This window comes from Accipiter gentilis, chromosome 26 (assembly GCF_929443795.1).
Source record: "Accipiter gentilis chromosome 26, bAccGen1.1, whole genome shotgun sequence".
Classification (NCBI taxonomy): Eukaryota; Metazoa; Chordata; class Aves; order Accipitriformes; family Accipitridae; genus Astur; species Astur gentilis.
Genome location: NC_064905.1, coordinates 17474107 through 18050822, shown reverse-complemented (window position 1 = coordinate 18050822; position 576716 = coordinate 17474107). Strand labels below are relative to the sequence as shown.

The 576716-nt window shown below is 43.7% G+C and overlaps 11 protein-coding genes across 35 annotated transcripts; 5 read left to right on the top strand and 6 right to left on the bottom strand.

Annotated features, from left to right (window-relative positions):
• Nucleotides 1-22000: 22000 nt before the first annotated feature.
• On the top strand, nucleotides 22001-35762 carry MYOT (myotilin). Of its 4 annotated transcripts, none has more exons than XM_049829374.1 (10): nucleotides 22001-22145; nucleotides 23882-24484; nucleotides 26629-26779; nucleotides 29213-29314; nucleotides 31367-31413; nucleotides 31993-32125; nucleotides 33263-33470; nucleotides 33947-34112; nucleotides 34623-34756; nucleotides 35186-35762. In XM_049829374.1, exons 2-10 carry the CDS (start codon nucleotides 24048-24050, stop codon nucleotides 35356-35358), a joined length of 1551 nt encoding a protein of 516 aa, XP_049685331.1. In that variant the 5' UTR covers nucleotides 22001-22145; nucleotides 23882-24047; the 3' UTR covers nucleotides 35359-35762. The 4 variants fall into 4 exon arrangements, with proteins under 4 accessions (XP_049685331.1, XP_049685330.1, XP_049685332.1 ...); XM_049829373.1 differs by having other exon boundaries at nucleotides 31364-31413; XM_049829375.1 differs by lacking the exon at nucleotides 23882-24484 and having other exon boundaries at nucleotides 31364-31413.
• Nucleotides 35763-37163: 1401 nt separating this feature from the next.
• PKD2L2 (polycystin 2 like 2, transient receptor potential cation channel) lies at nucleotides 37164-48430 on the top strand. The gene is made up of 14 exons (XM_049829463.1): nucleotides 37164-37221; nucleotides 37404-37505; nucleotides 37769-37902; nucleotides 39143-39396; nucleotides 40167-40388; nucleotides 41000-41228; nucleotides 41763-41933; nucleotides 43440-43621; nucleotides 44670-44790; nucleotides 45508-45609; nucleotides 46707-46786; nucleotides 46879-46948; nucleotides 47753-47874; nucleotides 48313-48430. Exons 1-14 carry the CDS (start codon nucleotides 37164-37166, stop codon nucleotides 48428-48430), a joined length of 1965 nt encoding a protein of 654 aa, XP_049685420.1.
• A 2934-nt stretch (nucleotides 48431-51364) lies between these two features.
• Nucleotides 51365-102765, bottom strand: FAM13B (family with sequence similarity 13 member B). Of its 4 annotated transcripts, none has more exons than XM_049829335.1 (25): nucleotides 102611-102765; nucleotides 91466-91632; nucleotides 90405-90595; nucleotides 89718-89930; nucleotides 85547-85724; nucleotides 84764-84908; nucleotides 81911-82068; nucleotides 75162-75203; nucleotides 73989-74144; nucleotides 71932-72067; nucleotides 71670-71693; nucleotides 68038-68105; nucleotides 67233-67287; nucleotides 66682-66829; nucleotides 64038-64103; nucleotides 62758-62968; nucleotides 60840-60969; nucleotides 60275-60356; nucleotides 59774-60003; nucleotides 59315-59398; nucleotides 58045-58140; nucleotides 55666-55749; nucleotides 55398-55570; nucleotides 54863-54964; nucleotides 51365-53706 (listed from the first exon to the last, which is right to left on the bottom strand). In XM_049829335.1, the coding sequence occupies exons 3-25, from the start codon at nucleotides 90559-90561 to the stop codon at nucleotides 53583-53585; spliced, it is 2862 nt and encodes a 953-aa protein (XP_049685292.1). In that variant the 5' UTR covers nucleotides 90562-90595; nucleotides 91466-91632; nucleotides 102611-102765; the 3' UTR covers nucleotides 51365-53582. The 4 variants fall into 4 exon arrangements, with proteins under 4 accessions (XP_049685292.1, XP_049685295.1, XP_049685294.1 ...); XM_049829338.1 differs by having other exon boundaries at nucleotides 85547-85622; XM_049829337.1 differs by lacking the exon at nucleotides 58045-58140.
• Nucleotides 102766-113391: 10626 nt separating this feature from the next.
• On the top strand, nucleotides 113392-115828 carry LOC126050918 (thymosin beta-12-like). Of its 2 annotated transcripts, XM_049829465.1 has the most exons (4): nucleotides 113415-113457; nucleotides 113765-113887; nucleotides 114370-114477; nucleotides 115497-115828. In XM_049829465.1, exons 3-4 carry the CDS (start codon nucleotides 114378-114380, stop codon nucleotides 115532-115534), a joined length of 138 nt encoding a protein of 45 aa, XP_049685422.1. In that variant the 5' UTR covers nucleotides 113415-113457; nucleotides 113765-113887; nucleotides 114370-114377; the 3' UTR covers nucleotides 115535-115828. The 2 variants fall into 2 exon arrangements, with proteins under 2 accessions (XP_049685423.1, XP_049685422.1); XM_049829466.1 differs by lacking the exon at nucleotides 113765-113887 and having other exon boundaries at nucleotides 113392-113457.
• Nucleotides 115829-127378: 11550 nt separating this feature from the next.
• WNT8A (Wnt family member 8A) lies at nucleotides 127379-134173 on the top strand. Its single transcript, XM_049829468.1, has 7 exons — nucleotides 127379-127675; nucleotides 130515-130730; nucleotides 130822-130855; nucleotides 131072-131210; nucleotides 132210-132335; nucleotides 132463-132605; nucleotides 133598-134173. The coding sequence occupies exons 2-7, from the start codon at nucleotides 130660-130662 to the stop codon at nucleotides 134171-134173; spliced, it is 1089 nt and encodes a 362-aa protein (XP_049685425.1). The 5' UTR covers nucleotides 127379-127675; nucleotides 130515-130659.
• A 19216-nt stretch (nucleotides 134174-153389) lies between these two features.
• On the bottom strand, nucleotides 153390-171689 carry NME5 (NME/NM23 family member 5). Of its 3 annotated transcripts, XR_007509698.1 has the most exons (10): nucleotides 166237-171689; nucleotides 163452-164337; nucleotides 162673-162761; nucleotides 161740-161906; nucleotides 159467-159672; nucleotides 159003-159103; nucleotides 157916-158034; nucleotides 157012-157050; nucleotides 155181-155984; nucleotides 154719-154801 (listed from the first exon to the last, which is right to left on the bottom strand). XR_007509698.1 is itself a non-coding variant. In XM_049829629.1 (9 exons), the coding sequence occupies exons 4-9, from the start codon at nucleotides 161866-161868 to the stop codon at nucleotides 154715-154717; spliced, it is 681 nt and encodes a 226-aa protein (XP_049685586.1). In that variant the 5' UTR covers nucleotides 161869-161906; nucleotides 162673-162761; nucleotides 163452-164337; nucleotides 166237-171689; the 3' UTR covers nucleotides 153390-154714. The 3 variants fall into 3 exon arrangements, 2 of the variants coding, with proteins under 2 accessions (XP_049685586.1, XP_049685587.1); XM_049829629.1 differs by lacking the exon at nucleotides 155181-155984 and having other exon boundaries at nucleotides 153390-154801; XM_049829630.1 differs by lacking the exons at nucleotides 155181-155984; nucleotides 157012-157050 and having other exon boundaries at nucleotides 153390-154801.
• Nucleotides 171690-171886: 197 nt separating this feature from the next.
• Nucleotides 171887-203362, top strand: HNRNPAB (heterogeneous nuclear ribonucleoprotein A/B). Of its 6 annotated transcripts, none has more exons than XM_049829995.1 (9): nucleotides 171887-172071; nucleotides 172228-172568; nucleotides 175812-175980; nucleotides 176065-176223; nucleotides 176637-176768; nucleotides 178626-178734; nucleotides 178828-178980; nucleotides 179059-179143; nucleotides 202919-203362. In XM_049829995.1, the coding sequence occupies exons 2-8, from the start codon at nucleotides 172267-172269 to the stop codon at nucleotides 179127-179129; spliced, it is 1095 nt and encodes a 364-aa protein (XP_049685952.1). In that variant the 5' UTR covers nucleotides 171887-172071; nucleotides 172228-172266; the 3' UTR covers nucleotides 179130-179143; nucleotides 202919-203362. The 6 variants fall into 6 exon arrangements, with proteins under 6 accessions (XP_049685952.1, XP_049685950.1, XP_049685951.1 ...); XM_049829993.1 differs by lacking the exon at nucleotides 202919-203362 and adding an exon at nucleotides 198488-199195 and having other exon boundaries at nucleotides 171888-172071; XM_049829994.1 differs by lacking the exon at nucleotides 202919-203362 and adding an exon at nucleotides 179399-179724 and having other exon boundaries at nucleotides 171888-172071.
• Nucleotides 181791-190934, bottom strand: PHYKPL (5-phosphohydroxy-L-lysine phospho-lyase). Of its 2 annotated transcripts, none has more exons than XM_049829991.1 (13): nucleotides 190838-190934; nucleotides 188860-188978; nucleotides 187865-188024; nucleotides 187123-187197; nucleotides 186184-186271; nucleotides 185973-186089; nucleotides 185671-185753; nucleotides 185131-185356; nucleotides 184707-184861; nucleotides 184131-184220; nucleotides 183812-183942; nucleotides 183353-183409; nucleotides 181791-181970 (listed from the first exon to the last, which is right to left on the bottom strand). In XM_049829991.1, the coding sequence occupies exons 1-12, from the start codon at nucleotides 190894-190896 to the stop codon at nucleotides 183381-183383; spliced, it is 1332 nt and encodes a 443-aa protein (XP_049685948.1). In that variant the 5' UTR covers nucleotides 190897-190934; the 3' UTR covers nucleotides 181791-181970; nucleotides 183353-183380. The 2 variants fall into 2 exon arrangements, with proteins under 2 accessions (XP_049685948.1, XP_049685949.1); XM_049829992.1 differs by lacking the exon at nucleotides 190838-190934 and adding an exon at nucleotides 190598-190736.
• On the bottom strand, nucleotides 201179-393877 carry COL23A1 (collagen type XXIII alpha 1 chain). Its single transcript, XM_049830000.1, has 30 exons — nucleotides 393641-393877; nucleotides 389613-389682; nucleotides 256832-256876; nucleotides 248797-248804; nucleotides 244874-244900; nucleotides 228424-228450; nucleotides 226542-226568; nucleotides 225822-225848; nucleotides 220430-220501; nucleotides 219030-219146; nucleotides 218523-218558; nucleotides 217983-218009; nucleotides 217525-217551; nucleotides 216365-216409; nucleotides 215681-215743; nucleotides 214360-214404; nucleotides 213782-213859; nucleotides 212162-212215; nucleotides 211321-211365; nucleotides 210734-210823; nucleotides 210301-210372; nucleotides 209513-209554; nucleotides 208625-208651; nucleotides 208131-208202; nucleotides 207985-208038; nucleotides 207691-207717; nucleotides 207127-207180; nucleotides 206365-206451; nucleotides 202302-202340; nucleotides 201179-201346 (listed from the first exon to the last, which is right to left on the bottom strand). The coding sequence occupies exons 1-30, from the start codon at nucleotides 393854-393856 to the stop codon at nucleotides 201344-201346; spliced, it is 1623 nt and encodes a 540-aa protein (XP_049685957.1). The 5' UTR covers nucleotides 393857-393877; the 3' UTR covers nucleotides 201179-201343.
• Nucleotides 393878-397664: 3787 nt separating this feature from the next.
• Nucleotides 397665-409649, bottom strand: CLK4 (CDC like kinase 4). Of its 7 annotated transcripts, none has more exons than XM_049829985.1 (14): nucleotides 409516-409649; nucleotides 407383-407442; nucleotides 406591-406742; nucleotides 405304-405529; nucleotides 404006-404096; nucleotides 403544-403610; nucleotides 402218-402334; nucleotides 401950-402116; nucleotides 401716-401810; nucleotides 400479-400608; nucleotides 400085-400167; nucleotides 399501-399580; nucleotides 398105-398192; nucleotides 397665-398021 (listed from the first exon to the last, which is right to left on the bottom strand). In XM_049829985.1, the coding sequence occupies exons 2-14, from the start codon at nucleotides 407434-407436 to the stop codon at nucleotides 397884-397886; spliced, it is 1488 nt and encodes a 495-aa protein (XP_049685942.1). In that variant the 5' UTR covers nucleotides 407437-407442; nucleotides 409516-409649; the 3' UTR covers nucleotides 397665-397883. The 7 variants fall into 7 exon arrangements, with proteins under 7 accessions (XP_049685942.1, XP_049685940.1, XP_049685944.1 ...); XM_049829983.1 differs by having other exon boundaries at nucleotides 406591-406748; nucleotides 409516-409648; XM_049829987.1 differs by lacking the exon at nucleotides 409516-409649 and adding an exon at nucleotides 407558-409063.
• Nucleotides 409650-414946: 5297 nt separating this feature from the next.
• On the bottom strand, nucleotides 414947-550275 carry RASGEF1C (RasGEF domain family member 1C). Of its 4 annotated transcripts, XM_049829636.1 has the most exons (15): nucleotides 550173-550275; nucleotides 500809-501194; nucleotides 450921-451103; nucleotides 449168-449290; nucleotides 446450-446587; nucleotides 440228-440440; nucleotides 438007-438081; nucleotides 434264-434359; nucleotides 433059-433161; nucleotides 432878-432957; nucleotides 432126-432221; nucleotides 426828-426923; nucleotides 425356-425479; nucleotides 423259-423331; nucleotides 414947-422829 (listed from the first exon to the last, which is right to left on the bottom strand). In XM_049829636.1, exons 2-15 carry the CDS (start codon nucleotides 500842-500844, stop codon nucleotides 422805-422807), a joined length of 1461 nt encoding a protein of 486 aa, XP_049685593.1. In that variant the 5' UTR covers nucleotides 500845-501194; nucleotides 550173-550275; the 3' UTR covers nucleotides 414947-422804. The 4 variants fall into 4 exon arrangements, with proteins under 4 accessions (XP_049685593.1, XP_049685596.1, XP_049685597.1 ...); XM_049829639.1 differs by lacking the exon at nucleotides 438007-438081; XM_049829640.1 differs by lacking the exons at nucleotides 500809-501194; nucleotides 550173-550275 and adding an exon at nucleotides 498062-498229.
• Between the last annotated feature and the right edge of the window lie 26441 nt (nucleotides 550276-576716).

The window sequence follows — 576716 nt, the reverse complement described above, 5'->3', positions numbered from 1 at the left end:
TGCTTGAAATTCAAGCGCATAATGGCACTGTGCTTCTGCCATCATCAGGACATTACTTTGGATCCCACAAGCTTTACACAACTCTTCTACCAAGTCTGGAGGATGCTACTGTGAAACTGTTCGAGTCAGCAAGACGTACGCTGGCTCCACCGAACCCAAGCTATCCCCCTGCATTCCTCAGCATTTGGGGAGACAGGAGAAGCTCAGGTTTTCTTTATATCCCAAGTGAATAGGAAATTCTTTACATTCCAGATCTGTATAAGAGTCCTGCTTCTAATGAAGTTTTGCTACGCTTCTCTTTCTTGGCTCTCTTTCAATGCTGAGAGTCACAATTGACCTGAGCTGGCATCTTTCCAGCAGTCAGGACTACTAGCATGATAAATAATAAGCAGCTACAGATCTGGCCACTGTTGTATCTCACAACAGTGGACCTGTTTTGTTCCAGCTAATGGTGCTGCTCTGTTGACTTTCGAACAGGCTGGAGAGAATAAATTGCTGCAGTTTATTCCCATACAGCTGACATTCCCGCCATGCCATCACTCACAAGCAGGGATCTGAACATTAGAAATGTAACCCACCACCCCAGACAGCCTTCAGTCCTCGGAGGGGAGTTGGTGGAGAGGAGACTTTCCACGTCAAGTCTCAGCGCTTTCTCAAGCTGCTGGCAGCAAGAGCCCCAAAACCAAACTGAAGGCTTAGAGAGGTGAGTAACACTTTAATTTCTAGCATACTAATCATGTTCTTAGGTTACATGAGGGCTTTTCAGGGGGTGGGGAGGTGCGGCAGGGAAATGATTTTCAATTTCAGGTGGCAGCATTCCCCTTTCTGGCACACTGAGCTCTGCTCTTACCTGTAGGCTCATTAAGGGTGGTTATTTGAGCATCCTGGCAAACCAGGAGCTCCAACCCCACAGTATGCTTGGCTCAGTCCTCCTGCCTGCATGAGCATCTCTTACCCTTGCACCCAGAAAACCCAGGAAGACTTCGGTTTCCAAAGCAAGAGAGGACTCCACTGCCAACCAGAGGGCATGCTGGCTCCACAGCCCATGTGCAAGGGGTGAAGCCATGCTGAGCTCTGCCCTCTTGAACATCTCACTTCATTAATGAGGTACTTTGCAAGCAGCCAATCCATCAATACTTCATTTGGTGTCCTGGGCCGAGAGAAGAGGCAAGTGGTCCACAAGACACTCAGCTGAGATGTGGGCTCAGTTGTGCAGCAGAACATCAGCTGGGGTCCACAGCCTCCTCCTAAACATGGCTCAGAGGCAGGTTAAAAAGAAAAGAGAAGGGATAAAGATGCTACAGGGAAGAAACTGGCCAGAAGGTATAATGCATCTTCTCGGTGAGTCTTTTCATAGCACTGGGAACTGTATGTAATGGAGGTAACCAGAACCACAGGCGTGGGATTTGGACTTAGTCTTTCACACTGCTCCACCTTTCAGCAGCACAGACTGCTCTGATTCTCTAACAGCACATCATTTGCAGCCACAAAAGTACACTGTCCAGCAAACTAACTCAATGCTACCATCATGTGCCACAGAAACACATTACCTGGATATTCCCCTGCAGCAGCCAAGGAGGCAGGACACCCTGTTTGTGTCCCCTGCAACAGGGCAGCAGCAGAGGGTAGCCTCAAAGAATGGGCAGAGCTGGGGCAGTAACATCTTCTCCTATCCCAGCAGCACAGGACCCACAGCCCTGGCCCTACGGCACAAGAAACACCTTGCACATTATCTGTAGGCCTAATCCAGAGTGTAGTGAAAACAAGGGCCAGGTGTGGATGGGACTTTGTGGCCTCCCAGCTCCAAATGACAAAACAGTTGAGGATCGAGCATTTCCTCGGCAGACCAGGGAGTGAGGAGAACCTGAGGCAGGACCTGCCTCTTGAAAGGAACTTTATGCCCTCTGTTGCCTGAATATCAACTCTTCCTTTTCATATTTTGCTTTTCAGTTGTATTAATTAATAGATTTGGGGTATTCAAGAGTTTTGTCCATAACACTGTGTTATCTCCTAGAGAAATTCCTAGCTGTTGTTGCAAAAGGTAGCAAGAAAATTCAGTGGTGCATCTTCACTGCCTGAGGGACAAACTTTGTCCACTTACCACAAATACTGTTAACAAGAACTGTAACTCGCCTCTACTTCTGCTGCTTATTTAACGTATAACATTTTACATGCATTTACTGACTAGCTCTCTAAACAGAAGCATTTTTTTGGCAGGAAGGGCAGGCAGAGACAAAGGCCTGGCTCTCCTGTGCCTTGCACTGCACACATGTCTTCATATTATCATTTCCTAATTTCCAAAGGCTATGGCTGATGGGACAACCCCTTGCTGCAGGCTACGGCTGCTGCAGGCTCCGGCTGCAGCACTAGCTGCAGTTCACAGTCACCCAGACGCTGCCATGTTCGATGCTGAATGCTGGCAGGTGAAGTGTTCTAGAACAGCTGGGTATGCACTAGATTAGGCATTTCTGTTTTCCTGAGACTTTCCAGTAATTAAGCAATACAGTTTGCTTATGAGACACTTGAGCTGGAGTTTTGCAGACACGCTATCTCTGTTAGTCTCTAGCAGACAGAAAATTCAAGCCCTGCTGTATTTTTAGGGTTTTTCCACCTAGGAAGTTCGTGTCTCAGCTGCCAAAAAAGATGGCAATCCAAGCACCCACTGAGATCACTGCCTAGATATACTCTTGAGCAATTAGCATGACATCTAGTAGAGCAGGAGACCACCAGTAGCTTAGGCTCAGACCACTGATGGCTTTCATTAGATAGACTTTTCATTGTAGAAAACCTTTTCACAAGAGGGGAACAGAGGGAGTATGATCTTTCTACCAGTTGAAAACAGAAATAGGTATGTACTAGTGTGAAATGCAGTACAGGACAAGAAAAATAAGTCATGCCTCACTTTTCTAATGAAGGCATTAAAATCTAAATCTAAGAGTTTGGGCACTGCACATCTATGGTTACAAAGCTAGAGCACTGATTTATATTAAGTCAAGTGCAAGCTAAAATCAGGCCTGGCTTTCTAGATTGCCTTTGGGTGGAAATGAACATATTGCTTTAGTGCTGAACTCGGGTTGCTTGACAGGCCCACAGATTTGTATGACACCACCTGTTTCCATATCAAATGCTGTCCATGTAGTTAAAATTAGACCGATCATATTTCCTGGTGGGGTTTCGGCTGTACAGCCCACTGTCAGCCTGCGCGTGGGCTCCCCAACAATGAAGAGTTCACTGCTCAGCATAAAGCAGGCGCACGGTACTTTGTGGAAGCCCAAATGCCACGGCTATTCATTTAAACTAACCTTTTCTCCTCCTTGGACACAGGGTATGGCACATGTCACTGTCATAAGAGGTGTTTGTGAGAGCTTAAACAGTCCAGTCTTGCTGCTTCCTAGAGACAGAAAATAACCGTTAGACCAGGTGTACGTTTATTTTTCATTCAAGAAACATATGTGCAAGTTATTTAATTTTATGCAACACTTTTTGCCAGCTCAATATTCTATGAAATGGCTTGGGTTTTGTAAAATTATTTCTCTATAAAAAGCTTCCTTTGACTGTGCACTGACGGCTTAATTTATGCAACTTGAATAATGACAGTTTGGGGAATTGGCATCTTTAACTGCTTCATAGTCTATGCCTTAGTTCTACAAACGTGCCTCTAAACTACAGTGTTCAGGGATAGTCTGATTATTTGCACTTTGCATGCATGATTTCTGCTCTGTGTAAAAGCTCTGAGGCTGGAATAGTTTTTCTACCATGTTTTACAGTGCAACAGGTAGGTCCCTGTTTTGAGCTTCGTGGTGATACTGCAGCATGTGCAATGGGATGACAGTACTCTGACCACTGCAGGTCTTCCAGACTTGGTTATATGATGCCTTCTGGGTCCCAGCAGTTTTGGATAATTCCCATGAGCCCCGCTGGCAGAACCAGAGCTTTTGGCATAGACTCAGACTCTCTGTCAGATGTCAACAGGTGCCCCAGCTTCTCTGGTGAAGAGATCAGAGATAGGGCCTGGCCTAGACATAGACCTGAGAGCAAGTATTTAAGAGAGCTCCGCCCCACTGCATGGTAGCCCTCCAGCCTCTGCAAGAGCCACTCAAGACCAAAATCACTGAAAATCCCCTCCCCGTGTTGGTATCAGCGCCAGCTGCATCTCCCTGCTCCCTCACTGTTACCCTCGCACCACGCAGCACTAACATCCTATTCTAGCATCGTTTTAAAGTAAGTCACTTGAGATAACTCTGCAGCTCAGGCGGCAGAAGAGGGAAGACCCCTTGCCCCAGCGTGAACAGGAGGTGGCCAAGGGGATGCTCAGCTCCCAGCTCCCAGGCCTGCCCACCCCACGGCACTGCACGCAGCGGTGCAGAGGGAGCCGGTTTCACCCATCTCTGATGAGCAGCGGCCGCCCCTGCGGTTCACGTGCCCACCGCAAAGCCCACAGCTCCTGGGGGAATGGCATGGCGCTGGCCTGCCGCCCCGGAGAAGGCACCTCTGGTCAGATCCTCGCACCACCAAGACAGGGACACGGGAGAGCTCTCCTCAGCAGCTCAGACAGATGCTCCTCCATCAGGAGGCGAGTGAGCTAAAAACTCTCCTGGCATGTCAGTGAAACTGGAGACGAGAGTTTTAAATAACCCTCCCCTCAAGCAAATAGCCTCCAGAGGGGATCCTGGATTTCTTCTTTAATTGTACAAGTTCAAATCTCGCCCACTAGTCTTGCTCCACTTGTGGAAGCGCTGGCACTGCCCGTCCCGAGTGTCGGTGGTTTGGCACACACTGCAATGGGGGCAGAGCAGGCAGCGGCACAGCCCCCAGCAGCAGCTCCACATGAATGTGTGCCTGGCGTGAGCGGTGCTGGCGGACCTGAACCAGGACAAGATTTTTAGGCCAGAATTCACTGTGGGCACAGATACAAGGTGATGAAGTGCAGCGATGGGTAGCCTGCAGGATTATGTGCTGCTATTCCTGTGCACGGGCTCCCCTGCCCCTTCCCGGCTGGAAGCAGCTCTCGTGGCACTAGAGATCAGACAAGGTGCATGAAACCCTCACCTCCGTTTTCACTGCAGCCTTCTCCATTGCACAGCAAGAGCACGGGCAGCTCAGGGGCCTCACGTGCAGTGGGACAAGAGGGCAGGCAGGCTCAGGAGCTTTGGTTCATCTCTGGATCCACCAGCTTTGATGACATCAGGTTTATACAGCAGAAGTACCAGACTACCAGGCAGGATATGCTGTGGGATAAGCACCCAGGGCACGCCTGTGTGACAGAAGACAGAAGCTACAGCAGGCACATACTGCTTTGTGTAGCACTTCAGAGAAGAATATTATGTGGGCTCTGCAAAAGCTACCCCAGATTCCTATTTGCTTCTGAGTGCAATCTAGCTACTGCTATCAGGCTACAGACATCCCATTTGAATGTGTTCCCACCTGAGGATATACTTTCTCTTTATTCCTATTCAAAACAATTTAAATCAGCTGAGTAAAAGCAAGAGGCTCTGGGACAAAAAAGGCTCTTTCTCCATCTTGGTAATTACTAATATAGTAAAGACATCCTGTGCTACGCTGGATGATATATCAGACATAATTCACACAGCGCTATTCACAAAAATTCCTTCTTCATAAAGAAGGAGGGACACACGTAACAGTTCTGGTTTGGGGACAGTGAAGATCAGAACATGCTGCGTTCTGCAGAAAGTGCAAACGTAACAGTACAGCCACCAACAGCAGAGACAGCAAGTCATCGTTGGAGCACTGGATAGCAAACCCATGAGTCACGCACAGTTACATGCACTGACCACACAGTTCTGATCTCCTAAGCCTGCTGGAATGACATAGCCACCTCCTTGGAAGGTGTGCCCCACATGAAATATCGAGCTGGCTAGACTGCTCTTTTTCTTCTTTGGCCCCGTTAACTTAATCCTCCTTATGACTCACAGGAGAGTCATCATTGTATTCTAGGGTGCAGAGGTTAACTTACTTGCTGGCTGAATAGCGTACCATGGTATTTTCTACTTTAAAAAAAAAAAAAAAAAAAAAGACTGTGGGTTGGTTTATGTATGAGGGCTGAGGCTCTGCTTCATTATTCACTGCAGGTATCCATGGGGAAATGGGGAAAGCATCCTCCAGCAGGCAGCAGTGAAAGGGAGTCCTGGAATTTGATTCATCCCCTCCTCATGCGCAGCCAGGCTCGTGCAGGCAGGAGGAGCCGCTGGCTCCTGGCACTGTGTAGCTACAAGGAGGGGAAGCGATAGCTCAGATGGCTCACAGATTTGTACCAGACCAGAGCAGCCCAGCACTGCCCCAGTGCATCAGCTCTTGATCCATGCACTGACAACGCAGAGCTCTTAGGAAGCAGTAATCCATGAAACAGCAGGCCTGTGGGTGTTTCCCCAGAGCTTTCAGGAAATAACTTGGCCTAGCTTTGTTACTACATTGCATCCTAACAGTAGAAAAAGCAGTTTCCAGGTTCTTGAAATACCTTTCTTTCCCTGGCACTAAACACTTGTCCTTAGGGTCCACATAAAAGGACCCCCAACCTCCACCAAACGCAGCCACGGGGATGTGCCTCTGCAACGTGAATGCCAAAGGTACACACAGCACAGGCAGCAGAGAGCAGGTGGGTGCATCAGGATGCCCAGGGACTCCACAAATATTATCATCTTTACTCACATCTGCATGTACCTGGCAAGTTACAGCCATGGGCACCAGAGTCTTCATGCACTTACACTCCCCAGGATCTGCAGTCTTCATGTGTCAGGCAGTCTGGGCTCAAAATCCTTCCACATTCCTGTAATGCTCTGGCATGCAAAGAAGCGGGGCAGGGTTGAGGTTTTTTTATAGGGAAGAAAGGAAGCAAATCACCAGGATCTTTGTTTGACATGAATCTACTTACTTTAACAAGTATGGAGCCTCATGATTTCAAGTGGAAGCTTAGCATCTCTTAAAATAAGCTCTAGGCGTCTTTTAATGTCGGTGCTTAAAAAGGGATTCAGTCACTTGGTTCTAGGAACTCCAGTTTGACTCAAGTGTCCAATATCTGTCGGCAGTTCAGCTGTTACCCAAATAGGGGGAGAGAAAGCCAGGATTTTCCAGCCCTGAGAAACAGCTGTACTCAGAAGAGGCATGTAATACGAGGGATAAAATTAATTTACTCTCAGCCCCAGTTTGCGAGCCATTCCCAGCCACTGGATGAACAGCCCGACTCACAGCGGGTCCCGCAGGGCTGCTGGGGCCACACGGAGCGCACCCCGCTAGGCGGCCCTAGAGCCACGCCACGAGGGACCTCTGCTCTCGTCCAAGGGACCTTCGAGGCCATCGAAAAGGTGATTTGAAGGGAGAGATACTGAGAGCCCATCTCTTCACGCTGCACTTGGAGTGGGACGTGTACCACGAGCAATAACACTCTGAGTACGCGCACCCCTGCATGCTGCCCACGGACACCAAACATCCCACAAACTTCACGGCAACATGAGCCATATGCAGGGTGTGTTTGCAAATGCTCACCATCTCATCAGAGACATGCCTTAACTAATTCCAAAATCAAAGCTCCCTACTGTACTTTTTCCTATAGTAAGGCTACTGTTGCCCAAATGCCATTACATTCAGATTGCTGATGTTCTTTTCCTTGCCACAGTCTGCTCTGTACAATGGACAAATTCATCCTAGCAAAGACTTTCAAGCATGGAGCACAGTACATGCATTTCAGCAGCTGTGCTGTTCTCCATGCTTGAAAATCTTTGCTAATCCCAGAGGGAACCTGTCCTTGAAAGCCAGCACACCTTTCTGCCCTTCCTGAACAGCATGTATGGAGGTGCCCACAGGATTGCCATACACAATTTTTGAGATGCGAACCTAATATCCTACTTGCTTGGGGGGAGGCATGAGAAACATAATGCACAGAAAATGAGCCTTTGAAATAGTGCACTTCAGTGCTACATGTTCTGAAAATATGCTACAAAAAATTGGTCTTTGAAACGTACTCAGTGTTCAGCTGCATTTCTACAATTTAGAAAGACTCTCAGCAAGCTTCAAATCTAATCAGGATTCTGCAGTTTCTGTAAATACTTTATCAATGGCTACAATAACCTCTTTCAGCTATTTGCTTATTTTTGGAATATCTTAGCCAATGCAAACCTGCCCTTCTTCTCCACCAAAAAGTAGTCATTTTAAGAAATCATTCCACAATTTGATACTATCACAAATTTCCCTGCAATCTAACAGGTCATCTCAGGATTCTTGGTGTGTGGGAAGAGAAACAAATAAAATCGCTCTTTTCTCACTTCCTACGGAAGTCTTGTTATTCACACCCCAGGAGCAACAGAGAAGCCGCTTTCAAATCACATATTCACGTCACCAAGTAACTCACAACTAGAAAGCTCACTACTCAAGTGGTGATGATTTCCCAATTTAGCCATATGGCACAGAGGAAATACAGCTCCAGAAAGAGCTTTCTCCAGCCCACTGCCTTTGGGAAAGCCTCATTCTTTGCAGTCCTGTGTTCATATCACTGTTAAGCCATACAGGGTAGTGCCATAAGATAGCCAAGTGTCTAGCATACACTCTCAAAGCTTGAACACCTCTCTGAAAATGAGTAACACCATCAGGTACATGCAGATGGCTTGCAAAATGCATCACTTCCAAATTGACTGAAGGTTGTTGGCCTGTACTTCTATTTGAGCCCATTTTCTAAATAAAAGACGTGCTGGTACATTAATATGATGATGCAGTCTAGGTCTGCCTTACTTCTAAGTGTAAATTTTAAAATGTTCTCCTCCCCTCTACGTACACTCTTTACAATGCAGTGTATTTCAGATCCAGCAGACGCTCATTTTTTTCCTAAAACAGATTTAATGGGTTTTCCATTATCTAAATGTCTGGCAAAAGGGCTCCATGCAGCTTTAATACTTTCCTAACCCTGTGTTAAATTTGTCTTAGTGTTGCATATAGCATAATTCTGCAGCCATGTCAACTATTCAGGTAATGCTAGAATGTCGTCATTATGGTTTGTGTCAACAGCATGATCTGCATGTACCTTGTAATCATTCTGGTGTTAGGTTGCAAAGGTCCTTGGACTCTTCATTTGGCTGAGTCTAATTCTGTCCTCTTCACAAAGATCTAGAATTACACTAAGTAAAGGTTGACATTTACATGAGACACTAGGACTGCTAGAATGACTCACCAAGGTAAAACCTCGGCTATATATTCTTTCAAGGGCGTAAGCTGTACAGTGCCAACATTTCCGCTGACCTGCTGTAGAAAGCCTCTGTGCTTAGCAAGGCAAACACGGACAGAGGGGCACGTCACACATGGAGCTCGGCAGGACTCAGGAACAGGATCTCAGGAGTCTGAAAACAGATAGTTAAAGAAGCCTGGAGCAATCGCTCATATCTCAAAGAAAAGGAGACACGTCAGAGAGAAACCAGCTATCTCAGAGTGACCTTCCAGGGTTTTCTTGGAAGCTGAATGACATCCTCTCATTTTTTACTACTAAGTTGGACAGCCACATACACCCTCATACAGAAGACAGCTTTGCAGTTGCATAGAAGCCCGCTGTTTCAATCATGCGAAACCAATTAGCAGTAGCAGGGCTGGTCAGTGTTGCAGCTAGAGTCCAAACACTCTCAGTACATTTACTCTCCTATGCTCACTCTGCCTTTTAAAGCAGCACCTGCCACCAAGTTTGGCAGACCTGAAAGTCTCCTGGTTTACTAAATATCCTAGGTCCCTAAATGTCATTAGGTCTCAAACAAAACCAGGAAATTCAGACTAAAACAGTGACTGTTCTGGTGATGAACCTTATAAGCCTTTTATCTATTCCCATGAACTCTTCCTTGTCCAAATCCAGTATTAACAGTGAAAGCATCCAACACACTCATGAGAAGCAAATTGTGAAATGGAAGGACCACAGAACATCAGATGAGAGCAGAGCATCTATCATAAACCATGCATGTTAAGGATGACTTTGTCTACAAACCAGGGTGCTGCAAGCAATGTGGATTTCAAGGATGGCTTCTGCTTTAAACAGTAGAAACCTACAGCAGCCAAGCACAAACAGACTTCCCAGTGATGGGGTCTCCTCTCAACTGAACTAGTAAGATCTGCTTTGGCAAGAAATTAGCCTAGCCTTCCTCGAGCACTGGCAGCTGCAGCATCACATATATAACTTCCTGTATCTACAGTGCAAACACTGACTCCTTGGTGTGTTACATGGCATTAGTCCAGTTTCACTTGCGACTTTGACAGCCATCATCTTTGGCCATGGTCTCTGCCGTGTCAGAAGGTCTTAGCAGTAATCATCGCATTGAGGAACTAATGCCATGCAACTGAGTAACTGTCTTGAGCACAAATTCATAAGCTAGTGTTATTCTTGTTTGGTGCTAAAGTTCAGTGCCTGTTTTATTATGGCTGGAAACTTGTCAGAAGCTGTTCTTGTTCCGTTCAGTAGACCAACCTCTCTCCAAGATCTTGCTTCTCGCTCCAGAAAAGGTGCATCTAACATTCCTGAGCAAGCTCCCTGGAGTGCCTCACTGTGCTTCAGTGTTAAACCACAGCCTGGCACAGTCCCACCTCTGACCTCTTTACTTACTCTTGCTAAGGGGCACATCTGTGCCTTCTGTTTCTTTGCATGTCTTGCCTAATTCCAGACCGATCATGGTCTTGGAGATAGAGTGGAACAACCAAGAGTGATGTCATCTCTACAGGAGAATTAAGTCTCTTATTGTACAGAAGAAAGGGGGGCAAGGGTTGTCCAATGCAGTTTTGTTAATGCTGTGTCAGTTGTGTGAGGTGACCTTTAAAGCAGGTATGTCAGCACAGGAACTCCTTTCACAATCTGCACGTGTCTGATTTTTCACCACCCTTTTTCTTTGGGAGAAAATCAGAAAAAAACAATCAGCCTATTTCACAGGTCCTGAAAACCGACTATACTGACCATTACCTGATAGATTGCAAGAAGGCAATGCAAACAGCATCCCAGGGATGTGTGGTGGAGTACAGCCAGGATTGGTTTGTGGCGGGAGCCCGGGGCAACTCAATAACATTGGCTTCCCAGGCCCTCCTCCCACATGCAAGGGTTTGGGATTATCCAGCAGTCCTTGCATCACGGCAGAGCCCTGTTGATGGCCGTGTGACACAACCTTGGACAGGAGCCATCCTGGAACTGCTTGAGAGATACTTATAACTCAAGAGCAACAGATAGAAATACGAAGGCCATGGGTGGTCCAAGTACATGTGTAACCGCTTTGCTGGATCAGGGTCAAGGGTAACATACTGCAGGTTTGGATGAGACACACAGTGACATGTTCTCATCAGAGATGTCTGACTGCCTTACAGCAGCCCATTGTCTCACGTGGCTGCCTGCGGTTGTCACATGGCTACACCACTCAAATCCAACTAGACTGCAAAATATCCTTCCCTGTAAGCAGTTATGACTGTTTTGGAGAGTGACAGAAAGCAGGAGAGAGAGAGAGGAGATCTCAAATAAATTATTTGGACCAAACGGCTAAGCAAAGCCTCTGAAGAGCTCAGATGCATATACTGATTTTATTTGATGAGATGGGTGCTTTTGTAGCCTGCTGACTTGTTCGAAGTAACTACATCCTAGTCTCTTGAGGTGCCTCCATATCTCTATGCCATGCACCTATCTGTATCTCTACAAATGTGACTCCAGGACAGGGTGACAGTCAGCTAGAAGACCCCAGATTTGAAGTTACTCTACCTATCATGTCACGAATGCTGTAAGTACCAAACAATACCATATGGAACCAGGAGCATCAAGCGTAGGATCCAGACCCTGAAGAAACACACATTTGTCTGACCTCAAGCACTGCTGGGGTGCAGAGAAACAACTGTAACCTTAAGGAGAGACTTCTTACCTACCAGACCACTCATATCTGGTTCCTAGCAGGCTGCAAACACAAAGCAATACTGCCACAAAGGCAGTGGTTCAACAGGCGAGGAGCTCACAAGGGGACAGTTACAGCGGCCTTAGCAACTGATCACTAAACAAGAAACAACAGCTTTGTAACCATCTGCCAATACCTTAAGGAACTGTTTGCATGACCACAGACACACACAGGCACAAACATAGGACTTGGCAGTACATGACAACATCAGCTACCAGACAATGTAGAATAAGGCTCTGAATTTGATGCCGCAGGTGCTAAGAATGGGAGAGGGTGAACAGCTGGCTTAATGGATGGGGAACACAAATCCCAGGGCACCCTTTAGCAACTCAGGAGTACTGCATCACACCAAACAGAGCAGCAGAGGACATATATTGCTCCTACAGCTAGCAGGAAGTCAATTCAGTTACTTCCATGCCTTCTCCTTTTTTTTTTTAACCAGGTTAAATTCCTTCCCCACAGCTGTAGCTCAAAGCAGAGAGATCCAGGAGCGCTGTCTCCACATCTCACAGATGCTGCCGTCTCTCAGTCCAGAGTCACATTTTTCATGTTGGCTCCAGAAGCAGAGCATATGACAACAGCACTGCTGCTGCTGCAAGTTATTTGTCAAGACTGGCATTTTTACTTGATACAGCTGGGCCCAGGAGAAGCAAGATTGTTAGCCTGCAGTACTCCACCAAGAAATATCTCTCTTGCCATAGTAAAAGGGAAACAAAGATGAAATCTGTAAACCTTTTATTACCACCATGAGCTAATAAGCTACTGGTAACTACTTTTTTGTGTCAATCCAGTATGCTACAGTCCATATATGAGAAGGATCTGGCAGCTGGTTTATGAGGTACCATTTTCACTTTAGCTAAAGTAACCAGGGTTTCCTTTAGATTCTTCCATCCAAATGCAGAAAAACCCCTAACTCCACCATGGAGCCAGGTTTCATGGGTGACTTGGGTCTTCTACTAAGATTCATATCAATAACCTTGGTTAAATGTCTCCATGGTCTGGAGGCGACCAGAGCCTACTCTCAAATACTAAGGATGCTTCTATTTTCTCTGGCACATATCACTTGCTCTTCAACTAGCATATGCTCAGTTTACAAAATGGAGCCATCACTGTGTTGTAAGGAAAAGGAGATAGTTCTAAACACACACTGATTTATGTTTGTCTCTCCAGGTTCATAGGGTAAATCCAAAGGCTAAGCCTCCTTGCAAGTTTCAGCATCCTGGCAGGACCAGAGGAATGTCACAGTAAGTGCCAACATTGTTGGGTCAAGTGTACTCAGCCTCCTAAAGTCTCTGTCTCCATCCTGCCCTGTTTCTTTTTCCCCCCATGCTAAGAAACAGTGGAAAGCCACCAGTGTTTTGCTGACCACTGGTTCCTCAGCCAATGAAGTCTCTAGCAGCCATTCAGTTCACCAGTTACACCACTTTAATTCAACTGTTACCTATTGACCCTCATAGAGTAGGCTACACATTTCTAAAATTATTATTTATAGTATTCTAGAAATACTTTACAAGGATCAGCTCAAGCTCATCTTCAGCAAGTGACTAAGAGGCAAGGGTTATCATGAATATCAAGATCTGGACCCTAAGCTCTGGAAAAGGGCTTTCTGGCTTGGAACATTTCCTAGCCAGAATTGCTAAGACAATTGATGGAGCAGGTGACAGGGCTGGAAATGCTCAAGGGACTGCCACGCAGCTTAGTCATTTGTCAGCCTACCTCAAAGATTCACTTCAGAACAGATAGTTGGTTTAGAGCGCATACTTGGTCAAGAGCTGGAGAAGTCAGACTATCTAGAGACAGACTCACATCTTAACTCAGGCTGGGAGGGAAAGAGCTGATAACTTGAGTTATTTCAGAGAAAAGACAGACTATAAAAAAGACCGGTGTCACAGCAAAACAAACCCAAGCACTTCAGTTGCACATTTATGTGCAAGACACATAGTTCAAAAGCTAAGTGAGGTGGAAATGAGTGCACATCAACACTTCACCATGGAACAAGGACATATCTTGCACTGCTAATATTTGACCATCTTAAAACTGCCTTTCTTGCTGCATCAGAGACCTCATTGTAATCTCTGCGTCAGCTGAGCTTTAAAAGAGAATATGAGGACAGCGTACCAAAGTTCCTGCTCATTTCTCTACATTCAGCCTCACTGTAGTTACCCCATACACCACAGAAGCCAAGAAGAGCTAGACCTGGGGTCAACTAAACCAGGTAGGGATCTCTGTAGAAGGGGACAATTACTGGCAAGCAACACTGATCTTTACATAGAGACTACGAGACGTGAGCAACTAATTAACTTACAGGTCTAAGACTAGCAACAGTTACTGGTTATCAGCTCCTCTTTCCACTAACTTGGTGTTCACAGTCCAGGGAGGCATTTCCTCTTGGAGCACTTGAATGGAGACTCTTCACAGGATATTTATTAGGCTGGCACATGAACAACAGATAAAACACTCTGATGTCTTCTTCTGTTTCAAAGTAAAATGCCAGCAACACAGCTGGGTTTCTGCATATGAGAAATTAAAGCTATAAAAATCACTTTTCTTTGCTATATAGATGCAGAGTCCCTCAGCGAGCCTGACCGGGTCTGCCTACGGAAGCACACCTGTGTTTACAAAGGTAAAGAGCACACGTCTGAATGACCTAGCTTGTTCTGCAACTACTAGCATTAGATCTTGAATTTTCTTGCTCCATCTGAAGGTATTTTGAGGCTGGAACGTTGGTTCATTGACAATTCAAAAAAGCCAGCATGCTTCATTAGTGATGCTATCAAACTAACATCTCAATTGGTAAACGATCCGGACAGACAGAACCACTTACATGAATTCATCTCATTTATTTCCTACAAAGGAGGCTGAAGTGGAAACCTCTCATAGTAACCTCCCTTATTACGGTGTACCCACTGGAATAGATGTTTTTCCTGCATTTGTCTCTTTCTTTAAATGCATAAACAAACTAAAGCCTTTTAACAAGCACTGGTCTACAGGTGAAAAAACCTCCACTCACAACCCACTGCAAATGCATTTAGAATTAAATTAACTATTGTAAGTAAAACAAAAATATGAGCATGAGATCATCTTCTTCACTGAAGGGTGTACCATTCCATAATAATTACTTCAACAGGGAAATACTTATGTCAGCCATTTAACACCAAATTTTCCTCCTCCAGGGTCTACAAAACATAAGAGCTACAAAGGGTCAATTAGTGGTATTTGAATGTCGCATTCGTGCTACACCCACCTTACAGGTTCACTGGTACAGAGAATACGATCAGATAATAGATTCTGCCGATTTCCGAATACTACGAAAAAGTAGGTATTACTATGTCTGATGTACAGTAATTTTATTGGGACAGTGATAAGACAGGAACAAGAACTGCTGTAAAAATTAGGAGATTGTACATGTTCATAGAGGCAGAGTTAAGTTTACAAGTATCAAATGACCTGAAGTCACACACTGCTGTACAGAGCCTGTGCTTCCTCTGGCAACGCGTGAGCAGATCAGGCACGATGGGAGGAAATTCCTGTGCTGTTAGTTATTAATGAAAGTACTACTGAGCCATGGAGGCATTGTCACCATATATTATAACTACTGATCAACTCAGGAAAAAAAATTAAAATACACGCACATTTTAAACATCTTATAATACTCCCAGGCATGAGGTCATAGCTCCAGTGGGCCAAATTCACAGCTACTAACTCCAAAGTCAGTGGAACAATTTCTGTATCATCTCAGTGGAGAGGTGTTTGCACCATCAGGTTCCCCAGCCAAACATGGGCTTCCCCTATCCGGATGGTATTCCTCTTGATGGACAGTAAGGGATATGGTCCCTTTGTAACCGGGGTGAGAACTGAGGTGGGAAAGGGAGTGAGGGCTGAAGGTTTTTCTTCCATTCTGGCATTATAACCATTTAATTTTTTTCTCTCTTATTTTGAGCAGAGGCTTGTTCATCAGCAGTTCCTGGTAAGTACACAGCACATTTTTTGTTAGACATCTCATCGGTTAATTACCCCACACTTAGGTTTTCCTAGCTCATCCAAGATAAAACAGTAATGTTCAAAAGGTAACCAGAAGATAGCTTTCAGTGTCAGGTTAAAAGCTTTCAAATTCTTAGTTTTGACACAAGCACCTGAAAGGCCCTGATTTTTTTCACAACACAATGAAAAAGGTACCGTCCCTTTTACATTCAGTTAATGAAGAGTACCATGTATACTAAGGGAAAACATACCAACTATTCTAACCTACAGTCTTTTCTGGGGTAACTTGTGCAAGAGAAGACAGGATTTAGCAAAAAAATTGTGCCTTGTTTCAGAAAGTCACAGAAGAAAGAAAGTCACAGGAAGAAAGATGCTTCCTTCAACTTTGCTCCTTCCGAGTCCCTTGACTTCGTATGCCCTTTACATCACCTTTTTACACTTTATCGCTGCCAAGGCCCATCACTAAGTAGCAGTCCTTCTGCAAGGACCAATTCCCAATTCCTACAAGTTAACATTTGGCTTTTATGGTGCAACAGCATGCCTGAATTTGTTCTTTCAGAGGAAGTCTGCACCCTGGTTATTACAGAAGCTTTTCCAGAAGACTCTGGAATATTTAAATGTGTTGCTGAAAATGAATTTGGATCTGCGGCATCCAGTGCACGTCTCTCTGTTTCCCCAGGTAAGCACATGGATTTCTGAGCTGAGCAACTAAGCACAAGAGAATTTGCTGCTGCTCAACATCAGGCAGAGTCGCAGATATTTGCCAAGCAGAAGCCAGATGCAAACACTTTTGTAGGCTCAAGAGAAGAGAAATGCCCCCAAAATGCAGTCTGCTTGGGTACCTCTCAAAGCTGGATACAAGTTGTTCTGTGTTTCTGCTTTTGGCCCCTCTTCTTCCTAGGTCAAGGATGACAGGGTGGAGATGATGTTCCCTCTCACAGAGGAGTCTCATCTCCGAGCTTCATCCCTTCAGGGATTCCAGCTTAGCCCAACACATTGGCTGTATCTATTCCTTGTTTATTGTAACTGGACTTGTCTGGCTTGTGCTGAAAGCCATCTCCAAACAGAACAGCACCTTGCCTGTAAACCAAAGCCCACCAGCCCTGGTGAGAAGTCAGGTTTGGCTAATGCAGCTGTGCAGGTTTTGGTCGATGCAGAGCCCAGGCAGCTTGAACTCTCATCCACCTGCACAGACATACCAGTTTCCCTTCCCCTGTTACTGTGGCATGCTGTACTGGTGAACCACCACTGCTTTCTACCTGACTTGTGGACAATTCTACTTCCAGGAGCAAAAGAGCTGGAAAGCTTTGCAGGTGCTGCCCACAGGCCAGCTGTGCAAGTCACTATGAAGAAACCCACCTTCCCTAGAAGCAGCCAAACAGGAGCCAAGGACCGAGATGCGGCTGGCCTGCCGTCCTACGGCACAGAGACCCCAGGGCTGGGCAGTCAAGCGGAAGCCACGAGCTTCGGCCAGATGAATTCCAAGAGTGAAGCTGAAGATTATCATGGAGCTTATAAGAATTCATCTCAGGCTTCACCTCTGCGGTAAGACAAAGAGAAAATCATATCCCTGCGTTAGTTTTATACAATACTTAGGGGATGAACTTTCTAGTGACCCCAGCAATACAACTGCAAAGCTCCTGTGCCCCATACCCTAGGAGGGAAACATGCACACGCAGTAACCTGAGCTGTTTGCCTACATGACAATGGGAATGCGTAACACCAGCCCAGCTACAGAACAGCACAGACTTGATTTGACAAAGAATGTAGCTAGCTAAAAGCTCAGGTTTAATAGCATTTTCAGAAGTGCCTATCTGTAAGTTACTTCAAAGCATCACCCCAAATAATTAGCCTCTAGAAGACCTTTGGCTCCACAGCAGAGCATGAGGCAAAAGATCACAGTACCTGGGAAATTTCAAGGTACAGTTCTGTTACCTCCACCTTCCTCTGTAGCCTTGGCCAAGTGGCATCACCCCATGTTTCTGTTTCCCATTCTGAAAGACAGCAATAAAACTCAAGATCCTCTAAGCATGATGCAGATAATACCTGCAAAACACTCTGTGGAGGAAAAGTACTGAACCAGTGACCCACTGGATAGAATGAAAACTGTCCCACATCACAGTAGGAACACTCCCTACTCAGGAGATGGAGATACTCCCCCAAGAATAAAGTGTTCCATCTTATAACAAGACTCGATCCAATTTCTGTCCCAAGTGCAGCTCTCAAGTAGTTATGTACTTATTGAATTATTAGTTATCCTGGTTTAAATCATTCCAGAGAAACAAAACTAGGTAGAACATACATCTTAGCAATTCCATCCCAGATTTTTGTAGTATTTCTCAGGCATTTATAGGCACAACAAAGACCTCAAATGGTCACAGTTGAGAGGTCCAAGCCCAGCATTACAGAGGAGTTTCCTCAGTCCTGCTTGTGAAGGCGAGAGCTATGAGGCAGAGGTGTGTCTCCTCTCTCAGCTGAATGCCAGCGTTGCATTGCAGTGATATTATTACATCGTGTGTAAACGGCTGTCCGTGACAGAAAGCACTCTCCGTGTTATTATTTTTGGATGTACTCAGCCACTTTAACTAAACTGGTTATTTTAACAATTCTGAACCCCCTCCTCCAAATTCACTACAGGAGAGATCATATTTCAATATAGATTTCTCCATGCACAGGAAATTTTTTTTCTAAATCACTGAGTAAAAAATGGGTTTGCTTCAATAACCTGCAGTTCACAGGCTCTCTGTTTAGCTTCAAGCCCTTCCACGAAGTCCAGGCTTGCTCCAGGGAAATCAGCTGGGATCCTAAGCAGACCCCACTGCAGAATCAAAACCCTGGCTGAAGCTAACTTGTACGGACTTTAGGAAACTGCAGCACTGCAAAGCTGCGGAGGACTTGCTTGCAGCCTGCGATGAAGCTGTGCGTGTGCTCTTATTGCCTTCAAACATCGCAAGCCAAGCACGTGAATGCAGCAGCGTATTCAAGTCAATGCACGCTCTACTACCCCAGGTCCAAACACCTAGAAATAAGGCTGTTTGCTTGGGAGCATCTAACGCAGATGAACATTGCATTGCTTGTAATTTTTACCTGATGATTGTTTTAAACAAGGCCAAACTGTCTGCCGAGCAAAAAATGAAAGCCTGTTATAAAACCTCTGGCATAATTACCTCTTGGAAGGAATGGGGACAGTAGGACACATTTGCTAGCTGTCCTTTTAGAACAGGACTAGTTTTCCACCCTCTCTCCAGATTTCTCAAAGGCAGCAGGAAGCCTGTATTTTGGCATTTCTAACAAGCAATCTGTGGGAAAGCTCTTTTAGATGATACTTGCTGCTTAGGATGACTATTTGTAAAGTCTATTGCTTGCAGCAGTACCAGTGAGCTGTGGTTTCGTTTTTATTTTTAAAATTCTGGTTAGTTTGAAATGCAGTATCTGATGTCCTGCATGAAGGGATATAACATACCACCAAAATCAGCTATGTAATAGCTGTTAAAAATTTGGGTTATATAAAACATTAACTAGTGTATAGAGCTGCAGACTGCTTTTGATTGACAACAATGCTGAACCAGATTTTGGAAGGCATTTACACATCTCAAGATACAGAGAGAAAACTATTAAAATTTCTAGATATATCCATCTATGAGCATTTAAAGATCTTTAAAGCCCACAGTCCTATTGGCATGTGCTTTGAAACATCATTATGAATGGGACTCGACATTGTAAATGTTGCTGTTACCTCAAACTAAGCAATCATCTCTAATGACTAGCTGTACAATAACTGTCTTGTTAGACAGATTTAGCCATATAACTCTCTCATGTAGCAGATGTGGTTGCAACTGTATTACCAAAGACAAAAAGAAATACCAACAAAGACAGTGATGACAGAACAAAGCTATTACTGGGAATAACTATAAAATGAATGAAGTCCTTGTGCTCATACTTCTCCAAATTATTGCTTAGCAACAGCCACTCCACAAAAGCTAGAAAATGCAGTTCTGGAAGACTGTCACTACTAGCTACTCCTTTCTGAGCCCTTTATATCTGCATCGTACAGTGTCCTTCTCAATAGCCTTAAAAAAGCAGAACAAAATCTATACTGATTATATACTTTATGAAAGGAACTTAATCCAAGCAAAAGAGGAGGCTTCAGGCACTAAGGATACTACCAGGTCTTGTAGGTAGCTTTTAAAACTCCTTAATAAATAAGCAAAAGATTCTTAACGTTTTTTTCTAGATATTTTTTGCTGTATGACTCGGGCAACTAGGAGAACCTGATCAGACGCAATGGGTCACCATTCATAGAAAGTAAACTGAAGCAGTACAGAAAAGCTGGTTTCTAATACCTTGCAGTGCTGGTTAGAGTACTATTAAGTTACCCTAGCACAGGCTATAAGATTTATTCCTCTGTCTTTATCAGTTCAGCTTCTAGTTCTTTCAATTTTTTTCCTACCTTCCAGATCTCAGGTTTTGCTATTCCTTCTCTTTTCCCCAAGTCGTCCTAATTGTGTCCAGCCTTTTAAGTGCATAAAGCTGTCCTTAAATTGATGCCTTGCAGCCAACTTTAGTTCTGAAACAAGCATACTGCACCCTCATTGAAGTGGATGGGAAGCCAGGGAGCCCGTCTGAGCACAGAGTCTGACCTTTAACATGCTCACAGCTTCCTACAGGGCAAATGATGATGCTACAGTTACCTTTTTTTAAGCGTCCAACTCTCTGTGCAAACTACAGACTTTTTTTTTTTTTTTTTTTTTAAACTTAAAAAAGCAAATAACCTCTCCAACAACTGGGGACACACTTCCTCCCTTAATCACTTTCATCAGGAGGAATTTAAATAAATTAGCACTCAGTTAACACCTGCTGTGTAGATTTAGTTCACAAACGATGGGCTGATGTTTAAATGCAAACACTACATGTGGATTAACTCTGGAAGATCGCTGTGCTTAAAGACTCACCGGTGCAGTGCAGGGAGAGAAAACCACACGCAGCCGAGCTGCGGTATTTACGGGGTTGGGGTTTTTTTAAACAATAGCGTGCAGGTTAGGCAAGAATTGCCAAAGTATATATAATTAAGATACTTAAAACACTATAATGTTAATTTAACATGTAATTAGGCATTGAAGCCCTTGATTAAAGGGATACAAATCACCTAATCTGCCAGCAGGATCTGTTGCTGTTCTGGTGAAAACCCCACAGTCGCGTCTTTTAGTCCAGGTAAACACCTGTAGTAGTACACACAAACAGCAAAATATCGAATAATATTTTACCACCGAGCAGATTTTATTTGTGTTACTCGGTGGGTGACCCTTCAGACACACCCACGGGCACTGCCGCTGCCCTCGATGGAGCTCGGCACCAGAGCGGAGGGGGGTTAAGGCCGGGGGTGCCCACGGAGGGCTCGCTCGGGGCGCTGCTGGGATTTCAACCCCGTTTACGTCTGGCTTTCAAGGATGTGTTGCCTTCAAGTCCACAGCCTTACAAGCAGTAACAAAGCATTAACTCTACAGAAGCAATTAGCCACAGCCAACGAATTAAAAAAAAAAGGAATTTCATCGGGATAACGAAGTAGGATTTAGTGATGTTTAAGCGTATCGCAGCAGTCCTTCCTCGCTGCTCCCTGTTACGGAGGGGGGGGAAAAAAAAAAAAAAAACCAAAAAAAACCCAACAAAACCAACAAGGAAAAAAAAAAAAAGAAAAACCCAAGAAACCCAGCTCTTCTGTTCAACAGCTGTCGACTTCTTCAATTCTTCCCCTTCTCCTGCTGAACACACCCGGGAGCGGGGGAGGCGGCCGAGAGCGCTGACCCTCAGCCCCTTCACCCCGGGGTGGGGAAGAGCCGGGGCCGGGGGAAACCAGGGTGGGGAGCTCCGGGAGCCGAACCCCCGGATCCGAGCCCCGGGATCCGAGCCCCCGGCGGCGGGGTCAGCTCCTCCCGAGGGGAGAGCCGGGCCGGGCAGCCGCGCAGGGCAGGTTTTACCGCTGCCCACGCCGGTGATTTGCTGACCGCGGGCACCTGCCCAAAAACCCAGGCTCCGGCCCTTAAATGAGGTGTCCCCGGGCGGCCGGGGGCTGGTTGGAGACTCTTATTCTGACAGCGGTGCGGGCAGGAGGACAGGCAGGGCTCGCCGTGTCATCTGCTGGCAGCACATTAAAGCCTCTGGTCTTATAACGCTACGCAGAGGGCTACTATGCCAGTCTGGGTCAGTGAATGACGGTCCCTTCCCAAAATACTGGTTAGAGCCCAGGTGACAACTCCTAGGCTGTAGGTAAGGTGCTGCGTTTGGTTTTTTTGTTCCACGTCACTTTTTACTTCGAAGCCGGTTAGTGAGCTGTCGTGGGAAATAGCAAGGCGCTGGGTAAATGCGGAGATGAGAAGGTATCTTGAAAGTGTCAAAGGTAACGTGGGAGGCAACACAGGGGGGAAAAAATAATTGTTTTTTTAAGAAGCAAAGCGTCTCTATTATTATACTTACTGTTTTCGTCTTGTAAAGTCAAAAGTCTGTTTAGATATTTTTTTTGCCCACCCAAATCAAGGTGGAATGATTTGAGGAAAATGCAACTTATCCGTTGCTGTGACAAGTGAATCTGTGCATCGTACCTTAAGTGCAGTGTTCTAGAAAACAAAGTAAATGCTGGCTTTTGTACGCAGCCTGTAGGTAAAACGAATGAATCTGTACACAGGCAGTGATATAAAAGTGGTATAAAAACAAGATTCAGTGAGTTTTCTGCAGCAGTGAATGAGAACACAGCATGGACGTGCTCCAAAAATGTGAGCCAGCTTCAAATTCCAAGAGCATGACAAGGGGAAAGTTGGGGAATTTTTACTAGAAAACCTCTGTTTACATACAATTAACTTACAATCAATATTGATAGTTACCTTTAGGAAATGAAAGCTTTGAATCTTTAAAACGAGAGCGATGCCTTCAGTTGATCTCTCCCCACGGGAATTTATGACCTCGTAGAGCCCTTCTTCAGGCTCTCCGATGAGAGGAATACAATATACTGTGTATATATAGCAGCAAAACAGCTGATCTCAGTGGGGCAAGATTACAATTTTTTCCATCACATGTAACTGTGTGCATTTATATTCTCATTTTTTATTAGTAGCTTTATGTTTATTTGGGAGGGGGGGTTATTTATTTATCCTGGAGCTGAAGTTGTTTGTCAGTTTTAACAAACTTGCTCAGGTCATGCTAATGAAACTTTCCTGGTTTTTGAGTTGATGGAAAGCCCGAGTTTAGATATCAAAGACCTGCAAAATAAACGCAGGACCTCTGAGCAGCTTGGCTTGCCCTACTTTATCCTGCAGCTATGTCATTCTGGCACTTACTAGCCCTAGCAGCAAATCTCGGGAAACCACTTCAAACGGAGAAGCACAGTCCTTGGCATTCCAATCCCAAATCTGAATTGGATATAAAAAATTTAGAATTCAAAAACCATTAGAGAAGAAATCAGGATACTTGGTTTCAAAGGTTTAATTTTAGGCTTAAAAGAAAGTGGAACCTGTTTCATGCTTCCCCATGGTGTAAGGAATTTCTCTGCACAAACAGCCAATTCTCTGAGTAATAGTACATTTAGTGTTTCGACAGGGCACAAAACTGCAGGATCCAGAGATATTTAGTTAAGATGATATATGGCAAATTACCTTGCTTAGCAGTACTATCTACGGTTATCTGTAGCCTTATGCAGGTGGCGGGTCATCTCAATAAACCAATTGCTATTTTTTCTAGAATTTACTGGGCTCTTGCAGATAAGATAGCTGTGGTGAGCACTGCACCTGAGCTGGATAGAGTGCGTGACTTGTTACTGTAATCCAAAATGTTCATACAGTTCTGGAGTAGTTCTAATCAATCCTAAATCTCTTTATTTTAAGCTCAAGCTTTAACTGTCAGTTGCCTGAACTTCATACTCTTTGGATTGCTAATGACTGCTCACGAGACAGTATTTTTTGTGATTCAAATGGTGATGTACAATTTATTTTATCTGTATTGTCTTCCTTAAGGGAAAATCCACACCAAGAAAGCCTCTATTCTGCAAGGCAAGGGTTCCATTCTATCCCGGAGCCCAGCCAAGAAAGTTTTTGTGGCCTACCACCTAGTTTTTACCAGCCACCTATCCAAAGCCAATTATCACCAGCAAAAACCCAGGACAGCCGTGAAACCTCTCCTATGAGTGTCCCTAATTTTCCATCCGTTTCCTCTATGTGCCAACCAACCATGTTTAACTACGAACGTCCAAAACACTTTATCCAGTCTAAGAATGTGTGTCAAGGGCAACAGCAGCCTCCTGGACCTGCAGCCTCTACAGAGTCAAGCAGACAAATCAAACAGTCCTCCATCCTAATACAGCCTCGTAACCCAAGTGGGCAGAAATTCTCCTCCTCGTCATCACTGAGCTCTTCAATCACGCTCTCCTCGCCTTCCTGTAGTGCCCCTAAGGAATCCACATATCCCGTCACACCTGCATCTGCGCAGTCTCCTGCTAGCTCATCATCTGGGCAACGGCTTATATCCATGCCTAACCAACCCCCCGCAGCATTCCTGTGCTCAGTGCTACCCTCGCAGCCTGACTATAATAGCCAAACTCCTTCTCCTATGGAACCTCAGTAAGTACATACAGGCTTCTAACCTCCCCTTGCTTTCCTCTGGCCTGGCCTCTCCCATGCACTGACCATCCCAAATCCAACCATCCGGTGAAGCACCAGCTCAGCTGAAGCCAATGGTACAACTCCCATTGACTTCTGATGTTCGAGGCAGGACTCTGCATGAATCGGGTTAGGAGGCTGAGCACCTGCCCTTGGTGTCTGTGGGGGAGAGGTGGGTATCCACCAGGAATTAAACTGCACAGTAGTCATGTCCCGGGCTGCTCTGCAGGTTTTCTGGAGTCAGTTTGAACAATTTAGTTTGATCTGATGGAAATCTCTTATTTAAGTAAGGGTATTCGGAACAGAAGGTGGGTACCCATCTCAAATGAATTTCTCTCAAAAAACATGGCTTATGAACGGGGAGGCAGGGGGGAAGGCAGTAGTATTTCCCACATGTAAAGAACTTCAAGATTCCTAGTGAGCCTCAGCAGTATTTTCAGGTTCCGCATCATGATGGGACTCTATGTTCACCTACAATACAGTTTTCATTAATCATATGTGCTAACAGAAAGGCAGCCACTTGAAGATTTTACACCTTCAGACCAAAGACTAAATTCTTTCCTGAATATGTATTATATCATTTTGCCTTTGGGCTGCAATCCAAATATCTCCCAAGGTCAGTGAGATCTCAAAGGGAGCTGGGTCTTGCCTTCTCACCAACTTGTATTCCTGCCAATAGTAGCTCAAGGTCCTGGGGAAAGTCAGTGTAGAATATGCAACAAACACTCAACCGAGGATATTAGAAAGGTGATAGGGGCAGGGAGTCCTGCTGGCTTGGATATAAATTCAGGTTTAAACGTCAGTTTGTATTCAGGAAAGCTAAATGTTTCTGGGTTTTGTTTGAATCACAGCACTGTGGGAAGCGGAAAGGTAAGACAGAGTGGGCTAGCTGGGGTACTCAGGAGTGTTTCTTGAAAGTACTGCAGGAGTGTGCGTGTATTAGGTATGCATCTGGAGTAACAGCTGGATTTTGTGTATGTAGTGTGGGGTTGTTTGTTTTCATAGCAAAGGGCTTTGGTGCCTCATTATGCTTTTCATATAAGCTGCTCTTATATGCAACATCCTGTGAGTTGAAGAATTATTTTCCTAATCATGCTACAAATGGGGGCATGAGACATATTAATCTGTCAGGCAAATTATTAAAGTTTTTAAGTTATAATTTGGGCAAGTTATTAAGTCCAAGCAGTGCTGGGAATACGTACCAGAATTATAACCCTTCTACCCTATTCTAATCAGCAGAACAAATTCCCAAGCGATAGGAGGAAGAGGATTTTGAATAGAAATAATTGCTGAACACAACTGCAGCACATGAGGCCACCTTGCATGTAATGAACCGGGTTAGATCCTGTCGGCACACAGTGCTGTGACCTCTAGTAGACCTTCGCAATCCATTTTGAGAGATGCTTCTCTTTTCCTAGCACCTTTCAGAATCAAGTCTACTATCTAACTCCAACACTTGAGAGTGTCTCTTGACTATGGATTACAGGATCAGGCTATGTGGGGGCTTGCAGCAAGGGCTCCTAAAGACCCAGCCTAGCTTGGGGTAAGCTTGGCTATTGAACATTTGGACAGAAACGCTATATTGAAGTAACTTTCCGGGGCCAAGAAGAGGACAACTAATAAGCTATTTGTTCATAACTAATCAACTAGTCTGCGACATTGCTGTGGATTTGCAGCACCCAGGGCCTTTTTAACAATTGAAAATGTAAAGGAATGCAATTTTTGAGGGAGAACTTGCTCCTGGACAGACTCACATTGCTCAGTGGAGTTAGTGGCTCCCTCAAAACACTGCTAGCCTTACTGCACACATCTGAGTCAGGACAGGGGCCACTGCAGGATGTAGGAAGGCTGAACAGTGACCCATTGCAAACTGCTGTGAGTGTTGTGGGAGGACACTCAATGACTTGGCTAAACCATGATGCTTCCCCTTAAGTTTTTGGTAATTATGCCACCTAGCCTATCTATCTCCCAAATGCTTTACAGGTTCATTTGAACCCCAGTTTCTAGGTAGCAGGCTCACATCTTTGTGTGTATTCTATGAAGCTGTAGGAAACAGTCAAGCAGGCCTACAGGAATAACTTTGTTTTCTCTTCCTGCATGAGTAGTTACTCGCAACCAATGTATAACAAACAAGCTAGCATCAACTCTATGCAGAAGACATCAGACCAAGAAATTCGAGGAACAAAAGAAGCCCTCATTCAGGACTTGGAAAAGAAACTCCGATGCAAAGACAACCTTCTCCAGAATGGCAACCAGGTAAGGGAAACCTGCTGATAAAGAACCAGTTTGCTCTGACTCTCGGTAGTACAAGCAAGGATGCAGACAGTAGTTCTAGTGCCCCCAAGGCTGAAGCCTCCAAACTGAGCTGAAAGCAGAAGGAAATGCAGGAGCAACACTGCCCAAACACCTTTACTCAACAGATCCCAGCAAGAGTTCTTTGAGCCATTTATGACCAGAATATTCTTTCAATGTGAGGTGGTTGCATTTTTCCATTAGAAATGTAAAAAAACATCTCTTCCAACAGTGACTCCATTTTTAATCATGGCTCAGGGCTGGTGTAAAAGTTGTGGTTCTGAAAGATTAAATTCCAGCCTCTTGTTTCCCAACATCCTCTTCACAGTTAGTTTTGCTATTAGAATGCAAATAGCTGTACTGTTGGGCCAGGTTCAGCTCAGCTCTGAGAAGGCCCTTCCCAGTAGAGGAGCAGCACATGGCTAGTGCGTGATGAAAACTGGCCTAAACGCGTGGCAAGAGAGATGGTTGCTGTAAGTCTGCCTGTAGGCATCTCCTGTGACTTCGGTAAGGGATGCACTTGTTGACTTCTGAAAGCCATCTGATGCAGCAAGATGGCTTTGAGTTGCTATCACCTTTCCCTCTTACCCTACCTTCTTGGCCAGCACACACCATTCAAGCTGTCTTTGAATTTGTGCAATCAAATTAATAAGGCTAGGGTCGGGAGAAAGGTAGATGTTTAGAGCCACGGTGCAAACTTGAACTCTCTGCTGGGGATCCTGCTGAACATCACATCCACAGACAACTACAAACCCAGGGAGAACTCAGTTCTCCAGACATGATTTCAGCCTGGCTTTCAATATTGGGGTTAATAAACCACCCCAAATCATTAGAAACTTGGAGAAGTAGCAATATTTGAAAGCTTATTCTAGAGACCACCATCACGTGTGATAAATCTTTTTGATTTCTTTTTATATGACCAACAACAAATCAGGGAAATTACATGAGCTTTTATCATAAAGTCTGTCTCCTATAAGAAGGTCTCTCAGTCTCAGTACCTACTTTTTTGTTCTGCAAAGGGACAAAATGCAATCCCCTTTACCAAAAAATCCAAATCTGGGAGAAAAATTTGCTTACCAATAGAGAAGCACATTACAGCAAGCTAGAACGAGCAGGTCTCTAATGTGGGAACCTTCCTGCTGGCTGGAGGCAGACTAGTAAAAGCCCAGTGTTTACAGTTTCCATTTTCTTTCCTCTGACATAGAAAGGAGTTTTTCCATTACCATCAGTGGGAACAGGTTTGTGTCATATATATATATAATTTTAAATATTGAAGGAAAAAAAAAATATTGGGTCAAATCTGATTTAACATGTCCCTAACAGGAATGTCCTATATGCTGTAAGAAAGCTTGCCATTGCAAGCCAGCTTTTCTTCCCATAGGAAGCCAGGCTAAAAATAAGGCTTATGCAATCACCACTCTGTGTCCTCCTCCCCTTGTCCTCCAACAATGTCTGAACCAACTGGCCAATCTCAGCCACACTTGATACAGCCGTAACAACCTCAGGGATATTAAGCTCTCACAGGTTTTGCAAAAGGTGTCTCTTCTAAAGAAAAGTCCCACAAGCCTCCCCAAACCCTTATCTGCCCAGGAGTAGCCACATACATGTCCCGTACAGAGTAGAAATTCAGTCGGAGATTATCCTCACATCACAGAATCCAAACCCAAGGTAAACTTTGTGGGAAGTGAAGCATCAGGTGTTCTGGTGCTCAGGGGACTAATGTACTCTTCTAAAGTAACCCAATTGACAGAACTTGAATTTAACTCTGCTCATATTTATCCCTGTGTGCTGCATCCACACTGTAGGAACTTACTGTTACATGACTGAAATGCATTTTTGCCTCAAGACAGCACACAGCATTTCATATGGTGGCTGTTGCGCTGGCATAAACTTCACTTGTGCTTTCAGGGGTAGTGGTGCTCCTCTCTGGCTGTCTCTGCTTCTCGTGTGGCTCTTGCTTTTTTTGGGAGTAGGGGATGCTAGCATCCATCATGCCTCTAGCTCCTGAAGTAAATCCACAGCTGAATGACTTGGGAAGTTTTCCCAGTGCTAACAGAAAGGTACCCTGGGACTTACTCTGGCTTCTGAGATAATGCCATCAGTTACCCATAAATAATCCCAGTGGAGAAAGAGGAGGAGTAGAAGGCCACAGATGGCATTAGAGAGGCTTTGATGAACAGGCAGTTTAATCTTTTATGCATTTCAGTGCTGTATATATTGAGGCTGACTTCAGTAGGCATCAGACTGCAAACCCTCTGGAACAGAGGTGGTGTTTCTATTCAGCCGCTGCTTTCATTGACAACACCCTGAATTTGTGGCATATTAATGTACTCTTACAAGCTGATCTGAAATAGTAAATGGACTTCTGACTAGAATTCCTTTCTGCTCTGCTTTAAGCGATTAACTTATGAAGAAAGAATGGCTCGCAGGCTGCTTGGACCAGTAAATGCTGCATCTGTGTTGGAAGCACAAAGTGAAGACAACATGCAGAACGCACAGGTAAATGGGAACCTGTCTCTGGAAGAATTATTTCCTGGTGATTATGCTGTGACCTGCTTGTACCTGGATAGGGCAGACAGAGGGGGTTTATTTGGTACCAGTGCAGGGAAGAGGAAAGAAGGAGACAGCTCTCCCCGGCAGAGCTCTGCATAGTGGGCGTTTGGGGTTTTTTTTGGGGGGTGGTGGCAGAGGGGGGGAATTTAAGCACCATCCCCTTGCTGGGCCTGATCTGTAGGAATGACCTCTCCAGGGAGGAATTACAACAGCTGCTGTACAGCACGTTACACCCTGCCTGTGACAGGCGGGGAGCAGCACAGCGAGGGATACAGGTACCCAATCTAATGGTCCAAGTTCAGACTTGGCCAGGACAGCACAATTTACACCTGTCACTGTTTGGAATAAGTGACATTGACTACATGAGGTCAGGGCCTTGGGGTGGGATTGGTTGGGTTTTAGCCCTTCCAGGGACCTGCAATCATTAAGAGAAGGCAAAGCAGTTATTTTAGCAGCCCACATGCTGTTAGACAAGAATCTATTACTACTGGCATTTTCAAAAGCATTTTACTTGGAGACTTGCATCATTCATTGGTTATTCAGGCCAGTTAGAAGCTCTCTTTGGCACTTCTGTGATCAAATTTAGTGGAAATGTCTGTGATGTGGCACTGGGTACCTGTGCAGTCAAAGAAAACATCCCTCCTGCTGCACGCATGCAGAGAACCAGCAGGCTGGCATACACCTTCCAAAGTGCCGTTAGCAAAACTCTTCAATGCAAGGCACACTTAAGATCACAGCAAGGGAGGAATACACAATTTGAGCTACTTCTCCCCAACAATCACCTGACAACAGCAGGCAAGAAGGGAATATTATGGATGTCAGAGAGTAAGGGAAGCCTCATCTTCTGCACAGAACAAGGAAACTTTCAGTCAAAACAGGATGACTGACAGCTTTTCAGGGTGTGTGAAATGCTGCATGAAAAGGAGTATTGGAAGGAAAGAGTGGCTTATATTTGGGACATCTTATTCCCATTGTTCAGTCTGATTTTTAAATACTGTAGTCACCGATTCATTCAGCCTCCTGATTCCTTAGGAACTTAACTACACAGTCCATATAACAGAGCATTAGAATTATCAGCAACTTCATCACTACAGCATCATTTCACAAGACAAGTAATAATTGCACAGAACTTGTGTAAATAAGCAGATACAAGCAATTGCCTTTGGCCTCAGCATTGAGCTCAGTCCGGCAAAACCCTCATTCATGTAATGCTTCCCCTGAACTGAAGACTAGTTCTGTCCTTGGAAGTTTAAACCCAGGCTTAAATGTCCTACAGGACTGGGCTACAGAGCACAGAACCAAGCATTGTAACAGCTCAGTGCGAACACCCCAGAAATTTCCATGCAGTTTTTTCCTCTATCTGTCTCCATTGCTAAAATGAGTCACTGGTAATAAACTGCTTGCATTTTCCAAACATCCAAGTTCCTAGCAGGAATCAATCCTGGTACTTTAGCAGATTTACTCATGTGATTGTAGAGTTGTCAGTGAGCTTAGTTGGTGCTGTGATCTAGAAAGAAAAATATTTTCCAGCTCAGCATGTCTCCATTGCTATTGGTACCATATTTAAGTGGGCACAATACAGTGCTCTTGCCAGCGATTCCACTTCTATTCCTGCTATAGGGAAGGACACTCTGTACTTAGCTCTCATTTTAGATACTGCCAGTAGCCCTACTCCTGTCTAACAAAGGTTATTGGCTGGCCAAAAGCCTTGTGTGCCAAACACAACTGCTGCACCTATCACCTGTGCAGAGTGATGAGAAGTTGTGCCATTCTATTAATAGTACTTGTTACTGTCATGGCAAAGCCTAGGGTGAAAACAGAGTGTATGAGCTCCTGATGCGAGTTCCTTTACCTCTTGTCGCAAGGGGTATTCAGTTCTGAAGTATTCAGTCTGCTTTTAAGCAGCAGTCGGTATATGAACTTAAAATGGCTTCTTGTTCAGTTTATAGATACAGCTTTCTAAGTTAACTCACCTCTCCTCTTTCTCTTTTCAAGCAGCAGAATGCAGAAAACATCAGGCTGCAGGTTCCTACAACACATGTAAGGTAATGCATAAACTTGTGCTGCACTACTCTTCAACACCTTATTTCAAATGTTTCTAGACAATGTTAGTTTTACTTTGCTACTTATCACTTTTTCTGAAGTAGTAATTACTAAATTCATTCACTTCCTTTCAACAAAAATGTTACCACTTGTGGATGGTTAATGATGCCTATGATCTTAATCCAGTCAATTCTAAGCATAACGCTAGAGGTTTAAAGACTCCATGTACCTAGGGCAAATACGCTTCATATTCTAGAAGATTAATCTCTAGTCAAAGCAAGGTCCGACAATGTAAATGATGAAACATAGCATTATGAAACACAGCCTACATTGCTCTTGTAAATTCTTTTGGGTATTAGGCCAAAGATGAAGGTTTCATATGTTATGCTTCTGTGTTGAATTGAACAACCTGAGCAAGATAAGTGGGTGATCAAAAGTCATGTCTTACAGCTGAAAACCAAACCAGAACCATAATGTCGGATTCCTAAACGTGTTGAGGGACTCTAGCTGCCATCAGTGCTTCAATGTCACTTGTGCTGTGGTAACTTTTACACAATTAACTGTTTCTGTCCGCTTTTTAGGAGCAGACCGTCATCAAGAGGAGATGAACGTGGACATGACGCAATCCAGGAAAAGTTTTTTCAGCCACGTTTTACACAAGTGCCTGAAGACGTAATTATTGAGGAGGGGCGATTCTGCAGGCTCGACTTCAAAGTAATACCAGCCTTTCACTTTCAGTTCCATTAGCTCTGTGGGATGCGTAGCATGAAGAACGGTCTCTGAGCTGCAGTGCCCTTGCACTTTAATAAGCCAGAGCACTAATGGCAGATGGTGCAGGGTCCCTCCAGGCAATGTAAACCAAGAAATAGGAGATGGCTAAATGTTTTCACATTTTCCTTTGGAAAATGTAAATGGAATTAACCATATTCTTATGCAGCTAAAGCTAAATAGTGGTAAATATGGACCACCACAGGACACCTTCTAGACATCATTGGGAAGAATTAATATTGAGGCTCTGCTGAAAGAAGGCATTTTGGGAGGGAACCTTGTGCTTTGCACTGGGACTCCACTGACTTCAGTGGACACATGCTGGACACGTGTCCAGCAAGGCCTGTTTGGGACTAGCCTGCCTTTAATGAGTCTTCAGTGAGGTAACTGTGCCCTTGCTGGAGCAGACAATCTGGCAAGGAAATACCCTAATTAGAAACAAACAAAGCATCAGAATGGCCTGAAACTGTACAGCAATTGTACCAACCCTAGGGTAAGAAAGAACCCAGGTCTTCCACACGTGCAACTTCACTGCAAAGGGTGTTTGCTGATAGTTGTTTGGCTTGGTTTTTCCTAATCGCCTCCAATCTCTTCCCTTAAGTAAACTCTTGCCAGACTTGGGCATGACCTTTAGCCATTTTGCTGCAAATCACTTAACTTCTAAATGTCATGGACAACCTGGAGCATGTCTGCAGGACAGTTTATTTACATACATTATCAAAACAGTATGGATGCTGACAGTGCTAGCTGTGGGATTAAAAGGGTGAGTTCCCCCCCCCCCCCCCCGTGAACCCACAATGAGTATCTCTGGCCTAATCTTGTAGTATCCTACAAGATGGGAACAACAGGGGGTTGCAGGAACAGCATCAACTGTCTTGTAGCTAAAGCTCATCTTTCCACAGCACTTCAAGAGCCTTCCTCTCTGTGCAGCACCACATTAATATTCAAAACTAGGCAAGACTGTAAAATTTTGCAGTAGGATCATGACTCGATCATCTATCAGCAACAAACTCCCCATAGCATTGAAGGGCTTTTATTATCTTCAAGCCATTTAACTCTTCACTGCTTTCCTGTCCTTCACAGGTTAGCGGGCTGCCAACTCCAGATGTGATGTGGTATCAGAATGGAAGGATGGTTCATCAAGATCAGTTCCATAAAATGATAGTGTCAGAAAAGGGATTCCACTCCTTTATTTTTGAAGCAGTCAAATCATCTGATGCAGGCACATATGAATGTGTGGCTGTCAACCGTGCAGGAGAAGCGTCTTTTGCAGTAAAAGTGGAAGTAATTGGTAAGAGTGAGCGCACTGATAATTACCTGGCCACACATGGAATATCTCAGTAATCTAATGCCTTCCTCTGTGAGTTTGGGACGTAAACCAACTAAGAAGCAGACGTAGATCTCCAGATATTCAGGCTGAAACAATAACAAACACCTTACCTTTTCCAAGACTATTTTAAGACATACATCTGGGATGCTGTATTTCTTCAAAGCACTTCTAGCAGGATATTAAGATGTAGTGGGATGTCCACAATTTGGGAGTTACTAACCTCCCAGAATTGGTAACATATGTTGACTGACTCTCCTCCTAAAGCGGACTGTGTCTACTACGCCCTTACGCTCATGGGAATTGTCTGTAGGCTAAGGACTTGCAGTAAGGAACATGTGCCCTGCTGAACTTAGCATCCTAAAAATCTTAAAAACCAAGCCTGATATTAGCGTTCAATACTTACAGTAACTCCTCCTTATCTTTCCTCTTTAATGTAGCAAAAGAACATCACACGCCTCCAACTTTCATCTTCAAGCCACAGAGCAAAAAGGTTTTTGAAGGAGATACGGCCAGACTCGAATGCCAGATCTCTGCTATCCCAACACCCCGGATTTACTGGAAAAGAAACAACGAAATGGTACAATATAATACAGACCGAATAAGGTATCCTACTAATTAGTTGGTCATTGGTGTGTTAGAAAAAAATAACCAGTATTTGTTAAGTCAACTTTGAATCACCTGGTTTCTAAAAGCAGCAAGCTGGAAAGCTAGATCTGCCCCTTGTTTATGACACACGGTGAACAGGCCCATGTGCTGGACAGGCACGATCCTCAGAGTCTTGTTTTGAGGGCACAGAGAGAAAACTGTGACCAGGTGCCACTCCGAATTCTAGCAGCAGTTACAAGGCCCACGTTGAAGCACGGCTTTAGGACCGAAACATGCAATGCATTCATCATGCTCTGAGGTTATGGGGCTACAGAAGGGCCTCCTGAATGGTATCATGATGTGAATCACTGGTGGCTTGTAACACAAATGCAGTGTTTATGTCTAAACAGTTTTTGCAGTGCTTTGCAAGAATTGTTCTAGGGCTTTCTCAGCTCCTTAGCATGTAAACTGACTCTCTGATCTCCTTCCCCCTTCAAGCACTTACACATAAACACCTTCATTTTTCAGCTTGTTACATGACAATACTGGAAGGATTTGCCTCCTGATTCATAATGCAAACAAGAAAGATGCTGGTTGGTATACCGTATCTGCTGTTAATGGAGCAGGTGTGGCCACATGCCATGCCAGGCTGGAGGTTGCAAGTAAGTACCACATCACAGTGCCACAACCACAACTGAAACTGTCACTGGCGCTTGTATTCAGACAGATGCTCAAGATTAACCTAATGAAGCTTAGACTGCTGGGAAGATTTCTTTCCAAAGATACTGATCTAGACAGAAAGTAACTATCCCAGAAAAAACGCTTTTGTTTAGTAGCAAGACATTGTAATGTGTCCTTTGCGCACTGTCTACATCTGCTATCTGCGCTGTTTAAAGACTACAATTTGATTGATACCAAGAAGGAGGGTGAATATAAATCTCTGGTGCCTGAGATAGGGGCTTGTCTGTTAAATTCTTCCTAAGGGTTTGCTGGTTTATTTTGCAGATAAAAAGTAATTGGGTTGCTCTACCATGGGTCTTTCCACAGTCTGGGAAGATGCTGAAAGAGGTTTTTTTCCCCCTCTCTTCCAGCACATGTGAACAAGCCGATTCCAGCCCCAAAGCAGTTACGGGTTCGACCAACTTTCAGCAAGTATTTGGCACTTAATGGAAGAGGACTGGACGTGAAACAAGCTTTCTCACCAGAAGGAGAGTTTCAGCGTTTGGCTGAGCAGTCTGGACTGTATGAAAGTGATGAACTTTAACTGGAAATGAAGAGGAAAACTCATAAGAGACAATTACAACATAGATGCAGTTAACTGGTGATTGCTCTAATTAGCAAAATACCTATCTACATATTTTTACTTTGACTCTTGCACATTCAGCTGTTCCCATTTTACCTTGTTAGATTTTATTTATATGGTTTGGTGACTATAACCATTTACCGAGTATTGTATTTTTAACTATAAAGCCTAAGAAAGCAGGCTAATTAGTTTTCACAAGTGTGGGTGGTTTTAGTTCCACCTGTGCTTGGTTACATGCTAAAGTAGATTGGTTTGTACTGCTTCTCTAATATCACTCTTGATAATATCAGAAGTCTGTACTGTCTGAATACTAAACCCAAATAGACTAGAGTGTTTTTATGACAATAAATTAGAGGCAAATAAAACTTTAAATAACCAACATCAGCTGTGACTCTTCCTTGATCTGTTAAAACCAGCTTATGGACATCTGGCATTGGCTGCAGCCTGGCAAAGACGGATTCTTACCCTACTAAGTCTGCCCCGCTCCCCTCCCCTGTCTGCTCCCCCCATTATTTGTCATCTGATAACTATAAACTGCTTAGCATAAACTAGATGCTGACACTCCCTTAACACTAAAAGATGTCAGTGAGGCAACATCAGTATTTTTTTCTCCTTGCACACTAGACCCAAAAGCTGCCCTGTACAGTCCAAAGCGTTAAGGCTACTGTGTCCTCCCTCCTTACTCCTTTAATCAAGGAGAGGCTGTAACTTATCAGATTGTTGACTCTCAACAGGCTGTTGATTCGAATCATCCAAAGGGTTTGGGTGCTGCTATTCACAGCCACCGTGCTCACAATAATAAATACCATGAAACCTGATTTTGCCAAACTCCAACAAACCTAGTCTGTGCAGACTTTTCAACTGTACTTGCTAAAGGAAAATTGGCGAGGGTGGAACTAGCCTGAACTCCTCCCAGGGGACCCACAGCAACGCTGCTGCCAGTCAGCAAACGCCACGAGCATCTTCCAGAAGGAAAAAAGCGAGGCCTCGTCTTCACCCCACACTGCTGCACCATTAAATAAAACCCCCAAATCTGAACTGCACAACACTATTAAACTCCCAACAAAATCCTGCAGCTCCACCACCACACCTCTCTCTGGGCCACTGGAGCAACAAAATACACTAAATTAACTCCCCCCCTCTCCGATCGAGTGCAGGCCGATACCCAGTTTACCCATAGGCTTCTTCTGAACGTAAAGACGGGGCGATGCTCCGGGGTGTCGGTGCTGAGCAGCAGTACCGGGTCTGACGGAGGAGCACCCCCAGTTCTCCTCACGCCCGGGAGCCCCACCAGCACCGGAGCTCGCAGCGCCTGCATCAAGACGGGTTTAAATGAACACATCCGACGTTCCCTGCCGCTCTTCACAGCAAGGAAGGGAATTTCCTTGTTGCCCGAACTTAGCCTGGAAGCAACCAGACGCCGCGATTTACCGTTTCGTGTCGTCCCCCCCCCCCCCCCCCCCCCGGAGGAACGTCTGCCAACACGGGAGCTGGAAGCGCGGGCTCTACCACACACGCCGCCGCGGCCCCGAGGGGCTTTTTCAGGCGGCAGGGCGGGGGCAGACCCGCCGAACACCACTAACGAAAATAAAATAACAACCCTGAGCTCCCAGGGCGGGAAGGACAGCCCCCCGCCGGCAGCCAAGGGCAGGCCGCGGCACCCCCGCCGCTCCGTTCCCGCTTCCCCCAGCCCTCCCGCAAGGCGGTGAGGGGAACCGGCCCCGCCACCCGTTGGGATTCAAACGGGGGAAACTGCGGGAGCCGCCATGGAGCCGTCGGCAGCGCGGCAGCCGCCCGCCGTGGACCAGAGGCTGAGCGGCAGCGGTGCGTGAGGCGGCTCCGCTCCCCTCAGGGCCACCCTCAGCCGCCGTTACCCCGGGGGGGAACCGCGCAGAGCCCGGGCCTCGGCCCACCGTCCCCAGCGGGAGGGTATGGGGCAGGGACGGAGGGCTCCGTCCTCTGACTCGCCGCCTCTGCCCCCCCGCCGCCATGTTCCCTCCGAGCAGGTGCCGTGGAAGCCCGGGTCAGTTGCAGCAGAGAACTGGAACTGAAAACCACCCTGCGGGAGCTGGTCATCTACATCGTTTTCCTGACAGACCTCAGTATACGTAAGTCATCAACTGACTGAGGCGACTTCAACCGCTTACAAATAATTAGTGTGTAAGCTGTACCGCTGTCAGTATTTACTCCTTCCTGCACCTGTCACACACACACCCCCCCCCCCAACGTGTCACTTCAGTCGAAGTTGCTCCGACTGCCTTTTTCTAGCATCATGACTTAATGACACCTGAAGCGGAGAAGCAAGGTTAGAAGCTGTTGTCATCCTCTTGTGTCAGTCTGCGAGCCTCCCCTCTTTGCCCCTTCTTTCCAGTGACATTTGGCATGGTGAGCACGGACATGTACTACCTCAACAAAGTCATGTCCCATCTCTTCCTGGAGCCCTCCTCCTCTGAGGACGACAGGAGCGGTTTCAAGAGTATTGGGAGCAGAGCTGAATTCTGGAGGGTAAGGCTTTCCTTGCAAAGATGTTTTCTTGGAGAGCAAACAAGGGAAGAAGCTACTAGTGTTAATGCGGGGCGATACAGTCTTGCGGTTCTCCTAAAAGCCAGGTGCTAGATGTCCTTTCAGCCAAATAACTTTTTTTAAATGCATTTGGAGAAATTCTGGGTATAAGCAATAATACCGATACTTCCAAATGGTCAGTTGAAGAAAACAATAGGCCAGTCAATTGCTGCATCATATTTTCAATATTAGGTTTGGTCTGGAAAGAGCTTCAATAAAAACAGAAGGATCTTTAGGGTTGGCAGTTCTTTTGACTTGCAGGTGTTAAAAAAAAAATATATATTTTTATGATTTCCACTGGGGCAGCCAGGAAGATGTACCATCGTGCTTCACCTGGTTTGCTGTTAACGTTACCTCATATTTCAGTAACAGTTGCAAAACGCTTATCTCTGTTTTCACTACTAGGTGGAAGACTTCCCAAAATTACCAGCATTGCCCAGCTGACAGCAGAAGGCAAAGTTTCTCACCCTACTCTTCCTTAAAAATGGAAATGCCTGGTTATAACAATTCATTTGGAAGAATTGTACTCCCTTTTATCATGGTGCCTATAATTGCTAGTCCATAAAATAGTGAGCCCTTGCTATACAGTGTGTGTGCTGATGTGCAATATATTCTCGGATGGTTACAGACCATGGGGGCATGTTGTTTTTTACTCGGAATAATGTTCTTCCCAAGTTTAATGCTCTTTATCTGCATCTAAGAAACACCCAGAAAAAGAGGGATTTTTTTCCCCGCCTTCAGAAATAAATACTTCCTCATTTAGACTCTGATGACTAAAAACCTAGTCAGAAATATATCCCAAAACATATCTTCAGAGAGTAAGATAACTTAACAGATTTTGTGGAAACAACATATAATGTTTGTGTTTAAACATATTTGTTTAGAATTCAGCAGAATTTTTCAGTGAAACCACAAACAGACATATGTTCTAGTCTTACCCTGAATAATGCCATTACATATCTCTGATAGAATTGCATAAGGAATAGAATTGACTCATAGGAAAAAAAGATACAAATATATTGTACTTACAGGACAGCACATAGGTGGGAATTATTTCTATTCTATCTTAGACTCTGTAGCTATAAGTAACCTGAGAACCCTGTAGAGATTTGAATGCTAAAAAGTGGGGTAACAGTAGTATTTAAATCTTCTTTTGAAACTTTAACCTCACTTATACATATAGTTTGCAGAGGGACCCCTGTTGGATGGACTCTACTGGGAAAAATGGTATAACAACACAACGTTAACCCTGCAGAACAACAGCCATATTTACTATGAGAATTTGCTGTTAGGAGTAGCCCAGATTCGCCAGCTGAAAGTACGCAACAACACTTGCTCCATTTACCCATATTTCCATCATTTTTTAGAAGACTGTTACAGTGAATATCGTTATCGAGCTGAAGACAGGTCTGACTTTGGTCTAAGGAACGAATCTGAGTAAGTCATCCTACTTCAGCACAGATATGTTTTTGAAAACCTAACCAAATCCTTAATGCCACTATTCTTCAGTTTGTAACAATTGTGCATGCAATTAGCTGGGTTTTTGTCTTGTTTACATTGAGATAAACCATGGATTTATTTTTGTGCCAACATTATAGATGGGAATTTGGCATGGGAAATCTATAGCAGAGAGACGGGAGGAACTGGGAACAGCGAGCCCAGTTCAGCAGAAGCACATGTTAGTGGGCCTATCTCCACTAACATCTCTGGAGAAATGCTTAATTATATGAGGCCTGAATTTAAATCACATGTTTATAAATTGGAATCATGCTAAAATGCTCTGGAAACAGAGCCAAAAAGCCTGCTTCACAGACTTAATTTAGCATGGATTTAATGCAATGAAAGAATATGTGAACATGCCACAGTAACAATGAACTATGTGAACCAGAGATGTTCCATTTACCTATAAAGATTTTAAGGTAATAAACTGTCTGCCCCACTTTGGGTGAAATCCAGATTCATAAGCAATTGCTGTTTTGTGAATGCAATGAGTATTGAGCAAATAAAAGAAATGGGAATATCTTAAGGCCATATGTCTCATGCACACTTCATATAAAGAAAAATGGTTTTTAAAGGTCTGGCTTAAATGGTCAGTTGTGAATGCAGAAGAACACAAGAACTAACAAGGCTTGTATAAAATAAAAGTTAAAGCTTACTTCAGTCCAGCTTCCGTAAGTTGAGCTGCTTTGTTTTGCCATTTCTGATAGATGGAGATATACCTCAGCCTCCTCATTATCCCCATGGTACTGGGGATCTATGGGCTTGTACAGCAGTGGAGGATATATGTTCACCTTACCTAAATCGAAGCAGGAGAGTGTGGAGAAGTTGGTGTTTCTCAGGCAGAACAGCTGGCTCACTAGAGGAACCAGGGTTGTGTTTATCGACTTCTCAACATACAACGCTAACGTAAACCTCTTCTGTATAATCAAGTGAGTTCTTACCTTTACTACATGTGAAATCCAATCTACTGAGGCATGATGCTTCCATAAGGACACAAGGAAAGGCTGGTCACCTCAGGCATATGCAGCCATGTTTGTCAGGTAGCAGCTGGCAAGACAGTAATTCATTAAAAATGCAGAAGTTCAGTTAGTGCAGGGAGCAGACCAAGATCCTTCCTTTCCCCTTTTTTGTAATAGTTGGTGTCTGGTCTGTACAGCTGGTCGCTGCTATCAGTTGGAATAAATTTCATAGCCTTTTGCAGGGTCAAAGACTGGACTGTTAGTCCTGTTGTCAGCTAGTGGAGGGAAAAGACTCAGGGTAGGGTGAACGTTTGCTCTTCTGAAATATAGTTTCTTTAAAGACTTTTAACCAACCACCATAGCTTGGGTATCCCAAGAGCTTCTTGTTTTCCCCTCAACCTTCCCTACCATGTAAGTCCCTTTTTTCATGGGGGACTAAACATAATGCTTATGAGAAGATCTTACAGATATAGGAGTTCCAATAAGGTACTATTAATGTCGTAACAATTAGTATTAGAAAATTAAGGGCTGAGGTGTTTTAAAAGGGATGGTAACTAACACCAGTCCTCAATTTTTTTCAGGTTGGTGGTAGAGTTCCCTGCTACTGGGGGTGCTGTCACCTCCTCACATATCTACTCTGTGAAGCTCCTCAGATACGTCACATATTATGATTACTTCCTGGCTTCTTGCGAAATCACCTTTTGCCTCTTCATCATTACATTCATAATCCAGGAAGCTATAAAAATAGTAAAGCTGAAAAAGGAATATTTCAGAAGTGCCTGGAACTGGCTAGATTTGGTGCTGCTGGTGGTGAGCTACCCCTTGACTTTCACATCTGTGCTTGCCAGCCTAGGCTGGCCCTAGATAGACAGCAAACAAGCCAGAACAGCCCAAATCTGTGTCTGGTTAGAGTCAGTCACCCACTGCTCTACACTGAAGAGTCCATGTGGCCCACCATGGTTCAGCACACTTGAACTCTTTCCTAGCCTTGCTGTCAGCTTGCTGTGGCTTCATGTCCTTTCTACTCGTTATCCACCTTGTTTGTTTTCAGCCTTAATCTTTGCAGAGTAGGGAAGCACTAGCGCATAACAGACCTAACATAGTAAAATTAGAATGCATGCAGCATGTTACATAGCACAAGCCCAGAATTATCACAGTACAATTATAAATGATTTGGCTGATAAAGTCTCATATATACAATTTACGACAAAAAACCCCCTCAGGTCCTTCAAATCTAACCAAGGGCCTTTTGAAATCAGTGCAGTCTTTCCTGTGCAAAGTGACAAGTCTGAAGAGAGGGAGTGTAGCAGGACTTCGGTTTCACTGGCTTCTGCTTTCTTTCAGGTATCCATCCTTGCCATTGCCTTCAACATCTACTGCACTGTAAAAGTGTCCCTGCTAATGGAAGAATTGCTGTCTGATGCCCATGTTTATCCAGACTTCTATTTCCTTGCATTCTGGCAAGTCCTTTACAACAACATGATTGCTGTCAACATCTTCTTTGCTTGGATAAAGGTATTGGTTCTTACTCCCTTTTTTTTGTACTTGAGAATCATAGTGTTTCTAAGCATAGCATAAATGTTCACTTCTACGTTTTCATGGGTGAATGGCAAAGGTAGGGCTAAAAGGGAGAATTTTGTTTATAAGATTCCAAAGGAGTTTAAAATTACCTCCTTCTCATAAACATGGCTCACACAAATTCCAAGCCCATCTAAAAAAAAATTTTGCATGTGGGCAGCTGTCTGCATTGGAGCAGCTGGGAAATTACCATGGCCAAACAGCCACCTCACACTCAGTCTTTTCCTAGACCCCATACTGTCCTGGTCACAGCCTGACCTATAAAGATGGCACGGCTGCAATAGGTGAAGCTATTCATAGCTTTTGTAGCCAAAAGCTATGAAAACAGTAGCTACTTTTTAACTGCAGAGGAAGGCAAAATGCGTCTGAACTTGATTCAGAAGGGGCTTTGTGCCAGGACACCTTTAATTTCATTCTTACTTGCAAATAGATTTGCTGATCTCTGGGACAGAGTAGCAAACTTCTCTAAGATTAGGGGCTACTTTTGTTCCTAACCAGGTGCTCTGGGGCCAAACCAGGCCAGCATGTTTGCGTGCCACTGCCCCTAATCTACTAGACCCTGCTGGCCCTGACTGGGGTCTGCATCCAGCAGACATCAGTGACTTTGGTTTGAGTGGGCTCAGTGTTCCCAGTGACTGGATGAAACTTCCCAAAACTTTGCCTGATCCCAGGCTGCTTACAGGTCCTCTCTCCCCTAAGGTATTTGTGAAACGCCTAGCACAAAGCAGCTGCGAAACAGGCAAGGGAGGTGCTCGTGTCTGCCAGAAGAGATCACACTTTACAGCCATGCCCCAAGTACCTGAACATAAGATATCATGAAAGGTCACATCCTTTTAAAATAAACAGGCTTTTGGCCTTCCTCCACCTCCCAGGCTGAGGCTGCAGGAAGAAGCTGTTTGGGAGCACTGGCTGTTGACTAGTTCTGTGGATAGTCTTCCTCATTACATCCATTCTGTACCCCAGCTAGACATTCCCCCTGCATCATCCTCCTCCCCTCAGACTGATGACTATTAATTTAGTAGTACAACTGTGTTTATAATTAATGACTGTCATTGAACAAGGCTTCTGTTCAGGCCTTGTTTCAGACCCAAAGTAAGAGAGCTCCTTACCAACTCAGCCCGTCAGGGAATCCTCAGATACAGGAGAGTGTTACGGTTTGCAACCTCCTTGACCAGGGGTCCGTATCTGCTAGAGCTGATTACACATACCAGTACCCAGCAAAGACCCGTCTACACACTGTTAGCTTTAGAACATAAGCATATTTGCCCTGCAGAACACTCATCTCCACAAACACACCCAATCCTAGTTCTTACAGATACATAACATGCAACTAGGTGTGACTTAATCTGTAAATTATGATTACAGATAACATTCTAGAAATTCTTTTGAGAAGTTGCAATGTATTTTGATCCCCCAATGACAATATGTTCTGTTCTCTTGCAGATACTTAAATACGTAAGCTTTAACAAAACAATGACGCAGCTATCCTCCACTTTATCTCGCTGTGCCAAAGACATCATTGGATTTGCCATCATGTTCTTCATCATTTTCTTTGCCTATGCCCAGTTAGGCTATCTGGTCTTCGGGTCACAGGTTGAAGAGTTTTCCACTTTCCAAAACTGCATGTATGCTACTTTCTAAACTTTTTGATACAAAACGCCCAGTTGGTGCAGGTGCAAACCAGTTTCTGCTAAGCAGAACTTCAAGGGTACAAGTCTCTAACACTTACACTTATTTCATAGAGTAAACCCAATTTTGTTGGCCCTACAATCTGTTTGCCAAAGCTGTCGTGTGTTCAAGACAGACCACATGTAAATTAAATGGGTCAGGGAAGCATAAGAAGGGGAAGCTCCAGAGCAGTTCACCAAATGCAGCTATTAGTCCCCACAGCTCTCAACACTGCTTTGCCACCAGGCCCCTGGGCAATCAGGCAGGCCTGGCAGCAGGCTGTTTCTCTTCTGCCTCTTTCAAAAGCAACAATGTGAAACTGGGGTATGCAATACAGTCCCCAGCATGAAAACCATAGAACTGCTTGAGAGACCCAAGTGGCTCAGAGCACAATCTGGGCATGTTTGCAATCAGGAATTATTGCTCTTTTAAGAAAACATCCAGCTGGATAGCCAAGAGTCCCCACATCCCATCTATTGACTGTTACTTTCTTCCGCAGGTTTTTTCCAGCCACTTACTGTAGCAACATCATGACATCAATTCCAGATGCCTGCTGGAACTGGTTCTGATGGTCCTCACACCTTGTAGTATTTATTTGTCTCACCTAGGAATAAAATCCCCTATAGGGGGACAGAGGGACCTATACTGTTACCTTCTGTACCAACAGAAGATAAGGGATCACGAAGCTAGAACAGAAGGGAAATAATTAAAAAAAACTCAAAAAACCTCAGGTTATTTATCCAAAATGAAAGTATTTTCTCATACAAACCATTTAAAAATTCCTTTGTGTTTTCAAATTCTCAAATACATGCTAAATGCCTAATTTACTGTTGCTGTATTATCCTGGCTTGCCTTTTGATTTCAGTGACTAAGGCAATAGTAAATCAGTCTCAATTGTATCTATTGCTTTCTATTGCCTTTTTCTTTTTTTTTTTTAAATAATGCTTACAATACTTTTCTTTAGGAAAAGCCAGTCAGCCTCATTCTGGTATTTTTTACTCCTAGCTTTACACAGTTTCGTATTGTGCTGGGAGATTTTAATTTTGAGACCATAGAAGCAACAAACAGAATCCTTGGACCTATTTACTTCATCACATTTGTATTCTTTGTGTTCTTCGTGTTGCTGGTAGGTATCATCTTAAAAATACTTATCCTTTTGCATAAGTAGAAGAACTGTTGTGTAGTGCTCTGAGACAGTGTTTTTCACCCCAATGTGACACTGTGCTTGCCCTGGCTGCCCCTCAGTACACCTGGCAGAGAGTCTGAACTCTTTTGGCAGGAGTCCCCAGCAGGCAAGACATTTTGCAGCTCTCCCTTCCTCCAAACAGCCACAAAAGGGGCTTTTGCACCACAAAATGAGCACGTTGCACCTTTCAGCGTACTGCACCACCTTTTTCTTGAGATTTTAGTTTCTGAAAACTTAATTGGGTACTCTTGAAAACCGCATGTCAGCCTTGTCAGGTAGGAAGGTTAAAGAGAGACTGATGGGATTGTGTAGGTGCAGGTTTGTTTTATCAGTTAGACCGATGTTTTCATTAATTACTTAAGATTGAAATACCATCTGAAAAAGCTACATGTATATGACAGGAAATTTGTTACCTCCAAGGAACTGGGCCTTTAGCTGATACTGCAGATGGGAAATAAGTGATTTGTCTCCCAAAAATATTCCCTAAGACCCTAAGATTACTGGATAATTTAACTGCATTAGGAGCACATCTGCACCCAGCAAAGCTCTTCAGTTCCATTAGTTACATGCCCTAGCATGGGACAGCCCCCAAAACAACAGCCCTAATACAAATGCAATTTCCAGAAACAAGTATCTAACTGCATCCTTCCTGTGCAGAACATGTTTTTGGCTATTATAAATGATACCTATTCAGAAGTCAAAGCAGACTTTGAAGTGATACCCAGTCAAGAACTTCAGATCAGAGACCTCTTTAGACAGGTAAGTAAACACTTCTGTAACTACCTCATTTAATTCAAGATAAGAGGAGGAATTCTGAGCTACATCCCCAGCAAAGAGCCTTAAACAGCTGGGCCATAACCACTTAAGAATACCCAATATTTTATTTTTCACTTTAAGTAAACAATTGACAGAGACATCCTTCCATCACACCCACAGCAGCTAATAGTAACAGTAGCATATGACTTAGGGTGCAAGAAGCCTACCTTTCCTTCACCCTTGTAAAAACTATTTAAGACTAGCCTGGTTTGTGATACATGCTGTCATCAGCTTGCTTCAGATCTTACTGTTGCTGCTCTTCCAAACTGAGAAACTGAAGATCATCTCTGCATGGGAAGACAAGTAGAAATAGGTACCTTTAAAACTCCACAGAGTTCAGGCCGGTTTTATGTGCCAGAAATGAGTACAAAAGGGGAACAAATCTTTCCCTAACTTTTCAGTTCAACTTGAAATTATGACCCCCTCTTTTCCTGCCAAATGCATACACTGAAGCCAAAGAGATTGCCTGCAGTTCTGTTGCTGGGACAAGTCAGTACCTCCAGCTAGAAACCTGACTTTAACTGGGGAATACAGCATCACTAGTGAGATAAATAAGATTGAGATAGGTGTGGGATGAGAGACCTGCACATTCAGACCGTGTTTCTCCAAGTCGGCCTACGCTGACCATGCTGCAGAGGAGGGCTGGCAGCTGTGTCTACCTGAAATTTTTCTGCAGGATTTTATGAATGGCATAGACACAAGTTACATTGCTCCTGCAAAGCCTAGCTTTCATTAAGGAAAAGGAAGGGGGAGTCCCTTACCAGGATGCAGCTAGTCTGGTCAAGAACAGCACAGTTTAGATTCCCCCACCCAAGCTTATTCTCCTATTTATCTGGGACTACAGTAAGGTAAATGAATATGCCGGAAAACAGTTATAGTTCTCTGAGCTGTGGAACAAAGGGAGAGACTGGTCGGATTTCTGTGTAATTGCCAAGGCATTGCGCTGACAGTTTGTTCTTTGAGTTCAAGTCCTTGTGCAAAAGTGACTGTGGTTAAACGCAAGCCATTTAACACACCTGACTTTCCCTGTCTATGTTCAGAGTTGCAATAAGGCCCTTGTCAAGCTCAGGCTGAAGAAACCAGAGATGGATACAAATCCAGCAGACAAGAGCTTGGAAAGGTAGGATCTCAGCATTTGCTGCTACCCCCTGCACCGAGCACAGACCTATTCTCAGAGGACTTCTATCTCTTCTCATTTGTGTGAATGACAAGCAAGGAATTGTCAGCCACTAAAAGAAAGGATATTTCTAAGCTTTCAAACAGAGACAGTGCTACTGAAAAGGTAGGCTTTATTCTTTCCTATATTCTTGGAAACCGGTGATTATATTTCAGAAGTTGAATAATACAAAGAGAGTCACAGTTGTCCCCACTATTACTTACAAAAGCTATTTCTCCACAGGATACTATTTTTAAGATCATAGGAATAGCAAAAGCTAGACCTATAAATAGAGAAAAATCACTAATTATGCCCAAAACTTCAAATGAAAGCTTGTTCAGGCAAGGTCATACGCTACAATAGCGGAGCTGGCAGTAGGGCGAGATCAGTGTGTCTTAGCAATAGTATAAAGTTGTGAGCTGGGCATTTGCCCAAATGTTAAACAGAAACAGATGTATGGAAAACAAACAAGTTTTACAGCAATCTGTTGGGTCATAGGCTGCATCTACAGCAAGAAGAAAGATTACTGCAGCTTCCTTTTGCTTTACAAAAAGGAGGTTTCCAGCAGTCTTTGGTAGTTCTCTATCTGGGGTAAGCCTGCGCAAATGCTTCTAAAACTTTTTTTTTTTTTTAAAAAAAATCACTTCTACAACAAGAGAGGAAAAAGCCCCTTGGCTAGCTGTAAACACTACACACAATACTTGCAATCTCTCTCAACTCTGAAATGTGTATTCCTCTAGCCCGTCTTTCTGGAAGGGCCAGAAGGAAAATCTACTTTCAGATGGAGAACATCTTCTCCCCAAAGCTGCATATATCTTTTCCTGCATGCATGCCCCCTCCCTGCACAAGCAGTTATGTTAGAGATGTCCCAGTGAGCCATGCCAGCTTTGTCTTTTTTTTTTTTTTTTTAATCGCTCTGGTGTTGAATAGAGCCATCTGAAGTTATCAAAGCTACAGAATGGGAAAGAAAAACTTTGTCAGAAGTATCCATCTACTGAGGACACGGATGCAGTCACAGCTCAGAGCTATGTCTCCACTGCAGAATTTCAGCAGTAAGTGTGTGTGAGTCTGTTCTTGCAGTCTTATTCCCATTCCCAGGCAGCTGCAGCCCTCACGGAGCACCTACCTGGGAGACAGAAGACCAACACAAAGCCAGTGATTTTAAGATATTTTAAGTGTTTTTATGCTGGCTAACAACAGCTGCCCTCAGGGGGGGAAAAGGAAACAAAAGAATTTAGTAGAGCAGCTAGTAAGGACATTAGTCAAGAATGAGGTGGGACAAGAATTTAAAATACTGTCACTCTTCCAGAACACTTTCTTGTGGCTGCCCAGGGAAGGGGACAGAGACTGTAAGACCTTGTGCTTGTGAAGTGGTATTTCAGGACTTAGACCCTCTGCAGCTGACACAAGTGAGCAGAGAGAAAGGTTGCAAATGCACGTTTAAGGGCAGCACCATCTCAAGGATATGTGGCTGTATTTGTGTGTTCTAGGCTCCTCAGGTATACAGCCGAGTTGGGGAAGGAATTAAATAACACTAATGCAAAACTCAGGAAAATTATGAAAAGCATGCAGCAACTGAAGGACACTTCAGGCAAGACAGCACAGTGAAATGCATGGGCTCTGGTAACAGAGATGGCCTGACTCTACACACAGCTTAAATCCAAATTCCCGTCCCCATCCTCCCCTTTATTTTTTTTCTATTTCTGGATAAGAGAAGCAGGAATGTTAATAAAGGTATATACCATTGTTGCTTCTGGGTCTTTTCTCCGAGAGTTGCAGGTGCTTCTTTTAACTCTGAGACGAAACAACCAACCTTGCTAGAGTTCTGGGTAGGCATCTCTACAAATGCCTTAATGACGACATTTATTCCTCTACCTTGTTTTGGGGCTGCTGGGAGAGACAGATGTGTAACCAAGAGAGCAGATCACGAGCAATGGCAGCATCCTGGGCCTGCTCCGTACCCTTCTCTCGATCTGTGGACGGAGCCCAGTGCAACCCTCCGTTGCCGAGCACAGTCCAGCACACGGGTCATTAGCCCTCCCTTCCCTTTTCTTTTGCTAGAGCATCTGCTGCCAACGTTAATGCTTATTTCTCAACAATTCTTGTTCCAGGCACCTGTTGCTTCCAAAAGACGATACTGTTGCCTTCACAAGAAAAAAAAAATAAAAATTATTCTTTCAGGAAAAAAAAACATAATAAATCTTTTACGTCGATCAGGCCTTGGCAGCTGGGACCACTAAGGGGCGCTCTGCCGCCCCCGTGCACCAGTCTGCCTTTTCAGAACACCCTTTTCATTCCGAAATCCGTGTAACCACCTTGTCTCTAAGGCAACAGGTAACGTTGGGGCCAGAACCCAATCTACCCCTATGTGGTCATTAGTATTTGCTCACTGCTGGGACTCGGCCACCAGGAAGAAATAAATTGCATGTCTGAATGCCATCTGAACGTGCCATGAGGAAACGCGGCTGCAACAGCCTGCCTGCACCACGCAGTCCCTGCTGCTGCAAATCTCGGTTTGTGCATGATGCGCAACCCCCAGCCTCCAAAGTATCCCAAATCTTACATAAATCCCACAAGGATTTATAACATTATAAAGCCTTATGCCCTGCAGAGCACTGTCAAGCTACTACATGGTCTCTGGTCTCTGCATCTAACGACAGCACAGAGAAGCTGTGTCATGGAGAAGGGAGCAGACACACATTTGAAGGGACCCAGGAGATCCCTTCAGCCCAGAGCACCATGTAGCCAGGCTCTGGTTTGCCTATCAGGGTTCACAGATTTTGTACTTTAGGCTCCTGGCCAAGCCAAGCCATTCTCTCTCTTCTAAGAGGGACCAGTTTAAAATAAAAATGGACCTCTTCACTTCCCGAGGGTTCTTGTTGTTATGCAGTATCCCAGGACACTCGTCCCGGAAAACATAGGTCACCGATGATCTGTTTATCTTGATTACTCAGTAGCCTGGCATGCAAGAAAGCAGATGTATTGCACCTTTGGCATCTCCAACCTTTCCTCCTCCTGTCAACCCCTCTCGTACAAGGAAGTCTCGAAACCTTTAGACACAGTTACTTAACCAGAACTTCATGCAAGAGCTTTCAGGCACTCCTCAACCTTGCTCTACTCCTCTGGGGGGCACAGGAAACCCTCTTTATAGCTCACCTCACTCTTCCCAGCAAGCTCCTTGCCTTGCAGTAACAATGGTTCAAGCAAACCTGTTTAAAGAGGTAAAGCTTGGAATACTACAGATTTGCATTGTCTCAGAACTGGTTCTTCCACGAGGAAGATCTGTCCCAGTATCACTGAGCTTTTTGCACCTTCCAAAAATACCTGCTTCTCCTCTGTTTTGGCTAATGGTGTTCAACACAGGGTTATTTTCCTTCATTAAAATCTTCTTAGTTCATCGCTTTGTTGCACATTCATTTTGAACAGTTCCCACTAAACCACAATTTAAGGGATTTTTGTCTTCTCGTTAGCATTTTCATCAGAGCAAGCTTCACTGAATAAATAACACTAAGGAAAAATGGGGGGTTGTAAAACAGATCTGTAGCACCCTTGTTCGTTCTTCAAACCAACATCTTAAGAATTTGTGCTTTCTTTCCCTCCCCATCTTCAGAGGAAAGCCATGTGATCAGAGGGAAGGTTATTCTGGCCCACCCTAAAGAACATACCGAAAGCTGCCTTCTGCCTCCTCTCCCTCACTTGCTCCCTCAACTTCCTAGTTGCTTTTCTTCTTCCCATTTACCTGCACTCCCACACATCCACAAGCAGAGCCTTTACCTTCAGTTCTTCTGTCCCCTGCCAGGCCTTAAGCTGAAGAAAGGTGCATTTACACAAAACACAACAGAAGAGTCAGTTTGAAAGACCTCGGTCACTTTTCATACAAATTTACATCAATATACTATGAAAAAAATAATCTTTTTGGTCCAGAGGAAAAGCATCCTCTTGTGTTTACAAGTGTGTGCAGTAACAGTGTTTTCTGGACACAAACACAGCAAGCAGTAACTGCTGGGATAGCAATTTTAAGGCTGAGATCATTATGAGTATAGAGACATGACCAAATGCTGCTCATCAGCTGAAGGTGTATTCACTGGCAGCGAATTAATTAGACCAGTAATGGCTGAATCATCTCTCTGCCCCATCTACTCCCAAAATTGCTACTGTTGGAGCAGGAATGATTGAGACTCACAGTTTGCTACAGCGTCATCACACAGCAGGCTGGCACCCCAGCAGGAACTGAAGCCCACATCGCACCATAAGCCAAGCTGTCAGTTCAGGAACAAATTTGGTCACTTTCCTGCTGTCTCTGCTGAGAGGCACACTCTATAAACAGGTAAAATAAGGCTTAAACTGCTGCAGCTTCATCAAGGGCTGTCTGGGCACCTGAGCCATCACCAGTGCACATGGCTCCGCTGGCAGGCTGTGGGACTCGGACCTGCCTTAGCAACACCCTGAAACTACAAATACGTGCAGGAACAGCAAAGGACTCGGCACTTGTTTTTAAAAGATGGCAGTGGAGGAGAAAGCATGATGAGAAACAAAGATATATGACAATAAAGGTTAAGGTACTTTTATTATAAAAGTCTATACAATGAGCACCAGACATAGCAATGCAATTATATCTGGTTTAGTTATATATATTCCATATCTATATATCCATATAGATATATAGGTTTTGCTTTTACCAAAGTAAAACTGTTATATCACAAAATGCCTAGTTCTACCATTTATTTATTGCTCAACAAGGATGGCACAAAACACACTCAGCATAACTGTTGCCATGCTTATCTACTATACTGAATAAACAGCCAAACACTGCATAACAAACACAAAGCAGCTGTTAATTCTGAATTGGAACCAGTCTGATCACTCACTCACTTATAAAAATATTGGAATCATATAGATTTAAGCATTATAAAGGAGGAATATATTATTTAAACATTTAAATAGTGCATATTGACATTTTGCATGTGGTATATAAAACACAAACATTCATGTACAACACTATACAGTACACATTAGTTTCAATGTTTGGATACACCCGTGTCTGCAGACTGATAGAAAAGTAACTGAAGTGTACATTGCACAATGGAACTGAATAAAATTGATAAATGGTCTCAAGACTAGTTTAACCTCGTAATTCTCTCAGGTCCCACATCATTTTGCAGTTAAAAAAAAAGGCATACCACCAGTGCTCAATAGTTTTAGTGCTTTTTTTTTCTGAATTCCAAAATTACATGCCTACAAGCAGAGTAAAACAAAAGAAGTATTCTACAGTACACAGATGAAATCTGAGCACTAAAAATCCTAATTTCAACCTATTTCATATGCTTCATGACAGAACAGCAAGTCTATGAGGTTACATGCGAGCCATTTCTTATGTTGTGAGAAAGTTCATTTTTGGTCTTTCATAAAGCAGTGTGAATAATAGCTATGTTGACATTAGCCAGTCATAAAAACATGCAGTGAGAGTAGGTGCATGCAAAACATGGCCACAATCAAACTGATACATTGAAGAAAAAAAAAAATTGAGAAAGCACCAGTTAAAATTAACACTTAGATTTTGCCAGATCAAAACCAGCTGCTGATGGCTGTTGCAGAGCATAAAGCTAGTAGCTAAATCATCATTCAGCACAGCAGATGTGATACTCAAAACATTATTTAGTTTCAACTCTGAAGCTAAATCATGCAAGGCCCATAAACTGTTTTGCTTACATCATAAGGGTTAGATAACTTATTTTTATTCTCCAACTGTAAAACAAAATTGTGATAAACAGCAGTAATTTTTTCACTCAAAACCGACAGTTCACCCTGTGGTGCGCATTAACTACACTGATTTTAGCCCTTGATACCATACTTATTTCGGGTACAGTGGAATTTTAACTGTCCTAAGCCAGCTCTTTTCTGCTGGAACTATGCAAGTCTGAGTGCCATCAGATTTCCCATACACTGAAATGTTCATTATGTTCCTCAAATCTTCCGAAAGTGGAGATGCAGTATCCAATTCAGACAACACACTATGTCACCGCTAGTTGATAAACAATAACCAATAAAATGATAAATGAACAACAGTAACGTAAGTCCTGTAGGCAGCATGTGATATAACTTTTCAGTTTTCCAAGTTTTAAAAGACACTAAGCAAGGTCACTTTCTGGTTTGTCCACTGTCATCTTTATCAAGGAGGAAACGTGACCACTAATGAGCAAAATCCATAGATGTTAATTATTACTGTGTTATAGGTGCAATTTAGAATACCAAAAATTAAAGTTGTTCCACAGCAGTCCTTTGAAAGGAATTTCAGTCTGTTTTTTAAATGTTCCAGGAAAAAGAGCTGTATGTTTAATTTGCTGACTTTTTTTCCCCCATAATAAAAAATAGGCAAGAGGAGTAGTTCAGTGTAGCATTACAGTATTAATAATTTCTTCGATAACGCAAAAAGTTGGTAGTAACAAAAGTCTCAAAAGTTCTTGAATGCTAAAGAAAAAAAAGCTATGGTTGTTTTGGAACAAGATGGATGCATCTGTAACACAAAACTTTGATGGAAACTGTGTTTGCTAAAGTTGGATAGAGCAGTCTCGAACTTAGAAATCTTACTTGCTCTCTAGCCAGGACCTACTTACCCTTCAAACATGTTATAGTGGCACCACAATAAAGTGCACAAACTGGATTCTTTCAACAGTGCATGACAAATGAACACAAGCACCCATTAAGTACAGTCGTACTATACGGAAACATCATGTTATTCAATGGGTTGGAGGGATATAATTTAAATTGATTTTGAAGAATCTTGTTTGCTGATAAGGACTTCTAACAGCCTAAGTTTGGCTTTAATTTTCTTGTACTCCCTGTACTCATCAAGCATTGGGACCCGATCTTCTTTCTGTACGTTCCTGTAAAAAGAAGCACACCAAAGTTTCAAGAAAATCCTCCATACTGCAGCAAGCCAAATACAAAAGCAGCTATGTGCAGTTATCACAGGGCAAATAAAAACACTTTTGGAAGCTTGTTCACCAATAATAGACATGTTGTATTTTAGTTCATTGTAGTTAAAATTGCCATCACCTAAAAAATTGAATAGAAAACCCAGCAGCATTTATTCAGCACAACTGTTGCAGCATTGTTTATAAATCGTTCTCTTAAGTTCTCCTGGGAATTTTATTAATAGGATGTGAAGACTTTCATTTCAGATCCTGTGTATACATTACAGAAAAATACAAATAAATTTAAGTCGATCTACATTTTCACTGTATGTAGACTGACCCACAAATTGATATCAGAGAATTATTCTTATTTATTTAAGACTGAACTATAATAAATTAATGTGTCACTATTAATGTGACTTATTTTTAAATCAACTTCATTATTAACCTCATTATTTGCCATTAAAATCAAAAGGAGTTACATCCCAAATTCAGTAAATGCATGATGAAGCCGTGTTAGTGGAATTTCTGTGACCAATGGTCCTGGAGTTTATTAGTTAAGGAGAAATACAGTAGAAAGTATAGTTAAGTGAGAACATCTGCCAGTCAAGAAAGTGACTGACCTCTTAGAAGTGTTGTTAGTTTTGTTCATGAGGTGATACACCTTGAAAAACCTCCTATTACACACAACAGGCAGCAGTTAAGTCAAATTTCTAACAACATATATTCAAATAAGAAGCCTAAAAGAACTAAACAATACAGAGAAGAATAAAAATTATATAACCCCTTATTGGTAAAGCAAATATCCACTGTCAGGAGTGACCTACTGGAAAAAAGAGACAAATATGCAAACTTCCCTGCCTGATGTTAATGTAAAAAATATTGTTTTATAAGTATTTTAAAATGCCTTTTTTTTTAAATGGAAAAAAAAAGGCCCTTCTTCCATTTTCATTATTATGCTTTACAGACTGTAATAGAGGAAACAAAACACAGTAGCAGGCTTCCTCCACTATTAAAAATACACAATCAGATTCCATTTGGCAACATTCATATAGAAAGTTGAAAAAAAAATACTTGGCTACAAAATGAGGCTGCTGTCCAGCATCTGTTTTTGTGCTAAACAAACCTTCCATTCTGCTGATAAAACTCCTCTTCAAATTCTCGTAATGTCTTACGTAGCTTCTTTTTTTCAGCTCTGGCTTTCCACAGTTGCTCCAATAATTCAGGCCTAAAAATTTCAAGTGAAAGAAAAATACTGTTGGCCATACAATAAAATTTAAATTCTTCAAAGCATACTCAAAAACAACTGAGTTAGCTGCACTAATAATAAATTTGTCTTGCTCATAAGGAACATGCTGCCTGTCCAATTGTGAAATACTGAGAACAAACTAGTGGTTAATAAAAGGGTATAAATTTTCTGCTGTCTACACACCTCAAGGAAGGCTGAAGAAGGTTGAGAAGATACTAAACAATTCACTGAATACAAAGACATCTTAGTCAGACATGTCAGGGGAAAGAACACTCATTCAAGCCAAACGCTTCCTGAGAAGTGCTGAATGTGTCGCTGCTTTCCACCCAACATCATGTATTTGGTAGCATGACTGTAAGTGCAATAATTGCAACTTCTATAATAGAATTAGTCACTTCTTATTTTTACATACATAGAAGCAGCGCGGGTGCTTGACAGCCTAAGGTCCCGGGTCAGTTTCTCTTGACCATCTTCAACATCAGACTCAGAGTTTTCAACTGGGCTTAAAACAGACTGTGTTTGGACAGCAGTTTTTAAGATATCATTCAGGTCTGTAGACAAACCATCACTTTCCTCCTCTTCTTCCTGAAAGTCAAAGCAGAGATTCAAAACAAGTATGAATATTTCAGTTCCCTATTACAAGTGCTGGGAAGTATTTTTTAAAAATGCGCTGTACACACCTTAATTTCTTCAAAAAAATGGGCAGTTTCACCTTCAATAATGGGCTGTAACATTTGCCCCCGCCTCTTGGTTGATGGTGACCCCTGCAAAGATTTTAAGTTTGTTTCATTATGTGCCATTAGACTTTAAATGCTGTGTGCGGTCAGAAGGTCGTTCAAGTCACCTTAGACCTACAGGTATTTCTTCTTTCAGAAGAAAAAAAGACGGCAAACATACTTACAGAGCACAGACAAAACAACCATATAACCCAAAACGCTCAGATGCCCATAGTATGCTTGACACAGAAGTAAAAAATACCTGAAACTCTAATATCCTTCTTCTGACTTAAGATAAAAAGCACTCTCTCACTCGCTCTCCGTGTTTTGTAGAAAATTCATAAAGCACAGAGATATCTCTGAATTTCATATTTACTCTGTTCCTCCCAAACCAAACCACAGGGAGATTATAAAAATAAAGTTACACAATGCCAAAGCCGTTTTTCATCTTCTGCCAGGCATACATTGGGAACAATACTGCCAGTTTCTTTTTCTAGACCACTCTGAAGCCCTGCAATTGGAAGTGCTATGTAAGAGTTATCTATTGCCACCTCAGAATCAAAATCCTTTGAACTTCAGCCTAAAACAGGTGCCACTGTGCTGTACAGGTATTACTGTTAACTGTCTGTTGCACACATGCAATTATGCCCTGCTCATTTGTTATCCCTGGACAGCATAAGCTATTTCAACAGATGGGCTCTTTGAACAGAACAAAGGTGGAACACGAAAGCCACACAGACAATGACCTGTCAAAAAACTTGAGTTCATGAGAGGTAAATAGCTTCCTGCTTCTTTGGACATTTCCACACAGGCTTCAGTGTATGTGATTAGTAATACCGTGATACCATAAGAGATATCTCTTGGAAGCAAGTGGCATGTAAACCAAAAAGCAATTCTGGAAATACCTGGCACTGAATATAGCCTACCTAGAAGGTAACACTGAACAATCCTTAGTAATTAGAGCTCCACGTACCTCTTAGAGGTTCAAAAGCAGAGGCCTATGAAAAACATTTTACAGATGTTGCCTACAGCACAGACTAGGAATTAGGTTGCCAAGATCTCTTCTGAATCACCCATCCCTTTATTTCACAGCCAAAAAAACAAAAAAAACCAGCCACCCACAAAAAACTGAACAACAGACAATATAGTCGTAAGGCTCCTGATAATATAAAATGCACCTGAGCTGAAGAGTCAGGTTTTTGAGGTGAGAGATGGGATAAAACTCAAGCAGTCAAGGGCACCACCAACCTACAGTCATGGAGAAAAGCTTAGGTGTTTTAAGAGCAACCTGTATTTATGGAGTTCAAAACAGGATACTGATATAAAAGCCCTTAAACTGAAATATGACTGCAATGTAAATCACATTTTTCTATAAAAGCAGCTACCCAAAAATGTATGTGCAAGAAAGGAATGATGTTGAACTGGTCCCTTCATCTCAGGCTTACAGGGGATAGCTAAAAACAGAGTCAACATAAACAGCCGATTAAGTTCCTGCTGAGTAAGCCACTGCCCAGCTATGTAAACCTGGTAGAGAACTGTCTGTATATAAAGAGATTATCTCACATCAGCCACGCAATACCTTCCTTCTAAAAGAGTCAAATAGCTAATACCAAAACTGTTTTGTTGCAAGTCTGGGTTGGCCTGCAAGAGTTTGATTATAGGTCATGAAGAACAAAGACAGACAGCCTGTTGTCATTCCCCAACTGTTTTACAGGTACTATAAACAAGGTTACATCAATCTCCTTATACAGTATGAAAACTTTTCTTCCTCATCTCTTACGAGATCACAGAGAGAGGAAAGAAAAGAGTAGAAAGCACTGCAAGTTAGAAGGAAATGAAGTGAAAACACAGTGAAAAAGTGCAGATGTCGTACAGATGCTGCAGACATTGATAACGTCTCACACTGGGGAAGCATGAAGGAATGAAATCGTTCTTATGGCCATCCTATCACTTATGCCTCTGGTGACAGTAAGCTGAAGTACAGAAGAAAGGCAAGCTTCACTGCAACTGGTGTTACTATTCTTGGGAGGACTAAAAGTACAGTATGTACTGTGGATCCATACCTAGCACAGTGACTTGGGAATGTCTCAGCCATGGCAAGTTAGAACAGCTTATTTACTTCCGCCAAGAACCATTGACTTCCTAGGAGCCATCAAGGTCACAGAAAGCTTTGACCTGCTCTGGCTCTTGGCAGTAAATCAAATGCCTCAAGTACAATGACAACAACAACTTGTATCTTCCACAAGAAAGATGTATTTTACAGAACACTATTACTAGCTCTTCTAAAGGCAGCCTAGCAGTTCAAAAGTGGAAAAAAACAGAAACAGCATTTGTTTTACTCACAAGAATAGGAGTAATGCTTGCTCTAGTTAACATTTGTTTTACAAGTCTGTATCTGTCATAAAGTGGCTTCACAATATGTCTTTCTTCTCTAGTAACCTAAAGGCAGAGAAACCACAGAATTAATTATACCAGTCACTCAATAATATACAAGCAAACACAAAGCGGTATGCTTCTCATGCCAGGCCACGTACTTTCCAAATAGGAACATAAAACTAGTTTAAATTGTGTGTATGAAATGGGTTTTATGCAGATAAAGCAGAATAAGTGGGTGCTTCTTCCTCCTCTCTTTTCTCACTTTAACTTCCTATATTTTTCAGGAAGAAGTTTTAAAGACTTTCTAAATGTTAAGGCAGCTTCAGTAGAAGCAAACCTTCTATCTTAAAAGACACATGGAAAAGGGATAAGAAAGGGACCAAGAACTGGGGGAGAAGACTGTGTGCCTAGCATTGATGATGATTCTACAGAAATGACAGGGGAAAAAAAGAAAAAGATGAAACTGTAGAGAGATTTTATCTGATATCTGATTTACTCTCAATTCTCAGCCACTGTGTACACTAACACAATTAATCTTAAAGGCTATCCTGAACAGTTACTGGCATTTTCTCCCTAAGGGGATTTATAGAACTGTGACAACATCTCCAAGACCATTTTCTTCCTTGGCTTTTACACTGAAAGGCTTGATCAGATTTATATGGCAGTGCTGATTATAAAGCTAGTGTGCCAAGTCCAGAAGGCTGATAGAATAGTCACTGGAAAGATCTTGTGATTGGACTAGTGATGTTGATCACTGTCCAAGATAAAACCCCAGAACTTTAGGCACTAATTACTAGTCACTAACTTCTGTATCTCCAATTATTTAAGACACATGCCACAGACTTGGAGAGGGGGAAGTGTCTTTTCATTTCTGTTTTTGTGAAATCCAGAACAACATTTCAGGCCTTTTCCCAGGAAATTCAATAGCGTCATTTATTTAAGATTTCTCTTTGCTTCGCAGACATGTAAGGCAAACAATAGCAATCACTTTGCAAACTCCAATAACCTACTGATCTTTGGAAAAAAGGCCTATAAATACGTCATTTTTTTTAAAGTTGTCAATGCAATGGCTTCCTCTAATGGCGACACGGAAACCAATAGGTAACTTTGTGTTTTGGAGAAGAACACCACCACCACCCTGCCCCCCCAGCATTAAATTCTGGTAATACTAATGCACAAGAGTTACTCTTGCCTACGCATACATTAATAGAGTTTGATGAAGTAAACCAAGTATTACCGGCCGTCCATGTTGACTTTCATAATACAGGAGGCTTTTCTGGAGAGATGTTTTCTCTTCTACCAAATGGTCCTTTGTCATTTTCTGTCAGAAGAGTAAGTCACATCTCAAACACAAGTCACTAACAGTTTTTCTACTTTATCAGCTATACAGATGCCTTAGCCAAACTTAGCTTAGTTAATATACATCCCACCTTCATCCATTTAAAGCTCTCCGATATTGTCAGCACATACTTGCAAATATTTTAAGAAAGAGTCAAGAAGAAAAATGTCCATCATTGCTCATCTTGATCATTTCCCCACAAAGTCTTGCTCGTCTTGCCCCCACGAGGGCTTGCTAAAGGGCTGCTAGACAGTGGCATCATTTTGCCAACAAAGTGATATCTGAAGTGTCTGACAGTGCTCTATATTTCCCTCTGTTACTCTCTTAGAAACAGCCTATCCATAACCTTATGCTTACTTTTATATCTTCTGGCAAACACCTCTCAACTCGTTTTTCCTTTAATCTTTTCAAAATGAGTTCAAGTGTAGCTTCCTTGGTGGGCTTCTTCTCTTTCTGCACAACCTGCATCTCATCTCCATTTTCTTCATCCTCTTGGTCAAGAGAGGAACCAAAGCTTTTTGGAAGAGTGTTACTTCGTGGACGTGTTTGAGGTATGAATTCTCCATCTGAGCTCCTCTGCTTTGCATCTGAAATGAGAAAAACTGCTCAATCCAAAGGTTTAAAAGAAATCTCAGTTTGTTTAACTGCAAATAAAGGAACATAACAGTTTGCATAGGCAAAGTTTCTCTTCTAATGAACTAAAACCAAAGCCACAAAAATTATTTGATTTTTGAATAATTCAGAATCTAGAAATGAAACATTTTTACTGTCCTATGGAATTTTACTGAATGACTTAAGCATTTTAGTCATGTTAGAAATTTGTATTTGTAGAAAACCAGAAACTGTAGCATCCCTTACCTTTTATTTGCTTTCTTAATTTGGTAAGTTCAGTCATCCATTTTAAAACTTTTGGATTGGCTGCAATATCACTATAGGAGGGCTGAAAAGTGATACAAACAAACTACATTTTATGAAAACAAACACAACAAGTCTTGTTTATAAATACTTCTTTCAAGATTTGGTAATATTTGACAGTGAAAGCGACTAGTAACGTGGATGCCACTCTTAGTACCAGATCAGATCTCAGCATCAACATAATGGGCAACACTTGTGAAAATAAACTTCAGACAAGACATCAGAAGTTGAACCAGAGAGCGGCAAGATGCTTCTGCCTCTCCACATATCTCATCTGATACCCCCTCACTCTCAGTGCATAAATGTCACTGTCTGCCCTTCTTTGGGCTCAGGCATTATGGCACATTTTCTAGTATTGCTGTTGCTCAGTTCACTTTTGCAGACAGCAGTGTATAACAAAATTATTCTCATTTGTGAGCCCACAGTTATTCAGCGATGAACTACAAAAAGTAACTTAGCTTTACCACACAGTCCTTTAGCCTAAATAAAAGCAGAAGCAGTAACTTACCTTACTGTTTTTCTCTTTTTCAAATTGTTCCTCAAATTGCTTTATTTTTTTCTGTAATTTCTTGACAAGCTGATAAGGTGTCTTGTCTTCCCTTTTGTCATCTTTTGAGCTGAAAGACGCTCTTCGTGTTCTGTATGAAAAACATTTTTAAAACGTCACTTAAATAATTAAACAAGTGCAAACAACGTGTATATTTGAGTGACAGATGACTAATTTAATTTTTTTTCTCCAGTTAATAATCCATTCTTTTCAGCTTTTCAGTCAGAGTTATTTACTTACTGAATCAAAATGCTTTGATCTGCTGCCTTCAAAATGTGATGGGCTATTTTTTCCTCTCTAATTACAGTAATACCCCTAACAGAAAAACAGCATTTGAAATTCAAGTGTAGTAAACTAATGTACCATTAATTACATTGTCATTAAAACAGTTCAGATCTTTCTGGTGGATAGGCTACTTATCTAGGTTTCTAGATACTCAGTACTTTTTGAAGTACTGGGCACAGAATAAAGCCTAGACTTGAAGCTATCACTCAACAACCCTTGGTAATTAGACAGCTCCACTTCACTGTCAGAGGCAAGTTACTAGATACTTATGTAAAAACCTGTTGGCCTTGCTAATATTTCTAGAGTATGTGATTCTGGTTTTAAATCATCTTTTGCACTTGTTTAGGTCCTTGACATTTGCTGCTTGTGATAAGCCTTTTTATTTCAAGACAGACCATGACAATTTTCCAGTACACTTCCTACACAAGGTGCCTGAAAGATCCCTCAACACAGCTAGTGACATCTACATAGTTCAAGATATTAGAAATATTAATCTAATAATCTACTAGGGTAGATCCTTATTAGTTTCAGAATGAGGAGAACCGCTATTACAATCAGCACTTTTCTGCAGGTCAGTCCTCCGCATCATTTTAACAGTACTTGTCAACTATCTTCTGCAACTAACTAGAGAAAACTTGGGCAAGTATCTTTTTGCATCAATAAATCTATGTCAGACAGAGAACTGAAGACTCTAAACTTGGTCTTTCCTGTTCCAGATTTTTTCATTTTTATGAGATTATTTCTTCCCTAATAGCATGGAAATTCTTAAACTCCCTTTCATAATTAACAGTACTAGACAGTACAGGTCACAGGTTATATACAGTTTTGGAGGATCACACTCCTGAGTGTCAAACAAATAACCTGCAGCTTGTTTAGTTACAACTCTACTTTCATACACTGGGTTAAATGGGCTCGATCCTCTAAATGTGCAAGAGAAATGCTGCATTAAGTATTCTACCTCTTCACTGTACTGCTGTCCCACACCTCTCCCTCTAACAGCTGATACTTCCCTATAACCCTTCTGAATGAAGACTTTCCACAGCTCAAATAAGAAATCTGTGCAGACCATTACTGCACACTTTAGTTGCAATAGTTTGTATAACCTGGCTCTCATTTACTGGGAATGGATAACATGCTACGCAAAACAAAGGCAAAACTGCAACACGAAAATAGATACTCATGCTACTGAAAAACAAACCCCAAACAAACCGCAAAGCCAAAACTTACGTAAAATCATAGACCAGCAGTCCAGTAAAGACTGGTAAACAAAGGATATAAATACTATCTTCAGCGCAGGAAGTGCCATTACAGCAGGTTGTCAGAAGCCCTTGCCCTGTTTTTGTACTCTTTCCCTCCACATCTGCCAGTGGCCACTTTGAGAGACACGATACCATCCCAGATGAACCTCTGGTCTGACTCGCTATGGCAGTTCCTGTGCAGGCAGAACAGCCAAATGGCCATATAATGCTACATTTGACCTTGGTATTCAATTAATTCATATTGTGAAAACCCATGAGGTTCTAAACAGCTGTATTTTCACACTGGCAGTAACATCTCCTGCCCAACACCCACCAAATTGCATTAAAATACACACCTCACAAAAGAAAGTGCTTTGGAAGAAGAATCTAACGTTTCTGGATCATGTAAGAAACGTTGACTTTGCCCAAAATCCAAACTACGATGTGACAATATCGGATGACAGTCCTCTTCCAGTGGATGATTAGTCATCCTTCCAGCCTGCGGGGAAAGCTGAGCTTCTCCAGATTCACTGTCCTCCTGCCAAGATTTGAAAGCAGGAAATGGATCTAGAAGATAAAAAAGGGACACAGAATGGTACTTTTCTGTTAACAGAATTATAAACAAGAGTCAAAAGGAAACAAAAATGCGTACCCAATGCTTAGTCTTGTATGCTATAAAGGATGTGGTGTCATACACAAAGTGAATAAAAACATTGAAATACATAGAAAGCTACAAATTCTGTCATGTAACAATTGAAAGAAAAAGGTACTGAAATGAAGTATGCACACTAGGATCCCTTTTTCAAAGTGTATCTTGTGAGTATGCATTTCTGAACAGTTAAAGAGTGTAAAAGAGCCTTATTTACCTTAATCCAAACTTAGAAGAATATATTTATTGTCCATTGCAATATTTTGCTGTGGAAATTAGTTTTCATACCTTACTCATGTACTTTGAAAGATTGTCCTCCTGGTTTTGAAGAAGGTAAGCCTGACAATACCTCTTTAGGTACAATACCCATTTGCTTAAGTCTTTTTAAAGGAGTGCTGTTGGGTTTTTAAGTTTAAATCCATCTTGACACCACTAAGAAAAAGAGATTTCTTAATTTGTGGAAGGTGATTTCTTTTAGGTAGGGGATTCCAAAACAATCAATTTTTTTTTTTTAATCCCTAAAAAAGTTAGTTGCTAACATTCCTTACAGTCCTCAGATACGGTTTTCTTGCTGTCTAACAAAAAGCTGACACAGCCTTCCGAGCACTTTAAAATCCCACCCCCTTTTCCTTTTAGAGAGTTGCCTATATTTTCCAGTTCAAATCAGAAATTTGAAAACTGGGTTCAAAGTGTGCAGAACAACAATAAAACCCACAAAGTAATCTTTAAAAAAATAACCCTTGTACCTGCTTTCCACTGTACATTTACTAAGTCTTATTGGGATTTTTTTGTTTTGTTTTTAAGCTATAATCTTGCCTGTTTACACAGTACAAGATACAAGAAGGGGACCTTTTAGAAAAAAGTAAATAAAAAAATTGCAGATCAGAACATTCCCAAGATAAGGGACAGCAGGTGAAGGGTTAGTGAGAAAGCAAACCATAAACTATCAAAAGGCAGATAACTGAACGTATGGCGAACCATACTTACCCTCCCCTTCTCTCTGCAGATGCATTGTTTTGAAATCAATGAGGGGAAAAGTGATAGGGCATGGCGCTAATAAAATGAAAAAGAATGGCAAAAATACTAAAGTGAACACACAGCACAGTCAGAACAAACTATACATAACATGTAAAGCAGGAAGATACAGTACCAGGGAAAAACATCCCATCTTTTGGGCCAGGCCCTGAGCACTCTCAGCTTCCAAGCAATTTCAATGGCAAGTAAGGATGCTCAGTCCTTAGCGAATTTGAACTTTTCAGTAAAAAGGTTTACAAAGAACTGACACAGGAATAGCAAAGACTTATTGTAGTTTAATAAGAGTCTCATGCATCCTCACATTAACAAAAGACAAGTTTATATATGTTTTTGCTCACAGCTTGTAAATAATAGAGATGGTGGTGATCTCTAAAAAGGAGGACAAATGCAGAAAAATACTCAGAAATATAGATTAACCGATCTGCATTTTTGCCTTAAGCCAGCAAGCATTTGACATTCATTTTCAAGAACTCTGTAAAGGTAACAGGCCTTTAAGTTTTCTATCATACAGGCTTTAATAATCCAAATCTTGTAACAAGATTTGGACTAGTATAGATTTCTTTACAAAGCCAATCTACTTCAATGGAATGCCACTAAGACTTGCAGTGCCTTGGAAGGCTGAGATCCTAATAACCGTTGTAAACAGGACTAAAGAATAGCCAGAGTTAAAATACTTTGCAATGAAATAACACCTCTTGCAAAATATCCTGATTTTACTACCAAGAAGCTTATAATATAAATTTATATACAGATATGCTACTTTCTTTTCAAAGTAAGGGTCATTAAGCTATTTGGGCAAGTAAAACCAAAGCAGTTTTTATGAGCATATTTAAGGAAATAATGAAAACAAAAGCCACAAACTTTCTGAGAATACGTATTAAGTCAGATTAACACAAATAGAGGATGCAATAAAATGTAATGTGCAAGTAAGCAATTAATGTAAATAAAACACTAAGAACATAGGCAGGATTTTTTTTTTTAAAAAACTTTGTCTAAAGTTATTAAATTGGGCAACAAGAATGCAAATCTGGACTCAGTGTCTTCAGATGCCTGCAAATTGACTTCTATATGACATGACATACTTTGAAGGTACAGTTTGCTAGGGCTCAAGAAGGCGAACCAGCAAAAACACCCAGCAAATATTTTACAAATCTAAGTAAGCCAATCACAAATTGCAAACCTCATTTGTAAAAGGGAAGTATGGATTCATGCAGGCAATTAATTTGGAAAACAATCAACACTGGTGACAAATTAACAGTAAGTTATCACCATTTGAGCTTCAGGACAAAGCTTTATGTGCTGACATGCTACAACTATATGCTGCACTGTAGAACTACACACATTCCAGAGATACTTCACTGATTTTAATATTTATAACACATCAACCAGAAGTTAAGCGCAGTCATTCTTTGTTACCAGTGTCTTACTAACATTTGACTGTGACACTTACAGCATCTCAAAGAATAGTTGTCACTGGACCAGCCTGTTGGAAGTTAGAATCTCATCCTTGTGTAGTAAATCTGTACCGTACCTACCAAGTTGTATTTGCAGGTTTTTAAAATTGGAAACAAGGGGACTGTGGCCATTGTACTGTCAGTGACAGATCACAGTATTTTAGCAAACTATATCACTTGCATTTTTTAAGGTGTGACAATTCAGAATATCAACACCAGGCAGAGGAAACAGGATATAAGGAACATGTAAAAAGATAAGTACTGTGAGATAAGTACTTTGAAAAGAAGATATTGGCAAAAGTGTTTTGCTCTGCTTACAAAGGGGTTATGTTTGTACACAAGTACAACAAGGGACTAAACAGTTATCACCAGACATTTGAGCAAAAAAGTTCAGTAAAGTCACAAGCTTAGGGGCTTGCTAAACCTGGGAGGCCATGAAGAATAAGGTCACAAACATAACAAATCCTGTCTGAGAGAAAACTATGTTTCTTACATTTTGCTTTTCCTAAAATCCAGAAGTAATATACATCTACAGCTTTAACTTTTATTTGAAAGTTTAGAGCTGTTTCAAGTTGTCCAATGATGTGGAAACCAATACATGACATTCCTGATGTTTAAAACAGAACAGCCAACAGATTTTTCAGAATAAATTAAATTGCTGTGTTTAGTAGTTTAGTGATTTTTAAGTCAAATTCAGCTAATATTAGAACTTCAGTAGCTTACGTTAAAAAAAAAACAAATAACAAAACAAACAAGACACAATGTGAATATTAACTGTATGACATAAATCAGAGAAAGCATTTTAAGGACTTGGATGAGAGACTCAGGGTCCTGGGAAACATGAGGCACTTAAACAAAAACAACCCTCTAGTATGAAACTTAGGCTTTTTTGCTTTCTTTAGCTGCTGATTTGACTATTTTTTTCTTTTGAGTTTTTTTTAAGGTCCTTAATTAAATTGCAGATAGTTCTGAAACAAGACGGGACCTATGTCATGACTTGGTCAATCTTACCATGTGCACAGAAACATATTATTCAGATTGAACTAAAGAAAAAAAAGCATAAGTTGTCTGCTTCTACTTTGTCAAATGTTCTATTTATCGTTATTAGCTAACTATATTGTGAGCTAAAGGGTGAAAATTACCTTCCCATTTGTCACCATCAGATACATTCTTCAGATCCAGACGTGGTATTTGGACACCCAGAGCTTCCTCAGAAACATTAACACTGCCATCCCCCAACACCTCTGAATCAGTATTTGCATTAAGATCACAAGTCTTGCTACTTGAATCCTGTATTTAAATAACACAACAGAACAATTTTATTATTATTAGCAACTTGAAATCAGGTACCTAATCAGTGCCAGTTCCAGCCCTTCTGGACATTTTCTGGAGAAAAAAAAAAATTCTTACTTTCCTAACTCAAGGAATTATAAACAAGCTTCACCCCCAACAGTAGTAAATTATTTGCATTACAAAACATTCCTTACGCGAGATGCATAAGTACAAGCTTGCTCTGCTGCCAAAAGTTTCTGTGAAGCAAGATGATGAGATCTCTAAGAGATTTTGCAACCTTGCAGCAGGCCAACCGTCGTAAGATTTCAAAAGCTAAATTTATTAGTTTTCTTCATATCTGTATCTCAATTAAGTTCATAAGATGCTGTGTATCTGTATGTAAAGGAAACCATAGTCTTACCAGAAACATCTCTGAAGATATTCTATCATTGCCACCAAGCAATATACTATTTTGCCTAAAAAGAAGACACAGACCTAGTTATAATTTTAAATAAAACTTCTTAATGCACAGTAAATACTACACATTCCCTTTACATTTTATTCTTACATACCCTAGTCCAGTTTTAGCAGATATGCAATGTATTTCCTTAAAGTGATAACTAAAATTCTGGGGAGCAAAAGTTAAATTGCTTCCCCCCTCTTTGTTCTTCACACAGAATTCAAGCTGAAGCATGTAAACAACAACTGGACTTGAACCCAGTTGGAAATAAAAAAAGCTCAGCCCTTTATTCTCAAACTAGGAGTAAATACTTTAAAAGTCAATTGAACTCAAACTGAAATTTCAATCAGTGCTGAACTCAAACTTAAATGAACTTAAAAGTATTCTGGCTAGTCACTATTACCAGCATCAATTCTTCAATCATTAAGAGCAATAAAACATGCCAAAATATTTTAAAGAAAGTAACTTTTTGTTCTTCTATTTCTCTTACCCAGAACATAGGTTGTTCACAAAAACCCCATGATATATATCATAAAGACTTGTACTTATTTTCTCCTTTAAAGTGTGTAAAGTTCCATGACTTTTATACCATCATCATAAAAAGGTAACTCCATCTTACCCTCTGTGTTTTCAGATGTGAAAAGTTGTATGTTTAGTTTCACCTCCCTTATGTTACACTGTGTTGTCACAAATCACCAGTTTGGTACACTTACTTTTCAAAACTGAAGTTATACATTCTGCCAAGTGACAAAAGAAAAATACATACCTTGCACTATTATTTTCTCCATCAACATCTGCATCTTCATCACATGGTTTCAACAATACGTCTGCAGTCTGTTGGCAAAAAATATGTTTAGAAAGACTTAGGAATGGGATTCTCAGCTGAAAACATTTCTGTAATCACCACCGACCACAAAAAACCCTCAAGAACTACAAGCACTGCTTTTTGTGGGGGGTGGAAATCATACTTTTTACCCATGCAATATTTTTACATCTAAAGTAAGGCCAGGAATCAGGTGTTTTGATCACTAGAAGACAATGACTTTTCATCTTCAGACAAACAACTTTTTTATTATTTCTTTTAAATATTAACACCAACAGTTCTACTGCAAATTGTCAATCATAGCATGAAGTTTGGGTTGACTAAGATCATGGCAGTAAGTATATCCTATTCTCGAAAATAAGTGAGTTGGATGTAGACTTGTGCTTAGCATATATGAAATGAAACAAGTCTGACAGACTTTCTAAAAGGAGCTACTAATCCCTGTTACTAAATAAAGCAGCCACAGAACTGGAAAGGGATGAAGAAATGCTGGCATTTCTATGACACCATCTCACAAAACAAGGTCAGATGAATACATGTCACCATTTTGTTCACTAAAAGTTGGCACAGGAAGACTGACTACTTTAAGCATTTACACCAAAGCCTAGTACTTGATTTCTTCAGAAAGTGTCTTATTTGGGGGAATATAAGAAGTTTGAAATATAAAATATGTCATTTTACAACAACAGATTACATCTGGTTTCAGACTTCAAGAAGTTACCCCAAGTGATCTTTAAAATGTCTGAAAATAAAATAAAGTTACCTGGAGAGTTCAAATATATATAGCAGTTGCCAGTTTTACACTGCTGACAGTAATATTCACCCTTACCAGACAAAACTCCATTATTCTGTTTACATTATTTCAGTCCTCAAGTCAAATTCCAATTCAGGGAAACAGTTTTTAATTACAGTGCATTTGTCATACTCCAGCAGATAATTTCCACCCTGGAGATGAGCTGTGCAAGTCTTGCATCGTCACACTTAATTGTAATTGTGCTAACAGCTGCTTCTGTTTCCATTTCAGACCCAAAGGAGAGCTCACATGCACATCTTCCACTTCCTACAATGCTACATACTCCTTTCACACAGAAGAATCAGTATATTTCCCTTCAACATCTCCCCACAAGATACAACTCTCGAATAATGTTTGAAATGGTGTATTAACAAGAAGGTAGACATGAACATTGCAAAACAATAAAACTTACTTTACCCCAGAGTGCCACCTTACCACTTTTATCAATGGACAGAATATAGCAAAAAGCAAAAAAGCCCAAGAATGACATCAGGTATGACAACAAAAGCACAATTATACATGAACATGTGCTCCCAAGCATCATGTTCCCCTTTGTTTTCTTAGCACAGTAATCTACTTAGAACTCCGAAGTGCACATACTTCATAAGAAGTGTAATTCACATTTCTCAGCTGTTCTTTGAAACCATTGCAACTGCATAAAACGCGCTGAAAAGCCACCAATTTGCAATTTTTGTTTCTCCATCTACATTTGTATTTTCTGAGTTTTGATTTCTAAAGATCAGTATATATTTTAACCAGAAAGTCAGAAGGAAGTGAAGTGTTAGGAGTTAATATGAGAAACTCGCTCTCTGTTGCTTTTTAAGACTTTCACTGTCAAAAGAATGAAAACATAAAACAAATAGTACAAATAAAAGACGACTTACAATAGCTAGTCAGAAAAAGACTTATGGCAGAAATATGGAACTCTACCCTGTACTTTCAACAGATTTCTTGCAAACACAGTATTCCACCCAAATTGGATAAAACACCATCTAATTCCAACACCATGTTTTGTGCATTTTGCACTATAGGGTAACAATCTAATAATTTTTTAATAACAAGATTTGGCACTAATGCATCCAGAAAGAACCTGGACAATCAATACATTCTGTGCAATTTTGATTTATAGAATGGGATTCTAAAACAATATGCTAGTTTAGTGAGAACAATTGAAAAATTTGGCTTGTTAGGTGATTCAAGAGTCATTTGGGATCCATGAAAGCAAACAGAAGGCTAGGAGAATACATTACAATAGTGAAAAGCGCTACGGTAACATTTTCTTTTAATAAAGACATAGATTCCAGACAAGACTCACAGTTTCACTATGCTAAGGCATCCATTTCTATCTTTTCAAGTTCACAGACCCATTAAATTCTTCTAGTTAATTTAAGTCTACTAACAATAGGTTTGCTTATCTAGTTATCTTTCAGGAAACCCTCAGAAAGATTTATGGACTCACAGGCAAGAAGTTAAAACCACTGTAGAAAGTTCTCTACACGGGTATAGCAAATCTCTCTAACCACAGAATTCATCATTCAGATTTATGACAACAGAAGTTTTACCAAATAAATAAGGAACTATAGATTTGAATTTTTCATTAGAAGTGCTTATTTGACAGCTGCATATGTGCCATTTCATAGAGTGGTAGAAACTATATACTCTTGCATACTACTGTTATACTTGATTTTGGTTTTGTCAGCATGTATTTTACAGCATTGCTTGATCGCATAAAGATACCCCCAATGAGATATTGATGTCTGCTGACTAATAAAAAGTGGGGGTACAGTTCAGACCACCATTACAAATTCAGGCCATACCTACTACAAACTTTCACATTTGATTGTATGTGAAGGTCTAATAATCTGCAGCTCAAAGCAAAGCTGAGGCATATTTGTTGTATAGGGTAAACAATTACTTCAACATTTACAGTTGCTACAATACTGGGCTTCCATTCAAACTGTATACAATACTTGCTTCTTTCAGTGACATGAAGCTGTTCAATTCAAGCATAATATATAAAAGCAAAGTGAAAATTAAATCTATGACACCTGATTATCCTGTGGTTTGTTGTTTACATTTTCAGCTGCTTTGTGAACTTTAACAGCAACCTCAAGTAGCATTAACACTGTATTTTCTGAGCAAAAGAGTTTTTAAAAAATATAACTAAGTATTTTATTTTTACAAGCATGTTAGCATCACATCCTAATATGTGTTCATGCAGCACTCTAGGTAGATTTTTCTGCTTTGGAATACAAATGGTCAATCCTGATACTTTTCAAGATGACAATGCTAAGTGTGGAACCTCTTCAGGAGGTCACAAGTCTAATTTTCTTCCATTTTTCTTTTGCTGAACACCTCAAGTGTAAGAATGCTAAGCGTACGCATTCTAAGCGTATGAATGGACACAAGCTACAAGCACAGCAGCAAATATCTAAGCAAAGTAGTCCAAGGAAATGTAATAGAACCTCTTTCAACTACAAAGGAGATGAAGATGTGTTGAAAAGAACAGGGTATCTATGTCTACCACAGAAGAAAATGGAAACAGTGAGAAAAGGCTGTAATTACTTAATTACAAAATCACACCTTCCTAGCACAAGCATAGTCAAGAGGGTGCAGGGTCTCAAGATGACTGCTACTTCTACCCTTTCTTGATACAGTAAAAGGTGTGACTAACTGTGGGCTATGCTACAATCACAGCTCTAAGTCTTCTGCTCCTCAGGAAGCCTTTACTAACACAGATGCTATTCTAATTGGTGCTATGCTCGCTGATATACTGACTTACCTGAGCAGAAGGAAGGGCTAGTACCTGTGAAAGACCAATAGAAACACATTAGTCAGGGTCCAAACAATTTGCACCAAAGTACACAAGAATTTCTCTGTGTATGTCTATGAAACGTGCACAGTAGAGAAGGCAATTAACTGCACAGAGCAGCAGTGCCATGTAAGGCTACATCAGACCTATTAGAAAAACATGAATCTCTAAAGCACTTTGCTAAAGTCACAGTAATTTATGACTTTCATATACAGGAGGGTCTTCCTCTCACCTGAACGCTTTCTTCTGCCTCAGTTACAGTATCATGTTTCATAGCTTCACTGTCTAAATCAGTGCAAACCAATACTTCAGAGCAGTCTCCTGTGTTCTCACTGCTACCAGTGTCATTATCTTCAATAACATCATTCCTAAAGATATGAACAGAAAAACTTTAGCAACCTGTTGTTCCACCTTCAAAAGAAAAAAATACTGCACTGTTTTTTGGGGTTTTTTTTCCCCCTTAAACAGTATCAAACATCAGAGGTTTCCCTCCCCCCCAACAAAATTATTCTGACCAAAGATACTGGCAATATCTACAATTTCAATGACCTGTAAGCAAATTTAATTATTTCTGTAGTTTATATACACTTCTGAGGTTTTCTACAACAGTACATGATAGACATATTAAAACGTATCTATTTGATTCTTGTATTAAGGCTCAGGCACACATCTCCCGCTTACTATGCTGACCTAAAGAATAAAAGCGCTAACAGCCAGAAGCAATGACGTATTGAAACTATCGTGACTCAATGAAATTGCTGTGGCTACACTCCTCTCAATATTGAAGCCAGCTAGTTTATAACTGGTATCACTATGTTCCCCTCCAGTGAGAAATCCATTATTTCTAACACTTAATCTTCCTAGAATTCAACTTAAGACTTGTAACAGTACAACCAGTTTAAAACTAACTTACACTGTATTTATGTCCATATATTCTTTACATGCCACCATCCCTGTTACCACGATTCTATAATTCATCACAAGCCTTTGACCTCCTTGCCATCCTTCTTGCTCACAAAGAATTCCAAACTACTTTAGAAAATGTTCCTCCTCTATCAGATATATAGATACTAAACAAGATGATTCCAAAATCAACATTTCAACTCTTTTTCTTAGTTCTGGCAACTATTTTAAGTTAGTTCGAAGAAATTTGCACTGGATCACTGCATTTTTTAGTTCTTCATTTAACTGTGTATTTGCCTTGTGCATAGTCTGCTGGTGGCACTGCTTTAAAGGACCCAGACGACCTCTTTCAAGAATGCTATCATGTATCCTCTATTACAGTTAATCCACAGTGGAACTATGATCAGAAGCATTTGAAATAGTCACTCTGCCAGAAGAGTATATTGGTTTCAAACCTGCAGTAATGGTACTTTCAGCCTCTGCTTCTGTGAAGTCAGACAGCCTTTAAAGCACTTATGCTTTAATTGAAGGAATTTGGCTACAACAGGTCTTTCAGGCAATTACCCACTTACTTATAAATTACTTCAAAGACATTAAATCTCTAACACTAAAACTCAGTTTTAATCGATCATTACCAGCAATGATTATTACTTTTATGATCAACTACTAACTTTAGTCTGACCTCTTGTCACAGATAAGACTTCTAAAAACAGTAAAGATTGAACAATTTACAACACAGCATTCAAGTCTCTGAATACTTCACGTATTTCAGGCTCTGAGCAACAAAGGAATTTAGGTACTGAAGTCCTACTTTACACATTTTTGCTGTTTGGGTATTAATCATGGCTATTTATTTTTAATAAAGCACCAAAACGTACCAGCTTCTCAATGCTGCCATGGCAATCACTACACTCATAACATAGCAAGATTTACAATAAAAACAGAAGCTGATCAAGTGAGGCTGAAACTCTATGCAAAGAGACCCACAGTGCTCATTCTACACATTTTTAGCTGTTTCATTGACACTGGCAGCCAGAGCAGTAAAATAGCTATATTGACATGGAAAGACAGGGTAAAGACACTGAAACAGCATCTACAGTAGCTTTCATATGGTAAAATTGTGACATAAGCAAAATCAGTGAGACAAGAATGAAAGCACTTGGGGAAATTTAAGTTCCTGTGCTACCTGCACAGAATTCAGCAGTGAAGCAGTTATACCTCCAAACATTTTTAGCTATAGGATCAATTTAAAATATTTGCTTCAAGAGCAGTTGATTACTGACAACTGATGGAAGTTGATCTGGTTTAATATATGAGATAAATTAAGTTAATAGAGTTAAGATATACCATTCTATAGAATTCATTACAGACAGAACAAAATCTTACTGGTTGTTAGATCCTTCCTCATCCCCGCTGGGATCTTTTGCTTCATTGTTACAGCCCAGTCTGTGTTGCTGTATATGTTTAAGATCATTATCTAAACTGCTCTGCAGGTCGAAAAGGTGCTGTTCCACAGCTGCTCTAATTGTTCTTTCTAAAATGCTTGGGAAAAAAAAAAAAAAGACAGAAATTTCATATTAAGAACTCTCCCTTTGTATTGATCAACTACGCAGAAAGGCAGAGTTAAACTTTACACACAACAGGAATCTTTGATGACAAGTACTTCAAGGCAAAATGGGACTAATTTTTCCAAAAAGGCAGTGGAAATTACTGTACCTACTATCTTTTATTTCATAAGATTTACATAAAGTATTATGAAGTCTATTAACAGTATTTTAAGAGTAATCAGCACATTACAATGACTAACTTATTTTTCAATAACTATACACAAGAACTTATAAAAGCCTGATATATTAATGTCACACTAAAATCCTGTGTCTGTAACAGGTCAGAGTCAGCCCCGGAGCAGGCAGCACTTCAGCACAGATGGCTGTAACCCCTCCTGAACAGGGCTGTAATCTTAAAAGGCAAGAGCCAACAAATAGCAGAGACAAATGAGCAAGTACCTGATGGAGGAGACAGGATATACCCAAAGACACATCAAGAGAAGAACAGCATTCTTTAAAAACAGACTACTCTGTTGAGTGCTGCTTAGCCAGCTCATCCAAAATACTACTGTAAGAATCTTAAACTATTTTAACCCCATTTTATACTCTGGAATTATGTGTTTATTTTTCCTCCACATTTGTACATGCAATTACACTGAACTGTACTCAGTATTAACAACTAGAAGTGGTGCTGAAAATAGAACGTGAATGCTCTCATAATTTTAAAGTCAAACACCTATGATGTATCCAAGTAAAAAACCAAAGTTTTTTGGAATCTAGATTCTACCATTCTGTGCTTTCATGCTTCTGCAGTCAAAAACAACAACAGACATTAGGTTCTTCCTGCATTAGTGTTAAATGCCATAAGTGAAATACTTCACACTAGAATATGTTCACTCATAACTGTAATCATCAAACCTACTGCATTTCTTTTTCTTGAAAGAAGACATATCTTCTATGCATGTTCTAGTAACAGCACAATTCAAACATTTTATATTTTCATTACACTTACTCTGCAGAGGCTGGCAAGATACTTATGGGAGAGATATGAGCACTGCAATAAAAAAGAAATAAGTTAATGTAATGCAAAAACTAATCACATTAAATAGAAGTCTTGAAGTCAACAGAAAGCAACTTAGAAAATAAAGACTGCATGTAATGTGACTAATTATGTAAAGAAAACACTGATTTGTGGTCCCTTCATTATTTAGACAGAAAGTTGTAGAAGTAGCAATGCAAACTGCTGTCTCTCAAGAGCCAATCAATACTCAGTATACTATGAAGCTATAAGCTCTCACATGTACAGTCTTTCCCATGGGAAATACTAATCACTTAGTTTCCAAAGATTTCCTGACACCTTGCTTAAGAATGCAGATCTTAACCTTGCTGCCTAAAGCAATTCCAAATTACTCTGCTTTCCTCCACAGTTGCAATTCATAGAGGTTCTTCCCTGCCTGTCAGACTGTTGCATAATTTTATTCTGCAACGTTCAACAGATCTGCAGCACTCTCCAAGGACAGCTACGTTTCAAGTGCAAGGCAGATACTTTCCAGAGGTTTTGAGACAGGAGCTAGCCATTTGTAAAACATTTGGAAATCTCCTAGCACAAGCCACTTCAGCCTAGAATGTTAAACTCCTATGGGAGGTGGAAGGGTGGAATGCAGTGTAACCAACACAAGTTCAAGTTAACTTGTATATGCACTACCTTTTCAATTTTCCATTAATAGGATCAAAATTCTGTCATTATAAAGACAATACTTAAAATTTAGACAAAGTGATGATAAATATGCTAAGAATGAAATACTAGAAGAAAACTCTACCGTAAACTGCAATGAGTTGCAACTTGCATTTCAGAAAAAAATAAATACTAACTTCATTTCAACTAGGAGGTGGGGAAGGAGGTAAGCAAATGCTTTTCTTCCTATTATATATGACAAAGCTCAAAAAGCTGAAGAATAGAATTTTAAGTCTACTCTTTACCACGCAACAACATTGTCAGCAGCCAAAGTTAATTTTATATATTATTTTCATGAGTGCATAACAAAAACCTTGAAATACAAGGGAGCTTGCCACTCCACTGGAGAACTGAACAGGTACTACCTCTGCAAGATAGTTTTGACTGATACTAGTTTTGCTTGCGCTAAAAGAAGTAGACAGTCTCTCTGCTTACCCAAGAATAGTTTTAATACAGCAAGGAATATCTTGGTTAGACCGTATCAAGTTTATTGGCAGTTCCATCACCAGAGAGGTAAGATAATTAGAGCACCTCAAGCAGACTTTCTATTTTTTTTTCCTCTAAGTAGATGAAACACAAGCAATAAAGGACTTTCAATTAAACACTAGCTGATAAGGAAAGTGGTTAAAGTATTTATTTAAAAATAATTACGCCCTTTTGCCTTGGACAACTTGTACTGGGTCAATAGCAAAGTGCACTGTATTTAAACACCACCATTTAACAACTGAACAAGCAGGTGCTCAGAGAAGTTTTTCATTATTTTTTTTTTTTAATGGAAACTTGATTTTGAATCAAGCTCACTTTAGGATTCGTGTGTTTGTTTGCCTAGGTGAAAAACCAAAGCAGACCTACTCCAAATGCTTTGACAGAACAGGCAGCTCTAAATTACTATTTCAAAACAGACACTGCCACGTAGCTTTGGAAAACTAACACACCTGATGTAGAAGCCAGATCCTGTAGCCACTAATTTCAAAGCTGCCGGATCAAACAACTGAGGGTGAACACAGTGGCATTTTGGGTTTTTTCTTTCAGACAAAGAAATGGTAAGAAAAAGTTTACAACTTAAGACTGGTATTTCTGTGCACAGTTCAGCATAGCCCTACTACTTGTACAAAGTGTTTAACTTTTCTGATAAACAATTTTTGTTTTGACAATACTTTAAATAAAAAAATGAAGACATGAAGCTATGAATAAGTTCAGCCCCATGAACAAGATAAAAGAGAGGAGGAGCATGAGCAAGAATCTCAGAGAAAAAAAACAATAAGATTTCAAAACACAAACCCCATTGTTTTAAAGTATCGGATCTCAATATTTTCAGTAAGTTCTACAAAAGCTGCATTATAAAAGGTATGTTTACTTTCTAAAGGTAATAATACATAGTTGTACACATTGAAATCTATTTACTATTAAAACATAGTCACTCCTAGGATAACTTGGGGGGGGGGGGGGGGGTTGTGAGGCAATCAGAGCACAGAACACTGCAACACTCTGGTCGTAGAAGAGAGCAAAAAAAAAAATTCAGTCAAGGGCACAAGTACTAATACTATTTATAGGAAACTGTGATGACCTGAAATCCTTTTATTCTACCACTTGAGACAATGAGGAACTGTGTCAAGAGTGGGAAGAATCAAACTGATCTCCAAAGAATCCAAAAGATTTCAGACATGGTTCACAACAAAATTTTCCATCTTACTGCGTAACCTTCAGCCCCCAGCATAGGATCTTTCACCAGTGCTTTTAAACACCTTTAGATGCATTAGAGGTACTCAGCAAAAGATGTGCATAAATCAGCAGTATTGCAAAGCCTGAAGAATCCTCTTACTCCGTAAAGAATAATCTTATGTCTTCAACTAATCACTTCAGCAATTAAGCACTTTTTGAAAGAAATGTGTCAATTGCTCTTAGCTAAAATACAGCTTCCAAACCAATGTACCACAGTTCAAGGATAGTTTTTAAAAGCTGTAATTTATACTGCTACACAGAGTCTTAACGCAGCATGACACAGCAAGACACAGAAAGGTAAACATCTTTGTTTCATAATGCTAACCATCTCCTGAGAATCCCTGTTGTACTGTCTCCCTACCCATAAAAAGTCCCAGTAAAAACATACCTTAAGATAGAAAAAATACATTAACTAGAGATAAAACATTTCAAAGTTTTTCCTGCTAATTTACTGACTGTACACAGATTCTTATTTCTCATTAAAAAAAAAATCAATTGTGACACTATTTCATGTCACAGTATCTCCAAAATACATTCAATCTCACACAATTTTAAAAGTTAAAAAAGTCTTATTTGCAAACATATCAAAGCAACATTTTCCTTTCATATATTTACCTGTGCAGCAGAACTTTACAGGCCATTCTGATTATTTTTGCTATCCCAAATGAGCACTTCATGTAAAAATGCTTCATTTGAAAAACAGCAAAGCGTGATGTTGGCTGCTGGTTATGCATACTGCTTGCTGGGATTCAATGGCTGCTTGTCAGACAGTACTTCTGGAGTGCTGCACTAAACCCTGCAGTCTAAATAGAAATAGACTGCAACATGAGGTCACTCCTGACAATAAGCTGCCCAATCAACACTTGAAAGCTTTCCTAACATGTTGTTCACAGATTTTCTAGGATGGAAGCAGGGACAAGTATTTGGATGTTAAAGACAGCACTAAACTAAAACAATAATGTGTTTTCTATCAATTCAGGCAGTTATTGTGTTTGGTTAGCCTTACTGTGTACGCATTTTGTCTCACTTTGCTGCTATTAATATTATTGTCTCTCTCTCACTGATCAGAGCTAATTAAAACAAAAAAGGGTTAACAAAATATCACACAAGCAGTGAGGATGTTGCCCTTGTCATTGCATTTAATATAGACAAACTGTTTACAGAACTTACTGCTTGTCATATCTCATTTTTACACATGTAATTTTGAAAAGCCCAAAGAACATATCAAGAATTTTTACATTAGGCTTCTGACTGACAATATTTGAGATGAACTGCAAAAAGTAAAGTAAATAATGCTTGACAAAGTGCAGTGATGAAAAATTTTAAATAATGACAGAGAAGGATTCTAAAGTGATTATTTCAACAGCACGTCTTAAAAAATCAGCTGCAATGCTGAGTCAGTAATTATTTTCTCTGAAAGTCAGGACAGCAAAACCGAAAGAGCCGTGGTGAAAAGGCTTCTGATAACAGAGGATATGATGTTTCCTTTACATACACAATGTCAACTCGTGTGCAATGAATGCTCCCCGATTGGGTAATGGGCTTAAAGATCACTCAACAGGTTTATTTTAAACACCATTTTCAAGCAGTCACTAAATCAAACTGCATTAATGATTATCCACATTCTCACCAGATCTCTCTCCCACTCAAAGTCCAATTAACACCAGGCAGTGCATGAAGGTCATATGTTTCAGAAAGAACAAACAGAACAAGTAAAGAAAAATGGTAGTGAGCAATATTATAAGCAAGTTACAGTCCAAATAACTAGAAGGAAGGTCATATACCCCATCGTACGAATCAAGATAACCAATCTCTAACATGTGGAACATGCAACCTCAGCATTCTTTTCCTTCTCTCCACAAAGAGACCAAAACATACAGATACTCAGTTCTCAAAATCTGACAACAGCAAAGAGGCAACAGAACTCCAGGTTAAGGAACTGCAAGAAACATGTTAAAGATCTACTTCTCCTTTTTCCTTTATAAGCTGCTGCAGGTCCTGTGTCCTATGCCAATAAGCCTGCATTAACATTTGCTGTTTTTAAGGTTGCTGGTTGGTGTTTTTTTTAACATCAAGACACTAAACCAAAAAAGGCCATTAAATGCATACTATGAAAGTCTTTAAGTTTGGAAAAATATTTGCAGTATTTATAGTGGTTAAAAGTTTAATAAAGCTTACTTTCTCATTTTCTGTAATTTTTTTTAAATGTTTCCTGCAGTTGTTCTGGTTTTAGAGTCAAAATTCTCTTTCTTCTTCTGCAGGATTCCTCCTTATCCTTCCCCACAAATTATGTAAAATGTCAACCATAATTAATGCCTATTAGTTTTTAATTAACCCTAAACATCGAGTAAAAATGTTTTCTCTTCAGGCTATTAAATTTAAACTCTGAAACATGTTGAGTTTGTCACTACTGCTGCACTTACACGTTCCACAAGCAACTAACTACCTGTGAATAGTTAAATTGCTTTAAAACTTTAATTGGAAGAAAAGAACACTTTGTAGAAATTCCAATTGCAGCAACTTTTTTTAACTCAAACTAAAATTAAACAGCTCTATTGCTGACAAGGATAATTAACTATTAAAATATAATATAAATTACAAAACAGAATTATGTTTTCCTCATTATTTTACATTTTACAAATTCTTACAATGAAGTAGAAGCAGTGTGCAGCCAAGAAGCTGAACAGATTTCAACCCGAAATCTACATTCTTGACACTACTTAGTCTTAGGCAGCAAACTTACTTGTGATTTTCCCTGCATTTCTTCTGCTTTTAATCACACTTTTATTATAGATTCTTCCTCACCCCTCCCTACAAGTTCTTACATGCAATGCCCATACCAAACACATGTTATAGAGGGGAAAAGGTAAAATTCACTATCCATAAAACGTAAACTCTTAAGTACAAGTAAAGCAGACTTAAAAACCTGTGTATTACAAGCAAGTAAAATATAAACCTGTGTATTACAAGCAAGCACAAATAAGCTCTCAAATGGAAGTACAATTTTAAGTTTATGCAACTCCTTTTAATTAAAAGATGACTCCAACTCCAATATTCCTGTATTACACTTTGCAACTTCCAAACTTGCTCACAGCTCTCTACCAGCAGAGCCTACCCAAACAGATCCCTCTACAGAGTCTGGCTCTTAGGCAGGTAACACAGGTCTCTCCAGCTTCAGCAGCCATTATACCTATTTGGACAATGCAAGACCATGGCTTTCCATGCATTTTTGTAATAACTTTTTTCAAAAAAACAGTTAACAAATTAAATGTCAACTTGTGCACAAGTGTCAGTCAAGTCACTCCTACATTGATATAACAAGGAAATATCAGTCTCCAAAATAAACTTAGTTGGCAGAGTTTAAATTAACTGAAGAAGGATCTTCAGCTGTTTTACAAATATATTGGCAAGTCAACTTTCACAAAGCAGGGTATCCAGAGTCTTCATTTCAACTCAAATTCAGGAGACTTTCTGGACCCTCAAGTTTTTTTGCAAGCAACCCATTTTTTCCCATATAGAAAGTCCCATATATAACCTTACAAAATGCCATTTTTAAAGTGCTCAAAATTTCCTCCACATTGCTCTTACTAAAGGCCTTTCTAGAACCTCTAAATTCCCACATAAAAATCATTAATGGTCAGTATTATCCCATTTGGTCTCCACTATCCTTTTGGTCATACATAGTTCCTCTTCATCCCCAGTGTTTTCTCTCTCTAGCATATTTTCAGGAAGACTCTGTAGATGCGATTACTTCATTACAATTGTTTATGAAATATATTCCACTGTACTCTAGTGAAATAAGAAAGTACTCTCCTCACTTAACACCTGAACAAACTGGGCATAAAAAAAATCTGGACAAACAAATTCTCACAGGTTTAGAAAAGAATTAGGGTCACGTAAGGACACATCTCTGCTCACTAGCATATGACAAGAAATAGTCCTAGGATTTCCCAATGAAAGGGAGTGGTGGAAAGATAGTACAGAATGGGTTTGCATCTACCAATAGTCAGATTCTTTTTATATTTCTGCTACAAAAGTTACTGTTTAAATACCACTTTACAGTTTCACTAAAATATGGCCTTTTCCCCTTTCTCTACATAAGTCACCATAGTTAATCCAATTTGAGTTCTACAGGCATTCCTCTGCTGAAATCGGGAACAGTTATTTTATCCTGTATTTTACCACCAAAGCTTTGGTTTGTAGACACCACCACTTATCTCAAAAGCTTGACAGCTTCTCTCTCTCAGACAGAGCAGAGTATCCTCCAAACTTTAAATCCAAACTCCAAGGCAGAAACAAGTTACCTTGTTGATGCTGTAACGCTCCTGGAATCCGAGAGACTCCCTGTCATATCTAGATGCACCACGGCTGGCCTTTCAACAGGTTTCTCTGTGCCATCTTCTGGAAGTTCTTCAGACTGCTCAAGCTTTACATCTTCCTCCTCTTCCAAGAGTTCATTGATCTAAAAAAGATTTAGTCACAGTTAATGGCTTGAAAAGTTCTTTTAAGAAGCCCAGGGAATTAAAAGAGCATGAGAGGTATAAAAACAAAGGAGGTGTAAGAGGAGTACATTTTTCAATTTTAGAAAAACAAGCACACTAGACTTGCTTTTATGTAAAAACATACATTCCACATCATTAAAAAGCTATATAACCCTCTTGAAACATTGGGAAAAAACCTAAAAAGAGAAGCACCTTTGATATAGTAAATGAACATAAGCAGAATCAAGAAACAACAAAATCCCAGCCACACCGAAGTCATGAGGCACAGAACCTTTCTTCCTCTACATATAAAACAGAGACAGATAATTCACCTCTATTCCGTAGGTAGCCTCTCATATTCTCATATATATGAGAAGCACTTTCAAACCCTTCTATGGAAGGCAATATAGAAGTCTAAGTTTAAAGTACTGAATGAATACTTATAAAGGCAAATGTAAGAGCAAGAGCACTGAAAAGTTTCTGTGAAGCCTCTTGTCTATTTTTGTTTCTTTGTTTCCAAACACACATGTTTTTACTGAAGCAATAGAATATAGCCAATTTAAAAAGTAAAACAATATACCCAACTGACAGCTCAATACAGCCACATTCATTTTTTAAAAAGCAACAATGTCCAAAACATAAAAAGGAAAACACAACAAAGTGATTCTGTTTGATTCACAAAGCCCCTCTATGATCGATTACTGATCTCCCACACTTGCAAACCCAAAAATTAAAGTAGCAGCAGCAGCCTCAAGAAAATATGCCACATAAGTATAAAACAAAACCACCGAATTAAGGAAAATTGAAACTTTAGAAGTTTAAGATTACACAGAAGGCAAAGAGGAGGTGTTTATTTTTAAAAGGGGTGTAATGTGTTATACGGCACGACATTCAGGGCAAGAAACGTATTTATCCCTGACTTTCCTCTGTAACTGCATGAGGATGTGCCAGTGAACCAGGCAAGGTGAACCAAGGGCAAGCCCACCCGCACACAGTCAACTGCCAGTGGGGCTGCGCCCAGCGGGGACAGCGGCCAAGCTGTACCCCCCACCCCCCCCCCCCAAACCCGCACCAGGCCGGGACGGAGCAGGACCCAACAGAAGTGCACTGTTGACATCTGGTGGAGACACCACGAAATTAAAAGGGACACCCCACCAGGGCTCAGAGTTGGAGGGGGGCGGGGGGGGTGTTGGAAAAAAACACAACCAAAACACACCACGCAGACTGTTAAGCTTGGGAAAACCTTTAGCTAAAACACATCACGACCCACAGACAAGTCAGTAATTTCAAAGCACGAGAGTACGGATCAACAAACTACTTCAAAGACCAGTCATCCCAACCTAAGACGACAGTCCTTAGCCTCAGGCTGCGAAAGTTACAGCCTAGCTTTATTTAACAGCTTCCTGCATGCAGCAGGGCTGCGTCAGTTCTCAGTGCTAGACATATTCCTGCAAAGAGCTGAAGAGACAGCAAACACTGCAAAGCTGCAGCACTTTGCTAGAAGAGCTAGCAGAGCAGAAGCTGCTCAATCCAGAACTTGCTGCCCACGCTTGGCAGACCAACCAACGGGTGAGGTGTCTACTGCAGTGAAGAGGAAGCAACCAGCTACCCTAGTACTTGCCTTACCTGTCTTGCTAGAGGAGGGGTTCGTGGGATAGTTAGGCTTTAAAAATTCAGTATTTCTTGTTACCTTCCTTAGCAACTGCTGGTTATTCACCCCTTTTTCCTCTTTAAATAAAATACATCATTGCTTAAGCCAACTGAATATGAGAAAGTTCAGATTATAGCTTTCCATATTTCTGAGGGTTTGAGCCAAGATTTTATTAATAATCCATGAACCTGGCTTTGATGATACAAAAAGTACTTCTTCCATGCGTTATCACTTATATGCCATGACTTGTTAGAATTAAAAACATTTGCCAACAGAAGAAGGTTGTATCACAATGACACATTGTCATTTCCATAACAACTTTCCATCTCTACCTATCCCAGCATGACACAGTATTTTACTTCACAAAGTTAAACTTGTTGTGAGGAAAGGCATGAGTGATAATGGATACCATCAGTCACATGGACAGGTGAATCTGGCAAACCTGACTGTTGAATGCTAAGACCCAGAGTATTTCTATTCTACTCAACTCCGTTTCTCTAATTTCAACACTTTTCCCCACTAATGTCAAGATGATTTTGAAGTCTTAGAATCAGAAACACCACTCAAAAATTTTGGCATAGGTAACCACCACCGATATCATCATCAAGCGGAGTGTGAGACCCTGCATGTTTCTGTAAAACACATCTAGAAATATTATTGACCAAGACCAACAACAGCATGGTTCTGTATTTGCTTAAAGAACAGTTCTCTTTTTAGGAAAAGGTAATTAAAAAGCTACACTGTTTATGCAGCATAACAGCATCTATGTTGGGCAGGATATAACTGTTCATTTGGCTCTTAGGTATTTTTCAGTATCACATAACTATACTTACTACAAAGCAACAATTTCACAAGCATACCTATGTTATGAAAATGCATTTAAGGAAATACCAGGTTTTGTCAGTTTGCAAGAAACTACTGAAAGGCATACTACAGAAAATTATATTTCAACATATCTATCATAAACATAAATGTGTATAGCAGTTACTTAAGTGATAACACATTGCCATTTAAAATATTCTTACCTGCTCAGTTATTGAGCTTAAATCATTAGTAGATGAAAAATCTTCCTCTTCATTTTCAAAGAATTCATAGTAATTCTCCAGAAGTCCCGCCATTATTCTGCTAACTATTTCTTGTTCTTTCAGATCCTCCACATCTGTGTAAATGCTAAAGATTTCAAAACTGTTTTAGTTTAAAAATCTAAATCCAACTGTTTTCCCCAAAGAACTCCTGTGAATGATTTCTATGACTAAGGGCTACACTTCACACCATTATCCCTAATCCATTCTAAATGCACAGAACTTTAAGCATACCTTCACACTACTGCATTATAAAGCTTTATACTAGTTTATATTTCAAATTGATGAAGTAACAACTATTTAGTCAATCAGCTTTTCCATGAGGAACGTTTAAAATTCAAGTATTTTCCTGTGGACAAGAAACCCCAGTACGTACTTTAACGGCTTTCTCCCAGAACTGCCTTCTCCCAGAACTGCCTTCTTGCTACCAAGAGTAATCTTGCACACTATCTCTAAAAATTTTGAACCTTAGGGTAATTACAGTAATGCAACAATCAAAGCAGTGGTTTCTAATGCCATAGCTCATAGACAAGCTGTTGTTTAGATCAAAGCAAAAACTGTAAGACAGAACTGGGGTGAGGGTGTGGGGGGGGAACAGGAAGATATTGCCCAAAACATATTGTGTACTTGCTACTGTTACTCATGGACTAGGAAAGACTTTAGACTACAGATGTACACTGTCAAATTCACATAAAAACACTACATGAACTTTTATAACTAACTTACTGAAAAACATCCGGGCCAAAGACTGCAGCTAAAGAACTTGCCGACCAAATTTCTTCATGATGCGATGCTACATTAGCTAAAAATTTACACAGAAACTTTAACAAACTGTAATTAACAGGTGGAAGCTGCTGCAAGAGGAACCTCAACTTTCTTCCAAATTCATCTTCATTATTATAATCTGAAAATTGTAATACAAATATTTTAATCACAGAAATAAAATATCTTCTTTTTCACATTTGATATTGATCAACTTTTTGACTCTGACAACAATTACTTACTTCTGAAGTACAACTAATTTGGTCAGACCGCAGCCTAAAATGTCAGAAGTTTACTTGCATTTGTTCAGTGTGAGATTCTCATACTAAATTTCTCCAATGAAAAAGTAAAAATAAAACAAACAAACAAAACCTCCAAAACCTGAAGTTTCCAGCTCACTACTACTGTAGTGGTAGTACTTTGTAACAATCCATCTGTCCCAGCATCTCATCCTCTCATTTCAGTCTCTGGATTAGCCTCTTCCTCTGTGATCTTTCCAAGAGAGGCGGATAACTCATTTCCTATTCTGTCACTCTTCTTAAATGATGTCAGAGGTTTGGAGGGGCAGTGAAGAGGCCAAGGAACACAATACAAAGAACTCTTCCCCAGTCTTGTTTCCATAGCACAGTACCGTCAGATTACTTTTCCTAATGATAAATTAAACTGTAAATTTAATTTCTTCAAATGAAGCAGAAATTGATAAGTTAAACCAATGATTTCCACCCTATTCTCCTCTGCAAGTCCAATCAGCAGTTTTCAGCACGTTTTCCCCAATTAATGCTCACTCAAGTTGCTGATTACATAGCGCTAGCTCCTCCGTATACTTCCATTTTACCACTGTTACATAACAATTGCTGTGCAGAAGAGCTCTAGGGACAGCAACACCTCCAGAGACAGTGAGCTAACTTAAAAGCTGGTTAAATTCTCCGTTTCAGACAAGCTACTTTGACACTTTTTCCTCTACAAGCATCCCATTCTCAACACTCCACTTCCTTTTATAATACTTAACTGATGAATACAAGCAATCTCAATGCAATCATCTTAACGCATACTTAGCTTCAAGCTTGCTGATTCAATTTCAGACCTGAAAAAGGGTCACCACAAAACTTCCTCATTCTCATCCCACGTTTAACTATACCCTTCATCAAAATATCTCCCCATAAATCTCATTTGTTACATTATGAACCTTACAGGCAACAAGGTTCAGAGTTTACAATTGTAATTAACAGAGAAACACCATATAAAGGAAAAGAAATGTCAGGAAAGCAAAATGGGAGAAAAATTGATACTAACAGGCTTCCCCTTCTTTCTCAGACATTTGAAAACTCTTCTCAGATCAGTTAGAAAGGGAAAAGGATGTTTGAAGATGATGAGCAGTCACTCTGCCTCTCTAGAGGAGAGAGCTGAGACATCCTAGTCCTTTAATATCAAATCAAAGAAGTGAGTAAATCCCCTGCTGTGAATGTATAGTAATACCAAACAGTAACTGTGCAGGACTTCATTTACTCAGACACAGTCAACATCTACAGTATTTGAATACAGGTAACCAGGCACAGAAAAATAGTTCTCTCAACACAGTAACACAATAAAATGAATGTATTGTTAGTCTTTACTCTAGAAATGTGTTTAGGAAACAGAACAGCAAAAGAGAACTTACAAAAATACTTTCACAAAGTAGACCTTCAAGAAAGGGAGCAAGAGAGAGGGTGATAGTCAGACCACCTTGCACATACACATACAGATGTTTTTGTCTAACCAATCTGTCCTAAAATTTAGATACTAAACAACAGCCAGAGACCTAAAGTGAGAACGTTCTTACCTGTAACTGAAGTCCTCTGACAGTAAACTGTGGATACACACTTCTGGGACACATGGCCTAACACACTGGGGTCAAATTCACATTACACTTACTAAAATCACTTGCCTTTGAGGAACCACCATTAGGCCTTCATGGAATGATCCTCAAAAGATGTATATAGCCACACCTTGTTGTATAACTAAGTTGTTTTGAGAACTAAACTTAACCTAATGATAGGGAAGGCCTGCTAAGGAGGGTAACATATGTATCCAACATTACTACCAGCTTCTGCATTTATGTAAGCAATTCCTCTGCCTAAAATGCAGCTGATACTGTAATTCTGGAAGTTAACTGAGATATGTCTATCAGACAGTCAAAATATCAAAAGCCTAAACCTGAGTAAAGGAAACCGAAACTCTAATTTTAGTATCAGGAAACAACGTTTACAGGTTTATGTGGTTTGATTTCCTTGGTACAGATAACTTTAAATCTTTCTGAAATCACTTAATTTTACACTTTAAAAAACACAGCAAAGACAATAAGCTGCAAGTTTAAGTGAAGTTTCTCTGTGTATTTAAGAAAAGGGAACTAAATGGGGACTTACTTGCTGGAGAACAGCTCTTTTCCCAAAACAACCCATATGTAAATCCTTCCAGAGTCATCTACGCAAAGATGGAAAAAACCCAATTTTCACACTAGATCTTACAAGTCATTGAAAGGAATTACACTGTCATACCAAGCGAGCATACCTCAATCACATTTCCAGTCCTGATAGATAACATTGCAAATCGAGGTGCATAGCAGTATTAGCTGAGCAACCAGCAGCATTCTGCATTACTGTCTTAACAATCCTTCTGTTATTTATAATTTTTTCCAGGGGGGTGTGGGTGTGTGTGCACAAAAAAAAAAAAACAAAACAAACAAAAAAACACCCAAAACCATAAAACAAACCCAACGGTTTACTAGCTACTTAGGTCATATGAACCATGACATTAGCAACGCAAACCAAATAGCAGACATATCACTAATGAAATTCCCTATTCACTTCAGTTTCTCATTACTGCACAGGACAAAACCAAACAGAACTTCAGCCTTAACAAGCTTCCAAAAATTGCTTCCAGCACATGACTATTTAGTGCCTCAGACATCACTGTTCAGCCTCTGCTCACCAGCTATCCAGATAACCACCCCACATTCAAAGTTTCAGGATATACAGGCTATGAAGGGAGGAAAATGAAGCAGCTTCACACTGCTGCACAATAGCCTCCAGTTTAGCACTTGGTAAATATAGCATAACAGCATCTGAGAACTATGCTATACTCACTTATCCTACAAACCAGTTCCCACTCTGAACAAACAGGACTACCATGAGCACTATCAAGTTCTTACCAGGAATAAACTCAATAACAGAATATTAAATCAAACAAAAACGTGCACCTTATAAAGCAGAACAAGCCCAGCACTTGGACAGAACTGACACTGGAAAATGAGCAACACGCCTGCAGAGTGACAACCAGCAAAACCCTCAGTTATGTTACAGGGTGCAGAGCTCTAACATGAACATACCCTCTGGCAAGACAAGGATTTTTACTAGTCAAGTTACGAATCAACTCCAACACCACTCAACACAGCAGAGGCCAAAAGACCCAGGAGAGTGGATACAGATAGACAAGTTGGGAATTGGTAAAGAAAATACTATGCCAGCATATGGGTGTCAATTTGAAAGGGCAAGGTTTTGCAGTATATGAAAAAACATACTTAGCAACAATATGCTGATGACAGGTGGGGTTTTTTTGCTCCTACAAATGAATCTTAAACTGAAAAAAAAAAAATCAACAGTGGGAGAGCAAGTATGACACGAGTATAGGGCTTGAGATCGTTTCTCTAGTATGCAAAAGCTTTAAGTGCCATGGAAGCAGAAACAGAATAAGTGAAATTCACAGAAAATAAGATAAAAACAGACAAAAGCTTCCCCTAGCACTTTTAAAGCATCAGTGGTGGGAAACTGTCAAACAACTTTGACTCCAGCGGCTTTGACCAGTGTCCCAGTATTCACGCAGAAGAACACGAAATATTCAGAACTAGGCAGCATGATATCTGGCAGCTTCGCTATTTTCCTGCACGATGAATAAGCTGTGTCTCTGAACCCAGACTGAGTTTCCTAAAAAAAGACCTATTTATTTGGGGTTTGTGCTAAGAAAAGGTATATTTGAATGCCTCCTGATACACACATTACTACACAGAACAACAAAGACACCCAAGTGCCACTACAAATTGCAATTTAATACTGGTTTTTACTCTTAAATTAATAAAATAAAAACACCGAGTAATTATTACCTTGAGAAAGTTGCATCAAATGTATGTGCAAACTGCCTGGGATAACTGGCTCTGGAAGTTCTTGAAGAAAAAATCTAAGAAGGCTAATAGCTGAGGGTACATCTGCTTCTTTAACCAGGTCCACATCTTCTCCGTTATCATACCGCTGCCGAAGCCATTCCACTGTCTCAGCATTCCCATTGACTTGAAAAAGTCCTTCTTGTTCCAGACCCCCTGAGTTACAAAGAAGTTGCAGAAATAAACCTTTAGATCTAGTATGGACAAACATATCAGAAAATACTGATAATCGGATATGCACAATTCCCATATTGAATGAAAGACTTTCTGGACAACAGTTTTGCAAGACTTCCAGCAGTCCTATTCCCAGCAAACACATTCTTATGCCCAGCTAACAATACAGTAATAAGGTAAGCGTTAACAGTACCTAAACCATGCCATTTCCTAGGTAGGACCCTACTGAGCCGACTGCATTAGTGTTAGCTAGAAAACAGAGATAAACATAACAGAAGGAGTAAAGAAAGGAAGTGTGTATCACAAAAAAAACCCCCAAAACAAAACAAAACACCCAGATCACATCCAACTACATATAAGTAGCTTAAGAAAACAAGTACTCTTCAAAAAACACAATCTATTCTATAAGAATAACAGTTAAATATATTCTTTAAAGTACAGCAAAATAATACATACCATGTTCTTCAATATAGTCCACAACATGGCGGACTATGAATGGAACCTCATTGTCTGGTTGCCCTTCTTGCTGCAGCTCACCAAGTGGAATTCCAAATATTTTGTTAGCAAGAACAGAGTTGCAGTTACTCAAGGAAGGGGAGGAGCTCTTCCTCATATCTTTTTGCAGCCAAAAATCAAAGCTGTCTTTTCTATCAAATAAGAGGAATTAAAACCATAAACATACTTCAGTGTACACTGTTGAATGTATTGATCTGTAACACAATGTGCTTTAATTACACAATGCAAATACTCCTCGGTCTCTCTCAATCAGTTCACTGATTTAATGAAAGTTCTGTAATTACTCCAACTACAGCTAACCAGATAAATGACTATAACCAAGGTGTTCTGTTCAATCCGCAATACATTTTCTGACAGTATTTAACAGTCAGGCTTTGAAAATCCAACACAAAAGCCTCTCCACAGGAAATTAAACTAGTAGATCATTCCAAACCAAAACCTCAAGTTTTAGTTACATGAAATAATTAAGTATTTTATGATACACAACTGCACTGCAATCAACTTCTAATATATTTGGCATTTTCTGGTCTACATGATAAAGCTTTCAACACCTGCCTCAAATTAAAAATTTTACTCAACATAAAACCCCCAAAACTAGTTTCTAGATGCTCAGTGATACCATTCTTCCTATCATGCAGAAGCTCAAGCTTTACTTGCAAGTCTTTGCTTGATACAGGATCTAGATAGATAACAAAAGTATTACCAAAGGCAGTGTAAGTCACTCAGTTAAGCTGTTATCCTGTCAAAACCAAAATATTTCTTCTAGCAAAAAAGCTGTCTTTTCAAAATAAATTTTAAAAAAACTATACTTGCTTAAACGCAGGCAATCACTTTCACAGCAGATGGCACATAGAACACAAAGTACATACTGTTAGTCAAAGCACTGTAACCAAAATTAATTCTGTTTACTAATGGATTGGTAAATTCTAATAGATTAGACATACTGAAATCCATACTACTTTTTTTTTTATAGCCCAAGCAAAGTATTTTAAGAAACCTACCTCAGAGTACTTAAACAGCCGAGTTTGAAAAACGTTTTCTGCGCCAGCTGCCCTCACTGACCAAGCATTCTTTTGTCATTTATGGTTGTTTAAGATTATGGCAAAAGATCAGCCTGTAGTTCCTCATTGAAGAATAGCAGAACTCGATCAGTACTTCAGCACTTAATCTGAAAATAAGGAAAATATTATTAGACTATAAAGTTTTCAACGGGTTTAAACTCAGTCACAAGTCTAAACATCACGTTTGAGTAATTCTCCTTGTCAAATCATCAGTTTCTTGTTCTGAACAAGAAAGCATAAAGACCACATTAGTATGGCTCACAGGAGAGCATGCAAAAAAGCAAATCCCCTTTTTCACTTAGGAGCTAACCAATCTTAACACAAAAGTTAGCATGGGACATCTTAGCCTTAACAATTATGAAATAATTTTTGGAATCATTCACTCTTCCTCCAGAGAATCAGAAAGGGCTAAGCAGAAGTGTTTGATAGTACCCAGGATACTAAAATATTTAATGGCTATAAAACTTTTAGAAGGATCCCAGGCACTGGCTTAACACACTATCTTTAAATGGCAAGAACAAAAACAAAGTCCTAACTACAGAACAACATAGAGAGTCAACCGGTTTTCAGTGGTACAGATCATCTTTTACTAGAAAGTTGATTATGTGTCCGAACTGCTAATTCAAAGTTCAAGTCATCATCAGATCTGGATACAGGAAGCAACTTCCCCCAAATCAGATTCCCTAGAACCACCTGCATTTTTGCCACCTTTTTGAATCCCAATTATCTGGATATTTTTCACGTTGTCAGCTCTCAGAATAGCTATGGACCACAGCAATAGCCTTTTTGGTTTTCTGTGGTACTAAAAATTTAAATTGCAGCTTCGTGACACAATGGAGATGATTTAATGTCCAGATACAGTCAAAGGGTCATCTAAGTCCCTTGATCTCGCCCATTACCTGTTCTAATTAAACTCAAGCAACTATAACTGGGCAAAACTAGCTTGCAACATACATGTACACATAAAAGCACAACACACATCACCAAAAATAGACAATAAAAAGGCTTTCCCTGGCTTTAAAGCATACATACTGAAACCTTCTGTTTCATAATTTGAGATTGATATGAGAATTCAGCTGACAGACTTGAGGAAAGTACTTTCCCTCTCTTTATTCCCCCACATTGGCTTTTGCTTCTATTCCACATCAGAACAAATCAACTCCATCTTCATTTTCAAAGTCCTTACAAACTACTACACTCATTTCAGTACCAAAATGCCAGTCCATTCATTAGCCTATGACACCAGGAATCCAGAGTCCTTCCAACAGCTCGAATAAATAACATTTTCCTGCTCCCAGTCCTCCCCAGATTGCACCCATGTTTTAAAGGAGCTGGCCATAAGCTCTATACAAGACTGCTTCATCCTCCTCCTTGAAATTTTCTTGCATTGAGGCCTAGAGGAAAAAATATTTCAGGCTTACAAGTGTTTAAATCTTTGCCTCTCAATGTAAGCAATACTGACCAATATTCTTTCCTGTTCTTTGCCATCTGTCTCTATCTATTGCCTTGTATTACACACAGGTTGTAGATCTGTTACGTATCTCGCACAAGTGGATCCTGGTCTGACATCAGGACCCCAGGTGAGCTGACAACAAAAAATTAAGTACTATATTCCAGTCAATAGGCTTTACTTTTTTGGTTTGTTTGTTTTAACCAATCACATTCAAATCTATCACTGTACATAACTGTTTACTAAAAAATCCTGCCAGATTTCAACAGTGAAGCAGTCACAATCCATGACTCTCCTATAATTTATGAAGACACTGCCCAGCCATTTTTCTTATTATTTTGGTATATAAGGGATATATAAACATAATGTTTGCATGCAAGTAGATTTCAATCAATCCCAATATATCGTGCAATTTTTAAAATATGATGACGCACAGTCTATTTTCTCAAGTTCTACCAAAGTCAACCTATCCACAATGAACCAGAAAGATTCACATTAGCCAACTGCGGAGTTAATGGCAGCTGGGAAAAAAATCTTTGATGGATCTGCCACAATGCTTCAGGCTGCCTTGCTAGAACAAACAAACAAACCAACCAACCTTCAAAACAAACATCACCTAATAAAAAGAGCAAATTAAAAGCAACCACTTCTTTATAATTCAGCACCAAATGAACAATCTTGAAGTCCAGCTTTCTTAACAAATAGAACTTTGTGCTTAGTTAGTTGACATAAAAGCATAGCCATTTTTACCAGGTGCTGCAGACCAATAGGCTACCTGAATATTAATTTCATTCAAGAGACATGACAAAAAGAAAAAAGAGAGACTTCTATTTTAACTAGCTTGGCAATGTAACAATGAAGTTGAAACAGCCTGGTTGTCTCATTGTTAGAGCAAAACCAGATTTACAACCCAAGCTTATACTTTAAATAAAGTTTTATATGGCTTATCATCACTTAGAAGAATTAGCGAAAGCCTATTTTCACCCTCTCAGATACACACATCCTTTATATACACACACTTCAACATATCATTATACACACCAATTTCTTTTCAGAGCATTTTTGCCTTTTAGTACAGGCTTCAGTGTAATCTTCACAGGATGTGATAAAATGCATCTGATGTTTACCAAGTCTAGAAAAAGCTAGAAACTTTTAAAAAGTTATCTGACTTCCAGCGTCTTATTTCCTGTTGTTTCCAACATTGTAAAACTGAAAGATAGGCTCAGAAACTGTTAATAATTAAATATTATATCTCCACTTTTTATATTGATCAACAGCTTTCCCACTTGCCCTCCCTTGACTCGGGACGTACACCACCCCAATGTAGACACGTATGAAAACTAGGACAAGATACATAACCTTCAGAATTATTTCTAGTCTTTTACAAATACTAAGCAATACTGTGGGTTTGTTTAATTATTTTTTTTTTCCCCATGATCAAACATCTCGGAAAACAGGAGCCGATCCGTTCAGTCAGCTATTCCTACTTCTGTCCGTATTATCCCGAACCTTCGAACACGTGCTTCCCCCTCCCAATTTCACAACCTTCATGCTTCACAAGTCCTATCAAGAGACATGCAATAATTAAAAAAACAAAACAAAACACCCCACACCAAAAACCAACCAGCTTGTGCTTTATTATAAAGATTCTGGTGCGTCTTTCTCAATCTACCTCCCCCACTGTTACTACCTTTAAAAAGATTCCCTAAGCTACAATAACGTCCTACAAAACTTAACTACAGAAAACTAAAAATATACCTTATTGTGACCACGTTATATGACAATTTTACAAGAGGGTGAAAAAAAACATACTACGTCCTATGCAACATCTTGAGCCCAAGCATCTTAATTAAGGGTAAAACACCAAGTTTCATTCTGTATTGTGTATTTCGGTTCTCTCATCTGTTATGAAAAAAAACACCCAAAAACCCCAAACCAAACAACTGGGTTTGGGGGGTTTGTCGGGTTTTGTTGGGTTTTTGTTTGGTGGGTTTTTTGTTGGGTTTTTTTTTTTCCAAACAAGACAAGTACTTCATAGAGTCTGCTGGGAAAAGAGCACCACAAGTTTCATTTTGCCATCATAATAGCATGCACTTATCTTGGCAACTAAAGAAGTATTCACACCCACATACGAAATGTCACTAAGGAAAACACAGAATACATGGCTAACTGTTAATATTTGAGGAATACATATGAAAGTTTAGGCTCAAATTTAGTTCAGCTTTTACATTACTGGCTGAACTACAAATATATGGGTGTCATTTTAAATTAAAGTCCTCAGGGCTCCACCACCTTTCCTTAAAACAAAGAAATGAAACAACATGAAGTAAAAATAAAATAAACAAAAAAGGCTACGAATTGAAACCATGCCATAGGAATGAAAACATTAGTTCTGCGTGTAGAATTTCTGCCACAAGTCTCAACTATTTAAGCAATTCTTTTATTTGCTTGTTTTATCTAGCAAGAAATTCATATCATCTGTGAACCTTAAAATGAAGCTAACAGTGACTGCCATTCTGCTCTATTTTTAATATATTATTTTGTAGGATTAGCAAACATCAGTGATTTTTTGTAACATATGAAAAGTAAAAAACTAAACGTTAAGATTTTTAGATAGGAAAAAAGCGTGTTATAGGGCAACAAAATCGCTTGTCCCTACTTCTCAGGAAATACACCTCAAGTTTAGACTTTGGCTTTCTCAGTCCACAGTGCTGTTATCCTGTGAGCCACCCGTGTGCCTGCACACAGGGTCCTAACAGAAGACAAACACATCCTCCGGGAGTACAAAGAGGATCAATGCTCACTTTCTGCACTACAAGAAGGTTTATTTACAAATAAAATTCCACAAAAACATTAAGGTGTCTCAAAGTTTTTCATTTCTTGCGCTGTATTTGATAAATAAATAGAATGCATTATGTTACTTACATGACTTACTTATAACTAGACAAAATCCGTGATGTCCCTCTGGATGTATATAGGACACATACTTTTAAATCCAACTAAAGAATTAATTTTTTAAGCTAAGTTTGAAATGTTCAAAGTTGTAACAGATTTTAAGAATTTCAAAATGATGGCCTAAATTTATGACACAGATTCCAACTTGGAATCACAGAAACTTTCCTCATGTAATGACATCATCCAGAGCCAGCTGCCAGGTGTGAGCACGAGCAAGAAGGCTTGCCTGGGAAACTTGTCTACCAGCTCACTGTAGAACATATAACCCCATTTAGCTACCACTGTCCTACACACTATTTAATTTCTATTTTTCAAAATATGGCAACCAGCACTGCTCTTTGCTCTTAAGCTTTATCAAGATAAAAGGAAACAGATTTTTAAATTTTTTAAATGTAATTGCATGATCATAACCACTGACAATAACTGACAATTTTTATGCCATTTGTACACTCAAATTACTGTTAGCATTCTCAATGGATGAAACGCTTTTGGGCAGAAGAGCATTTGCTCATCTGATTTTCAGCTTTTGTTCAACTAACAAGTAAAAATAGAGTATTTTGCCCATTTGAATTAATCCACTCAAATTGAAAAGATGACCAGGTTGGGGCAGGGGACACAGCTTGGAGGAAAGTAAAAAAAAAAAAAAACACAACAAAAACTGAAGAAAAAAAAAAGGCCACCCCAAGCTTTAAGCAAACAAACAGAACACTACCACAAACTCAGGGGACAGAAAAGGACAAACGATACTTGTCTCAAGGGCATAGTTAAAAGCATGCAGAGCTGTGCAAGTACTTGAATACAGAGAGACACAAAATATCCCCCATGTAAAAAGAATAATCAATTTTAAAGCTACGTTTAAGAACTCATTAATATATTTGAGTAGTCAAAACAAAAATTATTTAAAGAAGCTTTAAAACCATAAAGATTAGCTTAAAATAGAGTCTTAAAGCAAGATTTCCTCTTTTTGACTGTCAGTGAAATCAGCTATTGAAAGGCATTTTAGTCAAAAGTCTGGACTGGCAAATCAGACAATTGGGCTCAAGTATTATTAAAGTTTAACAAGCTGGTCTTCTTAAGAATACATTCCCCATCCCCATAAAGGCAAAATGTTTTAACATATATGTAACTACAGAATTTAACTTGCAGCATTCTGAGAAACCATGTTAGAATAAATGCCTTTTCAGGCAGATGCAACTTTCCTGCTCCCTTCATTTCTTAGTATGGTTATAACTCCTCACCAGTATGTTTGCTTTCTGGTTAAATAGGAATCAAAAGGAAACAAGCTTATTGCAGTTTTGCACACAATCACAAAAGGAATCAGCGAAAGCATGAACACCAGCTCTTTAATTAATAAACTCACTACCTGCATGTATATGCCTTCGTATGTATACACTCTCTCTCTCACACACACACACACTGGACCTCAACTCAATTAGCTGAAATGCTCCATCATCTGCCACTAGCACTTCTGAGATAGCCTCGGAAAAAACTCAACTGATAAAATACTGATTATACTGACAAAGCAAATAAAAGCACAAAAAATACAACATCAGGTTTAGTAGAATGCAATTGTAATGCAATTTTTGTTTCCTGGAAATGCAATAGCAAGGCTTCCAATTTACAAATTAGAACAATTTAAATTAAGTCTTTATGTCCTTACCATGGAAGCAAGCAACAGAACAACTCATAAAAGCTCCTCTGAAAAAGCTATTACTAAAATTGATAGAATTTTGGATTTTATTTTTAAAATTTACAAGTCAAGAAGCCATAGTATTGATTAGTATTTATTTTCCAGTCATTCAAGTTTAGTCTACAATTTCAGCTGTCAGAAACTGATTACACTTTCTCTGAAAAAGCCCATCATCAAATACACATCTTCACGAGAGGCATATCCTATCTGCATCTTCACAAGAGGCAGAAAAGTAGACAGGCTTTAGTTAGACTAAATGTGAAATTCAGGAAAAAAACCTCTACAAAACTTTGAATTGTAAGAAGGAAATTAAGCATTTAGCAACAGTATTGCAATAACATTGGTAAAGCCTCACATACAGTGACTGATTTAAGCAACATTCCAAAAAATTTTACATTTTACAAGAGCAAGCTGAGAGCACCAAAACATTAGCTGATTTTCAAGTGGTTTGATATGCAAAGTTAACATTCTACATTCACTTACTAGATAAAATCCAAAGGCTTTTTAACAGCATTACAGCAACTCATAATCCTTCTACAACTATACTGTAGCAAGAGGAATTAAATAAAACCATCAGAGATACCAGAAAAAAGTAGATGTTTGCTCGCTGTTTCACACCCACCACTGAACACTGTCCGATTTGCTCAGTTGCTGCTGCCAATGCACATGTGCAGAATTATAAAGAAACTTCCTGCTTGCACAGATCCCATCACATTCTTAACAACAGTAGTTAATAAATAAAAAGGCTTTTGTATCTTGTGTAACAGCTAATTATATTCATCCTACTTGCCTCCCCCCAAAGTAAAACTGTACTCCACCAACCGCACACATATAATTGCCACTACATCAGATAATACAGACCTTAATTGCAATGGCATTATAAAAGTACAGTATGGTAACAGACAGGAAGAAATTACCAGTAAAACTATGCAACTTGAGAGGTTCACATTATAAAACCAAAGCAGCTTAACAATTGTCACTACTGTTAGGACAGACTTTGGAACAGAAGTCAAGCTACCTCAGAGACACCAAAAAAGCAAACTATAAATATATAATGCACTTAATTTATTATACATAAGTTATCCTATTACATACATTTATCATCAGCTTGTTCCCCACCCCCTCCCCCCCCCAACCAGGTAAGCAGAAATACACATTGGAACTCAAAACATTATAAAATGTAATACATAGTCCATTTGCTATAGAAACACTGCCTCTGTCATAATGATGACCATGTGCCACCAAAATAAAGGACAGTCTTAGCATCCCCACTGAAGGAGCAAGACATTTCAATGAAGAGTTCAATTCTGTAGCAATGACTCTTTGAATTGCAGGGGAAGGCGGGGGGGAACACGACTGCTAATGAGGTCTCCTCCACAACCAATTCTTGTCACAACTTGGTCATGACCAAATTTGAAGAAACCACAAGGTTAGAAATTACATTGCAGATTACAGTTAGGTAACCTGATTACATTAAAAGACTGACAAGACAACAAAAGATTTAATGAAATGTGAAGTTCAGCAAAAAGGGGAAAAAACCTTTCAAATATACACATTTAAAAAAAGAGCATAAAGGAAGAAAGAACCACATTCATAAGGCTCCAGCTCTCATCTTTTCTATTTTGTCCAAGTATTATTATCCTACACAGCTGAGCACAAATTTTAATCCTGAACACACTGCAGGGAACACTGAACAGAAGAGACGAACGAAGAGAGAAGCTAGCAAGACTGGAACCTGGACAATCAGCTCAGTGTTCCCACCACATACTCTGTTCTGATTAAGCACCTGCCCCACCCAAACATCCTTACAAATGTTCAGATAGTAAAGAAAATAAAAAAACCTCTCAGTACAAAAAAGCCTCTGCAACCACAGTCTTTGTTACAAGCTGTTTGAACACAAACATAATGCAGTACCTTTATTTTAAGCTCAAGGTTGTCATATTTTTTTTCTTTTAAGATAAATATACAGGATAAAATTTCATACGTTCACAGGTGAGAGACCATAAGAGCAGAATTGTTTGTTACTATCACAATAGAACTATTCATTTCACTATAATCAGAATACAGTCCTAGATCCAGCTGCGAAATATTACCCATTTCTTCTACTGAATGACTCCACCCATATGTTGCAAACATAACAGGTTTTTAGCACTGTAATCACCTTCTAAACTATGTTTTTTAAGACTTCAAACCAAATCAGCTCCACAAAAAAAAAAAAGTGTCTGGTAGAACATGCAGTAACAAATACATTATCTTTCAGGCTGTAAGAATACACAGAATTCATCTGAATTGACTGAACTTTCACAAATCCCAAGAGTTGGCTATGTAGCAAGTACAAAACTACAAATCTGAATTTACTAAAGCTTTGAGACAGCTAATCATTACTCTCAAAGTTTTTGCAGGTAAAATTTATAACTTACAGAAAATAATAGTCAGCAAGACACTCAAAAATTAATTGCCCAATTTTACTAACTTTCAGGGAGCAATGCAAAATTATTGTAGTCTCTGCCTGAATACAATTTTGACACGAGACATACAACCTCTCTGCTGAATAACTGATATATCTGTCACTTTAAGAACTGCATGACAAGTAACAAACCTCCCTCTTTCACAGCCCTTCATAGAGGATTCAATATTCCTTCAATTCTGTATCTCCTCCTCAGATGTTTTAAATAAAGTGTTATTTTTTTGGTTCCTAAGTAACAGTCCTCACATCTGAAATTATTAATAAATATATAACTGGGTCTGCAATACAAGAAAAAAGTTAAAAAGGTTTACCATCTTTCATCCTCACAGATCCAAATAATGAACTGCTCTGCAAGATGTCAATTCACACTCATTCCAATGGCTACTAGATTTTTGATTTGTGTGCTAACATGGCAGCAAAAAATAATCTGGTGTTACACACAGAATTTAAGGACAACTTGAAGGCATTCTCTTACCGACATCACTTCCTCTTCCTTAGAGCTGCAACTTCTTGGGGGGTGGGGGGGTGTGGCATGGGACCCAAAACAACAAGCAAAAAAAAAATAAATTCCAAACTAAAAAAATCACCTCAGACTTGTTAGGTTTTACTCACTTTCTAAAGAGCACTAGGAAAGGGCATCATTGCTGAGCTATAAACATTTGACCAGAGATCAAAAGGTTGATTATTTGAAAAGGAAAAAACCACCACAAAAAGCCTTCATACACAGAAAGCAGGGGGGTTCATGAAACTTACTAATGTCTGTTCCAAATGCATGGAATATTTCTTCAGCCTCACCTGCTTTTGCAAACATGCTGTTATGTGCATTAGAAAGAAAAGCTTCACTGCTTGCACAGGTCTCGTGTTATGAGCCACACATGACAAATGTTAAATTAAGTCTTTTAATGAGCTGTCAGAAAGTCCTCCGATGTTACAAGCAGTGCATACAGCAAGAGCCCAAACTGACTAAGACTGAGCAGATAAAAACTATCATTTGCCAAACTCGGATGTTTTGACATGTTGTCCATATAAAAATTTGCAAGCATTAGAAATTCTCAGGAGTTCCTCCTAGTCAACTTCTTTGAATGCATCCATAAAACATACTACGTGATTGATTTTTCTAAAATAATACCATAAATTTCCAGTTTGAGGCTTTCAAAACATTGCGGTATTTGATTCGTTTACTGTAATGTTGTCAAGACAAGGATAGACAATATACAAAATACAGACAAAGCAGATAGAGATTCTAAACACCTTTCAATCTATGCAACAAAGAACACAAAGCAATTTAGTACTAATGAGCATTAGAAAAAAAACAAGATGGAAAACAAACAGGCCAATGAGACAGCTGCATTTGTTATAGTATAGGCCAACAAACTAGCTTTTTCTTTTTTCTTTTTTTTTTTTACGCTGGCAGATTAAGCTGCACAGAAGACAGAAAACTTCAAACCTAAACGCTAATCCAGTTCAAGCATTTATTCCAAAAATCCCACACTAACTACTCCATCCCTGCGGATGTTCAGAAACACATGCCTGAAAAAAATGAACGGTGTAGGTTTTGATAAATTCAGTTTCTTTTTTTTTTAAACAGGCAAGAGTGATGAGGTGGTATTTACTTTCTTCATTTGTTATCTTCCCCCGCCCCTTGAGCCTGACAGCAGTTAACAGATTTTATACAGATCTAAAAATGCAGCCGAACGAAGGAACTCAAGAATAAGAGAGTTGTGTAGGAAAAGTTCAAGTTGCAGTGTATGACTGCAGAGTTTTGTGTTGGTGGCTTTTTTCAAACCTGGAAGAAGTACCCTAACCCTGGAGCATCTCACGTTAAAGCAACTTTTTGGTAGTGAGAAGCATTTACGCTCAAATGTTTAAACCCCTAAGGAGCTTCCACAAACAATGGAAACCCACGCCGACAGATTCCTCAGAAGATACATTTGGTCACAGGCTGGAGCATTACGTCCATAAGCTAGCGTTCTTAATGCTAGCGTTGCCTTCGTGTTCACAGAAGGCTGTGACTACCCTTCTTTAACTTCTGGAACCAACTTTGCTGGCAGGGAGCTGCTAGGCTAATACTGTCAGCATGCCAAGTCCCGTCGCAAGGGTGGATGAGGCTGATCCACCGTGGGAGGAGGGAACAGGCTCGGCAGACAACTCCGCTGGAAGAGCCAAGAAATCCCTGCTGGCTCTCAGGGCTGCCTCGAAGGTCCTACCGACACAAGCGCAACCTGGGAAACGAACGCACCACTTGACAGCTCCCTCCGAGAGCCTCTAGCAACTTCTCCACCACACAGCCCTGCAACGCGCCCGGCTCCGCCACCCCGACGAGGAAGTTCCCGCGCCCCTTATCAGCGCCGGTCCCAGAAGGTTCCTGAAGCCTGGCGCGACACCCTCCCTGCCCCACGAGCCTCCTCCAAAGCCGGGGGAGCCCCTGCCCGGCCCAGCCGCTTCCCACCGCCCCCGCGGCTGAGGGGCGCCCACCCTCCCTCGGCCCGCTCAGCCCCGCGCATGCGCCCCGCCGCCCCTCACCGTTGCCGGGTGACTCGCCCTCCCCGCCGTCCTCAGCACCAGCAGCAGGTTCCTCCGCCTCTTCCTACCCCGGGGGCCGGCGCGGGGCCTCTCCTCACGGCTCACGCTCTTCCTCGCAGGCCTTCCTCCCTCGGCCGCAGCCGTCCGCCGTCGCACCCCCCCCACCCCCCCCGCCCGCTCGCCGCCGCCGTCGTCGTCTAGCCGCGGCCGCCGCGCTACCGAGCCGGGCGCCGTCCGTCCGTCCGCCCGTCCGCCTGTCCGTCCGCAGGAGCCGCTCCGCCGGCCGAGCGCGCCTACCACCAGCTGGGGGTCCCCAACGGTAGCGGCGGCAACTGGCGGAAGTGACGCGCTGACTGACAGGTGCAGCGTGCGCGGCCCCCCTCCCCTCCCCTCCCCTCCCTCGGGGGTCACGTGCTCTGCGGGGCGGGGAGGGGTCGCTGGTGGTGGTGGTGGTTGGAGGGGCGGGGCCGCGCTGAGGCGGGGGGAAGCCGGTTCCCGCCGTGGGCGACGGTTCCTCTCAGGCCCTTTGGGCGGGAAAAGCCGCCTGAGGAAAAAGGGGGCTGGCGGCCGGGGGCAGTAGTCCGTTATGGCCCCGGGCTGCCCGGAGCCTCACCCGCTGCCACGCCGCACCCGGGAACAACGAGCAATGACCCAGGGGTTAATTTTTTTATTATTTTTTTTTTTCTTCTCTTCTTAATCTTACAGTGACTCAGCCATCCGCCTGCCTCGGCCCGTGCGGGCTCAGGGGTGCCCGGAGAGTAGCCACAGCCGTTAGTGTCACGTCCTGCTTCGCTACGGTTGTGCATTTCTTGTAACCGTATTAAAATATTTCCCGTCAATTTTCTGAAGTAAAGCGTCAAAAGCGATCGCTCCCAAACATTTCCCGACTATAAGCGCGCCAGAAGTAACAAAGTGCCCTCTGACAAAGAGCTAATGCATTCTGAAATACAAAATTTAGCACCCTTAAACTAAGTTAGCATAAGTTAGTAAGGAGATGCGAGCTTACACCAGAAGTGTTAAAAGCCGTGCCTGACAGTCTGTGGTTCCCACATGCCACGTTGAAACTACAACAGCTTTTTCTGTCATGCAGTGCCAGCAGCCATAGGTGGTGGGTTTAATAAAGCATTTAAGGAAATTTGGATCTAGTTCGTAAAAATCCTCTCAGGAAAAGCTTTTCTTCCCATGAAAAACTGACAAAGAATATGGGAAAGGAAAAAAACCCGATAGAAGTAGGGTGGGATTAATCAAAACTTCCATATTGCCATTAGCTGGGAGGGGTTTGTTGCAGGTTTTCCAACATGGACCCTAAATTTTCTCTAGAGATATATTTATAAGACTCATTAAGAGGATTTACATTTAGAATCCAAAGAAGAGAGAGTCACAATCCCACAGAAAATTAACCTGGTTTTTAATCAGATCTAAACCTGCATTTTCCTGCTAGAAGACTTGGTATCATTAGGAGGTGCCATACAAAAACAATAAAATGTCCGGGGTCAGGGGAAATGGCCTCTCAGGAGGTCTGTATTTGCTGTCGGTCTGCTTCCACAGCAGATTTCTCCCCTTGAAGGGCTAATAAAATTTCCTCGTATCAGGATGAGGTTTCTGAATTTGTATTTTGTATACATAGCTGTGTTCTTTCGGATTCATTTAGCCTCATCAACAACAATAAAGATACTGAATCAGAACAAGCTGGCAATTTTGTTGATGAAACATGGGAGAGAGCGGACTCCAGCTGGCTCTTCAGCAGATATGTTGGCCAGTTGACAGGAATAAAACTGCAAGAAACCTGACACAGAAAACACATGCGGCGAGAGGAGACAGACAGCAGAGGCAGGCAGGTAGGCAGGCGCTGCACAGCACCTGTTCGCTGGTTTTGAGTCCAAGACAGTGGCTTCCCTCCACTGAACTGGCTCCGAGTACGCCATTTCATGCCAGCTTATCCTACCTCCTTTCAAATGCTTCCAATGTTCCTTGCAGGGGGCAGACATATGCAGTCCCAGGCTGCCATTTTAGTCTTTCCTGCTCACTTTGTGTTCTCGCTGCCTATTTCTGAAAGGTTGAGGAGAACCTGGGAGTCCTGGTGCTTTAGCCACTTTTCTAAGACAGTAGATATGGAGGCATGGGAGGCGCGTGGTTTCACCCCCAAAATACAGCTATTAAGGGTGTCTGCCTCTCAGATCACTGCTAAAAATTACAGTGGAGCAACGTGGTAGCTGTCTCCATGCGTTTTCCACTATCTCAGGGCACAGCTCAAATTTTACGGTAGCATTTTGTAATTCTCCCACTTACATGATATCCAGACTGCCGCACAGCTCAGACACCCAGCCCAGCTTCAGCAGTCTAGACAAGAAAGCGTGGAGCTCGCACAGGCTCGTATACCCCCGCCGAACCCGCAGGCACATGCAGAGCAGCCCCCGCGTGAGCACAGGTTGTGCAGGTGCATGGCTACAGTCCCACCCACATGTCAGGACATATGACAATGCACTGCCTTGCACAGTGACAAGGCCCCAGTGTGAGGCTGCTCGCAAGAAGAAGGACCCATTCCCCAGCTGCTGCACAGCTCCAGGAGCTTGGCAGATGCATCTGGTCAGCGTCTGGCTCCTAGGACCAAAGAGCCAGAGTGCCATAGCATCCCTGTCTCATCAGTAAATCCATGTTCAGAGCCACACCACGAAGGGTGAAACATTTCTGTAGCTCGGTGTGTTATGTTACAAGTCCAGCTAAGTTGCTCAGCCTAAAAGTTTTGCAGAGATTCTGCTGCTAGGTGCTCACAAAGTAACTCAGTAGATCTGAAATTATTACTAGCTTAATTCCTTCGTTTTCAGGGAGAGCTATTCATGAGCATAAGTCATTATTACCAGTATATGTTGCAGAAGAACTGGAGCCATATTTCTTTCATGAGTCCCCTATGTCAGTCCTGACCTAGAATGACTTTAGAATAAATATTCTCTGAATGCTTTAGTTTCCTGTGTCAGTCCTGACCTAGAATGACTTTAGAATAAATATTCTCTGAATGCTTTAGTTTCTAATTAAGTCTAGCTCCAGCAACAGCCCTGCATTAATCCTCATCAGAAATCGAAGCAAATGAAAGAAAAATAGCCGTATGCCAACTATGCTTACTGTTGTACAAGCCTTAGTACAAACTGAGCTAGAATAGTCCAGAACTTGAATCAATTTTGCAATGCCGTCCAATCCTCTGAAGGTTGATAGCCTGCCATGCAATCATTTACCTTCATACTGGGTCATTATCTTACCAGAAGGAAATGGAAATCTGATGCATGGCAAAGCAAGACACTGCTGTAATACCTATATATTATATGCCAACAGTTTTTACTTGGAGGGAAAATTATCTGTGTGTCAGCAAAGTATTTGCTTTTGGTTTTAGTTGTCCATCTACAAACAAATTATTTTATATACTCTCCTGGACTTGGAAGTGCTCAATTTTTGTCTTAAATGGATCTTATTGATACCTTGCAAAAATACTGACAAACGTGAGTCCTTTCAACACCAAAGAAGAATTAGCAAACAGTACCATTTCCCAGCTGGTTGCTCTGCAAAATGCTTTCCTTTCCTGCATATTTAATCCAGAAACAGAGACATGTCCCCAGACTGCGTCTTTACTTTGTTCCTTTTTTCCAGCCTTATAAAATTTTCTAACAAACATTCTGTTTCAGGATGGCCAGCACAAGACACTTGGCCGTGTTGGACATCCATAACTCTCCATGGAGGCTCTCGAATCAGCAAGTACCCAGTTCTTCTGACTCACGGTGTACAAAAGGGCACCTAAGAATCAAAGTCCATTTTTAAAGCTTTGCCCTGTATTATCAAATGAAGCTTCACAACACTCAAGAAAACAAGTGAAAGAATCTATTTTATGGAAACAGAAACTCCAGCTCAGAGAAAACCATTCATCTTTTCAAAGACTGTCTGCCATTACTAGACACATATGTAAGGATTTTTTTAAACTGAATTCAATATCAAAGGCACATGTTCTATATAAATGTCAGACATTTTTACTCATTTTTCTACCAGGGTTCTGTGATTAAAATAATCATTTACAGCATAAGATTTTTTTCCTACCTTTGAATACTTTTTGGATCTGAATCTTGGTTTTGGAAGATCTGTCTTTAAAGTAGAGATCTAGGAATATGGGGCAAACATGGCTTTTAAGGCTTGTTCACATTTTAATTGCATGGTTGCAGACTTAACAGGAGATAATTCCCTTCTTGAAATTCAAGACATTGAAAGGTTAATTCAATCTTCTCAGTTCCATTTCCTTCCTTCTGTTCCCCTTCCCACACTCCCCCCGCCCCCCCCCGTAGACAGCTGAGTTATTTGAATTTTATGCAAGCTAGTATTCATCCAAAGGGAAAAATCATTCAATGTATGCATCAGACAAGCAAAATTACAATATTGCACACTTTCGGTTTTTACTTCCTATTGGCTTTTCTCTGCACTCACCAGTTTGGGCTGCAGACAGACATGAACTGATGCCCTAAAGCTAGTCTCCACTTAAAAGTTAACTTGAATTAAAGCTTGAATGTCCCCACCATCCCTTTTGAACTCCTGTTCGTTGCACTCACAAGGATCTATACTGGAGCTGCCATGGTGCTTTTACCTTGAGTTGGGGATAGGCTACAGTTCAAGTTAGCACAATTTATCTGCTGCCAACACAATCACTCTCTGCTGCTCCCATGTTATTTCATGGTGTGGTCACTCACACTCAAAGTATACTAACTCCAGAGGAGTCAGTCTGAGTGTACAGAGCTCAAGTTAACCCTGTTATGAAGACATAGCCTTAATAAGACTGTAATTGATTTCTACACTTTATATTTATTTGCAAGAAAAAAAGCCATAAAAGTGGTCATTGAAAACGTTCTAGTTTGGTCAGGTTCTGAAGAGATAGCTGTTCACTTCAGATGCCGTGAGAGGAAAATAGTCACCCTTTTTTTTTTTTTACATTTTAGAGAAGAAAAACAGCATTTAACTTAGCATACTTGCAGTTTTCATTTAAACAGGCAGAAGTTAACAGATGTGAAACTTGCTGATTACCACTTTCTTACATAATTGTTGACCTTGTCCATAGTGTATAATACCTATGTGTTTGGCTTACTCTGGATAACAGCTTATAAAATTGGAAAATGATTTTTTGGAAAAGATGATGTTTGAATCCCTTGAAGTAGAAATACAAGTTTTTATTCTGGAAATTGCTCACGGAGATCAGCTAGAAAAGATACTTTGCTGCCTTAGTCTGTTGCTCTGCTACAGCAGCCTTCTTTCTTTAAGCAGCTGAAAAACTTCAGGGTTTATCTTCTTTTCCCCAAAACATAAAACCTACTTAAGCTGCCAGGAGGTCCCAAGCTATTGAAAGTGGAATAATTTGGCAACACAAAGAGAAGTGCCGGTTAGGCACCCATCAAAACTACACCACAACCCTGTGTCCCAGAAGTCAAGGATACCACGCCTCCGTATCTACTCCAGCACAACGTGGATTGTAACAACAGACCCACCTATTGTCCTTTTTCCTCTGGACAAAAAGGAAATCTTAAGTTAATATCAGGTTAGAAGATCTCTGGATTTTATTATCTTTGATTACTTTATCTTGGATTATATTGGTTATCCATTTGCTGCACACTGGGTGCCACAATTTAATCTTCGTATGGAATGGTGATTTTCCTTTTGTTTAAAGCAAAGAGCGTGAGAAATCCAACAGTGGATCGTTTTATTCCAGGGCAGCCAGCTGCACTGAGAAGAGCCACGTTTGAGCACACTCCCGACGCTCACCCAAGACGTCTCTGTCTTACTCTCCCTAAGTGCTGCTGCTTGCAAGAGATGCTTCTTACCAGAGACAGAAAAGAGATTAAAAAAAAGACTGTTAGTAAAGACTGGAAGTCATGCTACATGCTAAACTAGTGTTTCTAGACCAGTATTCATCACAAACTGTCATGTGCTCTATAGCATATTAACTAATGTGACTAATACATCACATGCTTCTTTCCCCACCCTGTCTTTGGGAGAAGCATGTGCATGGACATTTTGTGTTAATTTTTTTTCCTTTAATAATGCACGCATGTGTCACCACATTTTGCTAGAAAAGGCCAGGCCAAAGCCAAGTACTTTATGCTGGAAGCCACACTTTTGGGTCAGTTCTCAAGGAAGTTCTGTTGCAAGAATCTCCATCTGGTTAAACTTTTAAAAATTCACCCGCATACTGAGTTTTATAAGACCAAAAAAGAGGGAGAGAGGAAATTTCCACTCCCACTAGCTTATGTTTTCTCTCTTTGCTCTTTGCTGCAATGGGACTTCTAGTATAGACTGTCTTAACTCCGGAGCTATTTGGAAAAGATGGGGTTGGAAAAAATAGCCCAAGCAGAAGGACTACCTACAACTAGCCTCTCCTCTCCCCTCAGTCCTCTGTAGACACCTACCCTTAAGGTTCAACGGTCTCAGTGAGGAAAATGAAACACCTTAGGTAACGATAAAACATACAAGACAAGTATTGAGTATTTACACACAAGCAGTGCAGCATTACAGCAGAGACTCTGCCAAAGAGAGATCATTGCCTTCCTTACACCCCCAGGATTCATTGTCTCTTAGCCTGGGAACCTGTCTCTGTTCCCAAACATGGATATTTTTTTTGGCAGCAAGATGGAACAAAAGGCACAAAGAGAACTAAGAAAACCCTTTCAGTGAAGCTGTAGTCTTTTTTTTCTGTTCCCCTAAGGACGGGAAACCTTCTAAGGATAGCTTGTAACACGCCCAATCCTGCTACCTTTCTGGAAGGTGCTCAGTGCTCATAGGGACCTAAAGGAATTGGGGTGCTTGCAGATTCCAGTCCAGCTTTTGACCTTGAAAAATTAATCCCCTACCTTTAGCACCAAAAATACCACAACATTTTGAAAATGAAATCACTGTTATATTTGAGTGGGTGTGTTATTTCGAGACAGCACTAATGTGATTATAAAATCAGTTGTGTCAGCTTATTGGCTCAGCTACAGACACTGATCTGCTCGAGCGTCTGTTCCTCTAACCGGCTGCTCACATTAGGGTGCTTTGTCCCTCCTCAGCTCCATATAGAAATAGATGCGATCTGATTCCTGCTGTTGCACCGAAGAGAAAGAAACCCCTTCTTCCTGCAGTTGCCCACCTAGTCTCCATGAAACTTGGCATTTCCGGAGCATCTCTTGTGTCAGACTTGAGCACAGCATTCCCCCAGCCCGTGAAAGGCTATAGCCCTTTTACAGATATATATATATATGTGTGTGTGTGTGTGTCCCTGCAGCCCCAGACCCATGCAGGCTGGGCTCACTGCTTCCAAGTGACAACAGCCAAGGGAAAAAGCCGAGTGGCAGCAGGCTCCAAACCTCCCAGCCTCACTTTTCAGACTCCCCTCCGAATTTTTCTTTGCACTTGAGCTCCCTTTAAACTTTTCCTCTCACCTGTTACTGCATCCTGGTAGCAAGTATTTGTTTTCCCCTGTTTCTCTGTGGGTGTCTGACAGACACTCGGTGGCTTGCGCTGCCAGGCATGGTTTAATGCTGTCAGTGGCAGGTGACTCACTGGTACCAGAGGTGTCAGTCCTGGCAGGTTTGACTCAGCCCTTCATCCTTTGGCAGCAGATTGAAATAAAATGCAATTTCCATTGTGCACTGAGGCAGCTTTCCAGACACGGCCATACCAATGTGGCTTTACGTGCTTTGTGTGTACAGGATCTGTAAAGATCCTGTAGTTTGCTTGCTACGCTGGCTTGCTGGGTTTTTTCACTTCTATATGCCGGATCATTCAGTTGCCCCTGTGCACCTCAAAGACCACTGAGGTTCATTGCTGCCACAGTCATTCCTAGGCCAAGTAACTGCCATGTTCCCCATACTAAAGGTGGTGGCTGAAATCCTGCCATTAAAAGCCTTCTGTCAAATAATTGCTTCACTGCTCATATTAGCAGGAATATCCCAGTTCCCAGTGAAAGTAAAAGGCATCTGAATGAAGTATCACCTACCCATCTTTCCATCCCGTGACCAGCCTTATCTCAAAGCAGGACGCAATGCCCTCAGGCCAAACTCCAAACTTCCCATATGAAAACTATACATGGCTGTCTGTCCTGCACAGAGCATAAACATAGGGTTTGAATTCAGCATGAGTTGTGTTTGACCACAGTACTGAACTTACAAGCTACAGAAACTTGACAGACACTTTATGCAATGGTCAAGATGTTCGTTATGGAGATCAGTATCTACTGATTTGAGCTGACAGTGAGAACATACAATTTCTCATCATTATGGTACATGGACTAACCCAAACAACTCACCTCAAACTGTTTTTAATACTAGGTCTGCCAATTAATCAGGCAATTATACTGGTGGTGGTGAAAAAACAAGCATGCCCACCCTGTCTTAGCATGTTTAGAAAAGCCTGAGCTCTGCTGTGGATGCTAGGGGCCGAGCCTGTGACTGTATACAGAAAGCCAGAAGCAAGATTCTTCTGCTTTGCTGTCCCGAACACTTTGATTGCTCTCTACATCTGAGAGAATTTGTGCCAGTCTAAAAGTTTAAGAGGTTTTGCCCTTGTAATCTTTCTTCATAATATGAATTCTAATTGTTACTTGTAAAAATGGGCAAATATTTAAAAAACTGAAACTCATGAACTGCCTGCATTCATGAATCATTCAGACTGTGTTTTAAAGTCTTTTCTGATCTTCTAAATCTGGTGTCCAGCCTAACAAGAAGAGGTTAATGCTCTTTCTTTAAACAGACACTAAGACTGCTCAGTGCCAAATCTCAGCTACGGCTTACACTGAAGATTCACCCAGTAGCTGCCTTCCTGCTTGTTCCCAGGGGTTTTCAGTGAAGAACACAGCTTTCTATTTTTGACAATTGGTTGGACTGATGGGATGGAAGCAAGGGAACAAAGTCCTGATGCTAAATATGACTAGTATGTACACATTGATTTTGCGTGGACAGTCAGCGCAGATGCAGAGGTAACCGAGCCAGCCTACACAAGTTGACTGAGCTTTCAACATAACAAAAACGTAGCTACATTGCTGCCAGGACAATCTTAGTCCAGAAGCAGCACAGCCAGGTTTGCACAGAGCTGAGCTCAGTGGGACCCAGACCATCTCTTTGGAGCTCCAGCTGAGCAGCATTATGTAGGTTTTTCCACCATTCTCCCTTATTTCAGAAACTGCAGACACGGCTACAGAGAAAAATTGCTCTGAGTGGTGTTTACCAGGGCATGTAGCAACCCCTGCATTCTCTGAAGATACGGAAAACAGGATGGATAAAGGAAAGAATCACTGGGTGAAAAGGAACCACTTTTATGAATGCTGATGAGTAAAGATAATCATCTTTTTCTGAATTTCATAGAATCATTTAGGTTGAAAAAGACCTTTAAGATCATCTAGTCCAACCGCAAACCTGTTCATTATTTTAATTAAAACAAACATTGGAAGAAGAGGTCCTTAAAACACATTTAAACACATCAAAACGATTTTCTCCATGCACACATATCAGACTCACACTCACTCTACCTAAGCCTATTATGCCAACAGAAAGATCCACAGCACCTTGCCAGGGCTCTCAATCTGCTGTGAGATGTCTCTGTCTCCCTGAGCTCGTTGTCCAGGCTCCCTTTACAGTCAGTGGAGAAACCCAGATGCTCCTAGGGCACAACTAATTTTTTCCCAAGTTAGTTGCCTCTCTATTGACTATCACGGCATCTAGACAAGCAATTCAGATGCAGCCACCCAAAGTTACACAGCAGGAAATCCACGCCAGCATCTAGGAGGATGCGCACAGCTCTTCCCTCCCAAACCCAAGGGCCTTGAAAAATTATTCCCCCCATGTAGTTTTGTGCTGCATAGCTGGAGCCATCTCACAGCCACAGGGATGTCCACACCCCTCAACAGCAGCAGCTCTAGGAGGTGGCTACAGGTAGTGCCCACATCTAATACAAAATGCGTTTTGCAAATACAGGCGAGGGATAATAGCCATTTTGAAGGTTTTTCTGAATTACATCACTTGGCACCTACAGCACATTCTCCCTTTGCTACAGCTGAAGATGTTCCTTGCCAGCAAGTCCAGCATGGTCCATGCCATCGGGATGGGTGGAGGACAGGGTACGGCCAAGCAAGCAGGACAGGCAAACACGGCTTCTTGCAAAGTGAAGGCAGGAAGGTCGGCTGCGGGCAGCTGCCCGGTCTGGCTAGCAGAGCTTCGCCCTATCGGGCTGAGGGAGACGCCAGCAAGTGGGTTGGTAGCTACCAGAATGGGAGCAAATGAAGGATTCATTGTTCTTCCTTTCAGGACACATTCCTGGACACCAGCGTGGTGCTCAGACCGTTGCTTATCTCAGATTTGGCCCTCGATTGCAGCAATCGTACCACGCCTGTGCTTCGAGTCCTCCGGAGCACGTCCTTCTGCCAGCCTGGGCAGCTGGGGGACGATCCCCAGGCACTTTGCTGAATTCACCTAGAAACTCCCCACAAATTGCAGCACCAGCCCTTAAATGAACTCCAAATGTCACCTTAACTTGGAACCTCAGCATTGTAAAAGAAGGGCAGGAAGGGAAACTTAAATAATATTGTCTTGGTAAATGAGGAGAAAAGAAAAAAGAAAAAAAAATCGAGATGGATTTTGACAGTTTTCCCATTTCCCTTCCTCATGCACTTTCTGCAGCAGCAATCTGTCCTTTCCCTAAACGCTGAGCAATCCCGGCACTAAACTAATCAATATTAATAGCGATGGGCTCGGGCGGGGGGAGGAGAGGAGAGGAGAGGAGGGATTACCCTGACCTTTTTCAACTCACACTGCCTCAGACGGCCACCAAGCAGCTGAGGAGAGAGCAGCCAGACGGTAATGCCATGTGGTTTTAGTAGCTTTTCTTTTTTTTTCTATTTTATTTTCCTGTGAATATTTACTTCTGTTGCCTCAGTACAGATAGCAATGAAATCTGATTGTCTTCAGGAAGGAAAAAATTTAATTGTATGAGCCATCTCCGGGCCAAACCTTGCCTTGATGGGAAACTCCACTGAAATCAGGGGAATAACGCCCAGGCTGGATTTTAACTTGAATTTCTATTAAAAACAGGAATTGGATTAGGGAAGTTTTGACAGGTGAAGTGTTGAATGCCTGTGTGCTTTGCGGTTTTGTCTTATAATAGAGTACAATCAAACCCATTGAGCCTGCGACTGGGATATTGAGTGCGAGAGCAAACAAAGGGCTGGGTGAACCGGTCCTCTATTGTTAAGCACAAGTGTCCACAGCAGCTCATCCAGATACGGGGGTATGTATGCACTCAGAATAGGGTGCTCAGAATTAAAGACAAATCCTATTAATTAAAACAAAATCATAATTGAAGCTCTTTGTTCATATTGGATTTGGGGTTTATTGTAGACTTTCTCGTTAGCAGCATTTCTTAAAATAGAGGTTTACATCAGGAGGCACTGTGGGTTATTGGCAATTAATGCATTGTCTTTTCTTTACTGAGATATTCTTGTTTCCATGTGCAAAATACGATTTTTAGAAATTTCATCTGAGAAATCTAGATAAAATTCTATTTATGCCTTTCCTCTTTTGCTCTGAAAGAGCCAAGCCTCAGGGAGAGGTCCCAGACTGAGGTGTTAGATTGGGGGGGGGGGAGCATTGAATAAACATTTTTATGGTATTTTCATATTTTTTTCTTTCAAGCAGAAAATGCTTTGCAGATGGCTGATATCAGAGCACTAGCCGATGAAGCCACGGGTGTGTTTTTCCTTTCTTTGTCAGGACCCATCATGTCCGACAAACCAGATTTCGCAGAAATTGAAACATTTGACAAGACCAAGCTGAAGAAGACAGAAACCAGAGAGAAAAATCCATTGCCCACTAAAGAAAGTAAGTGCTTATGAGGCTCTTTGAACTACAAGTAGCAAGGATACAATCTGTATTGCAGTTCATATGCAAAATGAATACTAATCATAGGATTACAGGCTCAAACTCATCCCTGACTTTAACTGGGGATAATACTAAGACTTGTACTCTATGCCAGGCTTCCAGGGATACAAGTAGTTACAACCGATGGTGCATTTTGTCTGAAAAATCCTTTCTGATGGGATTGCTCTTGCTTCTGCTAAAAGCAAGACCAGTTTTTCTGCTGGTTGCAGGTAACAGGATCAAACTGTTTGTAATTACCATGTTACCAGCCTCTCTGGAGACACAGACATGCAGAGGAACACTTGCACATTCCTGGCAGACCAGGCAGAATCCCCAGAAGGTGCCTGGGCTCTGGATGTAACGTGTTACCAGGCAGATAAGCTGCTGCCCCCCACTGGTACCTGCTGTCAGCCCTGGCTAGGAAAGCTCCAGGCACCTTCTCTGGGAATAAGGCTGCAAGAGAAACCCATCATCAGCCTCACCTAACAGGCAATCTTCCTTAGCAAAGCACCCCTGGGCTTTTCTCATGCAGGGTCTTCTCCTGTCCAAGCGCTGTGCACAGGCAGCCAGATGAGGGTTGTGATTCACATTCCACTTTGGGTGTGAAAATGGCATTTCTCTGCATTTGGACCAGACATTGCGAGTGGTTTCATGCAGAAGAGTATCACTAACCACTTTGGATATGTCAGTACTGATAGCCATGGAGACAGACTGTCCCTTGACACAAGATACCTGGTTTTTCCTTGTTTTATTATCCCTACCAATGCTAAAGCTGTAAATGCAAGAGAAGGTTTGCATATCATGAATTGCACCTACTAGCTATGCAGACGTGGGAATGGGTTGGCATTGCAAGGGTGGCCAAAGAAAGCAAGCGGGGATTTACCATCCCTGGCTTTAAGAATGACTTTAGAAATCTGTATCCTGCAGTACCATTATAATGTTTATTGATGATGGTTTTGTTTCCTCTGTTTTTCTGGCAGCTATCGAACAGGAAAAGCAAAGTGAAAGTACAGCATGAGCATAAAATTGAAGATGTGACTACTGCTTCTTCAGTGGGGTTTTGGCTTCCAAGTTGGGTTGTTTTATTTTGTGTCCCCCCCCCGTCCCATGTTTTTTTCCCATTTATTTTAGCAAACATTTGCTCATTTAATGTTCCCTGAGGAAGAAGTTTGTTTTGTGTTTGTTGAACAAGATACTATGTATTTGTATTCTTAAAACATCATATTCCAAATTCTGTATCAACCCCATTACTTGCCTAAAAATGCAATTTGCATAAAAATTGTTTTCCTAAACCTCACAATAAACAGGTTTCTTCCGATCAGCTGTCTTCGAGCCTTACAGAAATAGGGTTTACACTGCAACTCTTACTAGCATCCTTTTCACTTTGCATTGCCAGAGCATCTAAAGTGCACGGCCAGGTTAGGAAGAGTTACCCCAGGCCCCCACAGGTCCCCCTGGCCAGCACACAGTCCCTCTCCGTCAGCACGTACACCTGTATCCTGCAGAATCCAGACTGCACTGACCCCCTAGGCACGCCCCGACTGCCTTCGCAGCAGCCTGGAGACTGCACTCCCTTTCCCTTTGTCACTCAAAAGAGTGTTTCAGGGGAACTCAGGGGCAAATTTTGTATGCTAGTAGCTCCTAAGCTTTTAAACCCCCAGCTTGGCAGCAGGCATGAGTAAGATGGGAAGTTACTGGCCTGCTTCAGTCCTGTTCAACAGTAGGTTAGAGGTCTCAGAGACAAGTACCTGCTTAAAAATTCCATGAAAAATGGTTGGTTGGCCTGAGGAAATACTCAAGTTAGCACCCCAGATGGGAGAAGGGCTGCAGCACCCTCTCCACAGCTTTTTTCTCTTTAGCCTGTCAAGATCCAATCAATCCTGGGACAACTGCAGCACACATAGCCTTTGGCCCATCTAATAGCAAGCAATATAGGAATGCAAAAAGGTGGGAGAAGGAAGGAAAATTTATTATTGCACACATTTTCTGGGATGAGAAAGAAACCTTCAGCAGCACAGGACACAGACCTTCAAAGAAAGCAAGGATTCCCTAAATGTCTATTACTGGTGCAATAACATCCTTGCTGATCTACAGAGGGCTCAGCAAAAATGGCCGCTGGTACCAGCTCAGGGGACTCTCAATTACATGGTATCACATTATGTCTGGAATTAATTTGCAATCATATTAGAAAAACAAGTGCTTACTCTGGGAAGATAAACTGCTGTCCCTGGAGCTTCGGTTTGATCCTACTTGTGCTGAGAAATAGGAATAATTCTGTGTACTTCAACAGGGCTACTCCAGGTTTATACCAGTGTAAAGAGAGGCAGAAACTGTGCTACAGGCTTCAGAAAACAGAAACAAATGGCTGCAGTGGTGTTTAGAAAGCACTCGTTTACTTAAGGGTTGCTCGGCACTTGACATTTAACGTGAATAATCAGAACTGCAATTAAACAATAGCAGCTTAGCCACGAAATGGGTGACTTTCGGTGGCAATGAAAAGTAAACAGAGGTGGCCAAGAGACCAAGGGAAAACACACGGCATGCAGCACTAGTGATTTCAGTTAGAGCTTCCTTAACGTCAATGACATTCAAAGGGCCAAGACTGCTGTTTCAATGACAACTCATCAGTTCGACACTGCTGCTGTTTTCTTTCCATGACCAAGTTTTTTTGCACATTGTCCTTTGAGCTCCTCATTCCCCTTGGAACCTGACTCTAAGGGGGTTCTTTAGGGTCTGCTGGATTTATTAATACTCATTTTTATTTAAAGGGTGAAGAATGCAAGAGGTTGAGCAACAAGGAAAACAGTGCTATTTTCTTTGTGACTCATGCCCTCCCCTCTCCCCCGCATGGCACTGGGGTCAAAGAGCCTTTGACATTATTTAAATATCTGCTTTGATGACAGTTCCTTCATGGAGAGGGCACTCAGAGACAGCAATTAGAGCAACAACACCTACTGGAAATGCATACAGCTAATACCGTTCAACCAGATTACCTGCTACTTTTCCAGAGGATGACTTTTAAGCACCATATTGCACTCAGCTGGTAAGCTCACAGACTAGACTTTCTCCTTGTTCTTGCCAGGAGACAGCACTTTGTTCCACATGACGATCTCCCTCCTTCTCTGCCAGTTCAGAGCATCTGCCAACTCGCTCAGCACAACACACTGTAAATCACAAAAAAACTCTTTGGCACAACTGAGCCAGTGGCCAGCATCTGTGCCCCCAGCTTCTCCCAGAACCTCAAGGTCCGGGCTGCGTCCTCAAGCCTGCACTTTGCATGAAGAAGGGAAGGAAGGTCTGGCCAGAGCAAGAAAACAACAGAGATATTCTCCTCTTGTGTTTGCACAGACACAAAGGATTAGCAGCATGGCTCTAAAGAGCAATGCAAGAGATGAGAGCACTCTCTACAGCTCTGGAGATCCAGATTTGTCCAGGCACTTGGCTTGGAGCTGCTCCTGGTGCAGCTGCAGGGCTCACTGCCGCCATGAAACCTCCTCCTAATTTAGCTGTTTGCATTTAAAGCCTGACACCATAAACCCAAAGCCTCAGTGCTTGTGTACACACGTCTCACCCCACTGAAAAGGCTACACAGACAGGAACCACTTTAACCAAGTTCCCCACCCCTGGATCTGACTGCAAAAGCTGTTGAGCTTCAGCAAAGTACACAGGAGCTGCACACAGAGAAAAACTCCTCAAGGTTAAAGGCGAGATCTTCCCACCCTTCACCCACCTGCCCCAGGTGGAACAGGGCTTTGTGGCAGGGTTTGGAGATGGTTTCTTTCACCATTAGCAGTTAAGAGAGACTTAAAGGCATGTAGTTACAGTACCCTGAGCTGAGAAGCATCCCTCTCTGCTGCTGTGTGAAACCACTTCAGCCCAGGAAATGGATCACGAGATTAGAATTTGTCAAGAGCAAGGACAGGTCTGGCTCCCTGTTATCTTAATCAAAGAGCATTACAGCCCTTATCTGTGGGGCAAGCTGGGGATGCAGACCAGGAAGCCGCTCATCATTTAAGGCTGAGACAGTGAATTTTCATCATTCCAGTCATTATACTAAGGAAGGGAGCTACAAGACAAGCCGAACCAAAGACTTTGCCCGCACCTAAGAATCACCTTCTGGGTGTTAACCTGCTCCTGACCTTCACCTCCCTGAAAGAGCATCCTCCAGCGCTAAGGCTCACCGACAGCCACCCACTCCAGAGCTAGGATCCTTCCCCAGTCTCCATGCTGGTGAGCAGCTGAGCTGCAGACAACTCCATCAGCAAACTCAACCAGCTCCAGGTGGGAAACTTAAATATTTTTGCCAATTAGCAACAGCCCTCAGCTGTTTGGATCCCTTGCATAATGAGGCATTACCTTGCAACTCCTCCAAAGGAAAAACACCTTCCATACTAATCCAGTTACAAAAAAATCGCTATATGCAGATAGACACCAGCTTTCTCAGCATTGCCATGAAGCCAACCTTGCGCCCTGCATCCCGGGGACAGGGCCAGCCCTCCTGGGATCCTGGCCAAGTCCACCTGCCCCTGTGAGTCACCTCTAATTGCTCCACACAGTCGCACTGAGCCCTGGCTGAGTAGAGGAAAACTGCATTCCTGCCGTTATTATACAGAAGTTATTTGATCCAATAAATCTCGTTAGGCAGGCATTTGATAACAGTGAAAGCCAGGGAGGACAAACCCTGAACCCAGTGCTCCTAAGAAAAGGGCGCGTGTGTGTTGCACCTCAGTCGGAGCCTGGCTAAAACCACCTGGAGATCCTGCTGATCCCAGCTCAGATACCACAGACCAAGACCCAAAGCACATGTGGGGGGTTTTTTCCAAATATGTTTGGGGGTTCTGTCTTATTTGGGTCACTAGCCCTGAGGCATCTCATAGCAAATCTTTAGGTCCAGCTCTGCAGCGCTGAGGGCAATCGGCTTTGGCCAGGTGGCTGGTTTACCACAACGAAAGCTGAGATCCCTGTGCAAGGCCAAGGCTGGAGAAGTCTTGGCTTTGGGGACACACCTTTGTGTGTTTCTGCTCTGCTGGTGGTGGTGCCCCTGACGCAGCAGAGACCTCTCCAACTAAGTGATGAACAGCGAAAGAAACAAGGGGGAGATGTGAAGGAACACAAGCTCAGCGGGATCAGGGATCTGAGCTGCGGCCGCGTGGGAAGAAGGAGGTCGGGGGGCCGGGAGGGCAGCTGGGGAGGTGCTCACAGCAGCAGAAACTCCAGGCAGAAGAAGCCAGGGTGGATCTCACGCCTCTGCCCAGCTCCCCCCCCTTGTTTTTTCCAAAAACACAGGGTGAAAACAATAGTCTTTTAAAAAGCACTAACCTTCTTGGTGCCAAGCTGGGGGAACCTCCCACACCGCACACAGGCAAACAAAGCCGCTGTGTCCTCCCGGAGCAGGGGCAGCCGGCCCCGGCCGCTCCACCTGCTCCCACCCCACGGGTCTGTGGGTTCCCGGCAAGCTCCGGCCGTCCCAACCCGATCCTGGGCACTGAGACGTGTCCCGGCAGCAAAACCCGCTCAGCCTTGAATGTGAAACGCGGCGCGGGGAGGGTTGGGGCTGAGCCAGAGTGTGTGGGAGCAGGTGTGTGCGTGTGCGGGGGTGTTTCTCCAGCTCAAACCCAACGCCGCTCAAACTGACAGCAGGGTAAGCTCTCGTTTCATCTTCTGTGGCGGGTATCTGTGCCGGGAAAGGCGGCTCCGTGTGCTTTCTGTCTTGTCAGAAGAGCTGGCTTGGGAAGGAACAGTTGCTGGGGATGGTTCACGCACATCTTGTACGCTGTGCTGACAACAGCTCTTGACAACTCCTACCATCAATTGCAAATCTCACAATGCTTCGTGTTTGCTTTGAGGCCCGGCTCCAGAATTCATTCGATTGACAGGGATTCAGGGAAAAAGAAGGTGGAGGGGGGGAGCAAAAGGGGGTTTCTAGCCGCTGTGGTCAAAGACACACGTGAAAATGGGGTCTTTTAGGGCTCCAGCAGCAGGCACTGACCAAAAAGAATGAGATTTTTCAAAATAAAACAACAATCTCAGGAATTTTAAGCTGGTCTCGTGAATTTAGAAGCCAACTCAGTATCAAAATTTTTGGATTTGGCAAAGTTGCAAAAAGCAGGGAGGAAAAAAAATGATGTGTGACTCCAAGTGGGTGTTTTCAAACAGCATCTTGTTTGGGGAAAATAATCCCTCTTGGTCTGCTTTGTTTTCTCGTGATGCTGGAAATAATTCTCCTCCTCAGAGAGAAGAATTGGGTTTTTTTCTTTTTCTGTCTCATCATGGGAGATACCCCAGGTCACACCTGACCACGGCTGGTCCCCCAGTCCCTTCTACCACCTGGGTCACTACCTCAAAGTGTTAAAGAAATGCATGTACAGCTCCTGTATCACACGTTTCATTTAGCAATGAAGAAATCAGCCATGAGATGCCCCGGGTGAAGGCATACCCTTTTGGGCCTGAACCCAAGGGCAGGGGATGGAGGCAGCAGGGATGCCCCAGGGCAGCCGGATTGCTCCTGGGACCCTTCTCTCCAGGGAGCAGGAGTAGCAATAGCTAATAGTGCTGTAATATCTCCATAGTGGCTTTATAATAGCTCCAGCCTCCCCACTGCTCCTCCTGATGTGGACCATTTTATTTCTGTCCTCTCCAGGCTCCTATTTCAGTGGGAGCTGAGTAACCCAAGCCTACGGTGCTGCTTCGTGACAACTCTGGCCATCAACCGCCGGGCATCAGCTCCGGCATGGACCTCACCTGGTACCGGCAAGGGTGGGAAGGAGTGAGGGTGTTTGGAGGGAGAAGGCGTCAAACAACTTTTGTGCCAGCTGCAGTTCTCCCACATTGGCAGACATCCCCAATAACGCTAATGATTTTGGTGGCGTTAATCCAGATTGAGATGGGGGCAGCTAAAACGATATTAGCCTGAGCGCGGGAAGGCTGCGGGTGCCGCTGGAGAATTGCTCTTGCCCACCAGCACTCCCCACATGTTGGTCGTGTAAAAAAGGGAGGTGTTTGCTCTACTGAGGGCTTCAGAGCAGGGAAAAACCTGGAGGAAACTTCTCCCAGCGTGAGCGAGTGGGGATTTGTCGTGACCATATGATAAACATGGTCCTGCCCAGACATACCCCTGCCACAGGGCAGCCCTGGGGCGGCACGGCACGGCACAGCACGGCACGGCACGGTGCTCCCTCCCAGGGTGTGCCGCCCCACTTGGGTCCACACTGGCATCGCCTCTTCTAACACACCCAGCTGAAAATCATCACGTCTCTGTTTTAACAGACCTCTGGCACCATTTTATTATCACGCTGCTTTAGCATCCCAAGCGCAATGTGCGCGGCTGGAGCTCCAATTTATTTTTAGTTCTCTTTTAATGCGTTTCACGAATACCCAGGGAATTGGAAATGTCAGGACACCGGCGTGGCTGTATCAGCTGCGGGAATCTGCCTCCCTCTTCAATAGATAATTGAAGACTATTTCAAACGGGAGCTGCCTCGACGTGAGTGTTGGCTCCTCATGGCGCTGACCCTGACTTCATTTATTTTCTAGCTCTACAAAGGGCTAATAAAGCTTTAACTTACCTGCTTTTCTAAACTTTAGATCTGAAGCATTCAACGGTGCACGGCCAGGGTGGAAATAAAAGAGCTTAACCTAAAATAGCACTCAGTATTCAGATCAGGCTAAAAAATGTAAATCCCAGACCCATGCTCAAATGGCAGAGATGCTGTTTCTCTCTGTAACGCCGAGGTAAATGCACCAACTGGCAAGACCCATCGGTGACTTTGGTCCCTGCATCAGCGTGCACCGAGTCCCTGGGGAGGGGTCCTGCTTCGGGGGACGGTGCCACACTCGGACCCGCTGGAAAGGCAATTTATTGACCCTTGAGATTAACCCCCTGGGCACTGCTAACTCCTGCATAAATCAAGTAGGAACCAAAACACCGATGGGAGCAGGGCCGGGTTTCCCCGCAGGCACCGGGTGCCTCCAGCCAGACCTACCGGCGTTCAGGACCGAAACCACTCAGCTTACCCTGCAGTTGATATATATTAACGATACCAACCTCACCGTGGGGGATTTAAGCTAGGTGGGCTGCCAGGGAGGTGAACCAGGCAGGATTTAGGAGATCTGTGCTCCGGGTCACTCTCCTTGAGCGAGTCTCGTCATCTCACCACACTTTGGTTTCACCACGTGAGGACTGGGAGCGGTGATACCGATCGCCTTCGTGCACAGAGATGCCTGGGCAGCCTCCCTCCCTCCTGTTCACACAGGCAGCAGGAGTCCAGCGCAATGCAGAGTCCCTGAATACAGTCTCCATTATTTCCCAGTAGTTACGTGCAGACAAGCTTTCCTGTCCCTGAAAGGACATTTTGCTAAAATGTTGCTCCTTGTTCCTCTGAGCGCAGCCAAACAAACCACAGTGCCACAATACAGATTTTTTTTTTTTTTTTTTTTTTTTAAATCAATACAGCTTGAAAAACCCAGGGAAGGGCCAGCCAACCTGAGCAACGAGCATCAAAAAACCATCGGAGGTTGTTCTGGCAGGCAGAATCACTGGATGGCTTTTATCCCAGCTGCCACTTGAGCTACTCGGATGGAGGGGACTTTGCAAACCTGTCCCATCCATACCTGTCCACCGGCTACCCGAGCACTGGCAGCGTCCCAGCCTTGCTCTGCCACCAGACACTGGTGGGTGCTGGGACGGGCTGGGATGGGTGTGTGGTGTGGGGACATCCCACAGGGGGGAGCCTTGTCACCAGCCTGTAGGTGACACTGCCCTGGGACACTGCCCAGGGGACATCACTGGGGGGGACACGTCATCCCGGGGGGACACACACATCATCCAGGGCATCCCCACCGGCCACTGCATCCACTCCGGCTACGCTGCACCGTTGTGTTTGATCCCACCACGGTAAGTTTTGCTCCATTTCCACCCCCACTGAATTGAAGGATGCAAAACGTACTGTTTTCATCCTCCACGGGGCTGGGCAAAGCTCCCTCCAAAACTACCACAGTTCAAGTTTTCAGAGCTGATCTGGGATTTGGGGAGGGAATACGATCAAGGAAATCTGTTTTCAAAGGGTGTCACTGGGAAAAATTCATCCCACGGAAGGTCCTAATGGGTCTCCGTGCCTGGAGGATGCCGACAAGCTGGACCCATGAACCGGATCCCCACCTTACATGTTCCCATCGGGTCAACTTTAAACCAAACAGTAAAGGCCTAAAACTGGTTTAGTAAAACCAGAGACCTTGCCACAAGTTGTCACCTCACTCTAAACTCAGGTAACACTGGAGATGTCTCCTCCCACCTCAAAGATTAATAAATGCATGGCACTGCCTTCATCCACAAACTGATTAAAGCGTCTATAATAAACATGACATCAGTGCCCTGCTCCATTAAGGAATGGAAATATGCAGCTCGATGCCTGCAAAAAGACAGGCAAGGCAAGAAGAGTTTCCTTGGGGGGAGAAGAGCAAAGTGCCGGAGCCTCAGCGGGCACCACGGGGGAAGCGAGCCCCCGAGCAGTGCAGATTCCCCACTGCCTTTGTGGGGCAAAACAGGTGCCAGGTTTTCTGGAAGCAGGTTTTCTCCTAATTTTTTTTTTTTTTTTTTTTTTCCCAGCAAGACTCAAAGAACTTTTAAAGTTGCCATCCAGCCCAGGATCCCCCAGAGGAAGCCTCAGCTTTCTGCACCCAGAATCACCTCTGTCCAAAGAAATAAAGATGAGTTTTCAGAAAATACTTGTAGCTCAAATCACTATTTTCTCCTGCAAGTCTCAAAACCTCCTACGCTCAGTGTGCCAGACACAGCCGGCACTGACACACGTATGCTGCAGCTCAGAAATTAAGATCTTTGGGCTTAGTCTGTTCCCCATGACACAAAGTGGATGGGGGACAGGCGGGGTGACGCAGCCGCAGCCGCCAAGGGATATTGCGAGGAACCACGCTGGGAAAGGCTGGGAAGCACCACATGAGCCAGGTTGTAATCAGTTAATTTAACTTGAGTTTGGCCGGGAATGATTAAGAAGGAGGTGATAATTTTCCTCTGTATCAAGTGCCCAATCTCTTCCTGGACAGGCTTTTATCTGCTGAGGTGACACATTGCCAGGACCGAATGCCCAGGCAGTAACCTATCTGCTGCACTAACACCGTTTTGCATGACACTTCCTTTAAAGAAGGAGAGAAAAACAAAGCACTTGTCCCTACTTTATAATGTTGCTGTGTAAACAGCCCTGTAGGCTTTGAAGGACACACCTAAGGGAGGCAGGTGAGGTGAGGCTCATCAGGTCATGCCGACCGACCGGGTGGCTGAGTCCTCTCCAGAATCACCGAGACCTGAAGGTTGATCTAAACGGGGGCGTTTTACTCTGCCCTGCTTTCCGGGGCAGCTCAAGACACGGCAGGACCAAGTTCGGACATGTCATTGCCCAAAAGTAGCTGTGCATCATTTTCGGATGCTGTGGAGACAGAGGCATGGAGTAGCCACTGGGATTTAGGAAAGTCAGCCAGGATGGACCAACAACCCCACAACAACCCTTTTACAGGTGTAGATGCTCAGCAAGGAAAAGTTTTGCTCCTCTGGAAGGGCCGGGAGAGTTTGGGGCAGGAGATGTGACCTCCCTCTGCAGCGCAGAGGAGATGCTGGTGCCTGCACCTTGGCAGAGGGCTGTGCCAGAGCTTTTATCGAGATATTTGACTCTGCAGGCTCATCTGCTTGTTGCCCCCATGCTGGGAGGGCAAGGGAGCTGCTTTTGGGAGTCTGGAAAGGGGTGAGGACAGGGAGACAGAGGCTTAGGAGGGCAGCGGGGGACTGACTGGAGAAAAGAGACAGTGGAAGAACACAGCTTTAAAACATGCAATGCAAAACCAGGGGGAAAGAAGGGGAAGAAATACCCTTTATCTGCTCGCAAGTGAAACAGCCTTGTTCTTCCCATGAGCAACATCCCGGCTTGGCTCCCGGGCCGAGGTTGCCGTCTCGAACGCTCGTGTGAGCTTCTGCTCCGGCAGGCGTGCAGCTCGCCCGTGCCTCGGCACACCACCGCTCGCAGCCTCCCCGAGACGACTCAGCCGGGGCTTGCAACCTTCCTGGCTCGCCCCACGCCAGCAAACACCCATCCCGGCCAGACCAGCCGCTCAGCTCCACACCCCGGCGCTGGGGGATGGCCGCTGGGATCCAGGGCTGGCAGCACCGCCTGGGAATCTGGGGATCAACAAGTGACTTTACCCCAGGGAAACGGGCACTGCTGCTCGCAGGGCGAACAGCCCCCTCCAGCCGCGGCCCCCGAGAGCGGAGGAGCAGTCGATCGGGCTGGAGGGGCTCTGACCAGTCATCCAGCCCATGTCCCCCCCCCCCCCACTATGGCAGGGCCATGCTGACCAGTCTTATTCCTGACACGTGGTGGGCCCCCAGCAAATTAAATCTACCCCTAGTCCCTTGCTCTGCCTCTTGCTGATGGAAAGAAGAGGTTTTTCCTCCCTCGTTTGCTTCGTCTTTTCTTTTCTAGCCCAAACCCAACGTTCTGTGCACACGTGCCTGAGAGCTCAGCAATGCTCCAGGGCCATTTTTACAACCCCCGTCAGGACACTACACTCTTCCTGAATCACTTTGACAGCCCTTGCTGGGAAGCGTCCTTGTTCCCAGCTGGCATGTGGCTGGAAAAGTCAGAATTTGGTTCCAAACCCCAATTATTTGCTTCCTGAAACCAAAAGGCGTAAAGCCCAAACTGTGCAACCTGGAGCCTCCTGGGTTTTGGCATCTGAGGGTCCTGGATTCTATTCCAGAATGTGCTTCCCTCGGTAGCAGAGCTGCTGACCTTGGACTTGCTCGTTCCTGGCCTCTCTGATGAAGTTCGCTCCTCGCCCCATCACACCGCACATGAGGCTCTGTTGGGAATCAGGATTAAAAGTAAGACAGAAAAACTGGTTGCATTGGTACAACTGAGAGGGGACAAAGTGCTACAGGGAGGCAGGAGACGGGAACTTCTCGGGATGATTTTGTCACTAGGAAAGCACACCCTAAACTAGCACTGTTGGACATTTTAACCTTGTTTTCCGTGAACATCGAGCCGCTTCTAACTATGTGCCAAAATAGAAATGAAGAGGACTAAGCCTGTGGGATAGGTGTGGCATAAAAACCTGATTTCGGTTTCACCTCCATCCTCAATTACCATTCATTAATCAAAACATATTCGTTATACAGGCAAAACTCCCACCAGCGTTGCCGGGTCCAGGGCTCGGGTCCTGATGGTGTTTCCTCCCGCTGGGAACCGCAGCAGCCCACAAGGGACCGCACAGCAGGCAGAGCAACGGGGACGTATTTTCCCCAATACGGGAAAGTTGGGAGGACTTAAAAAACCCCAACGATTCCTGTGTAGAGCTGAGCATGCAGCAGGATCGCCCCGCGGCTGCAGTCCTCCATGACGGAGTATTTTGAAGCAAAGGGACACGTCCCCTTCGCTGAGCGGCTGGCTGTGTACGGACCAAGGACCTGGTATCACCCGCGGGGGCTTGGGTGGCTTCCCAGGGCGAGCAGTGTGGGAGAGCACCATAAAACATCCTCCACCTCGCTAGCGAGGGGGTGGCTTTCTAATTACCCAGGTGGATTTTTATTGTGATGAAGCCAGCAGCGCAGGATTTGACGCTAGGGGTCTGAATGTGTCACCTGCCAGGGGCAATTTAGCAAGTGGTCTGTGCTTTATTTTCCTGTTGTCCACAGCCATGGGGCTCACCGACCCGACAAGACGAGAAAGCCCATGCCTGCGGGACCCGGCAGAGTGTGTGGCACTTATATAAACCGATTTATGTCCTGTCTGCCTGCCCTTAAACCCCACATTCTGCTGTGAAGAGGGTTTTATGGGTGCATGGGGCTGTACACAGTATTACTGTTTGTTGACTTGGGGCAGATACCAAAATATTTTAGGATTTTGATTGTCTCATGCAAAGCACTGGCTGTTTCGTCACATAGCAAGAAAATAAGAAACAGAGCATCAACATTTTATCAGCAAAGCCAAGGGGCTCCAGCCGACGTTGAGCGCACCGCTTTCCAAACCGCCTGCCCTGCAACAGCACGTGGAGCCAATGCAAACTCCCGCGGTGCCACCGTGCTGGACGGCTGACGGCTCGCTTGGAGGTCCCAGGCTGCCCAGAACAACTGATGCTTCATTTTCTGCATAACCAGGTAAATTCAACAGAATTTTCCTTTCAGATTTTCTTTTTCCCCATCCAAAAGCAAGTTTCTAGGCAGCGAGAAAACCGAAAAGAAACTCCTTTGGCATCATTTCACAGATGGGACTACAGCTGAGGAGACACAGGCTGCGACCGGCGGGCTTTTCTCATGGGTGATGGGGGAGCACCCAGCCCTGCAGCCCTCCAGAACCCAGCCGGGCTTCGCCCACACGCGCCCGGTGATGTGTGGAGCAAAGCACCGAAATCAGCTTCCAAGCAGCTACACCCAGTCCAGCTCTGCCACTGATTTACCCCGAGATCTCAAGACCACCTGTCTCTGTGCCTCAGTTTACCCAACTGCAGAGACAGCTATATTTAATCTCTTTTACTGCAAGGACATTGCACGAAGCGCTCTATAAGTGCAAAATGTATTAACACAGCAAGACCAAAGTCTGCTTTTGCCTAAAGCGGGGAAGTCCTGCGGTGATACGACTGGGATCGTTGCGGTCCCATCGGTTTGCCGGGCTGGATGACCCCACAGAAGCGCTGGCTCCCGCTTCCCAGGACCAAGCTGTAAACGCAGAAGAAAAACTGCAGCAGTGCAGGAAGGCTTGTCCCAGCACGCTGCTTTGTTTGCTGACAACTACTGTGAGTGCCAATGTTACAGGTGACTTTTAAGATCCCTGTGACTTTAATTGGAAAGGGCATTTTTAATAGCCCAAGCAAATAGCTGTGTGAACCTGCCAACTGCAGTGACTGCTTGCGGCAGAGCTTCACACCCAGAGACGCTGTTATTCTTCTGGCGTGTGATAGGAATATCATGTGTGAACTGACATAGCAGACACGCCAACATTTTTTTAGCTGTACAAGCTCTCTCAGACAAGAAAAAACCCAAAAACATCAATATGCCCCCAAGACAGCCAGAGACAAACCCCAAAATTACCTGCATGCATATAGAAAATGCACAGCAGATTTCCAAACCGTATGCATGGGCTTTAATCAATGAACTTCACTGATACATGGGAAACACTTTATTCCCAGTAATTGTTCTTTGACAGCTCTAACAAGTAGGATCTGTTGGGGATGGTAATGATTAAAATGCTGACTCACAGAGGGTTTTGCCATGTTGGCGGGACTACACCAGCTTTGTGCTCACTTGGAAGGTATTTTGCATCCCTGCTTTTCAACCAATCTGCAATTTTAATCCTCCGACTGCAAACAGTTGTTTGTGGCTTTGCCCAACTGACTCCAGGTTTCCCTTCTGCAGGGTCTGGAGGGAGAGGGTTCTCCTCTCGCTCCCTAACGGGCGGCAGGACAAGGAGTGTCCCTGTGCTTTCTACAACCGGGAGCAGCAAGGAGCTCCTCTGCCTGCTCCTGGGAAGGAGGGAAGAGAAGTGACAGCCCCCCAGCTGCCTGGGACGTGAGCCGATAGACCTGCATTTCTGACATCCAGCGCTGCCATGCGTAAAACCACAGGGCAGGTTGGTGGCTTCGCGATGCTCTCGTGCACTTCATGGCAAGACAGCGAAGCACTTGGCAAACGTGCAGCCTCCTGCCTGACCACGGTGCCGCTGGCTGCGGCTCCTCGCCCGGGTGCAAACATGGGGTTTATCCCCGTGTGGCCCCGTTTCCTCGTGGCACAGCCCTCCAGGTGCCACGTGCGGTGCAGTCCCATTCCCTCGAACCCCACATTTGCAGCCCCTTCGTGAGTCCCCTTGCAGTAGCAGCGATTAACAGCAGGAGACGGGGGTACCCAGGGGTCAGCCGGGGAGCTGAGAGGAGGAGGAGGAGGAGGAGGAGGAGGAGGAGGAGGGCATGGCACGTCACTGTTTTGGGGCTAAGCACCCACACTGCCCCACTCAGCAGGCAGGATCCCTGCCCAGGGTGAGCCAGTCCCCAGCTGGGACCATTCAGCCAAAGGAAAACAGAGCAAGAAGTTTCCATGAACACCATCTCGCTGTTGCTCCATCCGCAGCATTACGGCTCCTTAGAGCCCTTAATGATATTGGCCGTAACTATTAAGAGGCTTTTTTGGGTCTCCTCTGATAAGGATTTTCCTTTCCCGAGCACGGCCGATGGCTCAGCAGCGGCGGAGGCCCCTCGCTCCGCTCAGGGGGTACGGGCAGGGCTCCTGGCTGCGGAGCCAGCAAGCAGCCGTGCTTCTGCTGCGGCAGCCTTCACCGTAGGGAAATTACTAACCCCAGAAAACTGTTCCCCTAATTACAGCATTGGAGCATGGAGCAAACCACATAAATGATTCACACAGTGTTCCCAAGCTGCAGCCGCGTAAATTAGAGAGATTTCCAAACACTCCCGAGCCGTGCAAGCTGTTATCAGAATGGAAATGCAGAAACTTTTGACGTAAAGAGGCGAGAAGGGAAAAAAAGCCCCGCCGTTAAACGCATCTCTTCAGATCAAGAAGAGCTGGGAGGTCTATCCCCTATAGATCTTTAGAGAACGGTTGTTAAAACTCCTCGGGGAGTTCTTGTAGGAGGGAGCAGGCGGATAGCAGGGGAACTATAGAAATGCATCAGCTTGTTATTTCGGAGGGACGCAGGGACTGAGCCTCTGCTGGCAAGCAGAGGATGAAAAGGAGAAGGCAAGCGGACTTGGAGCCAAGAGAAAGGGATGGCTGGCGGTGGGGAAGAGAGTTAAAAGTGTCCCATTGTTAGGGAAGTTTGCTCTCCTCCAGACCATCCCGCTCCCGGGGACACCGCGCCGCCTTTTGAAGTGCAACCTTAGGCGGTTCCTTGTCACCCATTGGAGCGGGAGCTTTTTTACCACATTAAGTCATTGGGTAGCAAATGAATGGGGGGTTTTGACTATTCACAACTTCACCTTATAAATATCAGGGCTGTAGGTTCCTGCAGCTTTCCTCCATCCCCATAGCTCACCTTGGGAAGGAGCGGAGGGAGGCGGCCCTGCTCGCTCGGGGACCTGCGGCGCGGAGAGCTACGGACCGGCGAAAGGGATCTAACCCCGCTCCTTGGGACAGCCATGAAGAGAAGCACCTTCCTCATCCTCTCCATCGCAGGGGTCTACGGTGCCGTTCTCCACGCAGCAGCATGGTAGGGTCCAACTACAGGGAAAGGGCATTTTTTAGGGATGCTCTTCAGCCTGCGGTAAGCTGTGCGATTCATTCTCTTTTCTTTGTTTCAGGTCTGTGAATAACTTTCTGATGACAGGACCTAAGGTAATTAACAGACGGGCGGCTGTCAGTAATTTAAGTAGAGCAATTTCATTTTACAAATGGGAAATAGGACTTTTCCAAGGAACCTCATTTCCCAGAGCATATTGGCTCCAAGTCCTGCCGAGTAAGGAGAGAAAGGACTCGCAACCTCTTTATGCCTGTTTTCATTGATAAACGGTAAAACACGGTGGGTTTTAACCCCGCTATTTCCCGTGCCAGGCTTACCTGACGTACTCCAGCAGCGTGGCGGCCGGGGCGCACAGCGGGATGGAGGAGTGCAAGTTCCAGTTCGGGTGGGAGCGCTGGAACTGCCCCGAGAGCGCCCTGCAGCTCTCCACCCACAACCGGCTCCGCAGCGGTGAGTGCGCCTTTACCTGCCGGCACCAGCATCCTCGTCCCGGGATGCCTTTGGGTATGAGCCGGGATGCGCTCCGGAGAGAGCTGGGGCTGCTAATTAAACCGACCGATGGAGAAGGGCTTTGGTGTCCCCAAAATCATGGTGTTTTTTCCTCTAACCCTATTAATTGGTGTAATGAATAGCGCTAACATTTTTCTAGGAATCCCAGGCTCTCTCTGGATCTCTATCCGTGCTAGGCTAGAGCTCGGTCCTTCCCGCAGTGCTGCTCCGTGGGCTTGCTCCTGCCACTTTGTGTGCAGCATCCCAGGGAGCGGAATGCTAGAGGCACCTGAGCTTGCAATGGGGAGAAGCGCAGGAGAGACGAAAGGAGACACCAGACATGCGCTACGAAACTGTCTTTGTAAGAAAGTTGTGGATATATTTCAATACTATCTACTTCAACGCAGAAATCTCTTTTTTTTTTTTCCCCAGAGCAGCATCTCTATTTGAATCTGTTAGGAAAGCCAAAAAAGAAACTAAATTAGAAGTGTGGGTGCAGACAGCTGTTAGCACAGGTTCAACGACCTACCGACTGAAACAAGATCAATGACGATTTTCCCCCCCGGCAGGCAAGATCAAAGCACGAACATACCCACCCCACCCCCCCCCAGCAGGAAAGGACAGAGACAAACTGAGCGCCAGGTGAAGGGAGTGATAACTAACCTTGGCCAGAGCAGGACTGGGGCATTCCCTTAATTAAGACCCTACTCTGGCCAAGAATCTCCATCCTGTGCGTGGACACCTGCATAATATTACACCAAATCACTGAAACCCTTGATCCTGAAGCCTGAAAAGACTCCGGTCATGAGCAGTTAATTTCTGTAGCACCTTACCTTTTGCACAGACTGTTTTTTCTTTTTCTCCTTCTCGCACCTTTGCAGCGTGGGACATCTTCATTCCCAATAAACCAGGACTGATGCCTATGTTTGCACGTGACAGCTTTTTTTCCCTCTCCCCCAGCTACCCGGGAAACATCCTTTGTACACGCCATCAGCTCTGCCGGCGTCATGTACACCCTCACCAGGAACTGCAGCATGGGAGACTTCGAGAGCTGCGGCTGCGACGACTCCAGGAACGGCCGCGTCGGTGAGCTGCCATCTCAAAACGGGCTGACATCATCTATCTCTCCATCCCCACATGCAGCCGCCCGGATTTCAGGGCAGAATTTGGCCCGACGGGGCAGTTCTGTGCTTAGCGTGCATCTGTCTTGCAGGTGGCCGGGGCTGGGTCTGGGGAGGATGCAGCGACAACGTGGAGTTTGGGGAGAGGATTTCCAAGCTCTTTGTGGATGCTTTGGAAACGGGACACGATACCCGCGCACTGATTAACCTGCACAACAATGAAGTTGGGAGACTTGTAAGTCAAATACTTATTAATAATTATAATAATAATGTCTATATTGTAAACAAACTGAGAGTCTGGTAGGCTGTTCAGGTCCCCACCTCCAGCCCTCTGTGACAATCTGACACCTGTAGTGTTTGCATGGGAAAAAAACACAGCCGGAATCTGACCCTAAACCTGAACTGCTGTAAGAGTCGTTCCCACTTCCAGCTTCAGCAGCTGGGTGCAAAGCAATTAACTACTAGCACACACCACTAATTCAGAAATGCATGGGGTTTATACCTACCTAGAGCTTGGCTGGTCTGTAAAACAAAGCGAGAACCACCTTACTTTCTTGCAATATGCACTTCCAAGCTCTTTGGCTGGGAAAGCCAGGTGTAGCCAGACTTGCCCCCCGCTCCCCGCCTGGGCCGGCATAAGCTCTCAGCATCTTGCCAAACCTCCTTGACTGTAAAAACAAGGATGGCAACACTTAACATACCTATCTCATAGGGTGTGTCGAGACTTAATCTCACATAGATACCAGTGATTGGGACCTTATAAATACCAGAGGGAGATAGGTAGATAATATCTGTGAAGTGCTTGGCCTGGAGGAGATGCAGAGAGGTTGGGTATGATTATTCCAAAGCAGTTTCACACGTTTTAAGTGAAACCTCTGAGGGGGATGATGGGTCGATGCTGTGCTGAGGGAGGTGAGCGGCGTGAGAAGGGCATGACCCGACAAAGGCTCTTTTTTCCTGGCTTGAAGAAACAGCTCCTTCAAGGGCTGGAGACAATAGTTTGTGCCCACTCATTATCTCTGTCCTTTAAATCAGTGAAGAGGGACAGATGTTTTCCAGGAACTGAAATAAGAGCATCAGCTCCTGTCTCGGAAGGACCTGAAGTCAGGCCCCGCGTGAGCCGCGTTTGACCCGCCGTCCCCCAAATTAGAAGTGCCGTAGAGCCTGGTTTTGAGATTTAAACGACGATGCTCTGCTGCTCCTAACTTCTCTACCGTTTCCACCAAGGCCGTGAAAGCCACGATGAAGCGAGCCTGCAAGTGCCACGGGGTGTCAGGCAGCTGCAGCATCCAGACCTGCTGGCTTCAGCTGGCCGAGTTCCGCGAGATCGGGAACTACCTGAAGATAAAATACGACCAAGCCCACAAGCTGGAGATGGACAAGAGGCGGATGAGAGCCGGCAACAGCGCCGACAGCCGCGGGGTCACGGCGGAGACCTTCCACCAGGTCCACGCCACGGAGCTCGTCTTCTTGGAGGACTCTCCCGACTACTGCACGAGGAACGCCAGCCTGGGCCACCACGGCACCGAGGGCCGCGAGTGCCTGCAGACCGGCAAGAACCTCTCGCAGTGGGAGAAGAGGAGCTGCCGCCGGCTGTGCACCGAGTGCGGACTCCGGGTGGAGGAGAGGAGGACCGAGGTGGTGGCCAGCTGCAACTGCAAGTTCCACTGGTGCTGCACGGTGCGGTGCGACCAGTGCCGGCAACTGGTGGCCAAGCACTTCTGCTCCCGCCGCGATGCCGCCGCCGCCGCCGCCGGCCCCCCCAGCCACATCAAGCGGAGGAACAAGGGCCATAAGAGATAAGGCGGCGGCCGCGGCACCCCGGGAGGACGCTTTGGTTGTCCCCACGCCCGGCAGCCGCCGCAGAGCTGGGGTGGGAAGGAGCGTCCCCGGGGTCCGAAGGGGCGAGCGGGGCATCGCGCCAGGCGGCGGGGTCTGCCGCGGACGGATGCTGTGAGATTAGGAAGCGCAAGGCGCAGGCGCTGAGGGACCACCGTCCTTCTTGCTTCCATGGGGTTTTTTTCCTCAATATTTACCAGTACCTTCTTTCTTCTCGTGAGTCACTTTATCTCTGGATCGGACAGAGGAAAGAATTTCACTTTTTAGGCGGGCTCGACTCCTCGTGCCAGCACCGGCGGGTCCGTCGAGGGCAGCGGTTGGGGGCTCCAGCCACACGGCAAGCGAGGTGGGGATGGATGCTGTGGCCAAAAACGGGTCCTGCTGAGCGGCTCCATCCCGGGTACCGCAGCCAGGGCAGCCCCGGCCCAGCCGTTCGCGCACAGCGGCTGCTCAGCAGCATTTCTAGTGGAAAACTTATGCACTTTCTGATGTGAGAAGAGGTTTTGCAGTGTCGTGGTGTGTGTATTACAACAACTGCAGCCTTTTGAGGGCTTTGATAAGTTTACAGCCAGTGTTTACAGATTTCATTTCTCCCCCTTCCCTCCCCCCTCCATTTTAGATTTTGTATTTTGGTACCAGAACCCCTGCTCGCAACAGACAGTAGCTTCATGTGTTTGTACTGGATGAAATTAAGCAGTTTACAATTCCTACACTTTTTTTTTTTTTTTTAATTAGCAGATAAGAATTCAGAATTCTTTATGCCTAATGTTGTTTATTAATAAGTTGTATTATTGCTTAGCACAATCTGTTCTCTCTATACATTTTGAAGGTATCCCTAAAGAGGTAGATTTTGGACTGTATTTTGCAATAAACACCACAATGAAAAGGATTGGCTTTTTTCTTTCTGGCTTCCTAGGAGTATGACTTTAGGTGCAAAATTCTCCCTTTCTGTGTAAAGCCCAGCGCTTCCAAGATTTCTCATCATTAATCCAAAAGCCACGGAAGCCAGCGAGAAGGTTGCTCTCCTAGACCTCAATAAATGTTGGCTCCAGCCTTCAATCCCCGGAGGCTTTGCTTTAATACCTATCACCGTAATATCTAACCTTTTTCAAATGCTGAGTATGCAGGCACTGCCTGGCTAAAGCCGATTTTGAAGCTCCCAACGCCTCTTTAATTTCCCTAGGCCCGACATCTCCCAGACAATGCGAGCCTGCCCCGCTTTGATGTGGAAAGCATCGGCACTCACTGCAAAATTCTTGGAGGCACGAGAGGAGCCCTTTGAACTGAGGGCAGGAGAGAAAACTTGGGGACAGATGTGAATGCGTCTGCTGGTTCCCCGCTGCTCCGGGTGCAAACAGCCCCACACCACGGCGGGGAGGGCAGGAGGGGACACGCGCTGGCTGCTGCCATCCCAAGTGTGTCCTGCTCTTCTCCTGGCCTCCCCAGGGCTGTGTTTCAGTCCGGATTGCTCCCAGGATTCACAGAGCTGCTCCGGAGGGAGCCAGGGCTCTGCCACCACCCGCACCCGTGCTGCAGGGGCAGAGGATGCTCTGCCAGGGTTGCTTTCCAGCCAGGGGAGGAGGAGAAGGAGAGACAAGTTTAATAAAAAAAAATAAAACCCTACAGCTCTGCCAGCATATTGCGCCCACACTACCAATGCTTTGATGCTATTTTATCCGGGTATTCCTATGGCTGCTAGTGCAAACACAGCCTCGACATAACGCTCGAGCCAAATCGGTAAGCTCAAGGTGTAAAACACACAAGTCGGGAAGCACAACTGACTTCCATGCACTCATTTTTGCAAAGAGCAGTTCATTAAGGCTGGGAGGGCTATGCCAGCAAGCCATCGGTTTGGGGTTTTTTTTCCTGCCTTTGGAGTAGCTGTTTCTAAAACTTCCATAACTAATAGGCCACGCCACCAAAACAAAAAACCCCAGGATTTTTGCAGAGCGTTGCCACAGAAGCATTTGCAACCCACCAACATTTAGGCTGAACTGGAAATGATAAAACCAGACCGAAAAAAGCCCTTTCCTGCATCTTGTGCGCTGGCTGGCTTGTCTGCACAAAAAAACCCAGGCTCTACTTTAGTAGCATCTGCTGTGGTTGCCCGGACTGCTGGTACCCTGTCCCATGCCTGGGCAGCCCCAGGAGCTGCGGGCACAGGGCGCTGCCAAAATCCCACGGACCCACAAAATGAGGTTACCCAGAGCACAGGACGGTCGTACTGATGTGCACTTAGAGGAGGGAAACAGTATTTCACCAGGATAATTCCCAAGCACACATAAAAAAATCTTGCTGTACACCAATAACAGGGTTAATAAACTGCGTAGGTAAATTTCGGGAGACGAGGGCTCCCCGTGAGCAGGCACGTTCAGGACTTGCTGGGTATCATCTTACGCGTCTCTCTGCAGCATCTTTTCAAACTAACAATACTGCAGAAAAGAGGAAGCGACAGACTCGCAGGTGCCCATAGCACCAGACCAGATCTCTGTCCCACGCGGGCTCCGTCCCAGCGACACGGGGCTGCAGAGAGGAGCAGAGATGCCGCAGCCGAGACCGATCCTTCTCCCGCTGAACCCTCCCATTCCCACCAACCCACAGCCAGGGGCTTGCTGAGCCAGCACTCGCATCCACTGCGTTGCATTTAAATGCTGGAGATGAACTGTTCTTCCTTGAATTTGTCTAATTGATTTTTTTTAAGCCATTTACATTTCTGGCACCCCGACTATCTAAGGCAACGAGCATATCTTATGCAAAAGCCGGAGACCAAATGCAAATTGAAGCAAACTCAAGAGAAAGTTATGTTCCATCCCATGATACAAATTTCCATTCTCTTTTTATAGCTCACAGAGATAATACCAAGTCTGAACAAATACAAGAAACAACTCTATGGCTTAGAGCTGCACCTTGCCAGAGATATTATGGTCCTGGAGAAGCTGAAGCTCTTTCATCCACCCCCTTGTTGCTTGGATACAACAGCCATCAATTCTCACTACATTCACTACAAAACAATAGAAATTCAGGATCATCTTAATCCATCACGGCACTGTCAGGGAGCCCCTACACCCCTGCCCGCTGGTACTCGGTTTCTGTAACAACACACACAGAAATGCCCCGTGCACAGGGTGGCACGGGGTAATAAACCCCGCGGCTGCCTGCAGGACACAAGCCGTCAGGCTGATTTCATCATTTCAGGAGTGATTTTACCTGGGCAGCAAACTCCCGCATCGCAGTTTTCGAAATAAATAACGCCACACACAGCAGAGCAAAGTCCTGTCACCTGCTGATTTGCAAAGGCTCGGTTCTCTAACCGAAGAGCATTTGAAGGGACTGATGATGTCTTCAAACCTGAATGTATTTACTCCTGATTACCCAAAGTCAGCTCCAGTTTGGGACACTGATCCCAACCACCTGTAACTCACTGCATGCTCAGAGGAAGGGATGGACTGGTCCTATAAAGCCTCGAGGAGGAACGTGATCCTGATTACAATGAAAAATTTAAAATCTTAATCTGGGCCAGGCGCTGTATGAGCTCAAACCAAACCCCTGCCGCCTGCCCCCGAAGAGCTGCCAGCACCGCTTCTCCCCTTCGGTGCCGACAGCTCCCCACAGCCCTGGGGCACTGGAAGGGGTGCTGGGGATGCCCCGGAGCAGGCACAGCCCACCGGGCACCCCAAAGGGGCGCTTCGGGCAGGGTTGTGGAGCTGCTTGGACAGCCCAGAGCTGCCGTTTGCAGGGCACGGCCGTTGCCACGGCCAGAGTAACCTACGCGATAAGAAACCTGTGGGATAGCAGTCGAATTGGCCTGAAATCACCGTTGGCTTTGTGGAGGTTTACCACCACCGTCCCAGCAGCGTATTTGTGCCTTTATTGTGGGAAAGGATTGGTTTGTAATCCATTTTTCATGAGAAAGGGAAATACGTTCTAAATGAAGAAATAATACAGTCCAGCTATAGCGTTACCACAGACCAGGGCAGGAGCCTTATGTCAGAGGAGCCTGCTCAACTAATAGGGCTTCAGAAAATCAGTGTTGGGATATTTGTACCATGATAATACCTCGTGGGCTAAGCCCGCGAGCTTTCCCGGTCCTTCCCCTCTAACCCTGGATCATCGCTGTCACCGTTTCACCCGTCGCCTCTTGGCCGTGCCGTGCTGCCATCCAGGCACCCATCCCAGCACCTTCAGCGGGAGAAGCAGCAGCCACCAGATTTTCTTCTTGTTTCTTCTTCCCAGTCAGTGGAAATGTCCCCGCAGCCTAATTCCCCTTCAGGCAGCATCACGGGCACGGCTCCGTGCACGGTGTTGACTGGCATCGCCTCCGTCGCCGGGTGGAGGAAAGGCGAAGCTCAGGTGCGCGCCGCGCCATTCTGCTATCGATAGGGACGGGTCCTACATCCTCGGGGCAGCCCCAGCACACGGAGGAAAACTCGTGTTCACTTTTGTCTGGGCAGCAGCAGCGCAGACCCGCGGTTCCGCCGGTACGGTCTGAGGATGTCACCCAGCGCGGAAACTGGGTCCACGCTGTCGCTTTGGCTCCCTCTCCCAGAAGAGAGGGCGAGGATGGCTCTGACGGAGAAGTCACACCGTCCTCATCGGCCGTGTGCCTCGTCAGCATCTCCCCGCAGGCCGGCAGGGACGTTTGTGCTCACAGGTTGGGGTACCGCGGCGAGCAATACCTGCCCCGGACCCCCCCGACGCCTCGCATCGCCGTACGGTGACCACCAGCAAGCTGAGAACCGAGTTTATTTCATTCACAAAGTGCCAGCTCCGCAGGCGGTCCTCGCACAGCAGTTTGGAGGTGGCCAGATTTCGGCCCAGCGCTGCTCCTTCCCACCCCAGCGGGGGCTGCTCTCTCCCCCCATGCCCCACAGCAGCCCCCGCCGCATCCCACCATCAGCCCCCCTTTACCCCAGCCCGCTCCGCTCCAGCTGTTAAACTCCTTGCCTGGTGGATTACCTTTAATTTATGCCACCAGTGCCCTTTCATGGATTATAATTCTGCATGAGATGTTTGTGCTGTATCCTCCCCCCGTATTAAAGTGTCAGGAGTATATCCCCAGGCCATCCATCTTCAACACTTCCGCACGGGCTTGGCAATTCTCCGACATGAATATTATGGCTCTCAATGCAGAGTCTCCATCACTCAAGCTGACAAGTGTTAGAATCTCCTCTCTTGAACAGGGTAAGTGACCTTTTCATATGCAGCGTAGATTCCCGGTCACGCTGCATCTGGTGCAGTGAAACCAGTGAGTGCCAGCAATTCCCTAAAGTCTTAAAAAACAAGTCACAGGCCCTTTTCGACTTGCAAAACCAACCCTTAGCATGACAAAGTTAAAGGGCCTTAATCAGCCCCTGGTTAGCCAGTGCCATAGAGAAGGGTGAAAAAGCATCTGTGCGATGCCTTCTGCGGGATTTATTGACAGGAATTTTCAGGGCAAGATGGGTGTTTGGGTGTTTGGCTTGCTGGAGAGTATAGGAAAGATTTTGTGACCAGTTAGTGACTTTAGTGACTTTGAAACCTCAACTCTAATTTTAAGCAACATTTTTTTCAAGCGAGGTGCTTAAAGTTAGATCCCTAAACCTCACCAACCTGATTTTCGAAGCTGCTAAGCACCTGGGCTTCCCACAGTGCATGGAGGAGCTTCCCCCTACCTGTGCCTTGAGAGAAGCAGAGGGAGAAAACAACCCTTGAAAGCCCTTCCAGCTCAGACCTTCACAGCTGTGCTGCCGTGGGGACACTCCAGTCCACCTTACTCGAGAGAAAGCGAGTCCCCTGGAACTGAACTGCGTGGCGATCCAGGTTAAATCCCCCCTACAAAATTCACTCTTTACCCCAAGTCTTTGGCTAAACTGGTGCCGAATTATTTTTTTTCTTCTCTAGAGAGCAAAGGTACTTTCATCGCAACTGTGCCACCTTCCCTCTACGAAGCTTCTCGTGGTGGCTCGTCGCCAGCACAGCACAACAGAAACTTGTTAACACCTTTTCAGCTCCCTCTTAATAAAGTCGAGGCAATTAACAGCTTCGCTATTTACAAAACAAATCCTCTTTGCAACACCTGAGAAACAGAGTTACAAGTGTTTCCCAAACATTTCTCAGTTGGGGAGAACACCTACAATAACTGTCTACCGGGATGTGTTGCATCTGCTCTCCCTTGGCTGGAGAGGACGAGTCCATATTCACCCGGAGTTCATCCTGCACTTCCATCCAGGACACCAGATCAGCCAGCGCAGATCTGCTGGGAAAGTTTCTTATCCAAGGGTTATTCCAAAGAGGAACGAGTGTACAGGGAGCCAGGGTGTGAATTAACTGCCCCCACGGCTGGTCCTTACTCCTGACACAGCCATACGTGATGGAGTACAAGAGCCACGTGCGGGTAAGGTAGGTTGTTCCCCTCCAAAGATGTCCCCGTGGGTGGCTGGCGGGGAGTGGGTAACGTACGGCAGATTTACACCTCCGCACGGGGATTCCCAAGCTCCCCTCCTCTTTTTCTGGTTCCCTGCTCTCTCCTAGGATACATCCCATGCCCCCCACTTTGCAAATCACTGCCCTGGCTTACAGTGCAGTAAATTCCCCCTTTTGAAACAAGCCCCGAGGAGATGAGCAATATAACAGAAGATTGATGGATTAAAGAAAATCGAATAAATGCAACTTGCAATGTACTTTCAAAATTAATTCCTTCCTCCTCTTTTCCTCTCCCATCCCACTCTCCTTTCCTGCAAACACACACAGTGGCCTATAATTTAGGAACAAGAAAGATGACGTGTTCCCTAACTAAACCATTTATTTAGGTGCAGAGGTGACTGCTGGGACAACTTCACACAAGAGCACTCCCAGCCAAAGTGGACTCGGTCCAAACACTTCTGGAGTTCAGAAAAGACACAGTTTAAAGCCTATATCAGGTCTTGGGCACAAACTCATCCCTTCCAGAGGGCCTGAAATGCAGAGAGGAAAGAAGAGGGAGTTGGTGGTTACTCCAAGTGAAGTACGGAGCAGAGACTGATGACCACAGCTAAGAAATATTCACCAAATGCAGTTAGGATGCAAAGAAGAGTAGCAATCATGTGGGACAGAGTGGGACGGGGCCAGAAAATGAAAGAGAATAAGTCTAAGTCTGTTGTACAAAGGGAGTGTAGAGGTTTACAAGGAGAAGGACATGATGGGAAATAGAGAGGGAGATCTCAAGTAGTATTTCAGCTTTTCTTTTCTTTCTCTCTCTAGTGTTTCCTCAGTTTCCCATGCAACGTTAATCGAAGCCACCTGTGGGCATGTCCCAGGAGAGAATAGCTCGTCAGGGGACATACGACCACAGAGCCTGGACAGTATACGGCCCTTAATTTCCTCCTCGGATGCTTTCAATAGCTCATGGGATGCCATAAAAGATGATAATGACTAGGTCAGTGGAAAGACTGTAAAACAGTGGGGAGAGGCACAAGCGTTACCTCACTTGGGCTCAAACTCGGGCCATGCATGGACGGAGTTTGCTGGTTGCAAGCTCTTGTGCTTGGGACGGCAGCTGCGCTCCACGTCCCCCCGTACAGCCAGTGCTCAAAACTGGGCTGTGACGAGTTACATGGTCTGAAACGTTGGGTTCTGAAGTCGGTGGGATTCTTGTCATTGATTTAGATCAAACCTGACAGTTCAGTCGGACACAGGCAAGGGTGAGGACACCACTTCTCACATTTCTTCCCAATTGCGCGGACTTTTCTAACTCACAACTCTATGGCTCCTAGCCCGACACTTCCAGGGGATCATCTTCAAGACTATAGCCGGCAGCTTTAAACACAATAATTTCTATTTCTCTCCCTTTTGCCCAGTGCCTTGAAGCTAAACCTGCTCTGACCCAGATCTCCATCCCCACTCCTGCCAGGCAGACACTTCTGCTGGCCAGCTGCCATCGACTATGACAGGGACAAGGCACCTCCTCCCTATCACTAAGTGGATTTCAAAGGCAATAAGCAAGAGAATAATTAAATTAACTCAGTCCCAAATACCTCCTGAGGTGCCAAGCATTCCCAGCATTGCAGCAGCACCGCAGGTGTCTGGAGAGCAGGTAATTCCAGTGAGTAGCAGGCTGGAAATGTGGCTCCAGGGAACATCTCTGCTGGCGCGGGAGCACCGGCGGCAGCCGATCCTGGACAGGAGCGCTGGGAAGAAATTCTTGGGATAGCTTTGCTCGAGCCAGCTCAGGTCCAGGAATAAAACAGCCCCATTTATGCTTTGATGTGCTTAAGTTAATAAGACTTATCCCAGGGCAAACACAGTTGTACTTCTCACCTTGGACTACTTTATCGCAGCGTGTTCATTTTTTTCCCCCCCCAATCTACTACAGGCTGCGAGACCTGAATCTGGATTCGAGAGCACCCACAATTTGGGAGTGATGAGGGCACAGCCTTCGCTCAGCTCCAGCTCCGAGCTGTGCACGGGGAGCCTGGGACGGCTCTGGCCAGGCTTAGTGGCCGGGCAGAGGACATCCCCGCTGCAGAGCTTTATCTCACCGATCACCAGAGAGGTCACAAATCACCATCCGATCCCTTTCAAGCAGTTGGGAGCACTAAATTGTACCTCTCCTATCCCGACACCATCCAATCTCCCAGGGCCAGGCCAGGTACATTGATAAGGAGATAGCGTAATTGGTCAAAGAGGATGGAGCCCAAAGTTCACAATTTCCTGTGCTTTAACCTAGAAAGTGCCATATCTGTGGGAGAGTCTGATTTAGGTCATTTTAGATTATCTCACTTTCTGAAGGGGGCTGCTCTGGCCGAGGATCTGCCACCAGCGAAGAGGATCTCAGATTTCATGTGAAACTAAGTACGGGGTGCTTTGTACGTTTTCAGCACACATTTAATTATAGCTATGATCAAATAAATGTTTAGGAAGAGTGACGGCACTATGAAGAGAACCGAGAGTGGCAATCGGCACCTTCCAGCAGGAAGCCAAGCGGAGTTTTAAACCCCAGATGGTCTTTGGGGCACTTTCACTTTCTCTGTTCTGCGAAGATGATGTAATTAATTTCCACATCACCATGATTTGTTCAGTAGCGTATTAATCGCCCCGCCTCATAACGAAGCTAACTACTGACAAAAAGTCTTCAACTCACTCCCTTGAAATCTGACTGTAGGAGGACACTGGCCTCACCCTGGGGAACTATTTTCCTGAAGAGTTTTTCTAGCACTAAAAACGCAGGTACATCTTGGTAGGCTATTAAATCCACATGTGAAAATAAATTCCTCTATCATCTTGTGCACGCAGTTTAGCTTGCTTTTAAGGAGATATAAATGCATTAGAGCGTCCCATTAAAGCAATTTACACGTCTTGCTTTATTTTCCCAGACAGGCCATTTCTTCCTTGGAGATTACTGGCTTTTGGGAAAATGTATCAACTAAGGAGCCGTGGAATAACAGACTTGTCCTTCCGGTGCTACTCCCTGGAACAAATGCCACCCTGGCCTGTGTTTTGAATGGCAGGCAGCTTTTCACACAGACCGCTTCAGCCTCTGATGCTTCTTTTTCACAGTCATGTGGCGATGGGGAAAAAAAAAATAATTAAGGCCCAAAGGCTGGAAAAATGAAAACAGAAAGCGGCGAAGCATGGCTGAGACAAGCGGATCAGTGCCTACAGGGTACAAGGAGACTTGCCAGAGATCCGTCCCCCACGGGAGCCACATTCGGCAGCAAAGGGGGAAGAGCTGTGGTGGCTCCCCAGGTTTAGCCCAGCGTTGTCCTCTGCTCCGTCGAGTGAAGGGCCATCAATCATCGTTCAGCAGCTCTCTGATGACTGAGGGGCTTCTCCACAAGCACTCAGCTGCTAGAGACAGGCAGCGAGCAACGGGACACGAAATCTCCAGCTTACCCATCTCACCGGTGTGCAGCTGGACCAGAGACATACCCTTATTTTCTGAGATACCAGGGAAGCCACACACGCTTCTCTGCTTGCTGAAAGACATGGATTCTCAAGACAGCTAAATAAATGAAACCAGAAAAGGTCTAATTGTAAAAAACCACCAAAATTCTTTAAAAGAAGTTTTGGATGTGCTAGTCTTCCTTCTTAATTCCAGCTGCGTCCCTACCACCACGGACACATTTGGCTTTCAGTCTCTTCCTCAGAGGTTTGAGTGCTAATCCACCCACCAGTCCTTGAGGAAGAAATGCTCTGGAGATTGCACCTGGGTTAGAAATAGTCCTCACTTCCCAATGACAGCCCAGCCGATAACACAGCACTTTATGGTCCTGGCTGCTGCTGCTGCTATGGTGTGCTTTCCATTGCAAGTCACACTGTGACAAATTACAAAGTGTTCTTTCACTGAAATGCCTTCAGTAGTATTTATATTTAAGAAAAACTCCAGATTGCACAGATGAGGTAGCTGATGATGTGCAGTTTCTACATTTCACTTTTTTTACTGTATTTTTTTCTAAATATCCAGCATTTCTTGACGCCCTTTAATATTTTTTTTGAACTTTTTTGCAAAAGTGGTAACCGTTTCCAGCAGAAAACAATTTCTGACTAACTCCACCACAGGCCTGCAGTGCATGACATGCAAATAATACCACTGCAAACATGCAAACAGCTAGGGAAAAGGTAAGTAATGCAATTGCTTGGCAAAGAATCACAGCAGCCTGTATTCTCACTTAAAAGTTTTACAATGCACTTGCTGTGATGCAAGAAGAGATCACAGCAGGCCGAAGGCCTGGAGCCACCTGACGCTGGCTCCTCACTTCTCCGTCCCACAAGCAATAAGGCTTTGGGAACACTGAGAGGTCACCTGGAAACACCTCTGGGCTGTGGATAGGTTGGACAGCCTCCTCCCAACTATTTTTTTGTCCTGTTTAGGAGGTCAGAAGACTCTGACATCCTCAGATCTAGCCTCAATCTCCTTTTACCTTAAAACATCCTGAGCAATGCCTTTGACTCCCTGGCTGATGGTTCAGAGGAGCAGACAAGCTGCTTCCCAGGCTCTGTCACACCGTCACCCTCTCTGATGGAGAAAAATAGATGTAATCCGTTTTGGCAGTGGTATATGTTTTCATATTACTTGGCTGCTATGTTTATTTCCACTGATTATTTTTTTTAAGTACTTGTTCAGGATCCTACAAATACCCAGTATACTTAAAAACACTCCTTCCACATTAATCACGTAAGAGGAACAAAATATTTTGTGCCAACATACCGATACTTGCCCTGGAGAGTCCTTTTTCCCTAAAGAGTCGTACGCTCCATGACACAGGACACCTGGACCAAGCCCATTGGTATGCCAGAGCAAGATAATCAAAGCAAGATCACTACATCAGGCTTGGACATCTCAGGGAAGGATGTACAAGAGAAGGTGGTAAGAAAGGGAGCAAATTTATGCTTCCTGCAATGACAAAGACGAATGTCTTGATTGGCCCTGAAGGGACGTAAGAAAAAAAGACTTCTTTTCCGCAGGACAAACCATTAGAGCTAAGAGGTCTAAGCCAGAAGCAGAGCCTATGGCTAAGTGATGGCTCAAGTTAATTCACAAACCAAGTTTAACTACTTTAGCAGAAAAAAACCCAAACACATCGACAACAAAAAAACCACAACCCAGGCTTGGAACTCTTCAAAGTGTTTCAGCCAAGGAAAAACACCCTGTCCACTGCAGTGGGCAGTCAAGTAAACTTCTGGTGTGGCTGGCAAGTCAGATAGCTAGTGCAGGAGTCAGGAAAAGTCAAGCCTAGAACAAAACATGCCATCCCCTCTATGTGGGGAGCACCACATGTCCTCCAAATTAAGGGTCTAGATACCTTCTCGGGACATTCTCTCTGTACTTTCAGTCATTCAGGAAAGCAACGGCTCTTTGAAACTAGAGAGTGATGCCAAAAAATCTTGATTTCCACAAAGGAAAGTCAGGTATAACAGCCTGGATGGCAAGGACAGGACTGCCCAGTCTTTGGAGACTTAGACTTCCTCAAGGCAGCCCCTCTTCTCTGCAACCTCGCTTAAAAGACTTCCCCATCATCTCCCAGAGCCTTACTAATTTAGCTGAACGGGTTAATTGTGACTCATCTTATTATTTCTTCCAAAGAAAAGATCCAGAAAGTTACCGCATTCCCCTTAGGTGTCTGCAACCCCTGCTGTGGCCTGAACTTAAGACACCAGAGGAGCTGCAATATTAGCTGCACTGGAATGTTTTGGTTTTCCCTTGCAAAACAGGCCCATCTCTCCAAGTGTGAATGTGCTTCAGTTACCTAAACATACTTGAAAGGGGGGGAAAAGGAAATTTCCATTTTTTTGTATTTAACCAAAGAATTCCCATTTTTGTTGAAACCAAACAGAAAAGGGCATGCCTCAGCACATTCCCCTTGTGCTAGATACCAAGGTAAGAAGAAACTTTTAGAAGACTACATTTTCCTCTAAAGCTTAAACAAATTCCCATCAGCAATCTGTCACCTCCGGACCAGTGTGCAAATCCTACAACCTCCGTGAGCAGAAATGATTCAACGTTAAACGTATGTGCACATAAAAGACACATTATATTTCTGGAAAACCCACCCGGCACCAGGTACTGCTATTTCACATGCACAGGTGGGTTGGCACATACGAACCGTGACTTCTGAAAACTCTTCTGTGTTTAAACTTTCTCAATTGTAAGGAAGAAAACGTGTAGCAGAACTGCAAATTAATACTAGGTGACAATGAAACAATTAATTTTCATTGGAACTGGATAGATAAATAAAGATCCAATTTCTTGTCGGTACAAGGGAGTGAAAAATCAAAAGCTGCCAGTTTATACTGCCAGGACATTTTGTTCTCAGGTCATACCCAAACTGACATAATAGCGTTCACCTCAGTAGAATTACACCAGATCATAGTACCTAAGGACGTGGCCCAACATCATCTTCTGCAGTAAATCTATAAAAGCACACATAGAACTTGTCCATTTCATTTAAAAAATGTACTTCAACTTACACTTTTCCCTCACGTCAGCTGACAAAGATCACATCAACTGTTTGTACGCAGAATAAAAGCAGTTAGAGGGGGAAAAAAATAGCTAGAAAATGTAATTGTCCATCAGTCTTTGCTCTCTCTGTCCAGATCAGTCCTGCCCACACACACCTGCAATAATCACTGAGCTGAGCAGAGTTCAGTAAGAACATTTGCAAGGCGGAGGCATAGGGAAATAATTTCTTTCAGTGTTGCAGGAACGGAGGAAGACACAAGCAGCCAAAGCTGAGTTAGCAGAGAAGAGGAATATGCCTGTCCTCATTTGGCCTTTTCTCTACCTGTTCTCTTTTTTTCACAGCTCCAAACAATGGTGCAAGTGAATACACCGTGAGGTTTCCTCTTGGATCATCGCCTTTAGTGGCTGTAGACAGCAGCACGGAACAGCAAACAAAACAGTCAGAGATGCCACCAGAACAGAGAAACAGGGATCCTCCCAGTCACAGACTCATCTGTATCACTGGAGCTGAATTACTCCAGCCTCAGAGGTGCGCTCCAAACTTGCTAGTACAATACAGACAGACACGACATCAGAATTATGCTGGCTCTGCTCATTTTCACTTCCACAGACGAAGCATGACTTCTCACTGTCCGTTACAGCTCCCCAGCTTCCCTCTCTCACAGCTGTGTTACATAAAAGTTTTCTTATTACTATTTTCAGTTGAAATGTTGTTTTGGCTTCAATTTATTCCCACTAAACTGAATTTACATGGTTACTGCAATGCCTTAGCAAGAGACGTGCTAAAATACCACTTTTTCCTTTACTGTAAGACATTCTTGTAAGATGTTAGACCAACAGATTCTTTAAGGTTATTCTGCAATATATGTTATTTAAAAAAATAAGCCTTGGCTAAACTGAAAGAAAACTGGCCACTAATTTCTCATCACTGATTTAGGAAGTCCAGAAGTCATTAACAGACTTGTAACAGGCATTACTACAGTGACAGCAGCTTTCTTCATTAAAACTTCATACCACACAGAGAAATTCTCTGCACATATTCAGGTAACAGTCACGGTCTCCAAAGAAACATTTCAAAACACGATATACCAAATGATCCAAGCACCAAACGACTGGCAAACCTTGAGAACACAGGTGTTAAACTCCCCATTCCTACGTACAAGTAGGTACTTAAACATGCAGATCCCAGCAGTGCATATGTAGTAACCATCTGCTTCTGCAATTACCCATATTTCCACTCCAAAGTTTAGTGCAGGCAATAGGTGCATGAGCACTAACGCTCCAAGAAATGGACTGCTCAACCTAGCAGCCCACGAGGTGTTGGATGATCATATGAATATTTGCCCAAGTTCAGGTAGGAAAATTGAGATTAGGCTCACAGAAGCCTGGTGGACAAGTCTGAGCCTTGACTTGTGTTCTGTTCCAGAAAAAGGCAGTGAAAAGTCTTCTTCCACATTAGCTCGGAAGACTTTAGACTGGGCTACAGATCCAGTACACGGTGCCAAATCTCCTTAACTACAAGCAGGCATTTTTTTTATTGAAGAGATACACTGATACACTGCTCAGCTGATATGACACAAAGCTGGAACTAAAGAGAGATGGGGTTTATTCTTGATCCTGCTGCTGCTCCAAAGGATGACCCGAGGAGAGTCATTTCAATTCTCTGTCCCTGACCTTCACACTTGTACCATTTGTGTACTGCTGGTTCCTTTGGTACAGCACTGCCTCATCTACCGAGGAGAGATGTTATAAAGAAACTAGGTATTGTTATTAAAACCATGTTTATGGATTACTTAAAGTTGTTCATTCCAGGAATCCCATGTAGTCTTAAGAAGGAACGCTTTGCAGAGAGAATGAGCAACTGGTAAAGATACATCATGGCTGCTTTGCAGTGTGGTGACATTCTTTGCCATCGGTAGTGATGAATTAATAGCAATTATAACACTAAGTTTGGAGAATGCCTTGACACTGAGTCAGCACACAGGTGAGGCAATGTTTTATTGCAGTTCATTAAAAAAAAAAAAAAAAAAAAAAAAAAAGCAATAAGAGGCTTAAGAAACCTCACAGAACCTAACTACATGAAGCTAATAATCGGTGTGATAAACTATGATTTACATGAATAGGAAATTGAATGGACATTTCATTTCCTATGCCTTTGTTGCTCCCATTCAATTGCACGGATGGTGCTATTCAGAGAAGCCAGCATGGTGCCTGTTTACAAGAGAACTTTGCAAAACAAAGACAGTCACGGTCAAAACTTTGCTGGTCAATTCAGTATATTTACATGGAAGACCTCTAAAGAAAAAAAAAAAGTATTCTGAAATAGCCTCATAAGATAGGTTATTTGGAAGTGGTAAGTAGCATGGAATGATCTCATAGCTATCTAAACGTGTGGTGGCCACACAAAAAAGCATCTGGTTTTCAGACAGAGCCTTGATCAAACTTTCCTCATCCAGGCAAAAATACCATCACACAAGCCCCTTAGCAAAATGGCAAATGACAAAGTGTTCTGCATACAGAAAACAGTATTGTCCAAGTCTGGCTCCAGACAAATATGGCACAAACTCTTTGCTTTCAATAGGAGCTGGGAATGTGCCATGCTAACATCTGACAATACATTTCAGACATATATATAACGTACCATCTGAGCAGGTCCCAGAAATGATCCGATTTTCCTTCTTTCTTTTAACCAAGAGAATGGAATTGCTCCAGATTTACAATGAAGCAAACTCAAATCACAGTTGGAACCACTGTTTTTAAGAAGACCTTGCTATGCCATAACTTTTCACGGTTCAGTTGCTAAATTACACATTATAAAAATAAGTAAGTGCAATTGAGAGACTGTGTTAATCTCAGAAGTTTAAACATCGCCCTGTAATGACTGCTTTATATTGGCCCATAGTAAAGTACTTTATGGGGCATGCAGGAGATTTATCCGCACGCGTACGTTAAATACTCCTGGGAATTTTCTCACATAGAGAGACAAGGCCTGACACAAAACTAAATATGTACAAAACTTTGCTGTCATTCACACTGCAACAGAAATGCCACCCAGTAAGAAAAAAATTTACGACACCTAAAAGAGATAAGAACCAATAGCCAGCATAGCAAGAAGATGTTGCTTTTGGAAGTGCAGAATTTCCTAACTTGACAATCAGTGCAGATTTTGGTAACATAACAAAAAACAACTGCCTCCTTGCAAGGAAATGAGAGCTTAGGTGTTGACTATAAATAGATCATAAAGAAACATGGGTGGTTTGCAGAGTAGTTTACTAAAGCCGAGAGAGTATTTAGAGCCAAATTAGGTTCTCCCACACAAAAATTCCCTGGAATTTAGGGTGAGTTCATATGCGATTCCTCGCCCAGGCAGTCTGGGGCTGACAGAGTGCACCCAACTGTCTTTCGCAATTCTCTCTGGTAATACAGAGGATCCATCCAGGCCAACTCAGACATTCCAGGTGAGAAGACTTTTAAATAAAGTAAATGTGATGGTAAAGAAGTTGCAGATATGGTACAAGTGAGTGTCTGTTGTGGTTTTTTTTAAATAATCATACATCAGAATAGTACCGCAGCTAAGCAAGAATGAATCAGCCAGGTGTTCTCAGGGGACAAAATATGATGCCGTACAAGACAAATGTAAGCATACCCAGCAAGGCACTACATGAAGTACTTTGTAAGAAAGCATCACCTCCCTCAGCTGTAAAACAATCACAAGCAGTAAACTGAAGAGAATTCTTAATCCTTCAGTGTTATCATTATTAGAGTATCATTCACCCACTTGTCTGCAAGCTGCCTTCTTCTCCCACTAACCGCTCCGTCTTACAACAATGCCTCATTTCTGGCTCAGAAGACCAACAATAGGCTCTCCCCTGAGCTTATGGCAGCATCTCCATGATCACTTGGCAGGAGGCAGCATAACAATAATTTGACAGGCATCCTCCCAAGGAGACTCAACACATCAGTCACGCTGCTGACACACTCCACACCCAAAAGAGCTCATCCAGACTACAGAAGATTGCTAGGTGCAGGCAGCTGCTCTTGATTGACTATCCAAAAGATAGCAAGTTGCACTAACAGCAGAACAAGAAAGTACCTATTTCCTGCGATGGTCCTTGTGACATTACCGTGCTAGTTTGAGCTAAGCCTGCCTGAGTAAAGCAAAGCAGCAGGTAATCAGTAGAGAGGACTGAAGTCCTATTTCTAGTCCGAGAACAAATCTACTGACTGGCATCTAAAAGGAAATAGTACTGCAAAAACAATTGCAAGTTACCTTTTTATGATGTGCAGAGTCTCTCTTTCCAACAAAATAAAAATAATTACTCTTCAGATTTTTTTAAAAAAGGAAATTGAAAAACCACAGTATGTTCAGAGGATGCACTGTTGTTGGGTAGTACCAAAACCAAGCAACATTTGCTGTCCAGAATAACATGAATTATCTTGATCTGACTGCTCCAACTTAACGAATTCGAATTCACTGTGACTCTTGTGGCTTTAAATAGAATCTGGCATTCTAATATGGCACTGAAAAAAAAGAGTTTGAGTCACTCCTTCCTTTCATACAGCGCCATGAGACAAAGGTCCATCAGTTTATCACCAATATACCAATTTTGCTTAGACAACTGTTGTTTAAAGAACAGTCAAGATCGATAGCTTGAACAAAAGAAGACAGACAAATCCTCTCTTCTTTTCCTATGTGAGAAAGACAAGGGTTTGCAAATCTCCATGTAACACTTTTGGGTTTTTTTTTGGTTTGTTTTTTTTGGGTTTTTTTGGTTTTGGTTTGTTTGGGTTTTTTTTGCTTAAGGTTGTTGAATGAAACTCCTGAACTCCGAACAGCAACTCATTTCTGAGGCTTGGCATGCTGGAATGCTCTGACTTACACAGGCAACGGGGAACTGACTTTGACTGAGGTTTCTGCCATCTTTAAAGTATGTTCAAGGTTCCTGGCAGTTTAATTGCTCTTAAAGATAATAAAACCCTTATGAGACAGGAAGGGTGAACAATCAAATACTTCAGATTAGCTCAATCTGTATAGTTCCAAGAATAACTTCCAGTGCAGGTGATAGCAAGCATATGATAAGCAAAGTTCCAGGAGAAAGTCTGTTGAAAAAAACAGAATTATGGGAAACAGACTGAACTGCCGGTTTTATGGACATAGCTCTACTCCAGCACTCAGGCAGTAAAACTAAAATGAACTCCCTCAAAGTTAAAAATACCCAATAAAACTCAATAGGCAAGGTAATTATTTTGACTCAACAGGGGAAGAAGACAGGTCACTCGTTCCCACAGAGAATAGCTTACCTTGCTGACACCAAATAGTAAGACATCTTTCAGTTCATCTGTTTTTTTTCCAAAGCTATGTTTTCTGTGATATGGATTTATAACACTGGCCAAGCCTATACCACTCTGGGCCAAAAAAACCCTAAAGACCAAAAGAAACATAAGCAGCACATCCTCCAACAGCCTCTCCTGCAGTGTCACAGCTCCCCCAGGGGACCAGGCTGGTTGTCCATTTTACATTCCCAGGACTGACCTGCCCACATTCTACTTATTAATGCAGGTTCCTCAAGATCTCAGCTGTGAGATTTGCTGGATCAATACTTGTCCTAGGTGTACAGATACAGTGGGTCAGGATGGCACCCAAGGGATGAAGGTACTGTCTCTCTTTCTACCTTTCCCTTAGAAAAATGGAAGTGAACACCAGTCAGCAAGTGAAGGTGTTAGCTCTAATATTAGAGAATAAATCCATGATAGACATACACTTGAATGACTGAAACCTTATATTGCATGGGTTATAAAGGTAACACTTGCAACATCAGCTGCTTTTGCCCTTTCTCCTAGCCCTCCTAGTAAGGACCCACATACTCTCTATGGAAGTTATGATCTTCTATAGATACAATATAATACAGGTCTGTCACAAAAGCAAAACTGAAAACTCCAGCAGTAATGTAAAGCAGATATTTATTGTCAAGCATTATCACAACAAAGTAAGAAAGAAAATGCCATAGTAGCTAACAAAATGCAGGTGAATGTCTTGTGAATTCACCCGATTTTAGTTTCTGACATCTTCAAAAAAGAAAGTTTTGCTTTGGCTGACAGGAAACCACAAAGTACAACTGTCCTGTAAATGGAGCAGACATACACTGTGACATTAATTATAGGCAAAATAAATTAGTTGTAAATGGATCTATTTAGTGTGTTTCTAACCACCTAAATTTTTTTTCTTCATATTTGACGATTTGGGCTTGCCTTTTTTTTTTTCCCCCTCATCCTAAAAGTCCCAATATTCTTAGGTCTCGGTACTGTAGGGACCAGTTTTCTAAATGTTTATTCTCTGGGCTAGCAATAGTGGTTTATTCCACTAAAAAGATAAACAATTAGCTTAAAGTTTAATGTTACAGACAAATGACTTATGTTTCTGGTAATTACTCAAGCTGGGGGAGCAAGTTTTTTCACGAAACAAATTATGAAATTGCTTGTTTGTTTAGTAATAGTCAAGCATACTGATATTTCAGAGTTGTGAAAATGACATTGGTTTCTCCAGCCTAGCCAGTCAAACCATAAGATACAAAGCTTGAAGATAACAGTGCAAGTACAACTCTCAAGAAAATTAAAAAGCCCCATGCTGCTGCACCCCCCATCCCCTCCCGTCCCCCAAAACAGTCCAGTTACTTTAGAAAAGGTAATAGTGCTTGTTGAATAGCATGGCCCCTAACCCATTCTCTCGAAATTCTCAAATAGAACACATTAAAGTTCAAGGGTAAACAACGATACAAGGAAAACAACAGAAATCAGCATACCTTTTAACAGCAGGAGAACACAGAAAACACCCTTAAGGTGAGCTGTTCCAATTAAGCAACTTTCTTTCAAACAAATGTTGGAAGACAGCTTTAGTCCTTGACTAAAATACACCTTCTTGTGACTTCTAATGGAAATCAAACACTGATTTATAACCACAGTGCTTTTCACCACTGAGAGGGGAAAGGTACATGCAATGTACCTTCAAATAAGTCCTTCAAATTATATTCTGACAAAATACATCAGGCTCAAGTGAATTATCTTCAAGAGTGACCTTAGCTCAGTGATGTAATCAGCAATTAAAATTCTAAAGTTGCTAATATGCCTCCAGTAATTGTTTTCTAAGTTACATCCAAGTACCTCCTTTCATAATGGAATTTGTGTCTGCTAAAAAAATGCTGAAACACAAGTCTCAGTTTCACAAAGCACAGGCCAGCTGTATGTCATTTGGGAATCTGCTCTGGTATAAATAATTTTTTTCTCCCCAGACAGCCAAACCAAGATAAATGGGGAAAATAGCAGTTAAGTCACACCTGTTGAGAATTTTGTCTTTTTATAATCACCTGACACCATAAATTTATCATGTAATTCTACATTCACTTTGTCAATAGAAAAGCTACTGGAACTATTACATGCTGGTTAAGTGTAAGGTTATTTATCCCAAGAGGATACAGGCAGTCATGACAATAACATTTACTTCAGATAATATTGATTACATAGCCAAGGGATACACATATTATGCTTTCCAGTGTCTGTAACTTGGAATGCTTGAGATGGTTTCCACTGAGCTCTCACCCCTGATGCTCTTCCTGAGGAATGGGATGTTGTAGCCTAGGTTTATTAGGATTGTGTTCAATCAACCAGTCAGCAAGCCAAATCTGTGGAACAAAAAACCCAAACATTTTCAGTTTTCTGTCATTTTCTATTAAGTGTATGGGAGAATATTGAAAGCATTATTTGAAACCTCTGATACAGACACTGTCCTACCGTGCTGCAAAATTAAGACCTTCCAGAAAAAATGGACATACAAATAACCTGTTTTTTTCAAAATATTCTTTTAAATCTTCACAATTCGTATTGGTTTTTGAACAATTCCCACTGACCTTTAGAAGACAGCTTTTTCTGGCAATGTCTATCTTTCTGTATGTATAACAACATTTGAGCCATACTTCATATAATCCCATCAACTGTTTTGGAATGAAGCTGTACAATATGCATGAAACTGCTTAATGAAATATTACTCCCGACAACACTTACAGATACTTTCTCTAGTAACCATTCATTAAAAGTGCCAGTCTTCTGCACTGAAATCACCTTATAGTACCTAAAACTTAAGAACAAAACGTGGTTACTTTTTGAAATTAATCTTGCAAGTTTTCCAGCACATTGTACTTAAATAAGAATGTGAGAGGTAGGAATGCCTCCAGCCCTGATTCCATCTGCCAATGTCTCAGCCTGGTCTTAGACAAATTAACCCTTTGCTTCTATTTCTCCACTTGTAAAGAGAAGTTTTTAGCACATCCTTATTTACTTCACAAGGCTATTGACGATTAGTTTCTGGAATGCTAAGTACAACAAAGTTCATACCATACTGTGAAGTGAAAGAACTGATAGAATAGTAGATCAGTAAGGTAAGCAACACTCTCCTTTTATTATCGGGTAGAAAAAGATTGGTTTGCAAAGAAAGAGACAACAAGCAGAGCACTATGACAATCCTCACAAGTTAGTCAGCAGTAGCAGAAGAACCGTAAGAACTCAAGACAAAAATGGAAAACAAAAACAAAAACCCAAACAAATCCCAAAACATAAAAGCCCAAAAGCTCTTAGAAAAACTACTTGGGAAAAAGAAATTTTTAAATCACTTGAGCCTGATTAAATTTATTCTGTGTTACTTAGGGAATTGTATGAGATAACCTCTGTGCTGCTAATATTTCCGAGTGGACAGATAGTTTCTGATGCCATCTTCAAAATGAAAGGGGAAAAAAAAAAGAAAAAAAAAGAAAAAAAAAAAGAGAAGAGCCATATCACCCCAACTTCAGTTCTTCAGTTCCTGGAAGGATACTAGGGAAAAAAAAAAAAAAAAAAATCCATCAATCTCCCTATAAGTCACCTAGCAGATAATGAACTGAAAAGCAAGAGCCAACATATATTTTGGAAAAAAAAGTAGTATCATTATTTTTCTTCTGTCATAGACATTATGGAAAGAGAAGAAGGAGCAACTATCATGTTTTCATTTTAGTAAAGCTATTGACACTGCTTCATATAGCTTTCTTACAAGCTCAATGAAGTTACTATTAGTTACCACAACTGGTTAGAAAATTGTGCTCAGAATGTAGAGATTAATTGGAAGCAAAAACAAACAATGAGTTAGAGAAATGTGACTTATAAAGTAAGAGGGGGAAAAAAATCACTTTTTAATATAACAAAGTGATGACTAAAGCGAAAAAAAGATGGTAACGCTCTTCAAATATGCAATAGGTTGCTGCAAAAAAAAAAAAAAGGAGATATTACATTGTCTCCAATGTCCTGTGGGGATAGTAAAAGGAAAAAAAAATAAAAATAATGAGCTTAAAATTGGAGCATGGGAGATCTAGGCTAACTTTTAGTGAAAGCTTTTCAACCAAGTATAATTAAGCACTGAAACAGATTGCCTAGGGAGACACTAGATTCTCCATCATTTGGAATGCTAAAGAACAGGCCAGACAAACATTTGTTAGGAATGGTTAGATACAATTGGACTGGCCTTTGGGCAAAGGGATGGATGAAAAGACCTCTTGATCTCTGTTTTCTAGATTTCTATGGTAACAGTGCCAGATTTACAGACACAGTGAACAGATTATAAAGCTGGAACAATCACAGTACACTTAATCTGACCCCATGTATACGACATAATTCACAGAAACACCCGTGAATTATTTTTCAGGCTTTTTTTCCTGAAATGTATCTTTTAGAAAAATACAATGTTGATTAAAAACCTGATAATGATGTAGAATGCACCACAACTGCCAGTAAATTGTCACATTGATTAATTATCTGCATTCTTAAATGTGAATGACTTGAACTTTAAGAATACAAAAAAAACATTTACCATTTCTCCAGATGAAAGAAAGCTAATTTTGTTTAGGAGCTGGGAAAAAAAAAAAACAAAACCAAACTAAAAAATCACCACCAACACCAAAAGAACAACAGGAAATTAACTCTAGTCTTTCCACAAAGAACTGTAATTTGAATGACATCCATGGTTAAAAGGAATAACATGTGAGAGGACAGCAAGATGCACCAGCTTGATAACTTGAAAGGGGTCATAAGAAGACAGAAGAATTTTCTGTAGGGCAGTTTGACTATTCAAGATATGATTCTTCTGAGTGAAAGCTAATTCATTTTCCTGGTGAACTGCAGAACAACCCAAGGAAATGCTAATCCATGCTGTATAGTCAAAATAATAGCTTATTCTGAAAGATTGATAATATTGATCTAAATAAACATAACAATGGCAAGATATAGACAGTCTTGCTAAGAACTCTACAGTATTTTATTCAACTGTGTAACTACTACCAGTGTGATTGCATCTAATCTCACTTAGTATCTATTGTATGAAAGCTATTTCATTACAAACTCACCTCAGAAACAGTAAATAAAGTAAAAACTTATATTCAACATCATATGATAGTACCCATTTACCTTTCCAGCCATCTGTAACAACTATATGTTAGAAAGAGTTTTACAGAAGTCACCTAAACCCCCCCGCCATCATTTCATCAAGTCTAATTTCATTTAGTCCTGGCCCTCATTTCATCTATTAACAAATTTCATCTATTAACAAACCAATCAACTTCTTGAAAGGCGAATGTTATTTGATTAGCTCATTAGCAGGGAGCTAAAACAGCACAGCTTTTTAACGAAAGAGTAGCTTTCCTACGTACAGGGACTTTACTAATACAGAGTAAATGTATCACAAAGCATACCACACAATACTGATATACTGTACATACCATTGGATCTGCTGGCTTCTCTTTACACAGTGCAGTGAGCCCAGCTAATAATGTAGGCTTTACATAAAGGTTCAAGTAATCCCTAGCTCTTTGTCCAGCTGGAATTGGCTCCAAGATCACTGTAAGGAATAACCACAGGTGTTGGAAAGCAGCTTATAGAGCAATTAAAAAAAAGGCATCTTTCAAAGGTTGTTTAGATACGAGCTGCTGTTTTCCTTAATAAGTTAATAATACATAATGTTTTTTATAGCTTCTTCCACAACAAACTGCAAAGAAACTACCTAAACCCCTTTACAATGTCCCTGAGGTAATCTTGCTAATTGTAGCCCATTATGAAAGGGGAGGAAATCAGATCATCTGGGGAAAACCTATATCCTTGAAGATGCATTGAGGGCAGGAGAGAAACAATATATCCCATATTTAGTACTTCCTTCTTGCAGTGTGAAGCTGGTTTCCGAAGACCCTAAAAATTTCACCTTAAGTCCAGCTGTGTCGTTAGGGTGAGGAGAAGAGACATGGTTTACAACAGGTAAGGTTTGCAGGGAAGTGCAACATCTCTTATTATTAAACTAACTGATACAGTTGACAAAAACAGACAAGTTTTTCTAGCAGTTTCCCTTGTATCTTTCTGTCAAAGAGCAAAGCTGTCTTACAAACAAGAGATTCTCTCCCAGCCTCTCCAGGTTCTATGGCCCAATTCTCTGGCACTTAACTTTGGAATTGCACTATCACATAAGCATCCAGCTGCTGTTGAACAGGAATTACTCAACCTGTGTCCAAGAAGAGGCAGTCTTCTCAAGCCAACAGTGTGATAGCTTCCCATTTCCTCTCATTTACCAGCTTTGCTCCCACTCCCAGACCACAGAGTTTGAAAAGTAGAAGCAATCCCTGTAACTATAATGGCTCTTCAGATACATTTTGGTATACCTTTCATAGCAGAAAATACCAGCTTATGCATTCTCATAAAGCAAACAAACCCAACTTCTTCTAAATGCAATTGTATCTAGAGTCTTGACAGAGACAATTAATAACGGGGAAGGACACTATCCTCCCAAAGACTGGTAATGTATTATTTGCACCATTTTACCTTCTGGAAACATGAATCTAATTTCTCTTTCTGCTGAGGAAATGCTGAGACTGCCGTGAAGTGCATTCCTCAGATCATCAGTCCCATAGATTGCTCTTAAACTGAAAACAAGAGAAATAAGTGCTTGGTAGGTGACTGCAAATCCCTTCCAAGTCTCTACAGTCTGAGAACATATAAAAGCAAAATATATGGACTAATTAACAAGGCATTAGCTTGATTTTGTTTTTAAACAAAATAAGTAGCTACCTAAAATTTAGGTTCATGCATGTAGCATTCTCCATAAAATGGGTGAACTTAAGAGATAAGAAGCCACTCCAAAATCGTCTCTCTACTGTACAAAAAAGGGCGGGGGGGGGGGGGGGGGGGGGGCAGAAGGAGAGAGGGAGAGAGGGAGAGGAATTCTGGTCTCAGTTAAAAGAATGACAAAATCCTACTGACTTCCCCAAGGCCAATCAATGAGTTACCTGTGAGGGTGAGTTCTCCTAGCTCTTATGCTGTTTGATGGTCCAAGCAATTCCTTCCAGTATGAGACTGCACAATATCTGGCAAGAACCATAGCAACTAAAGGTCCAGAACTCATATAGGCTGTTAAATTGGGAAAAAACACTTTTCCATATTGGTCTGCATAAAAGTTGCTACATTGCTCTGGGCTTAACTGGAGTGTCCGTTTCTATAAAGTGTAAAAGAAAAGAAAAAAAAAAAAGGAGAAAAAAAAACTTGCCAAATTAAGATAGCTTGCTACCTCAGGTAGGATACAGTCCTCTGCTGTAGACTTATCTTCAAGTGCAGAACAGATACAGTAACAACCCAGCCCAAGCGGATTGTCCCAGATCTGATCCTCTTTGAGATACACAGTAACAAAGAGCAAGAGTTTTCCAAGTTAATTAAGCAAACAGGCCCTTTGAGTACGATGTGATTTTAGCCTACAAAAACTACAGCATTTTAAAAACACTGGATGACTTAAAGTATAGTCAGGGCACAGTACAGAAAAAGTGAAGAGCATTACAAGGGCAGGATTTAATTACTCAGCTGCTCCAGCATAATATTCTACTTTTAAACAATTTTCTCTTCAGCCCACACCATTAATTATGCAATTGTTCTATTTTTCATCCAGGACTCATGCTTTATGGTTCTCTCAATAGCTGCCCAGCCTGCAGGTGGCCAGGATTAGGACAAGTTTGGGAGGTTATCGGAAGGCATAGGGCAGTCATGAAAAGAGAAGCAAATAAATTTTAAAGTGCATTCTTTGAGCCCGAACTTATGCTGTAACACCGAGTATCACAAAGGATTCCTAATAACTTTGGTGCCAAAAGTCACTGGAGACATCAGAATATGCTGTAAACATCTTGTCATTAAAAAAAGAAATCTAGTCTCACTCATCTTCTGATACATTTCATATAAATAAAACAACCAGAAAGGTAAGGGAGGAAATTAAAAAGAACAAATGTGGAATAAGGGGCATCTACAAGAAAAATGATTACATTTCCTTAAAATTAACTTAAAATTCCAGCTAGAAAAGGGAGGAAATTAAAAAAAATCAACTATAGAAAAGGGGCATTTACAAGAATAAGAAAAATTATTACATTTCCGGGGGGGGGGAAATCACCTTAAAATTATATCTAGAAGCCCGGTCATCGCTCAGCTCAGTGACACAGAGCCAGCTACCAGGGCGCTGCCGCGGGGCCGGGAGGAGGACGAGGAGGAGGCAGGAGGGGGTGAGGACGAAGAGGAGGAGGAGGAGGAGGAGGAGGCGGCACCGCCGCAGGCAGGCGCGGGGGAAGAGCGTCCCCCAGCGGCCGCCTCCGCCGCGGGCTGGCCGGGGCGCAGCGCGGCGCCGACCCGCCGGGAACGCGGCGCGGGGCTCTGCCTGGTCACGGTCCGGTTATCAACGACCGTGGAAGGCGAGGAAGGTCGTCCTGCCAGGCACGGAGCAGCCGAAGAGCCCGACGCACCCCCTCGCCTCAAGCGATCCAGCGCTCCTCCTGTTTTATTGCCCAGATTCTGACCTACTGTAATAATTTCTTTCTTTTTCAAATGCTCTTACGGAGTGAGTGTATAAAGAGCCCCATAAAAGAGGACCGAGAGAATACATTTCTTGATAGCTAACGGCAGATTTTCTCTTAATGCAATCTCTGCGAAAGTCACACTCTAGAGCCTGTCCCAGCAGCATGGGGTCTGACAGGGGTGCTCAAGGCAACGTTCCCATGGCCTCCATGGCACGTCCAAAATGTAAAAGAACAAGCTCAGTAAGGCCTATTTAAGTGAAACATTTGTAATACATTTAATTATCCAGAAGGTCCATTTACATTAAAAACAGTGGAAACGAAAAATACGTCAGACTGCAACTGGCCAGCTATCTAATTCAACCAATTTTCTGAGTATCCACTTGGCAAATCCATGCTGTATGAAAACTCATGATACCAGAACGATACGCTCTCCAGAGAGTTACTTTGGAGAGTCTACATATCTGCTACATCTGTTTGCTAAATCCAAGTTTATTAACAAAGTCTGTGTTTTCCTGTGGTCAGCAAAATAGTCAGTCTGTTCTGTTCCATCCCATGCACCAGCAAAATGTATCCTTACAGAATCTGGCAGCAGTGGTTGATGACGTATGAAAAACATATACTGATTTTTGGACACACTAGCTTTCAGTCACTGGCTTGACTGCTGAAGCTTAAAATAAATATTGTTCTGACTTATAAACTGCAGTTATTTTCTCTGGAGCACAGCCTGTTACCTGAACGATCAGGAATCCTGATCGGAGAATGAGATCCTCTATTTCTTCTTCTTTATCAATGACATCTGGTTTGATGAGGGCCAGAGTTCTTTCCACAAAAATCTGAGGTTCGGGCATCAGCATCTGCATCTTGGCTTCTGAATTAGAATTCACGTACTCCTTTTGTACTGCAATGACACTAGTTCACGATAATTGGAGTTTGTCGACTGCGCAGTCACGTGCGGTGACATTTACCATGTACTCTAGAAATGGAGCAGATCATCCCCATTTCACAACACCCACGTGAGATTTTCTCTGGACTAGTTAGTACTCTTGTAGTTGACACTCCCGTTCTCAGTGCAGCAATATTTTGTGGAAAATAAGCCAAAAATTAAAAGTCGTTAGCCAATCATAAAGTGTAAACTATTCTAATATTTCACTAATTAACTCAGACAACATATGAGAGAAGGAGAAGCGTTACCATACACTTTGCTACGTGCAAGAGCAAGCCGGGCTCACTGCACTCCCACATCCTCCATCCCCCAACTGTGTGTTCCACCAAACCCAAAATCTGTATTCTCATGCATGAAGATTGTGGTGTGGGACTTACTACTTGGAGCTAGTCCATCTGTAAGCCTCAGGGTATTTCTCAATTGTTATTTAATTCCCACATTTATGGACTCAGGACAAAGTGCCAGTTCCCTGTCTGAGCAGATCAGGCCATTACCAAGCTATTAGGATACAAAATTGTTTTGTGAATCATGGAACTAGCACAGGCAGATGGGTTTCCTACAGACTTGTGACCACTTGTGACCTTCTTTTTTCCCTCCTCTTCCCTCTGTCTCCACACTCCCAGCCCTGGGTCTTTCTCCATCTGCGCTGGACGAGACACGGGTACACGGCCGACTGGCCAGCTCACTGCCACAAAAACCATACATAATTGCCGAGTTATACCTGCCGCCTTGGTCGGGATGATCTTTTCTGCACCTATACCTTTGAGACTTCTCCTTGGCTTTCAAATTTGGTTGAACAGGCTGCGGCCTCTGTTGGGGAGTAAAAGACGGAGAGCTGAGCACAGGACCGCCGGGGCTGCCATTGCCTAGGAACCAGGTTGAAAGTACACAGACCCGGAGCGCCCGGAGCAGCCGGCCTGCAGCCAGAGCACCCTGTCACGGACACCGGCGGCCGAGGGACCCGGGACTCGGCGGAGACCCGAGGAAGCGGCTCCCTTTTCTCCACAGACCCCTCCCCGCCGCCCGACTGGGAGAAGGGCTCAGCCCCACCTCCCCTGAGGGACCCGCCGCCATACCACCAGCTCCCCCTGCTCTGCCCCCCACAGCGGTTGCGGTGGGTCCACCGCCATGCCACGCACCTTCCCGCTCCGCCGCCGTTGCTAGGTGACGGCGGGGCCGGCTCCCCGGGCGGAGCGGCCACAAGATGGCCTCCGCGCCCCTCGGCTGTGTGCTGAGGCGCTGAGGGGGGAGTGTCAAAAATGGCGGCCGGGGAGTGCCGGTGTGTGTGGGGAGGGAGAGGCCGCCGCCCTCGGCCTGCCGCGGAAGGCGTCTCGCAGGCCGGGACAGCCGCGGTCTTCGGGCAAATAACTGAGGGCCACATCTGCGTGTTTGTGGGCATCTCGTGGGGTACGAGAATAAGGAAGGGAGCCGCGTGATCTGGAGGGGAGCTATCAGAAATCTCCTTTCTCTGTGACAATAAAAGCTTTATGTCGGTCTTACCTCACACTCAGGACTGCTGAGGGAAGCGTGATCCCACAGTAAGCGTTCATAAACTGAGGTAACGCTGTTTATTGGAAAAAGACTAAGCACACAAGCCATTCTTCAGGTTATTTAAATATCAGTATTTGTTGTGGGAGCGTGCCGAGGTTTCCTGTTTACATGCCCGATCACCGTCAGTGGCATCTGGAGCTTAGAGGACGCAGCCTTCCAGCATACCAGACGTAGTAACCTGAATCTACAGCTCTCTAATACTGTTTTTCAGCATTTTTTATTGAATTACAGTGTCTATCCAGTGCTACTTAGCTTTTGTCACAAAACCAAACGTGTAACGAGTAAGAAACAGTCACTGTTTTCCAAGTTAAACCGTAATGAGGTGAGCCATAAACAGAGCTGGGGAAGCTGCTGCTCCCTGGGGATTTCCACCAGATTTTACCACCACCGTGCCAACACCCTTGCTCCCTGCACGCTCCCTATTTCCCCGTCTCTCCGGGGTCGCTCCCGGCTCGGAGCAACTACAGGACAGCCATCATCCATCCGACGTGAGCTTCTGTGCCGTAGCCCAGCCCGTGACCTGGAAGCCGAAGCGTTGGGTGCTCCGGTATCGCCTCCCCGGCCGCCCTGTTTACCCCGGCAGGGCTGCGCGTGCTGCGGCCAGCTCTCCGGGCTGAACGCCTGCCAGCTGGCCCGGCACTATCGGGGTGTGGACCGGCGAACGGCGCCGATAACTGCTGAGCTCGCTCTGCGGCCGTGCTCCTCTCCTTCGGGCCTCATCTCCTCTTATTGCCGCTTTCTCAAAAATTGTGGGATCTGAGGTGCTGGTAAGGCCTCCGGCCTGCTGGTGAATTCAGCTGAAACTGGCCATTGCATGTGGGTCCTTGAGGTGACACTGACAAAGGGACGGAGAGAAAACACAGGTATATAGGCTTCAATTTTTTTAATGAAATCAGACCGCAAGTAGATGCGAAGAAGAAAAGACAAAAAAACCCCAACCACTTTTAAGAGCCATAGATGCTGACACTGTGTACCCTGGTTAGCAGAGGAAATGGCAAATTTACTGCAAAAGCTGTTTCTAGCGTAAGAAAAATCCACTTTGCCTTAATCTTTTTAATGAGTAATGTAAATAATGTAAAAATAGAAACAAGAAACAAAGCTATGCGATTATTTCCTTGCAGCCAGTTTAAGATATCTTTAAAAATCAAAGACTGAAGTTTTTATTCACAGACTCTAAAAAATAAAGGTTCCAAGTGCACAAGACTGAGTAACTCAGATACAGACTTCCCTTCACTGATACAGGCACATGGTGTTTGTTTCTTTCACAGAGATACCTTATCCAATATTTACTTTGAAGACATTGTGAACACTGCGACTACACAGAGAGAATGGATAAACACGTTTTATTTTTTAAAAAAAGCTGATAGAAAGAGTTCACCAGTTTTTTAGTTTAGTTCAGAGTTAATTCAGCAGGAGTCGTTTCTTTTCAAAGTCAATGAGCGCAAGTCTGCCAGCCCGAGCTTAGATTTAGCAGTTCAAAGGCTCCCTCAGCCTGGCTGAATACTTCATTATTATTATTACATAAGAAATGGTGAATTTAATATCCGTGTAAAACACTGCTAACATTAATCTCTTGCAATTTCTTTATTGTGTGCGGGGTTTTTTCAGCTAACAAAGTTTTTTAAAAAAAAGTATATTCCTGTGCATGCTTATATGCTGCAGTTTTGCTGGCAGCAGGGTCCTGTGTGCCTCACTCCCCACCACGGGCCCTCAGTCTGTGTCAGAATTTCTCCTCCTCGCTGTTTCCAGAAGCATTTCTGGAGGGCGGAGATTGTCTAATTTTAGTACCTCGGAGAATCCTCTGCTCTCCAATGAGCGGGCGGCTGCATCTGGAGCTGCAGCCAATTACCCAGGGTTTCCTCCCGCTACGCTTCCCACGATGGTTTAATAAAGCAGACTTACAAATTTAAAGTGGCCCCACATGTTAAGAGAAAATAACATTTTCTAACAAAGACATATCTTTTAACAGTAGTAGGATCTCAAAGGTTTCTTCTAAAGCCTTGGATTCCATAAACCTAACCTTACAACCCTGTGTTAATATCATTATCTTATGTTTACTATCTCTTCAGTGCTGGAAAAAATATTTCTGATAACTAAAAGGCTGGTCTGAAGCATCTTCCTTAACTTCTGTAGGCCAGGGATGTGATTTTAAGAAAAGAAACAAACAAACAACAAAAAAAGTAAAATTATAATTACAATGTAATGAACCGTTACAGTTCTGAATACTTCTCTGGGCATAGCTTTGCTGCTGTATCTTATCTGTTAAGCGGTTTAAGAAGCCTTAGTTGTCTCACTTATTTTTAGCTGGCATGGAATATAAAACACTGGAAGATTGTGGCTGCAGGCACATTTGTATTCTAGTAACAGCAGATAAGTAGCTTTTTAAGGAAAAATATTATTTCAGAGCTTTGTACTCCAATACTGCAAGAAGGTGGAGAAACTAATGTCTTGTAGACTGTTAAAAAAAGAAGGAAAGAAAAACAGAATGATGAAAATAATAGAGCAAAGAAAAGCTAAAGAAATAATACCAACTAGTTGCATTGATTAAAAATGAAGCTTGCACATCTTTTAGCTTTATTTACATTTTGACGTTAAGCACAAAAGAATGTATTTGCTTTAACAGTAATTTACTAGCTACACATTTACCACACATACAACTTTCATCCACCACTGACTTTTTTTTGCTTCTGTCTCTCATGCTAAACTGTCATACCTACCCACAGTGCAGGCTTACCTTCAGCACTTGCTTCATCCATGCTTGCTTTTGCAGCGCAAAGCGTCTCTGACGGAAATCCTGTGATCAAGCTAACTTCCTTTCCTGCAAGCCTGCTCTCTCCTCCATTTCTGCCTTCTTACAGCTAAACAATTCTACTTCTGCAGCCTATCTGCACGCCTGTAATCCTAGCTAGCTTTTCATTGCTGCTGACTAACCCTTGTCAAGCTTTCCTTTCTGCTTTCCTCTACTTGCTAGCTGACCATTTTCTTCAGAGATAAAAATCAACAAAATATTCTCTCGATGCTTCCCCTTTCTACAGTGTCCAGGTGGCAATAACAAAAATCTTACCTACACATCTTCTGTAACTCTATTGTTTGCCCTATTAACCTCACCCTATTTCGTTTCCTGATCTTCCTCACCACCCACTCTTTCATTTGTTCACAGCTTTAGTCATTCAGTCTGCTCTGACCCCCCAGCACTCCCACAGATACGCTTGTCTCTTATTTAAAAAAAAAAAAAAAAAAAAAAAAAAGCCTTTGGTAGAAGCACCTCTTGTCTTCTTACTTTTACAAATCTCCCAATCACACCTCTTATCTGGTTCTACCCTAAATCCCCTACAAACTTGGTTTTGCTTCCTCTTGTCATCTGAAAGCTTCTCAACCCAACTTAAACCAATCTCTTCTTTGGCCTTCAGTCACGTTTAGCATAGCTAGCTAGTGCCCTATCTTAGCTTTTGCAATTACTCTCATCTGTTGCTTTTCCAATCACTATTTCAGCTTGGCTTGTCAGTACTGTACCTTGTGTTTCTTTCCCTTTTCTGCAAGAGCAGTGATGAGCACTGTTCTTGACTCTCCTCCCTTCCCTTCTAGCTCATAGCTCAACAGCCTAATGGGCAAATATAGATATGATTGCCTCTTACTACTGTCTCCTTTCAAACTTCAAGTGTCTCCATTGCATTTAAAGTCTTGGTAATGAGCGTGTGTTAGACAAACCATCTGCCTGATGTACCATCATTTTACAGCCAAATGTGCAAAGGAGCAGGTGGAACCTTACAGCCAGGACTGTGGGGTTTGGGCTCAGATTGGTCTAAACTGCTGTGCAGATGTCAGCCAAGACGTGATCTTTGTTATTTATTGACATGGCTAGGAATCTTGCTCAAGCTCTCCTCACCTCAGTTATTGTTGACATCCTTTTCTCTGGCCTCAACAAATAAAGCATTTGCTTCCATTCAGAAAGCTCTGCAACACGATTTTCTTAGCTCTTCAGTTTAACTATGTTAGTTCTCCACACCTTTCCAAAGAGAGTCTTCTCTATCACACAAAACTGTTAGTCTTCAATTGCAAGCCCATTCACACACTGATCTGGTCCTACTGTACTTTTTGTTTCACTCTGAAAGCGTATCTCCTGTTTCCTGCCAGCTGGTACAACTGAACTCCACTAATGCACTTTCAAATAAAGACCTTCCTGCTTTATCCCACTTTGAGCTCCTGTTGAACACCTGTAGAGGTTGGCATTGACAACTTATTTTCTATAAAGCTCCTCCTCATCTGTATATAGATGTTCTGTATAGCTACCGCATGTAGATAGTAGGCTTTTACCTAACTTTTTGGAGCAGAAACACTTGCGCTCATTTGCTGTTTCATTGTTCTGCATAATGTTTAACATAATACTGGCTTGGATTATCCCCGAGGCCACTAAGCTGACATAAGTATTCAGTGTGATACTATCCACAATGAATAAATGACTGTAAGAATAAACCAATAAAAATCTTTTATTTGGCAAATTACAAGAGGCAATCAGTTAAATAAGGGGTTTTTAAAAGTTTTGTCAATGCTTCCTTAAATGAATCTTCTCTTCTTAATTCCATGTAGCATAAGGCATCCTTTTGGCACTTACTTTGACCATTTACTGTCAGCTGTACCATTAAAATCAGTGGGTTTACTCACATAGTTATTATTATTAATAAAATATATTTATTTATACTGTGCATAAAGACTAACTCGGACAGAACCTTCCTATAGCATAGTATTTTGTATATAGTAGGCAGTCCGTGACCTGAGATGCTTACAATCAATTTAGACAAGACAGACGTAGGGTGTGGGAAAGGGGTAAATTACATCAACAATTTCAAGGCAGTGAATGATATGTTGGTTCTCTTTTTCTTTTTTTCTTTTTTTTTTTTTGAAGACTGGAACTAGAAAAATCAACACAATGGAAATGAGGAAATAGGATAAAGAAGAAAGGGAAGGAGGCAATGAAGACAGGTATGGCACAAAACTGGTATGAACAGACAACAAAGGCAGGGCTTGGAGTAAAGAGCAAGCTTGATAGAACAGCAAAATTAGGCTCAAGATCAGAAAGTCCATACACAAGTAAAATTCAATTCCATTTCAGTCAACACCATGAATAATCATAGTAATTACAGGATTAAAAAAAAATGGCAGAGTGATAGTTTTTTTCTCAGCAGTAAATGTGTCATGTAAGGAGGATTACCACCCGAGAAGCTATGTGTGTATTTTTCTTTCATTAAGCACAGGCTTTGAGTGGGGAGTGAAATGCAAGACCAAAACCCAAGTCACAACCCAGAAGAATGCTTTAAAATTACCTGTGGCACGATGGGGCCTGGTGAGACCCCATCTAATCTTAACAACCCATATTCTCAAATTTCTCAGTCTTTGATGTCTAGATATGCAAAAAGTGACTTTGTTAGTCATGACAGTCACCATTTTCAAACCAGGCTGCTTAGCAGTCTACAACCACATTGTTATCCTGCTACTGGATATGAGACATACAAGGCATCAAACAGCTATTAAAATGGGGCAACTGGGAATCACAGAAAGCCTTGGCAGTTGGGAGCTACTGTTTGGAATTGCAAAGATGAGAGATGGAGGTGGACCTGACCAGGAGAAATGGGCAGCTGGAAAAGAGTACAGCTTTGAAGAAAGCACTGTTAAGCAGGAAAAGGATAACACATGCCCAAGTACTAGTGCAAGGGCTACGAAAGGAAAGACAAGACAGGTTCAGCAAAACAAGAAAGAGAACGGAAAAAGAGAAAGGAAAGAAAAGGGAAACGTATGGACAAGTCAAAATGAAATGACAATCATTCAAGTCCTTAGCAAAGCTTGATGAAATACCAAGGAGCTGTTTGGGGCAGTGAATTTTGCAAGGAAATTAAGTAATACATGTATCATCAAAATACATGTATCACTGTACCTTTTCGTACCTGATTGATAGGTTTACAATTTAAGCCAAGCTGCCTAAAAAAAAAATCAAAAGAAGTTCATTTGCTGGATGTGGGGTAAGTTTCTCTGAGGTGGTGTAAATTAGGATAAACAGTATCTTATGAAAAAATTCTTTGCTTCTAACATTTATTTAAAGTACAATACAAGAAAACCAATTTAAAAAAATATATTCTCATGAGTATCTTTATCAGACAACATATACGAACTGTCTTGCGGACATTACAATTTTCAAGTGTACTGGTTAGGTACTCTTTGTACTGTCTTTACTAGACCTGACCTCATATAACATTGTTTCACAAACTTTAGCCTAAAGAGCTGGTTGTAGAGCTTCTCCATAGTGTACCCCACCCTGTCAGCAGACTAGGTTGAGATAAACGTCTCTAAAGTTCTTAGCTATTGTAGCTTGGGCTGAAAGTGTGGCAGGATGCTTACAAATTAATATCCTTCATGGATAGAACACCTGGCTGACACATCACACATACTACTACCCTACGCTCTATTCTTGAAATAACTCATGTTGGGCACTTAGATTGGTTTAATACTTTTCCATTTGTGAGCAGCAAAAATGGGGAGTGGGGAGGGGGGAAATTTCCAAAAGCAAATAGCTGCTGTGGCTGAGGATTTAAAATCTAGAAATTACAAGAAAGTCTGTTGCAATTCCAGTAACAAATACGATGCAGTCTTGCTGCACATGTGTGTAGGTGTCAAAGCAGAAAGCTCAGCTTGGACCAGTTAAAATGATGCTCGTGGCAAGCACCAAAGCAAAAGAGTGGCTTGAAATTCTTGGCTGTAGTGAGGGCCTATTTTTCAAACGATCTCCCAATACTAAGCACAATTTCCTTCTTTTTCCCTTCTTCCCCTTAAGAGATCTGGGTTATAGCCTGAAGTAATTTAATTTTTTTATTAAAAAAAAAAAAAAAAAAAAAAAAAAAAGCAGCGGATCAGGCCCTTACCCTGAACATACCCTGTTGATTTTATTTTGTGTTCATCTTTAATGCTCTGCTTGCTGTACTGCAACAAAGCTTACAAAGCAAACCTAATGTCCCCTGTTTTACCAAGCTCCTACTTCAGAAATGAATTCTGTAGAGGATAAAAAGTGCTCTACAAGCAGTTGACTGAAGAACAGCCTGGATCCTAGACCAGATTACTTAACAACAAAACGTATCACCACAATTTATTTTTATTCACAAGTAGCTATGTGCAGTCTTGCTGAATTGTAATAGCAGATGAAAATATGCAAGTTGAGCCAGAGGAGGTATTTGACAGAGGGTGGTGCAAGCAAGTAATAATGTATGCATTCATTACTACAGAAAGTTAAGTAATAATTGTTACTTTTTGCCCACAAGCAACTGGATTTTCTTTTTCAAGATGTGGCAGTGAGATTTGGCTGTCTACCCAAAAGCCAGACCCCATCCCTTTGACTGGACAAGTGGGATATTAGGAACGGTATATTGTACGAGAATTTAAAGTATGATTACAAGGAGCAGTTGTCTTCTGCGCTTTCCGCACACAACTTTGTCAACAAAGTTGATATATCCTCAGGCAAAAGGAATTAAGGCCTAGGCACATGCTCAGGGCTCCAGCTCCCAGAGTTATGTAATATCCAAACCTAAGTTTCCATTAAAAACAATAAATACCAGCCCTCTCGGTTGCAAAACCAGCAGAGCTGGAAACATTAAGTAAACCTCTCGTACTGGAGTAACTGACTCAGTGTACATACCACACCTTAAGTTAAACCAGTGCAACACTATAAGTAAATACTGCGCTCAAGTCACGGGCGTGTTTCCACAACTTTTACCGTGCGGGCCCCGGGGCCCCCGGCCTGCCCGGTGCGGCGGGAAGGGGCTCTGCGCCGTTCGGGTCCCGCCGCGACCGAACAACGGAGGAACGTTAGGAGAGCTGACTCTTGACTATCTCGCCGGGGCTCCGCACCCTCAGGGGTTGGGGCTTTCTTCCCTGTCACGCTTGTGATTTTCCTGGACGGTAACGTTCGCCGGAGCGGGCCTTTCCCCGCCCGTCACAAGGGGACAAACGGCGCCGGACCCGCGGGCCCTGAGGAAGGACGGTGCTCCCCGGGCGGCCCGCAGCTCCCGGGCTGCCCCGGCGATAACGGCACCACGGCCGTCCTCCTCCTCCTTCTTCTTCTCCTCCTCCTCGCAGGCGGGCGGGGGCCGGGGCCGCCCCGCGTCGGGCAGAACCGCCCGCAGCGCTGAGGCGAGAAGCGCGAGGCCTCCGCGCGCCGTGCCTGCCTTCCTTCCCTCCCTCCCTCCCTCCCAAAAGCCCAGTCCCGCGGGCCGCCATTCGCTTCACCCCGCCCGCCCCCCGCGGCGCAACCAACAGGAAACGCCGAACGATATGACTGACAAGCGTCGGCGACCAACGCGGAAGCTCCTTATTGCCGTGTGGCTGAGGCTCCGGCCGTATAAAGGCGGCCACGCGTTAAGGCTCCGGGCCGGAGAGTACGTGTCTCAGGGGGAGGAGAAGGTGGCGGCGGCGGCGGTGCCGGTGCGGAGCAGCCGAGCGCCGCGGGGAGGGGTGTTAGCTCCAGCGCGTAGGGGATTTTAATCCGAATTCCGGCCGGCCCGGATTTTTATTGGGAGCGGGTTTTAAAGTGAGTATGAGCGGGATGGCGCCGGCGGAAAAGGAGGGGGTGGGGGGGAGGGGCGGCGGGACCGGACCGGATCAGACCGGCCCGGCGGGGGGGGGGTGTGTGGGGTGGGGTGGGGTGGTGGGAGCCGCCTCGTTGACCCGCGCTCGTCTCTTGCAGGCGCCCTGTCGTCCCTCTCGCCTCTGCGGACGGGGCAGCATGTCCGAAGCGGAGCAGCAGTTGGCGGCCGCCACCGGCGCCACCCAGAACGGGCACGAAGCGGCCGAAAGCGCCGGAGAGCAGCAGGCCGAAACCGGCGGGGCTCCGGCGGCGGCGGCAGCAGCAGCGGCGGCGGCGGCAGCGGCAGCAGCAGCGGGCGTAGCGGCGGCGACGGCGGGAACGGCGTCGGGGGCAGCGGCAGCGGGAGCCGGACCGGCGGCGGGAACAGCGGGAACGGCCGCTAGCCAAAACGGAGCCGAAGGCGACCAGATCAACGCCAGCAAGAACGAGGAGGACGCGGGGTAAGCGCCGCGCCTCCCTCGGCGGGCTGAGGCGGGAGCAGGCCGCGCCCCCGCCGCCATACACCCCCCCTCGTCCTCCTCCTCCTCCTCCTCCTCCTCCCCTTCCTTCCCTACCCCCGGGCGCCATGTGCGGCGGTGGAGCGCGGCCGCTAGGCCCCGGCGCGGCCCTTCGGCGGGAGCGGAAGGGAGAGGCGGGCGGCTGGCGCCCTCCGCCGCCCCCGGGGCTGCGCTCCGCCCGGCGGGTGGGGACGGGGGACGGGGGAGAGGGCGGCGGGAGGGCCCCGGCTGCGGAGGGATCGAGCCGGGCGGGCGGTGAGCCGGCGGGCCCTGCAGCACCAGCGCTTCCTTTGTTCTGGAGCTGCCTTTTGTTGGCGCCATGTGGTGGCTGGGGGAGGGGCGGGGAGCGGGTTTGTTGCCGTCTCACGCTGTAAAATGGAAGGGGATTTACCTCGGCTGGCTTCGCATCCCGCGTTTTCCTCATCCCTTTGCCATTTATTTTATTTTTTTTTTAACGAAAGGAGCGGAGGGAAGGAGTTGTTTTCTGTCGCGGGGAGGGGAGGGGGGGGAGGCTGGTTCAAACTTTCTGGGGGTTGCGTGACCGATCGCCACCGGCGACGGTGTAGATGCGAACATGTTTTGTGTCACGCCTATAAAAAAAAATAATAATCCTGGCTTTGGAAGCTAGTCGGGGTAAGCCAAGTATTTGGGGAGGGAGTAAAGAGAAAAACAGCGTGATGGAGACGGTGTGCGGTGTGTTTAAACCAGTAAGAACGATTTTGGTGTACCTCTCCGCAACGTTGTCAGAAAACGGCTTATCTCTTGCAAGTGATGTTGGAGGGCGTCAGCGTAGTTTCGCTGTGTTTTGGTAGTGGCATCCTTGTGTACAAAAGGGTAATTTCTCTCCTATCATAGTTGGTCTGTTTATGTGCTTGACTTGAAAAATTACCTGCCTGTTTCTCAAGCGGGTCTTTGTGATTCAGGCTACTCCATGTACTTAATTGGAACTCCCTTTGTTATCCGTGGGCCCTGAACCAGAGGGTCAGATCCCTTAAGTTGAAGAGAGAGCTGAAGCCACAGAAGCATAACAGATTTTGGCTGTAAGGAAGGGAGTGAGACTTGCACAAGTTTCCTATAAGCTAGGGCTGGATCTACCTTTTACAGACACTACAAGGATTGAGAACCAGGCCTCTTAGCTGTGTGTGAATTTTCTTTTAACTTCAAGTTTTCTGCCCTGAAAAGTGGGTGATACTCTTTCCCTTTCTTGCATAGGAAGTGACAAGTTTCAACCCCAAATCCGTGTAAAATTGAACTTATAAGAAAAGCAGGGGGGATTGACCTATGTGGAAAATCTAGTGCTGTGCTAAAACAAGAGCTGTCCAAGGCAGAGTTCAGGGTGCTGACATCAGAGTATTTTGTTAAGAGCTGAAACATGCTTTGATTCAGCTGCACTAATACACTGTGGAGGAAAAAAGGAGACTACATGTTAAGAGTGAAATTGCCCAGTTTGTGGGGCCTCTGAAGGTGAAGTCGAAGTCAAATACTAGGAATTTGGTCTTAATTTCAAGGGCTCTATTTTCTGTTACTTAAATAGGTGTAGGTATCAATCATTCCAATTACAAAACAGAGGACTGTAAATTACAAAGTGTAACATCTATGGATGTAGTAAGAAGTGAATTTAGTATGTGGAAGTATCTGTGTGCATACCACAGCTCCAACCCGATGGCATAAAGCAACTAAAGCTGCCTCTAGACAAATTCCTGTTATCCCTCAACCATTGAATTTCTCTTGATCATTCTGCAAGTGTAGTCAATGATGACAGGGTATGCTATGGGAAAGCCACTGTCAGTCTGTACAGATTACAGCAGTTATGCTTGGTCAGTAAGCTGTTGTGATGAGAAGGAATCCCTCGAGTTACCTTTCTTTCACCTGTTATTGAAAGGCTTAGTAGACTTTGTAATGTTTTTTCTGTAAGGCTCTATAGTAATGGCTGCAAGAAGCACACAGACTTTACTTAGACCCTATGTATCATGCTGCACTGTCAGTTAAGAGTGCCCAGCTTGATCTTCTGAAAAAATAAGGGTTTAGCCTTCAAGGGGTATGGTTTTACCCAGTTTAAGGAAAAAAGGCAAAAAAAAAGCACGTATAGTTTTTTCTCATATTGCCTTTTGAACATAAATGGATGTTAGTTCTAGCAAATCAAAGTTACACATAAACATCAAAAGCCAATTTTATTTAAACATAGTCTAGTTTCTAAAGTGCTGCTAGCTTCTAGTGCCAAATCTAGGTTGCCTCTAAACAGAGTAATGACAACTTAAACTGCTTTAGTCTATAGTTAGATAAAAAGGCTCGAATGCTTTTAAAAGCTTAGTTTGTTACCTTGGAAACTATGAAAATAGAAAATACAGCCGTGTTATTAATGTTTTCATTTGAAGTGAGGCATTTGAAAAGTGCCTTATTAACTTATCTAAGTTTTATTTGTTAGATTCACTTCTGTATTGTGCTTCACTAGTATTTAGTTCTTCGAGATGCTTGAGAGGATAGTTTGTGTTGGAAAGTGGGCAGGGAAGGTACTGTATTGGCCATTCATGCAAGTAAAGACTAATAGTGGAGATACTCCTGTTGTACTGATGAAGATAGAAGTAGATTCAGTAACTAAGCAGGAAGAAGTGCACAACATAGTAGTTAAGGCAGGTCCAAAGTCCCACCTGTTGTATGTGACTGTTCTTGGAGGACACAGATACCTGGTTTAAATTTTGCAGATTGTTCTTGGGACTAAAATTTTTACAGCCATTTCTCCAAATCCTGAAAGAGCTCAAGTATTTTGCTTTTGATGCCTTATTCTATCCTGAATGCTTTCAAAGCAGTAGAAATGATTCTAGGTTCTTTCAAAAAACTTGAGTTGGTGGTACTTGATAATCAGTACTACTTTGTTGCAAATAACTGAATACTGTTGAAAGAATGTAAGTTACTAGCGAGGAATATTTTAGGCAATTTTTGCTGTTTCTTATACCTGTATTAAAATTCAGGGTGCATTGTGTCATTCCCTCAGGAGGGGTGGAACCCATTCTTGTGCACTCCTCTTGCATCTTGTCAAAAGTTAGTGGAGATAAAGTATTTAACTTGCAACAGTTGGTCCTGTTTCTGACAATGCTGCTGGGGTGTGTACCACTGTGAGCATCTTGCTGCATGTGCTTTTCTGTAGTACTTCCTGAATCTAAATTGCTTATCTCTTTGAAATTTCAGGAAGATGTTTGTTGGTGGCCTCAGTTGGGATACAAGCAAAAAAGACTTGAAAGATTACTTCACCAAATTTGGTGAGGTAACCGACTGTACGATAAAGATGGACCCTAACACAGGAAGATCCAGAGGCTTTGGATTTATTCTCTTCAAAGAACCTGGGAGTGTTGAAAAGGTGAATTTAAGCTTCGTATTTCAGATTCTTAACTTCTAGGAGAAACTTTTCAGCTTGAGTTAATCACATCAAACTATCTTTCAGGTTCTGGAACAGAAAGAACACAGGCTAGATGGACGACTAATTGACCCCAAGAAGGCCATGGCAATGAAAAAGGATCCAGTGAAGAAAATATTTGTCGGTGGACTAAACCCAGAAGCCACAGAAGAGAAAATAAGGGAATACTTCGGAGAGTTTGGAGAGGTGTGTAATGGTTTCAGTGCTTACTAAGATAACTATAGTCTTCAGTTGCTGTTTGGTTTGCTAATAATTTGCATGTTGCAAATTAAATTAATTTCAGATGCATCAAGCCTTTTGTAACTGATCCACCATCTTGAGAGCAAGGAAGGCACATACTGCACTAGATGCTTCCATTGCTAGTTATAGATAATCCTTGTCTTTAACTCAGACCATTTTATCTGATGTTAAAATTGTTTTAAGAGTTGTAAAATTGAAACCTCTGGTCTGAAAGCCAATGTTAGCATAGAAAGAATATTGCAACTTTGGTGTTGCATAATATGCATAGATAGGAAACCTACAGTTTTACTGTCCCAAATGCCATGCATTTAACAGTTCTGCTAAAATACCAGTCTGAAAATAGTATTTCATGTCTTCAGATTGAAGCAATTGAACTTCCCATGGATCCAAAGACCAACAAAAGGAGGGGGTTTGTGTTCATCACTTTCAAGGAAGAGGATCCGGTGAAGAAGGTTTTGGAGAAGAAATTCCATAACGTCAGTGGAAGCAAGGTAGACACTTTGACTTGTAAATCTTTGTCCAAGTTATTGAGTATAATACCACTACATCTGTAATCTGAAAAGGATCTTGTAGACCTCTGCTCTCAAGATAGCAAAATTACAATAAGGACAGCTTGCAGTTTACCACAGGGGTGTTTTGCTGTAAGTTCAGTCACAGAGGCTACCAAGTTTCCTTGCCAGTACTTGTGGCTTTAATACTTGCTCTGTTCTAGGGGTTTTGTATGTAAAGTATCTAATGGCATTCATTAAATACAGGTGGAAAAACTGGCTTATTTATCAGTCTAGCAATATAAGCCATTTCAACAGATATGTACCTATTTTCAGCATAGAGCACTTGCCTAAATTTGAGACTTAGAGACACTAACTTTGTAAGCTGAAACTGGCTCTGTCTGACATGGGCGCAGCTTCTGGTGCCTCCTGCTACCAAAACATTGTCATGTAAACCCAATACAAGAATCCAGAGTGTAAATGTATTCTTATGGTAACTTGTACTTGGTCAGCTGGTTCTGTGAACTACTGTAAAAGTGGTGAGATGCTCTGAACAGCTGACTGCTCATCTGTGGGAATAGCTGATAGAGCGTCAAGCTAAGGAGAAGAGGACTGGAGGCAAATGATGTGTGCTGGCTGGAGGTATTGCTGTTCCCTCAGTGCCGACCACACACTAACTTCAAAGCCCTATTAGATCTGGTCATACTGTCTGACACAGTGACTTAGATTGCACTCAGTTTAAGACTGGTCTTGACACAGCACAGAATAAACTTTGGCAAACCTTAATTGCACTGGTTGTTGACAAGACACTCTAGTTAGCAATAAAGTTTGTTTTCAGGAGAGGTGAATGCTTTATGTGCAAAGGGAGCTGAGAAATTATACCTGTATCTTGTAACTATGGCTTGTTTTTGTGTCATAGTGATAATAAAAAGAGCAGGTTACCTTAAAGCTCTTGTGATGAATTCCAAGCCAGACTTGCTGAGGTGCTGCTATCATAGGGAGTTGTTCCTTTTGCAGCAGCAGCAGCTTTCATCTTGGACTGTGCACAGATTCAGGAACTAGGAAGCTGGCTGACAGCTTGAACTGCAGCTGGGAACCTGTCTTGGAAATGTCAATTCTGGTTGTTTGTAGCTGTTCTTAGTATTTGATAAGTGATGATTTCAAGTGTTGGTAGCTGTACTGTACAGTCCAACACAATGTTTGGTGTACAGGGTTTATGAGGGCTGCCAGGAAAACTTTTTCTGGTACATTTCTCAGACCCTTGTTCATCCAGGGCTGCTCAGGTGAAGCTGTCCAATAGCAACAGCCTCATCTTGGAGGTTGTGCCAGGACAGAGGGCAGGCAGCCTTGCAGCTCCTACAGGAGCAGCAGCTATGCTGGGGTGGCCTTAGCACCTCTTCCATGGGGGAGTTCATAGTGGAGCATAGGCAGTATTAAAATACTCTGAAAGCAGTGGCCTGCTTTGTATGGGCGATAATGATTTAACCTTTGTCTTCCATCTGGGACTTGATGGTAGGGAATAGGTGGTATAAAATACTCTGAAAGCAGTGGCCTGCTTTAAATGGCCAATAATGACTTACCTTTGTCTTCCATCTGGGAGTTGATGGTAGGGAACAGGTGGTGTAAAATACTCTGAAAGCAGTGGCCTGTTTGAAATGGCTGTCAGTGACTTACCTTTGCCCAGGTGGCACAATATATCAGATGCTTCTGGATATGCATTAGTTCTGCTCACATGATAGGGAGCACAGCATGTATACTTCCTTTGCCTCCAGAGTAACCTCTGGCTTTCCTAGGTGGTTAGGTTGGGTGCTGCTGCTGCTGTAAGACAGTACACATACTCTTCCTTGTTTTTTATTTCAGTGCGAGATTAAGGTAGCACAGCCAAAAGAAGTATACCAGCAGCAACAGTTCAGTAGTGGTGGAGGAAGAGGTAGCTATGGAGGAAGAGGCAGAGGTGGAAGAGGCGGCGGTAAGTACTACACGCACTACTTTAGTATGGACACATTCTAAATAAGTTGTGTGTACTAAAATGGGATTTTGTGGATGGTTTTCCCTTCTATAGCTCAAAGTCAAAATTGGAATCAAGGTTATGGCAATTACTGGAACCAGGGTTATGGGAATCAAGGATACGGCTATCAGCAAGGTTATGGTGGCTATGGAGGCTATGATTATTCAGGATATGGGTATTATGGATATGGACCAGGCTATGATTACAGTAAGTAAAGAGAACTGTATTGGGTATAAGCAAGCGTAACTAATTAGCAGTTTAATGCATTTGTTCTCTTGTTCATAGGTCAAGGCAGTGCAAATTATGGGAAGACACCAAGACGTGGTGGTCATCAGAATAACTACAAGCCATATTGATCAAACTTATTCAGGTATGCAGTGGCATGGTCTCTTTTGGAAAATGACTGCATAGGTTTTGTATACAATGCTGTAGATGGATATTTCAGTTCTGTACCAAATTTAACTTTACAATAAATTTCTATGGCCTGTTAAATGTGCATCTTACTTGGAAGAGCTCCCTGGAAATGTTTTACATGTTTAATACTTACAGATAACTAGTTGTCTAGACAGTGTGGTGTGTAAATTTCAGCCTTGCTGAAGATATTAATTAATGATTTTATTAATAGGTTAAACTGAAACTGATTTTGAGGGTCTGCTTAAAGCTGCAGCTCTGCATCTAGGGACTGCCTCTTGGAGTTAACTATGGACTCTGCATTACTCCAGTTGTACAGAATGAGATGCATCTTAGGGAACCAGTGTCACTTTCCACCTTTTTATTTTGTATTGTTTTTTGTGTCATACATTTCCTGTAATGGAAGTGTTAATTTTACTGTACTTTTTGGTACCTTTTTGGAATCTAATGTATTGTAAGGTATTTTACATGTGTTCTGATTCACCATGACATGGATATTGAAGCTATCCTAGCTTTTGAAATAAAAAAGGCGTAATCTAGTGTCTTGTGCCATTCTTCAGCTATTGTATTAGTAAAATGCCAGTATACTGTTCCCAGAACTTAGTTCATGGCAGTACCTTGATAGATGAAGAGTTGTGCTTATATGTTTTTAATCTTAAAACTAGAAGGCTGTATTGGTAGTTGTGCTTGCTTGCAGTTAAGTGGCAGCTAAAAACTGCAGTCACTTCTGCCTGGAGGTTATGGAAGAGGACTCAGGTGGAAATCTCCAGCTGTTGTGGAGGCTGATGTCCTAGACAAGGACAGAGGCTCAGCATAACTGTGGTTGTGTCTCCATTGTAGGGCTCTGCTAGGAGGAGCCAGAGGCATAGGTTTCAGGTAGGGCTTGGAGCATTGCTGGAGGAAGCCAAGAGGCATGCAAGAAGCTAGCTGCACTTCCTTCATGTTTCACTCTCTTGAACCTGAGACTTTTCTACAAGTTCTTAATAGTATGTATACCTGCCTTGAAAGACAGGTTAGACAGACACAAAATTACCAATGCAAAGTCTGAATTTTTGCAGCCTTTTTGTGTATTCAAAAAGGCTAAAAGAACTTCCACTGAAGTTGTGGGTGGAAAAACAACAAAACATGATCTCTTTCTTTAGAGATAAGTGACCAGCTAGAAATATGCTCTCCTTTTTTGACTAGTTTACCACTATTTTAAGGCAATAACTATCATGTGATTTGCCTGGCTTGCTGCAGAATAGTCCCAATCTCAGATTTATAAATAAGTAGCAAGTGCTGCTGCACAAAGTAAACTTCTAATCTTTGTTGCAGTAATTGGTTTGATTTTTACTTTCCTTTTAAAGCTAAAATCTGACAATTTTTTTCTTGTAGTAAATTCTATTTGAACAAATTGGGAACCAGAAATGGAATTGAACCAAGTAACTAAGACAAGACATAAGCAGATGTTACTAGTGACCCTTTCAGGTTTTTTTCTAACAAGGGATGCAGCTATTCCTACAGGGACTATAATATGCTGCTCCCTGCTGGCTGTCCTTGAAAAGAAAAACTTGCTGTAAAGTTAAACGTCTGTAAGACTTTTCTGGGGTTAAGTGGAAATCTTGAGTATAAAAAAGATGAATCAGACTTTAAATCTGATAGTTGACATGACAACTTTACAGCTGGAGTCTGTAACCTAATGCCCAACTTGCAAATAAAAAAAATTGAAGACCACTGAAACAAATGAGTACAGTATTTAAAAGTATTACTGTCTCAAGATTTAAAATTGAAATGCTTTATTGCATATTTTTACTTGTTTTCTTATGAAATAAGGGGTAGCAGAATATTTTTCTAGCAAACAGTTTTGCCCACCAACAGGGAATTTGCGTAGTATTGGGACCATACTGCTGCAGTAGTTCTGGCTAGTGTCTTAGTAATAGTTTGTCAGCTGGCTGTTATTTTGCTGTTTTTTTTGGAAGTAGGTTCTCAGGTAATGCTTCCTTGACAGGTGATGTGGCCTTAAGCAGAAGTAGAGGATAGTGGTACTTAAATGCAGAGCTGGCTTTCCCTTTCTTCTTTGCATGAAAAGTTTGTGATACAAAGAACATGTAATTGTTTGGTGAAAGCAAGGGCTTGTACACAAGGTTGTTGCTTATGGCTGTAACGTACTCTTAATTTACTAATCCTACTTGGATATTTCTTGAGGACAGAATATTTTGTAAGAACCTGTTTGGGAGTCATGGCCCTCAGCTGTCTGTTCCTCATGCATTTGATGTTATGAATTTGGGACTGAAGTTTTTGACTTAATCTGGTCACTGAGACCATTTGTTAAATATAGTGCTACTAGGGACCTTGTTATGAAACTGGCTACTGAAACTGGTCAGAGGAGCCTGGGAAGGACTGGGTGTACTGGCAGCTAGAATGGTGTTTGCATCAGTAGTGGCAGATTTAAAAAAAACAAACAAACAAACCAACAGAACCTGTTGGCTCATCTTAATCTGCAAAATTTATAACCTGAAAGAGCATGAGTTTAGAAAACATAGTTTATAGTAGCTACTAGAAATAAATTCCTTTATAATAAGTTTTATATATGCTGTTTTAAATAAAAGCCAATTCCACAATTCTGCCAGAGTTGAAACAAGCTCTTGTAAAATTTATTTCTCCTAAAGCTTTTACTAATAACAAGATAACTGAAAATAACAAAATCAGGTAACTTATCTGGTCTAAGACATGCTAGGTTGATGATTAAATGTGCATTATTACAGTAGAATAATGTTTCTTAGTAGATCTTGAACATTGTTTGAAACCTATGGAAAGAAAATAATGTTACGGTTTTTTTTGTAAAAGCATCATTAAAAGGAATTTTCGCTTACATTATATGTAAGTGTCATACTAGTACTGTACTTAGTAATAGGCTTTTTGCATTCTTGGTTTCCTGTAGAAAATAAAGGTATTTTTCTTGCTTAGTTTAGATTGCAGACAAACACATTAAGTCATTAGGCCTCTAAGTTAAACTGGCACTGTTGAGTAACTTTTCTGTTCTCAAGAAGTAAGTAGTACAAACAGCTGTATGTCTTTCCATTAACTTGCTAAATAAAATATTAACACATTTTTCTTGTGCCTGCTATACTAATATTGCACTGATCTAAAAGCATGTTTCTCAGGGCCTTAGCATGTATCTAGTGTGGTGGTTGAGGCCACCAGTGATTACATTAGGTACATTCCTGTATAGGTACCTAGAGTTTAACTGGGCACTTGGTTAAAAAACACTTGGTTGTCTTTTAGTCAGAGTAGGCTGAAGAAGTACGAAGTGTATCAAAGGGTGTTGTTAGTGAGGTGTTAACTGTAAGTAAGTGTACACTGTGCTTGTGAGCATGTGGCAGTGCGTTGCAGCTCTCTGTAAGCAAGCTATAGGGGGGACCTCAACAGATGCTAAGATTGAAAAGGCTTGGAAGACTTAACAGGACTCGGTCTTACTGATGCCCACAAACTTCTGAGTATAGGGGTAAACTGATGCTCAAGTGTGAGATAACAGCCATGAACCTGAAATGATCCTACAAAGTAGTCAAAAATGCTCAAGAGAACAGAAGGCAATACTACTTCAAAGTCAGCTGTTAAGTAAAAGTACTGTTTACAGCTCTTCATAAAGCTGTTAGTTAGCATAAGTGGAGGTTCCCAAATTGTGGCATGCAGAATGTATGGTGCTCCTGCCTTTAAGGCCAGTTAAGGGGAGACTTGCTGAGAAGTGGTTAGGCAGCTGGAACAGCTTCTCTCTAGAGACTTAGGCCACTGAGCAGCTAGCATAAAAAGCTATGGTTTTTTATCTTGATGTGACCATCATTTGCATACCCAGAGTTACACCCAGTCACTCTTAAAGCTTCCCAGACAAGCATAGCATGCTCTAGTTACTGGTAGGCATTTCTGGGACATGTTGGACCTAGCTTACAAACAAATGAATACGTATAGTGTTACTAGAAGTGTCAGACTCTGATAGAAGGTAGCTGTGAATGGCAGATGTACACAAGTCTGGTCCATCATGCTTCTAGATTGCCAGAAGTTCCTGCAAACTAACTTGAAGTAAAAGCATCTCTGAAGAAGCTTGGTCCTCAGACAATTCACAAGATGCTTGTGGAAATTATGTTTAGGGACCATGGCTTTTAAATAGTAAAGGGTAAATATAGATAAATACCTGCTCAGGTAGAACAAGTGGATGTTTTCTATTGGCTCAGACATTCCTTTTCCATGTCTGGAGAGAGAATAAGCAACAGTTTAGCAAACTCATGACTTAGTGCAAAAACTTGTCTCAGATTTGGTTAACACTGAGCGTGCAGAAATTGTATAAAAAGCTAAGTGGCAAATGCAGATTATGGCTTTCAAGAATGAAATTTGGACAGCTTTTACCATTTGCCCTTGTTCAGATAGGTAAACGCTTTAACCTCTGCCACAGCAAAGCTATTTTGAAAGGCATATGCATCTGTGGAGTAAATAGTTCTGTTGGAGAACTTCAAAACAATAAGTTAGAAGTGAAGGCTAAGCTTGCATTTCCTATGTGCTGAGCATCTGCCATCTTGGGTCTGTTTTAGCACTTCTGAAAAGCAGGCTCAGAATTGACAGCAACCCTCTGCAAGGCAGTTTTAACCTATATTACCTGTTAGGAGCTTGTCAATTGTGTCCACAACAAATTTTGCATCCTCCATGTTGAAGCACATTGGGGGCTTGAATTTAAGCACATTTCTTCCTGGCCCATCTGTACTCAGTAGAATATATTCTTCCTTAAGTCTGGAAAGAGCAATAACAAAGAATTATTTTTACCTTTGCATGTAGTTCAGAAAAAATTGCAAGCATCAGCATGCAGGCTGTCCAGACAATGCCTTTGTACATAGACTGGTTTCTTTTTCTGCCAGTTGGCTATATGTTAACAACTCTTGAGTGGCAAGGTTACTTTGTAATTGTGTGCTTGCTTGTACCTTGTTATTAGATGCTCTGCTTCTTCTGTGGCTGGGGTCCTTTGTGCTTGATCCTTGATTAAGTCTACTCCAATGAATAAGCCAGAACCCCTTGAAAAGAAATAAAAATAGTCAATCTGTGTCAGAGGAAGGAACTGCAAGTGAACTAAAAACACTGAGAAAGGTTTTTGTGAGACCAAACCTTTACTGCATGAGAATTACTTGATGTTTGGCTAGTGATAGAAAAGGTATTGTTGTTCTGAAGAAACATAGTAATACAGAATAAACTATGGCAGTGCAGGACATGATGTTTAAGCATATTTTCCATCCAGCTGATTAATGCTGTTCTTTGTGCACTTGAAGTAAGAGTTCAAACAGGAAAGTGGATTCCTTTAGTAACTAATAAATCAATAAAGCAGTACTGGCCTAGAGTGGCAAATAAGCTTAAGTTTGTTTTGATCTAATGTACAGCAGGCTGTTGATTTTTTTGCTGAAAACACAGATTTAATTAATTTCTTAAAAACCACATGGGTTGGACTGAGTTGTTTGACTGAACCAAACAAAAGGCAGCTAAAAATGTAAATAAGGCACTAATACCTGACATCACCAATGATGGGATGCTTGATTTTCTGCTCCTTCAGGAGCTTCATCAAGAAGTTGCCTACTTCTGTGGCATGAGCCTGAAGGCGTTCTCTCTCAATCACATCCAACACAGCTAATCCAATCGCACATGAGACAGGGTTTCCTCCAAACTGAGTTCAGGAAAGGAACACATATAGCCATGGAAAGGGAAGAAAGATGCAGTCACGTCACTGAAAGTATAGCCTCAGTGACAAAATGAGCATACTGCCATTTTTATCAGATGGAGCCAGTAAACATAAAGTTATGTACTAGAAAGATATAAATACTATAAACAGTCACAATGGGAATGATAAAGATTAATAAAAGTGCTGCATGATTATCTAATTTTAATGCTTAAGACTCCTATAGAGAAGGAGAGTTTGGGAAACTTTTTACTTACTGTATTAAAATACTCTACTCCTGTGGATGCAAATGCTTCTGCAATTTCTTTTGTTGTGGCTACACAGGCAATAGGGTGCCCATTTCCTATTGGTTTCCCCATAGTGACAATATCGGGTATAAAATCTTCTCCCTGAAGCTGGAATGCCCAAAAGCGCTTGCCAACCCTGCCAAAGCCAACTTGAATTTCATCAGCAATAAATATACCTCCTGCCTTGCGCACATGCCTGTAACAATAACAGATTTTATTGTCTCTTAAAAGGAAATGGAACATAATATTTACATAATGTTTAAGAGCATGCAGAAAGCATTACTTTGGAAATTTCCAGGAAACAAACTTATACAGGCCTATATTTATTCTGTATCATATGTTTAAAAGCAGGTCTTTGCCATACTAAGTAAGTTTACATTTCTAACATGAAGGCACAGGCCATGTCCTGCCTATCAAGCTGTATGCTACAGCAGGCAGAGAAAGTCTCTATCATCTGTATTTAGCAAGTACATTAAATTAAAAAAGTTAAGATAACGAGTGACCACTTACTCTGCAACCTTCTGAAAATAGCCTGCTGGTGGAATGATTTGACCACCCACGCTTGGCAGAGATTCAACAAAAAATGCAGCAATCTGAAACATATGTAGCATGTAGTGTCTGAACACAATACAGAAAGTTGTGGAAATTGTGTTAGCAATTAGCAAGTTCTTTGTCATTAGATGGTTCTTGCATTGTTATGTCCTCTTTTCTTTTTGACAAGTCCATACCACTTAGCTCAGTAATCCTGAATGGCATTGACAGTCAGCTATGCTCACTTTTAAGGCAAGACTATATGGAAATAAACTTTTTACCTTTCTGCCTCTCTTATGTGCTTGCTCAATAATATTTTTCACTTCATTAGCATAGGCTGTTACTGAATCTTCATGGTCTTCCCTATAAAGTCCTCTGTATGTGTCTGGAACAGGAGCCTATGCAAAGGAACAGTTTCTTATATTTAGTATGTCATAAATAAGACCTTGTTAAATTGACAAGTAGTTGATAGTTATAGGCTGAAGTACGTACCACGTGGACCCATTCCTTTTGTCCTTCTAGATTTCTGAATTTATATGGGCTTATGTCAATCAAGGATGTCAGATGTCCATGGTAAGCACTTAAAAAACAATTAGCAGAACTAAACAGTAATTTCCTCAGTATCAAGAGTTCTTTAGGATTAGCATTACTGATAGCTAAAGAGTAGCTAGCCTCTCTCACCTGGTGGGAATACAGTCACTTAAGCTGAGAACAGCTCTGCAGTTTCTATCAATAAGCTTAGTACTATTTGGATTTTTTTGCATATCTGAATATAAGGGATGCATAGAGACAGTACTCAGTCACTGGTTTGCCTGGACCAGTGACTAGAACCACAGCAGTGTAAGTCACGAGCAGTATTACAAGATTGCAGAACAACTGGAAGAGACATGTCTGGCCTACTTCTGAATATCCTCCAACAATGGAGTTTCCAGTCTCTCTGGGCATCCTCTTCTAATATTGACCACCTTCATGGTAGAAGAGTTTTTGCCTATGTCTCATCAGAATTCCTCAGGTTTCAGCTTATGTCTGTTGCCTTTCCTCCTGTCACCATACATCTTTAGGCCTGGTTCCATCTTTTCTGCTCCTTCCCATTGGACAGTTGTAGTTACAGTAAGATCTCCTTCTAGCAGTCTCTTACAGCTGAACAAATCTAATTTTCTTAACCTGTCAAGCCTGTGGCTCCCTACCCATCGTGGCAGGCCACTGATGGCCTCCTTCCAGTAAGTATGTCAAAGTCTGTCATGTACTGGAGAGCCCAACCTGGACACAGTTCTCTGGGCTGGTCTCAAAATACTGAACAGAGGGAAAAATTACTTCCCTCAACTTCCTGGTTATAGTCGTTCTACTACAACAGGTTTTCAGAAATGCTCTGACCACAGACCAAAACTGAGCTTTGTACCCCGCAGTAGATAAAATTGCCAATGTACTTACTGGTCTAAAACTATAACATCCTCATGTTTTGTATACTGTCGTGCCAATCTTAGAGCAAGATCGTTCGCTTCAGATCTACAATTGAAAAATTTGATAAGTGTTTCATTGTGGCTGTCTTTTGAAATTCTAACCTCCCTTGCAATGCTGTTTGTGTCTGCAAGAAACAGACATAACTCGGCGCATATTACTCGCAGATCTCTTAGTAATCAACACTTGTTAGGGTAGGACTGTTCGCCAGAACAGAATCCATCTTAAAAAGATGGAGTACAGAAACTACTTTGGAAACAGGTTGGTTTTTTTTTTTTTTTTTTTAATTAGCTGTAGTTTGCTTAGGAATGTCCTGTCCCCTCCTCCCTCCTCCCCCCCCCCCCCCCCCCCGTATACATTGTTGCATTTAATCCTGATAATAGAAGTAATTCCCAGTTCAGAAGTCAGACCAAAAACTTGATACAGTAATATTTATGTTAATGTTTTGTAGTCCAGCGCCTTATAAATAGAATAAACTCCTTCTTAAATAAAGCACTACTTTAGTTTACTGATTGAGAGCTTGCTAAATGTGAACTTCAGAGTCACTGAAGTTCTAAAAATGACCATAGTTTCTTCAAAAACCCCAAACCATGTTTTTTGTCAGTATCTAGTGATCCACGCCAGATCATACAATTGGCTGCTGATAAGAAAGTATAATACTTGTCTGTACATACCTAGTGAAAGCACAGTATCAATTCTAATATACCTGACTTACCCAGAATTCAAAAAATAAAAGATGCATAACTTCTCAGGTAGTGTTTTTGAAAGTCTCTCTGCATAATCGACCAAATTGTCGTGAAGGTAACGAGAATTTGTATTTAACAATTGATTTTGTTCATGGGCTGCTTTTACTATATCAGGGTGACAATGTCCAACTGCAAGAGAGTGTGGAGAGTTGGTTTGAGAGTTGTTCCATATAACCCATGGTGTTCATTCCCATAACAACTTTTATATTTCTCTTATAGTACAGAGATATTATCACTGATGATTGTATTTAATCAGTGGGGCATTAATGATATTGTCGGTGGAAGACAATGTATGTCAGTAAACCCTGTAAGCTTTCTCTAAAAACTTCTCCCCAGCCCCAAAATTTTGACGTTGCCTGCTACTGTACTTTTAAGGTTTGTAGTTAATACTGGAAATTGATACTTTAAAACCAAGAGTATCTAATTTGATATTTGGATTTAGACATTTACATAATTTAGGGGTTTGGGAATGTGCAGGTAAGCTTTTCCATCAAAGAATTACTAGCCCTGCTGGGGTGTTAGTGACAGCACCGACCAGTTAGAGAGATTTCAAATACTGTAAGAAAGCAGCAGCTACTTCATAATAGACAATTAAGGCACCACACTCAGTGGTGGGCCTGTGACTGTATGCTTAGCACTAACTTTTACAAACACAACAAAACATCAAACCATTTGTTAGTTTAACAGTTAGGTGCTTTACTTGAGCTTTCATGGAAAAAAACCCCCTGAATTTTAGACCAGTATGTTTCTAGGAAGACAGAACAGGAAGCGAGTCTGGAAAGCACATTCACTCACACAGAAATTCAAATGTGAACCATAATTTTGCAAACTATAGGCTCAAGAAAGTTTTCTTCCGCTTTTCGACTTAAAACAATCCCTCCCTCAACACAATGCAACAGTGGTAAAAGCACTGATTGTTCCTTGTTCTGCTTAGAAAAACATGGTGTCAAATAACATAACTCACCATGAGCAACGTTGTTTATGCAGTCAAGGTATCGTCTTCCGTTCTCATCGTACATATACTGGCCTTTTGCCTTTACGATCTTCACTGGATCATTAGAAAAAAACAGCTTGCAAGAAGAGCTATGGCAAGCATATTAGAAAGCAAAATAAATCTTAGTGAATTCTAAAAGTTGCATAGTTATTCTGCTGGTAATATTTTCAGTTAAGTGAGTTAATCAAGTGAAAGACATTTCCCCCGTTGCCGGCACATGGCATCATCCTACTTCTGGCCCCTAAAACAAAGCTTGGGATGGGGAAGAGAACAGGCCTTGTGCTCTAAATCAAGTCAAATTTTGTGAGACTTGCAGGGAAAAAACAAGCTTCAGAACTGAAAATCCTTCACTGGTAATCTAGCCACTGCACATGGATAGGATTTACCACTATAATTTTATCCAGTCTTAACTGCAGTTCCTTATTGTCTACGCTGCCTGCTCTTCCTGTTCCTGAAACCTTCTCTGGCGTCTCTTACCTTGTGATTGTTTTCATTGTACTCTTGCTATTCTTGCTAAGGTCCTGATTTTCCAGATGCTGTGGTGTGGGTGATTGCTACATCTGTAAAAGGCTTCACTAACCTTGAAACCTTGAGTCATTTTATAAGGCTGGGTCTACTTAAGGGTGTTTGTTTTGTTTCATTTTTACTTGTTTGGCAATTTATTTAAAAATGGAAACACATGTCTGCCTAAGTAGGAGTTGCAGAGATTTGACTCTGAAGGGCAATGCCAAACTTTTATGCTTCGTTTAGTAAAAGAAAGACTGCTTATGCAAAAATAAAACAATTTGATCATAAATACAAAGTCATTGTCAAATGAGCAACAAGAGACAACGATAAAATGACAAACTGCTTCACTATCCCTCCCCTATAGGAATCCTATACTTTCTGTGTGAGCTAGCAGTAGAAAGGTAAAACAGTCAGGTTTTTTTCTAAGCTTATCCTGACTGTTTAACAGATGCTAAGAAAGCATGTACAGAGGCCGGGTCTTTGTTCCCAGTGGCAGGGCAAATCAGTTAGTTACAAAAAGATTAATACATAGGGTGCTATTCTTCAGATTTGTGTAACTGGCACAGCTAACATTCCAGCATTTACTTCCAGCCCAACTTCTGGATTCATAAAATGTATAAAGATTAAAGTAACCTTGTTTTTATATTTTTATATATATTTATAAAAGGGACAATATAAAAGCATTCTGACAGTTAAATATAACAGTTTGGCTACCCTTCCTGATAGCAGTCTACAGAACCAAGATTTTTTGGGGGTCAGTTGAAGCAACACAAGCAATGGGAAATTTGGAACAGAGTCTTGTGCTTAATTCTATCAAACTGGGCAGACATCTGTTGTTAATTTTATCACGTTTTGGGTGTAGGAAGAAGTTTTCTGAAAGACAGGCTGTACTACTAGGTCTGCCAGAACCCCTGCCCAGCCCAGCCTCGCCTGGCAGGGCCACGGCCGAGCCTCCGGCAGTTCTGCAGGGGGTTAGCCCAGCTGCACCTCGTGCTTTTGGTTGAGCTGATGGGAAATGCTTTCTAAGCAGTTTAAAGTTTAAACAGGCACGCCAGATATCATACAGGTTTTATACTTCAGTTTCGTAACCCCCCCCCCCCCCCTTAAGAAATGCTAGTTACTGCTAATTACACCAGTAAAATCGGGCTTCGCACTCTTAACAGCGCCGACTTCCCCGGCGACGTTGCTGGTTTCGACCTACCATGCTGCTGGCCAGGCAGGGACCCGCTCGACTTCGGCCCCGGCAGCGATCGCGACGGGCGTCCGAGGGCCGGGCTCGGAGCGGCCAGAACCCGCCGCTGCCGACGGGCAGCGGGACCCGCTCCCAGCCCGGGGCCCGACCGGCCACGTCAGGCGGCCCGCGGCGGCGTTCTCCGGGCCCGAGGGGCGACGGCAGCGGCGGCGGCACTTCCTCCCCTCCCTCGGCACTTTACTTACTCACCCGATGAGCTGCCGCCGCAGGGACAGGGTCTCCTGCCGGGAGCGCTGCGCCGGCCTCATGGCCGCTCTCGCCGCCTCGGAAGGACCCGGGGCCGGGGCCGGGAAGGGAGGGGCCGGGGAAGGGAGGGGCGGGGCCGGGCCCGCCCCGCCCCGCCCGGCCCTACGGCGCCCCCTGCTGGCCGCGCCGAGCTGCCGGCGCCGCGTTGCCCGCCCCCCCCCCCTCCCCCCCCCCGGAGAGGCGGTGCCGCCTTCGGTCGGGGCCGGGGGGGGGAAGCGGTACCGGTACCGGTTACCGCTGCGGGGAGAAGGGCCGGGCCGGGCCACGTAGCAGAAGGTGGGCAAGGACACGGGCCTCGCACGCGTGTCTTGCTCCAGCAGTAACCCTGGAGTAGCCCTTGGAGAGCCCAGCCCCTGACCAACCAGGGTCTCCCAGATCACATCCAAAACGCAGCTTTAGGGAAGCTGGTTTTACAAGGAGTAGGACAGGAACTCACCCGGGCTTTCAGGCTGCTCCGGCTGCGAGGCTGGACTCTTCACTTACGGCATCACGAGTGGCGACTTCAGCTCCGAGGTCCTGTAGCACGAACGGGGGAGAGGCTGCATCCACCGGGGTCCTGCAAGGCTGCTGGCAGGTCATGTGCAAACTGTACCTCGGGGGGCTACACCACTGGCGGCGGCGTACGGCCCCACATCCCGCTCGGTTAGCAGGCGCCTCAGAGGTAGTAACTTGTTTTCAAGGGCTCTTCGGGTCGTTAGTAGAGCTATAGCGTAATATTCTCTCTTTTGAAGTACTTGCGCATCAAGGAAGTTTCTTTTACAGTTGAAAATAATTTGAGGTGGTAGCCTAGGTGTTACAACTGTATGAATTGTTCAACACATACTTCGTTATTTAAGCAAAAGCAAAACCAAACCATTTGTATTGTTGTACTCTTTTGTGTTTGGTCAGTGCCAGATAGGTAGACCTGACCGACTAGTTAAGAGCCAATCCCTAGCATAGGCAATAGTTAGGATTAAAAGAGGAAATGGTATCATCAGATTACAATGGTCATTCCTCCGTTCCTGTTTGTTTGACTTGGAATTACTTAGAAGAAAAATAGGAGAATAAAGAACCAAAAAGGATGTTCTGGGATGGGTTGAGTCCTCTGCCACTGCAGGTGTTGTATACTGTAACTGACAAGTTCATAAACTTACCAAGCTTCATTCTAAAAGATGGTAGATTTTTCTTCCTTCCAAGTACATCTTCACAGTCTTTTGTTCTAAACTGATAACATCTGTTAAGAAGACTCTAGAAAATGGAGCAGACCCTTTTAAAACTACACACTCGGCAGACTTTGTTGCTGACTGGATATAGCCACCAATAATTATCTCTAGTTGCAGTTATTTGATAAACAGAGAAGCAATTTAACTTTGTATAATATGGAAAATCCAAAACCAAATTGCTATGCACTTAGAGTTAGATTGAACTTAGGAAGTCAAACTCAGTTGTTGCACAGAAGTCAGGTTTTAAGTAACAAAAGACAGTGGAGGAAAAGTTAATAATGGCTGTTAATCTTTATTTGAACTCTTGTCTGGTTAAGATATTTAGTAGCTATTTATAATAACAACCTGAACATTTACAGTTTGGAAAGTTTATTCTTGGTTACAAATGCAGAGTTCATTATACATATTCACACAGTTGTAAAAGCAGTCTGTACAGAGAGACCATTTTTTAAAATCTACTCTTTGCTTTTATTACCGAAAGCACGAGAAAAAATATTTTTGGAGGTCTCAAGCTAACGTACTGTCCATTACAGCTTTAAACTAGAAATACATGATGCAGTACTAATTAATACCATTTTAACACATTAAAACAACGGTTAAGAAATACTGTTATTAATGCCTTCATTTTTAAAGTAATTGTTCCCCAAAGAACTGAGTAAATAGAATACTTTTCATGGCACATACATGATTAAAGATCACAAAGAGTTTGCAAATAGAGATGTTAAGTACGTTTTCTGTATTTTTAATATCTATATATATATTTCTTTTTAAAGGTGATACATTTTACAGAGATTTAGTCAGCGTTGTATAGAATACCATGTAAATAAATTCAAAACAAAACTAATTTTTGCAAGGTGTCCAAACTGCACACACATGCGAATAGCCCTTTCTCCTCTGAACAGCCTTACTGGAGTGATGCAACCACTCCCATAAATAAGGGACACTTGCATAACACGGTAGAGGATTAAGCCCTATCAGCACAATTTCAAAACAAATATGGACAGATAAAGCACACATTGCATGTATTTTCCTAAACTGTATACAAATAAGTGAGATTTTCATTTAGGTTTTAAGTACCAGCAGGTACAGTTATTTTCTCAAATTATGGTGTTTCAGAAATGCTTGCGTACATGCCAGTTGAAAAATATTTCTGTCCAAAGTAATTTAATGCAACAGAGCAGGTGGCTTTCAGTTTTGACACTGGTATTTTGTGCTGAACATTCATCACATTGAATATTTTTTATTAATTTTTAAGATATCAGAAAAAAGAACCCCAAATAGTAGCGCAAAAAGTTGCTATGTTATGAAATTTTCTATAAAACTGCACTCCATCTGTGAAACTAACCGGCAAACACAACAGGACTCCAACTCTCATTCTAGCCGATAGCAATATACTACCTCTTCTGCTTAATTTGGAAATTCAGTGAGTAACATGGGTGCTTTTGCTTTGCAAAACCAGGTCCTAATTTTTTAATGTAATTACAGAAATGCAAGTTTGATATGCACCCACCTATACTTAACAACATCAAGTAAATTGCACTTTTCAAAGTTAAGCATACAATAACAATGTTTAACAGCATATAAAAAAGCAGCAAGTGGTATTAGTGTCATTTACAGATATTTGGGACATGTCCATTTTAAAGTTCTGTTCATTAATATCTACATTATATAAGAAACCACAACCACACACAAGCAAGCTGACTGTTCCATGAAACTACGCAACTATGAGGCAACTTCTACCAGAACTTAGCGAACAGGGGTTGATTGTTGTCCTAAGACATAGGAAAACCGCAAATGTTAATAATGTATTTCTTATTCCACTCTGTTGTCAATAATGCCACTTCTTATGCATCGAAAACTCGTGTTTCCCAGCTTTCCTGTGGTTTTCCCCCAGGCTCCCTACAGTAGTATAGAGTCATACAATCTATTAGGTCCTTCTTTCATTCATTTCTAAGTGACAGGTTTTCAGCACTTACTTTAGCTGCAGATTACACAATAGTTAGACATCCCTTTTGATGTGCCATCTGATGGTACACAAGTGTATGGAAAAGTTGCAGTAGTTCACCTGGGGATGTGAAAATACTAGAACTAATTTTTAGCTTACAAACGTAAATGATGATCAACCAACGGAAAACAAAGTTTAGGAAATGGATTTTTTTACTCACTGGTTTGCTTCAGTCTGCAATAGATTCCCCAAAGTGGAGCTGTGAAGTATTTCAAACTGTACTAATTACGGTCAGGTTCAACTGCAGTGCCAGGGACACAATTAAAAGGCAGGTGACTCCAGTAAATGACAGTGAGACTGGACTAACTAGAGTGACCAGGTGTTTTCTTCCCCTCCTCCCCACCCCCTTCTTTTTCCTTTAAAAAATAAAAAATAATAATAATAATAAAAAAATCGCTATTGCAAAAGGGTCCCAGAAATATTCTTACATAAATGCTGTCCTGTAAGGTTGCTAATGTCAGTATGTGCCACAATGATTGCTTTGGCAAGCTAAAGTGTCTTAGGCCTCTGCAAATCTATCCAAATACTTCACCTCCCACATGAAAATCTTCCTGGTTAAACAACTGGAAGGCTGGAGGTGCTACTAAGCATGTCAGCAGATATTTAACAGGTGGAACTTGGGAACTTAAAATGAAATAAGGCAGAAGACACTCATAGCTATGCTAGTGCAAGTTGGAACAAAACTCACTGATCTGAATTCAGCCAGATACCTGCAGTATTTGTCCAGGATAAGTGGTTTGGGGCATTTAAATTTTTACATTTTTATTATTTGTTGTTACCAATATTTTTGTGTATCTTAAATATAAATCTGTTGTCTGTAAAGAAAATAATTCAAAACTTCCATTCTCTAAAATTTAAAAATGGAAACTTGACTGGTAACCTACTACAAATAGATTTTATTTGTGTAACGCTTTAAATTGTCTGGGCAACAATGGGACTTAAAAAAAGAAAAAAAAAAAAAAAAAGACCCGAGGATAAGATGGTATTTCCCAAGAAAAAAGTACCAGATTTGGAAAAAAGATTAAAGTTTCTACCTATGCGCTCCTGTTTTACAAATATCTATTCAAACCATATAGTCAATGCAAAAGGTGCGCCCATCCCTATGTCTGCTGTCAATTAAGGGACAGTGTCACGACATAAAATTTGTCCTAGCATAAAATTGGTTTCTCTCTATTAAAAAAAGATCTCCCCTAGAGGGCAGCATTAAATCAGCATTCAATGACCAGGAAACCTAAGCTGTAATGCTCCTTTGTAATACACTCTAAATTTACAGGCTAATAAGGCACAGTTATATTGACCAAGGATGGTTATTTACCATTACGATAAAGCTGGAAATTTCTGGCATCTTAATATTTTAATTAAGCTATAATGGATGAGTTCTTTCATTCTGGCCCAAGAGTCCACTGTATTTGGCTGACTGCAAAACCATGTACTACGTGTAAAAAAAATCACAGCTGAGCTGTGGGCTGGTGAGATAGTAAATACTACAGACTGAAATCTTTGCTGGTGTAATCTAGTTCAGCACTATTACAGCCAACACAGTTGTGCTCAGTTACAGCAGCCGAAATGGGACACTGAGCTTGCATGTAGGGGGAAGAGGAGAAAGAAGCCAAACTAGAACCCAGGCTTTCTGGCACGAAAGCCTTGGTCATCACAAACATGCTTCCTGGGTAGGGGGTTACTATAACAATCTTATAGCCACAGGTAATGACCTGTGTCGTTCTCCATGGATTACTTTTTCTCATTGCATAGGATGTCTTGAACTGCTGAAACCTCACACATGTTTTGTTGGTTTGCTTAAGGATTTCAAATGCTGAATTTATGAAATTACGGAAGACTAAAGCTCACCTAAATATTTTCATCTATTGGTTTCCTAAAAAGAAAACACATCAGAAAGTCCTTTATCATTAGAAGAAACATTCTTATTTTTAAATACACAGGAGAAAAATCCATATGGAAATAAATTCATCACCATTATATATACAGCAAGTGTTAGAAGCAGTGTTTACAAGAAAGGCGACTCCCTCCATGACAATAAAACTAAGCATGTGGCAATGTCTTGATTTAAAAAGAAAACCAACCAAAATCTAAAATCCCAGTGCATTAAGGCTTAGAAACAGTTTCAGTTTGGACTCAGACTGGGTTTTCTCTGCCACTGGTTTCATAACCCAGAGAAATTATTCCTGAACTCACTGGCCAAGCCCACAATTCAGCTGCAAAACTAATTAATCTCACCTGCCCCCATCAGCACAGGGCAAATCATCAGGTTCATCCTCTAGCAAGGGGCCTCTCGAGCCACCAGCAGGCTTTCAGCACTGAACTGCGGTTACAGACATGGGGGTTATTTGGCCATGTTCCCTCCTCCCCCCAAAATCCATTCCCACCGGAAGCTTTAGGGAGCGCTCCCCATGCTTCCAGTTGGGTGCAGCATCCCCACTCGTGGAGCACCAGGGGCCAAGACAGGTGCCACCGCCACAGCGAGCAGCAGCTCTGGTGTGGGTCACGTAATGCGTTTGCCATGTCTTGGGGCAAGGTAGCCCTGCCTGCAGAGCTTTGTGGCTGAAAAACTTCAGAGGGGTTTCAAGTGAGTTCTTGTGCCCTTAGGACTCAGTTTGGGAACTTTGCTCCCAGAATTGATTAGGCTACAGGATGTTAGAGAGAGGACGTTGGTAGTAACTGGAAAGATAGTCATTAGCTACAATTTTAAATAGAACAAGCCTTAAAGAAAGCTACTTGTCCTCTGCTCCTGGGCAGCAGGCAGCTGTAGTTATCTTAACATAATGGAAATCGCCATGCTTTCATGGTCAGTTAAATTAGACTAAGGAATTTTGTTTTGTAAACTAGAAAATAAAGATAAAACATAAATTTGGCTGGGCTTCAGATTCCCCCAAGATCAGTAACTTAAGTGTGTTATCCAAAATGTCTATTGATGAATCCATGAAGCTAATGTAATATTTTAGCGATCAAGATAAATCAATTCCTCAGTCTCAGACTGACCTACATTTTATAAGCATTAGCAGCCTCCCTGTCAATCATCTTTATTGCTACTGACATCTAGTGGTAACATTTAGCTGCATTTCTGAATTCCTGTAAAACAATCTTGCATTCTCTCAAACCAGAAGGAAAAAAAAAAAAAAAAAAGAGAGAGCTGTTTCCTGGGGAAAAAATGCACTACGCTTTGTGAGAGGCTGAGATAATTACTGAGTTTTGAGCAAGACTGCCAGTACTACCTAAAAGTAAAATTTATCTTTGTGAGCTATTTGCAAATTCAAAGTATTCAAAAAGATCCACATAAACGTTTTCATATGGAAGGAAAAAATACTCAACCGATCTGGCACGAATTTGCTGAGCAAAGCACATCTTTTTTTAACTCTTCCCAATAAGATCATGACTGCTCTGAAACAATTTATCATTTAACAACCTACTCTTCTAAATACGTGTGTGTGGAAAGCACATGGAAGCCTAACCAGATTTCCTCTTAGACTCTGAGCAATCGATACAAAACTCAGCAGTTCCTCTAATACAGTCTGTCGATCCACGTGATACGATCGACAAGGAACACTGAGTTCAGAATATAAAGGCCAAACGCACCGATCTCAGCTGAGGGCGGGGAAGGACTTCAAGGGCAGATCCCGGCCGCAGCCCCCCGCAGCAGCCTTGCCGGGGGACCTGTGCCTCGCTCTGTTCCCCAGCTCTGCTTTCCACAGGTCTCAGCTGAGCTTTGGCAACAGAAGGAGTTGGTAGAGTAGACGTACCGCCAGCAGATCCTCGGACATCTACCGGTTAGTTCCTCGTAGCTGAAGTGGCAATAGGCGCTGTATGCAGCAGGATCCGTACCTGCTGGCATTTCTGATGGGAACGACAGCGGCAGAAGTCCAGAGAAGCTACTGGACACAGGCTGCAGATCTGGACACGTGCAGTAACTCAGGCGTCCCGAACGTACCAGACTTGCTGCAGGTGCATAGCTGGATCTCCTTTGTACGTGCTGGACTCACCGTATTTGGGGTGCAGAATAAACCGATGCAGAGAGGGCATTTACCTGGGAATTTTCAAAGATGGTCACTAAACGGTCTGGCAGCTGAGGTGGTAGCGCTGATGGGTACGGATACCAGCCGCAGTCCTGTGCTTGGAAGATAATTCTAGCCTTCCTCCTTGACTGGCATGGAAGCACCGTGAGTGGTCAGGCTGTGCCTCGGGGACGGGGAAGAAAAATCCCAGTTTAGAGGTTTAGTCGATTCAAAATGGGCTCTCTTCCTCCGTTACGAACAAATGTCTTGGGTTCTGTGGCAGCAGAGGCTCTGTGTTGGGAGGGGGACGGCTGCCATGCAGAGCGATTAGAGTAATAGGTAAAGCACTATTCTGGTATTCTGTATCAATGTTTTGCAGGCCTGGCAGTGGTCACAGTTGATGCCTACAAGCACTGGATATTCCACAAGTTGAAGACGGAATACTGACTTGTTTACCTGAAGATAATAGGACTTCGGGGTATTTCCTCAGAGAAAATATAAATTTTAATATAATTTCATAAGCTTTGGAGGTTAGCTTGTCTTGTAGCTTCAGTGATATCAAACTTCTTCAAGTAGGAGCTAGATAGAAAGCTGTTTAGTTTTTGCCAGCGTATGTAAAACAAGACTTTTCTATCTGCATTGTAGATTGTTTGTGGACACTTCCAGATTCTTGTGCTTTCTGCAGTCATTCTGGGGACTGAACTCTCATTGATATCGATAGAGGTTCCATGAACAGGACACGTGCAGGAATTTGAGTGTAGAAGCCCAAGCGTGGTTTGGAGTAGTGAATTGCTTTTAGTTTGGAGATGACTGGGGGAGATGGGAAGAGCAACTGTACATTAAGGGAACAAATACAGATCTTCTTCCCGGTGACATCAATGAGAGATTTGCCTTCAACCTTCCACAGAAGAAGATTTTTAGCTTTAATTTGGGACAGTAAAGGGGTTTTTCAAAAGCACTAAAAGCCAGTGGGAGCTTGTTCAGCTGCTCCTTATGCCTTTAAAAACCCCTGCACCAAAAGTGATAGCTAACAACATGAAATGGAAGTAAATAAAATGCATTTTCATTGCTGTTTTGAGTTAAATAATTCTTGTTTCTTGATTTGTTAGTTGATCTGAATTTACATGGAATTAATCTATATGGTGACCAAGAAAACAGTCAGTTACTGGTAAAGATGCAAAGTATAGCCACAAAGCAAACAATGTGTAGGTGTAGACCCTAAGCAGCTAACAAAGACAGGTAACAAAAGTTCACTGCCTACAGCCGTAAGTCTTTTGTGTCCACCTCTACCAAGCTAGATGGCTGTTGCAGCATTTGCCAGCAGATAACAAATGCTCCCAGCTGACTATAAAGGGTCAGCTCAAGGACACCTCCCAGTCACAGATAAGAACTCACAGACATCAGTCAATCATCACCCTGCCTGCGCGGAGCACTGAGCATGTTCCTACTGTTCTTCAGAATATCGGAGCAAGAGCTACCTTCGTGCTAGGTCAGCCTGTACAGGGCAGATTGCCCCTGGATGGTCGCATCCCTCTCTCAAGTCCTCTCTGGCAGTAGCTGCCATAAGACGTGCAGTGGAACAAGGATCTAATAGAGGATTTGGATCTACTCAGTGCGCAAAAAATGACTCCCTTCTGTATTCTCTAAGATCAAGGCCACAAAGGGCCCCGATATCATCTGGTTTGATATCGTGGTCAGGCTCTTAATTTCACCTAAGACTCTTACAAAGAGCCTAGCAACCTGCATTGGGCTAAAGTATTTCCTCCAGAAATGATCTGTTGAATCAAAAAGGCATTAAAGTGATGGGGATTACATCACTGGTCTGGTTAGGATTAACCAGTATCACCTTTAAAAATCCATGGCTTGCTTTATTTGATTTTGTGTAGCTTCAGCTTCTACCCATTGGACGGATATTTGTACATCTTTCTCTGTTCAGTTTAAGAACTTGTTAATATAAAGTATCTCCTCCCTGTAAAGGAATCCAATTGCCTCTTGATCTTCATTGTAAGCTGAACAGACTTGGCTGTAAGCCATTTTCTTCCTCCCTGAAATAATTTTTTTATGGCTCTTTACTGCAAAGTCTCTGTTTTTTCCAACATCTTTAAAAATGTGAACAGCATAATAGGTGGCAATTTTAAAACTGATCTCATTTAATGCCTTATGAAGATACCAAAATCATAATCCTCCTTTTATTCATTACCCTGCTCTGCATGGGATGTGCCTGAGATGAGATAATTTAAAGAAAGAACGAATAAGGGGAGAGAAGGAAGAGGACAAGAGGGGTGTGCAGAGTTACAGAGTTTACAATTAAAACCACGTAAACCAAGAAAAATCAAATGCAAATGAACCCCACAAACCAAGACAATTAAATACTCCAAACTCCCAAGTTTTGGGAAGCTCAACAGCAACATTATGTGCTCTGTTGTTTCAGAAAATACTTCAGCAGAGCCCTCCCTGTCCTGCAACTCTCTACACTGAAAGTATTACTCGGTTTTTGTGTTTTGAAATTCTGCAGTGGAGGTTTCTTGGGGAATTTAGATTCCACAGTAATAAAGCGCTTGCACATCTTCAGCCACAGACCCCAGAACAGGACCCCAGAGGTGCTTCCTCTTGAGAAAAAAAAACTTTTCTTGATAGTAGTGGAAATAACCACAGGTAGTCAAGGTTGTTCTCTTTAGCCAAAGAATTGCTATTTCCGTCATATCAACAACAGGTAGCAATGAGTGGAGCTTGGCTTGGTTTCCTCTGCAAGTGGCAAGTCCGTCTCTTGTTTGACCAGATGGTATACAGCAGCTTCTTTCATTTCTAGGGCTGCATCCTTTTTTTCTTCTTTGTTTTCAGCCAGTTTTTTTCACCCTTTTAATGTGCATGTGCAAGGCAAATACAGAGTTGAGAGCCAAGTTAGGACAGGGATTTCTCCCTCCTTCATGTGATAAGGCACACTAGGGAACACGCTGTCTCAGTACTGTTAGTTCACGCAGCAACATTAGCAGTGAATACTGTTCATTCCCAGCTACTGTCATTGGTACCTTTATCAAATCCTGATGTTATCATGCGTATCTTACGGGTTTGGGAGCTTTACAGTATTTTCAAAGTCCATAAATGAGAGAATCCAGTATAAAAAAAGGTCAATATATTACTGTTGAAAGTTTTTTTTTTTCTCCTTTTTTTATACAAAAATTAAAAAGATCAAAATATATCACATTATTTACATATTGTGCTTCATGCTTAGAGATCACTGAAAAAGAACACACAGACAAACATTTTAATCAAAGAGAAATGCTCCATTCATTACACTTATTTATCTTATTGCTAACGTTATACGGATTGGCCTTCAGATTTCTTTTAATGTTAACAGTACATCCAAACGACTTACCACAGATTTAAAAACTTTTATATGCTAAGGGCATGCTCACATTCTAACCGAGGGTTTGCAACTAGTGAGTAACATGCTTGCTACTAACTTGAACTGTGTCCACACACCACATGTTTGAAGCTGGGTTAGTAATTCCACTCCGCTTCAGTGTCATACCCTTGTCGGAGAAGGAGGTTACAGCATCCTCCTACAAGTCTGGATCAAATCCTCATCTTACGGGGGAACGAGTCTCTCCTCATTCTCCCGGGCTGCCTTTAGCACTTAGCCTGGCCGTTCTGGGCATGTGAGACTGTAGGAATTACCTGACCACCTGCACCCAGATCTACCTATTTGAGCACTGAAGCAGCGTAGTGGTTGTGGATCATAATTACAGTGGCAGAAAAGTCTTTCTTTGGAAAGAAATGTTTTGGAACTCTGTGACAAGAGGTAACCCACTGTAAAAGTCTCAGCTAGAGCGTATGGGCTAAGTCACACAAGCACGTTTTGCAGGTGGTGCAGTCTTTGCACGAGTGGTTCTTAAACTGCCTAGGGCATAATAAAAGCCTAGCCTGAGCGAGCCTGAAAAAAGGCATTGCTACTGACAATATTAACGAGAGTGATTTTTCATGCTTAGCCAGTTTTTGGAGTGGTGTTCCTAGCACCAGTCTACAGCTGTGGGGAACAAGACATGAAGCTAGGTGGAATCCTGCTCTCCCAAGGCATGACATTCTGTGTGCCTGATGCTTAAAGGATGTGCAGCAGTGCAAACAATCACCATGCAGCAAACAACATTACTCAGGACCTGCTCAAGGATGTACAATTATTATTATTACTGTACCTTATGCCAACATCCTGCTACTGGTAGTCCGTCTGGTCCCTGCAAAATTGAATTTACAGATTTTAATTTCTGTTGACAGTGACTTAAGTGTCAGACCCAAAAACCTGAAGCTCAATCTTCACAACGATGAAAGGTTTAGCAGCACCTTTAATTACCATGCAAGACCCAGTTGCTGTTATATGCACAAAAATAAATACGCAGGCAATGTAATCCATGTCTACGCACAACACAAAATTGAATACACCCAAGGGTAAAAAGAAAAATAAGTCTACACTTCCTTTCTCCTTTGAACAAAAACGAAAATGTGAACAAATACAAAAATTTGGAACAACAGTTAATTAACTTCATAATCTGCTTGATATGGTAGTGGTTTTTGCAATCAGACATATATATATGGAAAACATGATGTGGAAATGTATTTTTTTTGTTAGTATGCGCTTTCCAGTTTGGGGGTGGTGATGTAATTTTTTTTTTTCCCAGATGATATCGTAATTGTGTTAAATTCGATCCTGCAGTACTTAGTTTCTTTAGAAATCTTGATTTGCTGAACTGATTGAAATAGGATGAGTTGTGGACTATGCAAAGGGAGTGAAAATATTTGTCTTTTTCTGATGGAGATACAAGAAACATACAGAAATCAGAAAGCCAGAAGAGCTTACTTACCAGGAGGAAAACACTGAAAAGGAAGGAGCCCCTTAGAAGAGGAATGGACTATATGTGACCAACTCTTTCAAGACACTTTAGAAGAAATAGCTGACTTCAGCTGCCTTTTCTGATGCTGGATTTTTTTTAAGGCTCTTGGATCTCTGATTGCATGAATTTCTGCATGTAGAGCTACAGAGAGCACACATGCACTGATCCTTCCCTCAGAGCCACCTCCACATTAACTAGGGGTGGGAAGCCACGAGGATGTGTACGCAGCAGAGATAACTGCTAGTGCAAATACAGGTCAAAATGCATTTTTACATTTTTTACTGTAAATGTCAGTCATCACATTTTTTGTATTCTGTATTGATTTTATATGTAAAATAGCCTATGCCCAATAAAACAGATGCAGTGAAGTAAGGTTACCCTCTCCAACTACTCCTAGTGTAACAGGTCAAGTTATTTTCACATGCTTTCCTATAACATTAGTTAGAAAACATACGCATTTTTCCGCTGACACCAGTCAATATTTTGGTCCATGATTATTCATAAAAAAAGTGCAACTTGTACATTTACCAGAGTTGTCTGGGGGTGAAGGGTAAAGGGGACAAGGCACAGAGCAGTTGTTTGACCTAGAAAGATCCTGACCTGCTGTTAAAGCGCATCCTAACACTGACCATCACGGGGTTGATTTCTGCCCTGGGCTTTTTCTTCTTCCTGTGCACTCAAAATACTTATTTTGGCCATCCTAAAACTGCACACCTTTCTACCGTGTTTCACTCGAGTGATTAAAAAAATGACTCGTCAACTTAAAAAGAGCTTTGCAACCTGCGTGTAAGGCTCACGCTTGTGCTCCTGGACCGAAAGCCATCGCCGAGAACCCAACAAGCCTCCACCGCACAGTAGGGTGGAGAACGAAGACAACAATCCCAGCCAGTGTGTAACTAACCCTCACATACGCAAGCGGGAAGATGTGCAAGTGCTTTACTAACTAGTCATGTAGTAGTTAGGTATCGGAGAAATTGCCTACTGCAGTTGACATTGCCTTCAGTACAGACAGGTCTTGTGTTTTCTGTATGGTTAAGATGGGAGATAGTTGGTAAATATAACATCTCCAGAGAGTAAATATATAGAGTTGAAGTGGGCCTGCTGCTAGTAATTGGTTTCTTTGACACATATGAAAGTAATTTAACTTTTTGAAAGAGAGACAGCTTACTGCCCTTTTGTTTCTCCAAAGACAACCACAAATCATCGAACATGCAGCATTTTCTATGGTTAAAAAAAACCCTGAAAATAAAACAATGACCTCTTTTAGCTAGTTGTGCAGAGCCCTTTCAGGGAGCAGAGCACAAGTCTTCCTGCATAACCGTTGGACTTCGACCTGAGCTCTGCAGGGCAGAGCTACGTGCTGACACAGCAAAAGCCCTTCTAATGCCCAGAGTGCCAGTGACCCCAGTGCCACAGAACTGGCCGGTCACTTGAGGAAACTTTTCAAAACCCAGCTGGGAATCGGACTCGGAGGGCTGCAGCAGCACAGGCACGAGGGGAACCAAACTTGGCCACAGGTGCTGAGAGAAACCAGAACTAATTTTTAGCATCTGTTATCATAAAGGAGCAAGCATCCCCTACGTGATCTCCCATTGCTGGCGCTCCTCGCCTAAAGTAATTTTAACTGGGAGGGAGAAGGCACAACGCATTGGCATCCTTCCCCAAATGCCAAAGTGAAACATCTTGTCCAGCTCTGCTGCCTTGTGTCCTTCCTCTCCCCGGAGGGATTCGCTCCTTGGGACAGGGCTTGGCCACCGCAGAAACACACACAAGCCATGCAAGAAAGAAAGAAAGAAAGAAAGAGAGCAGATACTGTACCAAAGGGCAGGGCACGCTCACCCCGTCCAGGCCTGGGAAACCTGGGTCCCTTTTGCTGCCTGCAATGCTACGATCTCCCTGTTTGAAAAAATAACTGCTTGTTGAGAATGGTAAAGGACACGGGAGTTACTCGAACAGACACGCAATGTTTCGGCAGAGGAGGACAGGTCTAGAACTTTACACCTCCATTTCTGATGACACAGCAAGTCAGCAGAGTGGTTTTATGGTAGGGAATTCACAGACACACAGTCTGTCATCTGGGAAAGATCTTTATACACAAACCAGAGATTCACATTTGTAACAGCCTGTTGAAAAGATGAGGGTTAAATCATGCAGTATGTTGAGGGAGGAAAGATGATCATCACAAACGAAAAAATTAATTGTAGTTCACATTCAATCTCCAAGCACAATAAAGCGTATTGACTGAAGGAGCTTTTTGCTGGTATAGCGGAGCCACACAACAGCTTTGATTGCCATAGCTGTGCCGATGGGGTGAGAAAAAGTCACACATTTAGAAAAGAAATGGGTTTGTTGGAGCATGTTGGAGCAAGTACCTGGCACTGCTAGTTAGGTGCAGCTGAACTAGGGGCTAACAGCTACATTTCAGTAGTTTTATTTCAATAGTTGATATGAATCAGTCTTTCATCCTGCAGCCTCAAAGCACTTCAGGGAAGGGATCTCTGGTTTTAGTCTTTATATGAAAAATAATAATGAAAAGGAGGTAAATGTTACCAGACCAAGTAATGCTTATAAACAAGTATAGGGTTTGTTTTTTTTTTTTCCCTGGCCCGATCAAAGGAATGAGATGTTCTGGAAGTGGACTTGGGAGATCCACCTTCCTCAGGCTCAAACACCCAGGAGTTTTCCTGGAAAGGCTCTTTGTGTACACGCTGCACGGCGGTGGCCGGGATGTATCTGAGAAGGGAGAGATCCGAGCTGTGAGCTGCTGTCTCAGGCAGAGAAACACGGGGAGGGCTCTTCTCCCAGGGACGCTTCTTGGCAGCCTGGAGAGCTCCAGCTCATACATCACTTACCTTTGGCAGTACTAAGATGCTAGCAACTCCGACCCGCTTCTCCACGCAGGGGAGAGCGAGCTGGGCTCATCCCCTGCTCGGTTTGCGGAGATGAAGGGATGGAGCCGACCTTGTTTTCAAACTGATTCCCATCCACTGCACTGAGTTACTCCCTGATTTCAAATGTACTCAAAAGCCAGGCCAGCAGCTTCACCAGGCCACGCTATCTCCTGAAGAGCGTTACTGAAGCCCATTGTTCCTGACTACAATAAGAAGGTCTTTACACAAAGATTCTTTATTTTTACTGCTGTGGCTTGCTCCCATCTGGCCAGTGAGGAGCCCTTACAGCGAGCAGTGAACTTCCAGCAGTGCAGATAAAACAAACCATTAAGAAAAGTGAGAAAACAATAACCATCTGCTCTGATTTACTGCAAAATAAAGAACTACCAAATCCTCTCTCTCTTTCCCTGGCTGCAAAGCTGCGTCTCCTTTTCAGTCCTGGCAACGTGTGTTTAGGGTGAGTGAAATAAAAGACGTACCACAGGACAAGGCTGATCCAGTCCGGGAGGGCCTGGTTCGCCCTTCTGCCCTTTGGCTCCTTTTCTCCCTGGTATTCCTCGCTCACCCTGTTGGCACAACAGGAAAATATCAGGAACAGGAGAGGAAACACCTTGGCTTTAAGTCGCACAGCCCTTGCAGAGTCCCACACCTCAGCCAGAGTAGGGACGTTTGCACTACTGTAGCCTCAACTGACTAATCACTGCAAAAATCTTCAGTTAAAGCTGGGTGGAAATATTTTAATAGATAATTTTATAACAGAATGACTAAACGACCAGTTTCTGCTAGAAACCAGGCTGGTATCTGACAGTAAGTGGGAACCCCAGCTTCCAGCCGCTGCCCTGCGCTCAGCTGGGCTCCTGCCTCCGGCTCTGCACCCCTTTATTTAAGGATCCCTGTAACAAAACCTTTGACTTGGATCCATTTTCAAGGTCTATAAACCAAAATTAGCAATTCTTTGCAACTTGGAGCTGTCAGGCTGCTCCATTTTGCTACATTGGCTGTGCTGGGGGGAGATAGGCTTGCAGAAAGCACTTCCAAGTGGGTAGAAATTAACTGCATGTCCTGCCCTAGACTGGGACCACGTAGATACTTGTGCTACAGAAAAGGCCTTACAGCAGCGACCTGAGAAACACTGCCAGGCTGGAGAAGGAACCAGCACCCTAGGCAAGCATCGCTGCCTGCCAAAAAGAGAGGCCAGTCCTGCCCCCCCGCAAGCATCTCTACAGCCATAACCCACTCACCTTCTCGCCTCTTTCACTTCTCTCTCCTTTCTCTCCTCTGAGACCTGGGAAACCCTATCACAACAATTTTTAGGTGGGGTTAAAGAAAAAAAAAAAAAAGGTTTCTAAGTTTAGTGTGCAAGCATCCTGGCATCTCAGTTCAACATAAGCAATCCCCAGTGATCAACTCATCCTCCCATGGTGAGAAATATGACGTTTTCTTCCTGTTGACTTGGTATGCCAGCAATTTCTTGGGAAAGCTAGTGCTTTACCATATCCCACTAACATTACAGCTATTAGAGATTTTCATTTCACTGAATCCAATACAAATATTTTCAATTGGAAAGGGAAACCCCTGTGACATCTTTAGCTGAGCAGTTACTGCTGTGCAGTGGAAGTAGTCTGGCAGCTGGCCTGAATTAAGCCCTTTCCTACAGACATCATTCCACAGGCACCATGTTTAAGGCAGAGTAGTCTATACAGTGTTAGCTACACATTTTTCCAACAACCTCAAGCAATTTGATGGCCTTTACATGCGTGTTGTTCATGTTTCTATATATCACAATTTATGTTTTCCATACTCACATCCAATCCTGGCTCCCCTGGCTTTCCCTGCAGTTGTAAAAATAAAAATTAAGACATGCCGTATTGAGTTTGGCGTTGCAGGCAAACTTATATCCAGTTGGCGAATACTGTAATGACAGCACGGCCTCACCCAACAGCCCCTGGGGTTCGAGGAGAGCTCCTCGCCATGCATCAGGATAGTGCCGGTAAGCCCAGCTCTGCAGTTCTGGCTGGACCCACCGTGGCAGGATTTTACAGCCCCTATTTTAGGATTACACCACAACTTCACCGCCCCTTTCCCACACCGATAATTACCTTCTCTCCTTTGGTACCGGGTAAACCGATGAGCCCTGGAGCACCTGGGAGACCCTTAAAGAAAACAGGAACAAGGCATTGGAATAGTTGCTGTAAGGCAGGTTTCTGCTGGTGGCCAGAAATGAGATAGGGGAAAAATGACTCACAGCGGGTCCAGCGTCGCCGTGGTCCCCCTTCTCACCGCTGTCACCTTTTTCTCCCTTTGCCCCATCCAAGCCCTGCAAAAACGACATGGCATCAACCAAGAAGACCCGGCAGCTCTGCCCAGGACAGCCACCCCGTGCACCCACCACCTCCTGGGATGCTTATACCTGTGCTGCTGTTAACATTTTCCTCTTGACCGGCTCATATAAGAAAATAGTCGAAAATACAGGTTTAAGCCTGTGGGTTTGGAAACACTAACTCGCATGTGCCGCTGGCCCTCAGGACTCCATGCTGGAGGAGGTTTTAAGATTGTAAATGTGTTTGGAAGGAAAAATGGCTTGTTTTCCAAAACGCCAACTGCTGCACAGCACAACCCAGGGATGTGTTGTCAAACTGACAAAAAAATCAGTCCCCAGAGCTGACAGGCCTTTGTGAGCCTGTAAATAATGCCCTGGCAGCCTGGAAACAGTGGGTGACATTTAATTTATTGACTTACTTTAGGCCCCTGGATTCCTGGAGGACCCTGCAGGAAAGACAATGGTACATTTGAAAACCAGATTTTAAAAAACAAACCCCAAAGTTTGCTTCCCAAACCATTTCTTGCTCAAATTATGGGCTGACAATGGCCAAATATTTCTTTTCAAGACAGGTGGCAGTTTATTTGGTTCTCCGACGTCAAGTCAGAGGGAAGGGGAACTGAAAGGGACCGCTTTGCGTAACAGGCAACAATAAAGCTCTGCAACATGAGCTTTGGGGAGCGAGCGCTGCGAGAGCTTTGCTGAAGCAAGTGACAGCAAGCTCCGGAGGGTGGCACGCTGCCACCACGGCCCTCCGAGCTCGGGCAGGGAGGATGCCACCTGCAAAGCTGCCTGGTTTTGAAGTGTGGTCTCTCAAGGTGCATCTTTGGACACAGCAGAGGCATCCTGACCTTCCCGATGCACTTGACGGCTCCTCAGCCTTTTGGAGCATCGTAGGTACCCAACACCTTAGACTTCTGCATCAAAAACGCTCCGCGTGTTCATCACCACCTGCATCCTCTCCCACTGCAGTTGATGGCAAAAAACTATGGCAAATTTATGGGAATACAGACACCATTGTGGTGGGGAACAGGTTTTCCCATCCCACAAGGTTTTATCTTTTTCCCATCCCAAGGAACAGCTTAGTTATTTGCACAATATGCCACAAATGCTGACGTAGTCTCCTAAATCAGGTGCTTCCATCTCTCCAACAAGAGCACCCAGTGCTGTAGCTCGTCCCTCATTTTTTTCCTGGATTCACAGCAGCCCACAACGATTAAACAGAGCAAGCCACCCTTGTCCTCAACTAATCACATGCGATAACAAATCTGCAGCCATGCTCAAAGAGCCTCTTTCCAGAGTCCTACCATAGGGCCGGGTAATCCGGGGGGTCCAGGCTCAGGTATGATCTGCAGAAGGGAATTAAACGGCGTGTTAACGGGGCTGGGCACAGAGAGAAGACAGTTTGGGAATGGAAACCTCACACGGCCCAGAATCATGATTTAATACTCTCTGATTTAATGGCTTTAACCAAAATATCTGCTAATCAAAGAGCTGCTTTAGGACTTACAAACAAATGAGTCTCGATAAGCACATGAATCAAGATAGCCTCTGAAATGAGAAATGTAAGCCACACTACTCAGTGTATTTGCCAGTCGCAAAATGGATGTAATGGAAAATGATGCCATTTTCTGTACAGACTGGAGGAAACTAGACTTTTTGATTAAAAAACCAAACCAAAACAAAAACCCCAGAACAAAATTAGACCTCTCATGTCATTAATAAAAAAAGATATGAAAACCCACCACCACTTCTTTTTTTTTAGCAAAAGGCATGAATAAGTTAAAAAGGATGCAGAAATCCTATAAAACTGCAAGGAGCCCAGTATGTTTTTGGAACAAAATATAACAGCAGCATCCAGTATCTCAACCATCAATGCAAAATCTAAAGTAACTTTGCAGTGCCGAGCGTGCAAACTGTTCTTCCCTAACAAATAAACCCCGTTTAGATGCATCTGAAGGTTCCTGTAGAAAGCAGCTGGGTTTTGTTCCCCTCTGCTACATTGATGAATGTGAGACTGGTGGCTCCAGCCTGCACACCCCGATTTCACCTGACCCCACATCATGGAAGAGGCTTTATGTTGCCAGGATCTTACATGATTGTTCTGCAAACAGGGTGACCCGGTGTCTCCTTTTTCTCCTTTGTCTCCTTTTGGCCCTTCTGCTCCCTGAAAGATAACAGTGTAACGCCAATGTGGTGAATCTTCCAGGCAAGCAAAACCAAGAGAAAAATACATTTGTCTTCCCCTAAACTCCAGCCTTGGCTCAGACAAAGCTCATGTTCATCCCCAGGGGACTTTGAGAAAAGCTCTCCTTTTCCTACCGGCTTAGATCACCTTCTGAATAAGCCGTTATCATCATCATTAGCAAAGAAAATGTAAAGCTCCCGCATCCTCCAGCTCCGCAGTAACACGGTGCGGAGAGGCCATTGCTTAAATCGGCAAACCCGGCCATATCCTGAGCATTTGCAGAAATCGATACATTAAAGGACCAAGCAGCAGACGTACAGGGACAGAAGGAGGGACGTACCGGTGGACCCGCTAAGCCCATTTCTCCTGTCTCTCCTTTCTGTCCCGCGATTCCCACGCTGCCCTGGTCACCCTTTGCTCCTTTGGGACCCTGGAAGTTTACAGAAAACAACTTGCTTAGGAGAAAACCATTAACCCCCCCCCCTCCCCAAAACAGCCATTTCTGCCTTTCCGCTCTTTTTCTCCACATCGCAGCACGAGCTCACAAAAAACACGTTTTAACATTAAAACTTACATATGCCAATTTTGCAGGCGCAGCAGAATTTGGCTGGGCTGTAGCAGGGATTGCAGCCAGTTAAGGTTGGGAAGGTTTATGACAAAATTTGAGACAGTGTCTGATGAACCACTCGTAAAAGGAGCCCCTTTAACCCAGCAGACGTGACCGTGAGCAGCATCTGCGCACTCACAGCACAGGGCCGTAGGCAAAGGGCAATTAATTCAAGGAGATGCAGCTGAACATTACAGGGCAGGAGCTTGCTCCTGGCAAGCTGAGATTTACTTTTCACAGCAACAGCTCTCACAGACACACAAGTAAACTCCTTTTAACTCAGCTCCCGCGAGGTCTCGCTCCAGCCATGCCCCTCGCACCTTTTCACCGTCCAGTCCAGGTGGACCCGGCAAGCCCAGCTCTCCCTGAAGCGACACAAAGAAAGGGGAGCCCACGGTAAGTTCAATCAGAAAATCATCTCGGGAAAGCATTTTGCAAGGAAATGAGTTATTCACGTGTATCGACCGTTGTGGTTACGGGTTTGGCATCGCCAGGCTCAGGAGCAGCAGCAAGGAGGTTTCAGTGATGTGCCAGCATTACCGGCTCATCTGGATTTGGGCAGCATGGTGACCTCGAGAGGCACTGAAATCCTGCCCCATCCCGAGAGATGCTTTTCTGTAGGTTAAATTCTTCTCTTATAGAAACTACAGCTGACTGTAGGTTACCGGCTATTCCTTGTGAAGCGGGAGGACAGGAGTCCCGCTCGGATGCGGTGCGGGGGCAGTAAGTGGCACACGGGGCAGGCGGGATGGAGGGCGGCTCGGCACAGCCTTTGGGACTTTGGGACTGCCGGCCCTTCTTCACAACTGCTGCTCCCATTCCCTTCTGCCTCCTGCCACATGCAGTGAGGAAGTCTCGGAGGGGCTGGGATTTCACCCATCAGGTGTGGGATTGGGAGCAGATTCATTTCTGGGACAGCATCCTCCAGAAGAGGCTGGAGTCCAGAGAGAGGTCAACAAATCTTCGGCTTTTGTGTGAAAACCTCCTTTTTCAGCCCAAGAAAGTGTTAAATAGCATTTCCTTTACCACGTGTAGTCTCAAGTCCCACAGCCAGCATCGCTTGCCTTATTTTGGCTTGGGAAACACTTGCTACATGGAGAGCTGCTAACGACCACATCGCTCCCTGGGAAACAAGGTCTGCATGGCAGAGGTTGGGCTCACCTTGGGACCTGGAGCACCCTGGGGGCCCGGTGGCCCTGGGGGACCTGGCGAACCCTGAAACACAGCAAACAAAACGGGCGTGAGCATGACTAATATTAAAGCACGCTGTCTTCATGCTGCTGGGGACGAGCTGGGAGAAGCTCCCAACCATGATCTACAACAGACACTTGAGGGACCGGGGTTGCCCAAACGCCACCCACCACAAGCTCAGCTGACACAAAGCCACCCAAGGGCCCCTCCGGCACAGGGGATGGTGATGCAAATGAAAACACAACCGGAGCTAGCCGGGTGTACAGGTGCAGCAGTACGTGTGTTAAGAGGCAAAATGTCTTTATTGGAGATGTGGCCCCAGATCTGGTGGTCTCCTTTTGCACTCTCCCAGCTCCAGGCAGGCGGCCTGGGGAGAAGCATCCTGCTGAAAACAGCAACCACCAGCCAGGGAGGTGCAATTAAAGAGGGGAAACGAAGGACTTTGTGCGAGCACTAACAGCAGGAAAACTTGCACACTTAAATAATCTGGTTTTCCTGGGCACTTCTGGGTGTGGAGACCATGATCCGCCTCGAGATGAACAAATATGTTTCAACTTGCAAATTATCTCAAACAGCAAAACGCATGGTCTCGCTCAGCTGAAAAACAAAACGGTATCATATCCTCAAGCACCTTTTTCCATGAGTGCATACTCAGATACTGTTACATTTAATCACACTGGAAGCCACGTAGAGCCACCCCTTTCCAAAGCACCGTCCGTGAGACGGGTCAACACGCAAACACTGAAAACAGCTCATAAGCAGGAAAACGGCAAAGTTAGGGAGGTTCAATGACGTGCCCCTCGGCAATCTCCGCATGCAGCAGAGGGGAGAGGGTCTGGGCCCAGCAGATGAAGCCTCCAGACGTTCGATGGAGCCTCTCCAACCACTGCACTCCACAAACTCCACTCACAAAGCTGCATGCCGTGCAGACATCTGGCAAACGGTAATTACCATCACTTTGTGTATCCCTGCAGCCTGTTATAAAACAATTAGGATGGTTCTCAAATATATCTGTAATTAAGTATTTATTCTATTCAGCTTCTTTCATCTTAACAAAAATGGTAGAGCATTGTTCGGTCAGGCAGATTGGGGCTCGGGCACAGTTTTCCTTCCTCCCGCATCCCGACCGCCGCTTGCAGAGAAAACCGCTCCAGAGGATGCGCAGTGAAAATCGCAGCTCCGCACCATCCCATGGGAAGAACGCTCCGCAGCCAGCAGTGTTTAAGCTGTAATTTGGCTGCTCGCACTCGTTGCGTCGGGTGTTTATATGTCACGGGCTGTGTCAGGTTGCTTTCACCTGCAGAATATTAACTCACATCCCACAGCCGGATCCCACAAGCCTGGTACCCAGCCTGAGTTCACAGCCTCGAGTTTTGCCACTCTTTTGCTGGTACATCCCAAATATCCTCAGCTCCCAGATGCAATAAGCTCTTCCCTCCCGTCCAGCTCTGTGCCGAGACCGAGATCTCGGGAAGGAGATGTAGGACGGGGACAGACACAACGCCACAACGTCACCATGGCAAAGCTCGGCAGTTTTTCAGTCCTTTCCCAGTAACCCGCAGGAACTGACATGGCCATGCTGCGACTTACCTTGAGCGCATCCAGGATTCGGCCGTCGTAGTCTATCACTACGGTGTCACCCTGTTCCCCTTTCAGGCCGGGGGGACCCTGCAACCAGGGACAAATCCTATTTAGTTTTTGCAGCATCTGAGAAGCAGGTGGTATGAAAGCAAAGACCTGACACCCAGGCGTTTGGGGATTCTCACCTTACAAACACCATCGATTTAATCAATTCCTAGACTGACAGCTGTAACCGTCACCCAACCAAACCTCAAAAGGGCATCAATTTGCGTAACAGAGAAGTGCATAGAAATCCTCACTTCATTATCACTATTCACAGCTTCCCTCTTGCAAAAAAAAGGGTCACAGGATGGTCACTTTGATAACAAAATTGGATTTTGATTGCATTTCCCAGAGCTATCTCCCATGGCAGCGTTCAGTACCTACATAATGATTTGTTTAAACATGCACCATCTCTGTTTTCTAGCACTGAATGATCCTGAAGCAATTCAACCACATACTAAGCAAAAAGAGGTGGTGGGGTACAGCTCAGGTCAAGGCAAATACACAACTCCAAACTGAAAAAGCAAAACCCTGAACATCCATACCCGGGGTCCAATGGAGCCAATTCCTCCCTTCTCACCAGGTTCACCCTGAAAATCAAAATCACATTTTTGGTTCAAAGAGACCAAGGAAAATATAGGATATTTATCTTAAAAATACTGTAACTACATGAGATGCCAAGATATGGTTTAGATTAGGAAAAGTATGGCACCAACAAGGAAAGCAAAAAAAATAGATTTGACTTCAGAGCAAATATTTTGCAAAAAATAACATTGGTGTGAGCTAGTTGACAGTAAGAAAATGTCTCATCGCAGAGGGAGCAGAGTGGCCTGCTCGGGGCCGAGCTGCCCGTAACGGCGATGTGCCGTGCCGCTCGCCGGCTCCGCTGTCCGCGCTGAGCGTGCCAAGCTCTGGCTCTTTGTGCTGAAGTTTCACATAGCCCTCTCTTTGCTTTAGGCTGAATTTTGCCTGTGGAAAGTTTCAGCCAACACTTTTAAACCATTTTCAAGGACGAGTTTAAGGAAAAGGCCTCTGCCAAATTTCCCCCACCCCCTTTTTTTTTAAATTGGGAAGTTTTGGAAAGCTATAGCACTCTCACAGCAGTGACCTAAAATTCAGTTCAGCATTCAAAAAACGTACCTTTTGCCATACCCATGGAAATCCATTTGTTGGACAAATTAAAGCTCTCCAAAAAGTAAAAAAATGGTATAAACACAAAGACTCTCCGTAAGAAAACTCAATTCAGCAGATCCCAGAGGGAACAGACCAGCACTGCTGCTATGGTTTTAGAAAAAAAATGGCTAAGGGTCACCTGAGCCCACATTTCTCCATCATACACAGTTTCTTGCCCAACAAGGAGCCACGACTGTTTGATATAGAAAACACGACTGGATACAGATCATACTAAATAAGAAGCAGCTGAGGAGGAAAATAACAGCTCACAAATGCTGTCCGGGTCTCATCATCACCACTTAACATATCAAGAGTGTCTTATTGCGTTTCTTGGCAGTTAGGAAGGTCCGTAGAACAGGACGGCACTTAAGTGCTCTAGGCTTTGAAGCGATACTGCAGCCATCAATACATCGGATCAAAATGTGATCAGAGGTTTAGCTCTCTTGGGGAAAAGGAGACAATTCAATGAAAAACGTGCAAGGAGACGATTTTAAAAACTCTTGCACTGTTCTCTGCTGGAATCCAGCTTTCATCACCACAAAAAGGTAAAATACTTAACATACCCCTGTTTTATTTCAGTTTGGGCATTTTATGAGCCTTTTAGAAGGCAAAGGCCTAAAACACCTACTCAGCTGAAACCCTCTGCCTCAAGAGGGCTGTGCCCAGCTTCCCGGCTAATGGACATTTATTTACCTTGGGTCCTGGCAAGCCATCTGTGCCATTCTCTCCCTTGGGACCCACGCTTCCTTTTTCTCCCTGAAAACAAGACAATTTCAATAAACGTTATACAGGTAGGACGGAGAGCAGATTTCTTCAGGTTATAATTTTCTTGCTTTAGCTTTACTTTTACATACATGAATGAGCAAAGCTCTGCTTCTAGCCTGAAATACATCACGTTGCGTAGGGGCACAAGGGGAGTCTTTGAGGTAAAAACAAAGTTTTCAGGCTTAACAGTTTGGCTGCGGGTGGTATGTTCAGCCATAAAGTTAGCCCCAAAACCGCAGCACTTGGAGAAGGCTCCCGCGGAGAGCCCGCTGCACCCTGATCTGGGCAGCAGAACCCACGTCCCGAACCCCTGCTCCGGGCCACCCCCAGCAACACTCCCTAATTCACTTCTGCAGGAGGAGCCTCTAAATAGCAATTCTCTGCCAAAGCCAACAAGCTGCGTTTGCAAACTTCTTCTGGGCAGAGCTACCGTGGTAGAGGGGTGGGTTATGCTTCTCTTTCTCTCTTTTTTTTTTTTTTTTTTGTTCTTTTTCCATGTCAGGGGAGAAATGTGCTTCTCTATCTGCCCCAACTGTGATACTGTGCCAAGAACCGAGATAGCAAAAGGCGCTGCCGAGCACATACATTGGATGGACACAGAGCAGAACATACCTTAGGGCCTGTAAGTCCTGGTTCCCCAGGGATCCCATCATCACCCTGATGAAATAAAATACAAAAGGTGAAATACAATGAGCTCTTACACATGTATCATTAGGATCGAACACGTCATTTGACCCCACTGAGTGTCATTGATCCCACCGAGACCCACACAGGTTTGCAGGAGGCCAGGGGAAAGCTGCAGCAAGGAGCCCAGGAGGCTCCAGCATGGTCCCCTACTCCCGGGGAAGTGGATGGGCATCTCCCAGCATTTGCCTACAGCAGGCCCTGAGGAAGGTGCTCTCCCACCTTTAATAGAAATTAGGTATTTAATCCATTTAGGCTTTTTGGATCCCAAAGACCTCCTGCAAGCTACCACTCATCTTCATGGACTTCCATCAGAAGTCACCAGTACACCCATCTGCCAGGAGGAGATTCTTGTTTCACTTGTTTTAATCCAGGAGAACAATGAAGCATGACCACTTCGTAGGTGCTGAAGAGGTTAATTTTACTAGCCAGTCATGAAATTTTTTTAAGCCAAATTCTGGCCTGAAAAACACCCACGGCCACGTCTGTTCTGGGGCAAAGCAGTAAGAGGGAAACGCTGGGCCCTGTCAGCGCTTCAGCTTAAGGCAGTGATTTATCCACTACTGGATGGCACCACCAGAAGAAAACGTGGAGAGCTTGGACACGTGCATCTCCCGCAGTCTTCAACGCCCGACCCAAGCAGCGTGCCTGTCCTTAAGAGAGTGGGCAATCCCCACGAGACCGAGGTGCTGCCTGGTGATGCCCATCCCAGGAACCTCAAACCCAGCCCAGGGGCCCCCGGACAGATAACAGCCTCCAGGCGCTTCCCGGTTCAGCCTGAATTATTGGAGCAAAAGGGCTCAAGACCTACTGCTTTGTTTGGCATTTGCTATTTTATTCTTTGTCTGTTGGGCAGATGTGATTGCAGCTTCTGGCTTGCTTGTGGTAATGAAAACCAGGCTGAAGGCACAGCCGTGCCCATGCCTCAGGGTCTCATGTGTGAGAAACCCTGGGGAACAAAAGGAAGGGCTCGGTATGGACAGCCAGAGCTTCATCAGTTTCTGGCATTGGTTTCCCTAGTTGAGCACCAAGTAATGCAAAGGAAAAAAAAAATAATAATAATAATAAAAAAAAAATCACCATTTTACCTTTTTGCCTTGGATGCCAGGATCACCCTTCAACAGCAACACACACAGACAAGAAAGAAGTTTAGGGATATAATAGAAAATAAGACCATCTATATAGATAGTAAAAATTCATTGTAAAACTAAAATACTTGGCTTGTGTTGATCATCTTTATCCTCCTCAAATGCAAGAAAGCACATTCCCACAGTACACCAGTGTCCAGCCCCTCGTGGCTCCCTCCACTCCCATTTCAAGGTTCTAACATGGGCAGTGGGTATGATACTGAGTAGGAGACAACATTCAGACATTTGCAGCTCCAAGTCAATGGCTAACGTGATACCTTAGAAATTTTGTATCTGATACATACAGATGAGTGCAAGTCCAGTGCAAAATACCTATGTTCATCTCCACCCCCATTGCACAGCAATATTTCAAGAATTCATATTAAAATTAGACAGCTGAGAAATTACTTATTACCCACCTTTGGTCCAGGAGGTCCCCTGGCACCCTGTTGAATGTAAGAATAGTTGGTATACTTGTTTGACAATAGAGTATAACAGCATAAAAACATTTCCAAGAGTACTTGAATTCCCATGAAAAAAAAATGACATAGATACCAACTTCTCATCTTCCCTTACAAATATAGCCGTAAGTTCTTTGTGCTCCCAGTAAATAATAAATATTCTTTTACAGCTGGTGTATTTTATGTATAACGAGCACCTTTTTATCCAACCTAGACCTTAGTGAATTGGAGTTACAGTGCCAGGAGGCTTCAGAGGGGCAGCAGTGGGGATACAGGAGCAGCACATCCCTCCAGAGGAGCCAAGGGGACAAAGACTGGTCTCTCTTCTCCCCAGGGCACAGGTACCCCTGGACAAACACCCATTTTAGGGCATCCATAATTTCCCGTGGGGTCTTTTGGCCTCCATAAGCAGTGACACAAAACCACTTGCTGCAGCGAGCTGAAGGGTGATGTAAAGCGAGAGGCACGCACACACGGATGCTTCTGGGCAATACTAACCACGAGGCCGTCCTCTCCCGGCTCGCCTTTGAAACCCTGCAAAAATAAAAAGGCCCACGTTGAAGCTATTACCGCTCATTCTCCAAAATGCTCAGCAGTAAGGAGAATGTTCAGCACCATTATGTTTTAGCTTTTTTTTTTTTTTTTTTTTTTTAATTAAATAAATTGCCGGTGATCTGGAGATTTGCAACAGGTCATCCGAAGGCTACAGATTGGGGAAGAGATCTCCTCCGGGCTCTCTGAATGACAACCAGCACCTGCAAATACACACTTTGGGTCCAGCTCTTTGCTCCGAAACTGAAGATGGACGGTGCCCCTCCTGCTCCCTCGGCCCCATGCCCCAAAGTTTTGCTGTACCAGCAGCCACCAGAGCCCAACTGCTGGCCCAGGCTGGGGACCCAGCGGTTGGGGTGGCAGCACCGGTGAAGGGGACACCCTTCACCCTCCTCTCCCTCGCTGGGGTGGGAACTGCCCGGCCCGTGCTCGCTGCGCATCTCCCGTCCTTACAGGGGGGCCTGAAGGTCCTCTTGGGCCATCTTTTCCCGTGTCACCAGGAGGCCCCCGGGCACCTGGGGGTCCTGGAGGACCAGGGGGACCAGTGGCTCCATCTCGACCTTGATCACCCTGGAAGAAGTTCACACAGACATGGTGAGATGAAGCGGCGTCGGCCACGAGGTGCCCGCGACGCATGCACCGCATCCCTGGGCCATCGGCACGCTGGCCTCTGCCGTCCCAGAGGAATTTAATTACAGCTTCCAACTGGGAAGGCTGGAAGCGAGCTCATGGCCGATTCACGCCCTTTGGGTCTGGTTCCTTAATGAGGATTTTGCCCAATGCCTTCCAACGAGGTTTTATCTCATTAAGCCTTGCCCAGCGACTCTCCGTGGAAACCACCAATTTGACAGTACCCAGAAATAACCCAGTCCCAACAACATGCCGGCCCAGAGCATGCACACACTTCATAGCTTAGTGCACCACACCAAAATAAACACACACACACACACACAAAAGTAGCGCTTAGTGGTACCCTTTAAATACAGCCAAGGTCGTATATAAACATCCAGCGTAGCTCACACCCTGCATCGCTTGGACGCAAAGAAAAAAAAGCAGCAGTGTATCTCCGTGCGATTGTGAAGGTTTGGTAGGTGCCCGCTCCGGAGGTGAGCACCCCACGGGGCTTTGCCACCCAGTTATCAGCTCCGGACCCCCCACCGGCCGCCGCAGCCCAGCTCCGGGGCTGTGGCCGGGCACATCCATGTGGCTGCACAATGGAAAGCCTCATGGAAAGGCCGTCTCATAAATCTTTTAGCAACATCTGGAAGGGTTACCACCGAGGCAGGATGAGGACTGTATTTAATATGTGGTCCACCCTCAAATCAGGGACAAGTGTGGGATTTTCAGAAGTCCTTAAGTGACTTAGCAGCACAAATCCCACGGCCTTTCAACAAGATCTGTGCTCCTAAATCACTTGCATAGTTTTGAAAAAAATCCTATTGCAAACGCTGAACACTGCATTCAATTATGTCAAGTCAGGAGTCTCCCACTGAATTTTGCCTAATTAAAACATCACATTTAAGAGTACAAGGATTTAGACAACTCTAGTTTTAATGCATTTTATTTTACAATACCCGCACTGTTCATATGAACATTTATAGGACTTTGCTGCTTGATCCCCACTTCCCACAAGTGGCCAAATCCTAAAACACATCACTTTTATGCCTCTGTTGAAAAAACTCCCCCTAAATCCAATGGGGTTTCACTCAAGCGTGCTCCCAACAAGCACTTCTGAATGTAGCCACAGTAGCGACAACTCAAAATAGCAATAGTGCACTATCAGCCAGAAAGAAGAAATAAAAACAACTCAAAGAATCACAGCAAACCAGCGGCATCAGATCCGATACATCTACCTTGAGCAATCGCCGGCTAAAGACAAGCTGATCGTTAGCCAGAAATCCATGATTGAGCCGGGGAAAAACCATCTAACCAGGTGAAGTGGGAGGCAGAGGAGGAAAGAGCAAGAATTTAAGACGAAAGCACAGCAGAACAATATGTTTTAAAGGCTGTAACAATACAGAACAATTTTTCCTTGATAATTAATGCATAAGGATGAATGACTGGTGTTCCTCAGAGTCGGTATTGGGACCGGCGCTGTTTAACATCTTTGTCAGTGACATGGACAGTGGGATCGAGTGCGCCCTTGTCAAGTTTGCCGATGACACCAAGCTGTGTGGTGCGGTCGACAGGCTGGAGGGAAGGGATGCCATCCAGAGGGACCTTGACAGGCTGGAGAGGTGAGCCCGTGTGAACCTCATGAAGGTCAACAAAAGGCCAAGTGCAAGGTCCTGCACATGGGTCGGGGCAATCCCAGGCACAAATACAGGCTGGGCGACGCGTGCATTGAGAGCAGCCCTGTGGAGAAGGACTTGGGGGTGTTGGTTGATGAGAAGCTCAACAGGACCCACCAATGTGCGTTTGCAGCCCAGAAAGCCAGCCGTATCCTGGGCTGCATCAAAAGAAGCGTGACCAGCAGGTCGAGGGAGGCGATTCTCCCCCCAGGAAGATGATCGGAGGGCTGGAGCACCTCTCCTATGAAGTCAGGCTGAGAGAGTTGAGGTTGGTTACCCTGGAGGAGAGAAGGCTCTGGGCAGACCTTATGGCGGCCTGCCAGTACCTAAAGGGGACCTACAGGAGAGATGGGGAGGGACTTTGTAGTGATGGGACAAGGGGTAATGGCTTTAAGCTGAAAGAAGGTAGATTTAGATCAGATGGAAGGAAGAAGTTCTTCCCTGTGAGGGTGGTGAGGCGCTGGGACAGGCTGCCCAGAGAGGCTGTGGCTGCCCCATCCCTGGCAGTGTTCAAGGCCAGGTTGGACGGGGCTTGGAGCAACCTGGTCTGGTGGAAGGTGTCCCTGCCTGTGGCAGGGGGGTGGAACTAGATGGTCTTCGAGGTCCCTTCCAACCCAAACCATTCTATAATTCCATTAAATAATCTAGGGTAGCCAAGAGTGGTTGTTTTAACGTTCTGGATACACTGGAGCTTGGTAAGCTGTAAACAGAGGGAAACAAGTATCTTTTCATTAGTTTACTGCACAATAGGACATTCAAAGCAGCTGGGGTACAGAGGATTCCCCTACTGCAGGGCTTTCTGCAGAATAAAGAGCATTATTCCAGTAAACCCCACAGGGGATATATCCCAGCATTTCTCCTGAGACCAAATATTATAATTTTTTTTCAGAGGCTAAAATGAATACTGATGTATTCCCCAGCCTGCAAAACACAGATAAATCTCTCAGATTTATATGATGCAAAAACAATGTATTCAGACCATGTCAGTAGTCATTGCTATTGTCTTTTAGCCTTTCCACTTATCTATCTAGGGAGAAGCAGTAAGACATTTCCTTTCTCAGCACACTGCTTGCGTCTCCCTTTCCCCCGTCCATCCCTGCACACATCCGTAGGAGGACCAAAGGGATGGAACGAAGCCACGAGAAGCCCAGCAGGAACACACAGTACGTCTTCCATGAGGATTTTGGAAGAGTTCTAAGAAACAAACCTCTTGTCCAAATTGCCCAGGGAGCTTTTAAACCTTTCACGCAAGTAACAGATAACCCTAAAACTCAATTTTGGGGTAAATATTGCATAGGCAAGCCCACCCTCCTACCCAGCCTCCCAGGACAGGCTTAGCAGCAGGCATCCACAGGTACATTGAGCACGGATATTTTAACACAGTCATCTTGGAATGGGAGGGGAAAACCAAAGCCAGATAGAAAAAACTAATCAGCCCTGGAAAACAAACCCCTCCCAAGGATTTTTTTCAAGCTGTAGAGAGAGGCTTTAGCTCAGCCCTCACTTAAATACAGCCATTTTGGGGAGGAACAACACTGAAATCCTGAGATTTTAAAAACCCGAGATGATGCCACATTGAAATTAATGGGGACACAGAGCCCTTGCACTTGGCCAGGCCCTCCAGATACTACAGAAACCACCAAACAGGCTCTACTGAGACCAAAGGGTTTTGTGGTAGACCCAAAGGACCTAGTTTTATGGCTTCTTATATGCATGAAGATATACAAGAGCATTAAGCGGGATTTTCAAAAAAGCTCAAGGAGCCAGACGGGAACTGAAACTTTTTTCTTACCCCTCAGATTGCTGAACACCATCCAAGTAAACACCTTCCAAGTAGAGCTCTATCTATTTTGATGTGAAATGACAATTTGCATTTGCTCTGAGGCCAAACACGCCATATCCCACCAAATCCAGCCATCACACATTTAATTTTCAACAATCCCTGTTACAGATGGGCCCACCTGGTCATGGGACACTGGGCTAACTGGCTCTTGGGTCTGACTCTGTGCAGCAATGGAGTCTTAGAGCACAGGAACCTTGAACACCAGTAATTTCCACCTTTAGACTACTAGATTTAGCCATTTCAACATAATGTTCCAACGTAAGCAAATAAAATAAAATAAAATAGAAGTATCCATAGGTGTCTCTGTTGACTGTCGTTGTGAGCTCTGCAGGACACTTTCCGTGCTGAGCTTTTATCTGAAATGTGAGCTTGGCAAGCACTTACTTTTTTGCAGACAGTAAGAGAGAAGCCACTTTTCTATCTGCAGCCTAAACTCCAGCCTGTTGCTGTAAAGCCAGTCCAGCCATGCCAGTGTTTAGTCCCACAGCAACTCAATACACAGGTTCAAACGTTACTGGTGCCACCTCCCTCGACAGATGTGCAAAGATCCATCAATCCCACCATTTGTCTAAACACCAGAACTATCAGTAAGAACAAGATCACCCAGTCCAGAGTGGTCAGCCCAGTGCCGGCTCAGGGAGCAAGTCTGGCTTATGAGAACAGTCCTTTTCACAGCGGTAGCAATATATTTGATTTTAAGAGGGAAGTACAAGCACAAATATCAGGCACACCAGTCCCAGCCTTGGCAGCGTCCTGCTTCGACTTTCTCTTTCCTCCCCAGAGCAGAGGGACTCTGTTCTCATTTTCTGCCTGGAAATACACTTACGTGCATTTTGTCAGTATATTTGAGTAGGTTTATTCTCCATCTTGATTAGGTGAGGCTGCACAACAGCCTCCCTGATGCCGTTTGCAAGCACTAGCGTTCAGCACCTAACTCGGGCCAACGTGAACTCCTTCCTCACCTCCCCAAAATCACTCTCCAACATCTGCATTACGCTCACATGTGCAATAATCTCTTCTTTGTCCATGCTGGTGGCAGGTGTTTATTAGAGACAGAAAGAGAAGCAGCGCACACACGAACATATTCAGTAGCTAATCCCTAATTGTCTTCATCTCACTTCCACTGCAGACAGTCCCTCCAAAGCCTCCCCAAGTGTTATTCTCTTTTAATCTATCATTCCCAATGATAATATTTTTGTGTTCACTGACACACACGATCCCCACTCCACCGCCCATAGACATGCACATTTACAAGGGAGGCAGCGTTGGATATATTCCAAGTTATTTATCCTCCCGTTGATGCGATGACTTGCTGCGACACATCTTTCAAAATCAGCTAAACAAAGCCACCGCTGAAATTTGAGGAAGAACACAGATTAAATTAAGAAATAAAAAATAATCTAGGCCAGATGGTACTAAAAAGTTTCGTACCCAATCCGCAACCCTGAGTGTCTGGAGACATAAAGAAAGCTATTTTCAAAGCCAGGCACCAGTTGTTAGACCTACTTGTGCATGGCTCTGCCAGGCTCGTTTCTCCCCCTTTCCTCCCAAATTGTTTCTGAGCCTTTTTCTTACTCTTGTGCAAAAAGACGTAAATAAATCTAAAAGTAAAGCAAAATCTGGACAAATGCACATCAGGAGGAAAAAAAAAAAAAGCACGTGTTTTTATCAGTAGATTAAAACATAGGACAAATGTTACCATGGGAGCTGGCACCTGCCCCTGCGAGTCCAGACGGAGCCCGTTCCCCGAGCATCTCCCGCAGCGCAAAGAGGAGCCGCAGCAGGAGGTGGGTTCCTGCGTTATTTGGCAGCACCGACCACGGGGGCTTCGGAGCTTGAGCATCTCCTCCGGCATCGCCCGAGTCACCAGCCCCAAAGTCATCCACAGCTCCAGCTGAGGACTGAAAACTCATGCCCGTGTGCCGCTGAATCACCTCTTAAAGCCTTTTCTGAGTACGTGGGTGGGCACTTAGACAAGGTTGAGACCTTATGCCGAGCTCCTCCTTAGCCACGCAGGGCATAAATCTATCGGAGAAGTTTTAGGGGCGCTCGGAGCCCGAGGGTGACATTTCTAAAGGCACCCAAGACGGTTGGGAGCCGCTTCAGAAAATGACACCAACTTCAAAAAGTGACTTAACAGCCTCTAGGGGGAAAAAAGAAAAATGACTCCGAGGCATCTCTGCCCAATGTTAGCCTCTGAGGGCCTGGCTACGTTTCCAGCAACCGCATCTAAACCTACCAGCAGACTCTCGGGTGCCAGTTCCGAATCCGGCCCCTGCATGAGGCCCATACGCCAGCATCCCATCACACTCCTGCTGCGGGGTTTCCAGCAGGCACCCGTAACCCGCGGCCAACCGCACCTCCGTTACCGCGACGGAGCCCACCTCGGAAATACCGCACACCTCGTGGTGAGCCCTCCCGCCTCGTCCCCAACACGGGAGACCTCGTGCTGCTGCTGCCATCGCCAGCACCGCTGCGGGGACCGTGGGACGGCCGCATCCCCTTTGTGCCCCGTGGGGACCTATCCTGATGCACTGCAGTAAATCTCAACTTCACGCAGCCCCATGAGAGCCATTTCCACAAAACTCTGCTTATTTCTCTATGTTATGGCCAAAACAGTTTTCCCAGTTACTTTAAACCCTTTATTTTCAAAGGCAGCCTAGGTATCGCCTGCATGCCACCACACTCCCAGGCAGGTAGCTCAGCAAGAAAGGAGGAACTTTCCATCCTGCCCAACACCGTGCCGGGCCTTTCCTTGGGACACCAGGTCTTACCACCACACACTGGTGCTCTAATACCAACAAAAGAGGAGCACGGCTTCAAGAGAATCATGGAGTCTGCCTCTGACACTGGAAGAGGGCATCGGGGATAGAAAAGCCCAGTAAAAGCAAAACCCTTCATGAGGTACCTGGAGATCGTTATCTCTTGTTTTCCCACGGTCAAAGTTAGGAAAACCATCACCACAAAGAGCTCCAACGGCAAAATTAAACGTTTCCAGAACCGTTACCGTACCTCGGTTTGCAGCGACAAAGCTGCATGGAGCTTTGTTTTGTGCAGTGACCAAACCCAACCAGATTTTAGAACAAATCAACGTGCCGTGTCACTACTTACCCTCGGGCCGATGTCCCCTGCTTCACCCTGCGCATCAGGCAAAACAGCAAGGGTCAGCTATTAGAGTTCAAATTTCAACCACGAAGGACCGAGCGCGGGGTCAGCTGGACGCGGGAACAGCACACAAGGGAAGTGGGAAGAGTCCTATTGCTTAACGTATTCAAAACCAGGGAGGAGAAGGGCTCAAGACAACACAATAGGGAATGATTCTGCCCTGGCAGGCGATGAAACAGGTAATAAATCAGAAATAGCGGATTGTTTCCAAGTCTAAGGCTCCCCAGCAACTGCTTATGTCCTACACATGCGAGGATTAACATCACTTTCAGTACAGTAATGACCTTCTTTGGTTGCTCTAATTTTGTAGGAGGATGTCATGCAAACACAGAGCGATGGAGCCGACAGCCTTGCTCTTGGAGGAAAACAAGAAGAGGGTTGTATCCCGCTCTCCTAACCCTCAATGGGTTAGCAGGAACCCTATAGCATGGGTGAGCTTTAAGGCCACGCTTACTCCTCCTACATTTTTGCAAATTCTTTCTGCCCTCCCCTTCCTGGGGCTTTTCCAAGGGCAACATGACAAGCTGCTGTCACGGCTCCACGTCCCAACAAAACTCGGTGCTAATGTCATGCTGGCGTATTGGGGTAATCTGAACCGAAAGAATTACAGCAGAAGGAGGATATACAGCTGCTTCCCCCAAAGCCACGTGTTAATGCAGTCTTTACCTTTTCCCCTTTTGGTCCTGGAGGTCCCTGGAAATACGCAAGAAGGATCCGAGTTAAGAAACAGCAGAATCATCAATGCACACAACATCAAAACCAAGGAGACTACGTTCATCGATTCCCAAACCTGAGCCACGTTCGCTATTATTTTAAGTTATACATGCTATTATTTCAACTGATACACTGCTTCACATGAGCTGCACGCTACTAAAAAGCCCCAGTGAGGTCCTGCTTGCTCTCGCCAGGACGGAGGATGGGAGAAGGACCGGGGCCCGGCAGGGACCGCGACAGCCGCTCGCAAACACGTGACTCGAAATAGATGCAAGAGATTTCTTGAAGTATTAAATCACTTCTAGAAAAACACATGCTCAGCATATCATTACAACAATTATACATCTGTTTGAAATAAACAAGGAGGATGGGCTGCTTTCTTTGGCCTATTTGCTGAAGACATAAGTCATCTTCCCCTCTAAGCAGCTCTCCGTAAGACGGGCAGGCAGAGACGCTGCAGCCCCAAAGAGAAGCCGCAGGAGCCACGCTTTGATGTGCCTGCTCTGCATCCTCCATCCAGCACAGAAAAATGCCGAATCTCAGGGTTCGGCCTAATTCACAGTGTTTGCCGAAGCGAGACCCGGTGGGATGCAGTAGCTGACAGCAGCAGCATCCGCGTCCCCACGCAGCATCCCTCCTGCTGTTAATTTGGCTCTAAGCATCGCTGCTGGCCCCTTGCTGTCGCGGAAGAGATCACAAACAGTCTGGTTGGAGTTTGGCCATTTGATAAGTTTGCTTTTTCGTCCAGATTTTCCCTGCCTCTCACTCAGAGGTCTCGCTCCCGCCCGGTGCACCGGCACGACTTGCAGCCATTCGCATTCACACTGCTCTTCCATCAGGGGGTTTTGCTAATTCAAAGCCAAGCCCTGAGCACAGCCGTGTGAGCTGGCCTGCCTTTTTTCTTTTCTAATGCTTTATTTCTAGTTTTCTTTTCGTTCACGTTTGTCATCTTCAGGGGTAGGATAAAAACCAACCGCGGCAATGTACAGCTATAACAAAACGCTCCCCAGCTGGCTAAAAATAAGCATCTGGAGTAACTTTTCGATTGCAAAGACTGAAAGACTTCTGCCCACTTTGAAAATCACAGATGGTTTAGGACCAGAGCTTGGAAAAATTTCACATGGTGCCCTCTAGTGAACATGGTGGAATAGAGTGGGATTTGGCCACAAAATACTGAGCTGCAACCTCCTGCAGCAACCATCCAGTCGAAGGAATCAGAGCTGGCTAGCGTTCAGCTAGCATAAAAATAAAAAAGTCTGTGTTTCTGTAAAATAAGTAAGAAAAGGCTGGAGCACCTGACTATCCAAAAGGCTTCCGAGTAAAAATGAAGTCAAGAAAACGGCTGATAAAATGAAGTCCAGGCTGTTCCACCAAGTATTGCATAGACACCGAGCACTCTCAAGCACTTCCCACCTGAGCTCCTCTGGAGGCAAATGAACCCAGTTTGGGAACAATTATTTTTATGATACCCATTTGTACTACAAGGAGCACACAACCAAGATTACTGACTTTGCTTCTTCCAAGCTGCTACTGAAGTTTATTTCCCAAATTTGGCCTGCTGCCCATCTGCAACGTCTCCGCTCGCTGAGCTGGCACAGGAAGGGGAGAAGCAGCCGAGATGAGCTGACAGGTAGAGAAAACTCACCTCGAGCTGTGCTGGCCAGCCCTGGCTCAGAATTTAAACTTCCATGTGCTACAGACCACAGAATATTTTTTTCTGTCTCCTAAACAGTTATATATGTAGTAATAAATGAGTAATAGTTGAGATTCTGCCCATCTATTGCAGAGCAGTACGAATAAAGACATGTTATGTTTGGTACTCGGTGCTACTTACTGGTTTGCCATCCAAACCAAGAGGCCCCTGAAAAGGGAAGAAAAAGACAGTATTATTAAAAAAGAAATAATAAAATAATCAATTTACAAACATAGCAATATCAGTCATGCTCTGAAAGAGGCTCTACTTACATACAGTACAATCTTTGGCTATGTTACTTATATACCTAATCCTTCATCCATGCAATCCAGCAGGAAGGTTTCACAGAAGTACAGTAAGAGGCATCAAACAATTTGCAGAGTACGAAGGAGCGTGAAAGGAAGCGACAGGATTAGCGACAGGGATAAGGTGACACTGCTCTGGCACAGCGCTTGGGACTCCCTGACGTTTTTAAAGACTAAAAAAGCAGCAGTAAAACTTGCCTGATTTGGTTAAACTGAACAGATCCCGGGAGTCATTGACATCAACCTCAGATCTGAACCATTTGTTTTGGCAAAAGGACTTGCTGAAACTCTACCATTTTACCCAAGATGTGGGAATCAGCCATCACCCTCAGCCCACAGTGGTAAATCTCACTGATGGGAAGGAGTGTCATTGCTGCGGAGGAAGGAAGGGTGCATCTGCCCTGCGGGCTGATACCCGAGTGATTTACTCATCTGCAGCGATACAAAGCTGGAAACACTCTTGTATTTGCAGGACCGAACACTTGGTCACCCCAGTTCTTCCCCAGGTCTCCCCTTTCTAGGGTTGCCGCAGGAACGCGCGGTAAATTGACGTGATAAATGGTTATTTCCCCATTGTTTCTGGGATGCAGCCCTTAAATAACAGGAAGCCACTGAACATATTGGGCCATAGGAAACCTTGCTTTTGAGTAAGGATGCGTGTGGGGAGAGGAGGCACAGATGCTCCAAGGCCCATGGACAAAGTCAAAGCTGCCCCCGCTGTCAGCTGGAGCTGGCACACAGGCACTTGGGGATGCAGAGAAGCTGTTCAAAACCCAACAGTTTCAGTAAATCTCAAAACAGCGTTTCCACCGATCCACGACCTGCCACCCCAGAAATTAAAATTTTTCCTCATTTAAACCCAAAGAAGGCTCATCCCTACAAACCGTTCCCGAAGAGACACGGCACGAAGGTCGCGAGTCAGCAAAGCCCTCGGACACCTGATTCAGTTCCCAGATTTCCAACACGTGCTCACATGCTTTGCTGGGCAAGGATCTGCTCCGGAGCGAGCCGTGGGCTGTGCCGAACGGCGGGCATTGCATCCCTGCGGCAACCTGGCCTCGCTCTTGTCACTTACTGCTGCAAATTCAAGGGCTACTTGCAGAACGGTTCCTTGGGATCAGCACCCGCTCCCTCCTACGTCTGCCCAACACGGCCACACGCGCATCCTCCTGGCTCCTTCTACAGACATGCTGGGCTGAAACATCTTCTTGCATTGCAGCCCTGTAAACCGGGAGGACCCACCGAAGCAAATGTAGTTTGGACTACGGTCTAGCGCAACGATAAAGCACCAGAGTTTTCTGTATTTCTTAGGGAACCGATTAGGGTGAACCTTTTTTAGTGCAGCTTAAATCTAGGATGGTGAAATTGAGCAAAAAAGAGAAAGGTGCGTAAGAGAAGCCTAAGGGCTGCATTGAAAATAGCATCCTTCCAGCTCACAGCTCCGGCCATCAATAAGGAATAAATGGGTCTGGAGCGGTTATGGTGATGGGGCTTAGAATATGAAACAACACAGCTCTGTTAGGAAAAAAGGTAAATCCAGGTGGCTGAATCTTGGGCAGGGCATCGGTACCTGCATTATAAGGACTAAGGGAGCTGTACAAGAGACGTTCAACCAAAAATAAATGAGGCTTTCTTTACACACGAGATTTCTGAAGTCACCAGACATAGGTTGTATTGTTCACCTGATGTGTATTGTTTCTCATAAGGAATTACCAGCACACAATTGCTACATAGCAGTAACGAAAAATATAAACGAATGCAGTTGCATACATTAATGCAAAGGCTTACAGGTCATAACCAAACTACTACTTCCTTCCCCTAACACCCGCTCCATGCTTTATCTCACCTCAATTCCTTGCATTATAACACCTGGGAAAGGCATGGGGTGCACGGAGCTTCTTTCCTGAAACTATGATTGATTGAGGTGATTCACCTGAAGCTCTTGATGCAACTCGCTGACCTCTAGAGGACAAAATGCAGGACCCGAGCAGAGAACTTGCAGCACATTCAACTTCTCAAAGGAGTAGAAGTCCCAGAATTTTTTCTTTTTTTTTTCTTTTTTTTTTTTTGTAAAATTCACAATACCAGTTCAGCAGCTTTTAGCTATTCTTGTATCAATCCACAAAGGGACATCCAGAAGGAAAAACAATAGCCTATTCAAAGGATGTTTGTTTGAGGGAAAGCATTTAATGCTCGAGAGAAACAATATCTGTCGGGCTTTCAAAGGGGCTCTCAGCCAGCTGTGCCACTGAGTAGACAAGACTAACTCAGACTTTTAAATGTTTTGTTAGTCTGAAGTGGAGATTTAATTGACTCAGCTTTACCTGCCCAGCCATACATCTGCATGAGCAAAGGCCAGGTTTCCGAGAGCAGCCAGAGGACTGCACGTGTAACGTAGGAGAGAGCATCTGAAATCTGGGCTTGCTTACTTGATTGCCTGCAACTTTGAGGAGCACCCATGTGTTGAGCTCATTATTGTCTTATTTGAATTCTGCTCCATGTCATTTAATTAAAGATGAAGCAATCTTTAGTTTATTTGATAACTAAGAAACAGGAAAACAAGAAATAACCACTTATTCCTCCAGCCAAAAAACATCTCTATAGAAGTTTTCATTTTGGGGAGACAAAAATCACTTCCATTTACATGACCTGCACAAAGTATAAGAAAAAGGTGAGTTTTCTGGGCACCCCATTACAGGGCCTAATTAAGAGAAAGCATCACAGTAGCTTCATACTATGCTTTTTGCCCAGGGAAAAATTTCACTCATGCCTTTGCCCATTCTCAGTTACAAGCCTTTTGCTCCAAATCACACACAGTGATCGCACTTTACATAATTACATGTTCAGTACATCAAGACGGGATGAATTTTCTGCCTAGGACAAACCTGATGCTGTAAGACAAGGTAGAGAGAAAACTCGACCAACTTCCCCTGAAACATGGCTGTGGCCAAAACCATCGCTGCACTGGCCAAGCAGGACAAACCCCATCGATCCTGGGTGCTTCAAGGAAGACGACACCGATGTGGTCCCAGCCCACATAATTCGGTGGATGTCAGAGCTCACTTCTAGCTGATTATCAACTCAGATCTCATTTTCTGACCACAGACCAGTAAGGATCAGCTGCGTTCGGCACCAAGCCAACGCAGCTCTGCGAGGCATCGTTCATGTTTGAAGAGAAAAGAGGAAATGTTGCAGTCAGTTTGATAAAGAAAATATATATCCGCAACATCTGGCTGGAGCCCTCAGGTTGCCAGGCTGGGAGGAGCTGGGCTAGAGGGGAGAGCTAGTGACACGGAGCAGGGGTGAGTGATAATTGCAATTCTTGCCTTGCTTTCACCCCTCACAAACAGTAACGTAAGCACGTGGTGTTCCTGCGGGCGTAACGACCCAAACCATGGTGCATCCCCCACTGCCATCACCCGGGTGAGGACATTATTCATATAATAATATATATTTGGTGATATACGTTAATGATATATTATTTAATGACATATACTTGATACAGTGATGCTGAGAACGCAGACACGTGTCAGATTAGAAGTTGGGGCTTGAGCAGAACTCGTTACTGCTTCATGCGCTCTTGCTGCATGCCTTGGTTTGTCCATGCAACATTTCAGTTTCAGAGGAAGGGGCTACGTTCAGATATGTTTTAAAACAAATTCTGATTTTTTTGTTTTGTTTCACAGTAGAAGCTCCGAAGTCTTGAGATACAGCACCAAATATCACCTCTCATTGGAAAAACGAGCTTCACCCAATGCCGAGATCAGCTGAAGGCTTGGGAACAGTTTTGAGTTCACCAAAAAGGGAAGACATGGAGCTTATGAGCTCCGATTCATGTGCAAAAGCTCTTCCAATAAATAACAAGCATTTTCCCCATACATTCCTTACCCCTGCTCAGAGCAAGCCTAGGTGCCAGCCTGGCTAACTGGCCTTCTGCCTTCCTCCTCCAGTGCCATTACTGCTGCTGGCAGGGATGTACTTGCTCTAGCAGCGTTACAGGAATTTTAAGGGGGGAAAATATCTAGTGAAAACAAAGCCAGATATTATTAAGAGGACAATCCTTTGGAGTTGGGAAATCTTCTCTCATAGTTATTTTTAATGTTTCCTGCTCTGCTAAAAATTAGCACAGGGGTCAGAAGGAACCCTGCAGTCAAATTTTAACAGATTCAAAGGGCTGCCTTCAATCTCTGTCTCTGTGGTTTCAAAAAATGGTAAAATCTTACATTTGAGAAGGAGGAAAGTGTCAGAACAAAAGAGCACGACAGTATTTTAGTATGCCTGCAAAGGGCCCTGGGTCACTAGGCAGCATGGTTTGCAGTGCAGCCAGGGAGCAGGGACCATCCTTTCCTATAGGCTACGCTGTAAATCTTCGCAAGCGGGACAGTGTCTGCTGGCGATGCGGTTCCTCAGCACATTTTTGTATGAGAAGAAAGCTCTGGCGAAAGCTGTGGCCAAGCACGCCCTGCCAGACCCGTCACAAGGAAAGTGGAGAATGGCAGCCAGGTTGCTGTGGCTCCCCCGAACTTCCCAGCTGAAGGAAAAGGAGAGAAGAGGGACTGAGAAATGAAATGTGAGTCCCCTAAATAGCAGCTGAGAACCACTGGCGCTAACTGCAAATGAATCGAGGACAAGAGACATGCTCTGGGATGTCACCTTATCCCCAATTACTGCTACCCCCTCCTCCCTCCCTAAAAAGTCCTCAGTGCAGAAGCCCTTATAAAAAAAGAGGTTTCTACTCCATCCAATACCACCTCTGCTACAGTAATCATTTGCCCTTCCAAATAACAGCATTTAAATATCTGTGAAAAGGTAGACTTCGCATATGAATTTGGTGATACAAGGAATTCTCCTGCCTGCACACCGACTGCAATGGCTCTGAGCCCAGAAGACAAATCCTTGGTGGGACGTTCCTCCTGCATCTGCCCTGACCTCTGGGGTCCCCGGTGTGAGACCCTGAAATCACGTCAGCCTGTGGCACGACACAGCATTGGAAACGTTCCTACCAAAAGCTGTCAAATTTAAGCATTAAGATCGTTAAAATCACGATAGTTCCATGTTTAATTATACATAGCATGGATGGTCTCACTGGAATGGGATGGGATTGCTTCACAGGGGAACAACCCTGCACTTAAAAATATAAATAAGCAATTTTTTTTCAGCATGAACGTGATTATTAACGATCCTTTGCTAACAGTTTTCTCTGTTTCTTTGTTTGAAAAAAGCTACTTCAGTACTGTCCAACACAAATTCCCCTTTGGTCCATATCTGCATAAAACCCCAAAGCCTATTTTTTCATTACTAGGTGATAGGGTTTTTTCCCTTCATTTTTTTAAAAAAAATCATATAGCTTCTACAGTTCTCTTACAAGCACAAAACTATGACATTGATGAGGCATGATTTTTTTTTAATGTTTGTGAGACTAAGTGTTTTAACTTTGAAAATAATTTACACTTGTCATGCCACGCATCAGTATATTTGCTTTAAAAACAGAAGCAAAGAATAATTGAAAAGAGGGAAACTTCACTAGCTCAGCTGCCCCGCAAGTCATACAGGTCTTTTAAGCATATTTTCTGGGTAAATCAATAAAAGATCTTTTTTTCTTATTTTCAAAATCACTAAAAAGAGCAAAGCTCTAAAGCAAGTCCTGATAAACACTCTGTTGCCAGATTTAACAAGGAAACCATTTACACAAGGCATTCCCTGCGGTCCCAGTTTTGCACGAGTTAAGCTTTAAATACATCCAACCTCGGTAATTTAGCTCACACCTTTTTGCAAACACAAGTATCTCCCGCAGGGCAGGTCCCCCCCAGGCCATCATGGCAGGGCTGCTGCCACCCCCAAATCAGCCTTGATGGCACCTGCATCCTAACCCCGACTGACAGCCAGGCACTGGGCTTTCTGCACACAAGTATCAGCTGATTTATAATCTTCTCCGAGGTGGCAGCAAGATATCATAGAAGTAAAAGATAAGCCAGACATGGGTATTTATTTAGCCATTAAGTTGTATTCCTGGATTAAAAACTACTTTAAATGTCAGGCTTCATTAGTCTATTTATCTTGAGGGCAGCAGGTAAGAGAAATTACTATTCCCAGTGGCAGCTCCCCTTTGGGGCAGCTCTGGATTTAAAGCACAGGAGGAGACACTTGTGTAAGAGAAGGTGTTGCACAGCGTTTTCTTTCGGCTTCCCTCGATAGACCAAACCCTGCTCGTGGTGTAGCACGAGAAGCAAGAGGATTCCGAAACCCAGGCACGGCCACTTCTGCCTATATGTGTGAATTACCCCATATCTGGAGACAGCTCGGTGTACAAGTTTTGGGGGAAAGATTCACTGCCATGAAGGTTTTTGAGAGTTTAATGGGAAACCACCTTCTGGTTTGGTTCTCTCCCTCCTCTATTCCATTTGTTGCTGCCGTCCTGTATGGTGTCAGAGCCAGGTTCGGCGAGAAAACCCTATTTCATTTTACCGGTGAAGGCAATTAGGGGTTCCCCAAAATCCATCTCCCTGCAAACCACAACTCTGCACGTAACATCTGACCCCAGTCTTGGGGGGGGATCCCGATGGGGCTGCTCCAGGCAGCGGGGTGATCCGAGTCCCCCTCGCCTGCAAATCCCCCCCAGGCTGTAGCAGCTCTCACACCTCTGCTAAATTTCTTTCCAAAAAGGCCACCTGAGCACAGCCCAGGCATTGCCCGCAGAATCTGGTGGGGCTCAGCATCACCAAAGCCACAAAGGCTCCTCTGAAACATTTATTTTGGGGGGAAACGGCATCCCACGGTCCAAACTGACAGCAGTAAATCCCCCAATAGAGATGTCAGGCAAACGATGCAGAGCAGCAGCCTGATAAGAACCAAGCATGTGTTAACAAACCAACCAAAAAACCCCCACAAATCTGTGCTCTAGTCCAAAAAAGAAAACCACCAAAAACCCAAAAATCTGTCCTCAGACTGCTGGGCGGCCTCTGCCCATTCTTTGATGGAAACAGAGCAGAAAGGAGCAGTAATTTGCTAAAAACTTCACCCATAATGCAAACCAGACTTGCGGGGCTCTGCAAGAGAGCAGCCACCTCGGAGGCTGGGCTGGTCCACGCCGGGCATCCGGCAGCCGCGCACAGCCAGCCCCTGCAACGAGAGCCCAGCTCCCTTCCACAGGGCACGAACACTTGCAAGGGTTTCTGAAATCCTTGGGAAACAAAAACAAAACAAAAAAAAATCCCAGGAAAAAAAACCAACAAACCACCCAAACCCTATCTTGAGAATGTTTCTGGGGCAGCGCCAGCCCTGCCCACTGTTCAGCTCCTCCTTTGTATCGCCAGCGTGGGCTCACCGGAGCACTTCGGTTCCCAGCTCTCTTTAGTGGGCATGGTGAATAGTTGGACTTGATGGTCTTGAAGGTCTTTTCCAACCTAAATGATTCTATGATTCTATTCTCTGATTCCCAGACATGCCAACCGCCTCCATCAGGGCTTCGTTGCGGAGATAAGGCACCTTTTCTCCTTTTCCTTAAATGCAAGATCTGCCTCCTTCCATCCATTCGCAGAGCTCCCTCCTTGTTTTACTGGATGTCTTCTCAAAGATGCTCAAGAAAAACACCTGGAAGCAAATCTAACGCTGACTGGTCCAAAGGGGCAGAAAGCGAGCGCTGGGCTGGAGCTGCGTGGGACACCGCTTGGGTTTGCGAGCAAGGTCACTCGGATAAAATGCAAAGAAACGCCACCACAGAGCCGGTTCGTTCACTCCTCCTGATGCAAAGGGAAGGGAAGGAGCCACCGCGGCCAACTGCCTCGGCTCCTGGGCCAGCAGCTCTCTGCAAGGAGCACCCCAGCGTGTCAGATCAGCTTATCTGCTGCTTAGCATCATTTCAGAAGCAACAGCTCACTCATCTGCGCATCACATTGCACCAGTTTTCTTCCAAAACAACAAAGTGGTTTTATGGAAGAAAGAGTTCCCCCGACTTCCCCCAAATTTCTGAGGCTTAAATGAGTTCCACGTGTTCTGTGCAACTGCTTGTTTCAAGCATTTGGTTTTCAATTGGGTTTCAGATTTTTTTTTTTTTTTTTTTTTAAATGTCCAACTATGAGAGAGGAGATAGCCTCTGTGGTGGGAATGCAATTTTGAAGTCGGTAAGCAATTGTTTTGGAAGACTATTGACATTTCAAGCAAACACTTCAGCCACTTGCTGTTTTATATTCTTCCCCCACCAGCGCCACCCCTAGTTGACAGCTGCTGTTTGGTTTACCTCTCTTGTGGTTAATGAGCAAACTTATTGTTTTTTCTCAGTTTTCCTCTGCCTACAAGCCAAGCCTCAGTACCACATGGCTGTGCCCAAATGCACTGGAAACAGAGACATAGATCCACCAGCTGCACCCACACTTGAAGCAGGGAAACCAGAGGAAAAGCAGCATGAGAAACCAGAAACCAAATCCCTGCTTCAACCAGGCATCGGGTGGTGAAGGACCTTTTCCACCACCCATATCCCTAAGCCTCCCCCTGCACGAGCCAGCTCAGGATAAAGCGTCCAGCTGGGTCCAAGTCATCACCTGAAAAGCTGTGCATGCCCCGTATCAGAAATCTGTGCAATGTGGGCAGAAAAGTTCTCCTTGCTATCGCTGTCGGCACCTTCACCAGGCCCTCTCCTCTCCCTGGCCAGAAACACGGGGAGCGCAGAAGATCAACAAATGCATCTGCAATTCCTCTGCTGGGTGAGATATAAGACAACTTCTTATTTTCCCTATGGAAGAATTACCTCTAAATCAAAAGAAAAATAAGCTGCTGCCACGAAGAGCTGGTCTTTACAAAGTCATTGTTGTCTCCACATCAGAGAGCCAGTAAATGGATGTAGCAGGAAAATACGCTGGATCTGCTTTCCTTGCATAAAGCGATTTTCCCCTCTAGGCAAATAATTACGTGAATTGGCCACAAAGCTGATATTAAAATAAAATGAAAAAGACTAGAACTCCAAAGTTTGCCTTGTAAAATGAATATTTGTTACTTGCGTCTTTTGGGCTCTTACTGGGAGAAGTATGCGTGCAAACGACTTCATTCGCAGGAGAAGTCACACTCCTTGAATTCTGAATATTTATGAGTAAAGATACTCAGAAGAACAAACACAGGACCAAACCCTAAATTACAGTTATGACCTTGATGAACCTCGCTAAGAAAACTAAATAGCCAGCTTACCAACAGAAGCCTTCCTTTTGGGGATGTACACCAATCACACGATGCAGTATTTGAAAATATCTGTCTAGAGATGCCAGATATTAAATATGAGATTTTTAAATTCTGTGCACGCACAACCAACCAAAACACCCACGCGATGTACAGACGCTCCGTGTCCGCGCATGAGCTACCACCCAGGGTCTGGAAAGCACCCACCCACTGTGAAAAAAACAGGAGAAGTCTGAGATCCACACGCTCTTCCCTACAGCCCATTAGATCTGGCCACATAGCGTGGTCTCCCATATCTTACATGGGATTTCTGGCAGCCCTCCTGAAGTGTTAAACCACCGCCTGTTGCTCTGGTTTGGGCACGGAGCAATCTCGAGCTCTGCACGACTCCTTCTGTGACCTTCCCCGGCTGCACCCTGAGCGTGCCCAAGCAGGACTTGGAGATAATTGCATAGATAAAGGCAACTCATCAAGTCACCAGGCAGTCCAATTCCAAGTTACTTTTACAGTTATCCTGAAAAAACCAGTTTATTATTAACGTCACATCTGGTTTTCTGGTGTTGCCATTTCCAAAATGCCTGGCTAAGTGCATGTCTTGGAGCTTTCTGGTAAACTCTGAGGGACCACAACGGGACGGAGGAACTGCCACCAGGAATGGGCTTGGGCACGTGTTCCTCATTTCCCACACGTCAGCCTGTCTGTATTCATAATACATTTATGGGTCAACACACAAACAGCTTGCACAGACTTTCCCTTGCTAAGTTATCTACACTAATTGAAATTCTTAATTGCTGAGGGGAGAAAACCCCAAACTCCATTGGTTACGGCCAAGGTCTAGAGCTGCCACCAAAGCCCCCGTCACGCTACTCCACTGCACCAGGGTCGTGCAAGTCAAGGAACCAACTTCCCTTCTGCATGTGCTCCTCCAACTCCTCTCCCAGACATCAGCTCAGAAGAAACATTTGGCTTCACTTTATGTCTTGAAAATTAATTAAAAACAGAGTTTATCATCCTTACAAGCTGATTTCCGGCTACAGGCATTACAGTCGACTTCAGTGGATAACTCTGGATTTACAACACTGTAGCAAAAGGAAGACATTAGCTCACTGTACATGGCTCCCAAAATAAAGTTTCTGAAGATGCTGAGCTGCTTGGCTCCAACAGCATCTTAGTGTGAGGCGGACTTGAAATACCTGAGAATGGCCTGTACAAGAATATTTCAATTTTGACCGAGCAATTATTCCCCGGAAGGTGTGCCAGTGTTGAGCAACGTCTGCGTTGTGTCTCTCCTTTGCCATAAGTCCATTACTTAATTATATTGGTGTAGTTACCTGTCATTAGAAGAGGATGCTACTACTCAATATTGAATTATTTTGAGTAACAAGCTGCATTACTTCTAAGCAGAGAGAACTTGAAGCCCTTTTCTCCCTGCCTTCCTAAAGAGTTCCCACCAGTAAGAGACACAGGCAGGAGGATGCTTGGGCTCTTTCAGGCAACACGAGTGACTTACAAAATTCAGAACGCAAACATTATATGCTAGAGAAACAAAATTAATAACACTGCTCAACTAAAAATAGATGCTAATATTCTAAGGAAAATGTATAACATAGGAGACAACTCTGTTTCATATCATACTTTTTTTTCTGCAAAGCCTCTTCCCTGCTCTGCTTTTTATTAATGAAGACATGCACATGAAGTAATTCCCCTCATTAATCAACTTCATTCTTTTGGTTTCTTCCCACTTGAAGCGACAACCCTCCATTCGGGATGTCACGTAGCAGCGTAGCAGAGACTAATTTTAGGGAGGGAGAAGTAGCAGAGACAGATGAAACTCTCGAGAAACAGAGACTTTGGCTTCAAAAGGCCTCTCCAGTAGACGGGAAGAGGGAAGGGAATGGGTTCTGATGAACCACAAAGGCAGCATCTCATTGGAAAAGAGAAATATCGTGCAGGAGGACAGCCGAGTAGTTTGAAGGCAAGTATAAAACCATCCCTCCATGGGGCAGGGGAAGGGATGGGGGCAAAAAGCATCACCCAACCATTGCTTCTCCCCTCCGTACGTTTTTCGACTCCATTAAACAGCTACATAACGGGAAGATCCGCCTGCACTGAAAGGTCAGCTGCAAAGCCTACTTGCAGTCCAGCTCTTCCATCTGCTCCTCATTTTCTCTTTTTTTTTTTTTTCCTCCTGCCCAGATGCAGCTGCCCGCCCTGCTAACGTAAGCAGCCGAAAGCCCCGCTGCATCAGCCCTCCGCACAGCCAATCCCTCCGCTCCCCTCCCAGCTTTACGAGGGCAAATGCCCCCCGACACGCTGACGCACTGACAGCACGTCAAGTCGAGGGGAACCGCTTGGCAGCGCGGATGCTCCTTGCTTCAGAAAGCACGGCTCGGGACAAGTCCCAGGGGATCCCGGTCCCAGCGCCTGGGTCTGCCCAACGAGAAACACATTTCCATCATCGCGGCGGCCGCACATCTGCTTTTCCTCTGCTCCGGCGCGCCCTTGTGCAAACCCGAGCTCAAACTTCAGGGCCGTGCTTCGGTTTGGGGATGGGCCGGGTGGGCTTTTGGCAAAGGTGTCACCCAAATTTTCCTCGGCCATCCGATCTAAAGGCTGCTGTCGTTTCTTCGGAAGAGCTGGCGATGGGGAGCACCAGAGCAAAACGATGCAGTTAAACCAGCGGCGGCTGGTGGCCCTCCTGCAGGAACACCCTCCACGGCAGCAGGGAGACCCTCAGCACAAACTTGGACCCCTGCAAAGCCCGGGGCGAGGACAACCGGGGCTCCACCGCCATACCCACAGCCACCGGGCAGGTCCCCCAGCAGGGGACTTGCAGACACAGCCGTACCACCAGGCAGGGCGAACCAAAGGTAGAGCAGGTTGCTCAGGACCTCGTCTAGAAAACTGACATTTTTTCTCTCCTGAACGGCTCGTTTTGCAGCATTTTTTTTATCACCATTTTTTCCTTAGAGACCGCTGCATCGCTAATGAATCAATGGAGCCTTGTAATCAATCTGTAATTATCAATTATTCTGGGGTTTCTGTATAAAGGAATCATTTATCCTGTAGTTTTCAGTCACCAAAGCTGCTGGTTCACCCCAGGACACCATCCGCCACACACCGACGTGTTACTCCAGCCACCACCACCAGCACAAAGAGCCAGAGGAACATCGCGGTGTCCAGCAAGAAGGACCACGCAGACATCAGATAAGAAAACCGACCTGCTGGTTCTCCTCCACCTTTGGGCTAAAGCGCTCTGCTTCCCCCCCAGAAGTTGTTTTAGGTATTTTTCTCCAAAAAGGACTTTCCAAGATTAGCGTTTTGGCATCCAAAAGAGTAAAAGCCTCCCCGCTGCCTTCATTTGCGTTCTTGCAAGCTCGGGGGGTGCAAGGCAGGCTCTCAGACTAAGCAGATTTGCCCCTCGAAACTCAGGAGCTTATGATGATCACACTAACACCATTCCTATGGGCAAATTACCCAGCCAAGATGAGGAAAAAAAAGAAAAAATTGCAGGTATTTTGGACACTAAATAGATCTTCCACCTTTCTCTGCCCTCAGCTCTCCACAGAGCACGCACACGGATGACCCACATTCAAGTCCCCGCAGAACCTGAATGATATTCAGTATAACGGCTCTTAAATTGGCTCCGAGACCCTTCTTCCCCCCAAGAGCCGGTTCTCTCAGCAGCTAAAGCGAGAAGCACGGCAAGTCGTGAGCTTCTGCCTCGTTCATCAGTCGCCGGGGTCTGGGTGAGCCCGTGGGAGCCGTCTCTGCCCGACCCAGACTGAACGCAATTTCCCCTGTGTGTAACTGGATTACCTGCAGAGCGGTTTTTATGTCGCGATTTTGTTATTTGTTAAGTGCAGTTACAAATCTGGCAGCCCAAGTTTCACCCTTCTGACATCAGCTTTCCCCACCTGTTAGAAAACCCCCAAAATGGATTAGATTATTGGCCAGGGGCTCAAAAAAAGTTTTAAAAGCCTCCCCAGCACTGCAGTTAAAAAAGAAACAGAAAGTCTCAGAAAAGACAATCTTCAGGCAACATCTGAAACGGCTGATACTGCAAAGGCACGTGTATGGCAGCACAAGTTCATGCCTTACCACAGATACCAAAAAGGCTCTTTTTTCCTTAATCTGCCCCTGTTATCAAAAGTCCACGTTAAACTAATCATCTACACGGTCTTTGTCCTGCTGTCAAATTTGGCTGAAATGGGCCAGGTTCAAAAGTTACTGGGGAAAGAGGAGAGAAGACAGACCCATGCAGCCCTTAGCCCATAGGAACCTACGTTGAAATTCAGGCTGAGTTATATGCTGCGATCCATGTTCAATGGGATGTCACAACCAAGTCAAACAAGACCAGAAAAGCAACAAACCCCGATATTCTTCATCGCTGTTATGGTAATATTAGAAGGCTGTGCCATAGGTCTAAAAATAGAAACTAAATCCTCTCCAGGGTTTAAAAACTAATAATAATGAACCTATAGAACTTCATAAAGAAGAAACTGTTTCTGCTGTAAAGTTTTATTGCAGGGCACAAACCCCTCCCCTTAAGATGTTAACTATCAAAATGTTGAAAGCATCTTACAAAAGCTGTTTTCTCTTTGGGCCCTGTCTCCAGAGCTCTGGTTCACTTCATCCCTTTAAAGCTTCCATTACTTGCAGGTCGGTTATACACCAGCAGCTCACAAATAAACTCAAAGCACTGCTAGCCAAGGGATGCATGTGTCACCATGCCTATCTCTGACACCAAACACCATTTAATATCCACTTGCTACTTCTGCATTTGCACCGCATCCACCTCCTGAACCAGCTCAGAGTTTGTTTGATCACCCTGAAGGGAATAATTAAATAAATGAATAATTAAATTGATTTGACTACACAACTGGATGTAATAAAGCCTGTCCATATGCTTCTGCCGAGTAAGACTCTCAAGGCTGTTTTATGTTTAGTTTCCTCTTTCTTCAGGTATACATATTGCTTTGGAAATGCAATTATCGTCACCTCCTTATTAGATAAAGCTAATTAGCATAGCCACAGCCATGTGGATGCAGTAATTCAGTGTTTGCTGGGTTTGGCTCAGCCAGTTTTACAAAGTCAGGAATAAGACCAGCCACGCAGCTCACCTGAACTGCAGGTCCTCGAGGGAAGGAGAGAGGAGGGAAAACCTCTCGGCAACATTAACACCATTTTCCCGGTGCAGATACGGCAGCAGAGCTGGAGGTCACTGCCAGGCCCCGACATTGTCCGGGAAGGCTGAAGCAGCACCAAAATCCCTCACCAGGAGCTGGGATGGGCTGCCCACCCGGACAGGCTGGGGGTGATACTCCATCCTAGGGAAAAGTCACTATTTCCCCCCAGCGTTTCTGGTTTTCAGAGCTCTGCAACCAAACCACAGGCACAAGCTTTGCCGGAATACGACTGACACAGAGAAGGGGGCAAACCTGCCATGGGCACTGCTAGTCCAGAGGCGGTTACCCACATCCCCCAAGAGCAGAAAGCCACCCTAAAACTGCCATTAAACAGCCCAATTAGAGCAAATTCTCCCATCTTAATTTCTAATCAATTAAACTCTTCATTTCCAACAAACCACTTGTACATTTGTATAACCCCCGGGGCCGGGCAGGTACTGCCTGAGGGAGACAAACCACCGCTCTGCGCCCACCCCGGCCCTCCTGCCCTCCCAAATCAGCAGCCCTGTTTGCTCATGGACTTCCCCACCCTTCCCTCATACTAAATTTTTTGAAATTGGTGGAGCCCCGCGTGCTTTCGTGTTAGGGATGCAACAGCAGCGCAGATTCGTTCTGCAAAATTCACCCCCTCTCGCACCGCTCCCCTTCTGCGGCCGGTGCTGCTGGGGAAAAAAAATGCTGCTGTCTTCCCCAGGGAGGCTCACAGGGGTCCGGGGGAAAGAAAACTGGAAACGGCTCTCTCTTTCCCTTCCGATCCTCCTTCCCTTGAGCTTCCAAGTCCATCACACACAGAAAAGTCAATAGATGTTTCTGTGGTTTATGGTTGTTCAGGGGGAACTGGGCCAGGGCAGGAGGTGGCAGAGACAAGGAGTGAGTTTTCCTAACACAGTCCGGAAAAGGGAGGGAGGGAGGAAAAAGGGAGGGAGGGAGGAAAAAGGGGAGGGAGGGAGGAAAAGAAAGAAAAGGGCATCAACCACAGGAAAGAGAAGGCTAAGTACTTTTCTTTACCTCATAAATGGAACAGCAGGGCAAATAGCCAGGAGACCCTTCCAGAACATCAGGCAGTGCAGGACTTGCTGCAGCCATTAAAAAAGCACGAACAGAGCTGGAAATGTGCTGTGAAGATGGAGGATCTAGACAGCGATTTTTACCAACCCATCACAACGAGCGCGTAACACGGGAGCTGCTCCCCGACGAGCCATCGAGCCCCTCGGAGCCGGAGCACCGCGGCCATCCGAGTGCATTACTGGGGACGAGGGGAACCAGTTTGGGAGGCTGCGCTTTGGGATCTGGCCAGAACAAGGTCTCCCTCCTCCCGCAGAAAGCGGCTCAGAGCCTTTAACAGCCCCAGGTTACCAGCGTTATTTCTCCTGAGAAGACGCCTCCCTCTAACACAGACATTTCAGTGATGCCCATGGGCACAGCAAGGGCACCAACTCCCAAATTACCCCTCCTCCTCCTCGCCTCTGCAAAATCTCTCCTTGCCAACAGGTTGGGCAGGACACCTCTGCCCCCAGGGAAAACTTTTTTGGAGGTTGGTGAATGAGGACCTCTCTCAACACCTGAAGCTCTTTCACCAATGTCCCCAAATTTGGTCACCTCTGGCTGTGAGCGGGACAAACCCCAAAGCCTTCACTGACTTTGCAGTCCAGTGAACTCTTAGGCAAGAGCACGAATAATACCATGAAAGGGCTCAGGTATTTCACCCCTATAAACATTAATGGAGAATACTGCACAGGCTCCTGTGTTTTACAGCTAAATCCCTCAAAAGTTATCACTGATGAAAAGGGAGGGAAGCAGGATGAAAAAAAAAAAAAAAAAAAAAAAAAGAGACCAAGACAGGCAAAGAAAATCAAGTGTCACGGAAAAGATGGAGAGGACGACGGAGAGCAGATTGGAAGAGAATAAAAATAAAAGACATAGCGGAGTTACCGGGTAACCATCGCGTCCTGACTGCCCCTGTGGTGGGGGAACAAGTGAGATAACAAGTCAGTCAATGCACCCGTAGCAGCATCACAACACATAGCAGCAGGCAGGAGACGGGGCCATCAGCTCCCCAGCCAGCCCCGGGACTAAACTCTCTCCAGAGAAACCTCTCAGGGCAAATTTTCCTTTCAGGAAGGTCACGCTTACAGCACATTTTTCCCCAGATTTTGATCTCGTGCTTCCCTTTAGCTACTTACCGAGGCTTTTGCCAACTCACACCCACCCCTGCTGCCCGCGCTCGGTCCCTGCTGCCGTGGATGCGCGTGGTACCCACTAGATCCTGGCCATAAACCCGTCCTGGGACGTGGGTACCGAGGGGTACGGGAGCACCCGGGTGCCGGGGAGGCTGCGGCGATGCCGAGCCAGCGGCTGGGACAGCCCGCCTGCCCGGGAGCAATTGCTGAGCTTCAAACTCCTATTCCAGCACTTGGTTCAATGAAGGTTTCCCCCTCTTCGATCCATTAATTTCCTTGCGGGATGCGGCTCTCCCAGCTCACCTCTAAGCTTCGCTTTAGTTTGCAACGAAGCAGAAAGAAAAGCTGATGCTGCGGGGAAAAGACCTTACTTAAGTTGCCAGCAACGCCTGCAAGATCAGCGGAAGAAACCGCAACCCATTTCAGGATATTTCACCTTTTCTGCTCTCCTCGGGGGGGTTCCCAAAGGCATTTGCCGCTCGAGCTGCCGTTAAATATGCCGTGAGCAAGAGCAGAGGAGCCTGCTGCAAGCCAGACGTAAGGCAGATTCCCGGGAAGGAGCTGTTAAGTATTAGCTGGTACACAAGTAGGCAGTAAAGCGTGTATCTGGTAGAGCAATGTCGTCTGCTACCATAAACATAGGTTATGTCAGCGTGCTGCGGCTGTACACTCAGATTCATACATTTCTTAGGGCACGAAATAGCTCTGGCAGCCCCCTTCGTGCCACGTACGGTGGTTCTCCCGCCTTGCTAAGTGCCCCTGCAGCTTTCAATGCCTCCTGCAGCCCCACCGATTCATCCAGAAACAACATTGACTTCAACAACCACCTATTTAACAAATTACAGTCTTGGGATAAAGTGTACAGTGAGATTTTTATGGAGATGTATGGCACTGGAGCACACGCAGATAAATCGGAAACACTTGTAACTCCCAGCCCTCGCTCGCTGGTGAGTTCCCCAGCCAGCATGCTAATACATAAAGTGTTTGTTAATATCTGGGACTGTAAATGTTTAATTACGGTCTGTGGTAAGTCTATCCTTCAACTGTAGAAATTTCCTACCCAGCATGTGATTTTAATACCCTCCAAAACAGAGGGTTTATAGCACATCTGAGCAGAATACCCCTTACTCACAGACAGGATGATAAATCATCCAACAGCCACAAATCCTGTACCACAAATTCTAATAATTTCATATACACAACTAGCTTATGACAGCCAAAAAATAAAATACCAGAACAACTGCTACTAGGGAACAACAGAACGGAGGATACAGTTTTAGCAGAGTGTGATGCTGTACATGTAAGATGTAATTGATTCCTTATGGCCAAAATCAAGAAACAGAAGAAACTAATAGAGTTAAATACAGTACTGTTGAAATAAAATAATATTGTGGTTCTGTGGGTTCTAGGACTTTTATTATATATTATGTTTAAAGAAGTCTCTGGCAAATACTGCTTGCAGGAATTTTTTTTTATTTTTATTTTTATTTTTTTTTAAAAATGAACTAAACCAGGAGTTGTGTTTTAAAGAAGGGCAAGGGGTGGGGTGGGGGGAGAAAAAAGTCTTGTTTGTGTTAAATCTCCCCTGTACTCCATTTGCAATTCAATAGTGCCGTGGGAACCAGGAAATGAAACCAACTAGAGACAAAGAAAAATTAATAGTGCACCATATGTTGCCTATGTCAAATCACATACAATAAAAGTGAACAGACAGCACACGTGAGGAAGCGTAACCCAGCTGGCTGCGTGTGGGCTGATAACTGCCTCTGAGCAGGAGCAGAGCCGAAATGGTTAAATAAATCCATTTTAAATAAGTCAAAGTACTTCAATGAAGAGAAAAACATCCCTTAAAAGATGTATAATATGGAGTTTTAAATAGGCAGTATCCTCTTCATTGGTAACCTGCCACTGAGTGAGAATTTTTTTTCTTTTTTTTCAATAATTAAGCCCATTTTCATGAATTGCAGAGAGGAAAAAAAAAAATATATATATAATCACCAGGCAGAAGCCCAGCTGGGACTGACTGTAGCACCCAAAAGGGCTCCCCAGCTGCCCAAGGCTGCGTTCAGCCTCAGCGGCTGCTCTCCATGACCTCAGGATCTTGCCCGATGACGTGACTGCGACGCAGGTTTTGGTGAAGCAGGTAAACAGCCGTGCTGCCGGGCAGCGGTGCCGAGCTCCGGGCCAGGCAGGCAGGAATTCACCTCCCAAGGGTGCTCCTGCAGTCAATGCCCAAGTCGCTAATATTTCAAAAACCCATAGAGTCACTTCTGTTGTGTGGGTTGGAGAGGCTGCGTTGCAGTTTTTAATTACAGAGCATTTACAGGAAAATTAATTTATTGATAGGCTACACTTCTGAACACAAACTAGCAAGAAAAATTCATTTGTTTGCATTTCTTGAGCCAGAGTCTTGGATTTATTGCAAATGCTGGGTACAACTTTTAAAGCAAATTAATTTAGATGTCCCGTAAGGATAGTCAAGCCAAAGCTGTTAAGTCTTAAATTTTCCCGATTTGCTCTTTCAAAACCTGGCCAAATAATAATTGTGCTCAAAGCCCCTTAAATCTTTACATTAAAAAATGAACTTGAAATAGAAACAAAAATTCAAATGGCTGAAGCCATCAACTAAACCGACAGGCAGGGCTGCCGATCCCAGGAGAACCAAGCCACGGCACCGTGACAGCCCCCACGCTTCACCTCCATTTCCTTACCACCTTTTGGCTTTTACACAGATTTACAGAACTGGAAATTAATTAGCCCAGGAATAGTTAGCAAATTTATTTTTCCCGAAACGATCCCTTTTCAACCCAGCAATGCTCTATAGGAGGAGAACAACATGAAGAAACATCTCTTAGTGCAACGATGGAGAAGGAAACACGTGGCTGCAAACAGCCTGTGCTTCTCCTCCTCCTCCTCCTCTTCCTTTGGGGGAAGAAAGGTAGAAAACCAGAAGTACCTAATGCCCCTAATTTCTTTTTTAAGAATCCCTCAGCAACTTGAAGGGCACAAATGAAATGCTGTTTTCTCACTCCAAAACCAGCAGGAGAACATCAGATTTGGACGTGGTGGTGGCACAGCCAAAGGCACGTCTGCACATTTGGAAGGAGGAGTTGACACATTTTCAACTATTACCCCTTCAAACAACAAATTCCCCATAAATTTTCTGGTTGTATTAGTAGGAATGCTCGTTATTCTCCCCAACACTTCAAAGAGAAAAGCAAGCAAGCTACGGCTTTCCTTCTAGCCCCCCTTGTGAGGCTACCAAACCCATATTAAATGATAGAAACACGACAGATAAGAAAAGCAAGACAGAGTTTTAGAACTAAAAAAAACCACTAAAATGTTAAAATATTAGTACAGCACTCTTTCTGCTAAATAGAAGCGGACTGAAGAACTCTTTAAAGGGAAAACTTTTTTACTGAATATTTTCTGGGTTTAAAATTACTGGAAGTCCCTCAGGGCAGCAAGTTAAACATTTAAAATCTTTTTTTCCCCTTCTCTATTTGTCTACAATCGTGAAAAAAAAAAAATACAGCAGCATCTGGTACCAATTTTGCTTCCAGACACACCTCTACCAAAAAATGCTGTGCTTTTGCAATGACACCGAACGGCAGGGGAGGGGGGAAGGGGAAGCCTTAACTTTGTTGATCCAACAGTAAAATCCAGGATACTTACGGCAGGTCCTGGAAAACAAAAGAAAAACAAAGAAAAAAAGTCACTTAATTACAAAGAAAAAGTATAATCTGATAAAACAGCACATAGCAGGGCCCGAAATCAGAACAATTCAGTACTTTTCAGTTCATTTCCAATGGGATGACTTTCCAGATACACTTCACACCATCCGCATCCTCCCGTTACGGGAACATCTCACCCCTGCTGCTGGTACGGCAGTACTTACAGGGGCTGTAAACCCAATCTTTTCCCATCTTTTCCCCAGTGTCACTCTGTTCCGTCTCCCCCCACGAGACCCCGGGCACGTTACAAGGCATCGCCCACGTTCAGGGCTTGGGGCACCGCGCGCCACCGCTGAGCAGCGCCAGCAAAAAGCAGATAGACGCAGCTGGAATTTTATGAGCAAGAAGTACGTTTTCACTATGGAGCTTATTTTCCTTCAGGTTATACAAGAGGAGCTGGAGATACACTTGCAAAAGCCAAAGGAGCAGTGCAGTGCCAGGGGCACCGGGCAAGGACGTTGCTACAGCAGCCACAGATCCCAAACATCGCTATAAGATCCCAAACTTGGGATCTCGGTTCCCACTCCTCCCTGACCTCAAAACACGTCACACAACCCCACGGTCCTGCGTCACCTCCATGCAGCCCCTGCTCGAGGGCTTTGCTGTGCTCGGAAGCAGCCGGTGGGCTGACGCACGGTGCCTTAGACCCAGGGGAAAAAAAAAACAAAACCCAAAAGCCACTGCATCTACAACGGGCTTTGGGTACCGGTGCCCCAGTGTGAAGCAGTGATTAATGGCAGTTAGGAAAAAAATAAACACCCCATATTGCCCCGTGGCGCAGGGGTCTTTGCCGCCTGCCACACCGATTTCTGCAGCTTTCCCACCGCTCGCCCAGGCTGGTGCGACGCGGAGGTGAACTCTGAGCCCCTAATCTAATGCAATCCACATTTCACTCTTGTTCGCAAGACAGCCTCTAGTACTCTGTTTAGGGCTTCTTCATGCTCCATTTCCTGCCTGATCAAAACCAGAAACTAATCAGAATTAAAAAAAGAAAAAATGTGGGAAAAATTAAAATGGAGGGGAAAAAAATAATCAGCTCGGTTCATCTTATATTAGTCAAGAATATAAAATAAGAAGCATATTTCAAGCTAACGTGTTTTCAAGGTTCTTAAAATTTGTTTAAAAATTAAAACATTGAAAAGTTGAATAGCAAAACCCCAGAAAAGCCCAAGAACGAGGACTGGAAGCAAGTAACAACAGGCAGCGCCTGCTGCCAAGAATTAGCCCATTAACGTGCATTCGTCAGCTTAACGTGGTCAACTCCGCACACAACCGCGGCCAAGCGCCCAGCCGCCATGGAGGGGAGAAGACAACCTCCAAATCTCCCTCCGTGCCCAGAAGTCTATTTTCTTTAGGGCTAAAATTCACACGGGCTCTTAGCTCACGTTCCTTAGTTTAATTTCTTATGTATACAGAAGTCAATGGCTCTATGCCAATTTATTAGCTGAGAATCATAAACCCAATTTATTAACTCACTTATGCCAAGCTACCCACAAAAGTCCTTTTGTAGAAAAGTGAAAACTAAGTCTCGAATAAGAAGCGGTCAGGAAATTATTTTAATATGGGATTTCAATCATGTACCAATTATAATCTCCTTGGAATTCATTGCCTCTTTCCTTTTCTCAGCTACTGTTTTCTCCCAACATGTGCAGGCAAGTGCTCTTTTAAAATGCTTTCCTCTCAAATACAGGAATCAAACCTGGATGGGGGGTCTGTATATGCAACATGGGATACTCTCCATCCGCATCAGTGGGGTTACTCTAATCTTCAGCTGCGCTGTTGGCCAAATGGGGCTAGATAAACCGTCATTAAGGCATAAAGTTAAACCTACTGAATTGATCTTTTCTCCTCCTAAGAACAAGATAACTTGCTGAACATGTTTTTCAAAAGCCTAGCCGCAAGACACTTGTTTCCTATGGAAGAAAGTCAAATATTTTGCAAGGCAACAATAAATAAAGTTAATCGTGGACCCAGGGGCTGCCCCCCACCCGGCCGTCTCCTCGATGTGGGCACATTGCACAAGAGACACACTCTTTTCACAGACATTTGCCAGAATTTACTGCTAATAATTTGGACTAGTGAGAATCAGTTTGAGAGCTCAAAAGGAAGAATGAAACCACTTGGAAATTCTTATTATAATAAATAAAAGTTGGAAACAGCCTTTGTGTATTTAAACTCTGTAACAAATTAACTTGGGGGCTTATTACAGAAGGGAGAGGAAAAAGACAAAATAACCTGCAAATACACAGGGTTTGGTCTATGATTGATTTGCTCCAAACAAGGGAAATGTGCCGTGCTTTTCCATGATCTGCAGCATATGTTACTGCTGTATTGCCGGGAGTGAACACCTAGTACCTGAGCCTGCAAGGGCATGAAGATATTTGGAAACACCAAGAGATTCCTTAAGACCGTGAACAATTGTGCTAGCAGGAGGTGAAAATAGAAACTCATTCAAAATAAATGACCCAGATTTCCTGATTGACTAACACGAATGTTATTTTGTATATCCAGAGACCTAGCAGGTCACAGCGGCATCATCCCCAGCAGTACACAAACATATGGGAAATGACAGGTCACAGTCATTTATTTCCAAGTATTTTTGCAGCTTGGGAATTTTGGGATAAGCTACCATTTCTATTTAATCTGTAAATCATTTATCATGCAAGCTTTCCTGCCATGACAGGAGAGAGCACAGCCAGGTGGGGGAAACAAACCCAGCCAGACCTTTCCAACAGCTCAGGAAAAGTCAGAGGGGACTTTACTGCTGCCCTTAACGGGCAAAGGACCCATCCCCGAGGGAGCACACACACATCTGTGGCCACCTGGAGACATTAAAAAAATGATAATTTAAAAACCGTGTATACAGATAAATACTTTAATATAAAAACATATGTATGTGTACTTATACACACACAGAGTATGTATATACATACAAAGTTATTAATCCAGGATACAATAAGGGGAATAACTTAGTCATAGGCAACAAGGAAGGAGGGCAACTGCTACGGTCATAAGAAGTCGCAGAGATCGCCTCTACATCAGTCTGAAAACGAGTATTTGTTATTGCCTGTTGACCTCCCTATCTGTGCCTCAGCACTGGTGCACACAGCGAATACTCTCTCCTAGCAGAGAGTCTTGTTATTGAGAGCAAATGTGGGACAGATTAGATTTTTCCTAAAGTTCAGCAGAAGCCAAAGCAGTCCTCAGGTACAAGGGTAGGGTATATGTATGCAATTTGTCATGAGAAATACAGGGAGCAATGAAAATCCCCAAAGAAATACAAAGTTCTGCATGATTTACCCACGTGCACGCAGGCACACACGTGCTTACTGAATAACAACAACTGGATATTTACACTTGTCCACACAAGCACGTGGCCAAGGGCTTTGAAAGGGTCTTAATGTGTAAAATATAGGGTTTAAGTACATGTAGGGCTGGAAGAGAAATAACATTTCCCTACATAGAAATTGCTTTGCTTTTGTTTCTTATAAAGAGCTTTAGATTCTTCCCTGTTCCAAATCAGGATATTTCTGTAAATAGAATAGCGGTAAGAAAAAAAAAAACCCTCACAAACAAACTTTGAATCAAAACTTTGGTAGAAGTTCAAATTAAAGAAACAGTTGTAGTGTAATGTAAATTTGGAAACCAAAAGCGATGGGGGGTGGGGCAGAAAACTTTTATCCCATTTCAACAATTTCAAAACATGTCCCCTACAAATGTTTTTGAAATGGAAAAATTTTGCAGACAAAACTTTTACTGCCAGAAACAGCAATTTTGCCAAGTCAACATTTTCCCATGAAATAACACTTCACCAAAAAATACCCTTCCAGGTCTACCTGTAAGGGCAATTTTGTGCCTAAAACGGACAACATTTATTCCCTTCTGCTGAAGCAGCAGATAGTTGATGCGAACAGGCGCTACCCAACATTAGCTTTGGGTGTTTACCTCCAGAACCAGCTCTTGCTTCACGTGAGGAGAGCAGAGATGTACTCAGAGACTTCTCAGACTATTTCAGGTATATTTTTTCCTGTTTTTTCTTGAGGAATTTTGAGGTTTAGATCAGGTTTTGGATCAATCTTCAAGCCACGGGAAGAAAGCAGCATGCCATTACAAGAGACATGAGCATCCTATCCCACCATCTAGTTGTGCAGAGACTTTGAACCAATACTTATACTAACTAAATGCCCAAATCCTGGATGTGATTAATCCATCCTTCAGGAACACCCCAAAATAGAGCAATCCTTAAAAAAATAAACATAAAGCCCTGGGAGAACCGCGCAGCCATACTCCATCCCGCTCACGCAGCACCAGCTGGCAGCAAGAGGGGAAGCAAAACTGCCCAGGTCCCCTGCTAAAATCCATGTTATTTCACAAACGCTCACTACAACGGTTGAACTACGTCCTCGCTGGGACATATCATGTTAAAAAAATAAGCTAACATGACATTAAACGTGATTTTGCCTTTGGCATGGAAAGGGAACTGTATCTGAGGCGCGCAGGCTGTCAGGACCAACCACAACAGCTCGTGCTGCAAAACCTTCCTTCCACCTCACGCTCAGAGAAGGCTGCAAATCCCACACAAGGTTGTATTAAAATGTGTTTTTCTTTTTATACACCGTTTCCCCGGGTGCTTGCACGAGGGTCTTCAAGGCTGCGCTTGCTTTCCAGCTCCACAAGAACCCCCTGATGCTCGCGTGTGGGAATGAGGACGACGGGACCCATGTGTTGGATCTGGCAGGTTGGGATGGAGCTTGGGACACGCTGGACCAGACTGGGCAGCCGAAGGGCCACCTTCCCAAGGAAGCTGCTGGTGTGACTTTCCCGGCCTCGCGGTAGCACCAACAAATTGGTTTTTAGAAGTGACCTCTTCCACAGCGGTGGGACTCGGGTGACTGTCACTACAGCAGCTCCATCCCCGTGAGCGGCTCTAGGACACGCGTGGCGTTCCCCTGCCGCAGCCGCGATTCCCGCGGAGCCAGATGACAGCGAGAGGAAATAAAACGGGTCGGATGGAGCCATTTGACTCCATTAATCCCTGGTTTGTTGAGCTTGGGCTGACAGCGGCAGACCCCCAGGTGCCCGATCTTCGTGTTTGAGGTCCGGGAAGAGATGACAGCGGGGACGACCGTGCCACCGTGGGAAGCTCGAGCTGCTGCCGGAGAAAGGAACCAGAAGGAAAGGCTGGGGTTTAGCGCAACCCCCCTGCTCACAGGCTCCCTGGGAGGGGGGAAACTTGTTGCATTTATGCTTCTCTACAACAAAATAAATTATTCCAAGCCCAGAGGCAGCTCCCTGGGGGGGGGGGAAGGATCAGGAGGCAGCAACAGTGGTTCACCCCCACATTTTGGTAAGTGCTTTTTGAAGCACATGCAGGCAGGCTTGCCCCTCTTGCAAATAGTCTAAATAGCGATTTTTTATTCCCCCCCCCCCCCCCCCCCTAGAAATGGTTTAAAAATTAATCTCTTATGGTACGGTGTCTTTCTATGGCAGAGAGCAGTTGTCTTGGGCACGCTTTCAGAATGATGAATTCTTAGTTTAGAGAAACAGAGCTGTTTTAATTTGGAAATGAAAAAAATTCTATGAATCCATCACAGCAAAAGAAAAAAGTAAAATTCTGTCTTGGTTTAAATCAACAGGAAGGTGCGATTGAGAAGGGCCAGAATGTTCTTTTAAAAGTTTCTCTGCTTGTTTCTAAGAGATATATGTTGAAAGTTTTAATATGAATCAGAAAAAGTTTTTCAACTTGACCATTTCAACAATTGCCAGAAAAAACGCTCCCTTTGGCAGGGCCGAGACCAGTGCTGAGCCTTCTGGCTCTACAGCAGCATTTGTCTGGAGGCTGTAAAGCTATAACCACGCAGGGTCCCTGGGGATGGACACTATCGTGCTATGCAAACAAAGTTTTGTTCACATTTATCAGCTGTAGTAAAGGAACAAGGACTTGGTTTATGTGTGGTCAGGTTCTCAAACAAATATAGAAATATATATTCAAGCTATCTATGAAAACAAACATCTGGCAGCTCAGCCAAAACCAATACACAGAGGGACATCTGCTCTCTGTGTTTCTATCTGCAGTGCAGCGGAGGAATCCGCAGGGGCTGCATTGCATTACATGGATTTAACCGGCGTGTCCCGTTAAGTGTGTCTGTGCGTGTGTTTGTGTGCACGTGGGTGTCTGCTGCACTCTCAGTTTTCCTCAGCAATTGTAGGAAAGTTCAAAAAAGATCATAAGTTGTTATTAACGATTGATTTTTTTCTTTCTTCTTTTTTTTTTTTTTTTTTTTTACATTTTATAATGCCTGTTTTCCTGCTGGTCCTGCATCAACTCCCTGGCAGCTTTCCGCTTTGTCAGAACGATGCTTGAGCAGCACCTGTGGACGTGCCGCTGCACGAGGGCGAACATCGCTTTTCAGAAGGTCTTGTGTGAAATAGGGAGAAGGCAGCAAAGGGCAAGGGCATGCTCAAGCTCAGCGCTACCTCCCCAATTTTTGTACGGACTAGAGAGACATCTCGGACAATGTTTACATCAATGCCTGCATACAAAACCCAAATTCATTAGCTGACCTCACCAGCTGCCCTTGGCTGAACACTGTACTCCACTGTGCTCCTTAAAGCCCTTAGTAATATTTTAAAATAACCCAAACAAACAATAAGACAATCAAAGCTACCTGGTGGCTATTCCTGCAGCCTAACTACTAGGAAAATGGAGTCTAATGAAACTGGCTGGGATCCATCACTACCCCCATGAGTCCAGTACCCATCCCTTCGGCATGAGTAATCCCTGATGCTTCAGGAGCAAAAATATCTCCAAAAACACATAAAGCACCGTGAAATACCATCCGTGGAAGAGAGAGAAGGGAAAGGCCTGCCTGCCTGCCTTCCACGGAGATCAGTCCATAGTCGGCAGCACAAAACCCCTGATTTCCTTTCCCCAGAGTTAAAAAAATTGTTTAAAATATCAGTGATCAGAAAGTTATGCTGCCCTTTTTTTGCCTATGCTTTTTTAAAAAATCCAGCCATGTATTTCCTATAGCAACATGCAGCAGAAAACAGCCTCCATGCTAAATAAAAATCTACCTGGCCTCCATTCATTCTCTTAACATTCAAGAACATAAAAGCCGAGGAGCATAAAATTCCATCTGCTGCTTTCCGATACACAGAGGCAAGTTGCAAACTCTGGGTGGCTTTCTAGGTACATTCCTCTCTGTTTTCCTTAGAAAGAGCAACACCAACCGCATCTCCCCCCTCTCCAACAGCACTTCAGACCTAACAGCAGAATATAAACAACACTTCTCCCCAGCTGAAACGGGATCCGTGCTTTCCCATTTCACAAGACAAGAGAAAAAAACCACCAACCCACCAGATACCGAAATGACAGAGGCATATAATTAAAGCAAACGGCTCAAATAAAGATTCCCAGTGAGGCCAGTCTGTGGTTTCACCCGGTCCGAGGGCACACTGAGCAGGGAACGAGCCAGCGCACATCTCCCATCTAGCACGGCTGTGGGGCTTCGATAGATTTGTGCTAATTTACAGTCCCACTTCGCTGCTGAATGCGATAATAATGGGTCTGAATTCTATGAGGGAGAAATGGAAGAATGGATAAAATATGCAACAGCAGAGGGTGTTTTGAGGGTTTTTTCCTCTGGTGGGTTTTTTTTTGTCGTTGTTGAGTTTTTTGGGGGGAGTTCTGGTTGGCTTTTTTTGTTTTGTTTTGTTTGTGTGGGTTTTTTGTGTTTTTTTTTTTTTTTTGTTTTTTTTTTTTTTTTTTTTTTTTTTTTTTTTTTAGGGTTTAGGTTTATTTTTCTGGTTTTCATAAAAACCTTTGTATCCAGCACACAGGGATGTGGGCAGCCCCCCATTCTGCAGCCCGTTAGATGAAGATGACCGGCATCGTGAATTGAAAGGTTCCCACATCCAGCCCAATGACACTCGCGGGGTGCCCAGCGATGTCGCTGGGGAAAGGCGATGCTTACCGGGTTCTCCGCGCCGGCCGGGCTTCCCCCGCCTCCCCGGAGGACCTGCGGAAAGCAGAGAGTAGAGGGTTAGCAGGCAGCGAGTTCGGGAGGGAACCTGCCCCGTGACCTTCTCTTTGGATCCAGACCGCCTTGGGTCTTCCCCCCTTTCCCGACTACCAAAAAACAATAGTAGGTTGCACATCTTTAACACCACTTTTTTCACAAAATATATCATTTTAGTGAAAAAGCCAAGGCCAGGCTCCTAGGCAAGGTGGGAAGCAGGTTTTGAAGTTATCGGCATTGCCCACGTAGTAGAGGGAACCAGGTCTTAAGGGCTCCAAAATTCTGGAAAAAACTTTGCAGAGCAGTTGGCAGTCCTGCACAGTTCATGCATGCTGCAAATGGCTGTTACAGTCTAGCAAATCACTATATTTAGAGTATTAAAATGAGGAATGGAAACCTTTCGCTACTAATTGTTATACGAGTCAGAAAAAGTTTTTGTGCAGACCACTAACACAGCCTAGATCTGATCATACATTTATAATTTCAGACCCCAGGTTCAGATATAAAACTCGCTTGTATTCTCACCCTTCTGGATAGCGATAGCTAAGTGATTGATAAAATACCATAAACGACAAAATACCCTTAATCAAGAAAAAAAAGACACTCAAAACAATAAACACAGATGCAGAACACTGTTCCTCCAGCACACGTAGAGCATCCAGCTCTCCGACAAAGCCGTAACGCCGCGTCCTTCGTGCTGTTAGCTGACACGTTACAGCCTCTCGGCCGGAGCAAGGCTTCCCTGCCCGGGAGCTGGCAGCATCCACGCTCCTGCAACACGCGCTTTGCCAGAAGGAAACAAAAAGCCGCTTTTTGTAGCCTTCTGCAGCAGGTCAGCCAGCTCCGGAGGAACGTTTGCTGGGTGACAGCGACGTTAACAACAAAAAGCAAGAGCTCGCTTTTTAATCCGTGAAACTACGCTGCTCCCCCCTCCTTTCTGCTGCTTTTGTTTTGTAAATTTTTAAAGGAAAAAGATGATAAACAAAGACCATTAAATATTTCTGCACTCCTATCAAAATTTCCCCTGCTGCATAAACGTTTCTGTACCCAAACGTGTAATTGCATCTCCAGCCGTGGCATTTTCTCTTTAAAGTTCGGATGAACTGCCCAGCGCTCCCTCTCCGCAGCCCACCTGCATTCCTCCCGTCCTCGCAGGTGGGCTATGGCAGGAGCTCCAAGCCCCACGTACTCCCCTGCTATGGGGACGGCAGCTATAGGGGTTAGCTCGCAACGGCTTGGTAGAAAACATCTATCGGAATTCCCTAAGCAACTTGCTTGCAGTTTTCTTTGGGGGAGGAAAAAAAGAAGGAAAAAAAAAAAGGCATATTTTCAGCCTCGTTAATTCTTGAAATCAGGTAGATGATTATATCACATTACACCCAGGAGGAATGTTTACTCCCTCCAGCCTGAAGTCAAGCCACTCCGGGGTGGGGGGGGAACCACAACTCTGATGAAGCACTTTTTCCAACTTCATAGACCAGACATGACTGAGCAATTAAAGCTAATCTACCTGTGCCACCCTCTTGGCTAATTGCAGCAGAGTCTGGGCTTCAGCAGGCTGCAGCCTCCCCGTCCACCCACCGCTGCCCCAGGGTGCTTTAAACACCAGCAATGCTTAATCCTTCGGTGTCTTTTGATAGACTCCTCCTGGATGCATGTCACCTGGGGCGACTCGCTAACAATTTTATTTTACCTCTTCTGCTAGCAGTGATGAGAAAGCCCAGGGTTTCCTAGGGAGGAGGAAACGTCCTAATGAAGCTGTAGGAGGGGGAGTTCAAGTTTTTAAGCAAGTGACTAATGAGTTGGTAGCGAAGCTTTTAGGCAATTTAGAGGAGGGCTGATATCGAAGGGCGAATGCACGGAGCTCCTACATAAAGTTCAGGTTGGAGCCTTTCAACTGCCAACGTGACAAACCAAAAATTCCTTTAAAAAGAAATTTAATACTGATTTTTGTATTTTTTAAGATTTAAGGGATTTCTTAATATATCATGCCAAAAGTGAAAAATTGACTATTGCCCTTGCTGGAACAGGCTCCCCAGAGAGGTGCTAGCTGCTCCATCCCTGGAAACGTTCAAGGTCAGGTTGGACAGAGCTGTGAGCAACCTGATCTAGTTGAGGATGTCCCTGCTCGTTGCAGGGGGATTGGACTACATGACCTTTAAAGTTCCCTTCCAGCCCAAGCCATTCTGTGATCCTGTAATTCTTTCCCTACAGTCTTCAAGGAAAACTGTAAGATGGGTGCAGCACATGGAATTACAAGTATAGCACGCTTGTGGAAACCATTAATTAAACCAAAGTTGACAAAGCAAAAAAAGAAACAAACCCCAAAACCAACCAAACCCATTCTCATCTGTTTTACTTGCTGTTTTTTATCAGAAAGCAATTTGGTCAAAAACAACAATAAAAAAAGTAGTATTTTAGAAACAGTATCTAGAATCCTGCTGCCAATCAATAGCTGAATATGGCAACATCTCTGAGGAGAGAAGATTTTAGTGGGGATTTAAAGGAAGAACATCACACCCAGTATCCGCTGTGGGCAAGACTTGCAAGTCGCAATCCTGTGATCCAGATGCGGATGAGCAGAAGGACAGAGACCTCCCGGCTCCCTGCAGCGAGAGGACAGCACACCAGAGTAACCCAGGAGTCATTAACGCTATCTACAACCTCACCCTGTGCAGATGAGAATAAGTCCATGGTCTGCACGACTAGGAATTATTATTTTAGCGATTTCTAGCCTATGATGGATACTGCTAAAAGATACTCACTAAAAGGCATAAAGTGAATCCATATTACACCTCTCATTTCCAAACCATTTAAGAGACTACAAAGGAAATTAAGGAGGCCTAAGAATTTGTTTGAAGATAAATGTTGACTGTAAACTGTTACCTAGTGGCTCCTTCTCCTAAGACCTTGCAGTCTGATGCTTGTTCAATATAATTAAGATTTGTGTTGCATTAATGACTGTTGCGTAATAGCTGAACCTTTTCTTCTAACCGTGCCAGCTCTGCTGTATCAGTTCTGGGAGTTCCTTATTTACATTGTTATGAAAGACAGTTTTGGAGAGGAGAACGAATACAAAGCATAAACCAGTCTATTTTTAAACAACTTGTCACGTTCAAGATAAACAGCCTCAATCCAGGGCATAATATGCAGTTTCTGACAACACCGTAAGCTTTCCAGTAAGATGATAGATTTAGTAAACCAAAGACAAAGGAAGAGAAAGAAATATATTGCTATTTGGAAGCATTATGAGGATGAGCTGATGGGCGCATCTAAAGAATAGCTACTCAGAAACAAGGTAAAAAGTTCACAGTAAATAGACTCGATTGACTTCGCTCTTCTGCTGGGTAGCAGCCACTTATGTCATCTATTGCGGGTGAGTAAATGAAATATTAAAAAAAAAAAATCAACATCACTTCATAGTTCACGTAAAATATTGTCAAAAGCCAAAACCATGTATTTGTCCACAGTGCAGTAAGTTACCCTTACTTGAACTAATTTATCCATTGCAAATTGGGCGACTGCAAATCGAGCTGCTCAATGAACACCGTAATCCATCAGTATCAGGAAAGCAGGTCTATGGTACTACACGTGTTGAATGTCTTTTTACCCCTTGTAATTAAATCAAATCTGGTCCTTGACCCACGTTCCCAGGCTTGGGAGGCTGTATCACTGCCTCCTGTCCCTTCAGCTTGATGGGCAAATTGCTGCCTGCCTTACTGTTGAGCATAAGGTAAATCAATGTTCATCAAACATAAAGCAAGTTTAAAACGCCAGCAAGAAAAAGAGCCTGGTACAAAGCCTCACTGAAGACAGCCGATGCGTTTTAAACGTTAAGCCAGCGAAGCACATTTTTACCCAAGAACTTGTGGCACAAGGCTTGCGCTCTCTTTTCACTTACACTTCTACACATCACCCTTTTCCACAGAGAACGTATACACAGACGTATTAACCATAAATCTGTGCCCATCTCTTTCTTCAGGCCATGTGCTGCTGAGGCTCTTGGGGACTTTTTGGGGGGTACGTTGATACAGAGAAGTAGTTGGGAACAACGTTCAAGTAAAAACCTTGGCCAAGTGAAATGAAGACCTGTCTTACTGGATATCTTTAAATCAGAGGTTTCTTTTTCCCTTACAAGCATGACACAGTGAGATGATCATGTTGTAACCTCTTAATCATAAATGTTGAACTTACTTTTAGAGCCTTATTTTCTAGATGAACTCATATAACTCATCTTGCTCTAACATGGGATTAAGTTTTTAAACCATTTTGGAGGGTCTACCTGCTCACGTGCTTTCACTTAATATTTTTTTTTTTTTTTTGGTGAGGTTGAAATGGTTTAGATTCTGTTTCCCCTTCTTCCTTTTCGGCATTTTTCAAGTTGCCTTTAATATATCAGTGTTTTTTCATTTAAAAATGAGTCAACCAGAAGAATAGCTTGAACAAATTGGTTGGTTCAGCCACTCTCAGGAAAGTGGATTTTTTTTTTTTTTTTCATATGGCTTCACTTAGAAGCAAGGAGAACTTCGTGGCAGCGTACCGCAGGGTCTGGTATTGAGCATGAGGAAACCACGGCCCTGGTCTAGCTGGCTGTTCCTGCACAAAGGCCAATTTACTTTCTTGTTCCCTGGGGAAGAGGTTTATGGTTCATGGGCAGAAGTCAGGTTCTGCGCTGCTTGCTCAGCTGATACTCATCAGGTATTCAAGTTGGGCTACAGGCTCCGAGACCACAGATCTAAGATTAAACAGTTTTGGGTCACAACACTTTGCGTGAACCTCTTTGGCTTTGGATTCCAACGGACCCAAAGATTCAAAGCAAATACCAGATGCAGATTGGAAACACGCAGCACATACAGTCTACAGCCTTTTTTCCAAATAAAACACAAAAATAATATCTAGATTCATTTCAAATTTGGCCCCAGTGCCCCAAAAACTCTCTGAAATCCTGGGCTACGTTTTATGTTAGTAGAAAAGCCACCCAGAAAGCAACCTCTGGTTGTTAGCTGAGGAGAGCTCCTTGCAGTTCAACACGTGATCCAGTTGCTTTCAAGATACAGAACAAGAAACAAATAGTTTTCCTTCTTATACCTCCACCGCAGCCTTTCTGAGTGAGGATGCACACAAGCATCCTCCTTGCAACGTGTCGGGGAAGAAAACTCCCACTCCAGGAACCAAACTGGAATATTGCTATTATTATTGGAATAATAAGGGGGTAACATTTAAGGTATGTTTTGGCTAAAGCATCTCAGAACCTCAAGACTAAAGGTTTACAGTCTTAAACTCTCCTTTACCCACAGCTGAGCTAAAATGAGGGATTCCCAGTGAGAGGATGGGATGGGGCATGCAGCTGGGGGTGGGGGGGGGGGGCAGAGTCTTAAACCCTCCCAACAAGATGGGGCAGAGCAAGTCCAAGTCCGAAATCTAACGTTCACCAGCACCAATGAAACCGGGACATGAGATATATTAGCTTGAGATGACACAACTGTTCAAGACCAGAGGCAAATTTGGGGTGTTTATGTGTTTTTCTTAACTGCAGCCAACGGAGGCCCCTGTTCCCCTGGGTGGATGCTTGTTGCAAAAGAAAAAAAATATTCAAGCTCATTCAAAGAGTGAAGTGTTATATACAAGCCTACTGAAACCGCTTAAAGCGCTAATTATGTTCCATTTAAAACAACTGAGATGGTGCCGCTCGCTCAGTACTCTGGATTTTCACCCCCCCATCATTTTTTTTTTTCTTTTTTTTCCCACACCCAGAGACAGTTTCTTCAAACAGTCAAGTGCATACAGCTCTTTTGTTTAGTCACTAGGGCATGAAGATAAACTGAATTTGAGATATAAATTAAGAAGTGACTGGAATAAAGCCACAATTGCACTTACATCAAACATGGGGTTTTTTTCCCCTCTTGTTATGGCTGGTCTTACTCAGGCCATTTGCAGATAATACGCTGGCACAGCTGCAGCACTGTGCAGGGCAGGAGCAGATGTATGCAGTATACTCCCCTCTATTTTTAAAACAAGAGGATGCATATTTTGGCAGCTCTAGGGGCTGCTATATACAAGGTAGAAAGGTTTTCATAGCAGATTTCAGTTTCCCACATCTGCACCAAGACAGCTGCTTCAAGTACGAGTCCTGGACAGAGATGGTAACTTTGAAAATCTTTCAGAAAGTAAGGGTCTACGCACAAACACGCACACATATTCAGTTTTGTGTTTCTTTATGAGAACAGTGACCATCCCTGTGCATCGCACCCATATGGTCCTACACACTTAAAACACCTAGAAAGGTTAGAAAAATCATAAGCAAGTCACAGTCTCTTCTTTTCAGAGATTTACTGGTTAGGCAAGTCAGGCACAGTTTTATCAATGTGAATCTGGAAAGTGAACACAAACTCCTTTTCCTGCTATGGATACAAGTTAGAAAACCACGTAGCGATAGAGCTGGGGAACAAAAGTGATGCCAAGCTCACACTGGAGTCCGCTGGTAGCATTTGACTGAAATTCATTACCCTTACGGTATCTTCAGCACTAGGTAACTTGAAGCATCACTGCCTGGAACAGACAAACAAACGGATACCCTCAAGGTCTGCTTTCTCAGAAAGCATTTGTAAATTAGGCTTTTTCCTGCTCAAATAATTGCTAACACAAAGGCGTCTCCAGGAAGAAGCGAGAAGTCACCAGCGACCAAGTTGCATGGGGTTATTCAGCAGATGGAGATAAGCGTTGCTCTACTCGAGTCAATACATTTGCCCCTCTGAAACATCAGCCTGTTTACAAACACAGGGAGCACATATACATATTGGAAACGCCTCTACAGCATGAGATAGTTGTGTATTTCTTGCAGAAATTAGGTAATTTTCTTTTTTTTCCCAGAACTGCAAGTCACATCTATAAGGTAAGCAAGATAAAGAAGCACTTACTGCTTCCTTTGGTTTTCAGTCACAGTCTCCCATTTAAACAAATTTGACATGTTGGATTACAAAATCTCTCATGAAACATTCAGATCTGACACAAAGTACTTGGGTTTTGATGAATTGCATTTTTTGGAGCAGAGAAGTACTCAAAGCTAATGCTTATTATCTACAATCAAAATTAGTCATTCCAGAGCCAGGATCCCACAGCAAAAAAATAAAATATTCTTTGTCATTTTCAATATACAAAAATTGCAAGAGAAGAGAAATGAGCAAGTCAAGACTGAGAGCAGCTGAATAATGCTGTTTCTCATATATCCCCAGAAGATCCCAGTAACTATAGAGAAGCGTATACATTAGAGACTTTAGGCAAAGAATCACGTACTTCATATTTAAATATTACTCTCATACAAACACATTTGTGGACATAGTCTACAGTTAATGCCCATTTTGGCAGGATTTTCCACCCTCATTGTTCCTCAGCTTCCTAAAAAAGAGTGCGCGAGCTGCCATGTGCAAACCATAAAGCATCCAAGGGACGGGGCCAAGCCCATCCTAAGAGCAAGCCCACAACTATCACGCTAATATCACCAACAGATTTCACTTCCATGTTACAAATCAAGTTGGACATAAAAATCAAAGTTTTCCTGTTTCAAAACTCATCCAACACTGCACTATTACATGTCACAATTTCAGCATCTTTAAAAAAGCTTTTAAATTCTTCCTCCTGTGGTCTTCAAAAGAAACATTTTCCTCCTGTTTAATCCTCTCCGCCCCCAAGTTTTCTGCATGCAGAAGGCATTTCCTCAACCCCTTTAAGAACCACCTTGTTTTCTACACATCGTCCTCCAGGCAACATCTTTATAAAGACAGAAGATCAGGAATAGCCTGTCAAACAAATACAAAGTCAGCTTCTGGAGCCGGTTCTATTTCCATTACCTGCATTAACCCTTGACCAGGGCTCCACGATGCCATATGCTTCAAAAGACTGAGCAAAAGCACACCTTGGTGAAACAAAACCCACAGAGCAAAATCCTTTCCATGTGGGATATGTATGGGGAGAAAATGCCACAGCTAGGGATATTTTTTTCTACACGATGGTACCAGCAAGCTACCACCAGCACATGCACATCCCGGCAGATGCTGCAGATCAAGGGAAACCAGAGAACACTACATCAGGGATTGAAGTTTTGCTCCGAACCAACTACAGCAGCCATTTGGTGTTTGTGTGCTCCTGGCCAAGTTCAGCATTAGCAACAACGACTGATTTTGAAAACCTAATAGTATTGTGTCGGCTTAGCTTCCAAAAAGCCTGCAGTCCCCCAGGAATCCAACCAGGTGATGAGCAACAAGCTAGCATTAATGAAGCCTTGTAAAGGCTGTGCAGAATGAAAAAAAAAAAATTAATCATATAATTTTATTACAATGACAGCAGTGTCACACCTATAAACGATGGATATTAACAAGGTTGGCTGTTTCAAAGTAATTTTACCTGGTATAAAATTCCCAGTGAAACTACCACACTGTCTTCAACAGAGTTAAGTAATAAAAGATGGACCCAGGCGATCCTCCTCCCAAACACTCAAAACGGAATTGATGTGTGAATTCATACTGCCCTGAATTATCCAACAAGTCCATCTAAGAAAGTAGACCATCTGTCAGCAGCCAGTTGCTGACACAAGAAGAAAAAAAAAAAAAAGGAGAAAAGTAAAAAAGAAAAAAGTCCTCTCCTGCATACGGAGTGACCCTTCTCTTGGCATAGCTCCTTGAGCAGGGATGGGGCATACAGCTTCAGGACGCTGCATCTCACCCACCACTCAGCACCGTGTGGGATCTAGAAGCACGAACACGTGCAGTTATCTTCGAAGCCAGGCAACTACGACTGATGGTTTCGGGAGAGGATTTTGCAAGGTGAACTATGTTGCAGCACAGACTAGTACATTAGATGATTACTGACTGAGTGTTATTCAATTTACTGCTTGCGCCAGTCATAACACACAAGATAAATGATCTTTTTGACAATGTAATTTAAAGGAGACATGATTCAGCCATCAGGAACTCGACTCTCCCAGTAAATGTGTCAGTGGAACAATGCTAGGAGAGGTACTCCGAGCAGCGGTGTTAAAATACCACTTGGCACACAGGAAAGGGCTATTATTAACATTACTGTGACCTTGCAGAGATTGGAATTTGTCTGAGGACAGTGGCAACAGATACAAAATGATGCTGTTCACTGCCAGGAAAACATCTTCTAACTGGCCATGGGTGGAATGGAAGAGCAACCAGAAGAAACACAGGCAACTGCACCATGTGAATTGAGTGGATGATTTAACACATTCAGGAGACAGACCAAGTGACTTCAGGAAATTTTCCCATTTTCTTAGCACCCAAATTTTTATGCTGTGCTTATCACATCAATGCACCTAAACTCTTTAAACCTGTAGCTAGTTTTTTAGGTAGAAAAAAGCTCAATAACAACACAAACTTCTAAATACAATACATACATACTTCAAACATCTTCATTTTTAGTTTCTATTAAACTAAAAAAATTTTTAGAACGAGTATGTAAATCCTCTGGTTTGCTCTGTGAGGCATATTTCCGATATTTCTCTGGGTAGCAGCTAAGGCAGTCACCACCACGGGAGAGGACATGACATTTCTTGGCCAATGGGTTTTTCTCCTCCCTTCTGCTAATTTGTTTGCAATAAATCTTACAGGAACTTAAGCTCCAACTGTACACTTGGAGCATAATTCAAATTCTTTGGAAATTATAACCTTTTGTGAAAGGGCAAGTGCATAACCATTTATTTGAGAGATACATCCTGTGCCCCACACGGTTGTAGAAAATACTCTGCCTTTTCCTTAGCTAGGGAAGTTCCCCTCTTGGTACTTTGACCTTTTTTTCCTAAAGCACGAAAATTAGTGGTCTAAATAGAAACACCACTGGGCCACAATGTTTTGTAGTTATTTTAAACATTCCCTCTATCCTCCCAATAATGTACAAGTGTGGTTGTACGGAGGAGGAACCAGACAACTGAAAAATCAGCTGCCCCACGTATACTAGCTTCTGGTTATCTCCTGTACTTAGGAGCATCCGAAGTCCTTAGAAACCTTTACTTAAGTCTTTTGGGGATATCTTCCTTGTCCCAAATTAAGCTTTTCCCCGAGGTCTGAGGGAGCTTTGATGCCAAAAGGCTTAATCATGGCTAATGCTCCACCAAGGCTCGGCTCTGGATGGGGGTCTCCAGTTTGGGCTGTGGTCATCTCTCGGGCAGCCCTTGGGAAGCAGCTGATGAAGAGCACAGCAAAAGAAGCAGGAGAAAAAGAATGAGAATGGAAGATCTAAGGAAAAAAGAACAAAAGAAATCAAAAGCCAATTACACTAATGGCCAAAAAAAAAAAGAGTCTTCAGGTATATTAAAATACCCCTATACATCATGCTGGACTAACCTTACAAGGAGGTTTTTTCCTGCTTGAGATATATCCTGGAGGACTAGAGATGAGAAGTAAAGGCTCGACCTCGTGGATGCTTCCCACGTGAGGGTTGAAATTATAATGGAAAAAAATGTCAAATAAAATGATTTCACTCCCAGATCAGCAGAAACAATGTACTTTGTTCTCACAAATTGGGACCAGGTAGGTTGGCACGAAGTCTTTGGCAAAGAAACAATTTAGCCTCAAATTTGAGACCAGAGCAATAGCATTAGATCACTTACTCAGACTTAAGTTGTGAGCAGCTGTTTGGATTTATTTCACACAAAAGCTTATACTGTAAAAGGAATTCCTGGCCCATATTCAAATGCTATATTTGCTTGTAAGCAGTGTTTCTCATTCTAGTCCTGATAATGCAATGAAATCAGTGATGAAAAAATTTTACAGAAGAGATACAGAGGGGAAAAAAAAAATTATTTCTTTTTTAAAGACTTAGGGTTTGTTGCCTGTTGAAATGCAACATTTATACCTTGAGTTTTCACCATGCTGAAGATTTAATCACCAAGCTTCTCCTCATTTTAACTGAGCATATAATTAAAGGTACAATTGTCTTCTCTCCCTGACGACCCTGGGCAAACACTAGATTTGCTGTGTGTAAACAGTTCGCTTTCCCACTCATCTGAGATCCTTCCAATAAAGGAATATATGAACTTTTATGGAAAATATAGTTTCCATTATATAGACAGAACCAGCATGTGCTACAGTCATATTCACTCCATAGAAAGAATATGGTGTTTCCTGTAGCAAGTGTGAATGATCAAAACGATATAATCCTTTTTACTGTCATGTATCTGACCTACATCGCACAGCTTCCAGCAGAAATATGCTGAGGCAGTCGCAGTTAAAATTGCTAGCTGACATCTAAACAGCCACACTTAAGAGCTCTGATAAATAAAAGCAATTAACAACTAATTTAAGAGCAGCATTTGTGTCTCCATTTAAAGAATTAGGCTTCCAGTCATAATGCTAATCTGTGTCAAGTCTGAATTCAATTAACAAGCAGGAGCACGACAGCTAATGCAAAGGCATTGATTAAAAAAATAATAATAAAAAAAAACAAACCAAAAACAAATCAAAGAGCACCAGCACTTTCAGGCTGGACACAGGCAACAACTGCAGAAGCCTTCGGGCAACCCCATGAAATATAAAAGGCCACCCCAGAAATTAATTACAACTGCCACCAGAAGGCAAGACAGCTCAAATCTAAGATACCTGGCCACAGAGACACAAAATCTCCCTTTGGTCACGTCCAGCCCCGGGTGACCAGGCTGCAGAGATCAGAGCCAGGGTGAACGATAGCTCGCTCCAGGCTGGGAACATGGATGCTAAGCACACAGTTAGCAATAAGACCGAGTACTAAACAGCTGTAGGGAGACCGGGGAGGGGAGGAAAGCATATCGGTATGTATAAAAACATAGTTGAGATACCAGAGAGCATGCTGACATTTCTTTGGCACATGCCATGCCTCGGAGGTGGTTGGCACAAGGTGGGGAACAGGCGCAATTAATGAAACAGCACGAGCCGACGCGCACAGAAATCCCAAAGGCAAACTCTGTTATTGCCCCTTTCTACCATGTTTTGGGCCTGCTCTGGCCCAGAATTCAGTGGCAATAGTTGTTTTTATTCAAGTGCAAAGAGAGGATGATATATCGCTCACGCAGCCAGGGAATGTTTCGGTAACAACTTCATTTTCGACCAAAGCCTTCTCCCAGGCCAACGTGTTGCACCAAGCCGCTTCCAAGCGCGTGGCTCGGCCAACGGCTTTCCGAAATGCAAGGTACGCCGTGGAGCTCTGCGAGTGCACATTAAATTCATGAATTGGCAAAATTACCACCATGTTTTGTTTAACCATGTTCGCTTGCTTACTCCATGCATCGTATTTGATGAATAGTTTGTTTCATTTGGCTGCTTCAGGATCACTAGTCTTGCAAACAGCTCAAAAAGCCATAATGAAGTGACTGACTTTGCTCAGCTGCTTCTTCCAGATGCTTAATTTGTTACCAAACAGCCAAATGAATCTTTCAGAGGTACTTAGACCATTTTCAGCTCCAAAGTTTGGGTTGTCTATAAAGCAGTAGGTCTATAAATCTTTTGCCATGACAGCTAAACACATTCTTTCCCCATCTTAAAGTATTGATAGGCTAGAAAGGCAGCAGTGTGGGAGATGCACAGTGTTTTACTTTTTTAATAGCAAAAAGCATCTCAAAGATCAAACAGGAAATATAAATTATTTCTGACAATCCCAAAGGTGCAACTTTTTACCTCCAAACACTTGAGTTCCTATCCTCTGTGTGTTTTAGAGATCAGCTAAACAAACGCTGGATTGCCAGTTTAACTTACCAAACGATATCCAGGAAAGGTTCAAAGGTTTAGCGGAGATGAGGTATTGTTGTTCTTTAAACATTGAGATGAGATGAAAAGAAAGAGGCAATTATTCCAAGCAAAGCTATCCAATATGTTACTAAGTTTGGATACTACCATCAGTTTCCACTTGTGTTTTAAACTGTCCAAGTTTGAGAAAAAAGGTGCAAAATATGGTGAAAGCAGGAAACCAAGCCAGAGAAATACAAAAGGGAAACACAAAAAGCATCCGACTTTCTTTTGGTTTGGTGTTAGGGGTAAGTGCAGCAGTGGGACCGCGTGGAGCGAAGCTGCAGATACATGGGCATGGGAGAAACACTGCATCCTTTTGCCACAGTAAGGGACAAATATTTGCAAAACAGGATCAGCACGTAAGATTTCACTTACCAAGTACGTCAATTTGAGGCTCGATTGAATCATTCTATGAACCATTTTGTCCATAGACCACCATTTTCCGAATTATATGCTCCAGTTACTGCACGAAGACTTCTACTAACTCTCCAAGTCTACCTTGTTCTTGAAAGACAGTAAAAAAAGGCAGGTTTCTCCCCAAAGCAGGGCAGCGGGTTGGCCTTCATCTTTGATTAATATACGATGCCTATTGCCGCATCTTGCCAAGTTTTTAACTAAAATCAGACCTGGATTTAAGACACAACACAATAAGCCGAATCCTGCTTTCAATTTTGCTTTCTGGATTCCAGGATACACTTTTAAACTATTGATATACTGGATGTAATTTCACCTGAGGATCTAAGAGTACTTCAAGAAGAAACCTTCAGAGTCCTGTATGAATATAGATATATTGCTGCCTAATTCTGAAATGGAGATAAATGAAGTCTTTGGAAGGGCAGTTAACCATGTATGAGAGTGTAACAGATGGAAATTAACACTGAAAGCAGGACCCCCCCCCCCCCCCCCATATATCCATATGCCTGTTTCCCTCTCTGGGCCACCACCCTCCTAATTGTGATCCAGAAAGCCACAACGAACAGCTGTGAGCTGGTCTGGGTTTCATTAGCTGAATTCTCAAAGTCTTCAAGTAAGTTCATCTGTATCCTGGAAAAGTCCTGCATGCTGGTCTTGGTCTTCAGGATCATAACCTTTTCAACCCACTGTTTCAATCCGTATTTTTCTCCCCACAGATGAGAGTTTTTTAGCATATCTGACTCGTTCCTCCAAGAATTGGGTTTGTGTCACTTGATTATTAATCAATATTCACAATCAGCCTTTCAGCATTTACTGCATCCCCAGCTGAATAACACACAGCCAGTTTTTGTTACAGAAAGGGACTTCGAGGGATTTAGGGAGTACTGAGCCATGAAGCCCAGACTGAAAGCAAAACCAAATCCCAACATTTCCACTCATTGTAGGTTTCAGAAAATATTTAAAGAATCTCCAACCTAAGAGCAGAAATACCTATAGATCCAACAAGGTTTTACAGAAACTAAATACGGGTCTGTAGAACTAAACTAAGAACTCACACAAAATAACAAAAAATGGTATTTCTTCCCCCCTCTAATTTTTTCAGCAGTCTCAGAATTCAGTAAAGAACAGCTCTGGGTCTGGATTTTCCAGGTTATTAGAAAGACCACAAAGCCAGAGTAAATCCCCAAACTATATTTTGCTTTGCAACCACATCATCTCCACGTTACCTTAGCGCGACACTTCACCCAGCTCCATACATGGCTGAGCATCCCCTGCGACACGTACCGCTGCCGGCTACATGCGTCTTGGAGCAACGCTGCCCTACAGCAGAGAACCGCTGCTTGTACAGGCCCATAACCATGAAGCCCACTGCAACCACAGCTAAAAATTGGTCCTAAAGCAGACTTTTGGTTGGGAGGGAGACGTTCCCTTACCCAGAGGCAGAGAGGTGCAGCAACCCGCGTTACCCGGGTGAGAGAAAGCTCTGAAGAACGACATCTGGTTTCTGCACAACTTGGCTGTCAAACCTCTCTCTCGCTGATGTTTCTGTTTCTTATCGTTTTGCTTGCATTTGGAGTTAAAACAAGTTCCAGCTGAGCGAAGGAGCCAGCTGCTGCGGGGGTCAGCCCCGATGGGCCCCCCGTACCCTGGGTCCCAGGCAGGGAAACCCACCGCGGCACCTTCCCCATCACCGGTCTGGTGCCCGGCACCATCCCATACGGGATGAGCCTCCCCTAACCCCTGGCATCGCTTCAGTTCTGTTTTTTCCTCAAGAATGACCCATAGTCTTCCTCTTCGAGATTAAAAAAAAAAATAATAAAAAAAAATCTTACTATTGGTCACAACTCTGCCTCTTGTCTCTTTTTCACAGCTCTCTCTAACCTCCCCCGCTGCTGACAAAGGCCATTTTCTTCTGGCACTGTTGAATTATACATGTTTACATTTGCTGCAATACCATAAAGTAGAGTAAATTTTGGAAACACTCTGCCTGAATCCATATAATAATAAATCAGATTCTCCAAGAAACTATGTGTCTCACTTGTATAAAATTGGAAAGTCTAAAAAACCCCAAATTATCACAGCTGCTCCCCCCCCACCTCCAGCAACTTCTCAGCCACCTACAAAAGTTGCTATTGCTCTGATTGACAGGGGGACATTCAGAGCCAAATGCAAGCTGACTGATTGACAAGCCCCTTTCCTTTTGTGTCTGATTTTACTTGGTAAACCATTTAAAACACGTCAAACAAATACTACAGTTCAACAGTTCCCTGTGAAACTTCTGCCAACTCCATTCCCTCTGGAAAAGGCAATTACCTTATTTATAGGGGTTGGGGAACAAATGCTGAATTTCTTTTCCATAATCATTTATTAATTGTTCACATACTGAAAAAATGACTTCAGTAAAATAAATAGGATCCAGCCCTTGCTCATATTTCTGCAAGAAAAATTAATTTTGCAAAAGTAGGGCATCAAAAGGCCAGCGCAACGCATGAGCCAGCTCTCACGATGCCTGTGCCCACTTGCCCAGGATCTGAATGGGAAACTGGAGAAAGCATTTAGGAAAAAAAGAGTACCTTTACAATGGAAAAAAAAAAAAAAGAAAATCCCAGATTACAAATATTCAGCATGGTTTGACTCTGAGCATTTATTGTACTATTACTGTTACAGCAACCAGGAGACTTTTATGCTTTGCAAAGCGCACGCATACAAGACTCCCGTTCCAAAGACACTGCTATGTAATATACAAACACGACAACAAAAATGAGTCTGAATAGGAAACGGATGGGATAAAGAAGAGGATAAACAAGAACTAGAGTACAACCATAAATTTCCCGTGGTCACTTAACTCCAGCAGCAGTGACTCATGCGGGTTTTATTGTACCATTTCACAACCATGGAGAATTCACTCCAATTGTGTAGATGCCACTTTTTTTTTTTTTTTTCCCCCCAGTTCTCAAATCACAAAAAAGCACCTTTTGAAATTTCAGAGGTATGAATTTTGCCTGAAAAAGGACAGTTTGATGCTTATGGGAAGGATGATTTTCTGCCTTTAATTTTTTTTTTTTTTTTTAAACTACAGCAGGAAATTGCAAGAAACTAAAGTAAATGCGACACTTGACAATCACTAGAAAATATTTACACTAATATAACTATAACTGCCCAAAGCAAACAAACAGTTGCCAGAAACACAACTTAAGTTGATGGAATGCGAAATAAACACAAGAATAATGGATGGGTTCAGCCCAAAACCTTTGTGCACGTATGGCGAGCATTCCCTTCTCCTCCAGCACTGCTCCTGCACCACCACCTCCCTGGTCCTGCCCGACAGGCTCCACCACAGACACGGCCTGGGACATACATCAGTGCCTTCGTTTAAGCCACCAAATACCCCAAAGTCGAAAGCATTTACTCGTTCTTCTGCTGGGTAGAGGAAGCAGCGATGGAGCCCACAAGAGAGAGAAGCAGCTTATGGAGACACCACTGGAGGTTTGCTCCCCCGGACAACACTATGGAAGTTGTAAGCATTTCTAACTTCACAAATTTCTCAATTTAGAGCAACTACAAAACCAGCACCGCTTTGCCGTTTCCACGCAGCTGCACCAACAGCACTGGGGAAACTGCACCTTTCGTGGCGCCACGACGACCTGCAGCACATACCACTGCTGAACCAACCTGCACAACACCCGAGGGCTTAGTTTACACCCGGCAAACCAACCTGGATCTGTTTTAATGGATGTGACAACCTGAGAAACGGCTGAGAAACGCTGTATTCTTGAAGTGCTACTGCACCATTGGCAGCAGCTCCTGCCCAGCAGTTAAAGAGAGCGATTAACACCCGCACTGAGCATAGTGCAGACCAGCACCACCTCTGGTTTTAGTTCTTGTTGACAATAGTAGGTGAAATCCAAATTCGTAGCTATGCATCCAAAACCTGCAGTTTGCATTTGGAGCCTGGGTGATTGCACCCTACGTTTAGGTCTAAATCCTGTTACCGGCACGTACAGCAGCATGGCAAGAAGGACACGAGCACCGAGCCACTACTCTAGATCCATCCTATACCCTGGCACCGAGCCTCCTGGCACAGTCCGTCCGGCAAACTGGAGAAACCCAAAGACGAGGCCAAGGCCCGCTTTGCTTTGGTTGTGCTAGCTTCATACCATAAACGGTTTAATATTAGTTTTTGGTTTGGTCCGCTGTCTTGTTCTAGAAGCTGTGCAGAAGCAGTTACATATCAGATATGGACTTTGCAGAACAGAGGAATTGCTACCTTGTTCAGAAAAAGCAAAGCCCTTTCAGCAAGCCACTCCGACGCTATCACCATGTGCACAGAGCAAGAGCTGGCAGAAAAAATTAATTCAGCATATAAAGAACAAAGGACATCGGAACTGCCAAGAGAAATATTAACTTTTCTCAAATGTAAGCCTGTTTGACATTGTTTTAACCATATTAATTTGCATACAATGCACATATTGCACAAAACCAGGCGAACTAACGACAAAGCGGATAGTTTCACAAAGCAAACAACATCAGGACACAAAAATTAGTTTTTCATTGTGGGACTTCAGGTATTGGAGTCCCCCCCAAAGGAAACAGAACAGGATCAAACAAGCTCAGAGTGCTCTTGCCTTCCCACCTAACCCCAGACAGAAACCCGTGCTGAGCACAGATAGCAGCTTTGCTGTCTCTCCCCACTCAACAGACTAAAAGCACCTGAAAAATACCACAGTCCCTTTGGAAATGCCTAAGATGAAAGGCGCTTGACATATTTTCATTTGTATCCTCATTTACAGCAGTCCCAGACTCTCCGCTGTGCCGCACTAATCCCCGGTTCAGCCATCCCCAACCTCTGCCGATTACCCCAACCCTGACCTGCCGAGCAGCAAGATTTAATCCTCCCCTGAAACGTTTCCAAGCCAGATTTGAGCTGCCAAGAAAGAGTCCGCATTCCTCAATTTCTATCACCCTTGGCTATAGGTTTTGTTGGCTGAATTATCTTAATAGAAATACGTAAGTATTCAAATGTGAGTGCACGTATATCCGCACCTCTGGAGAGAAACCCGCTTTGCCCTACAGCCATCACCCTGGGGAGCCACTTTTCTCACTGTGCATCAGAGATTTGCAGATTAATCCCACCAAACCAGCTCTTTTTAACCCAACTGGAAGCATAGACCATCCAAAACAGTTTTCCTGCATAAAAAAAAAAAAAAAAAAAAAAGACCTGTTCCTAGACATTGTCCACCACTTCCATACAGGTCACTCGAAGTTTACTCTACATTTTTTTTAGAAGGGAGGGAAGGGGTTTTTTTCAGCCCAGTTGGACTTTGGACACACTGAACGTCCCAGTTCATGCCCAGAAAAAACTTTTTGGTAGCTCAAGGACAAATGGGTCTTCTTTTTGACTGAACACTGGCAACACGCTGTCCCTTCTCCTTCTAACTCCTTGGCCAAAGATACTGCAGAAAAAAATCCCGACTCTTTACCAAGGGATGCACAGAAACCCTCAGTGCCTCCTAACAAGGAGGATTTCCAAGAAAAAGTCACATACAAACAACAACTGCAAAACTACTGTAAGACTTGGACTTCCTAAACATCTAAGCATCCTAAACAGCTGTCTGCAGCAGAATAAACAAATATTTTTCTTGTTTTATGTCTAGCAACACATTTTATCCAAGAAATCTACAGTGGCGCCTCATGGGAAGGAAGAGTTGTGTTGGGGGAGACGGGGAGAGAGCTGGGACCATGTCGTACTATTAAAAAAGCAGCAAGGATCCCTCTGTGCCCCAAACTGTGCATTTGGGCCTAAATAAAAGTTAGCTTTTTAAAGGTGGAGAAAGCTAGTTATTAGTTTTCCAAAAAAAGACTGGTGATCGTCACATAGATTCAGAGTAACTGGGGTGTACTGGGGCTGCCTAGTGAAGAAAGATGCCCTTTCCAAATACCAGCCCTAAAATTTCACTCCCTCCAAAAGAAAATAACCAATTTTTCCTCAAACATCCAAACCCTCCCTATAAAGATCCCAACTTCACTAACTTGAGGGAGCACAGGTCACTGCTGCTGCAGGGTGCTCAGCACAAAAAGGAATTTCTTCCCACCCCTGACAAGGGGTTCATCCCAAACAAACTGGCAGGATCTCCACTCGCCATTAAAATGAAATGCGCTCCTTCCTTTCTTGTGCCACACGCAACCTCCCCCACTAAGTTTCAAATTGTTTTTTAATCTAGTTATTAAATGAAGTGTCTTTTTTATCTTAGAAAAGAAGTTTTATTTGTTTATTTGTTTATGATTTCTTTTAGAGCCAATGTAAGAGGTCAAATAAATTCCAGATGACATCCAGACTGTTTTGTATTTGAATTTTTGTAGTCTTTTCTTTTGAAATTAATCGAAAGGAACACAGTATCATGGGAAAATATAAAGATCTTTAAATCCCTGCAAGAAGTGGTGTTAGTTTCAGCTTTCACTTGCAACAGCAGTGCTGTCGTGGCAGGATCCATGCTACAAGATGCCAACTTCTGTTGCTCAGTTGAGTGAGCATCTTAAGTATGAGATTTAATATTGGTTTTATCTTTATTTTTTAACGTGCCTAAATAATACCTGCTGGTTCTTATAATAGCACAGACTGGAAATCCGATGGTAACAGGAGTCGTAAATGTCACACCCAAAGGTATTTCCAGTTTAGCAATTGTGGACACGAGGTTGAGAACTGAAACATGAACAAGTTACACCATGCAAATGGTAATCACAAAGAGCACACGTTTTACTGCTTAGCTTTAATGCTCACGATTCTTAATTTTTGAAAGCCAAGTTGGCCAATGCGAGCACTGCATACGTTTTAAACCAAGGCTAGATTTCCCGACATTAACCACACTCCTAACCAACCAATGCAACTGCCCGGAAGGGGCGATGTGTTGCATCTCGAAGTCAATCACGTTTCAGCCCATGACTTGCTTTCCTTAACCTAAATCATTTAGCAATACAGGAGAGTGGAGGGAAACTCTCCCCATCAGGTCTCCTTGACCAGGAAGCTCTTCGCTCAGCGGCTGACTAACCTTTAAGATTGCACCATGCATTTTAATGCAGCCAGGCTGAAGCTGAGGGCCAAATGCTAGAGGCTTGGAAATAAAATATTAATAAGAAAAAAAATATCTTTGCCTACTCTGTTGCTCTGTCTGTGAACAGACTACAAAGGTTTTTCCTTGCTCAGAACTGCTGGTTTCCCAGCATTCACAAATTTTGGCCTCAGCTGTAGCTACTTCAAAGGCAACAGATATGGCTCAGAGAGAAAACAAAATTGGAAAGAAAAATTACGCTGGCATTTCAGCAAAACACTGGTCACTTAGTGGGATCTCCGAATTAATTTCAGATTGCTTGAAATTTATCTTCTTGCATCTCTTTGATGCATGTCATTATCTGCTATGAATCTCTCCGCACGACAGCTGTCTCCACAGTCCTTGAAAATTAAAAAAAACAAATCAAACTGCCTTTTCCTAGTCATGCAAGTTGTAAGCCCAATAACTTGAATTTACAAGCTTTCATTTTAAGCAGAGAGTCATCATAAAATTGACACTAGCTCAATCTGTGTATGAGAGATTCAAAGTGAACTCCTTCCAGTGCAAGGACACAGGTAGATATGGGGAAGATCAAAATGAGAGAGTCCCAGCAAGGCTTTGGCAGAGCCAAACCCACCCCACCCCACCCGGCTGCGCACAAGGCTCAGTCTCACCTTCATTATGCAAATAGGGAGGGTTACCTGAACGGGGCTTGGGCACAGACCTGGTTTTGTGCCAGTTTTACTGCACTCTATTAAGGGAAATTTGAACTGAACTTCCTTTCCAGTGCCCATTTGCTTTTTCTTCTCTTAAGAGTGACAACTGGAACAGCACAGCGCAATCAACACGTGAGCTTCATATTTGTCTTTTTGTAAAGCATCTGTATGAACACACAGGTAAAAGTACGCATTTTGGCTAACGCCTCCTTTGCGATTTCTCTCTTGACCCTGCTGACATTTCAGCCTAATTTCATCCGTGCCCGTATCTTAAACCAGGTACATAAACCAAAGAGCTAAGCTAGCACCCTCCAAGTCTTTCTTTTAATAGCCCCAAGCTATTAAAGCCAACAGTACAAGATTTAAGACGAGTCTTCAGGTCACCCCAGTCGCGTATTTACTGTGTACTCCTAAGATGAGTCCAGCAACCTCTGAGACTCCCTCCTGGGTTGTAGAGATGACCCAGCCAAACCCTCTCCCCCTGGGCTTTGGGTGTTCTGGTTCCACCCAGCTGGGTGGGTGGGAGAAGAGATGATGCCCCGGGAGACATCGTCCAGGAAAGGGAGCGGAGGATTACTGGGAGCTATCGTGAACGCAATTTGAGGATGTAGCTCTTGCAGAAAGTTTGCCAAATTCCTCTACAATTGCATGCAGCAGGTAGGAAAGCTGATGGAGTCAAATATCTGCAAAGATTAATTTCCTGCTCTGTGGCAGAGACGGCGCTGACTGGCCAGGTTTAGTGAAACAATGAGCACGTCAACTAGATCGTAAATTGGTTTAAATGCTAGAAAAATTATCTGTTGGCTGGCAGGGCTTAATGCACAACAAGCTGTCTGGTGTGGACACAAATTAATCATGCTCAAAACCGATAGAGAGCTCAAAGCTTCGCGGCACGTCTGCGTATAAGGAAAAATTGAGATTTCATCAAACTGGATGAATAGCCTGGAGCACAAGGAATCATTCTCAAGCATTTCCCTGCTGAGCATTTTAAATAGGTAAATGGTATTTTCATTGCCGTTATGATGAAAGCCATTAACTTCAGCTTGCAGTTCCTAAGGAGTAGACTGATGGTGGGGAATCAAGAAGCCATTGCACATAAGTTCAAATGATACAAAATTATGTGACAAAGCCTGAATTGCAGTATTCTTGGATTTTATGCCTGTTAAACCAGAAATAACCAGTCAATTCCCCGTTTGACTTGGAGAAGTACCATTTCGACTCCTTTCACATGTTGTGACAACTCTCTCTTCCAGTGCTATACAGTCCCAGCCACAATTCTTACCTCGGAGTTACCTCAGATAATTCACAAAGTCCATATTACTGCATTACTCGTTGCATTGTGGCATTTTTAATCTGCCTCTGAACGCACTGTAGATACAGACATTGTATTGTTTAATCACTGCTACTATAGAACTGCTTTTATTGTTAGCGACTTGTATTTGACTACAATAAAAAGCATTAACTGTGCCAAATGAATATTTTACTTAAAAAAAGAAATATTTATAAATAACTTAAGTCTTAATTTTCATCAAAGGTTAAATCCAGAATTTAATATTGAATTCTTGGAATTTCCATAGAGCTTTTCATAGGAAGAGATCAAAGAACATTTATACAATGTTGTTATTCATATTTTACAGACAGGGAACACAACTCTTCAACATTTAAAGTGTTTACCCAATAATAGCAGTCATGGCCAGGAACAATGTCAAGTTTTCTGGTTTCCACTTCAAAAGGCAAAACTCATCCTGGGTACCAGCTGGAGCACTGGTACTGCTGTGTTCACCCACGTACATGCTGTGTTGCTGCCTAACTTTAAGAATCACTTACATATTCCCTACCAATTAAATTCTAGGTACACAAAGTCTTGAAAGCAAGAAAATTACTCCTTCAGGTTCAATTTTCTGCAACTGTCTTTGCTTTTTATACTCTAATCTGATTGCTAAAAACTAAGGGCAATAGTTTATGACACCACCCCCCCCCCCTTATCTTTTTATATTTCATTCCTGTCTATGTGAGATAACTCCCCATCATTCTGCTGATTTGCCAGTGTCACGATGCTGCTTCTCAAATTCATAGCATTTGTAAAAGGCCAACGTTGTTTTAGTTTGCACTTCTGCCATAGGAAACTGAGACCAGACAACCATTGCCTTATCCAAAGTATCAAGACCCTGATACCGGACAGAAAGTGGGGGTGTTTTCCAGTGAATATTTTAACTTAAAAAGTAAATAGCCAAGAATTCAACACAACCATTTAATTTTCCAATCGAAAACAGTATTCAAGTTGAAAATGTTCTGAATTTTGTAAAAAACTCTCTATTTTGAAAGAAAAGAGGGAAAAAAGCGTCTGAGGCAGAGAAAACTTTCATGCAGGCATCCTGCTCTAGTGACTTCACTATGTGGAAGTGAAAGATCCCAGCAAATATCAACAGTATTCCAGGTGTCCCAGAGATATGAGGCACAAGTGACCACGGTTCAAAGTCCTACCAGCAGAGATGCAGCCAGGTCCTTGCGCTTGGCCACGCATCGCGTCAGACGGGACAGGTCCCTTTTCCCATCACCATGGGTCCTCCCTCCTCCAGCAAATCTAAGTTACTTTACCGAACCATTTCCCAGGTCCACTGAACACCCCTAGAACAAGCAGTCTTCAGAGAGAAAACGGAATTTTTCTGTATTCCATCTTACTGTACTGATTAGGAAGGAAATTTATCCTTTTCAACTAAAAATCAGAGCAGCACATGGGCTGTTTAGAGCATTTTCCCAAGATGATCACATTGAATTGATTTCTAGCATTAAGGCCCCAAATGCTTGAGCAGCAACATGCTTCCACATTTTTTCCTCCCTAGTAACGAAGAGGAACGGTGACAAACATCCACTCTGCATGAGGTGCACATTAAAAAAAAGAATTTATCTGGAGTTAATCGAAACTTGTCTTCATAACAATGTGAAGCGATGCCTTGAGAACAGGACTCTCTACTATGAACATTTTTCTTTTTACCTTCAACCGATTATAGTTTCTTTGCTTTTTAAACACTAGCTTCAAGCCATATGTGTCTCCACATCAGCTTATCTACTGCTTTCAACTTCTATCAGCCCCTGTTTTTACTCAAACAGGAAAGAATACAGAACGTTCTAGTTAAAGTCTATTTTTGAATATAATAAAGCTATGCAAGCCCATTTCCATTTGCTGGTGTCTCCAACAAACAGACTATCTGAGTTCATTAGAACGACAGTTTCTTGGCAATCAAATCATTTTTCATTGTGTCTATAGGAACTTATTTCATTAGTCCTTTGGCTTGCTTACAGAACCCCGTGCTTAGCAGCGAACAAAAGGACCCGTGTTCTGTCATCAGGTCCACACCTTGGGCATCTTACGTTCACCTGTGTTGCTGGGGCTGGTGGGGCAAGGGAAAAAGTCAAGCAAGGGAAGATCTAAAAGTCAGCCTAAGCAGGTCTTCAGCTTCATCTTTCCCTGTGCTTTCCAGCTATTGACCTGACGAGGGTTGTTCCCTGTTGCGGAGGATCCACAGGGGAAATCACACACAGACCCATGTGATCAAGTGAAGTCCATTTACTACAACTTGTAGCACAGTTATATACCTTACGTGCTTGCGCACACGCCTTATACAATACTCTAATTGGTACAATACCCTGGTTCACGTGACACTATCTTATCCTCTATTGGTTGTGCAAGCTTCTTCACGAGGTGTCCAGCAGTTACTTATCTCATTCTTTGGCATCCAGGAGTTGCTTGTCAGGCTCTTCTTATCTTCCTTTTTCCCAGCGTACAAGGGCACAGCATCCTTGTCTGCTCCAGCACTTTGTAAACTTATGCTTCATTCCCACCTGACGGCTGGATTGCTCATATGCCCTCGCCCAGCCAAGAAATCCTCAACAGGTCCCCACCCCCTTCTTGTTTTGGTATTTGGGAATAACACGTATGCTTTCAAATTCACCCCTTTATTCAGCATCTTGGAATCTATTTCAGAAAATGAAGCTGTAATCTACTACTAAATCATAGAATTATTTAGGTTGGAAAAGACCTTCAAGATCATTGAGTCCAGCCATTAACCATGCCCACTAAACCACGTCCTGAAGTACGCCTGGAGCCATCTCAGACACTTTAGCCCGCGAGTCGCTCTCTGTAACTGTACAGCTGCACATATTGATGCTATTGTGCAGCCCTGCCTATGCTATGGGGTTATCTTGGTGTAGTTTGGGAAAGGCTCAGTGCAAAGCCAGCCACGAGCGATGGCTGAAGCTTGGAGGCATAAAAGTAGTGCAAATGACAACTGCTTAGTATTAACTAGTAATAAAAACGCTCATATTAACAACAGTAAGAGATATTAATGTGTACATATGGTCACCATACAACCAAGCCTTGTGAAGGAGAGCACTCCCCTCCCAGTACCCAAACTGGGCAGGAGCCGAAGCACCAGCTGGGTCCTGGCTGGGCACCGAGGTAGCTTGGAGGCTCACACCACCTCCAGCACCCTCACCAGAGACTTTCCACTCTGCAGGATTTTGTAAACAGTGCCCCTCTGCTGTTCCTGAGGTTTTATGCTTAAGTTAACTTTTACTTAAAAATCAAATACTCCCGATTGCTCCACCCTTCTGAAGCACGACCCATCCTTGCCTTCCCTTCCCGGCCAGCAGCACAGCTATCCCCCCCAGCAAAACTCACCAGCCCAGCCCACCCTGCTTGCCTCGCTGGAGACCAGCACAGCGGAGTCACCTCTTTATTATTGTTTTGAGCTCATTAATTTGTTTCCAGCCACAAAGAGTACAAAATTCAATAAATGCATTTAACTTCTGGTTTCTTTCAGCACCCTTCAAGAACCACCAAGGCGGTATTGCCAGCCCTGAGGACAGACCTGAAGAGCGCAGGTCTGGCGACTCCGAAGCTGTTGTTAAACCAGTAGGGTGTTGGAAACACATTTAAGCAGAACATCCAACTTTAACATGGGATCTAAATAGCTTCTCAACCTAACCTCCAGAGTGCAAACTCTTCTCACACACATAGGAATTCCTCCCTTCAGAAGAAAGAACAAAAATAATGGATAAAATACTGAAAACCGGTCTTGCTTTCACATCAGTGCCCACTCCCATCTGAACAGGGAACACCACACACAGGAAAACCTGGTCCTAACGTCAACTGTCAACGACCACTCTGACACACCAAGCCAGGAATGAACTAATCCAACGCAGAAGGACAGCTACAAAACAAGGTCCTGCTACACATTTGCTCAACGGAACATAGGCCAGGAGCAACTTCAAAGTAAAACCCTCCTTGCACAACACAAGCAGAGCCCAACCAATGTCATGATGACTCAGAAAATCCCAAGTGACACCATCCGAGAGCTCTGAGGCTGCCCAGTCTGGGAGCAGGGTGGCTGGAAAGCCCTGCCCAGAACCTGGTGCCAGGTACGCATCGTGCAGGATGGGCCCACCAATGCTGGCAGCACCAGGGGCTGACAATGAAAATAAAAGAGAGCATTTTGCACATATGACCATCATCAATATAGAGCAGAAAAGCTCAGTACTTTTTTTTTTTTATCAGCTGGAATGTATTCATCTCTAATTTACAACTTCATAAGCCAGGGGATCTCTGGGAAAAACTATTCTTAAACAGATAATTTTTTTTTTTTTTTTTAGTATAAATACATTATCTGCTGCTCCTTGCTAGAGTACGTATCAGGACAGAGCCAGACAGCAGAAATCTCTTAAGACTTATTGGCAGAAAGCCTTTCCATTCGCAAGTAACATCTCACAGTGAGCAAAATATACTCATAAAACTGGTCTTTGCAACAGATATCTGCTGAGACACATGCCCTGTCCTCTCCCACACCACTAAGTGTGGGCACAGGCAACGAACCCTTTTCAGATGAGGTCTGAGCACATCAGTTTTAGTCCCATGGCCGTAAGACAACAGAAAGGGGATTCAATTTTCTTCTCTCAAGCTGGGAGGGAAACATCCCTTTCAAAATGTTATTGAAATAATAAAACATTTCAATAACCATACAGCTGCAGAGCAGCAGTGCTAGAAGTACACACCGCGTTAAAGACCCTGGTAGAATTTTATGAGTCTGCTAAAAAACAGAACCCCAAATCCTCTGCAATTCCAAAACACGCAGACACGCACGCAAAGCCCCCCCAGCAACAGCTGGCTTAAAAAAAGGAAAATCATACTGGTGGAAAACCTCCAGTCAATACCACCAGCACAGTTTAACATCCCTTGGCACTGATGTGCAACTAATCTAGGGCAACAGGCATCAGCAAACAGGGATGTCCATAGCCAACTTCCATCTGAGAAAGAGGCACAAAATTTCAAAATCTCTCAGCTCCAGGTGCACAGGGATGGCTTTTTTTTTTTTTTTTGGTAGGTGCATCCTAAGGGCAACAGCCACAGCTCTGAGCATCGGGACGCCTGGTTCTGTAGGAACCCAGTACGAAGAGACACCCTTTGCCCCAAGACCCTTGCAGCTCCTTGTTTCACGTGTGACCTGTGCAATGGAGGGGGGAACAGCCGGTCTTCCTCTATATTAAGGACATGGAAAACCAAACTCTCCTTAGGACCAAGTGGATTATTTGTGCAGGAAACTGCCAGTGCCTTGGGCCTCCTGTTGTGGGGAAGAGCTTTGCCAGCAGCTTCGCTTGGCCACAATTTCTGATGCAAGTTACTGCGGCAGGTCCCCACATCTGCCGTGCCTCCCCTGGGGAGCCTGCCTAGGAAGCAAGGAGCTGCAGATGCCACCACATTCATTTACCAACTCGAAGACTTTTAAACAAAAGAAAAAGGGTGGTCTCACCCTAGGGATTAATTGCAGCCGGGAGGTTCCCTCTTCCCTGGCATCAGAGGCCAGTGAAAGCAGGGTAGATAACATTAACTCAATTGCCACGGTTTCTCAAAACATTACAGCCACGTATTGGCAAAATAAGAGCTGAAACACCCCGGGGTAGAGCAGGAGGGTGGCCAGGGCCAAGCACTTGGTATTTGCACCGTACCTACGCAGAGAAATCCTGCCCCGTATACACGGTCAGTCAGCAGAGAAACTCTGCCTGTAACTTCATTACATTAGGGAGCAAGGAGAAACTGAGCAGACTGGAGAAAAGAGGCTACGGACCAGGACCAGGACCAGATGAAGCTGTTTTCATCACTTCCAGTCTAGATTCAAGAATTCTGCTTTTTGCAAGTACATGGAGATGCCCCAATGGAGGAGGAGGAGCTTGTGGGAGCAAGCTGGGGAATTGCTGGTACCCCCCAAACAAGGATGCCCACCCTCCATTTGATCTGAAAAATCCTCTGGCTTCGCAGTTACCACACCTATGCTAGAAAAGCAACAGGAGGCTGCGTCTCCATTTGCACTACAAGCGTGTCCTTCAGTGCTGGTTTCACAGAAAAAGGTCTGATCCCTCCTCCACCATCTCTTGTGTTGGTCCAGCACAGCTGAGGTGCAGGCAGGAGTGCTGCCGAGACCTGGCCTGCTGGGAAGGAAATTAAAGAAACCAGAAAAAGCATTGCGCTTTTATTCAAAAGAAAAGGTTACATATACAAACACACCACACGCGCGCACATATTTTGCTGCAAGAAGATTCCAGTCAGTTACAACAGCGTAGTCCCCAGGATTAAGATTCCCATGTAACTCTTTAAAAACGGGTTTTCAGCCCATAAGGTGCACAGTAATTACTACAGAGGCACAATGCTGCCTAGATGATGAGCAGAATCTCCCCACATGCTAAAATTCTCATCGTTTTTTATTAGTGCAGATCTGTTGCACAGACACTTGCACACAGAAGTGGTGCCCACACACCTGCATATATACAGCTTTACACATCACACTTAGAAGGAGGAAAAAAAAAGTTATAGCCCAAGTAGATATGCCAGTTCCTGTATTTTCCCCATAGTCATCCCTGGCAAAAAACCCAACAAGCAATAAATGAGCCCCAGCATCTCCTTTAGGCGGAGCAGGAAAGCGCAGGGTGATGTGAGACCCGATGGCACAGATGATGACAGGACCACAGCACACTTTTGGACTCGGAGTCCTACCTCAAAGCTCCAAGAAACCCCCAGGGACTCAGATTCCCCATGTAGAGCCACGTGCAGGATGACCATGGCTGTAATAATTGAGAACTTTCAATAAGTGCTTCAGCCACCACATCCAAGATGAAACTGAATCACAGCAAATTCATTTCCTGGCACAATTTTGTGGGAAAATAATAGCATTTCCTTTCCAGTTTTATTGAAAAGTAGGTTCAAATTCAATAGCAACAAATAAACTAAAAACATTCATGGCTCTGGAAGAACCTGCATCTCCTCTGCCTTTATTAACCTTGAAGCTGTTTGTCTGCTTTGCCAGTGATATGTATTTATAAAAGCAAAACAAAAAAAAAAAAACCAATGAAACTCAGTGATTTATGGTCCCAATAAAGGTTCCAGTTAAAATCTGTAAAACCTTTGCAGAAACATGTAAAAAAAAAAGGCAAGACAATGAAGTGGGAAAACTTTTCTAATGTCCCATTTTTCTCTTAGCTAAGCAAACATTTCTACTGAATGAATTTTCTGAAACATTAGATGCTGTCTTGCAAAATAAATGCAAACTATACAGAAGTCCATATTTTCATGGGTCTTGTGTGCCTCCTCCATTCAGCAATCAGGTATTGGAAACCCAAACAAATTGCTTTGCAAATTGAAAAGCTTGGGACATGAGTTGTTATTATTTCTCGTGTCCCCTGGGAAGCAGAGAAGAGAATGGCAGAACAGATACTTTCTGCTAATCTGCTAAATGGCAGATTTCCCATCTTGGCAAAGAAATAGTTAATATCTCCACAGTCCAGACCCCTTTGGTGCAGACTGTATTCTATATTATACAAATATAAACTTAAATCAAATGCCTCTCTGAAGCTGCAGGAAGACTCATTATTTTGTTCAACTATATCAGAACACCAGCACACTCTCCAGATTTCGGCATCTGCAGCACTTTAGAGAATGCTTAAAACATTTGGAAAATTTAGAGATGAATCTTGCTAGGAAATGAGGTACCCATTTACAAGTTGATTTTTCTTTCCTGAAATTCTTTCAGGTTCCTGTTCTGTCTCCATCATTAAAAACCCACTAATGATCTGCAGTTTATGTGAAATTATTGTTTCAGGTGCTTTTCTTAGCAATCCATTAAACAACATTAAATGCAATTTTAGAGTTAGTTCTTTAAAAAGTCAACATCATTTTCTTTTCCACCCCAATCTTCTCCTGTTTTGCATGTCAATCATCTATATCTAATTCTTTTCAGCTGGAATATAAAAATTTAACCTATTACAGTGTAATGACTGTAAGGAAACAGAGCGCAGTTCTGTTTTCTATTAGCTGACGTTATAATTTATAACGGAGAGATAGAGTTCACCCCCTACATGCACATACGAACAAGTGTACGGGTTGAAGGAGGTGCCACTTTTACAACGTGCGGGACAAATGAATGATGGAGAGCAACAAGCTCTTTTGGCACCCAAAGGTGTCTCTGCTTTGATCCAAAAGCTTTACAAACCTGAGGGACACCCATTTCCACCCCAAGCAGCTCACCCCCTCCTGCTCTTGGGGCTGAGGTTGTGGGTGCAGACGGGTATAGCCCCCCAAATTTGCACCACGTTTTGATGGCTACGTTGTTCCACCACGCACCTTCCCCACGCCACCAACTCACCCAGCACGAAACCACCCCGCGCCGCTCCCCCCAGTGTACGTGTCCCACTGCAATGCCCACCAAAGGCAGCGCCTCCCTGCAGCAGGAACAAGCATTTATCCATTGCTGGTATCTAATCAGACTTCAAGGTAAATGGCCAAATACATCCCACCTCTAATCCAACCAGCGCTTCTGCAGAGCCAGCCTTGACCATCACCGCTATCTCTCAAAGGCCCGCTTGCTTTGTGGTTAAGACTTTGATAACCAGCTTCAAAGAATTTAGAGCCTGGACCAACAACAAACATCTGTGGCCATATTACCCAAACCCTTATTAAAAAAAAAAAAAAAAAAAAAATCAAACAACCGACACCACCAGAACACACAAGCTGCCATTTCTGAAGTCTTGATCTGGCTCTTGGGACGTGTCCCAGGAGAATTTCACTCCCCGTGAGCTTGGCTGATCCCGCACCCTGTGAGCTTTTCCGAGAGGGTTGGAGAAGTCATCAGCGGAGGAAAAGCTCATTGTCACGAAAGCACCAAAATAGCTTGCTGATTTTACTAGCAATGTGGAAAGACTTCACTAATAATTTTTTTCTTTTAAACTCCTTTACTCATCGCTGGTTACCTTCAGGTGAAGGTATTTCTAATTTTCTTCCACTTCAGAAGACGTTGTTTCTGATTTCCTACATTAACCTTCATGCCAGCAACTTTGGAAATATAAGAAACAGACCCTGTGTGTGTGTATATATATATATAGCATCCGGGGAGCAACATCTTGGACAAAGTCATTGAAATAACAGTAACAAGTCTCCATTTTTATAGTCTTTGAAGACATTTAGGCACTAAAAGCAATCCAGCTGCCAAGAAATAAAATAATTCTTATCTGGAAGAGATGATCCTTTGCATTTGACTTGCCCAGGAAACCACCCTTGTGGTATCCAACCCACTTTGCAGAATGTCCCTGTACTGCAGAGACAGAGAGTAAAACATAAAAAAAAACCCAAAAAACCCTTGGAAAACTTTCAATTTTTAAAATAGAAATAGAACACTTCAATAAGAGCTTATCACAAGAAAAATTCCCATTCCAGTAACGCTGCATGAAGCTGCAGCCCTTCGTCACTGCAGGTTTCTCCACTGCATTGCCCGCGCTTTATTCCCAGCACCACCTTGTGCTGCAGACAGCGATACAACAGCCCTTACTGCACGAGTAGAAAAAGCGTGGTGTTGGAAAGGCCATCAGCAAAACTGCAAATGAGTTACAGCAAGCCATACAACTTGATATAGGAAAAACCATGTTCCATTAACAGCAGGGTCTGGGGGCAAGGTTTCTGACCAAGAAGTGTCAGACAGTCACACCACGGTGGCTGATTGGGAAGTGAATATAAGCAGCAGAAGCAGCACCTTAACCGATATCTGATAAAACCTTGCAAGGAACCCCTGGGTTCGCTGTTTTTTGATAACGCCAGCCCCAAGAGAGACATCACCTCTGAACGTCGACCCTCTAGCTTGAGAGCACTCAGCACGAGGCTCACCTTCAGAGAGGGGCCCCGAATCGCTGCTGCGCCGGCTGCTTCTCCCCTTGCAGCTAGAAAAAGACATTAAAGCCAAGAAGTCACCTTGAGGGAACGAAGGCGAGGAGCAGAGCCACCGGTTGGGATGCAATCCCACGCTGCCGCCTCGGCCGATCGCTTTCAAAAGCAAATTTTGTGTTTTTTATTGGAACATTCCAGCGGGGAAGGAGGCCGCTGCGAGAGCCGGGGCTGGCTCGCCGCCAGCCACATCAGCTGTAATCAGATTATACAGTAGTGGCTTCAGAAAGCAGAAGCATGTTTATTATCAAGCCACTAACCATACTGACATTAATTTGGTTGAAGCTAAGCTAAAACAGTCTTTCAGGATCATTTTCTGATTCAGATCACATTTACTCAGTTGATGTAAGTATGTTTTGCAAATTATGCTTAGAGAATGATGGTGGTTACAGCCTATTTTTCATTTACGATTATACAAGTCAGTGCCTTTCTGAAAAAGTTTCCACTTAATTAAATTCCACTCTATTAAATTACTACTTAAAAAAAAAATATCAGAGGGAATACTGTCCCTCAATGGGGGACACAGCACAGAGTGCCAATTTAAATAAGGGCTTGACATCTCTCTCTAAATCAGAGAGGTTTTGGGTTTTTTTTGGTCAAGTGTTAACATGTTCAGTCCTTACTTGCAGGCAGAATTTGAACAACATACACAGAATATTTTTGGCTACTATCTCCTTAGGCTCCACCTATTGAGGAAAAGCTCTTAAGACACCTAACAATCACTACAATAAAGACAGATACAAGTGTAGTGATGCAAAAGTGGCATCCAAATCCACTTTTGATGAAAGAATATCAGCTTCATCCCAAATAATACCTTCTTGTTTGGCTGGCAGATGTACCACCCCCAGCAATTTGTGCCATGCGGGTGGACATGCGCATGGTAAGTGGGATCCTTCAAACCCACAAGGGTGAGGAGCTCGGTACGAGCCAGGTTACTCAGCTCCTTCACAATAAGGAGCATAAACACATCCCGAGTCTCCCCCGGAGAAGTGCGTATGGCACACAGATCCTGTCTTTAGGCACAAGCCTGGAAGTTCATTTCCCTCCTGTCTTCATAATTGATATGAAAAGCCAGTGGATGGGAAGGAAAAAGCAGAATTTAAAACATGGGGAGTCCAAACCCTTCACTGGCACACCTCCAAGTGATCCCACCAGATACAGTTTGCCCCAATCCAGCTCCGCTCATCTCCAGCCTTCAGCAAGCCAATGCCACGCTACAGGCAAACGGCCCATTTCCCCCCCATGGTAACTTGTTTGGTTTTGGGTCCCCCCCCCCCCTTTCTTTTTAAAGTTTTTTTTTTACTGGCTATCTTGAGTACAATAACAAATGTGCAAGCGATACGTGGGATGATGCATCTCCTGCAAGCAGAAGATGGGGAAAACCTGCAGGTGCAGCTGGGAATAGCTGCACTAAATTCTGGCCAGAGGAATTTCCTTCAGCCCATTTAAAGAGTCCCCTGCAACATCAACTGGACACCGTTTATGCATTTACTTTCTATTCTAAGTCAACACAGACGTAAAAAGACCCAAGTTGCATTTCAGTAGCAAACCAACGACTTCCATACTGCTTGTTCGCAGCCTGCAAAGTGCATTAGGACAGAGAGCAGTGCTAAAGGGAGCACGTTATCAGCTATAATGTTTCCAGGCTTTCCTGACTCCACAGATCCCCTTTCTCAAGTTCATACACAGAGTGAGGTTTAAAAAAAAATAAAATAACCACAATACATTGAACAAGAACTTCTATGTCTCACGTAAGACTCGTGCTTTCCCCTTGCACCCGGGTGGTTTCTGAGCAGTAGCTGCCGTGTTTGCTTACAAATACCACGAGCCAGACACACACAGCTGGCAGTCACCCAGCCTGGCGTTGGTATTTCCCCACCAAAGATTCTGCTTTTAAGATCTGACATCAAAATCAAGTGAATGGTGCTTGCAGGGAGATCTGAATATAATGGGTTTTTTCCCCATCTTCTACAAAAAAATTTTGTGTTTGATTTCAGAAAACTGACCTGTATTTCAGAAAGACTAGACATTCTTTAGGGTACTGCATATGAAGAGGCTGTTTAGGTATGGATTTATCCATTTAAGATACAGTTACATGAAACAATTCCTGTTACAAGGTTATCAGTGTCCAGCTCTTGCAGGCTTTGCAATTCCCAGTTTAAGAGAAGTTGAGAGCAAACCACAATGATAAACCTTGTGGACTAACACAGCTATGATGGCATCCCTGGACAGAAACTAGGATACAATATTGCAGTAGAAAACTACAAGCCACAAAGGAAAAAAAAAAAGCTCATTTGCATGTATCAGGTGTCACAATTAAGGAAAAATCTAAACTGGGGTTCATAATAACAAGGGTGGAGGTCCCAGAACTAGCAAGGGAGGAGGGCTCGCCGCTGACAACCGCTTGCCAATTCACACCCAAACAGCCCCACCAGTTACAGCCCCATCACCCCTCCCAGCTCTCCCAGTATTCTGCGAGCAGATGTGCGCAGCGTTGCTCTGGCTGCAAGCAGGGTGGAGGTGCAGGGTGGTAGAAACTGTGGGTGCTGCATCCTTGGGGGGGGGGGTCTCACCCAGTGCCTGAAGCCTGGTTGAGGGCACCGCCGGGTCCTGGGCTGGTCTGCAGAAGTCCCGCAGCAAAGTGGGAGTGAGGAATGCTCAGTGCCTTGCAGGGCAGCGCTTCCTCCTCTTCGGAAGATTACACATGAATATAAGAAGGTCTCCCAGTCCAGACTGGTCCATATTAAAAAAGGAAAAAAACCCAAGCAACCCCCCAAACCACCCTTTCATCCTTTTGAAGGACATAGGTAAATCACCTGCTAGGGACCAGACTTGTCTCCAGAGCAATTCCTCAGGAGCATCAGTCACAGGCTACGGTTGCAGCAGTAAACCAAGTCTGCCTGGATAGTTTGGTCTGTACTGGAAAAGCAGCTCTATTTCTGAAGCACACTTCTAGCTGGACACTTCTCTTTGTGCCCATTAATATGGTATCTCAAGTGGAATAAATATTTACTGACTAGACTTTATTACAAGCTTAGAAAAACCCGCTGGATTTTTTGACCTGCAGAACTGAAGCCCTTGTGAAAACAGGAAAGCAAAGTCTTTCTGCTTCTCTTGGTTTAGAGAAAGTCACACTGATTTCCTGCAAATTATTCCAGCAGATTGGAAAATAGATAACAACACGGCTGATAACTAAATAGATTAGAGACTAAAACAAAATCCCAGGTTCAGACAACTCCATCTGCAAGATCTACAGTAAAATTCCCATGTTCAATACCGAACATGGGAATGAAACAGCCAGAGATTTGGGTAGTCAGGTGCCGGACTTGCCCGCTACGTCCTTTTCGCTGTGCGTGACATCTGGTCATCTGGCAAGAAAATACCAAGGATCATTTAGTTTTAATTCTGACCGACGGGACGGCAAGGGCTTGACATGCTGCTGCAAAAGAGAGTGAAGGTCCCCCCTGGAGTATTGATGCCGGGAAACCTCAAACTGCAAAGATCCTTTTCCGAAGGAAAAGTGAATAATCTGCTATCGCAAAGGGGGCTGGGGGTGGGGGAAGAATAACAAATCAGGAGGGAAAAATGTACTGAAGTATTTACACAGCTGGTTTTTCAGGACAGTGCTTTTAAGACCGGCTGTTTTTCAGCCACACAGTTAAAAAAATAGTCTTAATCCATAAGCAGCGTTTCCACTGCTGTGACAGAAATCAGCTCGGTAAAACCACTGCATGGGCCATACCTGCCTTCCCTTTGCTAGTCCCATTTCAAACCCATGTGCGTCTTCAGAAGGACACGACGCTATCGTCAATGTAACGTTTGCAGACTCCTTGAAAGAACATGTTTATGGGTTGCTTCAAATTAGCTTTGCACATCCTCCCCAAATAACCAGCCAAATTTCAAAAAAGGTTATTCTTTTAAAAATATCAGTAGGATTTGCTAAGGGTGAAGGTTCTAAAAAAAAATATTTCAAAATTACTGAGTTATTCAATTTCAAGATAACACTGAAAATACAAAAAGCTAAAGTAATAAGCTTACACCTGATTTTACTTTTGTTCCCTACAGGTTAATGTCAGCACAATCACTGCCTTAGGGATGTGAAAATACAACGCCACTATGGCATTTTCACCAGTGCCTGGACACGGTGAACGCACACCCACTTTGTTTCAAAGGCGAGCCCTTTGAATCCACAACAGCATTCTCGCACTTCTCACACACATTTTTTTAAATTGCCATCAGGAAATACAATAAAACTAAAACAATTAAGCTCCAGGGAGAAGCCTGGCTCTGTGTTGCCTTCTGAAGGTGGCTTTTAGCGGAAACATTTATTCCTACTTTGATTCCTTAACCAGTGGGAGCCAGAGAGGAGCAGGACACTGGAGGTCCAGCCTTGGCCAAGGGACCAGAGGAGCCTGCCATGCTTAGCCTAGAAAAACAAAGACAGATGGGACAGATTGCCATCTACAAACACAACTAAAGGGAGATACGCCCAGTTGTGTTTTCAAAAAGCTGTTTAAACTATAGGACAGTGCTGGCATAAGAATAATAAACTGACCGTGAATAAACTGATGTTAAAAAATTAAGAGGTTTGCGACCAACAGAAGATATGGAATAGTTTTTGGACAGATGAGTACAGAAAAAAAAGTGGTTTTAAGAGCTTCGCTGTTTTAAAATTAGGATTAAACAAATGTGATTACTTGCTGGGAAGTGCTCTCAGGAGATCCATCATCCCTGTGCTGTTTCCACTTTCCTGGAGCATCTCTGAACAATACAGAGGGAGTTGAATCAAGAAGTTCCCTGCAGGGAATCTGTTGGGACAAACTTGATAGTCCACAGTCACCAGAGTTGAGCTGCATCAGCAGCTATAAAACCCCTGACTCCTCTCGGTAATTATACTTCACATGTGTTCCTGTTTCAGCACAGGAACTGGCTGTCTGATCAATGACGGCTTTTGCTGGATATCTTACTTAAATGTTAGTTGACGTCAGCTATTCGAGCACTCTCCAAATCTACTTGCATCAGACTGCTGAAGGCAACCAGAATACATCAACACAGAGCTACTGCACCGGGAGGAAGATGCTGACGGCATGTCTTCACAGCACGAGACGGGTAAAGCAGAAGCTGTATGGGAAAGATACTACCCAGCGTATATTTTCTCACTGTAGAGATATCTCTCTATAGGAGCTTCTTGTTCTCTCTCCTACAGATTAAGCCAAACGGGGCTTTTTGTACGTACAGCCCTTCCCATTTAGCATGCATGTCCATGAAGAGTTTCTGAAAGGTCAGTGCTCTTTCCGCATTATAATTTAATGTCAGAGATGCATATCAAACCAGAAGACTGGCCACCATTTGAAAGAGGTGCTTACACTAATACGTGAGTGATTCTTCCAAGATATTACAGTTGCACGTCTTGAAAACAAACCACAAGGGGAAGCAAATGAGGCGTAATACGGAAGGATTACTCAGGCATTCCATATTATAGGTCCCATCACTAAATTGATTTGTCATTTTATAAAATCTTGTATTTTAAATAAACTTGCTAAAGATAAAAACAGCAGTCTGTTCCAATAACTTTACTGTGTTTCATTACTCCACTGGTTGGGCGTAAAAGCATGGGAAACACTCTACTTTTAAAACAAGTTTTCTTCTCCCTAGGCCTCTTAGCATACTTTCAGGCTTGGATCACAAACACAATATAAATCAGTTGAAAAGAGTCACAGACATTTTAAAATAACAGGAAACATAAACGAATTTGTTTTTTTAAATGCACATTATCATTTGGAGTTGGAGTACCTGACAGTAGCAATTTAAACAATATAAAAGCAACAGATATTTTCATTTTATGCATGTCCACTAACTCATTAGTATAAGACGAATAGATTTTTAATGTATGGTGTAATGGGATCATTTGTTAGTTTTTTCGAACCCTGTTGAAAAGTTTATCAAAGCAGCTATGGAAAGTTCACGTTCTTGTAAATGGAAGGAAGAGTACTCAAAAGTTTAAGATAATGTATCAGTGCTTTAATAAGCCTTCCCCCTAAAATATTGATTAGAGCAGGCAATTATTTCTTTCACAGTTTAAAACTTTCACATTGCTACATAAACGTTGATACAGTGCCAAGAGCAAAATGGAAATTCATTTTTGCTTTATTCCTTTGAAAATATCAAATTTAGCTTCCACAGACCAAACCCAGGAAATAAAACAATTGTCTAAGTTGTCCTAAATTCAGCTTAAAATCAGTACGCTACCTAAGAGAGGAAGAAAACTCTGGTTTTAAGCTTGACTTATGTTTGCCAGTGTTTCCTTGTCATACAAAGGGAAGAAGTCACCACCATTTTCCTCTCAGAGCCACAAGCTTTACTCCAGCAAATGCTTTATTAAGCCAGTAAGGGCAGACGTATGCTGGAAAAACTGGAACTTTATGGAAAATTTGCAGAACGGGATCTGTCTCAAGTTGGAAGCTTTTGGTGGGGAAAGACAGCATTTGGGGGCAAGGATTACCGATTAGAGTAACTTCACGGTCTCAGAAAGACTATTAGAGTTAAGTACAGAATGAAATATTGGTCTTCTGGACACGTACAAATCTTAACACACTAAATATAAAGTGTGTTAAAAAAGAGAAAGAAACAAAAGAACTGTCCACAGATGGATTTCAGTGGTACAAGTCAACTCCTACAGTTGGGATGGTTATATCCATAGACAGACTTTCTTTTGCCCCAAATTGGGGGGCAGGGCAGAGAGAGGAGGATAAGATCTTTTGGATCTTCTCGCGTTGTTTCAACAATGTTAACATTAGGGATTTTGCTGCTACTAAAACTGCTAAGCCCATTTTCACTGAATCTGGGTAAGAGCTCTGTAAGCAGCTTAGCTGAGGGCTGGAGGGAAGAGGAGCTGCTGGTCCAGCCATCGCCACAGCCACCCGCAACGGGGGATGGAGACAACCTCCCTCTAACAACAACGCACATGGGCAAAAACCAGCAAGGAGATCAGACTTGGTCATCTTGTAGAAGTCAGAGCTATGCTGATTTACACCAACACAGGATCCAGACCTTATCTGGAGAGAAGCGCTAATCATCACAACTCGCCCATGGTTATTTTTACATTGTGCAAAATGGAGAGGAAAGGACGAAAACCAAAATCATCTCCCAAGGACAAAATGCAGCTGGAAGAACATGCACAATACCGATGCTAATGCATGGAAACATCTGGCTGAGATGGGAAGGAGACTGAAGTTTTCTCCCTCCACATTAGTGGGAACACATTGAAACCTGACAACGGCTCTGTCCTATGGAAATACCACGGCTCTCGTCATTCAGGCAGTCAGGCTTGAAATCCTGACATCAACATCAGAGGGGGGAAAAATGACTCCACTACTTCTGCTTTCCATTGAAATAAAACAGTTTGCAACAAAAGGCAAGCGCATGCATTTGTTTTCCTCGGTGTGTTTCCAATCATGGCAGTGTGTTTAAGTAGTCAGGCGGCATCCAAGCCTTAAAGCTCAACAGTGCAGAGAGGGCAGATGACATCCTGATGGCAAAAGCGGCTGTGTAAATCATCTCCAAATGACAGTGTCATACACGGAGAGCTGCTTAATTTGGAATGTGCCAAACGGTGCTTTTCCTCATCTGGCATCATCTATACATCAGCCAACAATTCCTTCGGGGATTGTAATTCTTGCCATAGACAAATGTACAACAGATGCTTAGGAAAAAAAAAAAAAAGCCTCCACAGAGGTAGCACAGCATCCACTCCCGAAGTCAAAAGCAAACTTGCAAACAGCCCACAAGCCACTCTCAGTCATCTGGCTACCAACCTTCAGCATCACCCAGCAATGACTGGGCAAGTGGGCGAGGAAGGACAAGTAAGCGACTGAGAATTCAGACCCAGAACAGCTCAAAGCTCCTGTTTCTGATTAGGGGTTTCCAGAATGACAGACTGTAGAAGCGTACAAATGCTAGTCAATTCTATTGTCTTGGTTTTTGCCGAGCGACACAGGACCATTTTCTTGCCCACGCTCTCTTATCAGGTGATAAGCAGCAGTACCAACAGGATTAAATAAAAAAAGCTATATGCTTTATGCTACTGTATTATCATTATGCTTTAACACAGTGGTAAACAACCCCCTACTTAAGTGAGCAGCATCTATACAATTTCAGTCTGAACAGACCCCAGTATGTCATCATCTTAGGCCAGTTCATGCATTTTGCCAGAGCTGTAGAAGTGACTCTGTGCCTTGCAGCCTCTGCGCCTTCTAATGGGGAGATCAGCACTGAGAAACCAGTCTGCTTATTTCCATATATACACAGGTCTACGTGCTCAGTTCTTTGAGGACAGGCGTACCTTCATTTGAACCATCTCAGTATCCCCTAACCATGCAGAAAACCTCCTCCGGATGCAAAAAAAAAACCCAGAGGGAACAGTAATTTTGAGGGAGAGTAGTTCCATATTTTTCAATTTTCTGATTTTCTTCAGAGAAATTATCCAATCATTTTGTCAACGAGGAGGAGGACTTTCCCGTCTCTTACAAATGCAATTTCATTTATTGCATAGAGACACGAGAAGCAGAGAATTCTTCCAGATCAAGGTGTGAGGTACAGACATTGGCAAGGAAAAACAGTGTCCAAACCCACCAGCCCCACAAAGCATTACCTGGGCAGTCAGAGTCTGGGGTCAAGCCTGTACCTTATCCAGGCACAGCTGTGCTAGACACTGACATCAGGGAAGATGAAGCACACCTGCAGCAGCACTGGTGACAGAGTGATGGCAGAAGACATCAGGCTGCACAGGGAGAAGGGACATCGTCACCGTCCCCGAATCCTGCCCAGCACATACAGCCCAGACACCTTCAGGTGCCCGACTGAACTTCTCATCTCACAGGAGCCAGAAGAGCTACGATGATAGCCAATTGCCTCAGGGACCACCTAAGCAGCAAGCTACATTTCAAGAAAATATTTTTTGTGAAGGGTTTGAAACCAGAAATTTATGTCAACAGATTTGCAGATCAAAAGAAGAATTATCTAACCCAGCATGCTCTGTGTCAATAGACAGTTGTAAGAAGCTCTAAAAGCCTCATGGGTACGAGACACAGACTTGCACGACATGCTCAGGAGTTAGTCACCTGTTGAGTTCCAGAGGGAACTTTGCTAGAGCCGCTTCAAGATCTTCAGGAGTGCCCCACAGAAAATCTTGCTCCTCACCCACAATGTACCACGTGGTTTCAGGTCTTCCAAAACGCCAAGACTTGCTGTTACAGTTGATATTTTTCAGCACTTCAAAGCCTGGACTGAGATCTGCTGCCCACTCAGAAGCCTGCTATCTTTGGCATCCCCCAAAACTGAAGAAACATCAGAGTTTGGCTATTTTTGCTGCTGGCTTTCCAATCTAACATTAACAGCCAGTGTCCGCAAACGACATCCTGAAGCTCTTACTCAATCCCATGGAAAGTTTGCTGGAAGAAGGAACGAGTAAAGGTTACAGCATTTTTGCCTTATTATTATTAGGGAACACACAACAGCTGTACATCCAAACTTGATATTTTTACAAGCCTAAGACCAATCACGCTTTTCTAAACCTTGGCATGTCTTTAGCTTGCTGTGCAAGAGTTCCAGGGGGCATGAGTCAGCTTACAAACCCATAAAAATCTTATTATGGCTAATGAACATCCTTTTGTTTACACTGTATGTAAAATTCTAACTGCTTCTGATACTCACTGCAGGAGCAAGATTTACCAATCTTGAAATGATTTCTATCACACCAACATGACTTGAAATAGCCCATTTAGGGTAGAACAGAACCCACGCTACACACAAAAGGTTTTGCCTTCTTTTGCCAAAAAATTGATGTCTGTCTCATACAGCTACTGAAACACTGCATGCTCTAGAGTTGTTCTTAAATTTAGAAAGTTTGAAAAAACACCACACAGTACAATTAAGTTCCAGTTTAAAGAAAGCAACGTGCAGCAGATACTCTCACAGACAACATGGCAACCAACCAACTTAAGGCCACACAGGGAACTGATTGTCTGATCTCACGCAGACCTGAGCAGGTCTGCAATCGTCTCTGGATAGACTCACGGGAAGGACAGAAAGCAAACGTTTAGGTAATGGGTGTTATAGCAATCTCACTGCCCTTTGAAGGAAAGAGGCCAGAGAAGTGACCCTACTTCTCTGGACTGCTGCTGATGGAGCAGGTCCCATCAACCCACTGCAACGGGGGAAGGATTGCTCCTAACACCCACTCAATTTTCCCTCTTACATGAAATAATTGCTCTTCTTTGATGTGTTTCAGTGGCTGCCCCCCAGATACCTACAAGACACTTAACCAAAAATCACATCAGGATCTGTTTGCCCCACAAAGAAACTAGTTGCTGGTCCAAATTGGGCTGCAAGGAAGCACAAGACACCAAATAAGGAGGCTACCGGCAAAGGAGTTTATATACATCCCCTTTCCATGAACCGGTATGATTTTTTTTAACTAATTCCAAACCTGCTTGCACAGGTCTTGAAGGAAAAACCATCCTCCTGCGAGCATGGTCTAGCTTGAATCTGAATGACTCTGAGAGCCTGCCAACATGACAGTTCTTGGAAAGCTGCACAAGTGCAATCCAAAGTGAGATTTCTAAAAGGAATTCCATCAGATTTACGTACTGCTCATAAAACAAGCCCAGCAGCTGGCAAATGCAGGAAACTTTCAAGGCTAGCCCAATTCCTCCCATCCCATTCCTTCCCCCAGTGGCAGTTTATTTCAAGTTGCTTTTTCACACTTCCTAAGTACAGGTACCACGGGAAGGGCAGGTGTGGGTGGGTGTTTTCCATACAGCTGCCCAAACCAGTGCAAAATAAGCTCATGCACTTGCATAGTGCTGCTTGAGCTCACGAGCCATGCCATGGCATCCCAGCTATTGAAATCACAGTGTCAGCAAGCATCTACGTGGGGGCAGAAGGGACAAAGACAATTTAACCCCGCAAAAATGTTAGTCTAAAATAAGCATCCTCAATAAGCGATCCTGTTGTCTGTACAGTCATAAATACCAGTTGCGCCAAGTCAAGCCCTTAAACAACAGGCCTGGTTTTATTGCTCCTAACACCCACGGTTTTCTCAGTAAGAACTGGTTCTGTTTTCTTCACTGCTAGGCTGGGAATTCAAATAGCTGCTGCTGTTTGAATGATAATAAAACAGGGAATACCTTCTTGTAGCAACAGTGGCTGGACTGTCCCCAGCCCAGAAAGCACAAAGCAAAGTTGGTGAAAGATGCAGGGTGAAGTACCTATTTCTGGTCTTTGACACAAGTCAAGGGTCTGTGATATTCGTACATCCAAGGTGAGAGTCCCCCCAAATCCCTTCCCAGATGCCCTCCAGGACCATCACAGAAGCCGATACAGAAACAACTACCCACTCTCTGCCCTTCCTTCTCTCCTCCCAGTCTGCTGTTCCCAGACCCATATGCCTATGCATAGGCACCAGGGTAAGCAGTGAGCTAAGAAACATGTGCAAAAGATTTAATTACAAATAGGGAATGAAATAGTCCAATGAGACATGACAATAAAATAAACAATCCTAACACTATCTCTGCATGAAAGAATAAAGACTTGCAAGGTATTACCAGGGGTTGCAAAAACTCAAGAAAGAGTAAGATCCTGAAAAGCAGTATTTCTCTTCCCAAAATATTTTTATAAGGAGAAAAAAACCCAAACCAAACAACAAAGATGACCCTATGAGTATTAAACTTTTGGCACTGTACCATGAATTTCTAAGCCATGGATTTCTCTAAAGGGTTTCTTCGTGCATCTTAGCAATTCATAGAGGAAGTGACCCTCTGGCACGAACACCCAGTTGTCTGGGCTTTGAAGTTGTGGAGGCTTCTTAAAAATGTCTGTATGACACTTACTCTGATATCCTGCCTCTGAACACCAGCTTTTGACCTTTCATCCCTAGAAAGACTTTCTGACTCCCAACCCTGCCTTACAAGAGACTATTTTTTTGTGCATTCACAGCAATAATCCAATTCCTAGTGCTCCAAAAGGGGAAGGGAAGCACTAATCCATCAGCCTTTTACCACTCTTCCAGTGTTACACGTTGATTGTGGTTGATATCTAGTTGTCTTTAAAATGAAAACAGGTTGCGTAGGTCAGACACTAAAATATCTGAGTGCTCCGATAGGAATAAATCACTGTAGGATTACATTTTCCTTTGGGTTTTCAACTGTCAGTTTTGAAGTCTTTTGGTCCAAAAAGAAAATACGTTTGTAAGGTTCAAATGAGACCATAAAGACAAACTGCCTTTACAAGACATTGTACTTAACCTAATTACTAACCCTTGCTTGCTTCTTTACTTTGGGACCAGTAAAGTTTAAGAGTTTCAGTTGCTTCTGCATAGAAGCAAATGAAGAATTTGGTCTTGTAACTACACTAACATCCAGTTACTACCCAAAGTAACCCAAACATTCATTGTTATGCAAGGGCAACAACCCTAATAAAAGCAGGCCAATGAGCAAACTGGTGCTGCTTGCAAAGTACCAGGAGACACACAGGGGAAAAAAAGTTTCCATAACATTAGTAGTATTTGAACCTCTGCTAAGCACATAGCAAAAGAAAAATAAAAGCCTCCCTTCCAAAAAGTGACTAAAGTAGCAGATGATTCAGTAAGTAGAATGGTAGGTCATGTAACGTGAGATTTAACACACTGTCCCTCTTTTGCCAAACTGTCACGATTACTCGAAGACTCATTTCCAGCAGAGGTTGTCTTGCCCTAGGTTAGGATTAAGAACAGACTGTGAAAGTCTACTTCAGCGTATGCCGTTTTAGGCTTTATGGCATGGGTTGCTCAAAAGCAGGGAAAACTCAATTGCAACATTAGTAGGTAATTGCAACTACGGGTGTGTAGTGAATTTAAGCACTAATTATCACCTGTAACACAAGTTAGGATCTTCACACACCTTTGTGGAACCAGAAGCCTCACAATGGAGCATTCATGTGATTTTTGCACCCTCAGACAGCAATGGATTCACATAGATATATTATAATCCACACTGATGTGCATGATCGCACAGCGAGACCCAAACCCAACTCTCCAAACGCCCGGCTCCATGCCCCAGCCACGGGATCTTGCCATTGCCCCCAGCCCACCGCACTGCCACGCACTGCCCAAATCCATTTCTGAAGGAATAGGAGGTTGGCTAATTGCTGTTAACAGGAAACATTGGAAATTCCCTGTTGGTCATGTCAATGAGACGCATCATGTCCAAAAAGCCTGTTGGAGTGCAGATGTGTGTGGGAATGACCTGCCTGGCTTCCCAGGCAGACCATAAATGAACTTCTCTCCCAAGTCAAAAGAGTTCAGAAGCAGCAAGTTACTGGCAGCAAACCCTTATTATCAGGGGATCCAGCACAGTCCTTTCTTCTCAGAAACTCTTATTGCCTCCTACTGCTGAGTTTAAAGAGGGAAAACTTTCCAAGCCTAAGGAAACAGCACATTAGAATGAAGAATCCTATAAAAGAACAATAATTTGGAGTTTGTAACATCTCCACTCACTTTAAAAAGGCACTGAAGTGATTGGAAGAGTCAGCTAGAAAGTAATCTGAAGAGATAATTTTATTTGCTGTCAGCACAGTACTTCCACATTGCGATAAACTCCTGCCATGCAGACGGGAAGTTGCTCCCTTTCTCGTAGTGACTAACGCTTCAAAAAAAAAAAAAATCAGTACAGGCATCCCTTAGGTATTTAGGTATTTTCCTTTCAGATGTTGCTCTTTAGTGTTTAGCACAGAGTCAAGAAGTTGCATGAGCTGTGCTGCCCAGACCCCCGCAGCCTCAGTGCACCCACAGTTAGAGGTCCAGTTTCACCCATCTGATTTTTCAAGTGTAGTTGCTTTTCAGAACTCGGGTCTCATTTCACACACTGTGCTGTTCAGCTGCCTGCACATAGCAGCCACCGCACTTTTAATAACTTGGGGTTAGGGAATGTGTGTGTGTATTTTAGTGGTGCTGATGATTTACACCATCAGGAACTGTTTACAAAAATCAAAGATTAACTTTTTTTTTAATAACAGTAACATCTTCCCTTTTCCCTCTAACGTGAGTTTTGGTTGTTCTCTGTTGAGTAGTATTATCTTCTTCTTCAGTACTTAACACTAAATAATTGGGTGTATGGCTTTAAACCTCATTACAAAGCAGAAACTGTTCCACGTTTCTCCCAGAGACATCATTAAGGCTTTTAAGTGGGACAAGACACATCACGGTGGAGCACACAGATATTTGAAACATGGAAAAGAAGAAAACACAACAGCCCAGGGTTTTATGGTGGAGCCTTAAATGTGGAATTTATTAATGTGTTTGAGTAGCAGATGCAATACCCCAGTGTCACTTTCAAAGAAGGCAGATTTTAGTTCTTGGAAAGGATATATTAACAGCAGTATTAAAACTCAATTTTTAAAAACAAGCTATTTTTTCTTTTTAGAGTTCAAACCACAGCTAAGGGGAGCTGCTAAGCTTTATTTCCCTCACTAGTGAAACTACAGTGGCTCAAAGCAGAGTGAAAATCCCCCCTGCAGTACTTGTGAGCTGCCCGGCTATGGATTTACTGCTTCAGAGAGCTAATTCCTACAGCTGCTTCCCAACACTCCAGCTCCTCATTTCCGCTACACCAAAAACACCTGGCTGAGAAAGGACAACCCTGGGAGACCTGCTTGTAGATGTCAGTCTGGATTTGCTCAGCCCGAGAGGAAGGAGCTCAGCATTTCACGTAAAAAAAGAGAAACATACTGCTGAAGCTCTGATTTTGCTCTGACCAAAACCCAAACCAAAACTTTTTTTGGTTTAATCTGCAAGCGGGAAAGATAATTTTTATTTTTCCTTTTGGGACATGCCTACAAATCCTTGTATCTGGCCAGGAACTGGTGTTAAGGCCCACATGGAAGGTCTTACCAGGCCAATATGAATAGCCACTAACCCCCTTGGGGTGCACCCAACACAACAAGCTGCAGCAAGGAGCACGCAGCTTACATCAAGCCCTTTCCTCCCTCCTCCTTTCCGAGACAGGTCTCCCACACTTCAAACAGCCAACTTCTTACACCACCATCCCCCAACAGTGGGGCAAACACCCCAATGAAAACAGCAAGGTCATGCAAACCAAGAAAAATTCCCAGCCTGGAGTCCCCATTGCTGTCACATCCCATCCCTCCCCCAGCACCGCCTTCTCTTGTGGGATAAATGACTCCATGTTTTTATTAGGCAAGATTAACTTATTTAGATTTCGCTGTGCAGCTGTCATAAATCAAAATGAAAGAAAAATATCTTGAGCATAATCTCTGTTTATCTAACTGTTTCTGCCCATGTCTCTAATTTCTTCTTAGCTCCACGCTGGAGCCCTCATAGGGTTTCCCATCGGCTGTGGCCGGTCCGTCTGCCAGCCACGGCCCCATCCGACCGCACTGCCCACAGAGGGAATACCGCAGCCCACGAGTGACTTTATTGAAGGGGTCTGAGTGAGCACGCTTGTCATCAGCCTCCTTGGACATCTGAAGAGTCATTGCGGCTGCCTTTCATTGTACGTTAGCACATCAGTGCTAATGCGAATCTGCCCTGGTGTACCAGACGATAACACACAATGGCTCTTGTATGCACCCAGTGCATTTTATCAAACGACCTAACCTAATCCTCATGAAAACATTGGCTGATGAAGTATATTGGCGTCTACAAGATTTTTGTGGGCTCTTAAGCTGTTTTGTTCTGCATAGTTGCGCTTCCCATAGCACGCAAGCGGTGCCAGCGCTGGCTCTCCACGGCGGCGTGGGCAGACAGAGCAGTTATTATACGCTTCGCAAGGGCTTGTGTCGAGCCTTGGAACTCAGGGTTTGTTGGGAGGGGGGCCTCCCAATGGGAAAAGAGGATGGAGAGGTGCTCCCCCCTCTTTTGCAAGTATGTCACAACAATCTTAAATTTGTCTGGAAAAATCACTCAACATGGGCTTAATGTTTTATCCGAATGTTGCAAATCTCATGGTGAGACTCTCCCAACACTTTGGTGCCAGCATGGTGCCAAACCCAAATCTAGAACCAGTAATAAACCCCTCATTAAAGTGTATCGTAAAAGATCCCTATAAAATCCACAAATACCTGCTGGGATTCACATTCTTACACCAAGTCCAACAGTGAATCTCATAAATACACATGGGTTACTTGCACATCCAAGACAATTTTAACATTCCCTGGAGTAGAGTTTCTGGACCCCAAATTCACTGAAAGTATATTACACTGTTGTAATATTTAGCATGGACATGATTATATTCCTACATCAACTGCTCTAGGCAAAACCCAAAGTTTCTTCAGAGTCAGAAGAAGCTCAGACAAATTCTGCTAGTTCCCTCATTCCAATAATTTACAGCACACTTTGACTCTTCAGCGTAACAGCATTTTGGATTCAAAGGTAGATAAAAGCTCTAAACAAAGCTGTCCAGTCCATCACAGACCTGTTCTGCATCTCTTGAGTCATAAAACTGTCACGCAGAAGTGGGTGGGAAAGAAAAAAATTTACTTTTTTTAAAATACAGAATTTGCTTTAGGTGATTTCAGGTGAATTATGCCAAGCGAGCCCACAACTAGGACGTTTTCCACACACATCTATCCTCCTCGCCTTTGGGGAGGCGACACGCTGTTGTAACTTGGCCAGCACTTTCAGGCTGAACCCAAGCCAAACTAGAGCCGCTATTGTTGGGCTTCTGAGCATGGAGGAAATGCTAACAAATAATACTATTTCCAGCTTGCTAGAGGTAAAATGCCTCACTTCTCTACCTTGACTTTGCCACTTACCTAGAACCAGCAGGGCTGAGGATGAAGCAATATCTCTTTCTGTAATGACACTTCATCCAAAGGTCCTTCCCCTGTTTTTGGGGAGGCCACGTACTGGAGTCAGACCAGAGCCATGAATGACCGCCATGCATTTCAGCAGTTATCTTGAGGCTGTGAAATAATTTCTGCACTTTATAGATAGGAGACAAAATGACAACAGTTTGTCCAGCTTCGTTCACACCGTGCTTGAGGTGGAAACCAAACCCAAGTGCTCTCACTCAACTCCTCTAGTCCACAGCCCCTTACCACAGCACCCATCCTTCCTCTGTTGGGTAGCACAGCTCTGCTATCATTTGTGCTCATATTTATTAGTGACTAGCAGTAGGACACAAGCAACAAGAGAGAAATCCACAGGTTACTCCTGTGCACGAAATAGCAAGAGCAGGAGAGATGTGGAGAGCCCACAAAAACCAAGATCAGAGCTGGACCGTTCATCGAAGAAGGAAAGAGCTCACCATCTCTTTTTCCATCCCAAGCTGCACAAAACCCACTTGAAGAAAATTACATCCATCCTGCAGGCTTCTCCCCTAAGGTAATAGGTGTGTAATTGTCACTTAACCATGCTTTGAAGTCTTTGGGTTTTGGCACAGGAGTCTGGTTTTCCACACTGTGCAAATATGCACAATAAGAACCAGACCCATCCTGGGTGGTATGGAGACAGTAAGCTCATCAGGAACCGCGTACATACCATATGAGACATCGTTTTATTTGATGCCAAAGAGGAAAAGGGGGTGGGAGGAAGGAGGATATGTAGTGCATTTTCTCCCTCCTCTCTCTGCCCAGGCACGATCAATTTTTGTTAACTCACAGTGCAGCCTGTTTCCACCCAAAGGGCACTCGTGCAGCTCTTAGACACGTTATATGTCTCAACAAAACACCATCAGACACAACTTACAGCAAATGCAACAGCCTGTTCTCCTGAAATTTCTATTAGGAACATTGAAGGAATTAAAAAGTAATCAATAGAGATCTTATAAGACTGTCTCCAGCACATATTTAAAAAAATAAATCTATAAAAATATGTACAAAACCAGTATTATGAAGTTACGTTCACATTGAAGAACTAAATCACCAGAGCCAAAAAGTAGCAAGCAATTTTGTTCTCAGCGTAGTTACTGTAACATGTTTTATGACCGTTTGACTGACATGAAATTCAATAACACATCATTAATAGGATTTTTGTTCCGTTTCTACTCAGATGTTTTTCCCATTTCAAATCTCTCCTTATAAATCTCAAATTAGATTTTATACAAGGGGATTTATCAATGTTTAAAAGAAAATATGAACAAAGCTGATGCTTGAATTGATACACTGTAAAAGCACACCAGGACGTGTTTTTATCACCAAGAGGGTGCAAGTTAACGCATTGTAGCCCTACGCTGCGGTTATTGCCAGGTAAGGCCAGTGCCATCATTCCTAGCAACTTCTTCAAATGGAAGAAGAAATCAGAGGAGCAGTAACTCCACAAGGAAAGTGAGAATAAAAAGATCTATATATTAGACAAAAGGTTGCAGTGTAACAAGCCTGCAAAAAAAGGAGGAAAGTTTTCTCATTTTTGCTGTGCTCTGACCAGAAACCAGGGTGGCAATGAGTCACTTCAGTTCTTCTGCAACCACAAGATTACCTTCATACAGGAGGAAAAAAAAAAAAAAGAAAGAAAGAAAGAAAGAAAAGAAAGATGATGATGAGGTGGCTAAAGAAAGGAGCCTTGTAGTGACTTGACCAAGCAGAGGTAGCATAAACACAAAGAGGACAGCCATGATCTAGTGCATGCTGCTACCTGCCCCCTAGGAAAATGGAAAAGATAAAATTTAGGTTGGCAGCCAGGAGAAACATCCCATCAGGAAGATGTATGAGCTCACAGATAAGCTCCCACGGAGAGAAGTAGAAAAGAGTTTCTTGCTACTTTTAAAAATCACCTAAACAGCTTTGTGGGAGGGCACAATCCTGCACAGGAGAAGCCAGAAGTGAGGCAGGATTAGGGAGATGGAGATTTATCTTGTTTCAGTTTTACTATACCACACCAGCAGGTTTGCTAACGCTGTGGCAGGACCAAGACCCAACTTTCTGAAACCCCTCAAGCTGAGATATCCCCTGGCAGAAAACATAGGCAGCACGGGCAGGTTGCCCCGCTCCATCCCCTGGGCAGCCCAGCACCGTGCAGGGATGCTGGATGGAGCCTGTCCCTACACTGGGTCTGCGAGAGGAACGGCAGGGAAGGCACAAAATTAAGGAACAGCAATAGGCACTACACATTTTACCTCCAGGTGATTGGTAGGGGGCCAGCACATGTTGGAAACAACTATATTTTTTTACTATTCAACAGGGATCTAAGTACGTGTTAATGAGCGACTGGCCCCAAGCCCACTGCCAGGGAGGAGCTGTCGATCAGTACGGCCAGATCCCCCAGCGGTATTTGCAAGCTGTAGGAAAAGGCCAGGGACTGGGGAAAAGACAGTTTTGTAATTGCAGAAAAAACCCCAACAACTCTGGGACAAGGTCGGGGGGGACCCCCTGTGCTGAGCATCCCAAAAGCTGCAATTTGAGCAGACTAAGGAACCCCAGCCAACGAAGCCCCGTCCCTCAGACTTTTGTCGGCAAATTAGCGCAGATGTACAAAACGTGCTGGTTTTGAGTCGGGATGAGGACTGGTGGCACGGTGGCAGGGAATGGTGCCTGGGGGTGGGCATCCTGTCAAAATCAAGACTGAAGCTCAAGCTGGAGCACACACCAATCACCCTGGCACACACCAAACCACTATCTCACCCGAGAACAGCACCATTTCCAAGGCAGCCCCATGAGACTGGAGAACACATCATGATTTCCGAGCGCTAACAAGGACACAACGATGACACAGACATGCCATTGACTAAATATCAGAAATACCCACCAAAAAGACACCAGCGTCAGGGAGGCGGTGGGGGATGACACCTGGACCACATCTGACCTGTGCTAATTTTTTTACTTGGAGCCTGTCCCACCAGTCACTCCAGCATGAAGCAATGACGGGGCACAGCAAGAGCCCCACGAGGAGATCAGCCACCCCAGCACCAAGCATCGAGGTGCTTGTGAGCGCTGAGGAGGGTGGCTTAGCCGTAACTCATCTCCACCACATAAACGCCTTAAGTGAGAAGAGCCAGGGGAGGAAAACTGTAATAAAACACCAAGACCTCAGCGTTCCGTTAGCATAGGTGTGACTGCAAAAGGACTACGCGGACATTGAGGGAGAAGAGACATCAACGCCTCAGCCCTACAACTCATCTTTGCCGTTCCCTTCCCCTCAGCAAACCTCCCCCAACCCAAACCCCTCCTAACTGCAAACAAATGAAAAACAAACTTGGACTCTCAAATGACTAATTTTAGTTCTGGATTTGTTCCTCTTCTTATTCCCTCCCCTAAGAAGGAGGAAAAAAACCAAAAGCAACAGCTGTAAGGTATAATGAAAGCAGCATGTGAATGCAATAAACCAACTGCAGAGCAACCTAAACACCCACGTGGAGCTGATCTGAATTGTGTAAGGTTGGGGGAGATGCACGGCACAGCTCAGCTCCGGCTTTGCCATGCAGCAGCACCCACAGCCCGCACCAGTAGACGGGCACGTAGCTGCACCCACAAGACCTCAAACCGCCAGGTACTACAGAAAAGCACAACACGCTTAATGCTTGTATTCTTCTCACGCCTCTATTGCTCGTTCCATTTCTGGACTTTGCTTTTGAGATGCGCTTCCCACCCCTGACAGCACCCTTCGGTGAACGAAGAGCCCCAGTCCAGCTGGAGGGGAGATACGCAGCTTTCCTTGGCAAAACTCCTTTTCCCTGTAAGATCTGACAGAGGGCAGACACCTCTGCTTGCCACATCACACTAAAACAAAGGTATTTGTGTGTCTTGGGTCTTAGAAAGCTGGCAGCACCTTCGTGCAGCCTCCTGCTCCGTGAGTTGGAGAGGCTCAACTAGACAGCAGCGTGTCTGCGCTTTCAGGCAACGTGGGAGCATTTCCAAAAGGAAAACCACAAAAAGAATGCCTCAACACAGGATAGCCTGGTGCTAACAATGAGCTTTTAGCAATTAAAAAAAAAAGCAAGGCGCTCCCAAGTTGCCTATGCAAGAATCAGCTCTGCATTCAGCTGGTATTTCTGAGATAAACTTGCTTTAGGTACAGCAGATAAAGAACAGTTCATCCCTTGGCTCTTGGGTTTCACGGTCCAGGCAATATTTTATGTACCACGTGAAACTTGAACACATTGTGCCTTAAGGAGATCAAATTTAGTAATTATAAATGCAATACTCCAGCAACATTGAGATTCAGCTGGATTCATCTCTCTGCATTTCCAAACAATATGGGAATTATTGGCTTATTAAGATGAAGGACATCTGTGTATTTTAATAAAGTTAGTACAGCTCTAGCAATGACTACCAGGACCACAACCTAGAAGGGCTTGTGATCATTGGTAACTAAAATAAGCCATCGATTCACCACATGGCCCTGGACAGATTGCTGTGAGCTTCCCTGGGCCTTTGTCAACCCAGCTGAAAATCTAGGTAAAAGCAAGCTGAAAACCAGATGCTGCTTTCTCAGCTGATGTCTCCTGGGTAAATCGAGCACAAGAACCTCAGTCCCATTGGCACAGCTGAGCATCACCCCAGCACCGAGCACTTACATCCATGAGCAGGACTGGACAAAGTCCACCCCAAGCCCTCTCTCACCTACAGCTGGCTCTACCTTTCAAACGCATCCCCCTGCTCTTTTTTCACAGCAGAAGGTTTGAGGTTTTCAGATAGGTTTTTTTTTTTGTCTAGTAAACGAGCAGCTGGCCGCAAACAGCCTTGTTACTCCATGCAGCAAGAGGGCTGCTGCAATTACCCGAGCGTGCAACACGAGAAGGATTTCCCTGGGTGACAGTGCCAATGGTACCTGATCAGGACCTGGCTGAGACTCAGAAGAGCCATTTCCACATGTTATTTTCCGTAACCGAGTCAGGTCCCAGCCCGTTTCACCATGCAGAGCATCAGATGCTACTTATGCTGGCATTGCTGCTGCAAGAAGCATTGGTCGGACGACAGCTTTAAATAACTCCCTACTTCAGTAGGGTAACCAAGAGCAGACCTCGGCTCCCGCTTCTTCCAGCTCCTTTGTAGCTCTGGATCCTAAAATAGAGCTAGGGACATGTTTCGAAGTTCTGAGGTTTTCGTTGTTGTTTTTTAAACTCCAGTCTTGGAGTCTATTTGCAAAACCACAGACCAAATACAAGCCATTCCGCAGTCGTGATACTTTGTGGTAAGATTTAAAAAAATTTGGAAGGACCTCTTGGTAAACTACGCACATAATATTTCAAAGCCACGTATAACTTCATTATGTAGTAAATCAAAATGACTTCAGTGTTTAAGCAGCACAATATTCCGTGGAAGAGGGTTTTTTTTTTTTTAAACCTTTGTCATATTACAGAATTTACAGTCATCCCAAACATGAAACATGGGCTGCAATCACGCAAGCGGATCTGCAGACCCAGTATGTGCACAGAGCATCACCAGCTGCAGCGAGGTTCACGAGGACAGCGGGGTTTCCTCACGTGACGGAACACGCGGAGCTGGGGCTACGGCCAGGACTCCCCTACATGCACCTGCACACCTCCTTTCTCAGATGTTTTGCACTAAATAAGCAGCAAAAAGGCTAGTTTCTGGAAAGGTGTTCATGACAACATCCATGTGCGTTTGGTTTTTTTTTTCATATATCTATGGATGCAACTCATCTGCACACACATACATATAAATTGCATCCATTATATATGTAGTAAAGTCACACACGTATATGCAAGAGAAACACACTGCGGTGATATCCTGTCAGCTTTGCAATATACTGTACAATGCAGATCTACTCGGCATGAGGGGTGGTAGTGAATTAAAACCTTTTCAACTGACTTTTGGCTGACAAAGATGGTAACTCAGTTCTTCGCCCACGAATTCAAAGCTACAGACTGTATTCCTTCCTGCCCTTTCATAGAAGTGAGGAAAAGAAAATCACCTCCACCAATCCTCAGTGATGGAGAGCTCGAAGCTTGGCTGATCCCCACCAGGAGCTCTTCCTGGTGAGCCCCAAAAACCCACCGCAGGGCTCCTTCCCTTCCACAGCATCCTGCTCCTCACTCCCCATTAGCATTTGCAGGATTAGACTTTGAGCAACCAGAGGAATAAAAAAGAGGTGCTAAACCTCCAGGCGTCCATCCCCATCCCTCAGGATAGCCTGTTGGCGCTGAGCACCCACAAGGCTGCTGGCCCAGCTCCCCTCTTCTTGCTGGACAGACAGGAGCAGTGCATTCCCGCTGTGGCTTTGTGCCCACGAGTTACCTGTCCAAAGAATAAATAAACACTGTATGTACACCAATCAACCTTTCCTGATGATCAATTCTTCAACCATACCATTTCTTCTTTGAATCAGAATATTTTATCAAAGACGTTCAAGTCACAAAAATCAACGTTTAGTGTCCCCCAGCAGTCTTCCAACACTACCACGTGCACTATCACTTTCTTCCTTAAAGGTAGTTGTGTCAAGGACTTCTGCTGCATCCTTTTCCACCAGCCCACGCAAGCACTATCTTGCTCGCACAGGTGCCTGGGCACGATTATCAAAGCTTGACACACAGAGCGAGATTAGCATGCTAAAACAGGCGTAGTTTAAGATACAAAATGGCCTTTGTATCCTGCCTTACTGGGTCATTTCAACCCTGACCTTGGTCTGCTAGGACTTCTTAGAAACAGGACCTTCAAAACTAATTCAGAATTATTCCCTGGTTGGCTGCCAAAGACAACACCACCAAGGTCTATTTATTGGCACAGTTTGTAGCAAGACCCTCATAATTCCCCAAATTGTACATTCTCTAGGGAAGAAAACAAAAAAAAGTTGTAAACCCATGCTTTTATCCTGAAAACATCCTCCTTGGAAAACTATTGTGCTTGGAGCTATGCCACTCGAATTCATCAGAGAGGAGAATCTGTTTATTTGCACATCAAGTACATCTTATTGTTTCTGGATGTCAGTATGTAAATTGTCAAGTACAAGTTTATTTTTCCACTAGCCTAAGTTTTTCTCTGCTCTATAATTACCATAATCCAAGAAACGGCATGTGTTTCGAAGAGCTCCATTTTAGCATACTACATTCACATGTGATCAACAAATCTGATTAGAAAAATCTCCTACTGGCGTTTAGGATCTTATTTTTCAGTTGACTCAGAACAAACCTCTCCTTGGCTCTTGGAGGTATTTGACATCTCTTAAAATAAAAACTTTATTGGAAAAAAACAATGATTAATGACTACTAGTCTTTCTATACTGATCAAAACACAGAAACATGTGCACATATTTTTTCAATGGCACCCCTCCAGTGCTCAGATTAATCAATTCCTGTACAGTTGAAAAATGTCTCAACAGGGCACAGTTATCAGCTTAAGACAACACACATGAAGCAAAACTCAGTAAAATCAGAACTCCAAAGAGATGGAAGAAAAGGAAACCATCAAGAGCGGTCTGAAACGAAGAGCAATCAACTCGACAGAAGCAGCTCCTTCAGCTGACACAGACATTAACATTGGCAACAGCCCCAGCTCCACAAAACTCAGCTGCAACCAGAGACGCTGTTGCAGGGCATCCTCAGGAGAGAGGTGGGCAGCAGTCGGGGAGGCAGAGGTGAGACTACGCTGGCAGCACGTGCCGAGAAGCCGTTGGAAAGGGGCAGTAAGTGGAAAACCTTGGGATAAAGAAGAAAGTTCAGAAGAGCCTGATTCATGGGGCAGAAGACCTGACCATGCCCCAGGAGGCCTGGATTTACTCACTGCTGCCCTTCAGTAACAGCTTGCTCAAGGTTACGATGCTGTAGCCTTCAGTAAGTAATTTCTTTCTGTGCCTATGCCTCTTAGAAGTGTTTTTCATTTGTTTAAATACTCATTTCTTCAGGACAAGGCGTACCTTCCTATAGTTGGGTTATTATCTCAGGCTCTGCAGTTCTTAATTAAATGCTGCTGCTAATAATGGAAGGATACAGCCGAAAGGGATGGAGTTAATTTACTCCTCAGACATCCTATTAGCTGCTTTCAGTAATCACACAAAAGCTTGAGGCTGTGCATGTAACTGAGGAAGACCCAGCTATCCCTGGACAGGGCACAAGTTTCTTTCAAGCTGTCATGTTTTACTATAAAAACAGTAAATAATTCATTTTGAAAATAATCACAACAAATGACTCCGTGTCCTTCTAATACTGCAAAGATGTGGGTCTCGTGTTCTCACAGAAAGAAAACTAAACAACTCAAACGCAATACCAGGCTTCAATACAGAAAAAGGATAAAAACCAGTAAAAGCACACACCCTGGATTGACAGCTGTTTATCATTTAAAGCTCACATGATATTCTGTTTTCCTGCCCATGAAATCAGACACTACAGCTGGACACAACACTGGGGAAAGTCAAGAAGTCATAGATGAAGTTTAGTGCAAGTCTGATGGGATTTCTACTGCCCTACATGGGACAGGATAGTGGGGTATCTATTTCAGTATCACAACCTGCTTTTCAACAGCAAAACCTCCAAGATAATAGCAGTGAATAAGACACCCTACAACACTAAGGCTGGTGGGAAATCTGCTGTTGCATTTCATTGAAGGCTTTAGACTTATCTACAGCAGCAATCCATCAGATAAAACACAACACTGCTTTTTTGTGATCTTCAACTTCATAACCATAAAGCTTTGTGGAAGATTGCCCTGACACTTGCCTTCAAAAAAACCCAATTATTAGAGACATCTGCATACAAAAATATTTTCGGAGGATCCCTTTTGGTAGCAGCACTCCCATTTCACAGAACAGACACGGAATACATTTAGAAAAGGTTTGCTTTGTGTATGTAACTTTAAAACTTTGAGTGATAGAAATTATTGCATACTTTAGAATAACTAATATCCCTGAGTCTCAGGAACACCAGCACTTGCAGGCTAAAGTACTCCTTTTTTATAGGCAAAGTACTTAATGCCAAGTCAATTTTGTGTATTATAAAGTTGTTATGAAGTGTAGCTACCATGCAGTATAAGCAAGCCCTGAAGCTATAAGGAAAGAAAACAGGGGGTTTTTTTTTGCAATCAAAACCAGAGAATAATTTACTTTCCAGAGTTTTTCCTATATAGTCCCCATGACCAGAGGCAAAGCTTAATAGGCTGAATTTGTGCATTTAAGGTAACTATATCCAGCTTCAGATCCAAGTTTAACAGGTTCGCACTTTAAGAGTAAGCTTGTCACCATCTGAAGCAAAATGAGGACAATTTCTTGACTATTTTAGACCGCTGCCTGACATCATTTGTTAAGAAAGCTGTTGCAGTGGTAGAATTTCCCATAAAACCCTAAGCCTGAGTGCTAGGACTCAAGACTACATGTACGAGTTTGTGATGCTTTCTGGAACTTATGTCATACATTAGGGTTTGGCAGTAGTGTTACTTCCTTCTCATTTTCTGTTGTTCATTAAAACATGTTGGGAACAGGGCTTAGGTTGTTCATGTCTCTATTGCATAATTCTTTGCTTTAAATGCTTATCAGAAGGTGGGAAGTCAAAGGGAATTAAAGCAAAGAAAAACTCCAGCGATGAGAACAAAGTCATGTTTGGGGAAAACCATCCATAAAGAATAAGCCAGCAGATGTGTCAGGTGTGCTGAAGACAGGAGGCCAGATTGCTCCTCTCGGCCCCTGAGCATGTCTGCTCATTAGGGGAATAGAGGCTCAATAAAGAGAGGCAAAGCAGCAGATCTGGTGCCAATTCTTTGGGAGTTTCTGTCGACAACATCTGCGCTCATGTCAAGCGCTCAGATGATATCAAGATAAACTGGGCTCTCCCACAAACGGCAGTTTGTAAAATCTAGAAAGGAAATCTGGAACAGGGCTGAGAATTAGCAATAGAGCTGCTTTAATCATCTCGGCTACAGAGCAAAACACTGCATGGTATTTGCCCGTTCCCATGCCACCGTGGTACTATAGGCAGCTCAGCACCGCACCCCAGGCTGCAAGCACCATCATCAAGAAGGAGCTGCATCGTATTTCTGTCCTCAGCTACCCACCGAGGATGGCTCGAGACTGTGCGCTGTACTGTACTTGTCTCTTCCTTGAGGCTCAAAGCCATCGTGCCAGAGTTACTGCTTTATTTCTTTATAACCACTCAAGGCTGCAACCGTCTCTCCAGCCCCCGGTGCCTGCAACGCTCCTCACCTCCGAGCCTCTTCCACGAGGTCGATGCGTCAAGGCAATTGTCAGGCACAGCTGCAATTGTTCAAATGGATCATACCACCCTCAGCCAGCCAAACGTGCATCGTTCCCATGTAAAACAGTTAGGTAAAAATTCAGCTCTGTTTATTTACAGACTTTGTACCAATGTGGTATGAATAAGCAAGGGGAAGGGGCACGCATCCATAATTGCTCTGGGAATAGACTGGTTTGCTTACTCCAAAGGAAAGCAGAGAATTTATTTAATGCAATAGGTCAGTTGTGCAGTACTACATCCCCGGGGAAAATTCTTCTCTATCAAGCAGTAACAAAAATAAATAGATCATTCTGTCCACCAGTCACTTAAAAGTGCTACAAGCCCATCTGTACATGAAAGTAGAATTTAAGAGAGAGTTACCCATAATAAATTAAACTCCAGCTCCTCATTTAATAAGTTATAGTCCCTGTACCACAACAAGATAATGGGAAATGAGACTACAAGAATGCACTATAAACCTAGAAAGACTTTTATCAAATCCTAAATTATAAGGAGTATCTGCAAACTGTATCTCACTACATCATTAAAATAAGCATTTGCTACTTTAATCTCTTCCTATCAAAGCATGCCATCCATCAAAACTATTTCTCTGCTTAGAAAATGCAAACAGTATCAATTTGATTATTTAAATTAGAGGTACTAGAAAAAAAAAAACCATTCACACTGAAGTAAAAAATAGCCCCAGACTACTTATCCAAAATGCTTGTTACATTTTACAGCACTGGACAGAGATTCAAATATTCGAGCCAAGCCTGACTAACAAAGAGTCTGCTTAAAATTTATGGATATATTTCAACTTGTTCATAAGAGAATGCATTATTGAATGTCACTAGAAAAACATTTATTAGAACATGCTTCCTTTATTGATGAAATATGAGTAGAAACACACTAAGGGAATTAAAATGTAGCCACACAAAGACCTACATTGTTCATTCTGGAGGTAACTCCTGGAAGCACAAATGAAAACTCTTCACTGCTCTGAGCTTCAGAAGTAACGCAAATACAAAAAAAAACCCCTGCTGCTTGTATCTTTACCATCAAAACCCAAATACCGCTCCCGCGCTTTGCCATCGATGCCTCGCAGCTTCCGAAAGCCTGCTACGTTTTAAAGCTAGCGGATGAAGCCCAAGAGACAGGGCTTGGGAGCACGCAAACAAGTTCCTGATAATCCACAGGAAAGGAGATAAGTGGGTTCAACCTGGACCACTTTGAGAAGGAAACAAGCAGAAGTCCTCTTTCAACACCACTCCCCGAATCACATGCCACTCCATTTACCATCGCAGTGGCCTGGCAACAAAAGGTTTTGGCAAAAAAAAAAAAGTAACCTCGGAAACGCAGCGGTTTTTAAGGCAGTTTATTCCCAGGGCTGGAAAGGGAGGACGGGAAGATGTAGACAGGTCCTGCTGAAAGGTGCCTGGAGTCCCATCATTTGTTTCTGGGTTGGACCCCTGGAGACTTTGCATCATGGAAGACTTTACGTGAACCAGGTGAAAAGAGCAGAGAATTCACCATTAACTCTTCTTATCACGTCCCTCCCTCTAGCAAAAGCCACCCCAGCACTGCCGGCTGGGGAAGTCATGGGCACAGTGTGAAGTCTGGTGGGCTCGGATACTGATGAACTTCTCTGCTCAAGTGGGAAGTTGGGAGAAGAGTTTCTGTCTCCGTTTAACTTTGCCTTCACTTCAGAAAAAGCAAACCCCAAACCAGTGCTCCCACTGTGCATTTTTTTTATCTCCCTGCAAGTCTCACCTAATGAAGCGCTCCAAGAGCTCTTACTTTCCCAAGGTTAGCAAGTCCCCATACCTCAAGTTGTCACTGCTCAGAAAGCTACAACCAACCTCCGCTTCAGCTATGTTTGGTATCATACTGGGCAACACGAAGCAAGAACATTTCTCCTTAGAAAACATCCCTCAGAAGAGGTGTGTATTTGGTACAGAAAGGTCGGTGCTTTTCCATTCCTGCAGGGAGCCCTCGGTGGAGAGGAGATGCTCCTGGGAGGTAGCTAGGGTCAGCGCTGCATCTCCCCTCCGCAGGGCAGACCTCAATTAGTCATACTAAAAATCAGTGGGTTTTACAACCAAGGTGCCAGCACCAGCATTTAAAACAACGGTAACTCACAAAGCTGCAGAACGGGCTTTAGTATCTCTTTGACAACACTGGAACGGCGTGCCTGCTTTCAGACTCGTTCGCTTTTATGTGCTCTTGTTGAAAATATGCCTCCTCTGTTCTCAGAACTGGAAGTGTTCAGAAGCAGCCCCAGGGACTTACAGCTCAGGGAAACACATCCAAGCAGAAGGCAAAAGAAGTTACTGCGGGGGGAACGACTCCTCACTGAGACCCTGGGCCCTGCAGGGATCTCCCTAAATCTCCACCCTGACAGTAACAGCCACTTAGCAATCAACAGAACTTTCACCATGAGTCAGACGAGCCCACGGAGCGACATATGATGGAAGGCTTACAGGAACAATTAACATATCTTTTTGGTTATAGCATTTTCCAGTTTCATGATAAGAGCAGGGAAAGAGGGCTGGAGATGACACTCCATCCCAAAGGGGAAACTAAGGCAGAGAGATTTAGCCAGCTAAAGCATGAACTCATAAATCCATGGGCAGGAACCCAGGAATTCTCAGTGATGTTTATTATTCTCTGAATACTTTCTAATAAATTCCCTCTTTACTACAAAGCCTGCCTGATCCAACTGTACATATTTACTTAGTATTCTCTCAAGTGGCTTACAGACTGGCTAAAAAAAAAATAAAAATCCCATAGTGCTTTTTCAAGAAAAGCTGGATTCCCTGGTTGGATGCAATGGCAAATTTCTTTTCATTGCATTCCAGATGGTCCTGATCCTGAAACCCACATCTACCAGACTCACTCATGGGTTTGTGGAGGGTCCATCCACCCAGCCAAACCACGACGCAGTTGAGGGGCTGTTTGGCAGAGTAAAATCCCAAAATCTTGGAGCAGAGATTGCCAAACAGAAGAAGAAAAAAGAAAAACCAAAAAACCTTTGCATAGTCTCAAAGAAAAAAGCAGCAGCAAAACACATGTTCTCAGACCCGTCAGGTCTAGAGCAAGCATCTTGTCTCGTAAGCCAGCAGTGCTTCTTCCACTCCAGTACATGTTTCGTTATTAGCTTCACATAGCAGGACTTATTCTTTTACCTCCTCAAATACATCTGCTGAGCAGCAAATTAAAGAAACTCAAACCTGAATACATAAATAAGATTGTCAGAGGCACCTAGCTTATAGGGATATCATTTTAACCTGTAAAGCCATAACTAACCTAGTACCTTATGTGCGAGAAAGAACTTTTACCCTGACATGGCTGCAGTTCGTGAAGGTGTTTTGAGCTCCCTGGGCTGACAGAAAGCTTTCTGCTGCAGGAAACCCCCCCAGGAGGTCCCAGTCCCTGCAAGGCTGACCTGCCATGGCGCAGCTGAAACCACGGAGAAGCAGGATGAGGGAAATGGGTGGTGGGAGACGTCTAACAGTGCAGCACAATGGTGGGTGGGAGAGGCATGTAAGGGGATACTGTCGGGAGCCGGGAATAATTACCATTAAAACCCAAAGAGGAATATAAACATGAAAACAGTTTTAACTTGCCTTTCCCCCCTCCCCCGTCCTTAAAATACCTTTTTGACACACACACACCGATAACATGCTCCAGCAATTATAGCTGGAATGATTAAAATCAATAATCTTCTCCTTGAGACTCCAGAAATATTTTGGTACCATTCACAAAACCATCACCAGTTTGTCCACCACATTAACAGCATTTGTGTTATGTTTCATTGCCAGTAGGACAAGATAGCCCAACATAACCCCAACAACTGCTAACTATTGCCCACTGGACTTGTCTTCAGCAATGCTTATCAATGGAAAGATATTTGGGTGACTTTTATAGGTTTTAGAGAAGTCTGCAGAAGCTCTGCTCCTGTTCCTCAGTAGGTCGGTTGGTGCTCAGGAATGGGTGCAGTGGGGAAGCAGAAGAGCATCGCAGGGCACAGGCTGTCCCATCAGCCACCCACCCCACAGCACTGCTGACAGATGCCAGGAAAAAAGCAAACCAACCACCCAAAAAACACCATCAAACCCAAACCTCCTCCCCCCCCCCCATCTCAGTTCAACTACTCTCCTGGAAAAGCAGGAGCATGTGATGTTCACCTCAGGGTGAAGAAGAAAGGAAGCCTCAACTATTTAAGAGACTCAAAAATTTGGATGACAATCCTCAGTGCCACATATGGCAGCAGGGGTTACTTCATTCAAGCTAAAACAACATGTTAGTAGCATTGCCCTCCCCTCCTCCCGCACCACTACTTAATGGATGAATCAAGGAGAGCAACCCTGAAGGGCAAACTTCTCTTAACCCTGCAAAAGGCATGTGAACTAAGTAGTACAACACTTCTGGGATGCATTCAGCATGTCCTGGCCTCGGGCCCAGGAACATAAATCTATTCCTTACACTGGATTGAGTTTGCTTCAGTCTTTCCACTGGACGTAGTCCAAAGCCCTGTCCATCCTAACGGCAGCGTCTCCTCACCCCTCCATCCGCCCTTGCCTTTTTCAAAAGTCCGGTCAGCTACAACATTTTGATTGCACCAGAGTGAAGCCCAAGCCTTGGAGCTCATCATGCCCCATTAGTAACTCATGAGGTGTTGCCACTGTCGGTTCAGGGAACCTGGACTGCTCTCACATACAGGGACTTTTCAGAACATTTTAGCAAGAAGGAAACCTCTTCAGCCCAAGGCACCATCAACTACGCTCAACAGCACTGGTGGCAGTGTGTGGGGGGAAGATTTCTCAGGGGAAGAGGAGTCTGAACTCACGTTCGTGCAGACAGGCTCATCATCCCCTTTTCTTGGGTTTCTTATTATAAGACAAAATATAAGCAAGACCCCAGAGGATCAAAAGACAAAGTGTCAGTGTCAGATGATTCATGACCGCCCAGTTCCTCTTCATTTCAAGAGTGACAAAGTAAAATAAATTAAATCCAGCTGACTAAAACAAGCCGACCTAATTCACAGATGAACCAGGAGAATCAAAAGCGTATGACAGTGTTAGCAGGAAAGCCTTCTTTTACATGCAAACAGCCCTCACTGTGTAAATGGCCAATTAATTTATGGGAGCCAGATGTCCCTGTTTACAGCCGTTGTTTACCTTACTGCTCTGCCCTTTGATGGATTGATAGATGTCACCATTTTTCAGCAGCGGGTGAGCAGCAGGGCCACTGCCTCCCAAGCTGACAGCCCTTGCTATCCCAACCCTGATAATTTTACTTTTCCCCAAACTGCATTCTCCTATTTCCAAACTTGGTTCGCAGCGAAACATGTTTCCCTCAGTAAATGAAACGAAAGATGGTCCTCCTGCTTTTAACAAATTCTTGTATAGAAACCAAAGCCAGACTCTCCCCATACCAAAATGGGCAGAGGAGCTGGTTCCTGACACGCACACCACGGAGCTCCAGCACAGCTAATGCAAAATTCAATGCAGAAAAAAAAAAGCTTTCCCCAAACATATTGTCTATTAATATTTAATAGCAAAAAAACCCAACCCCAAACCAAACAACCCAGAACAAAGAGACATTAGATATAGCCACATCACAGCATCAAGATAATAAGCAGAGCAAAATTTTTTCAAAGAAGATATGCCAAAGTTTTGCAGAAACCAGTTTTATATTTTACTTCATAGCATACTGCAAATATAAGTCTAAAGACAACTCAAAAATTATAGGAGGTTGACAGTGAAGATCAAACTGTTCTCACCTGCTTGGTTCAGTATTGAAATCAACAGATAAACAAAAAGAAGAACGAAAGCAGCTTAAACAGAGGTAGAAACTAATTAACAGATACATTCTAATAGTAAGAATGACCATATTCTGTTCTAACCATTTTTAGCAGCTACTCAGCAGTTTAATATGCAAAATGAACTTGCATGTGAGAGAAACTGCCACAAATCAGTATCGGTGTCCTTGTGCTCTATCGCAGTTAAAAATCAACCCACACTGCCAGCTGCTCCGTGCACGCTCTCACACAGCAATGCAAAAACCAAGAGTTCGTGATGGGGAAAACATACTATCTCGCATCCATCAAAACAGATAGGACGTACCACACCAATGGTGGTGTCCATTTGCCCCCTAAACACTCATCTGCGCCAGATTTCCAAATCAATATCCAGCTCCAGTCTACGTGTTAATAACGGTGCTCCAGCAGTCTGTCCCTGGGGAGCCCACAGCTGGGCACACAGCACAGCCAGCTGTGCCAGCCCTGTCCCCTGTGGTTCCTGGGCCTCCCCCCCCAAGGAACGAGGTGTGGATTGAAGCTGGAACACCACAGTCCTTAAACCAGTAAAATACAGCAAGTTCTCACTCCGAGAGGTTCCCATCCCCTTTTTTTGTTAGGGAAAAAAAAAAAAAAAAAGAAAGAAGGGAGCCCAGAGCACTGAAGGTCACATGTTCTTCAGTTTCAGGGGTTTTCTTTTTTCTCTCTCTTTTTTTTTTTAAAATGTGGTTATTCTATTTGTTTACTGATGTTATCTATAGTTGCGCTACAATAGATTTTGATCTCAGATTCCTTTGTAACGGTCAAAACACCCACTTTGATGCAAGCAGCTAGGGAGTCTGTTAGGCACCTTCACATCATGCTTGGAAACTTAAATACTTGGGACACTGAGGCCCCAGATCTGAAGTCCCATCCTCCGCCATCTCCCTACCACCAAACCACTGCAAAGTAATTTACTGCAACACATGCTATTCAATAGCAAAGGTAATCTCTTTTCAAAAGCCCAAGCTTCTAAGTGTCCATGCAATTTATTTCATTCATTAGTTCATTTTTTTGCCAGTGGTCTTTGTAACAAAACAGTATTATTCATGACCAAATCTTGAGGCTTTCAGCTTATTTTTTGCTGAGATAAAGCTTCTAGTGCTTCTGATCTGTTTATAGTAACAGCTGATAAATTGAACAGAAACAAGAACTGAGCCTAATACTAATAAAGGAGCCCTTGATAACCAGACCTCCATCAATCTGAGCAACACTTCCACTTAAGACGATGCAGCTGAGACAGGTCAGAGACCTAAGCCTTAGTATAACTTTACGTACTTGCTCACTTAAGTGGCATTTGTTGGGATTAACACAACCAGCCTAATTTCTCTGTGTGATCAGAGTACTATTTAATACTCAAACCCATTTTCCCATTTTTACTATTTCATTTCTTCCCCTTACTACCGCTGTGCACGGAGTTCTGCAACCTCCCAGTCAGTACGAAGCACCAACTGCTAAGAGAAGGAAAGCTATGCTTGTTATTTCCCACAGTCTTACAAGTTTAAAGATCAATATTATATTATATTTTCCTCTACAGATTTTCATCTGTTCTGTCTTCAGTTTGAAATGTTCTCAGCAGTGAACATCTGTTAGAAAATCTCTTACAAAACCCCACTTAGTCTATGGCCCTTTAATCAAAGAAGGGTGAGGGTATTAAGAATTTAAAATAATATATCCAAGTTTAAAAACAAATACATGTGTTTTCTATTTGAGAATGTGTGTTATTACTTTCACATTCTGACCTGTTAAGTACACATGCTCTACCACAAGTCTCTCTGGAATTTTGGCAGGGGCCGGCATTTATTTAATAAAAGGCCTTATTAATCGTAGGACTATATCGTTGATATTTTGCATTTACACAGCACATTGCATTTTCAAAGCACTCCAACATTAAATAATTCAAACAGCCTGTATATTTGCATAGATGGATGCACACAATTGTAGAGGAAATTATGAAACGTGTTCACATGTTGCTATCTGAAAGAAGTTATAAAAACTAAATTCTTGAGTAAATTGAAGATAGTTCACTATTCTTGGCACTACGTTATGAGAGAAAGCCTCAAACCAAAGCAATATTATTCCAGCATGTTTGATAAGGATTTGAGAGTGGGATTTCTCTCACCTGCCTTGACTTGCCTTCAAGGTTGAGTTTTCCATTAGAGCTGGTCATCCCAACCCCTTCACAGTGAGAGGAAAGGATTGCTCACAACTTGTTTTCTCTTGATGGCAGCCTCCAGAGAGGTCTGCTGTCCTCAGAAGAGCCGGCTTCTCACCACCGACTTTTAACTGGGTCTGTCTGGTGGACTCAGACCCAGACAACAGGTACATTTTGACATTCAACAGTGCATACATTTAGACAGATGAATTCAGCTTAGTGTCTGCCCATCTCTGGCCTGCTTAATTGGAGAACATTAACTAGAAAGATTAACATAGCACATAAAATGACCAAAGACATTTCCTTGTTCATGAACACTGCTAGTAAAACCATGCATGGCACATTATTCTGAGCCTATCATTGACATAAGGCTACTTATAAACAGGGTTTATTTCCTCCCAATATTCATACTCTTTTTTAGGGGTCCAAAGACTCTTAAGTGTCTGCATGTATCTTACACCAGTGGTTCTAACATTTGGAAGTCCTTCCTTTGTTTTAATACGACAAGATTCCCCTTCACAAACAGGCAAGGAAGATCAGTTCCTGAGTCAACATAAGAGACAACCATTTATCCAGCTACATGACGCTTTATTAAAACCAGGAAATCTCACCTGCAGCTGCCTGAATTTGAGAGATGATGCCTTTTTACTCTACAGGAAAAAAATAAATAAAAAACAACCTACCAAAAAAGCTCCCACATAACTTCAGACCCAACCAGAGCTCTAGCGAAATCAACAGGAGAACCTTAACATTTGGTTGGTTTTGGTTGCACAACTGCCCAAGAATTAGCTTCAACAGAACTTAGCCTATGGACATGCTTCAGAAAAAGTGAAAGCTTAATTCTAATCAGAAAACCACTATTGGATTCTTTTTAATGAAAAGAGAAGGCCCAGTGAATAACCAAAAGAACCACCTCAAGAGTTTTCTAGCAAAAGGGTTTTACTAAAAGACAGCTACTCCTCCAATGCTGCCTACCCGCATAGGCTGTCTAGTGGGAGCATGGTGCTTGCTTCAAGCTCTTCCACAACTGTGCAATGATTTGCCTAGTTTTTGGTGCTCACATGGCATCATAACAGGTCTGCTAAACCCACAAATCCAATTTTCTCTATGGTAGGTTAAGATTGCATGCCACAAGTAGGAACAGGATCGAGAAAAAGAGAAAAAGAGAAAAAGAGAAAAAGAGAAAAAGAGAAAAAGAGAAAAAGAGAAAAAGAGAAAAAGAGAAAAAGAGAAAAAGAGAAAAAGAGAAAAAGAGAAAAAGAGAAAAAGAGAAAAAGAGAAAAAGAGAAAAAGAGAAAAAGAGAAAAAGAGAAAAAGAGAAAAAGAGAAAAAGAGAAAAAGAGAAAAAGAGAAAAAGAGAAAATAAATAATAAAAAAAGGCACTGGGAGCAAGACTTCCAACTGTACTGCACAAGGGAGTACAGCCGTGCTGGGGGAAGAAAGCATTACACAGTTCTGCTGTTGTCAGTTTTGCTGAGGAACATGACAACATTAGTAAGAAGCTGAAACATCAACATGTGTGGGATGACTCTTCTTATTATTAACCCGTGTCCAATGGTGGAGATCAGGAGGATGGTTTTCCCAGTCTGAGGATCGTCTCTTGCACTACGTGCTTGCACCAACTCCTATCAACTCCCTGGGAGCAGGAAACAACTGTGGGATCTGTGCTGGGGGGGACTGCATTTGCACTCTTTCCTGACTAAAAACCCAAATCGTGCAACCAAAACAGCCAGGGGCCTCTCTTGCTCTTGGGCAGGTACTTAAAACCATGCAAGAACTGTATATTTAACCATTCCTTGCTGTCCCATAAATTTCATCATCCTTTCCACCCTCCTCCACACTCTCTGGAGGTCCTCTATCTCCTCCTGGAGAAGAGAGAAGACGCACATACTGTTTCAAGATGTAGGTGAGGCCTAAATTTCTTTCGTCTTTCCCACTAATTACTCCTCTCCCACACGCACAACTATTTATCTGCACCACATTTTGTCTGTCATTTTATCGCCTGGCACTCAAGCAGCTGTTGGGAACTTACAACACGGATGCGCCACATGTATCTAGTCATTAGAAAGCAACCTCCAAAACCCCACGTAGTGGAGCAAAACCCCAACCCAACCGCACCCGAGTTCTTCACAACACATGTTCATCTCTGACCTCAAGGAAAGCTCCCTGGAGGGCTTGTAACAGATCTGGGCCACAGGCCCATCCCGCTTTTATAGAAACCGCTTCGCCAAACATCCCACCACACCTTTCAAGCTACTATGACAGCTCTATCTTAAGAAGGTTGAGTGAGCCTGGTTAGAACGAGACAAAGGAGGGACAAAGGTTGATCAGAACCATGCATTTCAGAGAGATATTTTTTTAAAAAGCACAAATACGAGAGATTATTAATTGGGAGTACTGTTAAAAGTTGTCTCCACAAACAAAAGTTACCTCCTGGATGCATAAACATCATAAGAATTTGTATCTGGTTCTGGCCAGATCACTTCTGCATCTCTCAAAAAAATGTGCATTTATATATGTTAAAAAAAACTGAGAAAATTCGAACTGAAGAACGCAACAAATAATTAGATAGCGAGCAGTGATTTTACAATACGATAAACCACGTTCATCACACGTCTCGCTTTCTTCAAAGTCCACAACTGGATTACGTCCAACCAATACATTCTTCACGAAGTTTGAGTCTCTTTTCCCTTCTTATTTCCAAGAAAAGAACACTCATCTTTCACCCATACCACACAATTTCTCCACTTTACACCACAGGATTACGGTGGTTTCCACCAAACAGGGATCTCTAACCTCCACTTTTCAAGCTCATCATCACAAGAACCGAAAGCAGCTTGCTTTCTACACGAGTCCACAAACCGCACATCTCAACGCAGACATGAAAGTGCATTTCAGAGCGACAATATTTCTGCTACAAAACCTAACATATGAACACTTGCAGAAGACTTTAAACCATATAGTTGAATCATGTTCTCGATTGGAAACAGAATCCTAAGAAAATAAACACGCATCTTAAAGTGGTTCTCCTTCTTTTCCTTTTAAAAAACAATTTCCACAGACTCCCTGGCCTTCAGATAACTAACAGTACCCTAATGTCCTGGTGATACTCATCACAGAGACACAAGTCTGAGAGCTTCCCCACAATAACAGCCCAGTGCGCTACTTCGATACTGCCATGAAGAGCACAGCTCCAAGGGAGGGACTCTCAGACTGAGGTTTACGACACTATTTGACCCCAAGTCCCCAAGTCATATCATCATCATTTTGTCTTTTATGGAGACATACTAGGATGTTAGTATATACCAAAACCTCCCTAATTACTGTGGTTTCCCTTTGGAAAATAATCAGGAAAATATATGAGTCCGTGAAATCTAGATGGTAAACAACACGCAAGGGGAAAAAAAAATTGGGAAAAGCACTAATATATTTGCTCTTATTTGTGTATGTAAGAGCCTCCCTCCGGGACTAGAGTCTGGTAAAATTCCATGTTTACACTGCTTATGAAATTCAAGTATAGAGAGAACATATGATGGCAGAGATTCCTTTAAAGATTTTATTGCTTTGAGTTCAGGTCTGGTAGAATTATGAAGGTCTTCCCAAGCAAAAGCAATAAAGGCTTTACAGCATCCTGGATAGTCAGCATGTTTGTTTTTATCTTCTTTCTAGCCTTGTTCTTCTGCTTCTCCCCCTTTGAAGTTCACTGCAGAATAGAAATGTTTTGGTGTTTGATGGTACTAGTCAAATAAGATTTCTGCTGCACGTTGGTAAAAAAATTCATTAACCCTTTTAGAAAAGGGAACTGTACGCAAACCTAAGGATAACTATTAGAGGCATGGATGACTCTGCTCTATCTTGTCTGCAGGGGCAAATAGCTACTACTGACAACCTGCACCAAAATAAGATTTGTTTGGGCTACAGAAAGGAAATCTGCCAATACAGCTGCAGGAGCAGAACTATCCTGCCTTTGCAGCACCAGCCACTTCTCCTGTGCAGACAAGCACGGCCATCAAAGGCAGCCAACAGCTGAACATTAATTTTCAACCTATACAAAACATACAACACAGGAGATTTGGAGCCCCAAATAATACGTGGCCACCTGTTTCTTGCACAGACACATTCCGCATGGCACTCATACCAGCGCGCTCACATTGGGGATACTATTTCACTGCCATGCGTACCAGCCATAAATCAAAGTTGAGAGTCTTTTAGTTAGTGTTGTTAGCACCGAGCACTGCATTTACATCTGCAAACCGCAAAAAAAAGTTGCGGTGCTAGCAGCACACAATTCCCTTGCATGCTTCCAAAAAAAAAAAAGCGCAAGCTATTAAAACAAGTAACATTACCTAATGGGCAAGCGTCAAGCCCAGAGCTTGAATTCCTCCTCTTGTTTTTGATCTGCTGCTTGTATTCAAAGACCTCCCAAGTTATGAAGCTGTCACATCAAGAGGCTGGAGAATGACAGCTGCAAACCTCATGCTGCCCATCAAACCCAGGCCAGAGTCCAGGAGCCCATGAGAAAGACTTTGCTTATTTTTATTGCAACAAACAATATTTTTCTCCTGTGTTTATTCTCCCAACTCCTCCTCTCCATACATGTGTAATTGACCCCTCCATTGACTCTTAGCTACTCTGGAAAATGACTACTAAGACCATGAACCACACAGATTATATTACAAACACTTAAAATATCTTCTAAAGAACAGTCCTGACTGCTTGTTTCATTCTTAAAAAAATCGTTCTGATGTTCAGCACTGGGAGATCAATTAGTGACAAGGAAGTATCACTGGACTTGGGGAAGACAAACTGTTTCCGCTCTGACCCTTCAGGAATGACTACTCACTCGTCAGCTATGAATGTCCTCAGGAAACAGCAGCTTCAGAAGAGGGAGCTCTACAAGATCTGCCATGGCGTTGCAGAGCAGCAACGACAGCCATTGCGCCAGTGTTGTGCCAACGGCTTTCTCTCCAGCTAAACACCTCGCTCCCTGTTAGCCATCCTCAAAACCCAGCAAGAAAGAGGGAGGAGAAGAGTACAGACCTGCTTTGGTGGTTTTTCCAGTACAAAACAATGTTTTTAGAGAAGAAAAGCAATTCAACAGCTTTGGGAAGTGAGCAAGCAAGCGCCATCCATAAAGGAAATTCATTCCTCTCTCTGGAAACTGAGGAGCTTATAGTCCTGCCAGGCCAATTTTACCCTTATTAGCAGCACTTGTAGTTTTTGGCATTACTGTGCTATCCCACCCCAGTCATGCACGAGAACCGTGGCAAGTACAGCATAAACACAGCGCAAAGGTAATCCCTTACCCTCAATCCCTTCAATTCATAAGATAACAGCCCAACCTAACCAAGAGAGGAGCACAAAACCCCCTAATGATCAACGTAGTATCAATGTCCTAGATTTTCTATTTTTTTAAATTTGATAGCCACGGAGAGATTTATGAGTAGGAATGAGGATAGGAATGATGAGATGGCTTTGCAGATGTCTACATGCAGCCCCTCCCAAGCATGAAGGTGCTTGTATGAAAAAATGTGAGAATTGAGCAATAGAAGAACTGGCACCAGCTCTGTGTTATTTTTGATGAAGATCATTTGTTTTTCTACAAAGTTGCAACACTAACTGAGGTAATGCAGAAAGCGTGTTTCCTCTATGAGATGATTTTACAACTCTACATCTGAAAACTGAGCGTATATTTTTGAATACAAACAGAAGGGAACTTTTGCAGATGCTGACAATCAATTATAACCTAACATATGACTCTGTGGTCAAGAGACCTATAGGACCAAAAAAACCCATGCCAGCATTAAAAGGCTCCACATCCACAGCTTTGGCAAGTGAACGAACAAGAGCTGGAAGTCACTCGGTCTGGTAAAGAAAGAGACTCCCTAACATCAAAAATAGGCAGCAAGAGACCAGGGCAGCTCATCTCCCAGAAAACACAGCTCACGATGGTAACTGGTGCAAGTTGCTGATGCCTGACACAGCTCACGGGCTGCACATGCAGTGCGCAGGGTACCAGTGCTCCCAACGTGCAGCAAGCCACATGGTTAAAGGGAAAAACCACTATAAAGCCATGTTAAGTCCGCCCTGCTACTTAAGGCACGAGCACGCTCTTCCAGCGGTCCGGGACAGAGGCACCAGCACAATGAGAGGTCCCACGCCAGGCTCCCAGCACCAATTGCCGAGGCCATGCCAGGACAGTGACCCGGAGGAGACCCAGGCTTTTGGCAGGGATGGCTACAGCACCTCTGTCTCCTGCCCCAAAGGCACAAGCTTCTCGGCACGTGATGGGAGCAACCGTCACGCAGCAGCTCCTGCAACAGGACGTTTCCAGCTGCAGCAGGAAGAAAGGAAGAGCCAAGAATACCTCAGAGAAGGTCCAAACCCAAACACCAACTAATGGGGCAAAAAGCAGTAAAAAAGTGTGAAATGACCTGAGAAAATACAGGAAGAAACAAAGCAGTCATAAGCATCCCATCCGTTTTTTCCCCATGAACATTAGATATCACCATGCAGATGGAAGAGGACACCTTTCCTACTTCTTTTAAGGCCATGGAGCAGTTTACACACATAATCTACTTGAAAAAGCATTCAGTATAAGGCCACAGAAGAGCTTATCTTCAGGAATATTGGAGGAATACCAGCAATTTTTAATCACCCCTTTGGAACTTCATAATTAAATAATAAAAATCCTATACAATTATTATAGTTGTATCTACATAAATTTAGGAGGTCAAAAAGTTGCATCCCATTAAGAGAGTGCTGCATAAGGCAGAAATGCATCTTACTCTTCCAAAAAGCCAATGGGAGTTGGTCTGCTTATGACTTGGAAAGTCTTCCTCCAAGATAAAGGAATGTCCAGTTTGACAGAATGGCCAAAACTGTTCTTATTAATTCTTAAGCTAATGGTTTACAAATGTGTGCTTATTAGCAATGCCCCAAAAGCACACTACACACATGCAGGGGTTTTTTTGGTTGGCTTTGGTTTGTTTTTTGTTTGGTTGTTGTTTTTTTTTTTTAATTTGTAAGGCACAACTCAAAAATCATAACAGAAGGAAAGAGAAGGGAACAAATTTCTTGTAAAATAAAGAAGCCTGAGAGGTTTCAGGCAAAAAATATGTGGAACTAAGTAAAGTAATTCAAGCCAGGAGAGAGACCTGCACAGCAGATATCTGATCTATTACTCATAAATGAGTACTAAACAAAAGTCTAATTAAAAAGCCCAAGAATTTACTTCCCTATTATTTAAACTCATGGGGAGACAATGCAAAAAAGGAAAGAAATTTTACTTTCCAAATGCTTTTTCTGGAGTTCTCACAAGATCATCAAGCGTATGGTAACAAAGCTTGGTTAGCAGTTGGGGAAAAACATCCTCATAAGGTAAAACACTCCAGGCTTCAATCTGTCAGCACCCACAGGGTGAGTGGCACCTACCACACACCATGACTTGGGAGCAAGGGTGCAAAATAAACAAACAATTACTATTTGCAATTACTTATACTGAAAAAGCAAAAGCACTGAACACCATTCCTCAGAGCATTTTTTTTTAAACTGGCATCCCTGCAAGGTGAGGATGGCTGAGCAGCCCCAGTTACCTCCTGGGAGCAAACCAGCTGCAGCACATCAGCAAGGTCATCTCTGGCCATGCCAGAAGCTCATCACTTTTCTCAATCCACCCTTAAACTGAGCACAAACAGATGACAAATAGCCAAATAACAGCCAGTCATCTAAAAAGGCACAGGCATTTAACCTGGGAAAGCTCTTTTGCCAACCCAAAAAGGGGTTGGGCATGTATGGAGAGGACAAACACCTAGAAGACACGGCTGCAAATACTACCTGCAGCAGAGGATGCAGATGGGCCGTTGGATGGGGCTGGCCAGGAGCAGGGGGCTGCTAAAAACAGCCATTCCTGTTCTTCAATTCCCTGTTCCCAACCATGCACCCCGGCCCCAGGCACTCCACATCTTTCCCATTTCCCTTGCGCACAACCTCATTTAACTGGTTTTAACTTGGACAGGAGATCACGCACTGGCACAGCACAGTGTCTAAATAAGGCTTAGCTTAAACTAAGGCTCAGACTGAGGGAAGCCTCTTCCATTTCCCCTCAGTCACGCCCTGATGAACTAGGAATCCTTTGAGAAGCTGCTTAGAAGCCCTCTCTAATGATGCTGCGAGCTGTGTTACTCAACTCTGAAAAATTTATATGGAAAGTTTGGGGAAAGTGTTTAAAAATATCCTCTCATACACAGAATACCACCAGAAAACTACAAGAGGACACCTCTAGTTTGAGGCTCAAGTTCTGGACAGCATCTTGCAGTTTTTTTTCATGACAGCTGATGGGCAAACTAATTAAGACAGCAACAAGGACAGAGCTCCAAAGGTAATCCCTATAGACTTTTAACGAGCAAAGCGTCGTATATCCGGCAGCATCCACACCGCTCCTACCCAAAATACAGCCCTGCACTCTGACTGCAGCATCCAGTTCAACACAAAGTTACATTCCCCTTTTGGAAGGGCCACAGGTTTATTTTTTGGCTTGGCTATGAACAAAACCAAACAAGAAACCCTTCTAAGCATATGCAAATTCTTCCGCTTTTCGCACACGCCTGGAGAGTCACTGCAGGCTTTCGGCAGGCTGGTTCTTAGCACTCCCCAGGCACCCCTGACCTCTCAGCCCCTTCATTTCCTGCCCTGACTTCAGAGATAGCTAGCTTGAGAAAGCAGCAGGACAGGGGGAAAAAAAAAAAAAAAAAAAGTAAGATTCCCAAAGCTGTGCCTCCCTCTCCACACTCCCTGGGAACCCCCAGCGTGTGGCTCAGGCTCCCTGGGAAGCAGCTTCATGGGGCTGGGGGAGGAAAGAACAAAAGAAAAAAGCGCAGAGGGTCTTTGAGCTGGTGTCTGTTAGTTCTTGCACAAAACTGAACAGGGAAACAACAGAACCCCCAGAGGCAGCATCAGCTGGGGGCTGGCAGAGAGCAAGCAGCTCGCTTCCCTCAGAGGAAGGAGGTGTAGCACCATGTAAAGCCCTCATCCCGCTCCCTCTCCCCATCAAAAAAGGGTAGGCAATGGCTGTGCGAATTTTCCCCCCCCCCTCCTGTTCATTAGGAGACCACTCAAATACCTTCCATTCCAGCTAACGTGTACCACTGCAAGTGAAAATCCCATAAACACAAGAGCCAGTTTTACAGAGCAGGACTCCTGCGGACAGGAAAAGGCACAAGCACGCTACGGTTAAGAAACGAAAACACAACATCCCTATTATCTCCGGTATTTGCGGTGCTACAAGGCATCCCGGCTAGCTCAGCCCCAGTTCTTTAAACTCTGTAGAAGCGTGCTATAAAGTTTTTTTAATGTTTTTTCCATGAGCACAAAGCACGGGGAAAGTCATCCCGTGCGCTTGTGCCATCCGATGCCACGCCACCGCCGACGTCTTGTCGGCTCAGCATTAGCAGCGCCAGGGGACCGACTCAAAGGCGTTACCGCTAGCAAGAAGCTGTGTAGCCCCACTCAAACACTAACAGCGTTTCAGTTTTATCAACACAGTAGTGATCACTATTGTTTTTAAAAATCTTATGCTAGAATGGGCATTTCGCCTCCAAACAGCAGTTCCTGGAAGCTGGGCATTGCATAAAAATTCCACTTTCCACCAGAGAAGATTCCTGTCCCCCTGGGGGAAAAGGGGGACCTGAATACAACAGGGGATTGAACAACTTGAAAACACTTCAAAGATACACTTGAACTGTGGTGAAAGGCCACGATTTTAAGATTTTGCGATTATCAATTCCATTGTTAAAAATCAAAGTCCTTCTTTGACAAGCTAAAATTCAATTACAAGTATACAAATACTCATTTAATACATAATGAATACTAATTCTGCCCTGCAACCCTTGTGCATCAAGTCAAAAGCAAGCTGAAACAGCTAGACCAGTAAGAGCCAGTGCAGGAGAAATGAACTCCCAGCCTGTACCCATGCTGGTGGGTGCCCAGGAAAGCCAGGCAGCGAGGGGGAACACACCTCAACCAGAGCTTTCAGTGTCTACCTGGTTCAAATTTCTCTCAAAGGTTCATCTACCCGAAGAAAGAAAACCCTCCAGGGAGCTGGCAATTTCCAATGAATCTGAAAAGTCAAGTAAAGGAACACTACGACGCTATTAGCACTAAAAGTCTACAAACCCCCAGAAGATGGGATTTATATACAGCAACACAACAAGAAGCAAAAAATACAGGAACAAGTGTACTGGGAAGCATCGATACACAGCACAGTCTTTTCTTCCTATAATTTGAAGCAATAAAGCAGTCATTGTGACAAAGCTAAATTCTCCAGGGCTTTTCCCGATGCTCCTTTTTCTTCTAGAAAGTACAAGAACCCAACAAAACAGCATGAAGAAACGACTGCTCGGAGCAGGGTCCTGAGAAGCAGAGTTCAAGAGTCGTTGCAATGGCATTTGCGCGCTTTGGAAGAGAAAGCTGCCGGTCGTCTCCAAAATTAGAGTAGATGGTTCTTCAGCAAACCTCCAGGGGCTGGGCGAGAAGCTGCTTTTGGAAGGGCCATGCCACACGGATGCTTGGCTAGATGCCACCACGGTGGAAGCAGCTTTGCAGCTCCGCGGGCTGTGGGATTCGGGGTATTGGGCTGAACAGAGCCAGCGATGCAGGGGAGGTGAATGGCTGCGACCTGCCGCTCTCTGGGTGCTAGTGGAAAGGGATACGGTTTGGGAGCACAGGGGAATACCAGAGGAAAGGTGGGAAAGTGTCACAGGAAAGCAGAAAGGGAGGTCCTGATCAAGTTTCTGCGGTTAAATAGGAGGCACTAGGAACATACCACTTCATCATTTCCCTGCCTTCTATTCAGCTGAAAAATTGGGTTTTTTTTTTTTTGTCTTTTCCTTTAAGCCTTTTCTTCAGGAAGAGGCACACAGAGCTCGTTTCCTTAGCACTGCAGCACCACAAAATGCAGGATACCATCCGTGCATCACTTCATCCAGAGCTGCCACCGAACAATGGAGCAAAACCACCAGGGCAACAAGATTAAGCTTAATGATTCCCTTTGGGAGCTGGAGCCTGAACGTCCGACTTAATATACGTGCCCTAAACCACCAGTCTCCTCCAGATCGAGACGGACAGTCACCGCTAAGAGCTACAAAGAGCTTCCTTTGCAGCGGAGCATTCATGTGCACTGCACACAGATCAAACCATTTTTTATGTAGGCCACATCAAAATTATAACACAGAATTTTCCATCTTTTAACCCAAAACACAGGCAAGGGCAGGAAATGCCGTACATCCTCCAAACTCACCCTAGTTTAGGAAGAGACAGGAATGTTGACTCGAAGGCAAAAGGAAAAAAACAATTTTGCCATCCCTGCCATAGCGATTAAAACCAGGACGAGAACCGCTTGTGCTGTTTCTCTGCCCCGCGGCACCCGACCTGCCCCGAACCCCCCAAGCAGAGGGCTGGCTCGTCCCACGCCTGGCGAGCCTTCAAAGGAGGGCAGAGCCCGAGGGAAGAAGAGCCGGCGACCGCAGGGCTGCGCCCTCTGGCACGACGGGGAGGAAGGCGAGCTGCGATACGGAAAGGGACCGCGATAGAGAAGGACGGCAAAGAGCCCTGGGGGGCAACCGCGACGTGCTACGCGCAGGAACAGTGTCACCCTCGGGGATGCTGAGTCTCTTCCAGCTGCAGAGACAGATCCCTGACACAACTGCAGGGTCCCAACCCACCCCAGAGACACGTCGGTAGACACGTGGGTGCACTAAGCCCCGTAAGCTGCTTTGCCATGATTTTATTCTAGGCAAGGCAAGACATTCCTTTCATTTAAAGCTCGTAACTTCCCCTCACCGCAGCTTGGAACTGATGAGTTTAGGAAGAAAAAGCAAACAGGTTATGTTCAGTGGGCAAAACAAAAGTAAAGTTCCAACCTGCTTAAGTTTCTATCATGCAAGTCTTAAAATAAATAAATAGCCTTACAACTCCTGGCATTAAGGTTTAGGGTTTTGTTTGTTTGTTTTGTAATAAAGTGTTAATTATTTGAATTGCTAGAAACAGTTCTGGGGTGTCGTGCAAGCCCCAGGCTGCTAACCAGCTACTATGTAGGTTGTAGTCAGCTTAATAACCAGCAACCAGCCAAGAAACATTGCCTTGCTGATGCTGATGACACGAAAATAGGCACTTCCAGTTTTGACACTCTGTGGGGCTTCATCTTGTCTAATCCTTCCCAAATTAACTGCTTGTTTTTACTCTGTAATTGATTTTCTGATTAGCCCTTTAAGACAAGGGTCAACAAGGAAGAGTTTGTGAACCCAGAGCTGATAACACTGAGCGAGATCTTTACCTTGTGTGTGGCTTGTCCGATTTTACTGAGTTTGCTGCCACTTGCCCATCTGCACCAGACATATCCAGAGAAATTCAAGCCATCCCACTGCTGTACACCACTTCTTAAGAAACCCTAGCGTAAACACAGTTGCTGTGCAGAACCATTGCTTGCTGTGTTTTGAGAACAACACAGCTTACCTCTTTGTGTAACTTCAAGCCTAGGCTATGCATGAGGCCAGATCATCAGCAGTCAATCAAACACAACTTGTTTCTTCTAAAGTCCAAAACACATTTTCTTCTCAGACTAGAGCTGAGCAGTTATGGAGAGAAAACGACGCCGTGGGTCCAGTTGGCACTCCTGCTCCAGGAATGTCTGTGGGCAGCAAACACAATCCCTTCCAAATTGCATTGCAGTTAAAAGCAAAACACAACAATGAGGCGGTCCCCAACCCGGCGATGCAATCTGTGCTGGGAGGCGCCTGGTTCAGACATGGCCCCACGGGCGACAAGCAGCAACGAGCGTGATGCTGTTTCGCAACGAGCTGCCCTGGCTCACACCACCAACGCTCCCATCCGAGAGCTGCTCTCTCCGAATCCCACGCGGCGACTCGCATCTCGGGTCATCCTTTCTGCAGCAACACTCTTTGCCATGATGGCAAGGGCATGAAGAAGCCACTCATGTCTTTAATCTCCTTCTCTCACCACAAGACTAGATAGTCAAGACTAGCATTTTTGAAATTTCGACCACTTTCCATGCCAACATGCCAATGCCTGAAACAAAGTAAGAAGAAACCTAAACAAGAGACTGAGACTCAGGGCTGCTGTCAGCCAGCGAAAGCAAGAAAAGCCTCTACAGACCACTGCAGCAGAAATTTATTTGAAACAAGAGTAAAGAAAAAAAAAAAAATCATTAGTAGCCACTTACAAAAGGTTCAGAGAACTTTACACAAAAGAAAAACTCAACCCAAAGTCAGCTCCTAATGACAGGAATTCCTATAAAGAAAAGTTCTTTGTGCAAAGAGCAGAGAAGAAAGATTCCTATGTCACTAAACCCCTTTCTCCAGCTTTTCACCAGTCAGAAAACACCTCATTAGCAGTTAATGTCTACATAATGGCTGTATTTTACCATCACCTGATTTTTTTGAGCTTACCCAGCCTTGTCAGTAGACATTGTAACTTTGACCACAGCACTGACTATATAACCTGTCTGTCAATATTCCCACCTTTCAAATACAGCTCAAGACCATTTAAGCCCCCCACCTCAATTAACAGCCACTTATGTCCCACTTCAGGCTCAAGTTTATCATTTACTATCAGATACATTTCAAATCCCTATAAAGCATCTTATATTTAAAAAATAGACAACACAGATGCAGTTTGTCTGTCAATAAACAAGTAATACAGCCTTTCCCCTTTGAACTGCTCTACTTTCTCGCAGGGTAGATCGAACTTTCACTGAAGAACATGAAGTAAAGTTTGTTGATTTTATGCTTTCTCATTTTAAATCTTCCTCCCTTGCCACACTTCTCTCCCGTTGCACTGTGACATTCAGCAGCAGTGACAGGTTATGTCACTGCAGCTTCTCACTTCTCACTCATGAAATTCAAAAGCAGCTCCTGACACAAGCTGGGACGCTCGTACACTTCCTCAGTTCAGTACAAGCTGCTTCTCCAACACATCCCCTCAAGAAAACGTTGTTTAAGATGGAGGACCAAATAGATCAATAAAGAAGGTGAGAAAATTTAAAGCCACATGCCTCTGGCATAGATTAAACCAAAAGGAATGGACAAAGAGATGCTTTCAGGCACATTTTGTTTCTGGCCAAACTTCTGCAGTTATTTGCGTCCATACAGGACATGCACATGGGAAAGGGAAGAATCAAGCAGAGATTCGACACCTGGTGTAAAACACCAGCACCTGCACTCAATCTTTTCCAAAAGCCCAGGTATATTGCTCTACTCAGTGCCCAAATACACATGAAAATGGGCAAAGCAGCTTCCGTGCAGCCACGCAAGGAAGAAGCTTGTTCACATTAGCTCTCGCGCTCAATCCACCAGGCTCCAGCAGTCTGAGTTTGCCAGATAAGCTCTAAGCAAGAATGTGAAGTCTGGGTGCTGCTCCAAACCCAAATCTGAAATCTCTGCTGCTGGCCCATCGCTGTTTGACTAGCACAGTCTGTGATGGATGACTTGCCACTGCTTGGAGTCTTACAGAGGAGATTAGATACCTCTCTAAAATGAGGAGGTTTTAATCTGGTTTCTGGAAGAAATCCTGCAGTGGAGGGTATCAAACACAGACTTAACCACCCTAATAATTCTTTCTGGCCTTAAAAAAAAAAAAAAAAAAAAAAAAAAGGTCTAATCTGTAATCTGGGGGTGTCAGGCATCTGTTATCCAGAGCTGAGATTACAACCCTGTTGCTCCTCTGCAATCACATAAATTTACATAAAATCTTACAAGACTTATCTCCAAGGAAAAAAAAAAAGAGAGGATGAATATGAAATGTTTAATAACTACAGACTTGCTGATCAACAGATGGCCACTGCCAACTGCAGTGCACCTAGACCCCTTTTCTTCCAAAATCCAGACAAACCTTGACTAAGCAGCACCCAAGCACCTTGGGTGGCTTCAAAGGGACCAATAGCTCCAGCCCTGAGCACCCACTGCGGGGGTCAGGGAATCCTTACACATCCACCTCTTCCCCTGCACAACTCCAGGCAATGCACACCCTTACCCAACATCCCAAGGACACGTTGACCTTTATTTGCAGATGACACCATTTTTCAGAGATCAGATGGTATTCCCTATTATCCTTCCTCAAAAGAGGAGCTATGCAACATTGCAGCCCACAGTAGCTTTATTTAGTGAAGAATAACTAATGCCACATAAAGACAGGTTACAAATCAAGTATTCGCATTACTGCTTGGACTAGTATTTCCCTAAAGTCTCCACTGCACCAACACAAATGGTGCAACTTGATTATAAAGTTCCTCTCAGAGCCAAACTCGGCAGAGCCTGCATGATGTTGCAGAGCCTCTCCCCTTAACTATTTAAAGATCTTCCAATTTGTGGGCTAAATCTGCTCATCCAAATACTCATTTCAAATGAAACATTTAACTATACAGATTGACACTTTGATGCAAACTGCTGTCATAACAGCGTTGTTAACTGGATGTCATCACAAAATAAAAGCTTCACTTTGAGTTAACATTTCATTAAAATATCTTGAAATGCTCAGTCTTAATTAAAAGAGCCAATGCTTTTCATTATATGCATTTCCAAATTACACCCCCACCCTGCTCCCCCACCCCCTAATTTACCATTTTTTGTAGGTCTTACGTTATAAACATTTTATCCTGTCACATAACACTCACAAACGCCATCTATATTATGGTAACTCTGTTCCCTAGAAGCATGACATAAGACAGTTTTGGTGCCTCCACCCCTACACCAGTACAAACCCCTATTTGTTTTCCCCAACCATTTTGTCCACACAATCGCACACGGCCAGCCCAGGTCCAGCAACCTTGACCCGTTATCAGAAACGTGCCCATTGAACATTCCTCCTCGCGTTGCGGGGAGGCACTGGGCAGCAGATGCACCACCTCATGCCTCCATCAACCTCTACTGAATAGGAAAAAGGCTTTGAGATGCTGAAACTCACTTGCCCTGTTATTTCAGAATAACTCGGATTTTGAGCTAACAAAGCGCGACCTTATTACTGAAGGTTTAATTACGTTAGAGCTTTTACAGCCTTAGATAGTGTATTTATCTATCTAGATTTAAAAGGCTTAACACTACATGGAGAGGAAAAAAGGCAGAAGATCACATCAAAGGGACCGTAAGGGCTTTGTTCCACATTCATTACCAGGATGACTAGTACCAAGTGTGCAAACAGCACCAAAGAAATTCACCGTGGAGATAAGGGGCCACACAAGGTGTCGCGGCACGAACACTGCTGCCGTTCCCCATTTTCTGGGGGAAATCCCTCTTTCACAGCAGGCAGTGGGAGCTTTGGGGCTCAGTGCGACCAGAGGAGCCAGATCTGCTGGGAACACCCAGCGGGGCAGGATACAGGCACCAGCAACCACTTCTCTCTACGCACCAAGGTGTTGAAGTAGCTTAAAAACACTCCTTGGGGCTTCCCACTTATCCTGATAAGCATGGATAGTGTGGCTTGCAAATGTGCTAAGGGCCTAAAACCCCTGTCGAGTTCAGCCGAGCTGAGGTTCAGCACCTTTGGGATAAGAAATAGAGCCACCAAAACATCATGTATTTTAAAGCAGGTCTTACATGTATCGCGCACATTGTGTTCAGACCAAACCCTGTCCTCCAACGTGCACAATCATCTCTTCTAGAGAACATGAGCATTTACGAACAGTAAGTCTTTTAAAGATGGGCCTTTGATCTTGTTCCCAGTTATTTATTGAGATTCACCCCAGAGAGCACTAAAATGTATGAACTAGTGGGAGAAGGCAGATTTTACATTCTACCAAGTTTAAGAAAGCAGAGAAAGCCGTATACATTTTAAATATGACAATTTGTGCCAGGTCTGTTAAAATACAATCATACATTTTTGAGCAGTCCAAAGCATTTCTAGCCAGTTGGGATATCTCTGCACACTTCACAGTCCCTCTGCTCGCCTCCATTCACCTCCAACCCAAAGCCATATTAAATGCAAAGGGAACGCATGGAGATGTATTATACATAAGCCCAAGCTGCTTAACAAAATCTGCTCCAATAATACAATTACACATGCACTGCTTTTGCAGGAACAGAGACCCAAGCAGGGTATTACCTCTTCATTTACATTCAGCCCTAATCTAACATGTCATGCAAATGGCACAGAAGGGAAAACGAAACCAAAAAAACCTCCCAGCCCCTCTCTTACCCCTGAACTACCAGACCATCTGCAGTTTCAAAGAAATTCTAGCAAGCACAGCTCAACATCTGCACCCCATTAAGATCTAATTTGAAACAATTGCTATTCTCTATCTCTCTTGTTTTTCCTGGGTAGAGCAGCTTTGATGTCCCCCAGTTGACAAAAACACATAAGAAATAGGCATTAAAAAATATCAACTAGAAGGTAGGAATTCGTTCACATGAACAACAGGTATCAGTGTTCAGCAAACAGAAACCAGAGCCCCAAGCGCTCACGCCTCCCCCAGACACAACTACTGTCCAGGGCAGGCAGATGTTGCCTTGCTTCTCCGTAACTACCACGTTATGAGTAACTGCAGCTCACTCGAAGGGCACGGCTTCTTCCAGCCTAGAATTGGGAAAAGAGGACTCCCTGTTATCCCTGGGACAGCATTATCGTAATTGGTTTTGCCAAACTTTGTGACAATCGCAAGCTCGATTTGATACAAGCAAGGAATGGCAGAACAAAATACGAACCCAGGTGATTCATCCCTTGCAGATATAACCTGCAGTTTTTCTCTTCGTTCCTCAGGCCTCAACTCTGCCTTTAGATCTCTGGCAAGGACCCACCATCTTTTGTGAATGTATGTTTTACATAAGTTGCTCACTGACATTTTAAAGGAAGGGCAATTAAATCAAAATGAATTAATTTCAAGTTCAATACAGTAGATGCTTGGTATTTTAATCAACAGGGCAATAGCTTTCCACTTCAACCTACAGGACAATATGAACGTGTTATGAAAAACCATCCATCAGCTTCCAAATAATCCATGTAGTCAAAAAGCTGACATTCTCCCCATGTGTTTAATCCTACTATGTGACTCATACACTTATTTTTATCCTTATAATGAAATTATTATTACTGGAAAACTTCTCTTTGCTAAGTCAGTCTCTGTAGGTGCCACACATGAGTTGAAAGCTTATGAAGTCAAAGAGGGCCTTTGGTTTTCAAGCTAAGTCAGCTGGTGACCAAATGGCACATGTACTCTTTAAATGCAGATTTCATAAAACAAAGCAGTTGCTTGCCTCTGCAAAATGTTGCCCAAGCACAGGCTTTTCTTAGATAAGCCAGAGGTGGCTGAAAGTGTATTTAGCATATGGGAATTCTCCCGTTTGTTTTCATCAGAATATGAGTGAGAGATCCTTATACAACTGTGGAAGAAAAAAAAAAACAAAACCCTAACCAGAAAAGCTCCAAGGCTCTGATGACCCAGAACAGAGCTGCAAGGAAGCACCAGCCTCCCTCCAGCCAGAAACAGAGGGTGATAGTGCAGCAGCATCCCAGGATACAACCCAATTTGTGTTCAGCTCTGATCATATCCATCCCAAAGTCCCAGCTACCCACCAGCACCATTACTGCTCTACATTTCACATTGGAAAATCTGTTACAGGTGAAGGGCTGGATGAGGAAACACCAATACACACCTGGGGAGCCCAGTGTCCTGCAACACCACTGCTCTCCATAAATCATAGCAGAGCCACCCTCCCCTACGCAAGCACCGGTGGGAAGGCTTGAGGTCCACTAAGCCACAGCACAGCCCAGTAGCCAAGTGTTTAGATTTGGCAGAATTTGGGGGGAACCAGGCACCTCATCCCTGCTGCTCCCCCCTCCAAAAGCCCTCCTTACACCCCGACTCCCCCAGCATTGAAAAAGGAAACAACCCTCTTGTTTTGCAGGCAAATTAATAAAGACAAGAGAAGGCAATTTCCTAGCAGAAGAGAGAGGGGGGCAAGGGAATCCCCCAGAAAGGGCCGAGTGAGGCCTTTGACTCTGTGTAGCAACTCCTGTAGCCTCAACCCACACAACATCCTTCAGTGGTAATGGAGATGGGGGAAGCGGGATGTGTCCTGTGCTTGCCCTAGCTGGGTTTGGCAGAGACCCAAAAATTTAAAGAGCAGAGGAAAAGCAACTTAAGGAGATAAGCTTTACAAGTAATTGGGAGATCTTCCACCAATTCGACAGGCAGGGGACCAGGTCACAAGCAGATGTGACTTGCCAGTATTTTTCTAGCATCCTGTCACCCTCGTTGTGCAGAGGCCAGTTTCCCAGAATTTTAGGCTAATGTACACAAACTCAAGGAGAAAAATCCTCAGTAACAGCACTTTAGATTAAACCCATCCCAATCAGATTAATTCAGTTTTAAGTTGCACATTGTACTGGCAAACATGTTTTCCCAAGTCATAGGTTATAAATATTTACAATTTCCTCAGTAACAAAATGCGAACAAAAAAACCTGCATACAGCTCATCAGGAGCAGCGCAGAGCGGCAGGCACAAGAGCTTGGACTTGCAGTTGTGTCAGTTTTTTCCCCCCATGGATGTTTCAACACGTTGTTTAACCTACAGCTGCTGTTATGGGAGAGGTTTAATCCAGTACTGCCCCGGAAGACGCTCTGCTACTTGCTCCCAACTCCAGTCCCATCCAACCCTGTGCTAGCCTACTGCTGGTGGGACTGCAGGGTGAACCAGAATAGAGACAAAAATAGAGATTAGTGGGGACAAACAGAGAGAACAAGGTTGGGTTGAATCCCTAAAAGTTTATGCCGACAAAGGGGAGGAGATGGTAGAGGGTCAAGAGCCAGCACAGGGTGGAAGAAGCTCTTTTGGTGGCAACATGAGTAGATCTGGTTCATGTTGCCTGCGAAAACGTGTGTTATAGAGAAGTCTCGTGTTGTGTCTAAATGGATCTAAGAGCAGGATTTCTCCAAGAGTAGCCCTGTCTCCCTGCCATGGGACCTGGGCAGAACTCAATGCAAAGATGACCTTGACACCAAGAACACTGCCAGGGACGGAGGGACGCTGCACCTTTTGGTGGCAGTTCCTTGTTCATCAATTTGTTGCGGTGTGAATGCAGACCGGAGGCTCGCTCTCGCACTCGCGGCTAAGGCGCCTTCATGCAGGACACTGTACATCTGTACACATGCTTTTGCATGTGTAAACACATCTGCAGAAAAATAAATAGACAAAACTCAAATCTGGCAGAAGCCTCAGAGCTGGTCTCCTTGGAAGGCTTCTTTCACACCAACATCTGAACGGGATGCTCCACCTTGTCTTTCCTCCCCATAAGGACCCGGAACACGCTGAGGTCTAGGAGAAGCCTTCAGGCGTGCTTTAAAAACCATGGAATTTTTGAACTGCAGCCATGATGAGGACAGACACCCCATAGTACAACCACCATTACCGGTGCATGCCTAGAAGCTGCCAGCTCAGCCCTGCCCGAGTCCTGTCCTGCCAGGGCTGCGCCTGCCCAAAGCTGGGGAACCAGCATTTGATGAGGCATCTGGTACCTCCCCAGCTTGAACGCTCATTAAGTAAAGACTAACAGCAGATGCTCTTCCTACCTCCAAGTCCCATGGTGAAAAGGCCTGCAAAATTTATCAATGAGAGCTGCAAACTTCCAGGAAAGCCCGAGTGTTTCATGTGGTATTTCAGAGCATGGACATTTTCAGTTTACAGAAATAAAGCTGACAAATGAGTGGACAGACTTCTGAAATCCCCCTGTAAACCAAATGAGGCAACTCAGCTTAGAAGTATCTCATAATTAAAAGCACTAGCAAACCAAGTCTCACGCATAGCTATAAAAAAAAAGCCTGAAGAAACAGCAGCTGCCAAGGAAAAGACAATAAATAGTAAATACCCACACCTTAATCCTCCTTGCTCAGCTGCTTAGCATCTGCTCATCTTTTCTCCACTCCTTTTAGAAAAGATATTCAATGGCAAGAATGGATCATTTTAGGACTTCTGTTACTTGGAGGTATTTTTCCAATTACTCTGAGTGCGCAAGGGAAACTTCTTCCAACCCCATTTTGCTCTCCCATGTCACGGGAACAGCAAACTTCTCTCCCACGTCCCCCTGCTGCCCAGAGCACCGAGCTGCACCAAAACCCAAGAGCACCTGAAAAAGGGACTGACAATGTCTTGGGCTGACCCAGCTACTCACCACAGTCAAGCATAAGGAAAAAGGGGAGCCCCTGCCATCCTTTTTGAGCTGCACATCAGCCTGAATAAACACGAAACTACGTCCCCAGCCTGGGAGTAGGTACTCACAGGGGGCCCGAGGGAGTTTAAAATGCAAACTCCATTACAAACAGTGATATTTACTCTTTTTATTAAAATACTTAGAAGTTCTTCAGTTATTTAAATAATACTTCCCATTTCTTCTGTAGAAAGTGAAGCAAGACACTGGGACAACTTCCCCTGCAAGACTGGTAGCCCCGTGCTTGTCCCAGCCTGCTGACAGAGTGCAGTGTCTCATTTCCAAATTCACTATCTTCAGTGGTTCCAATTATCATATTTTAAACAACAGCAAAGCCACCGTGCGTGATGCTATCATTAGGAATCTGTCAAATACAACAGGAGCTTCCACACAGAGACCAGGCAGCACAAAGCCAAGTTTTTATCAGGAATGCGCTTCCAAGGTCCTGGAAATACAGATGTTTTCCTGACATTTATGAACCTTCCAAGCTCCAAGAGAGCTCTTGTAGTCCAAGGTTTAGAGTGAGAACGACTCTTTTCAGAAATGTCTTAAGTTATGCCCTTCGGGAACATTGTGTGCCACCAGATTTATCCTTTAATTTCTTGGATGCTTTACTCTAAATCACAAAGTCTGCTTGCAGCTGTCCTGAACCGTGCAGCCGGTCTCTGGGGAAGCCGAGCGCCATACGAGGGCAGCGATACCAGGGCCACCAATTGCCTCCCGTTACCCACCTACACTCAGTTAAAAATAATAATAGTAAAAAAAAGAGTCTAAACATCTCTTCAGCCATCTGAGCTGTCCTCAGGCCTGAAACAGGATGCCAGCAACAAGCATCATCTTCCTCCAAGGAAAGCTGACCTTTCAGCTCAGGGCTGACTCAGATGCAAGCTGTAAACAACTGCAATTTATTCTTCCCCCGTAGCCATTTGGTCTCCTCTCGCCATCTCACGCCGTTCTGCAGAGTTCAGCTGCTCTCCCAGTCAACGTACACTAATACTCGCTTTTGTTGTTTGCGGTAGAGGAATCCCTTTGCTTGAAACTATGTCTACTACTGCAGCACGGAGTTTTAGCTTTGCTCAGAAAATCATACTGCACAGAGATATTGAGTAGCATCTTTGAAACCCATGCTTTTTTTTTTTTCCATCTTCTTTAAAAAAAAGAAAGAAAAAATACAGCATAATCACCCCTCCCTCAATGTCTGTCTTCTCTTCGAGGGTTTCCTTGCTAGACCCCCATATCACCCAGGAATTCTGCTCATCATACCTTTTTAAGCAATTCGATGACGTGCCCCGGGGAATTTCCAGCACCAAAGATACAGCGGCCCTACTGGCTTGACAGTCATTTGCTAAGCTGAAGCCAAAACCACTCCAGCTCTTTCCTTCAGCATTACAGCTGGCACAGCTGCATTTCCAATAAGCCTCACACCTTTCACTCCACACTTTAACAGGACGCGTTATTGCACTGCTCTGACAGAACAGAAATGGCACTTTATGGCCACCCAGACAACTGATGGTTCAACGTTACATTGACTGTTCAACACCAAAACCATTAAGGTTGCAAAGAAAAATCACTTAGCTCTCAAGATATTCAGCCACTCAAGCTAAGAGCTGGTTGTACAAGCAGCAGCACGGCCTCAGAGGTGACCAAGTACGTCCGAGAGGTGACGTCTCTGCGGGACTGAAGCACTCGTGTTCAAAAGCACGTCTGTCTTTCATAAGCATATCTGCTAGAGTAATGGAAAGATATTGCCTCTTCCCTGCAAAACATAAACCTGCATAACACGTTAGTGGTATACGATGAACAAGCCTGTATCTGATGACTCGCACAGAGCCCACGCTGCTCCCCGTGAGCACGGGGCAAGAAATTCTCCACTCAACATCTGTGCAAGCACAGCGCTAATTGACTCTGTGGAAGTAATTTGTTATTAAAAAGCCCTGATCAGTACTGTCAGGGCACTCTCAACATCATGGTCCCTAAACACAGACGTACAGGGTTTTAGCCGCATGCTTTTATCTTTTCTAGCAGAGTCACTTTGGTGAGGGTGAGTGAGCCGTGCTCAGCCCTGCAGCTCAGGGGGGGTTTGGCATCTGCTGTTTTCTTCAGCAGACTTTGGCTATCATGAACGCAGTAATTAGGCTGTCTCGGTAATGACAAACACAAAGTGCAATGTATTTAAGCTGGCCAGGTAGAGTCCCTTCAAGGACCCTCTTGGGAACTTGAGCTCTTCTGGTCACCCCAAGTGATTTTACAACTCTGAACCTGCGTAAAGAGATGTAAACACAGCCAGACCCCACTGCTTGTGACTCCCAAGCAACCCAGAGCCTCTCTGACCGATGGCATCAACATCATTGCCCACATCTCAGAATTCAGCACATATTCCACCAAAAAATTTCTAATGGCAAGCATCCAGCTAAGTGAGTAAGAAAACTGTTTTATGGTCCTGATTACAGCACAAGTCTCCACCACCAGCGATGAGCCGGACATTGCACCCCTTTTAAGTTCTGCCAAATCCCAGGGTTTCAGCCTGCCACGAAACTCTGATTCAGCCCCGATGGCCACGAGGCAGAAGAGTTGGGGTCCAATGCCATTTTTTGGGTTGGTTTGGAAAGTGCTTGCAAACAAATAGAACAACTCTGTCGTATTTTAACATCAAAAGCACTACTGCAGAGACAACCAGCAACAACAGCTAGTATCTACGTCAAACCGCACACCGCAGTTCTGATCAACAAATTGAATGGTACAAGCCTCAGCTCTTCTTTAATTTTGTTTTTTATAAATTAGGTTGATTAAAAACAGAAGGAAGCAATGACTAATCCCCAAAACAGAAGAAAAGGTTGGGTCAAAGTGACATTGGCAGAAAAAAAAAGCTATTGAGGAACACAGTGATTTCAGCTCTGCAGCACTTGTGCTTATCAAATTGTAAACCATCATTTCAGATTTGGACAAAACCACAACTGTCCACTTCAAAAATTTTTGCTTCCTTAAGCTATTAAAATTTAAGTTCCTCAGAGAAATTTCTTTATGAAAACACAGAAGCAATGCAGGAATAATACCATCTGAACGCATATACTTTAAAATAGCTTTTTTAAACCAACAGGGCAAAAGACATGAATCCAAATCGACCTTAAGGTATTAAACTCAATCCAGTATTAATTCATGAACTAGAACTCAAGAAAAATTTCTATACTTGGTGTTTTTCAAGTTATGGATGCAATTTCTCCCTTTCTCGGTATGAAAAATGTGAGACCAGCCCCAGGTTTTTATCGCAATCGTCCATCTGCCTCAGAAGGCATCATGGAAACGTCACTGATGGTGCCACAGTTCAGAGGTAAAAGGTGAATGGAGTTACCTGTTCAGCATCCGCTTATTCCATGTTCACTCTGAGCTATCAATAGTCTAGTTGTGGTCTTTTTACTACCAAAAAAGAGTTAAAAGGCCGAGAGAAACTTTACATATGGCTTTGTCCTCATAATCTGCACCTACTCTTTTTAAGAAGGAAACTTTTTCTGTTTTTATTTGCCTGCGTGTTTATGGTCAGCTCTCACAACCCTGGATAAAACCCACACATTTACAAAAGTCCAATGTGGGTTGTCTATTCAGGAGTGCAAGTACTTTAAATGCCATAGTTTCATGCCCTAACTGATCAGAGTAGTTTTGCAAGTTTTTTCCACTATTTCCATGAAAATACTTTAGTCGTACATCTTCTTAGCTTTGGTTACTTGTGTCCTTCACACTTTCTGGCTCAAAAAAATGATCATATACTCAACAGCCAAACACACATACCTAAGCCAGACACGAGGGACTTTGTACTTAATCAAGTATTAGTATTTTTTCTCTGTTAACAGCGAAGTATTCGGTTCAACCAGTTCCTCCTTTCTGATGTCTCCATTTCTAACAGAGCACAGAAATAGCAACATTTTAAAGTATATGAGTCCAAGCGATGCATGTGAATGTAATTGCTGGGGCATTTTATGCGCTGCAAGGCTATATTGCAAAATGATTGATTTCTTATGGCTGAAACTGTCATGTTCAGGCAACATTAAGCTTTGAGTCATGGTATTTAATCTGCAACGTGTCACAAGATCTAGATTAAAGAGGACAATTGCATATTCTTTTCCAACCCCCAAAAAACTCAACAAAAAATATACCAATGGTAACACATTAGGGGACCTGTCCGTTTCCTTCCCTTTCTTGGCTACAAAATACCACTAAACACGTAACTCACTCTGGGGAGTCAGAGAAGATGAAATGCATAAGTCACTATGGGAGTTTATTACTCAAAAGCAACAAGGGGAGGATAACATTTTCCTCTCAGAATCCCACAGAAGTTTGGGGCTGCGATACGCAGCTCCGGCTCCATGTCCCAAACTCCCAGGGACAGCAAAATTCCACAACCAAAGTTAGCTGGACAGGTTTGAAATACCAAGTTATGTTCCCAGCCATCAGATAAGCTCCCCAGTGAAAGCACTGCCCAGTACAGCACAGGAAGCCGGTTTCTACCCCATCCTAAACCTGGGATTAGAGTCACCAGAGCTATGTTTTATGGTACGTTTCCAAGACCAGCTTTGGTTCACAGCTAGCTTGGTAACATAATATGAGGGTTTACTTTAGGGAACAGCTACTTTCTTCAGATTTCCAGGCTGGTTATGAACCTGAAAGACCAGGTTAACATGTCATTGGCTTGTATGAGATTGAAACCGAAAACACTAAAAAAATATACAGGAACTAAACCCAGCAACAAGTCAGAATTGGGACACACGCCGCCAACACTGGCACTGGGCTGATGTACAGCAGGAGGAGAGACTGGCAAGAGAATTGCCTAATTGGCATTACCCAACCCAGAGGATGTCCATGGCTCTTGATGACAAGCAAGATGCCTCCTGTTTCTTAGTCCTCTCCAGAAACGCAAACCCTGAGGTCAACTCAGCAGCCGTGGGCTCGGCAACATCTCCGAGATGCCTCTTCAAGAGAGGGACAGATCCACATCGCTCAACGCAGCATCCCTCCTCCACTGCGTTCTGCATCTCTGCCAGTCCCGATCACAGCCAAAGAACTGGCTTAATTAAAAAGCTCTGATTTCACTTAAATAAAGCATATACCAGTTTTCTTCTCAGGTTACCAATTTAAAGCATGAGACTAAAACGCCTCATAAAAAACTCTGCAAAGTCTAAAAGTGCCAAATGCTATAAGGAGCTAGGGAAAGCAATTATCCATCAGTTTATTTAAACTTGTTCACTGAAAATATTTAAGCAGGAATTTCATGCAGAGATAAGCCACTCGGTAAGGCAAGAGGTTATGGTAAAGATATGCGCTATTGCACGCATACGGGCATAGGTTACGGCAGAGAGCATTAGGACTGGATGGCATTTCCCATTTAATCCCCTTTTTCAGTTGCAAATAGCTTTATTAAACAAATTTTGCAAAGGACTAAAGTTTTCCATGCGTCGTCTGAGCCCGAAGGCAGCTTTCCTTGTAAAACTTTAAGCAACGTTAAGTCAGAATTACGAGGGCTAGAAAATAAGAAAACACAAACCAGGTTTTAGACAACCCATTGGTTGAAGGAGGAAAAAAACCCAACTCATGGGAAAATTTATTCACAATTATTTTTACTTAAAAAGGAGAATATTTCTGAACATATGGGCATCAGCATTTCCAACTGGGAGAGAGGAAACCTCTGGGCTAGATAGTCCGCACATAATGAAATACGATCCCTTCCTCAAAGGCCTGACAATCTGAGGGCTAAGTCCAGAGACTCAAAGAGGCCAGAAAAACTCAGTAATTCAGCACCAGCCCATATTTTGAAATTTGGAAAAAGAGAAAAGAAAACTTCAAGATAATTAATGCATACTGCATCAAGTAAGGACAAAGTTAAAAATTCTTATTAAAAAAAGAAAGGCAGCATCACAGCAAAGTCAACAAAGCATTCAGGAAAAAACCCAACGTTTCAAGATAACAACTCTTAATTCCCCCCCCCAATTTTATCTTCCTAATTAATATTTTGCAATTTCCTTCCGAAATGGCAAGCAGGAACCTGCCTGTCCCCACAGCTCCCCTTCCCCCTCGAGCCACCCCCTTTCAGGAGAACTGTGAGAAAAATGTGATGGGAAAAAAGTTTCTACGGAAAGCAGAGCAGTGCTTTCACGTGCATTTCTCTCCAGTTATTCCTCTTCTCCCAGCATTACAGTGTAATTTCCTCTCCAAGGTATTCTTTATCGCTGGAGATTAAAGGCACATTCTGCGGCTGTTTGATTTGGCCCACGCTCAGATAAACAAGTAAACTGCAGGAACGCAGAAGTCGACAATCAAGATCAGTTGAGTTGACGGCAACCAGATAAAAAGCAGCAGGTCAGGGTCTGGTTTACTTCATTTTCTTACACATCCTCTTACCCTGCTACAGACGGGGCTCTGGGAGGAACTATTGCTCACTTACAGAAAAGTACTTTTTTTTAAAAGAAAATAATTAATTTGGGGGGTAAAAAAAAAAATCACAGCTGAAGTCAGCATTCATCAGCCCCATCTTTTATAGCTTACCTTTTGCCGGAGGGGTTTGGGGGGGGGAATAAAAAAAAATAAAATAAAAAAAGGGAGGCTTTTCCACCAAGAAGTTCACATCACAAGATGTGATGGTTTTTCTGCCACCTTCTGCCTTCCTCTAAAGAGGTGCAATAGTGTATTTGCTGTCTTTCCTGCCCTGAAATGACAGGAGATGCAGTGGGAAGATTTCAGAGAGCCAGCACTGGCAACAGGTAATCTGCTATATTTCTATGCAAATATAAAGTACACACACACATAAAAATATATGTTAAAGCAATCACAATTTTTTTATTTTTTTATTTAAGTGAAAGCCACCTCTCCTGCGTGCAGAAGCAAATGTGGCACAAGCCACACCATGCTGCACTGGGCTCAACCATGACTCTTTATCCAAGTCCTCACCCCCCCAAAACAGCCAGCTCTGCCCAAGCTTAGTCTGCACAGCACAGGTTTTTTGGGGGAAAACAAACAAACAAAAAACCCCCCATCAAACCCACCCCTTCCCAGCCCCCAAATCTCTTGCACAAGGGCTGACCCCAAGGCAACGTGCACCCATGCCCCACGCCTCCACTTCTCCATTGCACCCACAGCCACCCAGCTTAACCTCCGCTACCTGCTATGTCATACTAACCCAGACATCCTTACATGTTACAAGTTAAATTTCAAGAAATAGATGTAAAAAACCCAACACCCCCCCCCCCCCCAAAAAAAAAAAAATAATTAAAAAAGCTCCCAACCCTACAACATAGAGATGGGGCAGCCAAGAACAGCAGCACTTGTTCTGCGTTGGATAAGTTTTTCTCCCTTTTAACCCAAAAAAGGGCCATGGTGACACATGGGTTGTTTCAACCCGGTTATTTACCACAAAACCCAAGCCACTAAAAGCTCAAAGCTTTGCAAATTTGATCGGCTCTAGAGGATTAAACATCCTGCATCTCCAAAGACAAGTATGGCAAGCTTCCCATTCCTGGAAAAGTTTGCCAAAAGGTATTTTAGGGCCATTTCCTAAATTAACTTATTCAAAGTTTTATTATTTCTTTGGGGTTTGGGGGTTATTTTGGTTTGGTTTTGTTGTTGTTGTTTAATTAACCGTTTGAGAAAGGGAGCTAACGAAAGCCTTAATCTTAGGCTAAAAAAGTACACAACAAATGAAGTTCCTGTAGCAAGAAGTTAGAAGCATTCATGGTGTACTGCACTGGGAGCTTTATTGACGGTTAAAGATGATGTTCAGTTCAGTAGAGCTGGGGAAACACGTAATATCCTTCATAAAAGAGAACAGATTCAAGCTGAGCAAGCAAAGCCTATGAATTTGCACTTATCCTCATAAATATTTTAACTGAGGTAGGAATAAGGATAGAAAGGGAAGGGAGAAGAGTTTTTAAACGGATAAGAAACAAGAAAGCTTGATTGCTAGTGGATTTATTCAGAGTCTGTTGTCTGGTTGGAGCATATCACAAGCAGAAGACGAGGACTTCAGGAAAGCAGAAAGAAACTGAGCTCTAAAAAATAAAGATCTTGTTTTTATTATTGGGGTATTTGTGTGGAAGACTGGGCCAAGGGTAATAGCGGAGCAGTCTGGAAGCAAGTCTTTTTGAGACCAGAAGGAGCTTAGTTTTCCCTGCTGTACTGTGAAACGTTTATGTGGAGCACAGGGTTGAGCTCTCAGCTCATGGCAGATCTTAACACACTCAAAAAGGGAAGTTTTGCAGCAAACCGCCCGCCAACATTTGAGAGACCCCATTGCTCAGAGCAGCTCCTGTGGTCTGCAGATGTGCTGCTGATAGATAGAACAAACTGGGGGATTTGGTGTTAAAATACACTCAAGAACAACAAAGCAACTCCTTCAGCCTGACCACAAAAATTAATACATCTGGTAAATGTATCCTTAGGTCACTCTAAACATACTGGTGCTTTCAGTATTGGTGTAGGATGCAATAAGCTCAAATGCCACTGGTCTTCCCACCATTCACTCACAAGGGTACGTTAGGAAGAAACACAAAGCTAGGGACCAGCGGCTCACAGGCTCTCGCAACTCCTCATGCCGTGGGGCAGGGTCTTCACTTTGCCCTCTATAACCAGTGGGATTTGTCCCCTTCCCTGCACTGAAACAAATTCTCATAACTTCTGGCACAGCAACGCTTCCCCATCTCGCTTGGGACTGTTATTGCCATAAGCAACCTCTCAAACATCCACCTTTGGCACAAATGACTTGCAAGCACATTAAAAACCATGCTTAATACGTTACATCGGCATCAAGGTTGCAGGGAAGGCAGGCAAGATACCACCAAGTCACATAACCATTAATGGCCCAGTGGAAGACGGTCTCAAATATACTGGCAGAAAATCCCATTGCTACTAATGGCCAAGCTGCCAACAAAGCCAACAGACCTACAGGAACTCAGCCATATGGCCCATACGCACCTGGAGAAAAGAGACAAACTCATTTGAGAGCGAGGAGGAGAGATGAAAAGGAGAATTACAGTAGGTGTAGGAAAGCCAGCAGCCACGGACTGAGGTCAAAGGAGCAATATTCTTCATCTGGCCCAGGGAAAGGATGCAAACCAAGAAAAATCATGGTGAGGACAACCTGAGGTCTTAGCAACTGCGCTGTGCATGAGGCCACTGTCAACTTGGCTGAGGCTTACAGTCTCCTAAAACTTCTCTCTTTCCCTCCAAAACACACCCTACCTCCCACACTGGCTGGCACACGAGGAACAGAAGAATCTGGGCTTTGCACTGGGGGAGCCAGCCGAGAGCCTCATGCCCAAAAAAAGCTCTACAAGATGGCAAAGCGCCCTGCTGCAACACGTCCGCGTGGTCGGGATGAAGGGGACACCTGCAGAGAGCAGCGGCACGGCCAGAGGCACTCAAGGCACGAAGCAGAGCTCCATGGGGACATCACGGCCACCGAGCCAAAGCCCCGCTTCCCACCACGTCAATGCACAGGGAAGGGAGAAAGGAAAGCAAATCCCCATGGTCAGAGACCTGGGGGCATCTGCCCTGCCGCATTTCCCCTTGGGGAACAAGGGAAAGGCAGATGAGCCACGACAAGTCAGAAAAGAGCCAAAAAGATTCACGAGAGCCACTGCAATTCATACCCCTGTTCCCAGGGAGAAAGGAGATGAGCACGGAGCTGGAGGCACAGGCTGAAGAACAAACTGCTTGTGTGGAAGGAATAGAATCAAGCCAGGAAGAATTTAAGAGAAAAGATAATTATAGGAGCATACGGGTGGGTCTTAATTCATTCTTTAAAATTGTCTCCATGGATGGTATCTTGAGCTCAAGTCAGGGAATGATGAGTCACTGGGTTTTAACACCTCCATTAACATGTCCAAATGGTTGTACCAGAAACCCAGAGCTGCACAACATACAAGCCTTGTCCATGAGCACCGGCTCTCCACTAAATCTGAATGTGCATTATTTTGGCAAAAGAGCATATTTCATTTCACAAGTTCAAAAAAAAAAAATCACTTCTTTTGAAACCAGAACATAATAAAGTGAACAAGAAATACACAAGCAGCATGATGCTCATTTATTTCTTATATAGCCCAGAAGGAATGCAATTTAAAATGTGAACTTTGGCAATTCATCACACAGTCTTTCAGACTTCAGAATTTTCAAAGAAGAAACTAAAATGAGCAAGATGTTTAATGTTGAGAAATGCCTACCACAAACACCAGAACTATCAGACATAAGGATATTTGCCTTAAATGCACCAAGTTCAACTCATCTCTGGTACAACTCTCCTGACTTTGAGACAAGCACGTCTGGCACGCTGTTCTGAATGCATCCGTGGAACGCTATTTATATCATCACATCTAAAAATTCAGCATAATTATACGGAAGAGGTTTTTTTTAATTAAAATATTTATAGACTGCAGGTGACAGCCATTTAAACTTGTTGGGTACATTATAGCTATGCAAGACTTGCACAAGAGTTAATGTGAGCGCTCGTGTTCGTCAGTACTCTGTTGGATAACACTGAAGATTTGTGCTAAATATCTAAATATAGGACTCTCTTCTGAACCTGATTTGTTTACACAGCAATTTGATGTATAGAAATAGAGCTTTTCATATCGGCATTCTTCACCCGGGTCAATCCTGGTCATGCTGGAGAAGGTTTCCCCTGGACCAGGAGCATCCCAAGCCAGAGCTCCTCCTGGCAGGACGGGACACGACAAACCATTACACAAATTTGTTCTTACATTACCACTGATGGAGGAACAGTGGCTTTTCCATAGGATACGTTGAAGTAACCAGCAAGCCCATTCACTGCTTACAGTTAAAATTAATAGGCAACCTTGCCCTTCTTTATCTAGGCAGCAATTATTTCCTAATACAGGCAGCAAAGTCATGCCAGTTTTGCCCTCTGGGCCTCACGACGCACACAGCCTAATTCACATTATCTAGGATCAGCCAAGCCAAAAACTTTTGAGAGGCAGAGATATTCTTATATCTGCTCTCATTAAGCAATTTCCTGTGGTATTTACTGAGTGGCTACAGCCTGCCAGCACACCCGACAGCCGTACCCCTTCCAGCATCCAAGTTTTTCCAAGGTGTCTTTTTGTTGTTGTTTTTTAATTTTAATGAGGTTTTTTAGGGACTAACAGTGATGCCCAAACAGCTGAGAAGTCTGGCCAAGAAAGCACAAGCCAGCTCTGTCGCCAGAGTTATTTCTGCTGCTGGCTCTGCGGGAGTCTAACGCCATGTTACACTCATCTGCCCAACCAGGAAGGAAAAAAAAAAATTAATAGGGATTTTTTAATTTTTTTTATTTTTTTTACTCTTAAAGTAACCTGCTAGAAAACAATGAGAATTAGTGTCAGACTTATGTCAAGCAAGCAACCAAACTCCTGTTTCTCCTGTGATTTGCCAAGCATCCCAATCTCAACGAAGCTTTCAGGAGTCCTGCAAGTCACCAGCCTAATTTATTTCACACCTTATCCATTGCTTCTTTGCAAATCTTTGAATACAGCTATACCCTTGCTTGTTTGCTGGGGGTGGTAATAACTGACTCCAATATCACCTTCTGGAAAAAAAAAAAAAAGAGTGAGAAGCGACTTGAAACCTTCATGTTTCACAAATCTTCTGACATTTTGAGTTCTTACATTAAAAATTAGCAAATTTTGTTGCTATTGTAAGGCATAGACATGCATGTCTAGTGAGGACTAAATTTCTCATGCAACTAAACAAAGCAGCTGAGAGGGTTAATTAAACATTACAACACTCGTCATAAAAATAAATCAATGCATGCTTGGGAGTTTATTTATTTTACAAGTTAAAAAAAAAAGAAAGATTACAAGGGAGGAAACAAACAGAAACCCGACGCTAAGCACAAGTTGGATTGAATTAAATTTAAGTCACCGTGGACTTAGTTGGTGACAACTTCTGCGAGTGGACTGACTTCATAAATGCCTCATGAAAATGGTAAAATTTGAGCTGATCTTGCAAGATAGCTCCCACAGTGGACTGTTTTTCACCACTACAAGTGATTATAATTTTTCTCTCATTTCTCTACAAACCATCTCTTTTCCTTCTCTTTTAGAGACTAACATCACTGTAGTTATATACTCCACTTTGTTTTGCTGCCAGATGTGGTAGAGAGGACACCCTTCGGATAAGGCCTTATTTTTATGTCTTAAAAGAAAAAAGCAAAAGAATTTTCTCCACGTTAAGCAGTCTTAAAGATGGGATTTGAACTGCTCTGGAAGCATTTATATAATTGAATTATAATTTGCTTCATTTAGGCTTGTGGTCTCTTGTGCACTGGACAGTGCACAAATCAGGCATTTTGTACAATTCAATTACAAATATACTCAGGAACCTTTTAATCTCATATTAGGTTTCGTAATTGATTCCTGCTGTCAGCATCGAGTCTCAGCGTTTAGAGAGTTCTCTCAAATCGTGTGCAAAGTCTAACGGTGACTTATTTCAGATGTTTATAGGCAAAAAGGTACAATTAAATGCAATGCATAGATTAAACCAGATTTTAGGGACCAGATCATAATTACAAGAGTTCACATAAACCCGTCCATGTGTGCAGGGTGGGAATATCCAACAAAGCAGCAGCAATTTGTGTTTGTGACTCTTTCCCTGCTACTTTTAAGCTCTGTTTTCCTTGGAAAAAGGATATATACACACTATTGAACTATAAGGCAAGATGTAGAGTGTAATCAGTTTGCGCCTGGAAACACATCCTCTCCTACTAGAAAACGGAATATTTGTATTTTTAGAAGCTGGAAAAAATCCACAGTAGTACATCTGTTAAACAAACATCTTAAAACTCTTGCCTAAAGTAATGGAAAATGTCATGCTCTACTGATAGAGTAGTGTAGGCAACAAGCTCCTTTAAAAACTAAAACCAGGTGTTAGCACTCTGGATTTTAGCAAGAATAAACCCTGCACACACCAGTTTACAGAATTTGAGTGAATCATAAGAGTCTTTTTCCAGAGAATCACCATTTCTCCTGTTCTTTGGTCCACCCAGGCAGCACGGGAGAGCTCACTTCCCACAGAAGCCTGCTCCCTTTCAAAACTATCTGAAGACCAGAGATTATGTTAATCAACATGTTTTTATATAATTAAAATAGCTTCAGCAACCAAAAATATTGCCAGCATTTTTAATTACCTACCAACCTTTCCATGGAATTTACTGATGTGTTGGCTTTTGCAGAAATTTTACCTTCTTAAAAAAAAAATATATCTGGTTTTTCTGTAAGTGATAAAATGTCCTAAGTGCATACCAAAACATGGAACTAGCTTAGCAGTACCAAAGCTTCACAGGACTATTCTCCTATTCTGCAGGCAGGTATTACAGATTCAGCAGAGCAGATCCAACTCTGCTAGCAATTCACAGGTCTCGAAGGAGTCACGTTGGATTTACTCTTCTGTAAGTCACAGCAATATTGCATTAAAGCCAAACCACAGCAGCCTCCAGGGTCAGTGTCCTGTTCCACCTCTGCCAATGTGCTCCAGCCCATCCACATCAGGTACCATCTTTTCACAAGCTGAATACCCCGAGACATACACCCCTCTCTGCTTATTCCCTCAACCTAGTCTCTTGCAAAAATGCATACTTTCGGATAATAAATTTCATAATATGTAGAAAGTGGTTACCGTTATACACTGCCCTACATACGGCGCTACTTTCTCTGTGCAAGTGGACCAGAAAACCGAGATGGGTGCTATAAGGAAAAGGGGCAGATATACAGAACGTTTGGCTCGACAAAAGCAGAAGCTTGTATACAGCAAGTATCTACTTCAAAGCCCAAATTTAGCAGAATGACTGGTGCTCCATTTCCCATTTGTTTTGATGGTTCATGCATGCAGCTTCACGAAGCAGCATCCAGTTTTTTCCCCAACGGCTCTTTTAAAAATAAGCCAGTGAGAAGGAAACCTCCAAACAGCTACCTAAGGTGAACCTCCAGAGGCATGACAAGAGTCAGACTAAGTTTTTCCCCTATACGCTGGGGTGGGACCAAAGGAAAAAAAAGAAAAAAAAAGCTTTCCACCTTCCACACCATGTGTTGTGTGTTTAAAAAAAAAAAGTAGTCTATGTTTTCAACACATGATATTCATAATCAGACCACATCAAACAGTTATAAATGCTCCTTCAGCCTAAACACACTTAACAATGCTTTTCACAAGAGAATTAAACTGCTGTGGCTTATCACAATATAAAAAACAGTAGCTCAGTGGGGTCCACAGAGCTGCAACAGTTTGTGATATGCAAAAGGAAAAAAAAAAAAAAAAGCCCGACATAAGCTCACACTTGCGCTTGCACAACGGGTGACCTTGTATTCTCCTGCTGGCATTTGAGGATGTCCAAACACAGATGATGGATTTTACAATGCAGACTGTTAAGTGTCACATCCTTCGACAGCAAGGCTAACCCGTACAAACTAATATCATGACCCAGGGTGGCACGGGGCTGGCTAGAGGAGGACACCATATCCACTACAGGTTTATTGGTTTGCATTACTCAATAGCACCACGTGGGCAGCGGATTGAGAGCAGCACTATCCTCCTCCGCGGGGGCTGGCATGGGTGCAGACGGGGGGCTGGACCCAGCTTTGGGCCCCCCAAATCAAGGGGGACGTCGATCAAACCTTTCTGCGCAGGAAGGTGGACGAGAGCCCTCCAGCAACCCCTTCCCACCAATGTTTCTGCAAATCAAGGTTCTCTTTGGAAGAAACAATAGCAGCTCAAAAAGTTTAAAACAAAGATTTTTCTGGGATAAAAAACTATTTTGCAGTCTTTTCTTAACAGACTAATTAACACGCCTCAAAGGCGCCTGCCCTTTAGCAAGCGTGCAGCCTATGCCCTCGCAAAGGGACAGGCCTGCTCAGAGATTTTATTGCCGTAAAGCAATTGTTCACTTTTGAAGTGTTTTTGCCACTCTATTACAGCTACAAGTGTTTTAACCAAACTAATAAAAGGACATTTAACAGTGCTTTTGGCATGCCCATTGCTCTGCCCAACCGAGATCTCCGGCTGGTACAACTGTTACTACATCAGTTCATGCTGCCGTAACCTCGTTCAGGATTGCCTTGTATTGCTCGTTTTGGAGACCTTATTCTATATGTTGACCTTACCAAGCCAGAATGAGACAATTTCTATGCCTGTATCTCTTGCTTAGAGCTAGACCAAATGCGTTATTCATGTCACCAAGGCTTTCAGAGTTTCTCCATTATCCCTCAGTTTTAGTAAAGTGCGTGAAGAGCAGCTACGCAAAGGCTTAGCTAGAGGTCGTGACTCATTTTCACAGTTACAGATATCAAGAAAAAACCCCCAATTGATCCAGCTCCCAGTCCCCCAAGATCACCCCAAGGTCTGGAAGCCAAGCAAGGTCCTTCCCACAGGAAGGGAAAACCCTGTTAATAGTACATGAGCCCAAAAAGAACAAGAAAATCCAGCTTCTTCCTTCTTTGCCAAATTGACACCACAGCATTAGGAGAAATAAAACCCCTACCAAGAGGATTCAAAACACACATCTGCTGAAAAGGAAGGTGCTATTCTCACGCTGCAGCTTCAACACAGCCCTGAGTTGCAGTATTTATGAAATGTTTACAGCCTTTAAAACTTGCTGAGCAAAGGCTAGGGTAATATTATACATTTAGGCAGTAAAACTCAGAAGGGAAACACTATATTTAAAAAAGAGCACAGAGCGTGCCAAATAATAGGCAAAACTAGATACAACCGTTATCCTGGCAGCTTTTTGGGGAAGGAGGGAGGAAGGGACTCGGCCCCAGGGGCAGCCACCCCAGGGGTCAGCTTTCTCCCGTGCTGCACGTGAACAACACACAACAGTGTTCTCTTGAGCTGGGAGCCCTCAAGACCCAGAATGAAACATAGGCAAAGGTGGAAAAAAAAGAGAGACACTGACACATTGGACTTTCATTAAATTACTTTTGCTGTTTACGTGCAATTAACCCACAGACTTGCGGTACCTAGATCACCGACGGACACCAAGAAGTCCACTTTAATAACGAGCAAAAAAAGTGGTTAGATTATCCCAACAGCAAAGCAAGCAACATCTGGCAGAGAGCAATTGCCTTCTGATTGCATCATCTGCCTCGTTCCTGCAAGAAATGAGGGTGCGCTGGACTGGCACAAGGGTGATGACAACCTTGGGACATCATTGGAGAAGTTGACTTAGAAGATTTGCCAATGGAGAGACAGTCACACACAGCCTCTTTCTCCACATTAGACAACCATTAACAACGACTTTACAGGCACGAGACTTAGTTCAAGACATAAAACGTGTCACAGCAGGGTGCTTAATATTAATAACAGAGCAGGTTGCAGAGCAAGCTGGCTACATCTACGGCTACAGAAGAAATGGGTTTTAAGTGCTGATTTTGTGTCATCAAGCACATGGCCGATTTGTGAAGCTTCAGGTTAGTTCCTCAGGAATCTCCCGAGTTAAAAACAGCCAATACATTAATCCACACCACCACTGAAGCAGAGGGTTCTGTCATAATTTACAATGGCCATTTCCTAATGACAGAATTTTCACCTTGGGTCCAAAAAAAAAAAATGCTCACTTATTTCATCCATTCTTAAGAAAATTCTTCTGTAGGAAATTCAAATTACTGGAAAACACCTGCATCTTTAAATTGCATGAAGCAGGTCTTACATCATGAGACACAGGTTCATTAAGTCACCCCAAGTAGATGTGGAACTCACATTGCTATGCTTACTCAAAGAACAGTGTAATGCAAGAAATATCTTTTACCAAGCTGTATAAAGAATATAAAAATTTATAAGCAACAGAGTCAAAAGCAAGTATTTTGTGCATCTCCCATCAGCTTTTAAATCTTGCATTCACAACAGCACAACTTTCTCCATGGTTGACAACTTCTCACAACCAGGACAGAGAGGGACCGAGACTGAAGTAACACCAGAATTCACTGCGCTTTAAAAAACCATTTTCCATTTAGTCCCACTTGTGGCACCATTATTTCTTTCTAGACATTGGGCTAAACCTGAGCTTCTAAAAAATGGATTTTGATATTCCCAGCTTGATGCGTAGTAAGGGACAAAGCAAAAGCAAGCCAGCCAGAAGGCAGCGCAGGGCAGCAGGAGATGCCGCGCAGCCTGTGATGGGGAGAGGCAGCCAAGTGCCACAGCACATCTCTTCCAAATGAGACCCAGATGGGTTTTCTCCCCATACTATTTGCCCAGACCAAGAGGATAGGCCAGACTGTCAAAGAAAAGTACGCTTAAGCATATTGCTTTTAAACAGAATTACCCTGAACTAAAACCTACACGCTCAAACAGAAGTGAGGCATCCACACGTGCATCTGACATTTTATTCTCCTTCTCCTGCAGTTTATGGTGAAAAATTTGTCAAGTACTTTCTATATTGCTATATCACACAACCAAATACCTAAAAATACTTAATTAGTACCACTTTTTTTTTTTAACCTGCCACAATAACAGTCCCATAAATTACAAGCCCTCAGGTCACTTTGTTTCTGGGATGTGTATAACAATGATTCTTAATTGAGGTTTCTGGCTGCTACATATAACACCGCATATGCAAGGCTGCTACAAAAGAAAGAAAGAAAAAAATAACAGTGCATTCCTTGCCTCTCCCAAAACACACACCCACACTCTCCATACAAATTCCAGAGCTTGAAGATGATTCACTGTAATTACTGATCACACCGAAGATTTTAGTAACAATTAAAATGACTCTATTGTCTTTTTCTTAAGGTTCAGAAATACCCTGGTGAGCTCTGAGTGCATCTGCATTTCTACATTCATACACAGCAGCTCAGTCCATCAAGCTGAGGCCGAAAAGTTTGCAGAGAAATCATCTCATGGGACTTATCTGGATTTTCCCTTTCCTTCTTCCCTCCACCCCAGGTGAGATTTAAGTGCCTCATGTGTGATGTTGGGATATCACCTGTCCTTTCAACTTCACAACAACCATGGCCAGGTGCTACTGAGCACTCCCATGTTAACATATCAAACAGCCAAGTAAAAAAAAATGCATCTGGAAAGTTTCTCTGAAAGTGAATCATGCACAGGCATGGATGCTCTCTGCAAATGGGATCCAGTTGGTATCGTACTGTAAATACGTTCAGTGTTCATCATAAAAGTGGGTCATTCCAGAGGAAATGGGCCTGTGATTTCATCCATGTTTTACAGTTGATCTGGATGTTTTCCTACCAGGAAAAAAATACCAATCAGGAAACATCTCTCCTTGCTAAGGATTCTGAATGCTTTTTTTTTCAACAACATTATAGAGATGGGAGAAAAAGAGTTAAGCTGCCAGCAAAGATTTAACTCAAATCTTTGTATTATTCAAAAGAACACATTAAGAAATACCTGAAACAGCAAGTAAATTTTGCAGACAAGTTAAAACAAAGTCTAGCAACTGATTGAGAAAAATCATGATGAAATTTGAAACGTCCATTCTTCTCTGGTTTGAGACAGAACTCCGTGGGGGACAGATAAAAGTCGCTGCAGCCTGCCAGCAACTCGGTTACCTGCTGTTTGAGCGCAACATATCGAGAGATCTCACTCACGAATGAAGACCTCGGTGTGGTATCTGCTGCTTGCAAGCAAAATGAAGACTCCCAGAGCGCTTTGTCTTACTCCAGTCCCTAAAACACAAGGTATTCACCCACAAAGTGGGAGAATTTTGAGATGCCTATTCGCTGATTACCCACGTTCAAACATGTTTTTGCAAGGCATCACAATTCTGTATTTCTGCTGTAGACGATGATGATACCAGATTCCAGAGCAGCCAAATTGGCATTAAAAAAAACCCTGAAGAATAACCATGTAACTCAAAGTCAAATACTTTTGACAAGGGACAGATTTTAGGGTTTTAATCTGATCTTTCCAGTCACATAGACGCTTGCTAATTGCACTGCCAAAAAAAAAGCTATAAACCTGTTAATGAGCAGACAGCCACTTACATGAAGTAGTATGTTAGAAATAAAGTTGTCCCATCTTCTAAATTAACAGTTCCTAAAATGAACCACAGAGATAACCTCTGGTCATTTTTTTTCCTGCAGTTGCTCTATGAAAATGAAGTTGATTTTATACATGCAAAAACTACCATGACACAAGTCAATTAGCATGAAAACCTGTATGAAAACCACATCCTGATGTTCATTCACCGCAAGAGTACAAAATCACTTACTGAGATCCCAAGCTGCTCTGGCCAGCAGAGCTGTCTGTCATTTATTTTATAAGTGCATGGCATTCTGGCACACCACAGGTTAGGGTTTTTCAAGACATCCGATTTACCTCAAGGGTACCCTGAAGAGTCAGCCTAGCATGAAAACACATACATGTTTCATAAAGGTCACTCAAAAGTAACATCTGCTATTGATTCAACCTGAAAACTCCTAACTAATCACTGTAAACAGTTACTTAGTCTTCTCTTTACTAAAAATTACTGAAAAGGAGTAGTCCCTTCTCATGTATGAAGTAACTTTGTTATTTATCCTTGTTTACAGAAGTATAGGGAAAAGGACTCTGGCTAGAGAAGTGTACCAGTCCCCTCAATACCATCATAACAACATCCCCCAAGTAAGAGCCATCTCTTAGCACTTGCCAGAATTCAGTTCAGGTAGGAAAGCTCAAGGCACACAAGAGTGCAATGGTGAGCCTTCCCCTGCCTCCTTTTTTAACTCGCTCTTCATAGGACAACGCAACCATTTGTGTTTCTCCCAAGATTCCCTTTAGGACTGTGGCCACCTTCACCGAGGCCAGGAGCAGGACATTTCTAGACCTGGTAAACATCAGAATTCTTGCATTCATTCTCCAGAACAACCCATGCCCATGTAGTGCCAACACAAGGCTGCAAGGTCCCAACTCACCGTACCGAAAGTAGCCCCAGCACCTCCTTTCTGAGGGGTTCCAGCAGAAAACCAGCTGTTTATCTAAGTCACCCTCATTGCCCCGACATTAAAGAGGACAGCAGACAGCAGTGTTCAGAGGGAGCTCCAGCAGGAGCAGCTGCTCCAAGGAGGACAAGGGATTTTGTTTAAGGCTAGGCATTTGCTTTGCAAATTTGCAGTGATTGACCATTGCGGGAAGGAAGGAACATTTGCCACAGTGAAACCTCCCCAGTGATCAAAGGCACTTCCACGCATCTAAAACAACTCCGCCTGCTTTGCAGCCGAACACGTGAAACCTCCTGACTCGATTTTAGGAGCAAGGTGATAACTTCTAGACAGTAGTTCTGCTGCATTTCATCAATCTGACTCTTAAGTCCTAGGCAGCACTGTGCATTGCCACCGGTCCCGCGAACGTACTGGGACAGACGGATGCAGGTCTGACCCGGGGGTGCCTTTCTCATGGACCCCCAACAGCATCACCCCTTCCATCAAAGAATTCAGGCCCATGTTTTATCCCAATGGGTAAAGGGCCTGCATCGTCACCCATTTCACTTCCAAGTTAGCAAATTCCCTCGCTAGTACTGCACTTACTAAAGAAAAGAAACAGGGGGCTGGGGAAATAAGAGCTGTGTTAATGTAAGCAGGGATGTTTTCAGGCTGAAACTATTCAGGCCATTTAGAGTTTCCCAAACAACCCCAAACCTTTTTCCAAGTGATTTTCCTCATGGTTAAGCAACAGAAACACACGTTAATTAAAGCATTCATTTAACTCAGGTCAGAATTAGTTGAAGGCCGTTTAGTATTCAGAGGAAAAAGAAAACTGCAAACCATTCTAAACAGAGAATATTACTCACTCACTGGATTTCTCACTACCTGTTGCTTTCTGGGGATAACAGCTTATAAACAGTCTTAATTTGAGATTCACGTGTCTCCGTGTGTTTCTGCAACAGTCCTCACAACAAGCCAGACAACCGCTTTTTCCTTCAGCCTTGGAGATTCAGGAGATCATTATATGCACAGAGATCCTAACTGAGCAAACTCCTCCTAGTTGTAGACCTTGCTGTGCCCTCCCAAAGCCCAGCATGGGGACAGCCCACCCGTGGCCAGGGACTTTGTGACGGAGATATTTAAGAACATTTGATCTTATCCCCCCAATTACAAATACCAATACACATAATTTCATAAAACACAGTCCAGTCTCAAACATTCGGGACTATTTTGTAACACCACACAATACACCTGGATGCCTGCCCATCGCATTTATAGGTTATTACATCTCCGATACTGTGCATGCTTTGAAAAAAAGAGGGCAGTAAGGAAGCAAGACCTTCTTGTTGATTTTATGCCACTGTTGAAATACACTTTTTATGCACCTACCCAGCAGCTGATCCTCTCCCATTATTGAAAACAGCCTGCCTCAAGCGTCACTCTCTCTAGAGGGAAAAGCACGTATTCTTTATTTTTTAATATTGCTATGCACATACGTATGCACACACACATGTTATACACACACCACTCAAAGGCAATCCTATGTAAGGGGCTGTGAGAAGAAGTCACTATGTTTTAAAGGTAGTGAAGTCAGTCCAGGCTAGGGAGTCCTCTAACAGAGAAGGTATTTACAGCAGAAATGCTTACAGTGTCTATAAGCATCAGAGTGAAAACTCAGTCTGGCACAATTCTTTATGGTTAAGTGCACAATAAACAATTGGTTTTTAAAATTTTAGGTATGTGAAAACACATTAATACATCTGCCTGAAGGATTCCAGGGACAGCCATAAACTTTGTGGACATGATAAACTCAGTTCAGTAAACAAACAAGGCACTTATATATTCACTTAGGAAACATTCAGTGGCATGTTATCAGGTTTCGAGTCACATATCCTACGTTAACAAACAGAAAGACATTTTTGCACTTAAAGATTCATACTCTCCTCTAAACCCACAGCCACCTGGAATTCCTCTGCAGCAAATCCCATCCTCTCGGGACAATTTCTTAATTATGCCTATGGAGCAGAAAGAGCCCAAAGCCAGCTCTGACCACAGGCTTACACACCAGTAAGCTGAACTTCACGGGAACATTTGCTTAAATTGTTATTTCCAATCCCTGCTCCCAGTGGGGATCTTGCCTTTGGCTTTCCACAGCCAGCGTCAGCTGCCCATCAGGCTGCTGGGGCTTCTGGCTGGAGGTGATCAACCACTGCCGCTGTGCGCACAGCTCCTGCTTAGCCAGCACATTATTCGACTCCACCAAACTTGCTGCATTGGAGAAAAGATCCCATCATGCTCAACTGTGCTCTTTTGTCTGCTTTTTTCAAGAGTCACACCTGAGGCACCGCTGCCAAATGGAAGATGCAACACAATCGCTATCGCTTCTTTCAATAACCACAATACAAACCGTAGGAGCGCAAAGCTTTGATAAATACACCCTCCATCTAATTCTGTCAAGTTTTCATTCACCTCAGTGAACTTTTCTTTTATTTATTTTTTAAATAACATTGCAGATGCATTTTACAGCAGAGCATCTTCTCTGGAGGCCAGAGCAGGAGCTGCACGAGAGGCTTCTTATGCTGGTGGTATAGGAGGTCGCTCCAGTGAAACAAAATCTGCATGACTGAAGCCAAAGTTCACACTCCCCAAGCTGCAAGTCAGTGCCAATATAAAAATCTCTTTTTTTGCACACCCCAGAATGGAATTTTATTAGGTCTAAACTACCTGTGTGAAATCCCACCACCATCCCATCAGGAAGCAAAATTTAATCCTCTCTTCCCAGCAAGTGGAAGAGTTATTGTTTTCCTTGGCAGTCAGGTCTATTTCAGAAACAGATATTAGGAAAACCACAGCTGGACAGAGGTGAAAAGGTACAGCTTCAGAGCAGATCCTAGTCGGTGTACGTAGCAAGGACAAAGTTCATTTCATCAACACCGAAAACCTAGGCAATATTCCAGCTTTCAAGAAATTAAAGGCTTGATAACAACAGCAATTTTAGATGTAGTCACCCAGGAAACGTCAAGCTGATGCACAAGTAGCCTTGGAAATTCAGACCTGGGGAGGCAAATGTTCTCCTGCTCCTGAAACATGGGTCCCCTGATACAGTCACCACCGCACACTGATGTCCTGTGCATCTTAGATTCGGAAATCCTGATTTACCAGAGGATGACTAGCCAAGTTAATTAATTCTAACTACATTTCTGCACAGGGGAAAAAAAAAAAAAACCCAAACAAAAAGCATCCAACCAAAAAAACCCAACCATGCATCTTTCCAGCTGAAGTCAACATGAAGTTCAGTTCAAACTATTTGCAGCACCTCGCCCCACTCGAGGCATTGCTTCCCAAGGACATTTCTGTCCCTTCCCGCAGCCGCACGCTTCAGCCTGGGGGAAAGGGGAGGGGGTGAAATTGTGCCCACTGGAGAAAACGTATCAGAGCTAGCAAAGAAATCACTCTTTCCACGAAAAATAAACCCACACAATTCCACGTAGGCAGACATTAAGCTATACGTGCTTCAGAGCAAGAGAAAGGGGTTTGTGTACACACAGCCAGAGCCCAGTGCCACCCAGGGAAGTTTTTGAGGTTTTTTTTCTTTTTTGTTCTTGCTCAAGGCATACACTAAAATATAATAACAATTTAAAAAAGAGAGCAGAGAGATTTTTACTCCCTGGGTTAGACACTGGCTGCTAAAATGCGTGTTTGTCTCAGTTCAGGGCATGGAAAGTTTCTGATTTTAAAAGGAATTAATCTGTTTACCACAGACTGTATTAATTAGGGTTTATTGCAGAACTGTATTCTGTGCTAGAAAAACACCACCACATATTTATCAAATTTTAACCATGATTATTGTGTTTTATTGTTTCATAAACTTTGAAAATGTCATGTCATGATCTATTTCATCTCAGACTTTCCTTTCCATCTAGAAACCATTACATATGCTCCGAGGAGAAGCCAACCCAGCTGCACATGTATGTACTACAGGATTCTGTTTGCAATGAAAATTATCTGCAATTGATTCTTATGGAGACCAATCTTCACAGGCATTCTGTGAAGCCAGAGCTAAATAACAAACGGTGTTTGTAAAAAAAACATACGTTTTCCTGCAGGCAAAAAAAAAAAAAAAAAGGGGGGGGGGTGGCAAATACAATTAGTGCACTAACAGCAATTCCAAGCTAATGTCTCAGATTTCCATCACCAAAGCACCAGAAATGCCTCGCTGTGATTTCAGATGTTGGAGCTCTGTGGAAGAGCCCAGCAATCCACAAAAAAACCCTAAATTTTTGAAAAACATTTTAACTGGCACCAAAGGAAAACTGCACGGTATAGACCAGAGACAGACAAGCCAAATAGCGTTGCTAGTGCGCCTGCCTCCCTAAAGAGCGATGCCGGTCCGAGTGCCCTCAAAGGGGACGCGATGGGCTCCCATATGCCAGAATGAGAGCGGGAACCATCGTGAGCAGGCTAGCCGTCCCACTGGAGATCTGCAAACTCAACTTTATCCCTCTCTCCCCTGCTACACCAGCACTAAACTCCCAGCGATGTTTCTTTCCCTCAGTACTTGAGCCCTGGCGAGCTCCAGTCCCTCTCTCCTGTGGGGGTAGCCGTGCCGTGCACCAACCCTCCCTCCCAGAGGGAGAAAATTCCCACATGGGAATTTCATTTACAGCCCCTCTAAGGTCCCTCTGTACTCACCCACCCCCCTTCTGTGGATTTAACTCATTCATCAGTTCAAACTCTGTGTGATAAGGGGAAGATGTCTGGGTGGGGTTTCAATATTCTGACTTTACCAGCCCAATTACAAGGGCTCCGTGTTCTGCATCTTTCCTTACGGGTTTTCCAGCCTCCGCTGGGACAGGGAAAGATAACTTGGACAACAACGGCTCTGTCTGTGGATGCCTACAATTCTGCCAGGAGCTATCGAACCAACGTGACACCGAGCTCAAAAGGCATCACGCTACAGGCGATCTAGCGGAGCGCATCTTGCTTTGCTTCGCCTCATACAAGCATCCCACCAGGGGATGGGGAAAGCCATCACCACGCTGCTTTAATTGTAACCGAGCTGATATTAATGGGCACTTGGGGAACTGAGGCAGGGGATGCTTTCCATTCCACCACCCGGGCGTTGTGCCCGGGTGCAAGAGGTGCAAAGCGGCACGGCTGCGCCCGACCCCGCGCGAGCGGAGATGCCGGTTGCAGATTCTGGGCTGGCAAAGCCGCTTCCCTCCATTACCACAGCCCTCGCCTGCTCTGCACACCACGTTACTGACCTCAGAGCTCTTACAAATCGGCAAACGCTTGGCTACCAAGCGCGATGCAAACAGAGGGCTTCTCCTCTGTCCCACCAGGGTCAGGAGCCGCTGTCCCATAAAGTCATCAACACCAAAAGCATCCAGCACGGAAACTGGTAAAAGCAATCCATGAATTGCATTAAAACTCCATTTTCACCTCCTAAAGCAGAGGTCTCTGCTAAGGGAGAGCCCCATGGTGCACGCACAGAGCCGGAATGCTGCTTTTAGGGAAGAAAGAGCCGCACGAGCTCCCTCCACCTCCCCAAACACGCTCTGGACACGGGGAGGATAGCTCCGGGGCTGGCCTGGCTCCTCTCAAGGAGCTTGTCCATTAGAGCAGACAGACTCAAAAGAATCCCCAAACCCTACATAATTGATTTTATGCATATTCTGTAGATTTTATGCTATTTCCCCATCTTTCCTGGCAGCAGAGTGGATACAAAAGCAATCGAGTCCAGTATTACTTGCTGAACAGATGGAAAAAGTCTCTGACCCCCGCAAGAAAGTACAGCTGAATAAAATTCAAAGGAGCAGTGCTAAAACTGTAACATACCGGCCAGTTTTGAGCACCAGTGACTGGATCTCTGCGTCTCTCTGACCTCACAAAAACCAAAGAAGTGTCAAAAGCTTCCTATTTCTTCAGTGCCAAATACACCAAGAAAAAGCGCCTCCATCACATCTCCTCCACACTATCACTTGCAACACTTTTATAAAGCCTGGAGAGCTCAATATTAACTGATAAATTCTGAAACAATAGGCTTTACAAGTGCAAGAAACACTTTTTTCCCCCCTTTTAAACTTCTCTATTTGAAACAGTTTGCTGGGATTTCTGCCAGGATCTGATGGAAAGTTTTCACATCTGGGCTATACAATTAAAACGTCAAAGCCAGAGATTATTTAGTGTATTAAGAGGAAATCTAAAGAAAAGCCACACATTTTTTAAGAGTCATATTCTTTGCTAAATTATGCCAAGACTATCTCCTCATTCAGTGCAAGCCAGCATTTCATATACTATTACGACTGTTACAAGGATCTAGCCATTTTTTTAACTCCTTTTGCCACTTTGCCCCCTTCCCACCCCAGATTTCTTCCTCCTGCCCCACCAGCAGCAACGCCTCGAGCATCCCTCAGCACGATGTGCACCAGCACCGAATCTGCCACAAGCACGCGCCGTTTGCTCTGCTGGGTTAGCGATTAGGATTCAGCAGGTGAATATCTACGAAAAATCTGGTTTGCGAGGGTCTGACACCAGATGGCAAAATGCATCTGTGTTATTCAGGCACACTTCTATCACTAAGACTGTGATTCTTGAACTCTCAGTAATAATTTTAGATCTGAGTTATTGCCATGCAAAAGAAACAAGTTAGAGCTGTTCAGTACAGCGGGTTCCCATTTGCCTTTTGCAGATTTGCACTGGAACCTGCAGACTCGCAGTAGGATGCTTACAGTAGACTAGCGGCATCAGAATAACGCACTCAAAGCCAAAGAAAGTAAATACTCAAAATTGTAGGAGTTTTTTTAGTGGGGAGCGGTGCGGGGGTTTCTTGTTTGTTTGTGGTTTTGGGGCTGGACTTTGTTGGTTTTTAATAACTAAAGCCTTACATCCCAGCAGGCTTGCAGTTTCCACAAGCTATTCCATGCTGGCGTGAGCCTCAGAGGCTGCGCAGTGCTGGGGACCCCGGGGGCAGCGCCGCTCCTGCTTTTCTAACGTGACTCGGCGACCTGTGAGCCCCGAGGGGCCCAGAAAGCAAAAGCAAGCTGGGTTCCTACAGGACCGTTTACTCATTTGGGTTGTCAGTCTGTATGTAGCAGGGATAGGCACTGCACCCTGAGCTCCCCAGCACACATTGCTGCGATCAAAATAAAATAATTTAAAAAATATACTCATTTTTTATTGATGGGACTATTCAATCCTGCATCTCATTTTCCCAGTCCTTTGCCTCAGGCTGTGCAAATAACCACGAGTTTCATTAAGCCCGAGTGAAGCCCAGATTTGGATAGCAGCACCCTTACCGAGAACTAATGGCTTTGCGATTTGATAATGTGAACCAGAGTAAGGAGGAAATTATTTTGGCAGAAGAGAGCAGAACTGGAACCAAAAGGTCAATCTATTTAAGGAGTGGTATCACAACATTACAGAATATACAGTTAAACCGCCTGCAGGAAATGTGATCTTCTGGGTGATCTGTTCAACAAGAAACATTGCAACAATTGGACAAATCAATGCACACATAAGCCTAATAAAAATCTCTACGTCCCAGTAAAAACCTTTCAATCCTAATAAAGAATAAATAAATCTGCTAACAATAACCAGAACCAACACTGACCAACAAAAGTTAGAACCAGGACTGACTGTAACCCAAGGATTTAAAGTTACATTCTTATTACGAGCTACCTTAAAAATCACAACTGACTCGTTGCATACAGCAGGGAGACCTGGGATTAACTCAGCAGCACAAGGTAAGGCAAGGGCTCAGCAAGCATGGGCTGCACTGAAGGCTGTTGGAAGAGGATGGGCTTGCCGACTAAATCAACGTCCTTCAGCAACTTGCTGCAAAAATACATATTCCTGTCTAGTTTAATCACTATGGTTCCCTCCTGCTCTTTTGTGGGGATTCAAGAAAGGGCAGCAGGTACAGCAGAGCATTCAGCAAGAGAAGACGATACAGGAGAGAAGCTGGAGCTGTAGAGCAGGTTCCCTTTGTTCCCAGGTAGTTTGCCTGCAACGTTTGAATTACAGGCTACATCAGTCATCTTTCTCCCCCAAAGTCGTGTCTTGCCCAATGTGAAAGACATTTATGATGGAGATTTGTCTCCTTTTGGTTTTAATTATTTATATGCAATTCCATTTCAGGAGGGTTGGAAGACCACGAAGGAAATAACATGTCAAGATATATAAATTGGTAAGGAAGACAAGCGAACCAAAGAGGGCTCCTCCAACCCAAAATATCTGCAGACAAACAACTTCAGTTTGCTATTGACAATTTAAGATGTATTATTTATAGACAAGAGCTGAAGAGTCACATGTGAACAGAAATTAGAGACTTAAGTGATAACACATTAGCGATGTTCATACATCTAGGCTGATCCCTAAAAAAAAAAAAAATGCAGACAGTGGGACATGTTCATCTGCAATGTATTTTTACCTAGATGAGCTGGAAGAAGCAGATAGTGGCTACAGCCCTCCAGCTGATCAGAGCTACATGCAACACTTGGCACTGGAAAGCTTCAGCCCAGCCCCATTTTGTACCACTTACGGCTCTAACCAGCAAATCAGTTTGTACTGCTAAAAAAAAAAAAAAAAGCTTTTTAAGAGGGGAAAAAAAAAAAAAAAGGAACATCCAGCAACATTTAGCTCTCTTAAAACTACCAGGAAGGACCCTTTCCCCCCAACAGTCCCACAGAGGTGTTCAGAACACAGACCTCCCATTTTCCCTCCCTGCAAATGACAGCCCCGATTAGGACTTGGCTGCACAAACCTGATGAAGCGAAACAAAAACATTTCACAGCCCACAGCATTCCTGGCTCCCCATCAAAATGCTGGCAGCCGGGAGAGGGAAATCAAACCCTCCACTCCTGGGCTGAGCCTCCGTCCCTTCATCTTCCTTCTTCCAGCTTTTGCACTTCAAACTATCAGATAAGTACAAATTGCCCTCAACAGGCATTATTATTGAACATCTCAGGTGCTAACGGCTGTGTCATCCCCCTGCCCTGTCAGCATGTCCTAATTTGAGTGGAAACAGCTTCAGTAAGTGGCCTTGATCAGAGAGGTCCCCATCAGTCTCCCAGCTGAGAACCATATTCCAGCTGGCCCCCGTTAGGCTGTTCCTTACTCCTCGGCAAGGGTACAGCCCCAAGCAGAAAAAATTAACGGCTTAAACCCAGCATCCCATTTTACTTTAAGCCAGGCTATTGCTAACTTCTACCAAGCACCGAGGTTTAGGAGTAGAGAGTTTAGCACCGACCACGCAAAAGCTGGTACTCATCGGCAGCGACCTCTGCGTCCGCCAGCCACGAGCTCGTGCTTCATCAGCACGGATGAGCAGCAAGAACAGCGGGTAGCAGTCACTGCCCAGCACAGGGGAAAGTGCTTTTCCAGATTGGGGCTTGGTTTGGGGTATTTGGGGGATCTCGCCCTCCCCCTTTGCATTCTGTAACACCCACCCCAGACAATGTTTCCTTCATCCATAAAGGTTTGTCTTGCTCCACCCTGCCCCAATATAGACACTCCACAAAAAAAAAAAAAAAGGAAAAAAAAAATCTCGAAGTCAACAGTGCAGTCACATAACAGAGTTGGAAAGGCTGCCACACACAGAAGCCAATTAATGTTATTACTAACTTCCCCCCACTGCCTGGAAGACCTCATCATCTCTAGGAGTCACCTTTTTGGGATTACAACCCAGTACTTCATCTGCCATTCCTACACAAATCTCACCTTGCTGTTTCACCAGGGCTAATGGCCAGGCTCTGCCCCTGCTCTCCACCGAATAAAATGGAAACCTGGGATGGAGGATTCGGGGAGCAGCCATCTCAACAAAGTTTCTCAACTCCTCAGACACCTCTTCTTTCACAGACAAGCCAGGGGGATTACAAGTGGTGGCTCACAGGGGTCTCCAGTGAAACCACCTGCACAGGAGGGTGGGAGAACACACACAGGCTCTGCAGCTATTCCAGGTTAAAAGCAATACTTTACACAAGCAAAGCGCTACAAAAACCAGCCAGGAAGGCCGAGACCCCTCAGAAGCATCCTGTGGTTTAACATCTTGAAGTTGAGCCACTTCATCCTTCTACTCGGGATTTCTCCTCGAGGTGCACATTTGTTAAATATTTCTCACAACCACCAATTACAGCACAGTCTGCAGCAAGCTGACACCCAGCGCCAGAGGGGATGAGTTAAAACAGACTTCAAAATAACACACTCGTGCCCCCGGTCAGACCAAAAGCCCCCCGTGGCAGTACACCACCTCCTGCAACAAATCGGGCACGGAGAGCCTTGCTGCAGCCTCGCACCTCCAACAGCAAAACCAAAAAGAGCTTCTCAAGATAGCACCCAGGCTGCTTCAACAGACCAGACCTTACAAAAGCCCTTCCACACACGTGTGTGAACATAAATATACACACACCTCTGCTTTCCTGCCTGCTTGCAATGAGTTTCACTCCAGTACATCTTAATCCCACCCATGTATCTTAAAAGGCAAGGGGATTTGGATATTTTAAAGCCACCTGTACGTAAGTCCCATTCCCAGGCTGAAAGGCAATCTCAACTAACACCAGTATGAGCCCACACTCGCAAATTGTCCCTTTGCTGCACCTCCCCGAGAACTGAGAAACAGCAAATTTCACAAGACTCACCTCAGCCACGGAGAACACAACCACATCCCACCAGCCTGGAGCTCCATCCACGCTGCTGAAAAACCCACCAAAGCCTCAGTAGATCAACACGAGACCTCACAAGAGCCCGGATTTTGCCAGAAGGGCAGGAGGGACCTTCCAGACACACCTGGGATAAGGGTGATGCATCATGAGCAGCAGCTGTGAAGTTCCCAGCAAAGCAGGTGACAGCAAGAAAGGGATGAGAGAAGAATTTGGCAATACAGGCTCAGCGTTAGGGTTTTCAGCCTGCAGACAAGTGCCCGGCGAGGTGAGGAGGTCCTTGCCCCAATCCCTCCAGGGTCACAGCCCCGGAGCGGTACAGCTCCACCGCTCCCCAGGCTGGCGGTCGGTGCTGCTCTTCCTTTCACCGTCAAAAAGGACTGCGAGCTATACAATTAAGAGAAGAAGCATTGCTTATTTCATCACTTTTTGAATGTGCAATCGGATTTTTTAAAATGGCATTAAAAGCTTCAGTATACATAAGTTCTAAGTACCTAGAAGGATGCACATCAGCCATCGGGACAGCGTGTGATGGTGCTACAAAATGGCATTTTAGATCTTAAATGACGCAGCTTCAATGCATGCCTTTCCCCTGACTGTGCACAGTTTTACACTCAGGAAAAAGGAAACATTTTCAGCATTTGGTGGCAAAGGCCAAACTCCTCAGGGCATCAGAGCCAGGTTTGACGTTGCCGGTTCATTACAGTGGCTCTGCACGGGATTCCTGCCAGCAGCACCGAGCTCGCTCTGTAGAGCGGCTGAAATTCAGGGCTATAATGGCATATAGACACACGCAGTGGTTACAGCCATCGGGAATCCCCAAATACAGCAGGCAAAACTTCCAAAATTAGGTATCGAATCAATTTTAAAGCAAAACAGTTCAAAGGACTGTTGGGTTCAAGCAATACATAATAACCAGCCTAAACCAAATCAGGATGGAGCCACCCAATTTCACCCATTTCTTGCAGTGAAATCCCCCGGGGACGAGCTCTTGGCACAGAGCTGTCACTCAGGGCCACTCTGGAGCAAAGAGGAGCTAAAACCTGCGATAAGCAAAGCTCAGAATAAAACTCAGTAAAAGAGGATGGGCATTTAGTCACCAAGGAGAAGGAACCTGTTTGATACTCCCTGCTCCTCTGTTTTCATTGCATTTTGCTTTGCCACTTAATAAGCACTAAAGAGTATATACACATATATATATGGGATTATAAATGGGATGGGATATATATAGTTGTATATATATAAAACCTCTTCTTCCTTATAAATACCACCATAGGGCTGAAGAGGAAGGGGGCTGTTCCCGGGGAGGGAGGGGGTTGGAAATGTCCACTGACCTGATGGGGTGGGAGGGATGGAGAAGGGGTGCTTCCAGCTTCAGATCCCCCGTTAATTCAAGAAAATGAGGTTTGGGGTTTTTTTCTTGCTAAATCCCAAGCCCCCACTTTAACAAAACACAGCCTCCCCCTCTCTGCTTTTTTTTTTTTTTTTTTTGGTGTGCGTGTGTGTATAAAAGCGGAGAAGCCTGGCTTTTATCAAAGGCCTGAAAGTGCCTTTGTGTCACTATAACCAAGGGGAACCAAACCAGGGGGGTGATTGTGCCCCTACTCCTCCAGATACTCCAGACCTCGTGTGCCTGATCATCTCCAGCACGGCCGTCTGCCCCCGGCGCTGGGGCACGGCCGAGCGCCTGGGGATGCTGCAAGGCACTGATGCACTCTGACCTTACGTCTGTAGGAAGAAATAGTTTAAAGACTGTGAATCTTTTCACTCTGAAAATGAAACGGGGTTCCTTAAAGTCTGGCTTAATTCACATTAAAGCAAGCCTCAAGGAGCTGAAATACAGTGCTTTTATCCTCCAAGTCAAAGTGGGCTGCATAAACTCCCAAGTCAGAGTTGAACATCCCTTCTTGAGGAATTTAACCCTATCTTTGGAATTAAAATAAGACTTTTATACAGTCCCGATCTACAAAATGGATAGATCAAAAAATATTAAAAAAAAGAAAATGCATCAGAAAAGAAAAGCACATGCAACTTCTGTCTGGGGTCAGGGCATCTCTGCCTTCACACCGCGCTCCAGCGTGGGATCAGGATGCGCCCGGGACGAGGGCAGGGGCCGACCCACAAACAGCAGTCACCCCAGTAACGAGGATGACCCCCGATTCCAGCCCTAGGATGCAAAGTTTAAGACAAAAATTTAAAGAAGCAAATGAACGCAAGAAGTCCCAGCATCCATGGCACAGATGAGCATCGTCACCCATACCAGCAGCACACAACCCACTACCAACAGCAAGTTTCCCATCTAATCTTCCTCCAGCTGTTTTCAGACAAGTTAACAGCAGCTGCCAGTAGCCAAAAAAACAGGCTTTCTCTTGAGAAATGGGACATACACTCCTTACAGTTCCCTATCAGGACCCATTTCTGCAATCAGCCATGCCCTCAAGTCCCCCTGGGACGGCGCGTTAAGTCTCTTGACAGGGTCTCTGCACAACATGGTTGAACATATTTAAATGTTTGCACAATAGGGACCCAGAAACATCATTATTTTCTAGTAGTTACTGCCAAAGCTTCCCAAAATATGAAGCAGATCATATCAATACCAACTGTTCTCATCTTCCAGACAGATCTGCTGAGGACAGAAAAAAAAAAAAAAAGAAAAATCTGTTCAACATCTCATCCAAGCTCTTCAGTCTCTCTTAGCAGTGAAGCAGCACAAACCTGCTCGATCCTCCTGCACCAAGCGCGCCACGCACTGGAGCAGCACGAATGGGGACTGCTCAGAGACAGCACAAAACGGGGAGAAAACCCAGACAAACTCGAGCCAGAAAGAAACATTTCCAGATGTACTGTACTGATAGACCTCATCTCTATTAGTATTTTTTTTTAGAAGTCCGACCACAAGCATACAGATGGTTGGGAACTCCATCGAACCAATTTAATTTTTCTTTGTAAATACTTCCCTCTCCATGTCATACTTGCTGGGAAGCCACCCAAGACCCTGGGGGCACGGGGGGTAAAATTTTTATGTGGTGCACAGAGCTTGAGTGTAAGATGTCCACCCAGGGGCCACTGGCCTCCACGTGCTGCTTGTACAGCCAACGACCACGGTCGTGCTACCAAGAGCCAGAAGGAAAGGGAGAAACGTGGGGTTTCTTGCAAGTGCATAAGAAACATCACACGTGGGCTGGAGCCAAGTCTACCATCGGAGTTGTCTTGACATAAATGGTCCCAGTCAACTTGCACCAAAGGGGACCTTCCAATGAACGAAGTCCCGTGCTGTTGGGGGTCACTGGCTCTTGCCGTGAGGTCGCTCAGGGGGCTTAAAAAGTAATTTGTGTTATACAGCCATCCCCAGGTAAAGCTTGCCTTTTCTTGGCCTTCGAGTCTTGTCATGATTGTGATCATTTTGAAAAAATAAACCGTAAAGGGCAGCCGCCATTCAGGAGAAGCCAAGTTCTCATAATGTCTTCAATAAATAAGTACATAAATAGACCAAATTTAAAAGTGTGCCAGAAACATGAATAACAGCTTCAAAGGCAACCAACACAGCCCCAAATCCCTACCCCAACAAGATTTAGTGTGGCCTACAAGATGAGATCTTTCATGAATACCTCCCCAACTCCAATCTGTAGAAAAAGGTGGACTTCTGGCACCAAATTACCTCTCTGGACCCCCTTCCGTGAGCCCCCCGGCAGCACTCGATTCATCTTGCGTGTGCCGTTTTTTCTCCTTCTTGCCCCACTAGGTCACATTAAAAAAAGCAAACGAGCACATACTGGGTGGGCAGGGCGACATTCAGGACCTGCCGTCCCCTGCACTTCCAGCAGCTCTTCGCCCCGCTCGTACAAAAGGCTGCGAGCTCGATCCATCTGCCGCAGGGCTGAAACCCAAGAAGCACATTGTATTTGCACCGGCTGCCAAATCCGAGCGTTCAAGAGTATCTTGGCACCGGCGTATCTTCTGCCACATGATAAAACAAAGACTGATGGTGACAAACGAAGAACAGGTGGAGGTTTAATGAGGTCACTAAACCCCGCGCGTGCAACCTGCGAGGTCGCGTTAACGCAAACGCTCGCGCCCGCCGTGCTCGGGGTGGAAAGCCACAGCCTGCAGAGACGATCGCGTCCCCCCAGGGCTGGATGCTGGGTACAAGTGGTGGCATTACCGCGGGGTCGTAGCTGGGAAATGACGAGAATTGTTGCCTCTTGGGTCCGATTTAGAAAAGCAGAAAGAAATCCAGCCTTTTTACTGTCTAGTTTATCACGGCAGGACAGGTGCAATTAAAAAAAGATCGGCAGCTGAATCTGTCTCCTCGTGCTACTTCTCCTCGCGGCGTGTCGCCACGAGGACCTGTCACTCAGAGACCCGTGTACCTCGCGTGGCGAGGTCAGTTCAAGGGTCGGTTCCTGCACACCCAGCGCCAACCTCAGCCAGGTACAGCCACCGCGTCTCTGCCACCCCACCTGGCACCCCAGGGCCAAGGGACCCCAGGGACCCCACTGCAGCAATGCTGGCTCCGGAGTCCTCGCAACCACGGATGGACAAACCCGTGGCCAAATCCTCCACGTCGGCTGCTTTTAAAATAGCTTTTCAGTGATTTCCTACAGCCAGACTGGCTTCATGAAAAATGAAGGTGCAGGAGTACTCGGTCACACGGCTGCGGGAGAACTGCCACCCCCTTAACACACCTGGGGACAAACCTGCTGGTGTCACACCGCCTTCCCACGGACCAAGGTCCGGGTGCTCTGCGTACCAGCCATGATAAGTTAAATAATTTCGCTGCTGATCTAGATAGCCAGTTGCTGAAATAAAGGTAAATCCTGGTCCATGCTCAGGTTTAAGACTAGGATGCGCCAAGTTCAGCAGCTACTAAAGACTCCGACAAAAGTAGGATTTTCATGCTGTAAAATGCCCATTCACTTGGGTTATTGCAGCTTTAGCTATGAAACCCTTCGGCAAAAGAAAATCCTGCCTCCTTCCTCCCTGCCGCTGGCTTAACTGAACAGCTCACTCAAGCCAAATTCCCAAGAAGTTCTGTTGTACAAATGTTTAATGATGTAAACGCATTTTTTCCCCAAACTCTTTGGAGGTATGACCCCCTCTTGTTCTTTGCCTTCACTGACTCCCAGCAGTTCCTCGAAGTTATTCACCTTATTTACAGGTTTCCCCCTTTAACCTCTTTGCATCTTCCCAGTGAACCAAGACACATATTTTGAGAAAACAGGCAAAAGTTTCCTGATCTCTCTCTGCTTCTATGTCTGAAATAACACCTGGACCCTTCAGGATGATCCCAGCTGGCATGATTGATGCTTGGCTTGTGTTTTGGGTTGGTAGCAGCAGGGCAAGAGAGAAGCACAGCGACCCACGCTCGTGGCTGGTATTTGGATTCACACCCTCGTCCTCATAAGCCAGGCAAGCCACACTTCTCAGTGAGCAACTGCTGCAACATCATTACTTGGTTAAAATCCTATCAGGACTCTCCGCTACAGCCAGCTACGGGTCTCACTCTCCAATTCACCTTCCTCCCTCCCATGAAAATATGACGGTCACAGGATGAGCAAATTTGGCAACATGAAGGCGTGCTGTTCAGGTGCTGGAGTTCAGAGGAATACCTTCCTTTAAGGAAACTCTATTTAACAAGAGCTGAAAGGAACTCTCTGGCCCAGAAATCTGTAAAATAACCCAAAAGCTACCGATAGATTTGCCTCTTGGGGATTAATTCCAGCCTTTATAGGATTGACACAAGTGATAGAGATATATTTGGATTCTTTAAAGTGCATTACACCTACTGCCCCTGCAACCCTATGAAGTCAAACAAACGACCGTGTCTTAGAGCAACATCCAGGAGCAAACAAGCAGCACCAGGGTAAGAGCGATGTCTCTGGTCTTTGAATGGCAAACCAGGAGATAACACCAGGTTTAATGGATAGTCTGGGACTTCTCAAGTGGGAAGCCAAGGGCAGAGGTTGGTGGAGCAGTTTGTCCAGCCTTTGCCTAGGCTGATGCTCCCTGGAAGAGGCCAGAGGGATCGTTATTTAACAGTGTCTGTTGAGGAATGAAGCAAAACCCACCCAGTGCAGCGAGAGCAGAGGCATCACAGTCATACAGCCCCTCTGCTCTGGTTTGATTTTGACTGCCGTGATCTACGCACTCCCAGCCACACGTGCAAGTGATCGTGCTTACTACGCAGTGTGTATTTGTGCGATGCAAGTCATGAAACATCAGCCTGGAGCTTCTCGGCGGCAGAGAAATAAGGCAGCTCTTGCTTCAGGAATACGTCAGCGGTAGCTGACTGCCCAAAAATCATTTCTGTGCTAAAACCTGCTTCTATCAACACTGCAGGAATGATAAGATCAACCTAAAGAATGCTGGGTTTGAAACACATTCCCATCCTGTTACACCCAGGATGGACAGGAGATGACAGCACCACCGGCTCAATGAGGCAGCATGGAGATACAGTAGGTACCACGCCAAGCGCAGGCTATTTTCAATAATCGGTTCTACAAAGCCAAGTCGCTGCTCACGTGGGTGACATTAATCTATCACTTGAACAAGAAAGAGGAGGAAACCAACTGGAAACTGATGGGAAACTCCCAGGTGAGTCAGTCCATGAGCATTGAACCAACCTGCTTCAGAGCCTCCTCTCTGGAAAGGCAGCGCTAAAGGGGCTGGCAGCAAAAAATATCTGTGCCTAGATAAATGACTTCATATGTCGAGACAAAGATAAAATTACACAGAGCCTCTAGCAGAGGATATGGTCATCAGGTTTATTTTTGTAGTTTTCATTACACTCAAAATAACTTTGGCAGACTTAGAAAAAATAAATTTTCAAAGCCTTCTCCCATTGATGTCACCAGTTTTAATTAATTTTTGCTGAAGCGGTCTAAAGATGAATGCTGCTGGGAAAGAGCTGGTTCCTGGTGTGCTGCTCTGGGCCTTCGTGTTCAAACGCCGGAGATGCACCAAATGCCACCAGGAGAAACGCTGCCGCAGTCTCACTGGGAGATGGCTCCGGCCCATTTTCCTGCACCAGTGGTTTTGAGGCCAGACTGCCTTTTAGCTCACGCCTCTGACTCCGTGTCAGAGGTGCTGCCAGCTCTGGGAATAACACTGGTACCACGCTATTTCCTGCCTCGGAAAGTCCTGGCCGCATCCAGCATTTAATGTCACCTCGGTAGGACATTAAACGTCACTGCTGGCTGACACAGCAGCTGATCTGGTAAGGGTATTGTTTGGACGGGTGTTGAACGGAGGACGTGCCTTCCCTTGGATGCTAGCGTGCTGGGGAGCTCCGTTTGAGAGCAGTCCCCAAATTCCCACACCCAAACCTGCTCTTTGCTGCACACCTGGCTGTTGCCTGCCGCTCCCTCCACCGCCACCGGCTCCTCAATAGGGGTGCAGAACAGTGCCAAAAGTGGCTTTGCGAGAGAGAAAAGCAAGCCAGCCTGAGCAGAAGTCCCCCTGACGCTGCCGTGACATACCTGGCTGCTGCTGCTTCGGTGCCAGCAGCCTTCTCCGGACACACGGTAACCTACAGGACCACGAGAAAATCATTCCTCTACTTTCAAGAGGGACTTTGGGCTCCTTCCCCCTTTGCCGGCTGGCACCCTGCAGCGCTCAACACATGCACGAGTCGTACGGCTGGGAGGAGATGCCAAACCAAGCAAGATTCCCTCTCCTCCGTTTATTTCCATCGACAGCAACCGCTCAAGAAAACAACCCCCTGACCCATAGGTTTCCATCAACGGAGAGCTCCGAAGCCACAAAACAACTCCCTAAGCAGAGCTTCGAGGTTCCCAAGGATGAGATGGGGGACCACCACCCTGTGGCGGTGGCTGCTTTTCGGGACCTTCTGGTGAGAAGATGGAGGGTATCCGTGCCCACCCCAGGTAGCTCCTGGGAGAAGGCGGCTGGCGGCTCCCGCACATGTGGCATGCAGACACGGCTCCAGATGTCCTCGGGGCCTTCCACAAATATCCAAAAGGGACTGGGGAATGGTCGCCAGGAAGGAGCTGATGGAAGGTAGCCAGCAGTAATTTCTATGCTCAAAGAGCGTTTTTCCAAAAGCTGCTAAGATCTGCGATCAGATTGTATTTTTGAAGGGGTAGGATTCGAAAACACGTTAAACAGAAAGTAAGTGCCTGCATTTAAATGGCACCATTTGTCAAAAGTCCTCCCCAGCCAGTTGGTCTTCATTATTTAGAAGCTTTAACGCTTGGCTTCTGGCTCATTTTTTAAAATCCTGGCACAGGTTTTTCTGTGCAGGAGAGAATTCTGATTGTGTTTGTAAGTTTAGTGCAAAAAAATCCTGTTTGTACTAATACTGTAATTATAATGCCCTAGCCTTCTGCATGCAAAGTCAGACCAAGAAAGTAAACCCTGCTGAAGCGAAGTGACTGGCAGGGTATGGGAAACCAAGGCAAGAAGGATTTAGGAAACATTTTAAAACTTGAAGATGTTGTAAAGCTCTTTGTCTCATTCTAAATCATAGAAATTGCAGAAAAATACTGAGTTTTAATGGTTTCAGTAGGCAGAAAAGCATCTCTTGAGGTGACAGTAAGGAATACTTCAGACATTTAAGCTCAGTAGATGCAAAGGAACTCAGAAAAGCAGAGATCACCACTAATTTAAAAAAAGAAATACTTGCTTGCATTTGATATTTCTCCATATCTATTTAACTATCCTGAAGAACTCATGACTCAGAAACGCAGCACTACAGACCCAGATACTGAAGATGTAAAAGGAGAGTAATAATAGAGAGCTGCTATCACGCAAGAGTGTGAAACAAAGAGCCAGCATTAACAGAGCTCAGCGCATCCCATTTGGCCTGCTGGAAAACATCTGCCATTTGTCAGAACTACAAAGCAAGCAGAGCCCTCTCTTCCTTGATCTCCAGCAATTAGGGAAATTCTGTTGTGCTAATTACCTGGGGAGACAACGTGGGGAGAAGGCAGATAGCGAGTGACACTTGAAGACAACATTTACCCCAGTAAAAATTAGGCAGACATTTCAAATCGCTGGAAACCACAAAAAGTACCGTGCCAAACTTCCACAGCAAGCTGGAGAAAGCTGATCCCTGTGTATAAAGTTAGGGTAAAAATAAAATAAAAAAAATAAAAAAAATAATAATAACAAAAAATTAAATAAATAATAATAAGCACAACAAGAGAGCCTCTGGAGTTGCTGAGTCTGCAGAGGTAGGGAGAATTTTAAATGATCAGCTTCCCCAAGTACACATGGTTTGAATTGCCGAGATATGGAGCAATCCGCCGTCCTGCAGGCTGGAGTACCACTCCGCTCTTCCCGCTGCCAAGCCATTATTGGGAAATATTTGTCACATATTAACTGGAACATCAGATTACTACACTGAACATTTAACACTGTTTTGTAATATATACATACGTTCAAAAGCATATGACACCATCTCAGCGTGAATTCAAGATGAAGACAGGGATATGCATCATCCAGCAGCCAGGAAATTTGGAGTTAAAGCTGTGGAGTGCAAAACCTGCGGAGGTACTCTTAAATAAGAAGGCACACAGAAACACAACTCATACGTTGGAATACACAGTGCAAGAGCAGCCGAAAGAGCTGGAGATTTTCACACCCTCAGTCTGCAATACAGCAAGGACCAGCTGCCGGGCAGGGCATTTTCTGTGGACTGGGGCTTGTTTTAAGCCTTTTTTTACTGGATTTAAGAGGAACAGTGCAGCTAGCACCTTGAGGGACCTTCTCACAGACCCTGAAGACTTTTGGCATGGCAAATACTGTATTTAACAAGAGCCTTTTGCACCTCAGGTTTCAAAAGACTGTGCTTAAAAAATACAAGGGGGGGGAAATAAAAAAAGACTCCTTAAAAAAAAAAAAAAAAAAAAGGCAGCCAGAGGCCACACAACTAAAAACCAAAGTGTTTGCAAGCATGAAGCTTTAGTCTTGCTTTCAACCCACCTCCAAGTGGTCATCAGCTGAAGGCTGTCCTAAATGCCACATAAACAAGTGTTCCTGCACCTGCTGGATTTTATCTCGCAGCGAAGGCTGTGCGAGGATCCCACCAGAGAAAGAGCCTGAACATAAGGGGACGAGGGGCCTCTCTGCAAAATATTACAGGCCTGGCTCAGGGAATGACAATAATAAAAATATTGAGCTGCTGTTTCACAGCGAGCCAACATATGGGGACAGCCTGTCCTGGGCTTGCCTGGCGCCAGCAGCACGCAACCGCTGCCGTCCCGTCCCAAATAGCTTGGGGGGACACGATGGGGGACGAAAGGCCACGTTCCTCACCGGAGCGGGGTCACCAAACCCACCCCGTCACGGCATTTCGGAGCCCGACCTGCACCTGGGTCCAGCTGCCCCAAACCCCCCCAGGATGCTTTTGTCTCCCTCAGCCACGGGAATGCCCAAACCACGAAGGAGCCAAAGTGACACGAAGTTGTTGTCATCGTTCCTCCCAGCGCTTTGGTTGAACAAATAAAGCAAAACAACTCAACCCAAAGCAGCGCACAGATGCCGAGAGCAACTACGGAGACACCTTTCTGCAGCGTGCCCAGCGTCGGAGCCAGAGTAGTCATTTTTTTAAGCTTTTTTTTTTTTTTTTTTTAATTATTATTATTTTTCTGGACGATTGGGATGTCTCCATGGCCCTGGCGAAATGGCTGGGCCCCCTCTGCTGGCCACCGGCCCCACCGCCCGCACCCCCACAGCCCTGCTCGCCCCAAAGAGCCCTGAGGGTCCCATTTTAGAAGTCCAGCTGCTTTATAACAACCCAGTTGAGCCCTAGAAGCCAAAGAAGTGACTTACTGCAGAGCACAAAGCACAAAACAGGTCAGTTTGGGGTTGGGTTTTTTTTGAGGGGGGGTATTTGTTTTGTTTGTGTGTTTTACAAGCACTCATTTGGGACTTCGCTGCAGTTGAAATAACTCGAGGTTCATTTAACTTTTAAGTGGATCATAGTCTTCTTGTCCCAAACTGCTTTTCATGTGTAGCAAGTCAATTTTATCGAAGCAATCCACTACAAACAACCCCCACCCCCTCAAACCCCAACAAACCCCCAAATTGACTCGCTTCAAGGAAAAACAGGTCTTGTTTAAAACAAGCCCAGCTCGCAGGGCAAGCTCTGAGGACACGGTTTGCTCCCGCCGCTGCCCACGGGTCTGCAGGGCGGCAAGTCCCCCTCTTCCCAAAAAATCACCGAGGAAGGGACCACACCGGCGTGATGACGCAGCCAGCACCACCACCGACAGCTCTTCGGTGGGCTTGCTTTAAATCCTGTGATACAAAGGAAGTTTTCTTCAGTTTAGCAGGGTTTCTGGAGGAGAAAAGCCCCCCAGCCCAGGCGTTTAGGATACCCACCAGCTTCCAGCTGCCCCTGGGAAGCAGGAGCGGGGCTGCAGCCAGGGCTGCCGATGCCGGCCACGCTCCCTGCATCCCCGTCGGCAGGGCTGGCAGGGTCTTCCCATCTCCCTGTCCCCTCCATGGGGGGATTTTCTTTTCCCCAGGGGCTGCTTTTTTGGTGCACGGAGGCGAATTGAAGCTTAGCTGTTAGTTTGCAACCTGGCGTAGCCCTGCAGCAAATACCAGTGAGGGCCACAAACTCTCAGGATGCTTCCGGACCAAACTCTTTAACTACAGAGCAGACAGCAATTCAGCCTTCTTCAGGAGAAAGAGGAAAAAATAGAAACGCATGTGAAGATTCCTTTGCTTTGCTCAAAAATAGCTGAAAGGCTTCACGACAGCTCGGCAGCACATCCTCGCCTTAGCGCAGCGCTCTGCTCCCAGCGGTGGTAGCCAGGAGCAGCCACCGATGCCGCAACATTTCCTACCCACCAGGAAATCACTTCTCCTTCCTTCAGCTCACAAATTACTTTGACATTCGTTACTAATGACTGAAACAAGTATTTCAGCAGCACGTGGGAAAACCTTCCCCCCCGTCTCGTCTCCCCATCTCTCAAACGCAGCAACCAGCAAACTCAGTGACCCAGAACAGAATCGGGACTTCCCTGGCCACAAAGGAGCCTCTTCAATCCCAATTGCTTTCTGCAGAGCAAAGGAAAAAGCCTCTTGACCGCTTAAGCACACCAGTAGTGCCCCAGTTGCACAGGCAGGAGCAAGGTGCAGCCCACAGAGCCCCGTGAGGCTGACGGACTTGGTTGTGTCTGCGCATCAGAAGGGAGAAAACTAATTTGATCACCGGTGTCCAAAGAGCTGAAAATAAGCGTGATTTGTGTCTCAGCTGGCAGGGTTTGGTTACACGGCAGTGCGGCATACAGTACACTCACAGGAACCTTCCACTAGAAAACCAGTGAGTACAACTGCAGCAGCACATTTGAGAGCATCGTTACTGAAATGTTTCCAAGGTTATTACACATAATCTTACAGGGAAAGAAGTCCATCTTTTTTTGTCCTGCGAGCATGCACTAACGCTCTGTGTTCTGGCAGGATTCGTATCCAGGATGGCAGGAGAAATTGTGACTGCCCATTTGCCTATTGTGCATCTACATGTAGTATTTGGTTTTTTCTTTAAAACCAGAATTGAACTATCTGCTGCTTGCAAGGCTTTGTAACAGGGCTATGCACTCTTCCCCATCAAAGCACTGCACATCTTTCACCCATCTTTTGCTACTTCTGTGAAAAGAAGACAGAGGACGAGAGAGAAGAGGAGAGAGAAGAGGAGAGAGAAGAGGAGAGAGAAGAGGAGAGAGAAGAGGAGAGAGAAGAGGAGAGAGAAGAGGAGAGAGAAGAGGAGAGAGAAGAGGAGAGAGAAGAGGAGAGAGAAGAGGAGAGAGAAGAGGAGAGAGAAGAGGAGAGAGAAGAGGAGAGAGAAGACGAGAGAGAAGACGAGAGAGAAGACGAGAGAGAAGACGAGAGAGAAGACGAGAGAGAAGACGAGAGAGAAGACGAGAGAGAAGAGGAGAGAGAAGACGAGAGAGAAGACGAGAGAGAAGACGAGAGAGAAGACGAGAGAGAAGACGAGAGAGAAGACGAGAGAGAAGACGAGAGAGAAGACGAGAGAGAAGATGAGAGAGAGAAGACGAGAGAAAGCTTGAAGTGCCTCAGCCCAAAGTCATTCATGCCTTTCAGTAAGACAGCAGAGCACTTAATGGAGCATTTCTATAAATGAGATTCCTTTACAAACTAATCTAAGCTGTTTATTGTTTCCAAGGAGCATGCACTTCCACAGCAGAACAGGAAGTTTTGACAGTTTAAGAAGTTCATTAAACTCTGGGAGGAAATTTAAACAATCAGTGACAGCTTTCATACAGCAAGGCAGCGCTGGAGAAGTCGCTACCCTCCTAAAAGGCAGAGAGGCTGCAGCTTTTAATTATCACACTTGCATTAAGCCCCAGTGATTTTGTTACTACTTCTAAATTGTTTTGGCCCAACACCCAGGGCTCACAACCGAGTAAAGCTATTCGCTCTTTTATTCTTATAGCCAAACGTTGCTTTTGTCCAAACCTCAAACTCCTTTATCTGTAAACAGGCCAAAGCAAGGCAATGGAAGAAGTTAACAGTCTCAAGCACAACAGAGCGCTTCAGCTTGGAAAAAAAACCCACTTCTTAACGCATTTTCCTTGATACGGAGGAATATATAAGGTAGAAGAGGAGGAGCTCAGGGGCATCGGTCCAGCGAGCAGGCGGCTCCTGGGCAGTCTGGCGTTGGCCGTGCCGGAACGTTTGCACCTACCTGGGGGACACATGCAGTCTGACGGAGCCTCTCTCGCCGTCCGCAGTTTTGCTAATCCTTCACCCAGTTTCTGTTTGGAGGAGGAATAAAAATAGCCATTTAGAGAGTACATTATATCTAAATGCGGACTGCGCGTGCATGCCAACAGCCAAACCATCCAGCACGCTTCCTTCCAGCGAGAGGTAATAGTTTCATCCTGTTGCGTTCAGCCGCTTTGGATAACACCCCACGCTATAGTAGGACACAAAATATTAAATGTTTCTTAGCAAGTGGCCAGTCTACAACCCTCGCACGGGGCAGGCAGAGACTCCTTCTGCACATCCCAAAAGTCTCTTGAGCCAAGCACCGCGGGCTGGATTCATCCTGAGCAGCTCTTACAAGTCCTGCGTTCAGACGTCAGCATCGTCTCGGCGCGTTCGGTGGCAGGAACGGTGCTGGGGAGAAAGAGCCCCTCTGCTCCGCCACGGCCGGCCCCAACAGCGGGGCAAACGCCCCGGGGAAAGCCCCACTGCAACCGACAGAGAAGCTGCTTCCAAATGCCCTGGAGTTTGCATAGCAGGGTGATATTTGCTCAACAGATGTGGCCTGATTTGGCTGATTTTATACTTAAAATTCATGCCACGTGGAGTATTACAGGTTTCTTTAGGAGAGGGATGAGGAGGTGAAGGATGGTGGGGTGGGCACTGCCAGCGAGACCGGGGTGCTCACCCGCCCCCAGGTCCGCCCAGTGTTTCCATCCATCTCGAAGGTGAAAAACTCATCAGTGGGACAACCAGAACCCGTAAAAATTCACCAAACTAAAGCGATGTCTACGTGGCATATTGCAGGCAGATGTGAGCGCACTCTGCCTGCTCTCTAAGCCAACCAAAATGTTCGTGCCTGCATTTAGGACGCTGCCAAGCCCAAGTTAATAAGCCCTGATGACAGGTAAGTTATATTAGCTCAGGCATAGCGCTTCATGGCTGGGGCAGCCCGGCAAGGGTGGGAACATCTCACCTTCACCCGCAATCATTGTTCCCTCAGTCCTCCAGGAATGCCCTGTCTCACCTAAAGTATTTACCAAGAGAGAAACCAATAATCTGATAACCGGAGTCCCCCCATTTCAAAGAGAGGAAATTCAAAGTACTTACTCAATTCAGGGTTTTCAGACTTGAAATTTATACAGCTGACAACCCAGTCTACATTCAAACATTTGAACACTGTGGACCATTCAGGAATTAGGCTACCTGTGAATTAGGTTCTTTCCCTTTTATTCTGGGGATTAAGTAGTTTTAGCTGTTGTTGAAATCCTGTGCATTCCTCTCCAGCTGCTCGGGTGTGATGCTAAGAGGTCCTGAAAGTATCAACAGGGTTTCACAGGACCTGACAGAGAAGTTGCCCTAAGGGAAGTATAAATACCAGAACGATCCAGCTGCCTTCTGCAAAACATATGCTTTCCTTGAGAAAAAGTGGCAAGAAAGTATCTAAAGAGACTTTTCTGACAGCCACTTGCAGTCTAAATGTTAGAGAGTCACTCAATTTTTATCTGTTTATTTTTAAAGTCATTTGGATGATGAAGATGCTCGAGGAAATGAAAATAAGCTCTTCCTTCCTTTTAGTTCAGCAGACATCACTGGGAACAGCAGAGGAGATCTGAATCCTGGAGCGAGTCCTCTGTTCTCCCATTGAATTGTTCTTGTCATGAAACCGATTAATCTGGACACTCTCTGCCTACCGCGGACAATAAATCCTTTGTGAACAAAACGGTCCAGCTTTGTTTACAACAACTGGATGCTTCTGCAATCCTCCTCCTGTTAACATTTTCCCTTCAGTATGAAAACCATACGCTTTGAACTGGGGCTTTTGACACAGAGCAAGTGGAGGTGCTGCCGCGTTCGGACCACGCTCTTGGAAACGTTGCGGAGGGCAGCAAAGCAGGACCCTGCAGCACGTCCCGCTGAAGGAACAGCCAAGGGAAGGGCAAGGTGCTGCCATATTAAAATCAGCAATTTCTCCAAAGTTAGACAGATGCCTGTCGCAGGGCCAGAAACTAAATCCTAGTTGTCCACATTGGCTTTCATTGCCTTAACTACACGCTCACCCTTCCTTTATTATTTCCTAGCCTCTCCTACTTGCCAAACTTTTAAACAACACTGAAGGGAACAGAGCCAGCCCGTTGGTGTTGTATTTGCTGCTCTTCATATGCAGCTCTGCCGTAAATTATGCCAGCAAACCCCTAGATTGGTATACGGATTAATGCTTTCTGGGTAGTGGCAGAGAACAAAGTATGCCGGGTCATGCACAGAGAGCGTATGGAGCTTTGGTTTCACTTCTGAAATATTGTGGCAAACTTCAAAGGAGGACCAACACAGAATTTAACAAAAAACCTGACCCCAGGCATCAGCTGATGTTCATGGTGATGGAAATAATCTCTCGCTCTCCACAAACTCTCAAGCACAGAAAGGACAGAAGTTGCCCGACGAGCGAGCGGTCTTATGTAACGGAGAGGAGTTTGGTCAAGAAACGGACGCTGTCTGAAACTTTAACATAATCGCCTAAGTTCATTTAAAATGCCTATTAGCAGATAGCCCAACCGCTACCATGCATTCCTTGAATCTGCCAGTCGTTTCCAAATTTACTTTCAGTATTGACAAAAGTTTGGTCATACTCAATGTTTCAACAAGCTCACTCTTGCATTAGAAACCCAATTATGTGGTTTTGCTTTATTTTCCCCTGTACAATCTCCATCTGAGCGTTCCCAGTACAAAACAAGCTTTCCACACTTAACTAAATCTCAGCAAGAGGTTGCACATGATCTTAGGCAGTGCCACGGAAACCATTCCCATTGCTAAGCACATTTATTGGAGTAATTGGAACAGAACCACTGCCACGACTGGCAGGCTAATTCCTGCCTGGAGAAAAGACGTTAACTAGATTTTGTGATTACGCCTCACGGGCACCCCTCTGGTCTGGTATTCAAGGTTTTCACAAAACCCCATTTTTTAACGTTTCCCTTTTCTCAAGGCACATCGATGCAACCAAACGGACACGCTGCGGCGGTGCCAGCGATACCCTCACTGAAACTCCGACAGTAACACGCACACGAGGAATCGTCTCCCCGTCCCCTCGGTGCTGCCTCCACCCCCCCTCGCGTCCCCAGAGCCGCTCACAGCTGGAAGGCGCTGCGCGCAAATACATTTTTGCACGATTGAGGCTTCACGGCTGTAACGATTTTAATGCGGCACCACGTTTCGCACCCCAGTCAGGCCGTTAATAAAATCCCAGCGTAAAACCTTCCCCAGATGTCAGAATCGATCACTCGGGAGCGTCCTGCGGCAGCCCCGAAAGCCGCGGTGAATCTCGCTGCGCTTTATGAACTACTGTTCACGCACATCCAGCAAACCAGCTGCGGGACCTTCAAGCGATGGGAGCCCTCCCCGTCCCCCTCGCCTGTGAAGAGCCCCAAACCTAAACACCAGAGTCTGGGGGAAAAAACCATAACCCTGGGATCAAGCGTAGCGTCTCCCAGAGATTTGGTTTAGTTACGGAGAAGGGCGTCGGCGTGGGCAATCCTTCTCCACGTAGGAGAAATCTTTCGGCAGAGAAATCTTTACTGAGTAACTTCAGAAAACCCTGGGAGTGAAAGGGAAGTAGCCGGCTGCCAGTGTCCTCTACCCGTCACAAGTCAGTCGAGCGCTGCCGGACCGCACGATACTTACTCCGCGCTGGACAGTCCGGATAAGAGGGATCGCGTTCGTAAGCTTCCAGCAAGGAAATTACGGTCCATTACATCCAAAGGTAAAGAGTATTTAAGCACTCGGGTTCCCCGTGCCGGCGAAGTCGCTAATGGTTCTCGACCATTCAACCGCTCGCCTTCCCACCTGGGGCGATCTGCTCTCAGAACCCTTCTAACCGGCCCCCCACGGTCCCGTCGGCGGCAACGGCAATAAAAAAGGGGCAAAGTGCGGGAAAAGGGAGCAGGGTTTCCCAGCGGCCCCCGGCCCGAAGCTCCCTCCCCGTGGGCGCTGCGGGACGGCCCCGCCACTCACCTCGCGGAAAAGCTGCTCCACGCGGGGCTGCAGCGCGTCCAGCAGCGGCCCGGGGCCGGCCGAGCTTTTCTCCTCCAGGGCGGCCAACCGTCCCTGCAGCTCCGCCGTTTTGGCTCCCAGCAGCAGGCAGACGGCCACGGCGGTGAGCGAGAGGAGCAGGCAGAGGGCGGAGGTGGCCGGACCCGCCGCTCCGGCGGAGCCGCTGCCCGCGCTCATCGCTCCGCGCTCCGCGCAGCTCCCGCCCGGCTGCCGCCCGCCTTCCCCCGCCGGCGCATCCAGCGCCCGCCTCGACGCGCCCCCCGCCGCCGAAATGGGGCCGGCAGCTGCGGAGCGGCCCCTCTCCTCCCCTCAACCCCGCCGGCCCCGGGTCTTAAACGGAGGAAGCGGGGGGGGGGGGGGGGGGTGGGGGGGGCGGGTAGCGGCGCCCCCCCCCCCCCCGCTGCCTCCCCCGCGCTGGGGAAGGGGGGATGCTCCGAGCGCGGCTCCGCCGCTCCCCCCCCCCCCCCCCCTCCTCCCCTCCATGGGGGATTACGCGGAGAGGATCCCACCCCCGCTGGCCGGACCGCTCCGCCTCTCCGTGCCGGTCCCCTCCCCGGTGGAGCCGCTCCGGGGTGCGGGGAGCTCCGCAGAGGCGAGCCCTGGGGGGGGGGGGGAATGGGGGGCGGCCGCGGAGCCGGGCGCCCTCCAGCGGGGTCGGGGCGGCCGGAGCGGGCTCCCCCCCCCCCCCCAAAAAAAAAAAAAAAACAACCAGCCGGGACAGCGAGCGGGCAGCCTTGCCCCTCTCCCGGGGGTGTGTGTGTGTGGGGGGGGGGGGGGGGTACGGAGCTGGGAAACGGGCTCGCCTCTGCTCGGAGAGGCGGCAAGGGTTTGGGGTGGTTTGTTGTTGTTGTTTCGGTGCTCCTGGTCGGAGAGGGAGCTGGTTTAGGGAAGGGACCTGCCTCCGCAAAGCCCAGCGGTCTGGCCCCGCGCCTTGTGAATGCCCCGCTTTATCAAAGAGCCCCGTCCGCCTTAGGGAGCCTTTGAATGAGAGCAGCTCCGCTCCTCCACCAGCACGAAGCAGCCCCGGATTTTGCCAAACTTCCTCGCTGTTACAGCCTGCAGCACCTCAGCTCTCACCTCGCCGGTAAGCTGTCCCTGGAGAACTTGATTCCTGTCTAGGCTCCAAGCACACAGCCCGCAAAACCCAAATGCACTCTTTGCCTCCCGGCCACAGAACTTGCCCTTCTAGGAGTAATTCTTACTCCTGGAGTAGACGAGTGAAGCCTAGGACAGTTAGAAGGTGGCAGTAGCCCGCGAGTTCGTTAATGAAACACACCCATGCACGCACCTAGACTGCCCTGGTGGATATATGCACCGCTTTTTTGTAGCCACTATTTGCAAACCAGTTAGCCGGGCACAGCCGTAGCATCTGCTAACAACGATTTCGTGCTCTCCTCCACCTGCCTGGAGATACGAAGGAGAGAACTCCAGGTTTTCCTGAGCAACCTTTTCCTTACCTTCTTCTCCCCCCTCTCCTTCCTATGAGCCTGCTAAGACTTTGCTCGCAAGCTCTACAAGATCCGATCGCACGTGCGTAGTACTGTCACTCTGGGGGAGCTTGTCCTAAAACGTGTCCGTGTGACCCGAGCCCTCCTTACAACCGAGATACCCAGAAAGCTTAACGAGAGGAAGGACCGATCACTACTGTGGCAGCTAAGCCCTCTGCCCCAGAACTCCTAACCCCTCTCCTATGAAGTTTGACACCCAGCTCAACTCTTCCCCTGCCCTGCTCAGCTTCTGAAGTTCTGGATCTCGTACGCTGGTTGCACTTCAGAGACAAAGCCTGCTCTGTTCACTTGAAAGACAGCTTTATTTTGTCCCATCATCCACATTTAGTAAAATGTATAACCGACCCGTTATGGAAACGCATAGCGCTGGTCTGCCTGGATGAACCGTTCCAAGATTTACAGGCCGTACTTTGAAGGTACAATTGCTAAAAACCTGAAGTGCAGAGAAAGAGGTGAATGGATCTTACATCATTTACCAACAGCTACAGGCACTTAGCATTAGCTTGATCCAAACACATAAAGATTACAAACTACCCCGATTACACTCATGCACTAACAAGACAACGGGGTGGGGAGGTCTGCGTGCAGAAAAATCTCTTCCCTGGTAAAGGCAAGACCACTGAGGGCAGCTCAGAGGAGAAACCAGACCTGTTAAAGACAGACCCCCCGGCACATGGCTGGTGCTCAAGTGCCAACAGCTCTGCGCTGCATTGGATGCCTGCCCCTGCAAACTAGAACTTTTGTACGTGCTGCAAGGCCTGCGAAACTACTTGGCACCTCGCTGCAGGTGCCGTATTAATCGTGATAGTGCGATTTTATTTTCTTTTTTAAGATTACTGGGAGAAGGAAAGTGAATTTGAACAGGTTTCTGTAATAAGTATTTTTTTCCTAGCATATACCTCCTTCAGCAAGTGCAATGCCTTTTAGTAACTATGTTAACAAAGGCTAGAACTACTCCTTAAGCAAGAATACGCAATGTTTCCCTTTTTAATTTTGATAGAACTGTTTTATAGCTACAGTTTTATAGTTACAGCAGCATATAAACTCCCCCCCCCCCCGCCCCCCATCTGCCTTTGATTTGCACTGCTTAGCCAACAGGCTCAGCCAAGTCCTTGCTTTGCCTCTGAAGGTGTGGGACAGAAAGTACTGGGGGAAGGAGCAGGGGAAGGAACGCACTCCCGTCCTCCTCAGTCCTAGCGAGGTGACCTGGATGGTACCAACTGTCACGCAGAGAAGAAACAATGATGCGAACATCAACGCCCTAGGCAGGGGGGTGTCTATTATGAGATATAATCAAGCACAGGAGGTGGCACTGGTTACAGAAGATAAGCTTTCAAAGCCTGTCGCAGCTATTTTCTACCCCCAAGTCAGAGATATGCATGTCTGGAGCCTCTTGCAAATTAAGCCTCCTCCACATCAGTGGAACAAGGACATCAGCTAAAAATCTTACTGTGCATGAGGACTTACTCAGCAAGCACAAAACCTTAAGTCGGGCTCCTGTGGAGCCGAAACAATTTACTGTTTCCTTTCTTAAGAAAGGCTTGCATGGTAAAGTCAGGACCAAAATAAATGGCCAAAACTCGCCTACTGCATCTACACCGACAGCCAGAACGAACCCTACCACGGAAGCTTCCCTTCCTCCGGCTCAGCAAGCCATCCATGCTGTGTCAAATGGATTAAAAGAGCATTGAACAAGACCACGAAAACATAAACATGGATGAGCACAAATGACCAAAGTGCATTAATGACACTTGGAAAGTAGGGCAATTTTCTTCTAAACTGAGCACCCAAGTTCAGCAGTCGCAACCGAGAACCCATCCTCCTCCTTCCTGTGTTAAGACAGTGTTTCTCGGTTGCCAAGGTTACCCAATTTATCAGTAATTAGAGATCAAGCTCCACAGAAATACATATTTGAAGACTTCAGAATGATCTTGTTACTATAGCAAGAGAAGGGCTCAAATATGCCACAATTCTGTGGCACATAGTATTTCCCTGTGTTTTTCTCCAGGAGCAGTACAATCCTTCTGAAAATTTTATCATGAAAATGCTGATCTTCAATGACTCAAAACAATATTGAAAATATGAAATATTACTTTTCAGGCCTTAGCAAAAGGATTACCTATAAATACCTAACACTGAAAGCATCAGACAAGTTTCCAGAGACTAATTAGCCAGCCAGAGCACGACGCATGCTGTTAAACAGAATATCTGGGAAAAAGGTGACCCACAAAAGAGATACCTACTTAGAACATACACCATTTTCAACCATGTTTCGGAATGCTACCACAAAGTACTATACAGCACCATTAAGTAGCCTTAACCCTTCAAATCTTTTCTTTATGACTAATAAAAGGAAGCTAGTTAGAAAACATTTGTTTTCAAAACTCATTCAGCTAGCCCACAGACTCCTCACCTCAAGTCAGATGCTTAACTAGCCCTATCTGCAAAAGGAGAGAGGGACAGTTGCAAAGAAAAAATTTTCAAAAATGAAAATTACTTTTATTTTTCACTTTGATACTCATAAGACTACAACTCTTCAACAAGGTAAACATAACAGTTATACAAAACATATGTAAATATTTACAGACTTAACTGTACAAAATAATTTAAAGTTTACAAAAGTTTCATGCAATCTCTGTGGACTGACACAGTCTAGGAAATCTCCCTGAAGAAGCATAAGAGATCTTTGAATTTATTTATTTATTTAATGGTTCAAAAAAAGGATGCTGCAAGGCTTCATCAAGAGTGATTCTTTTGGCTGGGTCATATTCCAGCATCCGGCGAACAAGGTCAAAGAGACTCTGATGATCTCTGTCTTGGCAATGCATGAATTCCTGAAAGAAAAGGAAAGGAAGTATTTTAGAGAGATCTTTCACAACTGCAAATCTAACAAAATAATAAAAATACTGTCTCCTACCTTTAAAGGCTTACAGCGTCTCCTAACATATCGTCCTGCAGAACTGTGTTCATCCCAGTCCAATTGGTCGTGGTGAAAATAATGCTTTCTGCATGACAAAAATTTTAAGATAGTGTCAGTGCATAAAGTGGGCAGATGCTTTTCTGGGAAGTTCTGCAACACCATAAAAGTGTTCCTGCATATCCCTCTGCATTTGGGAGCTAACATCTCTTTTAGTTAGTATTTATTCAGAGACCTGGTGCTTTCATATCACCACTGTCACAATATGTAGAAAACATGTCCTTCAGTATTCCCATCAACAAAGAAGCCACTGAAAACCTATTTTCCATTATTGACATTTAAAGAGATGGATGCTTTCAGGTGTTCCAAGAGAACAACTTGGTCTCACCTGCTACTAACAAAAAGACAGCTTGCCAATCTATCAACTTTTAAAAAACATTTCTTATAAAATCTGCAGAATTTAAGTGGTTAGCAACCATTTAACTACATCAGATATTCCCAAAGCTCTTTTAAAAATGTACTGAAATACACAAGACTACCAGTGCAAATAAAAGTTCTGACAAATCTATACCTCAGCATCACATTAACACTGCTATGTAAGTAGCATTTTATCTTTTAAATACTACCTGACTCTATTCCAATTACAGCTAAGTTTTTTCTTGTTTTTCAAAATGCATTAGGAATCAGCTGGACAACTGTAATAAACCAAATACATTACCCAACCCAGATTACTGGAATTCCACTATAACACGAGTTACAGGATTATCTAGATTAGCTGGCAAGAGGACAACTTATTTCAGAAAGAGAATGGACCATCAAATCTCACATGCTCTGTATTTTGGATATATGGGGGCTAGGGCAGAACCCTGTACAGGCTGCTTCTCCTTGCAATGCAAGTGGCAAACTTCTGCTGCATGTAGTTATCTTTGATGAAGAGAGAAAGATCTCTGAAGCACGTCTGAGGGATATGAAGGGACAGTGGAAGAGGCTGGCAACTGTATTAGCAAGACAGGACCCTCTTTTTCCTCTCAATATAAATCTTCTGATAACAGCATGTTCTTTACTCTCACAGTTTACAGAAAAATGAGTGTCTAATACTGTTCTGGTGACCATACCAAGCTTAGCTTCAAAAACTTAAGAACATTCATACTCAAGTTACTATTCAAGAGGCTGGCAGTTTGGTTGCTGGCAACTCAGACTAAAACCGGAAAAGAGAGGACTATTGTCAACTCATTAATCCACTTAAATCTGTCACAATTTCTTGCGGTAGACTCATTGGTAACAAGAAGCCTGGAAGCTTCTTTGTTGATCTTCAGGAGCTCACAGTTAACAATGTAAACTTCAAAAATTTTTCTTATAATAGCAAAATATTAGACAAATTCTATAACAAACTTACCTGGATTTCTTGATCATGTGAGCTGGCAGAGGCCCTAGTATCCTTTCCATCATTGCCAAGTGTTCTTTACTATCATGCGTCTGTTTGGAAAAAGCAATGAATGTACTTATCACATTTTTCTACTCTCAGCCACTTGGTAACCAGAGTCATTTGCAAACAAGATGTTTGCTGGAGTATCGTCACAGTACCTTTATACATTATCACCTTAAATTTTTTAAAAACAGTTTATGCAATGCAAATTGTTATATAGCACTTTTGAAGTTACGATAGCCTGTGAACAACAGAGGTCATAAACCAAGTTTTGTACGAGTATGTTTTCTTTACTCTTAATTCCAGCAGCATCTTCAGACTCTAGACAGGCTTCATCATCCAAAAAGCCAGAACAGATCATCTTAAGTAGTCTGAAGGATATATCCAAAACATCACATTTTCCTACATGCATGCTGACTTTGCAATCTCATCTATATAATCCTTAAAAAGCCTGTGAGGTTATGCCTTTTACAGTAACAGTTAAGTACAACTCATTAAAAGACCAAAATCAGTAGTCTGTAACAAAAATTTACAATTTAACTTTATGTACATACCTGAAACACTGTAAATCCTAGGTAATACTCAATTAGAATACAACCAATACTCCAAACATCGCAAGGCTGTGACCATCCCAGTGCTGCAAAATAGGCAAAGTTTATGTTTTACCTTTTAATATATTCTTAAAATCTGTAATCCACAAAGCGTATGCCCATTTTCCCCCTCTGACACCCCTCCCCAAACCTTGGTGGGAGAAAGTGGGAAAGGAACATGTTTGGACCGCCGTTTTTAGACTGTTTCTTTTACTGTTTACTCTCAAGAATTCTAACACCACCATCTGTGAGAGAAGACTGGATTATTAGAAACATGAGCAACTACTCCAGTTCACGAAGTCAAGCCATCGGAGTGCACTGTAATTAACTGTCAGGTGGTTTATAAGTCTTTACTGACCTAAAATAACCTCAGGAGCTCTGTAATGTCTTGTAGACACTAATGTGCTGTGATGCTCATCATCAAAAGTTGCACTTCCAAAATCAACAACTTTGATGTCTGTGTTTTTTAAAGTGCGTTCATCTCGCTTCTGCAAGAAAATAAAAACGCTGTACGTTAGAATTTTTCAAAAGCATGCTTAAGCAAAAGGTATTCATCACATTATCTTTATTCATCTTCAAAATACCAGTTAACATAAACAGCTAAAAACTAAATCTATGTAACAAACACTCCTTCCAAATACATCAATTCCTCTTCAGCTCAAGCTCCAAGAAAGAGGAGCTGGTAACAAAGCAATTTAATCTGAATACTCAGAACAGCTGAGTAAAGACCTTTCCCACAGTAACAGAGCTCCTTCCCTCTGTTGTTAACCTTCAAGTTAACTTCAGTTAATTGTCTTCTCTGTCTCATTTTTTTTCTGTCCATTGGTGCATACACTCATTTATATAATTGTAGCTCTAAAATAAAAAAATAAAATCAAGCCTTATGCATAAACCAGAGGCAGTGAAGTCCATACTGCATTTCTGTTTCTAAGAAGTTTTTATACTTTGAAAAAAGAGCAGCAACTTGAAAAGAAACTTGTATTTCTGCAAGTGTTAGAAGTGGTTTGTGCAGACAAGTTCTTGCCCTAATGCTGTGTCTTATGTTTTCTTAGATTTAAAAGGAAGACACTGGTCAAGAACAATCCTATTCAGGGCCCATGCCAATTATAACACTGCCTAATGATCAACATCACATGTTGATGACAAACAGAAAATTCATCTTAGCTATTAAGCAAAGGACTGCAAAACTGACAGGCACTTCAAACTCCAGGGTAATCAGATGGAAAGAAAGATCCTCTCAAAACACAGGGATGCTTTAAAGAAAGGGATTCAAATGGCTTAAGAAATATGAAGGAAAAAAATTGGCTAAATTCAAAGCCATTAACACAATGCTCCCTATGAATGCCAGAACTTCATTAAACAGCAAAGAACTTAACCAGTGATCAAATGAAAACAGTTTTGTCTGAATCGGAACAAAGTTACTCACTTGGCAGAAAGTTAGTACACTTCTAAGAGCACAAAAAAAAAAGTTCTAAGGAACATAACTCTATCACTTGACCTTTCCTCACATACTTTTTTTTGTTTTGTTTAAGAAAAGTGCAAATGAAGACAGAAGTAGCCCAATTCAAGTTAGGAGAAACAAAGAACAAACTTACCATTTTGGCATTGTACTTCACTATGTAATCAGACTCCACAAACAAGATATTTTCAGGCTTTAAGTCAGTATGAGTTAGTTTATTATGGTGTAAAACTACAAGGAAAAAAGAGAACAGTATTCCATAATTAATACATTAATTTCCTAACGGGAAAAAAAATAAATATCAAACACCCCCCCCCCTCCAAACCAATCCCCCTGAAAATATTTCATAATAGTATTGAGATTTACTTACAGTTTATAGACTGGCAAATTTGATAAGCCATATTTCTAATGTCATTAATATGAAATGGCAGAAAGCTGTTTTCCTTAATAAAGTCGTAAGTACTAAGTCCCAGTAGCTCAAAAACAATGCAAACATGGCCATGATGATCAAACCATTCCAGCATCTGGACACAGCGGCTTAAAAAAGAAATTAAAAGAAAAAAAAAGAAAACTCAATTTATTGAATAATTATCTTCCACAAATCCTTAGTATGCTGACTATTCTAATTTTATACTTACAAAGTGCTGCTTGGATCCATGTTGTTTAAGTGTTCCAACACCTGTATTTCTGAACGGGCTGCTTCCCGGTATCTACCAACGTTTTTCACAATTTTAACTGCTACATGCATTCCTCTCCTTTAAAAGAAAGTAAAGCATCACAAACTGAATCAATTATTGTTAAATACCTACAAGCCCAAAGCAGCTCAATTTTAATAGAAGAAACACAGGGAGATTAAAGGTCATTGAGAATGAGTTAGATAAGGGGATTTGGACTTGAGCACATTGCACTTAACCAGAACTGTTTTTATCAAGAAATGTAATACTCATCTTTCCTTTGTCAAATACTCATAGTATATACTACATTAACTACTTCTCGGTCTTATTATCTCATCTACGGTAGAATAAACATCAGGAATCCACCTGCAAGACGATTGAAAAAAATGCAAAATTCTCATTTGAGGAAAGTACTGCAAAAATTTGACATTTTTTCCTGCAACTTGGACAATTTGTTCTGGCTCTTTTCCAGTGCTCCTATGGAATCAGGGGAATTGAGTAACTTCTGAAGTTTGGATTCCCAGTACTTTGTGCTAGTGGAAAAACCCACCTGCACTCAGGGTAACATTCAAACTCTAAGGCTATTACTTAAATGGAACACAAATACACAGTTTGTCCTATCCCATTCACTCAGACAATTTTTAAATTGTCTCTGTAGAGCTATTTAGATTTTAATGACTTAAGAATACTGTCTGTCCTCACAACACAATCTCAAGCTCCCAAACAGATTTGTGAAACGACAGAACAAAGAAACCAAAGTCAGAGGAAAAAAATACTAGAACCATGTCACAGAACTGCAGGTATAAAACACATGGCTAAAATAACATGAATTTACTAACTGTTTAAAACTCCTAGCACATACAAAAGTGGTGGAAATACAATAATTTTCTTCTCCTCCACCAAACACGCCATCACACGTAAGTAATCATTCCACCAAAAAGGACTGGATACTGGAGTATTGTGCATTCAAAAGAATTCAAAGGATAATTCTGATTAGGGAGACTGAGGAAAGAAATACACAGCTTGACCAATTCCAAGCAATTGCTTCCACTAAGAAGCAAAACTACTGTCTCAGCACCTTGCTGCATCACCTTCTGCGAGTCAGTCTCCCAAATCAATTCTGTACTCTTTACATACCCTCACATTCTCTAGTTATGGCAACAGCACTTGTAGAACCAAGAGAAAAACATAATGAAGGAAAACATAGTTCTCCCTCTTTAAAAAAGCAGATGACATCTACCTAGTAATGCTAAGTAGTGTCTTTTGTCACAAGATCTGACCAACACTTACATATCATGATCTATGCACTCCACTACTTTTCCAAAAGCTCCTTCTCCTAAAGTTGCAACAATTTCATCTAGAAAGAACAAACACAAGTTAGAATTATAAAACTACTTAAACAAGAATGAACATTATTAACGTAGATTTAAAAATGTGTCATTACAAAAGCATAATTACTTTAAAGCTCAGCATTTGAATGCATTATTTTATTGGACAGGTGTCATGAAACAGTTAGCCAAAAAACTATCTCTTGTTCTAATCTCAAGATTCAAGTTCATTTACTAATTGGAACTTTTTGAACACAGTATTTATACTCTACAGAAAAGAAGATATGCAAAAAAACAAAAAAGCACAAAAAAAACAGAACAAAAAGAGCAATGAAGATTTCTTTAGCCCCCCTCCTCTGACATACTATTCTAAACAGATTTTTTGCTGAAAAGTTTTTAAAAAGTGTTGAAAAATGTTCTATACATCTTGCTCTTAGAACGTCTCCACTTTCACAGATCAGGTGACCCTCCTCATCATCCTCTACACTCCTGGATCTTTTCCTTCGGTGACTCTTCTGGAAACGGCACCAAGATCGTCCAGCCAATCAATATATCAGAGTGAATTCAGGGCAGAATACGCAATTCATTCAGCGGGGAGATATTCAGGCATTCAGTTACACACCAGGCCACGAACAGTTGGCAGGAGCAATTTCAAATTCAGTCCCCAGAAATTCACAGGGCACAGTTTATGTTACAGAAGAAAAACATGGCAAGGAACAGATTTTCAGATAAATACTTAAAGTGATAAAGCAACAGAAAAAACAACACAATTTTGTCTCTCAAACAGTGGCTTAACTGAAGACAGATTAAGAATGCAACATCACTATTTCTAATACTTTGCTAACAAATAGCGAAAAAACAGTATTTATTTACAAATCTAAGCTTACAGTCAGGTGAAATGTTTCTATTTTTAAAACATACACTTTATATAATCTAAACATAACAAAATATCAAGTAATTTTACTTCCCTCACATTTAGAGAGAAGAAAAATTATTCTGAAGCCCTTAATTTGCACTGTATAATCTAATACAGCTTGCTGTTTTCTATTGCAGAAATGTGACATAAAACACCTGGAGCTGAAGATGTATCAGTGAGCATCATGCCAATACTGAGAAATTCAGAGAGCATGCCCTCAAAGAAGGCAAGCAGCAAACTTATCCCATCTTCAGTAAGACATTAGCTGCCATTAGCCAGGCACCTGGCTTGTCAAAAGTTTTCTGGAATCAGGTGTAGAACTGTAGAGCTTGTTCGTATCAATTTACCAGACATGCACATTTCATAGTTCCAATTAAGCTTACATTAAAAAGGCATGTCACTTGAATTACTTTTAGTAACAGGATGTATGGTAACTCAGTCTACCTGAAAAAAACATAGTTCACTATGCTGTAAAACTAGAAAGTGACAACTGTACTTTGAAATAGGATACTTAACCTGTTTTCAACTTTGAGATAACATTTTTCAGTTTAAGCCCAGTGATCTTAACTACTGGCCACCTACGTTCCCATTGTACAACTAGTACTGATCCCACCCCCACCCAACACTGATCCAAAAGTCTCAAGTAAGAACATATTCATATGCTCACAAATGGACTCAACTACAAATCCTTTTTTAATAATACAGTATTTCTTAAAGTACTGTGACCAGGAACTGAAGTTCTAGCACTCACTTAAGAAGTATATTACCACTAATTCATTAATAATAAAGTTAAAAATTACTCATACCGAATGCGATTGGTGACTGGAGCAATGATGTCTCTTATGCTTCCTTTTATGACTACTTTTCCTGCTCCGACCAGAGGATTTGCTATAGTGATGATGGTGACTCTTTTCATAGTCTCTGTGATAATGCCTGTGGTCATATACTTCACAGAAGTCATTTCTGTATTCCTCAACATATCTCCGGTCATGATGGTCTCTTTCATTTATGGTTCTATCGTCCAAATAATGACTGAAAATATATTTTAAGTGAATGTTCTCCACTTCAAAAACTTGAGGTTCCAACAAGATAAGTGACTTGAGCTGAGTTACAGAGTTACATAGTATCTGTCTTTACACCAAGAATGTTTTCTAATTGACTCCCTCCCCAAAAATAACGGAGCTTTTGATGTTACTTTATTAGGAATCTAACAACATGGTCAGTCTCAAATACACAGCAGCCATCCACATGAACAATATATAATCTGTCCACAGTTTGCACAGTAAATAAGAAACTCAGACTCAAAAAGGAGAAACACTTCCTAAAATATACTGAGCAACTCAAGTACAATCTCCGAAGTCACAGGATAAAACACTCTTGACACAGCAATAATCCCCCTTCTGTGCTTTCAAAGCTCAAAGTGCTAAAAAAGAAAAATGAAGCCTGGAGACTGAGAGAAGCAGCATTGTTCTTAGTGCTCTGCATTAAACATTAAAACCCTCAGAGAGTATCTGGATCAAGGATCTTCTGCGCAGAAAAAAAACCTTTAAGAAAACTGCTGAGGCAAAGAGCCTCCATATCACTGTACACCTACCCCTTCCAGCATTTTATAAGCATGAGTATGAGCTCTTAAAAGAATTCCATGGGCTCTTGCTCTCAAAGAGAAAGCAGAAAAAACACATCTTTCCAGTAAAACCAATGTGGGGAAAAAAAAAGAAAATCACCTCCAAAGTAGTAAGAGAAACTCATACTTACCATTGCATTAAATAAGTAAAACCCTCGCTTCCTTTTGTTCATATTAAGCAAATGAAAAGGCATACTTTTAACTTGAAATTTAATATTGAATGTATTCAATACCAATACTTAACTGACAACAGTGAAACAAAATAGTACATTTACTTGTTTTTATTAAAGAATTTCTATTTAATGGTTCAGGTACTGTGTTAACAAAACCATCTACCTCTTAAGCTTGTCTTAAGTGAGCCAAACTTTAAGGAATTGCCAGCTTTAGGCACTTAAAACCTCTTATCCCTAAGATGTATTTATTTTAGACATGATAAGAAACATTAGTGCTACTCAATTCAGTCTTATACCTTTCTGAAAAGTGATTTGGTTTATAGTGCTTGCTTTCTTGTCCACTGCTGTGGGACCTTTTCCTGCGCTTACGGCTGCTGCTGTGCTTTCTTTGATCCCAGCTCTTTCGGTCGTCCCATTCAGGACAATGAGATTGTTTTGAATGCCGCATCTGCCACTAAAAAAAACACCAAATAAATCAACAAAAACACATAAAAGACAAAAGTATTACACTGGTATTTGTGGATGCAAGTCAACTACTGTAGTTTGATCAAATACAACAGAACTAGAAAGAACCATTTCCTCAAATAATTATTTTTCCTCAGCTTCCCCCACATACTGTTTTGGTTTGGCGTGTAGACACAGCTTTCTCATCCTAACACTGTTATGAAACACAAATCAAGATTAAATAGGCCAACTCATCTTCACTTAATAGCTCCAAACATGTCATGAAAGCCTGTTTTAAATAAACTCTCAAGTGACTAAATAGAGTCATTTCCTTAAAGAGTCTTCTGGGGGAGACCTTAATCTTCAAACATCCTCTCCAACAAAACCTGGATTTAGTTCTTCGTACTATACTGTACGTAAGTTACTATATGAAAGTATGTAAAATGAGTCTAAAAATTCTCACAAATCTATTTACAGATCACTGTTAAACAAAACACTTTTTAAAATTTTAGCAAGTCACAGTGAACTCTGGTATATTCATAACTCTGTAGTACTGTGAGCCAAGCCACAATTTTTGAACCCTATTAGCATGCAAGTATGCAGGTGTTTTACAATTCAGCTGATTCGCCAAAGACAAAACCCACCAGCTTCCGTTGCTGGATGTTATATGCAGGAATTCTGTGTTCAAACAGGTACATGCACAACTGAAAAAAAAAAGGAAAGTAAAGCACAGCTGTAGAATTAAGAGTGTAACAAAAATCAACCATTATTTGTTTACTCTTCTTTGGCAGGAGTTTTTGAAAATAAGTATAAGCTTACCTATCTCAGTATATTCTGAAGAATGAACTAACACAGGACAAGAAAAAGTTTCCATAGTAAGCGGTGACAGCAAGAAAAATCATTTGGAAACAAAGATAGTACTAAAAAAAGGCGTGATTGCGTCACTTTGCACAGAACGACATTGGCTGCCTCCATACCAACTGAAGGCACTAAGAAGGTAACTTTTAGAACATGTAAATGGCAAGCCTGTTCTGAAAAAGAGGTTTTCTGATACTTGCATAAACATTTGTGACAGGCTGGTAGTTCAAAAAACCCAAACACAATAGACACCTGCACCAACGTTTCTTACAGATATGTATTTTTCAAATACAAATACAATACAAACAGAGCAACAAACTGTGCTAAAATAAGCGACTAGTACACCCTTTGAGTCAGTCATGATCTAGGTCTTGAAAAAAAAAGTATTCACTTGATACATTAATAAGAAATAAAAATACTAATGTACCAAATGACAAACAAAAATGCCTGAAGGATCAAGACAAAATTAAAACCAAGTAGTGTTTCATTTACATGCCTGAATTTCTCTTCTTACCCAGCACCAAAGCCATTTTCCTCTATTTTCAACCTACATAAATTATGAAACACACTCAGGTTTCAGTTATTCTGCTTTTGAGGTGAAGAGTTCCCCACACACACTCAGTTAGAGGGGAATTAAGGATTTTACTTATGATCGCCCCCCTCCTTTTTCCCCCTGCATTTGGCAGAAGGCAGGCTACACTAAAGCTCTATAGTGGACAAATAGCCAAATAAAATCCCCATTAAAGTGTTCTGCAGACAGAGGCCTAGGGGTGGAAGGACGGACATTTGACAGAGAAAACTAGAGAAAAGATTTAGTTGAAGACTAACTGCTGCTTAACTACACTCAAATGCACACAGAATTACTGGAATTAAGATGGAAGCTGCAAATTTTGTCCCTAGAGGAGCCAAGTAAATGCAAATGAGGAGGAAACTTTAGATTTGCTCTGTGCAGGCCCGAAGTAGCCACAATCCATTACAGTAGGAGCCACCTTAAGATTTTTGGACTATTATGCACTCCCTCTAAATTTATGCACCGAAGCACTTATGTAACACTGACAGCTGACAGGAACATATGCATTCCTATAGCATGTGGTCCTAATTCATATCACAGGCCGTTTTCACTCCCACATTTTGCCATAAGGTTTCTCAAACAGGAGCCACGGACGTTTTTTAAAAGATCCATACATAAAACGCCTCGGGAAGGCCACAAATGTCCTGCCGTAAGCTGCCTACACAGCAATTTCTAAATGTCTGTCCTCGAAAACTTGGCAGGCTCTACGGATTGGAGGAGGTCAAAGGCTTACTCCTTTCCGATGACCAAAGTCCGCCGGGCCAGGCCTATCTGCGCGTTTGGGGTACAGACACGCAGGAGCAGGTCCTACAGAAAACACCCCCACCCCAACCCACGGCCACGAATTCCACTTCCACGACGCTCTTCCCTCGGGAAGCCTCTGGAGCCGGGGCGGGGGGGGGGGGGGGGGGTGCAGTAGGAAGGGCTCGTCTCCGTTGCCATCCGTGCAGGCTGGGCTGAATAACCGACCTGCGCGGCCGCCCCCACCCCGAAAATACTCCCCAGCATACGAGGCCCCAGCTCTGCCCCCCACCCTCCCGGCCCAACCCCCCCCCCCCCGCACCTCCGCAGAGGCTCCCTCCGCCACAAGAAACCCTGACCGGCGGGGTCCTGTACCGAGGATCCCTCCTCTCACCTTAACACCTCCTCAATCAACCCCTCACGAAGGGCTCTACGCTAATCCTGCTCCCCGGGCTGCGGAGACAACGCGAGCAGGTCCCCGTCTCCCTCCCCCCCCGCCGGCCTCCCGCAACCCTCCCCGCCCCCTCCGCTTCGGCCCCCTGGAAACGTAAGGGGAAAAAGGGAAGAAGAAAAGAGCCCGAGGAAGAAAGCCGCCTGCACCACTTACAGCTGGAAAAAAAAAGGCGAGCAAGCCCCGTGTCCGCCCTGCGCACACAAACAAAATGGCGGCCACGACCGAGCGCGGAGAAACTGCTTCCTCCTCTTCTCTCTCTCTCTCTCTCTCTCCCCCCCCGTCTCGCGGCTTCTGCGCGGCGTGACGTCAGACGCACAGCACAGCGGGCTGGCGTAGACTAAAGGCCGCCCCCTAGCGGAGGTGGGGGGGGGGGAGGAGGAGGAGGAGGAGGAAAGAGCCCAGCTGCTGACAGGCACGGAGGAGATGGCAGAGGCCCCGCCCCCTAGAGAGGCCCCGCCTCCCTGGAGGAGAGGCCCCGCCCCCGCGGCGCGGCGGTAGAGGGTGTCATGGCGGCTGCTGTGAGGGGAGCGGGGTCCTGCCCGCCCGGCCCGGCTCACACGCCTCGGCCTGGCCCTTCCCCGCGCCCCTGTGGGAGGAAGCTTGTAAAGAGCTTGAGGCAGTGTGGGCTAGGGACCCAAATTCACGCAGGGGCTCAAGCAGCGAGCCCGGGTTCAAAGGCTGCCACCGAGCTGCAGGGCCTCCCTCCCCTGGTGCCAGCGTCGGCCCTGAGCGTTCCCTCGTCCAACGGGTTGAGCGGTCCAGAAATCACACCGCCAATTAACTCCTCCTAATGAACTGACCAAACATTGTGTCCGAGCAGTTTGGTCAGTTTGTGTCCGGGCTGATTGCGCTGTTAGGCCTGGCTTCACGCTCGCAATGTTTTAAGAGCAGCTCGCAGGTAGGTGCTAGGGAATGATGCTAGCAGGCAGTACAGTAAAATCCTAATAAAATTGATTATCCGCCCAGGTCAGCAGCTCGCAACTGCCCCTTCCTCTGTGAGTAACTGCTCTGGCTGCTGGAACGAGCGTACATGCGTTGCTGAGTGCTTGGGAGTCGATGTTCCCTAGTCCTGGGATGGACCCGGGAGAGGCGGCAGTGGTGTTCCCTGCGGAAGGCAGGGTGCTGGGCCTGGCCGACCCTGCGTTACACTGCTGGTGCAACCCCTGATTCATACCCGTAGAAATGTACTATGGTGAATCAAGCTTAGTCACGTGCATCCGGCAGAGAGAAATGCTTGCTCCGAGAAAAGCAAACCCCTGGTGTCACAGGTCTGAATTAATGCAGTACTGTACAGTGGAAAAATACTATTGGCAGCTCCTCTAGCAGTCATTCAGACAGAGAATTTAGTGTACCCAAAGAGATTGCTTTAAAGTGAAGAAAAGCAAACCCGAAACAAGGCAAAAGTGGAACTGAAACACAAGCTTCAAATTTACTCACAATGTTTTATCTGGGGAAAATTACAAATCTCTGAAGGCTAGTGGATAAATTGAAAATTTCCCAAACTCAGTGACTCCCAGAATAATTTTAGCCAAGTTCTGCCTCTAATACAGCAAGATTTTGCAACTGAAGCAAAAAGCAGAGTATCTAAGGTCTAGTGTACTTTTTATTGAGCAAGTGCTGGTGTCTTTTTAATGTCAGTCCCTCAAAGTATTAGCAAATGGTACTAAAATGAAGACATACGTTTGGTTTCATGGTTTTAAAGTTTTCATTAGAATTTATTTGCCAGTGAACTTACGCATCTAAACATGGTTTGCACTAGAGTGAAAATCCTGTTTCTCTTCTTATTTTTTTTTAGGAAGAGAAACTAAAATACAGAGCATTGACAGCTGTTTGTTGCAATGTGGTTTTTAAAAAAACCCTTTTACCTCATAATCCTTGTCATATACCAAATCTGTCAATGCCAAATATGGCTTTGGTGCCAGTGGTTTACTATGTCTCATTCAGCATGTAAATGATTGGTTATTATTTATAAAACTAGCAATAACATCTGCAAAGTGTTAAGAGTTTTCCCAACATCCACTGATACATCCCCTGCCTGAGGAATTCTCTCAGATGGCAAGCAGCAGAAAAAAGATAGAGGAATAACATTATATATAGACAGAGAGTGAGCATGCACACATGAACACGCAGAAAATATCCATCGACCTGACACTAGCCAACTGTATCAGATAATTACAGTTTCTCACTGATTTCTTATTCCCAGTGGAATGTCTAGGAAGGGTATCTGGATTTTATGGAAAGTTTCTTGCTGAAAGGCTGATGACAAACCAGTGGCTGGTATCCCTGGTAGGGCAGAGAAGATGCGATGTGACAGGATCACGTTATCTGCCTTCCTGGCCTCACTGCCTCTTCTAGGGTTTTACTAAGTCTTACCTTTGCTATTTTTGTCTTCCTGTATAAATAGATGACAGGCCCTTCAACAGGGTATAGCAACTCAGGGGCAGTTTGGGGAAGTCCCATTTAATGGGAAAAGAAATAATCTAATGCTGAAGAGACTATCAGAACTGTCTACCTTGACACAGGAAAATTTTGGTTCTAAGGTATTTTGATTCTCTCCTGTCGGGAAGAAGGGTCTTCAGCCTGGAATAGAAGGGGTGGAAAAAACTATTGTTCATTATGAAAATGCAATGAATGAGAGCTAGTAAAAATTTCTTGGTTTCAGTCAGAGGTTTTCAGCTGACTTGAAAGAGGAATAAATCTCTCAGAAGTTAAGAATAATAAGCTTTTTGTTTTGAACCTTTTTGAAGAAGAAAAAGGGTATATAAAAGTTGTACCACCTTCACATCAAATATACATAAACTACTGAAATTTCACTCTGAAGCAAAAGCTTTACAAGAGATTTTATCGAACGTAGCCCCTATAGACAGGTTGCAAAGTGGTTTCAGCTATTGCTCTTCATGCTGAACAAAGTGCTTTCAAAAATACCTCTATAGACATTCAAAAGAAAAGCAGTATTGAAAGCAGTTAATTTTCCTTCCTGTTCAGGAGATGGCAGTGGAGACCCAGCAGTAGAGAGATGTCAGCTGGAATTTAGGTGGTATCTCAGAGAAGGATAAAGTCAGGAGAAACTCATTGGCCACGACCAGGTTTTGTAGTGCAAACCAAGCAACAGCCCCTCTAGAAATGGCCATTTTTAAGATAGTAATAATCTAACGCTGAAGAATCGAATTAAAGAAATTTAGTCTTTACAAAACTGCAAAGGAAAGTCATTTGAGTGTAGTTATAGCTACTTCTGCTGTCAACCCTTATGGTATTTACTGTTGTTTATATGAGATATTTCCTTGTTTAATTAGACTTTACAACACCAAATGTATGCACAACTTGAGGAGAGAGTAACACACAATGCAACCATGTTTTAGATTGCTTTGTACAGCAGAATACATTACGATTCAGTGCAATTATCCTGGTGGGACGCATTTGTGCATGTATGAAAAGCTACATTCAAAACATTTGCTTCAAAATGCAATTTTGTATGGTCCCTCTTTCAAATGCTTTATAACAGTAGGTGATCCATCATCACAGCAGCTATTCAGGAGACGTAAATCTCATTTAGTTTTCTCATTGTTCGGATACACAATTTAAAGGAGGGGTTGTCTGCCTTGCCCAAAGCCTCAGAAAGATTCAGCGGCAGAGCCAGAAATTCCTGGCTTTCAGTACTTCCAGGGCTGTGCTTGCTTTCTCTTAACGAAAGATGTATTGGTTTTGTTTTTCCTCCCTCTGGTTAGCATCAGAGGGTGGTTGAATAGTAGTTGTGCTTTGCCTTTAGTTGTTTATGGATTTCTGCAGTTTCATGGTTTGGTTTTTATAATGATGGAGAGAATTTCATAGATTCTTTATTGGGTGGTACCAGCTGTAGCTTTGCTTGGGAGCTCAGGGACAGAGTAATGACAATACTGTTTATAAGGGACTGAACTGAATGGGAATGGAAAAACCACCAGGAGCACTTCTAAGATATATCAGGGAAAATATATTATTCATTTCACAAATCACTATAACTACTGATCAAGGGAGCCAGTGTCCTAGATTGTTGTGGCATATGTAAATTCAAAGAGATAATAGGAGCTGGGATGGGTGGATTAGCAGAAAGGCAAAGCAAGAACCCACTGACAGTAGTATTTCCACTCTATAAGAGTTTATTTCTGAAAAGGATAATTTTAAAATAGATTTTTTTTTTCCCAGATGATGCATTAGAACAGAAAAATGCGAATATTCAGCCAGGTCAAACAGAACAAGATATGGTTATGGCTAAGGGACACATTTTCCTTGTTAATGAGTTATTAGAATTTTTCTTAGAAGAGCAGTGACCCAGAAACTTTGCGTGGGCATGGGCACTTGTGCTCATTCACACACGCATTGGTGAAAAGTTGTGGCCAAATAATACGATGGTTCTCTCTGAGCTGTGACCAGTGGCAGATTGGAATTGCCTACACTGCTCTCAGCATGTTCATACATTGTATTAAGATATTAAGGGCAGTCAAAACACCATGCTATAAATGGCTGGCAGATTGCCACTCAGGCAGGATGTTTTCTCTCCAGTGTTTAGACTGGTTTTTACTTCGGTAATATACAGCATGATTGTCCAGCTGGGATCACCTTGGGCTGAGCTGACCTGATCCATTCCCTTTTATTGCAAGGCTCACAGGGACGGCTGAAACTTGGACTTTTGTCACTCTCTGTGGCACAACTGAGGATTGAGCCTTCTGAGGATTGAAATGTTTTAGCCTAATAAAGACTTGGGGGCTTGACACTGGGAAGCCTGAATAAGCTACAGTTTACAGGAAATTCAGCCAGATGACTTAACAGTCCCTTTTGGCAAGAGCTCCGACACCGTAAGAACACCGTGCTGCACATCACACTTCTGCAAGCTTTTGGAGTCTGTGACACTACTTACATAGAGCAGAAGTCCTCACTTGGAACAGCAGGCAGACCCAGGCTGTGCTGAATAGAAGTAACACAGCTGCAGAAGCAATGTGGTGCAGATGCCTAAGGTTACATCAAGGAAACTCCCCCACTTACGCCTACACCTGAGTTTCACCTGTGAGCCTCCTTCTTTATTTAAACCAATTTTAAGCTACTTGAAGCAAGGATGTCTCTTACTGTACATTATTACTGAAATGGGTCCCTCACCTCAGTAGAAGCTCTCAGTTTACTGCAATACAAATAATAAAAGAACACATTTAAACATCAGTTGTACCACAGAATTTTATAGGAACAGGCTAAAAATACTCAGGCCCAATCTCAGCTTTTTCCTCTCATTATGAAGAAGTTTCGAGTCTATGATTCCCGTTTGGGAAAATACTTTATTATGGGAACTAAGAAAATTTGCCTCTTTTCCTTGCAGTGTACATGCAGTGCAATGCTCTGAATGTGCGAGGATGAAGAGAGAGGCAGTAAAGTGGAAACAAGAGGGAGAGCAGAAACCACAGGTACTTTTGTGCCCACATGCATATTCATGAATTGCTGTGCAGACAGGGACATCTTTGTATTTTTGGAGTTTCAAAGCAACCCGAGTTTCTTCACAGCCTAGTCTGTAGATTTGTAGCTGCTGAAATCTCTACAACAAATAAAACTGAAGAACAAAATCCACACAGCTGAGCCTTTTTTTTATTATTATTCTTATTTGACACTCACATTACAAAATTTAGAAACCATAGACAGTTCAGGCAAACTGTTAAAACACAGTATAAATTAGGGGGGTTTAATATATAAATTCTATACATAGGTAAGTTAGCTCGAACATGACTGACAAAAGGATTTCATAACAATCTTACCACAACTGTATAAAAAGGCATGGGAATAGGATGGGCACTATAATCATGAATGCAGGTTAAGACATTTTCCACAACAGCTATAAAGCGTAACAATGACCATGCTATTCTTGCAGTGTTTATGTGGGGTACAGTATGCATATTACCATTAACATTTTGCAAGATCTATGTACAGTCACAAAATCATAACAGCCACTTTCAAGTAACTTTACTGTTTCCTGCCTGTGCAATTAATAAAGTGTCGATATTTGTTCTGAGGACTTCTAACAAAGCTACATGGTTTGAGTATTATGGATGGCAGAGGAATTTCAATTTGACCTGAAAATGCTAATTATAACATGAAATTGCTTAATTTAAAGAAAAAGATACAGGAAAAGCACAGCTCCTCATTACTATCGCTCACATGATCAGTATATACCTAGTTTTAATCCATATTTATTTCCTAGCTTGATTCTTTTAAAAAACCAAAATAATTTAGTTCTGATTTTTCTAAGCACAGCTGTAGAAAGGAGTTACACCAGAAGAAATGTGAAACTAAAATTTGGATATTTTTATGGGGTAATTTTTTGAAAGGACGTGCTTCCCAGGCAACCCTAGATGTGTCGTTCAACCTTTGAATTTCCCAATCTGAAAATAAGGACAGTTCTGCTTACCCATTCTTACTCTGTGCTTTTAGGTCTGTGACTAAATGTTTTAGAATAGTATGTTCTTGGAGTTTAGGTTTAAGACAGCTGGTACTGTCACTGTCACTAAAAGTGAAAAAATATTAAAATCAGATTTCTCACCTTTATAAGCTGATGAACACTTGCTAAGAGTTCTGAAACCCAGAAGATAATTTATTTTCCATCTGTGTTGCATCCTAGCAATGGTCTTTTTACAGACAGACTCCTAAGGGAAGTACTTGTACATTTATAAGAATCATATCTTGACACACTTGAATTTAATAGCTCTGTGTGTGCATCTTTCACTAAGTTTTAATAATTAGGAAGATTCTATTGGAACAATTCCTTCTAGTTCAAGGTGAGGACAGACTGTAAGTGATAAACCAACTTGGGCTGTTATGGAAATACATATGATGTCAACTGTCCAGACTACAGCCTCCATTTTCTCAACTCTGTTTACCCATGGGCCAAATATCAAGAAACCATCACATGTTTAGTTGTTTCAAAAATACTGGAATGTTAGAAACATAATTAAATAATGAAAGTAGTGATGTAATACTGATCAGTAACAGTTCACTGAGGAAATCACATTTCTCTGAAAGGTAGATGGACTGTGGAATTTTCTGGTTAGAAGTCCATTAAATGGGCTTTGCACATTTTAGGAAAAAGTTCCTGTACAGATATTTAACTTATAGGACTCATGAGCTCTGAAGTCGAAGTCTTCTGCATTCAAGAACACCTGGGAACATTGCTGTACTGCAGTACTAGTCTGGGCTGGCAGTTTTAGGGCCACAGGGATGAAGGGGGAAGGACTCCTATTCTGACAGCTCTGGACTATGATTATAGAGCCCTTGTATGGCAGAGAACTAGAAAAATGTTCCTATGGCATTTTGCAAGAGCTGTTTATGGAGCAAAATACTGCTTCTGTGGAGGGAAAGGCATCAAGGGAAGAGTGAGCAGTCTAAGCCACTCTGCATTTACAGCTTTACAGTCTGCACCTGGCCACAGTGCAAGGCAGGGGATCTATACAGGATTTACTCATACTTAGCTTTTTTTCTGTAGCTGAGGTTATAGCCTAAGTTGCAGTGTCTTGCACACGTGCAGAGTGTACAAAATACCACCCATACAAGCTATTAGCTTCTTATCTACATCTTACATAATGTAAAAATGCAGGATGTGATGCCTTGTATGAGCATTAGCTTAATGTATTTAGTATTTTTTGCATATCTGAATATATGCAAAAAGAATTGTAAAATAAATTAATACAAAACAGATTAGCCTCCAGATCTGTTCCATCAAATAAAAGGTAACTGGTTTGCTGCCTCCTCTGCTCAGCTCAGAGCTCAGCTGCTCCAGAGAGCAGCTAACAGTGGTTGCAGGGAAAGGGACACACTCTAAGGCAGTGTGCTTTCTTTCTAACATACCCAACATTAAAACAAAAGTAGTGGTACAGCTTTCTGCATCAGTATTTCACTGTATTCTCTCCCGCCTTAGCCTGCCCAGCTGCTATTGATATTAATAGGAAAATATGCACAGATATCTTGTTCCACTCTGCTGCCATGCTGTGAAATATGAAAGTTAACAACCATCAAGGTATTTCTTGTAATTTTTTTAAGGTCTTATTTTTCCATGTTGCTTAGATCTTAAAATCTCTGTCAACTACGTAACAAATTCTTCACTGTTTCAAGTCCTCTACAGGAACTCCTTTTAGTTCAAAGAATTTTCTTGTACTCATTCTGTTGGATGGATAAGGAAGTAGGTTTTGCCCGAGGTGAACTTCCAAGAACTTCCTACCTTTAAAAGGGATGTGTCTCGGCATCAGAAACCTAAGAGTACAGGCTTAGATATGAATTTGCATGTCAGCTTTGTACAGGATCATCTAATCACCTCTGCATCCCCCTGTTAGTGTATGTGCTGCCATATGGACACCAGATATGTGTGCACTGTTCCTCAGCCACAGTTCAATAATGCCCTGCACCAACTACTGAGGTAATTTCACTCACCAGATAATGTTAAAAAGGACAAAAGAAAAGAGAGTCTTTGGCCCACAGTTGAGCCTCTGAGCAGTGACAAAGGGGCTTTTCCCTGTTTCCTTGTCACTCCTTAATCCCATTCTGCAATTACAACAATGGAAATAATCAGTTCACAATCAATGGGGTTTTAATTTCCAGTGAAAGAGACACCTGAGACAGTAAGGCTAATTTCTACCAGTCTAAAAAGAAAAAAAAGGTGCTTAAAGCCAGAAAGTCAAATTTTGCTCTCAGACGTGAATTAATACATTGGATCAGATTTAGTCCTTGAATTTGCTGCTGAAACTTCAACAATGTCAAAGAAAACTTTTGCTAAGGCTGGATTTTCACCCTATTGTGTGTAACCTGCTCATCTGAGAGTTGCACCTGGCTCAAAATAAAGGCCAGGGACTATACCAGTTGTCAATGCAATTTAATCCCTATGAATAACTTAAAACTGTTGCTATAGTTAATAACTGTAGGACTGCTCCAAAGCCTATCCAAATCAAATGCAGTTTTTCCTCTGGCACGTCGCTGTGCTTGGGATCAGTCTCATTCTATGGAACACAGTCATTGTTAGGCCAGATACTGTTAACTGTGTAACATTTTTATACTGATATGCATAACAATATCTTTTCTACTAATATGTCTTTTTATTGATAACTCCGGTTACATATTCAGTAATCTGAGCTCTGTTCTAAACTGGATTTACAGTCATGTGCAAACCAGTGCTCATGTGCTTTAATAAAAGGTGCGTAAACTATTGCAACAAAACATGACAAAGTAACCAAGGTATCAGTAAGGGACTGGCTTGATTTTGAGTAATTATCTTATCACCACTGACCACATCATAAAATATTTTCAAGCTGAGAAAAATATCTCTATGCTTAAATTGTTTCTTATTTGAAGTGTTTTAGCAGCTATGTCCACACTCTGTTGAAGTGCCATTTCGGCAGTGGCTGGGATCACAGTTTGCTTCCAGATCTGTACGTCCTCTATCCGCATGGGGAGCTTCCAGCCAGCTGTATGACAGGATTGTGTTAACTGCCTAACAGAGGAATAATGATATGCTAAACTCAGTATACTCTGGTGCACAGGGTTCTTGTGTGCTAGACTCATTTCAAGAGTTTTTGCCTGCAAAATTCAGTCATGCCCAGCAGACCTACATTCATCCACCTTTAATTAGGTAATGCGATTGATGCTGATGTGAAATTGAGGGCAAGATTGTATGATTAAGTGTCTTTTGAAAGGCATTGAGCAAGTTCACCTACTGACTTCAACACAAGCTGAAGGCACGCAATTCCCTCATTGTTTTTCACTAGGCTTTTTATCTAGCCCCACGTTGCACAATGGCACACTCAAGAAATGAAAAAATAGGACTTTTGCTACCACTCTGATTACACTAGAGGAGGTGCAGAAGTGATTTCATATATTTGGGTCTTTTAACATATTGCTGTATACACAGAAGCTAAGTTAATGCTTCTGAAAGACTCTGTGTCATATACTCGCATCTTACTAGCTTAGGGTTTTCATACTAACACTATACACCTATAGCTCTAGTTTTGCTCTGTTCTCTGTGTAGCATTAGTTCAAAGCAGTTGTCAGAGAGGTGAATCCACTGAAAAAAGTGGAATTAGAAAGCCATGACATTACTACTAGTAACTTGTCTAGACGTTAGTCTAATGACTACTTGCCTTACAGTGGCTTAGTGCTTGGTATTAAGTGATATTGCTTTCTTTTCAGCATGGTAGGAATTCTTTACACATTTATAGCAAGAAAACATTAATTATTGGTGGTTCTTTTTCTCATTTTCATGTAATGTCAATACATTTTTGGAAGAAATCTATTCCCCAAATCGTCATCCTTTGTTTTCAGTTGTACTTGTGCTTTGTAAAACCTGTTGGTAAAGCAAGGTGCTAACCACTCCTGTCTGGAGTTCTACACCCTAGTTAGGCCAAATATGAATTACAAATGCAACTGACAGCTGTAACTTAAGGCTTTACACTGTTTCTGTTTAAATCTATAGGATTTTAGCCATGAAATTATCTGAAGACAAGCTATGATTAGTAAAGTCTGTTTTTTAAAAGTGCTGTCTTCTCATTTTAAGTTGCTGTGTACTCTCATCTCCAAGCCACTTTGCAAAGAGTGGCCAGTGTCTCTGGAGATCAGATACTACAGACCAACATGCCATGCACCTCTATAAAGCAATAATTGCCTCAGTGTTCATCAAGAGATGAGGATGTTTAGCACCTCTGAAAAAAAGACCTTTTAAATGTGTGACTACATAAAGGCTTAAAGATAATTTGGAGCTTCTGAAAGTCCCACTAAGCCCTTAATACCTACCTACATCTGACCTTTATGCTTCCATTTTAAGCACCGAGGTTTGAAAGTTTTGGACTATGAAAGTGGTTTAGTTTGCAACAGCAATAAACTTTATGAGATCTAATTTAACTCATACTTACAAAATTTGCCTGAATTCATGGAAGGTGCCCAAGAACATTAAGTATTATCATGAGAAATCACATTTTGATTCATCTTCAGGGTGTTAAAATCTCAGCTGTACCAGCCTCTGTTGGCTGATTAGAAAAGGAGTGAGGATTTGCATTTTAAAAAGCAGGTTTTAAGATAGGGCCCATCCACCCACATTGGGTTTCAGATAAATAAAAAAAATTTCTACTATGAAGTCGCACTGTGCCTGTTAAAAAGATGCAGATATTAAGAAAAAAATGACCATTTAGCAAACACACTTAAGCATTAGCATTGTTGTAGATATGTTTATGGTTATTGCTCTGAATTTGGTTGGAATTTAACAGGCTTTTAATAGCATCATTTTGGAAATAGTTCTGCTTGAAGGAATGCCTTCGTGTGTGTGTTTCTCTGTATAGCTCTCAGCTCACGTACAAAAATTAACAAACAGCATATTAACAGTATCACCAGAATAGCGATCATTTCCTGGCTGGAATGATGTTGTACAATCCTTACACTTAGTTCTTCCATACAAAGCTTGAGTAAACACAAGACATTTTTATGCTCTCTGCTTGAATTCATGTGCTGATAGACCTATATGAAAAGGAGAACTTAAGTTCTGCCTCGAGCCCCTACATATGCAAATCTAGAAGAAGCTGTCCTGCTCATCTCAGCAATTGCATGAGCAGTGGATTCAGGTAGCCATGATCCAGATTGCACAGGTTTTCACAGATCATAACCCAACACAAGAACTGCACTGCAGACACTACAGACCTTTAGTATATCACATAGAGCATGTCTCAGGCTGCTGGACTCCCAATCAGCTCAATTGTCAGAGCTGCCTTGAAACACTAGATCACCAATGCCTCACATTTCAAGAACTCACTCAGGCCTCGAGAACTTCTAAGGGCTGGCAGAGGTCAGGAACATTTCCAGTTTTTGGGCTAAATGCATAGGCCAACACAGCCAGGTTTTGTGATCAGACTAACTTTTCAAAACACCACAGCCACTTAGAATCACTCTGTAGTGAATTGAAACTATTACTGATCTCAAAGAAAGGGTTACGTCCTTCTGTTGCAGACAGAGAAAGACTGGAACATCTGAAAAGGCCAGCATCAAGTCAGCAATAAAATGCAAAGTTCAATATCATATGGCATTTAGGTTTAATTTAAGCTTTTTGAGGTCTTTTCTGGGGCAAGTAGGAACATTCCTTCCACATACAACTAGTCTACTGTTAGGGCTTAGTTTTGAATCTAATATCCATATAGTTCATTATCATTTAATATATGTGTTACAGTAGCACCTTGATTATTGTACAACTTTAAACACCAGACATAGTCCCTACTTCATATTATTTGTAAGTAAATGGTGAACATGGTTTAGATCCTAAAAATAAAAAGAGAGAAAAATGGTTGTCCGTTCATGAATGACAAATTCTTTAGTGCATTCATTCTAGTCTGAAACCCTTTGTCTTCTTAAAGCATACCATGTAGTTCCCAAATTCAGAGCAATTACCACCCCCATCCTCTTAGTATCATGTTGCAAAATAAACAGTGCTGTATTAATTGGAACCTGATACATTTTTTTCAAATGGTAATGCAGTATCTTTTTTCTTTAAGTGTGATAAAACCTTCTAAAAGATGCAACTCAGCATCAACGAAACTAGGCAAAACACTACATACATTAAACAGAGGTAAGTTGAGTCCAGAGTCATTTGCTGCTTCAGTTCAACTTTAGATGTGGTGGGGGGTCTTTAAGCAATACCGGCTACACTCTGTGCCCTCCTCAGATCTGCCAAGATTCACAGTAAGAAAAGGAACAACAGTGGTGGGAAGAATAACTAAGCAATAGCCATACTTCAGATTGTTCTCTGTAAAAATTTATGGGGTTTGTACGACTGTCCCATGCTGATGTGGTCTATATGTGACATCTGTGTATACATATGAGCGAGCAATGTCAGTTTTCATCTGCTGGAAGCTTATACCTGTAGCAGTCAGCGCTTTGTTCAACAAGGCTGGGGGACTGCTAATGTAAGATTAAGTTCTTCTTTCTTCATTCAGCAATTAACCAGATTGCTGCTGTGTCCGTGTTTGATTTAATTTTACAATCCTCAGAGGGTTTAAAGAGCTGCTGTCTGAAGCACCTGCTTCTGAAATATTCATGTGTATTTTTTGCTTTCCTTTTTTTATACTTTTCCATTCTCCTTTGCAGTACCATGGTTCTCCATGCTCCTGATTTTCTTATGTCTTCCTTCAGAGGCAAAAGTTACAGTGATCCTGACGCATTTTGGGCACAGCCACAAATAGTCTGTTTGTCCTTCCTCTCTCTGTCTTAGTTAGAAAAGCGTCATTGTGCACACAGTTCTGTTGATTTCAGTGGATGAATCCAGTTCATCCATCATGTTAGGCAGTCAAAAAACCCAACCAAAAACTCAAACAAAAAAATTGTCTAAATCCCAAACAGGCATCTTTGGAATCAGTAGTGCAAAATGTTTGCGGATTTCTTTTCCTTGACCTACTGCAATAATCTCTTAATCTTCAAGTCTTTCCTAAAATAGTGGATCTGTAAATTTAAAACATAAGAATAATGAAAAAAAAGCAAATATAAAGGTGGGTTGTTTGTTTTTGGTTTTGTTTTTTTAAAATCACTCTCTTCAGATTCTCACTTATATCAAACCATTATACATCTCTTACAAGAGATATAAACTGTAGGAAGATCCAGTTAACCTAGGGCATTTTTCATCTACACCAGGCCTCTTTTGCATGGGTACAGCACTCTATAAATGCACAAATGGAGGGTATTCTTTAAATGGTGGATAATTTGAGATTACAATAAGCTTTTATCAGTGCAGCCTCAGCTCTGTAGATTAGCTTTAAGTGGAAAAGACTTCCATTAGAGGTCACATTTTACATGGCAGCACTTGACAAGTTTAACTATCAGTGCAGCATTTTGGAGGTGCTTTAGAAATGAGCTGATAAAATGAGTGGTTACCTTAAGGATTTCCACCTGTCTTTTTCTGTCTGGTTTTCCGGACTTTCGCTTTCATAGGAAGCCAGATACAACCCTGGAAAAGGTAAATATGTATTATTCCAACAGCAACAGTAACCCCCTATCACTCTGCATTCTCTTATGTCCTATATTGTAACACACAGCAAGAGAAACTTTAGAATTTCATGGTCTGCCAGGTAACTGGTAATCAGTAGGACACTGACGTTTAGCTCACATGTCTACCTTTGGAAAGCTGTTAGGTTCATTTTGATGGAACAGTAAAGAAGCCTAGAGTTAAAATATGTTAGCATGACCTTGTTATAACAATATTCAGCAGTTAAATGGTCTCTGGTTTTGCATATAGAGCTTTGGGCCTATTTACTCCATCACACCACTGCTACCAAAGTGTTATATGAACATTAAAAAAGACAGACCATGAGAGCTTACAGCTAAACAAATAAACCTTTTAAAATTAAGGCTATTCCCATCACTTCACACAACCTTATCTTCCTCAATCTTTTTAAAGCTTATGGGGACATGGTATCTTAAATGGATACAAAACACCCTCAAGGTAAGAATGAGTTACAGAAACCAGAGAGGGAACACAGCAGAAGAAAATAAACAAGTCTCTTTTTTCTGCAAAACTGTGCACTGTAGGATGCATTTTATGACACCAAAATGTGTCTAGGCTGTAGAGTCTCCTCTGCAAAAGCTGGTGGTGCATTAATATCGCACTGTCTTCACAGAATTTTTTTTAAGTAGGCTGGGATATGTGTTCACACACATTTCCTCATTTGACTGTTTAGCGATGCTTTATTCTTTAATGCTAGAATCATCTCAGTATTCAAGTCTGTGCTACAATTCAATTGCATTTTAATATTCAAGTGTTGGCCTCCTATTCTGCCATGCTGTGACAAGCATAGTACAGCTACATTTCACATACCACTGCTGCATCTCTCTAATATATTCTCCCACCTTTTACTCAGGGCAGGTCTTTCTGCTCGGCACTTCCCCTGGGTAGCAGGGGAGGCCTGCTGTGACTTCTGCAAAGGACATCTCATGAAAGCAGTATGAATATAGGGGAGGGCATGAGAGAGAAAATCTGCAAACAATTAGTGGGTTGAGGTCATCCTTTTTTGGTCCAGCAGTCTGAAAACTGCACTTCTACCCTTGACTTTCACTTTCTGTCCCTTTAGAGCCTAAAACCAGAACAAATGCCCCCATCATATCTCCTTTCAATATGTATTACTTTAATCACATTAATTATTCTATTTTGGCAGTCATTCTTCTTAGGATTTAGGCAGGATTTTTGAAGCAGTATTTTGTGTTCCGAAGTAGTCCGTGAAATAAAAACTGTCTGGTCTGATTAACTTGGATTAGTACAGAAAACTGCCTATAGAATCAAGAAAAAATAAACCCAACACCAGTATAGCTTATGGGAATACAGCTATAGACAATTCTGTGCGTGACAATGTACCAAGAGGCAACTGACACAAACCAATATGAAATGACACAGTCTGACATGCTGGATACCAAACTGAAGAGGACAGATAAGTATAAAAAGACAATCAGAGAAATAATTTCAGAACAGAGATTTCATAGCTACAGCTTAAATTAATTACTAGAAAAGATTTTCTTAAAAATTCTTTTCTGCAGATAACATATTTCTTTGCTGTAGTAGAGGAGGTCAGCTGGACTACCATCGCCGTGGGCTGTGCTTACTGAAGGGATGACAGTGTTGGTTTGCGGAAGAGATTAGTTCTGGCTCCATCAATCACAGAATGAGTGGCTAAGGGACAGCTGACATTCATAGCAGTCCACGACATGGTTGTTTGGCCTCTTTTTGTGATTACAAAAATAGGGCCACAATGGCAACTTCCTAGACAGTGCCTTATAGAGGAGTTATAGACAGGAGAAAAGCAATCAGGCAGCAGCTTCATGAGCTAGAAGGTGATATTTGCAAAACCACAAGCTGTGTGACAGGAAAGCTAGGAAAGAACCAGGACTGGTCAGTGAGAGAGGTCACCAAATCATGGATCAGGGTGTTAGTAGTGATGAAGAGACATACTTTCAGTGATAAGAGATTGTACAGAGTCTTACCATCTTCAGTAAAAATGGGAGCAGTATGCAAGTAGTGGATGATGTTAGGGTCTTGTTCAAAGGGACATTCCACTTGCTTCCATGTTATAAATTCTCCTACTTGCTTAGCCAGTTCCAGAAATTTCTGTAAACATAAAACCATTCTACTCAGATACAGTAAGATTATCTCACGAAAACAAACACATCCAAGCAGAAGACTGCGATCCAGGATCCATCATGCCAACCACAAAGACATTAGGAGAAAAGACCCTCATATATTTTAGAAGGGTACCTTTTCACAGTTCATTTACAGGGGAAAGAGAGAGGAAAGGTGTGCTACGTTTCTTCTTACAAGTTGTCTCAGTTTGTACTCAAATGAAAATGTATCCATGAACAAAGTTATGGGTTACACATGTATATTTAGGAATCGAGGACATAAACATTGATGGAACAGGAGCAGAATTAGATATAAATTACACAAAGTGGAGTGACTCCAACGGCTCACAACTCTTCAGGCCTTCTAACAGTTCTCATACAATTTAAGGCAATGCCAGGCTCGGGCATGACTCACTATCTCACAATGCCAATAACTGAAGGAGAAATTTAATGCAACCCAAGTGACACTGAAGAAATGATTTACAAAAAAGTTGAGAGCTCAAGAACTATTTTCTCATTGACACTGGGCAGTTCTTTCAGAAGCACTTTATCCCTGCCCCTCCACCAGAATGCAAGAACACAGCCACCACAATGCATAGCACAATGCAGAACACCTGAGTGCCTGCACACTGCCGCTAGCAATGAGTTGTACTAGCGTAAAATCATCCGCTCCAGCAGAGAACTGGGGTTACTCAGGATATGTGACTTACACTACCTAGTGCCAGGGCTGTGGGGGAATATAAATACTTCTACTGCATTTAATAGAAATTCTTCTGTGTAAAACCTACAGACAGGGGACAAGACATTCAAATCCTTACATCAGCGGCATGACATTTACCTCATGGACACAGTGATTCTGTACTCTATATGTAATTCTGCTTGCATTCTAATTTTTCTTTAATGACCACAAGTAATTTATGTCTTACTTTGCCAAACCTCTTTATTAAAAATAAGAAAGGGTTAAAAAGGCAGATAAAGTATAAAGCATTTTATACTGACTTGTTTATGTGTGTATATAAGAATAGTTTTCCATGTTTTCTGAAAAAGTTGTCTTCCCCTCCAAGCCGTAAGTATAGCCATTTATACTACTGACACTATATTTCTAGCAGCCAACCAACATCAAGCAAGTTAGGATGCTCTGCTTGTAATGTTTATGTAAAACATACATATTAATTCTTTTAAAAAACATTCTGGGATTGGTTTAACCTTCACGCAGTTACTTGAGATGGTCCATTTTGGCATATTCAGTCTTTGCTGGTCTGCGCTGAAATTGCAGGCAAAAGGTCTCAGATAGTGCTATCGGAATGGGATAGATAAAAACATTTTTCAGATCTTACTTCAAAGTTGACATGTCCATTTGGAAGGCGATTAGCACATCCTTCATTCAAAAAATAAATGTCTTTGATCAATAGGCTGAAGAAGGGGATCACAATCTGTGAAGAGAAATGACATAACTATTATCTTTCCAATTCAGTATTTTTTCTGCACAAAAGAAGAACTCAATCAGGAGAGAGGAGAAAAAAAAAATACTAACTTTTCAGTGTGCTACACAGAAAGCAGTACAGTGAAAGGCAAACAAAAGGGCAGTAGGGTACAGAGACACCTTCAGCCATCAGGAGAATGTATGCTGAAATGAATATGAACTGAACACAACGTTCACTGAGCAGAATAACTTGACTAAGAAAATGCTAATATTCCGGTTTATTATCAACAGCATCACTGTCTGATGACACGATCAGACAGCAAAGAGCAAAATAAAATTGCAGAACTCTTCCCTTCTCTGTTGGGTCTTTGTAAGCAAAGATGTTGAATACACAAATCGAGCAATTTAAAGACAGCTGGGAACCAAAGAACCATTATTGTCCCTGAACAAGGAAAGACAGAATAAAATTTGATGACCAAGGACTGGTGTGTAAACAGTTAATCAGGAGCCGTTTCATTTTCAGCAGCTCCATGTATAGCTACCTCTTGAGGCACGCAATTTCCTTCCTGGTGCCTGATTAGTACAACCTGCTTCTCCAAATTAACCTGCAGACAGTGGGATTGAAAATATTAATTTAGTTGGTAGGAAACTGCCAACAGTAGCCAAAGAGATCATTGTAGCACTCAAAATAAGCCCTGGGCATCATCCAGGGCAAAGTGGCATATAGCAGTGATCCAAGCTTTCTCTCTAAACCAGCAGAGCCAGGTCATAATTTGCTATAGGAAAAGTCTACTTCTAGGTAAGACTCCTGAAATTAATGGAATTACAGGAGGGATAAATTTGATGCCAGATGTTCTACAGCAGAAAGCAGTAACAGTGCTTCTGAGGTGCATCCCCAGCACATCAGCTGAGACCCAGAGTGGATCAGACTCCCTCCAGGTCCTCTTGTGTCACAGCTCTAAGGGAAAAGAAAGATAACACAAAGGACCAGTCCATGACAAAGCTGACCCCCAGGGCTCTGGGATTCGATATTAAAATCTGAGTCTACCCAGCTCTCCAGCAGTGGCACTGTGACAGAAAAAGGCCACTTGGAACGTTTGAGCTATAAGGTCAGCAGCCACCTCTGTGAGCATTTTCCTGTGGCAGCAACACCTGTCTTTTAAGCCACTAAGTATAAACTTAATGACCATGAACTTAAAGGAAAGCACATTGCATGGTAGAGTGTCCAAATGTTTCCACTGGCCTATTTGTAAATTAACTGAACTGTAGCTTGTTAAGTGTGCACCGAAGTTAAAGTGCCTTCATGGCGTGCAAGACCAGCCAAGGGAACAATTCTTTAGTTAAGTACTTAATGTCGTACTGTTAGTCCATCTCATGCTGTACCTCAGCTGTAGTGGGATATGAAATGGACCTAGAACAGTATTGGCAGCTGTTATTTTCCAGTCTACAGCCTTCACAAAGCAAGAGTGAGTGCAAGCAAGTCATAGACGCGAAAACGCTTACTGAGGAAAGGAGTCTACAAGCGACTACCAACTCTTGCTGTGAAAATGGAAGCCAATTTCTGTTTCAGCTAAAATACCACATGCAGTAAACTGCTAAAGATCTGCATCTCTGCTGGCTTTTTTATGGGACAGCCATAGATAAACTCTGTAATGTCAGTGCGATAGCCATGAAAAAGCCTGGACTGATGCTCCAAGAGCCACTGGCATTATCCTGATACATCCCACTGAGACAATATAGGAATGGAAACAAAGCACAGCCTAAACCGCCCAAAATCCTGAGCCCTCCTATCAGGGTAAGGTGGAACAATTTTTAGTCAAACTGAGCTAAGTGTGTTTCAGGATTCATGTTTATATCATCCAAACCAGATCAATCAACCGGAGGTAAAGAATACAGTTCAGTTGATGTAGTCTGTTTTCTACCAAAAATGATAACTCTGTAACCACTGTGGTCTTATAAGGTGGCGAGGCACAGAGAGCTGGAGCCAAATACTGATCCCCAGCTAGAAATTACTGCCAGGTTCTGTCTACATATTTTTTGCAGGCACATGTGAGCTGCTTCTGCCCTGCACCACACTGCCTGGGAGTTAGGTCACCATCATTAGTGGTACTAAACATAAACGAAAAGCCTTGCTGAGAGGGAAGGTATAAGAATGTGGGCTCAATGCCATGCTAATACAGCTACAAAGCCACCAGTCAGCTCGGAGCACGGGCACAGCTTGTTCTCATCTGCATCCAAAAGGCGTCAAAGACATACCCTAGGATACCAATTCTCTACACATTTCCAGGGGATTTCTGTCTTTGGGTCACCATTTATTTCCCCAATAAAAATATGTTACTCTGTATGTTTTGTTTTCCAAATTTCTGTAGGAAAAGCAACAAAAGTGGATATAGTTACATTCTAATGTTGGCTTCAGTCCAGGCACTTTGCTAGCATAAAATCTGGGTTAGTGCCAGAAACTCGTATTTCACTCCCTTTTGAATCACCCCCCCTGTGCCATCCAACCCACCCACATGCTGGAGGACAATTGCCTCCTGCAGAAAGAAGCAAGCTAATGAGATCGGACATGTTCTTCCTCCATAGTATCAGATGGCAACAACACACAGTACTGCACTGTACATACTCCCAACATTTCAAAGCCAGAGACATGTCATTAGCACAATGCAGGGTCTCCCAGTGGAATGACTTAATTTTGGAGGTGGTATAGGTCAGCTGACTGCATAGATAAAACCAGACTTAGTTCCTAACAAGTACAGCCCTCTGAATTCTGCATGAAACATCAGCCCTTCTTCATTACCAGTTTTCTCACCCTGCACTTCGGCAGGTTTATTTCTGCTGCTGAATTGCCCCTCTCAGCTTTGAGAGCTGCCTTGCCGTGCCTTTTTACAAGCCTGCTTGTGAGCAAGTAACAAGTAGTTATGACTATGCCGTTTACACACTGAGAGAAGGGCTGGATCAGAACAGTGCGGACTGAAGTCAGGGGATCCTCCATGGGTATATTGAGATCCTTCTCCCACAACCTGTGCTGCAGTCTCGCACAAGCACCCTGAGGATGAGGATGGAGCCGGTGATGAAATCAGGCAGTGTTCTTTGTGCCAGAAGGCCGGTGTCACATGGGGAATTTGGGTGAGATATGTGCACAGAGTAGGAGGAGGGAGGGTGTCCCAGGTCACTGGCTCACCCTGTCTCCCTCTCAGGATATAATTTAGCCCCTGAGCTGTGCTTCTGTTCAAGTGCTGCACAAAACTCAGCAGCCAAGACACCAGGCCTGAGGAGAGAAGAAAGTAACACTTCTAGTAAGGCTGCCAATTACGTATTAGCTCTTTCGAGCCCATGAGCAATTTTTCTTCCTGCGAGACATAACCCACTGCTTAGTCTGTTGGTCTGCGACAAGAGTGCTCCCTCCAGAGCACCTTCCTTCTCAAGCAGATGGACTGAGGCCTGAAGCCTCTATCTGTGCTTCTGGGGTGTCCACTTGTCGAGAAGAGGGGTGGAAGGGATTGGGATCTCAAACTTTTGTAAGCACAATTCAGTTTGAAGATAAAATTTTCTTCAGAGTGAGCTTTGCTGCAAGTTTGCCAAGAAACAACATAATATTCTATCAAAAAAGTGATCATGTTCTTTCAATTTTATTCAAACTCATTAAAACAAATAACTGATAATCCTGCTTATAAAAAGAAACAAAATTCCTTAATTCCTACAGCAAGAATTACACGATCTGCTGTATCTGACACCGTAAAATACCCAGTATGAGTAGCTACCAAATCATATGCTTGAGCATTTTCTTGAACTAATGTTATCTACACAAGGGAAACAGAATATGGACCTTTTCTTATGTAAAATAGATTCCTTTCAATCTAATAACCTCTCTGCCCTCAGTCTTAACCAGCTAGGGGTAGAGATATAACAGAGATTGCTAACTTCCACAGGAAATTAAGTCAAACGATAAAACAACTGGTTTGAATATATATGATGGTCGCAGAAGAACTAAACTGCAGAAGCATCTCAGACTGACAAGTCCTTGCTGCCGTGTGTGAGAGTTAAAAGAATTTCTCTGCCGGTCACAAACATCCAAAGCCATCGTCTCTTCCTCGCACACAGAAGTGCTTTTCAGAACAACTCTGCGTACTCCCATTGCAGCTGAGTCAGCCTGCGACCAGATGCTGATCTCATTTCACTGTAAATGCTGTGAGATTCCATTAGCTTCAGCAGATTTACATCAAATTTACATGGATGTGAGATTAGCATCTGGCCTGGCTCCTCTAGTGAATGAATACTAAATTCCATATTATGCTTGTTCATGCAGCATCTACTTTACCTTAGCTACGCTCCGTGCAGAGATTACCTATTTATGACTATGTGCAATTGCAATGTTAAAAATAAACTCTCTTTCATAAAACAACAAAAAAAAAGAGAATTGAATGGAGAAATAAGAAAATTAACAAGAAACACACTGGGGCACAAAACAGGAGAATCCTGCACTAACATCTTGTCAATCTGATTTTTGCAGCATCAGTGACATCTCAGAAAGCTACGTATCTGCCACGAGCACTGATAAAATACTTCAATTCTTGCTCACTGAGATGGCAGCAACAACCAAATGAGATGAAAATTCACAAGGACAGAATTTCACCCCAAATTTGCTGCAGTGGATTCAGAACAGACTTCTTTGCAGGACTTGTGGTAAGTCATCTTTCCCTCATGTAAGTGGAGAACCACCTCATCTCCGAGTGCTGTGCCCTTTGCTCTCTATCTCAAATCACACACTACACAATAGGGGCTTGTCTGCACAGAGGCTTGGCTGGCACAGTTCTAACAAAAGCACAGTTCCACCTGGGCCTGCCAGCCTGATGCTCCATACCAAAATAAAAGTCATTTTAGTCTGGAATACCTGTTCCATCAGGTTTATCAATTTAAACAATGTGAATTTTCCAGGGATATAGAGATGCTTGCAACAAAGTCCTCCATGCTGTGCGTCCTGCCCTCTCTAGCTCCCCAATGTCCGAGAGCAAGTCCACAAAAGCCCCGTGATCCATTTCAGACTCCTTTCAGCCACCGATTTACATTTCTAATTGCATTTAGCAGTGCACGAGCCTTGCATTGGTGACCCAGGGAAGGGAGGAGAGCATTTGCATCAAGTCTTTGAGCTGCTGACTCTCAGCAGCAATACACACCACCCCTTTAGAGATAAAAGGGATGTGGTCACACTTACCTTCTCCCTGTTGCTGTGTGCGGTGAGCGATCTGTGAGCAGCCCCCCGCAATGCTGTTCTGTAGTTATAGAAGTTACCAGTAGGGTCCATCTGGTGCTAGATACACAAAAGAAGACACATTGGTTAGAAAGCAACCTGGGTCCTCTGAAGATAACCTCACCCACAGCTGTAGTAAACCCCGAACAGAGCCTAGCCTACACCTTAAAAAATCCACATACACAAAAACCCCATGAACCAAAGATACAAAGAGAGATCTACAGATCATGGCTGTTTGTACCTCTGACTGTTCTAGTAACAGCTTACTGAGCTTTTATGTGAAGAATAAGGACTGCACATTTTACATATGCCAAATCCTGGAATCCTCAATACAAAAATACAGCCTTGGGCCTTGTTCACTCGATGTCCAAGGTATAGCTTGGGAGCTTTACACTCAGCGTTGTGTCTGTGGCCAGACAAAACTGGCATCAGTGCAAGCACTATAACTTGCATATGGGCTCATATTTTTGGGTTTTTTTTCCTCCTCCTATTTATTTGAGTGCTCTGATTCCCCTCTACATATCAGCAGCTTCACACCTTCCTCACTATACCTGGGAAACTTCAGCCAGAATCTGGCCCTCTGCCTATGAAACATGCCTGCAAACATTTCATACCTGGATAACAGTGTGAAAATTCACAAACAAAAAGATCCAGAATATAATTCAAGCAGTGTATCAGCACCTTGTGGTAGGTTTTTTTTTTTTTTTTTTTTTTACCTCAAGAATGAAAAATTTGGCTGTTTTCACTTTTGACCAAGTCTTCTTTAGCCTGGAAACTGGACTCATGTTCATTCCAGCTACGAGTGAGAAAGAAGAAAAGAGCACCATGGATAAGAGTTGGGTTTCCTGGTTCATCTGTGACAGCTGATGGAGAGACCTGGTTAGAAGCTGTACTTACAAATGATTGCCATCAGCGAATTAAAATTCCCTATGTTAAAGCACTCTCGGGCAACGTCAATGAAGAATTCAATGACTTGTGCTCGCTGTTTCTTTTTTGCAGGCTGCAAATTAAAATAAACAAATATCTGTAATAAGCACATGCAGAATTGGAGGGCATCTTAGGCATTTGTTCCGTACATAGCATGGGTCCAGGCACAGCTTGGACCATCTGCTATCAGTCACTGGCCCTAATTCTGTTCCAGCAATCCAGTGGATGCTGGTGACTGGCAGTCTCTAAAATCAAAGCTTTCATTGCAGTGACACAGAAGAAATTCAAGGCAATTCCCAGGCTCGCCTCAGTTAATGTCTTAGCGCTGGAACAGGCAGCCCCAACAGCCCCGAAGCAGTGCCTCAGCTCCCTGCTGGCCTCCCTCAAGCCAGTGGGCACATCAGCACAGTCTTTCCTAAGGGCAGGATTTCACACCAATGTAACAGCAGCATCTTTGTCCCAGAAAGACTTTGTTTCACTGCCTTAACCCCTTTTCCCTCTTCTAGCCCTTTCAGCAATATGGCCAGGCCAAATGGTAGCTTGCATTTTAAATACACATTTTAATTGGACTGGAACCACCCCACCTTTTCCAAAGATGATCTTCAAATGGTAATGCTTTTGAGTCACAGGCTATCTAGGCTATTTATACTATTACTATTTCTCCCTTCCACACCCTTTTCAAAGGCGAAAACATGAATTTCATTCTGATGGGGCCAAGTTAAACAAACTAAAACCACTACCAAATTAAAAAACAACTAGTCACAGCTACAGTTAATGGGCAGCAGGACAAAAAGCCATGCAATGGGAATTCACATGCACAACAGAGTTTTAGGGTGACAGATAACAAATACTGCTCCACTTGAATCTTTTTCAGCAAAAATCTCACAGGATAATTCAAGGCATTTTTCCCTCTCTTTTTCCCTGCAGGGTTCATTATTCCACACTGTGCTCCTGATACATCAAGAGAACAGTGTATCCCCTGTGTGTCACCAGCTCTGTTTTGCAAGACGTCTGTGATTTATCAGGTCACTTCTGTGAGTGCAGTATTACTAAAACTAACCACCAGATGCTTAGCTAGGTCATAAGAAATAAATCCCTAGGTTTGCTTATTAATGTAAAATCTCAAACTGGTACTTCAGGCATGTGATAAAACATGCCACGTACTTTTCACTTACCATGCAAATTTCTGTTGCTACAAGATAGCAGAGTCTATTGAACCATTTCACATAGGCCTCAAGGTTACTTGTCTTCTTCTGTTCACTGAAACAAGTCTGGGAGAAAGAAGCACAGAAAGACATATAACTGTGTTTCAGTTAGCTGCCTGATCGCTAAGATAAATACTACACAAAGTTAATTATTGGCCACATCTCTCATGCACATGAAAGACTGTGCATTGAGGGCCCCTTTCAAAAAGTCACTAGGTAGGTGGGTGGTTAGCAGATGCACAGGGTCTAGCTGAGTGTGTCACACTGCACAATTCACACTAGTGTATACAAAACAGCCTCATTTTGCCTCCAGCAAGTGTTTGCCAACACAGTCTGCGCTGACCCTTGTTCACTGGGATATTAACAGCCAGGGCACTGCAGGATTCAGACAGCAATAAGAATATGCAGAAACAGTAAGACAAGCACAGTCTTCCATAGCACGCTTGGTTTGTGGCTTTGATTCCAAGACTTCCTTCACTTCAGTAAATGCAATCACCCACAGCCCTTTTCTGGAGGGCAGAGACCATAATTTAGTGAACAAGAGATACGCAAGAGAAAACACAGTTCTAGTTGCTTCTTTCTGGAAAAAAAAATATTTCCCGTATTGAGGTTTCGGGATAATAGGCTCTCTAGTGACCAGCTCTATCTTGATGGCTGCTCTTGAACAGGTCACTTACATGCCAGAGATACTTCATTGATAAAAGCCATTGCAAGAAGCACATTTTTCACTTTTTTTAATGAAACTTAACACAAATTCCCATAACCGATACAGGCTGTGGGAGCAGATACTTGGCTGAACTCTTCCAGTTCCTTTGACATCAACAGATAGTTCGACTGCAGCAGAGTGATAGGGCAGTTCACACAGCCTGAAGATGTTGCTTGGGATTATAAGAATTCAAGTCCTTTTCCCAGCCCTAAATTCTTAGGCTGTCCATCTAGGACACACTGCTCTCTAGAGTTCACGTGATTTATTTGAACATTCATTAACATCCACTAGAGGGTATCAGAGAATACTGATTTTTTGTTTTATTAAGAAGATCATTTCCCAGACCTACCATAAATACGTGCCACTAAGAAGAAAATCACAATGCACAAACACAGATCCGTTAAAGTCAATGGTACTACCCATATTATGTAAGTTAAACAAGTGACTAAAACCCCTTAAGAAATGGGGCTTAACATGATTCCCAAGGTAATTCAAAGTAAGAAAATATTCACCTGTGATTCTGTACACAGGCACGTTTAGAAACAGAAATCACAGTACCATGCTACGGAGCACATCTTAACAATCCCGAAATTCCTAGTCACATTATGAATAGCCCTCATATACAATAAAAAATATCTTTTAAAAGCATCTCAGAAGTAAACGTCAGCAAGCAGCCTGTAAATATCAAACACCACAAAGGAAACCCAAAGCAGCCCCAGTCTACCCATAGCAGTTGCCTTTCATGCACTCTCTGTTACTTCTCATTCCCTGTTATAGCAAAAAGTACACAAAACCTAGGTTTTGTTCTGAATATGGTATATCCATCTCAACACTGTTGTCCTGTGCCAGGGCATAAGAACCACAGCTAATACCACAAAACTTGTGAAAAATGTGCAACAGCTGAAGTTGCAACAGACTGCTTTTTAAAGGTTAAGCTTTATAAATGGCAACAATATTTAGCACCTCCCTAGCATCTTCCATCTGCAACTCAAAGTGCTTGATAAACATTCATAAGTGAAGCCTTTTGAAGCCCTCATACATGAAAGATGTTTAATATGATCTCCAGCTGGAGAGGATTCAGACCAGAGCCAATTCCCTGTGGTTAACAGGGGTGCTCTCCACGGGTCAGGGAATGATATGTCACTCCACGTAAGGTTTGGACTACTACGTACAATGTTCTCCCAGGTCCCACACGATCCCTCAACCTATACCTTACCCTGGTGCAAAGGCTCTTCTAAACCATCGCTGGGACCTCTGGTCAGCCCAGGCAAAGGCTGCAGAAAAGTTCCAGACTACCTCTGCTTTTATCAGCCTTGCTGACTTGAAGCCCAATTATTTGTTAGTACCTTGTCTCGTGTGAAAATGTTACAGCAGTTTTGCTTTAACTAAGTAGGTCCTCCTGGGGGAAGACATTGCCTTGAACTTAAAAGGCAATGCAGTGGTGCATTCCTGCTTTGCGCCTATTATTTTCTCTGTTACCGTGCACCTCCTTGAAGTCACAGAACTGTTACTGACAGCACCTCAGTGTTCAGATTTGCATCTGAAGAACATGCATAACTGTCAAATAGCTTGTCATAGTCTGTCAAGATGATTTGCTCGGATTTCCCATCCCACCATTATTTTCAGGCTCTCCGCCTCCCATTCTAATCCTTCCCGTCCACTTTAGCTGACGTTTCCTTATGTTTACTTGGTAACCTCAATTTCTCTTCATGGCTTTGTGGTATTCTGTGCTGGCCCGGCATTTGAAATTCTGGAGACAGCTACAGCCATTGTGCATACGCTGAACATTATTACTGAACATTTCCTTCTTCCTCTTAGCATCCCTTCCCCTCTATGGCTTTATGCAATTTGATTTCACTCACTGCTGCTTCCCTCACACTCTTCCAGAATTCACTCAAATTTAGTGCACTCATTTAATGTCTTTCATTTTACTTTGATACAGATAATGACAACTGTTAATTTTCCGTCTTGTCCCTCACGTTTGCAGCAGGTTGCTGAAATCTCACTGTGGCTGGTTTGGTATTTCCTGTTTCTGTCACATCTTTGCTACCTTGGGGTTCCTCCCTAAAGGATGTGATCAATGCTCAGAATATTTGAAACACCAGCTCTGCCCACTCCCCTCTCCCCAAAACAAACTGCAGAATCTCCATAACTCCAATAAGAGATGGAAAGAGCCCAATGTTGCACTTTTTATTCATCTATCCATCCATTTTTTCACCATTACAAGCTATTCTGGTGCTCTTTGGGCAGCACTATAAAGAGAGGTCTTCCTGTTATGTTCAGCATCCAATGATGAAATTCTGCCATTGATGTATGATCTTAGTGGGAGCCCATATGCAGTTCTGGGGAAGAATTTTCCACCCTCTTTCTTTTCTGGCAGCCTGTGAAATCTCTGACTCTCCCTCTCCAGCCAGGAAGTCTCCTTCCTTATTGAGGCACTCCCTGAGATGCTGCTTCAACCCCCCCCCCACTGGAATCACTGGAAAGACTCCAACTGGCTTCCACAGACTTTGGATGAAGCCCTGATCAGGCACTCCATTCCCTATGGTGCTTTGGGTTAAAAGCTATTGTGTAGAGAGAGGAGAGTATGTTGATTCATGACGCACTGACTCATTACTGTGGTGTCTGGGCATGGATTATGGGCATTACATCACATCCAGAGTCTTTACGCCTTCAACACTGGGAACAGACGTTCCCTGGCCGTGTACAGCCGCAAGCCATCTGCCCTGGTCAAAGCAGGTTAGGAGGAACAAGCCAGAAAGCAGAACATCAGGGTGCTGGCCAGTCCCAGGCTAGGACATACTCTCACCAGGAAGGAATGGCAAGGACCTGCCAGTGCGAGCTCTACCAACAGGTCCCATTCTTGCCACAAAAATACAGGTCATCACTTGGCCTGACCATCATCAACATGTGCCCCAGGCCCTGCTCTTATATGGATCTCATCACATCGGTTCATCTAGAACAAACAGTGATCACAGGAGACACTTCGCATGCAGATAAATCATACCTTGGTGCCATCCAGAGGGTCTTTATGTACAAATGCCTGCACAAACTCCTCAGGTCCAATGTGACTTAGCCTTTCCTATTGCCGGGGGGAAGAGAGAGAGGAAGAAATAAGAAGGCACCCCAGAATCTCTTGTGTTTCTCTTGGTAAGGCATCCCCATTATCTGCCAGCTAGAATGGTGTTACTGAACTGGTAGACAGCCAACTAGCACCAGACATTAAAATTCATAAGAACAATTAGTTATTTCATCAGAAAGAAGAAAATGAGAATAAATATGTCTCATTACTGACAAACCAGAATAAAAGCCCTCTCCACTGCACAGAGAGAAAGGTACTGGATGCACAAGGCCCCATCTGGGAGCCAGCAGACCTCAGTTCTGTGCTTGGCACTGCCACAGACCTGCTGTGGTCCAGCATTACTCAATAGCCTTGTTTCCCAGCTGTTAAAATGGCAGTAATGCTGTGATCCGGTAACCATAGCAATCCCTTGCTTATCTGCACACACAGTGCTCTGACCCTACCTCCCTACTCAGTGAAGCTCAGGTGATACCCCAGGGTGGTGGCTCTGTGCCACTGGGGAAGGAAGGCATTGAAGATACATGTGCTTACATTAAAGGCATTGCTGACACTGTAGAGTGGTCCAGGCATTAACCAAAACAAGACTAAATGAAGCATCCAGATCTCTCTTAGTAAAAGACAGGCCATCTCCACCAGCTTCTGAACAAACCCGGCAGTTCCAGCCACACCACTGGCCGCCTTAATAGGCTCTTTAATTCCCTTAAACATGTTTATTAGAAAAAAATATTTTCAGCAGGTTGTAGGTCACAAAGGTATTTCAGAGGAGGTATTTTGGAATTCCCACGGCCCAAACTTAGGACAGTCAAGCAACAATAAAATCAGTGGTAGTTTTGCGTAAGTGAAAATTTTACAGCGACTCACATTCTATTTCCCTTGGCTTCTCACCTTGCTACTGATAACTGAACGGGACTCTTACCGACAAATAACTGTTATTAAATAAGTAGCAAATAATTCTTACTAGCAAATAAGCATCAGACAGTTTTAGTGCAGAGTAGCTGGTGTACCGGATACAGTAAGTGAAAGAAAAGGTAGAGAGCACTGATTACAGTAAAGTGGAATGAAAACCTCTGGCTGCATTAGTTTTAAAAGTGCCGCGGTGCCCTGGTTACAGGGAATCTCCCCTTGGAAGACAGCTGTACTGCAGAGGAAAAGAAAAGCAAGAGACAAACTCCAGGCAAAAGGTCTTCTACTCTGGGGCTTAAGCTATACAAAGCAAAAAGAGACAAAGTTGCACGTTCTGAAAACTAACCAAGGTGAGAAGATGATCCTGAATTTGGGGTTTCTGAGCTGTTCCACTTCTTGACAAATAGAGTATCAACTACCTTCAGAATTCCCAAGGCTAATTCCATGATATTCACTCCAATCCACAGTCCATTTCATGGTTTGTTTTTCCAGCCTTCCTCTCAAGGATGAACACTGTCTACAGGAGGACAGGCAGCAGGGAATCATTACAGCATCAAGAGATCTGCAGATGGCAGCAATGTTTTATGTTCTTCTGTGAACATCCAGGAGGTCTACACAGAGGACCTGAACCTGGGAGAAGGCTGTGCAACACAACAGTCTGTCCAACATCCTGGTACTGCAATTGGAGCGATTACCATCAAAAGCCTGTTTGAGAGTGAACTGCAGTCCAATGAGGGAAACAGCAAGACTTTGGGTGGGTGGTATTTGCACACCCTTGTGTGTCCATGCACAAAGTCCCAAAGGGAAGAATGAAAAATGCATCAGACAACTCAGATGCTTTGTGTATCTGTAGGAACAGATCTGAACTGTTAACATTTCCTTCCAAATTAATAAAAGGGCTAATGACCAGCCATTTCAATAGCACCTTCAGGTTGTGGGGCTCAGAGCACCTTACAGAAGTAAGAACCCCCTGACCTTGCTGGGACTATGACTTGCATTTCACAAATAAACAAGCTGAAAAAGTAAAGTGACCCACCCCGAGATGCACAGGAACACTCTGATATATAGCTTGCTTCTCAAGCACCTCTTAACCTGTCAAACCTTGCCTCCTGCTGCAGTGCTCATACAGCATGGGATGTGCTGCAGCAGTGCAGACATTTTTTGGTTATGTCTGGAATACTTAGCAGCTGATGGCTTAAAATAATACCTCTGACTGCAGAAGTTGGGAACCATTCCCACTTACCAGCTCCACATGTGTCAGCTGCTGAGCCAGAGTGTAAGGGTCACTGCAGACACTCAGGATTTCTCTCTGAATTGATGGAGGTTTACTTTTAAAGGCAACCAGCTTATCAGAGACAGCAGCACTGATCTTGACAATCCCTTCTTGCCCATGGCTGAGGGTTGCAAGCTTTTGATTCAGGGTTTGCAAAAGCTGATTCATCTTTTTCCAGTAGGCCTGGAAAGACAGGGAGAGAAAGAAACATAAACCACCCACAAAATTTGACAAAGGAGTGTTTTTATGCTGAATTTTCCCTTCTGCTAAATACTCCTAAGCCAGCAACAGGTTACCATTTTATTTTCAACAAGCCTATTTCAGAATAACCAGTCGGCTTAATTACAGTTCTGTGCTCCGGACCACAGAAACAGACTGCAGTCAAGAGAAGAGGCAGGCAGGACTGGTGGGTTGGGCTGGCACTGATACTCACATATTCCTGCCAACATCAGGATCAGAGGAGAGGTAATGCTACAACATGAGTTACTGCAGCTTTCTGGAGCACAGCAGCATTCGATACCTATCCTTTATGTCAGCTACGTGTTGGCTGAGAACTCTACCTGTTAGTGGTGCCTAGTCAACTCCTATTTATTAGGAATAAGAAATGTTTCTAATGCTATTCTCTCCATCCTTTTGAGGTGAAAGCAGCAGAAGCATGCTGCTACTTGCTACCCAGTTGGAGTGGTCTGAGCTTCGTGTAGCTTTGGGTATTTAATATCCAGAATGTTAATTACTGCTGAAGGAAGCTCATATCGTATTCCAAGCACAGCTGTGTGCTCAGCAGGATGATCATTACTAAGTTGCTCAGGTTGTTTTCAGAGCTGGAGCAGCTCTTTAACAGACAACGAGTGGAGCCGCTGGCCACGGAGGATGGGCAGAAAGAAATTACTTCAACTCTTCACGACTGACAGATGCAGACATCATAAAACTGAGATAACTGAGAGAACTGGTGGATGGGCTCTAAAGACAAGGATTAATTGGAAATGTCCTTGGGCAAAAGCCTCACATGGAACACAAGGTGTAGCCTGCTGAGGAACACGGCCTCATGGGCTTTCCCAGCCAGAGAAAGGAGCATCAGGCAAGGGTGCAATGGGTGCTTGCTCAGTTTCAAAGAGCACGGTCACTTGGGAAAACAGTTTGCAGGCTGGCCTACTGCCAGCTCCTCTTCCAGCACAAAGACACACAGTGGAAAGATCCTCTGGCTCCCCACAAGTGGAATAACTCCTTACTCCCCATCCAAACAGAATTTAGTAATATCAAGTTGCCAGTAACATCAGTTTGTAATCTGTCAGTATGAAACCAGAGCTGGCAAGGAGCCCTCTTCTGTTACATCTGTACTGTGCAGCAGATGTACACCCCGGCACCCTCCACGTAGTCCTCATCATCGCAACAGGACTTGGCCAGACTGTGCCTTCCCAAGAAGACCAACACACACCTGTGTCACATCCCAAGCTGGACACAACCCAAGTGAAGTCTTGGGAAGTACTCCTGAATCCCATGGTTTAGATCCAGGCTTCGTCTTCTTCAGACTTTTGTAGACTGTGGATAGTCTTCAGTGTTAGGCATTGACAGCACTCATGTTTCAGGTGCTCAAGGTACCAGAAGCCAGAGTCAGTGCTCCTCTCACCTACACAGGATCCCATCTGCACACTGGAAGTAGCATCTCCTACTACTTCACAGGGAAAAATAACATGCTTACATTTACCCTGTTTCCATTACAGTCTGAGGCTGGAAACATTCAGAACATCTCGCGTGCTTCAACTTTTGCTGCAACACTTTGTAACTTTCATACAGCGTTTCTAGCAGAAGGTTTCACGTGGCTGAGGAAGCTCTCATTTCATTCCAGGAAGATGCTCTCTTGAGCTGGGCTGGAACACGGGCCAGATAAGCAGGATGTAGTCAGGCTTTTTTTTTTGCAAAATAGACCTGGTAAGTCTGAAATGAAGCAAGTACCTAGAAGGCAGGAGGGACTTGTCTTGGAGAATGACAACACATGTTCTATTCAGAAGCAAGTCACACAGGAGGAGTGAAAACTGAGTGAGGAAGATGTAAAAATAAATAATTGAAATAATTTTTAGAAAATAAAAAAAACACATTCTTTCAGTTTTTACCTGTTCCTGATGTATACTAGCTGCAAGGAAGAGAGACTACTGGCCTTCTTCACGTAAATCCTCAAACAGATGGTCACACTTTTGATTTACAAAGACTCCTGGACCCAAACTACTGACCACCATCTAAATATTTCTCTGGTTTACATCCAGGTGTGTTTGCAAATCTCAGAGCCCATGAAGCTCTATGAGTAAAATGTTATTTTTTAGTGGAAACTCAAATAGCGACATATTTGGTATTTTGTGAACATGTTTTGTAAACAGGAGAATTAATTTCAGGGGTGAGGCGGGGGCATGCCACTGAAATCCAAGTTTTCTACTGAACATAAAACGTTTGGCTAAAAAACTTTTAGCTGAAAACCCAGTTCTCTTTCAAAAAGGAGTTTGGATGAGAAATCTTGGACCAGCCATGTCTGTGCAGGATCAAATTCTTCACTGTTCGGATGAAAAGCCAAAAAGCAGCATAAAATTGCTTGAAAGACATGCCTATTAGCCAGTCTTTCAATAAATCCTTATCAAGAGATCTAGTTTCACCTAGTTTTGTAGGGAATATGGCACAAAAATATAGATATAGACAACAGTAAACAAAGACTTAGGTAAGCCAATTGCCTAATAAAGAATTAAATGAGAGACACACTTAATGAACACAAAAAAATTATTTAGAAATTAGAGCTCTTGAAGAGACTCACTGAAAATCGGTTGGGTGCACCCTTGCCTAGAAAGTTTTTCTGTGCATGATGGGGGATAAATTAAAAAAAAAAACCACAACTGCTTTTGTCCTTTTAAAAGCATTTCCTGCCTTCCTTAAACTATGTTCACTAAGTGAAAACAACATTGTTCATTACCTTCAACATGCTGGTAATTATCTTGCCACAAAGTGACCCCCCATTGTACAGGGGCTGCATGCTGGACTCTATCAACTGATTTCACTTCATTGCCACATTAACAGTCAAAAGAAGCATATTACTGTTTAATATTTAAAGAAAATGTTTCGTTCTTAACTGGGAAAGTTCCTCTGAAGACAGCAGGCCTCAGCAGGTGGCTTAGGAGCTCAAATTTTAATTAAAATTTCTAACTCTAAATGCAAATCACAGCACTTACTAAGAAATGCTTCTCAGCATGGACACCTTTATAAGCACATCACAGAGCCTTTAGAAAGTGGACTCTACAAAGGACGGGAGCATACACTGCAGGGGAAAATCCTGCATTGACCTACATGGACTAGATGACCTCACAAATCTTTCAATCTTTAATTTCTGTGATTTACAATGGGAACAACTTTCTTCCAAACGACTAACAGACACCACCACTCTTTTGCGCTGTCCCTTAAAAAAGGAAATTTGCATTTGTAGGATACGAGCTGTTTCTTAAATTAATTATTGATTTTGCTTAGGCATAATCACTTGCAATTACAGTGCCTAGTAATATTTGAAAAACAATGATTTGAACCTAATCTAGTCTAAGGCCCCCCAGGGCACCCATAAGCATTGGTACACAGCTATGCACGCTCCAGAGCAAAGGTGTGCAGCACTTGCTCAGGTTAGGCAAATAAACTATTGCTTTGTATGCAAAAAGTTGATTTTTAGCATTTATGGCTCTTTGCCAGGACAGTTACTGCTTTTAAAAAGCACCCGCAAAGCCCCTGTTCTCTGCCCTTTTGGTTGGTTCCTTCTTTCCAGCAGACATGATTTTGGTGGGTCTGTATGGGTTTCTCTCACTTCAGATGCTGAAGGGATGCAAGGCACCTTTTTTTGGTGGTTGGCAGAAGCAAGTTCATTGCCTCTTCCCCTTGAGGAAGAAGTTTTACTGCGCCGGTCAATGGAATTGAGGCCACCTTGGCTCTTTCTGAAAGTCCTCTGTGTTCCTTCCACCTCCATCAAAGTGTCTCGCAGCTTCCCCTTCCCACCCCTTCTCTCCCACGTGCTGGCCAGCCCAGCCAGCCGATCCATGCCAGCCTACAGCTATCCAAAAGTGCCAGCTGTGATGCCAGACCAGCCCAAGAGCAGCTGTTTCCATTTCTCTCGTGTTTCATGTGGGTAGGAGGGTCCAATTTCATTTCCGTTGTGCTGCAAGCCTGCTAATTCCTTCTCTCTTCTCTCCACCCCTCTCTTTCTCAGCCTTACGGGTACGTGCTTTTTGTTCTACTGAATTGCACCCGTCTGTGGCCTGAAGCCAGGCCTTGATGTAGCCAATGGAACTGAATTCTTCCACATCCCATGGTTAAGCTAGAAATAATTAGAGACTCTCTATGTACTATTCGCTCTTATCCTTATTATTTTAATGGACTTTGTGGTATTTTTAATGTTTTGGAATTACTTGATGGTGTTCACCCACCTGAACTTGCAAGCAGGTCTCCCAGAGACTCCACTCACTGTGTCCTACTCTGCCACACACATGGCTCATGCATTTGAACACCAAGACCATACAGCCATCTAGACTGAGTTTCTGCCCAGCAGGCCACACACGGCTGTCTTCTGCCACTTCCACACTCCCAGAGAAGCTACACGTCCATAAATATTTGTATTTTCTTTAAATGTAAGGACTGTCCCTTGCTATGTCACCATAGCAGCCAAACAGGATCTACCTCAGCCCATAGATCCAGTGAACTTTGATGGGGATTCCAGTGGCATTAGTCGAACTGTGATCAGGGTCTGCTGCTCTGTGCCTGCTTGCCTCCTGTCTGGGTCTCTGCTTTACAACAGCAACCACCTCAAGCATAGGGCCTGTGATCTCTTTTACACAGGACAGGAAGAAGTAAGCCAAACCCTTGTTAGAGTCACTAATGAAAAAGATAACAAAGTGCAAAGATTGATTCAAAAAAACCTACTAGACTGAAGACATGTAAAGTAAGGAATGGAAAATTAGATTTCAGCACAGGTAATGAAGGACATAAGCAAATGGATAGGGTGAGACATAAAAGGACCATAAATGCCCTAAGAGAAAGGAAGCCTTTATCAGGTACCTTCAGGCAACTGATGATCTTTCTTAGCTCCCCAATGCAATCACTTGACTGGCTGCTTGCTCCACTCCTCTTTCACTAAACTAAACATCCCGGAGCACTCCTTGAGCCACTGCTTGGCCAGGACGATTGGTCTCAGGTCACAATACTTGTCTTGGCTTTGGATGGGTTAATCTTCTTTCAAGTAGCTGGTATAGTGCTATGTTTTGGATTCAGCATGAGAAGAATGTTGATAACACACTGATGTTTTCACTTGTTGCTGAGTAATGTTTAGTCTAAAGTCAAGGATTTTTCAGCTTCTCATGCCCACCCAGCAAGAAGGCTGGAGGCGCACAAGAAGTTGGGAGGGGACACAGCCAGGACAGCTGACCCAAACTGGCCAAAGGGGTATTCCATACCATGGGACATCACGCCCAGTATATAAACTGGGGGGAGTTGGCCCTGGGCAGGGGATCACTCCTCGGGAACTAACTGGGCATTGGTTGGTGAGTGGTGAGCAATTGCATTGTGCATCACTTGTTTTGTATATTCTAATTCTCTTATTATTATTATTGGAATTTTATTATTGTTATTATTATAATCATTATTATTTTCTTCCTTTCTCTTCTATTAAACCATCCTTATCTCAACCCACGAGTTTTACTTTTTTTCCCAATTCTCTCCCCCATCCCACTGGGTCAGGGGGAAGTGAGTGAGCAGCTGTGTGGTGCTTAGTTGCTGGCTGGGGTTAAACCACAACAATACCTCACTCCTCTGCTAGACTATAACTCGGGAGATCACAGGTCTGTTGCTATTTGAATTGTGACCACCACGTTCAGTCTATGGTATGCCTTCAGATCTTCTGTTTGTAAAATGGGAATGTTGTTATCTTACAATTCAATGTGCAGTAGATAAATTCCACTGATCCCTCCAATGTGTCCGCACGTCACTACCACAGGGGTACTTAAACAGAGAGATGTCGCTTTCAGGGAAGCAACAGGTTTTAACCATCAGAGGAGAACAAAGCTGTGAGAGTTCCCAGGAAGAGGCATGGAACAGTATGTGGCAAAAGAAGGAAAAAGGAGGAATCAAGTGGGAAAATGAACTTAACATCTCCACACAACATCCCAGGTCAGACATCCTCACCTCATCACACGGAGCTATCCTATGAATCATGTCTTTCAGATGGCCAATCATCCGCTCTTCCTGAAAGTCATACGGGAATGTCTCTGTCCACTCTGTCAGCAACTGTAAGATTTTGGGTCCAAATTTTCTGATCCGAGCCTGAAATGGAAATCAGAACGATGGATAGGGATTGAAATGTGTTTACTATTAAAGACTCCCAGCATATATGTACGTCACTGAATGTGGGGCCAGATTTTCAAAGAAGGCACTTACGGTTGCACCTGCAAAATCTGCACACATGCAAACAAATAGTGTGGTGCACAAATCATACATTTTGGCATGCAAAATATACCAGAGCTTAGATGCATGCACAACTGTCTGTTTTACATGCAGATTGAAGTACTCTGCACATGCAATTGGCTGGTTTATGGTTGGATGGACATTTTGTTGGTGCAACCTCTATACCTTTTTTAAAAACATCTGGCCTTTTTGCTGATTTGAACTTTATGTTATTCCCTTCTGTACTTAAAACCCTCCTACATTTTCATCCTTCCCTGAAAGATTGATTGGAATGTGGCCCTTGACCAACAAAGAGGAGTTTTTGGTTTCTTTGCTTTCTGGCTGTATGAAAAAACTGCTTAGTGACCAGTGGCAGATGTAATATGAGGAAGAAGAGACGGACAAAACATCAGCACTTTAGTAACTTTACCTGGGCTACTGATAACGTTGCTCTCTTCCCACATGAGCTCAAGGTCATGATAGGACAAGGATGCCCACTTTACTTTTGGTGTAGATTTATCTGAGGATGCAGTAGTGGGAATAGTCAGGAAGATATGGGGCAAGGAGGGAAATGGGGGAAACGGCACAATAGGTGCATTAGTGTTATCTCAAAAGACAGCCAGTGTGGCTGCATCCAAAACTTTCATCCTCCATTGTCCAAGAACATGTGAAAACGAAATTGCATTAAACAACAAACAGCATTTTTATTTACAGAAAACACAGACCAAAACAAACAGCCTTCTTCTGCATCCTATGTACTGTAGCTAAAGTGTACCCTGTAATCAGGAAAAATTACACTCTTGAGCTCCACAGCTCTCTGCTTTTCAAGCAAGGTGGTTAAAATGCATATTTCAGCTTTCCACCAACAACAGGTTTCAATGAACCACATCTCTAAAAATAACTGCTGTCAGCTAGCATTAAGCTCATGCTCAAAGACCAGCAGGTGGCTGCTAAAGGGAAAGCTTTATTGGAAACTACAAAGGTCTGGGGAGACATTTGCTCCAGATGTGTAAACTGCTATTATGAATTGAAGGAGAGGACTTTGTGCAGGTCACAGGACACAGGGGATGGGAGGTCGCTTGTGTGCAAAGTTTTAAAGTCAGCCCCACTCTCAGGAATACAAAATCAGCTGTGTCCCACCACCTCTGCGTTACTACAGGCCAGTCCGGAATGCAGATTCATTTCAGGCAAATAGAGAGACCTTCGTAATAAGACAGTGTTTCTCATTTCTTGCAAAATTTAATGAGCAGCAAAACTTCGCAATGGTCACATTTTAATCCTCCTAAACTTGCATCTGTCAATAGCATCAGAGAACAGAACCCATCACACCTTAAAAACCCTCTTTTGTATGGTGCACCTCATACAGATATTTCTATTAACACTGACTGTATGGGCAACCCAAGTATCAGATTTCCAAGTACTCTGGCTGATTGCTTTCCATAGTGAAGGCAGAGCTCCTGTTACTCATGCAACCAGCTGCCTGGGCAAAAACAGGCATATGTGTTCAGATGTTGGTGATTCAGCATTTGATGCCAAAAACACTGTTTCAAAGCTGGGAAGGCTGATCTTGAGAATCATTTCAGAATTTGGGGGTTTTTGGAAAGTTGCAACTAATGCACATTCTTCTCCCCTCCACTGCGCTGAAGGTGCATCTCCTGCTCCAGGTAATGTACTGGATAGGTCTTCATCAATGCACCGAGGAGAGCTTGGGTGGCATCCAGCACTGAACAGGATCCAGTGGGATCCATCTCCACCGCACTGTCTGTGGGACTGCCAGAGGATGCACATGTGTTGTTACACACTGTACCAGTCTGCACAGTCCCTAGGGCAAAACAGGAGGAGTGCGGACGCGGTAACAGCTTGGATTTTCTCATTCTGTTAGCTTGTTACAGCCTCACTACTGCTTCAGCTTGTTCCTGGTGTGCCAGACAGCGCCGCTCTGCAGCACGGCTGTGTGGACGATCTGTCAGTGCCGGCAACGGGAGGTTAGTGGGTAGCTGCATGCTGTTATGTAGCGTTCAAAGTGACAGGTAAGGCCAAGAGGAAATATTACTGTACCAGAAGCAAGAAAGCAAAAGAGCAGACGCATTAAGTAAAAATGGGAAAAAAGAGTGGTGTGTCAACATCTGCAATTGACAGTGTGTGAGGTTTACGTCCTACCTCCTTGCATCCCGCAGGCTTCATCAGAGCCTTAAAGAAGTTAAGAAGGGAAGTCACCTGGGAAGACTGAGACGGGGGAAAGGGAAAATTAGAAGAAGATTTGAAGTGACTAGTGCCTGGAGCGCTGCTCTTGGACATGGATACTAGGATGCCTCAATGTCAGGATCTCAGCAGCAGCTGTCATCCTTTATGAGAAAGTTTCATTCAATCCAAAGGGAGGCAAAGGACACACACCAGAGCCCCAGAATTCTCTGCCCGTTGAAAATATCTCACATATTTCTGCTGTAAAGATAAACTAACCTTGTCCAGCACGGGGTCGTCCAGCCGCTGCTGCTCAATGCACTTGTGACAAACACGGGACAAAAGCTCATGGGGTTCGATGAAGAGTCTGGAACTCAGCAGGAATGTAAAGATATAGGCCTTCTGTGGGAGAAAGACAAGCAGACCTGCTGTAAGCATCTGCACAGTGGGTAACATTAGCCATAAAAACCCAAACTCCACAGTTTTTGCATTTCCACTGGGACAGACCTTTATGTCTCAAAGATGTAAGGATTCCTGACCCTGAAAATGGAACTGGTTACAGTGGGTGCAGGACGTAGTGGCATCTCCTTCCTCAACAGCATCCACTTCCAGCCTTCGGTTGCCCAAACCCTACGCAAATATCCAGCAACGACAGCGTGTAGGTCGCTCTACAGGAGCAAGCCCAGGTATAGGAGACAGCACAACCAGGGATGCACGGAGACCCGTGAAAGCTAAATGTGTAGACACTCAGGCATCTCTGTGTCGTACTGGGTTGGGAGCTGCAGATGCCTCCAGATTAGTCACATCTTGCTATTTCCCTGCAGGTCTCACCCAGCCTGTTTTACAGAATACTTCATTTATTTTACTAACTCCCCAAATTTCATTTCTATCAGCCAAGCCATATCATATGTAGTCCCACATCTGTGAAGCTGTGGGAAGCAGGCCTGTTGGATAAATCCTTGGATTATTTAAAGTATTCCAGCAGTGAATTTAAAATATATGCATGAATCCTCAGTTGTTTGCATCCCAACCCCTCCTGGCACCTGAATTATCTTCTTTCCCCCAGACCTAGCCATGCTCCTGAGCAGCAGGTATAATATTACATATCACACGTGGCTTAATGAAAATCTCACAGCCTAATCTGTCCATTACCTATTTTTATTGCCTTTCTGTTCTTTTTTTTTAATTGATATGCTTCTCTATTGCTTATTTTTAGCTGATCAGAAACTGAGCTGTGGGTAATTTAAAACATGCTGTCTGCTCTGCATTGATAACTTTCATAGTCTTCTGAACTGCCCAGAAGTCAATGCTACTCTGTGCTTTGAAATACAAGCCTTTCCACAGAGATATATTAGCACTTAAAAGTCTTCCAATCAAACTCTGTCCTGAATTCCACTGAGGATGTGCAAAATCCAGTGAAGTCAATGGCTTGCAGGACCATAAACCTGCTTCCAGTTTAGATCCTGACACTGTTGGTGAAGAAACACTGACTATTCACTGATGGAGCAAGGATTAGGATCTGGACCGTGCTGTCAGCAAAGTCAGTGTGAATATAACCCCAGGTAAATTATGAACCCATCAGAAGCAGCATCTCTGTTGTCACTGAGGGAATGCTTTGTACATGCAGACAAACCTGGATGACTTCAGCAGCCACTGAAGTTCAGCTAATTTAATGCCAGTTCAGACTTGAAGTTTTTTTGCTTCGGTCTTCATCTAAACCTCTCTGGGATGCACTGCTATTTTTGAAGTGCTCTGACTGCTAGATCACTAATTCATCACCACCACAGCTTTCCCCCTCCACCCCGTTCTCTTATTTAAAAGCAGTATCAAGTTTGGGATCTGCTTTTTCACAGGAACAATTATAGAGCAGTGAAACAGCATTTAAAGCAATGCATCAATTTACCAAGCTTTAATTGTATGCAGCTTTTAAATTAGCCCTCTTAATTCAAAATTTAACACATTTGCACTTTTGCATGAAGTGCTGCCCCAATTCATCAAAATTAAACTGTTTATTATACTGTGAATTGCTTACTTCAGGGTAGTAATCAGTGGTAGGTATCAGATGCTGGATTAGAGCATCCAGAGATGCTGAGGTAAGGTTTCCATCCTGGAAGATCAGTCCTCCTTGTTCATCTTCTTTTGAAGTATGTAGATGAGGGCTGAAGCCACATGGGGTAAACATACTGGTAGAACTCAGTGTTTGGGGCATGCCTTCCTACAACAGAGAGAAACTCACATCAGGGACAAGATCCATCAGATTCACAGCCACATCTGTCTTCTGGTTGATTTGAAAAACACAAGCCACTAATGAGAGCCTCCTGTTCACAAAATTAACATGATCCCTCCATTATAACCTCTTTTATCGTTGTCATTGGCAGATCATGCCTGCGATAGGAAATACACAGGAAAATGGGACATTTTGATTTATGCTTTTGGGCCAGAAAGTAATGGCAGCTACTTTGGGCTCCCACCCCAACTGAGAGTGTCTGTGACGATTCCCTTTTTGCTGCCATCCCTGGTCAGTCCCACGTAGGAGAGGCAAGATACTTGGGACTTGAATTCAGCAGGTTCCTGAGCAGAACAGAGCTGTTTGAACCTCTGTCCCCCCTGAGAATGAGGCAGGGAGAATTTAGGGTGAGAGAGGGAGAGAAGAGAGGTGCCACCTAAGGCTTGCTCAGGATGAACTTGGAGAAATGCTCTGTGGCTCCCGTGGGACAGGAGAGGTGTCAGAGTGAGCGAGAGCGTCGAAGCAGGAGCAGAAGTCAACTGGAGGAGGATGGAAAAATGAAGGGAGTTGGAGGGAACATAGAAGATGGGAGCTGAAGAAGAGATTAGAGGACAAGGAAATGAGAAATGAGGAAGAGGGAGAAGGCAGATACCTATGCTATTTTTGGAGCCTGAAGTTAGTCAGTCCTGGATCTATACTTAGGTACTAAATAAATGTTTCAAAAAGATCCTGAGCACTCATCGACTTCACTAGAAATGCAGAGTCCTCCGCACCTCTGAAAAGGAGGCCAGGCAAACACGGAGCGCATAGTCCAGTTTCAAGCTCCCTGTATTTCAGTTCTCTTGGTTTTTCAGGTTGCATTCTAGGCTCTGTCTCAATTTTGTGGCTTACAGTCAGCTTTAAATGTTTCTTCTGCTGAGCAAAGTTGTTTTGTTCCTGATTTGATGCAGGGGGATGACAGATTTTGCCCTGAGAGCTTTAAAGCATCTCCAGCTGCTCCGAAATCCCCCTAGAAGCTGCTCCACTCTCAACTAGAAGCAGCATTATAGGATGTGGACTGGGAAAAGGACAGCACATGCTCACTCCCAGGTCAGCAAAGGCATCATCCAGACCAAGAGACCCCTCTGTGACCCAAATATTTGCTTCTAAATTGGATTTTACTCGGTGTGATGGAGGATGGGAAAGAGATGATGGAAGCTAAGAGTCCTAAAGCCAACCTCTACTCCTCTGAGCAGGTACAAAACTTCTCCCAGGACTCCAGCTCTCATTCCTGAGCATAGCTTCTGTCTGCTGGAAGAGCAAGACCTGCACCCTGCAGCCTGCTGAGCCGGCACCAACCTCCCACGTAGGAAGGCACAGGGCCACACGCTGACACTGCCTGCCTGCTGCTACGCCTCAGCCTGCTGGTGCTCAGGCACAAGCAGTCAGCAGATATGCGTTATTTTTTAATTTATTTCTCTGCCCTTTTCTGTATCCTGTTCCGTCTGCTTTTCTGCCTCTTCACCACCCCATACAACTTCAAAAGCTGCCCCATGGATTTGGCTTAAAAATTTGAGTTTGTATTTCTCCCTTGCATACATCGGTAGATGTGCTGTGACTCAGTCAGGTCAGCTTTAGTTACACACACAGTATGTTGTATTTACTCCTGCAAAAGCACCTCTCTGCCTGGTACAACCCATCTACTCCCCCAGGCTCACTCAGGCTGCTGCAACTTGCCAACTCAGAGCAACCTTGGGCCGCCGAGGATGAGAAGGGCAGTGTGCCTGTAAGCCAGGCAGGGTGTGAAGCCCTGGGAGAGGCTGGGAGCTGGGTCCCAGCACCGTGGGAGATCAGGCTTTATGAGCAAAACTTGGGTGACTTCATCCTTCAAAGGAGGGACCGTTCCCTGGGAGGCAGCGGTTCGGTTATTGCATCTTATCTCCTTCTGGGAGGCTCACACAGGCTGGGAGCGCGGACTGCCTCCAGGATTTGCAATCAAAGAAAAAGGAACCAAAATGTCAAAACCAACAAACTCCTGCCTTGACTGAAAAATAAAATAGATGTCAGGGATTTTAGTTTAGTTTAAAGAACAGAATATCTGAATGTCATCCTAGCCAGAATGGAAGTTGAAGTATCTAGTTTTAATGAATGTGCAGATGTGCCTGTTAATAAGGCTCCAAGAGCAAGTAATTGCTGCTTTTTGTACACAGCTCAGACTCTGTGTAGTAAATGGGAAAGACTGCCAAATCCCATTTGTTACTTCTAACGTGCTCTATGTTATTTCTTGTTTCTGTAGCAATAATCCCAAGAAGGATTGCATGTCCATATAGATCAACAAATAAATCTCATAGACATATAACTGTCTAGATGAGGAAAAGAAAAAGTTAAAACAGCTGTGAACTTAAAGGACACATCCTGGCTTCAGCATAAAACAGAACTAAAGTAATAATTTATTCAGTACTGTCAACGTCGTTTTTATCATCAAATAGAAATGTATCTAAACAGGATATTGCCTGAACTTTTGCATCTCATTACATGAGAAATCTTGCTGAAATACATAGTAATGCTTCTTAAGAAAAAGTTACCTTTTTTTTTTAAACTGAATAAAAACAGCTGTCCAACTGTCACCAAGACATCCGTCTTGGATATTGTTTAGAAACTAAATTTGTCTTTTTATGATGACGTTCCTGGTCTAATCTCAAGTTTTTGGGCAAGGCCTGTGTCATATCTAAGACGGTGCCTGGTTGCCACCTTACTTGCCCCCGAAGAAGTCCTGAAGGTTTTAACTTCATGCATTTCTGCTCCCTGTTAACTGATACTGTTATGTTCACAGCAGGATAAAGGCCAACTGTATACAGACTAAAAACCTGTTGTGCTACTAAGCATGATAATAACTAACATTAATATTTGGCAGACAGGAATTTAGGACAGGGACTTCTCTGCTGGCAACACCTAATTTCATTTTTTGTTCAGGCAGTTTCCAAAGTACTCTTTTGAAAAGTACTAAATAGAAACAAGATCTTGCTTTGAAAGAGCCCAAGTATGTGGCTGCCTGTGGTAGGCGGAAGACGAGGTTATGCTGTCAATCACTCGCAGAATAAACAAGGGAAGCACTAGGAGAAGAAAACAAACAAGCACACAACCTCAAGAAGATTTGTCTTATTATACTGACGGTGGTTTGGACGATGGAAAAGGTAGGCAGTGTAGACAGAGCCAGACTCTTCTCTGGAGAGCACAGTGACAGGATGAGAGACAACACCCCCAGGCTGCAGAAGGGAAATTCCAGTTGAATGTAAGAAAAAATCCTCCCCTGAGCACCACATGAAATTGGAAGAGGGACCTGGAAAGGATGTTCAATTTCCACCTTGGGAGATTTTCAAAACTCAACTACACAAGGCCCTGAGCAACCTCCACAAACTTTGAAGTTAGCCCTGCTTCAAGCAGGAGCTTGGACTAATGACCATGCCTGTTCCGATTAATTTTTCTGTGATTCTAATACACATCTTTCTCAAACTGTTGCAGTATTGCCCCATTTCTGGGCTTTTTAATATAAACCATGGCAAGTAAAAATCGAGTCCAGATCATCAGATATTTATAAAGAAGTCCATTTTGGGCATAAAAAGTTCTTTCCACTTTTCCTGGAAACAACAGCTCGCATGTGGCAAAAATGGCCCAAAACCTCACTTGAAGACCACTTGGAATTAACCTGAAGTCAATGAGATTTAAGCACGTGCAAATTCAGTAGGTAAGTGCTTCCCTTAACTTTAGTCCAATTCAACATGCAATGTTTTGCTGTTCCTCTCATTTCAGAAGGAAATCAAATGCCATCTCAACCAAAATTTGCAGGATGATACAGAGATCTCAAAAGCATCTGAATTCTTCCACGTGCCATAAAGCTGAGCATTCTCCTCCTGGTAGAGGAGAAAGATCCAAATTAGTGACCTTCTGGGCAGAGAGCAGCAGTGTAAGCTAACCTGTCACTGGACTCAAGAGGACTTGTATGGAGGTGAGAAACCTTACAAATACATCAGCTAAAGGAATGACATCCGCCAACCTTGCTAAGTACAGGGAAACCCAATCATGCAAGAAAAAGCCAAACCCCCAAGTGTCACAAGTTCTGCTGCTCTTATGCAAGCTTACTAAGACCTAGAAATTTCCAGCAGTAAATGTACTGGAGGACTGGTGCCCTAACTTTGGAAAGAGATACTGCTATACACACATCCCAAAACCAGACTTCATGCTTGTGGGTTCAGAAGAAGCAGAGATGCTTTGCTAACAGCACACAGGCTCTGGTAGCAACGACAAGGGTAAAATGTAATGTGTGCCTTGAAGACCACTTTGATAAATTGTGCTCTGGAGGGAGCGCTGCTGGTGAGGGAATCTTAGTGAAGGGCAGACTTCCACATCTCGCCATGCAAAATCACAGAATCGGAATGATTTGGGTTGGAAGGGACCTTAAAGATCATCCAGTTGCAACCCCCCTGCCACGGGCAGGGACACCTTCCACCAGACCAGGTTGCTCCAAGCCCCATCCAACCTGGCCTTGAACACTGCCAGGGATGGGGCAGCCACAGCCTCTCTGGGCAGCCTGTCCCAGCGCCTCACCACCCTCACAGGGAAAAGTTTCTTCCTTACATCTAATCTAAATCTACCCTCTTTCAGTTTAAATCCATTACCCCTTGTCCCATCACTACACGCCCTTGTACAAAGTCCATCTCCAGCTTTCCTGTAGGTCCCCTTCAGGTACTGGCAGGCTGCTCTCAGGTCTCCTCGGAGCCTTCTCTTCTCCAGGCTGAACAACCTCAAGCCTCTCAACCTGACTTCACAGGAGAGGTGCTCCAGCCCTCTCTGATCATCTTCCTGGCCCTCCTCTGGACTCGCTCCAACAGGCCCATGTCTTTCCTGTACTGAGGACTCCAGAGCTGGATGCAGTACTGCAGGTGGGGTCTCACGAGAGCCGAGTAGAGGGGGAGAATCGCCTCCCTCGACCTGCTGGTCACGCTGCTTTTGATGCAGCCCAGGATACGGCTGGCTTTCTGGGCTGCAAACGCACATTGGTGGGTCCTGTTGAGCTTCTCATCAACCAACACCCCCAAGTCCTCCTCCTCAGGGCTGCTCTCAATCCACTCATCGCCCAGCCTGTATTTGTGCTTGAGACTAATAACTGATGATACAAGTAGCTGCGCACATAAAGCATTTAAACTATCTCTGTGCTCTAAAGGACTGAGACCTGGAGATGTGAAAATGTCCCTGCACCAGTTAAAAAAAAAAAAAAAAGAAGGAAAATTCAAGGGCAGACTGCTCCTGGGACTGGTCTCTGTTACACAGGACCTCCCCTGTGGGAGAAGGCAGGGCATGTGGCTCCTTCCTTGCCTACAGAAAACCAAGGTTATAAGATGGAAAAAAAACCCAGCAGATCGGACTCAGCACTGACATCTGCAGAAAGGCAACATAAAATGCTTGTGAGCTGGTACAGAAGCGTTTTGCATTAATTTTACCAAAACGTTACGTCTACCAGCAGTGGCACAGTGCAATCAATAATCCCAGCTCTGTGCAGGTGGTGTTGAGCAAGAAGGCACAAGAAAGGTCCCTCCTCACTTGTTGGGGCACTTTGCAGTAAGGTGTCCTCATGACCCTCTATCCCCAAGAAAGAGGAGGACAACGGTGTCACACCGGATCATAGTGGGCTCCTCAACGTTCTCCCCCATCTTGGGATTCATTCAGCCAAGGACTCTCTGATTGGGAAGTACAACAGCTCAAGCAACAGCTTGTTCAACTGTGGCTTTTTTGGATGATAAAGTCAGGTTTACTGGAAGTGAGTCCATTGCCACTGCAGAGGAAATTAACTTCTGGGATGTTATGGTAATAACCGGAACAGGGAATCTTCTCTTGTATTTATTTCTACCTTTACTCTTTTTTTGCTGTTCTTCCATTTCATCATTCATCATTCGTGGCTTTTATTGGCTATTACAAAGTGCCTTTTCTTTATATTCTTTTAATATATTTCATAATTTCTTAAGATTGGAAAAGAAATTAAAAATAATGGCAATATACTGCTTTTTAATATTTCTCCACTGGCCAGGACAGCTCAGTATTCCAACACAGTGATGAAAATAGGCAATCCACAGGCACTTCTCACTACAAATCATGCTGCTTACACAAAAATATTTAAGGACTTGATTCACTGAGTCAAAGCATGGAACCAAAGGATCACCAATGCTCGGGAGAAAAGCCACCCACAAACTCTCCACCTATCTACATCTGCAAGTGCATTAAAAACTCTGGAAAACCAGTGCCCAAACCTGGAAAACTGAGCAGGGCATGGCTTAAAGAAAGGACTGCCTAACTGTGCACATAGCGTGGGCCAACCAACCTGCAGCAAGAGAGGTTCAATGTGCTAGAGGATGGCTAACAGGCTTCCTGGTGTCAGCCAGGTGACCTGCAGCACAGCCACAAAGGTAAATATCCCACCAGCATTCCCCAACTCCACCGCCTGCTGTTACAAATGTCCCCACGGCAAGTACAGTTAGTGCTTACGTGGACATGAAATGTTCAGGAAACATTTAATGTGTTTTTCAGTGGCTTTGATGTGATAAGTGTTTTATCTTTTATCAAAAACTTAATCAAGCTGTTTACTTTTGATCTTCATTTCATCTCTGCCTTCCATCTGCTCTCCCTCTCTCAAGGGAAAACAAGAGCTGGTACCATGTGACGAATGGAGCTGGGCTGCAGACTTATCTTCCCACCCACTTAACTTTCAGATTAACAAAATAAATAAAACCCTTCCCACTTCAGGGATGAAAGGCACAAGCTTTTGACAATCTCCCACCAGAACGACAGGAGCTAGAGAGGATGGTAAGGGAAGGTGTGGAGGCTGGGGTGTCAATCTGTGCCATGAGGAAGCCTCCAGTTTCATTCACTATCCTGACCATGACAGTGGGCTCCTCCTTACAAGAACTCAGGAGTGCAAGTCAGTGCTCAGTGAGCACGAGCAGGGGATAAATCAAGGGCACGGGAGACTCAAGGTCAAGCATAATTTGGCAAGGCACAGCCTTTAACAAATATACCAAATCTAGAGTGAGTTGGACTGGTTCTTACTCCCATCTGGGAATAGAGGTGGGAGACATCTCCCATCCCATCCCAATCCTGTAAAAGTCTTGATCAAACTTTCATGAAAACCAGAGTTCAAGGAAGTGAAGGTGGTTCACACTAAAACATTTTGGAAAAAACCATCTCGGTGAATTCTTGGCCAGCTTTAGTAACCAAATCTATTATCCAGCCATCACTAATCTCTCTATGTGACACTGGAAGAGCTTTGCTGAAGGATTTGCTCTGCTCCAAAAGCATCAGGAACTAAGGGATGGAACAGTAGGAAAAGAGAAAGAATCACAAGCAACCAGCATCTTCTCTAGATGGACGTTGGCCCAAATGATCCAATGGACTGCACAGGACTACAGGTCAGAGTAGACATACAGGTCTCTTCTCCTTCAATGTTTAGTTGCAATACCACCAAAACCAAGGCCCTGTTTGTTCTAATTCACATACAGGTGAATCCTGCCCCAAACGAAAGTCACTACTGTGATGGACAAACAGTAGGATAGGAAACTGGAGCCAAAGATGATCTACTTAATGCCACAGGTGGAAGAAGAACCAACTCCTAGTCATATTCATTGGGCTTTGGGGTCCAAGCTATAACCAGAGTTACCATCTAGGTAGCTTGGAAAAGACTTTGACTCCTAAGCTGAGACTCAAGTGGGCAATGGCTGAAGAAGCAGAAACAATTGCACTGTGGAGCAGGCTACACAGTGAAGGTGAGTTTCAAACCCTTCCCATTGAGAACTTCACAGACAGCCTGAACACACAAACTAGAGCCAGGAGGATTTAGCTGTTCATAGATGCATTATTTGGCATGAAGACAATTCTATCAATGATGCTTCTCATCTCTGCCACATGATCCCTGCGGGTCAGGATATGGTGTGAGTCCTTCAGCTGTTCACTGTAAGGCACTTGCTTTCTGCTCCATCCCCTGGGAAACAAACCTTCCTCTGTGCTCTCAGCCAGGACAGCGGGAGACATAGCCAGGTCTCATCTGCCTCGGTACCTGCCCACCGCTGCCATACAAGCCCTATATACCAGTGGGCTCAGTGGAAACTTCAGTAACAGATGCTTGTTTTTCTCTGCATTACTTTCAGTAATTTTCCAGCTATTCATCTTTGCAGAGAAAAAAAACTTCAGAAGATAATCATAATGAGTTAAAATTCAGATTTTTCTCTATTTCTTTTGTAGGGAGGGAAGCAGAGGAAAGAGGAGAGAAAGAATTCTAATGTTTCAGAAAACAAAAGGAAAACCACTGCAAAGTAATTGCTTCCAGTTGTCAAGGCCATGGTTATAAATGTTTTTTTCAGCAAGAGTACCTGGCATTAACAAACTCATAATGTATTTGATGCCGATGTAATTAGAAAACTGGTAGCAGATGTAACTTTCTTTTCACCTTTTCAACAGGCCATAAAACATTCAATTTGCAGTCCATGAAGTTGTGAGATTGCAGAAAACTCAACCTGTCAATCCCAATACTGTTGAAAATGGTTAAATGAGCAATATAATGAAGCTGCACAACTTAGAAACACAAAGGAATGACAGGGGAAAAGAACCACGGGACAGAAATGTGGGGAAAAACACTTAAATGCAATATTCTCCAACTCAGTAACAATGATTACATTTCGATGCAGGCTGGCTCTCTCCCCTTTCCTACCCCTTCCTTGCAGCAGCTGAGGCACTTTACTGAGATTCCTATGAATGAGAATGCAAAAGCAGCAAGTGAATTTAAGGGGTTTGAGTATCTAATCAGAATTAGACAACAATTCTATTTCCTTTGATCCCACCTGGTTCTCACCTCTTAGTCACCTCCACTCCCAAATCACGTCCCTAAAGAATTCACCCCCACAGCCCTCACCTGTAGACCCTGCAGATGTGCTACAGATCAGGAGAGGGAGGAAAAGTCCTGCCAAACCTAAACCAGCAACCATAAAAAGCAACTTTGGGTAAAGTAAGCGAAAGGAGATCAGAGCAGCGGAGAGCAAGAGGACAGCTCCACAATGTGTCGTGGTACACAGCGCCCCAGAGCAGGGGAGGGATGTGGGCCAGGAGCCTTAGGGTGCCTGGAAAACTTTTTCCTGTGTAAATTTTCTTTTGGGGGTGACAAGTTCCACCATACACCTGGTTTGGCCCAAACTGAAGTGCTCCAAACTCTCCTGGGAGCTGCTGGCACCTGAAGTTTGGGTGAGTGCCGCTGCCCATCCCCACTCAGGCACAGGGAAGCCCCAGCCCTCAGCACAACGTGGGGAGGGGGATGTGCTGGGGAGCTCTGGCTGGGGGAGAACAGGCTACGAGAGCAACTGAGCTGCAGGTCCCGTGGGGCACTGGGGAAGCACCTAAAGCACAAACCCTCTTCATCCAGTTTTTCAAGGAAAACTCCAAACCAACGTGACTTCTGCTGTAAAAAGCAGCTACAAATTCATACACTAAGCAATTCATGATGGCTTCCAGCTTCCCTGTGAAAACACGTTCTAATCCAAAAGAATAATTCAAAAATTTCCGTCCAGAAACCAGGCCCAGCACCTCCAAACCGGCATTTATACCACATCACCCCGGCAGCAACCCAAACACGCAGAGAAGCCCTCGGTCTCTATCCTCTCCCTGCTAGCACTTGCGCAACCCACGGAGCAAAGACTACCCCTGATGGCAGGCACAAAAAACGATCCTGGCTTCTTCCTTTGCAGCAAACCTCCAAACCAGAAAGGTCCGGTGCGAGCAGCACCTGCAGCGGAACTTCATTCCTCTATAGACATTGCAATGTGACAGGAAAAAGATTTGACTCAAACCCCACAGAAATTACTGGGCTTTACATCTCACATACTTACTCCAGGCTAGAACAAGAACTTTTATTCTCAGATACGCACATAGCTGCATTCAAAGTCAGCCAACAGGAGCGGTATGCGTACATCTAGCAGATGAATTTTTTCCCATCGTGCCAGTAAGAATGATCACAGCTACTCTTGTACTAGAGACTTATGAGAAATATCTTGCAATCAAAAGACTACAGTGAAAAACCAACTATGCTAACCAATTACCTCAAAATCTGATGGACATGCCTCAGAAAGAGGCCCAGTTTATAGGTAAGGAGGCATTAAATCAATTACCAGCATGGTGCAAGCAAGAACAAGGTCACCTTGCTGAAGGAATGCTCTGTTTATGCTCTTGTCAGAGTATTTTGTTCTATAGAGAAAAATGAAAACCTGATTATCATGAATTTGGTAGACTGGTCTGAAGTAGAATGTAAATCAGAAACGAGAAGATTTATGGCCAATTAAATTGAACTCAAATCAAAATCCCATTCAGGCAACAGTTCCCTGGAGGCTTCAATTTGTTAGTGCCACATTTTTTTAATAACTTTCTTTTTCATGTAACATCAGCAATAATAAAAGCCCTTCAATAACAAGCGGAGCTGCGAACGCATTATTTATCTTAAAATGCCATCATTGCCTGGAATCAGAAAGCATTGAAAGGACGCACCATAATTGCTCAGGAACAACCCCCCATAAACCTGCAACGGTTGTAAAGCTTTTTTTCTTAGTCTCTGAACAATGTCTCTTTTCATTAATCTGGTTCAAGTCTGAAGTATTTCTCCTGAGTAAGAGCAAGTTGGCACCGACCCTGGCATGAGACTGAACGCAGCCTCCGATGGCTCAGACCCTTTCCCAATATTGCGTGTGCATGTGAAGTACAGGGCTGGTGGCCTATCTGTGCCTCATCATTATCAGAGTTTGAGTATTATTAGAAAGAGAACACCTATCAATATATTCCAGATGCCCTTGACAGTATTCAAATGTATGCTAAAGGCAGCAGTCTGGATTTCTCTCACATTAAGCTAGGAAATCTATTTTCTGCTCTAATGTGCCTCTCTCCCCTTACACCTCCCCCTTCCTCCCGAGTTCCTGGTAAAACACTTAGACAATATAAAACCTATTCTGATGTATAGGATTTTTTCTTTTTTTTTTTTTTTTCCTAAAGAAAAATGTATCCTTTTTCTTTCCTCAAGGAAAATAAAATCCTCCTTTTTCTCTTCCTTAAGGAAAGAAAAAGGATAAATAGAACATAAATGCAACAAGGAAAAGGAGAGTGCTTAGAGTAGGAATGAATTAGTGTACCTTTTGTTAAACACAGAATTGCAAAATTTGCCCCGAGTGAAGTCAGAGCTCAACCAGGCATGGACGGAGAGGGAAATCCCGGAACAAAACCATGCAGGCAGCGTTCCCAGAAACCACTGACATCAACAGGAGCCTTTTGGCTCAGTTCAGTCGTCGCTGTCGGGCCACCACTGTGACTGCCTGGAAATCAGTCAATGCTTGGATTTTCTTGCTTAGGCAGTAGAAGTGGTGAGGAGAGGAAGTTATTCAAGGATAACTAACAGTTGTCAATCTGAAGGGCTGTGCGGTTTTGTAGGGCAGTCTGCAGCATCATCAAACTCACACTTATAAACAAGAAAGCTGCTGTGGGAATTTTATTTAATATCTAAACACATGGGCATGACATTGCGACTGCCTTCAGCCCTCAGCAGTCGCCTCCTCTCAGGAACAGCTTCTTCCAGGCCAAACCTGGAGGAATCAGAGCAGCTTAAAAGCAGCATGGCAAAGTCTGGCCCCTGCAATACCGACAGCTTTGCATGAGCCAGGACGCCTCTCCCCATCTAAATGAATGCTGTCTCCACTGCATGCTGTCAGAATTACAATGGAAAGCCCGTAAATAAAACAAAAATGCAGACCTCAGTCCTCCTCTCATGACATCTTGGTGAGAACAAGTCCTGACAGGAATAAAAAACCTCCCACACTAAGCAAAGCAATTCTGCTATTTATGCAGAAGGAAGAAGGAAAGCTGTATATCAAACAAATAATTACAAGAGCAGCTTTATCAGTCCCTGCTGATTACTCTCAGCTCGGTTTGATGATTCTGCCAGCGCTCCGCAGGTTGTTCAGAGAGGTGCATGTCACAACATTTCACTCACAGTTCTTTCATTTATTAGCACCTACTGCTACCTGTCTCTTAGTCAAAAATCTTGGCATACATTTAGAAATTGGTCTCCTGGAGTCTGTCAGGGAGGTTTAAAAACCTGTAAATCATATTTTTATATATACACATACACCCTCAGACAGACTCTACATGCAAATATGAACGCATAATGATGTATTTGGGGCATTACATATGTAAAAGCAGTTATATAGAGGCACACACATTTTTATATAAGTGCACTCCCCCTCCCCAATACATAAATGCAGCGATTCAAGTAACTTGCTTATCACTGCTCTAGTTTGGGTGGGACAACATTTCATTTGACTTTTTTTTTTTCTTCCCAAATTCACTAAAATAATAAATGGAAGAGGGTCTAATCTTTATCTCAGAAAACATCCATGCCTTCCGAAGAGCAGCATAAGCTCTGACTGTCACCAATGTCAATTTATCACCACCGTTAATTACACCGTATTTGAGCAATGCTCAGTTACCAGCTTAGCACAAGCGCCTGTTAGATTTTTGCTCCTAATTGTCACGGTCTGCAGGCATCCTTGAGATTTATGTCCAACTGCAAGGCATCCTTTGTGGCGAGCACCTCTGTGCTTCGGTGTGCAGTGCCCAGCTGAGGGGACAGACAACTACGCACCCAAATTATGGTGCTCACATCCCCTATCCTCAACTCGCCTTCAAGAGCTGTGCGCAGGGTTGTCGACAAGAAAGCCGAGAGGTCAGAGCTGAGCCCGTCAGTGATGGATCCAGCCATGCAGGCTTCCTACATCACTCCCCCCAAATACTGCCTGAGGCTGTAGAGGCACTGATGATGACACTCGAAGACAGGACATGCCTCCCTACCAGGGAAGATGGACAGAGCACAGGGACCACACCAGTGCAGCCCGCATCAGGATCCGGTCTTAGCTATAGATTTATTTCATCCTAGCATCCCTGGAGTGCTCCCGACTGACGAGCAGGCTCTTGTGCTCTATGAATGGCATATGGATGCATCTCCCTACGAGAAATGAGCTCGTGAGCTTCTGGATTTCCCCTTCTGGAGCACCATCTGTGCCCGCTCCCAGTCCCACCACCCACTACTGTGGCGAGACCCGAGGCAGCCGGGCACATGCCGGTGCTGGGGCACTCGCCAGCCCCGTGCTTCTCGCGCGAGGCGAGAAAGCAGCAACGTCATCTGTAGCTGTCCCCAAATTTAAACACGTTCACACTGGAATATGCTCAGCCCACGCAAGTTCAACCTTCGCTTGGGCAGGCAGGGAGTCTTCTGCTGACAGATTTTCTCTGGCTGCATTAAGTATTTAAAAAAAGAGGGAAAAAAAAAAAAAGAAGAGACTCTACTGACATTTAGGATAACACAGCAAGTCTGTAGCTGGAAAATAAATCCATCAACTTCAGAAAGAGGAAATTTCAGCTGCAGCCCAAGCACCACCACAGGTGAAAGCGCGGGGCCCAGGCGGGTCCCGCTGGGGCTCCCAGAACCCCGGGAAGCACCATGCTCAGACCCAACCACCTCTTCCCCAGCAGGCAAGGAGCAGGGGGGAGTCGCTGCTGAGCTGGCTAATTGCTCATTAGCCAAAATTAACTCTGCAAGACAATTCTGTGATCACTGCTAGAAGTCTGTCATTAAAAGGGACAGCAGACATTAGTTCATTGCTTCCTATCAAAGCACCAGTGATGTGATGCTCTGGCTTCGGGATCAACAATCTGCTCTCGGAGAAACATGGGAACTGTCCATGCCAACCTGCCCACGGTCCATCCAGCTCACCCGCCAACCACCATCGGATGCATCGGAGAAAGGGGCAAGAGCACTGCAGAGGGCAGAAATAGAACTGTTTGCTTACTACAGCGGCCTCTTTCTGCTCTCAAGTAGTAAGAGACTAGTTCATACCCTGAAGCACAAGATTTAATATGCATCCAAAACCTGCTACCGTTAGTTATTCTCAGTGTCCATATAAAAATTATAACCTTCAGGAACCTGCAAGCAGGAGCCTTCCTAGAGCTATGGTAGGGAGCTCAGTGAAATACACGTGCATTGGAACAGCCAACTTTAAATATTAGGGGATGAATTTTTTTCTTGGCATAATTCCACTGATTTTTGTGGTATAAAACCCAGGGGTGAATATGGTCCAAGATATACACAAAATGAGCTAAATTCTGAAGTGTACTTGCTGACCTCATAACTCTTCAGCAGTTGAAATGTGGGTTACAAAGCCAATTTCCATAAAGGACATGTTCAGTTAACAGTGAGAGACTGTGCTGACTCGAGCTGTGTGAGCACACTACTGAGATATTTCCCACATAATCTACATTCATTCCATACTTTTTGGAAGTGCTCCTCAAAAGATGGTGTCAAGGGTGCAAATCCTATAGATCAGAAAGATATGTGACCCGTCAGAGAGCACAGAGCTTTTTTAACTCATTATTCTGGTTCTTTGAGAAGCCACAAACACCACATTTGGTTTTTCTTCCCTGCAACCTCCAAGGCTGCAGGGTAGCAGCTCCCTTAGGGTATAGGCAGCCCAGATGGGGACACAGACAGCCCCCTCTGTAGTGCTTGAAAAAGGACATGCTATACAGGGAGACAGCGAAAATCCCAACTGTTGTCTATGGATAGGGCCCAACGTAAAAAGCTATATTCATTCACTCATTTTGCATATCGCTCGAGCAACAGTGAGGTTTTTAAATCAGCAACTACCATTGTTACGAAATCGTACTATTTTAATAACATAACAAACTACCTGATACAAAATTTGAATGTACACCAGAGTTGTTACCCTGTGGCTAAATGTCTCACCCTCACTTAATCTTCGACGACTCCAGACCTGCACAGACGGAGACATACACAACAGGACTTTAAACACTGTAGGGGAATTTCTGGTAAAATTATGCATGTACAGATATGCAAATATGTAGGATTTGCAAAAGGAAGAGTCTAATGTCACCTGTAATCTCTCAAACCCACAGATTTATACAGGCAATTGAAGAAACCCCTTGACTTTCCACTCCGCATGGGAAATTGGATGAATCGCAGGCTCAAATTAGGTCTGGCATCACCACATAGCTGGGGCCATGTTCTAACCATCTTATTTCTGTTCAGTGGCCACAAACTCAACAAGCCCTTGAAATCAGTGTAACTATTCAAAAAGTATGCTTCTGCTTCATGAGGATAAGGGGAGTCAAATCTGCTCCCCAGATACAACTGATTGCTTACATAAATATTTACAGCAACAAGGTTAGATATCACATTTGAAAAGTCAGTCTCTGGTATTTTGCAAATTTTCTAGGAGTGCTAATACCAAAACCAGAAATGTGCAACTTGTCTTGAAATGTTTATTCAGCTAAATAATCATTTCAGTTTGAATAATTCTGAAGGAGCTGAGCCAGTAGCCTGTTTCAAACAAAGAATATTGATAGGAATGAGCAAACACTGGTTTATGCTCAATTTAAGGCAGTAACTAGAAGAAACATACAGCTCATTGTCAACTGGATATAAAACAAGTAGGAATACGTGACAGGAGAGGGAGGCCTCAAAGGTTATTTTAGTACTGCTTAGAATTTAAATAATAATAGAGATTGGTGGTCAAGACATCAGCAGTGTGTCCAAAACTTCCATGGATGGCTTCCCAGTGCAAAACACCCTGCACAGAGCCAGTCTTTGGGAATAAGACTCAGGTCGCACCCACACAAACATTTACTGTCACAGGAGCTTGCAGAAGGATAGACAGAGGACAGATGAAGATTTCATCACCAAGTGCTTTGCTGGGATGTCCCCAGCTGCAGCTATAAAGGATGGAAGGTATGAGAATCTGATTAAGAAACAATCTGAACTCCTCAAAGGCAAAACTTTGGAAGTGAGGAACATAATGAAGCGTGCAGCATTCAATACAACCAGTATGTGGATTTGAATGTTGGTTTGTAAACAATACTAATTAATTGGACCAGAAAATATAAAAATGGTAGAGACTCACACAAGCCTTCATCAAAGTTTTCAGCAGTACAGCTGAGGAGTTGAAACACCATATACAAACAGCGATGCCCCTTCTCCTGGTTGCACTACGACACTACGCTTTAGATGTGGTGTATGGTTATTCTGTCCTTTGGGATAGCACTTTAAGATCCGGGATGCTTTCCTTGCATTTCAAATTTTCAAATCCCCATTTCAGCAGTCCCTGCTGTATTTTTAGATGGCACTGAAATTTCACAGTTGGTATTTCCTTAGTGACGCACAAAACTACCGAGAGAATCTATTTAGGAGGGAATTGGGGAGGAAACCAGCTGGAAACCCATGATGAAGGAGAGACTACTTGTTACTTCCCTGAGGGAGATGGAGAAGAGTAAAAGTTAATGGAAGGATAATCAGGAACTCTTCAGGGATATCAGTTTATAGGCCAGGAGCATATATAACTGAGACTTGTTTGCATATCAAGAGACTACAGAAGAAGGTGTGACAGCCAAACGCAGCTTATGAAAATATGGCTATCTGTAAAGCTGATAGCTTCCTCACATGTGAAAACACAATCCTAATGCTCAACTTGGCAAGTGAAGGCTAAATAACATCAATATGTCTGTTTTGGGCAGCCTGTACAGTGAAATCACTTCTTATGACATCCACAGTGTTTTCAGCAGACATGCCTGGGACTTAGAGAAACAAGCTGGTTTTTTAGGGATTTCAAGGATCCCTGCTTAAAATATCCACAAAAATGAAATACTCAAGCTTTAAAACAACATGGTGGAATTGGGTGCTTTTTAACGGTCCGTGAAGAAAAAAACCACACAACCAACAACAACTCGAAGATTGCTCAAAAACACCATGTTATGCTACAAGAACAGGACAAGATGTAATTCAGCTTTAGAGAAAGCTCTGGGTATTTAAGCTCTTCAAGGAGTTTTAACAAATTAAAATACAGAGAAAGTGCAGCGTCCAATAGTACAGCTGTAATGGCTATTTACCTACTCTGCAGACACCAAAAGCAGTGTGTGTCTACAGTCCTATCACCTCACCTGGAGACCTCCCCGTATCTCAGCAGGGCCAAGAGTCCCTGTCAATACTGGCATGGGAGCCCTTTTAGGAAATACGAGAAGTTTGCCCATATCTGAATTCCTCCCATACTGTAATAAGCATTTTGTTCAAGTATTATCTTTTAAATACAGGTATCTGTGAAGATCCCCCCCACTTCACACCAATACTTCCATTCCGCACATTTAATCCCCCCAGCTGGTCCCTGGAAGTGCCACCGAACTTCAGCCAGATCTGTGCCCTGACCTTCCTGCCAAGGCCAGCACAAAACGCTCCTTCCCTTCCTGCTCTGGACTGGATGGCAATACCGCTACAGCCTATTAAACAGCATGAAAAGGAACGACTACTAAAAGCCTTTCACTGGGCTAAGCAATCAAATGCAGGATTTTATTATTAGAATCTGTTTTGTCAAAAAGGAGGATATTGGCCAACATTTTCTCAGTCTGTTTTCTGATCATTTCAGTGAAATCTTTCACGTTGGCCAACTCCAGAAGCGTGGGAGAAATTAAGTTATTTAGCCCATTATGCCTCTTTTACCATACTAATGACCAATATTCTTCTTTCTTGTCCAGAGCATTTTTAAGTGTGTGCCTGCCATTCATAAATATATAATTGCTTTTTTGTTTATAATTTTTATTAACGTGATGAATATTTAGATGGCTAACACATAATTACCTGGGGAGAAAAAAGTTCCATCTTATATATGGTACAATTCACCAATATTTTCCAGGACTGTAGTCCATTTTACCAGCCAAGTCATTTCTTGGTGGGAACTCAATTCTGAAATTCCCAAATCCTCCACTTTTAAAGCATCCCTTTTCATGTTACATCAGCTCTTCATTCTGCTTCACTGCCACACTGCACATCATGAGAAGCCAGAGTCAGGAGGTTACTCCGGAGCTCACTCCATCATTATTCAATGCCCATTTCTACAAAAGCCTCCAGAAGCTTCCAATTTCCAAACAACCTCCCATGAGGAAAGGTTCTGGTCCAGCACCATGTCTCCATCCTCTCTAGAATCCTGTGATGTTTTTTCTCTCTCTCTCACATCTGCAAATCTTTGATAATTTTCACCTTCTCTAGGCAGTTCAATGACATTTCTGATTTGCAAGTGAGTTCAGGCAGGAATTTTACCGGATGAGTAGTTTCGCTATCTGCATGCATTTTGCTATCACATCAGTACTGGCTTTCTTCCAACCAGGAGACTTAGAAGAATCCTGAAGAGGTCTTTGTATTCAGACCAAGGCTTCTGCTGAGCTGTGGGCACTATCTGTAAAGTGACTCTATGAAAATGACATCATTGTGTGGCAAACGTTCTTCCTACAGTAAATTTGTTTGGCATGCAAAGTCCAAACTGAGCTTTTTCAAATTGTCAGCATCTTGAGCTCAGTCTTGCAGCTAAATTCAACGTTATATTCTTTCTACTTCATGTCTCGCACATCAGCAACAATACGGACTCAGCAATCAAACCTGAGCTGGCGTTTTTTGTGATGACTCACAGAGCTGATTAAAATACAATTGCTCTCTCAGATCTGGGCTGGCTCAAAACGGCAGCAAATGTATCAAAGAGGTGTCTCTTAATTCCCCACCCTTTGTTCAGAAAATTAAACACACACAGAGAAGAGACAGATGCAGTAATGGAGTGTGCATTTTACCCTCGTTTGTAACCGGTCCAGCTCTTAACTAATGGGGCTTAATGTAGTTGTACATTATGATTTCAGATGGGCGTCTTTACTCACGCCGAGTTGTGCACTCCATGAGTAGCAGTAACAAAACCGCGTACTCGCCAACTGAAACACTGAGAAATAAGGCTGGAGTGAGACTCTAAGTTAAAAGGACATTTAATAGCGTAACAGCCACATAACCTCCAGACAGAGGCTCTTAACCTATAGCAGGCTTATTTCTAATGCTGTGTTTGTCACTGGTGACATGAAGTTACATGCTCCCCAGACAGCAGTGACACACAACAGAGAAACCTTCTGCCTCTGAAGGCAAAAATATTTGTCCTTGTCACCCAGCGAAAGATGGCAACCCCAGCCCAGCGTGTGTTGTAATCACACCAGCACAGCGAACCCGGGGGAGGAAAATTAAAGCAGCAAAGAGGTAGTGCCTACCTTTTGAATCAATTTATCTAAGGGCATGCCTGTAGCCCTCCTCTGTGAGGCACCGCTGCTGTGCACTGGAAACAACTCTAAAGTAGTCAACAAATATTGACCTCTAAAACGCCAGCCAGACTTTTCTGTATGAACCTTGGATGTGACTCAGCGTGGGAATACATCTTCAAAAGCAAGAGTTTCAGACAGCATTCTCTTGAAAAAACCTCCAAACAAACAGTTCATTTCAAATTGTTCTTCCTTCTTCCTTTTGTTTTTGTTTTTAATTGCACCAGGAATGAGCTTTTTTTGGCTACTATTTTAAAAGTCTAGGCTTCGGAGAAGTTCTGCCAAGTCCTAGCAAAACACAATGTAATTTTAAAATTACAGTCTGACAAACTGCTGCTTTAAGACAACGATCATCTTCTAAATGACCAGGCAGGCTGTCTCAAATCGCTGCTTTACATGAGCTAGAGAAGGGGCTGCAAGAATGCGTAGCGGTCACTGCTCTAACTCCATACAGGCCCTGGACTTCAAAGACATCTGAACATCACTGTGTTGCTAGTGAAAATCCCAGGGAATTGCTCTGCACTGTCCCTGCTCAGCCTGAATTTTGCTTACTGTGCTGAAACATCAGGATGGTACCAAGGCAAGTCTGTTCGTGTCTTGTTACAACTCCAGATTGATACCACAACAGCTCCATCAAATAACAATAAATCACATCTCACAGATATGATTAAATCCATTTGTGTTATTTCAGTCTGAGCAGAACTGAGCTCTAGAGAATACTACACAGAGACGGGGCACACAGGGAACAGCAGCCATCACCTGAACGAGTCTGATGCTCCAGACAACAATCCGGATTTGAGGTCGAGGTGGGACTGAAAAAACAGTGACAGATGATCTCTTGGTCTCACCAGAGATGGGAAAATCATCTATTTTCATTCCTCCAAATCCCTGTACAGCTTTCAGACCCTCCAACAACAAAGCACGGCCCAGTAGGAGCAAAGTAGTCCAGGATAACCCTGCAACCCAGCTCTTCCTAATAAATCGGAGTGATGGGCAATGGCACCTCCACTATCAAGCCCTGCTCTGGAATTCCACCCTGCGCCTCTGGGATCACAACATGCAGGGAGGGTTTGAGAAGCTGTCAAAGGGCAGAGAAGACACGCTGCTGCCTGCCCTTCGCTCTACACAGCCATACTGCAGGTACCGAGATGATGCACTGCAAAGGATAGGACATAAAGGGCCAGGAAGCAGCTGGCTGAAACTGAACCCAAACTTCAGAGACATGATGCTACTCGGCAAAGAAAAGTGGTTTGGAGAAAGTTCCAGCCACAACGCTGTCTTTTAGCCCAAAATATGCCCATGCCTTGCAGTCATCCATCCCGGGTCCAGGCTGAGGGACAGCGTGTGACACGCTAGCCACATTGCCAACAGCCTTGCTGGCAGGCAATGAACAGCTTTTTGTTGCTGGATGCGAACCCACATCCTTCAGCTGACTTTCCAGAGGCCATCACTTTGAACCTGTGTATCGCCATGTCCCTACGGCCAAGGCCAGTGCAAACCACCCACAGTGCCACCTCCCAAGGTGCAGGACCCCAGAGAGCCAACACCGGCAGCGCAACCTGGGGCCACCTGCACCACGGCCGCTGCCTCCAAACAAGCAGGGTGAGAGGGAAAAAGCAAGAAAAAAAAAATTATGAATTGTCTTGTGCACGCTCAATCACAGCACAAGATGATTTATCCAGAGTGGAATTCACCCCTGAATTTGCCCCGGGGGTGGGGGGAGGCAAATTCACTTTTAATAGTTTACATACTTGGGAAAAAAAAAATATTCAAACACAGCGAGACACTGCAGCCCAAAGCAGGCATGTGTCCCTGTTTTCCAGCTTTAGCAATCTACAGAGCTCTACTTGCTGCTGGCTGTAACCTAGAGCATTAACACTGTACAAGATTTATGTTTAAAGCATATTAGTAACACTTTTTAATGATGAAGGAGGCATTTTAGCAAACAGTAAATTCTGCAGCAGCTCTGTTTGGCAGAGTTATCAATAATCCTATTAATGACAAGGTGCAATTTACAGCAAACTGGCAGTGGAAAGGAGATACAGGACTTATGTGAAACAAAAAGATAATACAATATTATTCCATTGACTGTGCTTTCTCTTAATTGCCTTGTCATGTACGCTTGGGGCACACAATCTATCACGGATGAAGTTGTTTGTTCACAAAGCAGCACGCAAGAGGTTTTTAATCCAAGATCCCTCTAGCTACATTTCAGGATTTATTTCAAAGTTGTCTTTAATTTTTCTATTTTATATAAGTTTATCCTAATATTAGCAAGCACTCCTCTGAAAAGAAACTGCTGTGCTCAATCATGCTACTTGTACTGGATTATGTGACTGCTTACTAAGGCTTTACTCAGTAAGACTGCAGAGACATGATTTGCTAACAGACTGCAGATTTCGTGTCTCTCTTCCCTGTCCCAAGGTTTGCAGAAGGGCTGCTGGCCCTCAGGACAGAATCCAACTAATATTCATTTGTGCATGTCCACGTGACCCATGTTCAACATGCCAGGTTCAGTGCACGTATAACCAAGGCATCAAGACTGCGCAATTACAAAGCAACTCTACCAAACTGAATGCCATAATTTCAATGTAACAAGTATGCTTTGCCCCTAAGAATGTATCTATCCTATTAACACATGAAAAAACACACTGGCAACTTTCAAGATTGTAGAAAGATGCATCTGAGGTTTTAAAACTATTTAAATTATTTGTTTTCTTTCAATATTAAGTCATCTTCAGGTGTCTGTGTGGGAGGGCAGACAGATGGTTACTCAGCTGAGGAACTTGAGGCTGTTCTGTCTTTGTACAATGGTAACAACCAGCAGTCTGGAAAGAAGATGGGCTTCAGACTGGGCCAAAGTCCAAATACAGGAGAAAAGACTTCGGAAACATCATTTAAGGGAACTGCTCAGATCTAGCTTTTGTGTGGTTTTGCTTCGGCTTCGATTCCCAAGACTCTCACAGATGGATTTGGTCATTATGCCATAAACAGCTAAAAAGCCAATCTTTATACCATATATAGTGCTAAGAATGTAAGCTACGCTGGGAATGAAGATGATGATGAATGAGTTTATTTTATTTGTAGTTTTAATTATCGGGTAAATTCCATTTACCACCTAGAATGTGAATGTGTTTTATTACAATAATATGCCTCCGGCATGAAGCCAAAACAGAGCTTGCAAGCAAGGGGGAGGGGGCGTTAAATTGTACTGGCTGGTGTTGAAAGCACTTGACATTTCTCCATTTCATGTCTTAGGTGCAACATCATAAATAAGCTCAATAAACTGTTGCTTACAGCCCTGGCCAATTTGAAACCCTACCTGATAGATTTATTTCAAGTATACCTTGTCCTCCAAAGCTGCTGGGAAACAACAACTTATCACTGCCAACCTGTTATTTCTAGATCCGACATTGTCTGTAGCATCAGCGAAGCCATTTCCAGTGCTTGTTTGCAGAGCTGCTGAAAGTGACTGGAAGCTGATTGTTGCCTGCACTCATTGCTGAAGACACAGCAGATAAGGCAAGTGACATTTAGCTGCCCTACATCACTTGCACTGCCAAAAATGGAGACCACAAAAATGCAGAAATAGATTTGGATTTTTTCAATTCATATTCCACAGTTTAGGAGAACTAGAGAATTACTCCTTGCTTAGGGGAATAAAATTGGCCAATCTTTCTCTACAGGTCTACTCACACAGCAACCAAGTTGACTTACACTAGAATAATTCAAAGTTTCTCAGAACTTTCTCTTACAAAAGCCATCAGCTTGGCTTTACCCACCTCTGGCAAACACAGAGCAAAGACCAGCTGAGGGTATTTCTCCAGGTGTGTGCTTGTTAAAATACACACATGTGGCTGGCATCCTCCATGCAGATGACTGATGTTAAGAGGACTGGGACTTGGACGTTCCAATTTGTGGAGAACCTTACCTTAAAACAAACGCAAATGAGACAGTCACGGTCTGTTCTATTAGTTCAGGTACGCGGCGAAACGAGTGAAACCAATTCAACCCTGAGATGTGACGCCTTAGTGACAAGCAGTGCAATTGCTTTGTACAGCCGAAGCAAGCTGGGAGCTCACACCACAAGAAGCATTTGCACCACACCCCCGTCTTTGGGTTCTCCGACTCAGAAAGCTATTTCGCACCCATGCTGTTACGCTGCTCTGGCTGATATTTCAGCTTGCAAATCAAACCCTACCCTGTTCATCCCTTGACAAGGCCACTTGCCACCCACCACCCCCTGCATGTTCAGACTCCTACAGCAGCATTTCCCTCTCACACATTCAGTGCAGCAGTTTGGCCTCTGATCCCAGCTGGAGCTGCCGGGCAGAGGGAGACAGTCCAAGAGATTTCCACATTATCGTGGCTCTCCATGAATGACTTCAAAGGAACGCACAGATCCTATCTTGAGGAGATTAGCTGGAAGTGTACCGCCTGCATAGGCAAGCTTGTTCCAGTCTTTATCCTGTAACTTGCAGGATTTCCATACAGCAGAGAGAATTCAAGACTGCATTTGCCAAAGCCTCCTACGCTGGGTCTACAGGATGGTCATTTTTGGCTGCCAGAGCTATAGAGAAGATGGGACAACACTTACAGCCTTTCCTATAGGACAGAGAGGTGTTTATTCCAAGGTACACAGCAACCACCATTGTTTTGGTTAATAAGCATTCAAATCTTGTCCTGTTTTGAGTTCCAGAATTACTTTTACTAGTTAGTTTACACAACATACATAATTACATTTCCATGAATACAAACCCCATTTCCTGTCGTGCCTTTACATTGAAATAAACAGCTCAGTGATACATAAATGCACATGTCTGAAGGACAGCAAGTCCCTGGGAGCTTTGGGTGCATCCTTACAGGAAGGAGTTTTGCCCGCAAAGCGGAGAACAGGAGCTGCACCTGCCATGAACAGTAAACAACACTGTTTTGAAAAAGTACGTGCGGGTTCCTGTGTGCAGCTGTGAAGCCCAGGGGAAGCTCCATATGCTGTTAGATTTCTACTTAGCGCCGTCAGACAGAGGTTGCTTGGGCTCTGCACAGGCTGCCGTGCACGGGGCTGGGACAGTCCCTGCTCACAGCTTTGTACGAACACAAGGGCTTTCTTCCACAAGTCAGATTTCCAGCAGCACTGCAGCTGCGGCAACTGCCAAGTATGCAACGAAGCTACCCACCCTAAGGCTTTTCGATGCACTTGTGGATTTTCACAAGTGTCTCCATGCTGGACAGACTCTCTGGATTCCCAAACATCCTACCAGGACAGCACTGGAGAACCAGGGACAGAGAAAAGGCACATTCTCCATATATTTCAGCCACTGCAGAAGTTATCAGAGAGATCTTAGTGAAGGAAACATAAGCTGAGCTTCACCTCCACATCCTGCTCATGCCAGCTGGAAAAGGAAGGATAGGGCAGAAAGAGAACAAAAAAATGACATGGTTGTGGTTTTCTCCCAGCAGTTTCAGCTCAGTGTACTGGCAGGCTCCAGGCTGGGCTGCTGACTGCCACCCCAGCTCCAAGAGCCAAACCCCCTTCGCTCCTCCCAGCCCACGCACGCTCAGGGTGCCTGGCAAGGCCTGCCTGCAGGGTGTTTCTGTTTCCTCACGTAAACCAAAATGTGAATGAACCTCAAAGTTACAGGGTGGCAGAGAAAGATGGTGCAAGTTTCCCTCTCCCGGATGAAACCCTGCGTTGTGCCAACTGGTGCTGCATTATGCACATCTCAAACTGCTCCAGCTCAGCATTAGCATTCTGGAGCACAGCTTTATCCTCCTGCCTCAGAGACCAGCCCCTGCTTTACATAAATCTTTAATGAAATGCTCTGCCTCAAGCACCGATGCCTACGAACAAAAGGCGGAGTTGAAGGAAAACACGGTTTTACTTCCAAAAAAACCAGAGCAGCTCTACAGATAGCACATGGAAATTACACTTGCTACACCTCTCTGGGATCCCTGAAGCACCACTGAAGAGGAGGTAGAGCATCAAGAAGAGTGAGGAGCTGGGAACAATTGTAAGTACTTTCCAGAAAGGCAAGGAATAAAGTTATACAACTGTGGCACACGCTAAAACACAGCAGGACCGATCCAGTCTCCCAACACGCGTGTCTGGTTGATGCACATGCAGGGGAGGTTGTAAGGCTGCGTGTGCCAGGTCGCTGGCATCAAATGCTCCACAGCAATGAAACAGGCTTCCCACTGATCAGGAGACCGATGGTAAAATCTTAAGAGTTAAAAACGCACGCACAAGTCTATCAACTTTATATTCCCTCTGGGATTCCAAGCGCTTATGGTTAATGCTGTCAAGTGTTTCAAGTGCTTCCTTCACGAATTTAAAGGCTGTAAATGTCCACCTCCCTCCGCAACACACACTAAGTAGAAATAAGAATAGCAACTGAGACTGTACTGTTGTGAATCATGACTAGGAATTGTGATTTTAAGATAAAACTAAGTACCATGAAACTAAAGATAAAATTGCAGGGGCTGGCAACACCGTGCAGTAAGCACAGTTATGGTCCTGATGCAAAACAGTGACCAGGAGATGTTACAAGGCCTGCAGAGCTGAGAACGCAGACTGCAATGCAAAGACATCAAGCATTTAGGGCTTCATACTATAACACTTGATTGATGTTTTTCAAAGCAGTCTACAGGAGTTAAGGCATGTATCTTCCATTAATCTTAATGGAAAATGTTTGTTTAAATCCCCAAGACTGCCTTGGAAAAGAAGTATTTCAGCTTCACAATCTGGGTTGGATGCCTAAATTTTCATTTTTAATATTCACATCTGCCTGTAGGCCCCAGGTCAGTAAATCATTTAAATGTGTGCTTCAAAATGCAACACCAATAAGGCTACTCATGTGCTCAAAATTAAGTAAACATATAAATGTCCCATCCAGCAGAGATGGGGTTGCTCACATGGTTCTGTATGTTGCTGAACTGGTGCCTAAAACCTGCAGAGAGGCTGCCATAAGGAAGTTAACCCTCTTGCCAACGAATACCATAGCGTTACCACGCTTATTCTTATAAATCAATGCAACATCAGAGACGTGCTCCAAGACAGACTGGTGTCATGGAGACATCAGTCACTTGTGCGTTTTGGCCTTCTTGTACGTATTTCGGGCTCCCAAATCAGGGATCTGGACTAAGTTGAAAAACAGGACCCAGCTAAGATTTTTCATATACCCCTTTAGTTTTTCTGAGCAGCAAGACTGGACTAGGTTTTCTGTATCACATAACAGCTATTGTGAGGATTAAAAATAAAGCACGAAAACCCTCCAAACCCCCAAAACAATACCTTAAAATAACAGTAACATGGAATAGAACATACCCTCCTCCCCAGCTAGATTTCAAATACACAAAATACAGAGGGCTTTGGCAATTCAAAAATACTTTCAACTTTGGCTCCCATTACCTCTGCAGGACAGCACAGGATGACCAGGGACAGGAACTAAATTCAAGAACTTGAGCCGAGTGCCCAAAGATGAGCAGGGGTTGTTACACCCTGTGGGATGAGGCATTTTGGGAAGGATAACCATGAACATTTGGACCTAATCTCCGACTTGGGAACTGAGGTCTCTGAAAGCCTGGAAGTATTTGGATCCCATCATCTGATTCTCACTTACCCTGATCAGCCTAAGAGTCTGACAATAAATTCATGACTTCATGCACACAACATTTTAGCTTTTTAAAGCCAAACAGCTATTTGTGGCTGCATTTTGAAACTCAGAACCCAAAAATAATCATACAAAAGCTCAGCCGTTTCCATTTGCAGGCACATCCAAGGTAAGCAGTAAGTAGGTAAGACAGCAGTTAGATGTTAAACATAATCTGGTGTGACCATGCGCAGCGTGAAGGAGAGATCCTGTTCTCCCACCGCTGCCTGTTGCTTTCCTTGCAACAGAGACAGCAACTGGCAGACAAGTGGGGTGACTCTGTTCTATGTGCTGATCTAGCAGAAAATTAACACACCAAGAGGTAAAAAACCCTCCAAGGACTGCTCTGCCCCTTATGAAAACTGAACATTGCCCACAGGATGAGCCCAGGGAGTCCACTCCCATCAGCCACACAACCTGCAAACCCGAGGCAAGGGAGAGGGAGGAGATGCACAACTCCAAATGAGTAAAGACACTGTCCCTTTTGGCATCAGTTCATGGGATGGGTAAAACCTTCAAGCCATGCTCTTGGTGAGCAAGTGGCATCCAGCACATGTGGGAGAGGAGACAAAGTTGTGGATTTTTGGGGCTAGCTGGCAGACAGAGGCAGGTTTGCAGAATAATACACAACCAGTACATGCAGAGATGCACACAAAAAAAAAAATCACAGCATGCGGCTGGCAATCTGCATGCCACTTTCCCACAGCTGTGCTGAGAGGCACACTCAAATTGAGGGTGCACATTTGGCCTCCCCTCCGACCAGCTGTAAGCCTGGATGAAGTCCTGCCAAGCACAGAGGAGTGCCATTTTTCATACCAAATCCCTCCTCCCACCCTGAAATCCTCCATGTATTTTTGTAATTTGGAAGAAAGAGCACATGTGGGACAGAGGCAAGAGGATTCGCCTACCCAGCATGTATTCATGGTTAGGTGCTGAAGGTATGTGGACCATTTGCATGGGGGCAGCAGGCTCATGCCAGCAGGTACCAGTCACAGCAGCTCACTGTTGGACAACTGCACAAACTTCCATCACCTTCCTCAGGTGGCTACCGCAGTCTGAGCTGTGTCCACATTGTCATAGAGAGACACTCAACTAAACCCGATTGAAACAACCTTTTACTCATTGCACTGGTACTGCCAGCAGAGAGAAAGCAAGCTGCAGTATTTTCTGCAGCCCTCTATTCATATTCTTTCTGCTAAGGTTATTACGCCAGCTCTTCTGCAGGCAAACACCTTTGGCACCCACATCTTCCTGAATGCACACAGACCCCTACTTCTACATTATGGCAAGACAAGGGCTTATGTGAACAGGTACTCCAGGTCACAACATACCCTGCATAAAGAATGGGGTTTCCTTGAACTCAGTTCTGTGCGAATGACAGCATCATTTTCAGAAAAAGCAGCTCATCTTGATCCTTCTGAGTAATTCCACTGATTGGAGCCACCAGTAGATTGCTCTGTGGCTCATTAATTACACTCAATGTGAATAATTGCATTACTAAAATAGACTGGCTCAGGCACCACTGAAGACAAGTCAGAGCAGCCAGGGATGGCAGAAGCTGCACACCCACCTGTACGAGGGCCACCCGAGCACCCTGACACCAGGAGGACAGTAGAATGTGCTTCTGCAGCTGCAGAGAACTCACCTCCAGAAGGTCTGCAGCTTGTCTGTTCTTCCTTATGGATATATCTTGCTCCCGAGTGGATGGGGCACTTCATGCCATGGTCCCAGACGTGAATTTAGTATGCATGACGGTGTTCCCGAGGGCAACGCCTACATGAAGCAACGCTAAACATGCTGACAAAGGCAAGGGAAGTGACCTGGAAATGGCAAAGCGAAGCAAGGCAAGGAACAAAGATGAGGTGGCCGAGGAGAAACGTTTGCTCGGTTATATCGATAAAGGCCGCTGAGAAAAGGCAATGAGTTTTGTCTGATACAGTTGGTGCAGTGCAGACGTTGCTAGGTGTCTGATTTGGGCAAAAGCTCTGTAGATTGGCAGCCAGAAGATTAATCCTGTGCTGCCCAGAAGTGGTGGGGGCTACACACGGAAGGAAAAAAAAAAAGCTACTTTAGTTTTTCATCACGTAGAATATTACATCGAACGGCAGAGACGCACTGTCCTGAGCACAGTAACAGCTTCCTGGCAGCAGGCACAGAGCTGCCACACAATTCTGAGCAGCTTAAACCGTAATTCTCAAAGCTGAGGTCTTTTTTTCTTAACAAGAAGCAGCAGAAAAATTACTTTTAATATGCAGAAGTAATCACTTGTAAAATCAAAGATCAATTCTAAAAAACTAAAGAGCTATTTTTCATGGCAGATGATGTTTTAAACACCGCAAGAGAGAAGAAACTTCCCTTAAATAGGTGCCAGTTAATTAATGAGATTTGGTAAATGAGTGCATTTCCTGCGCAACAAACTACAGACTTCCAAAGTACATTATGTTAAATTGGACAAAGGCCCATTATTCTGGAATAAAAGATTGCCCACTGGAGGGTTCACACTAAAATAAGTATTCCAAGAATATCTTCATCCAGGAATACAAGTAGTGTATTTGCAAGTGGAGACCAGGCAACTCTTAAATGTAGTTGTATCTCCTAAAGGAATTAGTACCGTCGGAGATTTAGCACTTAGTAGCCAAAAGAAACACGATAGCTGGGCCCATTAGTTTATGCAAAAGCTCAGGAGATGGAGGGATGAGCTGCCTCTTGCGAATACAAGACCCTCAGGGCAGGTGTCTGCTCTGTAGTATAAAGTCATGAACTGTCTCTGTACCCTGCAGTATACCATACAGACATCACATCTCAGCCTGTCTCAGTACCCAGGGACTGCAGTGCACTTTTATTTCAACAGTGAACTACAGTGTGAGCTGGTTTGTCTGTGGTTAGCTGAGCATTTGGGCACCATGCCGCATTGTGGGGTATGGACAGGACAGGGTGAGCATCCTTAGCACTATGCAGAAGTCCATGGTGGACTTGCGCATTATCATCAAGTGGGTGAGTGCATGGCTTGAGCACAAGATACTGGTGGAGACCACAAATGGGATACATGCTCCCACTTCACACTGGAGGACACAAACACACCAGCTTTCCATCAAAGTTCCCCGGACACCCTAAACCCACTGAGAGATCTCAGGGGTGTCACTAAAAGCCGACAGAAAAGAGACCAGCCACAAGACCAGTGTGGTTTATAAGGACTCTCCCCAGCTCAACCTGTAACACTCCCAAAGCAACCTCCTCCAAATTCCTCCCAAAACCTTGCCTACAAAAAGCTGTAAGCCAGCAGGGCTCTCAGCCCACTTGAAGGGAAGCTCACCAGCGATTCATGCAGTGGGCTCCTAGGCAGGTAAGTCATTTGGGATAGACACCATCCTGACCACACGCTCCAGGTGGCTGTTCCCAAGGCCAGTGGATGACAATCCTTACGAGTCTATGTGCTACTGACACAGAAAGACTACTCAAGTTATTCTCTGGAATAACAAGCATAAACCTTACCTCCTCAGGAACATCTCTCTATGCAATCTCACTGCAAACAGCCAAAGTCAACTCACCAGGATGCCAAACTCTTGACTTTTATTATGGTAAATTATTCAGAGCAGAAGTGTCGCTTTAGCAGTGTAAAATTCCTTGCCATTATAAATATTTTCACATCATAACCTTCCTTCTCTTATACCTGTGGAGTCTTAGACCACACCAGTTTCTTCACCTTTAAACTGTGCATAGCTGTCCTCACACAGAGGACAGTCCCCAGCTTACTGGAACACAGAGCAAAACTCGCAAGAACCCTCTCTAGATCTTCAGAAAGAAGCATTAATATTAATTTCTTACAGCAGTGATTTCCCCCCCCCCCCCATTCCCCAAAATAAATTTCCCTTTCCTACCAGAACACCCAATTATGCACACTTCACCTTCAGTATAATCAATATATTGATACAGAAGTGAATGCCTTGCAGTACATCTTTTTACTGCTTTAATACCCTGACTTTTCCCTATGGGTGTTTGAACTAAATCCATTCTAAACCTTAACTGTATTTCTGTACCAATGATTTCCAGTTCAAAGGCTTTGCATTGCCAATTACATACATGCATGCACATACCTACACGTGCATCTTCTGTTAATACTTTAAGTGATACATGAATCCTTTAACGTTCTCTTCCAGGCCTTTTACTATTTGCCCCACAATGCTATTTAGGCTACCAATTAACCCCATTGAAACATCACTGTTGCCTAATGCTCTTACAACAGCTGTCAGACAGGACCATGACACAAACCCATGCATTCCCCTTCTCAGATGCAGGTACGAAGTCCCGGCTCACCTATAACCATGTTTTCGCTAACTTATCTAGGGATGAAACCATTCAGTATTAGTTATTCACAACTTCACTTACCCACGCCTGTTTTGGTCGTTCAGAGCAGGAGGGCTGAGCCGTGCTACGAAAAATCATCGCTTTTTCTTCAGTGATCTGTTTGGCACGGCCAGTGCTATCAGTTAACAGATTTTGCACGCTAATAGAATGACTATGACCGTACAGCAGCAGGACAGCACAGCAGTATGCTATAGCAGCTGGGACACATCATGCCCCTGATCTCCTATAACATGCCACCCCTGAAACGGTAGTAGGGAGGAGCACTACCTTCCATTTCCAGGCCTGCTTTCACGCTGTCAACCACCCCGAGGCGCGGACACGGGCAGCAGATTAACCTGTCACAGACAGGATACGTCTGAAGTCTGCAAAGGGCTTATCCTCCCTGCAGCTTGTGCCAAAATAGCTGGGGAAACACAGTGGAGACGCAAGCACCTGGATGTTCCCCAGAACCTCAGTTTACAGGCAGCCTTCCAAGAAGCTACTTGTATATCTATGAAGTCTTCAGGACCATATTGGTTCTCACCCATAGGTGATAAAAGGAAAACAAGAGTAGAAATAGTCCCTTCCACCTGCCCTGGCTGCCTGGGTATTCTTGCTAGTAGCAAGTGTTTGATTTCTCAGTCTGGGTGGTTTTTAAATTGAAGTCACCTGCAGTGTCCTGTTTGGGAAAGCATCTCCTAGTGTGCTTTTGTCCATTAGGATAAATGCACATTTCTGTGTTCTGGTTAAAAATTGAGACTCTTTCCTGATCAAAGGAGCTCAACTTCTATGTTGCATAAAACACTACAGAAATGAAAATGCGCTTTTCCTGTTATGAGCATGAAAAAAGAAAAAGAGAAACCTTCCTACATAAACATGATAGAACAGATGCTGAAGTCGCATACTAAGCATTTTACAGTTGTTCAGGAAAGAAAATAAATACAAAATTTGAAGTTAATATTCCTCATGGAATGAGATTAAAGATATTATTTTACGCCCTACTTGTAACATCATAGTAATTTTCATCTGCACTAATAAAAATAAATCAGAAGCTTATCTTCCATGCATTAAAATTACCATTTCATGCAACAGTCACAATGTTTCTGAGACATATGTGCCCTTTGGAACTCCTGCCACAAATAGAGCTGAATTTAGGGACTGCTGCGTGCACAGATTTATTACACCAATTCTTTCCAAAGGAGGATATTGTCATGTACAAAATGCAATGTGAGCAGCTAGAGAAAAGCATCTAGCACTGAGTAAAGACTCTTAGCTTTCAAGAGGAGAATAATTAGAACCGAACAACTCAAAAAAAAAATAATCACATTGCATGACACCAACTGTTGGGTGACCAGCAGAGCCCTGTTCGGAGCACACGTGCCACCCAGACACAAATTAATGAATTCTCAAGCAGTCCCTGTCTGCAGCTCAGCCTCTCATGAAGACACCCATTTGCAGAGCAGGATACAACTTGCTGTTAGACAGGAGAAGTTCAATAGTCATTAACCAAAAGAGCCCCCACTTTGTGCTGCTGCATGCACTACAAACCATCTGCCCGCAGGTTTTGTCAATCTCATCGCCCACTGTTTCGTGAATGCTCTACCTGGAGACACCGAGCAATGCATCAACACTCCCAGCCCTCAGCCAGGGCTTTTTCATAGCCAGACTCCAAAGCTGGGAAACCGTAACTGCTTTTTGAGCAATGCAAATAGAAAATCCTGGAAAGACAAAACGGTTCATCTCAAATTTGCATACAGCGACTTCTTCTCGCAACAGTCCACTCTTCAAAAAAAGAGCTATGTGAAAAAGGAGAATTGAAGCGGCCAGTTGCATGTTGGGAGGTTTACTCCACGTCTTCCCAGGGAGCCTGTGGCAGGCTTGTAAGTGCATGCTTTTCTTTTGCAACCCAGGGCAGTAATACATTCAACTGTGCTAAAGCAAAACTGTCAGGTGCACAGATTTAAGGAGATAATACAGTGAAGGCTCAGGGACTAGATATAATCATAAAAAGATGCAGGCAGAAGCTGCTTCCTCCTTGCTCTTTAATATCAATCGTCCCCATTGTTGTATTGGATGGCGAGGGCATAATAGCACAATTGCTTCAGAGGAAAGGGCGCCTGGGGTAACCTTTTCCTCAGCCACCCGTGGCATACTCTCATGACCCAAATCCAAACCCAGCTTGCCCCCGATCACCCCTGCTCTTCTGGCTCAGAAAAACCCGGCTCTGGTCACCAGTGCAAACGGCTGCATTCAGGTGTGAGAAGCACCAGATGTACAAGGGTTCGCTGTGCCGTAGCCAACACTGTCAGGCACGTCGTGGTTTAACCCCAGCCAGCAACTAAGCGCCACACAGCCACCCGCTCACTCACTCCCCCCACGGCAGGATAGGGGAGAGAGTCAGAAGAGCAAAAGAGAAAACTCATGGGTTGAGATAAAGACAGTTTAACAGGTAAAGCAAAAGCTGCCCACGCAAGGAAAGCAAACCAAGGAATTCATTCCCCACTTCCCACGGGCAGGCAGGTGTTCAGCCATCTCCAGGAAAGCAGGGCTCCATCACACGTAAGGGTGACTTGGGAAGACAAACGCCCTAACTCTGAACGTTCCCCCCTTCTTCCTCTTCCCCCAGCTTTCTGTGCTGAGCATGATGTCGTACGGTCTGGAATATCCCGTGGGTCAGTTGGGGTCAGCTGTCCCGGCTGTGTCCCTTCCCAACTTCTCGTGCCCCCCCAGCTTGCTGGCTGGTGGGGGGAGAAGCAGAAAAGGCCTTGACTGTGTGTAAGCACTGCACAGCAATTACTAAAACATCCCTGTGTTATCGACACTGTTTTCAGCACAAATCCAAAACACAGCCCCATACCAGCTACTGTGAAGAAAATTAACTCCTTCCCAGCCAATACCAGCACAAGGTGAAAGTCTAAGTTGCTTAAGAGGCCAAAGACGACCTTTCTTAGATTCTTCTGTGTCTACATTTCTACTACTGAGCTCTGCAGTAAGTCTTGGCAGCATGCAGATGATTCGAGAAGCTCAGTAAAGCCACGGATGGGAAATAACTAGGTATGGTAGGGACCCAATACTACATAAGCTGTCAAAAAACCTGCTTCCAAAGCTCTGGAAGCCATGCCGAAAAGATCTTCAGAGCCATCTGCTTGGTCCCTGTAAGCACTCAGTCACACTGGAAAAAACAAATCCAGCAAACTGGAAAGCCCCATAGCCATCTTTCTAGTAGCACATGGGCTGAAGTCTGCTACCCCAGTGCTGGCGACACTTGGTCACGCACACTTTTCTCTCTCTACTGTATGCTTGAAAATGCTCTGTTTAAGACACAGCTATGTCAAACAGTCTTGTCACCATCTTCCAAATAACTCATATGAATGTCTCGCATTTTTCAAGTGGTGTCATAAAACGTGGGGCTGCACACACCACAAATACTGACATATTTCACTAATACAATCCAGTAGCAGCATATGGAGAATATTTATACAGCTCTTTATTATTTTTTATGAAAGGTAAACGACTCTTTTGGTGAAACAGTGACTTGAGCTGACAGCATCTTTGTTTTTATGAAAAAAATACCAATGGTGGGAGGGTCAGAAGGTTTGCAAATCTAACTTATGGGTACAAATTCCTCTGGTCCTGTTGTAGGAAAACAACATTCTCTTCTTCCCAAGATTTTACAGTCATTTATCTTTTAAGCTGGCCTTGCTCAATTAGTTACTTGACAAAGTAATTAGTAGAAATAAGAACATACATATAAATAAAATCCAGATATTGACTAAGTGAGTCTTGAAACCACAAGCTTCCATGATTTAAAAGTCACTTCCTTGACCTACTTTCATATCTTAAGGTCAAATACTTCTAAATGAGGAAACAAGTGATTCTGCTCGTTAGTGCAGGGCTAACACTAAGCAAAGTTCACTGCATGCGCTGGTCCGCTCCAGCATTCCCAGGCCCAGGAAGCAGTAAGATTTCAGATGTCTGAGTCTTAATTAAGCCTTCCTAATTGCTGCTTTACTAATTGGGGTGGAGCAGTTTTGTCATTATTTTAGCTGTTGATGAACAATTAAGTAGAATGCAGCATTAATTCCTTCTCGATCTACTGAGGGAAGCCAACACACGTTCAAACTCAAGTGAGAAACCAAAACTAATCAGAGCAATGCAATATTAGCACATGTCATCGCACCAGGTGGAAAGCCAAGAAACCAGCACTGGGTTGCCGCAACGCCAACCGCAAAGATCATTTCAGCACTCCCAGCCCAAGCTGGTAAGACACCAAAACCTCAAGTCTTTGCATTTGCACTTTGCTCGCTGACAGCAGTAATTCTAGACAAGTCCTATAATCTCACTGTCCCTCTGTTTCCCCCTATCAAAAGTGGATAACAGCCTGCCTCTAACATGGAAGGACACCTTGATAAATGCACTAATTATCACCAGACACCCCACCCAGCAAGTGAGATAGAGGCCATTTGTTTGCCTAAAAGTCTTCTAGTTATAAAACCACTACCAGAAAACTCTGCAAATCAAGACCCTGGAACCTGATTTAATTAAATCAATGAGAATTATATTATTAATTTATAAGAAAGCTCAAACCTAAAGAGGAAATTGTTTATATTGACCAGCATACATAATCCTTTCATCTGCTGAGAGCAAATGCATTTTTATTATTCTTAGCACTGCACAAGACTCTCATCCACCCACTCGGCAGTACCTCTGCTAACGAACAGCCCTTGCAGCCCAGCTGCACCTCCGCTGCTCCATTTGTCATCTCAATGCACCATTTGTTCCTCAGAACACAGATCATCTTACACAAAGCAGTTGTCATGCATCTTCCCAGTCCCTACCATCTCAAGCACTTTACACATTCCTCTCCACATGTGCTCATAAAAATCACTTGCCATAAGAGTTTTTAAATGGGGCTTGTCAAAACATCAAGATAAAAGGTGTGCAAGACAAGAACCTCAGATTTCTTATGCTACTTGCTGAAACACCCATACACACAGCCTTATACAATAGGCTTTTCTTTCCACAGCATACCACTGAGATATTTGGACGTGGCTTGTAAAGGAGAAGAATCCTGCCGCGAGGGGAGGCGAGAGAGACACAACAACCTTAAAAGGAAACTTCATGTATGTAAGAGCCTACAAAAAGTAAAACGTGGCTATCCGTAACAGAAACGATTAGGAAGTGATTTAAAGCAGTTGGAAATACTGTTTCAGTGGTTGGTTGAACACCACCTTTAGAACACAAACATTCAGCAGGCTATTTATAGTCCAAGGGGAAAAGCTCCCTATTTCCCCTATCCAAGCACAGCAGGCCACAGTCTATTCTCAGTGAAGAACATAAATTTTGAGCAACTCCAATAGACATGAACGAGTCACTGGATTTATCTCAATTTAACCGATTTCAGAAAACTTAAAGAAGCGATACTCAAGACAAGCGCTCTCAATCTCAAAGACACTCAAACCCCTACTAGACCTGCTATTGTGTAGATAGCAATTGCTGGTTTATTGACTGCAAAACGCTGTGGATCAAGCCTTAGTATTTGCTAATATCTCTGCTAAAATTGGCCTTTAATGGTCCAATCCAACTCCCATTAATGAGAAAGGAACAACACCTATTTTCTTTAATGGAGTTGAATGAAGTTATAGCAGTTAGCATCTGATCAGGAAAAATAAAACATTTGGTCCAATTAGTCTTACTGGCTGCATTTTATCTGAGATGAAAACTTCAAATCTAGGGCTACAACAGAGAAATTATACTGCTGTTTCCAAATAAAAGAAAAAAAAAAAAAAAAAAAGGAAGGTGTTGAGAAGTGCAAACGTACCTCTCGTTCACTTGGGTGCAATTCAGAAGTAACCTTGGCAAAGCCAGGGCAGCTCCAGGAACATAAATACACAGTGACAGGGAAATCCAGCCTACTATACACATCACATATTTCATGCTTCTTTCTAATTCACAGTAATACACCAAGTTAAGCTGCTTATTAGATGGGCACATTCTCCTAACCACAGCCAGATTTATATTTTACATTGGGCTTGCCATCAGTACTGACGGCCCTTTAATCATAATTCTGCTGTCATTTGTGGTTCCACTTTGGAAGATACTTGCTTTAATACACAAACGGCATAGCTGTTAGCACTGCTGTATCCCAGAAGAGAGGGGCGTATGAGTAATGCCATGAGAGGGACTTAGTCCTAACCATCCCTATTTATACAAACCTCTTGCACATTTTCCTAACAATCTATATGCTCAAATACTTGTTTGTCATGGCCTACATGACACTGTGGCACATGCTTCCAAGCCCCGCACTACACCAATTCACAAATAATGACCTTCCTGAAATGACCTAGTAACAGCTAATAACTGTGCCATAAAGAACAAGGTTGTTGCACAGAAGGTCTTTCACGGAATGAAAAAAAGACCAAAGACCAAATTTTTATTAGCAGAATCACTAATGGATACATGGTTCTCATGTCATCTACTTATTTTTAAGAAATGCCTAGTATCAGATAATGACGTTATCCTAGAAAACAAAAACAAACCCCAAAACAGCAATTTCAAAACACACACTGCAGTTTGGCAGCTTATGAATGAAATGCTCCGTAGGTGTTTGTGTACATTTATAATTTACTACACCACATTAAGAAATAAGACAACTGCAAACGACAAGCTGATGCTCTCCCAGCTGTGTACACAATGTAATGATATCTTCTACCAGGGCTTAGTCAGCCTCACAACCAACTTCTCACTTGGAAGATGGACAGAAGGATCCAAAGGATCATCTCCAGCAACTGAGTAACAAACGGCAGTAACTCTGCCTTTATAAAGTTTGTATTGCTGGTGTTTTAAAGCAATACACACTGAACATCTGAAATGCTGTTTAACATATCATATAATGGTTTAGGTTGGAAAAGACCTTTAAGATCATCAAGTCCAACTCTCAGCCCAACACCACCATGCCCACTAAACCATGTCCTGAAGTGCCACGTCTACGTGTTTTTTTAATACCTCCAGGGATGGTGACTCCACCGCTTCCCAGGGCAGCCTGTTCCAATACCTGACATATGCACATGCCAGGAACAAAAGCACTAATCCTGTTCCTGATGCACAGAACAAGTATACAAGGCTTGCGCTGGTAGTCTCCACAGAGGAGAGGAACAGAAATCTCTCCTCCAGGTCTTGGCACAGCAGCAGCCACGAGAGAAGCTGCTAACCTTGTCCTCCAGCAGTGCTTGGAGATGGGGAGGACTAATTGCACCTCTCCCTACATTTCCTTTCCTTGGAGCAGGACAGAAAACGCCAAGGGACACTGCTCTCTAGCAGGGACCCACTGCCTGGTTCTCACCTCTTGCATATTGCATGCATGAGGCACGAGTGGTTTAGCTACGCCAAAGTTCACCCCCAGGTCCTGAAAGAGAAGGGTCCCATTTCACCTTGCTCTTCTCCAGACCTTGCCTTCATCCTGCATGCCAAACTTGTATAAAAATCACTGCTAATCCAGACATCCATATCTGACAGCTCATGTAGGACCAAAGAGCCAAGCACTCGACATGGAAGTAAGAAAATAGCTAACTTAATCTGCAAATATCTAGGCTCAGATACTGTCCCTACTGACCTCTGAAGAACTGCTCACATGCCCCAAATTATTCAACTATTTAAAGTATCTGCAAGATTACAGGTTTAACATACACGTCAGTTTTTCATGACAATGTATTTTACAGAGAGCAAAGTAAAGGGAGTTCAAGTCCTGATCTTCCAAACCTTGCTTGCTTCCTGACTTGGTTGAGTTGGATGTGATTGACACAGTGACCATCATTAAAATGACAAACTGATTTAAAAATACAAACAAACAAAAAAAAAAAACCACAAAACAACTCCAAACAAAACCAAAAACAACTTCAGCACAGAACTACTTGATTCTGTCAGGTCAGGACTCTGATCATGTGCTGTAACCCAAAAGGATAAGTCAATAAGCCAAATTAACTCCTTCACCCATCTTTCACTTTTCCTTCTTCCCCCCCCCCCCCCTTTTTCTGCCAATAGGCATTGTACCTTACCTTGAGCTTTGAGAAAAACACAGAGGACCCCACTGTGTCTGTGACCAGGTGACAGTGGGTATCACGTTAGAGACCCCCAAACATCTCCAACTATAAAACCACTGGATTTGCAGCAGCTTCAGCAGTTAGATTGCAGGAAGGGAACAGGAACAAGCTGCTACCTAAGTAAAAAGGGCACCCAGTCTGTATGTGGAGCGTCAACACAAAGGTTTTAAGGCTTCATACCCAAACTCGAGGGATGCTGCTTTCTGAAAGATGTGAAAGCTGGAACCGCAGATGCTGGGACTGCAGCGTCAGCCCCTCTGGAACATGGCACCAAACTCAGCCAGCCACACAGTTAACTTTAAGCATGTTCCCAGCTCAGGAAAAAAATCTCTGGATACAGTTTTAAGCACATAACTAATCCTATGAAACTTAGTGAGACATAGGCTTTTCTTTACATCCTTACCAGGAGTAGACTCGATGTCAGCGTGCACCGAAGTGCCTCGCTGATTCAGACCTGATGCAGTGACTGGGTCATAGGATAATTTATACAACACTTCCACATGTTCTTAATCTTTCAAACTGGATTTCTCTATTAGAGCCACTGTTTGCAGTTGTACCTGTAACCTTGATGAATTATTTCATATTGTGTCATCCTAATGGCTGAATCATAAGTGACCCATGTAACTGTAACCCCCAACTCCTTTCTGTACACGTGGATAAGGAAGCTCTGCAGAGTTTCAGTTCCATGAACAAGATGACAGATTTGAATGAAGTGATGGAAAAGACTGGAAGATCTCAACAGCCACCTTCATTGTCTGCAGACCCACTGATACAGCATCAGTGTATGCATCGATGTCTGCAGACCCAAAATACAGCATCTTGCCTGTATTTTGGCTTTAGTACAGCTGAAGTGCCCTGACAGCAATCCAGGGACAACCACTGAGTCCTGGTGCTTTCAGAGGGCACCTTCTCCAGTCCATGGGGCAGAGCAAGGGACTGTGTGAAGATGTTCCTGAAGTCTGCTCTCTTGCCCAACTTCTATAACCCCGCATGATCCTCATTCCTATATCCTCTCCTGAGCTCCAGCCCTGCAGAAAGCATCAGGCCTTTTACCAGCACCCACATGGAACATTGCAGCTTCTTGCACTTAAGACTTTCTCTCCTATCTGCTTTAATTTGTGGAAGATGTGTGGAACGTGAGCCCCAAGCCCAGATGACCAGGCTGTACATGGTATATGATGTTTATACACATGCATTGGAACAGACTATACGTACACGTTCAAAATTGCTGTAATCAGGAAATGAGCCATGAAATGTGTAAGCGATGGCACATTAATAATCTGTTTTATAGCTTAAATTAGAATCTTTGGAATTTCACAGCCAGAGACTTTTAAATAGGTCAAAAAAGTGGTAATCACACTTAATGATCGCACTGTGATATGCACTGCATCAGAGCTAGGAGTGAGGAAACCTGAGCAGAATGGGTATGAACCACTTGCACATTCAAAAAAGCTTTTAACAAACATCAAGTGACTTTTATACCAAAATCAAAACACATAGCCCAGGCAAGAAGCTTTTTTGCTTTTGGTCCTGCTCTTCAGAAAGGAGCTGCAAGATTCCATATGATCACAGGGTTCAAATGCCGTGCGCGTCTGCATATTGCTTTTAGTTGGCATTGCACGTTAGCAAAGGCTCCAGATTTGACCATTTACAACTAGTGAGCATTTAGTGGTAGAAGGAAAGCCTTCCCCAACAGAGGAACATGGTTTATTACTGTATTTGCCCATGCACATTTCACCCCTCGTAGGCAGAGTTAAAACACATTCCTGGGTATCAGCATTTTGATTTCTTTTAAATAAAAGAGCAAGAATCAACAGACCAATCACAGTAATCTTCTAGGCTCCAAACCAGGGAAAACCTTCACACTTTTTCTAAGTTTAGACACATGCTTATGTTCTATTTACATCAACTTGTCTTTAGGTACAATAAACCTGATGGAAAAATTGTGGCAAGAATGAGAATTTCAGCAAAATAGACAGTCGCTGCTAATTAATCCTGTCCTGTCAAGCTGCTGAGGCATAACCAAAAAGGTAAACCAAGAAAAAAATAAACCAGCTATATTCTGTGGAAACAAAGTCAATGTTTGTCTACTGTGAAAGTACAAAGTCAGCAGGGGAGACTGCTTGGAAGCTTATAAGAAAGCAGAGGAGAAATGTTTTTTTGGTTTCTTTTTTCCTCCAGTGAAACTTGGCTTCTTCTAAAAAACAAAGCAAGGCAAAAGATGAAAGGCCTTCTTTTCTGAAGCCAAAGATGAAGAATACAAAGCATATTAATGACTAACAAGTCTGTCTGTAAATGCCATGAGCTTAGCTGTAGTAGGGACAAAAAGGAAGAACGGCACTGCTATTAACTAATGAAGTTTCTGATCTAACGAGCAGTGATGAAGGCTGATTGGGTCATTTATGGAATGGAACGTTAGTTCAGAAGAACACAGGTTCCCTAAAGAGGATAAAAGGAAAGAGGGAAAGATGCCATTATATACATGAAAAAGCTCAGGATGGTTGTGGTTCATTCACAAAGCATGTAAAGGTAGTAAATTCCCAATTACGTCTTGCCTGTTCCTTACGCATGTTTGTACGCGCAGGTACACCAGAGGGCTACCCTGCAGGAAACTCGGGAACTGTTGCAAATTTGTCACTTGCCTTATACTACAGCATCGGATTTTGATGAATCGCATTTCCTAAAGGGAAACTTCAAAACACACAGAAGCTTGCCTTTGTCACGGTTATTTGAAGCGGCACAAGCCTGCCTGGCCAGCACAGCTTCCCAAGACCCCGGCATCCCGCAGCGGTCCAAGAGGGTCTTTCTGACAAACGGCAGAGCAGCAAGGGAGGCAGGCGCCAGCCTCTCTCCTCCACGCTGCCCTGGGACAAGCGCTGCCATGGCAGATCAGGGCAAAGCACGTTCCTCCGCATTTGAAGTTTGACCATTGTCTTTTGAGAAATCATTTCAACTTAAGGAAATGAAGCAAAACAAAACCAGGCAGAAAAAACAACTAACTCGGAGCCCAAAGTGACACTACGCAAACTTCAGATTTGGAAACTGATTCATTTGCCAGCTCATAGGCATACACACCTAGCATGTCTATATTTATATGCGTGGACTCAGGCGCTCTGCTCTGTAGAGGCATCCTCAGTATTTTTAAATCAGTGATAAATGAAGAATTACTGCACTTACAGGAAAGAAAATGCAAAAATCCCTCTTTCTCTAAGCTGTGACCATTCAAGCTACAGAAGTCTTGAGACAGCAGCTCTCCTTGCAACATCCAGCAAGTCTGAGAGCCAAGACAGATATAAAATTTTCTCTGAGATTCCTTTCCTTGACAGGCTACTGCTCACTCCTGCAGACAGACCACATTTTGGACTGGAGTCTGATCCAGTAGATGATATGAGAAGCCTTTGTGTTGGGATGGAAATCTGGGGAGCATTCTGATCATGTGAAAGATAGCAATGTTCAACCAAGTACTGCCAGAGAGATGTGCTGCTGTCCCTGCCTTACGGGGCTGGGAATTAAAGGCTGCAAGTTCAATGCCCAGCTTTGTCCATAACCCACAGTGGTCTCAGCAGACACACCAAACTCTCTCAGCATCTCCTTCTGGAAAACAGGGATAACAACATGCCTCAGCAGCATCACAAAGGTTTGTTAATGCTTGTAAGCACTTTGTAGATAAAGAACATCAAGACAGCAGTTAGCAGAGGGATTTGGGGCACAGACAGACATAAATCCAAAGTACTCATATCATATACTCTTTTCAGACAAGCATAGCAGCAGATCAGCTCCCTGCATTTAGTGGTTGAGGGCTCCATCCTCTCAACATACTGAGCACTCTGCCTTTGATCCAAAAGATGAGTCCAGGGAGAATATTTACATGCTTAATGTTAATCATATGCTTAAATCCTCTGAATCTATAAAGCGGGTAAAAGAGAAAAGTGTTCCCCAGCTCCAAAACAAACACAAATTCCCAGAAGTTATATTTAGGACATGAGCAAACATTTGACCAGCAAAGGAAAGGCCTTTGCTACACACCTGCTAAGCTCCTGCACCCCTGAAAAAACCTGCATGTGGGAAAAGCGTCCAGAGTGAGTTTGCTTAGACAAAAGATTTCTAACATAACCAAAGCAATGCTATTAGAAAGAAGCACCCCAGAGTATTTGAACTACTATTCCACAGGCAGAGCAGACCTTGAGCAAGGAAATGAGAAAAAAGAATAGTTTACTAAGGAACTCACCACACAGATTTAAACTTCTGATTATGAATTCATTTGCTACTATTAATTCCTTCATTTATTAGCCGTCTACTGTGAAAGAAAGGTCTTCCTCAGAGGGCAGGCACTGCCACCCGGTCCTCACAAACACAACATGCCTCGCAGCAGCCATCAGCAGCACCTAGAAAGCATCTTCTCCCAACTCTGTATCAGAGAGCAACAACACTAAGCAAAAGGCATTGGATCGCCCTTTAAGCCTTGTTCATTTTAAGCACACACTGCTCTCTCTCAGCTATCTGAAACATCTAACTCATTTTTACATCCTGCTAAACTCCTGGCCTAGCTAATGGCTTGGAGCTACGAGTCTCCAACGCTCGCTGGCCGGGGTGTCGAGAAGTCTCTGCTCTTCCATCAACCCCACCTTGACTCGTTTCCCGCAGGTGCATCAAGTCAGGGGAGCAAGGACACGGAGCTCTTCTTGCAGAGGCGAGCTCAGCAAGGCCAGGGCAGGTACCTGCAGCATTAGGGTGCACTGAGCTCCACGTGGTCACAGACACGCTCCTGCAGAGCAGAGCGCTTCAAGCTACATCCATGACTGCAGCGTGGACATATCCCTGACCAGATCAGCATCTGCAGCATAAATAACTGGCTTCCAGAGATGATTTTCAAAACTCTGTTAAACAAGCATGTACAGCAAGAAAAGCCTCAGGCAATTAAAGGGCCACTATCCAAAGCTTCATTGCTTTACCAGATCCGTAAACATTATCCAGCTTACTCACAGCAACATCACACTTTACTAGTGATGTGAAAAGGACAAATCACTCTCTCACCAGCCTAAATCACCCAAGATGCTAAATAAGGCTGCTAATTATTTCTAAGGATTTTTAAAGAATCCTTTAAGATTATTGGCCCTAAATGTGATTAAATAACACTTTAAATCCCTTCAACTGAACATCATTAGGTGAAGCTGACTTGATGCTATTACAGAAAAGTTTCCTTCTCAACTAATGTCTTTTTGTGCAGTGTGCTGTATTTTAACAGTACGCACCGCTTTTAACTTAATAAACGACAGGGAGCTGTGTCAGTCACATCTTACAAAGGGTTAACAAGGTAATTACCTTCCTTGGTTGGCTGAATTAGAACTATACAAAATGCTGTGTCTCAGGGAGAAGCGTATTCCTACCTTCACCTGCCACAAACCAAGAACCACAAGGGATGGAATTACATCGCTGGGTGAGGCTGTAAGTCGTCCAGGGGAAGTTAACACAGCAGTAGAAATGCTGGGTTTGTTTCTCCACCTCCTTTGCAAGACATTTTGCTGTCCCAGGGTTTGTATGTACTGCAGAACACCACAAAATTCACTGCTATTGCAGCTCATCAGCATGAGCTGGCAGACCCCACCACCGGGGAAACCCTCTGGAGAGGACTGAATGCCCCAGAAGACACCACCATGACTTATTTTCTCACCATTTTCCAGGAGGAAGAAGCACTTTCTGTCACGATGGAGTAAGCTACAAGGCAGAACTCAAGCCTGTGCACTCTCAGAGCACCTCTGACAACAAGCAAAGACCTCTTCGACATCCCCGGTGCCACGCTTTGTTCGGTGTCTCCACTAACACCACCTAGGAGGACAGCCCTAACAGATTTCATTGCCAGGCACTTTCCCTTGGCTAGAGCTTCGACTTGTCCTTTGCTCTACCATTTCTTTGTTGTAATCTATAAAGAGCCAGAGAGTAACGAATGCACCCCCCATCGTCACCGCTTTACCCAGTCATCCTTCCCCACCCTACACGTGCAGTCCATTCCTCCTCCCATCCCTAACAAAATAAGTGAGATTTAAAGAGTTCTGGAAAGCAGAGCGCCAGCAAAGTGCATCTTTCAGTGCCGAGGGCAGAGACGCCTCCAGGCAGGAGATGCCACTGGCTGTACCACAGAGCACAGGTCTCCCACAGCAGGAGCTGAACCTGGGTAAGGATGGCTGGAATACACCATTTGTGCTATATTGGCTTGAGAGCAATAATTAAATTCCAGTCTAATTTCCTTCTGATCTACAGCTCTAACTCCTGAATGACTCCCATTAAGTCAATTACCAATGTGGCATCACTCTGGATTTTTGCCTTAAATAAGGAGCCCATGAAGCTACTAAAACAATGGCGATCTTTTTATCTATGAAATACCTGCCCAGGAAATTCCTTCTGTAGAATAAAAGTGTCAGTATTTTAGGTTTCAGTAACAACACAAGATGCGCCACCACCACCACCACCCTGCTCGGAAAACACAGGGGTCAGGGAACTGTATTAAAGGACCATCAAGCCTAGAGAATACAATCTGAGCACAACTGGCTCTTCCTCTGCACTTCTCTTTTCCCCCTCAACTCCCAGTGTTTCATGCTGGGCCAGAGCATCGCTGATGGACCAGTGCCCAGTGTGGGTCCTCACACAAGCCACCAAAACACCCCAAAGCTATAGGGTGTCACCCAGGAACACCCTGGGTATTAAAGCCATCGCTGACGGACAGGGTCTGTGCAGCTGCTCCTATGTCCTGTTAATTAGGTACTATGGACACGCTCACGCTGTAAGGACATCTTTGACATAACATAGCATGACAATTTCTTCAGAGTCACAGAAACGCAGAGCATACAAATAAACCTGAACGCTGAAACCATTTCATTGTTCATAAGAATATGCACATTGCACCTGTTACGACCAAGGGCACTGCCTGTGCCTTGGAGCTGATTATTTCAGCCTCTAATGAGCCTGTCTGTCTTGGAGGACTGTTAAATTCCAGGAGTAAATAAAGCACAACAAAATTATTTTACAAAAGGAAATCATTACGACTCTACAAAGAGAGGTCTTTAAACCCAAGGTAAGGAAAACAAGCCTCAAACTGACGTTTTTCCCTGAGCTTCTTACAACCGCTGAGTCAGTCTAAATTCAATTTAGCTGAAAGAAAATAACTCCAAGATTGATATTGGCAAAGTCCTACCCTGAAACAAATCTTTGGGAGTCCAACTGCAAACCCCCCCCCCCCCAGCCCAGGACTCCTACCAGAGGGGAAGGCAGGACGCCCTCCGCGACACGACCAGGGGACCGCTCTCCCAAACCCCATCCCGGCAGGAGCGACGCTCCCGCAGCCCCCGAAGGGAACCGGAGCCGCAGGGAGCAGGTGGCAGAGCCGGGCGGCGAGCCGGTCCCTCCAGCCCGGCCCCGGCGCCAGCCGGGCCCCCGCCACCAACACGCGTGGGGCGCCGGGGCGGAGGAAAGGAGGTGGTGGTGGTGGGGAGGCATCGATTTTTACGCGGAAAGAGGGAAACGGAGAAGCACGGGCGAGGGAGGCAGCATCCCCGGCTGCGGCAGCAGCGCGGTGCGGGCTGCTGGGGGAAGGGACGGGACCGGGACCGGCCGCGGTGGGACTCACCGAGCTACGCGCGCCTGCTGCCCCCGTTGCCGTCCATGGGGGCGGCGGGGGGACGGGAGCCCGCTGCGGGCGAGAGCCACCCCAAGATCCGCCGCATCTGCCCGCCGCCGCGGAGGAGGAGGTGGAGGAGAAGGAGGAGGAGGAGGAGGAGGAGGAAGAAGAAGAAGAGAGACCGCGCCGCACCGCCCCGGAGCCCCAGCGCAGCCCGGCCGCAGAGCGCCGCCTGCCCGCCGCGCCCGGGATGGGACCGGCTGCGCCGGGAGGGGCGGCCGGGCCGCGGGGGCAGGTGCAGCCGCCCGGGGCGGGGGGGGGGGGGGGGACGACGGGGAACGGGGCGGCGCGGCCCGGAGCCCGGGCGCGGCCCCGGGGCGGCGCAGCTGGCGGAGCGGGGCCGGCTGCGCCCGGGGCGGTGGCGCCAGCGGGGGGGGGGGGGGCTCGGTAAAGAGGGGGGGGGGGGGGACGACAACGGGGGGGCTGGAAGCGCCTGTGCGTAACGTGGCCGGGCGTGAATCCGCCCCGCGAGGGCTTTTAATGAAGTACAGATGTTCCCTAATATAATTATATCGTCTTCTTCCTGATAATTGGCTTTGGCAGTCGTGCTGATCGAAATTCCCCCCCCCGTCCCCGTCCCCCCGTCCCCGCTCGCTCCGCGGCAGCGGGGAGCCGGGGCCTCCGGCTGAAACCGCGGCCGGATCCTGCCCTGCGGACCCGCAGCTGCCGGAGGGGCCCCCCACGTACCCAGCACCCCGCTCCTGCGAACCCCGCGTTTAGAGACCCGTGATTTCAGTGGAAGCTTTTGGCTCACGGCAGGTGAAAATAAGGGGCGACGTTTATTTACTTATTTCTTAAAGTGCGTGTCCTCAGAAGACTGGGCTGCTTGTAGGAAGGGAGGACAAAACATCCTAGTTATACGAATGCAAGGTTATCTCAAATGTTGGGGAAGGGCCATCTTACTGAACAGGAGCACAGCACCACTTCAGGATGGCAACAGAGGATGTCCTGGCTGGGTGAGCGGGACCAGCACCCCTCCTCTGCTCCTCCTTCGCTGTACCTGTGCTCTCAACGGGCCAGGTGAGCGGCAGCTGGTTAAAACACTCCAGTTCCCCCCAGCTTGGTTTGTCTTTAGAGAAATTGCCAATGAGGACACGCTAATACAAGCCAGATGTGTGGGCGTTTTATGCATGTATGTGGGGAAAATGGATCAAGCCCACAAACTCATCTTGCAGAGGACAAGCAGCCAACACAAGGTAATGATTTCTAGTCACTACAGGCCCCAGACCAGACTTCTTTCACCCGATGACTCAAAGCTGAAACGTGGCTGTGCCATGCCTGCTGACACTTGGGCACTATGAGGAGTGTAAATACTTCAGATAAGCAGGATTAGGGAATTCTCCCAGCCCAGGGTTACAGAGGGGAGCAGCAGACAGTCTGCACATCTGTACCTCTCTCCATACGTCAGCCTAGGCAGAGTCTGAGGAGTTGGGCATTCCTACACGTTATCACAAAATGCAGGTTGGAAGTGAGCTCCCCCACTCCCAAAAGAGAGCATGTCCTGCCCGCTCCTCTTGCACAGTCCAGGATCTCAGCCACCAGCTTATATTGACTTCTTTTTGTTTTAAGTGAAGGCAAGTCCTATCAAGCAATGATCAACTTCTCAGCCCAAGCCCACAACGATAAATCACACTCCCGTTTTATATTTACCAGTGGTACCAAGATGACACCTGTGGACTGAGAATCGTTTTGTACCTATGCAAAGGGTAGAGGCGTAGCTCTACCCTGAGACTGGGGCTACATCAGCATTAATTCTGGCCTCAAGCCTATGCTCCAAGCCTGTACCTGTGCAGGTTTTTCCTCTGGAACAAACTAGCCCTCCAGCTGGGCAAGCTCAGCTCCAAGAGCGTGACTCTGCAGACCTACCTTAAAGATGGCTAGAGACTCGCTGAAATGCATACATGAACACCAGCCCTCCGCACAAGGATCTCTGCCTTTTCCTCAGCAGACACAGAAAAACGTTCCTTGTTTTAGCAACTGTGTTCTGCAGACTTCTGAGGACACAAGCAAACAGGGGGTTTGACAAGCTGTGCATGGCATGAGGCATCCTTGGTTTGCTTTTGATTGGGTTCCTTTGGGGTTTTGCTCACCCTCTAATACCCCCATGGCTGCTTAGAAGACAAAAGCCTACATGATTACAGAGATATAAGTGATGCTGTGTCTTGCAGCCACTACTTTTCTTATGCCTGGTTTCTGTTCTTGATTCAGTTGGGATCCCCAGAGAGCTAAGGCATGGAATAGGTGTATTCCCTAAGCACAGATGCCGCTGCAGCAGATGGCTTGGGAGGCAGGACAGGAATGAAGAAGCTAAGACTATCCTTTCCTCCAGTTTCACTTCAGCCATTGTAGAATCTTTTCTTAGAAGGATATAAATATAGAAGAGGTAAGGTAAACACAAAATCAACACAACCTGGAACAACATGGCTTGAACCAGAGGACAGGCAGCCTGACAGACTGACTCCACGATTTCTTTCTTAAGGTCTTTTCTCTAAATGTTAACTTTTTAAAGACCCATCATAATTACAGGCTTTCACTCAGACTTCCCCATCTTCCTCTAAAACCAACATAGAAATAACTAGAATTACCTAGTTCAGTTTTCCCCCAAGGACCGACACAGGAAAACATTCACCCTAAATGGGGAAGTCCTCCAGTTTGTGAGCTCTGGAGTGAAGACACAAATAGACTCACACACTTACCTTGTTGGCAACATCCTTGTTTTTTTTATGCTTCATGGACCTTTCAGCAGGAGTCTTCTCCTCCCGCCAGTTCTACAGATCAGTAGTTTTCAGCTGTCTCTCATTGACTCAGTTGTTCTGCCATCTTTCCAGGTGTTAAGCTGATAAGTGTGTGATTTCCAAGGATCAGCTTTGTCAGAAAGACGAGGAACTGTATACTTATTCCTCTCTGACCTCTGTTATATTTCCCGTCCTCCACCTGTTATTAAATGTAGATGGTTCAGAGCTGGCTTCAACTTGTTCCTTAGATATTCCAGGGTAATCTTCTTCAGGCTTTGCCCACTTCAGTGTACCTTTTGTTTCTGTGCCCCTCTGCAAGTAGGTACATGTTTCCTGAAGCTGTTCTCCTGGAAGTAGAAAACAAGGAAGCTTACTGTAGAATTCAACCAGTAACAGGTCAATCATTGATTTTGTTCTTTATTTCATTCCAATTTAAGAATAAATGCTTTCTTAAAAGAAACAAGGTAAATGTAACTGTTTGATCCTGAGCAAATAAGAACAACGCCTTTTTTCCCCCGGTACAAGGCACCTGTCCAACATTTTATTAACTTTGCTAATTGCATTAAGCATCCTGCAGTGCTTAACAGTCCTCAGCTGCTAATTCCCAGATCACTATAGTTTAGTTGACTGTTAAATGAGAAAAATTCATAGCAGGAAAAAGAAAAAAAAAGGTGTTTTAGACGCACAGTAACAACCAAATGATCATACAGTTCTGAATTCCAATCAGCTCCTAGCAGTGATCATATTTTATGAACTACTGGAGGATGATGTTAGGACTCACACAATAAATATGACATGCTTCTGAGCTGTATGGGTACAAGTGAGATTGATTGATAGATATTACATGTTCAGACATTTATACAAACAAGAAAAATTAGGTTTCCATATGTGAATATTTTATGCAGATTTTTATGCAGATAATTTGTATCTGCTCTTTCATTTTGTTACCTGTAGTATTACATGTGAACATAATAATAATCTGAATTTACATACGCAAATTACTGGAAGGTCTGGATCTGTCACATTGGGAAGTAATTTCTGGCTGGAAACATTAGCAATATGGTAACTATTTAGACAACTATATAAAATGAAATAAGCACTTGTCAAAGGAAAAATGCATTGTTATGAAAACTGGAATTGGTATAGTCTCAAATAAAAATAAAAATGTAGTCTGTGAAAAAGAGTTGATCAGAAATTCTCTCCTGCCACTCTCCTGCCTTACTGCTTTTCTTGTTTCTTTCCTCCTTTTCCTGGGGTGAAATCCTGCCCCCCAGAAGCAGAGAGCTGGGGAGGCAGAAGCAGCCGTACCATGCTGCAGCTGCGGAAAAGCAGTCCGTCACAGCTCAAAGCAGAAGGTTGGCAGGCTCCCTGCAGTCCGGGCTGGTGGCTCTGCTTGCAGGATCAAACATGGTGTGCCAGAGGGGGACCCTCTCCAGGATGTGTGTGCACCACACACACGAGGACTGGTGGTGCATGTACGATAGGTTTGACGTGGGAGATGTTGGACTTCATCGTTTTGGACCTGGCAGTAAGTCAATACCTTAATTCTGCTCAAGAAGTAACAGAAGAAGCGGCAAGGTTAGAGGGGACGTATGGAAGAAGCTGCAACTGTCCTGCAACCACTGCCAGGCAGTGGTTTCCAGATGACATGTATCCACATTTTCCATTCTTAAGAAGCACAAGGGCCTTTTGACCGTGGTTTTGTGAAAGGAACATTATTTCTGCCTTTTCTTATTTGATCACCAGGGAACCCATTCTACAGCCAACCAGAAAAAAACTATATGGAAGGAAGCAGAAAAAAACCCCACAAAAAAACAGAAAAAAAAGAAAAAAAAAGCCTACAGCTAATCATATTAATTTATATATGTTGTTTATAATTAGCCTGTTTAAACATTCATTTCCTTTCTTCAATAAAGACCATATCTCTCCAGGACCCTCGCCATGTCCATTGTCTTTGTGACAGACAGTAGAGATAGATACCAATTACTCAGCTGTTATTTAGTAAGTACTCCAAAGTACTTTGATGCAGCAACATTGTAAATTCTCAGTAGCAGCTAATTGTCTCATTTTAATTCATTTTTAATGAGACACCTGGGAGAATGAAGAAACATCACAAAACCACAAAAACCCAAGAATGTTTTTGAGTTAGTGTCCCAGTGCCTCCTTATTTCTGCCTTCCTACAAGAGGGCTTTTTGGTATTAGCACACAAAGGTGCAGCCCCTTAGCTTCCCCAAGCTGTGTGACAGCATTGTTCTCTGCCGCATTGTAACCCATCTCCCATGGGCAAGGGAAGATGATGGTAGAATCTATAAAACACCATGGAAGGAATCCAGAGAGAAGAGGCCTCTGGTCGTCAGATGTTCCACATCTTCATCACTTCTGTCTCTCAAGGCAACCGAGCCACGTTTCCTATGTTGCCAGCAGGCTGGAGAAGGAAGGTTAGTGTTGTCGCTCATCATCATTTGACATGTAGATGTGATTCTCAGATAGAAAGAAGGAAAAGTGGCAAAGGGATATATTTTCTTCAGCAGCAGCTGACTCACTCCATACTTTTTTCTGAAAGGAAAGGTGTTCTCTGACAGTCACCAGCTTGGTTTCCTTACCTAAGACAGATACGCATCCTCTTGATTCTCACTCACGTTGCTCAGTGTTATACTCTGTGCTAACTTCAACATACATGTTTTACTGGCTCAAGAGGGGGTTAATTCCAGTAAGACAGAACTGCCCAAATCTCTATCAGCAGTTTGGCTTCAGGAAGTCATTGACACAGCATCCAGTTGGTCTCTCTCTGCTGCTGTATTGGCTCGAGAAAGGAGTACGCTCTAAGGCAACTGTTAACCAAGCCACACAAGGAGCTCATAGATCAAACACAGCACTGCAAATTGCACCCAGGAGAAAAGAGCACCGGACATTGAGGAATAGATGTGGTATGTTCTCAGTTTAATTAGAAAGGTGCCTATGGTGACACATTGTTTTCACTTAAGGATTTATCAAAAATTGAAAGGCACACCCAGTAAGCCATGTGATTTCACTGCCTAAGATATTCCCCTTTCAATATTGCTAAATATCTGGTGCTCTTTTGTTAGTGTTATGATCATTTTTACCAGGTGAGGCCTGTCAGCAGTCACAGGGCAGGTGCAGCTGCTCCACAGCCACCACAGGAGTTATCATCCCAGGAGCAGCATCTCCACTTGCCCCCAGGGACAATGGATGGAGCCCCTTGTGGTGGGACTAAGCCCCATCTTTGCCTGTCATTTCATATGCCATCTCCATCTTTAGCTCTGACACCTTAATGAGAATCTGGCAAGCCGTCAGGTCTATAGGAAGACCCACAAGTTTCAGTAGTAGCTTGAAAGTAGCTGTGGATGCTTTCTTACACAGAGCTGTGGCTGTATACTGATAGCCAGGCACAGACAGCAGATGTGCACCTCTGGTTAGTGCTGCCCTGCCCAGATGCCTTAGCCTGCAGTCACTAACTGGTTTCAGTGGGGAAGAACTCTGGTCCAAGCTCAGTATCATTGATGCTTAACAGTATAATGGCACTTAATACTATTAGTATGCCAACAAACTGGCTGCTTCTTTTGTGTTTTAGCTGCTTAATTCATAAAGGAGCTTTGCACATTTGGAGTACTGAGACAAGGTGCTTGTTGATTCCCGCAGAAGATCTCTCAAGCCTGTGGTATGGCCATGGTAGAATGCCTAGCACAAACACTGAAGAGTTCTATCCTGCTCAGCTGCAAAATTCCCCTTGAATTTTGCTGCTTCTGGGAAATGCCTAAGAGTGAGGTGAGCTTGCTTCTTCCACAGAAAACTGCTAAGCTCCTGAATTTGTTTGAAGAAAGGGGCTGAGGGTCATGTTGCAACCGTAGGGTCAGGGAGAGCATCACTTCTGGGAAATGAGCATCGATGTATTGAATCTACTATTACAGGGGGAAAAAAAGCTAAAACCCTATAGCATTTAAGAGTCCTTTGTTGATGAAGATTATTTTGACAAGACCTCCAGGAAACTTACTTTCTCACTGCAAACCCATTTTCAGGCTATTTTTGCCCTTACTGTATTCTGTCTCTTCTTCTAAGATGGATTTTTTTCACCACAGATGAGATCCCAATTTCTTTCCAGTCTTGGACAATGGTGCAGTTGAAGAGGGTGACAACAACAAGCTTCTTCTCAAACTACTGCACAAAGGACTTCAGTCAGGATATTTACAATAAATACAGGCACCAAGTGTGAGGGCTCCCATTTCCTGGCAGAGTTGCTTTACACAGTGTTTTCTCTGGAAGGAATCTATTACATCAGTGGCCTCGGGAATGTATATTGAGATGGTTTAATCGGAGTTGAAAATCACAGTACAGAAAGGGGCTTCAGTTCTTCTGGATGGACACTACGTACCCAATCTGGGAGCCACTGAGGAATTTCACTGATACCAGACACATTCTTTTGCTCATCTCCGTCCAGCGTTAAAATGGCTGGTGGCAGCGTTATGGCCCTGATTCAGCAGAGTACTGAAGCACATGCTAAACTTTAATTTCTTCAATTAGACTGAAATATGTACTTTGGGCTGAGGATATGCCACAATACCCACAGAAATCACAGAGCTGTTCAACAGGTAATTTGTTTTGGCCAATGAATCCTTCTGTAGATAAAGGTTTTGTCAAGTTTCCCATTCTCCTGTCTGTTGCTTGGATCTCCCTATTGACTTTATTCTTACATAGGCAGTCTTTCAGGACACAGCACTTCTTCCTCATTATATATTTGTACAACATCAAGTACAAATAAGGCTGTAGTTTCTATAGCTCTCATAACACCAATAATTACAACAGGAATGGATTTAAGCACAGGCTTTATTGTCCTCCTAAATGCAGGCTTACATTTAGAGCCCTTACCTTTCTTGTGTTTTCCTCCATGTGTGAAATGGATCTTTACTCAACCCAGCTTGCTTTAGATCCCTGTGGGGCAAAGTGTCTGTGGGTGGAATGACATCTATTTGAAAGGAACAATATTAAGTGAGGAGTAAAGATTAAAAGGTCTGGAAAACTTCTAAAACTTCAGCTGACATGCTGAGTAATGCCGAGGTTGTGGCAAGATGACAGAAGCCATGTTCCTACGTGGCTTGGAAGCTATGGAAATGCAGAATATTTCTGCAGTCGGTTAATCTGCTGATAAGAACTTAAAACAGGGATTAATTAGAGACCAGGTTCAAGGGAAAGCTCAGCTGAGCCTACAAAGTTATTGCATCAGTGATACAGCATGAGGTTTGAAAGGAAGTACTGAATGTAAGCAGGTAACTGCAAGAGATGGGCCCAAGCCCACCCTGCTCCACCAGTATAAAATTGATGGCCAGCAGGAGCAGATACAGGCTGATAATTGTCAGTAAGTTTCAGCAAACGCTGGAATCGTCTGCTTAATTGCATGAGAGTTGCAAGGGAATGATAAAGGTGGATCTAACTCATTATCCAGGGGCAAGTTCTAACACTGCTGGACAAACATTTTGCTGAAGGGTCTTTCGTAGGTATCAGGTTTTTATCTGAATTCTATCAACCGCATTCCTAGGAGGAAGAAAAAAGCCCGCAAGAGCAAACCCTCACCAAGAGAAGAATAGTATGTGTTTAATTGACAGTCATGTACTTTTTGTTTTAAATTAGATTTTTCAAAGGGGTAGGGTCAAGGGCTTTCTCTTGCAGAAGATCAAAGGTTACATCCTTTGCTTGTCTAAACCAACTTGGCTTGATTGACTCCTTTGCTGATTTGTAGCAGCTGAATGTCTCTACCAAAAATATAGACCAGACACAGAATCAGCAGCACACCCATGCCTGCTCTCCAGTCATGAAATAAAACATGATTCATACCCCAAGCACAGGAGAATTGGAATGCAAAAAGCAAACAGAAGACAAGGTGAAAAGTAATTACATTCCCTTAATTGCAGATTAAAAAAAAAAAAAAAAGCATAACACCAAAAATTGTTCATTGGATTCTTTCTCTTTAAAAACCTGTAAAATGTGAAAGCAGGGTCTTTATTGAATTCAGTTTTTTGGCAGAAAAATAAATATTGTTGTAGGAATTATTGGAACATACATCTAATTAAAATCTCAAAATAGAAATGCACTGTTAATCTAAGAGCCGTCGAGCTGGGCTGAAATATATAGATCATATTTAAACCGAAAGGAGGTAAATAATCCATTGCTCTTATGTGATTGCTATTGGCAGAAAAGGAAATAATGTGGAATTATGATAAACAGTGCAGCCAATAATGGAAGCTGCGGCTAGCGCCCCTGAAGGAGACGCCACCCAGAAGTGGTGAGTAAAGAAAGTAGTAAGTAAATGTAGTAGTGGCAAGACTCAAAGTACAAAATCTATTTTGTAAACCACAGGTTTGAATGTGGAGAGAGTTATGTTCTGATGACTGAAATCTCAGGACATAAGAGCACCGGGGTAGCAAAACTTTGGCTAACCTGACATTATGATTTGTTGCCATTTAATCCTGCTGTGTGATAGGCAGGTGGTGTGTGTATTGGGGCATGGACTGTTCTCCATTTCAGCCCAACCTGGAAGGTGACAGTTTAATTAGTTTTAACTGGTTCAAATTATGTAAACTTTAATTTCACACTTACAGGTTAAGATAATAGATACTGTCAAAAGAAAAATTAAAAGAAAAATGTGTGCACAAGAGTAGAAAGGGCTCAGCAGCACAGAGGAGAAGAAAACTCTCTGCAGAGCTCTGCAAGATGAACAGAGCAGCCACCTTGACCAGGTATTACCCCGTAGGAACAAAGTATTTTCTTAGTGAGAACAGAAAATGATTTTTATTTTTGCCACAGAAGACATTTAGGCTCACCGTCTGTGATGGAGCCTGTGTGACTTGAGAACCAGCAGAATAATACTGTATGTGTCCAATATCATATCACAAAACACAATTTATTTGCCTTTTCCATCAGAACACACTCTGTTCCTGTGGGGGCATAATTTTAGAGCTCAACTCTCATGCTGGCTCTGAAAGCTTCTATTAAGACAGAAATCTCCCAGATAATAGAAAACTGTCTTAGGCCCATTCTCTTGCATCTCAGGCTCTGCCCATTCAGGAGTTTATAGCGAGCTCATCTTTGCAATAATAGAGAGACTTTAAAGGAGGTCTTAAAAGGCCAATGATTTCTAACAGCATCCCTGTCCCCCTTCCTCCACTGTTGTCTCTTTTTGCCCTCACGTCTGACACTCAGTCATCACTGCAGGTCAGCTCTGGTAAAGAGAGAGATCTTGCACTGAGTTTGGAGGGTGTCAGGATTTGCTCTTTTTGACCTCTCATGGCAATGTGTCCTGCGGCGAAAGGGTCCCTTCCTGGCAAGCTCTGTTCTGAACTGGCATCCCACCAACACCGTCTGTAATGCCATGTGGATTAGTGGTAGCGTTTGGTCTTGAATGTAAAGTTAGTTCCTGAGACACCTCCCCAGAGCACCTCATTACCACACCAGGGCTGTCCACGAGAGCAGTTGCTGCATTTCCCCAGTCTCTCCTCCGGGTACCTGTGCTGGGCTCCGATGCAGGCTCTCCGGCTGGTGACTGCAGTGGCTTCTGCCTGCACAACGGGGAAGCCAACACAGCAGACCTAAGCTGCTCATAACAACCTCTTCGCTGCTTCATGTCCCTGCTATGAGACGACTCCAGGTTTTTTTCCTAGAATGACATTCCAGAGGTTCAGACAACAGTGAAAAGGCTAAATTAGGAGTCCTGAACCAAACCTACTCCGTCACTGAAGCTGAAATCCCCCGGCAGCAGTAGTCCGTGCCCCCACATCTCCCCAGCTGCAGCAGGGCAGCCAGACCCACATGCCAGCCTTTCCCCAGAGGGGAACCTACTCCTGCTTTTCCCATAGGAGGGGATCGCAGACCCTAGGCTCTTTTACAGAAAGATGAATAAATAAAAGCAAAACCAGAAACACAGCAGGCAACTGCATTTCATTACTTTCTGATTTAGTCATCCAGAGAGTTATACTTACAAAGTGATAGTAAACATTGTTATCTCCGTGTACTAGGTGGGTGTGAAATATAACTTGAAGGGCACACTCTCAAAGCTATTATTGGCTTGCTGTATGCTGTAGGCTTTTCTTATTGAGCTGAATTAACTTCTCTGTGCTGTATCACAGAAGGAGACTGGGTTATTTAATATCCAAAGATGCTGGCCCAGACAGGTGGCAACACAGCCCTCCCTCAGCAGATGGAGAGGAAAAATACAACCCAGTCCTTTAGTATATTTGTTTTAACATTTTTCATTCCCAGCATTCAATTAGTCAGCAGGGTTAATCTTTAGCTAGAGCTCACTGTGTTTCTGTCTTCCTTTCTGCTGGAGTTCCCTGTGCATGGACCCTTGAGGTTGTACATCTGCAAAGGTTGGGACTGACCCGGGGAAAATGAAAAGCTGTCCCCTTGTCCCCCAAATTCTCCCTGGCTGAGGAGGCAACTTGAGGCTGCATTAGTACATCCCCTCTGTTGCCATGTTTCCCACTGACCCAAGCCTAGTCCAAAACAACAACAGCCCCAGCCAAACCACCAATGATGTTATATTTGCTTTTAAATGTCAAGCTGAGGAATTTGCTCCAGTCATGTCACTTCCTGTGCCGAAATCAAATTTCAGCAGCCGCACCGTCCGCACCAGTCAGAACTAGCTCTTGGTGCATTTCTGAGTGGGTTTATTGCAGCTCAAAGCTGTTGGGAGAGGCAGAGCAGAGACGCTTCAGGAAAAAAACCAAACCAAACCAAAACCAAAAACAGCAGTCATACCTCATACATGAACTCATTTTTTCTGAAGAAGAAAAAATTGTTAAACCTCAGAAGAAGAACTCCAGATTGTGAACTTTAGATCTCTTCCCAGCAGAGTACCCTTATCTCGCCCCAGACTGAAACGCAGGCGTGAGAGCCCAGGACAGCTGAGATGTGATCACTCCTTTTCCTTTTGTTATGCGGAAGTTATGGGAAGACCAAGCCAGGACAGATGATTTGTCTGTGCATTAGTCAGCCAAAGAACTCGTACTCTTGCAAAACAAAACCGCTACCAACAATAATTCAGGCTCTCCAAGGAACATGTCAGGGAATGTAAAAGCTGGAGACGGAAAGACAAGTTGGGAGGAGGGGGCATACTTGCCTCCCCTTGACATGAGCAAAATATTCATGTCAGTCATACCCAAAGGTGCACCAGCTCAAGGTCCGTGAGAGAGCTCCGAGCAAGTCTGCACTGAGCACAGCCCTGGCTGCGCAGGGCTGGACGGTGGGGCAAAAGCACCTCATGTTAGTGCCATACTAACTGCAGAAGCTGGAAAGCTCCTGTCTGTGGAGTTACCTCAACCAAAATTAGGTGAGATAACAACATCACACTTGATTGCACAGTATAGACTTGTGCCTTTGTATCTCAGAAAAGAATTTGGGGATTTATCTTCTGTGATACTTCAGAAAAATAAGCTCTGCGAGACATTGTTGGTTACATACAAATGCAAAACATCGAGCAATGGTAGAGGATTTTAAAAAGCTCTTTACAAGAATCTGTTATAGGTCCTCTAAGCAAGGAGAATAACTGGACTATGAAATAACCAGTCAATATAAAAGGATACAGAGAGGCCAAAATCCTAGTAATAGATTTTATCTGTCCAGACAAACTAGAAAACACCATCAGGGAAAATTAGATTGGAAGTCGTGTCTGGTTTTGGTGCCGGATTGTGTTTTTAGAGCTGAAGTGTATCCGACGCGGAATGAAGTTTTACAAAATTTGATTAAGCAATACAGGGGCTAGATTGAAGTTGGGCAGAAGAGGCAGAACAAAGGACAGGCTAGAGATTTTAAAGGCAAAGTGCACCAATGGAGAAAACCAGACCTCGCTGAATGGTAGACAGGCAGGCAAGATCATTTTCCAAAGTACGTTATTCTGCGATTAGATGATAAATCTAGGCATGACGTTATTTATTCCCGACAACCTCCAAAACTTTTATCTACATTATTTACAAAGTCCACAGCTATTTGGCAAACAGGACAGAAGGAGAAGCGTCAGCTGTAAGGGGCTCCTGCTTTGAAGACAAATAGATGAGCAGACAAAGAGTCAAGGAAAGGCTCTAGTGTTTCAGCTGCGTGGCCGAGAGCCACGTCTTTGTAGCATATGGCGTACACTAACAGGTTTATTTTCCCTGAGGAGGATGTATAAACTGTCTGCAACTGCTCTTCACACTTGTCACTCTAAGTCACATAATTTTTCCAAGGCATCCTGCAAAAACAGCCCCCCAGTTGAAGCTGAACAAAGAATTTGTGGATGCCTTGCAGGTCGTTTGGGGAGCGAAGGGCTAGTCTGCACAACCAGAGCGTGGTAAAACACACGGGGAAGCGTGTCAGAGAAGCCGACAAAGGCAGACGGACGCGATAAGAAATGAGAGCAATTAAATGAGGCGGGGCCGGGCTGGAGCGGGGGGACACTGCTGGGAAGTGGAGTTAAATTCGGGTCAGGGAAGAGAAGCAGCAAGTGGCAGCGTGTCTCTGCAGCTGTCCCGGCCGTGCTGCGGTCCCAGCCCGGCGAGGTCTCGTCTGGCTCTCCCCCCGCGCTGGGCAGTGCCCGGTGGGCGTAAGGGCTGGCCGGCACCTGCTGCTGGCCCCCCCCCCGAGCTGCAACCTGCCCCGAGGCCTGTTAGACACCGTGATTAATATGCAGAGACCAAAGTGACTGGCAAAGATAATTACACAGCGAGTCAATTGGCTGGCAAAGTTAATTATGCAGGGAGTCAAATGAGTGGCAAACTAAGTGACTGAGGCAGAATAAAGAAACATTTGGCAGTGACAAATGGCAAAACAAGTTACTCAGACGGGGGGTCAAGCGGGCTGGACACTGGACGTGTTTTCCAGCAGCAGAAGCTGGCATGGTGTCAGGGAGAGCTCGCTGGCTGGCGGCATCGCTCCCGGGGCAGGGCAGGAGCGGGAGCGCTGGCGGCACAGCCCTGGCTCCAGCAGGACTCGCACCTCGATATGCCTTTGCTTCAATTACTCCATGACCTCAAGTCATTTAACTTCCCTCCACCTCAGGACTGCTCACTGTCCCTATTGCACCACACGAGGAAGTATTTTGCATTCTCTGCAGCCAAAGACAAAGCAGACTTATTGACCCGAAAGGGAAAAAATATTAACTAACCCAGAAGCGAATTGTGCGTGCACCCTTGCATGCATTCTCAGTGCCACCATCAGCAATAACCCCCCAGCACACTCAGGAGCTAAAAGGCAAGTAACCGTTTTTCTTCTGCCATTAGCAGTCCAAAGGGGAAAAAACGCGCAGACTCGGACAGAGAGGTTTTTACCAACACATACTAACAGGCCACATCTTAACTGGAAACCAGCTAGATTTATTTCTCCTGACTATGAGCAACGGCATATTTTTTGAGGGCTTCGTGAAAGAAGATGGCACAGAGCTCTGGGATCCCTTTGGGAAAGGTTACATACATTATTTCCATATATATTATATTATGAAAATAGTAAGAGCCCTGAAGTGACCTGCAAAGGGCTAAAGGGAGGCAGGTAACTGTGACCTTTTTATTCTTTACAAGGTATAAACAAACCCAGAAGTGTTGAGATTCTCAAGTGTTTGGTTTTGTTCCTTGCTTGTTTCTGCATTAGATATCTCACATGAATGTTAGAGCTTAAGTCCCCCAAAATTATGTTGTGCCTAGAAGTTACAGAAAAAAACCCAAGCAATTGAAAAAAGAATGTTTAACCCTTCTATCTGCAATAGTTTCAGTTTTGTTAGTATTTACTTAATTCTGCTGGCCAGTTGGCACAGTTGAACAATGGAAGGCTTTGAGACCACATCTGTTGGGAAAGTTCAGGTATCTATAATGCAAATTTGCACAAAAGTTCTCCAGTAAAATAAAAGAAATTAAAGTCAACTTTTCTTAAGTTTTTCCAAGCTATACCTGGTGTTTGCTGGATAAACTCCATTCTTTACATGCAAAATTTTCATATCTTTCTCAAGCATTTTATTTGAAAGTAATGTATTTCTTTTGAGGTGAATCATGCAACTATGGTCACGAGATTTAAAAAAAAAAAAAAAAGGAGAAAAAAATAAGGAAAGAAAAAGAAGGAAAGACAACCCTGAAACACTAGGCAGTTTAAAACAAAGAAAAACAAACAACAATAGCAGAGCATCAATGTGGTACATGAAAAATAAGACCTTTCTAGGTCATGCTTAAATTTGCATTAATGGCCTTCTTGTCAAATTATCTCAGGGGAACTTCTGATTAGCATGCAAAAGAAGCATGATACAAAACTAAAGCAGTAATACTTGTTTTATTTACCAGACCATTTTCTCCAAAGGAACTAAATATGAGAATTTTGAGGGATCTGACTTTCATCTTTTATAAAGGAAGCACAGTCAGGAAGAGCTCACCGTAATTAGCAGCTAGTCAAATAATATATAATTCCTCCCTGTATTTACTCAGCAGTGTGTACTTTAATCATCAAAAACATTAAACTGACCCTAACCATCGCCTTCTATAGACTGGTTCAGGAGCTCATTTGTTCAGTTCTTGGATCAGCTCTTAAGAAAACAAATCTTACGAAGCGCACTTAAAGGTAAACACAGGGTATTCCCAAATCTGCATCTGAAAACGTATTTGATAAGTAAGATAGTGGAGGGAGGAAAAAAAAAAGTCATAAGCATTTCATCTGCCAGTCCAATGTGTGAGAGAGGTGAGGTCACCTAAGGGTTGTTGCTGCTGTTTTGGAGTAGCAGGGTGATGTATTGACAAGATTTGGGAATTAATAGAGATCCTGGCTTTTATTGTTAGCTGGAGTCCCAGTGCATGGTGAATAACTGGGTATTCCCGCTGCTTCAGCAGATCATGTGGGATACTCACCACATTGGAGGTTTGATCCATGTATTCTATCAGCATGAAATGGGACCACTGACCCTAATCGTTACTCCTTATCTTGCAGCTGTACAGAAAGCATTTATTGAGGACACTCCACATCTCAAGTGGTGTTAGTAGGTGGAATCTGGAGGTGGTTTTACACTGCTGCTTCTTGCCTGGTGGGTCATGGTACAACCTGTCAACTAAGTTTTTATTTAGCAGGTCTGTTAAGGTTTACTGCATAACCAACCTCCTGCTTGCACAAAGGGAGCCCGGAGATAACAAATGGACTTCTGCACCCAACTCTGAAGCACGTAAGAGCACATAGATATAAAGGCTGTCCAACCTACAAAGGGAGTATTATTCATACCATCAAATCTGTGGCGTCAGAGCGAGGAACTGCAACAGGAAGCCTTTTCTCAAATGCTAAAATCTCACCACTGCCCCAGCAATATACCAGATACAAGAACACTGCCGTTATCATTACTTCAGGCTGAGAAAATTGAAACAAATCTTTTGAATTAACAGTCATCTTTACAAATAGTGGAGAGCTGCCAAGTTCTTGGACTTTCTTGAGACTCCTCTGAATTTTAAAGCCAGTCAAGGCTTTGCAGCTGGAGTGGGAGTAGATAATCCAGTCCAGGCACTGCTATGGGAAAGAGACCAAACAGGGCAAGAGAACTGACACAAAACACCGTGGCTGGCAGAAACTATGTACACCCACTTTATGGAGTCACCAGTCATTACAGGGGGGCACCGGGCAGTGGAAAAATCATGCTCAAAGAAAATTTAAGGCAGCCAGGGCAGGACACAAGAAAGCTGCTGAAAACTTGTTTTTAAGGGTTTGGCACCTACAGTGAATACAGAGTTACCTGTTTTCATCCTGGTATATTCAAATGCTAATTTTCAGAAATGTAAGCCCCATATATTAACGTGGTTTGATCAGCAGTTTTACACTGCTCAGCCATGGCTGCTTTCATTATCTGTCACCCATCTGTACTGTTGGTATGCTTGGCTCTTTTACAGTGTTGATCATGTCTGATTTAACATGCCAGGTTACATTAACAGTTCTGAAACCCAAATGGCCACACAAGTCCTGAAAAAGCAGTTGGGCTGCTTTGCTGTTGTTACACATTATATTCCCCTCCTCATTGTCACTAAATCCAACCCAAGAAGCACTTCTAGGGGGAGACCGTTAGCCACCAAACACCCCAGGGCATCACAGCAGCCCACAAAGCTGATACTTTCTGCCAGCCGACCAGCAGCTCTGAAATGTGCAGAGCTTGTAAGGTTTCTGGGCACGCCTCCTCCCCCCAATTAGTCATACCAGTGATTTCTCCGTACGAGGAATTAGAAAGAGGAAAAAAATTAGCTTTTCCTTTGGCTTCCAATTTAATGAAAGGCTTAAAAGTTCAGTGAATTCAGAGAATGTAACCTTTGGGGCTCTCATGAAGAACAATGAAAATAATAAGAAAATCTAATGTTTCTCATATAAGTATATCCCTTAAACTTGTTAGAAATCTTAACTTTTTTTGGTGGAAAGTTAAACCAGAGGCAGTCTTGTCAGACTGCTATAAGATTAAATAGTCTATTAATCAGAAATCAGATTAACAACACTTTGTTAAAGCTAATTATGTGAGGAAAGCCAGCCTCTTGTTGCGTTGCCAAAATATTGGATATAATTTTTTTTTTCTTATTCATTGCACCATTTTAGACCAAATGTTTTGGCAGCTTAATTAGAGGCAGGTGGTGCCGTTGCCATAATTACATAGAAGTCCTCATATTTTGTCATCATGCTTAATTAGAGCCGTTGATTCAGCATGAAAGACAAGCATCCTGGCCAACTAAATATTGCAGCAGTCTTTATGGGAAATGCAATGCACCTTTAGATGAGAGCTGCCTGGTTTAGAGGACGCCAAATATTTATTTCAGGTTTGGGACAGTAGTGCTTTCTCCAGTAGGAAATAGTTAAATTAAACTGAAAGCTCTCAACCGCAAATGAAACCCAAACCCACTGCAGTCAATAGCAACATTCCCATTGACTTAATTGGGACCAAAACCTAGCTGGCTTTCCTGAACAGGGTAAGACTGATTTATTCAGGATGAATATGGGACAACTCCACAAATATAACTGAGATCAGAATTTGGCTCGTTAATCTCACAGGAGTTGGGCTGGCTGTGGCCAGGGAAAGCAGAGCTGGATTTGGCTTGCGTGACACCTCAGGATCACAACCCTCAGCTCACAATGCTCTGAGAGGGGATCACACTTTTCTCACGAGGTCCCGGTAAGACTTATGCTGAAGCTGTAAAGAAAGTGGTCATCTTCAGTTCAAGGTCATAAACAGAGCCCACAATTAATTCACCTAAAAGTCTGACAAAATTGATAAATCTTCAACTACTATTGCTGCCTTCGCAGATCTCTCCAGTTAAAAGAGTGCTGAAACTTGCGTAGCACCAGCTGGTATGAATAGGAAATTCATGTCTCATGCCAGCCAAATGGCTGATTTTTCAGAGTGACAGAGCAAGTGTAGATGGCAAAGTTACAGTCTGTACATCCCTAGGAGTCAGATAACCTCTCAGTTTCGGATGGTCCTTCTGGGCTAGGGAAATTGTGTCATGGCACACAAAGGAGTCGCTCAATCTGCGTCACATCACAATCACAATTTTGAGCACCCCAGCCCCAACTCCACTCAGTTGTACCAGGGTGACAACCCAGAATAACACCTCTGAATATACAGCATGCACCGCAGCTGATCCTGACTGAAACAGATCTACTAGATACCTGCATTTTTAACACCTTTGCCCTCTTTTCCATATTTGCCATACCATTTTTTTTACAACCACATGAATTATCTTATGATTGTGCCCATTAGACTGAGCTCTTGGTTCCCTGTATAGCTCCAGTGTGTGCAGCTCCCTCTGATCTGGATATGGTGCTTCTAGCATTAGAGAGCTATTAATCAAAATCAGTGCTACAGAATGTAAATAATAAAGTCCTTTAAGCACCACATCTCCCTTAAGCCTTCTCATTTATCCTTGAGATCTTACGCTGCCTGTTCAAAGTTAGTGACAGGGCTCAATTTCCCATCTGTGCTTGCTAATTTCTTGCTGATCTTAGAGGTTTTAGACCATTCAATCCAGATAGCTCTTCTACGAGGAATGGGGCCAAACTAATATATCTCAAAGAGCAGATCAGGAAAATCACTGCGGCAAAATGCCAAGTCCCCCACAACTCCTTGGTCATTTGGGAAACAGTTTGAGGAAATCAGTGCTATACTTCCCTCTGCTTCTTTGAATTTGGAGCCCACATCTAACTTACATAAGAAAGGCAGATCAGCTACCAACTTAAATGATATTTTGATTTCCCTATCTTGGGCTATTTCTGTAAGCCTGATTCTGTTAGTGCAAAACGGATGGGAGCTCAGCTTCTTATCAGCAAAAAGATCAGGGTTTTCCCAGTTCATCTGGGCACAGTACTGTCTTAAAGAACTGTGAATAAATTCCAGCATAATCAATGACACATTTTATCCCATTGCTAATGTATGCAACAATTTTAAAACCGTGTGGCTACTGTTAGATTTAACGCCAATAACCTAGCAATAATCTTATTATAGCTGTAGCTTCAATGAAGTACTTAAGATGTCACAAAATCTTGTAAAACGCAATCAACTCAACAGCTTGAGTAAAGATATTACAGATTATCAGATTTTAGGGTGTTTTCCGTATACACAGCTAATAAATCCTGAAAGGTATTAAAAAAGTCCAACAACAAATAAAGATTATGAGGCTATAAAAGACCTTATTTAAGATATTTTTGTAACTAACAATCCAACAAGTATGCCCTGTCCCTTCGTAAACTCTGAAGCCTGCAATGAAGAAAAAAATCTCATAAAATGATTCCCTGGACTTTTAAGTTTTCAAGAAATAGAACAAGTTTGTCTGACAGCATTAACCTGAAATGAGTGCTTAGCCAAAAAGAAAAGCAAGACCAAAGGCTTGAGACCAAAACTTGCATTGTTTTTTGTACAGGGAGAAGGGCTGGGAGGACAGGATTGAACAGTTGTCAGAATCACAGCTTGATCTGTATTTCTGCATTTGTGTTTTGGACGGACTCCAAGCTCCAAATGAAAATGCTCTGCCCTATACTACAAGGGAGTTTTAATCCACCCCAAATTTAGCAGTGGCAGCATCCCTCCCCCCGTGGCAGTGAGCATTTAACAGAACACTACTGCAGTCATTTCCCTCTTTTCCAAATCCACCGCTACAGAGAAAATCTCCATGTTTCATTTTTATTATTTTCCAAATGAAATGGAAGGGAGGTTTCCCCAAGGGAAAACCAACCGCTCAGTCCTACAAGCTGGCTGGTTCAGCATGCAGCTGAGTAGCAGCAAAACCACTGTAAAGACTCCAGCAGGAATAGCAATGCCTATGAAAGGCTCAGCCTGTGCTCCCAGACACACTGGCACAACTCCACTTGGTCGGGTATTGTGCTGAGGCCAGGCAAGTTCAGGTGCTCCCAAGCTGTCGTCCATGAATACAGCCCAGGCAGCTGAATGCTTCCCTCTATATATGCATACAGCTGAACGCCTACAGCCTGTAGCAGTAATGGTGGTAAATAGGTAAAGCGAGCTTTGGGAGCCCTCGCTGAGTTGAAACAAGACTGTAGCTCCCTTAATTTCTTCAGAGGGGAGAAAGGAAACATCGGTACTTTGCACAATCACAGCTGGATGGCACATTCTGCGCTACAGCATTTTGCTTGCTTTAATTACCCAGATTTTTTCTATTTGAATTAAAGATGTTTCCTGGAAATGGAAGAACTGCAGACACAACACAAGATTTGTCTGCAGATTTTAAGATGATACTTATAGCAGTCATAGCCAACTTAGTGTAACAGGTCAGAGACACTCCACATAAAGCCCTCAGCTTGTTTAGACATCCGTACTTTTGAGATATTGTAGATTTGTCTGTAACTGATGGAGAATCCAGCCCTTCCAGAGACTCTGATCAGCCTGTCTGGAATAGCATATTTCTACATTCTCACATGAGAAATTTCCCAAATATAAGTAATTTTTGTTCAACAGACACGTGGAAGCCCAGCCAGCAATAGGGCTGATTTTCCTTATGGAAGAGTCAGAAGCAAAAGCAAACACTTTGGCCAGCCCCATGAAGCACCCAAGTGAACCAGAATGCTCGTTATCCTTCTGTCCATTGAAGTTTGGAATATGGTACTTCCTGAAAAGGCCAAATTCATACATTAGTGAAAGTTACTCGAGACTGATTCTAAATCCATAAATTACTTTAAATGAGAAACATTCCAGTAAAGAAAATAATTTTGAACCAAAACCGGTTTTCATGGTTTAACCAAACCAACATCCCATGGCAGCCAACATCAACCTCTTTGGGAGGAGATGTTAAGACCTCCATGAGACAGATGCAGTACACCTTCCCAGCAGAACCCTTAGCCATTAATTTAAGAGCCTTGTTTCTTCCCTGACGCACGAAGGTTTACCATGTACATATGTTACAGGTCAAGAGAAACTATCACGGTAATGTAGTACTGCATTTATACACGTCTTGCCTTGCATTCACCAGGGCTCATGGGCTCCAGCTAAGCTCAGCCCTAGGTCTTCAGTCCCTGCTTGAGCTACACTGGAGGAATACCTGTCCCCAGGTCTCTCGCACCACTTGTAACTTATTTCTAGTTTCAATTTTAGCAACTCCTGCAATGGTCTATGAAATGTATGTTTTTCCCTGGCCATTATAATACCTATGCTATGTAAGGTTGGGTGGAAAGTGTTTTTATGTGAAAACCACTCAAAGCAAAACGATTCCTGTCAGTTTTATTCAGTCCATGTTTTATAGGAAGAGAGAGTACAAAGCGTGCGTTGCTTTAGCAATTCTTATTTCTCCCTTGCTAGCTTGAAGAAAATTGATCCTTGCCACTACACAGATGTGCTGTGGGTCGAGCATAGTTATAATAACCTTGCTGGTTTGGAAGAGCTATCCCATTAACTTAATGTAATATTCTTATCATTAGTGTTCACCCTTTGATCGTGCACTATTGTCTTTTATGCTGGTTGATTCACGCCCCAAATAATAACAATAAAGATGGCTTAGTTCAGCACATGTGTTTCCTTTATGAAGGCTTTGTAGCAATGGTGGCTGTTTGTTCGTTGTTACCCAATACTGGTGTCACTAGGAACTTGTGGGAGGATGTAGCAGCCATCTCCCTTTCTGCTCCAACCAGTTGTCTCCAAGAAACACCATCTGAAGGAGTTGCAGGGTGCATGGTTTTGATTATGAATAAAGGGTATTTCTGACCATGCTGCTATGAGTGGTGCTTGAAACAGCCATGAAGAGGGTAAGATCTCCATGGCGTGCTCAGTCCTGGTGTTTCACTGCACTGCTCAAGTGAAAATGAATTAGGGCCATTCTTGACAGTCCGCTTGGGTTTTTTTCCAACAATTTTCATTGCTGCTATCCTGGTCCAGTGTTCCTTCACACAGGTAATATAAATTCACAGAACAATAGTGCCCATGAAACAGGAGAGGCTCAGAGGTGTCTGCGATAATTAGCAAAGACCTGGCCATGCCAGCATAAGCTCCTTTCCACAACAAACTGGTGTGAGTAGATGGGAAAGCTTCAGAGCTTTCCGAGTTTGCTAAACAAAGCTGTTACTCAGCAGACCCATCAGATTTTGGCATATGGACACCAGTCCTGCAGTCACAAGCTTGAGGAAATGTGGTCACTTTTGACAGGGACCGCAGTCCCAAATGTGAGAAGCTGGGTGTCCCATTACCAGTCCCCCCAGTCCCTGTATCTGCCTTTTTTATACTTTGAAGCTTTCAGCTGTACTTCAAAGGCTTTGACCCTGCAATCCTTAATCAAGGAAATCAAAAGGAATTTTACTAGATTAAATCAGAAGCAGATTTACAAGATTAAAGACTGTAGAATCAGGAACTCGGGTTGAAAGGGAGAAACTCTGAAGTGCTCAATGTACAGTAAAGAAATACAGTTTTCCTTATGTGTCTTGGATGGGGATTTCCAAGTAGGTGTGATTCAGGAAGACACCCAGATCCCACTGAAATTCCTGGGAGCCTGGGACCTAATTGCATTAGGGCACTTTAAAAGTCTCAGTCATGCTTATTAATTGTCTGTGATAAAATTTAAGTGATATATTTGCCCTTCTGTTTTACAAGGCAATAACCCAATTAATGTGTGGATAAACCAGGAGGCCAAAGGGAATTGGATTATGTCTGAGAAAAACAGAGGAGCAATTAAAGTATCGCTATTATAGGAGAGATTGAATTAACATAGTAATGAAAACATTCCTCCCTGTTTGGGAAATGGGGGCTAGGTCTCCAGTTTTGTGTCTGGAGATTATAAGCAGTGAGAGCCCCTTGTAATACTCTATCAGTTGACATCACAGCCATTATTTCATTGCATATGAGGTGGCTGTACAGGGAGCCTGAAAAAGTAGGGATTAAAAGAGTAAAGGTTCATGAACCTCTTTCTGCCCCAAACCTCCACCTTCCTGCCAACCTCAGCCTCCCTCTCACATCCACACCCAGGGGCTGCTGCTCTCCTGCTTCCAGACGGTACTTCAAGTTTGAGTCCAAGTGAATGTTTTAATTAACAGAAAGCAACTTCTACCCGGAGCAATCTCATTAAACAGACGAATCCAACATTGGTCACGATTTGCCCTCAAAATTAAAATGGTGCCTCCAGGAAAACATAAGACTGTCTTACAAACACACAGAAAGCTATAACCATAAACCGAAACGCCTTAGAGTAACAGAACAGCCTTATTTTGCCCAGACAACCAAGCCAATGAGAGGATTGTAATTCTAGTCCATGGGCCTGTTTGGCTTTACTAAGTATAAAAGTCATGAGTGGAAAAAAGTATACACAGTGGTTATTGCTAGTTTATGGCTTTTCTTCCCCCGTTGTGCAAGTGCCAGGGCCTAGCTTATAGCTCAAACAGTAATATTGGTGTGCACAATGGTGGAAAATGAATTATTAGTTGGTGTAACAGAATGGCTTCTGAAATCATGATGATAATGCTTAATCATGTACTTTGCAGACTATGTTCCCCAGAGTCATAAGGATGCAAAACAGTGCTGGAAATACATTAGCAAGAGAAGGATGGACTTCCACCCCTCTTACGGCTTTGTTAAAACTCTGCATTTTGCATTGTCCTTTCTGGGGATGTGAGTTTAGTGCTGGGATTATTTAACAAATTGACAAGCTAACGAGTTTTGCCAATGAATAGGCTTGCAAATTTAAGGCTAGGATTGGGTTTGTTTTAATGGAGAATTTTGATAAAGCCGTTTTAAGTTATGTGCTAAAAAGTACTTGTTTGCACACCAACATGGATTATTTTATTGCTCAACCAGAAAAGTAGTAGCAGAAAATTACTACTCCTAATCCACATCCTTGTGTTAGCAACATTGTAGCAACCATATAGAGACCAGCTGAGATCATGTGTAAACAAGCTGGCAATATGGGGGGGGGGTTGTTGGTTTTGTTTGTTTGTTTGTTTTTTAAGATGAAGAATACATGTTATAGTGACAAGAAGCCAAGTTTCAAGTCAGGGCACCTATTCGGCCTACTTGGGCAATCCAGCTTCTCAGTGTCCAGGCTCAGTGTAGCACATTAGGCTGAACATCAAAGCGAATTTTATGGACTTGCCAACGCAATCTAGAGGCATTAGCACCACTACATGCACTTTTAAGACTAAGGACAATTTGTAGGTGAACAGCCTGTTTGGGGGATGTGACAGATTGGTCCTTATATCTAAAAGATATATTTTATCTCAATTAGAATTTGAGGCAGGAAAACTCTATGATGTTACACAAGTCAGGCTGGATGTTTTAAATGGCTTAATTCAGTCCCTAAAATATACAACTATGATTTTTAAAGCCAGCAATACTAATCCACACCAGGCTATTGTTTAATTCCCTGGATTTCTGGAAACCTGCCTATCAAAGTGCATGTCAGCCAAGCAATCAGGGTTTTGCAAAATTCAGTTAAGAGTTCAGGGTATCTTCACTGAGGGTCTGGATTCAAAGTCATTATCAAATATCTTTGACTAGCTGGGTGTGACAGGGTCATAACAATGGGCCACCCCAGCACATTTGGTGCATCCATACGTAGTATGTTTACACCAGCTGGGATGGGACCGGAGCTCAGTTCAGTCCCTGGGTCTGCTGCATCCCCGCATCCTGCAGGACTTCAGTGACATTAGCTCAGTCTGTACTAGCACTTGTACCAGTAAACCTTGAAATGCAAACGAGTAGAATTGGGGCAAATTTCTTGCTTAAAATCCACGCTAAACCAGTACTATATCTGAAAAATACTAAAAGCCAAGGCAAACATTCCCACTAAGTCCTTTCCACGTTACATGACGCATCTGTAAACAGACTTTCCCCATCTGTATCCTGTTGTAAAATGAAACACGGGCTTCTCGGGATCCCGAAGGCTTACAGCTGAATGAATGGCTAAGTCTGTACTTCACAAATATTTTTAAGTCCCCTTCAGTGTTAAACTCTTAAACCGATCCTCCTAATCCACACTGATTAACAGCAAAAGTGTCTTTAATCACATGTAATCTAATTGAACGCTCTCAATCTCCATGCCTGTAAATCATGAAACAAACTAACATTGCACACACATTAGTCCAGTTTTGCAAAAATAAAGGTATATTACCACCCTTCCAGAGAGTCAGGTCAGATCTGCTTCCAGCACAGGACATCTGCTCCACAGGTTGTCCTGTTAACCTGTAATAATCTCACAAAACCTAATAACACTTCCCAGTAACCAAATCTTCTTGTTAACTCTACTTCCCGGTGCAGGCAACAACAGCTGAGACTCCAGCACCAAAGTCAGAAGTCCTGCTCTCTGCCTTGCTTCAGCTCTGACATTCATCGGCATGTGCTGAGCCAACTCTGTGGCAATTCAGCAAAAGAAATCCTTTTGTTTTCGGAAGGTTAATTTTCTGCTGGATTAACAAATGGATTCAGCTCCATGCAGGGCCCAAGAAGCATCCGATACAACGTAACGCAGGTAGAGAGAGCAGAAGGGAACAGGGGAGAGGCCAAGCAGTCCTTTCCTATTTGACACCAGTGGTTTGGACCCATGGATAACCTGCCCCAGTCCTTTCATATGTGGCAAACATACACAGACATCCCAGTCACTTGCCCTTGTGCCAGTCTTGGTAGACAAACATAAACTGCTTCTCATTTGAGATGACCAGCAGTGAAAACTTGCAGCTGATGTCTGTCCGCACCCCCCAGTTACTGTGATATGCCAGCTGCAGGCTTTATTCCTGTGCACTGCTTCACCCCAGGACTGTGCCCTGTGAGTCTGGCTGTGTGCTCCTAGAGGCAGATGTGCCATGAACTCACCCTCTACACAAGCCAGCAAGCACCACAACAAAGATACTGCTCTTGCTTTAGAGCTGGCTGACTTTGCTCTTCTTTCTTAAAGTTGATTTGATCCCATAGGTTACAGCATTTGAGAAGACTGCAGGGGATGCATCGTATTAAAAAGCAGAAGCACTAGGAGAAGCCATCCCTGAAGATCCCTAACCAGAGGTGAGGAATGGCTATTGAGCAATAAATGTGGAAGTTGATATGGAAAGAGAAACCTTTTTCATGCAAAATACCCTTACCAAAATTGGATGAATCAGTGACTGCAAACTAGATATTTGAACACTTTATCCTGGTTTTAGCCAATCCCAGTTCCTATGAATGCATCCATTATTTCTGAATATCCATCAAATTTTGGATTCAGTTGCTGCAGTGAGACCATTACCAATGCAATTAGCCTGGGCACATGCACACCAGGTCCAGTGTCCCGATGCAGACATAAAAGACCAATGCTCATAGAAGCAGCCAAACAAATTTTCTGGCTCATTTGATTTTAAAGCATGTAACAGGAAGATCTGAAAGGACACTTATTTTTCCTCAAGTTGAAATGCTTTTAATCTTCCTTGGAAAGGAAGTTTCTTCAGAGTCCTTCCCTACTTTCTTCTTTACCTCCCCTCAGACAGCAGCCCCTTTGCTATTTTAACAAGCTCTCAGTCTCTTAACACTTCATTGCGTTCAAAAGTTTCTTAACAAGCGCCTAGAGAGGAAACAGGAAGAAGGAAAATTATTATTTTCAATGCATTCCCTAGTCAAACTCTTACATTTTAACTGCACTTAAGCCGAAATTCATTAGCAAATTAGAGGTAAAGAATTCAGAGTAAGAGTCAAAGCAGCTCAGAGATGATTCCCTGCAGTCTGGTTATCGAACGGCTAAGGAAAAAAAAATGCACATTAATATAAACATTTGTCCTTCAAAAACACTTTAAAAAAGCTATTCCTCCAAAACAGTGAAATTTTCCTTTAGATGGTTAACATTAATAATTCCCTAGTACTGAAGCAATTCCAGCATTTTATTTCATTTTTGGGCTAGAGCTTTGCTTTTATTTTCAGAGGTTTAAGTCAGCTAGCATATAACTGCGATTATGTTAACATAACAAGACAAAGATCATTCTGTGGTTAAGGCCCTACTAATATTCAGGAGCTGGAAGTTCAATTCAGCTTCTGCTTTGGACTACATGTGGGACCCTGGGGAAGTCATTTAGTCTGTTTGCTCTCAAAGGCATATTTCCTCCATCTTTTCTATTTGGCAATAAATAGAGCTTAATAGTAAACCAGACTTTGGTTTCAGCAAAACCCCCAAAATTTCCAGGATCATTTTTGGCCAAGACCTGTAGCCTTTTCATGGAATTGAAACCTTATACTATTTATTCAATTTGTATGGGATTTTGGAAAGGCTGGGACTTCTAGGAAAGTAGAAAATAGTGGCCATTCAGACATGCGTATGCTCTACCAGAAGCCTGGGAAGTCAGGCCATTTCCACAAAACCACTTAGATTTGACAACTGGAAAAGTCCCGTTCAAGAAGTTCCCTATGAGTCTCGTGTACAAGCTCCAACTTCAGGATAGAGATGAGCTCTAATTACCCAAATGTATAGATATTAGCAATAGGGGATACCTGCCATTGGTTGATACATCCACATGGTAAATGATAGCTTGTGCCCAATGAGGGACAACTTTAATATGCAAGACTTGCATTATGAAATTAGGAGGGACCTTTTGACAACAGCCACTTTCAAATGTCTCATTTACACTGTAAAAGCTGCTGCTTCCTGTAATAATTGGGAGGGAGAGGAGGCAAACCACAGGTAAGCCGATCCGCTCCCCCAGGTGCTTATGCACACAGCTCCTGCCAGATCAAAGCAGAGCCGCGCACGGAGGCCGAGGGGAGAACTTGGCCCCTGGCACTTTACAGAGAAATACGCCGGAGCATGCCTTGTATTTAGTCAGGACCCGGCACGTATCTTTGATGTGTGATAACAGCGAGGCAGGTAAAAGCATAAGGGGAGGCCTAACAAGTTATAGCATAGGTGAGAAAGGCAGTTACAAGTCCAGGGTAAGTTGAATGAAATAACATTTGTGCTTTTCTAGGAGAGCCCGGACATATATATCAGCCATGAAATGATCCAGGCAAAGGCAGAAAAGCACAAGATCCAGAAACCTGTAGACAGTTACTAAACTTGGAGGTAATATGAATGACCTGAGACCTGATACAGCTGCAGCTGGTGTGGGGGATCAGGAGGAGGTGGTTGAACTACAGGCAAAAATTCCCATTTCATGCACACAGAGGAATAGCCTTTAGGACAGCAGCTCCTTGATGCCAAGGTGGTGGGACCATATTTAGACAGATGTTACACATTACTGACCAGACTCTGTAGACCTCAAGACACCAGATTGGTTTTGGTTTCACCAATGTTTGCAGTATGAGGAGCAAACTGGATGTGAACAATGTATCTGTTATAAATGTAATATATTTGCATCATATTAAGCTTTCTCCCTAATGACAGAGATCTGGTAAGCCACTTAGATTTTGGAGGCAGTTTCTTTTTGGAAATGGCCACAGAAAATGCACTGGCTGAGCCTAACCGTCATCAACATTGAAGATCACGTCTGAACTTTGGAGGTTTCAAGCAGTCCTGTGTAGCCCATCTTCTCTCTCTCTCCTTTGTTCATGTATCTTTGTCCTACTCAGGAATTAGCAAAGACAAGAAACAATTCCTTCTACCAAAGTTGTAAGATACCATTTGAATAATATTTATTAAAGCTTTGAGGAAGGGAACCTTTCTGCCTGGTTACCCATATTTGAAGTCTGGGGTACTTCAATGTGTAACGTTCATACGTGTTTTCCACTTACAGGTCTGTAGCACAAATATTTCAGAAAGAAGTGAAGTCACTGAATAAACAAAGTCAGTTTTCTGCTCTCCATTTCACATATATTGTTCTTTAAGAAAAAAAAAATCCTTGCTGGATTTTTAAAACTACTTAAATAAGCACAATAAGATTGTGCAGGAGAGTCATGTTTGTACACGCTGTACACGTCTGAATGGCAAAAATAAGCTACTATGTAGAAATCATAATGCTGTTACGCACCTAACAGAAAGCCAAAGAAACCAACTTGGCCTGGTTTGACTGGGTTTACTTTTGTAGGGTGCCTTCAGCAAGCTTTTGTTCATCTTTGACTTTACAAGGAAGCAAGTGCAAAAAGACTGAAAGATGTTCCTTTGAAATTTTTCGATGTAAGGGAAAGAGAGAATTTACATTCCCTAAAAAAATGAAAAAAAAACCCCAAAACCCTAAGTTGCTTGTGAAGATTCTTATTTCCCAAATGAATTATTTTCTGCTCCTCTTGAAGATGTGATTGATTTGATGGTCAGAAAGAATATGACTACTGGATGCACTTGTTAACAGCTATGAATCATCGGCCTTGACTGAGTGACCAAATGTTGGTTTAACCTTCTTAATCGTACAAACACCACCAGCAGGTCCGATGATTTTGGCAGTCAGCCTCACCCCCAGGAAAGGAGAGAGGAAGAAAGCTTGACAAGGTGCATGGTAAATAATGGCACCAGATCATCTCTGCCTTAGATACTGAGAACCTCCTGGTACAACTGGAATTGCCACTTAGAGCAGATGGCAATTTTTTTTCTTTTTTTTCCCCAGTTGTGATATTCTGACAAACTTCAATTTCAGACTCAGAGTTCTCTTACAGAATAGTCCTAGAAGACTGTTCTGCATAAGTATAACTCTAATTATGTCCTTGGCCTTGTCCAATTAGCTTTTAAAACTCAACTTTTAAACCACAGAATAAATTTGTTTGAAAGGAAAAGGATTTTTTTAAATAACAAGATGTCTATCATACATTTTTAACAAACTTCACACAAGACCATGCCAACAATTTTTCTGAGCCATATGTGGATTTCTGTTTTCAGTTAAAAATCTTGAATACCCCATGCAGGAACTACTGAATAAAACTATTTATATTATAGAAGTAAACAGAAAAATTTTGGATGATTCTTTGCATTTCATCATTATTAGCAACTTAAAGCACTTTCAAACACATTGAAGTTTGTATTGTTCAAAAACCATCAAGTTTTATGAATAGAAACAGACATTGTGTTTAAAATGATCTTTTGAGCCAGAACAGCTGTAGCTGACTACAGGGCTAATGCTCTTCAAGCCAAGAGCCATCCTTTTGCGTTGTGATTATACAGTGCCTCACACCAGAAGTTTATCCTTAAAAGAGTAACTCCTCTGATAGAGGCTTACCCTTTAGGATCGACCTGGGACAGGACTGAACCGCCCCATTTTTCCACCGAAGCAAGTTCTCATGACTCCTGTCCCCTAGGAAGGCCAAGGATTCAAACTTGCTATCACAGAAGAATCCTGAAAGCGAGAAACTCCAGAGCATCAGTTCCCTGTTCTATCTCCATCATCATAAAAACACAAGAGCAAGGGCCAACACCACAGCTCGCTTGCACAGGGAGCTGAAAGCCACTATCCAGCTGCTTTGGCTGGTACAGCCCTTTAATACCTCTGGAATTCCCCAGGCGCTGCTCTCGCTTTGCAGCGGAATGAGCCTGAGCGGCTTGTTTGTACTCAGCCTAATGCTCAGCACACAGTGTCCTCAGCATGGATTGAACCATCTCAGCTGTGATTAAAATCCATCAGGAACAGCAAACTGAAGAAGTACTATTTTCTTTCCACAGTTCGTCATCTGTGCTTCTGTTTTCCTGGGACAGCTCAGCTAATCTATAGGAGGCCACTGAGGGTGCACCAAGAACGCTGGTGCAGACGGCACTCTTAGCTGCAGCAATGGCGCATTAAGCCAAAATCCTGGCAGCATTACAGACAGCTGGCCCCTAAACTCATGAACTTCCCACACATGAGAGGTTTTACAGCTAGCGGTGGGTTTTTAGCAAAAGCCACTCCTTTGCATCAGTGCTCACCTCAGATGTGGGGGCACAGTTCTGCTGGAGCAGACAGGTCTGAGGTTAAGCAGAGCTGTTAAAGATCTCAGCTTGTGTTTTGTAAAATGAGAGTATTGGGATCAGCATCCTGGTCAATACCTGGCTCTGCCACCAGTGTTTTTCTCCTTACCTGTTCTAACTATGCCCTGTGGTTTCTGGGGATATGAATGGGTCTTTCCTGTGCTGGGTAGTGGTTATTATCCCAGCTCTGGTCCAAGCTACAGAAAGGACTGTTCCTAGTTACTTTCTTGCGGTGGGTCTAATGTTCTGAGATGGTGCTGGAATGCAGATGCTTTTAAAACAGGAGCACCTGAGAGGCCATTTTCAGGTCTCCCACTGATATTTATTGACATTCTTGGTCAATAGCCTTCTCCCTCCACCACTGATCTCCTCTTCCTTGAGGGTGCAGCTCAGCGCTTTGCCACAAGACTGCCCTCCCTTGCTTCCCCACCACGTCTTTTCCTCCGTCCTTGGAAATGCAGCTACTCTGAACTTCCAGCTCTGCGTGGACTGTATGCATCCTAAGCATGTTTTAAATGCTAGCAATATACCAAGGGTTTTACACTAAACAATGGATGCTGCAGTGGAAAATGAAGAGTCACTGTTTCAAATTCCTCTATTGAACTATTAAAATCAGTCTGGATTTGGGTGGGTTTTTGTGTTGTTTTTTTTTTTTTAAGAATTTGCACTGACAACAGCCTCCCTCATTTAAAAAGGAATATAAATTTTTATCAAAACCTACTAAAATGCAAATCATTGAATCTTTGCTATTTTGGAGAATGATAGTTATGAGTTGACAAACAGTCTACTCACCATCTGAGAGAGCTTGTCACAACACACATAAATTAACCCTCCCCCACACACGGAGTACAGTAATCTAAAAAAATGGATTTTTCTTTTCTTCTACTACAGCCCATGGAGAATTATCTTCTTTGCAGGGCTTCTTGTGATGTATTGCTGCTCAATCATGCATGCACCTTTGAAACAGCATCACAAGTTCTTCCTGACAGAAAGGAATGTGTTCCTACTCCAAGGTTACCTTTGTTCAAAATATACAATAGAAACTAGATGCTAATGAGAAAATAAATGCACAGCGCAGTCTTTGGAAATGGCACTGCTGAAGCTATCACCTTGCCTGAAGCAATAAATTCCAGGCGAGCACAGACTGTATTTTTAAAATTTATCACCTCACAGACTAACAAGCATTGATTATATGTTTTTCTTTGAGTAATTGCCAATACCATTAATATGTTCAAAATTATACTTAAAAAGAAAACAGATTCTGAACGCTTCTACAAAGGAGAATATGTATGAAGAACAAAGACAAAAAATTCTCTGCCAGAGGAGAATCCTGACAAGTCCCCAACTTCAGTGAACTGGGACAAGCTCAGTAAGGCAATAAGATTGTCAGTGACATTAATAGCAGTGAGAGATCAGGGAGAAGTCCTTAGGGCCCACAGCTGGGCCAGCCATCACCCTCACATGGGACTCAAGGCCCCCTCAGTGGTCCCAGCCAGCAGCCCCTGTTCAGGACCTCATGAAGAAACAGAGCTCAGAAGCTCTGCAAATGCTTCCAAAGCAGAAGATGGTCTGGCTCCCACTGCTCTTTCATCTCTCAGTTGAAGTGAGTTGTGTTTTTCTACAGCAACCTAATTCACATCCAATTAACTTAACCAAAAATTATTCTGGGGGCTTCCTTCCCCTTCATTTGGTACAGAAAAGCCAGAATAAAAGCCTCTTTCAGAATTATTCCCACAAGTTAATAGCAATCCTTTACCATGAGCATTTAGCACTTATGTCAGCACAGCCTTCCATTGAAAGGCAAGCCAAGGGCAGGGCATAGCAGCGGCTCGGTTTCCAGTCGCTACCAGGTACACCACAGAAAAAAAGTGAGTAAGGAGAGGAAAGCACCTTATTTTCTCACCGCATTTCAGCGATGTTCCCTGGTCTCTGCTACACTGAGACATACATGTACATGATAACCACAAGCCTCATTCTGGCTGTCAAAGAACTGACTTTTAAGTAGTATGGAAGATACTAGTTAAAATACCAGATCAAGCAGGCTCCTTACCTCTGGGAGAACTGAATTAACAGTATTTCCCAGGGGAAGGGCTCACCCTGCCTTCTTTAGGAAGTTCTGGATATGCCCTTGGGTTAGTGAAACAGGAACAAAAGCAGAGAGTGTCTTTGTAGAAGCTCGACTCCATAACTGTCCCTTCCACTCTAATCAGAAAGGCCTTTTCTCAGTCCTTCACAACCCCTGCCCTCTTCACCAGGGCTTTCAGAATCAAAGTGAGACCTGGATTAGCATTTGTTGCACCTACCTATGTCATATTTCTCAGATTGCCACTGTATGTTTCAGCTGAGATGCTGAAATCCTATCTCAAATTGACAGCAGGAACAGAAAAGCCCTGGATAAGGAATGATACATTTTTCCCTACACAACATTATAGATAAGAAATAAGCTGCTCATTTATCGATTGTCACCATTGTAACAATGCTAAAACTCTTTCATTTCTGGATATCATCCTTAAACATGTCCTGAACAATTAACTAGTGTAAAAAGAACAAAATAACCAGACCCCAGTGCAGATAAGAGAAATATCTTTGTGGAAGAGGAGCCTTAAGAAATCTAGCGAACATTAGATATATATCACACACATTCTAAATTTAAGATCGAGGGTAATTATTTTAATGCGGAACTTTCAATCACTGCTCACCCTACAGAGCTTCCCCACGGATTTGAGTTTGAGTAATGTTATAATGACAGCATTACCACTTGTAATAGAAAGAATCATTACAGCATCATTATCAAGGAATTACTCTTGCAATTAGTAATAATTCCCACATTCACAGTCAAATAAGTAACACTTTCCCCATTAATTTCATTTTCCCTGTAAGGCTAGAGTTAGCAACTATTCTAATCACTGTGTTTTAATACACCTGTCTGCTTCTTTTGTTTAAATAGTTCCTAATCCTCTGCTTTTGAAGAGCACTGTGTCTAGTCAGATAATTTCACAAGGATCGAACTACATGATCTGTCAGCTTACTAGGCAGGTAAAAAATGAATTCCTCATGTTTGACCTGGTTCTATAATGTACTCTAAATGGAAATCACGCCCTTCAGATGCATTTACAACAGGAGAAGAATGATAACTGAGGACAGTGTAAAACATTATCCTGGGTGCATCCAATTGCTCCCTAACAGTACCTCACAAGAGTATTGCTGTATAATTATTGCGAATACATCCCGCATCACACGTGTTGATCCAAAGCCCGCTCAAGCTATCAAAAAGAGCAGCCCAAGTTCAGAGTTCAGGCCCATGTAATACGTGGGAAGGGTTTTTGTTTGCTTGTTCTTCTGAGCACATATACTCCTCTGGGGAGGCTCAGGTAGTGAGGTCTTCTATTTTACCAGCCCTTCCATCATGGCTTACCCCTTCAGATAGGATTTCAAGGAAGAATTTAGACCTGCAGTTTTATAGTATGTGCATGAAACATTTTGTATCACAATGAATCATATATATTGAGGCTCTGGAGTATATAATTTCTTAAGACAAGAAATCTCCCTCTTACCAATACAGAGCAAAGATGCAATGCAGTGCAGAGGAAGGATAAGGGATTTTCCTGGTACTTCCAGTGATGCCACTGGCAGAGGTTAACTTACAGAAATATTCTAATGTTCTCTGGTTGTTTATCCTGGCCAAAAGTTTGGCAACTTGGATAAATTTTTAATGCAAAATTGTCCTGCGTCATGCCATCCCACATCCAGTCCTACTGAAGAAACTGCTGCAGAATTCAAAACACTGCACTCCCTGAGTACTGTAACTACCCAAAATGCCTGCAGGCAGTCACCCTCCCACTGCAGGCATCGGGGAGGTAGGGAGGCCACAGCACTCATCTGTGCTCTGTTCCTCTTGGCTGACTGTGATGAACAACTTTTCTCCATGGCAGACCTAAGGAGAAAGTGCTGAGCACAGCAATCCATTTGGGACCCTGGCTCCTTTGTACAGTGCCTAAGTGGAAGCCAAAACCTTACCCTAGCTATGGACACTGAATTTCTGAAATCCTTTTGTAAGTTCTAAGCACACAGAGAGAACAAAACAACCAACCTTATGACACCGCCTACGTAGTACAATAGATGGATGTGCCAATCTTATGTATAATTCTATTACATTCCCCTTCATCCCCCAGCTTAACTCTTTGCAGAAGCCCTCCTCAGTGAGATCTTACAGCTGCTTTATATGAAAGCTGATGAATACATTCATTGTTCTTACACAACTCCAAGGCATATAGTTTCTTAGTAAATCAGACATTCAATACACAGAGGAAAACGCTGTAAAACAGTACAAGATACAGTAAGCAGTACTTGGATTACTATCAATAATTAAATAGAAACCATTGGATAGTAAATCTGCTGATGTTCCTCATGCAGATTTTTCCCACTTCACTGATGTTACACAGTCTCTTTATTTCAGCTCACATTCCCTTAGGTCTGCAGAGGATCTCTTGAGCCATCACAACAATTCTGCTATCATGTGCTCCCATGTCATGAAATCCTTCAGATACTAATCAAATGCCAATTTATGGCTATTTCAGGTGCCTTGCCTACATTATATTTACTATGAACCTTTTCCAGATCCCCGCAGCTCTCATACTTGGAAACCTCCTCACACTCAAACTATATTTATTGTCAACTAGACTGTAGGTGTTCCACTCTAGTGCCAAGCATAGAAGTACCATAGCTGTTACAGTCTAAGACTAGAAGAAAAGCAAATTCTGCAGGGAGAGGCAATATCTTTCATTAAATCAATTTATACAATGGGAAAACACTGGTCAAGCTTACAGGTGCACAGGCAAACTATAGAGCTCTTCTCCTTCCTGTTATCTATTTCTCTTGTATATTTATGGCTAACAATCACATTCTCTCCTTAGTTTTCATTTCATGAAGCAGTACAAGCCAAGCTGTTTCTTCTGTGAAAGCCTCAACCTCCTGTCTTAGGATCAGAGATTCCTTGTTCTTCACAGCAAGACAATCAGCCATAGCATACCTTCCCCAGCCCGGGATGGCAGTCTGCTACTCCACTGTTCCAATCCGTGTCCAAGAGGCAGCCCAGGGCCACCAGAATTCTGCCTGGAGGAACCAGAATTTCAAGCATCCTCTGAAATGGTATTTTTTTCCTTTTACTTGCACAGTCTTATCACAAAGGAATACCATGACATATTTACATTAACAATTCTAATATCAGTAACAGACACGTGTCATCTGAGCCTAACTGATGATTTCCATTGTTTGATACTTAAAACAACCCTGGGTGCTTTGCTTCTGCTCCCTAATAGTATTCATAATCAGAGATCCACTTGTTGCCTCTCATTGTGAAAAACAATGTTTCCCAGCTTTAGCTGGGAAGTAGTGGTGAAGGACCTACCTTAAAAATGATTAATGCCACAAGTAGGAATTCTGTCCCCACGTCACTTATACAAATTAATACGTAGTTTGCTTCATAGGAAGGTCTTGTTCTTGGATGATTCTAACTCACTGTGCTTTGTAAAGCCCTGAGGTCAGATAAGTTTTTTGCTACAAGTGAATGAAAAAAACTTGGCATTCCTCCAATCATAGTAAAATGAAAAACACGGCGATCTCTCGGAGCAATTTGTTCTAGCAGAGTGCTCAGGCTATGGGAGTTGAGCATGATCCTGCAAGTCAAAGGTCTATAAACAAAGCCCTGTATTTATAGCAGATCTCCTCCTCCCAATGTTGTTAGGATTTCAGCTTGCAAGTGCCACACAAGGACCCAGCTCAGCTATGAGATGCCCCTATTTTCTCTTCCTATGCAGGGCAGTAGTGTTCATGGAGACATTCTACCCAGAATCCTGGAGCCCAGGTGGAAGGAAGAAGTTGCAGACTGTGCTTTGGATCAGGACTGTCTCCTTAAAAAACAAGGAAAGGAAGTCCACACCCAAGGGAGCGTGAAACAGTGGCCTTTATGGCCTTTGATTTTAGCTCCAGATAAAGGCGAACTTGCCTGACCCTAAGCCCAAGCTAATAAATTCTGTTACAAAGCAGCTATGTTGTTTGCAGTCATAAGAAACTGCCACTTCTCTGCTCCGTGATTGCTTTGTACAGCACCTAGCACTATGGGGGGATAAAAGGGGTAAGAAGGGTTGGAGACTGTTTGTTGTCTTATTTGTGTTGCAAGTATTTTGTTTACAGAGGCAATCACTATGCTCAGCAGACTGAGTGCTGCATAAAAATCATAAAAAGAATTTGCCATGAATTAAAAATGAACAATACTTAAAAATCCCATTTTCCTATTCTCTCAGCAGCATGCAGCACAGCAAGGTAACTTTTCAAAGAAAGCCTCATCAGTTCTGACACTTTAAAAAATGCAGAGCCTGACCTGTTCAGCATTTACAAAGTTCACTGATCAATTAGGATGCAGCACTAAACAGCAGTGCTCAGGACACAGATATTTCTCCACCTTGGCCCTCTTTGACCTCCCCACACAGTAATGAATTTTCTTCCTGCTTGCCCTGCAGAATGGATCAACTTTAATTATCCCACAAAAGACCAGTGTTGACCCAAATTTATTAGAAAATTGAGGGACTGTCATACTAAACTTAAAGTCTGATGTCACATCAAAGTTAACTCATAGCACTGTTCTATATCTCTGCAGCCAGGACTGCAGTGCAAGGCAGCTCTCTCGGACTGAAATGGATGGCAGCCTCGCAGGGCACCAACAGTCCAACACTGTCGGCAGTTTTCTGTTCTCCTCCATCTGCTGTGAGGTCCCAGCATCCTCCAAAGTCAAGTCAGATCTGAGGTCTCACTAGAGCTGCTGTGTCACGAAGATGAAAAACAGCAGCCATAAAGCCAACCTGCCTGGACAACAGGATGTATCCACAGGCACAGTGCTCTTGGCCCATGGGAATGTGATTCTGAGGACCACAGCACTGGTTTTGTATTGGGAGACCAGGACTTGGAAGAGACCTTGAACAAGTCATTTGCCTCCTCTGTAACACAAAAGCTGAGATCTTCCTCACTAACTGCTCTGTTACAGAATCTAATCCTTTATTAATTAAAGCTTGTGGCTACAAGGGTATTTCCACGTGCAACTTCCACTAGTGTGAATGTGTTAGGCCTAGATTGTAAGGATCTATTAAGTATATAGGTTGGCTCCAGACAAGAGAAGTTAATTAAAACCCAATCATAAATCACTGTAATTAGAAATAAATGTGAGAAGTAGCCATAATGAGAGAGCTCTTCATGAATACAGAAGAGACAAATCATGCAACTGGGTCCCAGTGCAGAGCTCGCACACTGCCCTGTGAAGCACATTTCCTGATATCTAAGTAGAGGTGTCTGCAAGCATAAAAGCCTCTGTGGCATTTCCTTTCAGTTTTTGGTGCCATGCCTGTCCTTGTACAAGCCCACAGCAGTGGCAGCTTATAAATATAATCGGTATGGATTGATGCACATACAACCATTCTATTTTAAATATGACATTTTCCAAGGCACTCCCTGGCACTGAGAGGACAGAGGCAGCTGCACAGCATATCTATGGTAAGGCAGAATTTCTTGCTGGGAAAATCCATGGCTTTTTAAGTATGAAAATGAGACTATGGCTGGAATATCAAATGTACACAATAAACCTAGATTACTGACCAAGGGAAGTACGATTGCTTCAGCACTGTTCTCTCATGTGGGTAGAGATGCCTTGATTGAGTAGCGCTTTTTCTGGGAACTGATGGTAAATCATGCTGTTCAGTGCATGAAAGAATCTTTGCATAGAGGGTCATTCAAGTCAAAGGTGCCAATTTTATCCAAATTACAAACAGTAACTACAAATCCTGTCTCTTGGACAGATTTTTTTTTTTTTCTTCAAGGAGCAAACACTCTGCATATTGAACCAAAAGCATTACAATCCATTGATGAGTCTGCCTGTGAATAAGGTCCTGAGTTACCCCAACCCTCTGCTCCTGCTGAACCCACAAAGATGCTCAGACCTCAGCAGGTTACATTTCAAATGACATCTGAGGACCTAATAAGGTCACACAACCCAATACAGCCTCAGAGCTGGGGAAAGTCCAGGCCTGTGTCTAGGTTTTGCAGTCTAGTCTAAGGACTTCAAGAGAGTAACGGCAACGCGGCTGAAAGCCCACATCTTACTATGAGCCAAACACCTATCTTACAAAATAATCAAAAGTAAATCCCTTGCCCCAGTGAATTAGCACAGTAGGACTCAGACACTCTGCACAATCTCCTAAACAGCTTTTCAACAGCAACATTTGGAAGGTTTATTATTTATACTGCGGCAGTACCCAAAGACTTCAGTTGGGATTGGAGTCCTACGGTGGTAGATACTGTATAAACACGTAAGAAATTATTCTCCTCTGCACCCTCTTCCCCAAGGACCTGCAATCTTACTGGAGATGAAGCTCGGAAAAAAATGGAAACTACCCTAATGGGAACTTACAGGCAGAATGCAGCAATGCAGATGTATAGCCCAACAGCTCTGAAATGCTGACACCTTTAAAGCAACTATATAGTATGTATCAGCAATCCCTGCAGATCTTGAACTATCAGATCTACCCTTTTAGACAAGGAATCAGTTTGAGTCAAACTGCATAAGATTCAAAAGTGTTTTTTTTCCAACTCCAATTCGTCGTCGTGATTAGTGATTGTTTTACAGTGGAAGTAATAGGGGAGGAAAATGATATACTTAATATACCAAGTAGCTAATTTAAAGCAGCTCTTTAAATTCATGTACTGCTCAGCTTCAACTCCAGTGGAAGTTGTTTGTTTTTTTTTATTTTTGTCAGCTTGTTTGCTGGTGTGTATCAGTGTAAGGTCCAGGGAGTGATACCCACTTCCATCAGATAAGAACATTTCATGATATTATCTGCCTGCCTGGAGGAGCTGGCTAAAAATCTGACTCCCATGGGTCATTCCAGTCTCGAAAAATAATTAATAGTGGAGTCTGATATCTTTGACACAATCCTCTTTGCTTTCAAATTATGTACAAAGCCTTGTTTCCCTTCACACACCAGGAATGAAGCAGCAGGAGAGAGCTCCAAGTCCCTTTTTAGCCAGCAAAAAGCTGCATTCAGCATTTTGTCAAGACTGTGCTGCCAATGCTTTTCTCTGGCTGCTTATGCAGATGATCGGATGCCGTTTCTGCCAGGGCTACAGAACAGCATCTTGTGAAGCCTCTACAACTCCTCTGACTGGTGACTTCAGCTTGTCGTTTTGGTGGATGCTTTGACATATGAAGAGGGAGATTGGCTAGCTGCTGTATTTTTCCGAAATGAAGAGGCAGCCATTAACACAAAGGTTCACTGTGACTAAGCAGTTACTAGATTTCATGCAACTCATAACAATACAAATTATGCTTTCTATATAGCCAATTCAAAGAACAGGCAGAGCCACAATTCTGGATGGCTTTCAGCTCACCGAAGGGCTTTGGGGTGCAGGCAAGTATCAAGCATGTTGCTCTAACACTAAGATAGAGCCTGTCTCTACAGCCCCAGATCTGATCCCAGCTACTTCAGCAGCTTCTTCCCTTGCCTGCGACTGACCCTGGAGCAGGGAGTTTCACTGCAGCCCTTTTAGCTAAAAGGCCAATATTTTGGCATTGTAACCAGCTGACTGAAGCTCACATACACACACAGATTCAAGGCACCCGGCTGCCCGGCACCAATATATAGGCAACCCGAAAGCACGACAAGGCACGTACTACTTCTTTGTGTTCAGCTCCACTCTTCTCTTCAAGCAAAATGCTTCAAGGTCAAAACCTTGTTGGTAGCTTTATTTATATATATATATATATTTTTTTATTGTCATCATGTATTGTCACCATGTCACCATCCTAGCTCCATTTTAACCCACATGCTGAGGCAGCATCCCGCTGTTTTACTGCTTGTTCCCAGACCATGGACTGCATCTCTAAAACATGCACACGCATGCAGTAGCACAAAAGCCAGCTCTGCACAAGCCTGAGCTGCCCCTTGCAAGTTTATTCAGGACCATATATTCCCCACCACCTCACACTACTGTATTTTGCACATGGAAGACATTTGCATTCAGACAAGTCTTTAAAAGCCCTTTTGCATTTGTTACAGGAGCTATCATCAGAAAGGTGGTGTAAATCAATGTGCTAAGGGTGAGAAATATCGATTTCCCTCAGAGGTTTATTTGCAGTATGGCTGAAAGACCTAATATTAAGAGACAACAAATCAAGCCATCTCGCCGCTCAGGGGCAGTTTGGAGAGGGTTACGTGGGTGCAGGAGAAGTACAACAAAACAGGCAGTGTTACGCTGCGGCCAGGGCCAGGAAATGAGAGAAACACCCCCAAAATATAGGCAAGTGCCAGGAGCAGCAGAGTGTGACCCTGCAGTAGGAACACTTCCATAGAGAAATCTGAAGCCTACCTGCCACGTCTGATGCTCTCTTCTCACACAACAAAGACTGGCCACGGGTGATTTCCCAGCACCTTGAGCTCCAGATGTCCAGGGGCCCTTCAACAGCCACTTCTCTCCCAGCACCCTGCAGGGGGCTGCCATGGGGATCTGGGATCCCTCCCTTGTTCCTGCTGAGGAGCCAGGGCCTGGGCACAGGAGTACATGTATGGGCTAAACACCCAGAGGAAACAAAGCGATTTTTTTTTTTTTTTTTTTAATAAAAGGTTTTCCTTGTTATGCTTGCATCATGGGGAAGAACTTCTCCATGGCTACTCCAGCCACCCCGCCACTGCTGGCCCTGCCCACAGCTTCCAGCACCAGGCAGGAGCCCATGGCTCATCCCCATACAGGGAGCAGTGAAGAACATGGACATGGCCCAGAGTTCAAAGCCTGACAGCAAGACGGTTCCGAAAGCATGGTGGGGAGTGAGGGCAGGACGTGACATCTAACCCTGCCAAAGTGGTCCTGTCATGGTGAAGGGCACATCTCCTCCCGGCCCACGGGCAGAGAGGGTGCCATTTTGACAGAGGCAGGTGAGGACAGCCATTTTATATTCCTCCAGAGTCAGCACCTCAGCACTGTGCCTGGGGGAAAGGTTCTTCCTGTGCAGGAAAAGCACCTCTTTCCTGTTTCTTACCCCCTTTTTGCTTTTCTCAGGAGTGAGCCAGCGCCTTCCTCCTGAGGGCAGCTCTGGCAGTAGAGAAGGAGACTGACCAGAAGTGGCAGAAGGGGAGTTACCTCAGGTAAAGTCAGTGATGCCTTATCTGTAAGGACACACAGAGGTATTCTCCCTCCGGGAGAGCTGTTCCTCCCTCACAGTTTTACCCACAGTGTCCTTAGCCCTGAGGATGTCTCCTGCCAGTTCAGGGCCCCTTTCCAAGCTTGGCAGCCCAGCCTGCGTGCGCAAGGGAAGGACACCCACCAGCAGGGCAGAGACATGCCAGAAACTCCAGCACGGGCCAGTAGCAAGACTGGGGGCAAAACCATCTCCTAGACCCTTAGACAGGGCAGTCCTGTCTCTTGTACAACCCTGCTAAAATTTTTAAAGGGGATATGGGATTGTGGCATTGTTTGCTCACTCCTAGAGGAAGGGCTTGCAGGGAACGCCTCGCTCTGCGCTAAAACGGATGCGCCATGCCCTTTCAGTGAGCCAGAAAAGCAAAGAGCACCAGCTCTGAGATCGGCACAGGGGAGACGCTTCAGCTGCTTGCAGCCCGTAAGGGAGGCAGAAACGCACCCAGTGGCTGAAATATATTAGGCCATGCAAGCATGGGTTTTAGTCTGTTACTTCAGGAAATTAATTTCTACTGAGTTTTGCAGTTTTGCCTCCTGTTCCATGGGCCCTGTGATGGTCATTTGTCACTGCTGCTCAGAAGAAAGGCGATTTTCAGGAGGGCAATGAGGCATTCGACAAGCTTTCCAGTTAAGTGTGGAAACATCACGCACTGTCATACAATAGCGCTGTAAGCAGCGACACCTCTCAGACAAGTTGTATGGTTACATCTCTAGGTAGTGATGAAAGCTCCTTTTGTTAGGTTAAAGAAAAAGCTCAGAAAGGATATGCTCCAGAGCAGGGAAAAATATGAATAAGCAGGAGATGATTAGATACTCATTCGCACAGACATCATGCAAATAAATTGGTGGGGAAATCAGAAACCCCTTAATAGAGTGACTCCAGTTTTGCAGTCCTCACTCAGCCCAGCCCCGTTCAATAGTTCAGCCTTAGGTCACTTGCTGGTAATATTATTACTTTGCCAGTTTGATAAACCTCCTCCACACGTCCTCCGATTTACATAAGCGTATAGACAAACCCTGCCAATGACATTTGCTACGAACTTTCCCAAAGCCTATATTGAATTAGCTTTTCTCTCGAGGCAATCCAGGCCCCTGTGCTGAAATCCTGCAGCATTTCCTCGCAGAGCAGCTGAGTCCTGCCTGACATAACTTGCAGGTGTTTTTTTTAGTGCAAGAAACAGGCTGCAATGGAAACAGCACCCTTTTGACCTTGTTGAGTAAAGGGATTGCAGAGACTTTATAAGTATTCTTTATTTCAGGACCTGTCAGTGGAAAAGTGGCCAGTGTCCTTGCCAGTTAAAAAGAATAGGACTCTTTCTCTCAGCAGCATGGGAACATGCCTTCCTTGTCACATCAACCTCCTAACCTTCTGAAGTCTGCTGCTCTCCCATTTTCCCAGCTAAATTCCTCCATCACAAATAAGATTTAATTCATAGTCTGGATAGCAGACAGAGGTCAGTGGGAAGATGCAAAATGGTATATGTTACAGTAGGAATGAATGAGCTTAACACCTTGGCTACAGTGGAGAGTGAAACCTAAAAGGAGGTACAGCCTACTTCAGTCAACATTTCCTTATCACCGCTTCTTGTCTTTCTAGATAGATCCTGCTCTTCTGGCTCTTCACACAGAAAATGCTCTTGCTCAGATAGAGTGAGCCAGTTCTGTGGTTATGTGTGAGTAATTGTAATATATGTGGGTGTCAACCAAAGGGCAATAAAACTGGTTTAACTAGCATACCGAGGAGTCTGGCAGAAGGTGCAAGTGACACCAGTCTTGGCTTAGTTCTGAAGTTACAATTGTCACCTCCATCACAGTTTACTGAGATATATATATGTTTTTACTCTAGCTAGCCAACTCTTTCCAATTCTGAATGGATAAAATATAGACCTTATTTCCATGTTGCCTTGTGCACTTCAAGATCTCATTTTGAAAAGCTCACAAATTACAGCTGTTTTCCTTTCACATTTACCTGTGCTTTCACATGCATTGCACTGAGAAAAAGCTAAAGTCCAAGGCAAAGTTTGAAGTTTGTGATAAACAGTGAGGCGCTGACCTCAGACATCAGAATTGTTTCTCCAGGAGCTAAAGAGCATCACAAACCTCCCTATCACCTAACCAAAGTACCAGCTGTGTATTTCTTCAGGCTGACTTCAGGAGCAGCCAGAGCAAATCCTGTTTGTAGCACAGATCATAGAATGGTTTGGGTTGGAAGGGACCTTAAAGATCATGTAGTTCCACCCCCTGCCGCCACGAGATCAGAACAGATGCAGAGACATAATGAATCTCTCATGCCAGATGCTAGACAATTCACTTATGGTTACAGGAAGAGGCTTTGACGCTGTTAGTGGAGGTTTTATAAGAGCCTACACAGATGAACATAGAAAAAGGAAGATCCAGAGTGCTCATAGTAATGTGATCACTTTATGCTGATGTCCCTGTTTAATTTGGCACCAAGTGGATTTTTTTCTGCTGTAAATTTCTTTTTGTCTATAGATAGAGGTGTAAAAGCCACCTGAGGGAAGCCAGTATTTTGCAGGGCTTTTGCTGATTCTGGTTGTCTCCAGAAGAGATCTGATCCAACTTGATGCCAATGCCTTGTGAACAGGAAGGTTGAAAGACAGAAAGAAAAAAACCAAAGCCTATCAATAATAAGAGTGGCTGCCAGGATGAATAAAGTGGGTGCATCTTCAGATTTGAGGCTAGAGATCTTCTATGGCCTTAAAGAGTCCAGAGGAGAACATTTCAGAAGCACTCAAAGGAGGAATATATGTGTGTGTGTGTGTGTGTGAGAGTTAAAGTTTTAGTTACCTGGTCTAGTTTGTTCCCCAAACATCCACTGACCCTAAAACAGGTTATGTTTTACATGAATGTATTGTACATTCAGGGGTTCAGTTTTTATTCTGGATCCTTACAACAAATGAGAACCTGAAACAATGAAAGGCAGGAATAGAACACGTTGGACTTGCTCCTATTCCTATTTATAGCAATTTGGTCTAGCTCCATTTGTTTCAGCAAAAGCTGGATAAGGTTCAGAAGCACCAGTTCAAACTGGGACAATGCTTAAGCACGTACTAGCTTCACTGGAGCTGATACTGCGGAAGCATCAAACTTCAGCTGAACACATCTTTAAGTGTGATTGCATGGTGAATAGCATTACAGAACAAAATGAGAAGGGAATCCATCCCTCTAATCTCAGAGATTTGTAGAAATGGCACCTTTTTTTTGCCCAGGGCAATATTATGGGTTGTCTCAATTTTTATCTGTTTGCACTCTGAGTGAGGTCTGTCACGTTTCCAGCTGTTTAGAACATCACATCTCACACTGAAATAGGCATGAAACAAGACAGTGTTTGTAATAATATAAAACAGTCACTTACCCCTGAGCAAGTAATTTATCTCAGACCAGAACACCAGAGTAATAATGGGGATTAAAGATAGAGCAGTCAAGACAAAAAAAAGGTAAATCAATCACTACATTAGGATATTTGAAGAATCATTTGCATGTACTCAGAAAGTATGATACTTGCTATTAAGCCCAGCTGTAGCAGAGTCCCACATTCATAAATATTCATCAAATAACCTTTTAGCAGAACTCAGTGACTATGATGGTGGCCCGCTACTGAATTCAATCTAACTGAAAACCTGAGAAGTAACAAAATGATTGCATGTCTGTCTCTTCATTAAATCTGTGTGCAAATTTGCATAGATTAATTTGCGTCAAAGTAATAGCTCCACTCTTGGCTTATAGCCAAGAGGACTTGTGATCAATCTATAGTTTTAATTCAGTTCTGCACTCCTAAAATGTTGGGTGGTTTTTGCTATTTTAGAAACAGAAAATCAGATCTGAATATGATTTTCACCACTTCTGTCATTTCTACCCATTTCTTATGTTGTGGTGATTAATTATAATAAGTTGTGCACACAATTAAAAAGCAAAAAAGAATCACACAGTCTCAGCTATGGAGAACTGAGATCTGGTTTGCTTCTGTGGAAATAGAGTCACATTGGAAGGCTTGAATCCTCAACTACCTCGAATTCAACACAGGGTGGTGTATGTCTAGGGTTGAACAGACAACTTACGAGCCTGTTTTGTGGTGCAGAGCAGTTCCCAAGACTGGTGGGGTCCTGTGCATTTTAGCACAACTTTGCCTGTCATTCATCAGGTCCCCAGCCCATCACGCTCAACCTTTCCAGAAGATGCAGAATTTGCTGTACCTATGCAACTGCTTGATCACCGCAGTGTTTAAAATATATTTAAACACTCTAATGTTCGATGTGCTGAACTCTGTCAGGAAAACAACAGTTCCTTCAGCCTTCAGTTATTTGAAGTTAATAATAGGGATAGACAGTGCACTCATTTACATTGTCAGCTTGCTTTTATTTTTTAACCTACTTTTTTTTTTTTTTAAACAATCAGGCTTTAATTCAGGACATTTGATTAATCAAACTCAGACCATCTGCTGCAGTCCTGTCTCCTGCTGATCTGCATTGCCTGAAGTCAGTGACATGTTTCAGGGCTGCAGTCTCACACTGTCTCTTCCTCTGTCAGCTGTTTTACTGCAAATCTGCTCCTTTCACGCAACACACAGCGACTGGGCTTTGTTTACGGTGATGACCATTTACGATAGCCGTAGCGCTAGACAATTTGTATCAAAATACAGGACATGTGCAAAAGCCAGTTATACAACAAACTGTTATATCAGCATGAAAATACTATGAACCAAGGAAATCATGGCAACCCAAAGAAACATTCACTAAAAAGAACCCTTCACAATTCAAATAATTCTAGTAGCAACAAGCAATTTTAGCTTTCTCATAGTTTACACTTTCCAGCAGTAATGGGTATTCTACCTTCATGTGCTTTTTTTTTCCTATCATGTTCAGAGATATACTCAGAAACTCAGAGCAAAGAGCTAGGCAGTATGAACTTGCACAGAGTGGGGATTTTGATGGGATTAGACTGGTTTTAGTCTAGCAGAGTATGCCCTAGTACTGGATGCAGCATGGCCAAGAGCTGCTACTGCCTCATGTGTTTGTGGGTGTAAAGACTGCACTGGCCACCTATATTTAGAAAGAGAGAGGGAATATGGCCCTTCCAACAACTCTACCATCCAGCAGATCCATAGCAGCTTTTGGAGTCATGTGGGGATAAGTAGCATGGTTAGATGGCAATAAGGGACAGGATAAGGTCCAGTCACCATATAAATCCTAGTTTTTGGTGATGTACAGGCATTCTGCAGATGGATGAACATCATCTCTGCTGATGTCAGATGCCGGAGTCAATCTCAGAAGTTAAACAGGAAGAGCACCTTGAGGGAATTAGCCCTCAGTCATCAAAACAAGTGGGCAGACTATCAGAAGACATCAGTACATTAGATACTGAAAATTTGGTTATCTAGTTTCCAGTGGTAATTGCCGAATGACAAACAGAGTATCAAAACACTAGTTTCCAAAAAGCTGACCAGGTTTTTGTTCTTGTCTTGCTGGTTACCTCTGAGATACTTGACTCTGCTAGGTTCCTGAATGTCTGAAGATGGGACTCCGCACACAGAATTGTCAAGTCAGGAAACTCTCCAAGAGATTTATTGCTGCACTACCAAAGGATCAGGGCTCTGCTGTACTGAACACAGCATGGAAGAACAGAGCCATGCCCTGCCCTAAGAACATATAACCCAAATAAACAAGTTGAGAGAGGAAAATAGGAGCCCAGAAAAGTGAAGGTTACAAGGGGAGTGATAGCATTCATGTCTTCTGAGGCAGGGACTGGTGTCGCAATACCTTGCGCCCAGTTGTTTCCTTAGAAGCTGTTCTACCAACAGCATCTGCAGCAAAGAAATGGACAGAATCTACATCACAGATTGTCTACATCACACAGACTAAATGAGGAAAGCATGAGAAGGGTTTGTCACCCACCTAAGTAGTAAAAAAAACCCCCACCCCAGCCCCAAACCAATGCTATTTGCCATTTGCCACAGTCCTCATCAGCAGAGAATGTGGGTCTCTCTGTAGCTCCATAGTATTTTGCCAGCCAGAAGGCAGAAGAGGCAAGCAAAGTGCATGATTTCCAAACAGGGTTTTAGTTTAAACAGGTGAGGAAAGTACTGCAAGCTTCGAATCTGATATCTCAAACAAAACATCCACATAAACTAAGTTCTACCAGTGGTCAGTTACTGCCATGGGTAAGGCACAGCTCTGCACATCCCTGGGTTTGAGCCAGCCCTTGCTGGTACCTGTGGAGCTCCATAAGGAACTGAACACACTGTGCTCTTTGCAGGAATGGGACAATAGCTATCTGAATGCCTTTGATAACAAGCATCCTCCAGCTACTGAGGCTAATGCAATAAAGAGAATTTCATTTTGGCATAAGAAAAACCAAGTGAATGACATGATGTATTGGCAAAATTTTAATTATATGAGGCCAAAGAGGCAGCTTAAAAGAGTTAGGTCTTTATTAATCGGGTCACAGTGATGCTGCATTTCAAAACAGGCTTAACACCTGCTAATTTCATTTCAGTGCTGCTGAAGCTGAGTCAGCTAACAACGCCTTTTCTGCAGCAGGCACGTTCAGAGCAGCAAAGATATTCCTTGCCTTCATGAAAATGTTTTCCTCTCTTTAGTAAGGACAGTAAGGGGGAAAGGGGGGAGAAAGGATGACCTCCTCCGTCCTTTAAGCCTGCTAATACCCTGTGCAGCTAGAGCTGAGGGGAAAGAGGATAAGAAGCATCATAGTATTCAAGGAAATCCCTTAGATAAGGGCTATTATATTTGCAACACTGGTGGAGGTAAAGAAGTATTTCCTTTCCCCTTACAAATGGGAATTTGAAACAGGCTGAGTGAGTTTCCCAGAGCCAGAGTACGTCAGTGAGGATGAGAATAGACCTAGTCCCCGGTCCCTGCCATTACAGACCACAGGCTCATCCTCTCATTGCCCTCTACCCCCTGCTACCTGATTATCTCCTCCTTGTTTCTCCAAGTACCTTTGCCCTGCCCTTTACTTTGGGGAGGACAAAACTGATCTCTGGGTTGCTGCAGTGCAAGCAAGCTCCTGCTACCAAGGAAGCTGCCCTAGAAACAGAGTGAAAGCTGGCATGTAAACTAAGCAGTGCTGAAGCATCCCAACCACTTATTCTACTACCCAAAATCAGCTCAGCAGGGCAACCGTTCCAGTGGGACTGGGCAGACCTGGGCAACAAAGCTGGTTCCTTTCATTCTTGTGAATGAACCAGTGAACGTGAATTGAAAGTTCCATTCATTGTAAGCTCTGATTTTACTGGAAACCCAAGCAGCCCAGCACCCAAGAAAGTTCATCTGTGCAAGAGTTTGTTTTCCTCTCCATTTATATACTTCTGAATCACGTCTTTTCCTGTTCTTAACACAGTATGTGCTACTGTACGTGCATGCCATACAATGCTATCAGCACTGTTATCCTGGGGTGCGTTATGTGACTTGCAGAACAACTATGGCCCAGATGCAGAGCCAGCCTGAATCTGCCTGGGCTCGTTAGCAGAGGTACAACATTGCTGGAACCTGACTACACTGTTGGCTTCGCAAGACCATCCTGGCTTTGAAAGCAGCTCAATAACTTCTGCTCACTACTGAGAAGCCACTCTATATTAGTTCTGCTGCTTGCAGAGTATCTTGTTTCAGTTGCCCATGTTTATGAAAAGTTAAGGTTTCAGTAACTTGACAGAGGACTTGAGGCAGATTCTACAAATAAAAGGACTGTGGTAGGCCAAATTCTTTATTTTCTTAATGCTTTCATTCTGTTTGGAGACAATTTTCACCCCAAGGCTAATGATGAGAACACTGAATCAGATTTTTATAATGGAAGCCATTTTGCATCCTCAACTACAACATTTGCTATCGGTGGAAACTATAATGCTGAACCTGTGTAATAGCTCAATAGTTGATAATACAGCATACACCTCATTTTCCATGACAAAAAGGCATAGTAATAGCAAGAAGCACTGCAAACCAACCGTAATATACTGAAACAGGACTTACTTTACCAGGATTGGCACTTACTACAGGCTTATATGGTTCATTTACACGGTACAAAAGACAATTGTGAAATGACTGGAAATGTAATATGGAAGAACATAATTGGGCTTGCTGGAGATAGATAGGTGGTCATTTATGAGAAGTAACCATCAGAAACAAAGGTTGGATCATCTTCTCAGTTTCACCAAGGTAAAGCAGTGTGATTGAGAGCGAAGAAAACACCAGATATTTACTGTCTAAAGGGCTCAGGCTGATTTAAAGCAAGTGTTTCAAGAGGTAACTTTTCTGGATCTTGCCACAGTCCCTGCCAGCCAGCCGGAATTTTGACATTCTCATGTCTCACTGAGGTCCAGGATCCTCAAAGTACCCGATTCTAATGAATTACTTGTGTTTTTTCCAGCCAATACTTCTGGTGCTTATCACACGTTGCTTTGTTCTTCAGAAATAGATTTCTGTTGTCCTAAGTAGAGGAATTGACTGAACTACTCATATCAGGCCCATTTCTAGCATCAAAACAAGAAACTTTAAGGGTCAAGGCAAAGATCTCAATTTTTAATTTCTGATGCCATTTCACTAAAATGAATTAAATGACAGTCCTCCACCCTTGCAAGAATCCCCCATTTACACCTCTGTAAGGCACAGAGCCCAAGACAGTCTGCCTGGGCTCTCATCTATGTGCAGATGAGACACCCTAGGAAAAAACCAGTAACTTCTTTACAGCAAGACATTAAGTCCTTTGTTCTGGGGCTTGCAGATGCTCTACTATCAACCAGAGGTCCTCAGCTAGGAAAGGGTAGTTATAGCAAATATTCAGGGCACCTGACACACTAGCTCCTATAGATGAAGCAAGCCTTCATTTCCAATTCCCTACCCATCCCCCCCAAGAAAATCTTACACAGTCACAACAAATCTGGGGAAAGTTTTACTTCTTCTCCCCAATTTTTTTTTCCTCTCTAAAGTCCTGGTCCTTTAAGTTATCTGTTGTTATACCAGTATAAACCACTACAAACTACTATGAACTCCAGCAGAGAAAACTGTCATAAATAAAAGGAAGACCCAAATAGTTTAGAGGTCCAGACTATTGGGAAAGAAGCCACGAGAAACCCCTTTCTAATTTCAGGTGTAAAACGGGTCCTTCATAAATATGTTGTGTAGCCCACTGCAGTGAGAGACCGCTTACAGTGACAGGAGGATGCAGCAGACACAAAAGGTCAAGTGCTTTCCATACCTCAGGATCAAATATCTTCAATCTTCTGTTGAACATGTTTTATTTTCAGAGTTCTCAGTACAATAAGTGTTGAACTCTTTGGAAAATCATAGGAACCTGTCCAGCGAGAGCTGCTAAGTACTTTTATAAGTTCACCCACTTCCAGAGCACTTGGTATTTCATAAACAGTGTATGCATAATGATTGTGGGGGGGGGGAAAAAGCCAGTAGAAGCTAACAAAAATTTTCCAGTAATACATGGATTAACTTAACCATATATCACTAAAATTCTTTGCATGCCCAAACAACCCACAAACAATAACTGTGGTCAGTTTTACAGAGGAAGATATGCAATCAGAACAAAAAATAAGCATACAGGTCTCATAGTTTTAGCAATCCATAAAGAACAGAAGAACATCAACCCACCTTTACCTTTCCTGGGACACAGACCTGCTACCCTGGCAGACTGTCCCAGGGCACTCATAGGAGCCCAGCAGGAAACTGTGAGAAAACAACCCACTTGATCTCATCCCTTGCAAAATCCACAGAAGTGAAACACTACAGGTGGAAAACATTCAGCACCAAATTAGTCCAACAACTGCTGCTTACCTGTGACTGAAGAACCACTCACATTGCAAGAGAGCTTAAAAAAACACGCATAGTGCAGTAATAGGGGGGAAATCCCCCCTCAGACACACATTAGAGTAGTTACACCCTGGAGCAGGGCTAGAAAACATCTGGGAGGGGGTGTGCTGCAGGATGGAGAGGGGCAGTGCACAGCTGGCAGCGAGTCAGGGCTCTTCATCAGCTAAAAGGCTGTTCCCCCTCCACCATCAGCTGCTGTGGAGGGAGACGGAGTGACCCACGTGAGGGGCTGTTTACACCTGGAAGAACTGACCAAATTAATGGCTCTAAGAAGCAAAATGTATCCCCTCTTTAGATCCAGCAACATGGAGAAGGGGGTTTGCTCTAAAGGCGAGCCTTCTGGGGTCGCTGTCTGTGTCTCACTGTGCTGCAGAGTAATTAGAACAGCTAAAACTGAGACACAGTAGCTGACCTGATTTCTAATACCAGCTTGATCTTTGGTATTTTATTAACAGCAGTGCGCCAGCCTGAGCTGCAGGACAGCACAGACGAGGTGCAAAAATAAAACACAAGCGCTATAGCATCCGCATACATTCCTTTGGGAGATTTTCCTTCAGTCTCTGTAAGAACAGATGAGACACGAATGAGTCTCCCTTCGATACTGTGGATCTGCCTGGGAGCAGAGGATTCCTGGAAGAAGAAAGCTGATCTCTCTAGGGGAAGATTTCTTTTTTCAAATGACATTTAAAGACCACGTGGCCCCTTTGTATTTTAGATACAATAGCTAAGCAATAGTATCAATGCTTTGAATTTGCGCTTCCCACCAGCAGTCCTAGCATGCTTGACAAACATTTAAAGTGGGCTTTTCCAGAGCATCTGTAGGAATTAGAAGTGTCAATCACAGAATCTGTAATGCTCTAAAAGAAATTGCACTCTTAATGTTAACTTCCTCCTTCTGTGCCCTTGGTGTTATCAGGGCCAGGGTTCTCAATGCTGGTAAAAACGTGTGCCTAAAGTTAGGAACCAGATTTAGGCAGCTAAATAAATAACTCAGTGGAAGTGACCTGTTTCTTGAGGATTTTTTCATGCTACTGTTGTGTCCCAAGAGGAAAACCTCTTCTTTACAAGGTGATTTAAAGTCTGCATCTTTTCAAGACTGAGGGTGAACTGTATCCATCAGTCACGAGAAGAAACATCCCTAAATAAATTTGCTTTTTTGTTTTCAGAGCTACTCAAGGACACTTCGTGCTTCCACCAGCCCATTTGCACTAACTGCCACAGCTCTAAAATTAAAAGCACGAGTAGGGAGGCAAAGCTCGGTGCAGAAACCTGAAGCAAACCCAGCTAGGACTGCTGTGTACAAAGCAGCAGGTTTAACCAGGTGGCTGTGCATTGAAAACTAAATCTATGAAAAGGTGGCAGCCTGAGTCCCGAGCCTTGGAGCCTGCCATGTTTGGGAAAGGGCTAATCAAGCACCAAAAAAATGCTTTACTTGCACAAGGTTGTCTCCCTTACCCACTGGATCCAGAACATCAAATGACTCCTTGAGAGGAAAGTGGTGGTACGGGGACATATGAGATTTGTTGCTCAGTGTTCCTTCTTAGAAAGTGCTGTCTTTGCCTGCTGTTGCCCTGAGGGGTGACTCTGCTCCCTCTCTTCCCACTGACAGAATAGCTAAGGCCACCGTGGGGATTTCTCGGCCACCACTGTAGCAGCCAGGCACGGAGCAATGCTAATTTATTACTGAATTTGGAGGCAGTGAGCCGCTGGCTTCCCTGCGGTCCTCCTTGCAATGACCACAGGTACAATCTTTGCTAGAAAAATGATGATTCACCACGTATCAGATGTAGTGGCTTCAGCTGCTCTGCTGGATCAGAGCTCTGTACTGAGCTGGGAGCTCTGGTGAGAGCCAGACCTTTGCCAGGCTAATTTATATATTTTGTCAGCATGCTGGAAAGGAGCCTTTGGATATATTTTCAGCTCATGTCAAAACACCACACATGTTATTCTGATCCCAGCACTTACATTCTAAAATGCTTTAAATCTGCTTTCATATTTGATATTTTTAAATAAGAAGTGTTTACATATACGGTACCATGGCGACAAGAAAATAAAAATAAAGACAAGAGAAAAAAATCCACTTGTGCAACAAACTGTTTAGAACACATACACCATTAACATATCTAAATTAATCAGTAGCATCCAGATGTCTTGTGACTACCATTTCAATCAATAACAGAATAGGTATGATGATGAATTCCCATTACAAATACCTTATAGATTTTTAAGGTCTCTGCCCAGTTCATCAACATCCACCATATAATTAACCCCAGAGAACGTGAATCAATCTTTTCCTCCAGCACCAGTTCTCCAACATCATCCACCTGTGACGAGCCCCCAGCCTCTGTCCACTGGTGTTATGATCCAAACTACAGCCCACATGAGGTGATGATGCTTTCTCATGACTCGCTGTTGAGACCATCGAGGCACCCCAACCTGCTGGCTGGCCCCACTTTCCCGACTGCTCCCATTGCCGTCTTTCCTGACGTCTCTCGGACGTCAGGCAGGAGTAGGCTCTGGTCCACATAAACCATTCCAGCAACCCTGGTCCTCTTTCTTGAAGGACTGTTGACCATGCTTTCACGTGCATGGAGCTCTCGGTACTCTAGTTACACAAAAACCACAAGTACCTTAATTTTACAACATGAACATTTACGAAACATAAATAAATATCCTGAAGAGTTTCCCAGGCATCAAAGCAAAAACTTACTTTCAGGAGAGTTCTATTTTAAAAGATAAGAAACCCAGGAAAAAAAAAAAAAGAGTAAAAAAAAAAAAGCACTGTTCCACAAAGACAATTTTTATTGAGCTCTGAAAGCAAATTGACTGCACTCACAGGCAATACTTACTAAAATCTGGTAACAGGATCGAGAATGCAACACTTGTCTTCCTCCCACTGCCTTTTATTACGGGGTTGCAGACTACAGTCCTACTACTCACATCTTAGCTATTGAAGTCACAACCCCTGAGGGCTGTAAAAAGTTGCTGCTGTCATATATAAATCAGTCTTCTTCATAAAAATGACATGGTTTGACATGTAGGGATAATATGATAAGGTAACTACCATGGAGGTTTCATGCTTGGATATGTTCAAAAAGATGTTTCTCTTTATCCCTGACCACAAATACTTGTTGATGGTTTCTTGTCAGCTGTTTGAAAACCTTAAAGAACTGCTATCTCTGCTGGGGTCTGCTCCTTGGCTGAACTTTTCATTAACCTTTGATCGTTCTTGGAAGCATTTTTTTTACCAAGCAACTGAAGAATTTCAAGTGCTACAATGCGTTCGTACGTGTGTGGGGGAGAAGAAGAGGAGGTGAAGATTTTTATAGACATACATGTACGTCTTGTACAAATATACACCCGAGTCCTTAACTCTGAACAGGGCTAGAGAAAACACAAACAGGTTCTTCTATTTTTAAGATTTCACAAAATCAGATGTGAGAATAAAGAGGATTTATTCTCCCCGGTTAACATTTCATCCAGCCTCTTCACCCCAGGGAAAAGAACAGGAATGGTTTAAAGGGACTTGACATCCCTATACTGAGGGCAGTGTGGAGGTCTCCCATGCAGGCACCCTGGAGACAGCCTGGCTTCCCCACGGAGGTGCACGCTGGGGTTTGGACTGAGCCTGGCATGAGAAAGGGGAAGGTGCTGGAAGACCTTAAGCATTGCTGCAGTCTGTGGGGACATTGGGAGTCCACCAGTCCGCTGGTTGATTCAAACAAGCGTGGAGATATCAAAATCCAGCATGCTCCCCTGCCCTCTTTGGCTCCAAGGTGTGGCGTAGTTTCTCCCTCCTCACGACGGTGAGGTGATTTTAATCCACATCTCACCTCAGGCTGCCTGCCTGATCTCACCTCCAGCAAAAGCTTGTCCTGTCCACGCTGGGCTTGCAGACAGAGAGGCTCAGGAAACACGGTCGGTTTGATAATGCTGCTCTCCAGCCAGTTCTAGCTGAACTTTGCAGATGCAACCGGTAGTGCAAATATAATCAACCCAGGCTCTTGTTCTCTGCTGAGGTGATAAGCACCAGTGAGGCTGTGTCTCTCCACAAAATCTCGGCTTTGCAAAAAGCTGAAGTTTCATACGCGCCTGAATAGCAACCAACTATAGCAGGCAGTTTGGAAATGACGGGTGAGATGCCTGCTTCCCTCCTTGGGACCTGGGACACGGTGTGCCCTGTGGTGGCAGCTGGTTGGCAAGGCTGGCCGCAGGCTTGCCAGCAACCCTGTCTGAAGGCAGCGGCACAAAACCCCTACGGAGGGGTCTGCACACGTGTCACAGAGCTGCAGCTTTTTGGTGTTATCCCCAAAACACTGAACACGGGTTCATTCATTAGGTGGAACAGCTCATTAGAGCGCTGTGGATACAAATACCCATTGTGATACATTTTACCTTTTGTTCTGCTCCTTTGCGAGTTTAACTTAAAGGATTTTCTCCAAAGCAAACACACTCCACTAGCATTTGTTCACAGAGGTGCTTTTATGCATTTAATTCTCTTCCTGTGATATCACAGTATTCACCAAGCTCTCCACAAGTCATTTTTAGCATCCCTTTTCCTCCCAACAACCATCATGTCAAACAGCTTGCAAATTTTCCCTAGCTTAAAGTGCAGGGTAAACTTGCAAGCTGGCAGCTGCACCAAAATTTCAAGAATATGGAGCAGCTGTAGTCACGATTCTTCTCACTTGCTTCTGTTTTGCCAAGGTAGGTTAATTGCTTCTTCATGCAAGCTGTCACCCTGGTGCCAGAAATTCCATTGGTTTTGGTGCATGATGGGAGCTGTAGTCTTTTGGGAGATTTGTGCTTCCGAGGAGGACATGAGACTGCAGTTCAGCTTTGAAGGCTCACCCTGGACTGTATTTTAGATGCTTGTGTTTTGTTTCACTAAATGGATTTCTCTGTACCAAGGTTATAAATCTCTCTATATATCTATGAGTACAGGAGTGTAATGAATATGAAATACCTGAAAATAAACATGGCTCTTTTGTTCACGGCAGCTCTGCTCTTTCCAAAGAGGATTAAATAAATAACAGCATGTTACTTAATCATAGCAAAATGTGGAAGCTGAATTGATTTGGGGATTTAAGGGTGTTAATTTTATTTGGGGAAATGCGTAAAGAGAGTGCCATTAAAGATAAATAAAAGCTTCTGGTCTCTAGCTGGCTGCTTGAAAAATGTATAAAGGTTTCAGGTCAGGTTTTTCGCTGCTTGCAGTCTGTGCTTTGGGCAGTACCCGTAAGCAGCAGAAATGGCCATTAGGGGTGTCTGAAGATGAGGTTACAAGGCTGTGTTCCTCAGCTCCATGCTAGGTGCTGGTGCCCCCCTCTGCAGTGCTGAGGCATGTGTTTTTAGAGCGCTGGGTTTAATCTACATGGATCAAATTGATGGGGCAGCCCCACACATGGGTACATGTGAGGGGATGGAAACCGTACGTGTGGGCAGAAAGAGGTCAGGAAGGTGGGAATGTCTTAGATGGGCTTGGCCGCTAGAGAAAATGCTTGAGTAACTGCACCCAGAGCTTATTTCTGATGGGAAAAAGGATCTATTTTAATTATGTATTTGATATGAAAGGGCATGGTGCTTCAGTGCGTAGCTTGCAATAAGAGGAAAGCAGATATGACAGCTGAGGCTTTGCAATGTTAGAAATAGGCCTTTCAGACTCTAAGACAAGAAAAACAAACACTGAAGGACAAATTTATGGCTAGAATAATAGGCTGGTGGGTTTGGGGGGGCATGCTTGAAATAAGCTTCCTTTGACAGCTTCTATATTTGTCTCACGCTGCCTACTTTTCATGCAGTGTCCCCACCCCCACAAACTCCTCAACTCTAGGTAGAGCTGGAGGTTTAACTAATTCCTCAAAGCGCAGATAAACTGTCTCGGGAATTATCATTGCAAGTGCGTATGCTGTGCTGCAGAGCAGGAGCCAACCGCTTCAGTACAACTTGGGTTTGCTGTGGTAGGAAGAAGGGCTTGTAGGATGCTCAGGATGTTAAGGAGCAGAACTAAAATACACTGAAAGTCATTCAAAAAAAGGTAGCTAACTATATTTTCGTCACTGACAAAAGAAGCCAGCTTGTATTCAGGGAGGGAGTCACAGAAATGGGGAACCATTTTCAGAATCTGAGCTGGGTATATCAGAACACTGTTACCTATATTTATATACAGGAGGGAGAGGAAGACATATAATATATATGTGTATATATATTTGGAGTCGCTTGGCTACTCAGGCAGTTTGACAGTCAGGCACAGCTTGGCATTTTGTGCCTTTGGGAGCTAGGTAGGACATGGATTTGGTGGCAACAGAAAAGGAGAATTTCCTCCCCACTGCCCTTCCCTGCCAGGCACTCTTTTCTTCCACAGGTCCCCCCAGACATATGTTGTGTTCCTTTGCATTACCATTAGCCCCAGAAATTAACTGATGGTATCTCTTTCTAGTACAGCTGATATTCTATTTTCTTTGGTTCTGCTTCTCTCTTCATCTTATCCCATGGAACCCTGGGGACATTGTTAGTGCTCAAAGTCACTTAACCTTCCCTGTCTTAAAAGTGACCTATCTATATCTGAACACTCTATTTTTCACACATTGGACAGTCTTGCCCATTTAACTGCCTTCTTAAATACATTAGAAGAAATTGCACCAGTCTGGATTTCTTTCACTAAGTTTTTGGTTTCTTCTCAATTTATTTTCTCTCCAAGAATTGTATATCTGATCTTACTTGCCAAACCCTTAGTTTCAGGTCACTGACTTTCTAGACACATCTCTTGATGAACTAAGTGATTTCTTAATTTCTGTTAAAAATGTTATAATATTAAATAGAATATCATTCCGGTTTTAAATACACAAACCAATTCCTTGCATGTGGCCTTTTTAAGTAATGAAGACTTATGTTTTCATATAACCATGCAGAGCTTTGTAACGAAACTGCGTCATTTTCTACATTTTCACAAAGTTGAAGGGGTAGAAAAACTACTAGGGTGACTGCTGAATAAGTAACTGTACAAATAAAACAGCTCAAGCATATCACACACTCAACTTTCATATTCTGGTGTGTGATAGACAGATTTCCGTTTATATTTCTTTACTATCTGGACCCACCATAAAATATTCAGAATTACCCATGCTCAGTTTTGGTTGTTTCTACAAAATAGGGGCACAAGATTTTCAGACAGTATTACCGTATTTCTTCTCTTGCAAAGGCTCACACATTTATTTAATTCAGGTACTGAGAGACCTCTAACTGGTTCTCATTTTCAGTATTGGGACCTAACTATTTCAAGCTGTTTCTTTTATCTAACAGCTAGATCAGGATACAACAGAAAAACTCTAAAACTGGGAAAAACTCCACCATAGTTGGAATTACTGAAGGTTTGCTTTCCTTTCCTAGGCATCTTGGGGATCCAAAGCCAGTGAGTCCACTGTTCTTCCAGTTTTCACCCTTATCATTGTAACTCTGTTTTTCAGTAACGCAAATGCACTGTTTCTAACTAAAGGTTTTACTGCAGTAGTGGCTATTTACAGCCAGGGAAATATATCTGGCTGCTCTTTCAGCTACCCTCTCTGGTTTCCTACGACTCCGAGGAGTCTGTCCACATTGTGTTGTCAAAGCAGAGACAGTGTTTGTGCACAGGCAGCCAAACTACTTAAGGTTCATTTTAGTCTTCCCGCTTTCTACGATTACCCATATGCTTGCGATGAGTTTTTCTGTTGGACAAACTTGAACATGATGCTGCAGCCTGTGGCATGAGGGAGAAGCCCAGAAACTGCCCGAAACACCAGAACCCTTGAACAACAGCTCACCTAGCAGGGAGCTGGGCACACTGTCTTATCTTCCCAAGCAAGGAACTGTAAGTGCAAGAAGACACTTTGCTTTTGTAGTATTTAATTTGCGATTTACTCTTACTGCGTATGCCGCTCTGTTTCAAGTTGGAGATGAGTTAGTGCAACAGGCTCTGCTTCCAGAGCCGATGGCAAAGAGATCTAAGGTGATGCTCCGTTCCTGGGGGACACAACCAGCCCCTGGGGACACCTCACCCATGTGATGGAAAGTTTGACTGTGCCTGAGGACAGGTAGTGTCAGCTGTAATCTTTATGGCAGAATTTTCAGTGATGTCTTCCTTAAAACCAACCTAGGACGCAAGCTGTTTAAGATGAAGCTTAGGTAAGGGACCAATACTTTAAAAGCTTGACGATGCAGGACTATTTCGGTATACTTTTATGTCAGGAAACCCTGAAAATATCTTGTCTTTTTTAAAAAAACCTCTTTCTTACATAACTCCCTCTCCAAAAGTATACTTAAGCCTTTCAATGACAGCAACCAAAAGCTAATAGAAAGTGAGTGCATCAGCTAATCTACTGTTGTGTTAAGTAATTTTATATATTGGTTTTCTAAATAATAAAGTAAAATAAATTAGTTCCTATCAAATGTTTCCTGAATGCATTTCAGCCAGAGCTTATTGTTACTTATTCATCTGTTGGATTGCATCTGTGAAAGCCAAAGCTGTTTCAAGAGTGTATGTGACTGGAATAGTCTAAATGGAGAAGGCATGAACTGGGAATGAAGCCAGCAAGTCATTAATTAAGGAGCTGTACAGTTTGCAGTCAGACTTGTGTATCGTGAAAATCAGTGACTGAATTCTTCCAGTGGCAGAGGTGTCACCATTTGTACGTCACCGGATCAGTGCGGCACTCGGAGCACAGGACCGCCGACCGCAGCGCCCCGGGCAGTAAACCGCTGCGGTGGCCGGGCAGCTCGTCGTGCACGAGGCGTCGGAGCCAGAGCGGCCGCCGAGCGACGCATCCAGGACTGCCTGCATGGGTCAGTCTCATGTGCGGTCTCAACTTCTCCCATCCCATCACATGAGGCCGTGCGGGGCTCAGAGGAGAGCTGTGGTGCAAAGTATCAGCTTTCTGCTTCTAGCTTGACGTGGCTTTATCTTCCTATTAGGCGTACAGTATTCTTTGCATCCTATGTATGGTGCCAAGGCTGCATTTCTAGCCACATCTATCTGCATGTATCTGAATGGCCCCCGTTGCAGAAATAGCTGAGACGGAGATAAAGAAGCAAATGACGCGGCAGCTGTACTTTAAAACTAAACCCATTTCGGATCCTCCAGGTCTTATTTCACGATGTTACTTTTCTGGCCTCTCTCAAAAAGCCTTGTGTAATGCAGGCAAGAGAAAAGTGCCTGGCTAACACAACTGGCTTTTTCTGAGTCACTACGCTTGTAACCCTTTCGACTGTGCTATCAGAGCGTGGCTCGTACCATTTCAATGGCAATAGAATTATGTATTTAAATAATACTTTATCTTTAATTATCATTTGAAATATGTACAGTTACTTAGCCAATTTGCATTTGAAAATGATGAAGTGGAAGACTCACTGGAGAACAACAGCTGCTCAAACAAATGAAAAGCATTTTCTTCTTTTATTTACCCTGGAACAATAAGTGTGGCTACAGCATCTGGTCCTCCACGAGGTATTTGCTTCTTACCCAACTTCCAGCTGGAATGACTGAGAGTCAATGGGATCTACTGACCTTCCTCAAGGTTTCCAGTAATGCCACCCAAAACAGAACAAAGCATCCTAGCTGGATGCGTTTCATGCTAATCCCTGAATCAATACGTTTCCAAGATCATTATTGGGCTTTCATGCACTGCCAAAAGATTGTGTTCCAGCAGTTCTCTCATTCCCTGTGTTGTATACCCTTTGGAGCATTCTACATTATAAATCATTTAAACTTTCATTGTATATCACGCTCCCCTTGTGTAATCATCAGGAACATGGGAAACCATTTCTTCGTATCTTCCCAAGTAGAGACTGGAAAGATCGAAGATAAAGAAAGATGGAAGATGAAGTTGCAGCTAAAGTCCTTTTGAGTCCTTGAAGTGAAGGCAGAGTGTTTGGAGGATGCTACAACGACCTTACCTCCTGCAGCATTCCTGTCAGGAACAGCAAGGTTTCTTTGGCACCTGGAGGACACCTTCGCACGGCTGAGACATTATTTTGTGTTAAAAGAAACAACGACACGCTAAGACTTCAACATCTTACAGGAAAGGAGTATGTTGCAAATCTTCATCTGTTCACAGAACGGACAAATCCTCTACCAACGGCTCTGAACCTGCACCCTTGAGGCGCTGGCTCTTGGCAAAAGACCCGTGGGAGGTACAATCCCATCGTCTCGCGGGACATCGTGGAAAACAAACTGCTTGTTATTGTGAGTGAGAACAAAGTAGGGGAGAGCAGCAGGCACCTTTGTCTTCTAATTAGCACCGATGGCTAAAGCTCTTTAGAGAAGGGACTTTCCCACTGTGTGTTTGCACAGAGGGAGCTGATCCGATGAGGGCAGCTGAATGCTGCGGTATAAATAATGAACTACACAATAAACACCATGAGACTGGTTCAGTTGAGGGAGAAAAATAAACACAGCAAACAAAGAAAATCGTCATGTTAGTTTGAAATCCCATGTCAAGACCCAGCAGAGCTTACCAACGTCCTCAAAGAGCCCAGATTGCAAACATTATTCCATAAGTATAAAAAAAATACTTTGCACACCAAACTTTGCAATATCTACCATCCGCCCAAAGGGCAGAATGAGTGCAGATTTCCTTTTCTATCTGTATTCACAGCATCTAATGTAAGCCTGACCTTTTGAAGAACCGGCTTTGCATATTCTTTCCCAGTGGCAGTGAAGAGTTACTGCTTGATCCCTCCTCTAGCAAGAAAAAAATTAACAAAATATTTATTTCAACAATGGTTGTATATTAGCCAACCAGGGAACCTTGCAATGTGCAGGGAAAACATTTGTGTAATAAACCATGATAAGGGCTGTGAATACTGCCAGTGCTGCAGAGCTCTGGGCTCAGAGCCACTCTCCTGGCTTCGTTCGGATGTTGCTATTGATCTAATCTGTAGCGAGATGATCACAGGAGACACTCCTTATATTATTTAGCTTGGATTGGGGGTTGGGTGGGGATTTTTTTTTTCTTCTTCTTTAGTCTTCATTTCTGTTATTATTAATATAATACATCATTAGCAAATTTCACAGGCAAATGGCTCTCATCTCTCACGACACATTATTAATCTATAGTGATGAAGATGCTGCATTCCTCATACGCTCAAGCTACATGACCAACCCCAAGCTTGCAAACTACCTGCAGCGTAACGCAGGCATTAGCCACAGCAGCGCACAGGCGACAAGGGCACGCAGGAACGTTTTGTGGGGCAGGCGGCAATGCAAGCAGGGTCGCCTGATTCCTACATAGCTCTGAGCTGAGCAGGAGCCAGCAGGTCTACTTCATGCATAGACACAGAGAAGCCAGAGCCAGGGAGGATACGAGAGATGCCAGCTCTCCAAGAGATTGATATCTGACGGGGGGGGGGGGGGGGCAGAACACCCAGCCAAAAAAGATCTGACATTAGGATGCCCTGCTTTGCACAGAGATGCGATACTGGCCGTCTGTTAGTCTGTACCACTCCTAAACTGGTGAGTCTTGGCATGCTGAACCCGTTATTTGGGTCTGGCATTCCTACCCCTGCTGCCTTCCAGTCCAATTTACTCAGTCGAGGCACTCTCAAGCAAGATTTTGATGACAGTTGCAATCATAGCATCACAGATGTAGGGAATAAACAGACCAACTCTCAATGGCTACTAGGTTTTGTTTATTTTTCCAAACAAACATTTCTCACTGGAACTCCTCCTGGAAGCAAGAAAATCCACAAGGAGATTTCCAGGAGCAAAGGATGAAGTTCAGGCTCCGAGGAGGTCCCTTTGGCTGGGTTACTGAGCCAGCGGGCAGCCCGCGACCCTGCTCCACGGAAATCGCAGGCTTTGTTTTTACATCTGCTCCCAGGTAAAAGGGGGGAATTGAGCAAGAATAAGATGCATAACTGAGTCGCCACAGTTTAAGGACTTACCACATGTATTGGGTCTGGCTGAGATGGAGTTAATACTCCGTCTTAGAGCCGGCTGGTCTGGGCTCGCTCTCTCTCAAACACAGGGGAAGCTTCCAGCAGCTTCTTACAGAAGCCACCCCTGTAACGCCCCTGCTATCAAAGCCTTGCCACACAAAACCAATACACCACACTTTATCTGTTGGCTATTTAGAGGAGTTTAATGTCATTAGATATGTACAGCACCTAGCTTAATGGGACTGTGGACGTAGCAGTGACTCTGCAATACAAGCTGGATGGAGGGCACACGTGGTACCCCACCTTCAATGCTTTCATCTTTTGTACTTATTTCCCCTTTATCCAAACTAAAAGTTGCTCAGAATGAAAATACCTGTTTGCTCTTTATCTATGAAAGGCCCTAACGCATACCTGCACTGCCATACGACCTCCCCTGCACACACACACATCCAAAATGTCAAACTCCTCTCCTGAGGCTGTCAGAAATAGTTATCATTGTAGCCTGAGCTCTTGAGATTGCGAATGGTAATGCTGAACCGTCCAAACAGGAGATGTCATCCTGTCACCATGAATGACAGATGATTATGGCTCTTTCTAGATGCCTGTAATTAATGTTACTTTTTAACTTTGACATGAAGATCCAGAAGCCCAGTAAATGGGGAAATCCTTTGGAAGCTTTAGCTTTCTTTTCCTCTCCCTGCTTCTTTACCCTACAGGTCTCTAAATAAATTAAAGAAATCACCAGCTGTTCCCCATAAAACATCCTAGAAGGGAAGCTGAAATTCAGAGCCCCAGATAAATACATGGATAAATATCACAGCTAAGGCTGAAGCCAGGAGTTGGGCACACACCGTCCTTCCCTGTCAGTGTTCAAACATGAACAATGTGGGGGGAATAGTGCCTCAGAGTCATGCTGTTATCTTGAAAATCAGGCTTGACTGCTACCAATCTCTCTCCTTGCCCTATGCCTCCTAATATCCTCTGCTATTTCTGTCCTTTATCACCTTTCTGCATCTATTTGTTAACATTTTTGCTCCCAACCTCAGGCAGCAGGTTTTGTTAGGGCAATACAATTTAATATGTGGTGGATGTGCTAAGGTACCTGATGAGCGTGGTTAAGAATAACAACTCCCTGCTACATATCCCGTATCACTGTTTAACTACATGATGCTGAACATCAATCAAAGAAGGATTAGACTTTCCTGGTAATAGATAAACAGCAAAATGGACAAGATCATCTAAGCTCTTCAAACAAAATCATGTATTTTTAGTCTATGGAAATTCAAACCAAGACTCAGCCAGGGAACAGGAAAAAGCAAAACAAAGATTATTGAAAGCTTATGTTTAAACAGTTTCAGCCCAAATATTTACTGATGACACAAAAAAGAAATGAGCGTATGTTTTGCAATGAAGAGCTAGACCCTTTAATTGCATAGGAAGCCAGGCTTGGAGAATGAAAAGAGAAAACAAACACGCCCCCTACAGAATTCACTGTAAAGCCTTTACATTTATTTACATTCCCATTTCTCTTTAACCTACATTCCCCCTGACAGAGGGGTTGTTTTGGGTAATAATCCTTTTCATATGGGCCAAGTCTACAAGAAACTATTTGCAATTCATTTAAAATATGGATTTTGGAATCTACTGTAAATCCCTTTTGCTAAGATAAAAAAGCACAGAGAAGAAATAACATGCCATTTAATCTTTGGGCTCATCAAGTCCTGGAAGATTATTTTGACAGTTAATTTGATGTATTTAACTGAGCTTCCAGTCTACTCTGCTTGAAGAAAGCCATCATTTATGACTTGCTGTTGTGTAGGAGCATCCCAGATAGCTGCAGTGTCTTATGAAGAAATATTTACGAGGGGAAAGAACATATATTAATGTTTCCTCACTGTTCTAGCTCAGTCCTTCCAAAACCCTCAGTGCATCCTGTGTGCCTTTTCCCTGGCTCTTAATGGCTGTTTCTCTCCCAGGGAAAGCAAGAGGTCTCTGCAAAACGCACTGGGGCTCCTCACTGCAGCCCAGCCATGCCCAGCACAGTTCGTAGTGTAGAAATGGCTTCATTCCTGTATGTCCTCAAAAAAAAAAAGACTGATCTCCCCCTGGGGATTGCTGCGGTTATCGGCACACAGACGTGTACAGCCATGGAATGGTGGTGCTGCAAACCAAGACTAGCAGCGTGCCGTTGCCCTGTGTCAAGGCACGGTCAGCCTGGGCTACAGCCCACAGGAGGAGCAGCTTCTGCACTTCCATTTCACCCCTTGCTTTCTTTAATCACAGTACTGCCACATGAAGCGATGCTGCTCAGGGACTTAGAAGAGGTCCCCTGCCCTGTAGTGGTTTAATCATCCCTGTCCTTTCAGAAACAGGTAGAGGCTGTGGCCACACAAAGTATGATTTTGCAGAATTTCTTGCTGAGGGTTTGCACATTTGGGTTTTGGGAGTGGAAAAGCAGTAACCCCCCAGCCCCGACTGCAGGAGGAATAGCTCGGAGCTCGGGTACGAGGAGAGGGAGGTCGGAGCAGCAGGGCTGGGGACGTGTCCCGGTTGCCACATGTGTAGCTGGCATCAGCTTCCCCCAAAACTGCCTTCCTTCCCCGGGGGCAGCTTTTCTAAGGTGAAGCTCATCGTGGTGCAAGATGCCCCAACTCTCTCCTGGAGCTGACGATTGCTCCCAGGCACTGAGCACTCCTGCAGTAGCTCGCTGCAAGCCAGAAAACAAGGGAGGCTTTTGTGTTACAAATAAGAAGTAGGTCAGATCCCACAAATGCAAACAGACAGGGAAGAAGGCGCTTGCGGTCCTTTACACTCGTCTTTGGGAACAGCGTCCTAACAAGGACCAAAAGCCCTCGAAGGACTGCACCGAGGTGTGCTTAGCTGGTGCCTGCCAGGCTGCTTGTAGCCGGACATCGCTTGTGACTTGGCACGGTCTCCTTGCACATACAGGCTGCTCCAGAGCTGGAAGCCCACTGCCACACTTGTGTGAAACTCCGATAATAAACCGCATCAGACTGCGGGAGCTGAGGTCAGACCCTTCGCTTGGTTTGGGAGCTCCTTGCTCAGCCCACTGAACAGCCCTCAGAGAAGCACAAGCGTTTCTGGGCATACAGAAACCAGCCAGGCTCAATTCGTGGTTGATTAGCATTTTTAAAATCCAGCTGATGAAACCTTATTATACCCTCTGTCACCTTGGTCTCAAGGCCTGAAGAAAGCAGGGCATTGCCCTGTGATTTAACACGATTTGGGTTGTGCCTGGCACGGCTGTGGGGAAAGGACAGGATGGCACCAGCTTGGACCAGTGACTGGAAGCCACCGTGTCCCCCTACTCCCTGTCTTACTGCAGGCTCATTTGCCATTTATACCCCTATAACCCCTGTTTTACACAAACTCATCCCATAGCCTCTAGGTGCAGGCAGTGCTGCCCACGTGAGCAAGGGTCGGTGGAACACGAGGGCAATACCAGCTGCCTCCTGCAGCTCTGCTCTTTGCAAACCAGCCTTCGTCTCTTTTTTTCCTCTTCACGGACAGAGCGAAGGGGACACAGAGGACAGAGGGGACTTAGAGAAGCAGCCAGCAGCAGAACCAGGCTTGTTCTCCTAAAGCCCAGTCAAATGCTCTAGCACCTGACTGCATTTTGGGGTATTTTTGGCCAGCAACTCAAGTTTTTGATGATGCGTGTTCTTGTCCTTCCCTTTCTGAATGCACGGTTTAGAGGAAATAAGCCAACAATTTTCCTAGGCAAGGTTAAAACTGTAACACCATTTAATTAAGCTGCTGTTTTAAATATGCTCTGGTGTTTTACCATCCTGTTGAAGACCAAGGAGCTGATAAATACTTGTCTGCAACCTCCTTCTACATTCTGAGAGCACATTTTAATTACCACCCTCTATCCCATTTGCAGCCAGACAGTTTACAAGCTCTCCGCCGCAGTGCAGATGAACGACAGCACTTTTTGCCCTCCAGATGATGCCAGGCACTCGCCTGGGAAGCAGGCTGAACAAAGAAGGCTCCTGGAGAGAAATAATTGAGGGCACCAAACAATTTACAGGACAGCATCCCACAGCTTGTCTGTTCACAACAGAATAAACCCGTAAACGGGCCAGATCTTCCGATACAAGGAACTGCCTTGATTGTATTGAGCTAGGATAATAAATAAGAGCCAAGTAACCACGTGTTAATCACATCCCCAAGATTCTTCTGTCTCAAAACCTCAGAGCCAAATGGGTTTTTTTGCCAGACTTTGACCTCCTGTCCCCAAATCACAGCAAAGCTTGAAGCGCAATCAGCTGCAATTTGCAGAAACAACCGCAAACATGGAGGCTCCCAGGTGCGTACTTTACACGTGCAAGTTTTTCCTCCAAATGCTCAAGCGTCAAACAGTTAAAGAGCTGGCACTGGGTACGGTGGTACACGAACAAGCTGCACAGCAGCTATTCAGCCTGGCCGTAGATTTCCTTGGTATGAATATCCCTATTCCTCAAACCTGGTGGCAAATAGGTAACTGCAGCAAGACAAGCCGAAATTCGTAAAAGGCAGCGAGGCAGCTGTCTCCAGAGCCCGACTAGGGGGGGATACATCAGTAAGGTTTGGGTCACCTCTTGTGGCAAAAAAAACCCTCTGAGTTGGGCTTCTAGACCACAGACACTTTCCAACTTTTCAGGATCATGGACTGAGCATCAAAGGGAGCTCTGCGACCATAAGTGCCCCAGAGGTACCCGAGCACCGGAGGGCTTGGGAACACAAGCTCCTCTTATTTCCTCCCTTAATTTCTGACCTTACCCATCCACGTGGCAGGCACCTGAAAACTCTCACAATGAGGTTTTGCAGGGGGTGCGACAGAGACAACCCCTTTGGATTTACTGGGATTAAAGCAGGGATATTCACAGGTGAATGCAGGGCTGGAGGCAGGGCAGAGGTGTGTGTAACCCTCAGCATTTGCCTCCAGTTTGCACCTGCACGAACAGGAAAGGCTGGAATCTTCTTACCCCACTGCATGGAGGTTTAGGGGCCTTTTGGGGTCCACCTGAATCCGTGGCAGTCTGCAAAAGGGGTCAGATCCCAAGTCTGCTGATGGCAGTAAAATTATGCTCACTTTTTAGTAGTATAACTGAGATCAGAGTCAGTCCTTTCATTTACTGGTTGACTTAGGACTACTTAACATGCCATGGCACTAAGAAGCAACCAAGAGACTTTCTTTTGCCAGCTGATCCAGGCTGGTTTTGCATTACCAGACTGTCAGCAAGGCTGTGAACCCAGCCAGTGACACATAGTCTGCTGTAAACGATCTCATCTTCCCTACCAGCATCAGACAAGTGACCCAAAGTATTTCCAATCACGAGATTTACCATATTCTTACCATAATGGAAGTACGTAGTAGTTGTGATTTAATCCCAGCCAGCTACTAAACACCACACAGTCACTCACTCCCCCTGGTGGGATGGGGGAGAGAATAGGAAGGCTAAAAGTGAGAAAACTTGTGGGCTGAGATAAAGACAGTTTAATAGGTAAAGCAAAAGTCATGTGCACAAGCCAAGCAAAATAAAGAATTAATTCACCACTTCCCATTGGCAGGCAGGCATTCAGCCATCTCCAGGAAAGCCGGGCTCCATCACACGTAACGGTGACTTGGGAAGACAAACGCCCTAACTCTGAACGTCCCCCCCTTCCTTCTTCTTCCCCCAGCTTTCTATGCTGAGCATGATGTCGCACGGTCTGGAAAATCCTGTGGGTCAGTTGGGGTCAGCTGTCCTGGCTGTCTCCCCTCCCGAATTCTCGTGCCCCCCCCAGCCTGCTGGCTGGTGGGGGGAGAAGCAGAAAAGGCCTTGACTGTGTGTAAGCACTGCACAGCAATTACTAAAACATCCCTGTGTTATCGACACTGTTTTCAGCACAAATCCAAAACACAGCCCCATACCAGCTACTATGAAGAAAACTAACTCTACGCCAGCCAAAACCAGCACGGTAGTATTAAAAATAATTGCATTTCTTTCATTGTTCTTTATGACTTAACAACTACAATTGCTAACTACTTGTTTGCAGCTTGATCATTATAAAACTACGTTAGCAAATGGGAGCTCATTTGCTGCAGTTGACTCCCTTCGGGCCTGATCTCAGCCCACTAAAACATCTTTCTGCCACCTTGAGAACATTTTGGATCCAGCTCTGCTAGTACCAAGCACACTTGCGGTGAGGCAGTGTTATCTGGCTGAGTAAAACCCTTCCTAGTGAACGTGCAGAGGCCAAAAATCACACCTGACAATTCTGCTAATGCTCAAAGGGTAGTGCAAGGAAAGGATTGGGCCTTTTCAGTTTAACCTTCACTGTGCGTGTCCTTGGGAAGTACCAAATTGGTTAATCACAGAAGCAGCAAGAAAGAAAAAAAAAATCTCATTATAAATATTCACAAGATCACATGCAACCCAGCAAATCCTGTCTAAATGAAGGAAAATAAATTAGGAGAAGACACTGGCCTGCTGATTAAAACTTAACCCACGCTCCCCATGATGGGCTGATATTTGCCTGCTGTTCAGATACTGCAATCACAGACAGCCCCTCTGGCTGCCGGTGACATTAAAGGAGAAGCTCCCTTGATTTCAGGGGGAACAGGTACGATGGGACCGATGCTCCCCAGTGGTTACCTCCGTGTAGGGGAGAAGCCCTTTGCCATGTGGCAACAGCCCAGCACCCCCTGCCCCCTCCATCGTCCCTGGGGACAAGCTCTGGGGTCACCCTGGCTGCAGAGGGATGTAGATTTAGGAGCACAAAGCATCTCACTCCCATTACAAACCAGGGGAGACTCACAATTCGGTTCACTTTGCCTTTTTTAAGCTTCCTCCACCCAGGCTGCTGAGCCCTGCCTAGGAAGGGTGCAAAGCCCAAATCCTGCCCGCACCAGGACAAGGGACAACCCGCAGGCAGGGCTATAGGCAGCGGCAGGACAGGCAACAAACAGCTCAGGATTGCTTTGCTGATGATACCAGACCCCAGAGAGCAGCACCGTCCAGGTAGTGGACTTGCTTCTGAAATTCATACCTGAGAAATGTCTTTAAATATTAATGATCTCTGGGCTTTAAAAATCTGATTCCCCTTGAAATCACCCAGCCCCTTTGGTACATGCTTATACCTTTTTCTTGTTGTAATTAAAAGCAAACCTGTTAGCAATTGTATCACTAGATTCAAATTTGCTTCAAAGAGAGCAAAATAATAAAATAGGAGGAAAAGGAGTACCCCCTGCACTCCCTACCAAGCCCTGATTAATTTTTCATTTACAATTATTTTCTGTGCAGCACTCGAGAGTTCAGGTAGTAACATTAAAAATTCCCTGTGCCCTCAGCTTTCCCTAATTAAAATTGACAACCCTCATTTTGAACCACAAACATAATTACCCAGTCCTCCTCACCGACTTGATAGCCGAGGTTGTTTGTTGATAATTTATGAGCATCGGAGAAGATGAATAACAAAGCCGAGGCTCTGAGAAACCTCTCAGTTCCTGCCTTTGAAGTCACGAACACGCCAGTGGCAGACGAAGCTGCTCAGGGGCTGTGGGTATGGTCCCTTCCTGAGGCTGTGCTGTGCCTCTCGCCCACGACGGTGACATCCACGGGACCCGTGGTCCCACTCCGAGTGTTGGAAGATATCAGTCCGAATTGCTTTTCCGAAGGGTTTGCAGAGACACTAGGGCAGATCCTCAACCCCAGCTGCTTTGGGGCATAAAAACTGATGCAGGGGAAGGCTCAGGGCACCCCGGGAGGAGAAGACATCACCTGTGTAGGCACTTTAGTGTTTCCTTGTCCCTATTTGAAAAGCCCCCTGCCATCACCCCAAGCCAGAAGCCCAGCTTGCTCTAATGACCCCATGCAACAAGCACCGAGCAACTCTTCCCAAGAGCAACCTGAAAAATAGTTTCCCCACACTAGAACATAATAAAAACCATTTTTTCCCCCAGGTTGTCCAACATTTCCTCATAGCCTACAAAAAAAACCCCATGTCTTAGCACCTGTACAAAATCCTGGCCATAATAAACAATTTTTTGTACTTAGCATTGCTTATCCAAAGACCTCCACGCACACTAGCAGCTCTCACCAGTGCCCACAGCAGCATAAAGCCTGTTTGCAGGCAGGAGACAGGAGTAGGAGGCAGGCAAGCAACTCCCCCCACCTGGGAAGGACAACGGTAAGGGGGACAAACATCACCCACAGGTGACATTAACATCTGAGCTGGGCAGCCACAGGGCACCAAACACTGGATACTAAGAGCATCTCTGCTTAGGTGCATTAATCTTGAATACAGACACTGAAATCAGTCATTTCTTCTTCCTGCAGGGATAGACTATGTGGAAAACCTCTTGCCCCCACACCAAGGCAGGAGGGAGGCAGGGACATGGTGGGAAAACATCTCTCCCGTGCCTGAGCAGCCCTTCGCCCATGGGTCACGCTCCTTCCAGCAGCCCCGGCTTTGGCTGGTTATGGGGGGGTCCAGCCAGGGAGCAGCAGCTGTGCTGCGATGGACATCACTTAATCACACTTCGTTAAGCAACAACGCGCATCAGATCTCACCTACGTCTGCCCGATTGCCTGTACCTGCCTCACCGAGGTCTGTGATGGGAGGTCAGGGCAGGATCCCACGCCTGTGGGCTTCCTCTGCCCAAGTCTGGCAGCACCAAATTTGCTTTTTACAAAGGATAAAGCAAGCGCCGGGCTGAATCTTTAGGTGAGAGCATAAGACAGATGCTAGCAAGCATTTTGGTAGCTTCAGGGAAGCTGATACCTCCAAGGGGCCCTGTAAAATCAACCCTGTGTAACCTATTCATCCCTCAACAGTCTGGGGTTTGGGGAGTCTGAGTTTCCCCCTGCCCAGGGACACAGGTATACCAGGGGTGCAGCAATGCAGCCATCGCTCCCGGAGCTGCAGGCGGAAAATAAGGCTAACGGGTCCAGTGGGTTTGAGAACTGTTAATCACATATATGCTGTAGGTGGCTGGCACCAGGTGTTGGCCAAATTACTATTTACATCAGAGGTGAGGAGAAAGGAAGCAGTGAAAAGAGTGATGTATTTCAATTTCTGTTTGCTGTTGGGTCTATTTAGAGAAAGCTTTTCCCAGCCTTGCTCTCAGGGAGAGGGATGGAATCTAATTTTTGGGATGTGAAGCTCACATGCTACTTAGAGCAGAGTGGCAAAGCCTTTTCTCCAAAAAAAGCCTCTATTTTCCCCGTGTTTAAAGATGGTGAGAACACGCAGTTGTTTTGTCTATCAGCTCTTGGACAGCCCAACCTACTGCAACTGCCAGGAATTCAGAGACTGGGGGAAAAAAAGAAGAAAAATGGAGAAGAGACTGAAGCACAGAGAGAGGATTATTAGAAATGCATGTATAAATGAAATAGCGTGCTGAGAGCTAGGCAACATCACTGAGCAATGCAAAGTGCAAACAGACAGAGCAAAGCTATACTATTCCCTTTAAGGTCAAAGCTTTCTATAAATTCACAGCAAAAGCAATTCAAATACACTCTGTTCTCCCCTGGACTTTTCCCAGACCAAAGGCTGTTGTATATCTGCATCTTAAAGAAGCCATAACTCTCTGTCTGTAAAGGGCAAAAGAATCCAACACGAATGATTTGGTTCCTTCTGCTGTTTATAGGAAATTTAATACATTTCATTGAATACACGTACCTGCTCGTTGCTCCTCTCTGAACTGCAAATAGCACACAGAGTGCTGCTGCTATAGAAGGAGCATTGCCTCTTTAGCGGTTACTCCCCCTGCTAAATTGCAGGAGTTAATAAATGAACACCTACCCCGGTAATTAAGACGCCCTTCCCCAGCGCTGGCCCAAGATGATCATAACGATGTTTGGCTGGATTCAGGACACACCAAAGTACTATCATTTTTCATCTAAGCTCTGTCCACACTCAAGGGTCTGCTGGGTCCAACATCAATAAACCCACTATTGCCACTGCAACAGAGGAGTTTGTGCCCGCCCAGCAGGGAAAATAATTGCATGATTATTATTACTATAGCTCATTTGCAATCCTCCAAAAGAAAGCACGTGTGCTGAAAGAAAAAGGCAGAAAAGAAGTTGCAAAACTTTCAGGAATCAAACGTAATGCTCCTTTCTGTTTAGGCTAAAATTATATTGCGCTGCTCTCAGTTTGGGGCTGTATGAGGTCTGATGGTTTGGTTTGGTTTTTTCCCTGAAATTTGCAGGTTTCATAATGAAAGGAATATAAAGTGAGAGATTTGAAGAAGAAAAATCAAAATGGCTCATTTTGGAAGTGTTAAAATATATGTTTTGACTTTCAGAAGAAATTTTTCTACTAGCAGCTTGGTGAGGCCAAGAAGAATTCCTGAAACATTTGGATATTGGCAAATCTACCAGAAAAATTTCAGTTAAAATGCAGCCTCTGTCTATTTCCAGCTGATATGGGATTTTCCTCTGACTTCAAGTTGTTCCCAGCCTCTGTTTCTCTTCTGCTGTTTTCCCTCAGGTTACCGTTATTTCCTCAATAACCTACGTGAAGAATGACAAACTGCCAGAGAGCAATTAATATCTATCCGTTTCCTTCTGCATTAACAAAACGCTCCATTTACAAACCAGCTCTGCGTGCTAAAATCGAGACACGTGCCATGATTGTGCCCATTTGTCACCAACCCAACACCTGCTCAGAGAGGGCATAGGGACACTGCCAGTCCCTGGGGGCTTAATCCTGAACCAGGATGGGAAGCTCAGCCCCTGAAGAAGCCCATGGAAAGATAATAGTGAGATTAGGGGAGCTTAGCACCAGCCCAAATAAGGTCCAGGTGAATCAGGACTGGGAATTTCTCTGGAGACTTGTGAAAAGTGTAGGTTTGTGCAAGCATCAGGGTATAGCTCAGTGCCCAACTTATCGATCCTGCGCAGGAGAAACTACCGAGATCTGTATCACAGCCGCAGAGGAGAGCTTTTCCTTCTCAGCCAAAAACTAGGACAGGTAGAAGGTCAGCGCGGATGCTTTGCTTTTCCCACCAGAGCAGGAGGGGTACAAAGGGAGTCGCGGAGTTTTACGAGATGGGCACGGAGGGGTCCTGGGAGAGTTTTGGGAAAGAAGGCTTTTCTTCGTGATTGCATGCCTGCGTTGAATTAAAAAGCATACAAGTCATTGTGTGCACAGCTGCTGGCACCAGCTCGTATCACAGGTTTGCCATCAGCACAAAAACCAGCTTTTAAGAACCTCTCATTAAAAACGACATGGGCCAGGATTTCCCCAGCCCATGCAACAAATTATACATCTCAGCTCCTACCTTGTGTATGAACACAGCTCCTTTCTGGGATCACGCTGCTACTCAAATGTATATTAATATGTTGAAAAAAAATAAATCCCTGAACTTAAAGCACACCGAGGGAAGTAAAGAGCTGGGCTGCAGAAATTCCCCCTGAGGCGTTCCCTTGCCCACGCTGTGGTCCAGACAGTGACCCCCCCGCTACTCCTGCCACGCCGGGGACCGAGCCACGCTCCCCCCTCACTTCGGCACACAGAGCCTGAAATAATTATTCAAAGTTTTATCACAGGCACAGTATCAGAAATTTCTTTTCTTTTTAATTCGCCCTGTACAGCATCTTAATTGTGCAAGATCCAAGCTACTGCTGCCCCCAGACCTCGGGGGATTTGGCGAGGGGGTCTCGAGGAGAGCGAGGCTGTTGCCACCGAGGCGGGAGTGAAACCTCAGCATCTGTTGCTTATGGATAGAAATAAGCGCTTTTGTGCTAATTAAAGACATGTCTTATTTTATTGTGGATGCTTAGCTGTTAGTGATTTTAAACTATGTTCTCTAGTCAGCTGTGGTTTGCTTTATGCTAGTGAGATGGAAGAAAACGCACTTTTCGGGTTTGATTTAGTATTTACACTGCTCTTCCCATTTAAGCAGAGCACCTTACAATTACGTCTGTCTTTCCAGCCTCAGGATGAAGTAGGAAATCCCTGTCTCCGACAAAGGATGGCAAACTGAAACACTGGACAAACTTAGTGGTTTGCAGAGCCTGGGGACTTTGGGCAGTGCCACGGGGGAAATCCAGGACCAGAACCAAAACCCGTGAGTGTTGGTGGTGTGGTGACCCCTCTGCTCCTGCCTGGTGCCATCCCCGAGGTTCCCCGTGCCACCAGCAGTGCAAGCCCTTGTGAAGTAGCTCCTGAATCACAACTTCCAGCCCAACTTAATGAAATAAGCTAGCAGCAATTCTGGGTTGTTTTATCCACAGGGCTGTAAACCCTGTTTTCACAACACAAGACTCGGGTGACTGGCGAGCCAGTGAAATGGGTGCAAACACCCCTCGGCTCTTCTCAGGGCTGCAGATGAGAAAGGTGTGGAGAATTTGAGGCGGATCCATCTCCTGCTCTGCCCCTTCCCACCTGGGGCTTTTTGGTGCTTCTTCCTGGACCGACCTGTTGGAGCAACACGTTCCCCTGAGGGCACGTTGGGCAACCTCCTCCTGACTCATGGTGTGTAGGAGTGCGCCCAACAGCATCAATCTCTGTGTCCAAGTGAAACACTTCAGTGACACATCTGGCAAATTCACTTACCACTGAGGAGCTCCCCCCAGCCTTTCTCCCAAGCTGGCAAGACCAGAACAGGTTCTCCCAACCACACACCACGTCATGGTGTTTGCACAGCAGCCGCAGATACAGAGCTGAGCGTTTTAACCCAGCTTCATCTCATCGCTAATTGGCAACGATGATCCCACCTCTTCATTTCTAATAGTCCTATTCCTATCCCTCTTGGGCAAGCAAATCTGGGGCCAGCAACCCTGCTCAGACCTCAGCCTGGGAAACCATCAGTGAACCAGACCTTGCTGCCCAAAGCAAAGCAGCTCAACCCCCAGAAGTTTGCTCAGAGCCTCAAGTTCATTGAATTTGCATCTCCCAAGGAGACCAGCCTCAGCAAAAGCCTCCCACATTGCCCCTCGCACCACTGCGGTCTCCATGGGCTTTCTGTTGGGGGATGAAAGCCCCGCAGCACTTTGGTGCTCACACCCCACCAAGGGACAAGTGCAACAAGCCAACACGTGGGGCTTTTGGAGAGCACACAGCTGTTGCAAACAGCTGGCACGAAGTTTAAGGTGGCAAGGGGGAGAGAAAGATAAAGGCAAAAAAGCCCTAAAGCCACCCATTCTGTCCCCCCTTGGCCCCATACCACAGGTCTGCCGATCTACCCAAGCCCGCACATCAGCACAGCCCAAGCTAGGGATTTTACAAGTCAGGAAAAAATTAAAGTTGCTAAAATTGTTATAATCCCAAACACCCAGGACTCATGTGGGTGGTTTTCACTGACAGAATAAGCGACCTCCCCACTCCTGCCCAGGGCAGGGGGACATCCAGTGTGTCCCTCCGGTGGGGGGAATGTTGTGGCCAGCCCAGTGCCAGGGACCAAGCTGGCGAGTGTGGCAGTGTGGGGATTAGAGCAATTTGGACCTGTCACTTTGATGCACAGAGTTTTGCTTTGTGGTCACGGGCCTGTCTTTCAGTAAATAAATAAAATCGGAGATGGTTTCCTTTACCCAATGGGATTTCTTGGGCTACAATTAGCATCAGAGAAGATTTTAAAATGCAGGAGTGTAAATTTGTAGGCATAGCTGTCAGAAAGGGAAAAAACCCTCAGCCCTTAAATTACCAGCATCTTTGGCTGTTTGGTGCTGATACGAAACCACAGAAGACACCGTGCTAGCAGTGCTGTTGTCTGTGTCCTCATAACAACCGAAATAGGGTAATATACGTAATACAAATAAAACTGAACATAACGTAATCGTCACGGTTATAATTTCCTTTAAGATCTACACAGGTTAGACTTTCTATATAATTAATTCTATAGATTGCCTTTGCTTACCTTGCAATTCCTTGAGCTCTGATGAAAAGTATGCTGTTCGCAATGACAAGATTTATTGCATCTAGCACTCTATATTATAGCTGCTCTGCTAACCACAATAAACAAGATATGAAAAGCAATCATATAGATAATGCCATGGAGGAACAAGCACCAGCTTCATCTTTAACCCTTTCACCTGCCTTCATGCTGGAAATGCCGGTCAACCTTTCTACAGCACCATCCAGTGCTGGTGGATTAAGTGTTTTGTTTCTATAATAATAGACTTGGGGCTTGGGTTTCTTTTCCCTCATTTCTAAAGCACCAGTATTGTTGGGAGAGCTGAGTTTATCTCTGTCACTATGAAAGGGCACAGCCCATGGCTGGAGGAAAAATAACCAAGTAGAGCCAAGCCAGCTGCTGTGGTGGGTGCTAGTTAGCAGGAGCGACGGGGCAGGATCGTGGCTGTCCCCGTGGGACTTAAGCTTTGCAGTGCTTCAACCCACACTTAAAACCCCATCGTTTCTGGATTTAAACCCCCTTCTCAAAGGCTGGAGGTACGTCCCAAGCAGGGCTGGGACATCCCATCACTGCTCTGGACTCAGCCCAGCAAGATGTTGTCAGCTCAGGACACAGTAATTTCATTAGTAACGTTTTGCATCACAGAAGCCTCAATTTGACCCTGGAGACTTAGAAACATTATTTAAAGGGTGAATTTCCATATGAAGGTCAAGTGGTGATGTATAAGCTTAATCAAGTCACAGATC

Coding starts and splice junctions, on each gene's coding strand:
- CLK4 (XM_049829983.1), bottom strand. CDS start 407,436: ATGTACCTGTTTGAACACAGAATTCCTGCATATAACATCCAGCAACGG. Junction 406,749..407,382: donor ACATCCAGCAACGGAAGCTG/GTGGGTTTTGTC, acceptor TGTTTTTTTTAG/TGGCAGATGCGGCATTCAAA. Junction 404,097..405,303: donor CCAGTCACCAATCGCATTCG/GTATGAGTAATT, acceptor TGCCGTTTCCAG/AAGAGTCACCGAAGGAAAAG.
- NME5 (XM_049829629.1), bottom strand. CDS start 161,868: ATGCAGATGCTGATGCCCGAACCTCAGATTTTTGTGGAAAGAACTCTG. Junction 159,104..159,466: donor AGGAGAACTCACCCTCACAG/GTAACTCATTGA, acceptor TCTTGTTTTCAG/TTTAAGAGCAATCTATGGGA. Junction 157,051..157,915: donor AGAAGCCAGCAGATCCAATG/GTATGTACAGTA, acceptor TTTTTTTCCCAG/CTCCTAAACAAAATTAGCTT.
- MYOT (XM_049829373.1), top strand. CDS start 24,048: ATGAGTGTCCCTAATTTTCCATCCGTTTCCTCTATGTGCCAACCAACC. Junction 24,485..26,628: donor CCTTCTCCTATGGAACCTCA/GTAAGTACATAC, acceptor CTGCATGAGTAG/TTACTCGCAACCAATGTATA. Junction 31,414..31,992: donor GTTCCTACAACACATGTAAG/GTAATGCATAAA, acceptor TCCGCTTTTTAG/GAGCAGACCGTCATCAAGAG.
- RASGEF1C (XM_049829636.1), bottom strand. CDS start 500,844: ATGAAGCATAAAAAAAACAAGGATGTTGCCAACAAG. Junction 434,360..438,006: donor ACCCTCTGGATGGCACCAAG/GTATGATTTATC, acceptor TCTTTCTCCCAG/ACTTGTTTCAGTGAACAGAA. Junction 425,480..426,827: donor ATGGACATGTCAACTTTGAA/GTAAGATCTGAA, acceptor TTATGTTTACAG/AAATTTCTGGAACTGGCTAA.
- PKD2L2 (XM_049829463.1), top strand. CDS start 37,164: ATGGAGCCGTCGGCAGCGCGGCAGCCGCCCGCCGTGGACCAGAGGCTG. Junction 37,903..39,142: donor GCAGAGCTGAATTCTGGAGG/GTAAGGCTTTCC, acceptor TTATACATATAG/TTTGCAGAGGGACCCCTGTT. Junction 41,229..41,762: donor TAGATTTGGTGCTGCTGGTG/GTGAGCTACCCC, acceptor GCTTTCTTTCAG/GTATCCATCCTTGCCATTGC.
- WNT8A (XM_049829468.1), top strand. CDS start 130,660: ATGAAGAGAAGCACCTTCCTCATCCTCTCCATCGCAGGGGTCTACGGT. Junction 130,731..130,821: donor GTTCTCCACGCAGCAGCATG/GTAGGGTCCAAC, acceptor TCTTTGTTTCAG/GTCTGTGAATAACTTTCTGA. Junction 132,336..132,462: donor CTCCAGGAACGGCCGCGTCG/GTGAGCTGCCAT, acceptor TCTGTCTTGCAG/GTGGCCGGGGCTGGGTCTGG.
- LOC126050918 (XM_049829466.1), top strand. CDS start 114,378: ATGTCCGACAAACCAGATTTCGCAGAAATTGAAACATTTGACAAGACC. Junction 114,478..115,496: donor TCCATTGCCCACTAAAGAAA/GTAAGTGCTTAT, acceptor TTTTTCTGGCAG/CTATCGAACAGGAAAAGCAA.
- FAM13B (XM_049829335.1), bottom strand. CDS start 90,561: ATGAGGAAGAGCTCCTCCCCTTCCTTGAGTAACTGCAACTCTGTTCTT. Junction 74,145..75,161: donor ATCTTGCCAGCCTCTGCAGA/GTAAGTGTAATG, acceptor TTTTTTCCCAAG/CATTTTAGAAAGAACAATTA. Junction 60,357..60,839: donor AAAAAGAGAAAAACAGTAAG/GTAAGTTACTGC, acceptor ATCACTTTTCAG/CCCTCCTATAGTGATATTGC.
- HNRNPAB (XM_049829995.1), top strand. CDS start 172,267: ATGTCCGAAGCGGAGCAGCAGTTGGCGGCCGCCACCGGCGCCACCCAG. Junction 176,224..176,636: donor ACTTCGGAGAGTTTGGAGAG/GTGTGTAATGGT, acceptor TCATGTCTTCAG/ATTGAAGCAATTGAACTTCC. Junction 176,769..178,625: donor ATAACGTCAGTGGAAGCAAG/GTAGACACTTTG, acceptor TTTTTATTTCAG/TGCGAGATTAAGGTAGCACA.
- PHYKPL (XM_049829991.1), bottom strand. CDS start 190,896: ATGAGGCCGGCGCAGCGCTCCCGGCAGGAGACCCTGTCCCTGCGGCGG. Junction 185,357..185,670: donor TATTTTCAGAAGGTTGCAGA/GTAAGTGGTCAC, acceptor TTATTGTTACAG/GCATGTGCGCAAGGCAGGAG. Junction 184,221..184,706: donor CCCATCATTGGTGATGTCAG/GTATTAGTGCCT, acceptor TTTCTTTTCAAG/GGGTTCTGGCTTATTCATTG.
- COL23A1 (XM_049830000.1), bottom strand. CDS start 393,856: ATGAGCGCGGGCAGCGGCTCCGCCGGAGCGGCGGGTCCGGCCACCTCC. Junction 219,147..220,429: donor TTAGCCGGCGATTGCTCAAG/GTAGATGTATCG, acceptor AACTTCTTCCAG/GGTGATCAAGGTCGAGATGG. Junction 213,860..214,359: donor TTGGCTCCATTGGACCCCGG/GTATGGATGTTC, acceptor CCCTGGTTGCAG/GGTCCCCCCGGCCTGAAAGG.